Source organism: Microcebus murinus, chromosome 14 (assembly GCF_040939455.1).
Source record: "Microcebus murinus isolate Inina chromosome 14, M.murinus_Inina_mat1.0, whole genome shotgun sequence".
In the NCBI taxonomy this organism is placed as follows: Eukaryota; Metazoa; Chordata; class Mammalia; order Primates; family Cheirogaleidae; genus Microcebus; species Microcebus murinus.
This window is the reverse complement of record NC_134117.1, coordinates 6,508,051-7,046,726: the sequence shown is the minus strand read 5'-3', so window position 1 is coordinate 7,046,726 and position 538,676 is coordinate 6,508,051. Positions and strand designations below refer to the sequence as shown.

At 50.1% G+C, this 538,676-nt stretch overlaps 5 protein-coding genes, 1 long non-coding RNA gene, 1 other non-coding gene and 1 pseudogene across 14 annotated transcripts; 4 read left to right on the top strand and 4 right to left on the bottom strand.

Moving 5' to 3' along the window:
- Positions 1-135,007: 135,007 nt before the first annotated feature.
- Positions 135,008-135,147, top strand: LOC142875737 (U4 spliceosomal RNA). The gene has a single exon (XR_012923033.1). It is a non-coding gene; the product is annotated as a U4 spliceosomal RNA (small nuclear RNA).
- A 26,611-nt stretch (positions 135,148-161,758) lies between these two features.
- LOC142875421 (uncharacterized) lies at positions 161,759-169,380 on the top strand. The gene is made up of 3 exons (XR_012922776.1): positions 161,759-161,874; positions 167,786-167,966; positions 169,295-169,380. It is a non-coding gene; the product is annotated as an uncharacterized LOC142875421 (long non-coding RNA).
- OAT (ornithine aminotransferase) lies at positions 168,960-192,666 on the bottom strand. 2 transcript variants are annotated; one of them, XM_012781329.2, is made up of 11 exons: positions 192,580-192,666; positions 186,513-186,599; positions 183,989-184,216; positions 181,560-181,784; positions 181,364-181,459; positions 177,751-177,878; positions 176,431-176,553; positions 175,971-176,099; positions 174,657-174,770; positions 172,711-172,855; positions 168,960-170,751 (listed from the first exon to the last, which is right to left on the bottom strand). In XM_012781329.2, exons 3-11 carry the CDS (start codon positions 184,185-184,187, stop codon positions 170,591-170,593), a joined length of 1,320 nt encoding a protein of 439 aa, XP_012636783.1. In that variant the 5' UTR covers positions 184,188-184,216; positions 186,513-186,599; positions 192,580-192,666; the 3' UTR covers positions 168,960-170,590. The 2 variants fall into 2 exon arrangements, with proteins under 2 accessions (XP_012636783.1, XP_012636784.1); XM_012781330.2 differs by lacking the exon at positions 183,989-184,216.
- On the bottom strand, positions 172,862-174,540 carry LOC105880299 (small ribosomal subunit protein uS10-like; annotated as a pseudogene).
- Positions 192,667-211,087: 18,421 nt separating the features above from the next.
- NKX1-2 (NK1 homeobox 2) lies at positions 211,088-213,619 on the bottom strand. The gene is made up of 2 exons (XM_012781331.2): positions 213,406-213,619; positions 211,088-211,827 (listed from the first exon to the last, which is right to left on the bottom strand). The coding sequence occupies exons 1-2, from the start codon at positions 213,617-213,619 to the stop codon at positions 211,088-211,090; spliced, it is 954 nt and encodes a 317-aa protein (XP_012636785.2).
- A 12,751-nt stretch (positions 213,620-226,370) lies between these two features.
- On the top strand, positions 226,371-330,917 carry LHPP (phospholysine phosphohistidine inorganic pyrophosphate phosphatase). The gene is made up of 7 exons (XM_012781346.2): positions 226,371-226,536; positions 241,626-241,813; positions 245,778-245,931; positions 252,542-252,605; positions 253,691-253,783; positions 266,125-266,216; positions 330,174-330,917. Exons 1-7 carry the CDS (start codon positions 226,412-226,414, stop codon positions 330,268-330,270), a joined length of 813 nt encoding a protein of 270 aa, XP_012636800.1. The 5' UTR covers positions 226,371-226,411; the 3' UTR covers positions 330,271-330,917.
- A 2,874-nt stretch (positions 330,918-333,791) lies between these two features.
- On the bottom strand, positions 333,792-489,442 carry LOC105880357 (EEF1A lysine methyltransferase 2). Of its 6 annotated transcripts, XM_012781332.3 has the most exons (10): positions 489,267-489,442; positions 487,958-488,023; positions 487,319-487,433; positions 475,755-475,862; positions 468,274-468,490; positions 463,391-463,481; positions 414,043-414,088; positions 404,105-404,159; positions 389,950-390,728; positions 333,792-337,225 (listed from the first exon to the last, which is right to left on the bottom strand). In XM_012781332.3, the coding sequence occupies exons 1-10, from the start codon at positions 489,374-489,376 to the stop codon at positions 336,863-336,865; spliced, it is 1,950 nt and encodes a 649-aa protein (XP_012636786.1). In that variant the 5' UTR covers positions 489,377-489,442; the 3' UTR covers positions 333,792-336,862. The 6 variants fall into 6 exon arrangements, with proteins under 6 accessions (XP_012636786.1, XP_012636788.1, XP_012636793.1 ...); XM_012781334.3 differs by lacking the exon at positions 489,267-489,442 and having other exon boundaries at positions 487,315-487,433; XM_012781336.3 differs by lacking the exons at positions 333,792-337,225; positions 389,950-390,728; positions 404,105-404,159 and having other exon boundaries at positions 413,901-414,088; positions 463,364-463,481; positions 489,267-489,438.
- A 5,552-nt stretch (positions 489,443-494,994) lies between these two features.
- Positions 494,995-521,487, top strand: ABRAXAS2 (abraxas 2, BRISC complex subunit). Of its 2 annotated transcripts, none has more exons than XM_012781345.3 (9): positions 494,995-495,130; positions 499,268-499,358; positions 504,343-504,379; positions 507,192-507,258; positions 513,044-513,234; positions 514,107-514,226; positions 514,736-514,820; positions 516,386-516,500; positions 520,295-521,487. In XM_012781345.3, the coding sequence occupies exons 1-9, from the start codon at positions 495,110-495,112 to the stop codon at positions 520,762-520,764; spliced, it is 1,197 nt and encodes a 398-aa protein (XP_012636799.2). In that variant the 5' UTR covers positions 494,995-495,109; the 3' UTR covers positions 520,765-521,487. The 2 variants fall into 2 exon arrangements, with proteins under 2 accessions (XP_012636799.2, XP_012636798.2); XM_012781344.2 differs by lacking the exon at positions 494,995-495,130 and adding an exon at positions 495,404-495,517.
- The last annotated feature ends 17,189 nt before the right edge of the window (positions 521,488-538,676 follow it).

Genomic DNA, 538,676 nt, shown 5'->3' with positions numbered 1-538,676 from the left:
AGGCTGAGGCGGGCGGATTGCTCCAGGTCAGGAGTTCAAACCAGCCTGAGCAAGAGCGAGACCCCGTCTCCACTATAAATGGAAAGAAATTAATTGGCCAACTAATATATAGAGAAAAAATTAGCCGGGCATGGTGGCTCATGCCTGTAGTCCCAGCTACTTGGGAGGCTGAGGCAGGAGGACCGCTTGAGCCCAGGAGTTTGAGGTTGCTGTGAGCGAGGCTGACACCATGGCACTCACTCTAGCCTGGGCAACAAAGTGAGACTCTGTCTCAAAAAAAAAAACAAAAACCAGAGCCCAGTAAAATGAAAGCAGGGCCAACGATAAACTTGAAAAACGTGGGCAGAGCACTGTCACGAAGGGTCGATGTCCTCAACATGAGGGGCGCTTGTAAGACAGATGACCAGGGGAAGGGTGGGCCGAGGCTGTAAGTAGAAAGCCACTAAAGAAGAGACACAAATGCTCACGGAGCACAGAGGACAAATGTCAGTTCCACAACTGTCAAATAACATTTATGGGAGCCCACTGGTTTGGACCGAGCTCCTGGACTGGGCCCAAGAGACCAAACCAAAATGGAGTCACCCATGATCGAGTTCCATGTCACCGTAAGTGGTTGTTCTGACCGTCTGAGAAATCAGGAGGGAGACGAGTGCCAAGTCCCTAAACAGGCCAGTTTTAGCCGGCATGAGAAGTCCCTCTGCTTCAACCCTGCAAGGAAATCGCTCCTGAATCTGCTCTTCTTTCCCTATTTCTGCTACTTCAGCCCTTCCCTGCCTACAAATTCCACCTGAGCTGCTCAGCCCACAGCAGCACCTTTTCTAAATTTGGGGGATGAGATGCTGTCGGATTCATGAGTCATGAATATTAACAAAAGCCAATCTTTTGTTGGCTTTTGAAACTTACTAAGATCAGATCTTTAGATTTGTTGACGTTTTGCTTTGCAACACCAGTGAGCAAATAAAGGCAAATTAAAACACTAGGATGTTGTTTTCCTCCTAAGATACTAGCAAAGATAATACCTAGTCCAGGTGAGGAAGCAAAGAAATGCCCCCCCACACACTAATGTCTGGGTTTAAAGTGGCACAGTCTTTCCAAAAGGCAACCTGGCAGCATGTGGAAGAAGCTTTTAAGATGTGGGTAAATTTGAACCCGTAATTATTTTAAAGACTTTATCCCGAAGGAGTTTGTCAAGATGTAGACAGAGCTGAATATAAAAAGATATTGTGTTCTTACTCATAATATTGGAAAATCTGGAAAAAATACCCCAAACATCTAACAATAAATTACTCCTCATGGAAATTCAAATAAATCCATGGGAAGGGATAGAATGCTGCCATTAGAAATTCCACGGCAGCAGAATCTTTGACTCCAAGTTCAGGGTCCTCCCACAAGGGGAGCCTGCCTCTCACGTCTGCCCAGGAAGTGCCTGCACCTGGCCATGGCTGTGAGCCGGCTGGCGGTGGCAGCAGCTAACTCCCATGGAATGGCGCACGGTGGAAACATGGGGTTCAGGGCTGGGAAGAAGGGTGGGATATGTGGGCCAGAATGTTCCCTGGCATCCAATTTGAAGCCACATGGTTTCAAATGTGAGGCTAATTAAATAATTCCATCATGTACTTGCATATCTCACCCTTGTTTATTTCACCATCAACCCCACCCTGCCACTTTGGAGAGGGCACATGGCCCACATGGGGAATGGTGCAAAGAGAAGGCCAGAAGTACTGAATCTCTGGCACCTGTGAGTTGTGCGATCTTGGACCACTCAGAACCCAGGCTCCTCCTCTGAGACAGCCCCTGGCTTGGGGTCTGACCTATGCAGGTGCCCCACAAGTGGCTGACGATGCTGGTGGCTGGTTTTCCCCTCTGTCATCTTCCCTATCAGCCATCTGACTCCTGAAGGCTCCCACGATTTTCAGCAGCAATAGCATCCCAGAAAGCTCGGGGACAGAAATTTTAAAAGCCCAAATATTGGCTAAAAGAAGAGGAACAAATACCCACCGTACATGCCTCTCAACTGTTCTCAGTAAGTTTCAGAAAGGAACAGACTCAGGGACATGGTAGTGGAGTTAACCCATCAAGTCCCTCCCCAGTCCTAGCAAAGTGGGACAGCGCTTACCGACCAAGGAGGCCATTTAAGCGCAGACCACTCTTTTCCTCCAGCCGATGGGGCTGCCTGCTTTTGAGAGTCCTGAGCGCTTGCACACCATGCTGCATAGTAGTAGTAGCTGTCAGTGCCTCACCCAGGTCCCCTCTACCTGCCCCTGCAGTCAGTCCCTGCAAGCTGTGAGGGTTGTCTGATAACTCGCAGCCTTCCGCAACTCCAGAGTTTGCAGCTTTACCTGGGAGGCTGTGCCCTCCCCTAGGCCAAAGCCAATGTTGGATGAACCCTATGGAGGGGAAGACAGACCGGCCACCTGCCTCAAGGTGACTGCAACACTGTAATCCACTCAGGCCTCTGAGCACCCCGAAATCCCCCGGGCATCAGGCAGATGCAAGTCTCAAGGAGAGGCCACATTTGCTCCCTCCCTGCCCATCACTCTTCTCCTGAGAGCCCTTTTCTAATAAACAAATGGAATAAGTATCTCTGTTTCCGGCTCTGCATCAGGGAACCTACACAGCTTTGATTTTGAACCTCCCTGGCAATTCCTGAACGCTTTCTCTGAAAGATGCACCGCGCCCAAGCCCCTGGATAGTTCTTGGGGTTTCTGTTCCCTGGCTATAGTGTCCAAGATGGTCAGAGCTGGAGCAAACCGTAGACAATGTCTGGTTCAATATTTCCTGGCATGAGCTCTGAGGAACATTAATCCCAGGCTGGGTGGGAAAACAAAAAGGAATCTGCCTGCAAATAAATGTCCAGAATTCTGGCTTGAAAGTGAAATGGCACTCTAACTACTGCAGCCCTGCTCATAGCCTTTGATATTCAAATAGTCCCAGGACCCCAGAGCAGCATTTCACAATCTCTGACACTGGGGCTGGATAATTCTTTGTCGCGGGGCCTGTCCTGGGCTTTGTAGAATGTTCAGCAGCGTCCCTGGCCTCTACCCACTAGATGCCAGCAGCACCTCCCACCTACGACAACCAAAAATGTCTCCAGATTTTGCCAAATGTCGGGGAATAGCCCCACTGCACCAAGGCAAGGATATTGTCCACGAGATCCTTTTGTTTTTCATGCAGCGTCTATTAACGTCTCTCAGAACTAGAACTCTGCAGGACAAGTTTGAGGAACTTGGATCAAAACTAGCACCCATTTTACAGCTGGGTGAACTGAGGCCCCGAGAGAGGATCTAGTCTACCCCCAAAAGCCAAGTGAGTCAGTTGTGGATCTGAAGCTCACGCCCATGTCCTCAGGGACATTAAACTTCCCGAGAATCCCGCAGGGCAGCCCAGCATGGAGCCCTCAGAAAGGACCCCATGCGGAATGAGCATTGACCCATCCTTCCTGCGGGCCCCACTCGCTAAGCCTCTTCTATTCCCCCAACAAGCTGTCCTTCTATTCAGTTCCAGGAATGCAGTTTTGCTGAGGGTCTTTCTGATGAACACCCTCCCGCAGTTCCAGTTCTGAGTGAGCATGGTGAAGGAGCTGGCCGGGCAGCCCTAGGAACGGCCCCGTCCCAGAGAGAGCAGCCCTGGGCCTTCCAGAGCTGGGCCTGGGGGGTGGGCACCCATTCTTTTTTCCCAACCCTCTTCATCTCTGCGGGGACCTCACAGCCACGCCAGCGCACACCTGCAGTTTAGTGTTTCAGCACAGGAGCATCCCACAATCTTCAGTTATGGAAAAGCTTTAACTCAAATCCCAGGAGCACAAAAAAAAAAAAACCAAAAAACTCATTAATTTATTCAATCCAACCTCCCTTGCTTCTTGCTAGACTTTGAAAATTGTCCTGTGTGCTTGCCCCCTCCCCCGCCACACTCACACAGAGCACGCAACACAATCCAAGACTGTTCTTTTTGTAAACAGCAGGGTTTTCCTTAAGCCTACCTTGGAAATTAAGTCCCAGGAAAAGCCGGCATCTAATTCATTTTGCATGCTACACTATTACAATCGAAAGGCAAAATCTCTGCTATGCAGCTTTAAAAACATCTGTGTTTTTCTTTTGACTTTTGGGGATAATTATCCTAGCTCATATTGTGATTGCTAATTACTAAGCTAAACTAACCTGCTGAAGGGCTGGCGGGAGGAGGGTTCTTTTCAAAGCATTTTCCCCAGAGCATTAAATCATCTGAAGAAGGAAAGAGAAAATGGACCGGCACAGGCCTCTCTCCCACCTGCTCTGGGCGGGGCTGAGTGGGGCCTCTCAGGAGGCTCCAGAGGTGGCTCTTCTGATCTGGAGCCAGGGTTGGGGGCAGGGGCTGGGGGGGGGTGTCTAATTCAACCAAACGCTGAATATGGATTTTCCCTGATGAACAAATAATTGATCTGACTGAGAAGCTTTACTTTGTACGGAAATTGAACTCAACTAGGATTCCAGAAATTTGACAAACCATATTTTATGTTGAAGCAAGAACCAAAAACAAAGTGTTTATTATTTTTTAAATGTTATTCAAAGCCAGAGGTAACCGCATTTAAAAGAGGACCACATAGGGAATCCCTTGAACCAGAACTCAGACTTTCTTGGCTAAAAGAATGGAATTTGAACAACGAAAAAAATCGTTCCTTCATTGGAGCCTTTCGTGAGTCCCAGCCACACAGCAGTTACTGAGGACGCAGTGGTGGCAAGACAGGGGCGGTCCCTGACCTCGCAGAGCTCAGACTGGGGCTGGGGGTGGGGGGGCTCCAGGGAAGAAGGCAGGTGACTCTGAGCCGGGCCAAGAAGTGTTCTGACGGGGTCTGGAAGGCCAAGAGAGGCCTCCTGTCCCCAGGCAGAGCCCCCTGAAGCTGCGAATGGATAACCCGGACTGTGGGGTGAGCCGGAGCTGGCCGGGGAGAGAAAAAGGGAGGGTAGTCAGAGTGCTGCACGCAGTGAGAACAGCACATGCAAAGGGCCTGCGGTGGCAGTGCAGGGACAGCCAAGAGACAAGTGGGGCCCAGACCACCAAGGCGCTGGACTCCATCCTGAAGAGCCTGGCCTTTGTCCTGACAGTGCTGGGGAGCCCATGAAGGCTCTAGGCAGAGGTGTGACCACCTCGAAGTCCCACTTGACATCAACATACTCTCCATAATGAACTTGAACGAAAGCCTGTAATTCAAGCGTGATGAGCCCGACTTCCTGCTGGACTATTTGGGCACAAGGAAGACCCAGGCCCAGAATAAACCTGTGGGTCAGGTGCAGAAACTGCACGCAGACCCGGAGGGGAGCCCACCAGGAAAAGGGATCCTTTGTTCGTGAGGCTCAGAAGTCAGACTTTTGGAGGAAATGCCAATGGGAGAGAGGCAGAGAGGGGGAGATGGCTGTCCTTCACGGGCAGGGGGCTGGGAGGGGCGTCAGAGAGGAGGACGGCCTCACGCCAGGACTCGAGCAGGGCTGGGAGGTAGCACCGGAGAGGGGACTTGAGCGTGAAGAGAATAGCCCAGGCGGGAGTTTGCCGTGTCCTGCTGGGTCACCTTTGTCCTGTGTTTCCCCAAGAGATGCTTGCGGCCATCCTCCTCGACACCGTGCAGCCTATCTTGTGTCCTTGTGTGCTTTCTGCGGCCAGGCGTGCGGACACCAGGCTCAAGGGGCCCAGCTGTGTTGGAGTTGCGTGTCCTTTCCTCGTCCAATTCTTAAGGGAAGCCTGTCAAATAGGGGCCACCGATCCCACCTCACAGCCGGGACACAGACTTGGAGGGCCGGAGAATGGCTACGGCCCCCTGGCCGGCCCGGGAAGACCCTGGCAGGAGCCAGCTGCGTCTGGACAGAGGGGGCTGAGACACGCCGAGCCCACTGACCAGGTGGATAAATGAAGCCATCAAACAAAACCTCAAAACAGCCCCGTGTGAGCACCCACAGAGACTAGGGCACCACAGGGCACGCTGGGGGCGGCTTCCCGGCCAGATGGAGGACTCGCGGACAGGCTGGCGCAGGCTGGCGGCCCCGGCACCGACCGCCAAGACAGGTGCGGCAAGGCAGGGAACGGGAGAGCAAAGCAGACCCTCAGGGAGCCAGATCTTCAGGGCCGCCCCCTGCCTCTGCCCCAGGAGCCTCCATCTCTGGGGCTAGGTCGGTGGCCCGGGGGACGGCAGGACAGCCACGTTGCCAAGCCGAAGCCTTCTTAGCACAGCAGGTCGGATCTCCTCTCCCATGCTGGTCCCGGACCGGAGGAAGCAGACGCCAGACGAGAAGGATGCCAGGCCCTGCCCTCGCCCTCCCTGGGGCGGGGGTCCTGCACCACGGTGACCTCTGCCTGCCAGGCCCCTCGGAAGCTCTCTCCCCGGCCCTGGGAGTCCTGTGGGAAGTGTCCATGCGCTCACTCACACTCACACACACTCACACACACAAGTACACACGTGCATATTCACACTCACGGGCTCACGTATACATATATACTCACAGTCACACACGCACACACTCACAACACTCTCACACACTCTTGCTCACACACACATTCACACACTCATACAGACTCACACACGCATCCATACTCACAGGCACACCCCCACACTCTCACGCACTCACACTCACCCACACACTCACATACATGTACGTGCTCACACACACGCGTGCATACACGTATACACACAGACACAGTGGCTTCTCCCAGAGGGACGGAGGGAGCCCTTCTGGGGGCCTGTGCCAACACCACCGTTCCCGTCAGAGACTCCCCGGACCCATCCCCCAGCAGCAGGCCAGCCGGCGCGGGGCCAGGCGTCCTGTGGCATGCAGTGCGCTCCGACCCGTGCGGTCACTCAGCTATGATCAGTATCTGCTTCTTTCCCTCTCTCTCTCCTTTCTCCCTTAAGTTTTAATTTTCCAGAGCGATTCCCAAGGGGCCGGTTACTCTGCCCACTTCCAGGCTTGGGCAGGGGAGGCAGCAGTCTAGGAGGGCAGGAGGCAGATCAGAAGAGGAAGACGAGGGTGTGGGCGTCCCCCTCTCCCTGTGACACGGCCCCTGGGGCTGCCCTGGAGCCTTGCAGGGTGGGCATCTTGGAAGCCCGGAGCCAGCGGCCAGGCCTGGCATCCTCACTCCCTGCCCCGTCACGCTTGCCCCAGTTTTCTTGCCTCAAACTTGGGCTTTTCAGGGCAGTCGGAGTTAATTTCACCGACAGCCAACTCCCTTGGCACAAGCCTCATGTGTTTCCTGTGGGATTTTTGATATGGGTTAAAAACCAAACCTCCTACTCAGCAGTCTGAAAACCTTGACAGCTGGAATAGACATTTGGTCAACAATTTTACTTCTGTATGGGAAGAAAAAAAGCCCAAGCCTGGATTCCAATCGCTCTGTCGCCGGGTGTCGGCTACGTGGGGCGGATTCACAGATGTCCCAGGGTTTAATGAAGCCACACGGGGCCACAGGGGTTGAAGCCAATGAAGCCACACGGGGTTTAGTGAAGCCACACGAGCCCCCTTTACTAAAAAGTGCAGCCCCTGGGGGTCAGAAGTCAGAGTTCCCCATCCTATAGCCAGGAGACTGGGAGCAGAGGGACAGAGCGCAGCCTGAATGGCACAGGCTGGACAAGCCCAGCGAGGCACAAAACCCAGCTGCTGCCCGGGCCCCAGTCCAGGCCGGCACCATGGCCTCTTAGCCCAGGGTTTCCTACCTCGGATGGCCATGTCCTCTGTCCCTGCTGGCCTGCCCGTTGTGGCCAGCCACGCTCTGCCTGGGGTCCCGCAGCAGATGCTAGCCTGGGTGTGGGACCCACCTAGAGGCATCCCAATTAGCTCTGATGGGACCATAACAGGGGCAGTGAAAACCAGGGGCACATGGGGACAGGATTGTGAGGGGCTCAGACCTCCTCTTCATGGTCAGAGCGGACATTTACAGAGCACCCCCATGTGACAGGACGGCACTGAGCGTGTGGGGTGCATTTATCCCTCCCCGCCAGCCCATGAGGAGGGTCCTTGCCCCCAGCACTCCTCCGGCCAGGCCACTTCCGGCTGGAAGTGCTGACCAGGAGCCCCCTGGTGGCGACTCTGCTCAGCAAGGCACAGACCCCAGAGCCCCCACTCCAGGGCCAGGGGTGCCCCAGTCTCCACCCCAGGAGACCTGGGTGGCAGGATTCGGGAGCTGGACAGCCGTGTCACCCCGAACTCTGCATTTGAGATGCATTTTCCTCAAATGCTGCTGCAAGCCACATTCTCTTCTTGACCCAAGAGAAATTACAGACCTTTCACGACATTGCGCAGTTGTGAACACTGTTTCTAAAAACAGAGCCAGGCTCCTGTTTATAGCCACATATTATGTGTCACGGCGGCGCCCTGTGCTGTGTTACACAGGAGCCGTGAAGGAGGGCACACAGGAGCGTGGCCCTTCCCAGAGTGAAGAAAGGGCCTCCTCGAAGGCCACCCTCGATCCCTCGGGGCTGAAGCAGGTCTGCCGTGGAGGGGGTGAAGGAACACGCCCTGTGGATGTCCTGCATCTCACAGGCGGGGGCTGTCTGGTGTCCTCACGGGTCCAGCAGGCCTGAGCTCTGCTCTGAGGGGCAAGGCCACCTGCGTGGTCCAGATGGACAGGGTTGGGGACCCCGTGGATAAGGTCCTTCTTAATAGCACCCTCATGGAGTCAGCAAAAGAATTAGCTTAAAATAACAACATCGATGACAGCAGTAACAGTAAGGAAGAGGAGAAGCAAGATACTATGGGAAAGATTTAGTTACAGATTCATGTAATGTGCATTATTTAATTTAGTGTTCACAACTGGTAGGCATGCCTATAACCCGAGTTTTTAAGGTAAGATGGAAAGTAAGACAGGTGAGACACATGAGACAGGTGAGACAGGTGGGATAGGTGAGACAGGTGAGGGTAAGGTGGCTTGTCATGGCATGGGGCAGAGTAAGTAGAGATGGCCCGTCTGAGTGACTGCAAAGCCCACCTGGTGACGTTAGATTTGGAACGTGATGCCGTGTTCCTCCCCACCAATCTCACCAAACATAAATGTGTAGCCAGCTTCAGATACAGGCGTTCAGCCCTGCTCGGAACCCTTCTGTGCCCCACACTCCTCACATCAGAGCCATAATTCCCTGGCACCAGGGGTTTTTTTCCACACAAATAGCAAAGAATTCTCAGATGGCGTCTGTAGTCAGACAGGTTTGAACTTTCTCTGGGCCTTTGCTCTCAGTGTTCCTGTAGATTTACTTCTCTTGAATCCCGTTCTAGCTACTGCACAGGACCGTGTAAGGCTGAGTGCTGGTGAGAGCCATCCTCCCTGCTTATTCCAGAAGGCATTGCTCTCAGGTTCTCTTCATCCCTCCTGGAGCCACAGTTTTCTTGTCCCACCTGGCTTTTCTGACAGGATGTGAACAATGTCCTTACAAAGTCACCTTTGCACTGACTCTGTTGCTTTCTGAGACATAACACAGATCCCGCCAGTGGCCGCTGGGTTTTCTCGCAGTCCTTTCCCTCTGTGAGGCTCGCGTGTCTACACGGGAGAAAGAAACCACCTTAGCTTTCCAGGTCTCACCTTCTATTTGGGGAACAACCCTGCAACCCTTTAACCTTCTAGAAGCCACCTCTGGACACCTGGTGACACACGTTTCCAGCAAACCTGATGGCATTTAAGCCAGCAGATTCTTGGCAAGCTGAGACGCCCCTCCTGGAAGAAGAGTGCTGACAGCATCGGAATCACGAGCTCTCAGACAGGGAGGCCCTGTTGGGGAACGTTATGGAAATGAAGCCACCTTTAAAAGAGGCTGGGAGGCAACTCAATAGCCCTGAAATACTCCTTTATCCAGGAGAAAATGCAATTAGGCAGATTTTGATTACATATGAAATTCTAAAGTGGTCCTGCAGCTTTCTCTCTCTCTCTTTTTTTTAATATATAAGCAAATGAGGGCTCCGTGCACCTGGCAGCAGAGCAGGAAGAAGCCTCGGAATCTTAACACGGTCCAGCCCCGCGCAGGTCAGCTCCAGAGGGGGGCCCAGAATCGGGATGCTGATGGCGTCTGCCAGTCGGTTTTCAAATTTCAATCTGGAAACAGTTGACCTTGAGGTGCTTTCAGGAATATGGAAGCAGCGAAAGCCCCAGAGAAGGTGCCCATCGGTTGAATGGGCTTGATTGCCATTAAAACGGCTGCTGTCAGCATCAGAATGGGAGAGAGGAGGCTGCGGTTTATGCGCAAAGGCCCCCGAGCCTCCCCAGCTTCCTTCACCAGCACCCACTCCCACAAGGGCTTCCAGAAGCCTGTCCCCACCTGCAGATGGCCTTCCGTCATTCCCCAGCCCCCTGCTGCAAGGCAGGGCCAGCTTAGTCCGAAACACTGGAGCGTGAGTTTCTCAACGCACCGTCCCCGCAGGACCTGGCGTTGGAAGGAATACAGAGAGTCGCTCTCACTGAGCACCGCTGCGTCCGACCCCTTCCCTACGACCGCCCACGACACAGCACAGACCCAACGCCGGAGGCAGGAGTGAGTGACTTGGAAACCTCCAGCAGCCGGGAAGCCTGCTGGAGGCAGGATTCAGGCTCGAGTCCCTTGCTGCAGAGCCCAGTTCTTCGCTCCACTCCACGCTGCCCGGCCAGAAGAGACGAAGAGGGAGAACACAGGAAAGGACCGGTTCGTTCCGGGCCGCGGCGCGTGGCTACGGACAGGCTAGGAGGTGCGTAGGTCAGCCCTGCACTCCTCCGATCGGCTCAGTTGAATCCAACGTGACCTTGGGGACCCACAGCACCGGCCCAGGAGACAACCTCAACCCCGGAAGAACCCATGGCTCTTTCTTAGGAGAGGGAGCAGCCGCAGGCTCTGCGGCTCGGCTCGCATCCCAGGCCCGCGCCTCACCCCGGGGGATCCCCACAAGGACGGGAGGGGAAGCGCGTCAGGCCCACGTCGCAGATGCGAGAACCAGAGCGCACAGAGAAAACGGTAGTTGGATCTGAAGACTTCACAGGCCTCACCCAAAGCCATTTTTTCCCTACTCTTCGCTTCTGACATCATCAGATGATTTATGTTTCCAAAAGCACATTTTAATGTTTACCAGATTGGTCGGCCTCAACTCCCGAGGATTGGGCCGCAGACATCAAAACCAGCACTTTCATCATATAGATGGAGGGGGATGGGAGGGATCTGCTTACATTTTAAAGGGTTGGTGTTTTTTTTTTGTTATTTTTTTTCCCCTGCAGCCGAGCAAAAGTTGCAGGAATCTGTTAACATATTGATTGCTTTGAGCACTATTTCAAATTAGCTCTCCGTTCCCCTCCATATGCTTTTCCATTAAATTTAAATAAATTAAAGTTCACTTCTCCGGAAGAGACACGCTGGGGCCTCCTCAGGATTTATCAACCAGGTCCACACTGTCGAAAATTCATCAGCGACATGTGCTGACGGGCCTGGGATCGGCCGACGCGTTGTGCCACTTGCTCTTCTCAGGAGAACTTTATGGGAACAGACACCACCACCCTGGGGACCAGCCCCGCCACTGCCTCCAAACGCTGACCCAGGAGGGGCTCAGGTCCTGCCCGTCAACTGCTGAGCTCACATGGCCGAGAGGACTGCCGGCTTCCGTCTGCTCCCTGTCACCAGGGCCCTGGGCTCTGGTTGGGCCCCTTGCTGCCTCTTCCCGGGCCCCACCCCAGGGCTGTGGCAGCCACGCCCTCACCCGTGACCTTGTGCAATGAGACGAATCATCATCGTTGAGGAACAGTGACTGAATACTGCACTTCTCAGGACTCTTCCCTTTCTGTGTCAGAAACCCTCCCGGGACGAGCTTCATGAAATGTGTCTTGCGTGAGACCACGGCAGAGCTGGCTCCCAGAGTGACCGCACCCAAGGATTCGTTTGGGGTCTCCCTCTCTGTCTAGAGAAGACTACAGTGGGGTGCAGGCCCCAGCGTGGGGATCTCCTGACTTGCCAACCAATGGGGTTCTACCAGGCTGGTATGACCCAAAGGCCACACTGCCCCCAGGGTCCTCTGTGTGCCCTGAACAGAACAGACCCTCAGCTTTCACAGAATGCCCCGGAACACGGAAACAACTGCCGGGCCACCTCTGTTTACCTACGTGGGGCCCAGGATTCTGGGAGTAAGAACTGAAGTCAATAGCTGCAGGTGACACCTCTGGAGTCCTCTGTGATGGACTGGGGGTGGGGTCACCAAATGGGGTCTGACAAGGAGGAGCAACAGTGCATCCTGAGAGAGAACCACCAAAAGAAAAGGAGCTGCGCAGTAGGCCAGACAGAGAAGGTGGCCCAGGTAGAGAGACATAGCCTTTGCTACTCCCTGACCCCAATGCCTACTCTCTCCTCACATGCCCCAGCAGGGCCTTGGAACCCTGGAAAAAAAGCCCGGAGCAGAGAGGAATGGCAGCTTCACTGGGAGCCAACAGCCCAGCCGGAGATGGCCAGCCTTGTGCTGGAGGAGAGGGCGTGCAGAGCAGGGCCCACAGCTGCGGTTGCCCCGGAGACCCCCCCCCACTAGCACGGCAGCTCCCAGAAGGTATGAATGGATAGAAGGATCCCAGGAAAAACAAGCTTTCCTGTTAATCCAGGAAGAAGCCTGGAGTGTTGAGATTTGTGGTTTTGTTGCAAATGTGATGCATTTTCAACAAGAAGTGAATTTTTTTCTCCAGACATACCTAAAATAGTATTGGGGGTTCATCTGGCAATGTATCTATTACCAGCATACATGATTTAGCAATAAATATGTAGATTGCATTTCTAATGTTCCAATCTTTGGATTCCCATCTAAGGGGAGTGTGCATGTTTGGCAGATGCAAGGAGGTCCCCACCCCACCCTCAGGGTCCCCAAGCTGTAGTCCTACTACAGCTGTAGTCCTGCTAAGTGACAGGATCACCAGGACTCCACAGCCTCCCTGGTCTGTTGACTCAGTGCATGGTCTGCTCTGCTTGGGAGGGAGGAAAGAATAACACATAAAAGATTCTTCCCCCAAATAATTTAAACCATAGCTCTAACACAGTGGCTATTTCTATTTTTCTCCATGTAGGTTTAATAGCTGAGTAGATAGATATGCCATAACTCAAATCCTTATTTGGGGACATTTAGGTCATTCCTGTTTTCTCTATGTTTTGTTTTACCATTAAACATGCTATTATAAACGATAAGGAACTTCTTTGTGGCTTTTGCTTCCATTTGATGGTTTCCTTAGCACAGGGTTTCAGACGGGGGAGTGAGGAGTCAGACTAGATAAATCTTTATGATTCCTGCTTCAAATCAACATTCTGCTTTCCAATACATTGTCCCCACTGGTAGTGCTGCAAAGACTAGTGAGTTTGCCCGTTTCACCTTAGCCTCAGTGGTTCAAGGTCAAACTGTTCAAAACAACAGGTTTTCAAATAAGTGCAAAATGGTCTCCCAAGCTTCGCCTCTTTAATTATTCATATCAGCAATTTGTCCTCCTGCGAATGATTTTTAGGACCTTTGCTTTGTTATCTCTGGGGATCTTAATGTTTTTGTAAATTTCAATGAGCTTTTTAAGTATTATAGATACTATTAATAATTCTTCGTCAGGGAGTCCACTTGCCCAAGGCCTCTTGGCAGTGGCTCCGGGTCATGGTCCTCAAATTTGGCTCAGAATAAATCTCTTTAAAATTAAAAAAAAAAAAAAAAAAAAAAAGAATAAAAAAAAAATAATTCTTCGTCAGTCATGTTTTTAAAACCATGTTGTTTCCATTTTGGGCGTAAGTACTCTCCTGGCACATCATCCCTTAAGTTTTTCTTTTTTTCTGTTCTCGTCATTATTCAAAAGTTTGTAGACCTGCCACTTTCAACTCAGCCAATCTTTGTCTTTGTGGCTGCCTCTGCTGCTTGGCAGAGGAGCGATTCATCCACAGATCTGATAAATATTCTATTTTCTGTCTGGTAGTTTATCTAAAATTTAGTTTTCCATATTTAATACTTGAATCTACCCAGAGTTTATTTGGTACACGATGTTGTGCGGATCCAACCTAATCTTTTACTCTAAATGACTGCCCTGTTATCCACACAATTTAAAAACACTTCTTCCTTCGTGCTCGCTGTGGGACTTGGGCTTTATCACATGTCGGTGGTTTTCATACTCGGGCCTGTTTTTCTGGGTTCCTGGCCCGTCCGCTGGTCTGTCTCTCTCTGCGAGAGACCAGCTCTGAGGTGTCAATAACTTAGCGTTATGATCTGCTCCTGGGCGCGGCCCACGCCACCCTCCTCCCTCCCCCTTCCTGGGCTGCTCTCAGTTTCAAGAGCATCCTTTGAAATTCTATCCCTTTCCTTTCACATGAGACTTCAAAGCATATTGATTTCAAAACACCTTTGGGGGATTTTGATTGGAATTGTACTTAATCTATACATGAACTTGGAGGAAGAGAGACAATTGTTCAATATTTTATCTTGCTGACCAAGAGCACAGCTTATCTGGCCGTAGTCTAATAAACCCCCTTTTAAAATCGGCTTGAATAATTCAGTTCGAGGGGCTGCTGTGTTCTAGTCCCAGCTCTGCCTCTGTCTGGTGGGGCATTTCAGACAAGTCCTCCTTTCCCTGACGGTGAGGATATTGAACCAGCGTCCTGCTTAGAGAAACAGCAAGCACTTGTGTTCTCCCCATTGCCCCCGCTTCTCGGGGTCAGGTAGAGGCTGGCTCCTTTCTTGTCCTCCAGGACACTTTTGGTTAGTTGTCCTCCCTCCCCCTTGGGAACAGCTCTGCCCACCTGCCCTGCTGGTCACATCCTCTCTGTTCCTCAAGACCGCTGCACCTGCCACCGTCTGCCTCCCACCACACGCCACCATCACCCTAAACAGCCAGGGTCCCCGTGGCTGACCACACGGATGGTCGGGTTCCTCATCCCAGAACCCTCTTGTCTCTGACGACTTTAATCTCCACTGGGCCTCAGCCCCCAGTCTCCCTGCAAATGTGCAACTGCACTGCCCCTAACCACTCTAATGCCTGGCTGAGACCTCCAAAACCGCCGACCCCTTCATTGTCTCACTGTCCAAGCGCTCCCGCCTCCATGTTCACCTTCCTCCTTACCCAAGCTAGATTGCGCCTGCCACCATCGTGACCTGCTGGACGCCGCCAGGACCACGGCTGGAGCCCCCGGCCCCTCCCCGTGTCTGCTGCACTGACGGCTTCTCAGCACAGGTGGCCGCAGTCAGGCCCACGGTCTGACTTTCTGGGGTCCCTTCCTCCGTGCCGTGGATCACACTGCGTTCCCCTTAAACTTCATATGTGGAAAGTCTAACCTTCAATGTGATCATATTTAAAGATTGGGCTTTGGGAGATAATTAAGGCTAAATGATGTCATAAGGGAAGTGTCCTGATCTGATAGGATTTGTAACCCTATAAGAAAAAGGAAATCTCTCCCTCCTGCCCCCCACCACGCATGCACTGAGGAAAGGCCATGGAAGGGAGGGCCGTGGGGAGAAGGCAGTTGTCTGAAGCCGGGAAGAGGGTCCCCACCAGGAACCAAAGTGGGGCCCGCACCTTGGTCTCGGACTTCCAGCCTCTAGAGTGTGAGAAATAAACCTCTGTCGTTTAAGCCGCCAAGTCTATGGCATTTTGTTATGGAAACCCAATAAGACTAAAACACTCAATAAAGAAAACATTAAAACTGGTATTTTACAATTGCCTTGGTAGAAAGACAAATATATGAACACTATATATAAAAACGTGTTCTTCAACCTTAAAGTTTATTATTATTCTGATAAAAAAAATTGAAAGCATTTTCATGGGTCCCAAGAAGCATCTTGTGTCCTGGGCATTGCGCCTGTCAAGGCTGATGGGTGAGTCCGTGCTGCCCCCTCGCTTGGCGTGACAGCGTTCTCAGGGTGCTCGGCCCGGGGCTAGGATGCTCCCCATGCCGGACAGCTCATGCCCCCGGGAGCAGCCCTCAGCCACAGAGAAGGGGAGTCCCTCGCTCTGTGGGCAGGACGCTGTGAGGCATGTTCCGCGCTGAGCTCCCGCTGCCCACAGTGGTGACCTGCCATGAGCACGTCCATGTTGGCTTCCTTCCTTTCCTCCCCACTCCCCACCTGTGCTTCTTGGCAAATAAATCAGTGGCCTTGCTTACTCTCAAATCCTTGTGTTAGGGTCTGCTTTTGGGGAACCCAACCTAAAATCCAATCATTCCCTTGCACATGCAGCTGTTCTCTTAACCAGCTCCTACTTAACGAGGGGCTGAGTAGCCAAGTCTTTCCTTTCCCTTGCTAAACCCGGCTTGCCTGATGTCCCAGTGCCAGCCCTCAGCCCCGGGAGCTACTTCCTGGGATCCGCCCACTTCCCATCCCTCCTGACCAACAGTCAGAGGTGGTGGTCCCAGACCTGTGGGTGCTGGTTTTGTTATTATAATTATGTAATTTCATGAAATATTATTTAAGCCAACGAAATATAAATGTTGAAAGAAAGGAAGCTGCTGTTTCTATGAAAACTGAGTTGAAAACTTGGGTAAAGCTTGGTAGAGATAAGTTGCTAAAAATGTTATCCAACACAGCAGACGTGGGTCACCATCTGCTAGAAATCGGAGAAAATGACAGAAACCCTAGAAGGGACCTGAGCCACGTTGCTGCGTGGGTATTTAAGTTCTCTGTCCATGCAGAAGCCAAGTGACGCTAGGGATTGTAGACTGTGCCGTGACTGTGGTTGACCTTAGGGAGGGGTGGGTGCGGGTCTCCTCTGTCCTTGGGTTTCCACACCCGCCATCCTCTCTGCCCGAGCTCTGCCGGGGAAGGCTGCGTCTCACACCCACGCCAGGGGCTCTCTGGAATCCTCCCTTCTCCCTCAGCCTGGGGAATTTTATCTCCCTGGTGGTGAAAAACCAGCTCAGCAAATAGCCATTAAACTCTCTCATTAGGCCCCGACCTCAGCATTTGGAAACGCCAGGCTGGATTCCTCCTCTCCAGCCACCCCTAGTGTCCCTCTAGACAGGGGCAGCATGAAGGGACGAAGGAGAATGTCCTAATGAGTTCGGGCTGCTGTGACAAAGTACCGTAGACCGGGTGGCTCGTGAAAAACTGCGCTGATTTCTCACAGTTCCGAGGCTGGACGTCCAGGATCGGGGTGCCAGTGCACTCAGGTTCCGGCGAGGGCCCTCTTCCGGGGTGCAGACTGCTGCCTGCTCCCCGCACCCCCACACTGGGGAAGCAGCAGGATGGCGTCTCCAGGGCCTCTTCTGTAAGGGCCTAATCCCACTCATGAAGGTCCACTCTCATGGCCAATCACCCCCCAAAGGCCCATCTCCAAATGCCATCACACTGGGGAGTGGATTTTATTAATAACATCTGAATTTAAGGGGGAACCAAACATTTGGCCCACGCCTGTGCTCAGGGAACGCCTAGCAAATGCCCCACTGCGGGGGCAAAGGCAGCACCTGCCCCGCAGCAGGCTGTGACTCGCGGCTCCACGTGCAAGCACATGTCCGAAGGCTGGGGGAACCCAACCTGTGCTTCCTCACTGGGTATAGACCCGTCTGGAAGCCCTGACTATTCAACCAAACACACAGCATATTTGGAGCCTGGCTTGTGGAGATACTTTGAAATTTTCCCAATCCTGTTGTAAAAATTAAAAATTCATCTCGTGAAAAATAAACAGCAAGTGTAACTAACAGAGGAAGGGTGGCTCAGTTGCCCGAAAGCTGACGGGGAACAGCTTAATGTGCCGCGGGAGCGTGTCTCTGCTGTCCCGTGGTGCAGAGGGCACACCGACTGCTAAAGCCTCTTCCCTGAGACTCTCAGATCGATGCGTTTATTTCTGTCCCTCCCCCGGGGAACCGGCCCTAGATGAGACCTGGCTTTTCTCCCACCTGTGGGGATGCTTTCAACTCAGTTTGCACGGGGAGAAGTCTCTCAACCTTAATTTTCATTCCAACTTCTCCACTGTGGCCTCCAAATAATGGATTTCTGGCCTCACTTAATTAGATTGGAAAGTTAACCCTCCTTGGTGGTACCTGCCCCTTTCTTACAAGCTGGTGATAGCACCAAATATTACTTACCTTCAAGCTGGTGCATAGTGGTTTATAACTTTGATACCGGGGTGGATTTTAGGACTTTGCCCTACATTTCAAATCATGACAATTTCAAGTCCTGCAACCCTGGGCATTTCTCTCCTGTGACCCCTACCTGTCCTCTCACTAAAATAATTTTACAATGCCCATCTGGAAGACTATTGTTCATTGAATAAAACATACATGCACACACAGAGTTGTTCCACACACACCAAGACACATGACAACATACATTGAAACCCTGAGAACCCTTGTGTCTCTCCAAGCCTCACTTCTTAAGAGATTTGTGCTAGATGGAATTACTAGTTACAGTTCTCCGCTGTGTAAAGACCTCATGCTGAGCAGAGCACACCTCACTGAGCCTCGACTTTGTGCTTGGCGGAGACTTGCTTTGGCGGAAGTGGTGTTGTTTTCAGACCCAGCAAGCACAGAGCCCGGAAAGTGCTTGGACATTGGGTCTGCCCTCTCACGCCAGTGGCGCACAGTGAGGACACGATCTGGGAATCGCTGCACCTTCAGCCAGGGCCCCAGGAGGGGACTCGTGGAGCAGAAGCCACGCCCAGAGGCCGCTAGTCCAAGGAGGATGTGCAAGATATGGGCCACTCCTCATCCCACCCTGCAGGCTGGACCCTGGAGCCCAGGGCCAGGAGCCGAAAGCCCAAGCTAGCCCAGCTGAGCCGCAGCAGAAACTAAGGCAGTGTGTTATAAGCCACTGAGGTCTGGAGCGCTTTGAGAGGCAGCATTATTGCAGCAACAGTCGACTGACGCAATATCCGAGCTCGTACACAGTCTACACATGCACTCAGGTCACACGGAGGCACTCATGGAACACTCACACACACACGCAAACACAACCCGTCATATAAATCCACACTTGTGGACCACTGAGGCCTTTCTCCCCACCCCCACTCACACGCACGCACACATACGCACAAACGCACACACACCTTTGCAGTGAGCATAAAAGGGCATTGTCCCAGGAGCTGGGGCGGTCCCCCCTGCCCGCCTGTGGCCGTCCTTCTCCCGATGCTCTCAGAGCTGCTGTCCCGGCACCACCTGGGCTTCCGGAGGCCAATTTTGTGTTCAGCATCGTCGCTGTGCAGCGCGGAACTCCGCACCCTTTATCTTGTCAAGTTGTTCTCACGTCCTTTCTGCCAAGAAAGTGTTGCTTTTGAAGCCCTGGCAGCTTGCTGCTTACTTCCCTTTCTACCCAGTTGTTGAACGCCTGTCAGACTTGTGACATCCATTCTCCCAGGGGGAAAAATTAGAGCCGGGATGCATGCAAACGAATTCGCCGAACACGGATCTCTGCTGTCCTTGCTGCTGGCAGCCCCTGTGACAGCCCAGCTCCTCAGGCTGTCAACACAGCTGTTCCCCAGCGAGCCGGAGTCTGGGCCTCCTCTTATCCAAGAGTAGAAGGTGCCCCGACTCTTGCCATGGCCAGAGAAGGAAGAAAGTCAGGGCTGGGAAGAGCCCCGCCCCTCCTTCATCTCAGAGCCTGGGGCAGGGCAGCCGGGGGCCTCTACAAGCTGCCTTGGGGTGAGCAGGCCCCCCAACTTCCTGATGCCACGACTGCGGCGTACAGAAGCAGTGTCAGCTCGGGCAGGCCTTGGAGGAGCCGAGAGAGCCCACCAGCCTCCCCAGCCCCTTCTCATGCTCCCGTCTGGGTGAGGAGGACTCCGTGCTGTGGGCACGGTGGGCCGTGTCCTGGCTCACTCTGGAGGTAGGGGAGCCACTTGGGGTGTGGTGTGGGCTGTCATGGTGCCTGTGTGGCAGTTTGAGGGACAGCAAGGGCAGATGTGTGTACCCCCCTACCCCTGGAAGCTCAGGGAGGGTCTCCCTGAAAGAGAGTTTTTAACTGGAGTCTTAAGGGCTGAGTAAAGATTCCCAGGGGCACGGTGGGGAAAGGCACGCAGGGAGAGGAACAGCATGTGCAGACAGCACAGAGGATATAGGCATCTGACGTGTTGATTGAGAGAACCTCTCGCAGCTCAGGGGCTTGCGCTCAGCGTGACTGAGGCAGGCTGACGGGAAATGGGGCTCCGGAAGTCAGCTGGGACTGGATCCTTAAGGCACCTCTGGAGCCAGACTCACAGATTTGGAAGTTTCCTGGTAGCAACAGGGAGCCACGGAAAGGCAGAGGCCGGAGAAGCAGGACGAGCCTGCTTTCTCACGTGAGCCCCCAGCTGCAGGCGGAGAGGCTCAGAGAGAGGCAGGCCTGGCCAGCAAGGCAGAGCAACGGTGCAGGGAAGGATCGCCGGGGCTTGGCTGGACAAGGTGGCCTCAGCAAGGGGCAGAGCACAGGGAGCCAGCTTCCCTCCTCCCCCAGCCCCTGCCTGCGTGGGTGGCCGGGCCCTGGTCCAGCACTCACTGTCTGTGAAAACCAGCCATCGCCCGCGGCCTCGGCATCATTTCTTCCCTCTCTTCCTCCTCTGCGCCGTGCGCATCACATCCCCAACCTGTGATCTCAACACCTCTGGGTTTGTCTCTCCCCTCCCTTGGCCGACACCTCCACTGAGGCCCTCATCAGCTCTGGGACCCCTGTCTGTGGGCCTGGCCCCCAGCGCTGGGGCCCCGCTTACTCCTGGTACCTGCGTCTGTTTCCTTCGTGAGCAATGGTTTCTGAGCAGCTTAGGCACATCGGGGCTTTGTTGGTGCTGGCGGCTGAAGCAGGAACCGGCACAGGGTGGTTTCTGGCCCCTGGCGCCCCCCACCCCTGACGGGAAGGCAGACAGTAAACACATCACTGCCCAACCCCAGGCACCCACCCCACAGCGGAGAGGTGACAGAGAACCCCAGGGCACGGGGCTGTGGCCTGGAGGCCGTGTGTGCACCACGCAGGGCAAGGGACAGCTCGAGGACGGCTCTGGGATGGAAGGGCCGGGGGAGAAGGGGATGTGAGATGGATGAGGCTGGCGCCAGCCAGGGGCCTGGACACAGGGGCGTCTGGGCCGTGTGAAGGATCAGGAATTCCCCTAAAAGCAAGGAAACGTCACCAAATGGTTTTAGCCACATGGTACATACAAGGGCCCAGTGCAGGCATTCCACCCACCCTTGGGTGTTAACCCGGTGACCCTCAGGCCTGACCCCAGGGAGCAGAGAGAGCCGTGGTCTGAGGCAGGACGTGTGACTTGGGAAAGAGCCAGCACCTCCGCCAGGCGCTGGGTGGCCTCACTCACTCACTCATCCGTGGGCAGCAGCCCTGTGTACCCGGCCAGCTAGGGCAGCCCAGTGCCCTCCGGCCCTGCAAGGGTCCCAGACAGGTGGTAATCACAGGAGAAGGAGCATGGAGCCCGAGCCACTGCAGGATAGGGAAAGCACGGGAGAAAGCCGGAGATGGGGGTGCCACCCAGGGAGCTGAGGTGTGAATAAGAAAGTGTCCACTGGATTCCTGAACCAGCACAACACAGACCCTCGCTCAACCCCACACGTGCAGACCTCGACCCCTGGGGCACCGTTGTCCTCAGTGGACCTGAGTCTGGAAGTTGGTCCCTACCACCCCTCTATGCAGTCTCCACAGCCGCCTGCCTCGTGTCTGGACTCCCACCAGAACAGGGATCAGGAAACACCAGGGAGTCCGGAGGCCTCAGCCGGGACAAGCAGAGAACACCTTCAGCCTCGGTTTCTCCATCTGTGAAATGGGCGTGGGATACCTGACCTGTGCCTGTGGAGGCCTAGTTTGCTTCTGACTCACCTGCCTCTTCTTCCTGGTCTTCCCGTCCCTTCCGTCTGGATCTGGCATCTCACGCCCCCAACCTGGCTTTCACTCCCACCCCTGGGCCTCAGGCCACAAACTCAAGCTCCTTTATTCCCGTCACTTTCATAGTTAGAAAATATTGAATTCAATAATGTAATTATTTTAAAATAAAAACAAACCAACTGCCAACATGTGGCAGCAACAGTATATTTCACCCTGCCCCTCGTTTCCTGAAAAGGCTTCACTTCCGTTGCTAAAAATATACACCCAGGGCTTGTTAGGGGTCCAAGGGAAAATGGGCCTTGTTCCTCCACTGAGCAGGGCCCTCACCCTGCCCCTGCACTGCCAAGGGTGACATGGGCCACTTGCCCTGGGCTGGGTTGTGCCGCGGCCCAGAGGAACCTGCATTCACGGCAGCTGAGATGCTTTCTGGGAGGGGACATGCCTCGGACGCTGGCTTGGAGCCGTCACGTAGGATTTTATTCCGATTTCACTGGCACTCTCTTCTCTCATGGAAGCCTGTCTGCCCCACAGAAGCAGAGGCCCCTGCCCTTCCACTGGCCCCCAGCCGACAGCAGGGCGCCTCTGCCACACCCCAACACCCAGGGCACGCACCCGGGCCAGCCAGAGTCCTTGTCTCCCCTTCCCATCTGGGGCCGGCCCTTTCTCTCCAATCCCTCTGCCCTGCCACAGGGGAGGTCCTTGTGTCTTCTTACCTGAATCAACCTAAGAATCTTCCAGAACCCATCTGTGAGGCTGGGTGACTCATTCCCATGGGAGGGGTCCGGGACTGGGGGATGCTGGCGGGGGTGTCCTCCAAGGTGGTCCAAAGAGGTGTTGCTCACCTTCCTCCCCCAGCTTCAGGGCTTTGGTGATGTATAACCCAAACACAACCCCCTGGACCGGGCCACTGACACTTCTGCCCGGCCTCCCCTACCCCAGCCTGGCGTCCTGCACCAAACTGTCTCCCGCCCTCACCCACCTCCCTACCACGGGGGCTGCCGCGCTTGTCCACTCCCCTGGCTCCCTCCTGCCTTTGCCTCTTCCAATCCCCCGGGCCCTGCCCCAGGGACTCCTGTGACTAATCTCCAGCACCCACTTCCTGGGCACGCAGCCACAGTCAGCCCTGTGGTCCCAGGGCCTCACTTACGCTGACATGCACAGTCACCCGATCGCACAGCAGCCCTCTGTGAGCACCTGCCCTGCGCCAGGTGCTGCCTGAGCCACTTTACGTGCAGCATTTATAACCCACTCAACAGTGCTCTCAGGTGGATATGCTTATTATCCCCATTCTACAGATGGAGAAACTGAGGCCCAAAAAGATAAATTCACTCTCAAAGCCACCAGCTACTAAATGATGGGGTTGGGATGCAAACTTCAGCCTGGTTCTACTTAGCTCTGCTGCCTCTTGGGCTGTCTGGACCAAATGGGCGTGTGTGCATGCGTGTGTGCATGCGTGTGTGCATGCACACAGGTTCCTGCCCATGAGACTGGGATCCTGGGGCTGGCACTGGGACTTCTGCTTGTGCTTGAGGCCTCTGCAGCATGAGGATACAGCTCACTCAGGGCGGGCAGGCCATGACCCCCTCCCCAGCGGAGTGTAAATGCTGAACCCCAGCTGCTCTGAGATCAGAGGGCAGCAGGCCCCGCCTCCCTGAGCCTCCTTCCTGCTGGCCAGGTTTACCCAATTTCACGCGCGCGTGCTGATACCCAGGGAAGCAAAGCAAAGACTATTGTCCCAGCTGCATGGCCAGAGCTCAGCACCCTCCGTTCTCGGGCAGCTCAGGAGCCTTTTGCTCCAACAAGGGCTGGAAATGAGGCTTCCAGTCAATCGCTTAGTCTGCAGCGGCTAGCAGAGGAAACAAAACAGACGTGTTCTCACCAGGAGCGTGTTCTTTCAGATAACTTGCGGTTAGGATGTTGTTTCAGGCCAGGGAAGCGTAAATCTCAGGTGTGACATTGTTATTCCTGTCTGCGAGCTGTGATCCCCTGCAGGTGGGATGCAGGTGCAGCTGCCCAGCGTCTGCACGTCTGGACCTGCCCCGGCGGGTGGGCTGGAGGGGCCATGCTCGCCCAGAACAAGCTCTGTCTGTGCGGGGCTGCTCCGTTGCAGGGGACAGTCGGGGGCCAGGAAGCTGGGTGCTAACAGCTGTGGGAGGACCCAGACATGGTCACAGGAGAGCCTGTCTGCTCGGGGAGAGACCACCTGCCATAGATGTGGGGGCCACGCCCTGACTGACATCTCCATGGTGATGTGCAGGAGATGGGAAGCATGTATTGAGCACCCACGTGGGCTATGCTCTTTGTGTACCCTGTGTTATTTAACCTTCACAATAACTTGGGAGCTTGCTTCCATTTTGCCGAGAAGAAAGCTGAAGTTCAGCATGGTGAAGGAACTGAGCCAAGGCCACACAGCAAGGATGTGATGCTATTGATTAGGAGTGCATTCAGCTGCAAGTAAAAGAAAAATCTGACCCATGGTGGCTTAAAAGTAGAGGGCAAACCACCTCTAATAGTCTGAAGGTAGCCAGTAGCACGTGGCAGGAAGATTCTGTGACTCCAGGCCATGACTGGACCTGCTTTCCCTGGAAGGAAGGGGTCTCTGCCCAAGACCTAAATAAAGGTGGAGTGTTTCCAATGGCTTTGGTGCCCCAGGACGGGCTCCTTGTGAGTCATGCTATTGAAGCAGAACTCATCCAGAGGGACAACCACTGCAGCGCTAAAAGGATCTCACCCTTTTCCCCCTTGGAAGACACTTCCCACAGCTGTCCCTTGAGACCTGGCCCATCTGTCAAAGCCATTTGACCTGCAATTGCCCTAATGTGCCCAGCTTTGCTGTGAGCCCCTTCCCAAGCTGCTCCACCTGCAGCAGCAAACAGACACAGCCCCCCAAGCACCAGGACCCCTCCAGGAAGGGTCTGTCTCCCTGTCTAGGGTCTGCCCTCCTGGAAGGCAGGGACAGGGTCACACCTCTCACCAAACCCCCACAGGGCTCAGTGATTATTGATTTTTAAAGCAGCCTCACCGAAGAGGCAGTTCAGACATCTGCTCACAGCGCTGGCCTCCGGGGAGGAGCAGAGGTCCTCAGGGGCTTATTTTTTCATTTCTTTATAAAGCTTGTATGTGTAATGTGTGGTAAGTACTGAACTATTAAAATAAAGGTAAAGAAACTTAATCCCCACTGTTTGCATTTTGATATATAGCTTTGTGGTCTTTTTTTAATGCATACATAGACATAAATTTTCTGTCTCAATCCATTTTCTGTTGCCTATAACAGGATGCCTGAAACTGGGTAATTTATAAAGAAAAACAATTTATTTCTTATGGTTATAGAGGCTGAGAAGTCCAAGGTCAAGGGGCTGTGTCTGTAAGGGCCTTCTTGCTGGTGGGGACTGCAGAGTCCTGGGGCATCACTTCTCAAGAGGGCTGAGTGTGCTAGGAGGTCTCTCTTCCTCTTCTTATAAAGCCACAGTCCCACTCCTGTGATAACCCACTAATCCATTAACCCATTAACCCGTCAGTGCATTAACCCTTTCATGAGGGCTCTGCCTCTTAAAGGCCCCACCGCTCAACACTGCCACTTTGAGGATTAAGTTTCAACATGAGTTTTGGAAGGGGCAAACCATAGCAATTTTTAGTAATGAAACTGAGATCCTACTGCCAATTCTGTTTTGCCACTTTATAAAAGCATGAAATACATCGTAAACGTCTTTCCATATCAGTAATTGTTCTGCAACAACACTTTCAGTGACTGGCTAGGACCCTGTTGTGCACATGCTCTGTACTTTATACAGACCACTCCCAGTCGTTGGCTTTCAATATATATATATATATTTTTTTTTTATTATTTTTTTTTTTTGAGACAGAGTCTTGCTTTGTTGCCCAGGCTAGAGTGAGTGCCGTGGCATCAGCCTAGCTCACAGCAACCTCAAACTCCTGGGCTAAAGCAATCCTCCTGCCTCAGCCTCCCAAGTAGCTGGGACTACAGGCATGCGCCACCATGCCCGGCTAATTTTTTTCTATATATATCAGTTGGCCAATTAATTTCTTTCTATTTATAGTAGAGACGGGGTCTCACTCTTGCTCAGGCTGGTTTCGAACTCCTGACCTTGAGCAATCTGCCCGCCTCTGCCTCCCAGAGTGCTAGAATTACAGGCGTGAGCCACCACGCCCGGCCTCAATATATTTTTTAAATATCTCACTATTATAAATCATACTTGAACAAGTGGCCTTGTAGATAAATGTCTCTGAATGCATCTTGAGTTCTTTCTCTCGGGTAAACTTCTAAAAGTAGAATTGTTGGGTCAGAGGGTAAATACATTTTAAAGGCTTCAGTGAATATTGTCAAACTGCCCTCCAGAAAGATGAGAATGGCTCGTCCTCCTACCAGCAGCAGATGAGAGTGGGAAAGAAATCTATTTAAATATTAGCCATCTTCTTGGATCTTTCCTATCTAAAAAAAAAAAAAAGAAAGAAAAAGAAAACCAGAATTCTCCATCCAGGATCCCTAGAAGGCTAATGAATGTATTAATTTCTGTGTAAATTATTTGTGAAATCAAAACATCACTGAGACACTGAGACTACTGTAACATGCTCAGAATTGTGACAGGGCTGGGGGTGTCCCAGTACACAGTGTGTGTGTGGGGGGAGTCAGGCGTAAAAGGCACAACACTTTTCCCACAGACCCGGCCACACTGGGAGGGGATTAATGTTGGAATATGGGACTGTGACAATTTGAGGCCTCCACTATGGATCTCCAAATTTCTACAGTGTTGGTCACATTTATGGACCCAACTATTAATAATAGAGGCCTGCTCCGGCCCTGCCAACGCACTAAGATTAGGACCCAGTGATTGGAGGGGGCTATCCAGGGGCAAAGGGATCTAACTTCATAACCCCAGAAAGGGGCACCTGGAGATGACAGACTGGGCAGCCTCTAGGGTGTGGAGCCCTGGGCAAATATATTTTGGGGCTTCTGTCTATGCAGAACAATTTGAGTTACCAAAAAATCAGTGGCTCGATCTCATATAGTCCTGCAAAAGAAATGTCATGCCAGCCAGTGGGAACAATCTCCTTAGCAGGCCTGAAACTAGGGCAAACAGGGCCCCAGGGTTGACCCTGTAGGTGGGAGTCCCATAGCCCCTTGGGTCATCTGGTTCACATAACACATGAGGGGCAGGGTAGAGGGTAGAGGAGCACCTCCAAGGGAAGAAACGGGGTTTAGGGCCCACAGAGATCACTGTCCAGGCTCTGGGCTCCCAGCCCAGACAGCACAGCCAGCCACAGCTGTTCCCCAGCACAGGAGGGAGATTTATAAAATGTTGAAGAAGGCCCTTCTAGCCTCTGGGCCTGGGTAGAGCCCTGTGTGCATAGGTCTAAGGGCAGCATGGATGACAGACTTCTCTAGGAGGCCCATGGTGGGTAAACCAACCACCCCTTACACAAGAGCAGACCAGGCACAAGGGCAACCAATTACAATGTGGGTGCATGTTTCCCTGTTTCCCTGGCATGTTTCCATTCCGTACCCCACTCTGTGCTCCAGAACGCTGACCTCTGCCACACACAGTACCGAGCACCCTCGTTCCAAGGTGTCCCCTTCCAGCAGAGACAGCAGATACTAGCTGTGTTGAGGCAGGGACTGGTGCTGAAGCTGTACATTCTGAAGAGCCCCGGGCCAGAGAAAGCAATTAGGAGCCAGGCAGAGTGGGGAGGGAGGTGCTCGCAGCTGCAGTCAAGAAGAAATTAGACCCCATTTCATCAGAGTCACCGTCATGTTTCCGTCTGTGACTCCCTTGTTGACGCAGACAGCTTGACAATCTCCTATGGGGGTTGGGAGTGGGCTCTCAGCAGCTCTGGCTGTGGGAGGGTCCCCTCATCATCCGGGGGTTGACATCAGCCGTCAGTGCCACCGTGGGAGGAGAGGCACACATCCAACCAAAGACCGTAACTCTGTAGTCGCCCTGAGCACTTAGCCAACTACAAAGAGATTATTTCCCATGACCTGCTGACTCAAGTCTAGTGAAACCCAGAATCTGCAGCTAGCAGAGCTAGGAGGAGTATAAAGGATTCATACTATGTCGCCTAGCCTCCCACGCACCCCAGTTGACACAGGGGGCGGGCTGTACCCAGGCCCCTTGCACGGCTTTCTCTCTGTGCATCATCTCGCCTCTGCTGCACTCAAGGAAACCGAGGCTTAGTAACAGACGCTCAGGGAGGTCACCCAACTTGACCAAGACCACACAGCTGCTCACTGTCGCCACTGGGATAGAGCTTTGCTCCGATGCTCACGCTGCTTCCAGCACACGACACTCAGTGTTTAGGCTGCATCGACTGTGACTCAGCACAGCAGGTTTCCAGGAGAAGTCAGTCACTCGCCGAGGGGCCGACACTACTATCCCTGTGTCTAACCCCAATCCCTTCCGGGCCAAGGGAAACCCGTCTCCTCTGGGGCCCCCTGCTGACATTGAGGTCAGCTAAGCAAATGACCTGGGCCCTGGGACGCTTCCGTGCACACACATGCACCCTCGGCCTGGGCCTCCGGAGTGCTGCTGTCCTACACCCTCCCGCTGCCCACGCCTCCCCTGGCCTGGCTCACGCCTACCGCCGGCCATCACTCCTGACGCTGCGCTCAGCAGGCAGGGCCCCACTCCACGTGACCACAGCGGAGACACAAGTAGCCCAAGGACAGCTGTTCCCCTTCCTTTCCCTGGAGCCTGGGCGCCCTCCTCCCCGCAGACACCAGCTGTGCTGTCCGATCCCTCTGCTCCCGGTGGCACCGAATCTGCTCACTTCTCCCCTGGGCACCAGCCTCAGGGGCTTCCCTCGCCCCGTCTGTGGTCCCTTCCCCAGCAGCCCCCGGGGAGCCAGGCAGGGTGGAGGCTTGAGAACACGGGCTTTGTGGGCAGTGGCATGCGAGTCGCTGCTCGGCCAGCTATGAGCTTTGGGAAACTGGACGAGCGACTTGACTGCCCCACGCTGGAGAGTGTGCTCCTAACCGCACTCGGCCGGTGACGGATAAATGAAATAACACCTGTGACAGGGCCTTGGCCCAGGGCAGGGACCCAACGCCTCATTCTTGTTCCCTTACTCTGTGTCTCAGAGGAACGCAGAGGATTAAATGGAATCACAAAGCGCCTGGCACAGCTCCTGGCTCCCACAGACATCCCGTAGACAGCGCTTCCCGCCTCCCCGCCCGGTCTCCATATTAGCTTGTGTTTTACAGCAACACGGGGGACCGATTGAGGGGGAGTGACAGCGGCCTCGGCAGCCGGGGTGGCAGTGGGTGGCGCGGTGCGGGCTGGGCAGGCCAAGGCCAGGCACTGGTCCCCTCCGGCCTCTCCCAGCTGGGATTCTGAGCGTCTGGGCGCGGTGGCTCTAGGCAGCCAGGCCCAAAGCACCAGAGCGATGGCCGCCAGCCCATTTTCCGTCTCTGCCTGTCCTCCGAGAAGCCTCCCAAACCCACCTCCACCCTCACGCTGCTCTTTAACTGCAGCCCATGTTGTTAACTCGCCAACCATTCGCTCTTACTAAAAATACACCCGGGCGGCACAAGCCCTGAGGAAGGGGAGCTCAGGTTCAAGGTGGAATTCCTCCTGCCTGGCATGGTCTGGAGCGCCAGGGCAGTGCAGAGGGGCAGGGATCCCCCGCCAGTCTCCCACGTTGTGCCCACGGGGGCTCGGGAGCAGCAGCGGACAGGCCACACCATGGTGGCTTCCCACAAGGATCCACCACGAGGCATGAGCCTTTTGCTCTCGGTGCTGGCTCTGTCTTAGCTCTGTATCCTTCTAACAGACGGCGGTGACAAAAGACCTTCTGGCTTTTGCCCAGTTTCCTCCCCAACCTAAAACCACTGATGGATGTCAAATGGTCCCCTCGCCTGGGCCCTCATCGTTTTCCGAGGGGCTGTCTCCAGCACGTCATGGTACAAGGGACAGGCGCTGTGTCGGGGCATCCCGGTGGTGTCTGTTCAGCCCTGAGCTTTGTCATCGTCTGATTCTGGTCACTCAGAGCTAGGTCCTCCTCTTCTTCTAGAAGGAAGGTGACCAGAGGAGTTGAGCATAGAGTTTGGGAAGCAAATGGAGCCGGGTGTGAGTCCAGGCTCTGACATTTCGCTGTGGCGCCACATGCCCCTTCCCTCTCTGGCTCCATTCTGTCATCTGCAAAGTGAGGATTGTAAAGCGGAGAGAAGGGGCCCCACCCGTGGATGCCGTGAGCGCCAGATGAGCTGGTGCATGCAAAGTGCTTAGCAGGCTCTGGCACAGAGCGAACCCGCCAGGTGTCTCGTTATCATTGCTAATACTCTACTATCAGGTTTCTGAGCGGAGCTTCAGGGAGAACATTCTCTTCCTCCTTGGATCCCAGTTAGGAAGTTACTCTTTGGGCAAAGGAGGATCCTCCCACCTCTCATGCCCGATGCCTAGGGTTGCAGGAAGGAACAGGGAGGCATTTCCAGTGACACATGCAGGTGGCGGGCCCTGGGCCGGGAGCTGCAGGGCTAAGCAGAGCGGAGCCATCTCCAGGCAAGTTTTCGTCACTACTGATGGGCTAGTATGAGAGATTGGCCTCCTGCCCCTGAGGGGGAGGACCCGAGGCAGGACAGGACAGGGGAACGTGTAGGGAGTTGTTTCGGGAAACGACATGGCCAGAGTAACGGCAGGGGCCTCAGGAGGGGGTTCCTGGCAGGGCAGCTATAGCCTGAAGCAAGGTAGGCAGGTGCCCCGTGCAGGGAGCAAGTGACGCATCTTAGAGCCCAGGTGTGGTGGCAGACAGCCCACATCAAACCTCACCTCTGCCCCTGCCGGCTGGGTGACTGGTGGGGGCGGGGGGGGGGGGGTGCAGCAGCCTGAGCCTCCACTCTTGGTCTATAAGAGGAGTGTGATAACAGAGCCCTTGTCACAGGGCAGCGGCCAGGAGGTGGTGAGCACATGCATGCACGCCTCAACACAGCGCCAGGCGTGGGAGTCAATGGAGCCGCTGGGCACATCCAGGGGAGGACAGGCCTCTTCCATCTTTGCCGGCAGCCTCCTCCTGCAACCTCAGGTGGCCTTCCGTGGCCTCGTCTGCCCTTCCCCTCTTCACGCCCACCCAACCCCACCTGTGCCACACGTTCCCCACCCTCCAACCTCCAGACTGGCAGGAGAGGGAAATTCTGGAGTTGTCACACTTCAACTGGCCATCCAGCTCTATTCCCATTATAATGCATAAGCCCTGCCCAGGAATGCCTAACTACTGCTAGCATACCCCCAGTGGCAGGAAACTCAATACTTTCCAAGGCAGTGTATGAAATCCCTAAAAAGTTCTAGAACTTGACCCTTGTATCTTTGCCCATGGGGTTGAAGTCAGTTCAGCTGAGTGGCCGCTCTGTGCCAAGCCCCATGCTGGGCATTTACTCACAGCAGCAACCACGACAGTCCTGGCCCTGCCCTCGTGGTGCTCATAGACTCGAGGGGAGGGCAGACTAAAGCAAACCCCACGGCTGCAGACGGCGCTGAGACACCATCTGGGAAGATGGAGGCTCTAGAAACACACACCCCGGTCTCGGTGGATTGGTTAATGTATTCCTCAAAAGAATTGGTTAATGTATTCCTCAAAAGAGATTGAGGAAGAACATTTAGGCAGAGGGAACAGCAGAGGAAAAGGCCCGGAGTGAGGGCCACATCCAAGGCGTGGGGAGAACCTCCATCTGCTCGGGCTGCAAGGTCTAGAGCCGTGAGAGCTGAGTGGTCAGGAGAGGGGCCAGGTCCAGCCACCCTGGGCCAGGGAAGCCGGGAGCCTGTGAGGGTTGATGGTGGGTGAGCGCCAGGTCTGGCGGGGTTTAGGGAGAGCCCTGAGTACCTGGTGGAGGGTGCACAGGGGCCCTCAGTGGCAGCTGGAGAGGCTCTAGGCCGTGAGCGTCTGGGAAGAGGAAGATGGGGGTCCATGGACAAGGACCATGGCTCAGAGGAAGGGAACAGGGTTGGAGCCCAGTGACGTGTGACAAGGAAGTGGTGGAGGTGATCGAGTCCAATTTGCTGCCACCCAAAGCAAGGGGAGCAGTGGGGCCCAGGCCCTGGAGGCAGACAGCCCTTGGCCTCCACTCTCCTGCCAGCTCTTCCCAGGGGGCTGCTCCGTCCCGCCCAGGCACAGTCCTGTAGGGGTGTGGGGGCTGCAGCCGCCCAGCTGACTGGAATCTCCCTCCCATGCCCGAACTCCAGCATTGCTTCCAGGGCTCACAGGTTGGCGCTGGCAACTTTATTCGAAAGGACTGTAGATTGCCTTTGTGAGCCACGGTGCACAAACAGCTGACAGTGCTTTTCATTCCAGAACACTATGGAAAAGGGGTAGGTGGAACCAGGCCCAGTAATGAACAGGTTTCCAGCCTTGCTCCCTGGACACCAGACGGACACCTCTCCTCCTGGATCAGGAGTCCAGAACCCAGAACTGGGCCTTGGTTCACCCAGGAGCTCTGCTGCAGCCTCATCTGCAAAATTCACCTCCAAGCCAGACTCACCCAAGGGACAGCAAAATGGATCCTGCATTCCACAGCCCGGTTCCCTGACAGGGCCACGGCCCGGGCTCAAGGGCAATCAGGGCTGGAAGGGCAAAGCCGAATCGCTCCCACCTCCAGCGAGCTGACCCTCGCACCCAGGCACCACATCCCTGCGTGATCTATGGCTCTGGGGAATCCGAGCGTAGCACGGAAAATGCTGCAGCCCCGGACCCGCCGCCCCACTCCGCACATACGGGAAATGGACCGTGATCCACGTAATATTACATTTTAATGGTCTGCCGCATCAAAGGCGGAAGGAAGGATCGCTCCTGCGGCGGCAATGGATTAACTCCTGCTTTTCTGGCCGCTTCCAGGGCCTTCTAGTTAAATGACCTGGGGAGGAGGGTGTGGGACTGGGGGAGGCATAACGGCTGTCAGGACAGTGAGGCTCGTGGTTTACATGCAGCCTTCTGGGAGTTTCCTTTCTCTGCACTATCTGTCAATATGTCAATATGCAGGAATGACGTAGCCTTTTAATCAGAGCCAACTCACTTTCCTTCCCTGGACTCCCTCAAAGCCTAGCAGGAGATCAGCTTCACACCTTCAGCCCTGCCAGGGCCCAGATTAATAGTCCTCCTCCCTCCTCGGACGGGGAATCTCTGCTGCCTGACATGCGGGGCGCGGTCAGGGCGAGGCATAGACTCTCTTAAAATGAACAGCTCGAGGGCCACGAGGGAAGCCAGCGACCATCTGCTCCTGCCGAGGTCCAGAGAGGGGAGGACACTCGAACAGACACCGAGTGCCCTCGTCCCTGGCCAACACACCCCTGGGCCTCGCGTCCCACACAGAGGTGTGCTGGCAAACGTCCCTGGCGTTGAATTGTAGCACCTGCCGGTTTCCGTGGTGTCAGCACTCCCTCCGCGCCCAGCTGTGAGCAGCCACCCATGGGAGGTCACTGCAGCAGACTGGGAAGGGACGCTGAGCCGCCCGGCACGTGGCATCTCCATCACACAGACGCACCTAAGACCAAAGAAACCTCAAAAGCACGGATTACAGCAAAAATAATGAGGAGGAAGTGATAAGTTCTGAGTGTTTATTACCCTTGGTGTTTAAAATAATTTCTTTAAGAGCTTACATATTAATAATTTAATTCTTAATAGTGGCTACATTTAACAGCCAGCTCTCAAAATGCCTGAAAACGTAACAATGGGCTCTCACGACGCAATGCGGGTTGGCTTTAGCACAGCATTGCTCTCAGAGCAGAAAGTCAGTGGCCTTATGTCACTTCTAGAAGTCTAGATACACTGAGGAAATGTCCATGGCACCAGCTTCCTAGGCCCCAATAAGCTCAGCTGCAGGCAGGCACTGGCCTGGCCTAGAAGGACAAGCCCCTTTCTCCAGCCTAGCTTTCGGCAGATACTTTATTTTTTCATTAATGAGCGTAAGTCCGTCTCAGCCCCAATGCCATGATCTCTTTTGCTCCCTGCCCAAATGAGATTAGTTCTGTGAACGCTACGCCCAGCTCCTTGCAGGAAGGGAGATTCAGGTTCTGACTGTTATTCTTTAAAGTGTAGGGCCTCTCCCATTTGATAACCTCCAAGGTGGTCCTTTGTCAAATAATGGCTCCATCCCACTCATCCAAGGGAACATGAGGCCCCTCTGTGGCACCCCTGGCTTAAACTGTCTTTTCAGGGAGATGTAAAAAGAATAATGAGGTGCCCTCCTGTAGGATGGGGAAGGGTCTCCAAGATGAGATGAGACAGGGTCCAAGATGGGCCTCAAAGATTCTAGCCTCCTGGTAGTAGCACCATGTAGTTCCCTTCCAGACTGAACAGGTTGGGCTAGAATATTGTGAAAATGAAGAGGGGGACTTCTGAGTCTAGATAATAAAAGACATGAAAGACATTGGGCTTCCACCTGCATTCTCTCGAATCACTCTCTGGGAGAAGTCAGCCACCATGTCACATCTATGTGGCAAGGAACTATGGCCTTGTGCCAGCCGCTGGTGCTAATTCACTAAAGGAGTGAGTTCCCCAGCAGCATCCATTCCCAGCCCAATTCTACGCAAAGTGGGTGGGGGGTGGAGATAAAGTAAGTCAAAGCATGATCTCTGCCCTCCAGCTGATGTCTCCACAGGGCTCATGTCAGTTAGAAGTCAGTTTGGTTGGGTGTATCACACTGTTATTGGTAACACAGTAATAATAGCTTAAACAGGGTAGACTTGTATGTCTATTAAATAAATAACATCCAGCAGTACACAATCTATCGCTCTTACAACACTCTACCAGGTCAATGACCCAGGCTCCTTCTACCTTGTAACTTTATCATTGTCAGCATGAAACTTCTGCCTCCTGGTCCAAGGTGGCTGCTTAGGCTCCAGCCATCATGTCTGCTTTTAGCCAGAAGAAGAAGGAAGAAGAGATAAAGAATATCTTCCATAGAGACAATAAGTGCTGGTTACACACACCCCATCTGCTTATTTGCCAGAACTTAGTCATATGGCCAGGGTTTTTTTCATGGAGTCGTGTGGCCAAGTAAACTATGGGGGTTCTAGTATTAAGAAAGGAGAGAATGGGTTTAGGTGGATAATTAGCAGTTTCCCAGAGCCTGGTGTCTTTAGCCAACAGACACACCTCATGAGTCTCTTCGCTATTCTTGGCAGTTGGCTAAGATGGTGTTCTCTTTCCAAACACTTCATCTAATGCACATCCCATTACTATTCTCCAACCCTGCGTTCTGTTTATTTGCTTACTTCTTAGTTACCTGTCTCCGCCACTGAAGGGCAGAGTCCGTGAAGGTGGGGGCTTTGTCTATCTGGTCCTGCTTTGAATTCCCAGCTCCTGAATATTTGCTGCATTAATAAATGAACGAGCCAAGTGTAGACCCTTCTCTCTTCACGATGGCCAATAACAAGCTCACACAGGTGCTCCTAATTAGCAAACCACTATTCAAACATTTGCATGCCTGTGGCCTAAGCTGAGACCATTTTGGAGGCCTCTGCAAGCCTTTGCTCAGAGCAGTGTGCAAAAACACAATGCCCACTTAATACCTGCTCTGCACACACACGTTGCCTGACTCGCAAGGAACCATCTTGTTGCCACGTAGAAAGATGCTGGACATTCTTATGAGGAAAATAAAACAAGCACAGAAAAGGCAACTGTTTTTAAAGTTCCTTAACTTTCCCCAAGGAGCCAGTCTATGTGTATACACCACCCACAGCCCTGGATGAAACAGGCAAAACATAATCAGTCGCGTCAAGCTAGTGGTCTGAGGGTTTGTTTTTGCCAACTGATTTGGATGTTATGGAGACATAGACACTAATGATATCCAAAGAGCTACCAACGCAAACCACATTTTAAAATAGAGAAAAGCAACCCCAGCAAGTATTCGTGAAAACCGACGATGTTTGCAGGAGTCATCAAAAGTTGTGGTTTTCCAGAACCAACAATAGAAACGTGAGTGATTCTCACACAAACAATGTATGAATAGCTCTAAAAAATGCAAATGGAAGATGAATAAGGAAATAAATAAAATTTGTAGAAAACAGAAATACAAACAACTGAAATATATGAAAAATCATTCAATTCCATTAGTTACCAAATAAACTATTTTCACATTCAAACCAGCAAATACTTTTAAAAATAATACTCAGTGCTGGCAAATATGTGGTGAGATGGTCAATTGCACAATCACATATTTGCACACACTGCTAGGAGAGTGCAAATTTCCACAATTTTCTGGAAAGCAGTTTGGAAATGTGCAGCCAAAACCTCAAAAATATGCACAGTACATTTGACACAGCAGCTCTACTTCTAAATGTATCCTAAAATATTCATTTATTCAATAAATAATTTTTGATTACTGCTATATGCCATTTGCTGTGCTCAATACTAAATATCTGTGGGGGAATTTTAAAAAATATGTATTTCCTGCCCCTAAGAAGTTTACAATTTAATGGGAAAACAGACAATAAACAAACAAATAAGTATAAATTATAATCATTGCTAAGAATGATGTTATATCAATGTGGTGCAATAACAGAATTACTGATGATTATGAGAGGGTGATATTTGAACCAAACACAAGAAGAGTCCTGGGGTTCCGTGTGGAGGAAACAGCATGTGTGAATGTCCTGCGTGTGGAAAGATTTCACAAGGCTCAAGGAACCAGAGAGACGACTAGGGTGCCGCAATCAAAGGGACACAGACACAGAGAGGAGCCAGGGCATGGAAGGGAAGCTTAGATGTCAGCTGTAGGCAACAGGGAGCATTTGAAAGTTCTTGAGCAGGGGAGTAACAGAATCACACTTGTACTTCGGGAAGCTTAATCCAGGCATTTTATGAATTCATAAAGAATCCATAAAAATTCCTAAAATTCTTCATGGCAAAGACATCCACACTGGAAGGCAAAAAGCTTCCCTGGAAAGTCATTGCCATCCATAGCCAGCCAAGGGTCTAGGAGCGGGAGATAGAAGGGACGTTTTGACGTGGAATCCCATGACTGGGCCATCGATGGCCCTGGGTGCCTAGAAAATGGGAGGACCCAGAGCTGTTCCCACCTGAGCGCCTGGGAGAACCGCGGATGAGAAGGTTCGGGAGGAAGATGAGGAACCGCAGCCCACATCTTCCTTCCAGGGACCCTTCCAGGTCTCTCTGCCACATGTGGGGCCCTCGTGTCCCTCGACAAGCTCACCCCAGACAAAACTGAGCTTTTCAAAGTTCAACCCCTTGAAAAGACGGAGAAGAAAACGGGAAACCAATTTTCTTTCCTTTCCCACCACGCTCCCCCACATTTCTTTCTGTTCGTAATTCCAATTAAAAATCCCAAGGCCAAATATTTTCCTCAGGGACATTTTTTTCTGGTAAATTTTTACATCGAGAGCACTTCCTCCATTCCTCTTTTCTGGTTTAGAAAAAGCGCCTTTTCTTCATAGGTTTCTGTCAAAACGTTCTTTCCCTTGAGGGACGACAGATGTTCCCAAGGCCGCGGCGGGGAATCCCAGCTTGACTTCGCGTTTTTCCACAAAGGGCCGCCTCACACGGGTTAGCGGTTCTTCCTCAGAACCAATTCCCTCACAGCCAGTGGAAGTCAGTTGTTTTTTTTTTAAAGGATGCTGGTGGGGACTTTCCTCGAGGAAGCGGAAGGAAGGATTCCTCGCGGCAGAGGGGGCGCCACGGGGCCGCCTGTCCTCTCAGGCGTCTGCCGGGCCTCATTGCCGGTCGCTGTTTCTCCTCACATGAAGCAGGGTGTCTACTGCGAGCTCGTTTCTCCGGAGGTCTCCTGTGTGCGTGAGGAGGCGGTGTGTGATCCAGGCGTGCCCACCGCCGAGACCGGAAACGAGGGAGCTGCGTGACCGGAAACGAGGGAGCTTCGTCCCCGGGCCGGGCGCCCGTTACGCACGCTTCGGAAAACAAACAGGGCTCTCAGGGAACGCGGACGCAGGCGACAGGGGAACTCGGCCTCCCAGAGCGCGTTCACCGCGAGGTCACGAATTCTGAAGAACACACGCGCGTTGATCTGGGCGGCTTTCGGCAATGAAAACTTTTCCTCACAGACGAAAATTGTTCCTAATGAACCAACTGCCATGACTCAAAACTGTTCGCTTAAGTCCTATTGAAACGGGTGGCACAATAAATCAGCTTATGAAAATATAATTTCCTGTCAGCTGCTCTAAATAAGGTTCTTTTAAGACCATTGTATAGTCTGGAAAGGAAACTATTCCCTCTTCCATTTGGATGTGGTTGTTTGGGTTTTTTTTTTCCCCTGGTGATTTTAAATCTTGCGTGTAGATGGATGTAGGGTAAGAAAATGAGATGTTTACAACATACTGAGAAACAGGTTCTTAATACTGCGAAACCCTTCTTATCACAAATTCAGGAGACTGTAGGAAGATGCCATTAAATTCCCAAATTTACACCCCCATGTCTGCTCCGGAACAGCTAAGGATGCCCATTTAATGAAAGGAACTCTTCCTACTCCAGCTGCCGAGATAGCTACAAAGTCTTTAACAGAATTCCTTTCCATGGAAAGAACTGCAGGCTTCCCCCGGCAGAGGCCGAGCCAGCAGACGACTTCTCCAGAACCACATAAAAGGAAATTAAAATGCGCTGTTTTCTAGGGAGTACCCTTAAGCGGTGGAAAAAGCTCTTGTCTTTTTTTCTTTTGTTTTTAATTTTGAGATATTTCAAACATAGAGAAAAGTGTAGGAAAATAATGTAACACACTGTTCTCCATCAAGATCAAACATCTGTCATGTTTGTTTCAAATCTCTCCTCTCTCCCTCTCTCTAATGACTTAAAACCAGCTAAAATCGCCCCCTTTTCATCCTTTTCCTCTTCCCCAGAAGTAACCCCTGCCCTACAATGGTGTGAGCCATTCACATCCTGATTTTAGTCTGTTTGCTATTAATACAAATATATGAATCCACAGAATGTTGTGTGTTTTTAAAATTTCATTTAAATGGTAATCATTCTGTATGTAGCTTCTTGAGATTTATTTTTTTTTCCCACAAAATTACATTTTGGACGAAGCGACACACCAGGTTCTTAACTAAAGAGAGCCATCATCATAAAGATGTCAGTTCTACCTAACTTCATTTACAGATTGGATACTATTCCAGTTTTTAAAATACCACAAGGTTTATTTCTGGAGCTAGGCAGGTTGATTACAAAGTTTATTTGAAAGAACAAAAACGCAAAGCCAGCCAGGAGAACCAGGGAAAGCAGAGCCATATGGGGCCAGAACCAGCAGACACTAACACAGACCGTAACGTCAGTAATTAAGCGCTTGGTATTGGCGCAAGAATAAACAGAGAGACCGATAGGACAGAAAGAAAATTCAGAAATAGATCCAACTGCATCTGGAAAGTTATTATACGAGAAAGGCGGCTTCGCAAATCTGTGCAGAAAGATGATTTTTTTAAATAAGTGGTGTTGAGATAATGGGGCAGCCATAGGAAAGAAGTCAACCCTGGGGCTCACGCCACGCACTGGGGTAAAATCCCAAATGCATCAGACATTTAAATATAAAAAATTGAAACCCACAAAATTGAATTTGTGATAAGAAGGGTTTCGCAGTGGGTGCTAGAGAAAACCAGGGGTAAAGGCTGATACGACCAGGGTGTAGGAAAAATTTTCTTAACCAGAAGCAATAGGGAAAAGGCCATTCCGTTTGAATGCACTAAAATAAAACCCTTTCGCAGGGCAAAACCACACTCAGCAGAGTAAAAAGACAACCCATACCTGGGTGGAGACCCCTGGGGCTGCTGTCTCGGGTGGCGTCAGGGAGAGGCTGGGCCTGGGTCAACAGGCAGGTAGGTTCGCTTTCCAGACTGCAGGCCGAGGAAGGGCCTGGCTGAGCACATGCTTCTAAGGGGGCAGTTCCCGGGCTGGACTCTGGCTCCACCACTCACCGGCCTCCTGGCCTTGGGGAAGTTGTTTAAACTCGCTAGACCTTGACTTTCTCACCTACATAAAGGGATAATAGCAGCACCTAGTCCTGGAGCTGTCAGGAGGAATAAATGAGTTTCTTTGTATAAAATGCTTTGAACACACCTTAAGCATTCTAGAACCTTGATTAATGTCAGCTCTTACTTCCTGAGGCTCACAGCTTCCTCTGAAACCAAAGCCCAGGCAGCAAGCTGGCCACAGGGTTCTTTTCCTCCAGAGCTGGGCTCCCAGTGTCAGAGCTGGGAGGAGGGCAGCTGTGGGAACCACAGAGGTCTTACTCTCCGGCACCCCAAGTCCACCAGGGGCTTCCCTTTTCAGTCACAGACTCCTGAGTATTTTATGGGAGCTAGCAGCTCTCTTTTTAAAATTTGTATATGAGATTTCTGAGAGTTCCCTTTTCCCTGAAAGTCAGCCCCAGGACAAAGGTTTGGCGACCATCATTTTTTAACCACAGACGAGGCCTTCCACGTGATAGGAGACGCAGAGAAAAGGATGAAGAAGACGCTGTAGGTCTGGACCACACGGCACTACATGAAGCTGGCAGGGCAGATCCAAACAGCGACCTCACCTCCCTCCAGCACAGACTGCCCCCAACCTCGGCTTTGCCTCGGGGGCTCCCTGGGCACAGAGTGGTGCCCATGTGTGTTTGAGCAGCCCCAGTCCTGAGAAAGGGAAGGAGTCACAAGGATCCCCACTTGGTACAGGGACAGGCCAGGAATGGGGAAGCTTTCCTGGGATCCTGGTGGGTCTGGGATGCTGGCGGGGAGCACAGGGGCTGGCGGGAGAGGAGGAGGAAGGAATCTGAGTAGGCCGTGAGCACCTGCACAGGAGAGTTCTCGGGAGACATTGTGGAGCCATGTTACTCAAGCAAGTGAGGGCAGGAGGAGTCCCGAATGCCACTTGAAGGCTGGGTCTAATCCTAGAGGAAATGGGGCACCACTGGAGGTTTTGGAAGAGGGGATTCAAGGGCCTAAAGCGGCAGAAAGTTAACCTGGCAGCATCTATAGACCAAATGTGGTAGGAGTTCGCAGTACAGTGTTGGACACTTGACACGTGTCAAGAACAACCAGGCAGGACCCAGTCCCTCCACAGACTTAAGAAGGGGCAGGTGGAGGTGGCCGCCCTCGGAGGACCGGTGTGCGACTGTGCCTCACAATTACCAGGATCATAGCTGCCTTCAGGCTTTAGTCGCCCTGCATAACAGCTTACCAAGCAACTTACTCCTGAAATCGTGCATGGAGCACATTATTATTCATATTTTATAGATGAGAAAGCTGAGGTAAGAAGAATTTAGCATCAATTTCCTGCACCCAGCAGCTCAATAACACGGTACTTAGGAGACCAGGATCTGGGATTGAGGGTCAGCTCTGCAATTCCTTGCTATGTGTGACCTTGAGCAGAAACCTGTTCCACCCGTCTAAGCCACCACTGGTAAAGATCAAATTGAAATAACACACGCAAAACGCTCAGCACACTCCAGGCACACAGTAAGCTCTCAAAAACTATTGCTATTGTTATTATTGTTACTTTCAATGTTAGTCATGCTGAAAGGACACTACCCAAGACTGAGGTCGGAACTCCCACCATCACTTGCTAGCTGTGTGTCCTTCAGAAATGCCCGGGTCCTCTACACCAGCGTCCTCCCACTGGTCAGGAGGTGCCCCTGCCACCTTGCAGTTTCTGGTGATGAAATTCAGGGATCACTGAATGCTAGGGGCCTTTTTTCCTAATCCCCAGAGATAAACTTGTAAAGCTAAATCTAGTTTGATATCTACCTCCTGCTATCCCTACAGCCAGCAGCATGTGGCTGTTTCTGCCTCACGACTGAATTGGAAGCAAATCCCTCAGACAACTTTCCTGTTTGCTCTGCACCAGGAAGAATATGAATATCGCTTAAATAGACCCAGCCAGGGCTTGGGATTTTTCTGGATGCCAACCTTCCTCCATCAGGGCTCACTTCTGTTTAAGCTGATGCAGATTCCAGACTTTAAATAGAAATGATAAATTATTGACTATCACGGTGATTGATTCTCAGACTGTCTGCTGACCACCAAATTGCTCCGATTGTCTCCCGGATGAAAATTCCATCAGTCATTAGCGTGAGCCTGCACCAGCATCCATCACCTTAATGATGTGGCTGCAATCACTTCTTGACACTAATTACCTTTTCTGACTAATTTTGAATGCGGAGTTTTGCTAATGACCGAGACCTGCTGTAAAAGGCCCCATTTTCTCCAAGCGTTCCATAATCTATGGCACCTTCATGCCCGCATCACAATTATTAACATTGCACCCGAGCCTGCCTCCTCGCCGTGTGTTGGCAGCCTTTAAACAGAGAGCTCTTTATCCCAGGCTCCTTGACATAAACATAATTTTATCTGGAGAGTTCCCTGAAAGTGCGCTTCAGGAGAAGCGGAGTCTGCGTGGATGGATTTCTAACGTGCAGAGACAATCATGAAAAATGTTTGCTCCATGGATCTTTCATGGCCATGGAGAGGGAAGAGCAGCACAACCTGCTGTATGTGGGCGTTGTGCTTGGCTATTTCATGCATGTTGTTGTATGTGACATTCACCACGACCCTGTGAGACCACTGTTACCAGCCCATTTTACAGACAAAGTAACTGGGACCTGGAGGTTTTAAGTGACCGGCCCAGTGTCGCTGAGGCAGGAGGATCACTTGAGCCAGGCGTTTGTGGCTGCTGTGAGCTACGATGACATCACTGCACTCTAGCCTGAGTGATAGAGTGAGACCCTGTCTCAAAAAATATATATATATGTATAGAAGAACATATGTTTATGTTTTAATAAAATTATGTATATAAGAAAGATCAGGAAGAATACACAAAATGGTAAACAGTGGTCCCTCTGGGGAAGAAATAGATGGTTGGGGAGAAGGAAAGGAGTAGCTTCCAATTTTCTTTTGTTGTTGTTGTTTTCTCCTTTTTGTCCGATCCTCCCACCTTCGCCTCCCAAAGTGATAGGATTGCAGGTGTGAGCTACCATGCCTGGCCCTGTCCTATACATATTTTTCTCTGATTTGCCTTTTTTGCTTGATAGTATGCCCTGGACATCTTGCTAAACTGGTACCAAACACAGCTCTCCCTCATTCTTTTCAATAACTACAGAACACCCAGGGGGATGGATTTGCTATTATTTATTTAGACACCCCCCTACTGATGGACATCTGTTTCTAACACAACTGCAACAAATATCCTTACACATAAATCTTTGTGCATGCGTATAAAAATGTTTGCAAAAGAGCTTCCTAAAAATGTAATTGCTAGGTCACAAGATATATATTTTTAAAAGTTTGAGACGTGTCTTTTCTAATGCATCATATTGCATCCTCAAATCAAACTAAAAATAAAAAATCACAGGTTCTAATCATTGCAGTGAGATGAGTGGCATGAGCCCTCTCTTGTTCTCAGATAATAAACCCTTGGTAGGCCTTGGGGGCGGGGACTGGGAGTCCCAAGCCCAGAGACAACGTAATTCAGGGACTTAGCCCCCTTTCTCTCTTTCTATAGCTTGGGGCATTCTTAAAATTCTTTCCTCCTGATTTTATTTTTAAGTGGGGAAAAAAAAAATACAATCCAAAAGGAGGAGTAGACAGAGACCCACGTCAGGGCAGCAAGACTCCGGGTCCAGCTGTTCTCACACTGGCTGCAGAGCCCTGGCCAAGCCCCGCTTCTACCTGGCCTCTGTTTGTCAGCTCTTTGGGGGGTTAGACAAGGCAAACCCCAGGCCCCTCCTACATTAGTTTATAGTCTTGGTTCTGGAAAGCCATGAGGAATTGGCCTTGTCTGGTACTGGCTGTGGGACCCGGGTCAAGTCTTGCTCTCAGGCAGGGAGAGAGAGTGAAAGCTCTTTGAGAGGGGTACACTTAATCCACATGTGTATTAGGTACCTTGTGAGCCAGGCTCCAGAGTCACAAAGGTGGTTAACACGACCCCTACCCTGAAAAGGCTCAGATACCAGGGGAAAAGTCAGGCTCCCATCGAGGCAAGGTGCAGAGGGTGCGGGGTTGGGTGCACAGGCACTGAGCTCTGTGTTGAATTCCCTGCGTTGGCACACACCCAAACACAAGGAAATGCTGTTATCTTATCCAGTTCTCTGGTGCCTTCCATTTGAATGTGTAATCAAAATGGCTTTGATGTTGATTCTGAAAGAGAAGTCCTGGAGGATCTGCAGGAGGGAACTTTGTCTAATCCACTCAAAGTCCACAGCACGGCAGGTGTGAGGGCGCAGGGCAGGTGTGGTTGGTCCCCTGCAAGATGACTCAGATCGATTTTCTGTTCTAGGCAACACGGAGACAAGATATTTCCTAATGAGGTTACAGATGCAAAAATCCTACCAGCAACAAAATCACGAAAACAGCATTCTATACAAAGGAAATATAGAAACTCGAGATTTGCTTAAGCTTTGCAGAAAATGGCCTGAATTTAAAGCACAGTAAATATTCAACCAGTGAACTCAGTGTCTCCAGAATCTTCCAGTGCAAAGTGCAGCCCACAGCCAGGCAGCGTCGGCAGCACTCGAGAGCTTGAGGGAAACACAGAATCCCAGGCCGAGGATCAGAGCTGCAGAATCAGATTCTGCATGTGAACCAGGTCCCAGAGGATGTGTCTTAAGGTTTTCGTCCTCAGGGTCCTGGATGACTGAGGTAGGCGCCTTTACATGACTCACCAGGACACTGAGACCTTTGGGGAACTAGTGACCTGTGATTTCCTCGTTAGTTATTCTCCGGAAGTTAGAGGCGAGCACTGGGCCTAATACTTTCGGACTCAGCCACTGGCACCCTGGGACCCCTGATAAAACTGGAGCGTGGTGAAGAGACAACGCCGGGGGCTGATCCAGCCACAGAGGTGGCTGCAGAGGGACAGCTACCATGCAGGGAGGGTCATGGCAAGTTCAGGCTTGGTGTGGGCTGGCAGAAACTCTTGGACTGAGCTTCCAGGCTCCAGGAGAAGGAGCTGTCATCTGTTGTAAGCCCTTCATTCCTCACCCTCAGTTATTTCAAATCCCTATGCAATGGCCACGTGAAGACCGGAGGGCACCAAAGCCATTGTGCTATCTCATCTTCTAAGGTCACAAACCCACGAAACCAAATTGGCATCAGCTACAACCCACCGGAAGCCCAGATAAGACCGACAATACTAACTCCTCTCCCAAGTGTCATCCCCCTTCCTGGTCTTGGCTAGGCAAAGACTAACGCCCCTTCTTCCTCCCCTGGCCCCTCCTCTCTTGGCTAGAGAACACACCCCTTAGATGCCCCACAAACTCTCCGACAGGAAACGTGCTCAGCACTGCCATTGTCACTCATTCATTCAATTCCACAAATATTCGTTGACTGGCAGAAGTAACTAGTTACAGACATCTCTGAAGTCACTGCCCTGCACTGAGCATGTGCTCTGTGTGTTGTCCCCTAACTCTCCTAGTGGCCTCTGAACATTTGAGGGTGAAGTGTCGGGTCTAAATCCTACCACTCTCCCCTTCAGGTTCCTGCCAGAAACAGCACATATGAGGATTCCCTTAGCAAGGAGTCTCCCTGCCAAATAGGAAGTAAAGTATTTATCTTCTCTACAGCCGGGCAATCACCCAACAGCCCCCGGTGCAAAGCTTCTTGGGAAAAACGAGCTAATGCATGGGATCGAGGCCTAGAATAGGATCCCGCAGGGCACCCCTCACATGTAGAGTGGCCGCGACAGTGGAACAGACGCCGAGTCCACTCGCTCCCCCAGGCCCAAGGGCGAGGATGGCTGGCTCACCAACCCGCCTGGCTGCAGGCGGAGCAGAGCGTGGCTGTGAGCACACACCATCTTGCAAGGCAATGACCGTGCCTACCAGCAAAATGTGACCCTAAGAGGGCTAGGCTCTTCTGACTAGATCAGCAACTTCTCATCTTGTGGGAAAGAGCTGGATACGGATGGGTAGAGAGGCTATAATCCTTCCTTCGTGTCCCCATCTCTAAGGGGCAAGACCGGGATGTGTAGAGGATAGCGGAAGCCCTGGGAGATGGGGCCCAGCCCTGTACTGAGCACGGGCAGCCCTGGTGAGCAAGACAGTCCTGCCCTCACCTCCCAGAACCCAACGTGTGTTAGCAGGTGAAAGCAGTTCAGGTTGCTGACTAAGCTTCCCCAGAGTCTATGGAAATTTGGGTAGTATGAACAGAGGTTGGTGGGCCAACCACACTTTGTGTTCTGCCTGAGTCCTTCTGGGAGGACAAAGCTCTGATGGTGACACTGATATTGGGGTCTTTCCACAGGAGGACCAGGATGGCTAGTGGTGACAGATCTGTGTACAGCTTTACCTGCAAGAAAAATGCTTTGGGGAGGGCTGGGCACTACTACAAAGGCTAGAAGGGTTGTCCTGGGAGAGGAGGGGAGAGAGGAGCTGGGAGCCGTGGATGAGGTCCAGAAACACTGTATGAGTTTCCTGCAGCTGCTGTAACAAATCACCACACACTTGGTGGCTTAAAACAATACAAACTTACTTTTCTGGAGGTCAGAAGGCCAAAATCAGCATCACTGAGCCAAACCAAGCTGTTGGCAGCCTGCATTCCTTCCAGAAGCTCTAGGGAAGAATCCATTCTCTGCCCCTTCCAGCTTCTGCTGCTGCAGCATTCCGTGGCTCACGGCTGCGTCATTCCAACCTCTGCCTCTGTGGCCACGTTGCCTTCCCCTCTGTCCCCAAATCTCCCCTTGTCAGCACCCTGTTGATGGCAATGGTGTGCACCGGATCAGATGCACCCAGGATAATCCCCTATCGCTATAGAATTAACTTAATCACATCGCCAAAGACTCATTTTCCAAACAAGGTAACATTTACAGAGTCCAGGGATTAGGACCTGATGCCTTTGGGGCCATTTACAGCCTACTACAGACTCCAATTTGGAATCTAGAGAAAGGGCTTTCCCGCAACCCGGGCTGTCCGGGGTCAGAATGGGCTGCTTCCGAGCAGGCAGCCCTGCTGCAGACGTGCTCGGCCACCCACCGGATCCCACTGGCATTCTTCTCTGGCTGCCAGAGGCTGCTTACTGCAAACCTGCGGCTCTCTGCCTGAGGACTTCCTGCCGCTATAAGGACACGCTTAGCTCACAGGCTGTGTGTGTCAGAAGCGCAGAAGGATCAAAGCCCCCAGAGGCAGCCCTCAAGCCACAACAGAGAGATAGAAGATAAATACCCCAACTTCTGCACCTCTTGGTGGGGTAACACTGACACTCAGAGCTCCTCAGTGTGAGCTCCAGTTGCCACAGCTAGGAACTTTTACTGGTTTCAGGTCAGCCCCCTAGAAACTCAGGGTATTGTGTGAAACGAGGTGTCCTCCAGAACATTAGCGACATCCTCACCCTGTAAGCCCAGGGGCAGAGTGTGTAGAAAATCAAGCTAAGAATCCGATGATGGAGTCAGAGCTGCAGAGGAAGCTGGAATCATGGCCCCAGCAAGCTTTCCAAGCTAAAGCATTCCTATGCTAAAGGAAGGGGTCCCAGAAACCTAGGGTTGGGACAATGGTGGGGAAGGACCTTAATCCTGCCTATAACCTGTAACTGTCAGGGCCAGCAGGAAGGGTGCCCTCCTCTTTGCCCCCACCCTGCCTGTCCTCCATCGAGACCTCATTTGACTCAGATGCTCATGAGATGGTGCTTGCCTTGTCAGTAGATGCCCCACCACTCCTTATAGCTTCTCAACTTCTAAATAGCGACGGTCAAGTACTGACCTTCCCTGGAGGGGAGGGATATCTCACCACAGTGCCGTAGGACCTGGCAGTATGAACCAGCACGAATGAGGAGAACCCATCTCGGGACAGATCTCGAGGGTGCTGGGCCAGGAGGGTGAGACGTAACGCTGGATAAAGGAGAGTCTGTCAACATGGAGCACCCTCCCGTGACTCAGGATTTAACACTGTGTAAGGATACCAAGAGCTCGTCCTGATACAGTGCTGGGACTGCTGCTAGAGGCTTGGGGGAAAATGAGAGGGGATGCAGGAATCAGCTTGGCAGAGTCTCGAGGAACGGGTTGGAAGGCTTGCAGGGTGAGCAAGCTAGGCTGGATTAATGATGCAAGATGAGAGAATCAACTATCACTAACGCAGAAGGAATCTGCTGGTGAGAGAAGCACCTTGATCCTGAGACACGAGTAGGGGCACCCACCGCAGGCCGGGTTGATGGTAGGAGTGCCGCAATGGAACTGGGCTCCCAGGTACCTGTGGGCGTGGCTGGATTCTGGACTCACGGGGGCCAGGGGCAGTGCATAACCATCAGAAGTAACATGGACACAATAACACCGCAGGCAGCAAGGACGGAATGGCAAACAGGAGGCCTTGGCCCACAGGATCAATAGGGATGGCTAATAGGCCACCACACAACTAGGGACAGGAGAGATGGGCGACCAATGAGGGTATAGTTCAAATTCTAGAACCACAAAGATCAAGAGCTGGTGAGCAGAAGGCTGCTGTCAGCCCCTGCAGTGGAAGCTTGTGGCCTCTTGTCTGGTCTGCAGCCCTGAGCCAGCTCGGATCCAGAGCCCGCTGGTGGCAGGGAGGCCAGGTGGTTGTTGCAGGTGACATCAATGCTCCAGCCTTGTCCCCTCACCCTTAGTCCTTGGGTGCACGCTGGCCAAGTTCCAGCTGCATTTCATCCCCCCGGGGTCTCGTCTGGTCCCTGGGGCCTGATTTATTATTGTCTACTCCACACAGCCAGAGTCCCAGGGAATGACCACGTGCAGGAGTGGGAAATAAACCCCACAGAGTCAGAGGCCTGGCACGTCAGTCAGTGGAGTTGCCATTTCAAGGACAAGTGGCTGCCCCTTGCAAACAGAAAGAGGTATGGTACTTGATAGGCCTTCCTGGTATCTGGGGACGTGCGTGTTCTGCGTCATTCGGGAATACCGACCGCTCAGCCCGTGTACTGGGGGAGGCCGAAGGCACCGGTTTCTAGTGGGGACCCCGAGCAAGGAGGACTCTACGGGAGGTTCTGGCTGTGGCCCAAGAGGCTCTGCCATGCAGGCCAGTGGTCTGGCAGATTCTGTGGTGCAAGAAGTACCCATGGTAGATAAGGATGGAGCCTACAGAAAGCCCCTGCTTTAAGTTTCTGTTTGTTTCAAAGAAACTGTGACCAGCGGCCACCTTGAAGAATCAGTGATGGAATGAACTTACCCTGGGCCCGAGAGACCTGGGCAAGGCAAGGGTTGGACTGCAGTGCTCTTGTTCCTGCAGAACCAGTAGGAGACACACACATCTAAGTACTGATAGAGATTTATATTAAGGAGTTGGCTCACATGGTCAGGGGGCTGCAAATTCACAGGGCAGGCCAGCAGGCAGGGCAGGAGCTGAAGTTTCAGTCATGAGGCAGCATTTCTCCTCCAGGAAACCTCAGTTTTTGCTCTTAAGACCTTCCACGGACTAAATGAGGCCCACTCGCAGTACCGAGGGCAATCTCCTTTACTCAAACCCAACCGACTGTAGATACTATATTAACCACATCTACAAAATACTCGCGCAGCAAACCTAGGTTCGTGTCTGATTGAATAACCTGGTACACCGCCTGGTCAGGCTGACACACGCGAGCACCCCTCCCATGCCTGTGGCATCCACGTCTACACACCAACAGCTCTCACTTCCAACACCCGGGACTCAGCCTGCGACACTCAGCTCAGGTGCGTGACAAACTACCATAGCCTGGGGGGCTTAAATAATAGACACTCCTTGCTCACAGTGCGAGGGCTGGGGAGTCCAGGACCAAGGTGCCAGCTGGTTTGGTTCCGGGCGAGGGCCCAATTTCTGGTTCACAGATGGCTCGTCCTCACTGTGTCCTCTCGTGGTGGGGAGAGTGAGAGAGCTCTCTCCCATCTCTTCTGATAAGGGCACTAATCCTATTCGAGAGGGCTCCACCCTCATCACCTAATCACCCCCACAGACCCGAGGGAGGCAGGGGACACACATTCAGCCCATGACACTGCCTGGGGGCTTTTTGTTCGGCTCCAGGAACACGCGAGGTCAGTTCAAGCCTGAAGCACCACATGGCCCTCGCTGGAGCACTGGACAGAGACTTGGAGGATGGAGCCTGAGTCTCCTCATCTTCAATGTGAGAATAATAATAATTCGTCCTGCACAGCGCTGTGGTGAGGATTAATACACAGGCTCGGCCGGGCTCAGTGGCTCACGCCTGTAATCCTAGCACTCTGGGAGGCCAAGGCGGGCGGTTTGCTTGAGGCCAGGAGTTCAAAACCAGCCTGAGCAAGAGCAAGATTCCGTCTCTACTAAAAATAGAAATTAATTGGCCAACTAATATATATAGAAAAAATTAGCCGGGTATGGTGGTGCACGCCTGTAGTCCCAGCTACTCAGGAGGCTAAGGCAGGAGGATCACTTGAGCCCAGGAGTTGGAGGTTGCTGTGAGCTAGGCTGATGCCACGGCACTCACTCTAGCCTAGGCAATAAAGTGAGATTCTGTCTCAAAAAAAAAAAAAAAAAAAAATACACAGGCTCATCCACGAAAAGCCCTCAGCGTGGTGCCCGATGCATAGCAAGTGCTCGATATATGTGAGACATTACAGGAGGATTGATGTAAGACGCCACAGAGAACTTCAAAATTACTACCGGGAACCATGCTCTTAATTTATAAGGCTTTCTAACCCACGATATAGTTAGTCTCCTTCCCTCCCAAAATCCATACAATTTTCTGAAAATTTCAAGATTGATGATGCCGTTGGTCGAAGCATCAGCCCAGGCGACTACCGGAGCCCAGCCATCCCCGTCCACTGTGTCCTGCGCCGGTAGCAGCAGCAAGAGCGCGTGATTTGTGGGCGAGGACCCTGGAGGGTCCGTAAGGCAGGGGAGGCCGGGCAGAAAGAGCGGTTTAATTCCCACTTTCCAAGGGGCTGTTATTCAACCCAGCCTCCTCCCTTCAGTCCCGGAGTAAATCACCAGCTGCCACCACCGTCCCCCTGGGAGACCCACCGATCAGCGAGGCCCCTGCACCTGGCCTCGGAGCTGCCCGCGGTGATTCACACCCGGGATCGGCAGGCTAATCAGTCCTCGAGCTCGCTCCCGATAACGATCCATGCCCCCCTGGTTCCCAAGCACCTCGAGATCGGTCTCCATCACAGTGTGGGAGGAATGACTCCAGCCTGAGGTTCGAGTCCGTGAGCTGCCGAGACCGATTGGAGGTGAGCTGCTGAGACCGGTTGGAGGTGAGCTGCCGAGACCGGTTGGAGGTGAGCTGCTGAGACTGGTTGGAGGTGAGCTGCCGGCTGCCAGAGGAGACCTGTGCTGGGCTGTGAAATTAATGAATCTCCTTCCTGAACCCCCCGAGCCTGTATAATCTGCCTCTGCCTGTAAACAGTCAGAAGCCCAAAGGACACGTTCTCGCAGTAAACACCCCAGGTGTTCTAGTTAATAAAGCATCATGAATTCTGCATTTTATCTGGAGGAAGACAATTTTAAAAACACACTAAAAATAAAGCCACACAGAACAGGACTGTATCTTTCCAGAGGAATCGGGAGGCTGAGCTGCAGCTCTCGGGGCCTCAGCAGTGAAATCCTCGATTGAATCGGGGCGTCACGCGAACCAGGAGGGTTACCCAAGATGACAGGGCGGGGGCGAAACGGCTTTGCTCTGGCCAAACGTGCTGCTCGGTTGTTTCGAACTGTTGGGCATGGCCAGGTTTTCCCAGGCAGCACAAAGCCCCAGTCTGAAGAGAGCACAGGGGCGTGGTGGGGTGGGGGCGCTCAGATTGGCCCCCATGCTGGCTACTTCAGTGGGAGCTTTGTTTGTCCAAGAAGGGGGGACACGAGGGCAACCCCAACCAGGCCAGTGGAGGCCCAGGGAAGAACAAGAAGGAAATTCATTAAGACCCAATTTGCACTATGAGGCATTAATCCTTCGCTTGTAAAATTCATTCCTTACCTGACTTAGCTAATAAAGACAAAGTGTTCCCTCCCTGGGAACTTAATCTGTGTCAGGCACCAGGGCGAGCATTTTACCACTCCCTCCCCAAGACTCCCTGGCAGACCCTGTGGACTTGCTACCTGCACAGCATCCACAACTGCCTTCCCCTGCTAAAGAGTCTCAAGAGTCCATTGTCCAGACTCTGTTGACATTAGGGGTGATCGCCCGCCATGATTCTGCCCAACAAGGTGTAAGCCAAAGGCCTTAGGGCAGGTCCCCCTTCCTGAACACAGAGTCCCTTATCTTTCTTACTAACTGGAGCACAGACCAGAGGCTGGAGGTAGAGCAGCCATTTTGAGGCTATGAGGCAGCAGACATGAGCTCAGAGCCAAGCTGCCAAGAATGGGGGGAAAAGAAAGGGAAGGAGTTTGGGCCCCTGTTGTAAAGACCCGATGAGCCATTTTAATAACCACAGACCATCTACTCTGGACTTCTGGCTAGGAAAACTTAAAAAAAATTTGTTTTCCTTTATACCAGCTGAGTTTCCTATTACACCTAGAGACAGGCATTTCTAACCCATATATTCCTGCTCTCCAGGGGAGGAAAGTTGGAATGGCGAGGTGACCTGCTGAAGGCCATTTAGGAGTGAGTGTGTGCGTGTGTGACTGTGTGCTCTTGTCACTCGGCCCTCCCTACCACAACCCTGTGCCCCGGCGAGGAATCATCTGCTGATACTTTGCAAGTGTTTTCTACTGTCACATTTCTTGAATGCATTCACCTAAGAACAAGCTCAGACAACCCAGGTGTATCATACATGGCTATAATTAAGACTAAAGATGATATTAATCCTAGTAATAGCTAGCCTATCTCATCTAACCTGACAGCAGCCCTATGAAGTCATTACTTTTCCCACGAGGAAACTGAGGCACAGAGTGAGTAAGTAACTTTCCCAAGATCTCCCAGCCAGAGAATGGCTGGGCTGGGCACCTGGACTTCAAACCCAGGCAGCCTGGCCCGGAAGCCCACGTGCCGACCACTGTGGGGCAGGAGGGAATCTCGGTAGCTCAGGTGCCTGTCCCCAGCACCTTGGTAATGAAGCTCCTTTGGATGTCTCTCGGGGGGGGGGGGGGGGTGCCGGGGGCTGCCTCCCCATCACCCCTTGCCCAGGCTGGCCGGGGTTCTATCCGCACCCCTCGGAGAGGCACGGAGGGAGGGAAGGGTGCAGGAGGTGTGACGTGGCCCTCGTGGCTCCCTGTGGTCCCTTGGTAGGCTGCCCTCTCACCTCTCTGCCTCCACTCGTCATTCACCTTAAGAGCCTGCTGCCGGGCTGCCCCCAGAGCAGAGGCTGTCTGAGAACAGGAAGCACATTGATGCAGTCATGGAGGTGTTTATTTCACTCTAAGACAGAAAAACAAGGAGGCCCCTTCCCTCTCTCTTTCTCTCTCTCTCTCCCTCCCTCGCCCCTAAACACCCTCCCCCCCATGACATTTTTAATATACTATCACTTAAAAATTACTTTTGCAGGACCAGAAATCATGCAACTTAGGCTGGGGAGGACCCTGACCCCACCCGATTAAAGCTCTTGTTGCCGGAGGTTCCCTGCTTCCTGGCCTCTGCTTCCCTGAGCTGGGAGCTTCTTGTCCACGAAACAGAAAACAAATAGATCAAAAAGGCCGACGTGGAGGAGTTTGAGGAAAGCGAAAGAGGACAGACAGCTGGAGGGACCCACCGCTCTGTGTGCACAGACAGCTCCGGGTTCTGGGAGGTCAGTGGGCGTCTCTTCCCTTCTCATGGCAGAAGCTGCGATTAGTACAGTTGGATATAGACAAAAGCTATTTGAGAAACAAATCTTCACTGTAAGATTCTAAATGCAAAAGAATTGATCCCCGTGAAAATAATCTCAGCAAAATGGAAATGGAAACATCGGAAGTGGCTTAACTGAGCTGTTCAGGAAACTGATGAGGGATTCAAGCGGCCTGATGGAGTTCCCACTGGAATTCTCGTACTTTCTGGAGGAAGACTCATCCCTCTTGGGTAACTCTGATTAAAATGCTCACATTCGAAATGCCTTTGGGGTCAAAATGTCCACAGGAATTAGGTCAAAATGTCCCAGGTCCTGACCAAGGAATTGGAGTTTTATATCTGCAGGAGGAGGGGATGGGATAAAACAATGCCCCCAGGACAAAGGGGCAGGGGTGGGGTAGCTCCAGAGATGCACAGTGGAGGGAGGGAGCCAGGGGTATGGAGCAGATGCCAAATACAGAGCGTCCCTGCCCGCCCGCTCCCTGCAGAAGGCCAGGCCCAGGGTGGATGTAGGCCCCGCTTTGCCCTCTGCCAGCCCTGCACCCCGGCTCTGCTGCCCAGGGCTCCCACGGTGGCCTGAGGCCCCTCACCAGCCTCGTGCCAGGGCTGCTATGCATTCCAGACAGGATCAGAAAGGAGGCGTGCTTGGCAAGTGCCATCTTTCTCTAAACAGCACTTTTTGTTATTGTGCATCTAACCACAAACACAGCACAACACAGGCAGAGTTCTGGAAGACACGGGAAAGGGAAAGATAAAAGCGTCAGCTGCAAACCACACCCCCACACCCCGTGGAATACGGTGCTGTGCGGGGATAGAAGGACTGATGGGAACCTACGGCGACCCAGCCTGTCGGAAGGCCCAGCAAGGGCAGGGCCCTGTTCCAGCTCCTGAGCTGGCCACAGGCCCTGCGTGTGTCCCAGGCTGCTGGGGGCTTAGTTCCCACCTGGGACTGGGGGACTATTAGCTGGCCCTAGCAGGGCCACCCACGCACCGGTCTTCTCCATCATTCCCCGGGCCTTGTGTTCCTTGTGAGGGGCCCGGGGTCACTGCGAGGTGGAGTGAGCAGTTTCCAGCCTGTGCCGTGACCCCCTGCGCACTATCGGGTGAGGACTCCTGTTGCTCCCTTTTGAAGGATACCGAAAATGAGGCCAGAGGACATACGTTAGGAGACCAAGACCTCGCAGCCAGGAGACAGTAGAACTGGGACCCTGGGGGAGGAGGCGCGAGGGGAGGAATTTGAAAGGGTTCGGGTTGCCCATATTCAAGGCACCTTGGCACCTTGTTGGGCAAGAGCTGGAGAGGGGGAGAGAGGAGGGGGGGGAGGGAAGGGGAGCAGTGAAGGGGAAAGGAGGGGAGAGGTGTCCAAGGCTCCACTCACTGAGCAGAGAGGAACGGCTGGGCCTTGTCACCAACCCAGTCACTCCCTGGGGTGTCCCCTCCCAAGGAGCCCCCAAAGTCAGCAGCGCTGTGTCCATCCTTCCACGACTCCCAAGTCTCGGAAAGAACAAGCTGAGTCATGTTTGACCAGGGAAACCTCACAGTCACCAGGGCCTGCTTCCCTTCCGGTTTCCAGCTGTGAGCATCAGAGAGTGCGGTCCAAAAGGATTTTAAAAAACAAAACAGGCTCCACGCATCACCAGTCACAGCCCGCCGCCGCCAGGGCTGCGAGTGGAGCTGGGCATTGGGCACCACGCAGCTCCAGGACGAGCATCAAAGACGCCACGGGTCCCTGAGCCCCGCCAGGCCCGCGGCCACCCAGCCCCTCCAGACACTTGTCTTCCCAAATCAGGAAGCGGCCCTCCACTGCCTTTCGGAAGCAAAGTGAAAACAGCTGCTATTTTTGAAAGGGTATTTTTGTGAAACAATCTCTGGTTTGCTTCAGGAATTTCAGCCCAGAGCCCCCTTGGTTATGTGGTTTCTGTAGGAGCTAACACACATCCGACCGGGCGCCCAGAGGCGCTGTTTATGTCCCTCCGCCTCTCTTGCTGGGAGGCACGGGGCTTGCGCACAACTTCCCAGGTCCCCAGTCTATACTAGGGTCCCTTTCCACCAGCGCCTCTTAGCCCTTGCCTTCTGTCACAAGACTTGGGGATTCAAGGATACAGGGAAGTGGGTGTCTGCCCTCAGGGTCCAGGAGAGGCACGTGGGTCAGCACTGTGGTGCACCACGGGCCCTGCTATGTTTCGTGCATCCTCTCAAACCATATTGGAGGGGACCCTGCGTGCTGGGGCCACACCGAAGGTTTGGGGATGAGTCGGACCAGTCCCAGGAACCCTCGGGCTGCTCACAGTCTGGGGGAGACCCGTGTGCAGGCCCAGGCGGCCCAGAAAAGGGGGGATTAGCAGATTCACTGGCCCAATAGGAAGCCTCGTGAGCTTACCAGGTGTCCAGGCAGGGGGCAGAAAACAGGAGAGAGCTTGGGGCATTTGGAGCCCTGGGCAGTTTAGCTTGTCAGAGGCAGCGGGCCTGGGGTGTGTTTGCAGGAATTACCCCAGGCAGCATTTGAAAAAGTTCAGGTTGCCCATGCTCAAGGGACCTCGGCACCTTGTTAGGCAGGAGCTGTGACAGTGACTATGCTCAGGGTAGTCACTGTGCCTGGGCAACCAGGATTCGCCCATTTTCAGAGCTTCAAAATAATAACAGCTAAACATGTTCAGTGCTTCATTTATGCAGCGCTCTGTCCCAGGCTCGTAAGTCACAGAGCCTGTTACCTGCACCTGTATTCATAACCCAGCTGGCCTGGTGCAGGGGCTCAGGGAGAGCCTGAGAGTGGCTTTTGGGGGCCCACTCTTCTGGCCAGAGCTAGCACATCTCATCGCAGCCTCGGATGAAGAGCAAACCCTGGGGCGAGAGAGGATTTGGGGAGATTAATGGTGCTGCCTTCTGCCAGCCACATCCCAGCTCCCATGTGCCGGGCTTTGTGCAGAACACTGTGACTGCACCAGCCCATTTATCCTCAATCCTCTGAGCTCAGAACCACTTTATCCCCATTTCACAGTTGAGGGACCTGAAGCCAAGAGCAACGAGGTTTCTTCCCTGAAGTGACAAGGTGGTCAAGGCCGGGCCGAGAGTCCAACCCAAGCAGCGTGAGTCTGGGGACCGGCCCAGCCACATGGCCATCCTCGTCCTTCCACAGGTGAAGTGTCTGGAGGGCGGGAGAGATGCCAGCAAGGGTGGGGGCATGATGGGGACACTCTGAGACCTGGACGCCCTGACCAGGCCTCCTTTCTTTAAAGATATGCAGACTTTGGGCAGAACTTCCCTGCTCTCTTTCCTGCACTGGGGACATTTGACACCTGACTTGGGGGCTTTTGAATTTAGCAAAACTAATAACACATTTCTGTGAATTCCCATTGTTCAACCCAGAACTCACTGGCAAAGTGCAAGGAGTAATTCCAGGGTTTGGCTAAATCTCCTGCCAGGAATGTTCTGGAATGTAAGGGTGGGAGGAGGGCACAAGAGGGGCAGTCCTGATGCAGGCAGAAGTGTGGACCGGTAGGGCCACACGCGGCCCGTTAGGTTGTGCGGAGACGGGCTCCCCGGTCAGCAGGAGGGACCCGCATGCCGGTGACAGCGAGGCCAGCCAGGGCCACAGAGCCCCTCAAATCTGCTTGACTGAGTATATGGGGCACTCAGGGGACCCGCCTCCTGGTGGGGCTGCGGCCAAAGGCTCTGACCTTGACAGTTCCACCCTCCTCCTTCCTGACAGTCGTCGAGGAATTGTGTTTCTCGTCGCATCCACCTCCGCATTCACTGCTGTTTCCAACCCTTTAACTCCTGCACCAGCACACACACACACAAACACACACACATGCACGCGCACACATGTGCAGGCACGCGCGCACACATGCACACACACATGTGCATACACACACATGCACACACACACACACAGCTGCCAGAGCCCCATCTCCATACATTGAGTGAAAAGAGTAATTTTCCTGGGAAAAGCCTGTATCCTGAGGCTGAGCCTGGCCTTCTGTCAAAGCGAGGGGCTGAGATCCCACCACGAGCTCAGCCTGGTGCTGGGACTCGGGGCGCGTCGATGGTGGGAGTGGAGTTGTATACCAACCGGGGCTGGGGCGGAGTGTGCCCAGGGCATGAGTAGCAGCTCTGGCTCCCCCCACGCTGCAGGGAACTCCCCAGTCCCCACCCTCGTCTGGGACGCTGTCAAAGCAGCAAGTGATCACTGCACCAGCACTATGTGGCCGGGATCAGGCTGTGGATTTAATGCGACAGGAAGGTGGGTGGGGCAGAGGGACACCTCTCTCTGCCCGTGTCCCCAGACCCTGGACTCGGCTCCACAGAAGCAAGAAGCTGAGTGGGCACCGAGGGAGGCGAGGACACGTCCCCAGAGCAACTCCAGCCTGGGCAAGGCCGCCCGCCTGCACCCCGGCCTCCTCCCCACGCCCCGCAAGCGGTGGCAGGCCCCCGCTCCAGCCTCACGAACAGATGCTTATTTGGAAGCGAGGCAGGAGGGAACTTCTAAGGGTCCAGCCGCTTTCCTGGGATCACTCTCTGAGTCACAAGCTGCCAGAAGCGCAAAGTGTCCCAAAACTTCCCAAGACACCCATATCCTTCTTGGGGGCATTGGCTCATCTACGTGCAGCCTGAAGACATTTAGTTTGTTCTAAAAAGCGCAGCACCAAGCTTCATTTAGAGGGATCGCAAACTTTGCAGACACAAACAGCTCAGAAAATAGGTCAATCTCTGACTCGTACATCCACAGACTGTCTTTCCTAGCATGTCTCCCTAAAATCAAATCAGCAGAGCATGTAAATAAGTTGAGAGTATTCATCACGTTAATTTATCTAATTTTGGAGGCAAACCTGAAACAAGCAGTGCCTCATCCCGCTAACGCTTGGGCCCTCAACAGGATATTGATCCCTGGGTTTTAACAGCCTTGCAGGAAAGGCTCCTACAGCCCCAAAGGAACTGGGCCCTCATTTTCCTCATGAGTACAAATCATTCTCCCAGGTCATGTCAAGGGGTGGCCGGCATGGTAGACCACCCAAAGCTCAGAAGCGGGAGCCCGTGGGACATGCACAGGGGAGCACCATGCACGGGCCATGGAGCAATGGCTGCAAATGGCGAGTGGTCCTGGCAGCAGGACCCGTGTTTACAAGGTCCTCGCAGCGTCTGCACTAACAGGCTGTGAGATCAAGAGTCTGTCACCTTATTGAGCGTCTGCACAGCTGAGGCAGCCAGGGACAGAGCCGGCTCCCAACAGACGGAAGTCCAGGTGGGCAGTAAGTCTTCCTCATCTCCTGCCTCTCCCTGGGCTGTGTGATGTCTTCAAAATGGTACATTCCACTGCTAAGAACCCCAGTGTACCCCCCTGCTACGCAGGAGCCAGCCATTTCAGCTGACCTGGAGATGTCCATGATGAGTTGCACCCAGTTTTGTGAACACTGATTGTCACAGCTGATCTCTCAAAGCAGCCAGGTAGGTGCAGGGCTGGATTGGGGGACCACACGGGGCTCTCTCTGCCCCAAATGTCTCTTCACAGGCCGTTGGAAGCTGGAGTCCCCTGCATATGGTGTCAGAGGCCTTCAAGGTGGGCACAGGACACAGCACACAGAGCTCAGGCTTACATGCCCACCTGGGAGTCCCAGTATTCCACCTCGAAATACCTGTGAGCCAGGAGAAGCCGCCCAGCTCTCTGTGACTTAGTTTCCTAACTGGAAAATGCAGTGGTAACGCCCATTTGGGGGCTGACTTGAGGACTGGCAAAAACGTAAGCAGCACACAGTAAGAGCACAATAGGAATCGCTGCTTTTACCACTAGAAACCGGTGGAGCCACCGAGCAGCGGCCTTGAAAGGAGACGTCCCTGCGGGCCTGGGCCCTCCCCGTAGTGCCAGCTAACCCAGTCCTGGTTTCCAGCCCAGCGGTGGTCGGATTATCCTGCAGTGATCATCCTCCCTGCCCCCACCCCACAGGGCCTACGCACTGTCTTGCCCGTTCACACTGGGTTGGGCCACATGGCTTGCTTTTGCCAGTGGGCTTCCAGCAGAGGTGATGGGCTCCTGCTCTGCACCCAGGCCTAGAGGGCAAGGCCTCTTTCCACTCGCCCCACGGGAAGCACTGCCCACACCTGGAGGAAAGCAGCCCCAGCCAGCCCCTGCCCCCTCATCCTGGACCCAGAACAAACCCAGCCTCAGCCTCAAACAGCTGCCCCCACCAAGCACTGCAGACCCTGGATCTGGTGCGTGAGGGCTTACTAGGGATGGCCGCCAAGCTGGGGCTGGAGGAGCGGTTTTGCAGCATATTGCGGCGATAGCTAACTGAAGGGTCAGGCGAGCACCCAGTTAAGTCCTCAGCCTCAGCAGCTGCCCATTTCTTGCCTCTAAGGTCGCTCAGCTCATGGCACTTCCCAGCAGCCCCCCGTCCTGTGGCTTTACCTGCTGTCCCCACCCACCCCAGCCCCTCCCCTAGATCCCAGACCCGTGACCTGCCCCTCTTGCCTCTCCAGCTCTGAACCCCAAACACATCTGTCCTCAGCCCCACTCAGCTCCCCTCACACCAGGTCCAACAGGACCAGGTCTCAGAGCGAAGACCTGGCAGAGAGCAGGGGCAGGACCCCTAGGGCAGGCGCCAGGCTGGGCACACTGTACATGTTCCTTCTGAATATCGGCAATGTCAGAATTTGAACCCGGGACCTCCTCACCCCAGAATCAGAGCTCATTTCACTAGGCGATTCAGTGGTTACAGCTCAGATTCCTCCAGGCAAGCAGATTTTCACAAGAATATAGAGCCCTTGGGTTAGAAGGGAAGCAGGCAGTTCCAGACTCCAATAAATAGTAGGTGTTTTGTGGATTAAAACAGTCATTTCAAATAGTGGCAACTGCACGAGTGTACCAGATTCATGGCTGGTTGAACAACCGGACCCAGTTCTACCTTAACTGGCCAACATTCGGTTCCTGTTTCACTCTGTGTTAGTGAAGATTTCTAGAGGGACTCTCGAATGCCCTGCCAGGTTCTATAATAGCCAATGCACAGGCCATATTCCTGGGACCCCCATGGTAACCCCACCGTCAGAAGACAACGGCATCACTTTGGACTATAGCCAATTCACATTCGAGAGCATGGACCGAATGCCAGCCCTCTGCCCGGCCATGTGCATAAGCAAGTAAATAAACAAACTAAGATAAAACACACCAAACTTCCTCATGGTCTCAGGTTTCTTTACTGTTTTACAATGTGTCCCAGAATTCGTGCCAAGCTTGATTGCCATCAAAGATCTAATCCCATCAGTCTTTGATTTGAAACCACCCTTCTTCCTTTCTTAAGTACCAAGAGAGTCGCCAGTCACCACTCTATTCCATTGGGTTTTTCAAGGCCATCCCCACCCAAATCCCTTCCTCGTGGCCACCACTCAGGTCTGTGGATTTTCACACTGGCTGGAGCCCTGAAGAGTTCTCTGTCCCATCCCAGTTTCACCCAGCCTTTTTCACCCTCGACATGTCTTTATTAGCGAATGAAGAGACAGAGGGGGGAAACCACCACTGATCATCAATCACGGATCACGTGCCAGGTGCTGAGCCTCCTCTGGACGAGTCACTATTTCTACGAGCCATCACGTGACCCTGGGAGGGACAGAGGTGCTGTTGATCTGGGCCTGTTGGACTCGAAGCCCATCCCCATCCTTATGAGGAAGCAGAAGTTACTAGAACTTGGCAGTTTTTCTGCAGATGTGCTTCAGTCTAACAAGAGGCTTTCCTTCCCGACTCAGCCGGAAGCCCCCCTTGCCCCGCCCCAAGCCTGCCCACCTGGAGCAGGTGGGAGCAGCACGGGTTGGCTGCTGTCCCTAAGGGACATGGTTGCACAAGTCATGCAACCAGAGCTTCCCTCCTGGTCCAGCTACCTACATGCTCTTCCTGCCTCCCTCCTGCACCAGGAGCAGAACATCCAAAATTAAACCGCCAGAAATAGACCTGCCTGGGCCGGAGCGGCGAGACGAGCGCCAGTCCCGCGAAACCCTGATGCAGCCTGGCTCACCCCGTGGGGAACTAAAGAGGACTAATTATGGGCAGCTCAGACTAAAGGAAGAGGAGGAGACGAGCCACGTGCTTGGGCAGAAATGAGTTTGTGTCCTCCGCGTGCCCCCACCCGCTTCGCCCTGCAGACGTGCCGGTGCTCTGCGTCTCTCCGCCAGCCGCCCGGCTTCCTGCAGCTTTGGCAGAACTCAGGCTCGGGGCCCGGCTGCCATGCGCTTCAGCAGCACTGTGTTCCCAGAAACCCACTGATACCGTGTCACCTACAGGGCCTGCCGACCCTGAGCGGCAGACATCACGGCACTCCTTCCGCAGGGACGTGCCCAGGTCATGCAGAGTCGGAAAGACGCTGGCCAGGACTAGGTGACAAAGAGACGTCAGTGACAAGGCTGAAGAGTTGCCTAGGGACTGACCAAGGGGCCCCTGTCACACCAGCCAAGGATGATGGCCCAAACCAGCAGGGCAAGGCTGGGATGTACACAAATGGGTGCTTTCAAAAGCCCACCCTGTCTGCAAGGTGGAGGGATACGGCGGGGAGCAGAGAGATGGAGGCCAGCCAGGAGGCCACGTGGGGTGTGGCAGGGCCATGCTGGGCTTCCCCACTCTGGGAAGCCTTCGTGTCAGTGTGGGAGAGACCCCCATTCCCGTCAGGCTTCCCCCAGTCGTCTGTCTGCCAGGCCATAAGGCAGGTGGCTGCTGTGGCACTCCCAGGGCAGGCCAGCTGCCATGCCTGTTCATGTGGGGGCCCAGCACCCCAAAAGCCAAACATATAGCTCTGTGGAACCCCATAGCTGCAGAAGAACATTGATGAATAGTGGCTGAAGCCAAGAGGAGGGGGTGGGAAGGCGTTTTGGTGCTGGGTGCCCTCCCCTCCCTCCCCTGTAAACGGCACAGGGAGCCTGGGCAGGCCCCTGGACTGCCCGCCGTGTCCTCGCTGGATACCTGGAAGCTGCCCGGACGCAGCCTCCTTCACCCAGCCGCTGGGCCGACCTCCCCAGCGTGTGCCCTGCGCCGCTGCACGGGGCCCCGCCCAGAAGGCCTGTGCTCTTGGTTTAATGCGCTCTTGTTGCCGCCTTGAAACTCTTAATGATTTCATCTCAACGTGTGTTTCGTAAGTGAAGCCCCGATGGGCAGGGGAGCGCTCACGTGAGCAGAGGAGCCGTGAGCCACCGCCCGGCCAGCCGCTTGTGCTCCCCTGCGGCTCCGGGACACACCTGCCTTGCCCTGGGGGCCCGGTGCTCACAAGGGCTCCACGCTGGGTCTACCACTCTGCTGTCACCATCTGGAAATCATGCCTTGGAACTTTACCATGAACTTGTGTCCACTGTTCCTTGCAGCTCCGTACACGTGGAATCCCGGCGATGCCGGGACGTGAGTGAGCTCCGTGAGAATGCAGTGAGCACGAGGAGGCGAGTGCTGCGTGCACCACCGAGGGAGCTGGGCGCTGGCAGACCCGAGAGGACACACTTTCCGTTCAAACCAGAGCTGGCTTCAAACACGGAAAGAAATCAGTGGCGTTCCATTGCTTTCATGGAAGCATGCATGACCAGGGACCCCAGCTTATCCTTTCTGACCCATGCTAGTTGCCTCTGTTAGCCAAGCACGCACTGCAGAGGTGACCCAGCAGGGAGGGAAGGGCAGGACAACCCCAGTTCCTCCTCCTTTTAGCTCTTCCTTGCTCATCAGTGAGGCCAAGGCAGAAGCATTGGTTGGATGTGACTGTATCAAGGAGTGGCATAAAGACAGCTGAGCGTCTCCATTGTTCCAGTGAGAATGACACACATGTGACTGCAGGAGATACCAAACACAGGTTATGTCATTTCAGGGATTCTGCATACGAGTTAAATCTCTTACATTTCCATTTAGAACTGGCATTACACAATGTGAAGATGAATGGTAAAACTCGCGCTAAGAATTTAAATTTTTAATTTTCCTTTATTTAGATCATCATTAAATAACAAATTTAAAATGCCATGATAAATTGAGAGAGACTGGAAGAAAGGAAAAGCTTTATATTTTAGTACCTTCAAAGAAAAGGCACTTTTTTCCTGCTTTGAACAGGAAGCCTCGCACTTTCATTTTGCACTGAGCCCTGCAAATTATGTAACCGTTCCTGCTTGGCCAACTCGTATCCATGCTTCAAGGCTCTACTTAGACACCACCTCCTCCGGGAAGCCCCCACTAACCCCAAGGAGGCATTCGGTGCTCTTCCTGCGTGCCTCCACATGCCCCAGGCACTCCATCCTGTTTGCTGAACGCATGAATGGATGGATGAAAATAAAGTGCCATGTGCCAAACTCTGTTCTCAGCATTTTGTGTATGTGGATTGATTAAACAGATGAATGATGGCCCTGAGATTTCAGAGCAGCCCAGCCTTCAGGTCAGCACTGTGTCAGCATGTGTGGTCCAACAAGCCTTGGGCTCCCGGCCACAGCACCCCTCTGGCCCCTCTCCTGGACACCCCTGCTGACCAGGTGGCAACTTCCTTGAGGACAGGAACTTGGGTCCCAAGCATGGCCCAGAGTGATGCACAGAATCTGTACTCATGACTATTCATGAGTTTATGAAAAACGAACCTAAGGGAAGACAACCTGACCAAGACGGTTTAGAACCTGACTGGTCCATTTCAAGCCAAGCTACCTCTTTAGGATGTACAAACTTTTGGGGGAAAAAAAAAAAGGACTCGCTATTCTTTAAAATGCACTTTTGGGAAATGTCAATATCATTTTTCACGGGATGAAAAAGTGGGAGAGAGGGAGTAGGCATTGGCAGGGGAGCCTCAGGCGCAGACGACAGAATGCCAATCCCCAGGCGCAGCTCAGCCTAGAGGCCGGCCCGCTGGAGCCAGGAACTCCCGTTCCCAGATGGGTCTCTGGCAAATTGTGACGCTAATATGTTCAACGTTGGGATTTCTCCCTGTTGACAAGTGTGTAGCAGAGACCAGTCCCAGTTCTGCTTCCTGGGCACGCGGGAAGACTGCATCTTCCAGCCAACCTTGCAGCGAGCTCGAGGCCATATGTCTGGGTCTTAGCCAAAGAGATGTTGACAGAAGTGGCATATACCGCTTACAGAACTGACCGTAAAATCGTGTGCATGGTTGCCCACGGCAACCCTGGAGACCCCGTGCTGGGAAAGGTAATGTCATGACATGGAAGGAGCCTAGATCCCTGAGTCGCCGCATGGAGGACGTCTGCCCAACCCATGTCAGACTGCGACACGAGTGAGAAATAACCCTTTATTGTGTTTAGTCACTGGATATTTGGGGAGTGTTTGCTATATAGCTGCCAGCATTGTCTGTCCTAAGACAGAGTAGGAATGCATTCCAATGGCACAAACAAATGCAAGGTTCTTTTTCTGCATAACAAGAAGTCTGAGAATAGGCAGTCCCAGGGTGGATCAACTGCTCAAGTTCACGGGTTCTTTCTATTTCCCTGCTCAGCCATTCTTGGTGTGTTGGTTTTTGTCCTCGTGCCTGTCAATGCACGGTCACAAGTGGCTGCTACACCTCTGGCATTTCATTTGTATCCCAGGCAGGAGGAAGGAGGGTAAGGGGCTGGCACCTTCATATTTTTATCAAATCCCTTCCTCCAGGAAGCATTGCAATTAAGAGAGATCAAAGAGATGCCAGCTGACCACAGAACTCCATGTTATCCTTGTGTGCAGGGGCCTGGTTCACAGAGTGTGAAATGAGAAGAGGCCAGGGCTCACCCGGGTAGCGGCATAATAACTCACACAAGAAGGACGGGGCTTTCCCAGGACATGACACTCCAGGACAGCGCCTTTCTTTTCTAGGGTACCACTGATTACCTGCAACTGGTCAGCACAAATTAGCAGGGCTATTTAAAAATTAGTCCATTCGATGCTTGTGATGGTGCAGGGAGAAGGGCTTGATCACAGGCTACCTGCAGGCGTGCAAATTGTTGCCTACCCTTGGAAACCACCTGGCAGTGAGTGTCAGGAGCCTCAAATACATGCAAACCCTTTGATCTAATAATTCCACTTCTGGGAATGTCTTCTAAGGAAATAATTTAAATACTGAAAAAGCTTAATGCACCAAGTTATTCCTGGCAGGATTATTTATAATAGCGAAAACCTAGAAACAGCCAAAATAGCCAGCCCTTGGAGAACAGCCATTGAAATATATGTATGTTCTATACAGAATGTATTCTATGAAGTGGAGGTGAGAGAAAGAGATAGAAAGATAGATACTATGTGATGGATGGAGGGATGGAGAGACAGAGAGAGGATGATGGATGAGGGATGAATGCATTGATGAATGGATGGATTTCACTCAATGCATAGTAGATATTCATGAAATATGATGATTATGAAGGATTTGTAATGGGAAAATGTGCTTGGGTGAGTTAAAATAGTGGGCACAATCTGATTATTAGTGTATGCAAAAGGCTCAGAAATGTAACCATGACTGGTGAAAGCATGGATGAATTTATCCCTTTTTCTACTTTATGCATCTTTAATTTTTTCTAAGTACATACTGTTTTATAATAAAAATCATTTTAGAAAAATATGAGGGTTGCTAGGTGAGCACGGAAATTGGACGGGGCTGAAGGACAGTTTGTTCAGCTGGGGTGGCCTTTGGAGAACTTTCCCTGCCCCGACGTGGGCCTCCTCTCTGCTGTCCACAGTCCTGTGCAGCCGGTGCAGGCAGGGTCTCTCTCTCTCTCTGTCTCTCTCTCCCCCCGCTCCTGCAGCAGAGCCAGCTTCTGTCTATTGCCCTGGCTGAGGCCTCTCTCCCCTGGGCTCCGCGGTGAGTCTTGACTTTCTGCAGGTACAGCCAGTGCTCAGTCACCTGTCTCATTGGTCGAGCTTGGCCACTCCAGCTCCAAACCATCCCTGAGGGTGGTCCTCCTGCAGAGACGCCTTGTTTTTGTTGACGAGGGTCATTCTGTTCTCAAAAGGTGGTGGCTTTAACTGAATCTGCTCCAAATGCCGGGACGAATTTTTGAAGTTCCCTATGTACTGAGTAGGCAAGAGATCCCAGGCTTCCTTTTAATTTCATTCACAATTAGATTGCTAAGATTCACCCATATGTTTGTTCCCTGCTGTTACTTTTACTGCTCTATGATATCCCGATGTGTAAATGTACCACAATTTATTTATCTATTTCTGTTGGCGGAATTTGAGCTGTTTCCAACATTTTGATACGAGGAGCAGCGCCACCGTGAATATTCTTACGCATACCTGGAGAGGAATTGCTGGCTTGTGAGGTTTGCGAAGGCACAACTTTACACGGCAATGCCAAACTGTTTTCCAAAATAGCAATACAATTTTGAGAGAGAGAGAGAAAAAAAAAAAGTCCAAAAAAGATTATACAAACTCTGTGTACTGTTTTCTCAATTTTTCTATGAATCTAAAGTTGTCCTAAAAAATAAAGTCTATTTTTTAAAAACTTACGAAGCATAATACTCTTTTTAAAAGTTAAATATAACTAAAATTTAAAATATTTTTCAGGGCTACATTGAAATGTGACCAAATGAAAAGCCGGGGAGTGGCCAATGCAAGCGAGACTGGCGGAGTCTGTTCCGGGGGCCGCGGGGAGAGCCGCGCGGCAGGTCCTCGCCAGTGCGCCCGCTCGCTGTTGGGGGAGACTCACGAGTGTGGGTCAGAGCGAAATAAAGGAAGGGAAGAGGGAGGAAAGAAAAGGGTCTTGCACGGACCGACGCCGAGAGTGCCACAGACAAGGATTCTGCGTGACCCAGTTCTGCACCGCGGCCCATGAGACAACAGGAGAGGGGCATCGGGAGGGCGTTCACACCGGCCCGAGAGGAGGAGGGGCCGCTCTTGCAGGGGGCAGCGTGGTGTGCTCTAGCCGGAGGCCCAAAGGCCAGCCCAGCGCTGCACAGGCGGCAGGCACCACCGCGCGTCTGCCCTCGGGGCCCCGGGCTGTGCCGCGGCTCTGCAGTGAGACCGCCGGTCTAGGAGCCAGCACTGCGGCCACCAGCCACGCCCACGGGCCGCTACGTGCTCTCTCCAGAGCTCAGCGTTCTCATCCGTAAAGTGGGGAGAGAGGATTAAGTTAGCTAGTGCATGGGAAGTGTTCAAAGGGAAGAGCCTCACACAGAAGAAGTACTTGACAAATGTCTGTCATGATCCCCTCCATCCGTGTGCGCGTGTATGTGAGCACGTGTGTGCGCATGTATGCGCGTTTTAATTCCCACGTCCTTACCCAGGACCCTGATGTCTGGCCGGGATGCAGCCTGGCCCAGCCAGCCACCCAGAGCTCTAAGCCTGAGCCCCCAGTGGGGCCCGAAGCCCTGACACCTCGCCCTCCAGCGTCACCGCCCACTGGGCCACACATCCCTCTCCCTTATTAGGGCACACACCTCTAATCCCATCAGCCTTTCTTGAGCCTATTGTCCCCCTACCTGGCCTCCCTCTGGGCCCACTCACATCACCTGGACCATTACCCATCACCTCCCCCTGCTACCCCGCCACCAATCTCCTCCCCCACTGCCTTCTCCCTGAGCCGAGCCTGACCACATTAGGCGGCTGCTCAGAATCCTGCAGGGCTCACTGTCCCCACGTAACGAGGCCCTGATGCTGTAGCTGGCACTCTAGGCCTGCACCCTGCCCCAGCTCCACCGGCCTCACCCCTGCCCCATGCACCAAAGTACAGCCCCTGCCCCTCCCCAACGCCCCTGCCACCTTGCCCCACGCTGTCCCCACATGGAAACCTTTCTCCTCCCCCCGGCCCTTCCCCCAGGGAACCCAGAGACCCTCCGGGACTGCCCTCCCTGGGGGCTTTGCTCCTCCCTTCCTGAGGTGGAGGCTCCCTCTACCTCCGCGCCCCCCCCCTCGACTTGCCGGGGGCCACTCGACAGCATCTCTCTCCTTCTCTCTCGCATGCGTGGCATTCCTGAGGGCGGGACCGCCAGGTCCCATTGGGTCCCAGTGCCACCCTAGAAAATGCCCTTGAATAAATGAACAACTCGCTCCCTTTAAAGGGCGAAGATGTTTGACTTCCGGCTGCAATTACATTTCCCCTTTCTGACGCCAAGCCTCGCCTCGCCTGTCGTCGGGAGGAAGGACAAGTGGAAACCATCTGCCTGCGGAGCTGGCAGGGTGGGGACGGAGGACGGAAAGAAATCTGCTGTCTCCTGTTTACCACGGAGGCCGAACTTGGGGAAAAAGCACAGCCCCAGCGGGAGGGACGACAGAGACAGCTGCCCCCGGGGCTGACCCAGCCTTCTCTGGCCACAGTGAGGAAGAGCTGGTCCAGGCCAGGCCAGCTGTCTGCCCCGACACTCCCACTGTTGTCTTACTGCCCCGTCTGAGGCGGTGGAGAAAGGTTCTCTGCTGGCGAGTCCCTTTTATGTCCCCAGTAAGAGGAGTGGGGGCAATGCTCCTCTTGGTAGACAACTGCATTTTTAGGAGAACGATAGAAAGTTTACGTAGGGACAGTGCCCGTCCCGAAATTGCCTTACACAGAGAGACAGTCGAGAAGGACTATGGAGCAGAGAGACCTGTGCTTAGTTTCAACTCCCCAGCAGGCGACGGTCAAAACCCAGAGTCAGCCCAAGGAGGGGCGTCTTATTGATAGGGTGAGGCCAGCCCCCCTGAACCGCAGAGGACTGGAGCCGTGGCTCCCCAGTGCCTTGGGGGGCCAGTCTCAAATGCCCTGTTGGTGTCCTCCACATGCCCAGCAACCTGTCCCCCAGGTATCCTGCCAACTTGCACAGCAATAGGCACCCAGTAGGAGTTTTGGAAATGTTGGGTGAACGACCAGGCAGTGCTCAGGCTTGGATGTCCCCATGTGCCATTGTGCCAGAGCTCCCCCTGTAAACCCTCAGCACTCAAAGGATGTGTCCAGAGACCCCAGCAGGGAGCTTAGTAAAGACTCAGAATCTCAGTCACACCCGCATCTGCTGCCCGAGTCTGCATTTCAAGATCCCAGGAGAGTCCTGGGCAGGTCCGAGCTGCACGCTGGGGCTCAGAGAAGGCATCTGCCAAGGTCACCCAGCAGAACATTATGAGCTGGAGCCAGAAATCCTGCCTTCAGGCTCCATGTTCACTGCACCCTTGAGGGAAGGGACCCCGAATAAGGACGGGAAGCTGCCCTGCCCAGGCACTTGCTCCCTCTTTCCCGCTGGGACCGTCTCTGATCTGCTACGGAGCGGGGAGCAGGCAGATAGGGGCCCAAAGGAGGACAGCTCTCCACACCCTGGGTGGCCAGAAAGGCCCCTTCCTCCCTGCTGGGGAAGGGGCAGCCTCCTCCCCGCCGCAGCTGCTCTCGGGCCAAGGGACAGCGGGGCGCAGGGTTCGCGAGGCTTCCTCGGGAAGCACAGGCCGAGCTCTGGCTGTGCACACGGCAGGCTCAGGAGCATCCCAGACAGACGGCCTGTCCCCGGCCAGAGCCGGGATGTGTGTCTGAAGGTCACCGCGCAGGAAGCCGCCTCAGCTGCAGGACAAGGACAGGATGATGTTTCCAGGCCAAACAGGATGTCCTCTGGCCAAGCATGATGGCTTCCTGTGTTTGCTGACAGTGGATGTGTGACCCTCACCATTTACAATGTCACTACCTCTCCCTACCAGAAAAACAGCAGACAAATCCAGCCACCGTCAACCCCACAACGACCTTGGAGATACCATGTTCGGCTCTCTCTGTGCGGGAAGAGGTGCTGAGTGGGGCTGCCCCAAGTCTTCCAGCACCCCCACCGGACTTCAAGGGGACCCCCTTGCAAATCTGGGGCCAAGGGCAGCCCCAGACTCAGGATCTTGGAGGCCGAGAGCCCACTCCACCACCTGCCTAACTCCCTCATGCCTCAGTTTCCTCATCTGCAAAGTGGGGCTCAGAACAGCACCTTCCTTATAGACTCACACGGGAAGACTGAATAAAGTTTTCCTGTTAATGGTCAGAACAGTGTCTGGTATGGAATGCACTAAAATAATCGCTAGAGACTTCTATTGTCATGACTATCTTCATTGTTAATTCTCTAGTTCCCACACTGGGGCCTGCCCACCCCTCGACACATCCACCTCAGTCTGGCCCCTGCGGTGGGAGCTGCCAGGTCACTGAGGTCACCAAGCTGTCTCTCCACCAGACTCTCCACCAGCCCCTGGAGCCAGTGGCCTCGGAAGTGGCTCCAGTGACCCCACCATGGCTCCCAGTGACCCTGCCTCCAGGTATTCATGTCCTTGAAAGTGGGTGGGTCTTAGTGACTCACTTCTAATGAATGACACAGCAGGAGCAATGGGATGCCACTTCAGTATTAGGTCATAAAAAGACTGCAGTTCTCTCATGGGTCCCCCACTCTGTGGGGAGTTGGCTGCCATGTGGTGAGACAGCCCCATGGGGAGGACCCTGTGCACGGCCACCCCAGCCAAACCTTGAGATGGCTGGAGCCCTGGCAACACCCTCACTAGATCCTTGTAAGAAACCCTAAGCCCGAGCCCCTCAGGCTGCTCCCAGGTTCCTGACCCACACAGCTGTGAAATAACAAATGCATGCCAATGAAAGTGCCCCTAAGTTTGGGGTGACCTGGTATGCAGCTGTAGATACCGAACACACTTCCGCGAACTCCTATGCCTTGGTCAAGACCCAAGTGAAACGCCACCTTCTCCATGGAGCCTCGCAAAGCCGCAAAGCATGGATCCGTTCTCATGCTGCTCTGGAATTCCAGTTTGCATGACAGACGTGTTCCCCCAGTGAGGCTGCTGGACCCGGAGGGTAGAGACAGAGCCTGTCTCCCAGCCGAACCTCAGTCGCATTTTATCCAAAGAATGAGTGACTTAAGCAGAAACCACCCAACGGGCCTCCATCTTGCACACCCCCTTGGCTCACTCCATCCAGAAGCCACATGCTGGCCAGCCGGGGCCCAGGCTCAGTCCTCCCATCTGCCCCAGAGGAGGTGACAAAGCCTTCCAGAACTACACCAGCCACACCCAGGCCCCAGCCCCAGCCCGTCCCCAGGACGAGGCCCAGAGGGGCAGGAAGGAGGGCGCTGCCTGCCTTGTGTGTCGCCTCCGAACACAGCCTTTTTCTCGTGAGCCGGGAGAGTGAGCGAGTGAGGAGGGGTGGCTGGATGGACAGGCCACAGCCTGGCCACAGCTCCTGAAGGCATGCCAGGCCTCCGGCCAGAGGCTCACGTGTGGCAGGAACCCTGGTACAAGCGCTGGGCTGGGGACCGAGAGTCCTCGCTTCCAAGGCCTGCTCCCCAGGACCCCTGGGCAGGTCCCCTTGCCCTGTGTGACATGATGAGAGGAAGGCCCCCCGCAGGCACGCAGGGCCAGGCCCTTCCACATGCTGCCTGGCAGAGGGGGAGCGCGAGGCGGATGGAAGGTGAGCAGCTTGTTCGGGGCCACACAGAGTGGCAGAGCCCGGCTTCCCTCCGCGCTGGGCAGGCCCTGGCGCTGGACCCTGGCGGGCTCACCAGGCAGACTGGACGTCCCTCAGCTTTCCACGTCTTGATGCGACAAGTTTACGAATCTGAACTTAGCTCACCTTGTGGCCGACACAGCCGACACTCACCGGCCCACCGGAGAGGCCCCAGGCTGCAGCAGCGTGGACGGCATAGACCGCACACTTGGGGAAGGGCGGGCTCAGGGGCTTCCAACACCTGGAAAATCCTCCTCCCCGTCTCCGGCCTTTGAAACGCAAACTGAGCCAGGGCCCCAAGTGTCTGGTTGGAGCCAGACCCCACTATGGCGCTGAGCAAACTTTCCCACCGCTCCTGAAGGCAAAGACGCAGGGACAGCTGCGGGGACCTGGGAACCCCGCCCGTCTGCGCTGCTAGCCTCTTGGTGCCGTTGCCACCTTTGCTCACCAATTTCAGCAGAGTAACCCTCTCAGGGCTCAGGAGTCTGCGTGTCCTTAGCAGCAGGAGACGTGCTCTTTGGCGCTGTCCCACGGATGCTGCCGTGGCCATACCGTGTGCCGCCCCTCCGAGACAAGTGCCGGGGCACCCTCCTCACTCATCGCATCCTCCTCACTCTGCAGACTGCGGGCCTGGGGTTCAGAGAGGCCGTGACCTTCACCAAGGTCACACAGCAGAGGGGAGCCAGGACATGAATGCTGCTCTGCCAGCTCTGACTGGACGCGTCGTATTTCAAGCCCTCGGGGTTAGAGGTAGGTAGATCGTGGCTCTCAGAAGCCCCCACACCTGACAGTGTCATTCGTGCCCAGACGGCGCCAACCTGCCCAAGTCAGCACAGCCAGGCCCAGGCCCCTCCTCCCTGCGCCCTCCAGCGACAGCCCCTGCCCTGGGCTCCCCACGGCGCCCGTCACCTCTCTGGGCACTCAGGCCTCCCCTTTGCTAGGGGCGCCCCTCCTTGTCCCCAACCCCATGGCCTGGCTGAGCCCCTCTCACCCCCATCTCAGGAGAGGCAGGACCCTCCCCGAGTCATCCCCTGTCCTCTGGCCAGGTTAGATGCTGTGACTTGGGGGATTCAACTCCGAGGATGTGGGCCTGGCGCTGAGCTGGCCTCACACAAATTCTCCACCGAGAGTGTCTTTCTTTTTGGGCCAGAGGACTGATCACTCCCAGCTCCCAGCCCCGGATGGGGAACAGCACTTGGCATCGGGGTCCTCAGCAGAGAGGGGCGTGTGGCTGCGTCCAGATGTGCAAGCCCTCCGCCGACCTGCGGGCCGGGCCACAGCCACGGCTGCCAGAGCCACGTGATGTTGCCAGAGCCACGGACACTGGCCCCCAGCTCCTCCCCAAGCCCCGTCAGCCTCAGTGGCCTCCCACAGGCAAGGCCACGCTCCTCCCCGCCCGCGAGGCGTGGCTCAACAGCCCTCCACACAGAATGCATGTGAGCCTTTGCGCAGCACGCGTGTCAAATCTCAGAGGTCGATTTATTTACTGGCTTAAAAATGACAGTTTCTCATCTCTCCTCTTGACCTCCTATTGTCCTCTCTACATAGGTTCCAGCTTCCACAGAGTCCACACAGCAAGGGACCCACGGTGCCACGCGGTTCTCCCACGCCAGGAACCCTCAGCTCCCGGGTTCTAGACATCATACTTCTGCTAGTCCAGCCCGAGCACAAGTGAGCATGGCTCTACACTGCTACCTGCTCCGTGTCAGTCCAAGAGCACAGTTGCCCACACGTGTCTCTACTGTGTCTCCCACGGCACAGCTGAGCAGAGCACGGTGATTGCTGGAAGACAGAAAGGTATAGACGACACCAGGAGTCAGGACAGCGCAAGGGGCTAAAGCACAAGCTTGGGAGCTGGGTTCAAACCCACTTCCTGGGGGTCAATAGGCAAATTACTCATCCGAATGTTTCCCCATCTGTAAAGAGGGACAGATGGGAACTGAGCGCAGGTTCTGGGGCTTGGTGGGCAGCCTCTGGATGTCCCCTGATCACTGTCACCTCCTGGCTGGTGTTCACAGCCTTGTGTATTCCCCACCCCTCCCCACGGAACTGCGAGGACCTACGTAACCAATAGATACTGCAGAAACAACAGTGCGACTTCCAAGGTAGGCCACAGAGGCTGTATGGGCTTCTGACTTGCTCTGTTGGTGAGATGCCAGCTGCCATGCTGTGAGGACACTCAAGTAGCCCCGTGGAGAGGTCCACATGGCAAGGAACTGAGGCCTCCTGCCCGTAACCAGCACACATGTGCCTGTCACACCCTCCCAAAGTCCTGACCCGCAGAAACTCTGTGAGTGAGTGAATGTGTAATCTTGTTTTAAGCCACTAAATCTAGGAGTAATGTGTCACACAGTGATAGATAACTGGTGCAACCCTAAATTGCCACTATTGCATGACCACAGGCACTTAGGAGCCTCTGATCGCCCCTGGCCAATCTCGGGGTGGGGGGGGACCAGGCCTCCCAGGAGAAGCTGGTCAAGCAGCGGCAGGTGCAGGATGCAGCTGCAACAGAGCCACTGATCTGCTCCCACACAGAGAGGAAAACAAAGGTAGGGAACCAACCAAGATTGTCCCAGAAGACAAGCAGAGAACAGCCTTGATTGCACACCCAGCCGATCATGCCCTACAACCTAGCAGGTGCAAGGTAAGACAGTATTTAAAAATAATAATTTCCCAGACCTCTTCCTATGTTTACAAAACCCAGCCAGCTGTCCAGGGCATTGTTCCAGCAGAGGAAGGAAAAGCCCTGAAGGATATTACAATTTTACCCCAAAAGAACTGCTCAGGAAATGAAGGAGCCTGAACACTGGCTCTGGGCCAAGGTGAGACTGGACTCCTGGGCCTTGCAAATGGGCACCTGGCCTCCGGGGGCAGAAGACCCGGCACTGACAGGGACTGCTGACCTCCGAGCCTTGGTTTCTTCATCCACAACACTGCCTGAAACAGCACTGGACCGTGAAGATCAGATTAGAGGAGACGTATGGGAGCGCTTAGCAAGCTGTAAGGTGCTTCACAAACTGTAAAGTACCTACAAATAAGCATATATTTTTTCATAAGAAACACATCTCTACCCATTCCTAAGGCATCAACTGTCTCCAAGACAACATCGAAGACTAAAACAAAACACAACACACAAATGCAGGCCAAAACCAGAGACTTCATGCCCCTACCAAACTCCACATAACCGGAATTCAGTTTTCAGACTCAGAATGTGCCAGGTGTGTGACCTTTGGCAAGTCACTTTCCTCACTTGTAAAACAAGGAAGTGAACTGGGAAATCTCCAAGGTCCTTCCAAGGCCAAAATGTTATGCATCTGTGCTCTGTGCCACCCGGGCAAGACTCTGAGAAAAATGTATTAAGCAGTGATTCCCACAAAATCACCATGAACTGGCTGAAATCGCTTCACAAATTTGCCTTGCAAATGTGTTTTGCTCCTTCTCCCCACTTCTATCTGTTGAAGTATCATCTACCACTGACCTCAAGAATCAAAACAACATAATAAACTTAAATTTACAGATAGATGCTGAGTTTTGTGCTCCACAAGCAGAGAATATACCTTTTTCTCAAGTTGTGAATAGAGCATTTGCAAAAACCTACCACATATTTACTTGTCCAAAAAGATAACTTCTCTAAATTGCAAAGAGCAGAAATTGCACAAGCCATTCTCTAAACCACAAAATCCAACAAAAGCTAGACTAGGATGCTGAAAGTCTGAAGAAGCAAAAGTAGAAGATACATAGACAGATAATCCACTTGAAAACTAAAAGATTCTTCCTATTGGCTTCAAATAATAAATACAACAGAAAATTAGAATATGGCTTGTCAAAACTTACTGCACACTACCAAAGCTGTATTAGGAGGTCAATTTATAATATAAAAAGATGCCTTTGTTATTAAAATATAATAAGACATTTTTCTTTTCCAGAACAGCAGCATGAGTACCTCCATGGACCACTCCAGTAAGACAAGCAAAATTGGCAAAAACAATTTTTATAAAAATGAATGAACAACTATTTAAAGTCTCTGGAAACTGTCTTAAGGGCACACAACAAATGAAGAAACATTTATTGAAGAAAATCTACTGAAACCAGGTAAGAGCAGTGAGAGTCAATGGCATTTCCGCTGTAACCCTGTCTTCCTTTCTACTCCAGCTCAGCTTGGCAGAAGCTTCACTCCAGGTGAGTGTGGCTAAGAAACTGGGGGGCTCCCTTTCCCCTCATGTCCCAGTGGAGGCTACTATATCTTACCAGAAGGTGCAGGCCTCCCTCATTTCTCATCCCCTCCAACTCCAAGGTGAAAAGGCTAAATACCCAATGAATGTACCTTAGAAGTTGGAGCTACCTTTCTCCCAGCCACTACCCAGAGACAGAGGCACAGCAGGCCAAGAACACCGGGGCCCAGCCACCCCACCTCAGGGACAGAAGTTTCCAAGGGAGAAGCAAGCTGAGAAGACCAGAGCCCATCACCCGCCTAGTGCCCAGAGTTATAGCTCAGGGAGTTCCCCTAGAAGGAAGCCAAGTCCATAAGAAAAGAGAGCTCCAAGGCTCTCCCCAGAGAGGGAACCGGCTTTACCTGATAGAGAGCACTAAGGGCACTCTTGAAGATGAAGACAACAGCTCCTCTTAATTAAGAGCCACAAGCCAAACCTAAGACCAGATGGTTCGCCAGAGAAAACCAAGGAAAGACGGGCAGCCAACAAGAGCCCTCCTGGGATCCAAACAAACCTCAAAAACTGGCCTCAAAATCCACCTCTGCCTGGATTTAATTGGATCAGACAGTGGAGCAATTTATGCCTTGGGGCCTTTTTCAAAAACAATAGCGCCATCAGTGAGTAATTAGTGGAGCTGGATGTTTTACCAAATGGAGCGGGAAGAGAGATAGCCCCAGGGAGCTCTGCCCTGGGGCTTCACTGAGGCCAGTCACCCCAGAGTGACGACCGTGACCTCTGAGGATAGTGAAAATATCCTAAAAGTTTTTACTGGAAAAAAGCCCAAACTCTGTGAAATAATTTAAAGAGGTTTATTCTGGGAAGCCAAATGTGTGGAGGCCATCCTGGAGCACAGGGCCACACATGGTCCTGGGAAACCGTGCCTCAGTAGCTGGGTCACAGTTTGGTTTCCTACGTTCACGCAGACAGGAGTCACAGGTGAGACCCTAAGTCAGGACCTGGATGGAGTACGCTGGTTTGGCCCAGAAAGGTGGGAAACGTGGGACATCTCAAAGGGGGAAGGGGTGTCTTACAGGTTACAGATGGGCTTAAAGATTCTTTGATTTGTAATTGATTAAAGAAAGGAAAGTTTGTCTTAAGGCTTAGAATGTTTTAACTGAAGGATGTCTGCTAATAAGAAACAAGCCGCCAGACATTTACCAAAGTCGAGAGATCTGCTAAATAAATTGATGGCCTACAGGTACCGTTGAAGCTTTGTCTTGTATGGTCTTAGGCCTGTTAAGTGTCTTGCTGTTAGGAAGAGTAGGTGTGTGGCAAGGCTTGTCTGACCTCCTTTCTCATGGCTGGCAACTTAGCTTTAAGGTTTTTCTTGGGTCCCCGTGGCCAAGACGTGGCCCATCCAGTCTGCTGGAGGTGAGGGTTAAGATTTTATTTTAGTTCACAAAGTGATAATGATGATAATGGATGTACAACTCTGTGAATATACTAAAAACCATTGAACTTTACTCTTTAAATGAATGAATTGTATGTGTGAATTACATCTCAACAAAATTGTTAATAAAAACAATAATATAGAAAATAAATGTTGAATGTCATGCTGTACAATTTAGAAAAAGAAAAGAAATTACCTACATATCATCTCAATATTAGCTCAAAGAATTCAGTTTTAAGAAAGGGAATACTGACAATAAAAATAAAACTCAATGACCGGGACAATAGAAAATAAAATGGGATTGATTTCTAAAGATCTGAGGACTGAACTCTGATCTTTTCCTTTTGCTAAAAACTCTTTCCTAAGGAGGCCAGCTGGGTCAGGCTGACAAACGGTAAATTCCCACTAAGCGGCTTTTGTTAACCAAATGAAGCGGTGGTTTACTTCCCACCCTGATTCTTGTATGACATTAACATCACCTAAAAGATAAGAAGCCCCCGTCTTAACTCAAGCATCCTAGCAGATGCCTGTCATAAATTTAAAGCATCTTAAAGCATCCTAGCAGGTGCCTATTGTAAATTTAAAACGTCCTCCTGTCTGGACCTCCCAGAGTGCTCATACCCTTATCTTAAAGTAAGCATATCCTTTCTGGTCTTCTAGATAAAGTCTAACTCTCTCAGCCAATTGCCAGCCAAAGAATTTTTAAACCCACCTATAACCTGTAAGCGCCCCACCCCTCCCCGCTTGGAGATGTCCCACCTTTTTGGGCCAAACCAATGTATGCCTCTCATGTATTGACTTGTGACTTTGCCTGTAACCCTTGTCTCTCTGAAAATGTATAAAACTGAACTGTAACCCAGCCACAGCGAGCCCACTTGCTCACGGCTTCCTGAGAGTGGCTCCGGGTCATGGTCCTCAAATTTGGCTCAGAATAAACTTCTTTCAAATATTTCAGGGCTTGGATTTTTTCCGTCCACAGATCTCACCACTCTGTTTCTTTTTGCAATGGTTCACGTTTCCTCAAAATACCTCCAACTGTTCCCTGCAAAACCCCTATATCCAAAGATCTTCTCCTATTTGACTCTTTAGCCTTTGAATGGAAAGAGAGTTTCCACTGGGAGCTCCCAGGTGAGTGCCCCTTCCCTCAGATGTCCTATAAGTCTTCTTCCCCCAAATAATACCATATCCAGGGCCCCAAGGCACGTGGCCTTCTGGGGTTTGCAGGCCACGCCCAGATGAGAAGCACCCCTCAGCTGACCCCCAGCCCTGCGAAGGAACCTCGTTATTTGGACCGGGCCCCACTGATCACTACATGATCAGAGGGACGCAGAAGCCACCTGCCTGAAGGAGGAATCCTCTCCCTCAGGAACCTTAGGTCTGTTAAGCTCTGTCACTTACTAGCCAGGCGACTTGGGCAGGTCCCTTGGCCCCTTTGAGCCTCAGTCTCCTTATCTGTGCAATGGACACACAGATCACTATCGTGAGGATTAAGTAAAATACTGCATGAGCGAGTGCTTCGCACTTATTCCCTCAACTGTCATGAGCCAGAGACTCATCCCGGTCTCCCGTCCTCTCCTTTGGCTGCTTTTGCTCCACTCTGATTCATTCCCACGCTCAGAGCGGGCCTGGGCATGGAGAAACCTCAGGGTCTGCAATTAAAGGCTTCTTAGTCTGACTCAAAATAAACTGAAACTGAACGGAAGGCGGTTGACCCCGAACATAACAAGCACGTCCAAAGAGAATGAGCCAGGACTGCCCTCTGGGTGATGGACCCCAACACACAGTGGCCGTGGCTGAGCCAGCAGAAGATGACAGATACCAGGAGGACCAGCCTTGATAAGGCGCAGACATCCACTGGTGCTTATAAACCCCGAAGCTAGGAATCTTCTCTTAAAGCTGAATGGGGTTGGGGGGAATCATCCCACGTGCAACCTAAGACCAGTCCCACCCCTCACTCCCCGTGGGAAACTGCCTGTCCCACCGCCAGCTCTCCAGTGGCCAGCAGACTAAGAGGCCTCAGCGCCCACCCGGAAATGCTGCCTGGAGAGGCCCCCGGTGCCTGGGCAGAGTGTAGGGGGAAGAGGAGGAGGAGGAGGATGCGGGAGCCAAGGTGGAGTCACAGACAGAACGGAAGCAGCAGCGAGAGGCCACGTGTCCACCAGCGGCAGGTGGAGGCCTCGAGCCAGGCCTCCGGGACAAGACGGGGGCGGCCGCTCTCCCCCCCCCAGGGACGGTCCCGTTCCCGTGTGAGGTGTGTGAGTCCCAGGGTCAGCCCGGTTTTCTCACTTTCTTTCCTTCTGTGTGAAAGCATAGGTTTTTAGGCATGTGGGGAGAAAGAAACGTCCCCTTTGCCCCAAAAGTTTGCTGAAATAGCAACTCATGATTAAGGCAGATTAATAAGAGGAAGAGGCTTGTTTACCCTGCAAAACGGCGGAATCACAGGCTGATTACCGGATATCCCAGTGAGGTCCAGAAATGTTTACACCCTGCCTTTAGAAGAATATAGATAATTCTGTTTAGGGGCAATAAATGGTCACTAGGGAAGATGACTAGATACTTGGGAGAATGAGTGGATGGGAAAAACAGATTGATTTGTAATGAACCTGAGAGACAGGTGTCATGTTTAAAATGATTTGGGCCAGGTCCGGCTGCATGCTTGATCTTTCCTGCAATATATTGAGACAGCAAGGAGGGGAAAGAAGCCAATTGTTGTTTTTGGTGGGTCATTTGTTTTATGCAGATAGAGGGAAAGCCCCTTCCAAGGCCTGTTGATCTCTAAGGGCCTTTCATTCGAAGTACTCAAGGAGTCATATTTTGGGATGACATTTCCTAAGCTCCTTCAGGCACACACCAGAGCCTGACACCTGCATGGCCAAGGTCCTATGTCAAGGCCAGAGGGCAACAGACACTCACTCAGTATCATACAGTATGAAGGTATGGCTGGGGGAAGGTGGGCCCCAGCAGGATGCTACCTCTTTGCCTCTGATGATCTACTCTGAGGACTCATCACGGGGGCTCCTCCCTCCAACCCTGGGATGGATTGAATTGTGTCCCCCAAAACATGTGTTGAAGTCCTAACCCAGGTACCTTAGTTGGAGGTGGGGTCACTGCAGATGTAATCAGTGAAGATGAGGCTGTGTAGGGTGGCCCTGGATCTATGACTGTTGTCCCACAAGAAGAGAGATGGGAACAGAGACAGACACACAGGGAGGACTCACATGACAACAGAGGCAGAGACGGCAGCTGCAGGCCGGGGACTGTCAGCCACCGTACGGAGCTAGAGGGAAGCAAGGGAGGGCTCTACCCTGAGTCAGAGGGAGCAGGCGACAGCTTTGTCTCAGACTCTGGCCTCCAGCACAGAGAGAGAGTGGATTCCTGTTGTTTTAACACATCCCATTTGTGGGGCTTTGCTACAGCTGCCATCAGAAACTACTATGGAGCCTGAGCCCTGAAGCCTAATTCTCCCCCATGTCCACGTGCCACGGGGGCACAGCCATGGGGAGCCCAAGAATCCACGCAGGAGGAGGAGGAGGAGGTGGGCTGCCTGGGTGGCCACCAGGAATTGCAAAGGGCTGAGCAAGGCCCGGGGTATGCAGGACCAGAGGGGCTGGGCACAAGACAGGACAGGGTGAGTGCTGTCCCCTGGCCTGTCCCCAACCTGGGGAGGAGCTGGGGGTGAGCGGAGAGAGGCTGAGATCTTCTCCAGCTGTGACTCTAAAATGGTGGAACTAGGACAAAATCAGGCTCCTCTCAGCTTTTCAATGAGAACCTTGGAGCCCCTGCCAACAGGAAGGACAGAAGGCCCCAAACACACCTACTGCCTCCATTGACATATACTTGATGGTTCCAGGGTCCTGCCTTCCCCCCAGATTGTGAATGACCCTCCCCTCGTCCCCCCTCACGCTCACGAGGGGACCCACACCACGCTCTCATTAGGACACAGCACCTCTGATTCCAGAGACTTCCAGTTATTTCTATAAGACTTTTCCACCAGTGGAAAGGGAGAAAATAACTTGAATCTGAAAAGCAGAGGAAGGATTAAGGCAGCCTCAGCCCCAGGCATCCTTTTTTCCAACCACTAACTGGGCAATGAATAATTTATAGGCAGGAATATTTGTGGGGGGTAAAATATTGACAAGTCAAGAAAACCTCTTAGCAGCCCGGTGGAGCGATCCATCTCTGAGAACAAGTTTCCAGTGCATAGCTCCTGAAGAGGCTGGTTGAGGTTGTTTTCCTTCTCTGTTTTTTTTTTTTTTCTTTTTTATCTATATGGAAATTGGTGGCTGCTGAAATATGCTTCGCTTCAGCACAAACTTGGGCTGAATGATATCCCAGACAAGAACTAAATCATCACATCACACGGCAAGAAATAAACACCCAGGCGAGGAAGACACCCTCGGTGCATGCAATGGGGGAGCCGGTGAGTTCTGGGGGATCTCACGGGGCGCTGGTGTCCAGGCAAGGTTCAAAGGTCAGGCTGAGACTCGCTGGAGCAAGAGGGTAACTCAGTCGAGCTTAATGTTCCTCAGGGAAGCCCCAAGCAAAGCCTGTGATTGCACAGCTGAGACCTCCTCGTCCTTGCTAATAGACCCAGGTCCCATGGTGGCACCTCAAGGTCTTCATGACAACAGTGGCTGGGATGATGCCTGTGACACCAGGTGTCCTGGCATTGAGCACCTGCCGTGCTCTGGGGCTAAGCTCCTTGCAAAGATTGTCTCCTATGGTCCTCGTGTCAGCTCTCGGGCTGGTGCCGCTCAGACTGACCCATTGGTGGCTTCCCCCCACCCCGCTGCAGCCATTGGAGACTGGAGCTCAGAGTTACAGGGTGGTCCTGTAACTCTGCCAAAGGTCATGCAGGGAAGAGGTGGTGGAAGCCAGCCTTGAGCCTGTGTCTCACACCAGGCCGACCCGCCGTGCCACGGTGGCCTCCCACGGTCCGTGGACGCTGCTGGCCTGGTTTCCAGAGCGCACCAGGTCTTAGGCGGAGCCTGCTCACACTCTCCTCCCCTTCTCTGAGCCCCTGGATGAGCAAGGTTAGAGTGGCAGGCGGGATAAGGCCAGAACGGGGAAGGAGAAAGGGTGGCGGGCTAGGCCGAGGGACCTCCGGGGGCAGACCCAGGTGGGCAAGCAGTACCTGGGCTCTGGGGACAGTTGCCATCCATCGGGGCTGCTTCTTGGCATTGGTCTCTCTCTGCATACTCTTCCCATTCTTTTCAGGGCAACAACACGTCAGGGTTACGTGATTTGGGGACCCCAAGCCCCAGGAGTTCAGTAGATCTGGGAAGACTGGCGTTTTTGTTTTCATCTCCCTCCAGTCATCCTGACACAACCTGGCTTTAAAGTCCCTACACTGCAGGTCAAGCAACTATCCAACCCCAATTTTCTGACACAATCCCTGCTTCGTAGAACTCAGCAATGAAGGCAATCTGTACTAAAACGGGAATCATTCCGTTTTTTTTTTGTTTTGTTTTGTTTTTTTTTTTTTGAGACAGAGTCTCACTTTGTTGCCCAGGCTAGAGTGAGTGCCGTGGCGTCAGCCTAGCTCACAGCAACCTCAAACTCCTGGTCTCCAGTGATCCTTCTGCCTCAGCCTCCCGGGTAGCTGGGACTACAGGCATGCGCCACCATGCCCGGCTAATTTTTTTATATATATATCAGTTGGCCAATTAATTTCTTTCTATTTATAGTAGAGACGGGGTCTCGCTCTTGCTCAGGCTGGTTTTGAACTCCTGACCTTGAGCAATCCGCCCGCCTCGGCCTCCCAAGAGCTAGGATTACAGGCGTGAGCCACAGCGCCCGGCCTCATTCCGTTTTTCTACCTGTTAAGTCCTTGCTTGTAAATTCATTTATATATTAAAAAATCTGTTGACCCATCTTGTGCTCCAATTTTGGAATTTTGAAAAGTTCCATCACTATGAATATACACTTGATTATTTAAAAGCACACGGAGAAGCTCAGCTTCAAAAGGGTTTCCAAAATGAACCATTATGATGGCCTCTTCCAAAGTGAATTTACACTGATCCTATTTGTTCACTGCTACTAATTTCGCCTCGGGCACAATGGCTTCAGAGACTAAGGAACCGGCTGGAGAATTAGGCCTGGTGGTCTGATCTGTTCGAGCCAGTGCCCTGAGTTCAGGGGCCTCAGCAGGTTAGGATCCTTCTGGTCCCAGACCAAGGTCAAGACTGATCATGGTCTTCCCCTCCAGGCCAAACTGTGCATGAGAGTGAGGCCAAGTCCCGGTTTCCTGGCACATCCCCTGCTGAGCACGGAGCCTGGCGCATAGTAGGCACACAGACAAACAGCCTCTAAGCACACAATCCCACCACGCCCCTCGAGGCATCTCAGCACACTGAACACCCCCACCATCGTCACCCCCACGTCCCCTCAGCGGCAGAAGTGGCCCAGCAGCACAATGGCCAGCAAACGTCAGGTACCAAAGACGTCCTGACCGGCTATGGTTTCTCAGCTTGCCCCTGGGAGGAGCCCTCCATCCCTGCTACCAGTATCTGGATCACAGGACTCACCTGCCCGTCGCAGGGCCAGGGGCCAGCAGATTCTGCAATAGGCTCATCTTCATGGGTCATGGCTTGGGGCTATCCCAGAAATGTCCAGAAATAGAAAAGCAAGGGAAAGGCAGGGCAGACCCTAACCAAATCCATGTTCTCGATCTTCATCTGACCTTCGCTCAAGCAGCTGAACTCATGCACCTGCCAGGAGAGACAGGGCCCGGATCGTTCCTCCTGGACCTAAAGCCCCTGACCCCAGACTGCATCAGCCCAGGAAAGGCCGGCCTAAATCTCTCTCTCGGAACTCTCTAGGCACTTCCCAGCTGGGCTCTTTGCTCCTTAAGACCCGTAGGCTATGAGAAGCTTCTACCTTCCTGCACAGTGCTTGCCATTATCAGGGATGCCAGCCGGGAGGGGATGCCTGCCACAGACTCGCTGATGGATGCTGCAGTCGACAAGATTTACCCCCCGCCGGCCGCAGGCGGATGGGCCGCCCCACCCTCGATGCCTCCCGGCTCCAATGTTCTCCTTAGAGTACGTCAAATGAAAACCCCAGTTCTGAGGTGCAAAAGCCTCTTAGGAGGTTAATAGCAAGTGGATAGAGCAATAAATGTAATGATTTAATTCTTCAAGGATGGCTAAACAGGCTGCTGTTTACCAAAGTCTTAGCAGACAATTACTAGCAGATAATTGCAAAAAGCTGCAGGATTGCAGCTGCCCCCTGGCCACAGCCCCAATCCGCTTTGCAGGGCTAAGGAAATGAGTTGATTCCACAGAGAAATTCCACAAAGGTCGCTTTCTGGGAAAGACACCAGGCAGGAATTTCCACGGCTCTCTCTTCTCTCCTTCCCTCGGCGAGGTCTGTTCCTGCCATCGCTGGAAAGCTCTCTCGGGCCTGAGCCTGTCTCCCTGGAGAGGCCCTGCAGTCGTCTCAACCCGGCTCAAGTGGCCTCTCTCCCTTGTTTGTCCCCAGTCCAGTCGGCAGACACGGGGCAGCGCAACCGTCACGACAGAGGGACGGCACTGGGTCGGGCTTTGATGCGGGGTTCAGAGGTGCGCCTGTGGCTTGAGCCCTCCGTGGCCGCAGGAGGGTGGAGGGCATCGAGGTTGGCAGGGAGCGGCCCTCGGGGAGCGCTGGCCGCCCGACCAGGAGGCCGGTGCCGTAGCCTCAGGAAAGAAGGAACCAGTGTGGCACCTGTGTCATACGGGGGCCTGCCTGGGCCTCTCCTGCCCACCCCTGAGAGGTCACTGCGTCTCCCACCCAAGGGCCCCTCCAGCTCCAAACACGCCCTCCCCCAGAGAGAAGCCCAACTCCATAAGCACGGCTGAGTCTTGCAGGTTTTACTGGAATTCTCAAGGGCAGGTAAAGGAGGAGATGGTCCTGCACGTCTCAGTGCAAAACATCTTTACGATCCCCTTTTGTGTTTCTCTTTATTCCTCAGGTTCCTCTCCTGCTGCAGCCACTTCATCCCTGAGCCGCTTCTCTCTCTCCCCCACTCTCTTTCTCTCCCTCTCTCCCCCTGCTCCCTTCCCTCCCCAGCCCACTCCCCCGCCTCTGCAGCCCGTGGGCTCAACCTGCATCTGAGGCCTCACCTGCCTATCCCAGGACGGAGATTAGCTCACGTCATGCTGGGGGCTGTCTTTGCCCTGGGACTGGGTCCTACCTGCGGGCAGAGATGTTCCTTGTGGTCATCCAGCCCACGCCACCAACTCCGCACTTGCACGCCCTGTGACAACAGTCCCTCAGCTGCAGAGAGGAGGAGCCGCCCAAGGCCACCCACGCTGTGCCAGGCAGCTTCAGGAAAACATCGGAAAGAGGGACCCTGACCTTTGGAACTAATCTAACACCCTTGGAGAGTAGAATAGGTCCTCTAACAAGTCTTCAAACGTCAAAAATTCCTTTTGTGTCCTTCACTGACCCCGTTTCTCTCCAGGTGGAGTGTGTGGCCCTCTGGTCCCTCCTCACATGCCGAGGGTCCACATACCTGTGACACCGGGGGTCACTAAGCAGCCCCTGCTTCGCCTGCCCGTCGCCAGGGTGGTGCTGGGCAGGTGGATGGGACCCAGCGTGGTCCAGCCACGCCAGGGCAGCAGGCCACCTCCCCCACCCACCCCTCCTCCCACAGGCATCTGTCCCACCATGACAACAAGGACACTGGCTCCCTCCAGGGCTCCCCGGATGGCTCAGATGCCATTAACTGAAGCCCACTCAAAGCAGCTCACAAAAGCAGACTTCAGCCAGCAGCACGGGAACATCTCAAGGAAGCGAAGAACAGAGGGAGCAGGTACAGACTGGGGCAGTGTGACCAGACCCGGGGCAGTGTGGCCTCTCCCCTCTGCTCTCTCTGCCCCGCAGAGTCTCTCCTCCGCACCTGCCCCACACATTCACGCACGGCTGCTGAGCTCCAGTGCCACCTCCAACCGATCCGTCTCAGGTCCCAATCCCAAACTGCCCTGAGACGGATCCTCTGACCCCCTCACACGCCGAGGGGCCAGGTGCCCTCCACGCCGGGCCACGCTCCACTGAGCAGACACCTGCTCAAGCCTCGGCCCCATCCAATCAGCTGTGGCCCAGGAGGGGCGGGGCCCAGAGTTCACACCTGGCCTTGGGGCCCTCCTGGGTGGGGGGGGGTGGGGGTGAGCAGACCCCCCAGGCTGGCGCCTCTATGCTGTCGGCCTGACCCCTCATCTCCCCACCCCTACTCCATACTCACTCAGCAGACCCCACACAGGGCCTGTCCCCTTCTTCCTGAATCTTTTCCTCTGCCAAGATTGTCCCCCTCACCAGCCAAAGGGATCTTTTAGTCCCAATTCTGGCTCCCAATATAAATGCTCTCCCTCCATCCTGTGCCGTTCAAACATCCCATGTGTGTCTGCCGGGGCCACACCCAAGCTGCCAACCACAGGCTGGACAAGTCCTTGGTGGGGCAACATCCGCTTCCTCCTGGTGCCCTGGAATTTGACCCTCTGGACTGGGGACCTTTTCCTGCTTCTGCTGCCCAACCCCACCCTCTTTCCCGCCACAGCCCTGTGCCTGCCTGACCCCGTCCCCAACACGGTGCCCAGAACATCAGCGTCCCACGTGGCTGCCACCGGCCCAGCCCCCCGAGGGTGGCCCTGCTCCTCCCTCCCACAGGCCCAGACCCCACTGCCCCGGAGCCTCCCTGGGAGTCTTCCTGGGTGACAAGGAAAGGACACCCATTTCCACGTGGATTATTCTGAGCTCAAGCCCTGCCGAGCAGGGGGAGCAGGCTGCGTTCGCCGGGAAGCAGCCCCTTGCGGCACACTGAGAATTACTGCTCCCTCCGCAGGGACTCTGGGTCACCATGCTCCGCTGCCCATGAAAAGGAGCGAGGAATTTGCCGGAATCTGAGGACGCACATTCTCTGTGACATCGCTTCCCAAAGCCGGGAGCTTTTAACAAATGCACATTCCAGATACACCAAGCAGGGAGGAGTTCTTCCACCAACCGGGGCAGCGCCCGGATTTTAAAAACTATTTCAGCAGCCTTGGCAGGATTCATTTTCGAGGTTTAGATGAACATTTTCATGGCCACATTTTTAAAAATTATATTACCAATTCAGTTCTAAGGGGGAAAAGTCCAGCTTGATTTTCTAACTTATGGCTTTTCGAGAAGCCAGATAAGACTAACTGAATCTGAAGTTGATGAGTACATCATTTCTCAGCCCCTTCTGAGAATGCTCTAGAGCTACAGTGGGCTTCCTGCCCAGGACAGGGGTGGTGGGGAGCTGGGCCCCTCTGACCATGTTTTACAAAAGTGGCCCCTTTCCACTGTCCGTTCCAAGGCACTATGCTGTCACAACAGTGACTGCCGGGTGCATGGGCGTCTGCCCGGGCCAAGCACACACAGCCAGAAGCGAGGGGGGCTAAGCCCCCAGGGGCAGTCCTCTGTCACGATCCCAGCAGGTCCTGATGGTGTCAAGCATCGTGGCCACCATAGCAACCTCCACTGGCTTTGTACAACATTAGCCCTTCCTCCCCTTCCATTCTCTCCTCTCCCCCCTGCCCCACTCCTGCTTCTGCTTCCTGGGACCAGCTCCCAGGGGGCCGGCCTGCACCCTGCTGGGAGCCCAGACTAAGACACCATCCCTCTGCCCACCCTAGGACCTCATTGCTGCCTGCTGCCCAGTCGGTCTCCGCGAAAATCTGCCGGAGCAATCAAGGAAGTGCCCGTTCGTGCCTGTGAGGTATCCGCACGGGAGAGTCACCCGGCAAAACTGGGATATAAACAGGTTTCCTGACACTCTGGCCTCTCGCTGCCGACCCTGAGCTGCGCTTCAGGCAAGCACAGAGCCCAATCCCTGGGCACCCTCCCAAACCCCTTCCAGAGAATTCACTGGTAAGAAAAATCAATTCCTCTGAGACGCAGGAATCTGGAGCACGTGTGTCCCTGAGCAGGAGGCGGGGGCGGCAGGAAACCCGCACAGGAGAAAGGATCCTGGCTGGGGGTCCCCAGCCCAGGCCCACCTTCCGGCTCTGCCAGGCAGTTCTTTCTCCCTCCCAACAGGATATGGGGGGCTCGGGCAAGACCTCCAGAGGCCAGTCCAGCTCCATCCACCGTTGCTCTAGACCCCGGAGCACAGGGCTGGGAGACAGGTGGACACCCCATGAGCAAGGCATTCATGGTCCAGTACCCCGGGAACTTCCGCACACAGGCGCCCCCTCTTGGAGACAGGCTGACTCTACCACAGGCCCTGAGCAGTCCTGCAGCACAGAGCCCTGGGGAACACCTGCAGCCAAGTTTCCCTAACTTATTTGGCTACAAAAATTCTTTTTCTCCAAGGACACCTGTTACTTCTAAAACACATATGGAGAACGGATGCTACAGACCATGAGATTGACCGCTACCCAGGTTCCTCTGGGATTCTGTGTCCTCTGGGTGCAGGTCAGAAGAACCAGCTCTGATAACAAATGCACCGGCAAAGAAAAACAGGTGTCTCGAGAACAATTCTCTAAGGAACAAAGAAGGGAACCCCCTGAAACCTTCAAGGGCCTCCTGTTTCCATTTGTGACTTATCTGCAGGTGGCCGGAGGCAGAGGAGTCTGCAGTCAGCAAGTCCCTTCCTGCACTGGACCCCAGTGTCCCCAGTGGTGAAAACAGGGGGTTGGAGAGGACTTCCAGAGGCCAGCTTGCCTCTGACAACTGTTTCCCAACCACAACCCCAGGGGGACAGAGCTGGACATGTGGAACCCAACATGTCCAAAACGCATCTTATCTTACCAGCCCAATCCGGTCTGTCCTCAGGTATCCCCTGTCTGTGAAGGCCACTTCCATCTCCCCAGTTGCCCCAGGACATCATTGTTCCCCGATAACCCACCCATTGCCACTCCCAGTCCTACTAATGCCACCCGTTAACAGCCTCCTCTCATAGCCTCCCCTCCTCTCCTTCCCTTTCATGGGATGCCAAACATTTATGGAGTGCCTACTGCGTGCAGAGCCATGACCTTAATTCCAGTAAGTCATCACCATGGAACATGACTGCAACAGCTTCCCCCTGTGCTGCCGGAGCTGCTCCCAAATGCAGGTCTCAGTGGGCCTGCCCCCCAGGGCCATGTCCACGTGCCTCAGTGGTATGCTTGGCTCCATGTGATGGAACCACAGCTGTCTGCCTCTCCAGCCTCTCTGACACTCCGCACCCCTCGGTTACTAGGGGTGGAGCAGTGCAGGGGCCGTGGCCAAGGCAGAGCCCGAGCCCACTGACCTCCAAGGGCCTCTCCAAGGCTAATACTCAGCCAGTCTGAAATCTCAGAAGAGTCTGTCACTTCCAGGAAATGGCGGTGCAGACTCGCGTTCCTGCCACTTCAGTCTCGGATGGTATGTGGGGCCCAGCCTGCCTGCAAGCTACAAATGGGAATGCCAAAAAAGCTGATGGGGGCAGGGCCTCCACTGATCACACATAACACACCTCCACCTCCAACCCCCCAGCCCAGCCTGCTCACTTTCCTCCTTGGGTGCCTCCGTGGTGGCCCACACGGTCCTACCATTTGTTCCTAAACCAGAGACTTTAGCCACGGGTGAGGGTGAGTAAGTGCAACTCCAGGCACCTCCTGCCTTGTCCTCGAGCCACTGGCTGGTTAACCTGCCCCTGCCGGGTCATTCCTTGGAGACAGAGATAAAATATGTCTTCACAGTTCTTACCGGGACAGAACCGGGGCTCCCGGGCGGGTGTGGGAGTGAGCTGACACAGCACTACGCAAATCAGGAGCATCCTCCAGGGCCTAGGAGAACAAGTGTGTTTCCTCCGAGGAAGGGAGGTCATCGGGGGGTTGCCAATTAACACCCTCAGCAACAATGCAGTGCACCTGTTAGGAATGTGTTCAGCTGCAAGTAAGAAGACCCAGCTTACCGTGGCTTAGCGAAATGGGGGTTTATCTGCTCACATTGACAAAGACTCTGAAGGGAGGGGGCCCCTGACATGCACTCAGTGGCTCCACAATCACGACTCGGCCTCCTCCCGGCGCGGGACGGCTATCGTAGGGCCAGGAACCAACCACTCATCCAAAGTGGGAAGCAGAGAAGGGAGCCCACAGCCAGGCGGAGCTCAGGGACGCTGGGAGGGAGGGTCTCTGGGTTCTCCACCCCCCACGGAAGAGGCAGGCAAGCACGGGGGTCGGAACTCAGCATCAGGTCAGCACAGGCGCAATAGGAGGTTCCTGGACCCATGACAGGCTTTGAGACGAGAGCAGGTGCGTCAAGGGCACCACCTGGGCACGCCCACAACACATGGGGGGACGAGGAGGTCTGTGTCTAAAATACACCTGAGCCACCTGGAAACGCCACTGTGGATGCCATGGGGTCAGGAGGTGTGGTCAAAGGGACCAACCAGGACCCTCAGAGTTGGGTGGCAGGTGGCTGAAGACATGGTACTATCTCCTCTAGAGAAGACTCTGTTTTGGGGAGTGGAAGGATTAACTCTCTTCTTGGGTCACTGCATGGTCCTGGGGACCTGCCATGGGAAAGACTCTCACACACCGCACGGCACCTGTCAGCCAGCACAGCCTGAGCGAGCCCCGCCACGCAGGAGCAGCACCCGGCCGCTGGGTCCCTTGGTGCCGCCCAGGAGAGCCAGGTCAGGACCTGGGGACCCTCGGCTCTCCCTACCACAGCTCCACGGCGGTTGCACGGCCTGTGGGCTCATCTCCACTGCCTGCCTCTCTCCTGGGATTTGCAAGAACCTCCATCCTGCCCTGCCCACCCTCAACCCCCCTTCTCCCCTCCACTCTTCCTTCCGCTCCTTAATCACAGTCAAGAGCCTGAGCGACAGTCACTTGGAAGAGAGTAGGAACGTATTAGAGATGAGACAGCAAGCTAAATGCACACATTTACTTTTGCTCACTCTTTAAAGGCATAAACCTTCAAAGACAAAAGAAAAACATGGGAGAAGAGAAAAGCAGCCACAGAATCGTGGAAGCAGGTGGATGAATGCTTAGTAACTTAGTACATCCCAAAAGTCTGAACCCTAAACCCGCCAGACAAAAAGGCAAGAAGAATTTACACCCCAGAAACCTCAAAGTGCTCACACGTTGGTGGCAACAGCAGCCTCTGGAAGCAGAAGGGAAGATGCAGCTAAACACTTGAAGCATTTGTCCCCAAAGATGCCCACGTCTTCAGACTCTGTAAATGCAATGGGGCGGGTACCCTGGATTACCCGTGTGGCCCCAGTGTCCTCACAAGAGCCCATATAAGAGGAAGACAGAGGATGAGGGGCAGTAAGGTGAAGATGTGACTCTGGAATTAGGGGTCAGAATGATGGGGCCATAAGCCAAGGAACAAACGGGGCAGCCTCTAAAAGCCAGACAGGTAAGGAAACAGATACTCCCTCAGGGGCGGGGACCCACGGCCTTACGGCCACATGTGGCCGTCTAGGTCCTTACGTTCGCCTTTTGACAGAATTCAAATTTTATGGTACAAATCCTTTTATTAAACGGGGTACAGCAGAGAATGATGGAGCTTCTCTTGCCTCCTTTGGTGCTTAAAAAAGGGCAACCTTGAAATCGGCAGGCCTGGGAAGGAAGGCAGCCCCGCCAATACCTAGTTGCAGCCCCTGAGACAAATTTTGAACTTCTATCCTCTAGAACCAAAAGACAACAAATTTGTCTTATTTAAGCCATTAAATTTGTGACAACTTGTTACAGCATCATAGGAAACTAACACAATCCCTAAGTAGTTTATATTTCTATCCTATTGTAAATGGAAACTTGTAAATTTCAGTTTTTATTTGTTCATTTCTTGTGCATAGAAAACACTGATTGTTATACATTGATCTTGGGTCCTGTAACCTTGCTAAACTCAAGCTAGTAGTTCTAATAGCTATTTTGTAGATTCCATAATATTTTCTATAGACACAAGCAGGTTGTTTAGGAATAAACACAGTTTAACTTCTTCCTTTCCAATCAAGATGCCTTTTATTCTTTATCTTGCCTTATTGCACTGGTTAGAGCTGTTTACCTGGGTACAACATGAGAGTGGTCAGCCTTGCCTTGCTGTTGAACTTAGAAGGAAAGCAGTTCATCTCTCACCATTGAGCATGAAAGATGTCGGCTATAGTTCTTCCATAGATGACTTTATCAGGGGAAGGAAGTTCTTTCTTTTCCTAGGCTTCTGAAGATTTTTAATCAGGAATAGCTACAGGATCTTGAATTAATCTTTTAATCCATTGATTTATTTGTTTTATTTAACCTATTAAAAGCGAATTACAATTATAGATTTTAAATTTTAATACCTTGCATTCCTAGAATAAGCCACATTAGGTCTTCCTGTGTTTTCAATATATTGTTGGAATCAATTTAATAAAATATTAACAATTTTGGCATACATGAGAAATATTGGTCCTTAGTTTTCATTCATTTATTCATGCATTATAGAGATGAGGTCTCGCTATGTTGCTCAGGCTGGTCTTGAACTCCTGGCCTCCAGCAGTCCTCATGCCTCAGCCTCCCAAAGTGCTAGGATTACAGGTGTGAGCCGCCGCCCCCAGACGTTAGTTTTCTTTTCTCACAGTATCTTTGTTTGGCTTGATATGAGGGTAACACTGGCCTCATAGAATGAGCTGGGAAGTGTGCTCTCCTCTTCAGTTTTCTGGAAGAGTCTGTGCAGAATTGCTGTGACGTTGTCCTTGAACATCTGGCAGGATTCACGTGCTGTGATTATTGGTCTGGGTTACTCCAGCTCGTCCGGAAGAGGAAGCCCCCCTCCCCACGCATTTGCTTTTCCCAGAGCTCCTTTCACAGACTCTCACCCCCACTCACAACCCCCATCTCGCTCCAGTCCTGCAGGTTGAGGGTCCGCATGGGGGGCGACGGTGGCAGCCAGCCCTCGAGCCACGACAGATCCAGCTCACAAAGACAGAAAGAGGTTCAGGGCAGTCAGGGCTCTTTGCTTTGAAAAGCTCGGTGCTGCAAAGCTCATAGCAAGCTCTTGTTCTCTTTAATCCTCTGGTCCAGGGGAGAAAGCCTGTGGTTTTCCCGCCAGCGTCAGGGGCTGCTCTCACATTCTTGGCTGCTGGGACCTGGAGACCCAGAATTTTGGATTGAAATAAGTTATCTATTGCTTCATAATAGAGGAAGATACTTAGAATACTCTGCGTTGTCTCTTGGCCTCAGAATGAGCTTGCATCCCTGTTGACAGCTCTTCACGGCGCCAAATGCACGACAGTTTACAGGAATAAAACTGTTCGCTAATGTCTTCCCCATGCTTCACCCTTTGGCTTTGCCTAGAGAGGAAGAGAAGAGAAATCAAATGCCTAAGCTAATTCCTCAAAAGATACTTCTAATTCACTCTTGCTTTCAGCCTGGCTCAAAACTTGGCAAAAGAAAGATGATCTCCCCTGCACATAGCAGGTGCTCAATAAATACTTGTTAAATAAGTTGGGGACAGACAGATGAGTAGATGAACTAAAGGATCACCTTTAAAATGTCCCATTGCCCAGGGATGGGGACTCCCCCAGGGGAGTGTGAGTGGGCTCAGGAAGTCTGCAACACCCGCCCACCCCACAACAACACGAGAGCCCTGTGGGGCTACATGGATGTGTGCACTTTTTAAGTTCTCAGTGGAGTCCATGACCCAGAAGAAGGTAAGAATTATTTCCTTAAGGCCTTCGAATGTGCTGATGAGTGAAGAATATCAACAGCATTAATTTGCTTCCATGGCCAAGTTTCTGGTTCTCAAGGATGGGGCCAGGTCAGACTCTGAGGACAGCCTGGACATCCACACAGAGGTCTCCTGCTGTCTCAGCCCCTCGGCAGAGCTGCCCGCACCACGTCTCCAGGTGCACGATCCCCCTCCCAGGCAGCAGGCCCTAATGAAGCAAACCAATTACGGATCCATCAGAGCTCACGGAGGGCCATTAATCCTCCCCACAGCCGGCCAGCAGGAGGACGCCACAGGGAGCATGGCGCTCTCCCAAGGAGGGGACTGAGCCTGGAGATGGTCATTTGTTCCCTTCTCGCCACTCCAGCCCCCGGGGGTCCCATCTTCCCGGAGGGGTGGGATAGGGGGGCAGGAGGAATGACATGTGTCTCCCGGCAGGATGTCAAAGCTGAGGGAGGGACAGCCAGGCAAGAAAGAGGTCCATGGCTAGGCCTCCCACCCGCTCTGCTCATCACCAAAAGGGACGGTTTGTCTCTGGAATTTCTTAGTTTCCATTAAATTCCAAAATTATTGAGACTGCAAGAAATTACCCTGAGCTCTACACAATTCAAAATGTAGACACATCAATCCGATCTGAAGAACCAAATTGTGTTCTCTCACAATTAAAATAAAGGCTATGGACCAAGGAAACTGATAAATGGCTCTCTGGGATGTGCCCAGACACCCCAAAAGTCCATTAGAAAGACAATGCGCCCAGCCTGACCCCTCACCCTTAGCAAGCTCGTCAGAACCTCGGCTGTGACAGCAGGACACACACCCTGTGACAGTTCCCTGGGCCTGGGACTGGGTACTGGGGAACCGTCCACACTCCCTAGACAGGCTGTTGAGAACAACAGGTACAGTCAGTGGCTGTTGGCAGGACCCCTTCTGAAAAGTAACCCGTCAGCACTCCCCTCTGCTGGGGAGGTGGGTGGGAATTGGGGTGAACTTTCTGGAAGGCACAACAAAAATACACATTGAAAGGGATGTGCACAGCTTTTGTGTTAGTTACTGTATTGCTGTGTAACGAATCACCCTAAAACTTAGAGCAGGCGTCCTCAAATTACAGCCCTCGGGCCACATGTGGGTGTTTTTGCCCGCTTGTTTTTTTTTTACTTCAAAATAAGATATGCGCAGTGTGCATAGGAATTTGTTTATAGTTTTTTTAAAACTATAGTCCGGCCCTCCAACGGTCTGAGGGACAGTGAACTAGCCCCCTGTTTAAAAAGTTTGAGGACCCCTGACTTAGAGGCTTAAAACAGCAAACATGACCCCACAGCCTCCGTGGGTCAGAAATCCAGGTGCAGCTTAACGGAGTACTTCTGCCTCGCGGTCTCCCCCAGGGCTGCACTCACGGTGCCAGCAGGGCCGCACGCTCACCTGGAGGCACGGCTGTGGGAGGATCCCCTGCCAAGCTCACGCACAGGACATTGGACCGACGGCTCAGTTCCTTGCCGCTGTTGTCCCGGCCTCCTTCAGTGCCTGCCTTGTGGGCCTTACCCCAGGGCGGCTCACAGCATGAACGCCGACTTTCCTCCAAGCAAACAAGAGAGCACCAGCAAGAGGAAAGTCACAGGTTTTTGTGCCCTGATCTGGAAAGAGACATTCTATCACTTTGCCACATTCTAGTCATCAGAAGCAAGTCCCCGGATCCCAGCCCACACTCGAGGGGAGGGGTGACACAAGCACGGAATACCAGCAGGTAGGGATCGCTGGGGCCAATTTGCAGGTGGCCCGCACACCCTTGAACCCAATAACTCTGCTTATGGGAAAGTTCTCTCAAAGAAATGACCAGACAAGTGCACAGATGTGCAGTCAGCACTGCTGTTTAGGGCAGAGTGCAGTCAGAACCCTCTCGGGCTGGCTGCTCCACTCACAGCTCACCCATATGACACAACACCCACGCAGTCACTAAAACACGGCATGGAATGATATTTAAGTGCATTAGAACACACCTGTGATATAATACTAAGTTTAAAAAGCAGAACACAAAACCACACACAATGTGATTCCAATATTCAAGCATGGAGAGAAAATATATGAACAAAAACATCTACTTTTTAACAGTTTGGAGGGTCTCATAGTAACAGGACTATGCATGATTTTCCTTGCCTTGTTTATACTTCCTTGTGTTTTCGTAATTTTCTACAATAAATATGTACTGCTTTTATGATCAGAAAAGAGGCTGCTTTTTAAGATCTATGTTCCGTCAGTGGTGCCGGTGCTAAGCTTTCCTCTGCACACCTAAATGACGGAATAAGGGGGGAGCCTCCTTACGAGTAAGCAGCAGCCCCCCGAGACTGAGCGAGAGCAGGCGATCGGGCCTCAGGCCACTGACCTTCCGTATCAGGCCACCGTGCACGGCCAGGACAAGCCTTGAGAGCACAAAGCTGGACGAGTGGACATGCCTTGCGGTAACTCAGAAAAAGGGGCCCCTGTCTCTGGATAGACACTGCCCCCGTGCAGGAGGCACCCCTCTGCGTGCCAGCCCCCCACAGCTGGTCAGCTGGGGCCCTTGTTCTTGCCACGCCAGTTTTTAACCTCCCTGGGAGAGGCCCCAGCTAGACAGGCTTAGACCCTGAGTGTGCGAGGCAAGTGGCACACCCTGTGCCTGCGTGTTGTGAGCTTGCGCATCCTCTCCCCGCAGCTCACTGTGCCCCACTCCGCCACCACTTCGTGAAAAAGGACATTCCCATTAATAAGTGACCCCAGGCCAAAGATCACGGAAGGAGGTGATCTAGGGCTTGGAGATTAGTCTCCTGAGTCCTGCTCCAGGCCTCTGCGTTCTGAGGTGGACGCATGTCTGCGTCTGACCTCGGAGGGCAATCCCGGCTTCCGTGCCGTGCTCGTCACCCGGCCACATGCCCAGCTCTGTCCGCAGGGCTTCCCTGCCTCTGGGTCTGGCCGGAGCGTCCTCGCCTGCTTCCTGTCTGCTCCTTCCAGAGGACAAGTTGCAAACCATCAGGCTGGCCAGGTGATCGGAGGGGGCCTGGCATGTCCTGAATGTGTGTTTGCACCTCTGAGCCAGGGGAGCCTGTCACACTCAATGTTTCAGGCTCATGCTCAGCAGGCATCAGCAGCCCTAACGTGTCAGGGAGAAAGCTGCGGCTAAGGAAAGGCAGTGACTTGCCTGAGACCACACGGCCAAGAAGAGCAGGGCAGGGCAGGGCTGGGGTCAAACCGCGTCTGGCCAGTCCACGATGCCTCTAGCTGTCTGTTCTGACGAGAGAAGAGGAAACGTAGAGACGGCTGCGTTAGAAGCCCGCGCACTTGGTTTCACTTGTGAACAGCAGGTCCGAATTCCAGGGCAAGGCTGCAAGGACGGAAAATCCCTGCTGGCTGCGTCTCCAGGGACTGGGAGTGCTGGGGAGGCTAGCCCGGCCCACGGGGCACAGAGACCTGAGGCTGGTCCTGCCACTGCTGGCAGGAAACTTCTGGCAAGGATCCCTCTGCGGCTGCAGGCCTGTCGACCTGGACTCTTGGGTTAGGCAGACGGGAAAGGTCACCCCAACAGAGGGCATGGCTCTTGGGACACACAGCAGCCTTGACATGGCCGGGCCACTCGCCTGGCCGCTCCAGACTTGCCCTGTCCACAGGAAGAGCTGCCAAGCCTCCTGGGCCGCAGACCTGGGCAGCCGAGGTGCCCGTGGCCTGGCTGGAGCAGAGGGCCGCGTCCCTCCTGGCGGGCAGCCAGCGGAGCGGGCGCTGGTAGGGACTCTCCGGGAAGGGCTGTTCAGGGCAAGGAAAAACGCCTGGCCACCCAGCATGGCGAGAGGATCGGCTGCCCTTTGCACCAGCCTTCGAGGTCATCTCCCAAACAGCACGGCTATCTTGGCCTCCCGGCATGCACTGGGCCAGGAAATGCCCGTGGGTGCAGCCTGCTGCCATGGGGGCCCTGGGGAAGGTGGCGGGAGGCAGGCACAGGTGTTAAAGGACATGTTAGGTGCTCTTGTTGACATTATCCCATTTGCATTTCCTGCAGCCCTGGAAAGTGGGTGCTCCCGGTCTCCCCATTTCCAGAAGAGCCTTGCCTGGGGCCACAGGCGACTCTGAGCGACACTCTTTTCCCAGAAAACACATCGCTCCATTCTGAAGGGAGGTTTCCAGGTTCCCTTGGGGATGACCTTCAAACCTGCCAAACATGCCCTTGAAACAGGCTGCCCAGGCCTCCCTCTCCCCACCGGGCACTCACAGGTCCGCTCCTGTTTCCTGGTGGTGGGGCCACTGCCGGGTCATTGACCCCAGAAAAATCACCAGCAGCACCCCCACCAGGGGACACAGCCCACAGGTGCCAGACCCAAGTATTACTACGCCCGGCCTCCAGCCAGCAAGGAAAGGAGGCAGGAGCACGCCCGCCCCACCGTGACCCACGCTCCCACTCACGCCCTGCTCGGCCGCGCCCTCACTCCCTCCCCTCCAGGTGATGAATGAACGGCAACGCCAAGTCCATGCTTTAGGCAACCGCTGGCTGCCGGTTGCAATGACGCAGACTCTCTGCGGACTTGGTGAGAGCAGCAGCTCGAGATGAGCCTCACTGATGAGCTCCGACTCGTGAGTGGCACCTACACGGCCTCTCTCGGCAAGCTGTGAGGGGCGCCATGGCGGCCTCAGCGCCCGGGACCCAGCCCTTGAAGTCACAGTGAAGCCGGCTCTCTGCTCTCCGTGGGGACTCCCTAAGGGGAACTCTCGGGGGGCCGGTGCTGGGCTGCTTCGCTTGCAGTGTGGCTGTAAATCCTGCAACAATCCTGTGAAGCAGGTGCTATTATGATTCCCATTTTATGCATGAAGAAACTGAGTTATAGACAGGGACCAAGCCGCTGGCCCAAAGAACTCAGGTGGCCAGGACTGGCCCCCGACAGAGGGGGTGAGCGTGAGCCCTGGCCGGGGTGCCTCCTGGCGTCTCCAGAGCTGAACCCACCAGGCTGCCCGAAAGCACCCAGCGAGCACTGACCAGGGTGGACGAGGACCCCATTCACTCCTGGATGAAGATCTCGGGGTACAACAGGACAGTGAGAGGTACAAGGGCGTCGACAACGCAGCCCTTGCAAAGAACACGACACCCACTCACGACCTCATCACACCCCGGTAGAGGAAGCGGAAACTGCCAACGGCCACAGGTAAGCTCTGAGCGGGCACACCTGGCTGGGAGACTGAGGTGGCAGTTGGCAGGGACAGGCAGAGAACAGACCAGGGTTTAAACCTGGTCTGTCTGACTCTGTGTCCCTTATCCTGCCACCACCTGCCTCTGGGGGAGAGGGGTGTGGTTAAGATGCTGACAGCTGCCTGGATCCCGCCCTGCCCCCTCTCTTCATTGCCCAGATGGGGACTGTCACACCCAATGTCACACAGCTAGTGAGGACACAGCCCACTCGCTCCTGCCCTCTAACCAAGACGGTGCAGGCAGGGCCGGGCTGGGGTAACTGGTCTGACTGCCCGGGCTCTGGTCCCTGCTCAACCTGCAACTCGCTACAGGACCTCCAGGTAACCTCTCTCTCTCTCTGCCTCCATCTGTAAAATTGTTCGAGTTAAACTGGATATTGCTGCAGCCTTCAGCCTCAGCATTCAGATTCCCTTTCAGTCTAAAAGGTTGTTGGCTCTGGACCCAATGAGGATAAATCCATTTCAGACAGTGCCCATCCCCCCACCCCGCCCTCCCCCCCAGCTTCCATTTGCTGCCGTCATCCAGAGCAACCACTTACTGAATTACCAAGAAACCCATCAGAGCAGGAGAGGAGGAAATGGCAAATACCAATCTTAACGAAATGTATTTGGACTCCAAATAAGATTTCGGCCCCTTCCTGCCGGCAGAGTTTATCACTTTTTATTTAAGCCCAGTGCAGCCGACCATATGGACAGCAGCTCCCTTCTGCCTGGGAAAGAGGAGACTCACAGGGCCCAGGCCCCGGGGACCCCAGGGGGATGGCACACCCCTCCCCCCCGGGCTTCCTGCCGGCCCTCCGTGACCTGAACACCCTCCACAGAAAGGAGTCTTTTTGAAAATGTTGTTTAATAGCAATAACGACAATAGTGGCTCTCAATTCTGGAGTACTCACGACATGCGCGATCAGTGCTAAGCCCCTCACGTGTTGTCTCATTTAACGCCCTTCGAGGGGTCACCGTGGTTATCTCCATTGCACAGACTGACAAACTGAGGCTCAGCAAGGGAGAGTAACTTGCCCAAGACCACACAGCCGGTAGAGAACAGACCAGGGTTTAAACCCGGTCTATCTGACTCTGTGTACCTTACCCTGCCACCACCTGCCTCTGGGGAGAGGGGTGTGGTTAAGAGCCTCCGAGCTCAGACACGGATCTTCTAGAAGGCCCCTGTGAAAAATGAAATGACGTACCTTTTAAACAATCAGGGAGATTTGATTATAGACTGGACTTTGGGTGATACCAAGGAAACGTTTAGGACAATAGTGATACAGGTACGTAAGATGTCCAGGTTTTCAGAAACGCCCACTGGGTTATGTTGTCCAGGATTTGCTATGCAACCATTCAGGAGACAGAGAAAGCAAATAGAGCAAAAATCTTACTAATTATTGAATCTGGATGATGGCTGTATCTCTACTTTTGAATATATTTGACAATATTCATAGTTATACCTTTTAAAACAGAGGCAGAACACCACTAGTCATTAGGGAAACACAAATCAAAACCACAATAAGATACTACCTCACACCTGTCATGATGCTTACTGTCAAAAAACAGAAAATAACAAGTGTTGGCAAGTATGTGGAGAAATCGTAACTCCCATGCGCTATGGGTGGGAATGTCAAACAGTGTGGCCACCATGGAAAACAGGATGGTGGCTGCTCAGAAAGTCAAAAGTAGAATTACCACCTGATCCCCCAATTCCACTTCTGGGTAAATAGCCAAAAGAGTCGAAAGCAGGTTCTTGAGGAGGTATTTGTATACCCACGTTTATAGCAGCGTTATTCAAAGTAGCCAAAATGTAGAAGCCACCCTGTGTCCATCGTCAGATAAACAGAATGTGGTATGTACAGACAATGACGTGTGTTACTCAGCCTTACAATGGAAGTAATTCTGACACACGCTACAACATGGAGGAACCTTGAGGACATTGCACTAAGCAAAATAAGCCAGACACAAAAAGACAAATGCTGTATGACTCCACTTACGTGAGGTGTCCCGACTAGTCAAAGTCATGGAGACAGAAAGTAGAACGGTGGCTGCCAGGGGCCAGGGGAGCAGGGAAGGGGAAATTGCTGTTTAATGCATATAAAGCCTCAGTTTTGCAAGATGAGAAAGTTCTGGAGATTGGTTGGATAACAATGTGAATGTACATAACAGGACTGAATGGCACACTTAAAAAGTGGTTAAGATGATGGTTAAGTGGTTAAGAAGTCCAAGTCCAAGCTTCAGGTACAACTGGATCCAGGTGCTCAAGTGACATGTGGAATCCAACTTTTTCCATCCATCACTCCGCTCTTCCCTAGGGAGGCTCTATTCCCAAGCAGACCCCCCACAGCCGGAAACCATGGCCCCCCGCACTCCACTCTAAGCTCAGGTTCTGCCAGCCTGGCAACCCCCACAAAGCAAGGGTTTCGAGCAAAACTTCCAAAACTGGGCCTCACTGCTTGGGCTTGGGCCACTTCCCCATTCTCAAGCCAATCCCTATGATCTGGGGAATTAGGGGACATGGGGTCAACCGCACAAGCCCAGGGGTTGAGAGTAGAAGAGGAGGGGTTGTTCCCCAAAGGAAAATCAGGGGGCTACTCCCAGAGAGCAGATAATAGCAGCCAGCCAGGCAGAAACACCAGCGGTCCCGCCAAAGTGGAAGTGTTTAGAATTCCGCCAGGCAGGGTCGGATGGGGCAATTATCATTACTGTAAGGAGACTCCAACCTGTGCATTTGCCACAAACCCAGGCTGAGAGACCCGGATTCACAGAGAGGTTGTCACTGTTTGGTACAACTTCACCACACTGGTCCCCCGGTCCCAGAAGGAACCAGGAAGGAACGTGGGTTTTCAGCCATGAATTCCCTCCCTGGTACTCACTTGGAAAAGTAAGCCTCAGTTTCCGCATCTGTAGAATGGACACAACATAACCTTGCTGGTAGAAACGCAGTAAAAATTGAAAAAGAAGAGGCAGGTGGGGGCCTGTCACCAACCGCGGCACACATTAGGGGCTCCATCGATATCTTTGAAGAAGTCGCCTCCAGCAGGTGCCACACTCCTGGAAAGCTCTTTGGGCACCTGAACCAAGGACCAAAGGACCTTCAAGAAAGCAATTCCTCCTTGCCTTGGTCATTGGCAGGCTTTAACAAAAAGAAATTAAATAAAAGCCAATACTAGGACTTTAATCTTTTCCAAAGCACTTGACTCAGCAGTGATGAAAATTCAAGGAGAACCAGTCCTGCCAAGCCAAACGTTGGCTTGAGGGTCCCAGGCAGGGCCCGGGGCTGCCCGGCTGCAGGCCCTGCTGAGGCTCTGTGGAGACGCCGGGGCTGAGGGCAGGAGAGCAGGAAAGAGGACACCACCCACCCGGGCCACCACCATCGTGGGGGCTCGCCCAGCTCTGGGCTCAGTGCTCTGGCCTTGCTCGGCTGGGAGCTCCCAGGAGCTGGGGCCTGACTCAGCAGCGGCTACCAAAGCACTTTGTCACTGCGAACCCCCAGACCGATGTTTCCCAAAGTGGGTGCCAGGGACCCACAGCCCTTGGGGTGCTAACAGGTGTGTAATGCATCCTGGGTGATTTGAATTCTGGAGAAAATGTGGCATAAAAATGTCAAGAAAGCCTCCCTGTGTGCAAAATTTAAAATAATGCAAATCCCCCCTTTTAAAATGTTTAAGATGTGTCTGTCAAGAATTGCATAATTGCAAACCTGCTGGCTGAATGAGCTGTAACGGAGCTCGCTGCAGCGCCCGTGTCAGCACCACGCAGCTGGTGAATAATCACACCCTGTCCCCGGTCTGCGCCGTGGGAAATGGGTCTTGCATTATTCAAGCTGTGAATGACACAGTAACTTAGAGAATGGATCCCGTGCGTGAAACATAACCACCCCGACTTGAGGACAAGTGGCAGGCGCAAACCTGCTTTTAGCACATAACCGGCCTCCATAAAACACTGTGGGGGGGGGGGAGGAGGAGGAGGGAGAGGAGGATGATTTAAATCAGGATCAGCAACCTGCAGCTTTCAGGCCAAACCCAGCCACCTCCCGCTTGTGTAAATAAAGCCTGATTGGGACACCTGGGTAGGTACTGTCCCTGGCTGCTGACAGAGCCTGTGGCCTGCAGACCCTCCAATACTTCTTATGTGGGCCTTTATAGGAAAATTCTCCAAGCCCCGGTTTCAATAAAGCCAAACTGGCGTCTTCACTGCAGGACGTCTCAGGCCCCTTTAAAGTGTTATTTATTGGGCAACGTGACTGTCCATGAACGGGACTTCCCAAACGCGTTAGATGACAAACGCTCTCTTCCCCGGGGCATCTCGCAGAGCCTGGTGTCCATGGAGTGCCAGCCACACAGGCCCTGCTGTGGTCTGAGCGGGGCACTGTGGGACAGGGGTCAGGAGTTAAGGCATGTCCTCGAGTGCCCTCAGCCTGGGTGGCTCAGAGGAGGTTCCGAGGTCCTGAATTGCACATGCGCCCCGATTCCACCAGCCACGAGCTCCAGGACCCGTCAGACTTCGTCCCCGCACATGTTGGTGGTCTCGCTGCAGCCAGCAGCCCACGGCAGGACAGCACAGGACGGCTGCTTGGCAAGCGACCGCAAGCAGTGCCGAGGAGACGAAGCGTAGCCCTCGGGGTCGGCCCTCCTGCCAGGGGATGTTCACAAAACTGAAAACATTCTCGAACAGCACCCTGAAAACATAAGCCATTGCTCTTTTCCAGGCAAATGAGGACACAGACCCAGACACGGCTCTGTCCACTCAGCAGTGTTCACCCAGCCAGGGTCTCAGCCCTGCCTGTCCCAGCCCCGGGCACTGAGCTGGCCAGGGACCAGCCGGGCAAATGGAAACAGCTGCTTCTTCCTCTGACCTCGGACCTCGGGCCATTGCCACGTCCCTGCCAGGCCCACCACTTCGTGCTGTGACCATTGCCTGTGTCCAGCTACCCACACCCAGCTGCAGGCAGGCTCAGCAGTGCAGGAGCCCCGACCTGCGCCAGGCATGGGCCCAGGAAAGCCCCACCTCTGCCCAGCTGTGAGGAACCAGGAAGGGAAAGGCAAAGTGCTTAAAAGGGGAAATCCAAGAAGCCTTCCTGGACAGGGTGGCTCCAGAAACGAGCCGGACAGAGGACATCGGCAGGGCAGGCTGCAAGAGCAAAAAGAGAGTGGGAAGAGCCTGCCCCAGGGAAGCCCCTTGCAGGGGTGGGGAACCCTCAGCCTCAACGCCCCACGTGGCCCTGCAGATCCCCTAGTGCGGCCCCTCCACCGAATCCAAACGTCACAGAACAAAGCCCTTTATTAAAAGGATTTGTTCTGTGACGTTTGGATTCCATCAAGAGGCCACACTCGGGGGTCCAGAAGGCCCCTGCATATTTGAGGAGTGTTTCATTCCATGCTGCCCTCGGCTGGGCAGCCGGGCTGGGGCAGCGAGGGGCCCTGCATGGCGGGTCGGAGTCTCCCAGCAGCCAGCCCGCGGCAACCTCCTAGACGGCACGGCATGATGGCGGGCGGGAGCTCGGGTGAAGCCGCACTCTTCCACCCACAGGGCAGAGGCCATAAATAATCACAACGGCACTTGTGCCGGCGGCTGTGTGTGCACTCGGTGTGCCAGCCGTGTGCAAAGTGCCATACGTGCACTGTCTCCTTTCGCCCTCACGACACCCTTATGAAGTGGGTATGACAGTTAGCCCTGTTTAGTTCAGAGAGGTTAAGTAACCTGCCTGAGGCCACCCAGCCAGGAAGTGGTCAGGCCAGGGGCTGAAATCCAGGCTCTCAGTCACTCCCTCTTACCCTCTTGGGGGCAAGGGCGGAAAGAAGACACCCAACCCGCGGGCTGTGCGCTGCGCTCTGCTGCAGCCGCGGGATCATTTCCTGCGGACGGCCCCCTGCGGGCCACATTAGGGCGTCAGGAAGGGCCCTGCTGGTGCTGGCTGTGGCGGTCCTCGGCCAGGCTGGGGGCTGCCAGGCAGGCACCAGTGTCAGCGTGTCTCAGCCAGCCGCCTGGCTCAGAGCTTGGCACATAGCGGGCGTTCAGCAAATGCCCATCGAATGAACTAACGGCTGACTGGCCATGTGTAAATGGCGGGCATGTGCTCGTGGTATCCAGCTTCCTCTTTAACCCACGTGCAAAGACAAAGCGGAGCTCTCCCAACATTAGCATGATTATAATCCATCTTGAAAGTGAAATGTGCTCCCCCAAATCACCCACTGGGCCTGGTTTCAAAGAACTTACGTTCTTGTAGACTTTAGCTTCAAGATGGAAAATGTCAACTTCTGACAATGAAAACAAGAGGAGCTCCCAAGATGTTCAAAAAGACAGAGTCCCACAGCGGCCAGCCTTCCCAGCCCCGGGGACGAGGCCGAGATCAGAGACATCGTGTCCTTCTTGGCTGGCGGAGCTCGCCTCGTGGCACCAGCTGCCTGGGCCTCCCCAGGAACGGACCATTCTTTCCACTAACCCGGGGGGTGATGCACTAAATCTCACCATTACTGATGGCTCCGCTGCCTCGGATGTGGGTTTACTGGCCAGGGATTAAACACCTCATTCAGGATGATCCAACTACATGCGTTGAGAGACCGACAGACAGAAACAAAGAAGGAAGAATGGAAGACACATGCTACAAAGTGAAGGTCCCTGTCCCTGGAGGATGGGCTCGTGGGTGACTTGGTGTCAGGAAGCAGAAGGTCACGGGTTGCCAGGGCCCTGCCACTGCCCCCACTGGATGGGCCATTCGGTCCAGCTGTGGGATGGCAGGAGGAGGGGACAGGAAGGCGATTGTGAAACAGGGAGGAACGGGTCAGCGGAGGCCTGGCCTGCAGGGCGTGGGAGAGGTCTGGGGTGCAGGGTGAGCGTCAGGCCAGGGCCAGGAGGCAGCAGGAGGTATCCCTCAGCCAATCTAGCCAGGCTGGGGGCGTCTGGGACCTGGCTGCCACCTCCCCCGGCACCCACCACGCATGGCTCTGTCGCACCTGCCTGGTTCCCTCCCCAGACTACAGGCACCCCCAGGGCTGGAACCGAGGCTGAATTCTGCACCCCTATGCCCAGGCTAGGAGCAGGCGTGGAGAGGTGCTCAGAGAAGACTGAGATGGAAGACTCGCTGGCTTGTGATGAGCACGACCTGCCCTCCGGAGGCCTCTGGTGCGAACTCAGTAAATATTTGGGAGGGCTTGGAGGTAGGCTCTACCGTGAGGCATGCCAGGAACACGCTGCAGAGTAGGATGGCCTGGGTTCAAGTTCTAGCTCCACCCCTTGCTGGCTGTGTGACCTTAAGGATATCACTTAAACTCTCTGAGCCTCAGCTTCCTAATCTGTGAAATGGGAATAATGAAACCTACCTTACAGAGTTGTGAGGATTAAATGAGTAAATATATATAAAATGGTCCAAACGTGCCATTTTTTTGTGCCTGGCACATAGATTGCAATCATAAGGCCACCACCCCATCTCACCTTCTGTCATCCCTGCTGAAGGATCCTCTGCTTAAAGAAAAAAAAAATGTTCCTAAGGCTGAGGGCCTGGTAATCCCTGGGCAAGGGTGACAGAACCTCAGGCTGTCAGAGAAAATTGCATGGAGCAGAAGGAACAGTCACTCGAGGGGTGGGGCCTGCGTGGGGCGCCTCCCTCCGCCCTCCAGGGAGCTCTTTGCCCTGGAGTTTTCTAAGCCGCCAGGATCCCCCCTGCCTTGTCCTCCATCCTGTCAACAAAGGCTGGGGGTTTGCACGTGGCCAGGCCCGAGGCTGGACACAGAAGTAGCTTCCACCTGCTCCCTGCCCCGGGGCGCTCACAGCCTGCTGGGGGACGGGGTACAGGGACCATCCCCACTCAGCCCACGGGCTGTGATTAGGCCCAAGGGGGCCCAGGGACCAGACAGGGCCAGCGAGAGGGCCACTAACCCCACCCAGGGCTGGAATGACGTCCAGGGTCTCAGAGGGCTTTCTGCGAAGGCCCTTCTTCATCAACAGAGATCCTTCCTCTGCAAACAGGCTGCCATTCCGGCCTGATAAAATCCCCCCAAACCCAGAATTCTATTAAGCGGATAAATAGGAGGTATCATGTTTCTTTTAAAATATGCAGAAATCATGTTTCCTGAGAAAAGACACTCACCCATTCCCAGTAACCTGCATTGTCTCACCGCTCCCCACGCCGCTGGGCCTGGCTCGGCCTCTCCCGCTCGCTCGCTGCCCAGGCGCCCGGGCTGGTCCCGTAGGATTCGTCGTGTTAACAGAGCCTTCAGCAGTGCTTGGGGAGTGCCAGGCTCTGCGCCAAGAGCTTTTCGAGACAACCCCGAGAGAGCAGCCACCACGATCACCCTCCTTTTGCAGATGAGGAAACTGAGGCACAGAGAAGTGAAGTCCAAGGCTAAGGTGGGCCTTCCCTAGCCCTTCTCTCCAAAAGGGCCAGGCTTCTGACTGGGGGCAAAGCGGGGGCCAAGTCTACGTCCATAAACAGAGCCCCTGGTGAAAGGGCATCAGTTACTCACGCCTCCCCTGTGACCCCGAGTCTGTCCGTGCAGGCCCCCAGCTGCCCCCTCGAGGGCACGAGGGACGAGTGGGCTGTCCTGGCGTGAGAGGTTCCGGGGCTGAGAGGGAACAAGTAGCAAGAGGCGTCACCCCCACCTTAGGGTGCCAGAGTTAGTAAACCCAAGTACAGGATGCCCAGTCAAATCTGAATTACAGATAAATGAATTTTAACATAAGTATGTCCCATGCAATATGTGGGATATACTAAAAAAGTATTCCTAGTTTACCCAAAATGCAGATTTCACTGGGTGTTTTTTTTTTGTTTTGTTTTTTGTTTTTTTATTTTGGGACAGAGTCTCACTTTGTTGCCCAGGCTAGAGTGAGTGCCATGGCGTCAGCCTAGCTCACAGCAACCTCAAACTCCTGGGCTCAAGCAATCCTGCTGCCTCAGCCTCCTGAGTAGCTGGGACTACAGGCATGCGCCACCATGCCTGGCTAATTTTTTCTATATATATTAGTTGGCCAATTAATTTCCTTCTATTTATAGTAGAGATGGGGTCTCGCTCTTGCTCAGGCTTGTTTCGAACTCCTGAGCTTGAGCAATCCGCCCACCTCGGCCTCCCAGAGTGCTGGGATTACAGGCATGAGCCACCGCGCCTGGCCATCACCAGGTGTTCTCTATCTTGTCCGACAACCCGACCCCCTGAGCCCCTAATATTCCCGGGAATGCTGTTGGTGGGTTAGGGAGGGGCCTGGGGCCCAAACTCACTCCTCGTCTCACACTAGGTCCCGGTGACAGACTAAAAACACCTAGAACGAGCCCAGCATGGCTCACCCGGTTGCTTTGTTATGGCACCACCAGACCGGAGAGTTGCCCACTTTGGATCTGGAGCCGACTGGCCTGGGTAGACGGCAGCTCCCCTGCCCCCAGGTGTGTGACCTGGGCAGCACCCTCAGCGTCCGTTTCCTTTCCTGCAGCTGGGGCAGTAATGACCCTGCCCTCCCTCCCCAGCACTGCTGGGAGGATAAGCCCCCATTGTGGTAGAAGTGCTCCCTGGTCCTACTGTATTAGAACTTGTTCATATGATTTTAATAATAATCAGTGAAGAGTTTGAGTTAATTTCATGACTCCGAGGCCCTCCTGGCACTCCCCCTGAGCTGGTTTCTGTGTGTGCAGAGCTAACGCGACACCGTGCTCCAGAGGTGGTTAAAAAAAGAGACGCCACAGCAAAATTGATTTAGGTGCCTAATTCCATTTGAAATGACATCAGCAATAAATAAACCTCTCTCTTTGATTCTTTTAAATCAGCACATGTCAGTGGCAAAGTGACGTCTTGGAATCGGCGGTCCTCTCCACCCCGGTTGGCACAAGTGTGCCCTGAGTGAAGGGACGCTGAGGGCTGGCCGGACGCCGGGCCACACCTCTGCAGGCGAGAAGATATCTACTGCCAACCGCCTGGAGCCCGGGCTCGGTGGAGTGGGTCTCACCTGCCCAAGGCCCGAGGATGGGTTTTGCCTCACCCGGTCCACCTGTGGGTCTCGCAGGGATGAGGCGGCTGTCACAGTGTCACGTCTGTGAATCCGCAGGGAGCATCCTATGGGGCGTCAGTGAGACACAGAGAGGCTCTGGGAAGCAGACAGGTTCCAGGTCTGGAATCTAGACCCAGGGTCCTGCCCTTTGACCTGGAGCAGCTGCCCAGGGGCACAGATGATTCTAATGTGACGTCAGGGTGGAGAAACACAGGGGTGGATCCTAGTCCTCGCTCAGCAGTACGGTGTTACGGGGCACAACTCAAAACCTTAGCCTCATTTTTGATTTGTAGAAGATAATCTTTATCCCAGAAGTGAACAAGGTCACAAATCTATTGGGTTTTTATAGAACACATGTCACAAGCCACTTTCCAATTCTAAAATTAATAAATGAATGCAAGATATGAATAATTTAAATATCAATTTCATGCACATAGATGCTTAATAAATATTCAATGCACGAATTAATCAGCCAATTGACCAATATAGTCCAAGTTCTACAGCCGCCCCACAGACTTCTGCATCTGCCCCCTAGACTGTGAGGTCCCTGAGGGCAGGGCTGGGGACCCCAGGCTCCGAGCAAGGACATCTGATGACTAAAGCAATGAATCCATGAACAAAGCAAATGACCCTGAATGCTCGTGGCTACCTCTGTATTTTCTAGGTGTGCGATGGATTTCTAGGTGAACAGAAAAATGCTAATATGCCATTTTTATTGGAAGGATGACAATGTTACAATTTAATTATGGAGAAATCTTTATTCATCAGCTTATCTAGGTTATTGTGCTTTTTTGGAGACATAGAGAGAAGCTTTTTTTGATGCTTTTCAACTCCAAAGTAGCCTGAAGTCTCATGGCCAGGGCCTGGCCACGCATGGCCTGATGCAGCAAGCACCTGGCACCGTGCTGCGCACTGCCACCTGCGACATGTGCCCCAGCTTCCCATATGCAGCCCACACGGCCTCTACTCTGTGGCCCGTGGAGGGTGGAAGGTGGGGCCACAGCCTGTGCATCACCCCGTCTCGTGGTCTCAGCTGATTTGACCTCAATTGCAAGACTCCTCCTTCCCGAGGCCCCAATCATGGAGTTGCAGCTGGCGGCAAAGGGCAAGGGCCCTAGGTCAGCAGGACCGGGTTCGAGAGCCTGGCCCCCACATCTCCACTGTGAGACCAGGGCAGGCCACCGCACCTGTGCCCCTATTAAGATCAACAGCAGTGCCTGCCTCGAAAGTCGTCATGAGATGAAAATGAAATGATGCCTGTGCAGCCGGAGTACCAGGCCTGGCCCTAGAAAAAGGCTCAGGAAGTGGCAGGTGATGGTGCTGCGGTGGCGCCCTCAGAACCCACTCAGTCACTGTGCCACTCGGAGCAAATCCCTCACCTAGGTAAGCCTCCATTTTTGCATCTGAAAAATGGGACCAACGACAGAACCCATCTTAAGCTCACGTGATGTGCCAATGCCGTGGAGGACCAATTGCAGTGACTGGTCTACAGCGAGCAGCCGCCGTCAGCTGTGAGCATTACTGTCGCCTCTGTAGCATCAGGGCTGGTAACGGTTACCGTCTGTTATAACAACCAGAAGCTGACGCTTCTCCCAGCAAGGGTGTGGTCGTGGTTTCCGTGCTAACAACATTCCAGAGACTTGGAAACACTCTCCCCCGACCCGCAGGCCCCTTGGGAACCTGCTGCGACTGTTTTTCTCATCAGTGGAAAAACACGAGGTCCAAGGCAGATGGGGCGGGGCGGGGCGGGTGGGGAGCAGGCTCAGCCCAGGCCCGGGTCTGCCGGGCAGAAGCAAGACCCCCCTCTCCCCCCCATGGCGTGTGCTGCCGCCCACCAAGGCTGGAGGGAGGCACAGATCCAGGCCCGTACAGGATGGCGGGCCCTTTCCCCAGTTATAACCTGAACCGGCTCAGCAGCTAAACACCTCACTCCCCAACCCCCAGGGGAGCGAGAGTCTGTGTGCAGCTTCCAACACAAACACATCTCCTTCTAGAACCATCCCAGCCACCACCTCTGCCGCTCCCTCCTTCTCTTCCCAGGCTCCCGAAGCAATCTGTGGGCTCAGGTGGAACTGGGGCCTAGCAACAAGGTGCTAGGCCAGGGGGAGGTAGGCCGGGCCAGCTCCAGCCATGGCTGGACACGGGACTCCTTCCCAAATGCACACACAAGCCCAAGTACAGGTAAGAGAAAGGAAGACAGAACGTTCCTTCGGCATAAAGAATGGTAGTGGCATTGTCCACCAACCCACCAGCATTCGGGGGGCAACGTCCTTGAACCAATGTCAGAGGGCAGCCTTCTCCCAGTTACCTGTGTGGGCAAGATCAGCCTTCATCCCAGGTGGGGACTGCAAACCACAGATTTCCTAAAGCAATCTTGGTCAAGGTCAGTCTTGGCCAAGCCCAAGCTCCCCCTACCTCCAGGCAGCCGTGCGGCGTCCCCGGGCACCCAACCCAGCCACGTGGAGGAGAAAGGTTGGCAGCTCTGTCTGAAGACACGGGTTCCACCTGGTGAGCCCGGCTGGCTGTGGCTTTGGCCGCCGTTTAACCCCTCTGCTCCTGAAACGAGGCCGAAAGTAATTGATGCTGCTTCCCTACCTCACTGGGGCTCCGAGAGATAAAGCTGTGGACGTGCCCGGCAAACTCTAGGGTTCTGGGCAGGGACAGCCCAGCTCTCTCTGGCCCCAGGGAGCTAGCTCCCCAGCAGAGGAGGGCAAACTTGAATCTTCGGGGGCTCTCGGAGCGGTAGCTTGGAGCAGCTCTCTGAAAATGGGAAATTTCCGCACCATCTCTTATTTGACCTTCAAAGTTCATGCAGACACTATATTTAATTCCTAGCACAGTTTATTTTAATAAAAGGACAGTTTAAATTAGCTGCCGTCATCGATACCTCTGGCCAATAGGTACTCTAGTAAATTGTGACACACACAGTCTGTGCTCTGTACCCCACCAGCCTCCCTGTCCCAGACCCCCGCTCTCACTCCAGTGTGAGTGGCACAGCAGCTGTGGAGTTTCTGACAGTTCCCTCCGAGAAGGCTTCAAATAGTGTGTTGGGAGGCTGAGGCAGGAGGATCACTTGAGGCCAGGAGTTCAAGACCAGCCTGGGCAACATAGCAAGACCCCATCTCTATAAAAAAATTAGGTAAAATTAGCTGGGCATGGTGGCACATGCCTATAGTCCCAGCTACTTGGGAGTCTGAGGCAGGAGGATCGCTTGAGCCCAGGAGTTCTAGGCTGCAGTGAGCTATGATCTCACTACTGCACTCCAGCCTGAGTACAAAAAAAAAAAGTTATTTTTTGAGATGGGACAGCCTGTCTCAAAATAATAATAATAATAGATAATGTGAGTTATCCTAGGTCTGGCTCACCTTTGTGTAGCGGGATGTGATCATGCAGTGAACCCTCGTCTGGCTCCCCCAGCCTGAGACAAGCACGTGGTGCAGGTGATTTATCGGGGGGTGGAGGGGGAGCCCTGGAAGCAGGAGGGAGGGACTGGGAGAGTAACAAAAGGAAAGAGGAAATGTCAGTACAAAAGGCTTCATTGAAGCTGCAGCTGTGGGCAAGGGGGACCCAGTTCCCCAGGCGGGGGCACACAGAAGGCCTCCCGAGACTGCCCACCCCACGCCAACCCGAGTCCGAGCCAGCGCCCGTGGCTGCCGTTAAGAATTCCAGGAACACGAGCTCCGCCACGCTTCTGGGCTGTGCAGGCCCCAAGGCCCTGAGGCCCAAAGTGGACAGGCGTCCTGTGTTTGCTGGAGGCGGGACACCGTCAGCACGAGAGGGTCTGAGCACACCTGGAACCTTCCGGGTCTAGCCGCAGTCAGACCTGGTCCAGGCCCCAACCACCTGCTACAGCCCTCACCCACCTGGGCGGCCTAGAGCATGAGTCCTTCTTCAGGTGGCCGAGCCCCCGAGCAGCGTGGAGTGGACACCTTGAGCTCATGCGGGAGCTTCATCTGTTTGGGCGGGGGGCTTTCTAATCGCACTGCCTGTCAGCCTCAGTCCAGCACCCACTCCCCTCCCACCCGCGCCCACCCCCAATGAACAGAGCTTCCTCGGGGACTAGGATAGTGGCAGATAACGGCCACACCCCAGGGCCCACTGAGGCTGGGGCTGTTGGACCACACTGGGGATCCCCGAATGCCCCATTCCTGCATCTTCTGACACCCGTGGCATCCTGCTGATGTGCATGTAATTCTTTCTAGAAAACAATTGACACCATGTCTCAAGAATTTTAAAAATGGGCAAACATTTCCACAGTAATAGATATCTAGAGAGCTACCCTCCTAAGGAAACACTTATATATGTCACCTCTTTGTTTATAATAGCAAAGAATACGGAACAATTTAGATGTCAGAAGACAGGGGGTTGACAAAATAATTCCTGGCCAAGCCACACAGCGGATTCTTCTAAGCAGAGCATGGCCTAGCGTCGTGCAGTTCTGGTTTTGTAAATCTGTCTAAATGTGTGCTATCAAACTACTAAAATAAAACACAGTAAAACTAAATGTAGTCATGTCTGAGTGGTGGGATTATGGTCATTTAAATTTTCATCTTTATATTTCTCTGTATTTTCCAAATTTTCTATAAGCACGAATGTCTTTTATCATCATGGAAAAGGCTGTTTGCAGTGCAGGGGGGGGGCCACCCTGCCTGACGCTGGGCCTCTGGGGAGCGTAGCCCTTGGGGTTCCCAGCAGAGGCAGCTGCTGGCCATGAGAGGTTGTAACCCGGGGACCTGCCCACCTCCCAGGGCTCACTTGGTTGTCCCTTCCCACCCAGCCCAATCCCCTGAGGAGCCAGGGGCCCCTTGGCAAGCGACAGGGCTGGAATGCTGCAAAGCTTCTAAACGGTTTCAGATTAACCTGGAGACCCGGCCCCTCAGCCTGGCCTTGTAGAAACGGCTTTACAAGGGTTATTGGGTACTGGGTCCAGGAGAGAACACTGAGGTCATGCGGGGCTGGGCCATTTCCAGGCACCCCTGGGGATGCCATGCCCTCGCAGACCTTGCCTCACCCCAGCTGCCCAGGGATGCGTGGGTCCTGCTGCATATAGAACCCGCAAAAGCCCGCCCCTGCCAGCCGAGCCCATGCCTCTTCTTCACGTTGGTCCACGTCCACCCTTAGAGGTCTCCACCGTGGGACAGCTCCTGCCTGCCTGGCTTTTCCAACAATGCCTGGGCGGGGCTATGTTCTCTGTGCCCCACATCTTCTACTCTGGGCCCAGAACCCCAAGAGCTATTAGCAAGCCCCTGCTGGACCTGCCCACCTTATGGGTCTGGATAAGGGAAAATACAGAATGTAAAGAAAGTGCCATCTTGGTAATTGTCCTGGCAGCTAAGAGCAGGGAGAATGGTCTGGAAGGAGTGTGCACCAGGCAGGGTGGGACCCAGGAGGGCTGCAGGGGAACAAAGGAGACTTTCTTTACCAACATTTGGAAAGTATTTCTTTATAATGCAAATATTGTATTACTCATCACATATTATTCTTTATTTTTTTCTTTTTTTTTTTTTTTTTTTTTTGCTAGTACTGGATGAATAAAAGAAAATGCAGTGATTTGTTCTCTGTTGGGCATCAGGTACATTCCAGGTAAGCAGAGCAAATGCGGTTTGTCTTAAGGGCTATGCTGCGGCGTGGATGACAAGCAGGCACTGGCCAGGCACAGACATTGGAAGTGGGCAGTGTCCCTGGCACACTGGGGAGTGGCTGGTGGCCTGGGATGGGAAGGAGCTTAGCAGGCGGAGGAGCAAACCCAGGCCAGTGCGGCAGGAGCACAGCGAGCCCAGGAGCAGAGACAGACACGGGGCCAGGAGCCTCGCGCCGGATCGCGCAGGGAGTATGTCGCGTTGCATTCAGGGAGTTTGGGTTCCACTTTAAGTGTGTTGGGAACCATCAAAGGCTTTTAAGCAAAAAGTAACATGATCAGATTTACATTTTTAGCTTCTTGCTGTGTGGAGACTGTGGGAGGGCAAGAAAGGAAGTAGGAGAGGGATCTCATGATCTACTTTTTCTTTTTTTTTTTTTTTTTTTTTGAGACAGTGTCTCACTCTGTTGCCCAGGCTAGAGTGAGTGCCGTGGCATCAGCCTAGCTCACAGCAACCTCAAATTCCTGGGCTCAAGCAATCCTCCTGCCTCAGCCTCCTGAGTAGCTGGGACTACAGGCATGCGCCACCATGCCCGGCTAATTTTTTCTGTATATTTTTAGTTGACCAATTAATTTCTTTCTATTTTTAGTAGAGACGGGGGTCTCACTCTTGCTCAGGCTGGTTTTGAACTCCTGACCTTGAGCGATCCACCCTCCTCAGCCTCCCACAGTGCTAGGATTATAGGCGTGAGCCACCACGCCCAGCCATCATGATCCACTTTTCAAAAGAAAAATAAATAAAATGAGTGGCCTTATTTCTTACCAGGAGGAGCCTGAGGTCTGAGGAGACAGAGGTAGAAGAGGAGAACAGAGGAGTTGGTGACTCTGTCTGTGGGTCCAGGATGACTGGCTGTGCTACTGCCGGTTGAGTGATGTGGGCAGGTGCCTCAACCTTTCAAAGCACTGGTCTCTTCTTCTGAAAAGTGGAAGGTAATTATACCTGCCTCCCAGGACTGACATGAAGGTGAATGAGCCACTGCATGGGTCATACATTGTGCTTAGCTCAGTAATGTTAGTTCATCACCATCACATCGTCATCATCACCACCAACACCCTCATCATCATCCTCATCCTCATCATCACCATCACCATCACCACCAACATCATCATCACCATCACATCATCATCATCACCATCCTCATCATCACCACCAACACCCTCATCATCATCCTCATCCTCATCATCACCATCACCATCACCACCAACATCATCATCACCATCACATCATCATCATCACCATCCTCATCATCACCACCAACACCCTCATCATCATCGTTATCATCATCATCACCATCACCACCAACATCATCATCACCATCACATCATCATCATCATCACCATCCTCATCATCACCACCAACACCCCATCATCATCCTCATCATCATCACCATCACCATCACCACCATCATCATCACCATCTTCATCATCACCACCAACACCCCCATCATCATCCTCATCCTCATCATCACCATCACCACCAACACCATCATTACCATCATCACCATCATCACCATCATCACCATCACCATCATCACCATCACCATCATCATCATCACCATCACCACCAACACCATCATTACCATCATCACCATCATCACCATCACCATCATCATCATCACCATCATCATCACCATCACATCATCATCACCATCCTCATCATGACTACCAACACCCTCATCATCATCACCCTCATCATCACCATCACCATCACCACCAACACCATCATCACCATCATAATTATCACCATCACCATTATCTTTACCATCATAACCACCATCACCATCATCATGAACCTTCCTTCCAGGTGTCACCAGAGTCCTGCATTCTGACCCGGCTCACCCCTGAATAGCCCTGGGACCTGGCTGGGCCTCCCATCCTCCCAGTCTCCGTCCCCTCTGCCAGGCTGTCTTCATAACTGTGGGGCTCCTTGTTTAAAAAGCAGGAAAAAGTACCGTTGAAGTTACTAAAATACAAAGTTTTCTCCTTTCTTCCACAGTCTCTCTCTCTCATCTTGTCGTGGTATTTTTTATTTGCTATTTGATGCCATTCTAAGTAAATTAATTACTAGGATAAATTCTACCATCATTATTATATTGCACAATGCAAATTTTATATACGAATATAAGAACATTTAACTCACACGTGGAATCATCAAAATTACACAATTTGTATTTTATAGTTTGTACACACAAATATATTTTTGTCCTTGCCAGAACAGTGGAAATGCTACATAAAAACAACTCAACTGTTTTCTATTTTATTCCACTCCTTGATGCAGTCACATTCTACCAACGCCCTCTGCCTTGGCCTTACTGATGAGCAAGGAAGAGCTAAAAGGAAAAGGAACCAGTGTTGCCCTGCCTTTCTCTTCCCTTCCCTCTGGGTCACCTTCACCAGTGTAAGTCCTTGACTATCACAGGGAAATGACACCAGCAAGAAGAGATGGGACAGGGCTCCTTGGTCATTTGCTTCTTCAGAGGCTCTGCATTCAAAGCAAGCTCTGGTTTGAATGGAAAGTGTGGCATCTCTGGGCTGTCTGTGCCCTTGCTCGCTTGGCCCTGCTTCTAACACTTGTCCCTGCACACCCCTGGGGTCCCACTGAACTCTCTGTGTCATTCTGTGCTCATGGGGCATGCACAAGACTACATGCTGACAAGGTGGCAAGAAACAACAGACATGTCCATTGCACGAGTCTCCATGGTCCCAACACACTTCACCTACGAAACACCAGCTCAAAGATGAGATTGTTAAAATTCCAAGATGGTGGCCAAAGGGCATCCAACCACCCAACCACCAAACCAAGAGGGTGCCTTCTGACCACAGGCCCTTTGTGGCTGCAGAGGCCGCAGACCCGTGACGCTGCCCTGCCTCTCCTGGAACCTGGGGTGTGTCTGCTTCGCAGGGCTGTGGGAGGACTACGAACAAGCCAGGCGGTGGAAACGCTTTGCAAACCATAACCATAAGTGGACCAACGTGAGGCTGTCACAGCCCCACCCCCACCCGAGCCTGCAGCGAGAGCAGGATCCCAGCAAGCTCGGGAGCAGCCTGTACCAGCAGGGCGTTGGGCCATGGTGAGCTGATTTTGATTCCGGATGAACTTGAATGACACAAAATCCATTTTACTTGCAAATTCTGAACTGTGCTCAGTAACCCAGCAAGCTCAGCATCACAACTTGTTCCCCGAGCAGCCACCGGGCTATAGCATGGACGATCGCAGTTTGCAGGCAAACGCCATCGTGCTGAGCAGGTCAAAGCCAGCCTCCCTGCTCAGAGCTTCTGCAACAAAAGGTGGGTTTCGCCACGTGCACTGGGATGACCAGTCGTCCCTTCCTGCAGAACTTGAACTAGCAGTTGAAGACTGGTATCTCTGGTAACCGCTTCTCTGCCCAGATTCCCTTTCCTTGGTCCTGTGTTTCCCCTGAAGCGAGCCCGTCTCCTCCCACCAGGCTCGGCGGAGCTGAGAGATTCCCTCGGACAGCCTGTGCTGTCTGCTGAAGGTGTCGGGAACGGTCACATGTTCCCATTTTGGAAAATGATTTCACAACACAGGGAGTCTGGGCTGTTCCGAGGCTCTGCCCAGCCACACAGCCACACAGGAGGAGGGCCCTCCCCCGAGATCCAGACACCAGCCCTGCACCTGCAGCCCTGGCGCCTGGCCCATCGATGGCACCGGGGAAGCCACGCACCCTTGGCTGAGCTCCTTCAGCTGCAAAGTAGAAGCAACAATGACCACAAGGGCACTGCACAAACCTCTGCTTTTAGTCCTCACATCCACCACAAATGACACACGGGAACTATAATCCCGAATAACGTCACTGCACCTGAGACTTAGCAAAGTTAAGTGACAAAAACTGTTATTGTCCCAGCTGGCTGTACACATGATGAAATTAAGGCTTCAGGAGGTTACGCAACTTGCTTGAGGTCACCCAGCAGAGCCCAAGGTCACACCCGAGTCCAGGTAATGCCTAAGTCCACCCTCCGACTCAGGACACAAGAGCCAGGAACAGATGAGCTCACACATGTGACAGGGCGCCGTGACCTTTATTTACTGCAGGATAACAGTATGGGCGGCTGCCACTCACGTTAAGCACAGAAGGCGTCTCATGGGCCGCTGTTAGGGGTCCGGGGAGAGAGGGGGCAGTGCTGGGTGAGGGATTCCAGCCTGTCCACCTCCAGGGCCCCTCGGAGCCCGGCCAGGGTCGGACATGAGAGACACTCAGTGTGACGGATGACGACGAAAGAATGAAAGATGCGACGCCACTCCCTGTGCTCTCCCGTCTCCTCCCCCGGCCCCAGGCCGGGCGGGGCTCAGACTCTGCTCTTCCCACCCTCTGCTGGAGGTCACTGTCCCCACTGTGTCCCCAGCCTCCCAGGCGGTGGCACTGGTCCCCAGGCCTGCATTTCTGCCCTCCAACTAGAAAGAGCCCTCCAGCCACGCCTTGCCTGGGCCTCCACACGTCTCCCCAGCACATGCACATGCAGGCGTACACGCTTACATATACACACATACATACACTCACATGCACACGCACGTGTTTCTCTGTTGGCCCCTCCACCAGGTTGCTCCTTCCTCTCCCTGCAGCCCACGAGTCCCATCTGATCTCCCATCCCAGGCTCTCAGTCTCCCATGGCCCCTTCTCTCACAATGCCATGGCAGGGCTTCGATATCACCAGGGTCCTAATTCCAGCCCAGGATTTATGTCCCCAGCTCCAAGCCCCAGCCCCCCACCTGGGGAAGATGGGCCCCCCACTGCTTGCATCAGAGCCTGTCGGGTATGTGTGGAAGTGCCTGGCGGGCGGGGGTCCTGCCTGCCTCCTGCCTGTCCACACCAATGTGAAGCCATCCAGGCCACAGGCCCTACCCACGTGCCAAGAGCTCCCAGGAGATGCCCACTCCAAGGACAAGGCTCTGCAGGAAACACTAGAATCTAGTGGGGATACTAGGGGAAAATGGAGACAATATATAAAGTACACCAACAAAATAATGACATTTCCAAGTGCTGAAGGAATCTAGAAATATTCAGATTGCTGCGTCCCAGCAGGTACCAACCTGAATGAAAGGAGACCCCCTCCCAGATACACTGTCATGAAAACTGGAACGCCAAGGGCAAGGAGAAGGTGTTTAAAGCTCCCAGATGGGAAAACCGGGTTATTGGCAAAGGAATTATAATCAGATTGGCAAGTGACTTCTCATCAGCAACACCAGAAACTAGAAGAATAGAGCAATGCTCCCAAGTTCTCATTAAATAAATAAAGTTCTAAACTTATAATTCTGTTTTTCAAAAAACTATTAAATAAGTGTAAGGGAAAAATAAACATTTTCAGGCATAAAAATACTTAGAAAATCTACATCCCAAATATTCTTTTTGAAAAATATTCTCTCGGCATACTCCTCAGCAAAATGAAAAAAAAAATCCAAGCAAGAAAAAAAGACATGGGAATTCTTAAAAAGATGAGATGAATCCTAGGAGTCCAAAAAAAATTAATTCTAGGTACACAACTGGATAACAGAACTATAACAAAGTAACTTTCCAAATCCTAACAGGAGGTCAGAGAACTCTTAGGAAGAAAAGAAAACATTTTCTTTAACAAGGAGTATATAGTTAAGAGACTGGATAGTCTTAAAGATATAACAGAGAAATATATTATAGTTCTCGTGTTTAAAAAAAAAAAAAAAAGCAAGGCAATTAGAAACCCCAAGAAGAAAAATAAAGCTATGTACTATACTATCGTAAATTGCATTTAAAGGTTGATATTAAAGCAAACAGTACTTGTTTTGCAATGATAATAAAAATATAGCTTTTAGTGGAGCACAGTGTCATGCTAAAAACAATATTCTTACTAAATTAAAAAACGTAACCAAACTCCATAGCTCACACCTGTAATCCCAGCACTTTGGGAGGCCAAGGCCGGAAGATCACTTGAGGCTAGGGGTTCAAGACCAGACTGGGCAGCATAGCAAGACACCATCTCTACAAAAAAAAAAAAAAAAAAAAACAACTTTAAAGATTAGCTGGCCATTGTGGCATGCACCTATCTTCCTAGCTACTTGAGAGGCTGAGGCAGTAGGCAGACTGAGGCAGGAGAATCCCTTGAGCCCAGACTTCAAGGCTGCAGTGACCTGAGATTTCGCCACTGCACTCTAGTCTGGACAACAGAGCAAGACACTATCTCTGAAAAAAGAAAGAAGGAAAGAAAAGAAACCTATGAAGGAGAAATTTACTTGAAATTGGTAATGGTGCACATATCAAATAGGCTATGGTATTTGTTCTAACAAGTAAAAGCTGTAGTTGCCAACATTTACAAATTATATATATTATATATATAACAAAAAATTCATCATCAAGCTGGTTAAAAATGAAAAAAGAAACCATGCTTCATCATGGCTTAATGTGCTTTCTCTCTCTACTGCCTGCCACCTATCAGATTTTAGAAAAGTTTGAGCTTTTGAAGTCAATCTAAGTGTCCTATGGTGATATTGAACCATTTTGTAAATGAGTCTTCTAAATTTGGGGTGTATATTGTTGAAAACATTGGAGATCTTTGATCAAATTATTCAACACACAGACTTGCCATTTTTGAGCCTTGAAAGAATTGCATTAATTGAAAACAAAGCTTGCAAATGAAAAGAAATTGGAATTTATCTCTAAAAAACAAAAGGAGAAACTCAACACATTAAACAATTAGGCCTCGCTGTGGAAATTCTATAATGATATTTCTGAATATCTTGACTAGTGAAAAGACTCTATTGATGGAGCTCCTATTTTTAGGTAGAAAAAAATATATATATGTTCTGTTCCAGAAAAGCATGAAACTGAGAAAGCCCACAATTTTGCATCATCTCAACTTTTAATGAAGCATTTAAAATTACAAATAAGGGTGATTTGTTTGATGAATTTTGTCTTACAAAAATATTTATTGCATAAAGGTACTCTGAAAGGAGGCAAAAATATAGTAACAGGCAAAATATATAGGCTGAAAGATTTTCACATTTTAATGCCAAAAAGTTGGCATTGAGCATATCCTTCATTTGCTCTGACATCTACAGACAGAAAAGTTCCCTAATTCAAAATAGCATGACCTACAGTGAGGAACAGACTGCAGGTGTCAATAATTTCAAACATTTATAAACCACAAAATGTTTCTATGAAGAAGACTATGGGAAATTTCATGGGAAAAAAAATCATAAAAATGATGAGACTGTATTGGAAAAAAAAATTTCATACCATTGACATACCATATCAGAGAAAGATAAGGCTAAGAACGTGATTAAAGTACATGACTATTCCACCTTTGTGGTTGCTAGTATTCACATAATCCATATAACAGAGTGTTCTTAAATTTTACCTTATTGTATGTGAATATGTTACTTTCTGTATTAGATATAATATTACTGTCGAAAATAGTTTTTCATAGAACCGTGTACAGAAGCAATCTAATGAAACCAACGTGTCCGTCAAGAAATATTTCCAAAAATATTACAAACTTATTATTTTAGAATTTTTTTTCATCCTCAAAAGTGCCTTGGTTTCATCAATAAAATATATGTCACGCTAGCCCTGAAGGATGAAGGGGCAGCTAGCTGCATGAGCCCCACCAAAGAGGGAGGCTTTCCACGGCACTCCCTGCCTAACCGCAGACTTGGACACCAGAAACCCCAGTGAAAATGCAACATCGGGGCACGCACCGTCATGACCTTAATATCCGCCTCCGAGCGATTCCCTGGTGAATTTTCTTTTACGACAGGGTCACGCCAAGCATGCTATTTCCTATCAGAGAGTTGTTCTTTATTTGATTTTAAAATTATTCTTCATGTGTCACTTTTTCCTTTAGCCATTTTCTCCCTCCAAGGAAATCCTGGCACCGAGAGCAGCTCTCAGAACTAAATTAATTATAAAAGCATATTAATGTCATCTGTATAGCAATGAAATTAATTTATTCAATCTATCCAAGAGGAAGTCATCAATTAGGGCCAGGGACGGTAGCATTTTTTTGTTGCAGCATTTACAATTCTTACAAGTTTTAATATCTCCCCCAGCAAGAGCTGCCTGCCATAAATATCATCTGCTGTGCGGTCTTGATTTATGAATTAAGTGCACCCTTCAGATGCCACTTGTGTTCAAATACTAAGCATTTTATTCTTATCAAGTGTGCGTTCCAGGGTGTTTATGCCTACATGGAAAATTAGGATCTCCATTCCCCTTGGGATGGCCTCCGTCCTCAGGGTCTGGAAATATGCCATAGAGTCTGCGCTGGGACACATACAAACTTTTTGGAGGTGCTTCCCAGCTGAAATTTCCCAAGATGTATTGTAAGCTCAATACAAGGAAAATCTATCCATGCTCTCATGCATGTCACGATCTGAATACAGCTCATGGCCCCATGTGGTCCATTCTCAGAATGAATGGGGCATCCAAAGAAAACACAATCTGGTCTTCACTTGTGCCTCTCAACGGCCAGTGGAGGGCATCTATCTGATTCATTGTCCACAGCAACTGTCACTAAACTCCTTTCCACCTAATTCCTCCTCTGAGTTACCTGCAAGCCCCACAACCAGCTGAAAGTCCTCTCTCAGTGGTTTCTTTCCAAAACGCTCCCCAAGAAAATATATTTGAAATTATATCTGACAAATAACTTGTATCCAGACCATATAAGAAATGCCTACAAACAGCACCTAAGTGGTCACATAGGTACTGCAGTAATAGGGTATTGGGCAGGGGGGAGGGGGGCGGGTATATACATATATAATGAGTGAGATGTGCACCATCTGGGGGATGGTCATGCTGGAGACTCAGACTTGTGGGGGGAGGGGGGAAAGGGCATTTATTGAAACCTTAAAATCTGTACCCCCATAATATGCCGAAATTAAAAAAAAACCCTTGAAAAAAGAAATGCCTACAAAGCAATTTCTTCAGAGGCAGGCATCTCAATAAAACACTCGGCAACATGCTGGAACACGCACCTTACGAAAGAGGAGGCTGAAAGGGCCACTAAGCAAGTGGCCAGGTGCTCAGCTTTGTGAATCATCAGCGAGATGCAAATTAAAACCGCGAGGGAGTTAAAGCAGAGCCCGCCCACTAGAACGGCTAAAATGAAAAGGACAGAAGACGCCTAGGTTGGTGAGGATGTAGAGCAACTGGAACCTTCACTCACTGCTGGCTGGCGTACGAATCCGTGCCATTTGGAACGCTGCTTGGCAGCGCGTGTTAAACTGAACATATGCATCCCGGTGACCCAGAAACTCCACTCCTAGGTAAACACCCAAAAGAAACGAGTCCATATGTTCACCAAAAGACACGCGCCGGAGTAGTCATAGCAGCTTTATTCAAAATAGCCCCGGACTGAAAATTGCAAAATGTCCATCAACAGGAGAATGGAATAAGGTTGCCAGATAAGATCCATTTGAATTTCAGAAAAATAACTCTTTTGGTATAAGTATGTTCCCTACAGAAATACTCCCCAAAATGAACGACGGCTCTGCGAGACAACACGAGAGGAGGCTCGCAGACATGATGATGAGCAAAGGAGGCCAGACACAAAATTATACAAATTGGGCGATTCCATTTATATGGTATTCAAAAAAAAAAAAAAAAAAAACACAGGCAACACTTGTCTGTGCTGTTAGAGCCAGGCTAGTGGGGGACGGACAGTCACTGGAAAGAGACGCGAGGGGCATTTGGACCGTTCTGTTTCTTGATCTGAGTGTGGTGACACAGACGTGCTCACTTGTGGAAATCCACCGAGCTGCACACTGAGCCTGTGTGCCCTTTTACAGCTGTGGGGCTAGCTACACCGGAAAGTGTCCATTGTGTACCTGAAGCGCAAATTTGGTCTTTCTCCACTCATGGAGACCGACCCGTTCCTCTCTGGAACATTAAAAAAAAAAAAAAGAATGAACTGCAAATTTAACGGGGCACCCTATATTTTGTCTAACAACCGTACTCCATTCTCCTGTTAATGGGCATTTTGTCCATCAACACGGATCGCAAGTGTATTTTATATGTCAACAAAAAATTATAAAAACCCCTCCCAGAGCACGGCTACCAGCATGAGTGCTCCCGGCTTTGCCTAAGAAACGAGGGGAAATGTCAGGGGCGCAGTTAGAATTTTGAGTGGGCTGGGAGGAGGGTCAGGGAAGGAACCAGGGCTGCAAATACTCATGTAGTGATGTTGATACTGTGCGTAACACAGAAAATAAATGTCTTTCAAAGTCTAGAGACATAACCCCTGTTTCCATCCTCTTAGGATTTAAATTCAAGTTGTCTGCTAGATAGCTTCAAACTTTATGTGCTGCTGTGGAAGGAGGGAGGGTGGTGATCAGTACAGCATGTCTTCTATTTGAGTCCCTTCCCCTCCCTGGGTGTCCCCCTCCGCCCCCCTCCCCCCGCCTCGGGGAGCAGGGCACCTCCTAACCCTGAGTTCAGCACACAGCCCGGCATGGCCTTGAAGCGCCAGGACCCTGTGCTGAGCCGCTGCGTCCACCTCTCCAGTGGCCTCTAACCCCGTCTCTGTGCACAGCCAGGCTCTGCGCCCGCCACACCTGCCCGTGCCTGTGCAGGAGCCTCCGCTGGGCAGGAGGCCACGGGTGCAAGGCCACCGTGTCGGCCCACTGCCGGAAATGACAGGGATCCCTGGCAGAGCCAGGAGGGACACTGAGACGTATAGCTGTCTAATAGAAGGCGCCACGTTAAAGTGGAGACAACGTGAAGCTGAGGGCAGTAGTTAAAAGTCAAGTGGGCCCCTAAGCCCGAGTACGGAAAGGCAATGAGAGGAATGGTGAGGGCACAGGCTTTGCAGCCAGACTCCGCTCCCACACTCGTGCCCAGCTATGCTGCCTTGAGCCCATTACCAACCATGTGAGCCTCGGTTCTCTGATCTGCAAAGTGGGGACCATAATAGCACCCACTCACTGCGTTATTGCAGGGATCGGTGAGATGGTGGGTGGCGGATTGTATTTTCCAAAGGCGGCCATAGTGCATTCCAGCGCCATGTGCTCTGCGACCTCACCACTGATGCCATCAGGTGGCATCTAATTCCCTTCCCTTGTGATGGATGGAATGCGGCAGGGTGGCACAGTGAGACTTCCGGGGCCAGGTCATAAAAGGTAATTGCCCTCCACCTTGTCAGCTGGTCCACTCGCCTCCGAAGCCCCCGGCCTCCATTAAAGCCAAGAGACCCAGAGCCGCCATGCTGTGGGGGAGCTCAGGCCACGGGGACAGCCACGTGCAGGGGCTCCCACAGACGCCCCCACTGAGACGCCACTACCCAGACGTGCGTGAGACGCTGTCGTTCCCCAAGCCATCAGCCCTCGAGTCTTCCTGGCGATGCTCTAGATGCGTGCAGCAGACACATCACTCCTGCCACGCCCTGTCCCCATCCCTAACCGAGTCCGGGAGCAAGACAAAGTGGGTGTTTCAAGCAGCGGAGTTGTTTGCACAGCAGTGGCATGGCTGTTACACAGCAACAGCGTCAGTTCAGTTTTGCTTCATGACAAACCCGCAGAACTTAGTGGCTCAAAACAACATGAACTTGTGTAGCTCCCCGCCCCGTGGGTCAGCTGGGCAGTGCTTGGAGCTGCCTCGGGCGTCTGTGGTCGGCTGGTGGCCGGCTGATCTAGATGGCCTGACTCACGCATCTGGCAGTTGACACACCATTGATGGGGCAACAGGTGCACATTCACCCTGACTGCCCTGGAGACAAGACGTGCAGCAGAAGGGGACACAGTTTGGGAGTCAGACGCGTGCAGGTTTAATTCCAGCTCTGCCATTCGCCCCAGGAGGCACCTTGCTACACCCCTGCCATGAGGGGATAAGAGCGTCCACTTCCTAGGGCTGGAGTGAGGACGAGACGCAGCCACATGCCTGGCCAGAGGAGCCACATGTTGGCTACAACAGGCCCTGCGAGGCCGGCTGAGGTCTCCTCCACACCTGCCGAGTGACAGTGGCTGATAAAGACAGGACCGGCTGGGAAAGCTCCCCAGCCAAGGTCTTCAAAGATGCTGCTCCCCGAACCCCTGTCACTGGGCTGCAAGAGACTGGTGCTGCTGCTTACTGAGAAGTCACCGGTGCCGTGCTTGCCTGCGGGTCGGCCTGCACAGATTGCAGTCGCTCAAACTCACACGCCGGCCAGCCTGGCAGCTCCATGGGCTGTGAACAGAAAGTACTTCTCAGAACTCCTTCCGGGGCCTCTGGCGGGTGGGACTGGATACCCAGCAGCGGGGCAGGGCCAGGAAGGCCAAGGAGGAACCATGCACTTTCTGGGGGGCTGCAGCCCACAGCAAGGCTCAGGAGGAAGATTTTCCTGCCACAGGGTAATCCCAGGAGCCAGGCTGCAGATGCGAAGGTGTACACATTACACACACACACACACACACACACACACACACACACACGCAAGCACCTGCCAACCCCACAATATGGCATGTCACCATGTCACTTGCCTGCAAAGATGCACATCTCCTCTGAGGCTGCTACCCTGGTCATCACCGGGCCCCATTGGCTCACTCTCCCAGACAAAGAGATGGGGAGAAGGGAAGATATTTCTGGCAGAAAGAACAACATGTGGAGTTGCATACCGGCCTGGGGCACTGGACACTGGGACATACTGGTTTGAAGTTCTGTGATAAAAGTGGGACCCGGAGCATGCAGACCTCCCAGAACATTAGAATTCATCTCATAGACATTAAGGGGTCAAGGGAAGCACCAGTGTGGGGGCCAGGGGTACAGATGGGTCCTCAGGATCACCCGCCTGGGGCAGGGGGTAGGAGGAGAGACTGGACACAGGTGACCAGCTCAGAGACCCCCACAGCCCAGGCAGGAGAGGAGAGGATGGAAAGGACTCAGCGGACATTTCCAGGTTGATGAGCAGGTTGGCGTCAGGCTTTGGGCACCCACGGCATCTCCTCCGCCCGCTGACCGCGGCTGGTGCCATGGCCCTCCCGCAGCCAGCCACAGAGCTCTCCGCGTCCTGCCTCATCCCTCCCATTGTGATCCAAGCCCGTCCTCTCCCGTCCTGCCCCAGGCTTGGACCCGCAGGCCACGCACACACGTCCACACCCTGTCCCTGCAGATGGTGAGCAGCACACAGATCTGGGAGAGGGATTATTTTTGAAACCTGTTTGCAAGGCAGATTTCTCTAAGTGCAGAAAATCGAAGCAAATTCTGAAACGATGAGCTCTTCGAATGCATGTGCTTACAGCATCACTCTTCTTTACCGTGTGGTCCTGCACGTTCAGCCTCTGCAGAGCGGCGCCGTCCCCAGGCCACCATCAGCTCCACACAGTATCCACCAGGCCCCTGTGGGGCAGGACGCATAGGCCGGGCCACCACAGGCATCCTGGGGACCCTCCAGTACCCAGCGCACCCCAAGGCACTTGCCCCCGGCAGTGACGAGCTCTAGACCACACCAAAGAGAAGGGCAGAGCCCTGGGGCTGATTCTCGGGACCCGGCCTCAGACCACAGGCAGGGCCATTGGTCCACCTGGAGTCAACACGCTCTGGCACTGTCTCCCAGCATCCTGTTGTTCCTTCCCTGGGCTCCCTGTCTCTGCGCAGGGTGCCACCCCATGACCAGGGCACACCTGGAAGAGGGGAGGGGGCGCCCACAATGCTGCCTCCCCTGGCTCACTGCCTCTCCTGTCTCTGGGTCCTGAGATGCCACCTTCTCAGGGCCCCTCCCTCCGTCACCCACACCCCTCTGGTTGCCCACATCTATAACAACATCTCCTGTTCCAGCCAGCCACTACATAGCAACTGGGACGACCTGCCTAAAGCACAGGGTATCTGTCATGCTCTCCCTCGCTAACACTCTGTGGCTCCCACCACCTACCAAATCAAGTCCATCCTCTTCAGTCTTGCATGACCTTGCACTCCCCCAGGTCCTCAGACATATCACCTGGGCCTCAGCTTGCAGGTGGGGCTCTCTTCCTCTCCCTTAGCCACTCTGAAATGTCCTCTTCCTGGCGGTACCTCTGTGAATTCTTCCCTGATCTCCCATCAAAACTCTCCCTCCGGCCAGGCACTGTGGCTCATGCCTGTAATCCTAGCTCTCTGGGAGGCCAAGGCAGGTGGATTGCTCGAGGTCAGGAGTTCGAAACCAGCCTGAGCAAGACCGAGACCCCGTCTCTACTATAAATAGAAAGAAACTAATTGGCCAACTAATATATATAGAAAAAGTTAGCCAGGCATGGTGGCACATGCCTGTAGTCCCAGCTACTCGGGAGGCTGAGGCAGCAGGATTGCTTGAGCCCAGGAGATTGAGGTTGCTGTGAGCTAGGCTGATGCCACAGCACTCACTCTAGCCTGGGCAACAAAGTGAGACTCTGTCTCAAAAAAAAAAAAAAAAAAAACTCTCCCTCCTCTGGCTCCCCCATGCCCTGTCCCCCTGCATGAGGCTCTCATCCAGTCTGAGTCACAGCTCTCTGCAAAGGCCTTACCTCCTCCTACCCCCATGGCCTGCAGAGGGAGGGAGAGGCCTCCATTAGCCATCTCTGGGGCCCCCAGTAGTTAAGGAGAAGGCGCTAGCTGCAGTCACAGATAAGCCCAGAATCTCAGAGGCTCAACACAGTAGCAGCTGAGGTCTCGGGTCACGTCCGGCTTCTCTGTTGCTGGCCAGGCAGCCTTCCCCGGGCTTGCTCAGGAACCAGGCTCTGTCTACCCCACGGCCCCACCTCCCCTCAGCCCTTAGAGCCCTCTCTACGGAGATGGCACACCCAGTTGCTAACCACGTCCCCTATGATGTGATTTCTTTCCACTCACATTCTGTTGCAAGAACTCACCAGGCAGCCACACCCACGGGGGGAGAGGCGGCTGCTGGGCAGGGAGCACTTCCGGGACAGCACCGCCCCGCGGAGAGGGAGGCAGACCCAGCCCGGGCTCAGCTGCGCACAGACCAGGCCCCGGAAACATGCACGGAACTGAACGTAACCAGAGGGCAGAGGAAAGAGAGGCAGGCTCTGAGGAGGGAAGAAGAGGGAGAGAGCGTGCTAACGTTCACTGAGCACCTGCTATGTGCCAAGCGCAGAGCCACGCAGCGCGGGGGACAGAGCCTCGACTTGAAGCCAGACAGACCAGGTGCAGACTGCAGGCCTCCCAAGCCCCGTCAGACTCCTCCGCGATGAGGCCGTGCCCACCTCCCGATGTGCGGTGATGGCACACAGCAGGTACTCAAGAGCCGGGAGGTACTGTTATTAATCTTCCATAAGCCTGCGATAGGGACATTGAATCTCAAGGCGCCGGGGCCACTTGCCAGTTATATGGCAGAGCCAGAATGCGCCCCGAATCTGCTCTCGCACCAAGACTGCACACGGCTCCCCAGGGCAGCCCGAGACGTCCCTCTGGCCTCCCGGGCTCTGGCCCTGATGAAGCTCGGGGAACCTGGGGCCCTTCCCTGAGCTGGTGTCCCCTCTGGTCTGACCGCTCACCTGCAAAGCCCAGGTATCTGCCAGGTGGCGCCAACCCCGTCCACACCCTCATGAGGGAGATTCCTCTAACAACTCTCAGTGCAAAGCACAGCAGCGCCTGGGCCCACATCTGCCTGTCCTCTCCGCCCAGCCCGTCCCCACCTGCCAGAGAGTCCCTGCCTTCCACTGCTGACCCTGCCCCAGATTTACGGGCCAACAGTCCCCCTCCCAGAGCCAAACCCGCAGACACAAACTCCCCGCCTCCCCTTGCAAAGCTGGGCTGGTGCAGCAGTCAAGCGCACGGAGGAGCCTTCCGACACTCTGTGGACAAACAAAAGCAACTGAGCCCGTGTTGCCGTCGGCCAGCCGCACACCTGGCTGTGAAGGTCCCCCGAGGCCCCCCGTCCGCCTCCGAGCTGGGAGAGGCGTGGGCTGCGGGCCAGTGGGAGCAGGACTTTCAGACCTGACCCCACACAAAGCCCAGTGCTGCGGGCCCAGAGCCAACGCCAAGGCCCAGCCTGCCACTGGCAGCCCCCAAATGCTGCCGTGACCAAAAGAGACATCTCCAACTCCTCCCCTCCACCAGGCCTGCAGTGCGTCTGGAGCCTCAGGGATGCGGAGGAGGGTGAAAATGGGAAAGCCATTCCCTCCTGCTGGGAAAAGGACCTGTGTTCTTACCTCCCAGGCAGGAGGCAGCTTACCGCGTTGATGCGTTGATTTGCGGCCTGCGTCTGGCCCAGCCCAGCTCGCCGTCGCGCTCGGGGTGTGCACGGAGGAGCCCCGGCCACAGCTCTGCTCCCTGCGTGTCTGGCTGCGTTTGATCCCCAGCCAGCGAGGCTGCAGGGCTGGGCCGGACGGGGACAGGAGGCCAGACCGGACCAGGCGCCTGCAGCCCCTGCAGCTCGTTAAGGCCTGATGCATCGTCCTCTTTCATCTGCACCAAGGTGCGCAGCAGCTGAGTTAGGGCAAGGTAAACCGCTGGAGCCCCAGCCCCAGTCAGGAGGAAAATAAACCTCCTTGGTCTTTATTTGCATCCTGGCAGGTGTGGCCCAACCACGGAGGCGGCGACCACCCCAGCCTGACCTCAGGGACAAGTACCGCGTGCACGCTGGGCTCAGCTCCTCTAGCCTGGGCTGCTCTCCGCACACGGTCCTGGAGTTACACAGGGACATCTGTGTGTCAGCTCTGGGTTCTCAGATGTAAATCCCAGCAGCCTGGCTCCATCAGGGTTTCCTGTTTCCAGCTGCACTCGTCCTTCTAGACATGCCGTGTTTTATCCAGCACCCTCGGGGCCAGGCCCTGTCCGGGGCTGGGGATGCTCTGGCCACAGTGGTCCAGCAGCCCCAAGCTGGAGCCTTCCACAGCCGGCTGCCCTCGCTCAGGCTGGCCCCTCCTGTGATGAGGGCTGGCTCTGTGCCCGGTGGCCCAGGCAGGCTGGTCCTGCTACTCGCCACTTTCTGCATTCACCCACTGTGCATGTGTGGCTTCCCACCACCGCGGCCCCCTCCAAGGGGACCCTAGGCCCTGCCTTAAGACCCTGGCTCCACCATGGTGAATGCTGGCAGGGCTGGGCTTCCATGCCCCCTGCCCCTACTCTCCACCCCCATATTGGTATCTCAGGCAGCCCCTCTGGCCTGGACACCAGGAATCAGCTCACTCAAGCCCAGGCCCCATTTCTCACACTTGGAGCTCTGTGGTTCCCTTCTCAGGCCACTGTGCTTCTCACTGCACTCTCCATCCCAGTGCAAATACTTCCTCACTCTCCCCGTCTGGTGTGAAGACTCCATGCCCGCCCTTCCCAGTGCCTTCTCAACACTCTGCTTTCTTCAAGCTGTGTCCCTGTTCAGGATGGCCTTCCACCACCTTCCTGACTGCCAAATGTCTACAGATCTTTCAAGAGCCTGCTCCAATCTTCTCCCTCCTGAACCATCTCCTGATCATCCCAACCAGAGTGAGCTTCTCCTTTGTCTTCACTCCATTTACTCCAAGGGGACAGCATCTCTCTGTTTCTTGCCTCCTATGCAATGAGGCAAGATCCTCCAGGGAGACCCCACATCTGGTGCCCCATCTGCATCCCCCCACCCCTGCACAGCCAGTGGTCCCACGGGAGTCAGCTCTGACCCTGTTCTCCAACCTGGACCTCTCTGCCCAGGCCTGGCATCCCTGGCTCATCTCCTGCTGTTGGTGCCAGGTTTACCTCGGCTCAGCTCAACAGATGGACAACCTACTGGGCTGTGTCTTCTCCTCTTCGCATTTCAGTTTAGCCCCTGGGTCCTGCCTCTCTGATCACGGTCCCCTCCCTCATTCTGTACTCTGCAGACCTCCACTCCCAGCCCAGGCCCTGTCTCCAGACCTTCGTTCCATACCAGACCCTAGATTCCTGCTTATCAGGAAGGGAGAGAATGGGCCACCCAGATGGGACATATGCCCACTGTTCCCTGGACAATGTCATTTGTTTAAAATTCCTTCTCTCTGCCCCCTTACCATGAGATCCCTGTGGATGGAACTATTTCATTCCTTCCGTTGCCAAATAATATTGCATTGTATGGATATAACACATTTTCCTTATCCATTTATCAGTGGCTGGATATTTGAGTTGCTTCTACTTTTTGACCGTAAATTATACTGCTGTGAACATTCGTGTGCAAGTTTTGTGTGGACGTATGTTCTCAATTCTCTTGGACACATATCTAGTTGTGGGATGTGGGTCTTGTGGTAACTCTATATTTAACCGTTTGAGGAACTGCCAGGCGGAGGCCTTCTCTGCTTTCTGCTGTACTTGAACCAGGGATAGTTTTGAGCCTGGCGCTGCTGGCAGCCACCTTGCCCACACACACAGCCTGAGAAATCGGGCAGCACGTGCAAGAAAAGAGGCGGACGAGAGAAACCAAGCCCCGGTGACATGGGAGCAATCGCTGCTTGGACAGTCCCGTGACATAAATCAATAAATGCCTTCTTCATTTACTTTTTATTCGCTCATACACACTGTGTAAGCCAGTGTGAGCTGGGTTTCGGGTACCCAAAATCAAGAGTTAACTGAATCGGCCTGAATCAGCCTTCAGCTGAGTCAGGCGCTAACTGCCCGTGCTCACTGACTGTCGGCTCTGCACCCTGCCTCACTCGGAATCCCAAACAGAACCCAGAGCAGGTGCCCAGTGTTTGCTCAGAGGTGAGGTTCGGAGAGCGCAGGGTGGCCCGGGCTGGGTCACTGAGCTGGGAGGTGGTCTGCAGCCTGCACGGCCCGGCTGGACCAGTCACTCCCTGGTGGATTCCAGAGAGCGACACGGCCCTTCCCTTCTGCATCACGCATTTGACATTGACCTCTCCTCTGCCTGCCGAGACCTCACTCCCCACTCATGGATGCAGCCCATCACTTCTCTGCACTCCCCACAGCCACAGAGAGAGGTCCGGGCCACTCCAGAGGCAAAGCAGTCTCTAGAGACCCAGTTCCCCTTGGAGGGCTCCATGATTTTGCCCAGAGGGGACCTGAGATAAGTTTCCAGAACTACTTGGTCAAGTCTGCTAGAAGACTGCTGGGAAGGTTCCATGTGAGATGGAACGGTAGCCAACACTCTCGGTTGCCACGGGCACTGTTTCCGTCTCTCCTGGTACACGGAGCCGGGCTGGGCAGCCAGGGGAAACACAGGCAGAGCCTTGCCAAGCAGTTCTGTCTGTCCCTCGCCGTGGCTCGTTTGGGTTACAGGAAGGCAGGATGTTGCATCTGCCTGGGATTTAGGCTGGAAACACCCGCGTGCAGGTCTGTACCAGGCCTCGGCGTGGAGGGTCAGAGCAGAGAGCCACAAACACTTCCAAGAAAGGGCACAGTGACATCTCTGCAAGGAGACGTTAAGGCAGCCCTGCCTCCTGCAAATCGGTGCGCCTGCACGAGCGGTGGCCGGCAGGTACGCGTCTCCAGCTGGGAAACCCCAGAGTGTAGACTCTACCCAGTTTTGGCCTTGGAGAGCAACCTGGAAGAGCCTCGTGAGGCTGGAATTTGCCAGCACATTTCACTTCATGCTCCCGGTCTGGAATGAATGTTGGCAAATGCTGCTCTGGGTTAATTAAACTTATTAATAAGATGTGGCAGCAGGAGTGCCAGTCCCCATGTTTGAGATACTCCCAAGGCACTAGAGAGGGGAGCCCAGCCAAGCTCAGCAATGCTCCATGCACTGATCACGCCCAGGACTCATAAAATATGGGACTGACACGGTGCTGCATATCTGAGCTCCCCGAGGACAGGAACCAAGCCACACTCATCTCACGTCCCAGTGCCTGGCTGAGCTGGCTCGCAGTTGGGCACGGAGAACCCCTCCCGTGACTCTGCAGGGAGTGAGTGCAGAATCCCTTGCTAGGCCTTGCAAGGAAGAGACTGTGCCCCCCAGAGTTTCCTATTGGGCTGTTAAACACACACAGTAGTCCAGAGGTTGAGGCCAAACGATCCTTCAATTGTCTCCAAAATCTCCCATGGAGCCAGTTGAGCCCACCTGAATGGGCAGGAGGGACTTCCCTCTCCTCCCCGGCGTGTCCCATCCTTCTCCCACCCTCTGCCACCCCCCAGAAGCCAGTGCTCCTTCCTCATCCCTGGCCCTAGTCCAACTGAACACAGATCTAGGCGTGAACAGGGTGACACCCACAAAAATCCAAGAGCAGCTTCTGAGGAAAGAGCCATCACCGGAGAACTTTAAATGGACAACCCCAAGAGCTCACACAGGCCCAGAATTGATCTCGTTCCCTTCAGACAGAGTGGAGAGACATCACTCAACACACAGGGTGTTCGGTAGAGAATGCCGAAGGGGCATTCTTTAAAATTAGGGGTTAAAGTAGCCTTAGTATAAAGGATATTTGATACCTGACTAAAAATCCTAAAAACAAACCTCAAAGGATCAAACTTAACAAGTAACTTAACCACCTGTCTGAAAAAGTTCAACACTGTGGAAAGGAATACCCCAAAATCCAGCACTCTCGGCTTTGTGCAATGGCAGTCTCGCAGCCAATGCGGTTTACCCGAGATGTGATTATTGCTAATTGAAAACTTTTCTCCATACCCCACCAGGATGACTTGGAATATAGTTGGCATTGGCAATTTTTGACAGTCTCTATAGACTGAACAACAACAAAATACCAGAACTCTGTATAAAATTCACAAAGCCTATTATCCAATCAAAAATTATCACCAGGCCGGGCGTGGTGGCTCACGCCTGTAATCCTAGCACTTTGGGAGGCCGAGGTGGGCGGATTGCTCAAGGTCAGGAGTTCGAAACCAGCCTGAGCGAGACCCTGTCTCTACCAAAAATGGAAATAAATTAATTGACCAACTAAAATATATATATACAAAAAATTAGCCGGGCATGGTGGCGCATGCCTGTAGTCCCAGCTACTCGGGAGGCTGAGGCAGTAGGATCGCTGAGCCCTGGAGATTGAGGTTGCTGTGAGCCAGGCTGACGCCACAGCACTCACTCTAGCCTGGGCAACAAAGTGAGACTCTGTCTCAAAAAAAGGAAAAATTATCACCAATACAAAGAAGCAGGGAAATGTGCTCCTAGACCACAATAAAAATTATTCAATGGAAACAGACCCAGAAATAACAGAGAAGGTAGAGCAAAAAAAGACATTAAAGCTGCTATTAGAAAGGTCTCAAACCAATAATTTAATTCCATCTTATGAAACTGGAAAAAGAATGACAAACTCAAAGCAAGCAGAAGGCAAAAACCATAGAGATAACAGAAACCAGTGAAATTGACAGCGTAAAATCAAGAAAGAAAAATGAATGAAACCAAAAGCTTGTTCTCTGAAAAGATGAATAAAATTGATAAACCTCTAGCAAGACTGATAAATTAAAAAAGAGAAAAGACACAAATTATTCGTATCGGGAATAAAAGAACATTGCAAACTCTATGGGCATTAAAATGATACTAGAGGAAAGCTGTGAGCAACTCTGTGCACATAGAATTGGCCATGATGAAACAGAGCAATTCCTAAGAAAAAGAACTACTAAAATTCATCCAAGATGAAATAGTCATCTGAATAGTCCTATAACTATTAAAGAAATTGAATGTGAAATTAAAAAAAAAAAAACCTTACAAAAAAGAAATTTTCAGGCACAGATGGTTTCACTGTGAATTCTACAAAGCATCATGAAAAATAAACAACCCTAATTCTACACAATCACTTCCATCCAGGAAATAGAAGCAGAGAGAACATTTCCCAACTCATGTTCGGATGCCAGCATTACTCTGCAATCAAAACCAGACGGCAACAATGCACGAAAAGAAAAATACAAACCCAAATCCCTCATGAATATAGATGCAAAAGTCCTCAGCAACATATTATCCAGTTAAACCCAGTAATATGTAAAAATAATTATATATCATGACCGAAAGGACAATTTATCCTGGGAATGCAAGCCTGCATTGATATTTGGAAATAAATCAATGGAATCCACCATATCAGCAGTCTGCACAAGAAAAGTTACATGAGCATATCTGTTGTGGACTTAACTGTTTCTCCCCCAGAATTCACACGTTGAGTTCCTAACGCCCCAGGACCTCAGAATATGACTGTATTTGGAGAGACGGTCTTTGAAGAGGTAACTCAGTTAAATGATGGCATTATGGTAGGCCCTAATCCAACATAACTGGTGTCCTACTGGAAAAGAAGAAGAAACTTGGCCACTGTCTTAGTTCAGGTTGCTATAACAAATGACCAGAGACTAGGTGGCTTAAACACGTGCATGTCTCAGTTCTGCAGGCTGAAAGTCAGAGATGGGCGTGCCAGCACAGGTGGGCTTTGTCGAGGGCTCTCTCTCCAGCTAGCAGAAAACTGACCTCTCTCTGCATCTTCATGTGCTGGAAAAAAGACAAGCTAGCTCTCTGGCTCCTTGTTATAAGGGTCTTCCCCCGCACACACCCCATGCATTGATCTAATCAATCACCTCCGAAATGCCCCACCTCCCAATACTGCGGGGCAGGCCGTGGGAAGATGAGTTGTTTTTTGGTTGTTTTTTATTTTGTGAAAAACCAGGTCCCTTAGGTAGTAGTTGCTATCGAAGATAAAAAATTAATAGGAAATAGAATAAAAGAATATATAGAGATGAAGGTAGAGTTTTATAGGTTTATATAAAGAAATTAGGATAAAGTGAGGGTATTTAGGAGTTTTTTTTTTATATATCTTTGTTAATAGAAGAGCCTTGAGGTTAGATTTATATGGGTTTTTTTTTTTTTTTTTTAATTTTTTTTTTTTGAGACAGAGTCTCACTTTGTTGCCCAGGCTAGAGTGAGTGCCGTGGCGTCAGCCTGGCTCACAGCAACCTCAATCTCCCAGGCTCAGCGATCCTACTGCCTCAGCCTCCCGAGTAGCTGGGACTACAGGCATGCGCCACCATGCCCGGCTAATTTTTTGTATATATATATTTTTAGTTGGTCAATTAATTTATTTCTATTTTTGGTAGAGACGGGGTCTCGCTCAGGCTGGTTTCAAACTCCTGACCTTGAGCAATCCGCCCGCCTCGGCCTCCCAAAGTGCTAGGATTACAGGCGTGAGCCACCACGCCCGGCTATATGGGTTTTTATAATCATAGATATCAATTATTAGTTGCCAGGGTAACAGATTTATATAGTGATAGGTAGTGTGGTTGTTATGGGTAACAGATTTATATATCAAGAGGTAGTTTTGGTTTGGGTTAACAGTGTTTTTAAAGGGCTTTTACCAATTTTCAACTTATTTTATTTATGTGAATAAACAGTTATAAAATTTTTTAAGGACTAACTTTTAAGTTTCAAGAGATAGCTATTAATTGACAGAGGAGTAACACAGAGATATAGTGGCTTTATATATATTTTTTTATTTAGTTATTGCCGATTTGAGGCAGATAGTCAAAGCAGGAAGCCTAACTATATTTTAAACGGTTTATAACATAGGGGTGAGTCTCTGGGCTGGGGCGCGCAGTTCCGGCTCCCATCCCATGACCCAGGTATTTACCTGTCTTGTCTTTCAGGATCAGGGAGGCGTCACAGACCTGAGATGACGGGAGCCTCAAGGAACGCATCTGCACGGGAGCTTTGAGAGCCCCCCAAGGCCATGTGGCCCTTGATATGCAAACTAACGAGTTTACATATTTTTTCTGGGCAAAACCCTGTAAACTCTTGCTTTTGTCTTTAATATAACAATATTGGGCGATACAATAAAATAATGATCTTATGAGCCACATCTCATTAATTTTTTAATCATCTTCCCTCAACATAATACCATCACATTGGAGGTTAGGACTTCAACATATGAATTTTGGGGGACGCAAACATTCAGTCTATGGGGGACACAGACACACCCAGAGGGGAGACCATGTGAAGACATGGGGAAAATATGGCCAGCTATAAACGGGGAGTGAGTCTGCAGAGGAAACAGCCCCGTGAACACCTTGATCCCAGACTTCCAGCCTCGGCCGGGCGCGGTGGTTCACACCTGTAATCCTGGCACTCTGGGAGGCTGAGGAAGGAGGATCGCTCGAGGTCAGGAGTTCGAGACCAGCCTGAGCAAGAGCGAGACCCCGTCTCTACTAAAAATACAAAGAAATTAATTGGCCAACTAAAAATATATAGAAAAAATTAGCCGGGCATGGTGGCGCATGCCTGTAGTCCCAGCTACTCAGGAGGCTGAGGCAGGAGGATCGCTTGAGCCCAGGAGACTGAGGTTGCTGTGAGCTAGGCTGATGCCACCACACCCTAGCCTGGGCAATACAGTGAGAATCTGTCTCAAAAAAAAAAAAAAAAAAGACTGCCAGACTCCATAATTGGGAGAAAATAATTTTCTGTTGTTTAAGCTGCCCAGGGATACTTTGTGATAGCAGTCCTAACAAGCTAATACAACATCTATTAATGCAGAAAAACCATTTGACAAGGTTCAGCATCCATTTATGACTTTATTAAAAAACCTCAGCCAGGCGCGGTGGCTCACGCCTGTAATCCCAGCACTCTGGGAGGCCCAGGCGGGCGGATTACTCAAGATCAGGAGTTCAAAACCAGCCTGAGCAAGAGCGAGACACCGTCTCTACTATAAATAGAAAGAAATTAATTGGCCAACTAATATATATAGAAAAAACTAGCTGGGCAGGGTGGCACATGCCTGTAGTCCCATCTACTCGGGAGGCTGAGGCAGAAGGATGGCTTGAGCCCAGGAGTTTGAGGTTGCTGTGAGCTAGGTTGATGCCACAGCACTCACTCTAGCCTGGGCAAAAAAAACCTCATAGCAAACTAGGAATAGAAGGGAAATTCCTTAACTTGATAAAGGGCAAATACAGAAAACCTGTCCCTAACATCCTACTTAATGGTGCAATAGCGAATGCTTTCCCCTCAAATAAATAAGACAAAGGTGTCACTCTTATCACTCCTATCCTATATCATACATGTCCCAGTAGCACAAGAAGGCGAGAAAAAGAATTAAAAGGCATACATATTGGAAAGAAATGAAACTACCCATTTACAGACGACATAATTATCTATATAGATAATCCAAATAATCTATTACAAAAAAAATTTCTAAACCTAGTGAGTTTAGCACTGTGTACACAATTCACTTGCAACTTTCCTTCTAGCCTTGGGCCAACTGTACCCTGTAAGGTACAACTATCACCCCATTCTCCAGATCAGGAAACTGAGGCTCAGAGATGGGAAGTAGCTTGTCCAGTGGCTACACTGGGATCTGACCTCAGGTCTGAGTCCAGACTCTAAGGAGCTTCTTTTCTCTGCTCCACCCTTGGCCTCTGAAGCTTCCTGTCCCAGGGAGTGGGGCACTACAAAACACCCTCCACAAGTGTCACTGCCCTTTTCCCATCATGAAGCTGTGCTCCACAGTGACCACATGCCTGATGGATTTTCGTGGGAGCTCAGGGTCAAGGCAGGGTCTGTAGTGCTGCATTTAGATCTCGCCCTGTCCCTGTGCAGCTTCCATGCACAGACATTCTTGTGCCGTGACTTGCCACTTTCCCATGACTTGACCCAGTGTGCTCTGCATCAAACTGTTTACTTTCCAAACATTCGTGTTTCTCTAGGCACGCTCTTGCAAATACCCTCCGGGGCTGCTGGGCTTCCAGAGAGAAGCAAGCTGCAGGCCACAGCTCAGCACCCTGTTCCCGGGCCACCCCAGCCTGGGGGAAGCTGAGGCCACAGGAGCAAGCCCAGAGAGGTGACACCGGCGCTACCCCACAGCTGGTGGGACACCAGGCTGCTCAGAACACTTGTGAAGGTGTCTGACTATGGTCCTTCTCACTGCTCCCACTGCTGAGTATGGTCTGAGGCCACCCGGGAGTGACCCCCTGACCCCTGACCCCTTCCCCAACAGGGATGGTCCAGCCCCCACCCAGGCCACAGTGCCAAGTGGCCTGGGGTAGATCCACAGCAGCTGGAAGGACAGCCCCCGCCTGCAGCCTGCGGGCTTGGAGACCCAGGAAACCTCCCTGTGCAGCGAAGTCTGGGGGAGGGCCTGTCCCTGTCCCCAGCCACTGTGCCCCAGGTGACAAGCTCTCCAGAGGAGGCAGCACTGAGAAGGGATAGGGGACAGGTTCTGGGAGGCCTCAGCAAGGTACTCGGATTCCCTGAACCTGGCTGTGCTCACCTGCCAAACAAGGATGAAGATGACAGGACGCACCTCGGGGCGCTGCTGTGAGGATTAATTCAGTGATGCGTGTGAGACGCTGCATGGCGGGTGGCAAACAGTGAGTGCCACTCACACACCAGCCCGTGTCGCCATCAAGGTTAGAAACTTGACCGGGCGCGGTGGCTCGCGCCTGTAATCCTAGCACTCTGGGATGCCGAGGCAAGTAGATGGCTAAAGGTCAGGAATTTGAAACCAGCCTGAGCAAGAGTGAGACCCTGTCTCTACTAAAAATAGAAAAAAATTAATTGGCCAACTAAAAATATATAGAAAAAATTAGCTGGGCATGGTGGCACATACCTGTAGTCCCAGCAACTCAGGAAGCTGAGGCAGCAGGATCGCTTGAGCCCAGGAGTTCGAGGTTGCTGTGAGCTAGGCTGACGCCACAGCACTCTAGCCTGGGCAATACAGTGAGACTCCGTCTCAAAAAAAAAAAAGGCCAGGCGTGGTGGCTTACACCTGTAATCCTAGCACTCTGGGAGGCGGAATCCAGCAGGAGCATCCTGTGCTCGGTGGCAGATGCCCCAGGGACAAGGTGAGCAGGTCACAGTGGCCACCCACACCCACCCCTGAAAGCAAGTCAGAAGGGAGGCGCCTTGCCTGGACTCAGGCTGAGGCTCTGAGGACCCCACCCGAGGACCTTGCCTCTCCAGGCCACTAGGGTGGCCTTGGAACCCTTAAATGGTCCTCACCGTGAGCTATCTTTATGCAGCTGTAAATTCCTAGATCAACACACTGGCGTCCCAATACCCACCCAGGCACATCCAAGCCTAAGCCATGGGCTGTGCAAACCATGGGGACTTCCGACTGCTCCCTTTGTGAGGAGGGAGGAATGGGGCCCTGAGGACAGCACCCAACCTGTGACTGGCAGCAGGTGGTGCAGAAAGCCCCCAGCAACCTCACTTCTCAGGGGGGATGCCTCAGGCTAGTGTTTCCTGGGTCCCCGGGAGACAGGGCCCAGCAGCCCCAGTGGTGACATTTCCCGGGTCACCTGTCCATGCCACATGCTTCCACGATAACTTCCCAAATGCACCACCTCCCTCCAATACTGGCCTCAGGGTCTGCTTCTGGAGGGTTGAGAGGGTCAAACCAAGGCAAGAGGACAAAGGCCCAGAGGTTGGCAAAGGAAAGACTTATCCAAAGAAGTGATCTACAGCAGACAAGAGGGGGAAGAGCAGCAGGAAGAAAGAAGCATCTCAAGGCACCTCCCTGTCACTTAAATCTCACTACGGTCCTGTAGGGGAGGTGACATGTCCGTGTCTCAGATGTAGCAGTTGAGGCTCAGACATGCCCCAGGTGCCCAACTGGGGACAGGTGAAGCCAGGATTCAAACCCAGGTCTCTGGACCCAGAGCCCAGTCCCAGATGCGTCCAGGCAGCACCGGGGGAAATGGTGCGGCCTCCAGAAGTGGGACACTTCCAACCGTTTCATCCAGGTAATATGGTGACCAGAAACCGTCCCATCTGGTCCGTGAGACTGGCGAGAGGCGGTCAGTGGGGAGGAGCAGCTTTTGTGCTCCGTCCCCACCCCCAGCCCACCCCACCCTGGCTGCCCGGCAGGCCATGGGCGCCTCGGCCTTCCAGGCACAGGGCTGGCCCGCAGGCCACCGTCCTCTCGTCCCGGGAAGCCCAGAGCTCAGCCTCCTCTTCAAAAGCTCCGCTAATGAGAAGCACACTGCGCTTCCTCAGGGAGGCAGCTGCGGGAGAGTCGGAAGTGCAAACTCTGCTGGTGGGTGAATCATCACGCTGCTTTGTATTAATTTTTTTTGCGGCAATGTTTTCATGATTTTCTAAAAACACATAGAAGAATAAGGCTCATCTCTCTCGTTATTGGCAACACCTGTTTGGAGTAGAGTTCAAACGGGTACAAGGGGGGACAATCTTCGCAGGCTACGGGGGCCGCACTTAGAACTGGGGACCGTCCGCCTCGGGCCAGACACGGCCCAGCAAGAGAGCGTCCGCGTGGAGCGGAGACAGGGACGGCATCAGGTTCTTCCCTGCTGCCCGTTGTAAGTGTCCAGCAAACACGTGTCAAAGGAACAGATGAATTAACTGATGTCACGGAAACTTTCTATTTCCCCAAGGAAATTAAGCTAATTGACCTACGGTGGCCCGGTAATAACGGGGAATACGATATAGTCATAAACTTAATGGTTGGGAGACTATTTAACGACAATGGTAAAGTATTCCCCTTCTCTTTTTAAGTGAAAAGGAAATTATAAAATAGTGTGTGTCGAGCAAGATCCAAGTTTTACTTTCCAAATATAGGCACAAATGCTAGCGGTAGTTATCTCTGAACGATGGCATAACTTAGCAGGGTTTGTAATTCCTTCCTTTTCTTTCCCTGTGTTTTCCCGTTTTCGGTAATGAACATGTGTTACTTTGGTAATCAGGAGAAATATGCTCTATTACCAGCAAGATGAAATATCATAACGTACTTGACAGCTTGGCTTCCTGGCAAGAAACGAGACAGGACTTGCTGGCGGCCTTCTCAGTGAGGCTCCTGGCCCTAAAGATTCAGTCCCTGGGATGCCTCGAGGACCCCAGGGAGTGGCAGGAAGAGGAGACCTGGACAGACAGGACGTTTCACCCCCACGTCCCTGCTCCAGCTGGGCAGCTCCACCCTGGTGGGCTTCAGCGTGGACTTCACTCCCCTGATCGAGGCACCAAGAAACGGTGCTTTATATTTTTCCCAAAGCAAATTAAATCTGACCCTCTGCTCCCATCCCCCTGGGCTTATGGCAAATTCACTCTGTCATTACTAGGGCTCCCTCCCCAACTAGGGTTGCTGGACTCAGCAAATAAAAACACAGGATGCCCAGAAAAATTGGTATTTCAGATAAGTAACGAATAATTTTTAGCATAAGTCTATCTCGTGCACTATCTGGGATATACTTATACTAAAATATTATTCCTTATTCATCCGAAGGTCAAATTTAACTGAGTGGTCCTGCATTTTGTCTGGCAAACCTCTCTCTGTGCCCCAAGGGTCCTGCAAAGGCCCAGGGTGGTGATGCAGAGCAGACAGGTGAGGAGGCCTGAGGCCACTGGTCCACATAGCTGCACGCCCCTGCCACAGGCTCGCTCAGGGGCGGGAGCCTCTGTTGCCCCCAGGCCAAGGGGGGCTGGGGGAGCTTTGCGAAGGCTGGCCACCTGGTGACCAGGGGTACTAGTCGGCCCTGCCATCTCTGGGTACCCTCTGGGGCAGCACCCCATGACATCAGCCTTGTATCTGTCAGGGCCTGGCAGGAGACCTCTGACCCATCAAATCTGGTGATCTGGGTGAGTTTAATAAAGAGACTATTTACAAAGATGTGGATCAAATGTAGAAAAACAGGCTGGCCTGAGTGCAGTGGTGTTTACAACTAATTGATCACAACCAGTTACAGATTCCTTTGTTCCTTCTCCACTCCCACTGCTTCACTTGACCAGCGTGAAAAAAAAAAAAAAAAGAAAGAAAAAAAGAAAAACAAAGTCAACTCAAGGCAACAAGAGGGATATAAGAAAATAGACCGAGGGCAGAATTCAATAAAATCAAGAACAAAACAGAAATGTTAAGACAATCAAAATACAAACATATGAAATGAAAACAGGAAATAATTGAGATCTAACAAATAGTTTTAAATGAAATTTTTAAGCAATATTATTCACAACTACAAGCCAATACTCAAAAACAGATTAAATGGATACATTTCTGGGGGGAAAAAACCTATAAAGTGACAAAATTAATATAATAGAAAAGTGGGGTAGATCAACAGCCATGAAAGAAAATAAAAACCCAAGAGAACCAACTAATTGTTAGGAGTTTGCTATGTTGCCAGACACACACTCAACATACAAAAAGCAATCTCACTCCTCCATTCCAGCAAAAGACACTGAAAAAATGAAGCCAAAAATATGATAGCATTGATCACAGCAGCAAAAAATATAAAATACCTAGGAATTGCCTACCAGAAAATGCATGAGATCAGTATGGAGAAAATCTTGACTCTAATAAAGTCATAAAATGGTATGTGAGAAAGGATGAGGTGGCCCCATCCACGAATGGCACACGCAACCCTGCCAAGGGTGAGTTTCCGCAAGCTCATCTGTAAATTAAAAATAATTACATTAAATCCAATCAAAAGCACAGTGACATATTTTCAGGAACTTTACAAATTGATTCAAGAATTTATATGAAAAATAAAGATTCATGAATGGCTAAAATAATCTTTTTTAAAAAAAGATCAAAAAAGGGGTATTGGCAAAGGAACAGATGAGAAGATCAAAGAAACAGAACAGAAATTCTATAATCAGACCAAAATGATGGCATCAAAAGCCAGGGAGGAAAAGATGAATTATTTAGTGAATGGCGCTGGAGACACGAGGTGGCTACCTGGAGGTGTGGGCTCCCACCGCAGGCAGGCTACGCTGCACGTGCAGAGCTGCCACCCCAACAGGCACTCACGGGCCACATTTACTGTCTAAACGTTGTGCTGCCTCGTTGACAATCGCTGGGCTGGGTATTGCAACACGCCTTACAATTTCAACATACGTGCATGGTATTTTTCAATGTTTAATGCACTTGAAGCACTTCTGTAATCTGAGCTTTTCCTACATAGAAAAGTAGTTGAGAGAAGCAAGCTGTAAGCGAAAAGCAGACTCTTCGACTCCTTACACGGAATTACGCAAGCAATCAGCCTGCTTCAAAGTGTTACAGTCGAGATTCGCAGGGCCGAGGGACAGAGAGACAGTCACGGAGGCTGTAATTATCAAAAGGAGTTTTATTGTCTAGTTCGAGCTAGGGTCCGAGTCCCCAGAGTGCCAGCGCAGTGGCCCCTTCTTCGGGCAGGGACACCCTCTTGTGTGCTAGTGAGCCTTTTATACCCAAGCTGTTTACATGCTGATCGTGCATCCCCCCCCCCCAGTGATTCGTACTTCATCCTGCCCCTGATAGGCTCCAACCCGTTCCGGGTCCTAGCTGAGAGACTCCGGTTTCTGCGTTCTTTGTCTTTCTCCTCTGCATCCCATAATGTACCCATAATGCCTTGCAGATAGCAAGCAAGCAGTAAACAGAAGCTGGAAGGTGTCCGTTGTCCTAATAGCCCAGTATCTTACAAAAGGAAAGATGAGCAACTGGAGCATTCGACTTCTGACAACACAGAGGCGGGAGACCCTGGACGCACAACTGCCGTCCAGTTCCGACAAACAGCATCAGGAAAGTAGGAAAACAACAGGAAATATGAAGAAAAGTGTCTGTCCTAGATATTTACTTCCTCCTTTGGAAGTGGAGATATTTTAAATTATTGGTGCAGGTTATAAAGAAGGAAAAAAATGCTAAAATCTCTTTAGATGCAACTAGCAAGGACATTGGAAAGTCTTCATCTTACGCACAAAGATAGGAATAGAAAAATGTAAACATTATTTATGTATATAATGTAGCATAAAGTAATATAATATAATCGAATGCATCATGCACACACACATGCATATTCCAAACAGTTTAAGGACCACATGTGAAAGTTAAATAATAAAGCTAATAAAAGAAAAGTGAAACAGTTTTATGGTCTCAGGAAGAGTGTCTCAAGTCACCAAAACGATAAACGATGAGAAGAGAAATGACAGATTCAACTTCATCAAAATACACAATTTCTATCAGACAAAGAATACCACAGATAAAGGAAACAAGTGACCGAGAGACTGGGCGAACATTTTTTCCAATGCCTGAAACTGACCAGGAATTAGTATCCAAATTATACAAGTAACTCTGACAAATCACAAGCTGAAAAACAGGCAACGCCTGAGGAAAACGAACCAAAGTTATGAACAGACAATTAACAGCAAGAGGAAGTCCTATCATCACACAGGTAAAAGAGCAGGCTCTACCGAGACCCCACCTCACCGCCATCTTCATGGAAAATAGAAAGGCACACGTGTGGGGCAGCCATGCTCTGCAGAAATGGGATCCTCCGGTCCCACCGGTGGGAGGACACACGGGCGCAGGCATTGCAGAGAACCACCCAGGGGTGCTTGGTTAAGTGCATGCACCACCCTCGACTCGACACAGTGCCGCGGACCCTACATACTCATCCCAGAGACGTTTTGCATGAGCTGGGAGGCACCTAGGAGGACGTGCATCAGAACATCGTGCAGTGCAAAGTCATAGGCAATGTAGGGACCCATTGCTCAGGAACGGAAAACGCTCGTGAGCTGTTTGTTTGTATGTTTTTAAGTACTCTCACATTGGAAATTCCAGGCAGCAGTCAGATGTGCGGAACCAGATTTACATATAGCAACAAGGGCCAATCTGAAAAACATTATGTCTGGTGGAAACAGGAAGAAAGAGATTTATGGGCCAATACTGTTTATGAAGATTTAAGAACACACATGTAAAATAGCACTATATATTAATATTTTTCAAGGAGTCACTTGTTTTAAAATAAATGTATAGTGTATTGAGATTGGGTTGGAAGAACATAAGTGCATGAAGGTAGGTATTAATGGGAGGCTGGAAATGGGAGCAAGGGGGGAGGACAAAGGGGGAAATAAGGAAGTAAATAAAATGAAAGCGCAGCCTGGCATGGGCCACCCTCACAGTGAGCAGGACCCTCAGGTGGGTGGTCGGCTCTACACCCCGAGGAGCCCGTGAAAGCAGAAAGGCCCCAGGGGCAGCCCAGATGCCAAGGCAGCACCACCCACCCGCACAGGGACCGACCTAGGTGCCACCACCACGCACATCCGGGGTCTGCGGAGCAACAGCTCAAGTCTGGACCTTACCTGCAGCCCAGGTAAGCCCTGCAGGGCCCCCTTCGCAGGATCTGGGAAGGATGCACCAGATGTGTCACCCAGGTGACAGCCACCACCATCTCAGTTGCTGTCTGAATGACTGCTGAGTGCTATTTCTTGTTAATTAGATTCCAGGCCTGCTAACTGTGGAGTAAGAGGAAAGACTGATGGTCCTCTGTTCCCGGGCTCCCACGGGCGCTCAGACGGGGAGGGGTGGACAGCTACCTTCCGCAGCAGCAACGTGCCAGGAAAATAATAGCTTCGGGACCTTGGGGAAGGGGGCACTGACAGGGGTGGCATTTGTTTGCCTTCCCTGCGGTGACAGTCTGAACAGCGAGGACCTCAGGACAGGACTGGTGCCCCTCCCAACAGCACAGGCGCTGGGGAAGTGCCCGTGGAGTCTGTGGAAGGAGGAAGGACAGATGCAAGGGAGGGAGGGGGAGGGAGGGAGGATGGATGAGCCATGACACACACATGCACACACGCGCACACACGCCTCACGGGCACACTGACTGAGCAAAGGAACACGAGGCTCTCTGACAATGCAGTCTGTTCAGTACACACGCCTGGCCGTGGTGCAAACGAACCTGCTTCATGAAAACAGGGAGTGAGCTAAGCACGTCTTGGAATCTTCCAGGCAAATAAAACCCATCCCTTTAAGCACCAGAGTCTTTTTATTTTAACCGTTTAGAATAAAAACACTTTGTGAAATGTACTGACACTCCCCGCATTATTTGTTTAATTACCCGCGGAACACCAAGTGTGCTTTGATATTTTCTCAAAGGAGTCATCATTTGTAACTGCATCCCCCACTGTCACGCCAGGAGAACTCAGGACTGGCAGGGCCTGACGGTGTGACCTGCCTGCTCTGCGGCCCACTCCTCCGTGCCAAACCTTGTTCTCCCCTCTGAGCGCTGGGCCTTCCCGGAGGCTGTGCCCTACCAGGGCCATGCTCCTTGACTCCACGGGATTTGGTTCGTCACCTGCTTGCAGCTCGATCTGGTCCTGCTCAGTCACTGGCGTGTCCCTGGGTCCAGCTCTGTGCTACAGGAGGGCGTGTTTCGTGGGAAACTTGCTTCTACCTGCCTCGGGGCCTGGCAGCCACTTCCCTCTCTGCCAGGGAAAGTAGAATCTGATGCTCCCAGCAAGGGCAGGGCGGAGCCGGCCAGCTCCCCAGAGGGACCGGCACCCTCCCACCCACAGCGGGGAACACAGAGGCCACCTCCTCTCCTCTCCCACCCGGTCACCTGGCCTGGCCCTGGCTCCGGCTCCGGTCTGGGGACATTGGGAATCCAGCCCCACCTGCCAGCTCCCTGGCCCCACCCAGCCTCGTGGTTGACGCCCCCCGCAATGGAAATTTGGGTCCATTCGAGCTGGGAACAAGGCCTAAAATGGTGAAACAAAAAAGCAGAGCCGGGAGGGAGGATGCCGCTTCTGAGGATGGGAATCAGGGCACAAGGCTGCCTGGGGGACCTGCACGGGAAAGGGTGGAAGGAGTCACAGGCCCGGGTCCCCAGCACTGGAGGCCGGAGGCAGCCTCGCCTGACTCCAGGCAGAGCCCAGCAGGGCCGGCGAGGGAGGTGGCGGTGGGGACAGCAGACACAGGAGCCCCAATTAGAGGCTGACAAAGGGCTTAGTCCCCAGATTACACACAGCCTGGGCCACCGCAGGCCCCAGCCCCGTGTCGGGACAGACTTAATGGCCTTGGCTGGAGCCGCCACCAACATAAAGTATTCTTGTTCCCAGAGATTTTAACAAGGCATTTATGGACCCAAGACAACCTTGGGACAACATTTGGCTTAAGGGGCCAGCTGCGCAGACAATCGGGGCAAAGAGGCGGGTCAGCACAGAGCCCCGGGCCGAGGCCACAGAGGCAGGCAGGACTAAGGGGCCTTTTACCCCCGTGCAGGGCCCGGGCCCCCTGCCTTGTTAACAGCCAGTGCAGCTCAGCCCTGCGGGGACCTTTACAGAGGAGGGGAGGGGCTGGAAGCCCACCGCCAACACCAACCCCAACTTTTTAAACGTAGCCCCAGGAGACAGGAAACCATTGGGCCAGGGCCGTGGAGTGGCCCACTGCTCCCGACAGCACTGGGGACCCGAGGAATATCCTGGCCCCCACAGACCACCTGCCGCTTCCACCAACCCCCGTGCTCCGCCCTGTAGCAATTCATTTGTCCTCCCGTTTTGCTCATCGTGGCCGCAAGCAGGGTCGGGGTGGTGAGGTGCACCCTGCCGGTGATGCGCTTGCAGCCAAGAGGAGAGACACTGGTGTTTCAACTCATCCGTCTCGCGTGACTGTAGACTTCCGTGTTCTACTCGTGTGTAGCTGCCATTTACTGAGAACTGAACGTATGTGAGACCCCAGAGCAAGGGCTGCACTTGGGCCCTCTTGTCCCAGCCTCGCAGCAGCGAGGGGGTAAGGACACCACGATCAACCCCACGGCCCAGCTCAGGAGCCAGGTTCGGAGTGGCCTGAGGCCAGAGCGGCCTGTTATTCCAGATCGAGCTGGAAGCAGGTGGTGAATGAAATACCGCAGAGTCAAGGAGAGTGGCCCTGGTAGGGCGCAGCCTCCGGGAAGGCCCAGCGCTCAGAGGGGACAACGAGGTTTGGCACAGAGGAGTGGGCCGCGGAGCAGGCGGGTGGCACGGTCAGGCCCTGCCAGCCCTGAGGTTCTCCTGGGGTGACAGGAGAGTGGTAGGTGACAGGCTCCTCCACCTACCACGCCCACGTCCACACGGGCAAACTCCAGAGGGGCAAGAGAGGTGCCAACAGGGGAAGATGCAACCAGCTCAGCCCCCCTTGGCACAGTCAAGGACGGCTTCCTGGAGGTGGTGATGTCCGAGTCAGGCCTAGAATGACGAGGAGGGTTTGGCGAAGAGCGAGGAGCAAAGGGAAAACGGAGCACGTGTTGGGGCCTAAGGTGGCAGGAAGGGACTTGAGGGGCCCTGGCACCACGGAGCACATCTTTGGAGGCTCTGAGATTTGGGGTTCTGCCCTTCTATTGTTAATAGCAGCAACAGCTACTCAACACTTACCAAGGGCTTTATAAATCCCATTTTCTGCTCACAAAGACTCTCAGAGAAGAACTGTGAGCATCGCTGGAAAGCTGAGATTCGGGAGGTGTGTGCAGCTGAGCTCAGCCAGTCGGGGCAGCCAGGTCTAGGACGTGGGTTTCACGGGTGACGGCCACCTCGGCCACGGTGCAGGAGCCGCCACGGGTGGGTTTGTGTCAGCCGCAGAAACAGCGCTGGGCCGGGACGGGCACCCCGACTCTGCTCTCGGCTCACACACACTTTGCAACTCTCGGCATCTCGGCATCTCCGAGAGAGGGGACCGCAGTCCCCTCCCCCGGCCTCATGGCCCGGCGGGCAGGATCGGAAAGCCAGGCCCGGGAAGTGCTTTGCTGGTGGTGGTAGCTGAATCCCAGACCCCCAAAATGTCCAGCCCCAACCCCTGGAACTGTGCATACGCCACCTTATGCGGCACAGGGGACTTCGCAGGTGCGGTAAGTTAAGGGTGCTGAGATGGAGAGATCGTCCTAGATTCTTACCTGGTGGGCCAGTGTCATCACAGGGGTCCTTACCACAGAGGAGGAGACGGGAGGACGGAAGCAGCGGTCGGTGCCACGAGCCACCAGCCAAGGCATGTGGGGCTTCCAGAAACCGGAAGAGGCAGGAAATGGTCTCCCCCAAAGCCTGAGAAGGGACTAGCCCTGCCGACACCCGATGGCAGCCCAGGGAGAGGGATCTGGGCTTCCGACCTCCAGAACTGTAAGATAATAAGCTGCGTTGTGCCAAGCCACCGAGTTTGTGCTAATTTGCCAAAGTGGCCACGGGCAACTCCTGCGTGGCGGGAACGGCCCACTCGCATGGAATCGAGCGATCCAGCCGCAGCTCCCACCCCTGCGAGTTTTATGCACGTGTCTCCTTTCGTCGGGGCAGAATGATTTCAAATAATTCTGCTCTTTGAGTGCAGAAAACAAGCTTCAGATAATTCCATTCTACTTCCTGCGGAGAGTTTAAAAAATAGGAGCTGAAAAATACATAATTACTTTAAATGGCAGCAGATTCTTCCCCAAATGTGACGCATTTTCTTCCTGGAGAGCGATTTTAAGGTGTTTTCTGACGATTTTAAGGTGCTTTCTGACAAAACCAGCCCAGTTCAGCTGGAGGGTCCTGCCTGCCACCAAGTCACCAGGTGTGCCTGCCATGCGGCGGCTGGTCGGAGCCAGGGTGAAAGGAACGACTTCGGACAGGTGGGTGGCAAAGAGCTCCCAGCTTTGGCAAGTTCAGGCTTTTGGGCAGGGAGTTTCCCAAGAGCTAGAAATCTAACGAGTCGACTGTGCATGCAGGGATGTTGCCATATTTTAGTAATAGGCATTAAGAAAGTGGACAGGCGTGGTGGATCATGCCTGTAATCCTAGCACTCTGGGAGGCAGGCAGATTGCTTGAGGTCAGGAGTTCGAAACCAGCCTGAGCAAGAACGAGATCCCATCTCTACTATAAATAGAAATAAATTAATTGGCCAACTAAAAATATATATACAAAAAATTAGCCGGGCATGGTGGCGCATGCCTGTAGTCCTAGCTACTCGGGAGGCTGAGGCAGAAGGATTGCTTGAGCCCAGGAGTTTGAGGTTGCTGTGAGCTAGGCTGACACCATGGCACTCACTCTAGCCTGGGCAACAAAGCAAGACTCTGTCTCAAAAAAAAAAAAAAAAAAACTGTATGGGGGCTGGGCACGGTGGCTTGGGCAGGTATCAGTGGCTCACACCTGCAATCCCAGTGCTTTGGGAGGCCGAGGCAGGAGGATCACTTGAGCCCAGGAGTTCGAGGCTGCAGTGAGCTATGATGACACCACTGCACTCCAGACTGGGTGACAGAGCAAAACCCTGTTTCTAAAAAAAAAAAGTATGGGGTGGGAGGAGTCAGAGCCAAGGAGACGCTGCTTAATCAATGGCCCGCCCAGCAGAAAACAGTCCGTGTGGGCGTTCCTGGACCAGCGGCAGCCAGCAGTGCTTCAGTGCGGTCTGCCCTTCTCCACCCCGGGCCAGGCGCAGACGGACTTGGGAAGCAGAGCCCACCTGCATCCCGCTGCCCACCAACCAGGCCACGCCCTGCCAGGGAAGACCCTTGGTGCGGGGGCAGAGGCCAAAACAGGAGGCCAAAATTCTTTGCAATAATTAAGAGTTAAGGTCTTTATATGTAATTAAGTTGTAAATTAAGATCCCATGATTAGGATGGGCCCTCAATCCAATATGACCGGTGTCCTCGTACGAAGAGAAGACACACAGACAGGCACGTGTGCAAAGGAGCGTGCCACGTGAAGGCACAGACACACAGAGGGAAGGTGGCTGTGTGAAGACGGAGGCAGAGACTGGAGTGACGCAGCTGCAGGCCACAGCACGCCGGGCGTTGCCAGCAACCACGAGAAGTCAGGAGACAGAGCCCAGCCCCTCGTTTCTGCTGTTTGAAGCCACCCAGTTTGTGGCAGTTTGTTACAGGAGCCCTAGGAAGCTAACACCGATACTAGAAACGCTAATAGTTCTATTGCTCCAGTCGAAACTTGAGTGACACATGTCACTCTCTTTGGCCACCCAGCATCCTTGTCTACCCCTTCCCCATGTAATGCATCTTGGAAAAAGGCAAAAACCTCATCCCATTATAGGGCCTTACAATGCCTGGGACCTGCCTTCCCAGCCTCCCTTGCAGCCAGGGGAACAGATATTTGATAAGAGTTCTGCCAGCTACATGCATGTGGGAGCCAGAAACACAGAGGCTGGGACTCGTGAACACCAGGCTGGCGAGATTGGAGGCAGCAGAGATACCCATATGTTGGCTCTACAGGCTTCCAGGGTTGGTTCAGACACAAAAGGCCAGCTCATTGGTAGGGTTAGCAATACACGTGAAGGTGTCAGTACCCACTGGAGGTCTCAAGGTGTCTCCCCAGTTCTGCGAACTGATTTTGAACTTCATTCCTGGCTGCATAGCCTCCAAACCTAATTGTCCAACCTCTGCAGACATCCTGCGAGCTGCCTGATGTCCCCTAATACATTTCTGTTTTGCTTTAATGAGCAGAATTAGCTTCATCTGCTTGCAGCTAAGCTCCTTGATTGGCAGGCAGCTTTGTGCACGCAGCTCTTTCCACTTTTCCTGGCAGCACCTCTGGCTCTAGGATTCTGGTGGGAGGCTTTGGAGTGAGTCAGGAACTGATTGTGTGTGATCTCCCACTTCCCAGGCTGGATGCTGGCTCTCTCCTTTCCCCTGAGCAAGGGATGAGAGTGGTTTTGAATACAGGCTTTGGTGGCCACAGGCCTGGGTTAGGATCCTGGTTCCTCAGTGCCTGTGTGTTCTTGGGTGAGTTACTTACCCTCTTTGAATTTCTGTCTGTAAAACAGATTTGTGATAGACATCAGGATTTCTTCCCAGAAACCCTTCCTCCTTCTCCTGGTAGAGCCTGTCTTTCCTGGAGTGAGTTCATTCGTGACCTGTTGACGGGCAGGCATGGGTCTCCAGGGGGCTCATCACAGTTTTCCAGGATTTTCCTGGTTAAACAGGACCATCTGTTTTTGCTAGAATTGCTGCAAAGGCTGAGGTGCATCCTGGTGGCATCTCAATAGAGTCTCTGAGTAGGATTAAATGAGAAAACACAGAGAAAGTGCTGAACGTGGATCCCAATAGAACTGCCAGGTTTTCTTTTCCAGGGCTGAGGACATGACCAGACTCCAGGTGACTGGTCCCACCTGCCTCCCAGGCGTGTCCACCCCTCACCGCCAGTGCGGAGCAATGCCAGGGTTCAGTCTGGGACCTGGCTGCACACGATTTTGTGTTCTTCACATTTGTTTGGACATTTTCCCACATCATTAATATCCTTTGAAAGCCTGATTTGTAATGTCTAACAATCCAAAATGAACATTTCCCACAAATTATTTTAGCCATTCTCCTACTATTTGGCATTTAGGCTATTTCCCATTGTCCACTTTATAAATTATGCTCTAAAAGCATGTTTGTGCACAAAACTTTGCATCATAGATTATTCTCCTGGGATGGATTTCTAAAAGTAAAATGACTAGGTAGGTCATGGACATTTTTAAAGCACCTGTTGAGTTGTTCAGTTTCTGTCTGTCCGTTTTTTAATCACAGCTCACTGCAACCTGGAACTTCTGGGCTCAAGTGATCCTCCTGTCTCAGATTCCTGAGTAGCTGGGACTACAGGCCACCACACCCAGCTAATTTTTCTATTTTTTGTAGAAACATGGTCTCAGTATGTCACCCAGGCTGGTCTTGAACTCCTGGCCTCAAGGGCCTCACAAAGTGCTGGGATTACAGGTGTGAGCCACTGCGCCCAGCCAAACAGCTCAGTTTTGAAACAGCACCTGTACCCTTTTATAACACCCCACTGTTAACCACTCTTCATTGGCAGAAGTTCTTCCACAGCTACCATTCATTTAGTGCCGGGGGCCAAGTGCTCCAGTGAGCATTCTATATGCCTTTTCTTATTTATAACAACCCAAAGGCATGGATAAGATTATTGCAGTTATAGAGATGAAGAAACTGCGGCTCAAGGGAAGTTTGCAACTTGCCAAAGGCAACCTGGCTAGAAAAAGTGAAGATAAGATGTGCACTAGGTTTGTCTAAATCCTATTCTGTTCTGCCATGAAACCCTCCTGGGAGGGAGGGATCACTTCCTGTTGGGGGTCCTACCTAAAAATAATTCCCCCAGGTGATGCCTGGCCACTTCCTGTGTAATAATATGAGATATCCCACTGGAAGCACATTCCAAATTATTTTGGGTCCTTTCTTAGCAAAGTGTAAGTGCATTTACCCATGAGGCAAAGAACCTGATAATTAGAGCATCTCCTAATCTGGGGCCTTTAAGAAGCAAATCAGCCTGGCGCGGTGGCTCACGCTTGTAATCCTAGCACTCTGGGAGGCTGAGGCGGCGGACTGCTCAAGGTCAGGAGTTCAAAACCAGCCTGAGCAAGACCCCATCTCTACTATAAAAAAATAGAAAGAAATTAATTGGCCAACTAATATATATATATATATAAATTAGCCGGGCATGGTGGCTCGTGCCTGTAGTCCCAGCTACTCGGGAGGCTGAGGCAGGAGGATCGCTTGAGCCCAGGAGTTTGAGGTTGCTGTGAGCTAGGCTGACACCACGGCACTCACTCTAGCCTAGGCAAGAAAGTGAGACTCTGTCTCAAAAAAAGAAAAGAAGCAAATCATCCCCTTGCTCAACAGGGCAGCAGCCTGGCCACTTCTTTACTGTTTCTCCCAATGGCACTGTCATGTCCCTTCCTAGGCAAGGTCAGGGTGACAAAGGAAAGAGCAGGTGCTAAGTAGGCAGAGTTCACCCAGCACCCCCAGGACTGAGAAAGACCTTTAGAGATTCCAGCAACTATGTCAGAAAGGGTGGGCAGTACAGAAACAGGCCAGGACAACAGGTCTGAGAACCCAAAGAGGTTTGGGGAATCTTGATTTGGAGCCAGACTTATTAGTCCTGTGTTCCTGGATATGCCACAGGAAAGTCTAAAATAAAGGGCCTTTGGGAAAGCCAGGGCCTGTGCCAGGTGCTACAGCTGGTCTGGCAGAAGAGGGACCCTGCTAGGAGAAGACCCTCAGGCTGAGATGCTAATGACCCTGGTAGAGAAGGGGACCCCTGGGTGCATGGAGCCAGGGGTGCAGCTGGACCTGAACCACTGGGTGCTGTGAATTCCCCAAAAGGTCATCCCATTTCCTAAGCCAGCTGAAGGCTTTATGTAAGGCAGGGGGCTCTGAGGGGAGAGAGCCGTGGACAGAATCCAGGTAGGTGGCCTTTGCTCCTAGCCCTGTCACTCACTGGCTCCTACCCAGCTGCCCAATTTAAATGACACCTCCTACGTGCTCCTCCCAGGCCTCCCAGCTCCTCCCCTGACTCCCCACCTCCTCTGTGCTCTGTGCTGTTCCCAGCTCTGTCCCCACTCCTCCTTCATCCTAACCTGTGTGAATTTCTATGTTTTTTATCTCCCTCCCTCACGACCTTGAGGTGCCATCTGCCTTCATTCTCTGCCCCCTGCCCCTGTTCCTGGCACTACAAGCATCCTACCAATGCTGGTTGACTTTTGAGTTGTTTGTCAATTTCTGAAATTAATCCACCTCAAGCTTTTCTTGGCAGTTGTCTGTAAATGGATTCAAGATGCCCAGCAAGGCAGGGACAGGTGCGCCAGGAAAACCAAGGAAACCAACATCTCACACTCCCTGGGAAGACCTTCCACGCTCTGATGCGTCTGCTTTTCCTTCATGCATGTATTCGGGGAAAACAAACTTCTGCACTTGAATACATATGCAGTTCCTTGTGAACAACGTTGTAAGTGCAATAAATCACTGGAAACAAGAGACACCCCTCACAGTGGAGAACAGGAATGGCAGCACTATCAGAAAGAGGCAGAAACATCAATAACGCCACCCGTCAGAGCCGAGAGGGAAATCAAAGCCCTTCCTGTTGAGGACACTGTTGAACTGACGCTCTGCATTCATGGATTACAGACTGTGATCAGTGCAGACTGGAGGGGACCTAGACAGCCCCAGGGGAAGGTTAGCCCAGTTCCTAAGGCCACCAGCCAGCAATGGCAGAGCCCGGGGAGGTCCTGCGAACCAGGACGGGCATCTAGGGTGGTGAAGACAAACCCCCACCTGGAGATCGAAGCACCGGGAAGCCTCTGTCACCACCCCCTGTCACCACCCCCTGCCTGGGCTGCTCCACTGACGGGAAGAATCTCTTGGCAGAATCAGAGTATGTAAAGCTAAAGCGAGTGTCCTGGCCCCGGGGTTCTCTCCGAAGTACCCAGCTCAGCCTCCTCGGCCTCACATACCATAGGTTCTCGATAAAGTTTGCTGAATTACAGATTCTAAACTCCCAACACTGGCAGTGAATCAGCATCGAACACGTAATCACAACCGCGTGGTCTGATTCCGTCCCTGGGAAAACAAATCACCCGACAATTGTCGCTAGAGGAGGTCATGAATTACTCCAGGCAGTGGATGGTACTTCTCTCATCGACTCACTGATCAAACCTTGTTTTGATCATTGAAATTTTGCTCCAAGCGTTTTCAGCTCTGGCTGTGCAGCAGAAAATCTAAAGTCTGTCAAAAATATGCCGGTGGTGGGCCCGCCCCAGAGGGCATGCAGATGCTGCATGTCCCAAGAGGGCTCCAAAGCCTGAGGACCACTGAACTCACAGAGGCAGAGCGGTGGGGACCCCGCCCCGCTATGCCACAGACATTGCCTGAAGTTGGCAGCAGTCACTTTACTAGGCAGAACCTCAGCCTCCATGCCAGCCACAGAGGGTGGGCACAAAGTCAGGTGACCTCACAGAAGCCCCCAGATGCCCATCAAGATTCATTCTAACCATTTTTTTTTTTTTTTTGAGACAGAGTCTCGATTTGTTGTCCAGGCTAGAGTGAGTGCCATGGCATCAGCCTAGCACACAGCAACCTCAAACTCCTAGGCTCAAGCAATCCTCCTGTCTCAGCCTCCCGAGTAGCTGGGACTACAGGCATGCACCACCATGCCCGGCTAATTTTTATATATATATATATATATATATATATATATATATATATATATTAGTTGGCCAATTAATTTCTATTTATAGTAGAGACAGGGTCTTGCTCTCGCTCAGGGTGGTTTCGAACTCCTGACCTCGAGCAATCCGCCTGCCTCGGCCTCCCAGAGTGCTAGGATTACAGGCGTGAGCCACCGCGCCCGGCCCATTTTAACCATTTTTAAGCAAACAAGCTAATGCTGTTACAGGAACAGGAGCATCTCCAAGGGTCTAGAAATGACTCTTGGCTGTCACATGGGACAACAGCAGGTCATGTGTGTGCCTGGGCAACCTGCTCAGAGTGGGCCCCTTCCAAGGAAGCCCAGGGCACCTCTCTGGGGCCTGTCTCCATGCTATCCATCAGCACTGCTGGGGGACTCTTCCTCACCTCCCCCACCCAAAGCCATGGCGTCCCACGTGCAGTGAGGCCATGTGACACGGTCGCAAGAGGTTATCTGGACTGTGGCTCCCGAGAGAGCAAGAGTCGAAGCTCTGGGAGCTTTTCACAACACCACCACACACAGAAGGCAGAAGCTGGGGGCAAAGCCCAGCCCCAGCCCCAGCCCCAGATCAGTGTGATGTGCACAAGTCAGTTGACTTCATGGAACCTCAGTTTCTCACCTGTGGAATGGGGATAATAATAGGACCTCCCAGCTAGGAGACAAAATGAGAAGCCGGTGCTTCGAAACCTTTCTCACTACAAAGCACGTGGAGAATGTGAACTGTCTGCACAGCATGCTGACTGTCCCTGGCCCCGCCAGAGCTGCAGGGACCCCTGTCAGGCAGCAGGTGCCGTGGGGGGAAGGCCAGGTGCCTGTGAAGCACCAGGCAGGGGTCTGGCAACCGGCCCCCCAACACAATGCTGATGCATCACCATTTCTTTTTTTTTTTTTTTTTGAGACAGAGTCTTGCTCTGTTGTCCAGGCTAGAGTGAGTGCCGTGGCGTCAGCCTAGCTCACAGCAACCTCCAACTCCTGGGCTCAAGCAATCCTCCTGCCTCAGCCTCCCGAGTAGCTGGGACTACAGGCATGCGCCACCATGCCCGGCTAATTTTTTCTATATATATGTTAGTTAGCCAATTAATTTCTTTCTATTTAGAGTAGAGACAGGGTCTCGCTCTTGCTCAGGCTAGTTTCGAACTCCTGACCTCGAGCAATCCGCCCCCTCGACCTCCCAGAGTGCTAGGATTACAGGCATGAGCCACCGCCAGGCCTGCATCACCATTTCTTAAGGAGCCCCCTGCATGGTTGCAGAGCAGCTGGTCTGTGGGTCAGGTGTGGACCAGAAGGTGCTAGCGGCTCACAATCAGCAGGCTCTTCCCCCAACAGGGTGCCTAGCTCCCCCACCCATCCTGCCGCTTCCTGCAGCTCACACACCGCAAGGGTCCTCCCGCCTACTTAGCAGGAGAATCACGTCCGGAGAACTGAATGGGTCCCTTCTGCTCCAGGGCACCCCTCACAGTGTCCCTTTGTAGTCGCCCCAGCAGACCAGGCCTAACTGGGTCCTCAGCTGTTTACTCCCCCTGCAACTCTGACTTCGCCTAGGACTCCCACCTTCAAAGCTGCGAGCAGCGCTGTGGGGGCTCCAACAGGGTGGAGGTTTCCTCTGGAAAAGTGGCCGGTCCCGGGCGGGGCCTGGTCTGGCTGGCACTGCAGACAGGCTTTGGGCTGGCTGTGTTGCAGGGGGCGTGTTGACCCAAACAAGCGCTCTGGTGTAGATGCACCGCCCCAGGCCCCGGGAGGTGCTGAGAACTGCGAACCGAGTCAGGCACAGCTCCTGCCCCCGACACGCCCCAGCTGCTCCCCAAGGATGCACGGCCTCCTCCACTCTTCTCTGGGCTGCTCTCTGCCAAATGCACCACCAAGGCAGACAGTCCCCCACACAGGAGACAAGGCCCCTCCCACCCTGGCAGAGAACGCTGGCTATTCCAAAGGGCAAACTGGCAGACACCCTCCAGAGAGGGTGACAAGCCAGGGCAGGTGGGGTGGAGCCCCATCCTATGCAACAGGGACAGGTGAGGTGACGGGGGACCCACGGCAGAAGCTGACCTCCCTCTACCCCTGGCCTCTAGAACACACCGGGCCCGGGCCCAGCCCCGGCCACGCTTGCAGAACCAGGCTGGCCCAGTCTCTGTTGGAGAACACCGGCCAGCTGTGGTCATGAGCCCGGGCTTCGGAGTTTCACTGAACTCCACAGGCTAGTCGGGGCGTCTGGGAACCAGGCCCATGGGGGCCAGGCCTCACCTCCCCACCTGAAGACTCTGGTAAGAGCTGTCTGGCCTCCCTGGGCCTGGGTTCCATGAACTACAGGCTGGCGTGGGGACTGGTGACTCTCAAGCAGGACCTGGCCTCCATAAAGGAGAGGTCCGTACCACTAGTCACTCACTCTTCAGACCGAGACCCCAGGGAGGGAGGCAGGCACCGGCACGTGAGGCCAGGATCAGGACCCAGCCCCGGCCAAGCGAAGCCGGAGTGACAACCTGGCCCCCAGGTGTCCCAGGGTGTCCTCACTTCCTGAGCCCTCTCAAGTGGCACATCGACTCAGCCCTGCCCACCGCTCCCCACCCAAACCATCACCATCCTCACTCTCAACACAGCCCTGCGGGACTGACGGGTCTGAGACAGGCACCTCCTGAGGCCCAGAGCTGGGGGCTGTGGGTCCAGGACCAGACCCTGGAGAGCTATTCCCAGTGGGATTCCCGGTGCCACCCGGACACAATGATCGCCCGGTCAGAGCAGGGACAGGGCAGCTGTGTCCAAGGCTCAGATGATCCCAGAGTGTTCCAAGAGTCTGAGAATCTTCAATGGTCAGGTCAGGGGCAGAGGGAGCAAGAGGCAGGACCCAGGACCCGATGTCCCGTCCACCCAGCCTGCTGCCACATCTTCTAAATAAGGAAACTGAGATGCCAGAGGCTGCACAGCTTGGCAACGGCCACAGAGCTGGTAAGCAGCCTCTTAGGACTCAGAATCCAGCTTCTATCTGCTGGGGAGGGGGGCCCCCCTCCCTCCCATCCAGGAAGTCCAAGGTAAGCCCAGGTCTAGGCCCTAGGCACTGGCCTCGCCTTGGCACTGGTAGGGTTCAAGACACACTGCCCCAAAATAGACCAGTGGCATTTGAGAAAATAGCAGAAGCAGGAAGGTCACCCTCACCTCTCGCCCTGGCTCCCCTGAAGCAGGACATAAAACCAAGCCCACCTTCCCCCCAGGCAGGACATAAAGCCTCATTCCGGAGGTGCCCTCCCTATACCGAGGAGAGGATCATCCCAGTTTCTGAAGACACAAGGACGCAGAGAAGAACCTGAACAAACAGGCCTGGCGTGGCGCCCCCTGTTGGTTGCCGTTAGATACTACTTTTCTACCCAATCATACTTTTCCAAGACTATCCACTTCTTCAGCAAACCTAGCATAAAAAATACACAGGTTTAGCCATTTCTTTAAGTCTTCATTTCCTGGTGTCAGGTAAGATTCATATTAAACAAATTTGCACACTTTTCTCTTGTTAGTCTGACTTTTGCTATAGGGACCTCAGCCGTGAGCCGAGAACGGTGAAGAAAAGATAATCCTCCTCCCTACAGCAGCCACACCCCGGGCCTGCCGGCCTCTACCGCGGTGACCAGTGGACAGGGCGGGAGGCGCCACGGCCTCCCCCTGGCTGCCCAAGTCCCTCCCCGCCGCGATGCTCCCGCCGCCCGGGCCGGGGCGCCCGGCGGATCCCCTAGGTCCTCCCCACGGGGCCCAGCGCCCGGGCCGGGGCGCCGGGCGGATCCCCCAGGTCCTCCCCACGGGGCCCAGCGCCGCGGCCCGGCCCAGCGGACGCGCAGGTGGCCGCACCCGCCGAGGTGGGTTCCCCCGCCCGGGAGCCCGCACCCCGCGCGGGGACCAAGACGGGCTCGGGGGGTGCGGCGCCGTCCGCCGGGCGCCGAGGGGAGAAGGCGACGCGCCCGCGCGCAGGCGGCCCGAGCCCGGCGCCGGAGCGCGGGAGCAGCCGGGGGCCGGGCCGCGCGGGGTGCAGGCGGGGGCCGGGCCGCGCGGGGTGCAGGCGGGGCCCGGGCCGCGCGGGGTGCAGGCGGGGGCCGGGCCGCGCGGGGTGCAGGCGGGGGCCGGGCCGCGCGGGGTGCAGGCGGGGGCCGGGCCGCGTGGGGTGCAGGCGGGGGCCGGGCCGCGCGGGGTGCAGGCAGGGGCCTGGGCCTCCGCACTTCCCGAGCTGCCCGCAAGGAACACGTGCCGCCACCACCGTGACGGTCTCGTCCACAAGACCGCGCCGCTCCGCCGAGAGCAGCGGCCCAGGCAGGGGAGGGCGGCGGGCCCCAGCTCCGGCCCCCGAACCCCGCCCGGCCCCGGGACCCTCCTGCCCCCTCCTCCCAGCTCCAGGCCCACACCCCGATCCCCGCGCCCCGCCTCCGGCCCCGCCCCGCCCAGATCCCGCCCCCGCCCGCGCACGCGCGCCGCGGTGTCTCCCGTCCGGCCGGGAGCAACGCTTTGCCGACAGCGCCCCCTGCCGGTCCGAACGCGCCCGGGGCCCCGGGGCTGCGAACGGCTGGGACCGAACCCCCTGGAGCGGCGCCCGCGCTTGCTGACTCACCTGCGTGTGGGCGCCGGGTCTTGGAGGGTAAGCCGCTCTCCATGGAAATGGGGTCGCCTTTTCCCGAGAAACTGACTTTGGGGGAAACTAAGTCACACGGGGATGTTAAAACCAGAGACAGGGAATGACAACCTCACAGAGCGCGGTGGCCCTTTTCTGGCCGTCTCTGAGTGAAGCCGGCCAGCAGCGTCAGACCCGGGGTCCGCGAGAGTTCTAAGGCGTGTTGAGAGACACCTGAGCCAGGTGCGCTCTGGCTGGGGGCGCCGGCTCACTGGCTCTGGCCCAGGCGGACCTCCAGGCTCCACCTCGGAGACCAACTCAGCCTGGACCAGGCCTTAAGAAATAATACGACTGTGCTCCCAGAAGATTGTAATACCATATTTTTACTGCATCTTTTCTATGTTTAGGTGTTTAGATACACAAATACTCATCACTGTGTTACAGCTGCCTGCAGTATTCAGTAGTCACGCTGTGCAGGTGTGCGGCCTAGGAGCAACAGGCTGCACCCTACAGCCTAGGCGTGTGTAAGTACACGCAGTGCTGTTCCCATGACAACGGCATCTCCTAATGAAGCATTTCCCAGAAGGTGTCCCCCCCACCCCTCCCCATCCTTAAGCAATGCATGACTGTACCATCCTAATTCAACCCCCTCATTTCATAAAGGTGTAAAACTCAAACAAAATCTCAGGATCACCCCCCACCCCCCAACTTCTTATGCAAAAGGGAAGGTAAAGGCCTCAGACACCTTGAAGAACTATCCCCACAGATCATTCCTTAAGGAAATCCTTTGCTGACCTCCCATAAGCAAGGACATGCAAATTTTATCTATGTCTAGCACCTAAAACTACAGTCTATTCCATTCCACAGTAATAATGAATTACAGGCCTGGCATGGTAGCTCATGCCCTTAATCCTAGCACTCTGGGAGCCTGAGGCAGGAGGATCCCTTGCGATCAGGAGTTTGAGACCAGCCTGACCAAAAGTGAGACCCTATCTCTACTAAAAATAGAAAAAATTAGCCAGGTGTGGTGGCATGTGTCTGTAGTCCCAGCTACTTTAGGAGGCTGAGGCAGTAGGATGGCTTGAACCCAGGAGTTTGAGGTTGCTGTGCGCTAGGCTGATGCCACGGCACTCACCGGGGCAAGATTAAGAATTAAAAAAAAAAAAAAAAAAAAAAAGGAATTACAAATTTATCTCCACAGGCCCAGAACAGAGACTAAACAAGATCGGACATTCTTCACCTACCCAGGGACAACTACATAATTGACGTTTCCTACACTCCCTTTTTCTCTTCTAACATTCACTTTACCTTATATAAAATGTAAATTTTCCTGGGTCTCAAAAGGATGTAGCCATTTTGTCTACCTACCACCCCCCCACCTTTTATTTCTTCCTATATATGCTCTACTCTCCTTTAAATACTGAAAATTCCAAATTCCCCTTCGGGAAAACAGCCATAGCTTTGGCGGCGTACTCAAATTTGGCTTAATAAACCTCCATTGAGATTTTTGCCTTAGTCACTTACTTTGGGTGGACAAAGGACAGAGAGGCAGTAAGTTGCCCGAGGTCACCCAGGCATCAGGAGGCCTCCCCAGGTTCCTGCGGCAGCTAGCATGCCACCCAGGTGGGCAAGCCCCACAACAACACAGTCTAACAAAGCACTGCTGTGGGCCCTCCCCATTCTAGGATTCCCGGGGCAGAAGCGGACTCTCACCCACGTTCCAGCTCCCAGGGCCCCCACTGCAGTCCTGCAGCTCTGCATGTTGTTTGCAGACATATTTTTGAGAAAATAAAAAGAGCTCAGAGCAGTCTGAGAGCTATGTGAGATTTGCACAACGTATCAGGTCTAGGGAGACAGGATTATGGGACTACAACCATCCCCTCCCCACTCACCCCATGCCCATGCCCATGCCGGGCGGGCAGTTATTCAAAGCCATTAGTTCCTGACCAGCTGCCTCACTCAGTATCTCCAAGTTCCTGGAATTTGGGATACAAAGAACATTGTGTAACCAATAAATAGCTTGTGTTATTTTAATGTAAATTCTTGGAAAACAATTTAGAACTGCCTCTTCTTTTCCTTTAAAACCCTGCTCGCAACTGCTGTTATTTGGAGTGTTTATTCCCGACAACTTGAATCTATGCTCCCAGGCTGCAGTACTCAAACTTGGCCCAGATAAACTCTGCGTATATTAAGTTTGCCTCAGTTTTTTTCCTTTAGGCTGACATTTTTAAATGACTCCCAGGAATAATTACTTCCAGTTGGTTAACAGGTACAATGCCTGGCACCCAGGAGCTCTAAATTAAAGTGATTTTGTGCATAAAAAAGGAAAGCAAGGCAGGGCGCGGTGGCTCACGCCTGTAATCCTAGCACTCTGGGAGGCTGAGGCAGGTGGATTGCTTGAGATCAGGAGTTCGAAACCAGCCTGAGCAAGAGCGAGACCCCGTCTCTACTATAAATAGAAAGAAATTAATTGGCCAACTAATATATATAGAAAAAATTAGCCGGGCAAGGTGGCGCATACCTGTAGTCCCAGCTACTTGGGAGGCTGAGGCAGCAGGATTGCTTGAGCCCAGGAGATTGAAGTTGCTGTGAGCTAGGCTGATGCCAGGGCACTCACTCTAGCCTGGGCAACAAAGCAAAACTCTGTCTCAAAAAAAAAAAAAAAGGAAGGCAAGAGAGCTGGTGGGTTTTACATACCCCTCATTTCCTATCTTGGGGACCCCCCCAGCGGGAAAGCCACCAAGTAACTCCCACCCTCTACCCAAGGCCTTATCTGTAGCTATCATCTGCTCTGTGCTTAAGTATTGGGATGCAAATTATAATACCCACATTAGTGCAGTGAACTAAAATTTTAAGGCTCACACCCTCCCCAACCGACTGACTGTGTGGACACCCTCTCGGCCAAAGGAATATCCTAAAACTAAATTGTCTGCCAGGAGGAGGGAGGTCAGAAATGCCTCATCATGCCCCCCTCCCTTCTTGGAGACATTAGGCCTAAGGGTATGCAAGACAAACCTGCAGGTCCTCAATTTACATAACAAATCTGTCTGGTGGCGTATCTCGGATAACAGCTCCTTGTGTTAAAACATTCCAAGCCTTTAGACAAGGCTTCATGTCTTTAACCAATCACAAGCCAAAGAATCTTTAAACCTACCTGTAACCTGTAAGCTGCCCCCCTCTTCAGATGGCCCAACTTTTGGGGCCAAACCAATGTATGCCTCCCACATATTGATTTATGACTTTACCTGTAACCCCAGTCTCCCTAAAATGTATAAACTCAAGCTGTAACCAAGCCACAACCAGTCCACTTGCTCAAGGCCTCTTGGGAGTGGCTCCGGGTCATGGTCCTCAAATTTGGCTCAGAATAAAGCTCTTTAAAATTATTTTACAGAGTTTGCCTTTTTTCCATTGACAGTTCAGATATTTCATTAACGATTTGAAGGCTGATGCATAGGGGGAAACATCTCATGTGCACGTTAATCAAAATAAAGGCTGGGGAGCAAACAGAACGCCTCTGAGCCTAATATGTGGAGCAGTGGCCTGAGTCCTGAAATGTATTTTAGAGTTTTTGCCTAAACAGACTAAGCTGCTTCTGTGTATACATTATTAATTTCAATGGCTCCTGCTGGTACTTTTAAAATCATCCCCCAAGTTAGAAACACACTGAAATGTGTTGACACACACCAGGGGCTTCTCAGCTGAGCTCCAGAGACAACGGGTGCAGCTGAGCCCCAGCTCCCACCCAGCCCGCGGCCCCTGGGCCATCTCTGCTGCCTGGCAGGGTGCTCGGGCACCTCCACTATTTCGGTGACCTAAGGCAAGTTTCTGTGTGTTTCTCAGGCTTGGTTTGTTACCCAAAGCTCTGCCACTTGTTCTCAAGGCCCCACCTGAAGAAGGAGAACAAGTAGTTTGAAGAGAAGGAAGGAGAAATTTTCTTACTTTGCCAGCAAAGGAGGAGGATGGAGACTCCTGTCTGAAATGCCATCGTCCTCATAATAATCACAAATACAGAGCGTTTTTAGAGGGTGGCCATGCAGCTTCAGGCAATTGCTGCTCAATGACATCTGACGATTCTGAACTGTCCCATCTCCCCTGAGGACAATCCTGTGACCTCCGCCCAAGACCTCCCTTTACCGGGTCTGGACAGGGCCATCTCCTGTTGCACAAGTAGGGAAAGACTTACCCTGTCCCCCCCACCCCCCCACCCCCCCCCCCCCGCAACCCCTGGCCTGAGGCAGGCATGCAGGCTTTAGTTCTCAAAAAGGAGGAGAGCATGTTTGAAAGAGACAGAAAATATTTTTGCCATTTTTTCAGGCCATTCCCTCTGTTACAGTTTCCTCGTCTGTAAATGGGGTAAATATTAATAGCACCTGTGGTGAGACTGGAGACATTTGGAATCATGCCTGGTGCAAACTGTTTAATAAATGCTATTTCTTTGAACCACTGCCTACCCTCCAGGGCCAGCTAAGTGGTATTCCAATAAACATTTTTTTAATAAATGCACCTACTATAATACAAAGAAGCCCCACGAGGCCAGGGACAATGTGCCTCATTCTCTGGTGGACGGGTAGTGCAAGCCCAGGGCCTGGCTTGGGTGAGGGCATGACACCCTGCATTTGCACTCAATACCTGCTCTACAAGGGGGAGCATTTAATATCCAGATGCCAAGGCCCATCTCCAGGGATTCTGATACAATCGTTTGAGGTGCGGCTTGGACTTTGATACTAACTTTCTAGGTGGGCCAGGTGACACTAATGTACAGGCAGCGTGGAAAGGCACAGACCCAAACCTCCACATGCCCCCCCGTGCAGCACCCCCAGCATGGAGGCATGTGCTGCAGAGGAGGCTGGGATCTTAAAATGCCTAGGCTTGTCACGCATTGTCATTTTCCAATCCTGTAGTTTTCTGGGTACATCAGATATCCTGTCCCAACCTCTTTTTTTATGTGTTCAATGATTAATTTAGATGAGGTATCCTGGAAGGCCAAGTCTTCATTAGAGGGTGTGGAAAAAGGCACCAGGATTATAATTTTCCTTTGACAGATTTACTCCAGGGCCCCTGTATCTGGACATCCATACTCTCTGTGAGTTCGTCTCTAGCTTAGATCACTCCTCCCCTTCATGGTATAGCCAGGCCTGTCAATTCTACCCCTTCTCTTCCTTATCTAGATATCACCCTTATCTAGAAGATTCTGTCTCTGGAAGTTTCCTCTCTCCCCAACTCTTCCAATTGTGTGTGTTGGGGAGCAGGGAGCTAACAACTCATTTACTGATCCACAAACTGCACTGGGTAGCAGACCAGGGGCTTTGCCTACGCCATCTTTTACAATCCTCCTAACTCTCCGGAAAGGTAGGTAGTACCCCACTTCCTCACAGATGAGCTCTGATACCCCACACCAAGTTCAATGCAAAGCCTGTAACTCTTCCCTGCCTCCCTACTACCCCACTTCCCTTCACTACCCCCCTGCATCCCATGACACTGCAGTGAAGCAAGCCCTTGCCTGCCCGTCCCTGCTGCACACAGACCCCACCGCCCCACCAGTACTACCCTGCAATTGGACAACTCAGTCCTAATGTCCAACCTGCCAGATTTTCCCAATAGTTAGGTTCACGCCACTTTGCTGCTCCACTCCTTTCTTTCAGTGACCCTACTGCTCACCAAGTTAAGCCCCAACGCCTTGCCTGGATGGAACCCACGGCTCTCCAGCACCGCCCACCTTCTTGCACGCAAGGTTCTGTTCTCCGCACTCTGGAAAGCACTCCCAGTACTTTCCTGTCTCTGGCCCTCTCTCACATTATTAAGGCCTTCAAATAATTTAGCAGAAAGATTGTTGATTTGTTAAGATCACCTGGTCTTTAGGCCTTCTCTGATGCCAGAGAATCACTGAACGCAAATTAAACTGACTCCTGACAATGATCATATGCGCTAAGGCAGGTAGTACATCCCCAGAAAATTATTGGAAATGCAGAGTCTAAGGTACTTATGTACATACACAGGAATCAGAATCTGTATTTTTGTAAGATTCCTAAGACAAGTTCTCAATCTTGCATCCCCCTGGGGAGCTTTAAAATCACCTCTCCTCGGTGCCAGCCCAATTGCAATTGGTTATGAGCAGACCTTCCTGTAACTGCTCACACATTTAAACATAGTCAATAAGTAACAGAACATTACTCAGAGTACCAAAGACCCAACTCTGGCTGTTAAGAGAGTAAGTTGTTAGATTTGGGGGAGGGGCAGGGGAGGAGGCAGGGAACAATTGGTACAGTTAAATTGAAAACTTCATTCCCTCTGAACAGCAAGTCACTTGCAGGGATTTACTCCACAGAAACCCTCACACCACTGTGCAAAAATATAAACTGGTCACAAGCTTTATTTAAGGAATGAAAACCCCAAAACAAGTCAAACAATCCCCTCATATGAGATGAAATTACAATGTATCCCACATTATGAAATACTAGTCATTTGAGAATGAGATCTTATAATTATCAACATGGAAAAACACCCAAAATATTCTGTTCAAGTAAAAAAAAAAAAAGCTGCAAAACACCATAGAAGGGACAAGTTTAATACAAATGATAAATATTTGAGTACATGCACAGGAAAAAGCCATTATTTTGAAAGGGAAGTATGAGACTATCTCCCAGATGTATTTATTTATTATTTCTATTTTTCTATAGATCACAAAGCAAGCTGAAATGCTCTTAGAATATATATGGGATAAAACAAAGTAAGAACAGTCTCAGAGCTTAAAAATGTTAGGTAACCAATGATACTGCAGTAACAGCACATTGATGTGGGAAGAGAAAGAAGAAATCTTTATCTGAAGAATTCAAGCCCTTTTCAATTATCAGGCCCAGAGAAGCACAGAAATGAAACAGCAGCCACATCTCACTCCCCCTTGGGCAAATAACTGCCTCCTGAAGCCACTAGCTAAGACTGACTCTTGGGAGACCTACAGTGCCACGCCCTGTAGTTCAACAACGCTCCATCTAGTGTTCAAGAATGCATAACCAATCACTATCCAACGTGGTTTCCTTAAACCAATGAGAAATCCTGATGAACCACTTTTGTAATCCCTCTCCTGATTTGTCCTTTTTTTCTTTAAAAACAGAGTCTCTCCTTTGTTCTCCTGAGCACCTTCAAGGTATCCAGGGCTACAGTCCTCAACCTTGGCCCAAATAAATTCTCTATATTAATTCTGCCTCAGCTCCTTCCTTTTAGGTCAACATTATCACAAAATTAGTTATTAGAAATATGAGCTTTATTTTAAATTTAAAGAAACAATGAAAATAAACCTTTTTTTACAAATTATAATCAAACACTTATTATAATTTACGAATGTTAAACATTAATTCTTAATTCCAAATAATGACATCCATAGAATATACTCTGATGTTGGCCAATATGAAGTTTACTTAAAACTAGTATTTGATCTATGTTTAACCATTAATTCTTCCTAAAATTTAATTATTACAATGATTCAACTTTTGAAAATTTTTTATTTTTAATTATGGGTACAGAATAGTTATATATCTTTACAGGGTACATATGATATTTTTCATTCTATCTAACTATACTTTTGCACCCATTAACCATACAATGATTCAACTTTATAACATTAAGCAAGTCTTTTAGGTAATACCCTGGATATAACTCTTTCAAACATGAAATATATATACCAGCAAGGAAATTATAAAAACATATATAAATTATACCAAAGGACTTGATTTAATGGCTGTCTATATATAGATAGATTACACACACATAAAAACACTGCATTGAATACAGATGCCATTATATTCTCTTCGGTATGTTACACAGCAAACAGCAGGCTCATAAATGTCATTCTATTATGTATCAACTGAAAAAATATATATATTTCAAAAAAGTCTTTGAAGACATGTAGGAGTGGAAAGTGCCTGCATTAAGAGCAGAGCTTTCAGAGAACATTTTCCAGCAGGCTCCAGGGACCCTCAGAAAGACAAGATGGTCTTGTTAATGATTTCAATGGACTCTCGAATCTCATCCTCCTTGATCACCAGCGGAGGTGCAAACCTGATGATGTCGCCATGGGTTGGCTTGGCCAGAAGTCCATTATCTCGAAGTCGCAGACACACCTTCCAAGCATCATAATCTAAAGAAAAATGGTGAAACGTGTATGTTCAAAGATAAATGTTTATTTTATTTATTTATTTTTTTTGAGACAGAGTCTCACTTTGTTGCCCAGGCTAGAGTGAGTGCCGTGGCATCAGCCTAGCTCACAGCAACCTCAAACTCCTGTGCTCAAGTGATCCTCCTGCTTCAGCCTCCCAAATAGCTGGTACTACAGGCATGTGCCACCATGCCTGGCTAATTTTTTCTATATATATTAGTTGGCCAATTAATTTCTTACTATTTATAGTAGAGACGGGGTCTCACTCTTGCTCAGGCTGGTTTCGAACTCCTGATCTCGAGCAATCCACCCGCCTCTGCCTACCAGAGTGCTAGGATTATAGGCGTGAGCCACCACACCCGCCATCAAAGATAAATGTTTAAACATCCCTTGCCATATGTATGGGTAAAGTACAGCCTGGCAAAATAGAATTCCCAATACCAGCTCAAGAAAGGAAGCTTTGTATTATATACCTGTAACAAAGTATCTTATATATTGGCACAAAAAAGAAAAAATAAGGAAGGAAGCTTTGAGCTACAACCTTGCTTTGTTCTCATTCTTTTTATGAGGTGGTATATGGTCTTGCTCTGTCCCTTGGGCTAGGGTGCAGCAGTTGATCAGAGTTCACTGCAACCTCAAAATCCTGGGCTCAAGCGATCATCCTGCCTCAGCCTCCCATAGCTAGGATATAGGCACACACCACCATAACCCACTAATTTCTCTATTTTTTTTTTTTTTTTAAGAGAAGGGGTCTCCCTCTTCCTCAGGCTAGTTTGAACTCCTGGCCTCAAACAATCCTCCCACCTCCCAAAGCACTGGGATTATAGGCATGAGCCACTGTGCCTGGCCTCATAACTAGATTTTAATGGTATAATTAAGACATCTTAGTTTTTGCTGGTTTTTCATAAATGAAAAAGACCAAGCAAAAAAAATATATATGTATGTGCTATTAATCACATGAGGAACCAATAAAAAAGAACTTGGGAATGACACAGATAATTAAGAGAGAAGGAATGGGGAATCCTCAAAACCTGGTGAACACTGAACACTCCTTAAAAAGATCTGCTTCCTGTGCTTGTGGAGCTAGACTCAACGTGTGACAGCAGTCATTCTTGACCCTGACTGCACTTCAGAATCACTAGGAGCCACTGCTAATGCCGTAGCCCCAACCCAGATCCACTGACTCAGAATCTCTGCAGTGAGGCCAGGCTTTGTTTTTTCAAAAGCTCCCAGGTGACTCTAAAGTATAGCCAAGGTTGGTTGGAATCACTGCTTTAAAAGAAGGATTAGCATAAGAAAATGCAGCAAGGAACCCTTAAGGGTTACAAAGAATGTACTAAAACATCAAACACTCAATTAAGTGGCAGCTAGCATTAGTTTTATTAACACCATCATTGCCATTCATATCATTCTTTTTTATTTTTTTTTTTAAGGCTGGTCAAGCAAAGTAGTGGAAGTGAACAAAGAACAAAGGAATCTGTAACTGGTTGTGATCAATTAGTTGTAAACACCACTGCATTTGGACCAACCCATATCAATATTAATATAGTTCCTACAAGCTTTACTGACAAAGTATAAAAATGAGGGAGGGAGGGATAGCAAAGAGGACACTTGCAGGGCCAGTGTTCTCTACAGGCTTACTAACAGAAAATCACTTGCAATCTCCAATACTACAGGACTAGCTTAAACTTAAGGCAGAGAAACAAATGTCTTAAAGTAACAAAAAAAGTCAAATTAGTTAAATGTGCCCTCATGTAGGAAAGAGTTTTACTTTTGATACCATTAATAAAACCACACATCGGATAATTCCCTGCCTAAAAGATCTGGTCGACAAGTCAGTCGACAGTTGCACACAGAAGATCCCAACAACCAATTAAAATACTGAATGTATTTTAGGTATTCATAAAAAGAAATCTTGAGTAAAATATTTTATCTCCATACCTTTCGTTTCTTTAATAACAATAGCATTTAGTAATCCTTTTCCTCTTACAGCAGTTACAATATCAGCAGGTAGCTTCATGAGTTCATTTCTCAAGATAGTACCCATTTTGTCTGCATTTTCAGCAAGGTTTTCTTCTTCCAAAACCTATGTTCAAAGAGAAATTATACAAATGTTAAGGTCATCCTTTTTCTGTTGTTCTTTGGAGGGCAACATGGACTATAAAGCAAAGGAAAAACAGAACTAGATAATGGCCAGAGTAACTTCATTTTTAAAAATTTTTCAACGTCTGTATTAGTTTAATTTCCAATTAAACATACACTAGATCAGAGCCTTTAGTAACAGATTTGATCCACTGTCAATCTGTTTTCATGACAAAATTAAGATTAAAACTTAATGCAATTTACATACTGTCATTAGTTGAATAAATCAATGGACTTAATTTTTTTCTTTTTAAGCAAGACAGGGTCTTACTCTGCTGCCCAGGCTGGAGTGCAATGGCATGATCACAGCAGCCTCAAACTCCTGGGCTCAAGCCATCCTCCCACCTCAGCCTCCTAAGTAGCTGGGACTACAAGAACCCACCACCATGCTGGATAATATTTTTATTTTTTGTACAGTCTCATTGCGTGGCCTCAAACTCCTGGCCTCAAGTGATTGGAAGATCACTTTTTGCCTCAGCCTCTCAAAGTGCTGGTATTATAGGCATGAGCTACCACATCTTTAAACTGTAAGAGTTTCCTTTACTTTTTCCCCTAAAATGTTCATTCTCAGGGATTACATAATTTTATGTCTCTAGCAGACACTAAAGGAATAAATCTATAAGAATTATAAACCCACACCTAAAAAAAAAATCCAGGCACACTAGCTCAGGCCTGTAATCCCAGCCACTCGGAGGCTAAGGTGGGAAGATCACTTGAGCCTCAGAGTTTGAGATTAGCCTGGGCAACACAGCAAGATCCTATCTATAAAAATATTAAGAAAAACTAGCTGGGCCTGGTGGTATGCACCTATAGTCCCAGCTACTCGGGAGTCTGACATGGGAGGATTGCTTGAGCCCAGGAGTTTGACGGTGCTGTGAGCTATCATCATGCCACTGCAGTCCAACCTGGGTGACAGAGCAAGACTTTGTCTCTTAAAAAAGAGTTCTGTGAGGGCCAGCCAGGGCCTAAAGGCCCAACACCTCAGGTGACTACAAAATCCGGAAGCCTATGGGAGAAATCCAATCTACTCAGCCAAGGTTTAAATTTTTTTTTTTCAAACAACTGGTAATCAATTTATTAAAACCGTTGACTTAAGCATCTGCAATAGTGACTTCAGCCTCCACTCCTGGGCTCAATACTGATGGAAGTAATCTGCCTAACAACCTCGGAAGGACTGTGCGAGTCAACGACACGCTTCCACTCGGTGGAGTCTCAGGTGGAGGCAATTCCATGTCCTAGCGCCTTCACGACAAGGAGTTTTTCGTGTAGTGAGTCTCAAGGTCTTGGCAGGCATCTGAACTGGTCCTTTTACTTCCAGATTCTTCTCCTTTGTATCTCTGATCAAGTCGACACACACCTTCTCTGGGGATTTTACACTGCACTGCGGCTCACTAGGGTAATTCTAATTTGGTGAATTGTCACTTGTCCCCCCAGGTGTGTTTCGGTATTTATAAAGTCATGGCTGCAGTGCAGCCTCCTGCGTGACTTGCTCCTCAGCGAGCAAGCAGCAGTGAGTAACTACCGAGTAGGGGCCCGAAGCTCCTCAAAGCCTGCGACTGTCTTCCTCACAGAAAGCTGGATTACTTTTTGAGAATGCCTTGATCCTGGAATCTTTCCTCTCTTCTCCATATTCTCTAATACTTGGCAATGTTATTAAATTTCTTCTTATACCAGTAGGCCCAAATTAAAAATCGCTTCAACACTACTTAAAGAAACAGATACTGCATGGCTGTACCAGCGTTTACCTCAAGGGCTGCAATGGCCACCCGGCTGCCCAAGGGGTTGCCACCATACGTGGACCCATGCTCCCCTGGCTTGATGGTCAGCATTATTTCATCGTCACACAGCACTGCAGACACCTGAAAGACAGTGAATTCACCACGTCATTTCTCAGCACTAAGTGTTCTTATTCGGAGCCAACCAGGAACACATTTATATGAAGCTGCTCTAATAAACAAGAGCTTATTGTCTCCCATCTGAACTACAAGTAACAACCTGACAAACACATCAGGCACACTCTAACGGCACACAGTACAATTTTGGAACTAAAAGAAAAGTTATTTCTGTGATGATATAATTTGTAATCCTTTCCAATTTCAAGGTGAAGTACTTTGTTTAAATGCTTAGAAAACAGGGGGCAACACTCACCTAGGTGGTGGGTGGGGAGAGGAGTTGAGGCAGAAATGAAAGAGAAAAAAAAATTTTTTTTTTTTGAGACAGAGTCTCACTTTGTTGCCCAGGCTAGAGTGAGTGCCGTGGCATCAGCCTAACTCACAGCACCTCAATCTCCTGGGCTCAAATAATCCTACTACCTCAGTCTCCCGGGTAGCTGGGACTATAGGCATGTGCTACCATGCCCAGCTAATTTTTTCTATATATGTTAGTTGGCCAATTAATTTCTTACTATTTATAGTAGAGACGGGGTCTCACTCTTGCTCAGGCTGGTTTCGAACTCCTGACCTTGAGCAATCTGCCCACCTCAGCCTCCCAGAGTGCTAGGATTACAGGTGTGAGCCACCGCACCCAGCCAAAAAAACTTTTTTAAATAAAAGCAAAATGCTTAGAAAAGAAAGTTGAGTACTTTCTACAGCAAAAGTTTAGTCTATTCAACAAAATGTCTATACATGAGAGCCCTATAATCTAGTACCAATCATTGTCTCTGAAGAGCAAACTCAAGAAAAGAAAAAAACATCAATTTTTCAATCTCTGTGTTCATCAGTCATGGTTTTAAACAATCAGTAATGCCATGTTTCTGAACACTGGAAAAAAGGATAGGCGTCTATAGGAGTCCTTTGAGGTAAAACGTTTCCACCCAAATCAAATGCCATAGCAAATTCCAAGGCATACTCAATTCTCTTGTCAAAATTAACCAAGTGGGTCACACACTGGAATCCTAAAATGTTTTTATTACAGATGTTTTATTCCAGGTGACCTATAGCACACTTGGAAAAATCAAACCATCTGGAAAACATTATTGTCACAATCAATTAATGTCAAAATACGTTAGGGGTATATTTCACCAGAGCAGGGAACAGAGAGAGACTGGACATTAGGCTTACAGGGTACAAGCCCCCAGAAAGGGCCTTTCCAAGAAGGACTATATCGGGTCTGACGTTTTCATGATCCACTGCCAACCATCTACCAGTTCTGGCCAATCCTGTCTGTATTTCATCAGCAATAAACAGAACCTATTGGGGTAAAAAAATGTAACAATATTAATTAGCATTTTTGTTTCCACAGGGAAAATAGCAATCTTTATTTCTCCTCCCAACCCCTACTCCATTAGAGCCACGGTATGCCCAGAGCGTAAGGTATGGCCAATGTTCCAGAGACAGTAAAAAGTCAGCTTCTATGCAGGTTTCTAAGCACTAGAAAGTTCTTAAACTCTTACAACATCATCTCCCTCGAGTAGAAGGGTGACTTAATCTTTGCACTTATCCTATCAGCAGAATTCAAACAGATGAGGGAAATTAGGTAGGGGATGCTCTGGCCTCATCACAACAGTTAACACGGGACAACCTGGTGCCTGGTGCAGAGCTCTCGCACTCCCGCTAGGTAGCCCGGGTCTGGAACAACAACACCCGCTTCACCCTGAATTGGCTCAACCATAAACGCGGCAACATTTGGGTCCTGAAGAGCACGCTACAAAGAAAAACAGAAATAAGTTTTAATAACTTCCTTTCTATCATATTTGGAAATCTGAAATCATATACTCTACCTATTTCCCTGGTAAGCATGCAAATCAAGTTTTTGCACTAACTTATATTCTGACTTCACAAGTATAGTATTTTTCACTGACATTAAATTAACAGAAGCTCCAAATATTTCAGCTTTAAGTTACATCAACCTATATTTCCTAATACATAAATGTATTAGAAATAAAACTTAAAGTAAACGGACTTTTAAAGCCATTTTAAGGCTTTCTTACAAAAGTCTTCCACTTCATAATTTTAAAAATCTAACTGAAAACAGCAATTTCACCTAGTAATTAAACAGATAATACCCAAACTAATTGTTATGAAGGATAGAAATCCAAAGTGGTTGGGTCATTTGTAAGGATTACATCACAGAACCCAGTTTTCCCTGTGTTGGAAAGTAACTGACCATTACTAAAAATAAGTCTGAAATCTTGGCCCAAGCTAAATGAGATAAATTGTCATTACTGTTACATAGTGTATTTTTTTTCTTCTGAGACAGAGTCTCACTTTGTTGCCCAGGCTAGAGTGAGTGCCCTGGCTTCAGCCTAGCTCACAGCAACCTCAAACTCCTGGGCTCAAGCAATCCTACTGCCTCAGCCTCCTGAATAGCTGGGACTACAGGTATGCAACACTATACCTGGCTAATTTTTTTTTTTTTTTTTTTTTTGAGACAGAGTCTCGCTTTGCTGCCCAGGCTAGAGTGAGTGCCGTGGCGTCAGCCTAGCTCACAGCAACCTCAATCTCCTGGGCTTGAGTGATCCTTCTGCCTCAGCCTCCCGAGTAGCTGGGACTACAGGCATGCGCCACCATGCCCGGCTAATTTTTTTATATATATATCAGTTGGCCAATTAATTTCTTTCTATTTATAGTAGAGACGGGGTCTCGCTCTTGCTCAGGCTGGTTTTGAACTCCTGACCTCGAGCAATCCGCCCGCCTCGGCCTCCCAAGAGCTAGGATTACAGGCGTGAGCCACAGCGCCCGGCCTAATTTTTTGTATATATATTAGTTGGCCAATTAATTTATTTCTATTTACAGTAGAGATGGGGTCTTACCCGGCCACATAGTGTATTTTTAATCCATATACTTAACAAGTTTAACTTCTATTTACTATGAGCGAAGTACCATGACACTAGTGAAGTACCTCCAGTGCAGACAGATCATTATATGGAATGATTTCAAATCCTGGCATAAATGGTCCAAAACCATCATAACTGGTTGGGTCTGTGGAACTGGAGATAGCAGACAAAGTCCTACCCCAAAAGTTTCCAGCTAGAAAGGAGAAACAAACAGTGATTATTTCAAAGAAATCCCCAAATACAATAAGCACTGTGTCCCCCAAAATACCATGGGAAGTTGACTAAAAAAAAACAAGGGTTTGCTTTAACAAACCTTCAGTGAGCTTACCACTGTTAAAACAAAATCTGGTATCAGAAACCATGGTTCCTAAAGGTTCATATCACATAAGACCACTAGGTCTGGCCTTGAAAATTGCTAAGTTAGGAACTTCTCTACTGAGCCTCTTGATTGGAATATATAGGCCCCCGAGAATAGACAACTTACTTTTCTTTCAATAATCCCAACTCAGTACCAAACCTTAACAACTGAGGTGTTCAATGCATGTTTTCTCAAGAACGTGCATTTATGATATGAGATGATGTGAGAAAGACAGTATCATAGAGAATCTAGCAGTTTTCCTTTTAAAAATCCAACACTGTAAGCTAACTACAGAATACATTTTCAATTTCATTTGGAGAAAAGAGCCTCAGGCAAACACTTTCTATTTTACCTTCCTTAATATTAGAATTCTTTATAATGCTAAATGACAGACATCTGCCTTTCTTCAGGGACATTTTTTACCCATTAATAAAGATTACTGAGGAGGACCTACTATATCGGGCACTGTTCCAGGTGTTGGGGATGAACAGTGACACCAACTGGCAAGCTCCCTGCCCTTAAGGAGCTTCTCTTCTAGTAGGGAAGAAACACCTACCATAAACCAGTAGAATCAAGTGAGCTAGAGAATTTCAGATTGGGTTAAATTCAAGAAGGAAAGAAACAATGTAGAATAACAGAGGGGCTGGGGTTCTCCCAAATTAGGAATGTTTTTTATGTCTTCTCACCATCTCTGCCAGCAGCAACTCAATTAACTCAGTACTGGATTATTGTATTTTTGGCTTCGTGGTATTTCCAAATACTACCCTTGCAAAGCCTCTTTCACCTACATCTCTCACATAGGAGAAATCCATCTTTTATTCTTCCACAAACAACAGCATGTTGATTTGACTAGCCTTGCTTAAGAAAAAGGCACTGATGAGCCTATATGCTCTCCCCCACCTAGGAATCTCATCCTCTGTGGCCCACTTTGCAGGTATGAGGGGCTTACATTTGGGGGTCATTGTCCTCTGTCTCTCCACCCCACTACTCTCCAGCTTCTTTCAATACTCGGGTGATAACATGTTTGTACCCTCTGCTATTATGAAAGAAACTGGACACAGTCTATAAGAATGAAAATCACCAAGAAATATTTTTGTTTGCAAGAAACAGTTATATTGTCCTACAACTAAGGCACAAATTTTAAAATGGCAAGCTACTGTACCCCCATAATACCCTCAAATAAAATGAAATGGCAAGTTACAGAGTTGTGCAAAGATTTCTTTCTGTGGAATACTAATCTGTCATCCCAAATACCTCTCGCCATCAAGTGAACTCCGGATTCTATTATACTAAGGGGTTTATAATTTAACTGCATCCATTTATAAGGCAGAATATTTAATGATTTCAACTATCACAAGAATGAACTTTGACCATGTACAGTCACAAATTTATGCATACTTTGGGTTTTTTTAATGTTATTTTTTAAAATCTTTATTTTGATTTTTTATATAAACAGGGTCTCCCTATGTTGCCCAGGCTGGTCTTGAACTCCTGACCTCAAGTGATCCTCCTGCCTCAGCCTTCGAAAGAGCTAGATTATAAGTTTGACTCCTGGCCTCAGGCCAGGAGTTCCAGACCAGCCTGGTCAACATAGAGACACCCTTTTCTCTACCAAAAAAATTTTTTTAAAAAATTAAAGCTTAAGGCCAGGCACAGTAGCTCATGACTATAATCCTAGCAGTCTGGGAGGACAAGGTGGGAGATTAGGAGTTCAAGACAAGCCTGAGCAACAGCAAGACCCTGTCTCTACTAAAAATAGAAAAATTAGCTGGGCATCAAGGCACACGCCTGCGGGCCCAGGTACTCGGGAGGCTGAGGCAAGAGGATTGTGTGAGCCCAGGAGTTTGAGGTTGCTGTGAGCTACGATGACATCACTGCACTCTACCCACTGCAACAGAGCAAGACTCGATCTATCTGAATCAATCAAAATAAAAATGAAAGCTTAAAAAAAAAGGTCATCCTCAAAGTAATCCAAAAAAAAAAAAAAGGGTCAAAACCTATCATTTGAATATAACAATCCATAAGTTACTAATTAACTGTTAGTCTCCCTAACCAGAATTCAAATTATTCCTCTCACCTAGTCCAGAAGTATAACAAAGCCTCCTCTTACCAGTACTTCTAAGAAGAACACGGCACAACAGCACATCTGATAGCAAGACTCAAACCTCATATCCTACGTAGGACATGGCCCCATTCTGATTTCACCAAATCCTAACACCTAACTAAAACCCTCTACCAGCAAACCAGACTAACTACCTAGAACACTGGTATAGGAAAAAATCTGATAAGCAGATGAGAAATCCAACCATACAGTCACTCATTACAGGGAGATAAGAGTAAGAAGTTAAGAAAAATCCCATATATGAAGAAATAACTTAGAAATAAACCCGACAAGAAGAAATTGCTCATTAATTTTTATGAAATGTTCAGCAAATAACATATCATATACCAGGCAAACATATTAGAAATGTTTCATCAATAAATCATAGCAGGGTGGGCGAGGTGGCTCACGCCTGTAATCCTAGTACTCTGGCCTCGTTGGGCAGATTGCTCCAGGTCAGGAGTTCGAAACCAGCCTGAGCAAGACCCCGTCTCTACTAAAAATAGAAAGAAATTAAGTGACCAACTAAAAATATATATACAAAAAATAGGCCGGGCATGGTGGCGCATGCCTGTAGTCCCAGCTACTCCGGAGGCTGAGGCAGGGGGACCGACTGAGCCCAGGAGTTTGAGGTTGCTGTGACCTAGGCTGACGCCATGGCACCCATTCTACCCTGGGCAACAAAGTGAGACTCTGTCTCAAAAAAAAAAAAAAAAGAGCAGAGGCAAGGTATTAACAGTGTCAGATTTCCTAGAGACTGGGACACCCTGGTGTTGCTGTGAGAGCAGAGGAGAAAGGGGTTTCAGATTTTCCACACCCACAGCCTGAGAGTGTTTTATTGCTAATTTGTTAGCTAAAAGTAGTGTTGTCAGCCTGGCCCGGTAGCTAACGCCTATAATCCTACCACTCTGGGAGGCAGAGGCGGGCGGATTGCTCAAGGTCAGGAGTTTGAAACCAGCCTGAGCAAGACTCTCTACTAAAAATACAAAGAAATTAATTGGCCAACTAATATATATAGAAAAAATTAGCCGGGCATGGTGGCACATGCCTGTGGTCCCAGCTACTTGGGAGGTTGAGGCAGGATTGCTTGAGCCTAGGAGTTTGAGGTTGTTGTGAGCTAGGCTGACGCCACGGCACTCACTCTAGCCTGGGCAACAAAGTGAGACTCTTAAAAAAAAACATAAATAAATCATAGCAGTTAATACTTAATTTCACATACCTGCAAAAACAATCTTTGCTTTGTATTTCTGAATTCCTTTCACGGAATAGCCCCACTTACGAGCCAGTTTGCAGGCAGTCTCTCCAGCCTCTACTCCTGCCAGGGGGACATTTTCAGATTTAAAAAATATTTTAAATTATCAGAAAATAAAAAGATTATTTTCTTGTAGATGTACCAAAACAAGGACATACTTTACCTGTATTCATAGGGAGAACTTTGTGGTAGTTGAAAAGTTTAGTGATGTACTCCTCGTATTCACCAAGCACGTTATTATAGAAAGCCCTGGACGTTAAAGTCAGTTTGTCCACTTGACTCTTTAGGGCATTCACAATCTTGGGGTGACAATGCCCTTGGTTAACAGCACTGTAAGAACTCAGGAAGTCAAAATATTTTCTGCCCTCTACATCCCATAGGTAAATACCTAAAATATATAAAAAAGGAAAATAATTTTAGAAAATTACTGTATGACATAAAGGACAAAGATTAGGACTGCTAGCAAGCCCTCTGCATGCTTATATGTGAACCTCCATTTAATATGTATTTATAGTTAAGGCTTATTTTAGCTCAGGCTTAATAAACTTTGGTTTATAAGGAATTATTAAGAATTGTAGTTTATCTGTCCAGACAAAAATAACACAAAAGGGTTATAACTCTGGAGTAAAACTTTTACCTAATTCTAACACTTAGGAGCCAAAATTAGATTTTAAAAGCCAGAGAAGTTACATATAACAGACAAAAATCATGAGAAGTAGATTATAACAACCCACAGAATGGAGGAAAAATAGAATGGGAGAAAAAAATTGCAAATCATGTATCTAGTTGCAAATCTAGTATCCAGAACGCTTATAAGTCTACGACAAAAAGACAACCCAATTAAAAAAAGACAAAGACTGGAATAGATATTTCTCCAACAAAGATACATACAAATCGCTAAGAAGTACATTAAAACAAATTCAGCATCACTAGTCATTAGGAAAATGCATATCAAAACCACAATGAGGGCTGGGCGCGTGGCTCACGCCTGTAATCCTAGCACTCTGGGAGGCTGAGGCAGGCGGATTGCTCAACGTCAGGAGTTCGAAACCAGCCTGACCAAGAGCGAGACCTTGTCTCTACTATAAATAGAAAGAAATTAATTGGCCAACTAATATATAGAGAAAAACTTAGCCGGGCACGGTGGCGCATGCCTGTAGTCCCAGCTACTCGGGAGGCTGAGGCAGGAGGATCGCTAAAGTCCAGGAGATTGAGGTTGCTGTGAGCGAGGCTACGCCTCAGCACTCATTCAAGCCTGGGCAACAAAGCGGAGACTCTGACTCAAAAAAAAAAAAAAAAAAAAAAAAACCACAATGAGATACCATCACACACTCCCAAGGATGGTTATAATTAAAACAAAACAAAACAAACAAACAAAACCCCAAGTTTTGGCAAGGATGTGAAGAAATTAGAACCATTGCTAGTGGGAATATAAAATGATTCTGCCACTATGGAAAACAGTTTGGCAGTTACTCAACAAGTTCAACATATAATTACCAGCAATTCTACTCCTAGGTATATCCCAAAAGAATTTAAATCAGAGACTCGGATACTGGTTCCTGAATGTTCATAGCAGCACTATTCACAATAGCCCAAAAGTGGAAACAACCTAAATGTCATCAACTGATGAGTGGTAAACAAAATGTGGTCTCTCCACATGATGGAATATTATTTAGCCTAGCAGACACAACCTTACTAGGTGATGGAAGTGACCATTGGCAACATGGAACGAGCAGACATGTCTCCTGAGGGGAGGCACAACAGCGCCATGCAAAGGTATATAACTTGATTCTGGTCATAAGAAACAACAGCCAACCCCAAACTGAGGTGCATTCTACAAAATTATGGGCCTATACACTTCAAAACTCTCAAGATCAAGAAGACAAAGAAAGCTCTCAGTTAAAAAAAGATTAAACCTGACAAGTGAATGCAATTCACAATCTAAGCTTTTGTTTTGTTATAAAAAAGGACAACAAATGAAATCTAGATTAGGTCTCTAGATTAAATAATGGTGCTATTATCAAGTGTTAAGTTTCTGATTTTAACACTATGGTTATAAAAAGAAAGTCCTTATGTTTTAGGAAAGACACACTAAGCATTTATGGGTAAAGAGGTGTCACGTCTGCAACCTCCTCTCAAACAGTTCAGAAAACAAATGTATAATATGTGGGAGTGGGAGATGAGAAGACAGAGATAACATAGTAAAACAGAAGCAGTAAAATGTTAGCACTTGGGAAATCTGCATAAAGAGTAAAAGAAAATTTTTAGTACTACTGTTACAACTTTTCTTTAAGTCTAAAATTATGCCAAAATTAAAATAAAAAAGGACAGCAATATTATAGTGCTTCCCTTATTTTTTTTGCATTCCTGTAGTGAGGTACACTATGACAAAGACTAAATGAGTTCATCTTTGCAGCCCCCACAGCACGTGACGCAACAGCAGTAGACACACAGTAAAGGCTGAATTAACTGTATCTGCACTATAGACATTAAATGCATCTGGAAAAATGTATACTGAGAAAATACAAAAGCAATTAATTTTTATAAATGGTTTCAAGCAAAAAGGAGGGAGTGGATTAATATGAAATGTACCTTTTCCTCTCTCCAGGGCTACAGGTAAAGGATGGTAATTGTGTGCACCATATTTAGATTCCCTTTCAAATATGTATTCAGAGGTTGGAGGGCCTTGGACTGTTTTTTTAGTTGCAACAGATGTAGCAAAAGCCACTGAAGAAGGAACTCCATGACCACGCACCACAACCTTCTGCAAATGTGTTAGTTTGGAAAACATGGTGTCCTTCAAGCAGGAAAACCACAGACCTGTCCAAACAAAAGAGACGGCATTAAGAGTGAGAATCTTGAGCTACACACAGTAGTACGTGCCTGCAGCCCCAGCTACTGGAGAGGTTGAGACAGCAGGGCACCCTGGGCAACAGAGTACTTCATCTCAATCAATCAAAAAGGGTGAGAGTCTCTCCAGAGTTGATGCGAGCACTAAGTATGTGTTGGCTGGGCACAGTGACTCACACCTGTAATCCTAGCTCTCTGGGAGGCCGAGGCGGCAGATTGCTGGAGGTCAGGAGTTCGAAACCAACCTGAGCAAGAGTGAGACCCCGTCTCTACTATAAGTAGAAAGAAATTAATTGGCCAACTAATATATATAGAAAAAATTAGCCGGGCATGGTGGCACATGCCTGTAGTCCCAGCTACTCGGGAGGCTGAGGCAGCAGGATTGCTTGAGCCCAGGAGTTTGAGGTTGCTGTGAGCTAGGCTGATGCCACGGCACTCACTCTAGCCTGGGCAACAAAGAGACTCTGTCTCAAAAAAAAAAAAAAAAATGTGTTGAGGATTTACCACCGTCCAGTCCAATACTACCCTGCATGACCCTATTGGCAGTTACAACTATAGGGTAGAGACTAGGCGCAGGGGGAAGAAATAAGAAGGCAGCTGCCAGAGTGGTCACCAGGACCCTGGTGACCACTGGATCTCAGTGGTCACTGAGAACTCTTTAGTCCTTGTCTCTGGAGATTGAAGCAATTAAGGATTTGGTTTCTACAAAGATAGCACAGATCATCCTAAAAGAGAAAAGAACAGATGTGGATGGGAAATAGTTGACTTTTGGGAGATGGGAAGAGCTTAACACCAAAGATAGAAACCATAAAAGGTAAAATCTGTTATTTAGCCACAAATATCTAAAACTTCTATAGGTCGAATTTATCATAAACAAAGGTGAAAGGCAAAAACACTAGGGAAAAAATGTTTTGTAATTCATAATGGCTTTGAAGAGCTTTTACAATTATGTTCAACATATCCAAAAAGTATATAAAAGTAAATAAATATATATTTTTTAAAATTTCCAAAAGCAATTCCCAAAAGAAACAACTATTCTGCTAGGATGGTTGTTTCAATTGTGAACTAAAATAAAATTTTAAGGCTCATCTCCCCACCAGCTGACTAAATGGACCCCCTTCTTGGCCAAAGGAATATCCTAAAACTAAATTGTCTGCCAGGAGGAGGAAGGTCAGACATACCTCATCATGCCCCCCTCCCTTATTGGGGACATCCTTTGTAACCCATTAACAGGCCTAAGGGTATGCAAGACAAAGCTGCAGGACCTAAATTTACACAACAAATCTATGTCAGTGGCTTATCTCTGATAACAGCCCCTTATGTTAAAACATTCCAAGCCTTTAGACAATTACAAACCAATCTTTAAACTCACTGTAACCTGTAAGCTGCCCCTCCCCATTCAAGAGGTCCCACCTTTTTGGGCCAAACCAATGTATGCCTCCACGTATTGATTTATGACTTTACCTGTAACCCCTGTCTCCCTGAAATGTATAAAACCAAACTGTCACCTAACCACATCGAGTCCACTGCTCAAGACTTCCTGAGTGTGGCTCCAGGTCATGGTCCTCAAATTTGGCTCAGAATAAATCTCTTTAAAGAGATTTTTTACAGAGTTTGGCTTTTTTTCTGTTGACACTATAAAACTTAGCAATTGTTTGAAGGAGAAAAAGGTAATTAGGAACTAGAAACATCAAAACACAGTAAGTTACTTGTATGAATGTTAGTAATAAAACCATCATTGAACATGCCTGCATTTACTCCAACATATTTGTATATTTCAGAATTCTGGCAACACTCCCCAGTGGCCTCCAACCCTGAAACCAGCCCCCACCACAGGCCTTCACACACCTCTTTGTGTCCAAATTTAGCATTAAGCATCACTATAAACCATAAAAAGTAAGCTATGAAAGAAACTAAGAATAAAAAGGCAATTAGAAAGCACAGGAATCATGTCTGGGAGAAAAAATAAGTTTAAAGATAAATTCAAAATTAGGAGAAAGTAGCCAAAAACTAGGCATAGTTAGTACATCTATACTTATTTTTTAAAAGACTAGTTAATTCATGTTTCAACAGAACTCTATCAATGACAAGTCAAACCATGCATAATCTCACAGCACTCTTGATGTGAGCTGCCAAATTAGCAAAACACAATACTTGTGGCTTGGCTTACTTCCCTTTCAACTTGGCGCTACCCAGTAAATCCAGTATGTTCAAGAATTCAAAATTACTGAACAAAATCCAGCATTCTGGTTTGCCAAAGACTTACCAACAATCCTTTCTTCCCACAGTTCAGACTAGAATACAGATTTTTATTCAGAGATGAAGGGACAGTATTCAGAGGATCCAATATCTCCTGAAATAAAAGGCAGAACTGTAAGTATAGTTTCCCAAGAAGGTCCATAACACTTTCACCAGATTTTATCTCAAAGGGGTAGATAAAAAGAAGCAAAAAAGAGTGATACAGAATCATTAGATTGGTCCTGGCTACTGGCAAAAATGTCTAATTGGTCTAGGCAGATCTTTCCCAAAATACTATTGCTAAGTCTAAAACATTAATCTGCAATTTCTTTCTTGGGCTCTTTATGCTCTACTCAGTATGAATTAATTCTGTTTGACTAAATAAAAAAGGACATTACTTTTCGCTAACAAATTAGCAATAAAACACACTCAGGCGTGGAAAATCTGAAACCCTTTCTCCTCTGCTCTCACACCAACACAACAATCAACAGTGAAGATCTCTGAGGTCAAATGGATGGGGATTTTTCCCCACACATCAAGCAAGTAATCAATTGCTGTGGCAGGCATTAGGTGTCCTCCGATTCAGTTCTGACACTGACACTATTCTACATGGAGATAGTATCACATCCCACAGATTGAGGGCTCAGTCCCACAAGACAGCCTCCCCACTTCGGATGAATCAACTAGTCACAAGTGTAGGCCTCAGGAACTTCTGACCAACTGGCTTCCAGTTGGGGTTCCCACGACCTCCTCTTTGCATTCGATTAATTAGCTAGAGTAGCTCCCAGAACTCAGGGAAACACGTTTACCAGTTTATTATAAAGGATATTATGAAAGATACAGTGGAAGAGATACACATGTAGAGGTATGGGGGAAGGGGGCACAGAGCTTTCATGCCCTCCTTGGGTGTGCATCCTCTAGGATCTTCCACGTGTTCAGCTATCTGGAAGGCCTCTGAACCCCATCCTGTGGGGTCTTTTACGGAGGTTTCATTAGGTAGGCAATATTGATTAAGCCACTGGCACTCAACTTAACCTTGAGACCCTCGCCCCTCCAGGGAGGTTGGGGGATGGGGCTGAAAGTCTCAACCCTCTAGTCTTGCCTTGGTCTTTCAGGAGACCAGCCCCCATCCTGAAGCTGCCTAGGGGCTGCCAGCCACCAGTCATTCATTAGCATACAAAAAGGCAACATTTGGAGATGCTAAGGATTTTAGAAGTTGCAAGGCAGAAACAGGGTTGAAGAGGAAATACATATTTTACAATATTGCATAAGCAATACTCCACACTGAAACAACTTTCTGAAAAGAATTAGAGCCATAATAAAAGTCTTACATGTGTTTGAACTCAGATATGTGTTTGAACTCAGTAATTTCACTCCCAAGCTCTTTTATAAATAGGAATGTGAAGAAACACCCATAAAAGATGTTCAACAATATGAGAATGGTTCAACATAATGACAAACAGTGCAGCCATTTAAAATAAAATTTTAAGGGGGAGGGAGGGAAAGGGCATTTTTTGAAACCTTAAAATTTGTACCCCCATAATATGCCGAAATAAAAAATAAAATAAAATGTTAATGACATGAAGAGATGTTTTAGGATATATTTAAATGAAGAAAATAAAACCATATATACAAGATGTACAACTATGCAAAAAATATAATGAAAAACTATAAAGAAAGGCACAAAAAGGTCATTGTGGATATCTTTCTACTATTCTGTACTTTCCACATTTTCTACAATGATCATGAATTACTTTTTATTTATTTATTTATTTATTATTTTTTTGAGACAGAGTCTCACTTTGTTGCCCAGGCTAGAGTTGAGTGCCCTGGCATTAGCCTAGCTCACAGCAACCTCAAACTCCTGGGCTCAAGCAATCCTACTGCCTCAGCCTCCCAAGTAGCTGGGACTACAGGCATGTGCCACCATGCCCGGCTAATTTTTTCTATATATATTAGTTGGCCAATTAATTTCTTTCTATTTATAGTAGAGACGGGGGTCTCACTCTTGCTCAGGCTGGTTTCGAACTCCTGACTTCCAGCAATCTGCCCCCCTCGGCCTCCCAGAGTGCTAGGATTACAGGTGTGAGCCACCGAGCCTGGCCATGAATTACATTTTTAATGAGAAAAAAATGTTATTGAAATTGAAACTGGATGTCTGCCAAGGTTGTCACATTAAACAAAGAGAAAGTTTAGGCAACAAATAAAACTAAGCGGAAAAAGAAGGATTTGATAAGCTTTGAGAAAACAGTATGGTTAAAGAACAGTAGAAGTCACTACTCCTAAAGGAAGTGCAGCCTTGATTATGATCACATCCAAAAGTTCATCTGTTTCTAGGGGATGGGGACAAATTTTCAAATAACAACTATTCTATAAGATGATTTCATAATCAAGGTCTACAGCTCTGTGACTTCACTAGTACCAAGCACTAAGAAAAAAAAATGAGGTATTAAAAAATTACTAAAGAAATAGCACCTCTGCATAGCACCTTAATTATGAAAGACTGCAAGTGAAAAGAACTTTTGAGATTAAATTCAACCCTCTAATTTTATATATGAGTTATATGCTCAGCTAATTCACAACAGAAATGGAACAACATATCCATTTATCTGCTCAGTTCAGGCAGTTTTATTAAAGGATAATTATAACTTAGTAACATTCAAAACATTACAAATTCTCATTCTCAGGGTTTTTTAAGGTGAAGTCTGGATATTTACTTCAACCGAGAAAGGTCAGAAGTTGGATGCATCATGATGTACCAGAATTCTGTGAACACACTTCTATTAAAGAACCTTCTGTATTCAAGTTACTGTGTTTGGTTGGCACTATATGGGAAATACTAGAACAGAATTAAGATCGGCTTAAATATAGCCAATGTCAATAATTTCTTCTTCCAAAACAGTTTGGAAAACCAAGAGCATAGAAAGGAAAAGTCCGCAGAGTTGGGAGACCAGGATTTAAATTCTGTATGTAGCTCTTAAAGAGTATCTCTAGACAGTTTTGTCAGTCTTTCTGAGCTACATTTTCCCCATTTATAAAACGAGGTTGAAGCTTTACTGAGGATTAAGTGAGTTAATGTTAAAGCGCCAGACCTAGCACAAAATGGCCTCTCGGTTTAGTTTCCTTCTGCCCTTAAATTTACAAGGGATCTAGCCAGTTTCTGAAATATAAAAATCAACAGGGCCATGTTTTCTTTCTTAAATTGGTTTTTCTTAAAGAGTAAAATTTTTCTGTTGATAAAAAATTAGAAAACAAAAAAAATCAGTCTAATAAAGTAAATTTATCAATAAAAAAAATTAGAAAACACAGACAAGAAAATTGCCTGCAATTTCATACTTAACCATTAACTTTTTTTTCCTATGCGTAAATACTACACACATTAGCTTTTTTTCACCCTCCCCTATAGAATTTACCAAATTAAGTCCCTCCAGAAGACTCTGCAGACTTTTGTCACCAGTCCTAACACTTTAGGACACTTGTTTTCATGCCTGTCCCCCTACTAGACTCTAAGCTACTTAAAAAGACAGTAATTTTATCTTAAAATTCACTTTGCACCCTTAGAACCTAGCCCAGGTTCAGCATTCTGTCAGCATTGTTTGTCAAATGAAAGAGGTCAATCCTAAATACAATTAGGACTCCTGAGGGAGGCAAGGTACCCAAGTAACCAAGGGAGATCAGGAAATCACCTATCTGTAACCAAGTTGAGTCTAATTCTAAAGGGTAGTGATCACTCCGACCTCATCTGGAATAACTAATCTTTTCACCAGGAGTTCACTTCCTTAGACTAATGGTCTTCAAAGGTCAAAATAATGTGTTCCAGTCTGCTGTCCAACATTTAACTGAGGCCCACACGCAGGTCCTAGAAATAAGAACAAATTGCTACTGACCAGATGAAATTTTAACACTGAAAGTTTTAAGTGATCCTCATAATTAACAGAGTCCTTGAAGCTACTCCTTTCCCCATCTCACCATTCCTATCTACTTCAGCACATACCTACACGAATTTCCATAAAAGGCTGCATTTTGAACAGCTAATTTAGTCTACACTATTTTTTTTTTTTTTTTTTTTTTTTGAGACAGAGTCTCCCTTTGTTGCCCAGGCTAGAGTGAGTGCCCTGGCATCAGCCTAGCTCACAGCAACCTCAAACTCCTGGGCTCAGGCAATCCTCCTGCCTCAGCCTCCGGAGTAGCTGGGACTACAGGCGTGCACCACCATGCCCGGCTAACTTTTTCTATATATATTAGTTGGCCAATTAATTTCTTTCTATTTATATAGTAGAGACGGGGTCTCACTCTTGCTCAGGCTGGTTTCCAACTCCTGACCTCGAGCAATCCGCCCGCCTCGACCTCCCAGAGTGCTAGGATTACAGGCGTGAGCCACCATGCCCGGCCTAGTCTACACTATTAAATACTATTTTCTTAAATTACTCTAAACAAATAATCCGTGTAAAGTCATCCAAAAGCCACTTAAAATATTCGACTTCAGGAGTAAATTTGGTTTGCTGTTTTGGTCAAATATTTATTTTTCTTGACGTAACCATTTACAAATACAGGCCTTTTCTTCCCTTTTTAATTCTGCCAACAGGAGTTTTTTTTTTTTTTTTTTTTTTTTACGTAATCAGTACTCTGGCTGAAATTCAACTCAAGAGCATCATTGGCAAACAACTAAAACATTACTTCTGAAAAAGGATTGGGTCACCTGCACCTCGCCCTCCACACACCTCCGAACTTCGGTCCATTCATCACTATTTTAAATGCCTTTTTAAGAACTTTTACTATTTAAAGCTAAATTGGGTTTTTCTTTGGGAGAGGAGATGCAAAACTAATCTTAAACACCATGAAAAATTGTAAACCCCAAACAATAAGCTTTTTAATTTAAATTTTGTTTTTATTAAAGGGATTCTACATCTTTTTCATAGTCAAGAGCTATTTCAACATATGAATTTGGGGGGGAAAAAAAAGAAAAGAACTAGATTTTCTAAAGACGGAACCAGGATATTCTAATGAAAGGACTCTACTGTTTATTTCAAATGGGTAAGATTCTAATAGCTTGTAATCTAAAAAACAGTTCCAGGTTCAATTGAAAGGATTAGCTTCTCTACAAAAACTCTCTTAAGATCCCGGAAAGAGAGATTTAGAATTGAGAAAAACTGGGAAACTAGTAATTTCTTAAAGAAAAGCCACTTCATTTCAAAGTCACTCTTGCTTTTTCCCCCTTGACTTATCTGTGGTGAAACGCAAGAAGACAAGATACAGAGTGACAAAGGGAGGAGACCGCAGGTCACTGAGGACGAGCGCTCAGTGAATTCGAGAACTCGAGGAATGAGGTCTTCAAGCTGAAAGTCCCGTCTGCCCCAATCTCGACACCATCTAATTTAATTGACCTGCACACGTCGCTGTGTAATTCTTTTACTAGGACAAAGGCTGGAGAAAAAGAGATAGGTCGGGGTTGGGGGAGGGGAGAGATGGGCAGGTTCAGCCGCAGGGCCCAGGAGATGCCCGGGAGGGACAGCTGGACCCCTGTCAAAGTCTCCCTCAGCGCCTCAGGCCCGTGACCAAAGCCACCGTGCACTGCGCGGTCCCCTGTATCCCGAACGTGCCCTCCTTGCCCATCCCAAGACTCGAGGGTGCCCGCTGCGCCCGGCGCCCCAAAGGCCTCCTTCCCGAAAACCCCGCGGCCCGAGAGGTGGGGCGGAGGCCCGGCTCCCGCAGGCCGCGAGGCGAGGGCCGGCGGGCTCCGCCCGGTCTGACGGGCGGAGGTGCCACATCCACAGCGTCTCCCTGCTTCCTGCCCCCTGGCCCGCCCGCCCGCCGCTCTACGCCAGGACCCCGGGGCTCAGGCCTCCGGCCGGGATGCGCCATGCCCCTGCCCGCCGAGGCCGCGCGCCGGCCGGGGGCTCCCGGGCCGCCGGGTCCGAGCCGCCCGCGGAGGAAGCGGAACCTCAGGTCCGGCCGAGGCCCGGCGCGCCCCCTCTGCCCGCTCCCGAAAACCAGGCCCGGGGTCGCCCCGCGCCCGCGCCCGCCTTCCTCGCCAGCCGCCGTCGGGGCGCCCCGTCCGAGCCAGAGCCGCAGCGCCGCGGCGCCCGCGCGGGTACCTGACGGCAGCGGAAGACAACCGGGTCTCGGGACGTCGACGGAGCGCCACGACAACGCCGGCGCGTCACGCAGGCTTAAAGCGCGGCTTCGCCCCGCCCCCGGGACGCCCTCGCCGCCCATTGGCTGGAGCGGACGGCTGGGCACCAATCGCGAGGGCTCCGCCCCGGCCCCCCGCCCGGCCGCGCGCCGCCGACCACCCTGGTGACCCCGGCTTCCTGCCGCGCTCGCGCCTCCCGGGCCTCGGGCGCCTGCCTGCCCCGGGCGGTTCCCGGCAGGACCCGAGGGACCACCGTCCGCCCTTTGCTGGAGAGAGGACGGAGCCCCGAAAGGAGGGGAGGCCTGTGGGGCCTCCGCGGGCTCGCTGCGTGGGCCGGGCGCGACCTCCAGCCCCTTCCGTCGCGGAGCCTTGCGGCCGCCGCCACCAGCCCTGCCCGGACACAGCTGCTGCAGCCCCGGCCCTCGACCCCACGTGCGCAGGGCCGACTGTGCTGCTGAGTCCACGCCCGCAGCCGTGTTGCTGCCACTGGAGACTGCACCGCCCGCCTGCTGGTCGCTGCCGTCAAATACTTGACGGCAGTACTCGGAGTGCAGAGGCCTGTGATGGCCTCCACATCCAGATGGAAACCTCGGAGCTCAAAATGAGTATTCCGGGACAATCTCGTGTTAGAATGAAGGGACTCGGCCATCGTTTAGTCTACAGCATTTGTGCTCTGTATTGGGAAGCAGAGACCCAGAGAGGGGAAGCGAGTGCCCACAGGTAGGGGCGGTCCATCCCATGTGCCACCCACGGCTCTCCGAGGGCGCTGACAGCTGCGGGCACCACATTCCACTAGGCCATGGTGATCAGTCAGAGTCCCAGCCGCAAGCAGAGGGCACACTTCAATTTGGACATTTATGTAAATGTGGGCAGGTAAACCACAAAGGATGGAGAAATAACCTGGGCCCAGTGCACCAGGGAGGACCATTATCAACCCTAGGCCTAAAGGGCTCAAAGAGAGAAGGAGTGTGAGGAGAGGCCACCTGCCCTGGCTGAGGTCATCAGTGACCCCACCGGGAGGGAGCTGGGTGATAAGCATCTGCCAGGGAGTTCTTAAAGGCCAAGATCCCCAACCCCCCCTTCAAGGTTTTGAGTAGGCCATGAACCCAGGCTGCACAGCAGGACGTGAGAGGCAGGCTAGCAAGGGCAAGCAAGTGAAGCCCCACCTGCACCCCCAGGCTCTCCCCATCTCTCACTTCCCATCGCCACCCAACCCCTGCCCCCCCCCACCCGTCAGATCAGCAGCAGCATCAGACCCGCGCAGGAGCATGAACCCCACTGCAAACTGCACATGCGCATGCGAGGGTTCCAGGTTGGGCGCTCCCCATGAGAATCCAACGCCTGATTATCTGAGGGGGCAACTCCCCCCTGCCCCCAGCCTCCACCCCATCCGTCTGTGGAAAAACTGTCTTCCATTAAACCGGTCCCTGGTGTCAAAAAGGTTGAGGACTGCTGCTTTAAGACAGTCTCTACAGGTCAGTCTCCTGGAACACCAAGCAATTGGAAGACATTCAACACACATAACTGGCTAAGTCTGAGCTGAACAGAAAGTCAAGTCCACGCTATCTGGTAGGGGCAAGGAAGAGATGTGGGCACAGAGGCAGAGCTGCCAACATCTGCAGATGTACACAGCAAGACACCAAAAGGGATTCCTGGGCTCAACCTGCCATAGGTCACTTGCTCAGATTGTTATGGGCTGCAGAGCTTTGCCTTTTATTCCTTCGTTGTTCATCCACATCACAGAGTACAGTGTGATTACCTTCCTGCATGTTAGGTTGTTCTGCCCAAGGGCTCAGAGAGGAATGGTTTCTGCAAGGTCCTGGGTTAGGTGTGTGGAGCAAGTGATTTCAGGAGGGGGAATGACACTCAAGATCTAGGTGTAACACCAAAATATGTTGCAATGCCTTTGGACTCACAGATAAAGTGTTCTTTAAGGCAATAATTGTCATATGCAAGAAACTGCTGAGAATGTCTGGGTTTTATCTCTTCTTTCTTATCAGAAAAATGCATGGGTACAGAGAGCATGATAATATTTTATGGTTTCTCTACTAGCTGTTATTTTTCAGCATAGTGTGACCTTGACAGAGAGACCTGAACTTGAAAGCTGCTTGTTTTCAACCAAGAAATAGAGCTGCTTTGTTTGTGTGCACTTTACTTGTACCATCTAGAAATATATAAGGGTAGAGTATACAATGCAAAGATTTTTGAGCCTCTAAAATTATTAATAATTCAAGTAATTAACTACACAGGAACCATAAAGCCTGAAGAACTTGCAGTTATAAAGACTGGTGCTCATGGCAGATATCCAAAACCTAAATTAATTTCATTAGTTCATTCAACAAATGTCCCTTGAGTGCCTTATGTGCCTGAACCTGCAAGGGGTTTCACATCAGGCAAGACCCTGTGAGTCCCTTTCATAAGGGAGAAGTTCAGAAAATGGCCCTGCAACAGGTATGAACAGAAATCTTGCAACTTTGACCATCTAAAAAAGCTGCAACTGTATAAAAAAGGAAAAGAGTACTTGATTTTCTTATACAAGCAGCTCTCACTTACTTGGTGACCAGAAATCAATTTATGGGTTATGCAGTCCTCTTGCTTTCCATTACTTCCTTCATTGTCCAACTCGTTATGACTTTTTGCTGGTATTGCCTACATGCACTTGGGCTTCACATGATCAAAAAGGAAAATCCAAGCTGAAAGCCAAGGAGGAAAACTAATAAGGAAACTGAGGAAATAAGTGTTTGGTGATTTTTACACAGCAGGAGAAATTTTTTTTCCAGATTGTATTCACCCTAAAAAAGGTGTCATCCGGGCAGAACACTGGGCAGCATGTGTAACTCGTCCCTCCTGCTGCCACTGCATTAGGTTGGGGCAGGTATTTGTGTCTGGAGAAGAGTAATCTCCTTAAGTCCAGAGTGGCAGGGATTTGGCAGGAGCCAAGTTAAACGAGGCTGCAAGGACAGTGGGAGATGGATAGTAGAAGTTCTGAACTTAAGTCTGAACTGGGAACCATAGACAGAGACTCAGAAATTTTGCAGTTAAAATATGGATCCTACTATGAAGATGTGCCTGCCAGGGGTATTTATTTTTCTCTCCCCCTTGGCTGAACTCCAGCAAAGAATTCTAGCTGCATCTCCTGCCCTTCCCATGTGAGACCCTCCCTGACTATGCAGACTGCAGGGGTCTCCTCCTCTCCCTTAGTCTGGTGACCAGCCTGCAGTCATTATTTAACTCACCTAGCTCTCTAGCTCTGTTTATCTATCAATCTCTAATCTTCCCAACCAGATTGAAGGCAGAGGCTGTCTTGCAGGATTTTTGCGGCCTCCCAGCCACCAATCTCTACAGTCGCTTTTGGGAGAAATTTCTGTTCTACACTTTTCAGTACCTTGCCTTTATTCCCTTGGGCAGGAATTAGAGGCAGAGCAGGTAGCCATTGTGGGAGATGTGGTTCTGAGATTCCTCCCCTAGAAGAGTAACAGCCATTCAGATTAAAGCCCCAGAAGCTTGAGTTGAAGGATGGAGGATACTTCAAAGCATTATTGTCCATTAACACCTTGGTACCTTGGTAATTGTCACTGCTGAAGGAATGCCACCCAGGTCTGATAAGTTTGTGAAGTTGTGTGCTGGAGAGGAGATGCACCAGTTCTCAGGATGGGGCATAACACCTGGAGGAGAGCTTCTCAGGTGACCTTGGGAGCTGGGGGCTGTGGTCAGAGACACTGTGCCTCTTACGGGTGAGGGAAAGAGAACAGAACACACCAGAAGGATGGAGGAGCACCAGGCCAATTCAGCTCACCAAGCTGGGGGTCAGGCTATTTATTTTTATTTATTTATTTATTTATTTTTTGAGACAGAGTCTCGCTTTGTTGCCCAGGCTAGAGTGAGTGCCGTGGCATCAGCCTAGCTCACAGCAACCTCAAACTCCTGGGCTCAAGCAATCCTCCTGTCTCAGCCTCCCGAGTAGCTGGGACTACAGGCATGCGCCACCATGCCCGGCTAATTTTGTCTATATATATTAGTTGGCCAATTGATTTATTTCTATTTATAGTAGAGACGGGGTCTTGCTCTTGCTCAGGCTGGTTTCAAACTCCTGACCTGAGCAATCGCCCGCCTCGGCCTCCCAGAGTGCTAGGATTACAGGCGTGAGACACCGCGCCCGGCCGCGTCAGGCTATTTAAATCATCTTTAATAGCAAATGTTTAAAAAGAGATTTCTTTCATGGAGCTACAAAAAAAAAAAAAAGCTAATTCTCAATATTGAAAAATAATGAATGTTTTACATTTATCATTAACTTATGAATTAGAGATGTAAACACAGAATAGACTTTGAGCTGAAGAGAGCTCCTTAAAGACCTAATCTAACACTTCTAAAGACAAAGAAATCCAAAACTCCAAGATAAAGGGCCCTGCCAGTGTTATGAAATAGGTCAGGGACGCAGCCAAGAAGCCAGGTGTTCCGCCCCATCGTGTTCCATGTTTGAAACATTTAATCAGAAAGTCAGAATTTAGACTAAAAGCAAAAAAGGTTAAATGAAAATTTTTGATACAAATTTAAAGTGAGTTAGAAGCAGCATTTGTTTGGAAAATATTACATTGTTCATTAATTAAAAAATAAAATAAAATAAACTTCAAGTACTAGTTAAACATTTACATCCTTATCTATTTAGATACTAAGAAGCTCAGTGTATTTTGCAATGATTTTTTTTTATTGATTCCACAAAGGTGAACTCCAATTGCCAAAGCTTTTTTTTTTTTTTTGAGACAAGGTCTCGCTCTGTCACCCAGGACTAGAGTGCAGTACTGTCATCATAGTTCACTGTAACCTCAAACTCCTGCTCAAGGCATCCTGCTGCCTCAGCTTCCTGGTAGCTGGGACTACAGGCACTCACCAACAGCTGGTGGGGGGGCTAGCTTTTGCTCAGGCTGGTCTCAAACTCCTGGCCTCAAGGGATCCTTCAGCCTCAGCCTCCCAAAGTGCTAGAATTATAGGCGTGAGTCACCTCACCTGCCTGATTACTTTTCCTTTAAAGATAGTAATTCTGACTCTTTTTAATTGGACTACAACAACAACAAACAAGAAAAGAAAAGAAATATCCCATGATTTATGCATCGAAAGTAACTGACTTTTTCCCTAACATTGTTGATTTAAATAAATGTAGTTTTAAGATTCTTTTAACTTCAAAGTTAAATGCTATTAAGTAAACATAATATGGTATTACAAATCATTTCACCTTTGCTGAAGACACTTAATATTTTTTGTTCAGAACTTCGCTGAGAGTTATTCACCATTTTGAAAAATGGAGTCACAGACAGCAATGCCAGTCCGTGGTATTTGGGTCACCAATAATATGCTTGTCATGTCATTAACAGTGGTATAGGATCCTTTGCTTTTAAACTAGATTCTCCCCCAAAGGATTTTAGTGATAAAGATAAATTAAATCCTTAAATTAGAGGTCCTTAAATTATAGTCTTCCCTGCCACCTCAAGTTTAACTTATTCCACTGATAAAACAAATTAACTTTTGTTGTGTGACTTTATCTATAATTTAAACATAGATTATAACAGTGGAGCATCTTAATTACTACATTCATCTCTCCATTTTTAATTCAATTTTGAACTATTTGTGCAGTGCTCCTGTTTCACACAGCTCCAAGAGAAATCAAAGGAATTAAAGGAATTGCAGCTCTGGCCTTCTGCGTTAGAGGGGTGAACACAGCATTCGGCCGCGCTGCTGTGATCTGCCTGTGGCCAATGCGCTAAGGTTCCTGTTAGCCACACTCCAGGGCGCCTGGCATCCGAGCTGTAGGGTGGTTAAGGGAGCTGGCTTTGGAGTCAGACAGTCCAGAAATCATATCCTGACTCCACTGCTCGTTAGCTGAGTAAACTGAGACCCTGCAGCCCACTTAACCCATTCTGTAAAATGGGTTGTTCTCAGGGTCACTGATGCCTGTGACACTTCTAAAACCCCAGCCACTTCTAAGCCACCCAGGGGCTCAGTACGTGGTGATATACTTATTTTTATTTACGACGGAAAAGTAAAGGACTTTTCCAAGTCCTCTAGCTGTGAATCTTCCCTCTTCTACAGAGATTGCTACTGAAATTTAAATAAGTCATATATTATAATATATATACTTAGCAATCTTTAAAAAGTGTCAGTTTAAAAGGCAGCAATATTTTATCACTGAGAAATTATATTCAGAAAAATCTATTTTTTTTTCTGATAGGTAAAGAGCTTAGAAGAAAAGTCATTTTTTTTTTTTTAACTGTTAAATGAAGCATTGTGCAGATAGCTCAGAAAACTGTTCCCACACTGACTGAACATGGGCCACCCTAGAGTTACCTCTGCAGCTCCTTGGAGTTTGGGAAGCACAGACGGCCTGAAGTTCACACTGAGCTGGCCACCTTCTGTTCAAGAAACAAGCTTTAGTAAACCTTCCCACCTGTTAATTTTCAAAAAGAAGCTTAAGATAAATCTAGAGAATAGAGCTGGAACCCATTCTACTAAGTGAAGTATCTCAAGAATGGAAAAACAAGCACTGCAAGTACTCACCAGCAAATTGGTATCAATAGATCAACACCTAAGTGGACATACAAGAAAAACATTTATCGGGTGCCGGGCGGGTAGAGGGGGGAGGAGGGGATGGGCATATACAAACATAATGAGTGAGATGTGCACGCTTGAAGCTCTGACTCAAGGGGGGGGGGCATGGGCAATATACGTGTAACATTAACATTTGTATCCCCTTAATATGCTGAAATAAAAAAATTTAAAAGATAAATCCAGGGAGGTCGCCCAGTGCCCCACTGGGCAGATGGTCAAAAGACAATTTCAGTTCTCTTCTAAATTTCCAAAGATTGATGCTAAAAGAAACTCTGGAAATCTTCAAATTATGTAAATTAAAATATCTAGCTCTTTTTGTTCTTTTCTTTTTCTCATCATTCTATACAACTACTTTTTTCTTTGAAGTTTTCTCCCTGGGGCAACTTCTTTTTGTTTTGTAAATAATGAATACATTTGCTTCTTTCACAAATCCAGGCAGATTTTAAAAGTTCACTGAGTAATCTCTTTCTTGCTCCAGCCCAATCCAGCCTGTTCCCATGGACAACACTTCATGTGACTTTCTTGTTTGTCCATCCTAGTCATTCCTCATGCAAACAGAAGCAAAAACAGATACATGTCATTGTTTCCTTAACTTTATAACACCTGAGATAGCAGGTCATGTGTGTGTTTTGTACCTTGCCTTTTAGTAAGCCTGGGCTTCTCTCTGTCTCAGTATGGAGAGATGCCCTCATTCTTTTGTTTATCGCTACATTAATAGCCCCATACTGCAGGACACTTGCATTATTTCTAATCTTTTGCTGTAACAACCAATGTCACAAAGGATAACTTTGTCTCTCACATTTTTTGCAGGTGTATCTGTGGGATGAAGTCCTAGAAGTGGGATTGCTGGGTCAAAGAACTTGCCCACATGTCCAATTTCAAGGCTAAGACATGTAAATATAGGGCTCACATGAGAATAAAACAGGCTACTCAATGTGTGGTCCCTGGACTGGTCCCAGTCTCTCAATGAGATACTGCAAAAACTGATAATAGTTAGAAAGTTTAGAGCAACTTAACCTTGTTGTGACATCCAAGTACATGATCATTTTTTCTTTTCTTTTCTTTCTTTTTTTTTTTTTTTTTTGAGACAGGCTCTCACTTTGTTGCCCAGGCTAGAGTGAGTGCCGTGGCATCAGCCTAGCTCACAGCAACCTCAAACTCCTGGGCTCAAGCAATCCTTCTGCCTCAGCCTCCTGAGTAGCTGGGACTACAGGCATGTGCCACCATGCCCGGCTAATTTTTTCTATATGTATTTGTTGGCCAATTAATTTCTTTCTATTTATGGTAGAGACGGGGTCTCGCTCTTTCTCAGGCTGGTTTCGAACTCCTGACCTTGAGCCCCTGCCTCGGCCTCCCAGAGTGCTAGGATTCCAGGTGTGAGCCACCGCACCCGGCCTATATTTTCTAAGTAGTTCATTTTTATTTTCCTCAATCTGAGACAACTAGAAAGAAAAAAAAAATACTTCTTATGGCTAAAATTATAAAAAATTGATTAATAAAAATCAATGTTTCCAAAGTTATGAACGGCATCTTTACTAATGCAAGATTTCCTTTTGAATCATTTCAAATTCAGAAAGATTTGTTATCCAGACTTCTAAAAAAATTGTGGAAAAATAGAACTATCCCTAAACATCAAAGAATAAAGCATAATTTGACTAACCAAAAAGTGAAAACATTTTAGTATTTAACAGCAATTGATTGAATATCAGCATATTGAGGTGTGAGAGATAAAAGATCTGTGAAACATATGGATGAATTGCCAAAAAGAGAGAGAGAGAGAGACAGAAAGAGGGAGAGAGCACCTCTCCCAGATGAAAGAAATAGACAATGAGCCAATGCAAAGTGTAGCAGGTGCTAAGTGATGCAATGAGGTCTCACCTGCAAAAGGTCTGGACTCCCAGGCCCAAAAGCAAAGTGTCGCGAACCAGCCTTTCTGCCAGGCACCAGTCTCCAGAAAAGTGGGGAGGGGTAAGAGGAAATATGAATATGAAGGAAGAAAATGTTAAAAAATCGGCTAGGTGTGGTGGCTCACACTTGTAATCCTAGCCCTCTGGGAGGCTGAGGCACGAGGATCACTTGAAGTCAGGAGTTTGAGGTTACAGTGAGCTCTGATCAGTCACTGCTCTCTAGCCCAGATGACAGCATGAGACCCTGTATCAAAAAAAAAAAAAAAGTAAATTTATTTGTGTTTTATAATCTTATCTTTTTTGGACAGAGTCTCAATCTGTTGCCCAGGCTGAATTGCAGTGGAGTCATCATAGCTCACAGCAGCCTCAAACTCCCGGGCTCAATCAGTCCTCCTGCCTTCAGTCTTCTGAGTAGCTGGGGCTGCAGGCGTGTGCCACCACTCCCAGATAATATTTTAGAAATTTTTTTGTAGAAACAATGTCTTTCTATGTTGCCCAAGCTGGTCTTGAACTCCTAACCTCAAGGGATCCTCCCACCTCAGCTTCCCAAAGCTCCGGGAATACAGGCAGGAGCTACCATTCTGGTCTATGATATTATCCTTTTAAATGTACATTTTACTTTGCGATGTATATCATCTATTAGCACTGTAGTATATTTATACAATTTAAATAAACACATATATTGGGGATGATGCAGGGTCATTATTTTTTATTCTGAAAGGGATGAGATCAAAAGGCTGATATGGAATCACCCTAAGTGTCCAGCAGTAGATGAAAGGGCAAGGAAAATGTGGTACACGTGCACAATGGACTACTCTTCAACCACAAAAACACAATGAAATCCTGTCACTTGCTGGAACGTGGATGAACTGGAGCATGTTATGGTAAGTGAAATAAGCCAGGCACAGAAAGAAAATTACCGCATGTTCTCACTCATATGTGGGAGTTTAAAAAGGTGATTTCAGCGCGGTGGCTCACGCCTGTAATCCTAGCACTCTGGGAGGCCGAGGCGGGCGGATTACTCCAGGTCGGGACTTCGAGAACAGCCTGACCAGGAGCGAGACCCCGTCTCTACTAAAAATAGAAAGAAATTAATCGGCCAACTAAAAAATATATATAGAAAAAATTAGCAGAGCATGGTGGCCCATGCCTGTAGTCCCAGCCACTCGGGAGGCTGAGGCAGGAGGATCGCTCGAGCCCAGGAGTCTGAGGTTGCTGTGAGCTAGGCTGACGCCACGGCACTCTAGCTGGGGCAATAAGAGTGAGACTCTGTCTCAAAAAAAAATAAATAAATAAAATTAAAAAATAAAAACGAAAAGGTGATTTCATGGAGACGAAGAGCAGAAGGATGGTTACCAGACCCTGGAAAAGGGGCGGAGGGGACGAAGAGAGGCTGGTAATGGTACCGGCACACAGTTAGGGAGAAGGGAGACGTTCATGTGTTCAATAGCACAATTAGGGCAACTGTTGTAGATAACAACAATTTGTCATGTATTTCAAAATAGCTAGAAGAGATGATGTGAAGTGCTCCCAACACAAAGAAATGATAAATGTTTGAGGTGACGGATATCCTAAATGCCCCAATTTGATCATTGCACATTGTATGCATGTATCAAAATGTCACATGTATCCCAACAATATGTATAATTATTATGCATCAACAAAAAAATTTTTTTAAAGCTGGAAGGCCACTGGACTAGATTCATGGGAGTTCTGGGGGGCAGGGACCAGGTCTCATTTGCTCACCAGGGCACCCCCGTGGCCTGCCACACAGTAAACCAGGAAGGGATATGGGGCTCTGTTACAGCCTTGAAAACACGCACCCCCATCAAAAGCCCAGGGGCTTCTGCAAGTGTGGTTGCTAAATATTTAAGCTCCTAAAGAGAGGGATGGGACAAAACATCCTGTATCTGTCCTGCCATGGAGTTCTTATTCTACCATAGTATTTTCATCTTCTACAGTTGAAGGAGAAATTAAAAATCAGCTGCGGATGCAATTACATGGGTTTATACTCCCAGTAAGATAAAGGTTTCTCTAAACCACCGAAGGTAGTCTCATTTCAATTTATTTTAGAAAACCAAGATGGAAGCTAATGACTTTATAAGGCAGAAAAAGCTAGATATGATTCATTGCAATAAAACAAATAATCTGGTCCTTTGAACTTAATCTCAGTATTATCATTAACTTATTTGTTAGTAATGTTGTGCCACATTCTGGAGGTAATGAATGGCTGCCAAAGCCTTTCTAAAACACAATCCAGATCTGTCTAGAACAAGCATGGCAAAAGTGGAATTAGTAGCGTACGTATTTATTTCCAACCTGAATTCCAAATGACGTCAGTGCTAAGAACAGTGTTTCTTTGTACAGAAATAGCTGACAAGAAAGCGATGGCATTTTCACACTCCATTGCACCAATTACGCATGCACCTGTCTGCGACCTCCATTCACCTGAGTTCCTCTCACCAGTGCCAAGCCAGGGGCTTTGTGTTGCATTCCAGGAGCTTAGGGTAGCCCCTGGCACACAGTTGGTGCCCAATAAAAGTTTATACAAAGGAAGGGAGGAGGGAATTTTGGAACCATATATTTATTTTAATGTACAAAGAAGGGGAGGATATAAGTGTTTTGAATATATAAACAATATTTAAAATTCAACAACAAAAAGATAGACAACCCAATTTAAAAATGAGCCAATAACCTGAGTGGATATTTATCCAAAGAAGATAGCTAAATGGCCAACAGGTACACAAAAAGATACTCTATTTCATTAGTCATTAGAGAAATGCAAATCAAACCCACAAGATATCACTTCCCACCTACAAGGATGGTTTTAAACTTTTTTTTTTTTTTTTTTGAGACAGGGTCTTGCTATATTGCCCTGGCTGGTCTTGAGCTCCTGGGCTCAAGTGATCCTCCTACCTTGGCCTCCCAAAGTTCTGGAATTATAGGTATGAACCGCCATGCCTGGCCTAAGGTGGTTTTAATTTTTAAAAAGAAAAAATAAAATAACCAGCATTAGCCAGGATGTGGAGAAATTGGAACTTTCATACATTGCTGCTGGGAATGTTAAATAGTGCAGCCACCGTGGAAAATAGTCTGGCAGTTCCTCAACAAGTTAAACATGAAATACCATCTGACCTAGCAATTAATTCCACTTTTAGGTATGTACCCAAAAGAATTTAAATCAGAGACTCAAAAAGATACCGGTTCATGAATGTTCGTAACAGCACTCTTCCCAATAGCTAAAAGGTGGAGACAACCCAAACGTCCATCAACTGATGAATGAATAGACAAAATGTGGCCCAGCCACACGATGCAATGGCATTCAGTCACAAAAAGAAATGATGCTTTGACATGTGCTACAACATGAATGAACCCTGAAAACATTATGCTAAATGAAAGAAGCCAGGCACAGAAGGACACATAATGGGGCCAGGCGTGATGGCTCACGCCTGTATCCTAGCACTCTGGGAGGCCAAGGCGGGCCGGATTGCTCAAGGTCACGAGTTCAAAACCAGCCTGAGCGAGACTCCCCCACCCCCCTACCCCGTCTCTACTAAAAATAGAAAGAAATTAATTGGCCAACTAAAAAATATATATATATAAAATTAGCCGGGCATGGTGGTGCATGCCTATAGTCCCAGCTACTCTGGAGGCTGAGGCAGGAGGATTGCTTGAGCCCAGGAGTTTGAGGTTGCTGTGAGCTAGGCTGACGCCACAGCACTCACTCTAGCCCAGGCAACAAAGTGAGACTGTGTCTCAAAAAAAAAAAAAAAAAAGAAAGGACACATAATGTATGATTTTATTTCTATGAAATATCCAGAATAGGAAAATCCATAGGAACAGAAGGTAGATTGTTGGTGGCCAGGGGCTGGGGGCGGGAGGAGGATGGAGAGGAGAGGGAAAGGAGAAGGAAGAGCAATGGGATGCCCCTTCGTTCCAGTGCTGACACTTTACCTGTAGCTACAAAATGCACAAGCAGCTTTCAAATTATTTAAAAATATTCTTAAACAAGTATTTTACAATTGGTGGCCCTATGTATAATTTAAATCATCCTGGAGTCATTAGGCCCAGATTTCAAGCTCTTCTGTTTTTCTTACTAGCTGTGTGACCTTGGGCAAGTTATTTAACCTCATTGAGTCTCAGTGTCTTTTTAGGTAATGTGGGTGACGTTGGGCAAGTCACTTCCTAAGACTCAGTTTATTTTACCAATAAATGTGGAGATTAGCTAAGGACAAAAGACTTGACTAGGCAGTTCATCAAAATAGACACCCATATGACCAACAGGCATATGGAGACATAATCAACATCATTATTCACCAGGAAAATCAAAACCACAATGCGGTACTACTACTTACCTGCCAGAATCATTGGAAAGAAAAATGGAGTCGATCCAAAGTCCCATGAGGATGCAGAACATTTGGAATTCTCATTCACTGCGAGTGGGAATGTAAATTGCTACAACCACATTGGAAAACTGTTGATATCTGCTGAAGCTAGACATATGCATACCCAGTAATCCCACTGCTAGAGCTATTATCAAAGGAAATATGAATATAATATTAACCAAAAGACATGTACAAGACTGTTAAGTCATAACAGCCCCAAACTGGAAAGTATTCAATTATCCATCAACAGTAGAGTGGATAAATAAGTTGCAACATTCATAGTATAGTAAAATACCAACAGTAATAGGAATGAAAACTCTACAACTGTACAAAACAATGTGGGTGAAACATAAATAATGTTGAGCAAAAAAAAAAAAACCCAGAGACAAAAGAGTGTGTACTCTATGATTGAGTTTTGTTTTTTTTGAGACAGTCTCACTTTGTTGCCCAGGCTAGAGTGGGTGCCGTGGCATCAGCCTAGCTCACAGCAACCTCAAACTCCTGGGCTCAAGCAATCCTCCTAGCTCAGCCTCCCGAGTAGCTGGGACTACAGGCATGTGCCACCATGCCCAGCTAATTTTTTCTATATATATTAGTTGGCCAATTAATTTCTTTCTATTTATGGTAGAGACGGGGTCTTGCTCTTGCTCAAGCTGGTTTCGAACTCCTGACCTCGAGCAATCCGCCCGCCTTGGGCTCCCAGAGTGCTAGGATTACAGGCGTGAGCCACCGCGCCCAGCCTATGATTGAGTTTTTATACTTAAAAAAGCAGACACAACTATCCATACTGTTAGAAATCAGGACAGTGGTCCTCCTTGGGGAAGCTGATTACTAGGAGGGACACAGGGGGTTCTGGGGTGCTGGTGATATTGTTTCTTTCTTTTTTTTTTTTTGGCATATTATGGGGGTACAGATTTTAAGGTGTGATATTGTTTTTTGAACTGAGTGCTGGTTATACAGGCATGTCCCCATTTGTGAAAAATGCACCAAGCTGCTATAGTCAGTTTTCTGAGTGTTTATTATGCTACAAAAAAAAAAATTGTTTTCAACAAAGTGGTTGGGTTAGGTACAGCATCTTCAACATCTTTTCCAGCTTCGACTGGAGTAACAGCTAACAGGCGTCCTCAAACTACGGCCCTCATGTGGCCACATGCGGGTGTTTTTGCCCGTTTGTTTTTTTACTTCAAAATAAGATGCGTGCAGTGTGCACAGGAATTTGTTCATAGTTTTTTTTAAACGATAGTCCGGCCCTCCAACGGTCTGAGGGACAGCGAACTGGCCCCCTGTTTTAAAAGTTTGAGGACCCCTGAGCTACCATCACTGTGCCAGGCATGAATCTAAGTGCTTCCCACAGAACGGTCTTCCCCATCGTGCTCTGAGGTAGGCGTTACGGTAAAGAAACAGACACAAGGACACCGGTAACTTGCCAAGGTCAGCCATCCACCGACACGTGGAAGTGGCTTTGAACACAGCCAGGCACATTTCGAGCACCGTACAATCCTGCCTCACCTGTGGCCCTAGCCAGCCGCAGCCACAGGTACCCCCCAGACTCCACAAGGCCCCACCTGTCACCTTCTGAGTTTTCCTTGGGTTCTGGAGCCCTTTGTTTCTCTTCCTGTTACTCTTTCTCTGAATCCCCTTAGAGTATTAGATGCTTCCCTTAAACTGACTCCCCTCTATGACAGAATCTCTCCCACTAAATGTATTTAGCATTTATTGAAGAATTTCTTTTGTCACCCTATTCATAACTTCACGTCACGTCATAAGAGTTATTTCTAAAAAGACAAACACGCTAAATTAATTTGTGCCCATAACATGGACTGGGGCAAGAAATGCTCTCGGCTCCCTTAAATAAGGCTCCCTGGTTACATGGTTTCAATTAGGGATCTGAATGGGTCACTTTTGACATCAGGAATCTATGACCAGTGGGTGGCGCAAGTCTGAAAGGTTATCTACCAGACTCCTTTGGGGATATTAAGAACTGGTAAAGTAAGGCTAGGAAGAAGTTCAAGTCCCTGAACTCTGACAGGTAGGTGTTGATTTAATTAGTAGCCGATGATCGTTTGAGTTCAGGAGTTCGAGACCAGCCTGAGCAAGAGCGAGACCCCGTCTCTACTATAAATAGAAAGAAATTAATTGGCCAACTAATATATATAGAAAAAATTAGCCGGGCATGGTGGCGCATGCCTGTAGTCCCAGCTACTCGGGAGGCTGAGGCAGAAGGATTGCTTGAGCCCAGGAGTTTGAGGTTGCTGTGAGCTAGGCTGACGCCACGGCACTCACTGTAGTCTGGGCAACAAAGTGAGACTCTGTCTCAAAAAAAAAAAAATTAGTAGCTGCTAATTAAGATTCTGTGAAGATGCTTTTCTTTTGCTATGAAAATGGCCCTACATGTGTGTCTGTATGTACTGCCCGAAAATGTAGCCACTCTGGGCATATCTAGCATGGGTTTGAAAAGCATGGCTTCAAAAAGGAGTGTTAGGGTAGAAATATTCTCTATTTGGGAGTAACAGCTGGAGTGAGGGAGACATAGACACATCCTCTGACACTGATAAGATCATTATTATTATTATTATTTTGGAGACAGAGTCTCACTTTGTTGCCCAGGCTAGAGTGAGTGCCATGGCATCCTAGCTCACAGCAATCTCAATCTCCTGGGCTCAAGCGATCCTGCTGCCTCAGCCTCCCAAGTAGCTGGGACTACAGGCATGTGCCACCATGCCCGGCTAATTTTATTTTTTTTGTATATATATTTTTAGTTGGTCAATTAATTTCTTTCTATCTTTAGTAGAGACGGGGTCTCACTCTTGCTCAGGCTGGTTTCAAACTCCTGCCCTTGAGCGATCCGCCCATCTCGGCCTCCCAGAGTGCAAGGATTACAGGCCTGAGCCACCGAGCCTGGCCTGATAAGATTATTTAAAAGCTTTACTAATAGAAAACAAGGAGTAATTTAAACAAGAAATCAAGGAGAATTTATTACAAAAAGAATTTATTAGACAAACACACCAATGATTCGGTCTAAAGATTTGGTTGGAGAGCCACCGGGCCTTTTACAGCAGCAGCAGTTCAAAGTCACATGCCTCCAGCGTTACTCCGTGACAGCTTGTGGAAACAAGAGGATCAGGAATTACAGCACCCGGCCAGTCCACAGATGAGCCCCCCACCTCCCTCCCTGTTCCCTCTTTTTGACTGAAGTCCTTGATTCTGCTACCTGAGAGGACTGGAATGAATGTTTTTCACTTATTACAGAAATGCAGCTGCTTTGTTACAGAGCTCGCCCCTGTGCACGTGAATTGTCTGTTTATACACACAGAATATTGCTTTTGAGAAATCAACAAGCAGATATTTAAGGAGTGTTTACCAACATGTAAAGTGAACAAAATAATATTCTCTATTACAGAAACTGCATTTTTAATCTCATCTGGCTCCGTCTTTTAGAAAGTTATATGTTGAGGACATTTTTCTTCTTTAGAATAGAAGGGAAAGAGTCTAATTAGCAAATAATACATACTCTCAAATCTTTTTTTTTTTTTTTTTGAGACAGAGTCTCACTTTTGTTGCCCAGGCTAGAGTGAGTGCCATGGCATCAGCCTAGCTCACAGCAACCTCAGACTCCTGGGCTCAAGCAATCCTCCTGCCTCAGCCTCCCAAGTGGCTGGGACTACAGGCATGTGCCACCATGCTAATTTTTTCTATATGTATTAGTTGGCCAATTAATTTCTTTGTATTTATAGTAGAGATGGGGTCTTGCTCTTACTCAGGCTGGTTTCAAACTCCTGACCTTGAGCAATCCGCCCGCCTAGGCCTCCCAGAGTGTTAGGATTACAGGCGTGAGCCACCACGCCCGGCCTCAAATCTTATGAGTCACATGAAGTCTTCATTTAATTTAGGAGAAAGGGGGGATATTTTCTATCATTCCTGATAATAGAACTAGATGTTTCAAGCTTATAATAACATAATGTGTTTCTAATACCAAACAATGTGCTTTTACTTTGAAGCCATTGATCATTAAAATTAATTGTTAGTGGCATACGCTATCAAGAAATAGTAAGGAATATGGTATTCATATAGATCTCAGTTGGCCTCAAGTAACCAAAAGAAAGTGAGAATGAAAAATGCATGCCATTGTTGGGGACCTCTGGGTTTCTGAGACATAGGCTGCAAGATCATATAACACAGAAAACTAAAGGAAGAGTATTCCAAACAAAACTGGCAAGGGAATTTTATAGAACTAATTTTTTTAAGGGAGATAATAAAAGTAGCAGTTAGAATGTATACTCCTGTATTAAGTTCTGCAGTTGAATCATTATGAACATGGGTTTGGCTTCCACTCCTTACACCCAACAAGTATTGCTTTCACAGAACAACCTTTTGCTTGTTCACCATCATGGAAAGTCTGTTTGGAACAAGAATTGCTTTCGAGTCAGAATCCTAGATGAAGATCTAAAAATGCTGAGTTTGTGCTTTTAAAAAAAAATAGTCCAACTGTCCACATGTAGTGTGTGCTGGTGGGGCTAGCTCTCTCCCAGAATGGCTCACTGTTTGGGAATCCAGGAGTCACTGGGACAGATAGATTGATTGGCCAGGCCTGAAGTTTTAAAATATCAAATATCTCACATCAAAACAGGTAGCCTCCTGCATAGATCCCATGATGTCAGCTGAGCTGTGGCTCCCTTCGTCATCATTTCCAAGCATTTGGGGCCACTGTGTGGTTTTGGCCCAAGCCATTCTCAAAGCCTGCAGTGCAACCGACCTGAGTCTGCGCAAGCAGGCAAGTCAGCTACAAAGCCCAGTTGCCTTTCCTCGCTCAAACTTCTGTCCTACTCAGAAAAATAAGGTACCCACTCTCTCAGGAATTACCTGCAGAGAGTCTGTGTGAAATAAGTACCGTGCTCCAGACCAAATCTTAAATGACGATCTAGAAATGTTGAGTTTGATGCATTTTAAAAATAGTCCATTTCACATCGGCATTGTGTGCGTGGACCAAGTTCTCCTAGCTTCAATCAGGATTTGGAAGGAACCCTGGGTTTGGGCCAATAAACAAGTGTGAAGCGGGGTGCAATCCGCTAGGAAAGAGGACAGCTCCTCGCCCTGAGTGAGCTAGAGCCTTGGCGGACGCCATCCTGGCCGTGCACAGCTGGCGGGCAGGGCGTCCTAGCTCCCTGGAGTTTCCCTCTTGGCACCTTTGTTGGGCCCGCGCTGAACACCCAGACCCTCAAAAAAGAGCCCTTGAACTGAATTAAACCTGACCGAAAGCGAACAGCAAGGTCCAGACACGGGAAGATTTGAGGACAGCCTCCACCTCCGGACACTTTCAAAGACGGCAGGTCCCTGACCCCTTGGTGGCCCGCGTGGACTGAGGGGGTGCGCGGGCGCAGAGGGGCGAGCCCGGAGTCCGCAGCCGGCTTCTCCTCGCCCTCTGGCGGCGCCTCCCGGCAGCTGGAAGGCCGGGCGCGCTGACACCCGCGCACCGGGAGGGGGCGGTCCCTGCGCGCCGGCGCCGCTCCGTGGAGGGGGGACACACGACCATGCCAGGCCCTTGTGAGTCCCGACCAAGTTGGGGCCGGAGGGCTGCGGCTCATAGGTGCGGGGCGTAGAAGGGGGTCAAGTAGGAGGGCCCGAGGAAGGGCGCGAAGGGGCTCCCGGCAGAGGCGGCCGTCAGCGGGAAGGAGGCGGCGGCCGGGAAGAGCACGTTGGCCGCCGAGTAGGAGGGGAAAGTCTGGAAGGACAGAGCGCCAGGGCCCGGCGGGCCGGGGCTGCCCCCCGTGCCGCCGCCCCCGCCGCCGCAGGCCCCAGCTGCAGCCATGGGCGTCCCGGGCTGGGGCGCGCCGCCCCCCGCCTGCGCCGCGCCGTCGGCGCCCGGGTTCTGCTTCTTCCACTTGGTCCTGCGGTTCTGGAACCAGATTTTGACCTGCGTCTCCGTGAGGCTGAGCGACAGCGCCAGGTTCAGGCGCTCGCACACGGACAGGTAGCGCGTGGTCCGGAACTTGTTCTCCAAGGCCACCAGCTGCTCGTAGGTGAAGGCGGTGCGCGCGCGCCGCGGCTTGGCGCAGTTGGGCTCCGCGCGCCGGCGCCGTGGCCGCGGGGAGCCCGGCGAGCCGGGGGACCCCATGGGGCCGCCCCCGCCGTCCGCGCCGCGCTCCCCAGCCGTCAACGCCCCAGCCCGGGCCTCGGGAGAGCGCGCCGCCGGGCCGCCCAGCAAGCACGCAGCCCGCTCCCGTCGCTGCGGCCGTCCCGCGTCCTCCACGTCCTCCTCCTCCTCCTCGGCCTCGGAGCCCTCCAGGGGGGACGCCGGACCGGCGCCTCGGCCCGCAGCATCTAGGGGAGAAGGGGACGGTGACCAGAAGCCTGAAACCACGCGGCCTGTCCGGTCCCCAAACCTTCTCTTCGTCCTCCCGGAGCACGCAGCTTTCCCCCCAGCCAAACCCCGGCTCCGCTCCTCTCCCCTCATCGCGCGCCTCCTCTCCCAACACCGCACAGTCTTTAGGGGTGCGATGTCCTCTTGCTCTGTACAAATCTGCCACCGAGTAGGCGTCCAAGCTGTATGTGTTGAGTGAATGAATGACACCCCGCATTAGGAAAGAATGGTGGCCCTACTGGGCAGCCATATGGGGGTAGGATCATAGTACATTAAGACATCGACGTCAAGTGCGTTTAGGGTTGTGTCTCCCCAGCCCCTACAAGTCTATTTTAGTCTGGCACTCCTAGCAATTAAAAAAGAAGTTATTAAGCTCTCCGCCCCCCTCCCTTTAAAGTGAAATTCCCCCTTTCCCATCTTCTCTCTCCCGCCGTGTTAATAGAGTTTCAGATTTGTGCGGGGCCGGATCGATAGATGTCATCTATTAAAGGTAAGTTTTAATCGAACAATATTAGGATCAGACAGGGAAAGGGGGTTTGAAGTCGGTACCTGCAAGCTGTGGGCAGGAGATATGCAGGCGCCAGTAATAGAATATCGATCACGAGGGTTGGGGGAGGGGAGCTGGGCCCCTCGGAGGGAGATCCGAACAATTACTAGGCCGCCGGCCGGGGCCCGAGCGCGGCCGCCAGAGGCGCCCCGGGGCCCCAGGCAATCACCGCCAAACTCCGAGGAGGGAGCAGGGGTTGCGTGGCGTCCAGCCTCCCCGGGGACCTGAACTCCTGACCCTCCAGGGATCCTCGTGCCCACGCCCCACTCGGCGGGAGTCCTGCGGTCTTTCATCCTTCCAGCCACAAAATTTCCTGGACCCTTAACCAGGTATCCGCGAGGGTTAGGAGCAAGTCAAAAGGGTTTCGAGGAGAAAGCACCAAAAGCTTCCCATCACCCCACCCGCGCCTCGCCCCCAGCCCCAGTGAACAGTTGGGTCCGGGCGGAGTGAGCGCGCGGGGCGGCCGAGTCTCTGCAGGTGTCCCCGCGGGGCTGGAAGCAGGCACCTGACCTCGCTACTCAGACCCGGGACACAAGCCTTCAGCTCTCTCATCCATAACTGGGGGCGATGTTAAGGATGTTGTCTATCTGGCAGGTTCCGAAGTTTCTCATCACCTTTCTCCCAGCCCCTAGCTCTCAGGTCCCGGCACGGGGCAAGCGCATTAAATGCCCGATAAATGAGTGAACCCGGCAGGGCGGGCGCTGGGTGTGGGTGTCCACTGCGAGCAGAGGTGTGGCGCTTACTCGCTTGGCGGGGGAGCAGGGATGGGGCTTTTGTGACAAATCCCAGCCCCGGATGCTCAGAGCCTGCTGTCCGCCTCAATCCAATTCCGAGACGGGGGCTACACCTAGTACCGGTCCTGAGCGCCTTCTCTCTCTGGGGAAGACGCCGTTAAGGGCCACTCACCGGGGCCTGGCTGTGCCCCCCACACGCTCCACCGCATCATCCGGACTGGGGCCGCCCGGGGCCAGGGGCCGCCTTGCATTCTTACCAGGGGTCTCCCGCTGTCGGCCCGGGTCCCCGGGGCTGGCGTCCTTCCCCGCTTCGACCTCCGCCAAACTTTTCTTGGCTTCCCGGGGAGCGAGGCGCACGGCCGGGAGCGCAGCGCGGGTGAATTTCTGCGGGTCCAGGATGTCCAGGACCGAGAAGGAGATCTTGTGGTGGGTCGGAGCCGCCTTGGCCCCGCCGTCCTGCCATGCCAGCATGCCCGCCACCCGCGGGCCGGGGCCGGCGGCGCGGGGTCCCGCACGGCCGCGCTCGGGTTTGCCTTCGGCTGAGGCTCAGCCGCGGCTCTCCAGCCCGGAGCCGGGTTCGCGCGGCCAAGTGAGGCTGGGGAGGGGGCGGGGAGAGAGCCGCGGGGGGCTGCGCGTCGGTTGGCACTTGCGCCGCCCAGGCCAGCCTCGGGACTATCCGGCGCCGCGCTGGGGGCGTTTGCCTCGGCTAGGGGGAGCCTCCGCGCTCCCGGTGCGCGCGCCCGCGGGGCCGGCTGCGTCCACCCCGAGGAGCCTCCCTGCGCGCTCGCACACCCCTCCCTAACCTGAGTTTGCGCCTCTCCCTGGTGTCCCGGCCTTTGATTTGGGGATGAACTCAGGCCGGGGCTGAATGTTTCAGGGCAGCGCGCAGGACATCTCCTGCGCCGCCCGTGAATCACAGGAATAGCCTCAGACGCGGTTCCCTGGGACCGAAAAGCCCTCCTGTTTTCACAGTTTACGGTATACAAAGCCTCTGGGCTTGAGCCATCCCCTCTGAGTCCCAGATCATCCCGCGAGGCAGGCGTGCGCTGGGGCACAGACCACTGCCCCTGGTTTAACGATGAGGAAACTGAGGTTTCAAGATGAGAAGTGGTTTGTCCAGGGTTACCGTTCGTTGGTGACGGAGTCTGGGTTCGAACCCAGGTCTTCTGCTGGACCAGTGGTTTTTTGTTTCAGTACGTCCTACTGTCTCGGAAATAGAGAAAGAAAACCCTGTACACTGTCGGAGTCTTTCCCTTCCACCTCGTGGCGGAGCTGAGTCTGAGGCCAGCACGAGTTTTGGAGAGACGAGTGTGCCCCTCTGCTCTGAAGGCTGCTGCCCCGCCCTGCCGTGAACTGAGCACAACCCCTGACGCCCTTCAGCCAGGCCTTCTTCACAGTCAGAAATTCAATCATTTGCAACAGAAATTGGGTCTCTGGGAATCGGGTTGCATCTCTGACCCCAGCCCCCCAGAAGAAAAAGGTTAAAAGATTCTTGTCTGGGCCTGGCGCGGTGGCTCACGCCTGTAATCCTAGCACTCTGGGAGGCCGAGGCGCCTGTAATCCTAGCACTCTGGGAGGCCGAGGCGGGAGGATTGCTTGAGGTGAGGAGTTCTGAAACCAGCCTGAGCAAGAGCGAGACCCGTCTCTACTATGAATAGAAAGAAATTAATTGGCCAACTAATAATATATAGAAAAAAATTAGCCGGGCATGGTGGCGCATGCCTGTGGTCCCAGCTACTCGGGAGGCTGAGGCATTAGGATCGTTTGAGTCCAGGAGTTTGAGGATGCTGTGAACTAGGCTGACACCATGGCACTCTAGCCTGGGCAACAGAGCAAGACTGTCTATAAATAAATAAACAAACAAACAAACAAATAAATAGGGATGACTCACTCTAGCCTGGGCAAAAAAGTGAGACTCTGTCTCAAAAAAAAAGATTCTTGTCTGGTTTGAATTTAAGGTGCAAGATGAGAGACAATTGAAATGTCCCCCATTTGCCCCGCCAAGTCTTCTGTCATAGCCACCATCAGTGGTTTGGGGAAGCTTCCACCAACCGCACTCATCCTAACATTTCTTCTTTTGTCACTTGGAGAGCACGTTGCAGTCTGTGGGCACTAAGCGTTTATTTCAGGCAAATCCTGAGACTTCCATCCCAGAACCACCTCTAACTCTGCTGTTCCTTTCTTCACCACCCCATGGGGTTTCCAAACAATGACTTGGCAATTAATATTGTCTGAGCAGGTAAGAAGTAGGAAGGGGAGGAGAATCCTTCCCATTAAAGTGCTGGGGGCGGCTAATCCCATCTGTTATTGAAGAGGTGTCCTTAGAGGCCAGCTCCTTGTTGCTTTTCTCATTCAAACCTTTCTGCCCCTCCCAAAGGTGCCTACCATGTTCCCTGCAGACTTTAAAGCCCTGCTGAAATTCAAGCCAGCTCCCGTCCTAAAGTGAAGATGGATTGTGCTTTTAAAGCTCAGGAAAGGAAGTGCCCTGCGGAAGCCCACTGGACCACCTTCCACCAAAGGGGATGGACACTTACCACGTGAAAACCAAAGACAAGACGGCCCTGGAACTAAAAGGTGTGCCCAGGAACCTGGATTGCAAACCACAGAACCTTCCTCAAATACAGATAGGGTACTTCCCTCTCTGTTTTGACAGCTTTCTCACCCAGTTCTCACTTGATTTTTTTTTCCCCTTCCTTTTCCTTTCTCCCCCCTCACCCTATTCATCCTAGCCCACTTTTCCACCCGTGTTTATATTTGCTTGTACTCAGCTTCTTCAGGGTAGCTAGGAACAGATTTCCTTAAGGTAGCTCTAGAACAGAAATATATGGCCTCCATGCTCCCTCTTCGTACCCTTTCTCCTGTAAGAAACCTTGAGACCATTCACAGGATGGCCGGCTGGCATTCCAGACGGCACCCGAAACCCCAAACCAGAGGCACAAGGAAGGCCCAGACAGCCAAGAGCAGCCCAAACCTGGATTATTTTCATTGCACTTTATAGATCGCCTCAAAAGTTTTTGTTTCAATGGAGCGAATTGTCTTTCCTTTGTGGTCCGCAGATGTTAAATATGGGAAAGGAGCCAAAAGCTGAAGAAGCAACAAATTGGGGAGAAAGCCAAGAACATACAGAGACCATATTTTTTAAACCTGCAAATCTTTAAGGACTCCTTCTCTTAACAATTTTAAAATTTGTCTTGCCCTTTATCTTCCCAGTAGTTCTGAGACGTGTGTGCAGTGCAGCGCAAGGTTGTGTGAACTCTCATGCTAGTATACTCTCGGCTTCGGGCAATAGGTGACACACAGGGAACTCTGCTGTGTCTCTCGTCCACATTAGAAGAATAGAAATGTGCTCGCTTCCTTGCCCGGCTTAAAGAGAAGCCGCCTACATTCTTCGATTTGGGGGAGAGTGGAGGGAAAGGTCCTAGGGGAATTTTTTTCCTGGCCACCTGCTTTGTAAAAGACCAGGTGGCAATGAGGCTTCCTTTTGGGTACCACTTGGCGATGTGTTCGACTCACTAACACCCTCACACGTGTATTTACATGCAAGACATTCCTATATAACACATACATCCATATCCAGTAAGCCATCTTCCCTCTGCACATGGCCTCGATTTGTGTTGGTTTTTTCCCCCCTAGTGTGGGCATTAAAATTCTGCCTGAGTGCTGTCTTTAAATTGCTTTGATGCTAGGTGGGTTCCAACCCTGACCTGTCCTGATGGCAAGTGATGCCTGTAACAAGCTTGGGATCAATATTCATAGCGGGTGTCCTGGGCTGATAACACTATCCAAGACAATGCTCACTATCAGTGCAGACAGCTGAGATATTGCGCCATTAGGGATGTTGTGTTAAATAACCTGATCCATTTCTGGGGCTATTTAATGAATTTCACAGTTTAGATAGTATCTTTAAGGAGAAGGCAAAGGCTATTCCGGAGGCACTGATGCAAATCAATGGTGCCAAGCTTCCAGCGCTATTCTACAAACAAAGTGGCCTGTAATTCCAGCACAGCCCTGAGGAGCTGCCGCCACACCGTGAATAGTGTTAACAATGGAAAGAATTTGCAGTTTATGCAGAGGGAGGGAGGGCAATATTATGAGCCATGTTAAAGCACCTTAGATAACATCTTGTGTTCCTGAAATAAAATACAACTGAAATGCTCTAGGTAAAAGCCCAAGGGCAGGATATATATGCCAAAGAGACAGCTTCATAAGGCACAGCTTGCTGACGAAGAGGGAGACCTCCCCTGCGAGGGTCCTTTGTGGAAGACCCCTTTTCTCAGGACCTCAGCCAGCCCTCTCCAAGAGGTGCTTCTTCAACTCAAACGGGTCTGTAAAATGGGAGGGGGGAGACATCGGATTTTAAAAGGAAACTACTGACAGCAGAATCAGTTGTTTGTTTACTTGACTCTGTATCCCTTGTTGCTGGAGAGTTCATTTACAATTAAAGGCTAGCATTTGCCATTTCCCACCAGAGCTTTGAACTCTGGCTGCCGAGCAGAGCAAGTATTTCTTTAAAAAACCCACCTCGGAGGCTTTAATCTGTGAAAGGGGAGTTCAAAGTATAGCCTTCCCACCTGTCCCCAAACTGTAAACAAAATAAAAGTGTTCACTCAACATATTTTACTTTAAAAAAATCAGTATGTTATCCTGGAAATTTGAAAACCAACTTCTTTATTTTAGGATTATACAGAAAGCATCAAACAAGGTGATAAAGCAATAGTGGTTATAGTGGTAAGTCAAATACATGTTAATTGGTCCTGGTAATAATAATATTATTAATAACAATAGCTGCTGTTTCTTGAGCACTTGTGGGCCAGGCATTGAGCTAAGCTTTTTGCACAAGTTATTTCATTAACCCTTCCCAAACCCCACAAAGCAGGCACTATTATTAACCCTAATTTCCAATGGAGAAAATGAGCTTAGGTTAAGTAACTTTCCTACACACCAGAGGTAGAAAGTGGTGGAGCTGAGATTTGAACCCAAGCAGTGAGATTTCAGAACCCGGTCCAGTAAGGTTCTTACCGAGAAATTGAATTCCTGCTCCAGGAAGAAATCCAGTTGTAAACATGTATCTAATGGCTTTTCCTTCAAAGTTACATCCATAGCTGGGATACATTTTAACAGGATCTCCAAGAAAATAACTAAGCCTAAGCACTGCCTGAAGTATACTGGGGTGCAGGTTTTTGGAATCCAGGTTTGGAAGCTCTCACATTCCATATTTTCTAATGTTTTAAGACTGTGGTCCCCAATCCCTGGGGCCGAGGACCAGAGCCAGTCTCTGGCCTGTTGGGACCTGGGCCGCACAGCAGGAGGTGAGCAGCTGGAGAGAGAGTGAAGTTTCATCTGTATTAACAGCCACTCCCCATCGCTGGCATCACCAGCTGAGCTTTGCCTCCTGCCAGATCAGAGGCAGCATTTGATTCTGCACTATGGTGAGTTGTATAATTACTTCCTTATATAGTACAATGTAATAATAATACAAGTAAAGTGCACAATAAATGTAATGTGCTTGAATCATGCCGAAACCATACCCCACCTCCGGGTCTGTGGAAAAATTGTCTTCCATGAAACCGGTCCCTGGTGCCGAAAAAGGTTGGGGGGGACCATGGTTTTAAGATCTTCCCAGGACAGCCTGGGCAACATAGTGAGAAGCTGTCTCTAAACAATTAAAATTAGCCGGGCATGGTGGTGCCAGCCTGTAGTCCCAGCTACTGCAGAGGCTGAGTTGGGAGGATCTTTTGAGCCCAGGAGTTACCCAGCTTGGGCGATATAGTGAGATCTGTCTCAAAAAAAAAAAAAAAATAAATAAATAAATAAAAAGATATTACAAAGAGGAGCCCGAGAGAAGGGAATTACCAGGCAAGCCAAACTGGTCTGAACATTGAGAAAAGTAGAGAAATGTCATTCGGAGAGAGAGAATGGGGGGAAAATGCCAAGTGACAAGCTGAGGTCGTATGAAGAGAGACCTGCTGAAGCTGGCCGGGAAGAGCAGGGACACACAGTAGTCCAGGCCCTTTCTGACAGTGACCGTAGCATGCCGTGTTGGAACTGTACCAGGGAGAGACATTTGCAGAGTATAGACAGGGCAGCAGAGCAGGACCTTGCAAGCCTAAATCGCCTGCTTCTGCATGAAGTGGAGACCAGAATGATCTGTTGTTCTTAGGTGGTTTCCTGCAAGGTTGATGTCAACGCCTCTGTTCCCTGAATCTGCGCCCAAATTTCATGCCTTCGTCCTCTTCTCCCTGGCCCCCCTGCCCGCAGCCTTGCTGCCTCTGCAGTCTGCTTGGCTCACCTGGGTGTGCAAACTCCAGCCCTCCGAGGGCCAGGCCACGGCTTAAGGGAGCGAAACCGACAGGGTGAGGAGCCCGACAGGCTGGAGCACTGGCATTCCATGTCAAGGGGACGCTGCTACTCTACCCTATGGACTGTGACCTTATAGGAATGCTGATCGGCATTGCCAGATCTTCACGGAAATCTGGATCCTTATGTGACGTGTGCAAAGTTTTAAACACTGGCAACCAATTGAAAATGCTGGAAAACAGGCCATCGGAGAAGGTCTGTGGATCATGAGCTTTCAACCTCGCTGTGCCCAGGCCAAGGAGTTCATCCAATTCGCTGTTCCTGGCATTTCGATGGCGACTATGGTCGATGAGATGAAGGCTGACTGCCTTGGCATGGAATGCAAGGTCCTTCAAGATCCGACCCAACTGCCTGTGCAGCTCTGGTCCCTGGACAGGTCAGGCTCCATGTGGGTCCCCTGCTTGTACCTGCCACCTTCTCAGTGGCTCTGTCACAGTGAGTGGGCAGTGGACCTGGTGGGGGGACACCTGGCCCATGTGATGGTCTATTCCTAACCTGCCTAAGGACCAGAATGGTGCAGTCAGCTCAACTGGGTGAGCTGGGCCAGCCAGGTCCCTCTCCCAGGAGTCTGGATTAGGCCTCCAGGGCATGCTCCCTGCCCCTGGTGGGTGCTTGAGCTTAACGGGCAAGGAAAATGGAGAAGGGGTGGCTGCTGGGGGCCACCTGAGCATGGACATTATGAAGAAGTAGAGACTCCTCAGGATCAGGAAGCGTCGAAGAGGGGTGCAGAGAGAGAAACTGTGAGGCACTGACAGATGGTGACAACATGCCACTGCCTCAGTTGCCTTCTTCCTGACGCTGGTTGTTCTGCTTCCTTGGGGTTCCCTGGAAGTCTACTGCATCCCCGCTTTGATGTGAACCACCCTGGGAGGGGTGCTGGTTCTGGCAACTATAAGAGCCCTGGGCAGACTCACTCTCACAGCTGCATGCATTTGCCACTGGACAATGCTATCTTCACCTGCACCTGCCTGGGAAGGCCCTGCACACCTTCAGTCTCCTCTGTTCAAGGGTTGCTTCTTCTGTGGGGCCTTCCCGGCTTGCCCCATGCTGGCTCTAGGACTCCTTCCACATTCTCCCCAGGCACTCTCCCACCACTGCCTTCGGTGGGCGTCTCTTGGTTTGTCTGATCCCAGGATCCACTCCCCCTTTTCTGGTGTCAGTAGTTTGATTGTGCCCTGACCCCCCAACCCCAACCTTGTATGTGGGACTGTCAATCAGGGCTCCACCCAGGTCTGGTTGTTCAGCATTTTCTTTGCTTTTATGAATGCCTACATCCTTCCAACCCTCTCTCCCCCAACCCTTCACATTTTGGACTTAAATGGGCCAAAATCAAAGAACCCTGACAGGTGCAGCCTTTATCACACTGCATGGGATACAGACTGCCTGGTCCTCGAACCATCTTAAAGTCAGGGTCAAAGAGCATCTGTCTTTGTGCATTTAGTGGGTTGAAGAGCTGAAAGAAATAAACGATGGCCCAATAACATAAACCCAAAGCTACACAGTTTGATTAAGATGGATTGGAAACCCATACCTTAAAAGGCGGTACAGGCTGGAGATAAAAATAGGCTCAAGAAACGTTTAGATGTGGATATGGGTTCATGATGGATCTGACTCAGCAGAAGTGCCATGCATTTGCTTTTAAGTGGGTTATCATGCCAGGCATCATGTTCTTTGCAAAAGAAAAATGCAGGAGAAGAACCATGAATTTAACCCAGGGTGGCATTTCTGACACTGGTAGAAAAGTGTTGTGGTATCTAGTTTCCAAAGATGACCACCCCTAATAAACCACACTGCTTGGCATTCATGCCCTGTGTAGTCCACTCTTACACTGAGCCTGGGCTGGCCGTGGGTGACAAACAGGACATGGCTGAACAGACTTTGTGACTTTTTTTTTTTTCAGACAGAGTTTCGCTTTGTTGCTCAGGCTAGAGTGAGTGCCATGGCATCAGCCTAGCTCACAGCAACCTCAAACTCCTGGGCTCAAGCAGTCCTTCTGCCTCAGCCTCCTGAGTAGCTGGGACTACAGGCATGCCATGCCCGGCTAATTTTTTCTGTATACATTAGTTGGGCTATTAATTTCTTTCTATTTATGGTAGAGACGGGGTCTCACTCTTGCTCAGGCTGGTTTCAAACTCCTGACCTCGAGCAATCTGCCTGCCTCGGCCTCCCTGAGAGCTAGGATTACAGGCGTGAGCCACCGCGCCCAGTCGACTCTGTGACTTCTAAGTCTTGGTCACAAGAAGTCCTGCAGCCTCCACCTTGTTCCCTCGGAATGCTCACTTTTGAGACATTTCGTCTTCAGAGCTGGCTGTCATTGTGTGAGATACTCAAGACACACAGAGGCCGTATGCAGGGCTCCGGGGACAGTGGGCATCACCTCACAGCCACATCCCAGGTTCTTGGGGCCATCCAGACTTCCTGAATCCAAGTCTGTGTTATAAGAAGCCCTCTGGGAGATTCTAATTCACACTAAAGCTTGAGAAGCACTTCTACATCAATGGCTTTCCACTCCCTTATTTTTTCCTGACAGCCCGTCTCAATAAGACAGAAGACCCTTTGGTCCACATGGGCCTCGCTTGATCTGGTCTCACTTTTTCAGTGGAGGCAGACTTTGATCATAAGAACAAAGGTCCCTGTGGATAGTGGGCACCTGCTCCTTTTGCCTGTACAGTGTTGTTTCCTTCTGCCTCTTGTTATGGTGCCTGGCTTTTTGCTGGGGAGCTTCTCCTCGCCCACCCCATGTGGCCACAGTGGGACTGTACGCAAATGCCCCTCCCTCTGCCCTGGTGAGAGCACGTGAGTCAGGCTGGGTCGTCATCGCATCACCTCCCTGTGAACACAGACAGGGGCAGTGGGGACACTGACCCACAAGAGCCAGTCAGAGTTCTTTCTGAAACTGTCAGATCAAGTGGAGGAAAAGGTTCTTCACCAGGTGGTTTATCTGTGACTCTGTTACCCTGGAGCTGATAACCAGCCATGTCTGAAGTTATCAACTGCTGGACTACCTGTTTGTTCTAGCCAGTGCATTCCTTTTAAATTGAAGCCATTTGAAATTTGGTTTCTGTCACTGGCAACCGAAGAGTTCTGACAATATAAGCAAATGTTATATGTAGGATTATACATATGTCTAGTATAGCAATAGAGGATTGATGAGTTGATATTTGAGCTGAAATTCAGACATGATTTTTAGATTTGCTATCGGAAACACAATGGGCCCAAGGCTCAGTTGAAGAAGTACGCATCTCTGCACACTGATGCAAACTGGAGTCCATTGGCTGAGTAATACGGGTTGTTTCCACATCTTTGCAACACTTATGTGCACATATGGAAATAAAACTCATAGGAAATCAACCAGGTGGGAGGGGGGCGGAGAGGATGAGTAAATTCACACCTAACGGTACAATGTGCACTATCTGGGTGATGGGCACACTTACAACTTTCACTCAAACTGTACAAAAGCAATTTATGTAACTAAAACGTTTGTATTCCCATAATAATCTGAAATAAAATAAAATAAAAATCGGAAAAAATAAAACAGCCCATTGGGTCAGGGTCCTAGGGAGGCTTTTGTTTTCCTGGTATAAAAGCCAACACGCGGCCGTCACACAGATTTTTCTCTGTTCCTTCCTCTCCTACCTGCCTGAAATGCAGCCATGTGCCTGGGGGTGCAGCAGGCCCCGTGAGTGGATGGGGGTGAAAGCCGCATGCTGAGGGTGGTGGGGCAGAAAGAAGGAAGCAGCCCACTTCTTGCTGGTCCTGGGAGCTGTTGTCCTTGTCCAGGGTTGCCTTCCCCTGGGCTTTTTTTTTTTTTTTTTTTTGAGACAGAGTCTCACTTTGTTGCCCAGGCTAGAATGAGTGCTGTGGTATCAGCCTAGCTCACAGCAACCTCAGTCTCCTGGGCTCAAGCGATCCTGCTGCCTCAGCCTCCCAAGTAGCTGGGACTACAGGCATGCGCCACCATGCCCGGCTAATTTTTTGTATATATATTTTTAGTTGGTCAATTAATTTCTTTCTTTTTTTTAGTAGAGACGGGGGTCTCGCTCTTGCTCAGGCTGGTTTTGAACTCCTGACCTCGAGCAATCTGCCTGCCTCGGCCTCCCAGAGTGCTAGGATTACAGGCGTGAGCCACCGCCCCCGGCCTGGGCTTCTTGATATTTGAAGAAAAGTAACCCTATTTGGCTGGGCAACTATAGCTGGGTTTCTGTTACATGCAGCCAAGTATAACCCTAACTTTGACAATGCCCTTCACCCAAGACATCCAGAGAAAGGGCTTGGATTTTTGGATCAGGTCTCAGCCCATCAGTGGCCCACACTGAGAGACTTGCCACCTTGGACCAACTTGTCATTTTCAGGTGAGAGACCTGGGTCCCTGTATTCATTTCCTGTCACTGCTGTAACAAACTGCCACAAATTTAGTGCCATAAAACCACAGATTCATTATCTTACAGTTCAGGAGGTAAGGAGTCCTAAAATCAAGGTACCAGCAGGGGTGCGGTCCTCCTGGAGGCTTCAGGGGCGAATTCCTTTCTTTGCCTTTTCCAGCTGCCAGAGGCTGCCTGCATCGCTTGGCTCACGGTCCCTTCATGTTCAACGACAGCAGTGTGTGCCCTCCGGTCAGAATCTCTCTGACTTCTGCTTCTGTTGTCACATCTCCTCCTCTGACTCTGACTGTCCTGTCCCCCTTTCCCTAGGAGGACTCCTGTGATTACACAGGGCCCACTTGGCTCATCCAAAACCATCTCCTCACAACAGCTTAGGCTTAATCACATCTGCAAAGTCATTTTTGCCATGTAAGTTTCTGGAGTTGAGGATGTGGACATCTCAGGAGGGCATTATTACCCTGTCCACCACAGTCCTAGAGATGGAAAGCGACGTGTCCAAGGGCATGCACAGAGCTAGTTGTAGAAAGAGAACTACATGGAGGCTCACCCCACGGGCAGGAGTGCCCTTTCTCCCTCTCCTTGGCATGAAGCTAAAGCCCAGCCACTCTCCAAGGTCCGTCTCAGGCTGTCCCCTGCCCAGCCAGACGCCACTGCTGCCCTCCATGGCCCACAGAGTCCACCCTCTTGGCTGGGTCTATGTTGCTCTTGGCACTCCGCACACACTTGGTCAGTAGTCTTGAAGGTGTTCACTTGTCCTCTGCCCAGTCTTGACCCCTGAGGGCAAAGATCACACCTTGGACCTTTTTTTTTTTTTTTACCCCTAGAGCCTGCTGCGCAGAGTAGAGGCTCAGCATGTATACGGTTCATGTTTGTGGCACATTTTCCAGACTGACTCACTCAGCTCCTGTAGCATGAGTCTGGAAGGCAAGAAACTGTGTTTCCCAGACCCCCTTGCAGGCTGGACTAGGTTCCACTGAGCCAGACACGGGGAAAGCCAGGTGGTGGCCACAGGTGGAGAGAGGGGGTCTTCAGGGGACACAGCGGTGGGTGTGCTTGGTTCTTTGGGGGCAGCAGTGCCAGGGGCTGTACTGTTGGTACCCTGGCATCTTAGGAGCCAAGTGGTGGGGGCGGTGGTCCCAACGGAGCTGAGCTTGGCTCCTCAGTGCCCTCGGAAATTTGTAAACTCCTCATTCTCGCCCTGATTGATTGCGGAGCCCCAGAGGGCAGGAACTACATTTTATAATTCTTTTGTAAACAACTGTAAATAGCTCCCTCATAAGCTTATCAACAAAATATGCACAATTCATTGAACTGGGTTAAAGCTCTAACATTCCTAAGAATTTTTCATCCTTTCTGTGAATCAACAGCCTGAAACGGCCCCTGGGCCCCAGGGGCGTGCTGGCTCAAGCCTGTAATCCCGGCACTTGGGGAGGCCAAGGCACTTGGGGAGGCCAAGGCGAGAGGATCACTGGAGGCCAGGAATTTGAGACCAGCCTGGGTGGGTATCATAGCACTATCACTGTGCCACTGCACTCCAGCCTGGGGCCACAGAGCAAGACCCCATTTCTTTAAAAAAGAAAAAAACAAAGAGCCCGAAATGAAGTGGTGAAATAATAACATGGTCCTCCTCCTTTGAAACCTGAACGCTAAATCAGACCAGAAGTCACATTTTCTCATTTCAATTTAATTACTTGAAAGGGTCACAGGGATTCTTACATCAATTTTTATTTATTGCAAAAATAACATAACATTAAGTGGAATTTTGTAATTTATCCAAAAACCTCACTGGCCTAACAGATCGTGATATTCCCATTTCCTTCCCAGCGCTATGCCCACACGTCCTCATTTTTGCAGGGCTGTCTTCTGTATACAGCCTTGTATTCTACTTTTTCATATGTTAGAACATTAAGCATTTTCCACGTGGTTACCTAGTCTTCACTTTTGGTGGCGTTATTTCTTTCAGTGGCCATGCTATAATTTTTTGAACAATCTTCGTCCTTGAACGTGTAATTTTCTTCCAGCTAGTTCTGGCGTTGTAGCTTACACCGCAGTCAGCGTCCCGGGACTCACTTCCCTAGCGTCGCCTCCCGGGCGCGGGGCTGGCCACGAGGGTCTGGCTGGTGGGTCGGGCTGCGACACCTCCTGCTAGAGGCCGGGACACAGCGAAGCCCCGGAGCAGCCTGTTCTCTGCAATTTTGTTGCTTTTACAGGTGCCCTCTTGTCTCGACTTGCTTTTGACTATTTCCCAGGGACTCGTCTTCTGCCCTTGCTGCTCTCTGTCCACTGTTCTCCCGAGAAGAAGGCCCCCATTTCGGAAGCACGTGACCCCGGAGCTCGGAGGCGGCGCCCACGGGTACCGGTCTGCGCCTGGCCGTCCGGGGTTTGCGCCCGGGCGTCCCGGGTTTGCGCGCGGCCGTCCCCGCCCCGCCGGACTACACTTCCCAGGCGCCCCTGCGCGGCGGGCGCGGGCGCGGGACCCGTCCGCCGGTTGGGACCCGGAGTCCGAGGTTCGCGGCGGGGCGCGATGGCCGCGTGGGCCGAGCGGCTGGCGGGCGTGCGCGGGGTGCTGCTCGACATCTCGGGCGTGCTGTACGACTGCGACGCGGGCGGCGGCAGCGCGATCGCCGGCTCGGTGGAGGCGGTGGCGAGGTGAGCGGGCCGCGGGCGGGCGCCGGGGCGCGGGCTCCGGCTTCTGCGGGCCCCTCGGGCCGCCGCCGGGGGCGGGGCTTCCGCCGGGCCACGCCCCTCCACGCTACGCCCCGCCCCGTCCCCGCGGAAAGCCCAGCGCGAGTCCCCGGCCCGCTGCGGCCGCGGGTGTGCGGGGCCGCGGGTGTGCGGGGCCGCGGGTGTGCGGGGCCGCGGGTGTGCGGGGCCGCGGGTGTGCGGGGCCGCGGGTGTGCGGGGCCGCGCGGCGCTGGGCCTCCACCGGGCTGGGCTGCGCGGGCCGCAGGGCGGCCGCTGGGTCCCCGTGGCTGCCGAGCGCTCCAGGTGTGGCCAGTCTGAATTGAGATGTGCTCTAAGTGTAAAGCACACACCGGATAACAAGACTGAGTGAGAAGAATGTAAAATAGCTTATTGAAATTATTTTATGCTGATTATATGAGGAAATGATAATACTTGCAGTATAACATACAGGGCCTGAGGAAGAGGGCGCTTGGCAGGAGCAAGGAGCTGAGGGGCCCTGTGTGCTGGGGAGGAGGGGCAGTGGCCACAGAGAGGTGTCTGGACCTTATCCTCAGTGGGAGGAAGTCAGTGAAGATTTTAGGTAGGCATGTCATGTGATCTGGTTAATGGTTTTTTTTTTTTTTTTTTGAGACAGAGTCTCGCTTTGTTGCCCAGGCTAGAGTGAGTGCCATGGCGTCAGCCTAGCTCACAGCAACCTCAAACTCCTGGGCTCAAGCAATCCTGCTGCCTCAGCCTCCCAAGTAACTGGGACCACAGGCATGTGCCACCATGCCCGGCTAATTTTTTCTCTATATATTAGTTGGCCAATTAATTTGTTTCTATTTATAGTAGAGATGGGGTCTCGCTCTTGCTCAGGCTGGTTTCGAACCCCTGACTTCGAGCGATCCGCCCCGCCTCGGCCTCCCAGAGAGCTAGGATTATAGGCGTGAGCCACCGCGCCGGGCCTGGTTTATGTTTTAAAGACATTGAAATGTAAAGAGCGAAAACATGAGTGCAAATGAAAGCAAAGGAGATTTCCTCTGAAGTCTTGGGTTGAGAGAAAGTCTCTGCCTCCAAATCTAGGAATCAGCAAGAGCAAATGAGCGGCCCAGTAGGAATATGGACAAAGGATGTGAACAGCTCTTAAGAAAGGAAAAACAAGAGACCTAAAAGATGCTCAGCCTTACTCGAATAAGAGAAATGCAAATTAAAACTATACCGACATGCCATTTTTCATCAATTTGAGAAAACTGGCAAAAATCCACAAGTTCGAGAACACGTTCCCTCGGCGAGTTTGTGGAAACAGAGGCTGCTATGTGTTGCTTGTGGGAGATTCATTTGACGTCTATCAGCAGTTCCACTCCTGGGAATTTGTCCTACTCGTCCATGAGAAATGACACAAGTACAAGGTCTCTCACGGCAGTGCCTTTTGAAATAGCCAAAGACTGGACACAGCCCCGGTGCCCATCAGTAGGGGAGTGTTAGAGTCCGTCTGTCCGTACGCTGGGGTATGAAAGGAGTGAGCACCCTCTCTGTGGGCACACTGCTGGTGAGATAGCAAGCACACGACAGGGTGCACGGTGCGCCGTCTCTGCAGAAAAGGCAGAAATGCAAGCATGTATTCCTATCGCTGTGTTTGCATGAAGACACTGGAAGTGCACAGGCCGCCTCAGGGTCTGTGGGAAGAGCTGGGGGACAAAGGACAGGGGAACTGGGTGGTTGGAAGGAGGGTGGGAAAGACTCCTCACTGGATAACTTTGTATATCAATTTTTTTTTTTTTGAGACGGAGTCTCTCTCCGTCACCTGGGCTAGAGTGCTGTGGCGTCAGCCTAGCTCATAGCAACCTCAGGTCCTGCCTCAGCCTCCCGAGTAGCTGGGACTACAGGCACGCGCCACCATGCCCGGCTAATTTTTCTATTTTTAGTAGAGACGGGGTCTCGCTCTTGCTCAGGCTGGTCTCAAACTCCTGACTGTCCAAGAAACGCACGCAGAGTCCAGGGGGTGACGTTGAGAAGGGTTCTGCCTGATCCCAGGAGGGTTTAGTTTTGATTTGCTTTGACTCCTGCAGACTTATCTAGCTGGGTGTCTCTGGTAACAGCTACACTAAAATCTAACAGCAATAAGAGAACAGCTTAAAATACACTGCAGCGGGTTATGTAGCTGAGAGAGGCGTGTGGGATTGTTTTTGGTGAGGCCCGAGTACTCACCATCCTGGGAGGTTTATCACTGTGCTGTCCTGGGGCCCGCCGAACCGAGTATCTGAACCCCCCTGGGCTTCCCACGCCCCCGACTGGTCCACCGGGCCTTCTCAAGGGGCCTTTGTGGCACCTCCCAGTGGCTGGCAACCCACACCGGGGCGCCCTCTGGTTCTTATTGACCTTCGTTTGCCCTCCAGCTCGTCTGTCATTTTTTCAGGACAGGCCCCCCCCCCCCCCCCGTGCCCCCCAGACCCAGCCTCTGAGGGGCCAACCCATCACACTCAGGCCCAGGGGAGCCCGCGTGCCCGTGGGTGCTGGGACAGGTGCCGAAGCCGCAACGAAAGCAGTGGGGAAACTTCCCCTCCAGGAAAACATTCCTGCTTTTGGAGCTTTCTGTGGGGATTTTCCAGAGGTACAGGACACTGTTATCTTCCTCTCCTGCGGGCTAAGCCGAGAGCGGACTCTCGTGGGAGCTGTGCACGCAGCAGGCCCTGCTTGCCAAGGCGCTGGGCATGCAGCGGACCGTGTGGCTTTCGCAGCCACCACCTTTCACTCTGTGGCCTCGATATGCAGGCGGCTCCCTTTGAAGTCCGGCAGGGGCTCAAAGGAAGTTCCTGGGCTGAGACCTGCAGCTGTGGAGGGATGGATGGAGGGAGGGACGAGTGTGAGGGCCTTGGGGTCCTGGGGAGCATAGGTCTCCATGGCAACTCCCCAGGTGCTGTGAGCTGGGGGGGGCATTGTCATTCTGTGGGCCTGGGTGGAGTGGCTCGCTGTGGCCACTCTTCTCCCTGGATTTTCCTGGTGACAGGTGTCCTCATATTTCATTGAGAGACACAGAGCACAGGGGAGTATAAGCTGGCCTTGTTAAAATAATATTGCCATGGTAACAGTGGTCACCACGCATTGAGAGTGGCCTGTCCTGTACTGGGCAGGTGCCTGACCACCCACCACATTTCACTGCAGCCCCTTTTCAAGGTGAGGCCCAAGGCTTAGAGAGACTCAGGACCTGGCAGAAGTAGAAAAAGCAGCTGAGTCCCCATCAAAGGTGCACGTGCACATTCATTCCTCCACACACCCTGCAGCAAGCAAGCCCTGAGCACCCTGCCATGCTAAGAACACAATTCTAGCGCTGGGGCTGTGTGGCAGTGAACAGGCAGGTGGAAGCCTGTGTCCTGGCAGAGCCGACTCTGCAGTAGAGGACACCGGTGGTGACAGCAGTAGTGGTGGTGACAGCAGTAGTGGTGGTGACAGCAGTAGTGTGTCCCCAGCCGAGAGATGGGGAGCCCAGGGCTGGGAACGCCTGGCTGTGCAGTCCCTGTGGTGAGTGCGCTGGGATCAGGAGATGCCAGATAAGAGCTTCCAGATGGAGGATCGAGATGCCCAGGCTGGTGCTGTCCCCCTTCCTGCAGCCACAGGGCCCACGTTCTGCTCTAGGACTTGTGGTGGGCGTGGCCGCAGGCCTGGACATCTGTACCCAGCGGAGTCCCCCCAACTAGCCCTTTATTGGAGCTCTTTCTTGGGTGGATTGGGCTCCCCGAGGGGAGCCATTCAGAGGCTGGGCCAGGCACAGCGGGGGGCTGAAGAGGCCCGCCTAGGGGCCCTGCCTGATGGCCCAGAGGCATCTGCATGTGAAAGGGGGGTGGGCATTTACTGCATCCTGTCGTGGCCACTAAAGCACATCTGCTGGGCCCAGCCCATGCCTGGCCTGGCCTTTTTGGAGCCGGCGGAAGGAAGCAGGCTGGGCTGGGCCCAGGGCAGCCTCATAAAGCAATTCCCACCCAGGACCGCCCATGGCCCTGGTGCTGCTGAGCCAGGCCACAGCCCGTCCTTCCAGTGGCACCTGTCAATCCCCAGTGTGCACCTGCAGCCTTGGGGACCCTTTCAAAACGCAGGTGGCTCCCAGCAGGTCTTGGAGCAGCGAGGGACCAGGGCCAGGTGAACGTTGAAGTCCGGCTACTCCTGGGGCCCTGGGGCCTCCTCCTCCTCCGTGCTTGGCTGCCCTGGCACCATCTGGCCTTAGGGACACGGGTGCCCAGGAGCAGCAATGACAGCAATAACAACAACAGTGATAATAATTTGGGTCGTGCAGCCTCATCCCACCCCCAACACGTGATGAGGCACTTGCCGGAGGGGCCCTGCAGGACACTGGGGGGGGGGCATTTGTTTGAGTTTGTTTAAGCCAACGGGAGCTTTCCTGACTCAGCCTGGACCTTGGACAAGGGGTGTTGGTCGTGTGCTGTGTGCTGTCATTTGCGCTGCCTTCGACGTGGGGGACGGTGGGAACAGCACGCTGCTCTCCTCACCCCGGGCTCCGTGTTTTCTGTCTGTCCTTCCAGCTTTTTAAATTGCATAAGAGATAGACGGCTTCCCTGTGTAGACATTCCCACCAGCACATGAGTATACAGAGCGAAAAGTTCAAGTCCTGCGTCATTTGCCTCATCCCAGTCACTTCTCCAGGGTGACATGGCAGATCCTTCCAGATCTTTCTTTCGTATTCCCCAAAAAGCAGAGAGTATTTTGAGACACAGCTCCTGCCTTCCCTGGTTCTCGTTCAGCCCTGGGGGCACTGGCCCCTCATACTATCCACGGCCCACTGCCCCTGCCCTGCTCGCTCCAGACTTGTGTGACCCCTCTCAGGTCCCCAAGCCAGGGGTGTCCAACTCTGTGTAGCCTCAGAACATTTATCTCCCAAATCAAATAGGGGCTAGAACTCCAAATTGAAAAAAAAAAAAAAACAGATAAAAGAACAATCTGAATAGTGTATGTTTTCCATATTTAACTTTATAGTGTTCATTTGAGGTCATTCAATGAAAATGATGAAAGCGTTTTGATGAACAGCAACGTGGAAGTCTGGGCTGTGGACCACGCAACCCAGGTTAGGTACTTGTGATCTTACGTGTGTGCCGGAGCAAGTGGCTGTCGGAAGGGGACGCGTGGACACAAGGCGGCTTGTCCGTCCGGGCTGCAGACCGTGCAGCCCCGAGAGAAGGAAGGAGTCGGCTCTGCTGGATGTCGTGCATGCTAAGTGAACAGCTGCAGGACAATGTGTATAAAATTCCATTTTTGTTAAGAGAAAGGAAGGGAGCACAACCAACCCCATATGCCTGGGGTAGAGAATAATAAATCCCGAGCTGGAGCTGCGTGGAGGGAAACTGAGGAAGATTGGCTGGCTGTGGAAGAGCTGTCGGGAGTAAGATCTGATTCCCAGTCTCTGATCTCAGCCTTATGGGTGGGGTCACCCTGCGAAAATCCAGGGCAGCGAGTGGGGGTTCTGGAGAGGAGTTACCAGTTTACCTGGGCAGACACTGTCTGTCTGAAGGCGAGTGGGGCACGGGTTACCCACGAAGTCCACAAAATGCAGCTGTGGCCCCGCCCCCAGCACCCCGAGGACATACGGAGAACCCGCACTGGCAAAGCAGTGCCCGAGCTGCCCGCTGCTGTTGCCCACGCTCCGGGGCAGGGAGGTTGCTGCCCAGCTTGTAGAGGGGGAGCCTCGAGTTTGGAGAGGCGACAGGCTTGCTCAGAGACACTTCTCGAGGGGAAGGAGTGGAGGTTGGTGCCCTTACCAGGGCAGGTGCCACCTCTTACCTGTCACAGCTTTACCCTGTCACCTGAACAGTGAGCGTGCCTGTCTGTAGTCCCAGCTACTTGAGAGGCTAAGGCGGGAAGGTGGCTTAAGCCCAGGAGTTTGAGGCCAGCCTGGGCAACATAGCCAGACCCCATCTCAAAAAAAAAAAAAAAAGTGGTAGGTGTCAGCCCTAGAGGGTGAGAGCCTGGGTTCCAGTCTCAGCTCTGCCCCATAGTTGCTGTGTGGTCTCTTCCTTAGCCTTTTTGTGCCTCAGTTTCTTACCTGTAATATCTGAGTCACAGGGTATAAGAATTAAGTGAGGTACTTTCTGTTAAATCTATATTTTAGGCTGGGCACAGTGGCTCATGCCTATAATCCTAGCACTCTGGGAGGCCAAGGCAGAAGAATCTCTTGAGGTCAGGAGTGCTAGACCAGCCTGAGCAACGAGACCCCCTCTCTACTAAACATAGAAAAAATAAACCCAGCTTGGTGGTACACGTGTGTAGTCCCAGCTACTGGGGAGGTTGAGGCAGGAGGGTTGCTTAAGCCTGGGAGTTTGAAGTTGTAGTGAGCTATGATAACACCACTGCACTCTAGCCGGGGCGACAGAATGAGACTCTGTCTCAAAAAAAGCTAAGAAAAAACCATATTTTACTTATTCCACATTTCAGAGCTAAAGGAGCATTTTGTTGTTTGAAGAGTCAGATAAGTTTGAAGGATGTTTTGCTTTGTAAATAAGCAGTCTTTTAGTTGTTGAACCGCTGCCGGGTTGCTTTGAAAACAGAAGCACTCATGAGGCCAACATACAAAGCCCAGCTCTGCCCCTGGGTGAGTCACTCAGCCCCTCCAAACTGCAGGTCCCCATCTGCAAATGGGATTGTGACCCCACCTCTCTGATTGCCACGAGGATTCAAGGGGAACCTGTGGGTGAAGCCTGGGGGGCAGCACACTGGGTGTTGCTATTGGCCACTGCAGGGGCTTCCTCCCTCCTCCCCACACTCCCGCTGGTCTGAGCTCTCTCCTCTTTCAAAAGCTGCCCCCGGAAGTGCACGCCGGGCTCCTGCTGTGGGCACCTGGCTGCTCCTGTGAGACTCCGCCTGCCTCGAGGGCCTGGATGCCCCAGCACCCAGCTCGGGGTTTGTCACTGCTACAGTCATCACTGCCACTTGTTGAGTGTTCGAAATGTGCGAGGGGCTTCACATATTTTTGTTTTTTAATATGGTCTTCGCATAGTAGCCTTGTCCAGTAGCTACGTTAGTGCCTCGTTTCACAGGTGAGGAAGCTGAGATTGGGGTGGGCTAAGTGACAGCTGTCATGACTCGGGAGGAGGGGTGTCTGCTTCCAGAGCCAAGCTCCCACCTTACTTCGGCGTGCCTGGCCTCTGTCCCCTGCACGGCTGGCACTGGACCAGCTGTCACGTGTCAGCTGTCAGGGACCACAGGCTGCTGGCTGAGCTTCTCGGGCTGGGAAGTGGCAGAAAGAACCCCAGATTCCCCCCTGCATGCTCCAGGGCACCTTGTGTCCCTCTGGGCCTCAGTCTCCCCCTTTGTGGAATGAGCCGCGTAGGTTGGACGATCTCCAGGGTCGCCTCTGGCTTGCAGATTCCCGGGCACTTGATGGTAGGTCGTGTCTATTCATCGCTGTCAAATCCATGCTGGTGAGCTCAGCGTGTCCCTGTGACCTGGGCTCTGTGGCTCCGGCACATCAAAGAGAGAACACCTGGATGTGTGTGCTGTGGGCGGGCGAGGAGGGCACGGACGTGGGGAGGTGTGCCACATGTTTCGCAAGGGCTCGTGTCTGCTTGACCTCATGGCCATCCCCCTGAGGTCACTGGCCAGCTGCCCCGGACTGAGAGGCCCAGCCAGGGCCCAGCCACTGCGTCACTGTGTCTCTTTTCTCCATGCAGACTTTGGACTCTGACGACCACGGGTGTGTGCCACTGCCCCACGGAGTGTCTGGCAGAGCATGGGGAGGGCCCTGTGGTCAGGGGCCAGGAGGGGACCCGGGGACAGCCGGCCCCCAGCCTAGCTAGAAGGTGTGTCCTGTGGGTCATCGATCAGGAAGGAGGAGGAAGCGCAGCAGGCCCAGCTGGAGCTCGTGGCAGTGACCCCTGCCCAGCCTCTCTACCTGGCCTCCTGCCTGGCAGCCTCAGACAGCCGGAAGGCCACTGTCACCCCATTCGTGGCTGGGGCTTAAGGACCCGGGAGTTTGGCTGTGGATGCTCAGCCATCAAGGGCAGGCACAGGTGCCCAGCTGGAGCTAGTGGCAGTGACCCCTGCCCAGCCTCTCTACCTGGCCTCCTGCCTGGCAGCCTCAGACAGCCAGAAGGCCACTGTCACCCCATTCGTGGCTGGGGCTTAAGGACCCGGGAGTTTGGCTGTGGACGCTCAGCCGACAAGGGCAGGCGCAGGTGCCCAGCTGGGATGCCAGACCCCGTGCCACAGGGGCAAGAGCCTTTCTGTTGCTGCTCCTGCCCTGCCCCTGAGCTGGAGCAGTCAGGGACACAGGGAGCCGGCCGGGCCGTCCCGGATCGGTGTGGGCGTCCCTGGGGATATGTGGATAACTGTATTTTTCTACTGAAGAAACAGCTCTGCTCCGCTCACGGGCACTCATTTGACCTTGTATTAAAAAAATTGAGTTCTTTCAGGAAATGAGCCCCTTGCAGGTTTCAAGTCTCCAAATGTGTTTTCAGTCTCCTTTGCTTTCCAAAAGGGAAGCAACTGAAGATCTCAAAATCGGTGGCTGGCACTGCCCAGGAACCCTGGTATTAAAAATATCCTGGGGCCGGGCGGGGTGGCTCATGCCTGTAATCCTAGCACTCTGGGAGGTTAAGGCAGGAGGATCACTTGGGGTTAGGAGTTTGAGACCAGCCTGAGCAAGAACGAGATCCTGTCTCTACTAAAAATAGAAAAATTAGCTGGGCGTGGTGGCATGCGTCTGTAGGCCCAGCTACTCAGGAGGCTGAGGCAGGAGGATCACTTGGGGTTAGGAGTTTGAGACCAGCCTGAGCAAGAGCAAGATCCTGTCTCTACTAAAAATAGAAAAATTAGCTGGGCGTGGTGGCATGCGTCTGTAGGCCCAGCTACTCAGGAGGCTGAGGCAGGAGGATCACTTGAGTCCAGGAATCTGAGGTTGCTGTGAGCTAGGCTGATGCTACGGCACTATAGCCCAGGTGACAGAGCGAGACTCTCTCTCAAAAAAAAAAAAAAATCTTGGTGCCACTGGGACTGCTACAGGCCTCGGGCGGACACTGCTGCCTGTGTTTCCTTCACGGCAACCCCTGTGTCCTTTGTACTTTCCCCTTGGAGGAAACTGAGGCTGGAGCTTTTACACCTCCACACTGGCTCCATTTCAGTAGTGTTAGGGACCCTCATCCCACACCAGCTGATCTGCGTTGTGACCCCAGGGGGCAGGGGCTGGCTGGGGTCAGGGAGGCTGGAGCCCGGTGGGGGGTGCCCGTCCCTACCCACTTCCACATCTTACCCCCCCCACCCCCTGCATATCCAATCCGGAATTGGGTCATTTAGGTGCTTCTCTCAGTAAAGCACCCACCTGCTGGGTGCTGGTACCATGCCAGATATATTTGGGGTGCAATTCTAGAGAGCATCCGGGGGAACTCAACTCAGGAAAGTGCTGGTCACTTCCTGTCAGTGTCAGGACCCCGCGAACCTCTGAGCTGCTGTTTCCCAAATTCAAGCTTCACTTTGTGGACCAGGCAGCACATTCAACCTGTGAACTGCTGCGTGGAGCCCTTTGATGGTATTGTCCCCAGGGGTCCCCTGTGGTCCTCCTGAGCAGCTCCCTGTACCCTGTGGTCCGCTGAGCACTTGGTGGGCCCCTCTTCTGGTCTCTCTGACCCTGGGCCTGGGTGCTGCCCACCGAGAGCCCCAGAGCCCAACCTAGGAGACAGGAAGGTGACACCTGGGGATGTGTTTTACATTGGTCACTGGGGATGTAGCTGATCGTGCACCAGAGTGCCCCCAGGTGCTGTCCTCGGCCCAGCTGTTCTTGGGTACCAGGCGTGGGCAGGGTGCCGATAGCACACAGCCTGGCCCTCGGGGAGCCCTGGGCTGGCGGCGGAGAAGGAAGGTGGTTGTGAGCAGAGCAGCAGGGAGGGCTGCGCACGCCAGCTGTGGGGGCTTGGGCTCTGCCTGGGAGTACGGGGGCCTCCCCTTGGAAGGGACGTCCACCCTTGTAGGATGAGGGATTTGGCCGCAGGGGAGGGTGAAGGTGAAGCTCAGGGTGATGAGAGGGCCTGTGGTTTGGGTCAGGCAAAGGTGACATGTTCCACTGGCTAAAAGGGATCGGGGGACCCAGCCAGGGGGGCTTGTGCTGCTAGTTCCCTGGCAGCCTCCTGTCTCCTGCCCGCCTCCCCTCCCAGTCCCTCCGAGGGGAGCCCCTGGCCCTCTCCAGATTCCAGGACTTGGGCACTGGAGAGGGCAGGCTGCTGAGCTGTCCCAAGGTCACTCAGGATGTCCAATAATTGTCCTAACACTTTACCTGCTATGGAACAATAATGCGAGGGTTTTCATTATTTTCGGGTGAGCGCTCCTGGCAGATGCCGACAGCCAGCAGATGTGTAAAGTCCGAGGTGATTTGTAAGGGACCAGCTCATCTGATGCACGGTAATTGCACTGGGCGACGTTGTCACTCAGAGGTTCGTCCTGGCCTGCTGGGAGGAGGTGAAGGTCAGTGCAGAAATCTAGTCGGGCCCCAGGAAGTGGGGGCAAATCCCCCAGGAAGTGGGGCCGCGTGCTGAGGCAGGGCTGCGGTCTCGGAGGGGCTGTCCGGCCGCCGGGGCCCTGCAGAAGCCCCTCTCCCTGAGAGGCTTGGGTGCTGGGGTGGGGGTAGCCCTTCCCGGAGCTGGGCCTGCTCCGTGCTGGAGTCCCTCTTTGCAGGGTCCTTTGCAGCTCTCTGCAGCTGTGCCTGGGTCTTGGGCTTTCCTGACAAGTACACCCTGGGGGCTTCCCAAACAGACCTCTGTTTCCCAGAGTTCGGGGGCTGCAGGGCTGAGATCAGGGTGTCAGTGTGGCCGGTTTCTGGTGAGGACTCTCTTCCTGCATGTGAAAGCACATGGCTTTCCTATGTGCTCACCTGGCCTCCTCTTTGTGCAGGCACGGAAAGGGAAGGGGGGAGAGAGAGAGAGAGAGCGAGCTCTGGCGTCCCTTCTGAGGACACTAACCCTAACACCTCAGGGCCCCACCTTGTGACTTCGTTTAACAAATTACCCTGCAAAGGCCCCATCTCCAAACACAGTCACACTGAGGCTGCGCTGGGGCTTCCCCAGAGGGATTTTGTGGGGACACAGATCTGTCCATCGCATCAGCCATCAGCAGGCCCCACTGTTGTCACTCGCCATTTCACACGTGGAACCCACACACCCCTCCCAGCCGCAGTCTTCGTTTGCCGTCCGGCAAGACGCCCGGGAGCCGAGCTGGGCCTGTGTTCCTGGGGCCGCTGGCCCTTACCCGAGGCCCAGGGTCTGGGGAAGTGCCAGCTGCCGCCGCTGGCCGGTGGGGGGCCCGCCACGCCACCACAGGGCTGTAGGCTTTGCCGCTTGCAGGCCGTGTGGCTGTGGGCAGGTCCTGGCCTCCTGGGGCCTCTGTTTTCTGTCTCTAGAGTGGGGATACTGGTTCTTGCCTCCCAGGCCCGTTTACTCTGTCTGTCCACACGTAGGGAGGGTCACCTGTGAGCCAGGCATCTGGCCCTGGGGACGTGTGTGAGGGACAACAGACGCCTTGGGGCCTGAGGGCGGAATCAGATCGTGGATACTGAGGGCAGGCACCGTGCTCACCCAGAGGCAAGGCTGGATATAGTGTCACATTAATATTTTACAGTTTTCACGGTAATAGTGAATACTTTTATTATTTTCAGTGATTTTAAATAAGGAAGAGACAGCCTGGCACTGGTCCCCGGGGTCTGTGGTGGCACCAAAAGGGGGCTTGGTCTGGAGGCACCAGAGGCCAGGACCCAAGGGACTTGCCTGAGCATCTCGAGCACGGTTTTTCAGGGACAGATCCTATCTCTGAACCCGTACTTGGTTTTACGACACATGTTTAGGATGAGCTTACCTGGGTGTTTCAGAGGAGACCAATGGCTCCGGTGTCCCGAAGTGAGTTCCCTGATTTACTCATTTTTCACCCTGTGTCAAGTTGCGTTTGGAATGACAGATGTGAGGCACTGTCGTCGCACTGTCACTCTGATTGCTCACTGTTCTGAGAAGGTCACATCATCATTCATTAGCAATAATCGGTCCCCCGGGACCCCTGCACTTCTTCACTCAACTGCTCCATTAACTCGGGTGCGAATCGCACGCTCCGGGTGCCAATCAGTGGAGATCCGCCCGTAACGCGCGAGGTGACGCTATTAGTTACAATATATTAACTGCCTGATTTAAAAATAAAAACGCTATCTTTATGAAGGGCAATTAACCACTAAGTGTAATTGATAATTCGTAAACCTCTGATTAGGAAAGACAAATAAAAGGAAAGGGAGGGATCGCCCGGGCTGTTGAAGAAGACATCGTCAGCCTCGCCGTCCCTGCCTTGTCGCAGACCTGCAGACTTCTACCACGTTGCACCTGTCCGCTGGGAGGGGTGGGATGTCATCGTAGCTCACTGCAGCCTCAAACCCCTGGGCTCAAGCAATCCCCCGCCTCAGCCTCCCCAGTAGCTGGGACTGCAGGTAGGTGCCACCACAGCTGGCTAATTAACCCTTTGAACTCACTTGCTTTTTTCTCGTTCCTTTATTCTACTCGGGATTTAATTTTTTAAATACCCCAGATTTTACAAAGCGTGGCAGTAGAATAAAAAACTGGAGTTTTTTTTTCATACAAACTTATTTATTTGGATTTTTTTAATATTTCAAATTATTGATACGTTCAAAGAGTAATTTTAATATCTATAATTTTTCATGGTGTGATATTTTTTGAAACATTCACCCACATGAAGACCTGGTTTACATTTACAAGTTTTGCAAATATAAATCGTCTCTCTTCTTCCTCCTGTGATTTTTATGTTAGAATAAACAACACAATCTTTGTATTTTTTGTTAGGGTGAGGTGTGATTATATGGAGCTTTCCATGTAAACGTTGCTCTAAGTTAGTGGATAATAACCTACCCCTGGAAGTTAGTGTACCATCTCTGCATTTACATTTTACTTGTCCTTTCATGCTAATGAAAACAAGAAAAGATACTGGAAAAATAGACAAAAGTCTCCCTCCCCCCCCCCCCCCCCCGTGGTGAAACTACGTGTCAAGTATGGCTCGACGTACGAGCTGCTACTGATGCTAACCGTGTCGAGTCACACTCGACATCTGAGTGTAAAGGATTAAAAAAAAATTTTTTTTTGTAGGGCCAGGGCCTTTCTATGTTGCCCAGGCTGGTCTCAAACTTGTGGCCTCAAGCAGTCCTCTCACCTCGGCCTCCCAAAGTGCTGGGATTACAGATGTGAGCTGCTGCACCTACCCCTTATATGTGTGTTTTTATAAATTATAAATTATGCATTTGAAACAATTAATGTATTGCTTAGATTATTTAGAATATACAACTTGAAAGGATGGCTGAAGAGTCAAGACGTCTTCCTGCGTCTTTGGAGACCAGCGAAGTGTGGGTGTTTAGGGACCTGCCTGGGAACAGTGTGGGTGGCAGGGTGGTCGGGGCTTGCAGCCTGTTTTCTTTTCCACGACGACTCCGCACTGCGGCTCTGTGCAGGTGCCACGTGTGACCACCGCCTCGAGGGGCCGGGTTGTGTGATCTGGGCGGGGGAGCCAGCGGGGCCAGGTCCGGCCTGCCCCCGCCAGCTCCTCCGGCACCCGGTCCCCTGCTGGTGGGCCCGGCCCTCTGGCCCCCTCCCCCTCGCACACACCCACGCATTGGCTCTTGGCTCTCTCCCGGGGTCTGCTCTTCCTTCGCCTCCCCGTATGCCCGCTGGAACCTTCTCTCCCTGCGGATCTCGGTGCCAGAGCTGCTCCCCCCGGGAGGCCTCCCCCAACGGGCCTAGCCCACCTGGTCGCCCTCTGTCTCTCCACCCCGCTAATACCCTGCATAGCGCCTCTCCTTTCCCTTCCCTTGTGGGCTTCCTTGTTGGGTGCCAGCCTCCCGCCCACCTGCCCAACTGTGTCCTGGGAAATGTCCTTGCCGTGCAGGGTCCCAGGCCCTGGCCCAGTAATCACGTGTCGAGGGGTGAATGCTGTCTCGTTAGGCCCCCGCTGTGAGGTTTGACATTTCCGAGAACTTGCCACGTGTGGCTGGGGTGGGGCAGGTCTCCCGTGAAGCTGGGTGGGAGACACTGGGTGCTGCTGGTGACCTGGAGCGTCTCAGGTTCCTGTTGCCTCCGTGTTGGGTTGGGACAGGTCGCTGTCCTGTCCGTCCATCCCTGAACAGTCCGTGTCCCCGACAACTTAGGCAAGCCTTTCTTTATCGATGGTGGTGGGGAGACAAACCTTGGCTGGGTCCCTCTGCTGTGCACTTGGGGAAAATACAGATCCGGAGTGAATACGGTGCAGACAGGTGCAGCTCAGACGCAAGGTGGGAATGCCGAGTGCTGGGGAAGGTGCAGAGAAATAGCTGCGGACGTGCAGGGGTGTCCTCCAGCCAGGCCTAGCACAGCGTGATGGAGGGGAGGGGTCGAGTGGGTCTTGGGGGCGGGTCGAATTGCTGTAGGTGCACAGGCAGCGTGTCCCAGGTGAGGGAGAGGCACCAACAGAGGTCAGGTCGGGTACCCTGGGGAGTGGCAGGTGCAGCGAGGATGGGAAGGAGGGTGTGGGATCCCCTAAAAAGGAGTCTGCTTCTGCTCAGAAACCCCAGCTTAGCCGGGCGTGGTGGCTCACGCCTGTAATCCTAGCACTTTGGGAGGTCGTGGCGGGCGGATTGCTCAAGGTCAGGAGTTCGAAACCAGCCTGAGCGAGACCCCGTCTCTACCAAAAATAGAAATAAATTAATTGACCAACTAAAAATATATATACAAAAAATTAGCCGGGCATGGTGGCGCATGCCTGTAGTCCCAGCTACTCGGGAGGCTGAGGCAGTAGGATCGCTGAGCCCAGGAGTTTGAGGTTGCTGTGAGCTAGGCTGATGCCACGGCACTCACTCTAGCCTGGGCAACAAAGTGAGACTCTGTCTCAAAAAAAAAAAAAAAAAGAAACCCCAGCTTGAACACACCTGGGGGCAGTCAGGGCCACTCAGGACCCACTGTGGTACGGCCTGGGGCTCTGCCAGTTGCCTGTGGAGCGCGTGTGTCTCTAGCTTCCTTCCCAGGGCCCCCGCCCCCGTGCCGACAATCCCTCAGCTTGTTGTCCCCCCACAGGCTGAAGCAGTCCCACCTGAAGATGAGATTCTGCACCAACGACTCGCAGAAGTCCCGGGGAGAGCTGGTGGGGCTGCTTCAGCAGCTGGGATTCGACATCTCTGAGGACGAGGTGACCTCCCCGGCACCGGCCACCTGCCGCATCCTGAAGGAGCGAGGCCTGCGGCCGCACCTGCTCATCCACGAAAGTAGGTCTGCCGGCCTGGGGCCTCATGGCCTGGAAGTTCCCCTTTTCCAGGGTGGGCCCGGGGAGGGGGCCACTCTCAGCGGGGCCACACACTGGCGGGGACGCAGAGGTGACACCTGTTGCTCCCAGCACTCACAGGTGTGTGTCGGGGGTGCAGCAGAAGCTTCATGGGCCTTCCTGCTGGGGGTGGGGGTGAGTTAGGACCTCACCCCATCCATCCCCTGGCCTCACACCAGGTTGTCAAAGCAGGTTCCAGATGGTTCCAGGGGGGAAACCCTAAGGTGGTTTTCCTCGATCTAGGATGAACCAAGGGGCCAAGGAATTGTTAAGGCGGAACGTTCTAGCTCCTGTTGAGAGAGAAAAGGAATTTGAATGAGAAGCTCGATCGAGGTCCATAGTTTTCACACGCCTGGCACCTGTAGCCTCCAACTATATTTGTGAAAACCAGCCCTGCTCTGTGGAAGCAGTTTGCAAGTGGCTGTAGGAACGAGGTTTGCATCTTGATTTTAGCCTGAATGCAAGAAAAGAGCCCCCTTTGACCCTCAGTGGCAAGTTTTTTGGTTTTTTTTGTGGGGGGGAGGGCTTGTGGAACAAAGCAGAAGGAGCAATATTATCTGGTGCCTGCTGAATATTTAAAAAGAAAGAGACATTAGCAACACTTTGGAATTCAGGGCCGACTTCTCTGTGGGTCCACTGAGCCTTCTTCCCTCCTCTGCACTTGCTATTTTTATTTTTACAAACCACTGGGCAGAGGCAAGCATGCTTTCTTCCTTCCCAGGGCAAGAGTGGGGGCCCGTAAGAGGTGGAGGGTGCTCCCTGGAAGGCCCGAGTGTCGAATTCACAGCCCTGGCGCCAGTTAAGGGCGACATGCCCAGCCTTTAGAAATCTTGTTTCTCAGAATCCTTTCTCTGCAATCCAGGATCCCTGCCAACGTCTTTAGAACATGGTCTTCAAAGAAAGAAGACTTAAGAAAGACATTCTCTCCTCCCGAGCCCCAAAAGTGTTGCTAGACCTGGGAGTGGGCTGGAAGCAGCAGGCAGGAGAGGGGAGTCAGCATTCCATCAGCCAGCGAGTGGAACCAGCAGACAGAGAAGCCCCAGAGGGCTGGAGGCCTGGAGGCCTGGAGGCCCGGTGCCCTTCCTCAGCTGGGATCCCACATCTGTGCTTCCAGCAAGCGTACCTGTGTTTTCAGACTCGGGATTTTTTTTCCAAGATTTATTGTGGATGGATTTTTCCCCCAACATTTTATTGTGAAAATTTTCAAACATACAGCACAACTCACAGAATTTTTACTTGGAATACTTTCATACCCATCGCCTAGATTGTTGATGACACTTCATGATTCTCTTCACTCTGGATCCATCCATCCTTTCATCCATCTATCTGTGTTATTTTGGGGTGCATTTCAAAGTAAATTGCAGACATTCGTATACTTTCTCTAAATGCTTCAACATGCTATTCGCTAGAGTTCAAGATTTGCTGACAGTTTCTTCTGTTGGTGTAAAATTTACATACAGTGGAATGCACAGACCTCGAGTGTACCTTTGCTGAGTTTTGACAAATGCACACACCTGTGGAAGCCATCCCCCACCAAGATCCAGACAGTCACCATCGCTGGCAGTTCCCTGGTGCCCTTCCCAGTCAGTCCCCACCACACCCCTCTAGAAGCAACCATTATTTTGACTTTTGCCATTATAAATCAGTTTACCTATTCTGGAATTTTATGTAAATAGAATCATACAGTATATACTATGTTTCCCCGAAAATAAGACCTACCCATAAAATAAGCCCTAGCAGGATTTCTAAGCATTTGTGCGATATAAGCCCTACTCCGAAAATAAGCCCTAGTGATGGGCGTGGCTACGCAGCGCATCTGCACAATCCAGGCATTTCATCGCACAGCGGTAAAGAAGACGAGCAGCCCTTCTCATCTGCCCCATGAGAGCTCTAGTGCTCGACATGAGAGATTGGGGCCAATGGTTCTAAAGGAAATAGAGTCGCAAGAGATTCAGGGTGGAATTCGGGGTTTGGAGAGTTATGATGATGTTCCAGAAGAAGACGACTTAACTATATTTGAATAAATGTAGATTATTGTACCGTACTTAAAAAAAATAACACACCCTCTGAAAATAAGCCCCAGGGTGTCATCTTGAGGAAAAATAAATATAAGACCCTTTCTTATTTTCGGGGAAACACGGTAATTGTGTTGCCCCCCCTCCCCCAGTGGGACACCCCCAGGCTCAGAGATTTGCTAGAAGAACTCACAGGACTGGCATGGTTGCTGCACTTACAGTCACGATTCATTACAGTGACAGTGAAGACCAAACACAGCACAAGGAGGAGGCACATGGGGCAAAGGCCAGGAGGAGCCAGGCGAGAGCTTCCAGTTGTCCCCTCGGACTGGACTTGGGCTGAGCCTCGCCCAGTCATCCCAGCAATGCTGTGTGACAATATGCGGGAAGTGCCGGCAACCGGGGAAGTCCCTGAAGCCTCGGTGTCCAGGGTTTTCACTAAGGGTCAGTCACGTAGGCACGAAGCTACTGTGTGACTGACCTTAGCTCCTCATTCCCCAGCCCCCCAGAGTTCAGACTGATACAGCATGGCCCAGGGCTGCAGGCACACAGCAGCAGATGCCTTCCGTAAATCACGTAGTCAGCATAAACTGTATGGTCGAATTGATGCGGTCCGCCCAAGGCCCGAGGCATACAAAGCCCCTCTTATCGGGCGGGATATTGCAAGGGCTCAGAGGTTATCTCTCGGGAGCCAGTGGAGGGCCAGCCCTGAAGATGGATCTTTCTTTGGAATGTGCAGGCTTTGAGCAACCCAGGCCGGCTGAGTTAACCCTGTCTTTCACAATCGCCTTTTGTGTAAGGCTGTTTCACCCAACATAATGTTTTTGAGTCTCGTCTATATTGTTGCATGTGTCAGAGGTTTTTTTCATTTTTATTGCAGAGTAGTATTCCACGGAGTGAGCATACCACGGTTTATTCATCCACATGTTGATGGATATCTGAGTTCTTCCCAGTTTTAGGCTACCGTGAATAAATCTGCTATGAACATTCCTGTACAAGCCTTTTGAGCAAACACCTAGGAGTGGGATTGCTGGGTCCTAGGGTGGTGTGTGTTTGGTTCCGTAGAGCACTGCCAGACGTTTGCCCAGAGGGCTGCACTGTTAGACACTCTCTCCATCTGTTGCAGCTGTTCAGCATCCTCACCGGCCCCTGGTGTCATCAGTCTTTTTAATCCTCACCATTCTGGTGGGCATGAAGTGGTATCTGAGTGTGGTTACTTCAGTTTTTTTAATCCAGGAAGGTCAACGTCTAATACTGAGGGAGATGAGAGTGTGTGCCTTCTAGGAACTGAACACATAAAGCCAATCCATGACTCCATCCTTGCAACTTTTCCTATTTTAATTTAAAGTGGGGAGAGGGGACAAAAGAGGAGGAGGAAGGACTTTGGTAAGGGGGCTGGAGACCTGGGCCGGGGGGGGATGAATTCTGCACCTTTTTTCCAGGACATGTGTGGGAGTTTACCTGAAATGTGTTGGTGGCTCTTGTGGTTTGGGACCAGCAGTGTCGACCCTCCAAGGGTTGTAGGCAGCCTCATTTCATCCTACTGCTGGGAACCTGTGTCCTCCAGGCAGATTTCCCTTCTTAGTTGCAAAACTGCGCGTTTCCTGCCTGCAGTGGTGAACTGAGGGAGCCCCTGGGGCTAATGCTGGTGTTGGGATGGAGGGTGCTGGGCGTGGGTCCGACTTTCTCCTAATAAGCTCCCTAACCGTGGGGCGCCGGAGCTCCCTATCTGTGAAGTGGGAATAACACCTGTTCCTTGTCCACGTCTCATGGGAGTTGTGAGGATCGGAAAGGGGGAGGGCAGATGTGGCAGACGGAAGGGTCCCTGGTGGGAGTTGGGGGACAGGCTGTGTCACCCCGGGGCTTGATCACGCTCTCTCTCACTCTTTCCAGGAGTCCGCTCAGAATTTGATGAGATCGACACGTCCAACCCAAACTGTGTTGTAATCGCAGATGCGGCAGAAAGCTTTTCTTATCAAAACATGAATAAAGCCTTCCAGGTGCTCATGGAACTGGAAAATCCTGTGCTCATATCCCTGGGGAAAGGGTAAGTGGGCTGCAGGGAGAGTTGTCGCTTAGTGCTCTGGGTGATGCTTTGTGGCTGTCCGACTTACAGAATCAAGGGAGAAGGATGCCAGAAACGGCAGGAAATGAGGTGTGGAGCACAGCTGACCTTCTCCCTCCTCTTTTTCTTGCTTTTTCTCTTCATTTCTTCCTTCCTCTCCTTTAGTCATTTCTTTAGGAAGTTGGAATACCCTGTCCTCAGGAGCCGGTTGATCAAGCTCCCTTGTGGGCCCTAGGCTAGAGCTGGGCAGGGATGGGGGTGTTACTGCACATGGAGACCCCTTGGAGGTCTCAGAGGCCAAGGGTCGATTGTCCCGAGTTTGGAGCAAACAAGGAGAAGGTTCGTTTGCACAGGATGCAGCACAGGGTGTGGAAGAGTGGTCCCAAGGGGCACCCGAGTAGAGAAAGACAGGCTCGAGGGCCTGTGGGATGCTCTGGTCTGTGCACTGCACGTCTCCGGCTGCAGAGCACTGTCTCTGCAAAGCGGCTTTTGTGACCAATGATTTTGTCTGGGCCTCTAGCACGTGCCTCACCATCCCTTTCTTTAAAGAAACAGCACTGGTTATTGCCCTTAACATCTTTTCTTGCCACCAAGAGATCACATGTTCACTGCAGAAAAATTAGAAACTATAGATGAGCAAAAGAAGAAAAAAAGTACTTTTAGTGCCACGCAAGGAAAATCAGCTGTCTACAATTTGGTATATGTCCTTCCACATGGTTTCCTGTGCAAGTAGATCATTGCAGATGGATGCATTCACAGCATGGGCATCAAACTTGACCTTGTGTTTTCACCCGTTTTTTTTTTTTTTTCCTCGTTCACCAAACAACATCTGTGAATGACTTCCCAGGCGATAAGTGGATATCTCTGCGGCACAGTTATCCATTGTGTGGATGTCCTGTAATTTTTAACAACTGATCCTCGTTGATGGACATTTGGTTTGTTTCTGATTTTCTGCCATAGTAAGACTGTGATGAGGATCTTTGTGCATTTCAGATGATGTCCTCAGGGACAAACGCAGAGTGAGCATTTTTGAGGTTCTTGATGCACGTTGCCATGTTGCTTTCCAGAAAGCTAAGCAGATTGATTCTGTCATCAGCAGGAGCAGCACTAGAATCTTAGCATCACGGGGTCTTAAAGTTGCAAAGACACTTTGGAGTCCCCATCCCAGTTTCTCATGCAGTGTGGGAATTCTGATGTTAGCAGCTTATGTGCTTTTGGTGACTGAGCGCTCATGGCCCCTGCCTGCCCAACAGGGCAGCTAATGGACTAGACAAGGGAGGGCTTTTTATTTGTCCACTGGCCATGGCTAAGCACTTTACGCACTCCATCTTGTATAATTTTGACCGCAGCCCCTGTGAGGTGTACGCAGGGTCATTGCCGTTTTGCAAGAGGGGGTGTTGAAGCATTCGGAGGTAAGTAAGCTGCTGTTCCCCAGCTGGTGAGTGCTGGCAGGACCAGGAGTGCCACCTGGCCTGGCTGGCCCCAGAGTCCGTGCTTGTCACCACTAAGCAACATTCTAGAGCACATGTGTGGCCCACACACATCTTATTTTATTATTATTTTTTGAGAGCCTGTGTTGTAAAAATTGGGAGATTTTACATAAAATATCCAGATTTCTGGATTTTTTTTAAAGAATCAGAACATCTGACAGTATTGGGCCTCACATTCCTTGCACACAGCAGCTTGGCTGGAGCCACTGCCTCATTAGTGCCAGTTCACCACAGACCCCACCACTCCCTATTGCTCTCCAGTCTTCGGAGTCAGCTGCCATTTGTTGTTTTTTTCATAGTGCAGAAATATTTCTTCATGCTATGTTTCTGTGAAAAATAGGCAAGTGAAAAGATGTTTTCAAGAAAGAAAGGAGAGTACGTATATTTTTAGGAGCTAAAAATTTCTGGTATGTTTATCACACAAATAAATTGTGTCCCGTTTTAGTCAGGATTTTCCAGAGAAACAGGAACCCACAGGATGTGGGTGTATATAAAGAGGGATTGATTGTGGAGGCTTGGTAAGTCTGAAATCTGTAGGGTGGGGCTGGTAGGCTGGAGACTCAGGGAAGGTTGCAATTGAACCCTAAGACTTTCTACTGGGGGATTCCTTCTTGCTCGGGGCGGTCAGGGTTTATTCTACTAGAGCCTTCCACTGCCTGGACAAGGCCCACACACTGTATGGAGGGTAACCTGCTTTGCTCACAGTCCACCAATTTAAATGTTAATCTCCCCAGAAAACACCTTCACAGAAACATCCAGAATGACGTTTGACCACATATCTGGGTACTGCGGCCGAGCCAAGTTGACATGGAAAATTAACCATTGCAGTCCCCTTTTAAAATTATAACCATCTGCAATTTAGGTCACTGCTTTGGAGCAAACCATGGAACGTGGCCTGCGTAACCCATTCCCCTGGGCTCGGCCCTTCAGGCGTTTGAGTTACCGGTTACCAACCCTTCACTAGAGAATAAGCATCATTAAGAAGCTCAGGCCAGGCGCGGTGGCTCACGCCTGTAATCCTAGCACTCTGGGAGGCCGAGGCGGGCAGATTGCTCGAGGTCAGGAGTTCGAAACCAGCCTGAGCAAGAGCGAGACCCTGTCTCTACCAAAAGGTAGAAAGAAATTAATTGGCCAACTAAAAATATATAGAAAAAATTAGCCGGGCATGGTGGCGCATGCCTGTAGTCCCAGCTACTCGGGAGGCTGAGGCAGCAGGATTGCTTGAGTCCAGGAGTTTGACGTTGCTGTGAGCTAGGCTGACGCCACAGCACTCACTCTAGCCTGGGCAACAAAGCGAGACTGTCTCAAAAAAAAAAAGAAGCTCAGTTATAACTCATTCATGGGAAAACCCTTTTCTTTAATATTGTCTCATAATTATTAAAAGTCGCTATTCCAGATTATGGGTAAGAGTCGATATAAGTATGCTGTTGAGAAATTTAAAAACTGGAATCAGTTGCATTCAGCTTCGTAATACCGCAGCAAGTTCAATAGTTGGCAAGGGTTTGTTTAAAAAGAAAAGATTAGTGGGGTCTGCAGCTCACGGGGGTTCTGTGTGTTTAGAAACCAGAGAAAGGGACTGACAGCTTTCGGGCTGAGTCACAGCTTCTCAGGCCAGCCCAGGAACCCGAGAAGAGCCGCTGTCACCGTGCTGTCACCGTGCTGTCATCAGCTGGGGGCGGCCACCGCTGAAGGCCCGTCCTCCACCGGAGCAGGGTGCGTGCCGAGCGGTGCGGCTGAGCGGCAGGAGCGGCGGGCGGAGGCGCCAGGGCAGAGTGTCCCTTCCTGGAAACGGAGTGATTTACATGTGGCATCTGTTTGGACCGAGAGTGGGAATTGGCTTTGTGATTCCTGCTGTCATGCCGCCCTCAGAAAATCAAGCTGTTTACGCGGCAGACCCAGGGAGGTTAATGGCTCTTCTGGGAAAGGTCAAGTGGTCATTTCGAAGGGAGGCTGTGCTGAGTGATCGGAAGCGGCCGAAGAATAAAGCATAAACCCGGGTCCCACTCCTCCTCCCGGCGGCCCCGTCCCCCCGGCGCCCCAGCTCGCCCGCAGTGGCCGGGCCGTGCAGGTCCCGCCCGGCCGCCTGGCGGTGACACGCCAGCAACACAGGACGAACACGCCTCCAGCGTGTAGGACTAACCCGGGCCTTTAGGTTTAAAGCCCGGTGCTTGCGTTTACGATCTGAAGAGAAACCCGAGTATGTGGCTGTATTTCCTTTATCTCTAAAAAAAAAAAAAAAAAACGTTTTCAGCGGACAGTTGGCCTCCAGGTGCCTTTGTCTTTTCCCGAATGAGTAAGAAACAAAGAAGAATATTCTGGGCGCTGTAAAAACAAGCCCAGATTCAGTTGAAAAAAAAGAAATGCTGAAGTTTCTAATTTTGATTTCTGGAAGTCAGTGTTGTCTTTGAACCCTGAAGGCCGGCACAGCAGAGGCGAGGTTTTTGTCCCGTGTCTTAAGTTGCACGTTTAGTTTTCTCCTCCCATCCCGGATTGAACTTCAACAAGAGAGTCCGGGTCTCTTTCACTTTAGAAGAGACCCCGGGGGGCGGGGGGCGGCAGACGGCCCGCGGGTCTCCTCGGGCGGATCCCCAGTGATGGCAGGAGGCGTGCATCTGGGCCCACCCGGCCTCCGTCCCCAGCAGCCCCGGCAGCCGAGGGAGGGAGTCTGGGCCCAGCGGCTCCCAGAATCCTCAGCTCCAAACAGAGCTGTACCTGCTGCAACACGGTGGTGTGGTGTTTTAGTTCTCCTTCTGTTTCTGGGTAAGCATTTCCTGTGCAGGGTATGTGCTTCCGTCTCCTGTCCCGCGTCCCGGGCTCCCCTCGTGCCTTCCCTCCTCCCCTCACTCAAGCGGGCCCCAGGAGATGAGGGTCGTGGCCCCTGGGGGGCCGGTGGGAGGCCCTGCCAGGGCGGCGTGGCCCCCGTGTCCTCAGCGGGAAGCTCCCGGTGATTCCGAGGGGCTCCCTGCGCCTGGATGCTCCCACTCCCCTTCCTAGTGGCTGGGCGAGCCCTCACCCTTCAGGTCTCAGCTTTGTCTTTCCTGCCGTGGGACACCTCTCCTGTCCCCTGTCCTCTGTCCCCAGCACGCCCCTCGCCCTAGCAGGCAGCGTGCTGCAGAGCACGGGCTTCCGCTGTCGTCACCCGTGTGCGTTTGTGGGCTTGTCAGCTTCCCCCCTAGACTGTGAGTCCTGGGGAGCAGCCTGGGTCTGGGAGTGTCCCTGAGTCCTGCAAAGGGCCTGTGGGACAGCCGTCTGTTCATGTCCCCGGGCGACTGACCAGTGCAGGCCTCAGGACCTGGCGTCTCCCTTGCCCTCTTGGCCAAACTGTGCCGCATTTCGGTTCCCGTTCTCTTTAAACTCCGGCCCGTAAGGAAATCACCATTCCAGAGTAGCTTCCGGTTGAAGTGGGAAAAGTAAAAGCAAACGCTTTCCTGAGTCTATACAAATGCAAGATATAGGTGTGGATTCTGGATTTAAGACATGAAATTAGTGATGTCTAAGCCCGTGTTTTGGAGTCGGTCACTCTGTGAGGATGTGCAGTGTCCCAGCCGGCCTGTGTCCTTGTGGTGTGGCCCAGAGCACAGAGCTCAGAGGCTGAGGGACAGGCCTGGAGTTCACTGAGGGACTCTCGAGTCCTGTCACCATGGGGGATGCCCGTTCCTTCGACAGACGGACTCCAGGCTCCAGAGCCCCCGATGGGGCCAGTGGCAGGGACCTGGCAGGGACACAGGCCTTGCAAGGCCAGGGTTTGGCTGAGGCTCTGCAGCCCAGCTGGGAAGCCACTGGGGGTCGCAGGGAATGCAGGGGGCAAGTGGCTGAGCAGCTGGGAAGGCATTCAAGGCATGGGGTGGGGGAGGAGGGGAGGAGGGGACAGCAGGGTCCCCAGGAGTGGCAGAGCTGGAGGAAGGGCGCAGCCCCGGGGCGGCTCCCAGGGAACTCAGTCCTAACACACTTCAGATGGACACACAACGCCGCAGCTCAGCAGCCCGAGTTGGAAAGACCTGTGCTTGTTTTTCTTCCCCCAGCTCTTACTTTCTTGCCTATATCTCAGCCCGGGGAAGCAGTTATTAATCTTTTTTGAGCAGTTTCTGCGTGCTAGGCATCATGTCAAGAGCTTTGCGTACATTGTTTTGTTCAAGCTTCACAGCAGTCCGTGAGAGAGGTGTGGTTTGTTGTTTGTTTTGCCCATTTTACAGATTAGGAAACTGAGGCCCAAGGGGATCAAGCAACCCAAAGTCATCAGAAGGCAGAGAGAGGATTTGAAGGCTGAAGTCAGATGCTTCTCTGTCCTCCCCTCTTGTCCTCTGCACACGTGCTTTCCAGTGTCCCCCAATACCGAAGGGCACGGCAGGAGGAGGAGGGAAAGTGATGTGACGGGCGACGGGACGTTTTAGTAATTCTGAGCGCCAGCTCCCTGTCTTTATATTCTTGGGCTCCGACGGAGCCTGTCTCCAGAGTGGCACAGGCCGAACCACCCTCTCCCCTCCCGTGGAGAGAGCTGGGCTTGCCGCCCCGCGTGTGGGTGCCCGGAGGCTCGTGTGACCCGGGCGTGGGGTGGCCCAGGCGGGGGCGGCTGGGGCGCAGCGAGCCGCCGAGCCAGCGCGCACACTCACGAGGGCAGCGGGCCGTCTGGAGGACGGAGAGCTCCCCAGAGCCGGGCGGGAAGGATTCGGTCTTCTCGTAAAAGCCTCTGGCGCCTGAGAGGCCGCCCGCGCCTGACCCCGGCGGACAGGGGATGGGCCGGGTGCAGTGGAACTAATGCGGTTCTCTTCTTCAGGCAGCAGGCGGGGTTAATTATTAGCAGTTAGGGGTCCGCCACATGCTCTGCGGACCTGCTGTCCCTTCCCAGAACACGGGTCGCTTGTCTTTCTCTGTGTGGGCAACTGCAGCCATCTGCCCCGGGGCCCCGGTTAGTCATGGCAGGGGGCCCCGCGAGGCTGGCAGCAGGGGCCTGTTCTGACTGAAGGGACCGTGGTGTCCCCGGAGCTGCCGGGCCACTGTGCCCCACGTCCCCGTCGCGCTGGCCTCCGTCCGTCCCTCCCAGCAGGCGTCCGGGCTGACCCTGCGCCCTGGCTCAGCCCCGTGTCCCTTCTGCTCTCTTCCAGACGCTATTACAAGGAGACCTCTGGCCTGGTGCTGGACGTCGGGGCCTATATGAAGGCGCTCGAGGTACTTGTCACTTGTCCTGGTTCTGTTCCGAGCCCTCTTCGCATCTCAGGGCGCCTGGGATGTTTCCGGTCTTTCTGGAGAAGAGGGGTGCTCAGCGTGTGAAGGGCTTCTGTGTTTCTCAGTTGGCTCCTACTTGGGGTTCCCCCAGCGCTGGGCCCCTCACCTGCCGTCGCTGTCACTCTGCCCTGCCCTCCCGCCCTCTCCTCTGGTGGCCCAGCCCTCACTGCCCGTGCTGACCCCCGCTCTCCCCATGTGCTCTCTGCCGCTCTCCTGTCGGCTCACAGCCTCTGCACCTGTGCAGACCCCCCCCCCGCCTCTCCCCTGCACCTGTGTGGACACACCCCCCGCCTCTCCCCTGTACCTGTGCGGACACCCCCCCGCCTCTCCCCTGCACCTGTGCGGGCACCCTCCCCGCCTCTCCCCTGCACCTGTGCGGACCCCCCCCCCCCGCCTCTCCCCTGCACCTGTGCGGACCCCCCCCCCCCCCGGCCTCTCCCCTGCCCCGGCCATGTGCAGCACCTCAAGTTCGATGTGTCCTAACTGGACTCCTTCCTGATGTCCCCTTCAGCATCCAAGGCCCTCCGTGCCAGGCCCTCAGATGGGGCTCCCCCGTGGTCCACTCTGACCCACGTCCCGTCAGCTGCCCCAGCCAGGGCCTCGTGTCACTTCCCATCCTCACAACTGCGGTGGCTCCTGCCTGCCTGCACGCGGGGGGCTGGAGGGGTAGATGGCAGAGGGAGCCCTGAACCCCTCTCTCCCAGGAGGGCCTGTGGTGGAGCCGGGGTTGGGGGAGGGGCAAGAGAATGGAAGTGCCACTGAGCAAGCGGACGGGCACTGGCCTCCTGGCCCTTGGCAGGCCTTGGCTGTGCCAGCTCTTGGCCTTGCAGTGGGTGGCAGGGTCCCGGCAGTGGGTGCCACGCGTCCCCGGCAGCCCATTGTGGAGTCACGAGGCCCTTGCTAAGGAGGGGCGTTTCTCAGAACACAGCGCCTGGCCCTTGGGCACCTGTGGGCCAGTCTTCCCTGGGTCGGGCACACACCTGTTCCTTGATCCCAAACCCACACCGTGTCCTCCTCTCTCTTCCCAGTACGCCTGTGGCATCAAAGCCGAGGTGGTGGGGAAGCCGTCTCCCGAGTTTTTCCAGGCCGCCCTGCAAGCCATTGGGGTGGAAGCCCACCAGGTAGGTCTGGGCCTCGCCAGGCGAGCCTGTGCCGGCAGCCTGTGGGTTCCGGGGCGCAGGCAGCCTGTGGGGCGCCCCACGGGACCAGAGGAGGTCCACTGAGTGCTTTCGGCCTGTTACATTAGTTTCAGTGTGAGAGCGAGAAACAGAAATGCCTGTGGCTTTTTCTAAGTGACCTTTTGCATCTTTTCTGGAAGGATAAGAATTGATAAGTCCTATCAGTGTATTAAAAATATTCTCTTGAGGCCGGGCGTGGTGGTTCACGCCTGTAATCCTAGCACTCTGGGAGGCCGAGGCGGAGGTCAGGAATTCAAAACCAGCCTGAGCAAGAGCGAGACCCCGTCTCTACTATAAATAGAAAGAAATTAATTGGCCAACTAATATATATAGAAAAAATTAGCCAGGCATGGTGGCGCATGCCTGTAGTCCCAGCTACTCGGGAGGCTGAGACAGAAGGATCACTTGAGCCCAGGAGTTTGAGGTTGCTGTGAGCTAGGCTGATGCTACGGCACCCACTCTAGCCTGGGCAACAAAGCGAGACTCTGTCTTAAAAAAAAAATTCTTTTGGAAAGACAACATAACAGCAAGATTACAACAATAGGCTACCTTTATATTATGACTATTTTGGGGACAGACTGCCTTCCAAACTTCTAGATTCTAAAAAGAAAAAAAAAACAGTTATTATTTCATCCATAGCTGCCCACCTCTGAAATTTTCTAATTTCTCCACATCCTTGCAAATACTTGTTATTTTCTAGGGTTTTTATTATTATTATTATATGAACATCTTAGTAGGTATGGTTTGCATTTCCTAACAGATGATGATGTTGAGCATCTTTTTATGTGCTTTTTGGCCACTAGGGGTTCTAATGCATTGCAATTATGTTCTAGAATGACCATATGTTTTGAAAGGCATGCTACAATAAGAAAGGATAGCAGGGCGTAGTGGCTCACCCCTGTGGTCCCGGCTATGACACTCAGGAGGCTGAGGCAGGAGGATTGTTTGAGCCCAGGAGTTTGAGGTTGCAATGAGCTATGTGATAGCACTGCACTCTAGCCTGGGCAACAGAACAAATCTTTGTTCCCCGCCCCCCAAAAACCAAGCGAAGCTCTGACAAGTGCTGCGACGTGGATGAACTAGAATGGGCAAGTCCACAGAGACAGAAAGCAGATTAGTGGTTGCCAGGGCTGGGACACAGGGAAAAGGGGAGTCCTGCTTCATGGGTATGAGGTCTCCTTTTGGGGGGATAAAAGTATTCTGGAACTAGATAGTGGTGATGGCTGCACAACATTGTGAATGTGCTTAATGCCAGTGAATTGAACACATTAAAATGGTTACAGTGGTAAATTTTGTGTAATGTATATATTAACACAGTACATTTATTTATTTATTTATTTATTTAAAAACAGAGTCTCACTCTGTTGCCTGGGCTAGAATGTCATGGTGTCAGCCTAGCTCACAGCAACCTCAAACTCCTGGGCTCAGGCGATCCTACTGCCTCAGCCTCCCGAGTAGTTGGGACTACAGGCATGTGCCACCATTCCCAGCTAATTTTTTTTATATATTTTAGTTGACCAATTAATTTTTTTCTTTCAATTTTTAGTAGAGATGGGGTCTCGCTCTTGTTCAGGGTGGTTTCAAACTTCTGAGCTCAAGTGATCCGCCTGCCTTGGCTTCCCAGAGTGCTAGGATTACAGACGTGAGCCACCGCACCCGGCCCACAATAAATTTTTAAAAATTACCTTAAAAAAATCAACAGTAATTTTTTAGTATTATCATATTCATATTTAAATTTCCAATTCATATCCAAATTTCCCTGGCTTTCTCAGAAATGTTCTTTTACTGTTGATTTGGTGTAATCTAATCCACATGAGGTCTATACCTTGCATGTGGTTGTACTTTCCTAAACCTGTCTTTTTAACCGTTCATCATGGAACAGTTCAAATATCTGTGCAAGTAGAAAGAGCAGCACAAGGAACCCCAAGGTACCCATCATTAAGCTTAAATACTTATCAGCTAATAGCTGCTTTTAATTGTGAAGTAATTTCACACTCAAAAAAGCTGCAAAAATAGTTCAAAGAATTCCCTTCCCCTGTCCCCTTTACCCAGCTTCCCCAAATGTTGGCACTTACATCACAACCATGGAACAATTATAAAATCAGAAAATCCACACTGGGGCTAGACTGTTAACTAATCTAGAGGCCTATCCTCACGTCCTCTCTCATTCCACTAATGGCTTTTTGGGGACGCGTTGCATCTAGCAGTCACGCTCCTTGTGTTCTTTACTCTGAGACATTGCCTCAGTCTGTCTTTGTCTTTCATGACCGTGGCATTTTTTAAGAGTACTCATGCTTTAATTTAGATGATGCATTTTGGGCAGGAATCGCACAGAAACGATGCTGTGCCCCTCTGGGCACACCCTGTCAGAGGCACGTGGCACCATTTTGTCCCGTAATTGGTGATGTTGACTCTGATCATCAGTTGAGGAGGCGTCTGCCAGGGTCCTCCACTGGAAAGTTGCTCTTTGTCTCTTTTGATAAGTGGGAAAGTACTTTGTGGGAAAGTACTTTGACACTATGTAAGCATCCTCTTTCTGATCATTCTCCTGATTTTAGCACGAGTTGATAACTCTTTTTATATTTAATTATCATGGGGACATACTAGTTGTGTATCTTTATAGGGTACACGCGATGTTTTGATGCAGGCATATGATATGAGTTAATCAAATCAGGGTAATTGGGGTACCCATCACCTCTTTGTGTTAGGAATATTCCAATTCCACTCTTTTAGTTATTTTAAAGCATGCTCTAACTTATTATTGGTTGTAGTCACTTTGTTGTGCTAGCAAATATTGTTCATTCTTTCTAACTATATTTTTGCACCTCTTAGCCATCCCCAATTTATCTCCACCTCCTTGCTGTGCTTCCCAGCCTCTGGTAACTGTCATTCTGCTCTCTGTCTCCAATGAGATCAGTTGTTTTTAATATTTAGTTCTCACATATGAGTGAGGACATGTGGCAAGATTTGCCTTTCTGGGCTTGGCTTATTTCACTTAACATAATGTTCTTCAATTCTATCCAAGTTGTTGCAAATGGGAAGATTTCATTCTTTTTATAGCTGTATAATATTCCATTGTGTATACATACCACAATTTCTTTATCCATTCATCTGTTGATGGACACTTAGGTTGATTCCAAATCTTGGCTATTGTGAATAGTGCTGCAATAAACATGGGAGTGCAGATATTTTTTTGGTATACTGAATTCCCCTCCTTTGCATATATACCCAGCAGTGGGATTGCTGGATCATGTGGTAGTTCTATTTTAAGCTTTTTGAGGAACTTCCATACTGCTCCCTATAGCGGTTGCACCAATTTACATTCTTACCAACAGTGTACGAGGGTTCCCCTTTCTCCACATCCTTGCCAGCGTTTGTTATTGCCTGTTTTTTCTTTCTTTCTTTCTTTTTTTTTTTTTTTTGAGACAGAGTCTCACTTTTGTTGCCCTGGCTAGAGTGAGTGCCGTGGCGTCAGCCTAGCTCACAGCAACCTCAAACTCCTGGGCTCAAGCGATCCTCCTGCCTCAGCCTCCCGAGTAGCTGGGACTACAGGCATGCGCCACCACGCCTGGCTAATTTTTTGTATATATATATTTTTAGTTGGTCAATTAATTTCTTTCTATTTTTTTAGTAGAGACGGGGTCTCGCTCAGGATGGTTTCGAACTCCCAACCTCGAGCAATCTGCCCGCCTCGGCCTCCCAGAGTGCTAGGATTACAGGCGTGAGCCACCACGCCTGGCCTCTTTTTTTTTTTTTTTTTTGATAAATGCCATTTTAACTGGCCTGAAATGATATCTCACTGCAGTTTGGATTTGCATTTCTCTGATGAAATCCACAAAGCAAGACATGTTTAAGGACTCTAACTTGTGTCCTCTTCCTCCTGTTCTGTCTCTGCCTGTCTCGTACGTGGCCATTTTTATAGATATTATGGCTTATCTTTCCATTTTTAAAATAGGAACAACTATGTATATGTGTATATCCTGCTCCTAGGTTGAATTTAAGAGAGAAGAAATTCTTAGGATAACTTCTTATAGAGAGGGAGAAAGGCTAATGTCATAATCTGAGTTTTTAAAAATCTGTACTTAACATCATATAAGCAGTGTGCTCAGAGCCATCTCAAACAACCCCCTCCCCCACCCAAAACCCAAACCAGAAAACCTGCCACTGCCTAGAGAGCAGGTCCCGAAGGAACTGAATGTCCATCGTTGGTTATATTTGGATAGTTTGACATCGGGTGATTCCCCTCCCCTGTTCCTTCTCTTTGGCATTTGTCAGTTATTTGCACAGTCGGCATCTGTCGCATTCTGAAGAAGAAACGCCACTACCAACACCCCAACGTAGGGCTGGGGCCCTCTCGGGGCGCTGGTTAACCTGGGTTTCTCATTTTCAGATGCCGGCAGTGGGTCTGGGAGAGAGTGAGGTCTGGACTCCTGGCGGGTCACCATGTCTGCTAGAGGCTCGGCCACCCTAAGCTCTGTGCCCTGGACTTGCTTTCTCTGGCGTCTCTGAGCACGTGTGGCAGCATCGTGTCTTATTTACCTCCCACCCTGTCATTTTCTCTTCTTCCCTCAGCTGACATTTCTGTCTCTCCCCTTGACAGGTGAGTGGCAATTGCATGCCATTTTCTTAAAATGTTTGTTAATGTTACTTGAGTCTCAGGATGTGCAGACACGTTAGAGCAATATTTCAAAATAAGGCCATTCCAGATGAACTGCGTCCTATGCACAGGGTAATAATTCTCTGTTCCTGCCTCCTTATTTTTAATGAAAACTGCCCGTGAGGAGCTATCTTGCTGCTGAAGTGCCAGGCTGTGGCGAACCTTAAATTTTTCAAGCTGCTTTAATCAATAAAGTTATCACCAGTCATTTCCCTTGATAACTGCGTCTTCCTGAGACCTGCCTTTCGTCTTGGTGCTGAGGGGTTTTCAGCCCACACTCGGAATGGATATAGCTCCCCAAATCCAATTTTCATCTTAACCTTTCCTCAATAGCCTAGAAATAACAGATTGCTGGTATTACTCTAATAGATTGGAAATTTAAACCTCTTAGAGTCAACCAGGCCCCTTCTAGGATTCAGCATTAAGGCAAAGAATAACACACCTTAAAGGTTACTTCTAGAAATACCTGATTCTCATGGTTTAAGCTTCCAAATCAGTAGGTGGTTTTATAGCTGCATAGGAAAGCCCGAATGATGTGAAGGTTTTAGCAGTCCTTCGTGATCGTAACGAGTTCCACCAGTTGCAAATTGTGAAGGTTTCATGGAAATTGGGACTGTGCAAACCAGAGTGCTTAGTCAGATACTGCAGGAGGGGCCCATTTCACAGGCGAGGAGCCCCAGGCTTGGAGAGGACGGCCCTGGAATGCCCTGAGTCCCCCCGGTGCCAGGCATACCCCAGTTTATTTCATGAAATCCTTATTCCAGCCCCTATCCTAGGTGCTTGCGTTTCCATCTTGGGGTTAAGACAGGATCTCTCAACCTTGGCACTGCTGATGTTTTGGGGCCCGATCTTTCTGTGGCGGGGGACTGTCCTGTGCGTTGCAGGCTGCTCGGCAGGCTTCCTGGTCTCCACCTACTCCCCTCCCAAGTCGTGAAACCTAAAATGTCCCTAGGCATCTCCACATGTCCCCGGGGAGAGCCACAGCCTTAAGGGCGTGGTCATGGGAAAGTCTTGCACTGAACCCGAGACCACTCTGCCTCTGCAGATGAGGAGTGAAGCTGGGACCCAAACTGTCGTCTTTCCAGCTGGGACCCAAACCGTCATCTTTCTGCGCGCCCCCCCCCCCCCCGCAGTTCTTCAGCGATGGCCAGCAGCAGCCCCGAGTCCCCGAGCTCCCAGAAATGAAGTTTGAAAGACCTATTTATAGTACATTATCATTTTCTATTTTGAAAAATATTAAACTATATTGTTGGCAGAATACACACTATTGAGGCCGGGCGGAGTGGCTCACGCCTGTGATCCTAGCACTCTGGGAGGCCGAGGCGGGTGGATCTCTCAAGGTCAGGAGTTCGAAACCAGCCTAAGGAAGATTGAGACCCTGTCTCTACCTAAAAATTGAAAAAAATTAATTGACTAACTAAAAATATATAGAAAAAGTTAGCTGGGCATGGTGGTGCATGCCTGTAGTCCTGGCTACTCGGGAGGCTGAGGCGGGAGGATCGCTTGAGCCCAGGAGTCTGAGGTTGCTGTGAGCTAGGCTGAGGCCGTGACACTCTAGCCAGGGCAGCAGAGTGAGTCTCTGTCTCAAAAAAAAAAAAACAACTATTGAAAACGTTAGACAAGACCTGGGGTGATGAGGGCAGGCAGAAGACTCGGGGATTTTCATGGGCTCATGCCCTCCAGACAGGCTAGGAAAACGGGGTGAAGTTTGTAGGCTTCTCCCAGGAGGGCTGGCATGAACCATGGCCTGTGCCCTGCCGCTTTGTTCCCTGATTCTCAGGGCCTCAGTCCTGACGGTGGGGCTCTGGGCACAGTCTGTGGCCCTGGGGGAGGCCTGTGGGTGTGGAGTGTGTGTCTACGTGGGGCCGCTCAGGGCCAGTCACTTCCCCCATGGCCTCGCCCCCCCCAGGTATTTCCACCAAGGGCCTGTCCCCTCCTACTGCCCACCTCTGGGGCTGAGTGCCCCCCGCCCGCTGTGCACGTTTTCTCTGGGTGTCAGTTTGAGGCTAAGCCTGCTCAGCTCCTGCTGGGAACAGACTTCCAGCACTGAGCGAGGGAGGGCCAGGGGTGGCTTGGGACGCCCACAGCCCTGGTTGGAATGGAATCTCTTTCCCCTGACACCTGGCACCTGGCCCTGCAGCAGTGGGTCCAAAACTGATTGACGTTTTAGGAATTTCCAGCACTGAAGTTGTCTCTGTGATGTGCCTTGGTCATAGGTGCCCATAAAACCTCGTGGCTTAGGTTTCTTTAAGAGATGTTCTTTCCCGGAGCCTTTTTAAATAGATTTTATTTTCTTCTTCTTAAAACAGAAGTATTTTTTTATCTGATTATGAAATAACTCATTAAAGGAGATAGGAAAATTCAGAAAAATACAAGAAAAAAACCCCATTGATTATTCCATCAGCCCCAATATTAAGGGGAAACCTTAATATTCTATTGGAAACAGTATCCTTTGTGCTTTATTTAAGCACTTTTTTTTTTTTTTATAAAAGTAACTATTGTCACGGTATAGTATTCTATCCTTCGGACCACTAGAATGTTCTTACTATTCCCCTATTATTGGACATTAGGTTGCTTCGAAGTTCCCTTATACAAAACCCTGATGAACAATCTTGTGTGTCCATCCTCTTGTGCATCTACAGGACCCTAGAGGTACCATGGGTACCACGGGCCATGATACATACTGCGTATTTCTCTTTCAGAAAGGCTGTGTCCATTCACCTTCCTCACCAGCTGTGTATATGGGTGTTCGTTTTTTCATGTCTTTACGAACACCATTATTTCTTGCTTTTTTATTTTTTTAAATTTTATTTATTTATTTATTTATTTATTTTTGAGACAGAGTCTTGCTCTGTTGCCCCTCGGGCTAGAGTGCAGTGGCATCAGCCTAGCTCACAGCAACCTCAAACTCCTGGGCTCAAGCGATCCTCCTGCCTCAGCCTCCCGAGTAGCTGGGACTAGAGGTGCACACCACCACCATGCCTGCCTAATTTTTTCTATTTTTAGTAGAGACAGGGTCTTGCTCTTGCTCAGGCTGGTCTCGAACTCCTGGGCTCAAGCAATCCTCCTGCCTCGGCCTCCCAGAGTGCTAGGATTGCAGGCGTGAGCTACCTCGCCCGGCCTATTTCTTGGTTTTTTTTTTTTTTTTTTTTTTAAAAAGTGGTCTTTGAGTTTTGCTGTGTAGGTAGGTATTCCTTATGGATGTGTCAGACCGTGGTGGAAATCACTTATCAGTGCACCGTCTCCGGGTGTCTGAGGGAGCTGGGTGCCTTGGGGCCCGAAGGCCAAAGGTCCAGGGCTCATCCTGGAGCGAGATGCCGTCTCAAGGCCTCTCGCTGTGGGGCGTGTGCTCCTCGGAGCGGCAGTGCGGGCACTGAGCCCTGCTGTTCTCGGCAGAGTCCTGGGGTAACTAAAACCTTCGCGACACGTGGAGACTCTTTGGCACTGGCAGTTTGCACCCAAACCGTCGCTCCCGTTAGACGAGGCTTTTCTCCCGGCACCCAGGCCGGCGGGGGCCAGGGGTGGTGGAGCATCGCAGAGGGACGGTGGTTTGAGAGGATGAATGACTGCTCTGGGAACCACACCAGAAACCTGCCTCGGGGACTGTGGCGCCTCCCTCTGGCTGTCGGGGTTCTGGGGGTCTGACCTTTCGGTTTGTGTCTCCGTCTGCCCTCCGCCATGTGACAGACAGAAAGGAGGCGAAACCCAGGCCTGACAGGTAGAGTTTTTATTTCCCCTGACAGCACACTTCTTGACCTCCATCTTCTTGCCAGTGATTTTTTAAATCCTAAATGATTTGGCAATAATTGCTCCTTCTCGCACGCTTATTGCCCTTCACCGGCAGTAAACCTGTGAGCTCCCCGGGGTCCCGAGTGCACCGCGGTCTGCAGAGCCCGCAGGCTGGCCCAGACAGGCATCGCTGCTCCCGGCGCCGGCCCCGGCCTGCCACCACGCTCACGCACGGCTCCGGCTCGGGGGCCCTGCCACATGCAGGCGGCAGAGCCACAGCTGCTGGTCCCCGGATGAGAGCGCTCCTCCGGGGACTAGATTCCTCCGGTTCCATCTCACGGGGTCCTGAGAGTCTTATTCTGAGAAGGAAGAATTCCTGCTGTCTAGCTCTGTGTGTGTGTGTGTGTGTGTGTGTGTGTGCACGCACACACGCAAGATTTTATTTTCCCTGGAAGCATGGAAGGGAAGTGACATGAACTATATGGAAGACATGTTCCATTTCCAAGGAACTTTCTAGTAAGGTGGCCCCGGAGCCCCGGTGGCAGAAGTGGACGTGGCCCTCAGCTGGCACGCTGAATGTTCCAAGGCTGACCTACAGTGTCAGGACAGCACATTGAGAAGGACAAAGTGTTCAGTAGAATCTAGTGCAGGGGCTCAGAGCTGGCGCAGTCACCTGAGGCCAGGAGCCATGTGAGTTGCCCCGGCGACCCTGGCTTCGAGTGACCTTTGGTGTCACCCGTACGTGTGCAGCAGACTTGGTGCTGGTCCCACTGCAGGGAACACACGGCGCCGCTAGCTGTTTCTTCCTGGGTGATCTGATGGTTTCCAGACAGCCAGTTTGATAGACACAAGCCCATTTGGATTTGGCAGTGTTTTCCCCAACATCAGTCATTCTGGAAAAAACAATTCCAGTTTTTACCATATCTGGGTACGTGCCACTGGCCCTGTCACTTGATGTTTCTTTCAATGGACGACTCACTTTTTAAAAAATAAATGTATTTTAAAAGAAACTTTCGATCACTACTATAAATGGAAAACCAGAATCCCTCACTTACCATAAGAGATGAATCTAAAAATAAATACCACGCGATTACATTGAAGTGTATGTCCTTGTTCTACCTAGAGTCAAATGGTGTGTCACCGGTACACACATGCCTTGGGAACCGGGAGTAGCTACAGGGAAGAGCAGAGAAAATTAGTTTGAGAAGTGTGAAGTACAGAGTATTCGCTAGGAAGAAATGTGGTTTTATTTCCAGTACCTCCCGTCTTGCCGTGGGCTTGTGGCCGCTAGCGATTGGCAGAGGCCCCGGCCTTGGCAGCCATGGGTCACCTCCTCCGAGCTTCCTCCTGGTGCCACCGTGCCCTGCAGCTTCTCCGACACAGGCGCCTCTGGCCTCAGCTTGAATATGACCAGGGAGGAGCCCGTGCGGCTGTTAGAAGAGCTTCGTGTTTAGCTGAGACTGCCTCCCTGGCCTCTGGGGTGGCGCCAGCTCTGCTGTCCTCTTCCTCGGCTCCTCTCGGTTCCTGTCATTTGAAGGCCTTTGCAGGGGACGTTTCCAAGGACAGCTGCTCAGGCTCATTCACATGTGCTTTTTGGAGCTCATTGCCTGGCTGTCCCTGGAGAATGGCGGGTAGATGGGTAGTTAGCACAAGTGTGGTGTCACCTGCTGGGAAGGCTTCCTCCCTCCCTCCCCTGTACCCCCCAGCCTGGTAGATCCCTCTTGCTCTTCAGAAAAGTCACCACCTCCAGGAAGCCTTCCCTGACCACCACCAAACCTACAAGGTCAGGGCTCGCAGCCTCCTGTGCTTCCTCATAGGCTGTGGTCATGTGTCTGTGAAATTACCTGGTAAATGTGCTCTTGCACTCGCTGTGAACTCCACAAGGGCCCGGACCGCGTGTGTCGTCTGACTCACACTGTGTACCAGCCGCCTGGCCCGGCACCTGGCCCCACGGGGCTCGGTACAAAGGTGCCGAGAGACTGGAGCAGAGAGTGCCTGTCGTGAGTACTGTGGACTGTCCCGGACACGGGTAGGTTAGGAGTTTCCAAAACAAAACATTTGGTGGTATTTACTTTTTCCTTCTTAACGTGTCTAGATAACTAGTATGTGCAGGCACCGTGCTAGGTGCTTCACTTGGATGATTTGACTTGAACACCACACCAGTCGCGCCCATTTTACAGGTGGAAGTGGAGGTGCGCCTGTTTTTCTTTTATCTTCTCTTTTTCTCCTTAACTTTTCGAACATAAGGGAATGCAGTTAGAACTGATTCAAGGCTCTCGTCTGCTAATTCTCACATCTGTGTCAGTTCTGGGTCAGCTTTGATGGATTTTCCCCCTCATTATGTGTGATATTTTCCTTCTTGGCGTGTCTGATAATTTTTTTTAATATTTATATAACTTAAATTACATGAAAACAGTTTGATCCTTCCAGATCTTTCTTTTAAGATCAGCAGCAGAGCAGGGTTTAGTCTAGGACTAATCGTTCCCTACCATGAAGCAAGCCGCGTGGAGACGCCATGAGGACTTCCAGCCCGCCTGGTCCCCCGTGCGAGGGGCAGGCCCTGTGTTCTCTAACTTTTTGGTGCGGTTCTTGCCAGGCCCTGGGTGTTTCCTCCCCAACGGGTGCTGGTCACGAGGGCACTGACACTGGAGGAGACCCTCCGCATCTCCACGGCCCTCCCTGCAGCCCCTCCTCTCTGGTCCGCTGCCCACTGAGCTCTGGCTGCCTTGGTCTCCCCAGAGTCTCGCTCTGTCTCCTCCGTTCAGGGGGTCTTCTGGGGTCCCCTGGCTTTCCCCTGTGCACTCGTCAGCCCAGACTGTCGTAACAGAACACCCCAGACCGGGCGTCTTCGACAACAGACATTTATTTTCTCACGGTTCCGGAGGCTGGACGTCAGAGCTCAGTGCCGGCGAACTCAGTTTCTAGTGAGGACTCCCTCCCTGGCTTGCAGACGGCTGCCTGCTGGCTGTGCCCGTGCGGAGAGAGCCGCGCTGGTGTCTCTTCCTCTCGTAAGGACGCAGGTCCTATCAGGTCAGGGGCCTCCCGCGTGACTTCGTTTAATCCTCATTACCTCTCTGTTTGTCAAGTATGGAAATACGATTGCACTGGGGGTTAGGGCTTCGGCACAGGAACTTGGGGAGATGCTTCGGTCCACAGCACCCCCCCTGCACCCCCAGTCTGGGAGCTCTGAAGGCAGGAGCGTAGAGCGGTCACAGGGATTGGCTCGCCTGTTTCCTGTGTCTGGAAGCCCCTGTCCTTCGATGCTTGTTGTCCAGCGTCTTGACACACACTGTGGTCTCATAGGCTTTGCCTGGTTTTTTAGTCGTTTCAAGTGGGAGAATATGTCCTAGACGCGGCTTTTTAAAATGATAGGCAGGCTGTGAGCATTTCTTCTGTGTGTGTGTGTATTTTTGTTTGTATGTTATTTTGTGGTTTACTGCAGTAATACCTTCACTATTGAAAGCAAAACCTATGTAAAGCAAAACTCACAAAGATGTGCCAGAGATTCACTTAGTTTTCACAGACCCATGGGTTGGCCAGTGACCTGGTTATTAACAGAGTGTTAGGATTAGGTGAAATCGAGCCTGTGTTCCCGTGGAGGTGAGGCAGCGTCAGCGCCCTGCACGCCCCTGGGCCACCAAATCACTCTGACGTCTGCTGATTGATTCCAAACAGCACAAAGACGTACCGTTCAGAGCCGCGGCCCACGGGGGCAGTGCGAGATATATTCAAGGTGGGTTGACTTTTAATCAATATGATGACAATATTATCCTGTTTAATTTGTATGACGGTGGTTTTAAACATCAAATCAGGCAGTTTATTATGTCAAAAAAGATGAAGGAGCACGGGAATGAAATTCTCCTGGCACCATTTCTGAGCGTATTTCACTCCGTGACAGGCCGTCATGATTGGGGACGACATCGTGGGTGACGTCGGCGGTGCCCAGCGGTGTGGAATGAGAGGGCTGCTGGTGCGGACCGGGAAGTTCAGGTCAGTGCCGGGCTGGGTTCCTTTGCCCACCTTCCTTCCTGGGGGTGGCATGTTCTCATTTTGCTTTCCAAAATAAAGGGGGGGGGGTGTTCTTTCCAAATCCAAGAGCAGCGTGTGGGCTTTCGCTACCTTGTCTGTAGCTGCCCTCTGAGGACGGGGCTGCTGGTCTTCTGTAGGAGACAGTGATAGGTTGGAGTGGCTTTTGACACCGGTCCACGGTTTGAGACGGTGTGTAGCGTGGAGAAAATAAGCAAAGGCGCCGCCCACGCTGGCCGCCGCCTGCCGGGCATCAGCGCAGTCTCGGCGCCTGGTTAGATGCTGCGGCGCAGGCGGCAGTTGGGGGCACTCGGCCCCTGTGGTTAGCCCCCAGCCTCCTTTCGTCCCACCCTCTCCATTCTACGAGACACAGAGAGCAGCTGGCTGGTTAGGGACACTTTGGAGCTGAGCCTCCATCTCAAGAAGAAGCTTGGGTTTTATTTGCGGGGTCCGAAGTCTGCCCTGTCTCAAGCCGGTCACTGGTGGGCACCTGTCAGGTGTCAGACACTTCAGGGCGTGTGGACGTGCCCCGTGGTGACCAGAATCTGGCTCTCTCGGCTGTCGAGAGTATCTGAGATATCAGAGTGTTGTCTTGTCCTATTCTAGATGATTTCGACTGTGGTCGTTCAGAGAAAGTTCGATTTCGAGGATGCTGGGGAGACTTAGTTAACACATGGTTACCAGGGGTGCTTGGATTTGAGGGAGGGGGAAGACCAGCTACATTTGTCCTGAGCGATCTGCTTGGACGGAATCGGAGAAGATAGATTAAGGGGCCCGACTCTCACACTGAAGTTTCTCTCCCGTGGGACTGATCTTAGGGACCTGTGGGCTTAGGGCTCATAGGAGAACACAGGTGAGTGAGGAAGTCTCAGTACACCCAGGCTCCAGGATTGGGAAGCCCAGTGCCTTCTAGCCACTTCCAGGGTCTTCCAGGCTCGGAGGTACCTGTGAAACCCCTGACATGCCTGAAATACAGACCTTCTTTCTTCCCCAGGCCTGCAAAGGGGGGTTTCCTGGGTTGGTTATGTCCCTAGGGAGTGAGGGACACCCCACCCACAAACTGCAGCAACATTCTTTCCAAGAGGCCAGCCAGGGGCCCCATGGCCCTCAGTTGCCTGTTCCCCGAAAAGTTGCAGAGCCTGGTCCTGCTGTTGCTCCCAGGTGAGGGGCTCCTTGCTGAGCAGCAGAGCTCGGTGCCTTGAGCCGATGTCCAGTGCTGCCTGGTGTCGGCCATCAGGAGCCCACCCAGTGCCTGGCACATGCACCACTGCCCAACGAGCTCGTGATGGCCATGCCCTTGTTTGGAAACACAGTGCTGTGACTCCCAGAAGGTGAAGACTGAGAACTGCTAGGTTTTGTGCACAGGGCTTCTGCTGGTTTCTTGCGGGAGAAACATTTTTTCTGTCCCCATTGCCGCTTCAGTCGGGGTCTTTCTGGCCAGCCTGTACCAGGTGCCTTTGTAGAGCTGGGAATGCACGGGTCTTGCTCCAGGTCCCAAGTGTGCCTGTAGGCGGCTGGGCATCGGAGCACGGTCCCACACACGCTCGGGAAGCCTGAGAATGAGCAGGCGGGTGTGGGGGAGGCTGCACCTGCCCTGGGCCACCTATGGTTGGTCCTTTCAGATTCCAGTTGCCTGTGTGCCGTTTACAGAAAAGCGTGCGGGGGACATCCCCGCGCCCCGCCTCCCAGAGAGAGAAACTCTGTCAGCAATTTGCCAAATCCTTCCAGACACCTTCTCTGTGCAAACATACTGCTAATGTCTTCCTTTTTCCTTTTTACAAAACTGGGATTATATTATTTTGCAGCCTGCCTTTTTCTTGAGCACTGTTTTATGGAGTTGCCTGTCCTGGTTGGAAAAGATGATTACTCTGCTTGTTCCCGGGGTCATTTAAGATTTCAGATCCTTTTAATTTGTCTGCAAGGATGCAAGTCTGCTTTTGTTAACATGCAGGTCAGAGGAGGAAGAGTTAGCTCAGTTAAGGTGGGGACTGAGGCCGGGGCTTGGGGGTGGGGAGGCCACAGGGGCAGAACGGGAGGTGGAGCCCCTGGTGTGTAAGTCGTGTGTGTTAAAGGGGTGGAGATCTTTCAGCTGTTGGCTACAAGCCACCGAGCACTTGCAGCGTGGCTGGTCCAAATTGCGATGTGCCGGAAGTGTGAAATACGCACGAGATTGCAGAAACCGAGTGGGGAGAACAGATTGTAAAAGAGTCTGAGTCATGTTTTTATGTTGACCACATGTTGAAATGCTGAAATTTCATGTTAACTTCACTTGTTTATTTTAATTTCTGTTGACTTGGCTCCTAGAAAATGTTAGCTGGCCTGTGCGGCCTGGCGTTGGTGGCCCCAGGGGGCGGGAGCCACCCTTGTCTCTGCACTGCTCCCTTCTCCCTCCAGATGGCACTCTCGGTGCACGGACGCACCCCGAGGGGCGCAGGGCGGCTGAGCCTGGGCTCTGCGGGCCCCGCTGAGTTGAGGGCTGTGTTGGGACTGGGAGTCCCCTCGTGGTGGGTGCTCCCTGCAGATGTGTGGCCGGCTCTGGGCGGTGAACAGCCTCTGGGCTTCCCGCTGGCTCAAGGTGCCTCTGCCAACGCCCTCTATTTTTGCACCTACCCCTGGTACACGTGCACACACCCGTGCACACACCCGTGCACTTGTGAACATACACACTTGTGCACACACAGGACCGTGTTTCTAAGCCTGTCAGGAGTCGGAGAGGCTGAGGAGGTGCTGGGAGTGTGGGGTTTGGTCGCTCATTGTCTGTGAGGTCTCCCTGCACCCGTGGTGTATCCATTCCTTGTGCTTCTACTTTTATCGCAAAATGGCCCAAAGAAAAGAGTGAAGCCTCGCGTTGGGCAAGCTCGCAGGGTGGCTCGGCTCGGGAAGTAGGCTTTGCAGGGAAGGCTCAGTCCCCTGTCCTGGAGCGCTGCCCAGCAGGGCTACCCAGAGCCCTACACAGAGACAGACACACAAAGCTTCCTTTTCATACCTGCTCTGTTTGGAAGTCCAGCCCAGCCAGGGTGTGGCCCTCACCTGGCTGGCAGGTAGAGGCCGTTTGGGCGTTCCCTGCCACCCTGTCTCCAGCGCGCCTGGCGCAGTGGGCATGCCGGGCTGCTTCTCCAAGCTCCTCAAGGTCCCACCCAACCGCAGAGCGTTCCCGACGCACAGGCCCTGGACAAGGGTGTCTCCTCCATGGGGCCCCTGTGCCTGTTGGTGGCAAATCCTCATGGTCCGTCACGGTGAGTCCCAGAGACCCAGAGGGTGCTGGCTGCCGCACTGTGAGGGACATTTTCAGATGAGGCGGCTAGAGCCTTGCCCAAGGCCACCGGGTGAAGTTTCCCAGACTGGAGCCGCTGTGCCCACTGTTGGGCGGGTGCTTTCACCTCCACTTTTTCCTACTGGGAATATCCTGCCCTCGTGGTCAAATTCTTCAGCGGAGTCTTGGCAGCTACAGGGCCCCAGCCTCGCTGCAGGGCCCAGGCAGGGCTCTGTGGTTGGAGGTGAGGGGCTCCGCTGGGTGGAGTGTGCTGCTGCCGCCAGGCGCTGCTGCCCCACTCCCAGGCGCAGGCCTCATCTACCCTGGGGTGGGGTCTGGGCTGGGACCCTGTGCCCTCCCGTCTGGCAGATGCAGGGAAGGGACATTCTGCCAGTCCCAAGGTGCCCTCTGTTCCCAGTGGGGGAGGAGCAGCTGTCAGCACATCTAAAACGGACCCTTCCTACCTCTCCTTATCCCCACCCGAACCCTCCTCCTGGGGGCATGCCAGAAACCGCAGGGTCACCCCCCAGCCCCCCATCACGTGAGCCCATTCCTCGACGCACAAATCTAAGGTGTCACTGCTTGAAAAGCCCCCGGGCTAGTCATGGAGTTGCTGTGTAAATAAACCAGCTACACGGAGCTCACGTTGGGTCCCAGTGTTTACTCAAGGTTGGAAGATGTTTTATGAGCCCAGAATGTTCCTGACAAACAGTTTGCCCTGCTGAGGGGAAGTTTCCTGGACTGCGATTCCAGAAGTCCTGCAAGTCCCCTCCTAGCTGGGGTTCAGAGGCTCCGTTGGCCCCTGACCTCAGGTAGGGCCTGGGTGGCCCTGGTCCCCACTGTGGGCACAGGCGTTTCTCGGTATGCTGCGCTGTTCCCACGTGGCCTGCTTCCTTTAACAGTGGGGTGGGGTGTTGCCTGGTCTGACCTTTATTTAAATGGGATCGTATGCAGGTACTGGTAGTGTGTGTCCTCTGTGGCGTGAACACACCTCTCTCTGCCCACCCCTTGGAGGGGCCATGTGCGTGGGTCCCGGTTTGCCATTCTGCACAGACTTGCGGGAACGATCTAGTCCGTGTCTCCTGGACATGTGGCATGAGCCCTTCTGGGGCAGATCTGCTCACAGGTGGCAGGGTGGGTCACGGAAGATGCGTGCGCTCACCTTCACCAGACAAGGCCAGAAGGTTCCCACCCCAGCAGGGTGGCCCCGACTGCTGTTGTGCCTCGTCCCAGCCATCCCCTGCTGTTCTGGGAGGGAGGCCTGTGCTCTTGCCAGCGTCAGTCCTGAGGGGTCTCACGGCATCAGCACCTGGCAGTCCAGTCCACCTGGATCCTGGGCTGCATAAGAGATTGGGGACTCCTCCCAAAGGGCCCCGGGGGACAGAGGCCTGTGTGATGAGGTCAGGGGGACCCACCTGGCTCAGGGGGTGAAGCTGGGATTTCCAGGGGGAGACACCCCACCTTTGCCCCACCCTGCCTGGCTTTGCCTGGCTTGGGCAGACTCAGCTTCCTCCTCATCGGCTTCCTTGCCCTCTGATGCCAGGTGGTGAGGAAGGGCTCCCAGGTGGAGGCGGGGAGGTGGCCTCCTCCAGACCTGGGGGTCAGCCCAGAAGGTAGGACCCATGTAGGCAGTCTCCCAGCCCCAGGAATTTGCCTCTTGGGAACCTGCAGGTAACTTAGGGGTCCTGGAAGGTTCTGGAGTGGTAGGATGGGGATTGAAGGAGGGTTCAGCAGGGGCCTCCAATCCCACTGGAGCGACTGGTACATTCTAGCAGTCGCTCAACAAACATCCCGTGGTGTGTGCTCTGGGCCTGCTGCTCACATTTGCCCTTCTCCCCCTCAAAGAGTGTCGTTCTGCACCGAGCCGGGGGGAGATAACAGTAGGGTGGTGCCTTAGGGAGGGCGTCCCATGAGCCGGGCCTGTGCAGGTGCTCACACATCTGACTTCAGCTCACCCAACCTCACAGTGGCCTGGGGAAGCTGCCCCTCTCCTTACCCCCACAATATAGAGGTGAAACCGGAAGCTCAGAGAGGTAGAGTAACTTGCCCAAGGCCACACTGCCCGCCAGTGTCGGAGTCGGGATTCGAATCCTGCTCTGCCTGACCCTGAGGCCTGTGCCCCTGAACACTCTCACGCCACTCCCAGTGAGCTAAGTCAAGTGAGGACGAGCCTCCCCTCCCCCAGCCTCCACCCAGCTGCAGGATGAACAGGGAGGCTTAGGCTCAGCCCTGGGGGATGGCCCGGCATGGCGGGGGCTCTACCGTGGCATTTCTCCCGTTTCGTCTGTCCGGCTGCACCAGGCTGACGAGCTGTACCCGCCGTTGGGGTGCCGTCCACCCTGTGGGTGCTGCTGCCCACCCCATGCCCATGGTGGCTTTGCAGAGCACAGACTTGACCCTCCCCACTGCCTTTAAGGTCTCGATGGTCCCCACTGCCATTGGGCAGAGGCCCACGCCGGTGCTCTGTGAGCCCCTGGTCCCCACGAAGGCTTACTGAGCACCTGCCGAGGCAGAGGGTGTCGCTGGCGTGGGCTAAGGAGTCCCCCGCCCTCTACAGCTGCTCCCCAGGGAGGGGAGGGCGCCCATAAACAGCAAGCCCCTCTCCTGACGCCCGGCTGCCCTCCCAGCCTCACCGCTCTCTGCTCTGCTGCCCCAAGCATGGCCTGCTTGGGGACACTGTGTAGCACTCCGGTAAGAACAAGAGCTATTTTTATGGTACACTTGCCCCTGCGCCGAGTTTGTGTATTTTGGGGATTCTGGAAAAAGAAGGAAAACCACCCAGCGGCACACTGGCTGTGGCAACGGGCCCCTGCACCCCATTACTGAGCAGGGACGGTCCGAGGGGCGCACCGCACTCTCCATGGCGCTTAGCCCGCTGGGCTCAGGGTGAGGGGCCCTGGTCTCTGTGACAGTCAGAGAGACGTGTGCCTGTGCTCTGTCCCCACAGAGCCTGGCCTCGCCGCATCCCACACTCACAATCGGGGCCCGCACACTGGGCTCTCACGCACCCTTGTTGTGTGGGAGCGAGGGGTGTGGGCCGGAGGGCCAGGCCATGGGGGTGGAACGCTGGTCCTTGGCCATGTGGCCCGAGTGGCCCAGCTGGAGAGAGCAGGTCCAAAGGCTGCTCCGGGCTCACCTTGCTGGGCCCAGGCCAGCCCGGACTCGTCCCATGAGGCCAGTCCTGGCCACCTCCCTGGAGTCCCCCGGAGGACACCCCCACCGCCAGGGAGGGAGGAGCCTGGTGAAGACCCGAGAGCGCTGGGCAGGGCCAGTGCCCGCCAGGCCCCGCCGCTTCCTGCAGGTGCCAGAGGATGCGCGCCGGCCTTCTCGCGTGTCCTCCAGATTCTTCTCTCCCCGCTCCTTCCCGCATCTCCTCCTTGGCTTCCCGGCTCTCAGGGTCGGCTTTCATTTCCTCTTCCTGCCGCTGCCTTCTGCTCGGGCCGCTAGAGGGCACCGTGCTGCCAGGTAGGGGCCAGGCCGGCCCGCGGGAGCCGCAGGGACTGATGCTGCCCCTGCGCTCACGCCAGGCCTGGCTCGCCCAGGCTGCACAGCTCGCTCCACACTGGCCCCACAGGGCACAGCCCCGTGCTCACACCTGGGCCCCACACGGGGGCCTGCACGCCCCCCATGCCCCCACACTCCACACCTGCCCCCACGCCCTCTCGCCATGACCCGGGGCAAGCTGGCCCTGCCGGCTTCACCTTCGAGAGCTGGGGGCTGCTGAGGCCAGGCCTCCCCAGCCCGCCCAAACCTCAGGGCTGCGACCCTCCTCCCCACCTCCTGTGGGCGCAGGTGAGAGGCATGGAGAGCACCTGGTGCCCAGGGCTGAGGACTGCGGTCGGAGAGGCTCCTGCAGCCTGGGGTCCCAGGGCCTAAAGTGGTGGCGTGGCCGCAGCAGCCTCGCCGGCCCTTCATCTTGCCCAGCTGGCACCTTCTTGGGGGCTCCCCACTCTGGGCACGGGGGGCCTCCCGGCATTCCCTGTGATCCCCGGACAGGCAGGTCCCTCCCTCCCTGTTCTTCCTCCGAGCCGGGGTCATGCGGCCCTACCGCCCCTTCCCCAGCCTGCCTGGCCCTGCCAGGTCTTCACGGGCTCCCCTGATGCTGGGATTCCAGAGTTCTCCCAATCAGAAGGGCCTTAGGAGATCCGCCGCTCCCTGTCTCAAGGTCACAGGGTAAATCCCGTGCAAGTTGGGGTGCACTCTGCGCCCAGAGCATGCTCTCACCTCTGTAAAGTTCCCACAGCCTTATTTTCAAACCATTTTTAAGATTTCCAGAATGGAAGGAAATTCCATATGCCTTTCTCCCAGAGATGCCCCTGTTCAGTTCCCACCGGTTATTCCGTGAACCCCTCCAGAGAGAGGAAGACCCAGGCCAGGGCCAGGCAGCTCTGTGGGAGTCTCTGGACCCACGCCGGGGCCCTTCCTGCCCTGCCCCGTGCTCACGACCGGCGGTGTGGAAGATCAGGAGGCAGCCGTTGTGCCTGACGTTTCGTTGTGACGTGACCGGGTTCCTGTTTGGGCCCGCATTGCACAGAAGTGGCGCCGTGCTCTCAGTGCGCCCCGGCAGGAGGGGTGTGACGTCGGCTCCCGGTACTGGCGATGTTGACTCTGACCACGCGATTAAGATGGTGACCACGAGGCCGGGCGCCGTGGCTCACGACGGTAATCCCAGCACTCTGGGAGGCCGAGGCGGGCGCGCATTGTTCCAGGTCAGGAGTTTGAAACTAGCCTGAGCAAGAGTGAGACCCGTCTCTACTAAAAAAATAGAAAGAATTAATCGATCAACTAAAAATATATATACAAAAAATGAGCCGGGCATGGTGGCACATACCTGTAGTCCCAGCTACTCGGGAGGCTGAGGTAGCAGGATCACCTGAGCCCAGGAGTTTGAGGATTGAGGTTGCTATGAGCTACGCTGACGCCACGGCACTCACTCTAGCCTGGGCAACAAAGTGAGACTCTGTCTCAAAAAAAAAAAAAAAAAAAAAAAGATGGTGACCACATAAACTTAGGCTTTTCCTGCTTTGTGATTGGTACATATTTGTGGGGAGAGACTTTGCAAGATCCTGTTCTTCATCCTGTTTTCATCCACTAGATTTGATGTCCATCAGTGTTTCCGGTTTGAATTAACTATCTCCGTGGTGGTTGCCAAATAGTTCCGTCACTCCTCACGCTCGCTGTCGGCATTCTGCATTAGGGAAGAACCCTTTCTTCTCCCCATTCGTTTATTTACACCAGCGTGGGCTCAGGGATTCCGGTTTGTTTCAGTGGGTGTGATCTGTCACTGTCATCATTTGGGGGCTCGGATGGTCCCGACGCTGCCCCTGGCAGCCCCTCCCAGCCGGCCCTTGCCCCTGGATATGTCCTTGCCATTCGCTGAGCTTTTCCTTGCTTTCTGGCACAAAAAGATGTTTTGGCCTCATCTTGTTCTTTGCTTGGGCCTGGAGTCGGCCGTTGCCCTCCGTGCAAAGTGCTGTTCAGAACCCGAGCCCGGGGTGTGAGATGTTCGTGTATTGCCTCTGGGTGTCGCTGCGGCAGGCTCTCCCGGGAGCAGAGGTGGGAAAGACGTGCAGCACGTTTGCGTGACGCACACGCACCTCAGTGCCCGTCTGGATCTGTGAGCACGCTGAGCCCACGCAGGCCTGTGTGCTGCCCAGCGCGAGGCTTCCTTCCAGCCTTGGCCTCTGCACATGCGCGCTTTGCTCCCCGACAGGGAGAAAGCAGGCTCTCGTTGCTCCCCTCTTTCTGCTTACTCGCTGGCCCCTGTGCACAGCCGGTCTCTGACCCTGCGCGAGGTGGACGCTTGCGTCTGTTACACTGAGCAACCACAACCCCCCCCCTTGGAAGAAGCCTTTCCAGCCCCCTAGGCCGTCCCCTATGTCTCGCCCAAGCCTGCGGGTAGGCAGAGAAAGTCGCTGTTTCTGGGGAAGCAGCTGACGCCCCAGGTCACCGAGCTGGTGAGGCTGTAGCGGACAGTCGCCGCGTGTCCGTCCCCGCTGCCCTGTGGCCTCTGTGGAAGCTCAGCCGCATGGTGGCCGAGTGTCCGGGGGAGGGGTGTTTGTTGCTGTGGTGGGGTGCGTGCTCTGGGGTGGGAGGAAGGGACAGAAGCCCCGCAGAGGCTCCAGGGTGTGACAAGAAGTGAGGGTCCAGGGAGGCCCGCGGTAGACGGGGAGGCCCCGGTGGGAGCCAGGCTCCCCTCCTTCGTCCTGTGCTGGGAGCTCACAGAGGCAGGATCCTCCTCCTGCACAGTGGCGAGCAGAGGCTTCTCCTTTAGACTTTCTTTTTGACTCTCCTTGTCCGTGGCACTGTGCAGAGAGCCGACGGCAGGAAGGGGGCAGCAGTGGCCCGTCGGAGGCCTGGCAGCTCCCGGCCTGACTGGCCAGGGGCAGGGGATGAGATCTCAGACCCTCCCGTTAACCACGTGTGACCTGGACCGGCCCCTCCACCTCTCCCTGCTCTGTCCCCTTTCTGTGGCAGCGGGTGGGGTGCCGTGGAGGGGCTTGCGGGGTGCTGTGGTCCTTCCCCGCCGTGCCCTCCTGTCCTGAGAGCTCTCCCAGGGGTCAGGGCTGGGGCACAGCTTCGGTGAGGGCAGCCCTGCCCAGGCCAGGCCGGCACTGCCAGTGACGTGGCATTGGCTGACACGGGCCGGGAAGAAGTCCCTGACCTGCCTGTGGAAAGCAGCAGTTGGGCCTAATAAGTAGCTCCGGGCCTGGGAGGAAAGGAAAGACTTCCAGGGAATCGAGTTTCTCAGGTGCCCAGGACTCCATCTGCAACGTTCCTCCGTAGGAAACCTCTCCCCTGGGGTCTTTGGAGCCTGTCGGAGAAGCATGCAGCACTGCGGCCCACCGCCAGCTTGGCCGTGTGGCCGTGGGCTGGTGACCTGCCCTCTCTGTGACTCAACGCCGTCACTGCACACAGGGATGGCGGTACGTTTCCTCCCAAGATTGGTGGGAAACATTAATCGCAGCAGTCCTAGACACAGGGCCTACTCTGCCAGATTGTTCCATTAGCTTGTTTACCCCCAAGTAGCCGTATGAGATGGTTAACTGACATTATCCCTGCTTTTCAGAGAGGTGGAGTAACTTGCTTAAGGTTACACAGCCTTTGAACCCTGGGAGTCTAACTCCATCATCCATGCTTTGAACCACTCTGCTGTGTGCAGCGGTTCCTATCTGTTCCGTTTCTTTCTACATCATTTTAAGTTAGGCTGGTGGGTTTTCATTTTATTTACTTTTTTTTTTTTTTGAGACAGAGTCTTGCTCCGTTGCCTTTGGCAGAGTGCAGTGGCATCATCATAGCTCCTTGCAACCTCAAACTCCTGAGCTCAAACGATCCTCCTGCCTCAGCCTCCCAAGTAGCTGGGACTACAGGCATGTGCCACCATGACGCCTGGTTAATTTTTCTATATTTTTAGTAGCAGGGTCTCACTCTTGATCAGGCTGGTCTCGAATTCCTGAGCTCAAGCAATCCTCCCATCTTGGCCTCCTGGAATGCTAGGATTGCTGGTGGTTTTTTTTTTTTTTTTTTTTCCCCTTGAGAAAGAGTCTCACTCTGTTGCCCGGGCTAGAGTGCCGTGGCATCAGCCTAGCTCACAGCAACCTCAGACTCCTGGACTCAAGCAATCCTCCTGCCTCAGCCTCCCGAGTAGCTGGGACTACAGGCATGCGCCACCATGCCCGGCTAATTTTTTCTATATATATTAGTTGGCTAATTAATTTCTTTCTATTTCTTGGTAGAGACGGGGGTCTTGCTCTTGCTCAGGCTGGTCTGGAACTCCTGACCTCGAGCAATCCGCCCGCCTCGGCCTCCCAGAGTGCTAGGATTACAGGCCTGAGCCTCCACACCCGGCCTGCTGGTGGGTTTTTAGATCATGCTGGCCGTGGGGCACATGCTGTGACGTCCCAGCTGAGCCGGGGCCCTTACCCGGAGGAGACCCTTGCGCCTGCCTGCCGACGGAGCTCAGAGCTGCAGGGCTGAGAGCGCGGCTGCTTCGGGGGTCCTCGGGCTGTGGGCCCCTGCACCCCAGCTCTGCTCTGGCGCCTCAGGGGAACTGGGGAGACCAAAGCAGTGCTTCTGGACCCCCCCCCCCCCGTTCAGCCAGAGCAGCTCTTTTGCCTCTTTCGGGGTTCCTTGCGAGGCTCCACTGGGCGCGGTGGAAGGGTCCGCCGCTTCAGAGCCAGGCAGCAGGTTCGAGGCGCTGATCGCTGCCCTTCCACGGATGAGGAAGCTGCGGCGGAGGCAGGCCTGCCCGTTAGCCGCTGGCCCTGGCACCAGGTTCCCGGCCCTCCTCGCCCCGCCCCGTGCCCGCAGCCCCACCTCTCGGTCAGAGGGGCTCGGGCCTGTCCTTTGGCTTGTCCCCAAGTGTCCTGCCCAGAGGCCGTGTGGCCCACGGGGCTGCTGTGTCTGGGGGCGGGAGGTCGCTTCTTGTTTTGTTCAGCCAAGAGGAGAAGAAGGGGTTAACCGACTTGGAACCCACCCGCAAAGAGGAAGCATCAGCGTTTCCACATGCAGTAGTTTAAAATAAACTCCTGTCCAGCCCCTCCGAGCCAACCCAGGCAGACCTTGTTGGGTCGGATGGGAGCACACGGGTGCCGGGCTGGGCCGGTGTCCTGGTGCTCTCCCTGCAGCCTGCGGGAGCCCCGGGCCTGGCGGGGCAGGGGCAGGCCTCGGGCAGGCCGTGGGCAAGCCCAGGCTTCGGGCTCCAGGGGGCCGTGCTGGTGGGGCCCAGGGGCCCTGCCGTGTGTCCCGGAGCCAAGTAGAGCCTCCCCGAGCGTTCCGTGAGCCAGAGGGCTGGCGAGGCGGGGTGGGCGGGGTGGGCCTGCAAGGTTGGGGCGGAGAGTGCTGTTGCCACTTTGGGGGGACCTCCCGAAGGCAGGAAGCGGGACAAGCCCCACTTGGCAGAAGACTTCCGGGAACCTGAGAAATTTCAAACATATCCATGGATCGGGGAGGGTTGGTTTGAATAAGAGATCTTGGTGGGTCGTGTCAGAAGCTATGGGCTGTCCCGTTGCTGCCCAGAGATGAAGGGACGAGCGAGGACCTGGGCCCCTGGATCGTGGACCTGGCCCTGCCGTGCCCTGCCAGCTTGCTCAGGCTCCCTGACCTCTCCGGGAATAAAAATAATACATATAATGTGTATAAAATATAGATAAAAATAATTACCATCTTTTTAGAATTCAGTACTTAGAATGTGCCAGGAAACATACAAGTACTTTTTCTGCTTTCTGCAACAAGCCTATAAGGTAAATAAACTTGTCTTTGGGTTTAAAATAAAGAATTTGAGACTCAGAGACGATCAGTAACAACCTGGTGGATTCAGGAGTCAAACTGATTCCAGACACTCTGCCTGCAGGCCCCGCTCAGCTTGCCTAGACTCAGTTTCCTTCCCTGACCTGGCCGCCTCCCGCTGCCATGAGAGGTCCTGGAAACGTGGTGCTCGTGGGGTTCCCTGGAGACCCAGTGGGCTGTTGGGGGTGTCAGAGCTCTGCCCACATGGCAGGGCTCCTCCTTGTTGCCGGAAGCAAGGCCCCGGGTGGAGGGCTCCGAGAGGGCACAGGCGGGCCCAGCCTGGGTGGGTTGTGCCGCCAGGTGATGCCGGGCCCCATGGAAGGCTCTTGGCACCAGCAGAGCCGCCTCTGCATCGTGTCCACTCCCTTCTCACCCCCCACACTGCCCCCACGTCACGGATGAGGAAACTGAGGCCAGAGAGACAGGTGGCTGGCATGAGGGCAGCCCCAGGAGCCGGGGTCCCCGTTTCCTGCTCCTGTGGGCCCCATTTCAGTCCCGGGCTGACGTTACCCGACACTTTCCAGTTCTCGCTGGGGGTGAGCAATTTAGGCCTCACCATAAATAAACACCGCTGAGCTCTTTTCTCCTTGTTATAAACGTGTGTGGGTTTGCGCCCCCAACATGTGCCACCGCACAGCCGTCAGGCATGCCCAGGGTGTGGTCGGCGGAGATGTGGTGTGGGCAGGGCCCACATGGAGGATGTGGCCACGTGGCCATGTGGGCGGATGGGAAGACCTTCCGAGGGCCTGGTGGTGTCCGTCTCCCGCCTCTGCTCTGCCGGATCCCTTGTCTGAGGCCCTGCCAGTCCGGTTCCCCTTCCCCGAGTAGCCCAGCCACCCGCCGGGCCCACCCATGCCCGCAGGCGCCCTCCTGGGGTCTGTAGGCCTCCCTGGGCCTGCTCAGCTCCCAGCCTTGCTGCTGCCTTCATGGTGTCCTGGGTGGGTGGAAAAGACAGGCCTGATGCCATAGGGCTTCCAGCAGCTTGTCGGGAGCAGGCCGCTGCTGGCTCTGCACACAGAGGGCCTGCACCCCCGGCCCGGACCGTGCAGCTGCCTACGGGGTTTGCCACTGAGCTTGGCTACTATGATCTGGAAGAGACAGCGATGATGGGAGTTATGTTGCCAGACGTTCCATTTGTTCAGGGACTCAGGTGGCTCAGAGAACCCCAGGAATTACCTAGATTCTCCCCCCACCCCCCACTCCACTGTGCAGAAAAGCCAGACCCAAAGAGGTTTCTGACCTGGCCCGGTGACGCAGCTGCTTGGAAACGTGTGCGGCACCGAGCCGGGGGCTGTGAACCGGCCCAGGCCCTTGCCGCCGCTCAGCCCTCGCGGCCCGGGCGTGGCGGAGGAAGGAAGCGCTTCCTGAGAGGTCTGTGCTGCCTCCCACGGCATTTCAAGGCACTCATTTCTCAAAATGCTGGAAGGATTGAATTATTTTTATCCCAGCCTCTTGGGATCAGAGAATAAGTTGCAGGAACTTGGGCAGATGGACTTCAAGCGTAGCATGGTTGCTCAGGGCCTCTTTCCGGGGGAACTGGATGACTTAGGAGATGTGGGATGCCCTGAGGCATACCGGGGCGCCCCAGCTTTTCCCCGTGACCTGTCTTCCATCAGGAACCCACAGTGCCCCTCCCCACCCTGAGTTCTCTGGTGCGGATTGGGAACAGTGGCACAGCTCTGAGCCACTCCCTGAGTTCATGTCCTGCTCAAGGCACTCCAGGCCTCAGTTTCCTCATCTTTACAATGGACACAGTAAAAGTACCTACTGCCTCGGGCTGGGGGAGACTAGAATGGCATATCCTGGAAGAAGCATTCACTGGCAAATACCAGCTTCTGTTATTTTTTTGGTGTTCCCGTCAGTGTGAGTATTTGGGGAAACCGGGCTCCAAGGTAACTGTGGGAGCAGAGGGCTCTACCTCCCAGGTGCTCTGGCCTGGCTGTCCTCACGGCGCAGCCGTGCCTCCGTGGCCGCGTTCCTCTGCTGCTGCAGAGGCTTCAGGTGGGAGTCGGGTGTGCCTTGGCCCGCAGGTCTCCAGGGACAAGGGGTCCCCCACCCTGCGGCCTGGACACAGTCCCTCCAGGTCCCCGTGGCCCAGGCCCCAGCCTGGTTTCTCTCCTCTCATGGCCAGGCTGGGGCGAGGGCAGCCGTGCAAGGAGGGGGCCTTTCCACCACGGCCTGGAGCCCCCTCATTCGTTGATCTCTCTGCAGTTGCCCTCCCGGCGTCCTGGGGGCCCGTGCTGGCCCAGAGCACAGTCCCTCGGAGAGCTGGTGCCTCCCGCCAGCTGCTGTGCACCCACGCGTGGCTCAGCCCCGTGCTCCTGGCCCCTTGCAGCCTGCTCTGTGTCACTTGGTTTTGCCTTTGCAGTTTAGGGGAAGCTTGCGCTGGGGACCGGGGCTGCTGGGGCTGGGCTCTCACACCCACCACCGCTGTCTGGAACGCTGCTCGGGTTTCACGGTTCTGCCCAGGTCCGACTCTGGGTCTGGCAGGCAGGGCCCGAGGGCCGCAGGGAAAACCCGCTTCTCCGCAGGCCCCTCACCTGCGCTGCGGCGGCTCTCGAGACCAGCGCAGAGTCCTGCCGGGCTCTGGCCACAGGTCTGGGCTCCAGACCTCCCAGGAGTTGGGGCCAGCGGAGCCCGGGTCCACTTCCCCATCAGGCTCAGAGACACAGTGCCCGGGGCCTGTGATAGCTTAAGGGGCTTGTGAAAAAATTTTAATTTCTTTTAAATTAGAAAGAAAAGGTCTCCAGAAAATTTAGGGCCAAAGAAAATGTTTTAATGTTTTTTTTCACATCAAAAATAAGTAATATTTTTTAGGCCCATGAAAATCTATTAAATTATTTAACTTTTTTTATGGAGGAAGGGGCCCTGAACGCAGACTGGCCTTGGGCACCCGGGTGGCCCGGCGAGAGCGTGCCTGAGTCCCGGAGTGCGCTGTACGCTGAGCCACCCAGCGTGCGGAGTGACTGGGACGCGGCCTGGTGGGCCACCCAGCCTGCAGCCCTCGTCTGAGGGGTGAACAGGAGGGAAAACGTCCCCGTTCCAGCTCGGGCAGCACAAGCAAGCCTCCGTCCTCCCAAACTCTGCCGGCCAGGCCAAGGTCGACAGCTGTGTGGCTGCTGCCTCCCGTGCGGCCCCTGGCTGGGGTGGGCTGGATGAATGCCCCGGAGGGACAGGGGGCTGGGGCCAACCCGAGGGCAGACACTGCCTGACCTCCAGACCATGGACACCCCTGGTGGCCCAGGTGAGCCAGAGACCTCATCACCCTACGCTCGGGTTTGCCCCACCCCAGGGCTGTCACTCCAGCAGGGACAAAGCAGGCGCCAGGTGGCCGTGACTGCCGTGATGCTGCTCGCTGGGAACTGCAGGGACGCCCGGGAAGGCTCAGAGCTCCGCAAGGACCGAGACTTTGGAGCCTCGGAACAGGGAGTCTGTCCCGGGCTCAGGGCCTGTCTCTAATGGAGCATCTAGGTCCACTAGCTCCTGGGCCACTGAGCACGCGGGATCTAGCTGCCGTAGAGAGGCGGGCTGGGCTCTGCCTTGCATTCCTCGGCTGCCGTGTGGAGGGTTCCCTGGGGCCTGTCTGGGCCCAGCACAGCAGCCCACAGAGAGCCCATTTCTGCCCGTAAGATCCCATCAGTCCTTCCAGTTTTTGTATTTTTGACAGTGCCTCCAATTTTTTTCTTTTGAAAATTAATATGATTTTTTTTCTGATTATATAACAGATGCATGTCCTCTTTGGAAAATATAGAAAAGCACAAAGAAAATAATCCACAATCTCACCTCCCAGAGGGAACCACAGTTAGCATTTTGTTCTGCCCGTTTCTTTAAAGAGCACAAAAGGCACAAAAGGCATAGTAAATGCAGTTATTTATGAAGTGTGGATTTGGAGTTAAGATCCTACCCAAAGAGTCGCTTGCATCTCCACAGTCCTCTCCTGCGCGTGTGACCCTCAGAGCCGCAGCACCCCCGCCTCCCAGCCAGCCTGGTAACAGCAGCGGGGTGAGCCCGTGAGGTCCCCAGGGTGGCTGAGGCTGAGAGCCCGGCAGAGCCAGAGGGGCCGGGGGCTCTTCCTCGGTGGTGTGACATGGGGACTGGGAGCTCACTGGGTTGCTGTCCCCTCTCTGCCAGGCTGGTGGGAAGACCCCTCTGTATAGGAGGGTGTGGGTCTGCAGGGGCAGAGTTGCCTGCAGCATGGGGCCGAGGGGACGTGCCGGGGACCCTAGGTCCCACCCGCCTATTGGTGACCGTGCCCAGCTGCTGCTGTGCAGGGCGGGAGGGTTGGTTAGTGTCTCCTGTGACCCGGGCCGTGCTAGGTGCTGTACACGTCGTGCCATTTGATGGGTGGCACATGTTTACCAAAGGCCTGTGCTGGGCCCCTGCCCGGCTCTGGGCTGTGCCTGCTCAAGGTTAGCGCATGTTCTTAGCTAAATAATAGGACAGTGAGTTATCTCGGTGGACAGGCTGGGACACACGTACTTAGTTTTTCATTGTTTCATATCGTTATAGATACAAGAATAGAACAGAATTTTGTATTGCATATTTTACTTAACATTACACCACAAATATGCTTCTATTTAATTTTTTCGGCACCTACTCCCCTCCTCTCTCCTACACCCTCTCCCAGCCGGGACTCACCCCCGTTACCCTTCCCGGCCTCTCTGTGCCTGCCCCGCGCCCCTCGCCCAGCACCCCTCGCCCCGCGCCCTGCTTCCCTCGCCCCTTGCCCCTTGCCCCGCGCCCTGCCTCCCTCGCCCCGCGCCCCGCACACCACACGCCCCTCGCCCCTCGCCCCGCACCCCGCACCGCACACCCTGTGCCCCACGTCCGACACCCCTCGCCCCGCGCCCTTCGCCCTATGCCCCGCACCACACACCCCGTGCCCTTCGCCCCACGCCCCGCCCCGCACACCCCGCGCCCCACGTCCCACGCACGGGGGCGGCTTGTTTGTTTTCTGAAAATGGATCGTCCTAGGATTCTTTGCACCTTGGCGGTCTCGCTTTGCGGTACGCTCTGTGACGGCCGCACGCGGTGATCGCTGCATGCGTGTCCCAGGTGGGATGTTCCGCTTCATTCCTCCAGTCCCCTGTTCATGGACAGTTAGGTTGTTTCGGTTTTTTTCCCTTTTCATTACAAACCAAAAAATGCTTTCTTAAACTTATTCTTATGTTTTAAAACTGTTTCTGATTTATCACCTAAGTGTTTGGACTTTAGATTCTATTAATGTAAGTCTTTATGGAGGAAAGGAAAGTTCTAGAAAAGTCCACAGCTTGTTGTCCTCCCGAGTGTCCATCACTGGAGGTCTGAGCACTCGAGGGGTCCCAATGGTGCCGCCTGCAGTCCCAGCTCCCCGGGACACCGAGGGGGGACCAGAGGCTGGGTTTGAAGCTGGGCAGAGTCACTGCCTCGTGGGGCAGTGTGGGGTGAACGGGGCCTCTCTGAGCCTTGCTCTTCTCGTCTGTAAATGGGGACAGGAAGGCCTGCTTGTTGAGCATCAGATGAGGATCGAATCAGAGGAAGTGTCTGTGAGGCACCTGGCATGGCCATCAGTGGCCCTGAGGACGACTCTGGCCTTGCAGGGACTGGGTGGCACAGACGCCCCACCATGGCATGCAGGGCGGATGGGCCAGGCCTCCAGCCGCTGCCGGATCTCAGAGGCCTGGGGCTGGAGAACGCTGAGGACTGCTGAGCCAGGCTCCTCGTCGCAGATGGACTCCTCTTCTCTGCGTGCCTGCAGGCTGGGCTTGAACGCCTCTGGCTATAGGGGCTCGTTCCTCGCCAAGGGGGCCTGGTCTGCTGTTGGCACGGTCACCTCCATACCCTCCCTCCTGACCTGTGTCTTGTGGCCTCTGCCTTCGGGCAGCTGCAGGGCAGGGGCTGACCGGTGACCCTGCCTTGGCTGTCGAGCCATGCCCTGGCTTGAGGATGGTTGTCCCCCACAAGGCACACCCTTCCTGTGGCTGTCGGGGAAGAGGACCGGCCTCCTCTGCGCCCTCACCACCCCGCCCGCCCTGGGCGCTGGGCTCAAAGTGAGCGCATCTGCTTTTGCTTCTTCCTACAATTTCCAAAAACGTGTGTGGCGGGAGGAGGGTGTGCGGGGGTTGGCTGCGGTGGTGTGGGAGGTGCCACCGAAGGGCACGGCATGTTTGTGTGCACAGGGCCCCCCTTCCCATCTGCGAGTGGACTTGTGCACAGCATGTGCACAGCGTGTGCATGAGTGCCCCCCCATGCCCTTCCCCACCTTGGCCGCTAATGGAGGACAGACAGGCTGCCCCTCCAGGTGCTGATTCTGGAACAGGCAGGGAGGCCAGGGCAGCCGGGAGGGGTCCAGCTGGCCCACAGAGGCCTGAGACCACCGAGCCCTCCTGCCCTCAACCCTGCTGCTCCGCCGTGCCCCCAGGGAAATGCCCACGCTCTGAGCAGGGACCAGCTCTGTGCCCACTGCGGGGCCGGTCGGGCGGTGGTCTGGAGCCAGCTCTGGACCCCGAAGCCTGGTGCAGATGCCCCATCCACCAGGTCACAATCTTGCCATCTTGGGCAAGCAGCTCAGCCTCTCTCTCCATGACCGTCTGTAGGAGGGGCCATCAGAGCCACCACCTCCCCTGTGTGTCCGTCATCCTCGTCACCACCAGCATCAGCGCGGGTGTCTCTTGAAGCCAGGGTTCCTGGGAGGTACCCCAACCCAGCCTCACCACCTCCTGCCTCTGAGAGGCCCCACCCCTGCCCCGCTGGTGTCATATCCGCCCTCCGCAAGCCCCTCCACCCCCACCTCTCCAGACCCCATCCTTGCCCCCACGCTGACCCCGAGTGCCTGTCCCCTGGGCTCGGTGGGTTCTCGCTTTGCCTGCAGTGGAGGGGCGAGGCTCCCACCCCTCGCTCTGCCTTCGCCGAGTCTGGGGCCCTGGGGTGGAGGCCGGTGAGGTGGGGAGAGGAGGGGCGGTGCTGGGAAGCCGGCCCGGATGGCAGATTCAGGACGTAGGAGCCCAAAGTGGGGAAGGGCAGGGTCCGGGACGGGCTTTGTGGAGCGGGGCTGCTGCCTGGAGTCCGGCCTCCCTTTGTGGCCAGCTCTCTGACAGTGGTATGGCACCAGGGGCCCCCTCAGGCCTGTCACACCCCTCCCCACCGACTGCAGGCATTCCCGTCCTCTCCCCTGCTCCGCTTGTCACCCAAGTTCCCGGCACTGCATCCCGTCTGGTCAGAAGGGGGCCTGGGAGCATGGCAGGGCCTATTGCTTGAGCTCCCCCTGCCCTCCTGCCCTCCAGCCTCCCCCACCCTGGAAAGCGTGTCAATGATGTCCTCCCCCCAGAGACGAGGGGAGAAAGCCACCTCTGTCTGGAGGGGCCTCGAGAGTGCAAGCAGTGGTCTGCTGGGTGTCCTGACCTCCTTGAGGGAGGGAGGGGCTGAGCGGGCACAGCTCTTAATCCTGCCCCGAGGCGGGGCCCTCCGCCCGCCCCTGCCTCCTTCCTAAGTCGGGCTTAGACGGACTGGACCACCCTCCCTCCAAACTCCCCAGAGCCCCCCAGCCTGTGTGAAGCCCTGAGCACAGCAACGTTCCAGTAGCCTGACCCCGGAGAAGCAGGACGATCTCTGCTAATTTATGTGCTATAGGTTTGGGGTTTAATTGGAGCGCAATTGTAATCCATATGCCTGTTAAAGTAATTACACTTATAAACCTAATATAATCCATAGATCAATGGGTTCAGAGCTAATTAAGGCGACCGTAATTAACATTTACAAAAAACCTTGCAATTACTGGAATATCCTTTAAGCCGGCCCGAGCTGCTAATGAGCGCCCAAGCAGCGCCCCGTGGCCGCCTGGCATGCCTTTATTCTGCGCACGGGGCCTCGGGTACCTCGATGGGGGGGTCAGCGCCTGCTGTTAGCACCCTGGGGCTCCCAGACGGCACCCGGCTGATGAGTGGCAGCACCACGGGAGGCCAGATTCTGTGACTCAGCTGTCCCCAGTGCTCAGCTGATTTTCTGGCTCAGTGGACTCAGCCTGACGAAGGGGACCTGGAGGAAGAGAGTGGAAAATCCACACGCTGAATGAGGGCGAAACCCAGTGGGGTTCTCATTTGTGGGAATGTGGAGTTTTTGCCCCCAGCCTTGGGTGGGTCACCTGTAGCCCTGCCCACCACCTGCACCTGCAGCCAGGCTACACCTGTGCTCTTGCTGCCCTGGGCCGATGTGGACGGGGAGGGGGCTGCCCCGACAGCTGAACCAAAGCCTGAGGATTGTCTCTGTGCCAGGACTGTCCCTGTCCCTGTATGCTGCATGGCTCCCGGTGATATTGTCACCTTTGCAAGCTGCACAGGGCACCCAGGCCAACCCACTACCCTGTCCCAAGGAGGAGACAAGTGGCAGCCCCAGCAGGTGGCCTCCACAGCATCGCTAAACAGTTATCTGCCCTTTTCCTGCTCCTGGAGGGACAGGACCTCCTGTTCTTGCGGCACCATCCTTGGGAGCCAAGTGCTCCTGTAGACAGGCTGCATGCGTCAGTGGTGAGGGACTCCAGTGTAGACATTAACAGGGGAGACCCCGACTGAGCCTGGATAGGGAAGGAGTGTGGTGGGGCGGTGATCAGCTCGGGCTGCCTGGGTTCAGATCCTGCTCTGCCACTTACAGCTGCAGTGACCCTGGTCAGGTAAAAGGTTTTTAACCTCTTTAAGACTCAGTTTTTATTAATATCATAGGGATTGGCAATTTAAATAATGTGCTAATGCTTAGCATAGTGCCTCATACACAGTAAGCACTCAATTAATACTGCTGCTAATGTCCTTGTCATTTTTATCATTGACTCCCTGGAGGAGTTGAAGGGGGCAGGGCCGGGTGGGGGTGGGGCCAAGTGAGCTGTTATTGGGGCCAGGTGAGGGTAGGGCCAGGAGGGGCGGGGCCAAGTGAGCTGTTAGTGGGGCCAGGTGAGTGTGAGGTGAGATGGGGCGGGGCCAAGTGAGCTGTTAGTGGGGCCAGGTGGGGTGGGGCCAGGAGGGGCGGGGCCAAGTGAACTGTTACTGGGCCCAGGTGAGTGTGAGGTGAGGCAGGGTGGGTCCAAGTGAGTTGCTCCTGGGGCCAGGTGAGGGTGGAGCCAGGAGTGGCGGGGCCCAGTGGGAGGGCACCTGCAGAGAAGCCATACAGGGCCTGGCCTGTGCCACATGTCCAGAGCCAGTGGGGTCCTTGTGCGTCAGCACTTTGCCCCATTCCCCACCCACCGCCCAACTCCTACTTCCGTCTGCTCCCCCTTGGCCCTCCCGCTATCTGGGGGGGCCCAGCTCTGAGGCCACCATGGGGCAGGTCCCCTCTCCCCACACTGGGCAGCTGTAGGGCTGGCCTCATTGCTGTCCTCCTGCATTGCCTGTTGTCCAGGGCCTGAGTATCACGATTTCATATTCTTACCCAGTTTTCTAGTTGCTTTAAGGCAGGAGAATCATCCTATCATGACCATAGGCCTCTTTATTTTTAAAAAAAAGTCAATATAATAATTCACATTTTTTCCTACTTGTAACAAAACCGCTGACATTATCGAACTTGTGTTTCGGGCCCAGCTCTGCCCTAAGCTGTTCACGTGTGTTACTTTGCTGAACCTGCACACGAGTCCCACAGGCCGTTATTCCCCCTGCAGGTGAGGGGAGTCGCTGGCCTGAGGTCACACGGCGAGCACACGGTGACACCAGGCTGGGCGCTGGCTGCTGGCCGGCCCCGGTGCCCAGCGTTTATTTAGTGCTTACATGCACCGCTCCTTTTGTCCCTGCTGCCTCCCCAAGGGCACAGCTCCTAGGTGGCAGAGGCAGGCGCAGTTTCAAATTCAGGCGGTCTGGCCCCCAAACTTGACCCTAGTTCACTGTTGAAAATTTCTGAAAACTTGAGAAGGAAAGAAAGAAAATCCCGAGGTCGAGTTCCAATACCGTCTAGGTGTCCACCTTCCAAACCTGTTTGTGCCAGTGTGCAGGCTGTGTGCTGCGTGTTCTATTCCAGTGTGAGCCAGGCGCACGTGCTGGTTTGAAACATCTCTTTCCAGCGACTGGGTCGAGAGCACCTTTCCACGCCGCCGTGCATTCTCGCACGCCGCCGTTCTCGTGGCTGCATGCGCCTCCACTGTGTGGATGCGTCGCGAACGGCCCTTGGATGTTAACGTCGGACATTCCATCTGTTCCCAACGCTTCCTTGTTATAAACACGGCTGCATCGAGCGTTCCTGTAGCACAGCCTTGCACTTATCTGTGATTTTGCATTGAGATAAATTCTGCCATAGGGCCTTGCTGGGTCAAAGGCTATGCAAAATTCTAAGGTTTTTGGTACTTCTGCAGAATTCTCCCTGCAGACATCAAGCTGCACTCCCTCCCTTCTGCACTGTGCACAGTCCTGTGGCTCGTCAGGGGCCCAGAGCCCTCGCCAACAGATAATGCCAACCGGTAGTGGTATCATGTTTAAAACACGCCTCCATTCATAGGGAAAAACGAGATCTTCTCTGACTGATAAGGAGACTAAAAGCTTTTCCCACTTTCCTCGGTCGCCAATATTTGTTTCTTCTGCAAGTTGCATGTTCATATCCTTTCTCAGTCTCTACTGTATGTTTTCTAAACGGAGGCTTTTCTTTAATGAGAAATCTGCATTTGATCAAAGATGGGAGGCAGAGCCTGCAGCTCATTTATTCTCTGGAGAAGATGCCTCGTTTCTGTTCTCTGACCAATCAGATACCAGGCCCAGGATGTCGGCAGATTAATTTCAGGCCTTCCACACTGGCAGTCGGTGCGCATGAGGATCCTGGCCGGGGAAACCACGTTTTAATCCCGGATCCTCAAGGGGATGAGGCCGTCTGGAGCCAACACCCGCCAGGGTTCAGTTCCCCACTCCACCTCTTCCCCGGCCCCTGAAGCCGTCCCTTTCTGGGCTCTAAGATGCGACGCTGCCGTGTGGTGTGGATGAGGTCCGGGTGGATGTGCCGTGGGTCGTTCTGCGCCTGGTGCTCAGCCAGTGCTCCAGAGGCATCACCAGGATTGTCACCGGCCCCATATCCAGCAGCTCTCGACACTGCGGTTGGTCAGAGGAAGATCCTGGTTGCTGCAGACCGGGCCCTGCAGTACGTAATGGGAGGGATGGTTTTCCAAGGTTGCTAGTGCTGGGTCCAGCCCAGCTCCTGAGGCCACGAGAGCTCAGGCAAACGAAAGGAAGCCGAGGAAGAAACGCTTGAATAACTCATTTCCAAACCGCTGGGGCCGCGGCAGTGCTGGGGCGTCCGCACGCGGTCGAACCGAGTTGCGAGAAAGCCAGCAGTGGCCCCGGGAGGCTAAGGGCCTGTGGCCCGGGGAAGGGAACCCTGATGTCCCGCAGAGGAGTGGCAGGAGGGATGCTCCTGTGTGCTGCCTGCGTTCCATAGTTGCTAATACTTATTGGGCATTAAGGGAGATGCTCTCTTATCCCCCTTTTACAGATGGGGAAGCTGAGGCCCAGGGAGGAAAATGACTTGTCCGAGAAGGCACAGCTGGAGGGCGGCAGAGCCCAGGACGCTAGCTCAGTCTTGGCCCGGTCCTGTGTTGAGGGTCTTTGGGGTCTGTGCCTAGCGAGGGGCCCTCCCGCCTGCTTCAGGTCTGTCGTGTGGGCGCGGTGGGAGTCAGGAGCCACGTGGCTTCCTAGGCAGCGGGGCCCCATCAGCCTGGAGAGGGAGGAAGGCGCGAGGCGGCTCTGAGACTGGGCAGGGTGCTGTGCGGAGTCTGACTCAGTGAGTAGGACTCAGTGAGTACGATGGGGCCGTAGCCTCTACCTGGTGGCCTTCGGCTCTGTTTTAAGGTGAGGCACATCAAGGATCTCAGAGCATGTTTGAAACCACCCCTGCAGGCACTTGCCCTGGATCTGCTGCACCTTCTCGAAGGGCAGCGTCAAACTCCTGTGCCTGGCAATTGAGATCTTCTAGAATCGCCCCACCAAGCATTCTGGTCTCATTGCCCACTCTCCTCCCTCACACCGAGTTCTGGGCAGACAAACCACACGCTGCGCTGCCTCAGGCCTGGAACGCTCTCTTCCTCTCTTTACTTTTCCACTCTTACTCTGCCTTTGGGTGCAGCCTCCTCCAGGAAGCCTTCCCTGATGCAAACGCTGTAGGCGTTTCCATGTCCACTTTCCCAAGTCCTCATTCGTGTCTTGGTGATAGCTCTCGTGACAGGTCCCTGTCTACACTAGCCAGGAGCACCTGGACCATGGCTTCTCCATTTTCCCATCCACAGTGTCCAGCCCAAGGGGTGGCCTGAAATGTGCTCTGAGTGCTCTGTCATCCCCTCTTGGCTGTGGAGAGCCCAGCCGCTCCCATGAGTGCATGCACTTGGCGTGTCCGGCTCAGAGGCAGAACCTGCTGGAAGGCTAGCAGGAAAAGACTAGGGTAGAAGCCCTGAGCTGGCGTCCTGGTCGACCCTGTGCGGGTGGGGACCAGCAGGCAGGAGCACCCACCCCCCTGCCCGGCCCCTCACCGCCCACCAAACACGTAACAGCAGGGCTAAAGACCCACTTTCCTTTTGGCAGAGCTTTTAGTCCCTGTTTACGTGTTTTGTTTCTCCTTTATGGTCCCAAGTGTTGAGCCTAGCAGGGCACAGATGTCTCAGCAAACAAAAATAGGCCGATCCGGGGAGGGCTCGTGGCCTCGGTCGTTCCCATGCTCTCAGCAAAACCAGGCTCCCTTGCCAAGCGCACTTCGGAAGGATGTTTGGAAAAAATGTCAAGGCATTCATTTTTCTCTCGACCTTTCTGGTTGGAGTTGCGGGGCCCTAACACTGGGACTAAAAGGAGTTATAAATACGCAGCCAGCTTCCTGCGCCAGGGACAGCCACCGTGCCCGGGCCTGGCCCTGTTCTCCCAACTGGCCGTCGGCAGTTTCTCCGTGGAGGTCACTGAGCACGAGGGTCTGGCTGTGGCCCCCGCCACCGTGCGCGGAACTTAAGAATGACGTGGAGACAGCGAAGGCGCAGAGAGCAGGGCTTTCGTGCCCTCGGCTTGCAGGGAAAGGGGAGGCCCGAGGCGGGGTGGCAGAGCACACTGCAAGGGGGAGGTCTCAGCAAGACGGTGCCACCTGGTGACAAGTTTGAACCCTTAGGAACGTTGCTGAGTTAGGCCTGGATTTTGGAAATGTCATTTCTTTGCCGCCCTCTGGCTCTCTCTGTTGGCACCGACTGTCTGCTGGAGGAATATGGGTGGGCACCCCCCGAGGGCACCTGCCCACGACGCGTCCCAGCTGGCCTCAGCCGCGTTCACGTGCCCGCGCTTGCTTAGCTGTGGGTCCCAGGCTCCCGGCCAGGGGCCTGGCTGGCTCCCCAGGGTCCCCACCCTTCCAGCAGAGTCACAGCCCCAGTTGTGCTGAAATGGAGGCCACCCACCAAGGCCACAGCAGGGGGCTCGGGGTGAGGCCGAGGATGTATCTGCTGGGGAAGATGCCACACTCGCGCCCGGGGCTGTCCCGGGCCGGAGGCTGCCTAGCTGTGGAATTATTTCACACGGGAGAACGAGCGGGTTCTTTTCTCGTGGTCCTGGAGGAAGTCTTTGGCAAGGCCAGAGGCAGCTGCGGCCCAGGGAGGCTGATTCTTGGAAGTGCTGGGTTTCCCTGTGTGTTGGTCCTTTGGTGGCCCTGACTGTCTCTTGCAGGGCTGAGGGGTGCGAACCGCTGGCTCAGCGGCCGGGGACGGTGGGCTCCAGGGGGCCAGGCCCATCTCTGGTAGAGCTGCGGAGTGACTGTGCAATGGTGCTGCTGTCTGAGGGGCCAAACTGGGACGGCTCAGGGGCCCAAGGCGGAGGCATAATTCCTGCTTTCCGTGTCCCTCAGCCTGGTTGGCAGCACACACAGGGCGCCAGAGTCCTGTCTTGGCTACAAGTCGGGGTCTCAAGGAATAAGCGCAGGTCCGGGTGCGAGAAGCAGCCTGTGGTGGCTTAAGATAGCCACTGCTTTGTCATGTTGGGGAGAGGGTTGGTTTCGGGCTTTAAATTTTGTTTTTAATTTTATAACTGTAATAAATTCACATGGAAAATTTGGAAATTATAAACAGAAGCAGATTAAAAAAAAAAAGCCCTTTCGTAATCCACCAGTAACACCAGTTAATATTTTGGCATATTTCCTTCCAGTCTCTCCCCCTCTTTTTGTGAATTTTTAAACATAATTAAGATAGTGTTTTATGTACAATTTTATAGCATGTACTTGTTAGCTTTAAAATAGACCCATCTGCGTTTCGATTTGGCCTGCAGGGAAAAGACCAGATTGCTGAGTCTTAGCTGAAGCTGTGGGAGAAGGAAATCTAAAAATACCCTCCTCGCCGGCCCAGCTCAGGGAATGCCGCGGCCTCCCGCTCTCCCCGGTCAGCGCCCGCAGAACGGGCCGAGACGCAGGGGGAGCTCTGGCGGCAGCGTGGCGTTCGCCGTTCTGGAACGCACCTGCCAGGCTCTCCACAGCAAGCTCGGCGGTGCGGGAGGACGGGGTGCAGGCCGGCCCGGCCCAGCCTGGCTGCACGGGGGCCTGGAGCACGGCTCCTCCCCCAGGAGCCCCTCGAGGGTTCCAGGGTTCTCCGGGGTCTTCTGCAAAACAAACCCTTTGGGGGGGGCTGGAGGCCTCTTCCGTCAGAGACTCACGCTGTGTCGTCTTCACTCGAGACCCAGCCTGGTTACAAGAGGAAAACCTAAACCATGACAACCACCGTGGAGACTTGCACTTCCAGCAAGACGGAGAGGAAGCACCTCTCACTCTTCTTCCTGCTGAGTACAGCTAAAAACCCTGGAAAGAATCTGAACCCGAAGACAGAAAAACAGAGATTACCTAATCAGAAGAGAGAAAAAGTAGACTGAAAAGAACAAATAGATGTTTCACCAAAAATGATATACAGACAACAAAAAAGGACACGAAAAGATGTTCGATATCATCAGTCACCAGGGAAATCCAAATCAAAACAAGGAGACAGCACCACACCCCTATCAGATTGGCTAAAATAAAAAATGCCGGTGAGGTCACGAGAGTCTGGATCTCTCGGACATTGCTGTGGAGTAGGTGCAACCGCTCTGGAAGACAGTTTTGCTTAAAATCTAAACACGAGACCATCCCATGATTCAGCAGTGGCACTCCCGGGCATTCATCACAGAGAAACGAACACTGACGATTCACACAGACACCTGTACGCAATTGTTGACAGCAGTTGAAGTCATCGTGGCCCCCAGCTGGAAGCAGCCCAGATGGTCTTCAGCGGTGGATGGATAACCACGCTGTGCGTCCAGAGCACAGAATACTACTCAGCGATAAAAAGAAACAAACCGCTGATACTCACAGTGGCTTGGATGGGTCTCCGGTGAAAAAGCCTGTGTCGAAAGGTTATGTGCTGTCTGACTCCGTGTATAAAACATCCTCAAAGCGAGAGAAGTCCACTGATGGAAGCCAGATGAGTGATTGTCAGGGACTAAGGGAGGTGTCAGGGCATGAGGGCGGTGGCTGTGGCTCTGAAGAGCAGCGTGAAGGATGCCGGCGGCGATGGGAATCTTCTGTATTTCCGCCGTATCGTTATCAACGTGTTGGTTTTGGTATTGTTTTATAACTTCGCAAGGTGTTACTGTTGGGGGAAACTAAGTCACTTAGTAGATTTCTTGCAGTTAGTATGTGAATCTACAGTCATCTCAAAATTAAAAGTTTATTATAAAAACAATGGAACAAGGCTGGGCACGGCGGCTCAGGCCCATGGTCTTAGCACTCTGGGGGGCCGAGGTTGGAGGATTGCTTGAGCTCAGGAGTTCGAGACCAGCCTGGGCAAGAGTTTGACCCTGTCTCTACAAAAAATAGAAAAATTAGTGGGGCGTGGTGGCATGTGCCTGTAGTCCCAGCTACATGGGGGGCTGAGGCAGGAGGATGGCTCGAGCCCAGCACTGCAAGGTTGCGGTGAGACCACTGCACTCTACCCAGGGCGACAGAGTGAGACCCTGTCTCAGAAACAGCAACAACAAAACCCCACGGTGCAACAAGAAAAAAGCCTTTGTGTGTAGCAACCCAGGACACGCCTGCGGCGATGCGCAGCAGGCGGCACTGACTCCGGCTTTCTCGTCCAAGGGCACGGTAACGTGTGCGGGAGACGCTGGCGGCAGCAGGCCCAGGCGGGTGCTCGGGGCGGTGCAGGTAGGGCGTTGGAATGCATCGTCTTTTGTCTGTCTGTCTGAACACTGGTCTCCTGCTGTCCTTCCTGCAGCTATTTCCTGAGTACCTACTAGGGAGGGACACAAGCTCCCGGTTCCCCATGGGAGACAGATGAGTAACGAGGCAGTTGCAGCATAGGACGCTGAGTCTGGGCTGGGGGCAGTGCTGTGCTGTGGCCCAGTCATAATATTAGCTCACTGCAGCCTCAAACTCCTGCGCTCCAGCGATCCTCCTGCCTCAGACTCCCTGTAGCTGGGACTATGTGCGCATGCCACCACACCTGGCTAATTGTCATTATTTTTATTATTATTATTTGTAGAGACAGGATCTTGCGGTGTTGCTCAGGCAGGTTTCGAATTCCTGGCCCCAAGTGATCCTTCTGCTTTGGCCTCCCAAAATGCTGGGATTACAGGTGTGAGCCAGCATACCTGGCCAGTTTTTCTTATCTTTAAGTTCTAGTGTGCAGTTGGTTACATTATTATTATTTTTATTTATTTATTTATTTATTTATTTATTTATTTATTTATTTATTTATTTTTTTTTTTTTTTTGAGACAGAGTCTCGCTTTGTTGTCCAGGCTAGAGTGAGTGCCGTGGCGTCAGCCTAGCTCACAGCAACCTCAAACTCCTGGGCTCGAGCAATCCTTCTGCCTCAGCCTCCCGAGTAGCTGGGACTACAGGCATGCGCCACCATGCCCGGCTAATTTTTATATATATATATATCAGTTGGCCAATTAATTTCTTTCTATTTATAGTAGAGACGGGGTCTCGCTCTTGCTCAGGCTGGTTTTGAACTCCTGACCTTGAGCAATCCGCCTGCCTCGGCCTCCCAAGAGCTAGGATTACAGGCGTGAGCCACCGTGCCCGGCCATATTTTTTTATGATGGTAAATTGTATGTTTAAAAAAGGAAACCACCTCTAGCTTTCTGCTTATGTTCAGGAAAAAAAGAAAAGAATGAGAATTAAGATATTTATTTAAATTTTTTATAAATAAATAAAAAAAAAGGAAACCACATGAGCAAAGCACAGGTCCTCTGCTGGCCATTCTCGGGGGGGGGGGGGGGGTGATGCTCGAGTTCCTGGAGAGTCACTGACAGCAGCTCGGGGTTCTAGGGTCCGACTTGCCAGGGCGGAAGAAACCTGTTTGTGGCCACTTTGCTGCTGGGGCTCTGCCCTGCCCTTCTCTGCCACAGGCATCCTCACCTGGGCCTATCCTCTCACCAAGCAATGAACTGGAAGGCCACCTCCATGCGGGGGACAGGCGGAGGCTGTCCCAGCAGCCATGTGTTCAGCTCCATGGATCCTTAACGCTCCCTCTGCCCTGGCACTTGCAAACAGGATGCCTGGCAACAGCGAGGCCCACCTGAGATGCTCCAGGGTCTCTGCTCGGTGAACCTCCCCTTCGCACAGCAGCCGGAGCTGAGAAAGCTGAGACAGGCACAGGAAGGGCATCATTTCCCCCTTGGAGATAATTCTTTGGTTGCGGTAGAGGGTTTGGTTTTGTTTGTTTGCGTGCTTGTTCTTTATCTCTTTGCAGGAGTAAGAATTGGTCTCCCTAGCCTTCCTTTACCCAGGTCGACAAAGGACACAGGTGGGGCCAGCCATGGTGGTGTACCTGTAACCCCAGCCACTTGGGAGGCCGAGGCGGGAGGATCGCCTGGGTCCAGGAGTTCATGACAGCCCTGGTCAATACATTGATACCCCATCTGAAAAAAAATAAAGGAAAAGAATAAAGCCACCTTGAGATTCTATACCGGCCACGGGCCCTAGGAACTCACCTACTGGTGTGTCCCTGCAGCAGTTTATACTTAGGGCATGGTTTAGTCTGGGGGGATGAGGACTGGTTGAGCTAGGTTTCTGGATTTTGTGTCTAATTTTAGAAAGGACACTATTTTAAAATCAATAATTGTCCAGCCCAGAGTATCAGTCTGACCCTGTGTCCTTCAAGGACTGCATTAGGGAGGTGCAGTGCTTGGGAGCCTGGCAAGGAAATGACACAGTCCCATGTCATGCTTCCTGGGTGGTCACTGTTGTCCAAGAATTTCAAGGTCTTTTCCAGCATCGCATCTTGGCACGTCCAGTTCTGTTGGGCGGAAGAAGCACTGCTCCCATTGTCCCAATGTGCAGCAGAGACCTGGAGGGCATTTTGGCCTTGTTCAAGGTCACGGAGGCAGCTGCAGGGGTTGGCAGATAGTGCTGTAGAATAAGGCTGCCAACTCCCCACTCCAGCCCAGCGATCCGATTACAGCTGGGGGAGGGGGCGGTCACTGCAGGAGCTAAGGGAAAACGGGGCTTTACACCTTCGGAAACCTGAGAAAACCAAGGCACCAAAGCTAAGAGTGCCTCCTGCTGTCCCCAGAGGGCCTCTGGTGAGGTGGGCTGGGAGGGGCCGCCCTGCCCCTGGGTGGCCTGCAGAGCAGGTTGGCTGCTGCGCAGTGTTTGTTGTGGGCAGTTGCCATGCCACGCTCTGGCGTCTCAGCGGGAGAGGCCCGGGGACAGGTGTGGCTGAGCTCAGAGATTCCCAGCCCAGCCTGGCCTTCTGGCCCCACCTTCTCCAATTTCTCTAAAGGGGCCAGATCCTGAAGCCTGGGTGTGTCATCATATAGGCTCCAAAATCTCGGCACCCTCTGGGTAGCAGGAGTCTGGTTGGCATCGTAGGGCCCCTGGGGAAACACACCCTCAGTAGGGTTGTCCCTGTCCCCAAGGGGCATACCTCTTACTTGTTGCCTGGGGGATATACTGCTTACTTGTCCCCGGGGCCACTAAGCTGGGGGTGGGGTGCCAACAACCACTGTGGCTTCTCACCAAGCTCCTCTGGTTTTCCCAGCACTGTCACCAAGCTGTGGCCTTAAGCAACGTGTGGGTGCCTGTAATTTAGGCCTTAGGGTGTTGGAGCCTGTTTGGACCAGCTTGGGAGAGTCAATTGTGCACCTTTCTTCTTAACTGTGCTCAGACATATGTCAGTGGTAGCTTGAAATCAGCTACGGTGCAAGTATTTACACCATGGAAATTGGTGAGTGCTGTAAGCCAGTGTTTCCCCACCCTCTCAGAGAGCCGGTTTACCAGCACACTTCTGCCTGTGGGGGTCTTTTTGCAGGGTTGATGGACTCTCAGCTGAAACTTGGCTGTGAGGCTGTCTGGTGGGAGGTGGGGGCAGCTGAGACAAAGGGGGCCGCGAGTCTGAGGGGAGACAGTGGTGCCTGGAGGGCTGTCTGGGGCTCGTCTGGGCCACGCGCACGCTTTCTGTTGGAGTTCCCTGCACTTCGCCCCGGAGCAGCGCCCTCCCTCCCGAGGCCAGGCCCCCATTTCCAAGAACGCCAGCACCCTGGCCACGCACCTGCGCAGCAGGACTCCCGAGGAGACGTGGGGCCTGCTTGCTCTGCCACCCGCTCACCTCCAGACGTGCCCCCAGGTGCCTGACCCAGCAGAGGCCGGGCCCGGCCTGCAGAGATCCCCGTGCGGTGGGACAGCAGGTGGTCCAGGGGCCACAGGGGTGCCGGTGAGGTGAAGGGGGTGCTGGGGACTCCAGGCTCAGAGCTGGGGCTCTCAACCCAGTCTGGGAGCCCCAGAGGGCAGGGGCCCCTGCACCTCTGTCCTCTGCACACCCCAGCCTTTGTCCCCAGCTCGGTCATGGCTGTTCAGATCTGTCCCTGCGGTGGACTGCAGGCTCCCTGGGGGCTGCGTCCTGCCTCAGTCAGGTCCGTGTCCACAGGCCGGGGCAGGGCAAGCTGTGGTAAGCGTTTGCTGATGAGAGAGGACACAAACCAGGGTGTGAGTCCTGGGCTACCCAGGGCCATGGGGCGTCACAGCCCGGCCCAGCCACTCACTGCCGTCTGCGTGCCCTGGACGGACGCGCCCCTCAGCTTCAGTCCCCTCCACCCACAGACCGGAGGGTGTAAGAGAATAGAAAGCACACGTAAAGTTCTTGGCCTCCTCCCTGGCACATGGCCATGTGTAGTAAGCAGCAACAGCCAGTGTTATCAATGAAGATGTCATTCGTGGTCTGAGTTCTTACTTTGCTCAAATAGCCACAAAGCAACACTCCGGCTTGACAAGGAACAGTCTGCAGGTCAGTATCCCAGCTGGCCTCAGGTGGCCGGCCACCTGTGCTCCTGGCTGTGGCTTGTGCCTTTCTCTGCAGACTGAGCCGTTACTCTCCTCAGACTGGCATGTGCACACTCAGGCACACTCACTACTTTCGCCTGTGCGTGCAAACCTGCAGGCACACACCATGCACATGCATACACACGCGTGCGCACCATAAACACACGCCACTCACTGTGATCGCCTCTGCTGTAGGGCTTTAATAGCCATGTAATGTTCCATGGTTCATTTCTTATTTCTTTAAATGAAATGTATTGAGAAATAGTGTATGTGTGGAGAAGCGTGCACGCGGTGCACTGCGACATATTTTCACAGTGAGTACCTCCCTGCGGTGAGCCCCAGCCCCAGACACAAGACATTTCCAGCACACCACGCCCCCTGGCCACGCAGGGAGGGGAGCCCGTCTCTGGCTTTTGAGCCTGCGGGGCGGTGGTGTCCGTTCCTTTGCTTTACAGGAATGAAGCTGCGCAGGGAGGACACTTTTGCGTCTGGCCATGGTCAGCACGGAGGTGGCGAGGGCCTCCGTGTGTCTGCGTGGAGGCGTGGGTGTCACTCACTGCTGCGCAGTGTTCTGCCATTTCTCTAGGGCAGAGGTTCTCAAACTTTTTACGGGCCAGGTCACTGTCCCTCAGACCGTTGGAGAGTGCGCACTGTGGACCCAGGGCTAGTCGGTTGCTAAGCAGGACAGGCAGCAGCGGCAAAAACACCCAGAGGGCCGGATAAATGTCCTAGGCGGGCCGCATGTGGCCTGCGGGCCGTAGTTTGAGGACAGCTGCTCTAGGGACTGATCCAGGCCCCTGGCGCCATGGAGTGGTGCTCTGGAATGTTCTGTGGTGCAGGAGACGCGTTTCCGTTGGGTGCGTAGCTGGCACTGGGATCCTGTGACGTTCTTCTTTGTCGTTGGCCCATGAGAGGGGACTGTTGTCCCGAGGGCGGCGTGAGGAGGAGGCCGCCTTTTTATTGTTCTCCCCACATCTGGCCTCCCGCCAGGCACTTGGCACAATTTACCCATTTAATCTTTAAGCAGTAGTCCTGCTGTCGGTGACCTTTCCTCTGTTTTACGGAAGAGGAAACTGAGGCACAGAAAGTGAAGTGACAGCAGGTACTGGGGACGCTGGGGTGCTTGCCAGCTTTGTCCGTCACGCTCTTGTCCTGGTGGCCAGCACGCTTTGCCCCGCCCGTCCGGTGCCCTCTAGTCACGGTGGCAGCTGGGAAACGGGCCTGGGGTGCGCGGCAGCTGGGCCGGCTGGGAGCAGGGCCGGGCGGCGGGCGAGTGCCCTGTTCCCAAGGCAGGTCTGGCTGCGCCCAGGCCTGTGCTCTGGGGGCCTGTCCCTCCACACACGCTCGACCAGGGCGAGGCTGCTTCAGCCGTGTCGGCGCCCGTCCCCAGAGCAGGGCCCGCCAGGAGCGGCCGTCCTCCCTCGGCCCAGAGGCTCGGGCTTGCCTGGCCGTGAGGCCGTGCGGGGCAGGCGGCCGGGAGGCCCAGGCTCTTGCAAACATTGGGATTTTTTTCCTCTCCCTCGTTTGGGGTTAGGTTTTCGAGGTGGTGCAAATGTAGGGATGAGGCCTTTCAGCCCTTCGGTCGTCTCTGTCGGGCTGCGTTGCCCAGCGGCCCCTCGGGGCAGTCCCCAGACCAGCTGTCTGTGCCGGGCACTGCAGCCGGGCCTGTCTCTGTCGTCCTTGGCCGGGTGGTGCTGAGCTCTCTCTCGGAAAGTGGAGGGCAGCGGGGAGCGGCCTTTCCAACGCGCACGGGAAAGGCACACGGGCATGGCGGGCAGGGCTGCCGGGAAGCTCGCCCTGCGTCCCTGGAGACTCGCTCCCCCGCAGGTCCGTGCCGAATGGCTGGGTGCGCTCTGTGTGCCCGAGCGGGCGCTGAGGGTGCCGTGGCGACCAGGACAGACACGTGCACCCTCACGGAGCACACAGTCCCGAGGGGAGACAGGCGTCGCCAGCTGCACAGGCGCAGATGTGTAGGTGCTGCGGGGAGACCGGGAAGACCAGGGGAGCCACGGGGGTTGGAGGAATGGCGCTAATTGCAGGTTTTATCTGTTCTTTCTTTTACATGTTTTTTTGAGTGTAACATAAAGAACATTCATGTTCTTAGGTGTGCGGTTTGGGGACTTTTTGCACATACACTCACCTGTGTGACCACCACCCAGATCAAGAGCAGAACATTCCAGCACTGCTGGTTTCCCTTCCCAGTGACCCACCCCAGGCAGCCGCTCACACTGTGGTCCCTGGACCAGCTTAGCCCCTTCTCTACTCCTCGAAGCTGGGGAGGCCTCCCCCCCCCCCCGGGGGAAAAGTTTGTTAATTGGGGTTTAAAACTTAGCGCTAGCAAGTGACCTGACCAAGTCCCTCCCTCACTGAAATACCTGTGGTGGCTTCCAGGGTAACTCTCAAAGCTAGGTCTAAATTCCCGACAGACACAGCGCTGGCCTGAGCTAGCTGGCACTTACCCTTCAGGTCCTGGGTGAGCTGTCACCATGCCCAGGATGCTGCTGGGGGAGAGCCCTCCTCTGTCCCCGACACCCCACGGCGACTCTCTTAGCCCTTCCTGGGGGCCCTTGCTGCCGCGCCTGGGCTTACCGTCTCCCCCACTGCCATGTCCCCGAGCACACCTGCACGGGCTCTGGAACCTGGGAGATCCCATTTACCTGAGACTTGGGTCCGAGTCGATGTTTGAGACCTGGAAACAGAGAGCCACCCCCACAGCCTGCAGGGAACAGGTCCCCGGGAGCCGGCGCACTGCCCGGTGGCACTACCCCTGAACGTGCCAGGCCCAGGCTCAGCCCCGGCGTCTGGTGCGTGGGAGCTCGCCCGTGGGCACACCTGGCATGGCACAGGTGATGCAACGCCCTGGTGCCGGCCCTCCTGACGCCTCTGTGTTTTCACATCTCCCATCAGACGTGTGTCGTCTGCGTGCACACGTGTGAAACCCGAAAGACAAGCAGATGAGACCCGCCCTCCAAAATATCTGTTGCTGCGCAGAACAGCACGTCGTTTTTGACATGTGGCTCCCGACACGCAGCTACAGCAGACACGCACGTGGCACAGGGGTACAGGTTTGCTGGAGAGTGGGGGCTGGGCGCGTCACCAGCAGCAGGCTGGTCCCCACACGGAGGCGCTCTCGGGAGTCACGCGCTGACCCAGAGCAGGGTCCCGAGGGAGGGCGCTGGGCGCAGAGCCTGGCTCGGGGACAGCCGTGCGCCCGGCCGGGCTCTGCTCCTCGTGGGGCGTTCCGTGTGCGGCAGCCGCGGGTGCTCGGGCTGTGGACGTCAGACCCGAGGAGGTGCTCCCGGGGCCCTGAGCTCACAGGGCCCCATCCCACTACGTGTGCCGGCCCAAGGGCACAGCCGAAGTCCTGAGGCTGTCAGAGCCTCGGGAGAGGAATGGTCACATCCCATAGGGCACCTGGAACGGCCCGCAGGAGGCGGCATCTGGGTTGTGGGCCAGAGGAGGGAGGTGGAGGGACAGAGCGGGAGGCAGTGGGGCCAGGCAGAGGGAGCGTGTGGGCAGACGTGCAGAGGTGGGCAGGGGCTGTCATCTCGAAGCACCAAGAATGGCTTCCCGTGTGTCACCTGCCAAGGTCATGCGTCTTCTCAAGGCCTCCATCCCGTCCTGGTCTGCAACGTCTTGGGCTCCAGGGTCTTTCCTGGCTGCTGTCTTTCCCCCTCTCTCCCCAGCGGACCGGGGCTCTGGCCCTAAACCTGGCCATGTGACCCCCCCCCCCCAGCGGCCCTGCCCTGATCTCAGATGCTGCCGTCAGTGGCAGTGCAACCTCCCCCAGCCGTGTCAGTCGTCTCAGACCTGGCAGCTTCCAAGCAGGGCCCTTTGGAAGTTTAGGCAGAAGCCACATATTTGCATAGCCTTAAAGCGTCTCCTCCTGCCCAGATGTTTAGCAGCTACGAAGGGAGAAATGGGAAGTTTACAGTGGAGAATCCTGGTGGCCACAGCCTGGCCAAGCCATCGGGGTTAACGTCACCAGGGATAAGACACCGTGGGCTGAGAAGGCCACGTCACCTGCTGCGGGCGTCCCTCCTGGTAGCGCACCCTCAGCCTGGTGAGGAGAGAGCACATGCGACGGAACTGCGTGTGGGGTTGGGGCTCCAGCTGGATTCTGGGGGCGACATAGTTCGGTCCCTTAGGTGCCCCTCCTTCTGAGAAGCCCGGAAGCTTCTGCCAATTGCAAAAGCACCTGTTCCTCTCTGTGGGGCCCATTTGTTGTCCCTCTCGGGCTGAGTTGGCCCCTGATGGGCTGTGACAGTGCCCTGGGCCCGCTTCTTCCTGCCTCGCGCGGCTCCCCAGGGCAGGAACCTGGGGCTTGCTCTTGGCTCTGCCTCGGAGCGGAGATCTCAGCGTGCCCGGCACGATGGGCCGGCCGTCCCCGGGTCCCCGGCCCCTTTGTCCACTCTGCAGAGCCTCCCCTGCACCAGCCTCCCTGGACCCACCGCCCCGTCTGTCACTGTCTCAAACTTGTGTCCCATTCCTCCACACCCTGCCCCTAAAGACGCCACACGCGTGGTGGAGTGAGTGAAATTCGCCCTGAGAGGAAAAGTGGGCCGCTGGGTGTGCGAGCGAGCAGGGGTGTGAGGCATCCGGGCGGCTGGGCCAGGGCCGGGCAAGCACGGTGGCCTTGCCAGGCCGAGGGCCCGGGCCGCCTGCTGGCCCACTGACCGGGTGGCAGCCCTAGGGGTCTGCTGGGACCCATGCGAGTCAGTGGGCGACGAAACTAAGGTGTGAGCCAAAAGAAAACGGGGTCCCCACTGGACTGGGCGTGTCCACATTGTCCGGAGCACTCGGACCTGGTTTTCTTAATCACTTTGTTCTCTGCACACCCAGGTTTTTGATTATTAGCTGCTGAGGATGACTTCATGTGGCGACTTTACTGCCTAAGGGAGCGCGCGCACGCGCACACACACACACACACACACACACACACACACACACACACGTTTTAAAAAGCACCTGGCAGGATAAGGGGGAAAATACAGCTTTCCCAGGAATATATAAAGAAAACCCATTGAGAATCCAGCAGAACACAAAGTACTAGTGTGAGGTGTGAGGTGTGAGGCAGCCAGGGGGGCACTGGGGGGGGGGGCTGGGGCCAGACTCACCCATGGCCTTCCCCCCCAGGCCCCCCATCTTGCCCTGGACACCTCCATCCTGTCTCCATACCCCATCCTGCCCCCAGAACCCCCATTCTGCCCCCATGACCCCCATCCTGTCTCCAGACCCCCATTCTACCCCCAGGACCCCCATCCTGCCTCCAGACCCCCATTCTGCCCCTAGGACCCCCCATCCTCCCCACAGACCCTCCCATACTGCCTCTAGACCCCCCAGATCCTGCCTCACAGCCCCCCGCCCCAGGCTTGCTGGGAACACGGGGTGCGGGGACCTCTGGTGTCCCCACTGCACATGCACACACAGAATTGCTCCCTGAGCAAGGAATGGGGGCGGGGGTGCTTCTTCAGGGCGAGGAGCCCCGGTAGTGTGGGTACAGTTTGAGTAGAGCCTTGTTCTCCCACCCTCCTTCCGTAGCCCGAGGTCCCCTAGGCTGTGCCCGGTGGGCCCCTGGGCACCAGACCACAGCCATGCCTCCATGTGCCTATGTCAAGGGGACTTTCAGGTCATGATTCCCAGCGCTCGGGCACGTGGTCCCACCACCCAGTGGCCCCGCAGAGGAGATGAAGCCGGTGCTGTGATTGACATTTTGAGGATGAGGAAATTGACTAACAGTAATAGAGTCAGCTGAGTTCTCACTGTCGCTGGGCATCTGCTGGCCCTGGGAGGGAGGCGCCACGGTCACCCCATTTCAGAGCCGGGGACACAGGCCAAACAGGCGCTGCCACCTGCCGGGCAGCGTGTGCTCTGACCCCCACGCTGTGCGTCCTGATGACCAAGGGGGGAGGGGAGGGCTTAGTTGTGCCCTAGCCAGCCCAAGGTGGGCCGTCCTCCCTGTCCTTGGAACCCAGCCCGGCCCACGCATGTGGCCTTGTCCCCTGTCTAACCTTTTCTTTAAAGCATGACGTCCCCTGGGGTGAGCCCACCCCGAGGTTTTATTGATCCAAAGAAAATACTTAATCAGCTTCATGAACTGTCGTTTGACACTCTGCAGAGGACCCCCTGGGGAGTCTGAGGCCCAGCCGGTCCCTCCTCAGATGTGCCAGGCGGCCACGGGGGCCCGGCCCGGCCCTGCCTTCCTCACCTGGAAACGGCCCTGTGGTCGCCTTTCCTTCCCGACACGAGGCCGTGGCCAGCTCTGCCCCCCACACGCGTGTGTGTGCTCGCGTGTGCACACACTTGCGCTCACACGCTCGTGCACACGCCTCGTCACCCCCTTCCTCAGGGCAGGGTCTCCCCACACTCGCAGCGCCGGGCTTGACTCTGTGGCCCCCGTCACCACCGAGGCCAGCTGCTCTTACTCCTCGAGGGCCCACTGAGCCCCAGGCTCTGACTTCCTGAGTGGGGCTGTGCCACCTTGGTCGCCAGCGGTCCTGGCACAGCGGTCCTGGGCACACGGGGTGCGGGTGAGGGAACGGGGGTGCCACCAGGAGTCTGTGAATTTGACCACTTGGCTTCTGCGCCAGCTGAGCTTTCCAGAGGCTGGACGGACGCCCTCCTCAGTGCCGGGGGTGGCACCTGTAGGAGGGGCCTGGAGGCCTCACCTGGCGTGTCCCCCGCCCAGACTGGCTCTCCAAGCCCTGGGACAGGAGTCTGTACATGCCTGGGTTGCTTTTCCAGGGCCACATATCAAGTTCCCACCACCCTCCCGGGCCCTGCCAAGATGCTGTCATCTCCAGGAAGCCTTCCCAGATTTCTCCCTGCCACCCCTTCCCTCGCTCCCAGGCATTTGCAAGGGAGCAGAACAAGGAGTCAACCCGCACAGGCTGCTGAGTGTGCTGGGCACGCACCTGTGACTGCCTCAAGGTGGCTTTGTGAGTCCCACCTGCCAGGTAAGCCACACGGTGCAGGTGTGGCTTGGGTCCCCTGCAGAGTCCGAGCACTGCACTGGCCCTCATGCTTCTTTCTCCCATCTGTTCATTCATTCAGCAGGGGATATGGAGTACCTCTTACGTGCCAGGCCCTCCGCTGGGTGTGAGGGTGCACAGGGGGCAGAGCTTCTGCCCTGGAGAACTTGCAGGATGCAGATGGTTACCGCCGGTGTGACAGGCTCTGATCAGAGAGGCACAGAGGCTGGGGAAGTCAAAGGATGGCGTCTAACCCAGTCTCAGCAGGGTGAGGAGGGAGAGTGGTTGGGAAGGACATACCTGTGTGCCAGGTGCCCTCGTGGCCCAGAGCCACGGGGACCCAGGCACAGCCACTGGCCACCAGGGGCTCACACTCCGCCATGCGCCAGAAGCTGGTGGGGCTGAGCAGTGTCTCTGCCTTCCCCAGCGGGCTCCCACCACCCGGTGCTGCCTGGCACCTGGGGCGTTGGCCAGTGGCGAGCACATTTTGTTTCCACCTTCGGAAACAGAGCTCTGCATGTCTTTGCATGTGCCTCTAGCTTTGGCCCCACCCGTGTCGGGCTGTCTGGACGCCTCAGGCCTCTGTCGAGGGCCAGAAGGGGTTCCTGGTGGTGGGGACAGCATGGACCGGAGGCCGTGTCAGTTATATGTGGTGCTAATACCTGCTTCCAGTCTGTGGTCTGCCTATCCACTTTGTGTATGGTGTCCGCAGGAGAGTCAGTCTGGGAGATGCTGGCTGCTTTAGGCTGGCGCTCTGGAAGGGCCCTGCTCTCCCCTTGCAGCCCCGAGGCTGGAGTCGCTCTGAGGCGGGTCTTCCCAGATGCGTAGTGGGTATATGCTCATCGTGAGTAGCTGAGAAGGGGTGTGATAGCTCACGTTCCCCAAAGGAGCTTGACGACAGCCCCCTCCTTCAAGGAGCATGCCATGGCCCGGCGTTTTGAGTGCCCTCTGAGCGGACCTGGCGCATCTGAGTCCCTCCTGCCTTCGGGTGCAAAGAGCCAGCCCCCGGGGAGGCAGAAGAATCACAGCACTGAGCGCCGTCCAGGCTCCCTCCACTGTGCTCTCGGGACATGGCGCCAACGGGGAAACCATACATAGCACCTATTCATCCCGAGGCCCGGCCAGCCTCTGAGGTCAGCATTTCGGTGCCGGCCGGGAAGGAGGCCCAAGTCGCACGGTAGTGTTTCAATGTATGGCCGTCCCACAGTTTATCCTCCAGCCTCCTGCTGACGGACATGTAGGTGGTCTCCAGGTTTTTTTTTTTTTGTTTTTTTTTTGAGACAGAGTCTCGCTTTGTTGCCCAGGCTAGAGTGAGTGCCGTGGCGTCAGCCTAGCTCACAGCAACCTCAAACTCCTGGGCTCGAGCAATCCTACTGCCTCAGCCTCCCGAGTAGCTGGGACTACAGGCGTGCGCCACCATGCCCGGCTAATTTTTTCTATATATATCAGTTGGCCAATTAATTTCTTTCTATTTATAGTAGAGATGGGGTCTCGCTCTTGCTCAGGCTGGTTTTGAACTCCTGACCTTGAGCAATCCGCCCGCCTCGGCCTCCCAAGGGTCTCCAGGTTTTTTAACGGTCGTAAATCATGCTACAGTGAGCCGCACTGGATGTGTCCCCTTCTGCAAATGTGCGGGGTGTTCTTGAGAGCAATTTCCCCAGACGTCACCTTGGAGAGCTTGTTGAATATACAAATTTCCAGGTCTGCCCTGGTGGGTCTGGTTTTTGGACCCAGGAATCTTTTCTTTCTTTCAACAGACACTCGAGTGATTGCTGTGGTTAGGGCAGTGTAGCAGGAGGGCTTGCTCGAGCACACGGGGTCTTCCGCTTTGCTAGTTAGACAGATGCCGTGATCAGTCCGGAGTGGACGTGCCATTTCTGCCCCCTGCAGCGGTGGAAGGAATCCCATTTCCCCACTTTCTTGCCAGTTCTTGGTACTGTGTTACTTAAAACTTTGCCTATTCTGAAGGGTGTATGATGGTATCTCGTTTTAATATAATCTGCATTTTTCATATTATTAGTGTGGTTGAGCACTTTTTCAAATGTTGATGACCATTTCAGCATTCTTTTTTTTTTTTTTTTTTTTTTTTTGAGACAGAGTCTCACTTTGTTGCCTAGGCTAGAGTGAGTGCCGTGGCGTCAGCCTAGCTCACAGCAACCTCAAACTCCTGGGCTCAAGCAATCCTTCTGCCTCAGCCTCCCAAGTAGCTGGGACTACAGGCATGCGCCACCATGCCCGGCTAATTTTTTTTTTTCTATATATATATTAGTTGGCCAATTAATTTCTTTCTATTTATAGTAGAGACGAGGTCTCGCTCTTGCTCAGGCTGGTTTCGAACTCCTGACCTCGAGCAATCCGCCCGCCTCGGCCTCCCAGAGAGCTAGGATTACAGGCGTGAGCCACCGCGCCCGGCCCCATTTCAGCATTCTTTTTGTGAATTATTTATTCATATCCTTTGTACATTTCACTATGGGGTATTGTCACTTTGTTAGTGGTCTTTATACATTCTACCCTTCCTCTGTCAGTTATATGTGGTGCTAGTATCTGCTTCCAGTCTGTGGTTTGCCTATCCACTTTGTTTATGGTGTCCTGTCTAACGAAAGTTTTAAATTGAAGTATAATCAGATTTTTAAATATGTTGTTATGGTTTGTGCATTTTCTGTCTTCTCTAAGAAATCCTTCCCGCTCCTAGTTATAGTTTAAAGGTATTCTTCTACATTCTCCCTCAGAAGTTTTAAAGTTTCGCTTTGTACATTCAGGCTCTAAATCTGCTTGAATTGGACCTGTGTGTATGGTGTGAGGTAAGGATTTAACTTTATTCCCTATGTGGATACCCGTTGTTCCAACACCATTTTTTAATAGTCCACTCTTTCCCACTGACTATGTCACCTCTGTCATATGTCAACTTTCCATACATTCCTATTAAATGCGTTTTTTAAATGCTTTATTGAGATATGATTCATGTACCATATAATTCACCCATTTAAGTGTGTAATTCAATGTTTTCATGTTTTCATTATACTCATTATACACCATCACACTCAACTTTAGAACATTTTTGTCACCTCAAAAAGAAACCTTTGATCCTTTCGCTGTCTTCCTCATCTCCCAGGCCATAAACAACCACTAATCTGCTTTTGATCCCTGTGGATTTCCCTATTCTGGGCATTCCACATGAATGGTATCATATCATCCTTGGTCTTTTGTACCTGGCTTCCTTTACTTAGCATAATGTTTTCAAGGTTCATCCATGTTGTAGCATGTATCACCACTTCATTTTTATGGCTAAATACTTTTCCCTTGTATGGATATACCACAGTGTTTATTCATTCGTTGATAGATATTTTGGTTGTTTCTGCCTTTTGCCTATTATGAGTAATGCTGCTGTAAGCATTCATGTACAGGTTTTTGTTTGGACATTTTCTCGTTGTTGTTGTTTTTTCTTCTTGGTTATATACCTAAGGACTGGAGAATGGCTGGGTCATATGGTGTCTATGTTGATCATTTGAGGAACTTCCAGACTGTTCCCCAAAGCAGTTGTACCATTTTACATTCCCATCAGTAGTGTATGAGGGCTCTGATTTCTTTCTGTCCTCACCAACACTTATTATTATCTGACTTTTTGACTCTATCCATCCTAGTATATGTGAAGTGGCACGGAATGGTGAGGCAGCCTGGGGCACAGCACTGGCCTGGGGTTTTGCCTAGCGCAGGGGCAGCCTGCAGCGAAGCTCCAGGGAGGCTGCGCGAAGGAAGTGAGACGTGAGCGGAGTCTGGAAGCACAGGCGGATTCTCAGTGGAGGGGGTGGCGGGCACAGGAGCGCACAGGCGGGAAAGGGGACGCAGCTCTGCTGCGGGCCTCTGCCTTGCTACTATTAATTTTAATGATTCCAAAAAATATATAAATTAAAGGTTTGCTCCCGTCAACAGACCTTCCCTGGATTAATAGTAATTAGGTTTTATTGTTGTCATTATCTTGGAAATTGCCTTGCCATGCATCTGTGAACACAGGCTTATTTATATGTGAGCATGTAAATCACCACTGCATGGAACAGTTTTTAACTAAGGGGAACGTGGGGGGTTATCTGATTCAAGTGGTGTGCTTTAAATGCAGCACCAGTCCTTCGGGGCGAGGTGAGCCTTGATCTGTAGTGTTTGCCGCTTACCATGGTGTAAATACTCCCAGCATGGCTGATTCCAAGCCGCCAGCGTGGGGTTGCTGACCGTGGAGTTGGGGAGAGATGCGCACAGTCAGCTCTCGCCAGCAGGACAAGCCGGCTCACGCACACTGCAGCATGCAACCCACTTGATTTATGTTCTCATAAGGAAGACGTGGTCTCGTGACTCTCTCTGGAGTGACACTGGTTTAACAGTGCAGATATTAGCTGATTTCATGCCCGATTGCGTGTTCGTGGTCGTGTTGATGCAGCCCTGAGAGAGAAGGCTGGATTGATGCTACTCAGAGAGCGGACTGTCTGTGTCGAAGCGTTTCAGAGACCCCCAGTCTTCAACAGTGGATGAAGGAAAGGGACTCTGAGTGGGTTGCAGAGAAGGGAAGCAGAGGAAGTACAAAGAGCAAAGAAATCCCAATCCCGTAAGAAACGCCACCCAGCAGGAACATTCTCTAGGCTGTGACCCCGGCACCGTCTAAGTCTGACACTCTCAGGATCAGCCAGAGGGGCCCCGCGTCCGTCTGAAAGGGGTGCTCAGTGTCTGGAGAACAGCTGAGGAGTCACACGGTTCCCGGGGTCCGGAGATTTGCCCCAAGTCAGACATCTCTGCTCCCGACCTCTGCACACTGGTCCCAGCTGACAGTGTCCCTGAGGACTGGGTCTCTCTGAACCAGCTGGCATACAGACAGTGCCTACTCCACTGTCACTCCCCAGCCTGGGCGTGGAGGGCCCAGGAGTGACCCCTGTCACTGTCTTGGCCGTGTTAACGAGGGCTCCCAGACGGCCCTCGCCTCGCTGCTCCTGCATGCCAGCCACTCGGACTCCTCCCGGTGAGGAGGTGGATCCCGATGCCGTGGGAGCCCCAGGCTGGGGCGTGGACCCCAGGATGGCAGGGAGAGGGTTTCCTGGGGGCTCACGAGCAACACCCCCCCCAGCCCCCCATCGTTTTTGGCCAGCGGCAAGTCTTTCTCTACACCCGCCATGTACCTTCACCTTCAGTGGCCCACTCAGTCCAAATGTGTGTTCCTCCCGCCCTGATTCACCCCTTCTCCATCACCTCCACCACCTTGGTGCCCAGGCCTTGCCATTCAGGCTGGACCTTTGGTCCCCACCCCAGGCTGTGGACGGCTGCCGGTCCGTGGCCTGTTAGGAAGCAGGCCGCACAGCGGGAGGTGAGCGACGAAGCTTCATCTGTGTTTACAGCCGCTCCCGTCTCTCCCTTCACTGCCTGAGCTCCATCTGCCGTCACACCAGCGGCGGCATTAGATTGTCCTAGGAGCGGGAACCCTGCTGTGAACTGCACGTGTGAGGGATTAGGGTGCGGCCCCTCATGGGGATCTGATGCCTGACGATCCGAGGTGGAGCTGAGGCGGTGATGCCGGCGCTGGGGAGCGGCTGCAAATGCAGGGTATCCTCAGCAGAGAGGTCTGACCGCGCAATGAGTGTGACGTGCTCGAGTCATCCCAAAACCACCCCTCCTGGTCTGTGGAAATGGTCTTCCGTGAAACCGGTCCCTGGTGCCCAAAAGGTTGGCTGCCCCTGCCAGCTGGGCCCTGCCCTGCCTGCTTCCTCCTGACACCCCCGTCCCCTCCACGTCTGCCCCCACGGCCTTTGCTCTAGTTGTTTATTCTCAAGTGTGTCCAAAACCAGTCCTGAGATTAAAAGGAAAAAAGCCAAGAAATGTCAGCTTAGCTGTCTCCGGCTGGCCACCGAGCCGCAGGCCTCCCGAAGAAGGAGGACCTGGGAGCCCTGGCGAGCGAAGACACGCGGTGGGGACAGGGCCGCCGACCTCTGCAGTGGGGGAGCTCACACCCACCAGCCGGGGCTGGGCCGAGTGACCGGCTGAGCACAGGCCCCGCCAGCGGTGCCACCCTCGAGGGGCTCGCCTGCTGGCTCTGAGGGGCTCGCCTGCCGGCTCTGAGGGGCAGCCCCCCCAGCAGACCACACCCAGGTGCTGTGTACAGAGAGCCGGGGCTGAGAAAACACGACCCGTGACCAGGCCTTAGCTGGCGGCCGGGGCTTCCAGCATCCAGTCCGGAGGTGCAGCTCCTGTCGGCCCTCCAGGGGGACCCGGGCCCAGCCACCCTCAGCGCTGCTCTCTGGAGCAGCCATCAGTGCTTTTTAATTTAAGAAGAACCACAAGTTTTACAAATGTCCACACAAGAACATCCGCATGGGCGGGTTCTGGCGCCTCAGGCCCTGCAGCCACAACGGCGTGGAGAGGACGCAGCCCCCAGGGCTGCCTTCCACGGGGAGACGGCCAGCCCCAGGTCTCCCTCGTCCCCTCCCTCCTCTGCCACCGAGGTGGAGCAGGGCGCTAGTGGGGGCGTCTCCTCCTGCCCTGGGAGCCGAGGAAGGAAGGGCAGAGGTCAGGGAAAACCAGACGTCACTTTCTCAGGCAGCTGTGTGCGGTTATTTATAACCGCGGAGTAGCATCCATAAATCAAGGCTTGTCCCCCAGCAGTGCCGCTGACGGGGGCTCTGCAGTGGTCTCGGGGCGCCCCTCCCTCGACTGCCGGAGGGGGACCAGGCCCGTAACCTGCAAGGACCAGCGCTTCTGGCCAGCCCCTTGCAAACCTCGCTCCCTGGGCAGCCTCGGGACGGTTTGCACAGAAGCAGAGCACTCGGGGCATGAAGCCGGCCCCGCCCTGGTGGTGGCCATGCTCTCCGCCTGATAAACAGGACCTCTGTCCCACTTGGAGCGTGCTCCGCAGGTCCTGATTTCTTATCTGCGCTGAGCACAAAAGCGGTCAGCTGCCTGAGAGAGCCGTCCAGGCCCCTGAGCCGCCGCCGGAGGCGAGGCCAATCAGCATAAAGGAAGACTTGACTTTGGAAAGGCGACACGGTCCCAACCACGGAGGCACTCGGACCACGGAGGCACTCGGACCACGGAGGCACTCGGACGCAGCTTTGCAATCCCTTGGGCCGCGCAGGATTCCACCCAGGATTCCACCCAGGGCAGGAGGCGGGCGGTGGCCGTGCGGCTTGCCGTGACCAGGCCCGCTGAGAAGGTGCTGATGCAGGTGCATTGGTGGGCTGCCCCCGCGTCCCTGCCCTCCGGTGCTTCCCTGCTGTGTTAGTGACTCGAGCGAGACCTTTTCCTGTCTGTCCCCAACAGACCCATTGGCCTTCCCGGCGTCTTCCCGGCATGGGGACGTCCTGCTGCAGAGCCCAGGTCGGCTCTCGGTTGAGACCTGCAGGGTCCCTGGAGCCAAGGCCCTCTGGTCCCCCGGCCTCCTGCACGCCGGGGCTCCCCAGCGCCGGCTCTGAATGGGTTCATTCTTCCCGCCCCGCCGGCTGCTGGCAGTCTGTCAGGCTGGCGGGGCTCGGGGGGCTGTCCGTCTGCCAAATCCAGTTGTTTGACTTCATGTTTCAAGGCCAAGTCCTTTCAGGAAAGTTCTCTCCACCCCACCCCTCCCACCCCCCTTAGAAAAGTAGATGTGCGATTGCCTGGCTCTGCGGGTTTTCAATCCGTCGTCTTTCCAAAGAGCAGCGTGCACAGCTCATTCCTTCCCTCACGTGGCGTTCTCGCTCTGGGTCCGTCTGCGTCCCCCCTTCCACGGGCACATGCAACGGAAGTGGGAGAGCGTGGGCGTGAGCCTTTCGGGGTGGGGTGCAGAACAATCGTTGGCTCTGGCTGAGGTCTGCAAAGGAAAGCACCCTGGCTGCCAGGGAGTGGCTCCCACACGTGTCCAGGGGGAAGTGCCGGAACCTTCTGCACGGGGTCTGCTGCAGTTGGATGTCCCTGTCATCGTTCCTCGTTACGCCTGTGATGTTGTAAAAGCCACACTCAGTTGACAATCCATCCATGTGTTTATGTGCCCGCTGGGCCCCACGGGTGGAGGGCGGTGCCGTGTCGTGTCTGGCCTCGGCCTCGTTTCTCCCGGGGTCGGGGGAATGAAGTGCACAGTCGGGGGAGCTTCTCTCAGTCTCCAAAACCACCATAAGAGCAAGCGGCTTTTCCTGCCCGCCATTCTGAGCCGCGGTCTGCTGTGGGCATTGGCGATGGGGACTGTCTCCAGGCCCCCCAAATGGCCCCTCTGCCACCCCATCAGGGAGGGGTATCCCGGAGCCCCACCCAGCACCTGCCCCCTGTGCTGGGCCTGCATTTGTCACTGCTGTGCCAGGAGCTCCAGGAGGGTGGGCGGGCGTCCGTCTGCTCAGGGCTCCCCACCCCAGAGGTTCTCCCGTCCCTTGGAGGCACTGGTGACGCTCAGCCAAGACCCTGCAGGAGGAGACGGCAGCTTGAGTTCCACAGAACAGAGCCCAGAGCCCAGACCACAGTCGTGCACACACAGAGGGACGGAATGGGTTCGCGGCCCTGGCTGTGCCCTCTAGCGTCAGGGCTGGCCTGGGGTTGTTAGCAAGCACGGTGGCAAGCCCCCTCGGCAGGAAACAGGATCCCCGTTCCACACAGAAAAGGTCTCGCCTGTCCGGAGGCCTAAGATCATCATCCCTTTGTGAAGTTTCCGCCAGACCCAAGCATGAGGAGTTCCTGTTTCCACAGCCGTCTGCATGGAGTGTGCAGAAAATAAGCCTAGGGCGTGGGGTGGGTGTTAAGTGCCATTTGGGGTCCAGGTTTGTCTGTCAAAAGGACGGAGGCAAGGAGTCTCTCCCCCTGGCCGCACTCAGGACTGCTGGAGGTCACGCTGTCAGTGTGGCCAGTGGGCACGTCCTGAGTGACCTGCGGGACAGAGGGGTTACGGGGAGGAAAGACAGAACCTGCCCAGCACGAGCGCTCCTGAACGTGGGCAGAGCTGGGGCCGTGCGGGCTCACAGGTGCAGGTGGGAGGGCAGGGTCCATGCCAGCCCTGGAGGAAGGAGTGGGGAGGGCAGGGCTCCCAGGGGTTAGGCAGCCTGCTGTCCACCCGGCCTGTGCCTCCCACCCCTGATTCCTCTGCAAGCCAGAGCTCCCAGCAGCACTGGAGGACGTCAGGTCTAGGGCAAAGGACATTGAGCCCCAGAAAACAGACCTGCCCAAGACCACTGAGCAGGCAGCTGGCACTGTGCTGGCACCTTTATTATTTCCTTCCTCTACTTGCTTCAGGTTTTTGTTGTTTTTGTTGCTCCCTTGTTCTTGTTTCTTAAGGTAGGAGCTTAGATGATTGATTTAAGACCATTCCTTTCTTCTAACAAGCATTCAATGCTATAAATTTCCCTCTCAGTTCTGCTTTAGCTGCATCCTATATTTCAGGAATAGTTGTTCTAAGCTCCCCAGGTGATTCCAGTGAGTCACCAAGTTTGAAAAACAGAGTCCTCCTCTTGTCTCTGGACTTGGGCTTCGGAGAATGGAGCTTATAACACTTCCCGGTCCACTTTCTAGGATTCCAAGGAGCAAATTAGACTTGGCTGAAGAACTTTATTCAGGGATAGTTTAAGACACAGACAGGTTCATCTGCTCTCCTGCCTCCTTCTCCCCACCTTGTAACATACCTGGACAAGTCAATGCTCAAATGCATATAGAAAAAATAAGCAAGTAAAATCAGTCAGGAGATGAAATCTTGGGGCGGGGCAAAATGAGGAGGTGATTCTGTGGGAGTCCAGCTGCAGGATAAAGCCTTGGTCGCTGGCACAGCTGGACCTGGCCCGTGGCTACTGAGGGGCAGCGAGGGGTGCCCACCTGGGTCTGCCAGCTCTGTGCTCGCACCTCTCGTCAGGAAGGCATGGCATGGCAGATGGTGCCAGGCTCTGCTCCCCGTGGGGGGCCAGCACCCTGAGGAGGGAGGCCCCATGGCCCCAGACCGGCCCTGCTGGTTTTCGAGTCCGGCATGCCTGGGCCCTACGACACACTGAACCTATGGCTCCAGTTTGAGCTTCCTTGGTGAGACCCAGAGGTCACTGGTGGAGAACTGGGGCTTACGACAGATTACAGGAGAAATAAGTCATGGGGGCGTCCCCCAAACTTGGCAAAAAGCCCCAGAATCCTGAGCCTAAATTGCCGACTGCCAGGTTCCCCTTCTGGTCCTCTGTCTGCCCATCTGCAGCGCCCCCCTCCCCCAGGAGCACCGAGCCCCGCTGGCGGCCAGGCGGGCGGAGCTGTGGAGCCGAGTCCAGGCCTTTCTGGGGGCCACAGGCCGGCCGGCTTGGCTGGCGGCCTCCCAGAGAACGGTGGGGCGCCCCAGGGTGCGGAGAATCAGGGCAGCCTTGAGTCGCTGTTCCGGGCGCAGCTGCTCTCCGGCCTGGAGAAGAGACACAAGAACTCAAGGTTCCGTCTAGGAATCGTCCAGGGCGCGGCGGCCGCCAGCAGCCAGGCGGCTTGGACGGGGCCCTGCAGGCACAGTCGGCCCGGTGTGGGGCATGCCGCCCCGGGCAGGCTGGCGTCCCCAGGGCCGGAATGAACGGCCCTCACTGGGCTGCTTGGACGGTTTATGAGGTGGTGACGTCTCAGCTGTGATTAATGAGGTGGCCTCAGTCAGCTTTTCGGGGAACTGGGTGGAAGTTGCTAGGTAAATACAGGGGGAGGGTGCTGGCCTCCTCACTCTGGGCCCCTGTTTCTGTGCCTTGGTTTCCCCTCGGTTTCCCCATCCGTGTCAAGGAACTGATGAGGACTGTGCGTTCCCCTTGCCTGGCCCTGCAGCGCAAGTGCAGGCAGGAGAGAGTCCGAGAAGCCAGGGGTCCCCCTTCTGCTCGGGCCCCGAGGCCCTGTGGGTGGCAGCAGATGGCCTGTCTGCCCGGAGCCAGCACAGCTCTGGGGAACTGCACAGACTCTGATCCCCTCTGGGGACAGTATCCTTGGGCCTCAGTTTCCACACCTGAGACATGAGGGGTTGCACCCTAAAGACCCTCCAGCTCTCGGGTTTGGGGGCTCATTCTCCTTTCCCTCTGGCTGTTTCCGGCATTGGAGTCATGCTGGATCCGCCCCCCACCAGTGCTGGTGCAGGACCCGAAGCCAACCCTTCACTCTCATGTCCCCCTCTCTGGGGGTGTGACGTGGTCTCCCCCAAGTGGCTGTGGGTGAGATGCCACCATGGAGCGCTCTGCCCGGGGGGATGGGACCCGAGCGTCGTCCCCAGCCGCCAGTGGCTGAGCAGAGGCCCAGGCAAGGACCAGATCTGGCCGGTCTCCCGGTGGTGTGTGTTGGACGTCGGAGGAATCGCTGTCCCCGGGGGTCACCTCGGCTGACCTTGCTCTGTGATTAATGCGTGCAGTCTGCAGAGCAGGTGGCATTTGGCCCCAGGGTCTGGGCTAGCCTGGACTGTCCCGCCCACGGCTGCCCGGCGCCGGGCCCTTTGCCCCGTCTGGCTGCGCTGCGGGTAAGCTTGGCGTTTCTGCCTCATTGACACGTCCTGTGGAGCTGCGGCAAGACCGGGTTGGAGACCCTGCCGTCGCGACGCGCGTTATCAAAACAGCGTCACTGCCGCCTCCAGGGAGCTAAGAGAGGGAAAATTCTGCCCACTATCCCACCACACTCAGTGTTTATTTCCTCCGGTTTGCTGCCAGCTCCCTTCTGGAGCCGTGGCCATGAGCACACCTGACTACTGTCTTCTCCCCCCACCCTGACTGTTGTTCACAGCTGTGTAATATTTCACGGAGCCGATGTCGCAGATTAGCGTTGATTACTCCTCTGTGGTCGAACGTCCAGACTTCTCCTTTTCTGTTGTAAGCAATGCTGTCCTGAGTATCTCTGTAATTCCTACAGCTTTTTTCCTTCAAGTCAGCAAACTCTCAAAGTAAATTTTTTGTGGGATTTTTGTTGTTTTTTTATTAAGTGATGGGGTCTCACCCCGGCTAGAGTGCAGTGGTGCAATCATAGCTCACTGCGGCCTCGAACTTCTGGTCTCAAGCGATCCTCCTGCCTCAGCCTCCCGAGTTGCTTGGGACTACAGGCACTCCCAGGTCTAATTTTTATTTTTAATTGACAAATAATAGTTGTTTCAGCAAGCCTTTATTGAAAACTGCCCACATGCCAGACTGCGTGCAAGGTGCCTGTAGAATTAAGTCTTTAGGACAGGCTTCCGGGAACGGGGTTGAGGAACACGACTCTTCCTGCGGATCTTAACGCCGCGCGAGTGCTCTCGTGCGTTCGGCCTCCTTCCCTCGTCTGTTCCCTCCATGTTGTTCTGTGCATGGGGGTCTGTCCCTGGCATCGCTGGGAGTGACTAGACCACAATTCATCCATTCCACTGTTCACGTGCACTGGGGCTGTTTCCAGTTTGGGGTCCTCATGAGCAGAGCCGATTGGTGCACATAAGCCTATTTCTCTTGTCACGTTTGTGACCCAGGAGTGGGACTGCGGGGTCCCGCGGCGTTCGTGTGTTTAGCTGTAGGAGGTGCCGCACTTTCCCAGTGTGCCTGCCGCACTGTTTTGCACGCCCACCAGCCACGTGAGGGATCCCACAGCCCAGCGCCCTTGCCGACGCCTGGCGTGGTCAGACTTCACTCCGGCCCTTCGCGGGGTGTGTGGTGGTGTCGCCCGGGCTCCTAATTCGCATCTCACCGCGGGCTGGCGAGGCAGAGCACCTTTTCTTGTGTGCGGTGGTCCTCTGGACACCCCCCCACCCCTGAAGTCCCTGGCGAACCTTTGTGAGCGGGACACGCACAAAGCAGGTGTAGCTCCTGGATCGGAATTCCCGCAGGAATACTTGGAAGGCCGTGGGGCCCGTGACGCCGCCTTTCTGAGCTCAGGGCACGCTTCCCGTGGAGCGACAGAGCACACGTTGGACCCCGCGCAGCTCCCAGGGAGGGGCAGCCTGGCTCCGTGGAGCGTGGAGGCCCTGCCTCTAAGAGACCTTGTTCCCAAACAGACGGACCAGGACAGGACAGAGTTCCTGGGTGTGAGCCCTGCTCTGCCACCTGGAGCTCTGGGCAAGACCCTCACCTGTCCTTGAGCTTCTCACCTATCAAGGGGAATATTGGTGCCACCTTCCAGGATAGCAGGTCCCCCTCAACGCCACTGCCACCAGCTAACGAGATTCCCCAGCCCAGCACCGGGCTTGGAGTGGCAGCGATGACCCTAGCCCCTCAGAGTGGGACTGAGCAACTCCAGCTGCCCCCAGGGCCGGCGGGGGGCACGTGGGGCACAGGCGGGGGCACGCTGGCACCGCCTCTCTGCACCCCGCTCTCTCCCGGCCACCTGCAGTAGATGTGGGGCCTCCCTGCCGCCTTTCCTGAAAGGAGAGGAGGCAGGTGGCATTTCTGGGGAGGCCTCCTGTGAGTGCCCTGCCCTGGGCCCTGGGTCGGGGCGTGTGCAGGCTTCTCGGGGGTTTTGGCCGTTGGAGTGCGCGTTGGGAGGGGCTGGGCCAGCTCTTTTTAGCTTAAACGCACACCAGGTGCTTACCGTGTTTTTCTCAAAATATTATGAACAGCTGTCAGAGGCTCCTCCGCTGCGTCGGGCCCAGTGCCCAGGCTGGCCCCTCTGCCAAAACAAGTGTCTTAGGTGAGCCCGGCCTGTCACCTGCTAGCCCAGGCCCCTGGCTCCTGGTGGGGTCTGGACCAGGCCAGCCCAGGTGGGGAGGAGACAGACTCCCAGCACTGGCTCTGTGACCCCGCAGGCCAATCACCCTCTCTGGGCCTCCAGGTTGTCAGCCTTAAGAGGAGGTGGTGGCACCTACCTCCCTGGGCTGCTTGAAACCAAAGGAGCGAAAGTGTGGAGGCCCTTGCCGCACCCCCAGAGGGACGACTGTCTGCGACCGCCACTGTAATAAATAACATTATATTCAGCTCGGGGAAGTGGGCCGAGGGCAGCCCCGGGGGGACACAGGCTGGGTCAGCACCACCTCTGTCTCAGAGCAGTCCAGAGTGGCCCTGTGCCGCCTGTCCTCTGGTCCGGCCACACAGGCGCCAGGCATTGGCTGAACAGGGCTTGCTCAGCAGCCACAGAGCAGGATTGCAGGGCTTGTCCCTGGTGGCCTAGCTGGGGAACCAGGCCACCTTGAGAACCTTGGAACCTTGAGAACCAGGCCACCTTGAGAACCTTGGAACCTTGAGAACCAGGCCACCTTGAGAACCTTGGAACCTTGAGAACCAGGCCACCTTGAGAACCTTGGAACCTTGAGAACCAGGCCACCTTGAGAACCTTGGAACCTTGAGAACCAGGCCACCTTGAGAACCTTGGAACCTTGAGAACCAGGCCACCTTGAGAACCTTGGAACCTTGAGAACCAGGCCACCTTGAGAACCTTGGAACCTTGAGAACCAGGCCACCTTGAGAACCTTGGAACCTTGAGAACCAGGCCACCTTGAGAACCTTGGAACCTTGAGAACCAGGCCACCTTGAGAACCCTCAAGGTTCTATCGAGAGCCCCTTGGGGAAGTCACCCGAGACATTTGGGCATCAGGACCTGCCTGCCATCCACAGGTGGTGCTGCCCTCCAGGTAGTGAGGCCAGAGCCAGCCAGGAGGACCCGCTAGGAGGAGGCCCATTTGTCCGCCCACCCTAACACGGTGCCTGCCACCGTCCGTCCGTCCACCAGGCCGAGCACCTCCTGTGGCCACCCTGCACCGGCTGCGCCAGCTTGGGGGTCTCCACCACAGCCCAAGTGGTGATGAGTGGCTGTTTGCGCAAGGTCACACAGAGGTCAGGGCCAGCCCAGTCCAAACCCACAGCTCTGCGACCTGAAGCCCAGGCATCCTCTGCCACACCCAGCCACCCAGAGCTTGCCGGTGGACCAGCAGGAGGGTGCACATGCTCTGCTGGGCACCCCAGCCGCCCTGCTTCACCCGAGCCTGGGCCCGGCCGTGGGAGGCTCAGGCCTGAAACGCCTTCTGGAAACTAAAAGGGAGAGAAAAAGAAAACCACACTTACTGTTTGGACAACCCGTGGGAGTCTTGGGGGGGGGGGTGCGATGGCTCGACTTGGGGTGCCCTGGGGTGCCAGGGAGCTGCATCTGCCCTCTGTGGGTGCCCTTCCCACAGCATGTCAGCCCCCCATTCTGGAAGATCCTGGCCAAATCTCCGGGGCCCGCGTCCCAGAGGCCTCACCAGCCCAGAGGCCTCATTCCTTCGCCATTCGTGTGTTCGGGGGTGGGCTGGGCCCTGGAGGCCACGGGGCAGGGCCTGGCAGAGGGGTGGGTGAGGAGGCTGCTCCAGGGGAGGGGGCACCGAGTGTCGCTTGGGCCGTGGGGGGACGTGAGTGTTGGGGAGTCGGAGGGTGGGGGCAGTGGGCGTGGCCGGCGGCGAGCGGGGCCAGCTCCGGGCAAGCTCGTGGGCCGGGTAGGGGAGACTGAGACTGGGCTTGGCGTTGTGGGGGGACCTGCCAGACCTCGGGCCGGTCCGGGCACAGCCCGGCTCCCGCGTGCTCTTGCCTCCTGCACCGGCGCCGCCCGAGGCCGCTGCCCTGGGGCGCGGTCCTGCTTTGCCCAAAGGCACAGAGGGCTGCAGGCGGCCAGGAGATGGGCCACGTGCCTCTTAGGCTCAGCTGGGCGGGCCGGAAACAAGGCTAGCCCGGTCTAGGTGTCGGCCTGGGGCGGGTGGTCAGCGCTTCCCAGTCAGGAGCGGTGGGGAGAGGGCGTTTCCTCCTGGGGTGTGAGTCCCCAGCGGGAGTTCTCTGTGGCTGGGTGCTGCGACCGGGTGCCTGGGTCCCGGGCAGTGGGGCCTCCCCGGGCAGCTTGAAGAATTTAGGGTGCACGTGGCCCCTCATGCTGGAGCCTGGGCTCTAGGGAGGACGCGGGGGCCAGGCCAGGGGACCAAGGCCCTGAGCCTCAGGCACCTGCCCTTCTAACTGTCACCCCTCGGCTCATGGGGACGGATGCGCCCCCTGCCCAGATTTCCAGGCGAGCCAGTGCCTGAGTCCCCTGTGGCCAGGAGGATGGAGGCCACCTGATCCTCTGCTTGGGCAGCTGGCTGAGGTTCCTGTGTCCACCAGGAGCCAAGGCCGGGAACGTGAAGCCACCAAGGGAACGTCCCTGATCTCTGGGCGTCAGCGTATGTTGGAGGGTGTCACACAGGTAACCGGACAATTGTAGTCGAGTGAGGGGTCCTCTGAGGGGGTCAGGGCAGGAGCCGTGGAGTGCAGATGGGCACCAAACCAAGGACGTGAGGGCTGTGGGCAGGGAGGCTTCAAGGAAGACTTCCTGGAGGAGGTGACTTGTTTTGGGGGGAGTAAGTCCCAGAGAGCCAAAGTTTTATGACAAGACAGCAAATTCAGAGACCTACAGGGGCAGATGGGGCATGCACTGGAGGGAACATGCTGGTGTGAGAACGGGGGACAATAGAGAATGGTGGGCAGTGCGGCAAGCTCAGAGCCACTTGCCCCACTCCAGGGAGGGGCCGCCCCATCGCGTCAGCCCTCTGTCGCCATGCAGCGCCTGCCATCGTCAGTGAAGCGTTCACATTTTCAGCTTCTGCTTCTGCAAAGCTCTGTGTGGGCCGGGCCAGGGCCCTACTGTCTGTGTGAATGGGGTAAAGGCCTAAGGGGGCGGGAGGCGGCACCTGCCCCGCACTCCAGCCAGGGTCAGGGGGTTCAGGGACCTTATTTGCCCGTGTGAGGGAGTCTCTGGAGACCAGCAGTGCGCCGGTGGCAGCGGTGCGTCCCCGCCAGTCATTTCGGCGTGTCCTTCCTCTGTTCTCAGCACTGCGTGGTGCCTGCAGGCAACAGGGCAGCGAGAGCCTTGCAGGAAACAGCTGGCGCCATGGGCCGGTTCTGGTCGACGAGGTGCCACCTGGCAGAACCAGGTCGTAAATAAGCCCTGCTTCCTCCCTGTGGACGGGACCGCAGTGCCAAGGTCCGCTGAGAGGCCCCTCCCCCGATGGGCTAGAGCCGGGGCCGCCCAGCTCTGCCCGGCCAGCACGCGCCCCGGCTCGCCTGGCACTCTGGGCCTGGTGGCCGCCAGGCTGCAGATGAGGAGGAGCCCAGGGGTCTTGGCGGCCCCACCCAGGGGCAGCCAGCCACGGGGCCTGAGGCCCCTGGTGCCCCGTGTGCTGTTCCCACTGTTCCTTTCCCCTCATTTCCCTGTTGCTTTCCGCGCCGTTTTCTCACTGCGGGGTCTCTTCTCAGCGCCGTCTCTGTCCCGGGGGTGCCGGGAGGGGGCCGCGTCCCCGCCATGGGCCTCACCCCCTGGCCCGAGATGAGCCAGCCCAGGTGCCGCGTGGCCCAAGTTTAGGCGCGTGGAGGCCGGACAGCCAGGCTTGGCTCCCAGCTCTGCCGGTCACCTGCCGCGCCTCTGGACACGTTCCCTCCCTTCTGGCGTCTGTCTCCTCATCTCCAGAGCAGGCGCAGTGGGGGCTGACACGGTTGTCGCCCGTGTCCTTGCAGTGCAGGGTCTGTGGCCCACTCCTCTGCCAGCCAGACGAGCTTCCCCTGCATGCCAGGGCAGCAGGCGGGCCTGATTTCCAGTAAGGCCTTGGGCAAGTCCCTTCCTCGGCCTCAGTTTACCCACCAGGGCTCAAAGGCCCTAGGACTGTCCCAGCATGCACCTCCTCCTGCTGGGAGGGACTCCTGTCCTTCCCGGCTAGCGGGTGGGTCAACGGGGCGGGGGCTCTGGGCCGGGGGCGCTGGCCACCGGAAAGGGGTTCAGTTAGCCCAGCCCTGCCGGGCCCAGCTCTGTCTTGGCAGGGCCAGCCCAGCAGGAGGGGGAGGGACCTGGGGCCTAGGCGTGGGAAACAGCTGGTGCAGCCCCTCCTGTCTCTGAGTGGCATCCCCACCCACACGGGCACGTGCAGGGAGGTGTGACTCGGGCGGGGGGTGCACAGGACCCCACCTCACTCCTACCTACCTCTGCGACATGCCCGACAGGCCTCTGGACAGGCAGGAGGGAGGGGCAGGTGGCCACCACAGCTCCTTGGGGGGTGCCCGAGCCAGGCCGGGACAGCACGGGGGACCTGGGCCCTTCCCCGCTGCCCACAGCCTGGCCGGGCCCCTGCAGCGCCCTCGGCCTGGCTGTCCTCTGGCCTCCGCACTCGCCGGCGGACCGAGGAGGGGCCCGGGGGAGAGGTTTCCTCCTCCCCTCCCCACCCCCGCACGCTGCAGAGGGGCAGGAGGCCAAACTGACCTGGCCACCGCTCCTGTGAAGGAAGCTTGGTGGCATGGCCACCTGCCTGCTTGGAGCTCTGACTCCAAGGGCCGTCCCGGCCAGGCGAAGTGTGTCCACATTCTCCTTCCTGGCCAGGGAGCTGTGGGCCTCAGAGGGGCCCAGGAAGAGGACTCTTTCAAGCCTGGGTCTTCATTTACATATTTTTTCTGCCAAGTGACTTTCCATTAGCCCAGGAAGGCCCCGTCCACGTGAGCTGGCCGGGCAGGGGAGGGCGGGTCTCTGCAGGCTGCTGCGTGGCCCCGGCCCCTTCAGGTCCCGCCAGGCCTGATGCAGACTGGCGAGCAGATGCGTGTGTCCTCCCCAACCCCACGGCCCCAGGCTGTCTCGGGGCAGGCGGCAGGCCTAGTGGGCGGGGCTGGGGGACACAGGCCTGAGGGCTGAACGACCCCGGAGTGAGGACAGGCACCTGAGGGTGCCGTCGGCGACCACTGGGCACCCGGCTAAGGTGCAGGGGCCGGAACTCGGATGCTCGGGCTCCTGTTTCCATGTGATCTCCGTGCAGGCAGAGACCGGGCCAGAGTCCCCTGTGTGCCCCTTGGAAGCCACCAGGCCCTGGGTGACACAGGGGCCCTGGCTGAATGCAGACACAGGCCCCTGCCTGGGTTTCTTCGTGAGCAGCAGGACACAGCACTTTCCCGGTGGCTCCCCAGGATATCGCCCAAGTCTGGGGACACTTGCCCTAATCCCCTCTGGAGCCCAGGCCTGGTGTGGGCCCAGGGAACAGGGGCATAGGAACAGCCTGTCTGAGGTCTGTGGCCGACTCCACCCACCCCGCCACCCCTCTACGAGGTCAGTGACCCTCAGCACCTGCCAGCAGCCCAGCCCGGTCAGGGGGAGCTGGCTGGACATGGCCTGCCCCACTGGGCCCAGCAGTTTGCCACCGACGGTGTGCACTCCGGACCAGCGGGTAGGCAGCAGGGAGCCCATGGACACGTGCCCAGCGTTCCCGCCATGCCAGTGGCCGGATGTCCCATATTGGCCTTCAGAAAGCCGTGGGCGGGTGGGGGCTCACCCTGTGAGAAACACCCGCTCCAGCCCCAGGGATCTTGGACTCGGGGCTCAGATGGAAGGATGCCCTCTGCTCAGCCTCGTCACCGCCAGCTCCATGAGTCGATGCCCTCTGCCCTTGTCCTCCAGCTCCGTCAGCACAGCCCAGAGTTGGCGTCACCCTGATGCCCGTGTCCGGACGGCTGAACCCAGTGGGCGGCTGCCCCAGCACCCAGCTCTCAGCCATTGCCTTCCCAAAGCAGCAGGGACAAGGACGAGTGCCCCTCCCGGGTGGGCAGCTCTGTGGCCTCCAGTCTGGGATCCTCGGTGCCACCCTGTCCTCCGGGAGCAGACGTGGGCAGGCAGCCTGCTGGGGAGCCCAGGGCAGCGCCGGCCCCTCGGGAACTCCTCCGGGAGAGGCCACACCTGCGTCCCCTCAGTCGCCCTGAGTGTGCCCTAGAGAAGGACGCAGGGAGACGGCCCTTGCTGAGCTCTTTTGCCGAGGCGTCTGGTCACCATTTCCCTTCTGCTGGCACAAAGACTGTCCCTGTGAAGCCGTGCAGGCGGCACGCACAGAAACGCCTCGTTTTCTGCTGCTCACGCATTAGTTGCTTGCATTCTCTGTTTCTGTTCTTTCTACCCGCCTGTCCCCCAGCCCCTGCTGCCTCTGCTTCTCCCGCCCTCCGTGTGGCCTCCCCTCTGTCCTCTGTCCCACCTTCTCCTCTGTGTTCTCCCTTTCTCTGACTCAGTTTCTCTCTCTCTCCTGCTTCTGTTTGTCTCACAGCCCTTGCTGTCGCCGTCCTCCCTCCCTTTCTTGTCCTCTCCCTGCCCTTCCTTCCCCTGATGCTTCCTGGTCACCCACGTCCTGCTCTGTCCCAGCAGGGCTGCTCAGGTCAGGGCGTTGCTTGGCCCCTCCTGCCTTGCCTTCTGTCCCCACGGCCAGGGGGGCTCCTTTGCCGGGTTTCTTGGTTCAGCTTCTGTATAGTGACATCATTGGGGCCCGCAGGTCACAGGGTAGGTCCCCCTGCCTGAGCCGTTGGACCAGTGCCCTTCTTCCTGCCCCCTGCACCGCTCCCTGGGAGCCGCAGCCCTCAGTGCGTCGCATAATTAAGACACAAAGTCTACGAAGACACAAAGTCATGCTGCGTGTGGGCAAACACCGACTGGGGTGCTAATGCAATCGTTTCTTTTAGTGGATTCTTGAATTTAAATGATATGTAATTAAACATAATTAGCCACGCACGCCACTCGGCTAGGTACCGCGTGCAGAGTTGGGCCGCCTGGGGCCTCGTGGCAAAGCGTCTTCCTTTATGGGGGATTCTCGTTCCCTCGGGGGTTGATTCCATTTGTGTGGACAGTGAACCTGGCCCGAGGGCACTTGGTGACCGTGTCCGAGGGGGACAGTCCAGGCAGCCTCTGCCCAGGGACTTGGAGGAGAAGCCGGGGAGGCAGGGTTTGCTGGGAGCATTTTCCTTCTGCTTTGGGCACCCGTACCAACTCTCAGAAGTTGGGACTCGGGTGGGAGCTGGCTGGGACAGTGCGAGGGCGTCAGACCCTGGGCAGGCAGCCTCGGCCTGGGGCCCCCGGCAACTCCTTGGAAGGGGGGGCCGAGGCGCTTGTGCCTGCGAGCGGGTTTCCGAGCTGCCCTCAGGCCCCCGGGATAGCCGCGGCAGCCGGACAGGACACGCCCAGCTCAGCTGGGCAGAGGGGGTGGGAGGAGGCATGCCCGGCAGGCCCAGGGGACAGGCCTCTCCTGTAGGCACCCGCTGCTGTGTCACCCCAGGGTGGGCACTGCCGGACGTCCCCTTAAGGTCCTGGTCCGAGCCTTCCTGCCCTCCTCCACCAGTGCCTGTGGCGGAGCTGGGTCCACCCCACACACCCCGCCTTCCCCGCACCTCACGCACTGCCGTGTGTCCGTCCATCTGCCTGTCTGTCCCCGCACCAGCCGTGTGCCCAGGGGAGGGCCCTAGGAACACAGACTGGGTGGCAGAGGTTCAGGGGGCTTGACCAGGTCATGTGGCCAGTAGGGGTGGAGCCATGTTTATCCTCATAGCACAGATGAGGAAACTGAGGCAGACAAGCGGCTTGCGGGGGCCTGAATTACTGACCTGGCCAGTGGTTCTGGTGCTAGCTCTGTCCTCTCTCCGAGGGTCCCTCCGCCCACCTGCCCACCCTCCCCATTGTGTCGTGGTCCGGACTGACACAGTCCCAGGTAGCCTTGCAGGAAGAGAATCCCCATCCCCCATCAGTCCCAGACGTCTGTTCTGCTCCAAGGGGGACTGAGTCAGAGGGGGCACATCAGCAGCCCCAGGGGAACCTCGTACCCCTGCCCACCCCTCATCTGTACCAGGGCAGGGGCGTCTACACAGCCTGCAGCCGCCTGCTTCTGCAGCAGAGGCTGGGCAGGAGCGCCAGTTCCCAGGAGGAAGAAGGGTCCACAGAGACCCACGGGACAGCGGATGGACCAGGACCAGGCGGCCGAGCCTCTTCTGTGGGGGCCCAGAGAGTAACGGTTCAGGCTTTGCAGGCTGCTTTTAGTCTCTATTGCACTGTCTTTCTTTTTACAACAGTTTAAAAGTTACAAACAGGCTGCAGGGGCCCCACGACCGCCAGTGCTGGTCACAGATGCCTTGTGTTTGCAGGCATCCGTGTGGCTTTTCAATATTGAGGTATAACGTTTGTAAAGTGCACTAAAAGTGAACAGCATGGTGCATTTTCATGTGTCCACCCGTTAGCCCCACCCAGGTCAAGATCTAGAACATTCCCAGCAACCCCAATCACATCCCAAGAAGTAACCACCATCCTGACCTCTTCGCCACGGCCCACTTTTGCCAGAGCCTGGACCCTGTGTGGGCGGAACCACCCAGTCTGTGTCCCCGGAGTGTGGCTGACGCTCACCCGCGCGGCTGGTGCAGGGGTGGCGCACCCAGCGGACTGTTGTGTCGAGAGTGTTCCGAGGCGCGAGTCTGCCGCGATCTGCCCTTCCGTCCTCCCGCAAGGGACGTTAGCACAGTGCTTGCTTTCTTGCTATTACAGTCAAAGCTGCTTGGAACATTCTAGTCCATGCCTTTGGGGAGCGTGAAGATGCATTCTCAAGTATGCACGTGGGTGCGGTCAGTGGGTCATGAGTGGGCGCCACACCGGTCACCAAAGTGGCGGCCGTACTCCAGGACACTTGACAACGCCAAGTACCCATCTCAGTGCTGATGGAGGATAACATAAACCTTAAATTCCCACTTTCACTAGATGGAGAACATCCTGGGTGCCGTCACAGGATGGAAGGATGGAATAATAGTCCCGTAAAACACCTACACTGACACGAGAGCTATCGTGCGTGGGCTGCCGAGGGAGCGGGTAGTGGTGGGGGTCCCCGCACTCATGCCCTTGTCCCCAGGACTCGTAGTGTGGGGCCTCACCTCTGGGGGCGTCGGGTGCGCTCCATGGCACCTGACAGCAGGCGCCACCCTGGGGAGGGCCAGAGGAGCGATGCCCACGGGCACTGGTATGTGCAGGCGGACTCTGTGCTTGGAGTGGGCACTGAGACCCTGTTGCCCTTTCTGGGTGGGGGTGGGGCCGCCGTGGAAGCTCATGGAAGCTCTGACACCCAGGACACTGGGCTGGGAGTAGAACTGGGTCAAATCCCAGCTCTGCTTTTCCCTGCGGTGTGACCTTGAGCAAGTCTCTGAACCTCTCTGAGCTCTTTCCTCACCCGTTCAAGGTGGGGGTAACCACCTCTTCCATGGATGTAAGAAGAGAGGGATGTGAGACCTGTGGATGCCGTGCCCGGGGACAGTGCAGGACGGGAGGTGGCCACAGCCCCTCACATGAGGGAGTTCTAGGGGCTGTGGTGCACCCTCCCCCGGCACAGGACAGCCCCCTGCAGTGTTTGGGGGGATTCTCCTTGCCAGGAGGTGGCTCCCAGGCCACTGAGCTGAAGACCCTTTAAAAGAAAGGGTTGCCCGTGTCAGTCGTAGGTAAAGCCCTGTGCAGAAACCAAACCCTTTGAAAGGGACAGCTTGGCTCTCAGATGCTGTCAGAACCAACTTCTACCACTTCCTTCCAGACCAGGGAGGGAGCTTCCGAGGTGGTGGTGCCGGCTGCCGGGAGGGTGTGGTCTCCCTGCTTTCTCAGGGAGCTCGGGTCAGGCCTTGGGGTGATCTGAGCAGCAGGTCCCTCAGCAGTGCTAGGTCTGCAGAGGGACAGGCCCCACTTCCTGCCAAGCTGCTGCCAGGCCTCTCTGGGTGCAATGTCGTGGGGGCCAGCGGGGGACAGGCCCAGCTCCGGCTCAAGCCCTATCGGGGCTGCCCATGCCTGGCATGAGGTCCCACCTCCTCCATGACTGGCCTCTGGGATGTCCCCACGAGCCTGCCCTGACCCCTACCCCTCCCCACCCATGTGTCCTCATGTGCCTTTTGGACTCTGCCCATGGCCCCCCTGTGCACGAAGTGCCCGGGCCTCATAGGTCCCCGGGCATCCAGCAAGATGTGGGGAGGACTCTGGCGACTGGATGATGGCTTTGGGGTGGTTCCATCCCCAGGATCCCAGCCAGAGAGTGGCTTTTCCAGGAATTGGGGCTGCTTGTCACGCAGGAGCAGCCTCTGAGAGCAGGGAGCAGTGGCGTGTGCGCCCGGGCAGGCGGGGCTCTGGGTCTCCATCCCTGGCTGTGCCCACGGCACACGAACAAACTGGGCTGCTCCCACTGGGCACGGGGCCAGGCCGGGGAGGTGGGGGGCCCACGGGGCTCAGAGCAGGGTGCCCTCATGGTCGTCCTCAGTGGGTTCGAGATTCTTCTGCTGGAGGCATGGACCGAGCCAGGTTTGGGACGGTCCAGGCAGGGGGAGCAGCAGGGAGGGAGGTGTGTGTGCCTGAGCGGGGTGGGCCACAGGCCGGCTGCCAGCTGGGCACTGAGGGGCTGGAGGGCTCCTTGGGGATAGGCCAGGCCAGCGCTAGCTGCTGGGAGGCAGCTTCCCTGCAGCCCCCAGGGTGTGGCTTCAGAGGGAACACCCTGGGTCACTGACTAACATATGGCCGTACTCTCCAGGCCCACGGACGAGCACCATCCGGAAGTGAAGCCTGACGGGTACGTGGACAACCTTGCGGAGGCCGTGGCCCTGCTGCTGCAGCACGCAAACAAGTGACGGGCCTCCTGGGAGGGCCCAGCCTCCTTCCACCTGCCTCTCCTCCGCCCGCCCGCCCAGACCACCCCGGGCCCTAAGAGCCCAGCCCTCTGCCCTCTGCCCCTCATGGGCAGGCAAGGGCCCTTCTGGACTGCCCTGCCCCCAGGCCGGAGCCAGCCAGCCCTTCCTCTGCCTCCCTCCACTGGCCCCGGCCTACCTGGTTGCCTGCTCCCCTGCCTGGGCCCTGACCTTGGCTCCTTTGGTGAGGTCCAGGAGGGTGGGACAGACCTGTCAGCCTCTGCAGAGTGGAGACCCTCTGGGCACGGCCTGGATCCCTGAATTCACTCACTGCTGTTTGCACCTGACCCCGGCAAGGCAGCAACCTCCGCCTCGTTCGGTCCGGAGGCCTCGTGCCCGTGGCCTCTTCATCGGATGCTGCATTTCGGCGAGGAGCCTGGAGAAAACCCAGGGCCCCCCGGCACTGCCCAGCCCTCCCCCAAACCATGCCACCCCCCCACAGAGACTGGGGCCAGCTCCCAAGGAACGCTGAAGACCACCGTCCTACGGAGCAAGAACTGCCCCTGCCTCCTAGGTTGTGGGCGCAGATGGAGCCGTGACCGGGTGTGCGGGAGCAGCCTGCGGGTTCAATAAATCTGCCGTGGACAGCAGCCTGTGCCTTGTGCTTTCACTGCTGGGAAGGGCTGCGTGGGAGGGGGCCATGAGCAGTGTCCCAGGCACTGTCCCTGGTTCTGCCATGTGCCCACGCCACCGAACACCAGCGGACAAGGGCCCTGAACACCTCACCTGCTCCGACCCCTGTTGAACACACGGGGAGACGAGCCCTGAGAGGACAGTGGGCTGCCCTTGGCCCCACCAGGGACAAAGCCGACCAGGGCAAACTGTGGTGCAGCCGCCCTCCCTAACGGAGCCGCCCGAGGCCTGGCGGCGGCGAGCGTCCCATTCCAGACCAAGGGAGCAGCGGCGTCCCCTCGAGGCCTCTGGGACCAAATTCACTCATAACCCAAGTTTCAGGTTTCAAAATCAATCAGTTGAGTAGATAACTCAATTGCTCCATTCCTCCCCAAATCAACTCAAAAGCCACTGATAAACCTTGGGAGAAGTCACGGGTCCTCCGTAATAGGGTTTCCATGAAATGAAGGCAGCGACGAGGAAGTGCTGGCCCCTGAAGCCTGGGCCTAGCACGGTGGCTGAGAGCAGGTGGGGGACGTATGTCTGGCCGGGCTGGGCACCCTTAAATCAGGGTTAGGAGGGCACGGTGGCCACGTCTTTTCATCAAATAAGAGGCCACCGGCCAGGCTGGTGTCACTGGCACTGCGGCCTATTAGGTGGAGTATGCAGATGCCTTTCTCCTGGGTGGAGTCCCCTGATGACAGCTGTCAGGAGACGGACAGGGAGCGACCGTCAGGCCTGGGCTGGGAGGGCACCGTGCCGTGCTGCTGGGTGTGCTGTTTGTAGTGGGCTTCCCTTGCTCGCAGCCAGGGCAGCGCCCTGGGGAAGGGCTCTTGCTCCCGACACGCCGAGTCTACTCTTCCAAGTTGCAGCCTAGAGTGGGGTGCAGAGGGACAGCTCCTGGGGGACAGACCACTCTGTGTCTGGGGAAGAACTGCCGCCCGCCGCAGGGGGCTCGGCGAAGTACATGTTGTCACTCTTCCCACTTTACAGATAAAGAGTCCGAGGAGCAGAGGGACGAAGTGACCCCACCTGTTAGGGACCTGTTAGGGGCTGTTAGGGACCAGAGGTTCATCCAGGGCCACTCTGCCATATCCCCAGGGCAGTGTGCTTGGCAGAAGCTTCCCCTGGATGAGAGGGCTGGCTGGGAAAGTCAATTCGCCCTGCCTCAGGTCAGCCCTGAGCCTTGGGTGCTGTGAGCCCGCTGGGGGAGGGTGGGGGGCTCGAGCCACCTGTTTCTTGAGCTAGGTGTTCACACACCGTTCTGTCTGGGAAAGGATCTGCCGTGAAAAGGCAGAGCCTATTCTCAGAGTGGGATCCTCGGGACCTAACGTGTTCTACGCAAAAATTCTGTGGTCAGATTATGTGGGAAAACATTGGGTTATGGAAATTAAACAAACCTCTTCATGTTTGTCTGGAAGGCTGTAAACCTCCCCGTGTGTCCTGAGCTTGGCTGGCCCGAGGGCCAGGCACAGAGTGTGTGAGTCCACACTGGGCTGAGCTGCGTGCTGATGTCCCCACGGCCCCACTGGGGCAGCGGCCCGGAGCTGGTGGCCCCCTCTGAACCGCCTCCTGGGCTACCTTGGTGGGTAGGTGGCCATGGCTACCCCGGCCATAGCCTGGCCTCTCAGCATCGGTGAAGGCAGAGCCAATGTGCCCACAGGGCAGGCTGCACAGGGAAATGCAGGCTCCTCCCACTCCAGTTGGCGAGAGAGTCTCCCCTCTGCCATCCTGGGGTCCCCGGCTCCTGGCTGGGGTGCGGGGCTGGGCACCTCTACCCTAAGTGCACGTACACACCACACGCTGGGCACCGCTTCTAGAAGGCTCCACTGTGGCCGCCCTGCGTCGGAGCCCCTCACAGCCCTGTGACTCTCTGTCATCCCCATTTTATGGATCCCAACCCTGAGGCCTAGAGGGGACAGAAAAGTCCAGTCTGCGCCCCTCCCAGCCCAGAGCCAGTGCCCCCACAGGCAGAGGGGAGCCCTGCTGGTTCACCCCACCCAACAGAACCACACAGCCGGCTCCAGGCGCTGGATATTGAACCAGGAAGCTTTATTTACACAGTAAAAGTAACAAGCAAATTCCTGAGAGACTAGAGCGGCTCTAGTGCAAGTCGCGGCCTGTGCAGGGCGGACAGGCTGCGGTGTGGGCGGGGCGGGACAGGACACAGGCCCGGCTCTCAGTATGCAGACTGCTTTGCCCCAGGGCCAGGGCCTGGCCCTGGCCCGACACTGCCCCTCTGGTCGCCACACTTCCTGAAGCTCTGCAACACCAACATCTGGTTTGGGAAAGCTCGCTACAACCCTAGACATAGCCTATGTGCCATCTGTCACCCACGTCCCCAGGACATCTCCCCCACGCACTGGAAACACAAATCATTTGCCAAAAAGACTATGCTAGAAGGTCATATCTATCCTACCTAGGCTACAAGATCTCCATTTCAGTCTGCAATTTTTTTTAAAACAATTTTTTTCTCTTTTTTCTTTAAAGAGGCATGGTTTTCTCAAACTGGCGCCAGTGGGAGAGGTTTGACCAACAGCGTGGACGTGGCAAGGTGTGGCATCATTGCCTGTATGGGGGCCAGAGTGCCTGGGCCGCACCAGCTGCCCTCGGCTGCACTGCCCCATCCCAGGCACCTAGTGTTTCAGCAGTCATTGTTCAGGTGACCACCCCTGTGACCACAGAGCACATGTGACTGTAACCTCCTCTGCGGAAACGGGGGCGCAGCCGCCTGTGGCACGGGGCCCAGGGATCCAGGGCGTGTCTCGTTGCAGGGCAGCCTGCTCAGACAGCACAGCCAGGGCATGGCCGATCGCACCCCCCATGCTAGGAGACCCATAGGGAAATTGGGGTTTCTTTTCAATGCGGACTTTTATTTAAATTTTCTTTCAGTGTACAAATTCATAAAACTTTCCTGCTACAAAAACTTTTTGAAAAGTAAGGCTTTCTGAGAATGAAAATCTGTACGTCTGGTCAGAACGAGCTCCCTGTGGGCCTGGGTGGGTGTCTGCCCGGGCCTGGGCCAGCTCTGGCCTCCACCGTGTAAGGCAAGAGGGTTGGCGGTAATGTAAACGGGGAGGCCGCGGCCTGGCCCCACCGGGTCCCCACAGGCACACGCAGATCCTGGTAGTTGAGTGGCTTTGGAGTGGGGATGCCATGTGACAGCGTGCCCCTCCTCCCCAACCAGCCGTCCTGGGGCCACAGCCCACTCTCGTCCTTCAGGGCGCCCGGGTGGGCGGCCTGGCCCTGCTCTTCCTTAGTCTCCCCTCAGAGGCAGGACTCACGGGCAGGGCTGCGAAAAAGCGAGATTCCTGTGGGGAGAGCCTGCCCATCACCCAGTGCCCCATGGGGACAACCACCTGGGACTGTCTCCTGGGCGAGCCTCCCTCCAAGAGGTCCAAGACCAAACGTCCCGGAGCCAGCGGAGCGGAGTGCGGGAATGGGCCTCTGAGGGCAGTGCGGCTGCTTAGGTGATGGGGATGGAACCTTCCAGATGGGGTCTGCTCTCTCCAGTCAAAAGACAAACATGAGACCAAATGAAGGCCATTTCTTCCTCTAAGCAGAAGGGACACCTGCCGTTTTCTCCCCTACCTGCTGCTGCGTGTGGAGGCAGGAACAGCCAGGAGAGGCCTGAGGAGGCTGGGAAGGGCCAAACGCTACCGCGGGCCGGATCACCTCTGCCTGCAGCGCCTGGGTGGGGCCTGCTGGTCGGTGGGACCCGGGCAGAATGAGGCCATGACTTGGCCAACTGCACTGCTTGTCCTTCCCGCCACCAGGCCTGAGGGGGAGGTGACAGGCAGGGTCTGAGGGTAGGTCATACTACAGCTCTATGATCACACTGGCCACCACGAGCCGCCCCTCCTGGTCCTGAGCAAGGGCACCTGGGGGCTGCCGCACGCCTGGCCTGGGCTAGCACTGCCCTCCTCCCTGCAGCAGGTGGCCACTCCAGGTGCCAGGACCCCCCCATTCCAGGCTTTCTGAGGACATGACACACTGGCATGTGCTCCCCAATTCACCCAACAACTGCCCCCACCTCCCCCAGATATGCTCTAAGAAGACACGGTCCATAGGACCAACTAGGCAGAGATCAGGCAAGACCCCTTCATCTACCCAGAGCCCCCAGCTCCCTGCTTTGGATTTCCAGGGTCCCAGGTGGCCATGCCTCTGGTAGGAGCTACAGCAAACCCAGGGGAGCTGATCACCCGCTCCGGGACCTGCCCAGTACCTGGCACATCCAGGCTCTGCAACCTGGGCCACTGGGGTGGGGCTTTCTGCAAGCATCTTATGGCTGATTTTTAAGAAACACCACCCACACATCAGACCTTGAGCCACCACCCTTTTGATGTAGTAAAAAGTGAAGGTTTAAACAAAGTTTCCCAAACAGGGTCTTTCTTTAGGAAAAAGGTGAGAACCATTTGGACTCAACCTGCAGAAGTGAGGCATTCACTCGTCCACAGAAGACGAGCAAAAGCAAAGTGACTACAAAAGTGCCTTTATCACGTGGCAGCAAACTCAAGAGAATGCACAGGTTATTTTTAGCTTATGGGAAAATGTGCCACTCACTCACAAGCCAGCCCAGTTGCTATTGTCTGCAGAAGACGCCAAGTTTGCTAAAAGGCAGATTCCCAGAGAGCAGAGCCCATGTGGCAGGCATGTCTGCAGGCAGGCTGGAGGAGAGCTGCCCCAGAGCAAACCCCGGGGGTCAGAACCCCTCACGATGCCAGGGACTGCGCCGGCTGTGAGGAGCCAGGGAGGGCACGGCGCGGATGGAGCTCTGTGCCACGGCTGGGCCCACGGCCTCAAGGCAGCACTTAGTGCTGGGCGGCCCTCAGCTGACACAGGTGTGGGCCTGTCTCAAGGTGGATGGTGCGCCTGAAAGCCAGCAGCTCCCCCAAACAAATGAGAATGTGCTTGGAACACTGCAGGGGGGCTCGGACCACCCCCCATCCTGGGCCCCTGTTCATAGCTCTTAGTGCCTGACGATGTTTTCAAGAGGTTGCCTTTTTATCGTGACATCTCTACACTCAGCTGAATCAACTAAACGAATCCCTTCGTGACTGGTTAGCCATGGAGAAGAGCTGCCATCTGCCAGCCTTGCCAAGGTAGGCCCAAAGTGACAGAGCCCCAGGTCAGGCTCTCCATGCCACGGGAGAGGCAAGTGAGTGTCTTTTCAGCCAGTAGATTCACCAAATCCCTACCCAGTGTGGACAGCCTCTAACAAGCACCCCAAGTCGCTCCCTGGACCCCAAGAGTTCAAACATGGACTTACCTGCTGGAGGGCCACTCCAGCACCCCAGAATCTCTGCCTCCCACACTTGGAATTAAGGCCAAATGGTTCTGGTGTCACTACAGAAGGAAGCATCTCCGGAACCTTCCCAAGCCTGAAGCAGGGAGGCCTGGGAGAGAAGGCACGGAATAAAACTGAGTGAAAGAAGCTGTGGGGCCAACTCCCCAGCACTGAACCTGAGCGAGGCCAAGAAGGGCCTGACATCCAGACAGCCCTGGCCCAGCCCCGAGCCCAGGCCCTTCTGCCAACCTTGTCAGGGGATGCAGAGAGGCGCCCAGCTCTACTGGGGAAATGACAGACACTGCCTGACATCCCACAAGAAAGAAGGCGGAGAGACCCAAACTGAAGAGCTGCTCTCCGGGCTGCAGTGGTTCTGTGGACCGGTGGCCACCACGCTTGGGTAGCTAGAGAGAGGCTGACACACCCCACTGCACAGCGGTGGCCAGGCTAGCCTTCACAGAACCAGGACACCGCGGCCAGACAGCCTCTCCCTGGGAGGTGGGCAGGCTCCCTCTCCGGGTCCCAGCACCTCTCAGGAGACTTTCGTCAGGCCCAGGAGTTGGGCTCCCCCTTCAAATGCCACCGGAGGCCCATCGACTTCAATGCACCCCCAGCCCTGAGCGGGGCCCACCGCCCTCAGTTGTTCTCTATTTGTTCAATGTCCAACTCGCCATCCAGGGAGCAGAGGCTGTTCCCGGCGGCCCCATGGTCCCGCCAGGCTGTGGCCAGCTCCCCTCTCCTGCTGCAATCCTCGTCCAGGGCGCAGCCGTCTGACTCCTCACAGGATAGGTCCTCCTGGCAGGTAAGCTGGTCGTCGAAGGAGTGGGGAAGAGGCTCGGGGACTGGGGTCCCGGCAGGGGTCCTGCCCCCCGGGCCAGAGGCCGAGAGCAAGGTGGTCCAGGCCCTGGTGCTGCTGGCGTGGAGGGCGAAGGGGCTCTGGGGGCCGCAGTCCTCCATCCCCGCGCTCAGGCAGCTGAGGCTGCTAAAGGTCTGACAGTTCTGTGGAGAGGCAGACACACAGGTTACCCAGGGACTCCAGGACTGTGTGCCCCACAAAGCAATCTGTCCCCCAGGCTGTGGCCAGACTCCCAAATCCCACGCTCCTCCACCATCTGGGCAAGGACTAGGGGCCATCAGCAACTCGCTCCTGAAGAAACACTCTGGCTGATGAGCATTCTGTGCTAATAACGAAACGCAAAACTCAATTTTTCACCCACTAAGCTGGCAAAGAATGAACACTCGTGAGTCCCCAGGTCTGGGAGGCTGTGCACGGCCCTCCCGGACAGTGACCTGGTGAAAACACACGATTCCCTGCGTAGGTAATTTTACTACTAGGATTTTTATCTTAAGAAAAGGTTAAGAAGTGTGTAAAAATTCAGCAACATAAATATTCCTAGTCACAAAGTTAAATGGAGAAGAAGAGTAGCCCCAACCCCCCCATGACAACTGAATAAAGTATGTAGTCAGACAAGGGACTGCCACGTGGCCATCACACAGAGCACGGCAGCAGAACACACAGCGACATTGCTATGAGAAGGGGCCTGAGTTAGGCGGAAACGTGGCCAGGCTGCACTGCTGCCCGTGTGGGGACACAGTGCCCACCCATCCACTTCCCATGGCCAGCGAGGGGAAGAGGGGGCCAGGAGGGACTGAGTTGATATCCCAGGCCTGGTGCACAACAGAGCCATCCAGAGAGCTGGTCTGAATCTGAGTTCTGGACTCCACCTGGAGACGCTGACTCTCTGGAGGGAAGTGGCTCTGTGCCTTCCGCAGGCACCGGGGCGTGGGGGCGATCTGCCGGGGGCGGGAGGGGGGGTGGCACCAGGTGGACTCCAGGTTCTGGCGTTCACGGCTGGGAGCCTCAGGCAGAGCTCTCAGGCGTCTCATCTGTAAGAGGCGTGTGAGGGTCCCTTGCCTGCCTCCCAGGGCTCTTTGCAGCCCCAGAGAGAGAACATGGCTGCCCAAGAGCTTCCCTGCTCGCCAAGTACTGCCTGTGTAGGGGGCTGGCCGGGGGCCTGCCCTAGCATGGGTGCGGCTTGAAGACGACTTCAGGGGTACACTGGCCCACCCTGCTTGGAACCACCCACCAGCAAGAGGGGGCAGGCCTGACACTGTGCACCCGTGGGTGCAGTTCAGCACCTGCTCTCATAGCAGAGCACAAAACCAGGCCTTCTCCTCCCCAGAGACAGCAGCGTGGTCCGGCGGCAGACAGGACAGAGGCTGAGACGGCGAGGGGCGCTCTCAGCCCACATCTCCAGCGGGACCAGCAGCAGCGAGCTCCTGCCCCAGAGGGGCGCGATGAATTGGCCACGCACAAAGGCAAGGGAGAGGCATTCTGGGCTCATGAGTGGGGGCCAGGGGAGCAAAGGCTGGAGCACCCGCTGCCTCCCGTGCCGCATGCCGCCGATGCCAGGATCACAGACCTGTCCCAAGGGCCCTGATCCTTTCAAAGGCTGTGGTGTTTGCATGTTGCTTTGAAATAAAGATGACCACTGGCTGTCACAGTGAACAAGCTGTTGAAACAGCCTCGGCAAATGAAAAATAAAAGGCGCTCTCTCTGGAGGAAGGTGGCTGTGCATGCTGTGGGCTCGCTCATTGTTCCCGAACATTCCATGGAGGAAACTGTCCTGATATGTTTGCTTTCTTGGAATCTTTTGATTTACTGAGAAAGGTGAAGGCTGAGGTGGGGATAGGGGGAGCTCAGCACTGGGACTGAGGAAAGAGGGCAGGGCCACCAGTCAGAGCAGAGACGCCTGACCACAGAAGGAGCCAGGTCCCTGCTGGGCCATGGGGCTTTAGTGCTGCCCCGGCGTGCATGGCACACCTTTCCTCCCCCACCACAGCAGAAAGCTAGAGGTCGCAGCTCATGTAAAATGGCCCTCAAGATCCTCAACAGACCAGGGCAGGCTTGGACAAAGGATGAGCAATTCCTGAAGCAAACCTGCCGCGTGGCAGGGCTGAGGCCAGAAGCCTATGATGTTAGGGGCCCCGTGGCCTCTTCTGTCTCTCAGCCGCCCCTGAAACTGGCCTAGGCCTGAGCCAGGACAGAAGGAGAACCGAGTAGGGGGCACAAAACCAAGAGAAGATGGTACCTCTGGGCAGCCCCAGCCCATGTATCCCCGGACAGGAGGCCCAGGGGTGAGGCCAGGACCCATTGGGAACCCATGGAGCCAGGCCCAGCCTTTCGTCGGCAGAGCAGCCCGTTCCTCTGTCTGGACACAAGTCAGTCTGGTGTGTAAGAACAGTAACATCCAGTGTAAGCCCGAGCACCTCACATGGCATGCTGTGAACAGGTTCTAGGTGGGTGATGAGGCCCAGAGGCCACCAGCCCTGAGGAATCAGCCAAGTCTGTACACCCCAGCGTGCCGAACACCTGGACATGTGCCATTGTTTTCTGAGGGCTATAAAAAGGGCAGGAAGTGTAGCCTGGTGTAAACCTGAATAGAAAATGCTCTGTGCTCAGTGCACGAGTCTACGCTCACCTTCTTGTTCCTGATCAGGGTCTTCCTGCCTGATCTCATCCGGTAACTACATAAGGTGCAGGTGGGCAGGGTGCCTAACTTTATGGCCAGTGTGACAGCATAGGTCTGGACACCAATCATGGTGCTATGGTCTGAATATGTGTGTCCCCTCAAAATTCATATGTTGAAATCTAATTCTCAATGCAATAAATAGTAAGAGGAGGTGGGGCCTTGAGGAAGTGATTAAGTTATGAGGGTGGGGTCCTTGTGGATGGGATTTGTGCCCTTACATCAGAGGCCTGAGGGAACTCGTTTGCTCCTCCCACCATGTGAAGGCACAGCGACAAGGGGCCACCTATGAAGAATGGGCCCTCACCAGACACCAAACATGCTGGCACTAAGATCTTGGATTTCTCAGCTTCTAGAACTGTGAGAAATACATTTCTGTTGTTTATAAGTTACCCACTCTAAGGTATCTTTATTATAGCAGCCTGAATGGACAAAGACAGTGGTCCCCAACTTTTTTGGCACCAGGGACCAGTTTCATGGAAGACAATTTTTCCACAGATGGGGGTCGGGGTAGGAGGTGCTCAGGCAGTGATGTGAGCGATGAGAAGAGGCTATAAATACAGAGGAAGTTTCACTTGCTCGCCCACTGCTTACTTCCTGCTGTGTACAGCCCCCTGGTTCCTAAGTTTCATGGAAGACAATTTCTCCACGCAGAGGGGTTGTGGGGACAGAGCTCTGAGAGCCAGGCTCTAGCAGGCCACAAACTGGCACCAGTCCTCAGCTCGAAGGTTGGGGACCTCAGGACTAAGACACATGTTATGCATTGGCCAAAACCAGCAGCAGGGTGCTGGGCACCCCTGTTTGCTGGACCTTTCAGAGACACATGGCTATTTCCTTAATTGTGCCCTGGCGAGGGCTAAGGTCCGACAGGCTGTGACAGATCCAGACCTTGCACAGACCCTTTTTTGCAATGAAGTAGGTTGAGAAGCTACACAGTTTGACTGGTGAATCTCGTCACAAACACAGCATGCCACAGAACCCAATATTCCTCAAAGGCACTTGATCCTTGGCTGCACTTGAAAGCCAAGGCTGTATCTTGAGAACTTTGTTTCAAAACTTAGCTGTTGCAGCCATAGTGGTAAAAAGTCAAGAGTCATCCACTGGACATCCCCACTGGTGGCACAGCCCACCTGTCAGGGAAGAATGTGACTGCCACAATGGAATAGTATATGTTGTGCCCAGAACCCCCTCCCTGTGCAGACACCCTGGGCAGGGCACACCCATGCCAAGCCTGACAGCTGCCCTGTGCCCACCACGCCCTTGGGGCAGGGTTCTGCCCAGCCCCTCCTAGCAGCCCAGCTGTCCCCATGGAGGAACAACGCATGGGCCTGTGGGGAACCTGTGTACCCTCAAAGATGTCTGGGGAAAGCTACAAAAAGGCTAAGTTCAAAGTGCCATGTGAACACACTATACCAAGGTGAAATTGTTCCAGGAGAAACTGTCCCCCCACCCACCAACTTCTGTTCTCTTGTGGCCAAGCCCTGGCCCAGAACAGGCCATCTACTCTGGCAAGGCCTGCCCAGGTAACAAGCTCAGTGGAAACTGTCTATGTGGCCTCAGGCTAGTGGCCAGAGACACAGGTCAGGACCCTTACTCCTAGAGCCTGCTATACAGGTGACTTTGGAAGGGAGCGAGTCCCTGAAACTATAGCTTTTCCATCAGACCTCAGCTCTGGCCAGCCACAACAGAAGCCATGGCCGCTTCTGCTGGCCCCAACTAGAGCTTCCGGCTCAGCCCACCCCACCCAGTCTTCCCCGAGCTTCCCAGCTTCAGAGACGCATGGCTATTGCCATGTGAGCTCCTATGCTCCTATTGCCATAGGAGCAACGGCCCCCTTTTCTGCAGGGCCTTTCTGTGCAGATGTTGTTCTTACACCTTCCTTCTGAGTGGGCAGCCCCTGGCTGGGCCCTGGGGATAGAGACTAGGGTGGCCTGGTCTTTACCATCCAGATACAAGCTGAAATCCGAATCGTCCCCCCCCCTCCCCAAGAAAACATGTTAAAGTAACGCAGCTGCACACTGCTGCCCATGCTGATAGCCACCACCCTGCTGAGCCTCAGGCCAGTGTGCTCGTTCTACTCGCCCAATGCTGCCGCTCCCTGGCCAGCAAGGCCAGAATGCAGGCGGAACTTCAGAAACATATTCTGAGCGGACTCAACCCCACGTTGTATCAGTACTGACCTAGAGCCCACTCTGGGCCATGAAGAGGAAGGCCTGGGGGTGCAGGGGGGACAGCAGGATTTCTCCTGGGAGTGTGGTCTGGGGCCTAGCAGTCTCCAGACTCAGGAACAGTGTCCCCACATGCAGGAGTGGGCATCTGGGGACAAGGGCAAGGTCGGCTGGTGGGAGGTGTCTGAGAGTGGACAGCGGTGGCTCTCCTGAGTCCTGGTTGCCTCTCCCGAGGAGGACACAGTGTTCCTCTCGCTCCCTGGGCCCTGACACGCCCCGAACCAAGAGGGCTCCGTTGAGGCATGTGGGGACTGTGGATTCTGAGGTCGAAGAGACTGTGCTCCTCCACTGACCAAGTGGCCTTGCTTCCTGTTTCCTCATCTGCGAGACACAAATGTTGTCTCTGGGAGGCTGTTTGGCTGGGCTGTTGCCAGGATCACGAGAGGAACAGAGACTAACTGGGGCTGAGGGCACCCCACCTGCGCCCTTAATGCACAGAAGCGTGCACTCTCCACTGCCATGAGTGCTGGCTGCAGACAGCTCAGAGCTTCCCCTCCTACAGCCGCCTCCTGGAAGCCCAGGAGGTTGTGTCCCCCCTCCCACCCCACTGAGGCAGCCCCCAACCAATGACCAACTGATACACGTACAGGAGCTGCCCCTTGCGGTAAAGGGATCAAATCCCAGGTGCCAGTCACACTCTAGAGCTCCTGGGACACCAGGCTGAGGCTGGATTTCAGCTGAGCCCACCTCTTAGATCAGCTTCTCCCTGTCCTCTAGGCTCCCCTGGGAGCCTCCTGCCACCAATTGCTTGCGCAAGAATCCCCAGCTTAGGCTCTGCTTCTAGGGACACAACCTAAGGCAGCAGGTAAAAGCACTCTGTGTGCTCACGTAGTCGTATGTGACACACCTGCTGGGCAGCACCACTGTTCTTGCCAGCCATGCCATGGTCAGAGACAGACCACCACGCCCTGCGAGGAGTCCAGTTGCCAGCACCAGCCCACTTTGAGTTTGCTGGGCGGGGGGGACATTGGTTGTTGGGGACACCTCTCCTTGATTAGTCCTAAGTGTGTGTCCACACGAGATTCCTCCCAGCATTTGACTGCAACAAACCTGTCTACCCAAGGTGCTCGTGTGCATCTCTCTTGGACAAGAAGTGACCACTTCCTCAAGGTGGGCATATTTCCCTTGTTTAACCCAGTTTTATGGATCTCTTTGTGTTGCAGGTATTTAGGGAGCTAAAACCCCTCTAGGTAAGAGCAGCATCAGCAAGCCCAACCCACAAGTCAGGATGAGCAGGGCAGGTCCCCAGCCTGCCTGGCAGCCACCCTGCTGGGAGCGGCAGGGCCCGGGCTCTGGCTGAGCAGAGGCATTTCCTCCCCAAACAGACGCCTGCACGAGAACAGAATTCTCCAAGTATCAGGAAAACTCCAGGCCATGAGAATGGATGGCCAACAGCCTGGAAAGTTTCTAAGTTTCATCTGTACTGGAAGCTGGCACAGAAACAACCAAGACAGCATGGCACGTGGTTTCCTAGGTTTTTCTAAAAAACTATCTCAGAAAAGAAAAAAAGGCACAAGCACATTTTTGGGCTATCTTTTATCCATCTTTGGTAAATCTGACTTTTGCATGAAGGCTGTACTCTCTCTCACAGGAAGCCACTGCCCCCACCCCCTGGGGCTGGAGGCATCAGGTGGTGGGAGCTTCTTTCCCCCAAGGTTGTTCTGTCAGAGCCGCAGGTGGGTCTGGTTTCAGGCAGGTGCCAGAGATGCCTTGAGGGCCATGGGTCCGGCCAACCCTTCCCTGGGGGCCGACTGCCCAGGCTCTTCAGGGCCACCCCTGGGAATCTTGGCTTTCCATCTCCTGCAGCACAGAGCCACCTCCTATGCCCATGTCAGCGCCCAGTCTCACAAAGGAACAGCATCACGCTTAGCCCACGTCTGTGAAATGCTTACCTTTGGACCCCAAAAACGCAGCTCTTTAGAGTCTTGCTGCTCCTGACCCTCAGAAATGAGGGAAACACGGGCCACAAAACTCAGATGGGGAAGCCAGACTGCCAAGGCCTGACAATAGGGCAATAAAGTTTCCTGGGGTCAGGGGGTGTTCTGGGGCCCAGGGAGCCTGACTTATTTGGTACCAGATACTGGAGGCTCTTCCCAGATCACAGGTTCTAGAAACAAATGGCCCAGTGAGGGCAGTAAGTATCTCCAGCGTGAAAGGCTGGCCCTGGTCCGTTACTATGGAAGTCCCTGCCTTCCTACGCCACTGTTTCCTCAGCTCACTTCTGCAGAAGCCAACTGAGCGCCTGCCATGTGCCAGATTGTGACCACCACCCCCCCCTTCCAAAAGCCAGTCCAGGAGGGGACAGACTCTAGAGGAACTGTCTCAGTGCACACTGGGCAGGCTCATGAGGCAAGTACCATTTTTCCTTTTTTGCAGACAAGGAAACGGAAGATCAGAACGATAACTGATTTACCCCAAATCTCTGGCAGCCGCTCCAGGTCTGAGCAAAGCCCAGGTGGTACCAAAGCCAGGCGCACTGTGTGGCTGCCAGTCCAGGCTACTCTGAGAGTCATGTTGGAAGGGGCAACACCCAGCTCAGGGCTCTTTATGGGACCTCCCCACCGATAGCTTTCCTGTGTGGCCTTGCTGTCCTGTCGGGAGTACCCCTTCTGTGGGCTTCTGTATGCAGTGTGACCTTGCCTCTGGTAACTCTGGAGGCCTGGGGCCCAGGTGAGAACAAGGACCATGGAGGAAATGACCTATGCCTCCTGGAGGCTTCTGGGGGAGGGGAGGGGTCGTTCTTAAGGACAGCCCAGCGCCAGGCACTGGCACCCAACAATCTGCAATGTCCTGTGCCGGACCCAAGGAAGAGTGGGCTCCCGCAGATCCCCCGCTGATGCCAGTCACCCAGTGGGCTGTCAGGAGGGCTTCTTTGTAACAGAGACCTTGAAAGTCACCCAGCTGGCCTAAGGAGTTTGAAAGGGGTCACAGGAGTGGCGCTCACTGGGCCACACCCTCCAAGCAGGCCTGGCTTCCTCCAAGGCCCTTCTTCATCGGGCTCTGCTGCCTATGCCCCTCCACTGCTCCCACATGTGCTCCGGCTCCTTCTGCAGCAAACCTTTCAGCCACGTGAATTTCCACATGAACTTCCCTCTACTGCCAGCCCTGGGTCAGTGCCATGCTGGCGCCCTGCCCGTCTCTTTCTTACTCACTGGTAGACTCTTTCTCACCCACGAGAACCTGGCTCTGCAGCATACTGTCTGCTCCCTGCCAGGCACACATGGATGCTCCTTGCAGCCTGTGGGGCAGGAAGGACCGACCCACACTGGTCAACCCTCCTGGTTGGCCTGTGTGTGGCTGTGCAGCCCTGGGGACCTGAGGCCTACACCCCAGGGTACTGTGGGTAACAACAGGCCCTGAAGGCCCAGAGCTGTGCACGTCTTCTGAATGGTGGCCAACCCAAAGGCCCCTCTCTAGTGGCGCCCTACAGGCCACAGGGTGGCAGATGCCATCTCTGCACCAGGCCCCTGGATGGCAGACAGCCTGCCTGAACGAAAAAGGTGTGGCGGCCAATGCCAAAGGGCCTCCCAGTGCTCTAACGACTGGAAAACAAACATTGTGTTTCTGTGGTGTACGTTCCGGCCAGCACACACTCAGGACGGGACTTGTGAAACCACCTCGTTCGCAGCCTGGCATGAAGAGAATTCTTTGCCCGACAAAGTCAAGAGACCTTTCCAAAGCATACAGGGCTCTGGCAGGGGGCCAAGGCCAATGCACTACCCGAGCCCACAGTCCTACGGGGCAGTGCCGTCCAGCAGGAGCACATGGTTTTGGGGGGTGGCTTCTGCAGTGGGACTGGGGGCACAGAAGAGGGGTTCAGAGCTCTCAGGGGGGTGGTTTGTGTTCAGCTGCCTGGAGCTGGGTGTCTCAGGGGCCATCTCAGGGCACTGAAGACAGGACTGCTGTGTACTGCTCCACGCCTCTGTTCCAGACATTGGCTTCTGTGGGGACACACTGGAGTAAGGGGATCATTTCTGAAAAAGTGAGCAAATCACCAACCTGTTTAACCACCTCATTTTGCAGATGGGCAGACTGAGTCCAGGAGAGGAGAAGGTACTTGCTCCAGATCACACAACTAGTTGATGTGCAATCAAACCTCCTCACTTCCAGGTGTGCTCAGGGGGCATGCGCTCCTCCTGCATGATGGTGGCGTGGAAAAGGCCGCATGGGCCCAGACTGGGATCCCTGCTGGCAAGTGCCCACTGAAGGACCTCCGCAAATCATTAAATGTCTGAGCCTCAGTTTCCCATTTGTACAAGGCTAATAGGAGCCACAAGCATAGCCACAGAATTGCTGGGAAGATTAAAATGAACTGAGACCACCAAGGAAGCTATGGAGGGGCTTGGCAAATCCGAGCTCCCCCTTCCTACTTTCCACCCACCCCACCGTGCTTGGACTCAAGAGGGTGTGCTTTCCCATCTGGGGACACAGCAAGGCCATAGCAAGGGGTCTGGGAGCTCAGCTTTTGGTACAGAGTCTATACCTAGCTGCCCTTTCTAACAAAAACCTGCTTTTAAGAGCAAGACTACATACCAACTCACCAAAGAAATACTATCTAGGAATATATTTATAAGAACTGGCAAAACTGATAGAAACAAATCCTTAATGAACAGAAAAGTAGGACTGAACAAATAGAAAGATATACTGTTTCATGGATAGGAGGACTCAACCTCAAAAAGGTGTAAATTCTCCCAAAATTAATTCATAAGTCTAACATGACCCCAATCTAAAATATCAACAGTACCTCCCGCACCATGATCTGAAGACAAGCTGATTTTCAAGTTTTTAGTGGAAAAATTACCAAGTGAGATTAGTCAGGAAAGCTCTGTAAGGAACAATAAAGAGAGATTAACCCTATCAGACTAGCGTACACTAATATAATATGCTAAAACATACTATAAAACTTCAATAATTAAAAGAGCATATTAATGGGCAAAAAATTGAAAGCATTCCCACTTAGCACTGGAACAAGACAAGGTTGCCCACTATCTCCACTTCTATTCAACATAGTGCTGGAAGTCCTTGCTATAGCAATCAGACAAGAGAGCAGAATTAAGGGCATCCAAATGGGCCCAGGAGAGATCAAACTCTCACTCTTTTCTGATGACATGATATTAAACCTAGAAAACCTCAAGGATTCAACCAAGAGACTCCTTGAATTGATAAACGAATTTGGTAAAGTCTCAGGATACAAAATCAATACACAGAAATCAGAGGCATTCATATACGCCAACAACAGTAAAAGTGAGAACCAAATCAAAGACTTAATTCCCTTCAAAATAGCAACAAAGAAAATAAAGTACCTAGGAATATATTTATCTAAGGAGGTAAAAGACCTCTACAGGGAGAACTATGAAACAATGAAGAAGGAAATAGCAGAGGATGTAAACAGGTGGAAGAATATAGCATGCTCATGGGTCAGCAGAATCAACATTGTTAAAATGTCTATAACTACCCAAAGTGACCTACAGATTCAATGCAATCCCTATTAAAATACCATCATCTTTTGCTAAATCTCAAAACAGCAGAACATAAAAAAAAAGAAGATAATTAAATTTAAAAAAGAAAAAATATGTATTATATAAAATTATTTAAAATATATAAAAATTAAAATGCCATCATCATTTTTCACAGATGATATAGAAAAAATAATTTTACACTTCATATGGAACCAGAGAAGACCCCGTATAGCAAAATCAATCCTAGGCAATAAAAACAAAATAGGAGGTATCAATTTATCAGACTTCAAACTATACTACAAGGCTATAGTCTTGTGCCAGCTTGGTACTGGCACAAGAACAGGGACATTGACCAGTGGAACAGAACAGAGAACCCAGATATAAAACCATCCTCATGTAGCCAGCTAATCTTTGACAAAGCAGACAAAAACATACACTGGGGAAAAGAATCCTTACTCAATAAATGGTGCTGGGAAAACCGGATAGCCACATATAGAAGACTGAAATAGGACCCACACCTTTCACCTCTCACAAAAATCAACTCACACTGGGTAACAGACTTGAAACTTAGGTGTGAAACTATTAGAATTCTAGAGGAAAACATTAGAAATACTCTTCTAGACATTGGCCTAGGAAAAGAATTTAAGATGATCCCGAAGGCAATCACAGCAGCAACAAAAATAAATAAATGGGACCTGATCAAATTAAAAAGCTTCTGCACAGCCAAAGAAACTGTCAAGAGAGCAAACAGACAACCCACAGAATGGAAGAAAATTTTCACAAGCTACACATCTGATAAAGGGCTGATAACTAAAATTTATTTAGAATTCAGGAAAATCAGCAAGGAAAAAACAAACAACCCTATCAAAAAGTGGGCAAAGGACATGAACAGAAATTTTTCAAAAGAAGACAGAATAATGGCCAACAAACATATGAAAAAATGATCAACATCTCTAATCATCAGGGAAATGCAAATCAAAACTGCAATGAGATATCTCCAGTGAGAATGGCCTTTAACAAAAAGTCCCCAAACAATAAATGTTGGTGTGGATGTGAAGAGATAGAAACACTCATTCACTGTTGGTAGGGACTGCAAACTAGTTCAACCTCTGTGGAAAGCAATATGGAGATACCTTAAAGCAATACATCTACCATTTGATCCAGCAATTCCACTACTGGGCATCTACCTAAAAGATCAAAAGTCACTTTATGAAAAAGACACCTGCACTCGAATGTTTATAGCAGCACAATTCACAATTGCAAAGTTGTGGAAACAACCCAAGTGCCCATCAATACATAAGTGGACTAATAAAATGTGGTATATGTATACCATGGAGTACCATTCAGCTTTAAGAAACAATGGTGATATAGCATCTCTTGTATTTTCCTGGATAGAGCTGGAACCCATTCTCCTAAGTGAAGTATCTCAAGAATAGAAAAACAAGCACCACATGTACTCACCAGCAAATTAGTATTAATGGATCAACTCCTAAGTGGACATACAGGAATAACATTTATCGGTGTCAGGCAGGTGGGAGGGGGTAGGAGGGGATGGGTATATACAAACATAATGAGTGAGATGTGCAATGTTTGGGGGATGGTCACACTTGAAGCTCTGACTCGAGGGGGAGGGGGGGCAAGGGCAATATATGTAACCTTAACACTTGTACCCCCATAATATGCTGAAATAAAAAAAATTTAAAAAGCATATTAGTACGTACATACAGAGACTAATGAAAAAGAAAAGACTGTCCTGAAATAGACGCAGTTTAGTAGATCATAAAAATGGACCCTCATAGCAAAGGGGAAAAGGTAGAATTTTCAACAGACAGTACTGAGAGGCAACCACATTTTTAAGAAACAGGTTGGCTTCCACGTTCACACCACAACACAGGATAAACTCCACATAGATCAAAGATTGCAATACAAATCCATAAAAGTACTAGGAAGAAACACAGGAGAATTCCTTTATAGTCTTGGGATAAAAAGGAAAACTCAAAATCCAGAGCCATAAAAGAAATAGTTAATAAATCTGACAAAAACACATACATGTCAAAAAATGCCAAAAGCACTGGTAGGAATGTAAAGGGTGCGTTCACTGTGGAAAAATTCTGACAGTTTCCCAAAATGTTAAACACAGAGTTCCCATCAGACCCAGCAATTCCACTTCTAGGTATATTCTCAAGAGAAATGAAAACATATGTCTACATAGAAAGTTGTACATAAATGTTTATAGCAACATTATTCATAATATCCAAAAAGTAGAAACAACCCAAATGTCTATCAGGTGGTGAACAGATAAATAAAATGTGGGATGTCTGTACAACAGAACATTATTTGGCCACCGAAAGGCAAAGTACTGACTCGTGCTACAGTGTGATGGCTCCTGAAGGCATCGCGCTAAGTGAAGGACACAGACACAAATGGTCACACAGGCTGTCTGATTCCATGTGTATGAAATGTCCAGAAGAGGGAGACCCAAAGAGACTGAAAGCAGATTGGGGGTTGGCTGGGGGCTACCTCACGGGGATGGGTATTGACTGCTAAGGGGTACTGGGTTTCTTTTTGGGGTGACAAAAATGTTCTAAAATTGATTGTGGTTGATGGCAATACAACTCCATGAATATATTAAAAACCACTAAATTGTACACTTTAAATGGGTAAATTGTGTAGTGTATGAATTATATATCTCAATAAAGCTCAAGAATGCCAAAAGCAACATCAGAAAATAACAAATTAGAAGTAAATATTTGCAACTTCTATTATTGGCAAAAATTAATCTCCTTAATGTACCTAATCAAAAAGAAAAAGACCAGTGAATCAATTATTTTTAAAAAGGGCAAATAAACACAGAAAAGGACATATAAATGGCCTTTAAATATATGAAAAGATGTTCAACTGATTAGAAAAAGGCACACTAAAATGACATAGAGAAACCACTTTTTACCTATCCGGTTGGCAAAAACCCAAATGTCTGACCAGCCTCTCACTGGGTGGCCTCAAACATGGCCATCCAGGATGCTGGGTCAGATAGCACCTACCATGACAACTTGGCAACATCTTCCCAGATGGCGGACACACATGACCTGTGACCAAGCAATTCTACTGGTGGGAATGTACCCACAGAAGATATATCTGCCCTGATCCCAACAGATTCACGTGCACATGCAGTTCACAGCTGAAGGAGACTAGAACAGGGTCTGTGAGGGGGCCAGGCAAGGTAGGCAAATCCAAACAGAGGAACACCACGCAGCCAAAAAGGAGGAGATGGCTCAACCCTGACACGAAAACACCTCCAGGGTTGACTGTTTAAGAAAGCAAGGTGCAGAAAGGTGTGTATCACATACTATCTATTGTATAGGAATGGAGAATAAACAAGAACTGATATTCCTATTTGCCTGTTGTGCATAAAGGAGCACAAGAAACAAATAAGCAGTAAACTTGGGGGCATGTGGGATGGGCAGGATGGGGCCAGAGTTTATTCTGTATTGTTTTCATTACTGAACTCATGAATGTACCATCCAAAAATAAAATATGTATGCCCATCTGTGTGCATGGGTGTGGATTTTAAGAAGAGGAGACATGCTAAGTTAGAAATGAAGAAAAGGCCAAAATCTTACTAAAATGGTCACTTTTTCTGTAACAGAAGCTCCCACCCCATTTCCATATTAAAACTTCATTATGTTTTGCCACAGGACTTCTTTTCTTTCCTTTTCTCCTTACTGGTAGAAACAAGGCTTATGCATTTTTTTCAATGGCACTTTGCAAAATTTGTGGACACAAAAACTACCAGCCCCAAGTTTCTGCACTTAATAATCTCCAAATTAAATCTGAGTTTCACACAAGCGTGGGACACGAAAACATCAGGAAGGGACAACCCCTGAATGGCCAACGGGCCACACCTGTGCCAGACATCCGCATGTGGGTGGTAAGCCAGGCAGCCTTGCACATGGCTGTTAGGTGCTTTCACAGAACACAGGAAGGGGGAAATCCCTGGAAACAGTCGCTGTTGCAGAGGTTCAAATAGCTGCCAGCCCTGGGGCTTGTTTGGGGCTTCTTGCCCCATGGACACACACTACCAGGCTTTCTGGGCAACCCAAGCGGTGTTGGGGGCTGCTTTGTGCCTGCAACCTCGGACTTCACCTGCCTTGTCCAGAGAGTCCAACATGGGCCTCTTGGAGCAGCTGCCCATCCTAGCCCCATTCTGCAGAAGTGAGAGGAGGAGGCTGCCAGTTTGTCACAGACAGTTCTGGGGGAATGACCTTGTCATGTCTGGGAGCAGCCTCAGTGGCTGCAGGAACATTCTGACACACACCGAAGACAAGCACTTGGGACAGGTGCCTATAGTTCTGGTGCTTGTGAAGATGGAGCCCCAGTTCTACCTCATATTTCTACACCTTGTGATGAGATGCAGAGACCAAGTCCACAATGTCACAGTCAGCTAGATTTCCTTTCAGTTTGAGGGGAGGAAAATTCTTCTTCCCTCCCAACAATGAAATATAAAGCATAAAGAAAAGGCAGGCAAACACTGCAGAAACACAACTGATATATCTGCCCAAACAGGCCTCAGCATGGAAAACTCCAGAAGCAAATAATCACCACAATCCTTCATGGGCTGCCCTATGCAGCTGACAAAGTACTTGTCCTCCCACTTGGGAGGACCACATCAGACACAGGGTCCAAAGGCATCTCCAGGGGCCTCGTGTGAGCCCTGCTCCTCTCTGGGCCTCTATCTGTCCTCTGTCTTGAGAAGGGGCTGGGGTCACCCTTCCTGGCTCCGGGCCTTGCAGCAATCTGCAGACAGCAGGGAACAACAAAACGTGCTACAAGGGTGACACAGTGTCCAGGGTGTGCCTGGATGGGTCGTGGGTGCCTGGCTTCTGGCTGCAGCCTGACACATGCTGGGCATGTCCTGGGAGAGTCTGCCTGCTCTGGGCCCATCCACATAATGACAGTCCCCAGGTGTCATATCTTGCACTGAGAGGCTGCAGCACCATGGCCAGCTTTAACACGACATAAGGTCTGGCACCAAATCTAAATCAGATCTGTAGCACCAACTGCAGTGGCCCTACTGGCCACCTTTAGGCCAGATCCCAATCTCAAGCTTCAGACCCAATGGGCATGTCCCTGCCGATGTCCTATGGGCCTCTCAGCTTAACATGTCTCAAACCTGATCTAGCACCTTCCTCCCCAAGCCTTCAGAACAAAGAGCAAATGCCTCACTCCAGAGGTAAAGGCCTGGCCTGCTGCATGCCCTGGACACACTGAGCTCCCCCACGGGGCCAGGATCACCCCTTTAATGTACCTCTCATATTGAGAAACTCCACCTCATACTCATAGCCCAGCACAACCACCCCAGACCCCACAAAGCCTCTCCAGAGCCTCTGCCCAGGCAGAGGGAACCCCACACCCTCTGTCCTGGAGACCCCACACCTCTGGGCCGGCTGGCCCCACCAGTGCCTCAGCCAGGGAGCAAGTCTCTGCTGGCTGCACCCCTGATGCCTGGAAGAACAGGGCCGGGTGGCTGAATGAATAAAGGGTTGAAAGTGATGACCCACTGGGGTAGAACCCTACCTCTGACACTAGGACTGGGGTTTCCTTGAGCACTTTATGCAACCTGAGTTTCTCTTTCCCCACCTGTAAAATGAGGAAATAAAACTGCCCTGGAGGGCTTGTAATGGGCTGGGAATGAGATCATAAACAGCGCTGGGCCCAGAGGTGTCTAAACCCCACGAGAGGTGCCCCTGCAGCAGGATGGAGGGAGAGCCCACACCCCCACGGGCAGCCCCAGGCAGATGCAGCACAGGGGAACCATTTCCCCAGCTGCATCCCCACCACAAACAGTCTGCGACAGCAGAAATCCCAGGCATGTGGGGAGAGGCGAGGCCACACTGGCCTACACTGGCCTTTACTGGCCGCTGGAATCCAACAGGGGTGAGGACAGGCAGCCCAGCAGGGTTGGCCGACACATGTCCTAGCATGCCCCGGCAGGGCAGGTGGACGTGGGCATGCCTGCTGGTGGTGGGTGAGGCAGGACATTCCTGGGCACATTCTGCTTCTCTGGGCTTGGCAAGCCCCACCCGCAGCTCCAGAGGTGAGGAGTGGTGAGGACAAAGTGTGTGAGGCCTTGGTGCTCCCTGAGCCCTGGCAGACCTATTAGAAGACTGCCTTTCCTAAGGCTTTCTCTCATCTGGAGGCAAACAAAACAGTTGCTTAGCTATAGGGTGGGATGGCGCACCAGTCATCCTTCTAATTCCCATCCCTCTCTAATTCCCATCCCTCCAACTCAATCTGATGCCCTGACAAGGAGCCCCAAGGGCAGGGCTGCTGGGCTGCAGGGATGGAGGTGGGCCATGGGAAGGGGCTCTATATTCTCCAACAGGACCAGGCCATACCTACTCCAGCAGGAGGTCAAGATTCAGGGCCAGGGTCAAGCACCTTTAAAAGGCACCTTTAAAAAGCATCCCCAAGAGGTTGCTAAGGACAGGGCCCCTCCTTGGCAGTGAGAGTGTGGCCCAAGGGATGCTCTTTGCCACCAGACAGACACAGGAATAGAACATCTGCCCTCTCTAGCTGAGTGGCTGTGTGCAAGTCATTTCCACTCTTGGGGTCACAGTGGGCATCGTGCTGCCATCCCTGCGAGGCTGCCGTGGGCTCTATGAGAAGAGCCCTGCAGAAGCCCCAGCTTGAGGCTTCACGTGCTCAACAGAATGTGGCTCTTACAGGAGGACTGACCGCGGGCTCCGGAAGGGTTGGCCAGGGTGGGTCCCCGTTCCTTTGACTTTCCCAGGGACACACCTCAACATAACTATGAATTTCTTGATAGGCTTATTTTTTCCCTTTTGTTCATTACTATTTAAATGCATGGCAGAATATACAAACAGCACCTGCACCCCAAGGCATCTAGAAGCCCCAAGAAGCCAAGAGTTAATGTACTGGAGACATGCATGGGGCAAGCATGGGGAGAACCTCTCACCTCCATCAGCTCATCCTCTAACCACGAGACACAGGCTCTCCCAGCCTCTCACCTGGAGACCAAGGTCAGCTCTGGCAAACTCCAACCAGTAGGCAGTGGCAGGACCAGACTCAAACCTGCATCTGTCTATCCAAAGCCTGTGCGCTTAACCATCATGCTTCACCTCACTGCTACCAGAAACACCAGAATTCCGGACGGCAGAGAGCCAATCTCCATCCCCCAAGATCCCCCAGCAATCTTTGCCTGCTACTTGGTAAAAATCCCCACCTCAAGGCTGAAGGTCCTCAGGCACAGTCTGCCCACCACGTAGAGCAGCAGAGAGGCCAGTCTGTGGGGGGCCTGGATGCACTTCTGCACAGGTGTGTTCTCGGGTGCCCCACCCAGGTTTGCCTGCCCCAGGCCCTGTCACCAGCGCCCTCAACCTGCACTGCTCTGCACAGCAGGAGAGGAGGGGGCTTGTCCCTCACTAGCCAAGCCTCGGCCCAGGAAAGGATGGGCCGTGGCTGGGACAACAAGGGCACCAAGATAGCCCCTGAGGAAGGCACAGGGCTTGAGTTGCCCTAAATCACTCTTAAAGACACACATTTCTTCCTGTGTAGAAAACTAACCCGAAAGGTTGAGCTACCATAAATTCCACCCATCCGTCATTCCCTGGAATCTCGTCTTGTTCTGGGAACAAAGTCAGGGCATTTCTAGAGGTTCATTCTCATGTCCTAGCAGCTGCAGACCCACGAATGATGGTAGAGCTGATGTTTACCAAGCATTTACTCTGAGCTTCATGGGGTTGTCCCACTAAACCTTCACATCACCATTAGGAGGGGCACTTCTGTTGCTGGAGGCTTAGGAACTTGCTGAGGCCACACAGGGAGTGGGTGGGGAGGGCCTGAACACCAGCGGTCTGACTCCAGATCATCCCTGGCTGAGCGCTAGGCAGGAAACGAGTCTACTCTTCTCTTGCAAGAATGTCTGATGATGTGGAAAAAGCACGGAACCCATGGGGTAGTACCTCTCTGCAAGAGGCTACCACAAATGGAGCTGCCAGACACCGTGTACCACGGGCGGAGGCCCACATTCACTAGAGAAAGGGAGCCTAAAGCCAAAGGGAACTTGGAAGGTAAGATCTAAAATCCTCATAGGAGCTCCTCCCCACAGCCTCAGAAGAAAAGCAGACCTGGGGCCAGCCCACCCCTAACACACTAGGTCCCCTGCCCCTGCAAGAGCCCCCTTCTTTGGTACCCATGGACCACAGAAAGAGGGGCCCCTTCTTTATCTTCTCTCTTCCAGGCAGACAGGTGGGTCTTACTAAGAATGAACTCAGTGTACCTACTATGCGCCAGGCACTGCTCCAGGAACTTGGCACACCATGGCCCACTGGTTCCTCCACAGCCCCTAGGAGGCAATGTCAATCAATGCTCCTGTTTTATAATTGAGGAAACTGAGGCCCAGAGAGGCTCAGGATCCTGCACGGTCACCCTGCTGGAAAGCAGGAAGCTTAAGGCCATTCTCTAGCTGAATAAAGTGGTGTTTGCGAGCGCGCACACACACAAGCCTATGCTACAAACCCAAGTCCTATCTAGCAAGTCATTATAACTGTAGCCAGCAATTGTGCTAGGCGGGATCAGGGCACAGGGGGGTCATTCTTCTCTTTCACCATCAAGAACACTAGCCCTGCCAGAGAGGCTGTGTCGGCATTCTGCCACACAAGCAAGCCAGGGAGATCTTAACGAGGCCTGGGCTCCAGACAAGGAGAGGATGGAAGCTGGAGCCGTGCATATGGATTTTAAATCCACAGCCATGGGTCTCATTCTCCCACCAATGCCTCTCCTGGCAGTTGAGGAGAAAGCAGGCTAGCTCTGAGGGTAGGGCAGTGGGAGAATGACTACTGAGACAGACCAGCAGCCTAGCACAGCCAGATGGCCCAGACACCATCTTCTTAAGCCTGGCATCCCCTGTGCAGGAGAATTCTGCAGGCTGTGGGTACCTGGCCCAACAGAAGAGTGCTCAGGATGGCCTGCAAGCATTCCATCCAGCCACGGCAGCCACACTGGCTAACAGCCTTTGGTAGCAATGTCCCCAAGTGAACAAGGGAGCTAAAACCCCATGGGTCAGTACCCCCCCCATATACATGTATACATGCAATCAAACTACGATCACAGAAGCTTTAAGACTGTGACTCCAGAAAGAAAGGGTGGCCTTCTTAGTCTTGTGCACTTAGAATTGGTCCTCACTGCAAAACTAAACATGAGCCAAGAATTTCCCCCATAAATGTCCCAGCAGGGTAGGGGTGAGCTGGAAGAAACACCTTTAAACTGTAGTACACAGCACTCTGGTGGCCAGGCTGGCTGCTGTTTTTTTTTTTTTTTTTTTTTTGAGACAAGAGTCTTCCTCTGTTACCCTGGCTACTCTGTTACCCCTCTAATACCATAGCATCAGCCTAGCTCACAGCAACCTCAAACTCCTGGGCTCAAGCAATCCTCCTGCTTCAGCCACCTGAGGAGCTGGGACTATAGGTGTGTGCTACCATGCCCAGATAATATTTTCTATTTTTAGTTGCCAGGATAATTTTTCTATTTTTAGTAGAGACAGGGTTCTCGCTCTTGCTCAGGCTGGTCTTGAACTCCTGACCTCAAGCAAATCTCCCACCTCGACCTCCCAGAGTGCTAGGATTGCAGGCAAGAGCCACTGTGCCCAGACCAGGCTGGCTGCCTTTTTACTTTCCATTTTCCTTGCACTCCGTCCCACTTTCCATTGTCCTCTCTCTAAGGGAGACCTCATGGTGTTTCCATGAAAGCAAGGAAAACCGACATTCCTAAAGGTATTGTGGGACCTGTCGAGGGGGAATTGCTCACATATGCCTTCTTTCTTACTATTAGCTTGAAATGATCTTAAAGAAAGAAGAAAAAGTGCGAAAAAGACACACAAAACAAACAAAAAGTCCCTTCCTTGATGGCCAACGGGAAATAAAGCTGGCGCTCTGCCTCTTGAGAGAAACATCAATTGTTAGAACGTTCAGGTTAACAGAGAATCACAGAATCAAGGATCCCACTCACCCAGCTGAAAGCAAGAAAGCAAATTCCAATTGATTGGGGGAAAAAAATAACTGCAGTTTTAGAAAAATCTTTTCTCTGCAGCAGGGCAGTGGGGCCGCTGACGCCCAGGCAGCTTTGCAGGGCTCTCAGCAGTTCTCCCTATTCACGACTCGCAGGTGGCTGGTAAATTTCCCAGGGTTTCTCAGTGCGGTGATTGCACTGGCTCTTTCAGCAGCGGCAGGAGTCTATACAGGTCCACTTAAATCAGTCTGAAGCTGTGAAAGGCTCCATCTCTCGCCGCCTGGGCCCAGCCGCCCAAACACAGCCCCAGGAGGGCCGGCGGGCAGGCGCAGGGCCGGGAGGACGATGCCAATTAAAAATCCGAGCCTGTGGGCCTTTCTCTTTCTCGTTTTCATTCCTACAGCTACATTGTGTCCACTGGCAGTGGATTCCAAAGGCAAGGCGGCTGCATTCACTGCCCAGGGCTTTAGAGCCGCCATCCCCAAACTAGGCTAATTAAAAGCATGGTTCCCCCCCACACACACACAGGCTGCCCTTGGGGAAGAGTGAAGAGGGAGGCTCAGACCACAAGGAGCACTGTGCAAGCTGGGCTCCTAGGGGTGGCTGGCGGTCTCAGAGGCCAAGGCCCCTACAGACTGCCACCCCACCCTTCAGGAGCACAGGGCCTCCAAAGGGAGCAGGGCCCCGCCTGAGCATCTGCCCCTAGAAAATGCTGCTCCCTGGAACATTCTTGTGTTTCTTGGGCATGCCTAGGAAGACAGGGCAAACTTGGCAGGGGTGGGGGCAGGCCAGCTCACATGGCCCTACCCCAGGGCTGATGTGACTCAGGTGAATGTGCCACCTAGTCAGTGTCTGCTCCTGGGCACCTGGAGGACAAGCCCAGCAGTTGACTAGCCAGCCAGCCATGGATGTGGATATGGTCACAGTCAAGGAAAGAAGGGACCTAGCCTGGTCACTCAGCCCCTCTGAGTCTATTTTCTCACCTGAAAAATGGCAATAAGGAAAGCTAGCTCACTGAGTTAGCTGGGGTAGCACAGTTACCAGTAACAGCTAAGGTGGTGACCACTAACCCTAGGGCTGCCAGCAGCTCCAGCCCCTTCACATGCTCTGCCAGCAAACCAAGGAGCGTTAGTTCTTCAAAGGCAAATCAGAAACCCCAGAGATGGGACTGGGCCACTCACTGCCCTCCCTCCTCTTTTTGCCCTTAGAATTCCAGGATAGCTTCTAACCCAGAAATGGATGAAGATGTAGGTAGCAACTCTGTTCTTTCAGCAAAATGCACACTAATTCTGGCTGACCTGTCTGGCACTCAGCAACCCTTCTCCAGATTACCAAGGGTTCCCATTGCTGAACACATGGTTCTTCCGCAGGAACAGCTCGGAAATGCACTGCTCAAAGGTTTTTGCCACAGTGGAAGGCCCGGGAGGCAACCTCCCTGGGTTGCTCTGAAAAGCTGGGGATGTTGGTTTTGCAGATGGCTGTGAGTGGGAGACCTGAGAGGGTAGCAGCGATGAGAATGGGGAAGGAAGGAATAGGAGGCCACCTGGACTGCTTTTCCTGCCAGACCCTGATCGAGTAGGGAGGCTGGAGACAGGAGGGGATGGTATGTCAGCCCCTCTGCTACAGGACTCAGCACTGCCAGAACATCTGCCCTCAGGTGAGTGAGGTTGGCCCTGCGACATCCAGTCCCGAGAGGACAGCCTCTTCCTATGCCCTCGATGTCAAGAAAGGTGCCATGTGTCACTTGTAGAGCCAAAGGCAGGCCCACAAGGCAGTGACACCCAATAGTGGGCACCTGCCATGGGGGCAGCAACAGAATAAGGACCAGGCTCAGTCTCCATCAAGGAGGCCTAGGGTGCCCATGGCCCCGCAGGGAGCTGGCCTGAGCCCCCAGCATAGGAAGAGGCAGTTGGGGGCAGCTCTGGCTCTCTCTGGAGGCTTTGGGGGCAGAGTGGGCCCTGCCATCACTTCCACTCTGTAATCAAACCACCTGTTATCTCATCTCCTTCCTCAAGGGAGTAACTGGAAATATTGGTCCAGATCTTCAAATTTTTTAAATTGAAAACTGAGAGCAATAAGAAAAATAACACTAATTCTGAATGCTTCCTCAGGCCTTGCTGAGGGATGGCCCAGGCTGGTGGCAGTAGATATGGTCAGTGCTGATAGCAGACAGGTGAGAGTAAATTGAGTCGGACTCTTGCCAGGCAGTTGCTAAGTTCACTCCAGTAATCCTGAACTCCTGATTAATGGGCAAGATGGCTCTGTGCTTTGGCAGTGGGATTCAGGCACCTTTTCTTATGAAAAGCAGCGACACACACTGCCAGCGGCTGTCTGGCAAAATGCCTGCTTGCCTGGCCTCATTTGAATGGCTCAGGGGAGACCCTAGCACCACCCAGGAGCCCGCAGAACTGGGCTGAGAAGACACTGATTGGACGGTGTCACCATCCTTCCCAGTTCCTGGGGACATGCACTCAGGAATAGAAGGGACAGAAAATGTGGGGCCAATGAAGGTGAATACCCCATCCTGGGGTCAGCAAGCGCTACAACACATGTGTGTCAACAGGTAACAGGATGCCCTGCAGCCCAGGTCCAACTCACACTGCATGGCATTCGAGCCGAGTGGGCACCAAGAAGGCACCTCTCCTGTGCCACTGCTCAACTGAGAAGGACTGGCTTTCTTGTCTGAGGTCAGACAGGTAACAGAGCCTCAGGACTGCAGCCACCAGGGAGGCCAGGGTGTTTTACTCCAGTCAGGAGTTTTTGATCATTACTATGTTGCCCCAGGTGACTCTCCTCTGTTACAACTCGGGGGGCCTGTAGGCATCCAGTGGGTGGAGTCAGGAGTCTTACAGTGTAAAACAGGCCCCTTCCCCAGTAAAGAACTACAAGCCCCCAATGTAACTCTTAACCTCATAGCATTTCTTCCTCTGATTGCCTATGGAAGTGCAGCTTGCTTTCTTTTAGGTGTTTGCTACATGCCTTAAAGAATTTTCCCATTTTGTCATCAGTGCGGACTGGCTGTTTTTGCTCTGATGGGCTCAAACATCTTACCTGGGCCTGTAATACCTGACAGGAGAGGGGAGGAGAAACATGCAACTCTATGGCAAAACGTGTAAGGAATCCCAGAAAAAATGAAACTGCTTGCCAATCTGCTGTCTGCCCCAAACCAAGATCTCCCACTGTCCTGCCAGCACCTTCTATTTCCTCTTCAGTCCCTTTGCTCCTAGCCCTGGGCTTTGGGAACATTACCCTGAGGACTAAAGACACGTTCTAAGTGGTCACAGGTGTTTATGGCGCACACGGTGTCCCTGTCCTTCAGCCCTGGAGGAAATGAAGGACTGCTGCCCTTTCCCCCAGGCTCTTCCTGCTGCTGGGAGACCCAGGCCTCACCCAACCACCTCCCTTCCCCAGTGACCTCTGACTTCCCTTCTTATCTAAACCACAAGACTGCAATCTTGGGGTGATTCATTCGATTACTTTATGTGGAAGGAGGCTGGAAACAGCCATGAAGGATCCCCAGGGATTCTGAGCAAATTGTTGGCCCAAATCCCTTGCCCGCTGCAGAAGAGCCCATGGTGAGCAGAGAGTCAAAGCTGGGGTATATGGACACCATTCTCTCCAGGTCTAAAGTGGGGCCCCATCCATGGGACGCATGGCACCCAGGCAGCCTAGGAACCAGCCCGAGGGATCATGACAGTGGCAACACAGCCAGCCTCATGATACAGCCATCGCCAGGCACCAAGCCCTACTCTGGCTGACCCTGCTGCACTGGGAGGCCAGCTCAGGGAGACCAGCCTCTGCCTCCGGGGCATTCACAGCCTGGAAAGGGGCCAGGGCAGTGAACAGTGCCCCCTGGGGAGGGACATGGGTGAGGAAGCAAGGCCGGCGCATGCTGAGTGCTCAGGCTGTCTAGGCTCTGCTGAGGACTTCTGAAAATATCATCTCATTTAATTTGTACCACTTCTCTGAAGCACTTGATTTTATTATTATTCCTGTTTCCTAAACAGGGGATTTGAGCCTAAGTAACCAGAGTGAATGGCTAGCGGAAAGCCACTGCCAACCTCCCCACTTCAACGGAGCCTACCCCCACCCCCAGCCCCCGGCCGTTCCTCTCGCTCCTAAACCCCACAGCCCAGGCTGCAGCCCTCCGGTGCTTCAGGCCTCAAGCTGAATGCAGCTCTGTACATTCTGGATGCTCCCTCCAGATGGGAAGGTAAGGGAAGGGAAGGACATAGTTTGCTGAGGGCCCACCACGGGCTGGATCTTCTACATGAGCATGACCGTCCTCATAACCACCGTGAGAGGAGTCATAAATGTCGTCAAGACACTGACGTGGCAGCTGAGGCTTGGAGAGGAAGATTATGTATCCGATGTCACAACTAAGCAGCAGCAGAGGCAGCAAAGGCCTGTGCTCTTTCTATGTCACCCCACGAAGTGTGAGGTTGCCCCCAACACCCCACTAGCATGAGGCAGACCCAAGATGGCTGCCTGAGACAAGCCAAGGAAAATGGCTCCGGCCTCTCCAGAGACACACAGTAGAGTTTCACAGCTCAAGTGATGTTATCATGCCCTGCTAAGCCCAAGATGGCCAGGGAGGTGAACACGTAGCCTCAGCAGTCACGCTAGTCACCCACAGCTGCCCAGCAGGGGAGCAGGGCGGAGACGGGTGGGAAAGGAAGTGGGTGTGGGTGAGGAGAGAGTCGGCAGGAAACGCTATGGGGACGCGCTGTGGGGCAGGCCCGTGCCTCAGACTTCTGCATTCTTGGTTCTCCCTCGGACACTGAAAACCTGCTGGCCTCTGCAGGGCAAAATGGCACACTCTGCCTCCACGAGAAAGGCCTCTCTGGGAGCTCTGGGGATGCCCTAGCCTCTGGGAGGAAACCAAGACATACTGAGGCTCCTTAGCTCTGGGAACGTCTGTTGGAAAGCCCCAAGCCCAAGACAGGCCAGGGCACGGCAAAGGGCCAAGCCTTGGACAGGAAACCTCCAAGATGGAGAGGGACAGATGGGCAGTGGCTGCCTGCAAACCAGTGTGCCCAGCACCCACAAGCCCAGCCTCCAAGGAGGGGGAGGCCCAGAACACTGGGGGGAGGACACGCTTCCACCTGCTGTGTCCTGGCCGGGCTCGCCACCACCTGCCATAACATCATCACACGTCTCCTCGCCCCCTTCTGTAAAACGGCAACAGTGGTGTCTGTCCAGCCTATCTTGTAGGATTGCCACAAGACCTCAAGATTAATTGCCATGAGGCTTCAGAAGGGAGAACCCACTAAAACAGTACCAGCAGAGCCCCAGACTGTGCCTTCTCAATAGGCCAGGCACTGTACGTGCACTAACAAGCCCTGAGAAGCATTCTTCTTTGCTTTGCAGATGAGAAAACAGGCTCAGAGAAGTTAAGTAACTTGCCCAATGTTCTACAGCTGAAAGTCACTCCACCAGAACTTGGCCCTAGCCCACCTGTCCCACCTGCTCAGGGCTCCTCTTGCCACTAAGAGGCCTTGCCAGGATTAGCAATGATGGGAAGTTGCCCTGAGGAGAGAAAGCACCGTCCCTGCCCTTGAGGAATGTGCAGCGTCACTGGAGACAACGGCGGAAAGTGCTTGCCACAACAAGAGGCTCAGGGCGAGGGCTAAGCAGACAGGATGAAACCAGTGGGAGAGCCACATCCTACCAGCTTGCAGAACAGCTGCAGGCCTACTGGGGAGAGTGCCAAGAGCAGGCAACAGCAGCAATCTGCTCTGTCACCAGCTAACTCTATAAGTGACCTTGGGCAAAAGGCCTCGCCTCTCTGGGCCTCCCCAAATATATAAGGACAAGTCCCATCAAGCTCTGAGACTTGTGGACTCCAGCTAGAACTTTCTACGCTTACCTCTTCAACCTCAAAACTGGGAGTAAGGAAACCAGCCCAGATTATTTCTAAGTTTTCATGTCTTCCTAGAAGAAAATCCTGCTATCTTATAGATGCTGACATATTAACCTTGGCAGAGGCTCCTACACCCTCTGTCACCTGCCTGCCTGAGCAGGATTGGGGATCTGGCAGAGAAGGTGCTGCCGGGCACCTCTTTCCCTTCCCATTCTGCTTGTAGATCCTCAGGCATCTACTAGATATTTATAGCAGTAGGAGCTAACATCATTAACAAAATGATCGGGCGACAGGTATAGACAATACAATTATCCACCAGAAGACTTCGCTCTCTAATGGAGCCAGAATATTTTATTCTTAGCAATATAATTAAGTATAGGATAATTTTATGATACTGTAGGCTCTGCCCTGCTCCCAGAGTAAGCACTAAGGAGACAGACCTCTCCCTACAAGGAAGAACTTTCTACCAGTCAGAGAAGGCCAAAGGTAAAAGAGACCCTTTTAGAGGAGGCAGGAGCTCAAGTCACTGCAGAACCCATAAGATGGCAGGTGTCTTCCACTCTGAATCAAGACAGCGAGGCCTGAGCTCCACCTCCCCCTATCCCATTCCAGAAGATGACAATGCTAGAGACCGTGTAGTGGTGGTGGTGATAGTGAAGGTGACAATCATGGTTGTTATGGAGATGGTGGTGACAATAACCACCACCATCTGCTAAGCATCCTCAGCGAGGCCAGATGAGCCAAATGTTCTATCCCCTTTGACTTATGTAACCTTCACACCAACCTTGTGAGGCAGGTTATTCTTACCTGCGTTTTACAAATGAGGAAACCAAGGCTCAGAGTAGTTGCCTGGCTAGAGAACAGTGAGGCTGAACCCTGGTCACTGGATTCCCTTATACCTCATGCTTCCCCTAGTGACCCACTCCAGAAGAAAAACCAACTCTTCTGTAGGTGATCAATGTCCACACTCTTTTCCCTCAGTATAAATGTCCCAAATCCCATCAAGCCAAGACCCCTTTGCCATGGGCCATTTAAGAGTAAGAGGTTTATTTTAAAGGAAATGGCTCACCCTAAAGTGGATTTTCTGTGCCTTAAACTCTGAACTCCTCTCTTGCCTTCACCAATGAGAACAAAAGCTAAACCTCCTCAGACAACAAGGAACAACCGTGGGACCAGTCGGCGCTGGGGAGGCACTGAGGGGCTCCATGTTAGCCACACCACACACTGAGGGCCCCCCAACCTCCCTGCAGAGGGGGCTTCCTGCCAAACCATCCCAAAGCCAAAGCCACAGCAGCAGAGGTGGCAGTGCGGCAGAGTGACAAAGCAGGCCTGCTGCACTCCAGCACTGGGACAAAGCCAAATCTTTTGTCCCTGCTGCCTCAGTTTCTCCCTCTGCTCCATGGGGAAGGAAGCCCCTCCTCCTCACACTCACAGAGCCTCTGCTGTGTGCCTGCTGCCTCAGTTTCTCCCTCTGCCCCATGGGGAAGAAGGTGGCCCCTCCTCCTCACACTCACAGAGCCTCTGCGGTGTCCCTGCTGCCAGCCTTTACCAGGAGTCACAGCAGCCTGACGGCCCTAACTCAGTTCCCCATGCTCCATTTCCATCTGGCAGCAAAGGCACAGGAGAAGGCCAGGCGGGACAGAGCTGAGGGCAGGGTGCTGCCGCACCTCCTCCTGGGCCTGCTCTGGCCTCCCAGCTGTATGGGGCAGGCAGGGATGAGCCAGGAGGGCAGTTAAGGGGAGAAAGTGCCAGGGCATGCTGTGGCCAGTCTTACTGCTGACCCGCAGGCCCTGCAACTGGGAACCCAGCCGCTAAACAAAGGCGGGAGCACACAAGCTGGCACCAGGGGCCCAAACTAAGCACTCCACTCTCCCGCCTCCCAGGTGGTGAGACAGCCCAGGCCTAGTGGCCTCCTCACAGTAACAAAGTGGAGACTGTCAGCTGACTTCCTGCCCAGGGCCTGATGGCTCTGGAGGGTCGAGGTCAGCAGAGCTGACTGAGGGACCTCCTGGCAGACACCTGGCCCCTGCCCCCGGTCAGCAGTAGCACCCAGCTTCCCGAGCACGGCACGTGGCAGGAACACGCCACCCCTGCTGCCTATTGTGACCAGCCCCCACGTTCCCACCAGCCCTAACTTCAGGACGACCTAAGCCTGAGGGCCATTCTCAACCCAGAGGCCTCTGCTCACAGGTTCTGTTATACATCTTGCCTCTGTGAAGCACCCATCATGTGCCAGGTGCTGTCCTAAACAACCTGGACTTGAGGCCAGCAAGAGAGGCCCCAACCCTCTAAGAGTGCCTCCCCAAAGCATGCGCCCGGAGAATTTCACAGCTAGCAGCAAAGCGCCATAAGAATCAGCATTCTGGCCAGGTGTGGTGGCTCACACCTGTAATCCTAGAATTCTGGGAGGCTGAGGCGGGTGGACTGTTTGAGCTCAGGAGTTCGAGACCAGCCTGAGCAAGAGCAAGACTTCATCTCTACCAAAAATAGAAAAAATTACCCGGGCATAGTGGTGCATGCTTGTAGTCCCAGCTACTCTGGAGGCTGAGGCAGAAGGATCACTTGAGCCCAGGAGTTTGAAGTTGCTGTGAGCTAGGCTGATGCCACCGCACTTGAGCCGGGGCAACACAGTGAGACTGTTTCAAAAAAAAAAAGAATGAACATTCTTTTGATGCTGGAATTATCCCTTCGGGCTCTTCATTTCCAGTCTTCTCTTCCTCCTAGGTCCTGAGACTTTCCCAAGTTTGTGCCTGCCTATGTCCACCAATGGTTGTAAAAACCTGCAGAGGGAAGAATCATCCAACCCCAGCTGTTTCTACTCAGCAGGTCTGAACAACAGTGCTCAGGGCTAGCCAGGGTTTAATTATGTCCATGCCTAGCCATGTCCAAAGGGGCAAGTGTAGGAAGCAACTCAGGCCCAATTCACAGATCAGGAAATTAAGGCCCTCGGCAGCACCAGGACATGCCCAGTTCATGCTGCTATTGGGAGCCAAGGAGGCTATGGCCACAGTCTTGGGGAGAAGGATTCCGACCCGCAGCTATCCTCGGACCTGGCTCCAGCCTGTCACCCATGGTGACTACGTGTTGGGTGGTCATGGCCCAGCTACTTCCCTCCTCTGGGCCTGAGTGCTTTCACCTGCAGAGTCAAGGAGTCGAATGAGGTGAGAGATATTCAGTGTTTACTGGTGTTGACATTATAGGGCTAATAAATACCAGGAGTCCCAGCCCTAGTGGGAAAGGGTGGCATGTGTTTTAATGATCACAAAGAGGCACCAGGAAGGAGGCCGGAAGAGCAGCGCTCCCTACCCAATCTGGTTCCATCTAGGGGTCCCAATTCCTTCAATACGGAGAGTAGCAGGACTCCCTGGGGAACAGCTGAGCAAACCACAGAAAGGTGAAAAATATCTTTCTAGCTGAAACTTTTAGGTTTGTCCCCAGGACAAAGAAGCCACCTTTTGTCTCTCCTCCAGCCTACAACTGCACATGCAGAGGATGGCCAATGTGTGGTGTGGGCTCAGCCAATCAAACATTTCCAAAGAACTGAAGATAAAAAATACCTGCCCTCCCCCTTGGGCAACCGATGTCTTGGCCATGAGGAGACTTTGCTGCCAGGCTCTAAGGAGGAGGACCCAGGTGCCCATAAGGCCAGCACAGTGTTTTTCAATCAGGTACCAAGAGGCCTGCAGAGAACTCAGCTAACAAGAGCCTCGAGGGCTGCCTGCCCGCAACTCACATGCCCCAAAGACACTTCAAAAACTAGTTAGATATGATTTCTATGGAGAGAAGTCCGCAGGCTTTGATGAATTTCTCTGATGAAGCCCCAAGCTCATGGCCAGCCAAGAAGGGATGTCCTCCAGATTTCTGGAAGAGCTGTGCCTGAGGCTGGTCAACTGGCTTCCCCTAGAAGGCTGGGGTACAGCAGGGGCTGGCCAGAAGGGCTCTGGCTTAGGGACACTGATGCTGGTTTAACAGGGGCACCTACAGAGCTGAAAATAGCTGGGCATGGCCAGGGCCCTGGGTAGCCAGGCCTCACTCTCCATCCTCTACTTTCAAGAAGTTCTGCCAAGAGCTGAGGACAGATGGGCTGCCAGTCCATCACCAGGGGGATGGGCATGGCTGATGGCACTGGTCTGTAGTACAAGGGGGCCAAGCTGGGTCTCACCAGCACAGCAGGATCAGACTTATGAGCCAGACAGGCCTGGGTTCAAAACCCTCTCTTCAACTACTGGGTAATCTTGGACAGCCCCCTTCCCCTCTGAGCCTTGCTCTCCTCACCTGAATGGGCAGGCAGGGCCCATCTCAGAGAGGTCCTGTGAGGAAGAAATGAAATGAGGTGCATGAACGTGCTGTGGAGCCTCTGAGGGGCCAGGCAGAGGGAAAGGGCCACACTGCCAGGTCTGGAATGCCTGTCGTCCAGTTCAGGGCTTGGCCGACTGATTCTCCCGCTTGTTTTCATACTGACCAGCACTGGCCAGAAGCTCAGCTAGTCAACTTGAGGTGCCAGGTTCCACCTGGCAGGCTGTGGGAGCTGACCGGGCAGCTCCAGTCAGCGCCCTTCCGGGTGAAAGTCTGCCAGGTTGCCCTGAGGATGCAGGATGGGCACTCAGAGACATTAAGAAACCCCCTGGACACTGGCCACAAGCTAGGCTGCCACATACCCCCTTATTTGGAAAGAATGTGGCCCTGTGAACTTTTTGGTGCTATCCTAAAGAAAGAGGTTCACATCATTGCCAAAGGAAATCGTTACAAAGCATTAAATGAGGGAAAAAAATGTATGCTGCCAGCTGAATGCTGTGCCTGGCACATGCTAAGCACGAGTGTCATCGTCTTGCAACACTATGGTGTTTAGAAACAGATCTTAAAAACAAAGGACCCAAAGCCTGGGGCCTAGCCCTCCCAACTGCTGGGTCTGAGACCATACTGGAACAGGAGCTCTGGGAAGGGATGCTTCCGATCCGTTGCTACACTGGGGATGATGGTGAGAAGGAAGGGTGCTCCCAGGGAGGGGACTTCTCAGTTCCCAGAAGGAAACAGAGGCGTGAGGATGGTAGCAGGGTGATGAGGGCTGACTTTCCACTTACAGCAGAACAAACAGAATGGAGTTACTGGAAGGCAGAACCCGCCTCTGACTCATCTCATCATGGCCCTCCCTGCCCAGGGCCAGGGCAGCACTACACATGCAGCAGGCACTCAAGAACCAACAGCCTGGCCTAGAAAGCCCAACTGTAGTCATGTGTGGGAGTGGTCTCCTTCCCAACCAGCAGCTTGGGCAATGGCAGAACTCACTCCTGTCCATTACTAAGGAATGGACAGCTCTGGGAACGTGTGTGGCATTTTGGGTAGGGCTGCAGGCATTTGGTCTTCCTGAGGCCTTGGCCTTTCTGCTCTGCAGTTCTGGGTCTCTGGGTCTGCGAGCAGGCCCATTCCAGAGGCAGGCAAGAAAGCCGTTCATGGGGGAAGTGGACAACAGGTCCCCCAAGCTTCTTTTGACAGCAAGACAGGTAGGGATGGCACAATGATTGCTTTGCCAACAGTCAAGACTGATGTGAACCACAGGTTCCAAACAGTACCCAGGTTATAGAAGCCCCTGGTGCACACAGGTCACAGGCTTTAGGACGACACACATCTGAATCCCAGCCCAGCCTAGGGGCCCATTCATAACTGCACTGACACACTAGACACTCCTGGTTGGAGAGGGTGGACTACCCACGCTGTCCTGTCATGTTCAAGTGATATGGCTAGCTTCACAACATAGTCATCTCCCATGTCCCTACCCTCACCCCAGGACTACCTCCATGATGATACCCCCTCTTGTGCTGCAGAGAGCCCATTTGGAGGCTCAATGTCTTCATGTGAATTCAGGGTCATTGCCAAGACCTGCTGGACTGATGAGGGGCCTGAAAGCCACAGCCCTCTTGGATGTCAGCAGAAAAACTAGGGGCTCCCTGAAATTGACACCTCCTTGTTTTTCCCCACCAAGACATTTCGTCCCAAGGACTTTCTCAAGCCAATGCCAGCAGGACACATGGATGCTGAGGAATGACGAAGAGGCACCCAGTGCTAGGACTCTGTGAGACCATCTCTCCCAGTAGTGGGCTGTTTGCCACTCCAGGCAATGGAACATCATCATCCAGGGGACTGCTTAATGGCAGAGCTGGGGCCAGGCCAGGAACAAGTCTCCTGACTCAGAGGAGGTTCGACAGGCATGAATGAATATCCAGCTGCCTGTTCTCTGCTGGGGGCCTCCTGCCCTAGTTCACTACTATTAATACACACACGCCAGTCTCAGGGCGCACTCATGCCATCTCTCCACATGGAAGGTCCCCTTACTTCTCTGCCCACTGTCTCTGCCCCATTACCCATGCTCCTTACCTTCACAGCACGTGCTGTCTGATATGATCTTCTTTGCTCCCCTTATCATCTGTCCACACCAGATACAAGTTTCCAGAGAGCAGGGCCCGTGGCCATCCCACTCAACATGCCACTCTTGGTACCAAGTGCAGTGCTTGTACACAGCAGGTATGCACCAAACAGCACTGGCCCACAGAATGGGATCCATCCAGCGGCAGAAAATGGGGCCTTGCTCCTATTTTTCCTGCTCTGCAGCACCCAGTACAGCGCCTAGCAATAGTAAGCCCCAGAAAGACATGCTGGATTAAACAGAAGGTGACAGAGAAAGACCTGAATGTGGTTCTTCATGGGTACAAAGAAAATAGTGTAGGGGCATCTAGAGGCACATCAGGCATTACAAATAAGCATGTCCTGAATGACCGAGGGAGCCAAAGGCTCTGGGGAGCCCTGCTGTAGCAAGAGCACAGGTGTTCCCAGGAACTATGGCCCTAACAGAAGGGCTGGCTAGGAGAAAATGACACAGTCAATGCAAACCCCCGGAACTCATGTGCAGACTATCCATTGAGAACAACATCAAAATAATAGCAGGGTGCTGCCCTGTTGGCACCCTTACTCCAGAGTTCACAGTGCAAGGCTGGTAACGGGAACTACTCTTGTTCATGGATGGGCTGGAAACATCTGGTCAGATTGTGCTGGGTGTAGCCAGGCCAGCTCATCTCCTAAGGCCACCAACAAATCCCTTCCGAAGGGACAATAAGGTTGACTAAATCATACGTGACACACTGTCCCCCTGCTGATGGAATTTGTTCTTTGGTGTTAAAGAGGAAATAGCATTATTATAAACTCAGGATACAAGAGCATCAGTGCATTCACAGTCTTTTAGACTGAACAGTCTAAAAGAGCTCTATTTTACACAGGTTCAAAAATTTTTTTTTAACTGTCTGCTTTTCATATTGGATAGAGTGAGAAACCAGTGCTAAGCTCACATATTTTGTTTTAATTCATGCTTCTTTCATTTATCCCTTTTAAGGGAACAAACTCTTATTTCTTGCCATGGCTCCACATACAGCACATGCTGACCATTTAAAATCTGTATATGAACCTGAGCGAACAACAGACTCCTGGGGCTAGAAAGGGTGCCAAGGACTGCAAGGATCTATGCCAAACATTCAAAGACGGCCACCTCTGCAGGTGGATTTCAGAGGAATTTCACCTTCTGTGTTTTTACAGTTTTGAACTGTAGTATTTTTAATCTTCTGAACTTTATGCTTTTTACATATATGCATTAATTTTGTAACCAGAAGAAACAATAAATGTCAATGAATCTGGAAACTACTCTTGAGTTGATAAACAAGTGTCTGTGCCCTCTTCCAACAAGAATATTACTACTTACCATGAATCAAGCATTTGTTATGTGCCATTAAGTGTCATCTAGATCAGTTCCTGGCAACAGTGTGAGAGACGTTATTTCACTTAACTCCTTCTTTTCATTCCCATTTTACAGATGAGGAAGTTGAGGCTCAGGGATCCAGTGCCTCGCTCTGCGGCTCCCACAGAGCTGCACCCAGTTCCATCTGTTTGAAAGGCCTATTCCAGCTTTCCAGCAGCCAGAAGGTTCCTTTCCACTTGCCCCTTTTTCTACTTTGCCACTGAAAGCAGCTGTGACACTACGTAGGTCATGCTAACCACAAATATTAGACACCACAGAACTGGGTGGGCACTTTGGCAGCGTCTAGGTCACAACCGATGATTTCTCTCCCATAGTCAAAGAACCAGGTTACCTCCAAGCCTCACCTAGCAGACGGTCTAGTGCAGGGAAAGGGGCAGCCAGCAGGAGCTGGAGAAGTCTAGCCTTGCTAGACTTTAAAGTAAAAACACTGGTGTGTTTGGAGACGGGCGTCCTACTTGGCAAATGTCCTACTTTAGCAGCGGCCATATTCTGTACTGCCATATGCCATGCCACCCCAAGGAAGTTTCAGGACCAGAAGCACTGGGTCAGCTGAGCAAGGATCCCAGGCCGTGGACCCCAGAATAGACATCAAGTGGGTCACTTCTTGCCCACTGCCTCGTGCCCAGCCCTGGTAACATGTTAACTGGTGTTTTCTTGAAGGCTACTCTGCCAAGGAGTTGGCCCCCACACATGCATACAAAAGGGAATGAGAGGGGTATTCTTTACCCCTTCTTGGAGACACAACACATTCAAGCTCTGAGAAGCGTCACCCTAACAAGACCTGCTTAATAGTGCCAGACCTCTGAGAACCACCTATTTGGATCCAAGAGAAGGAGAGTCCACAAAGCCACCTGGGACATAGGAATGAAGGTGCACATAGCATGTGGGAGAAGCAAAGCATCGATGTGGGCTGAGTCCCTAGGAATGGACAGGCACCTTGACAAACTCACCTGTGCTCATCCCAGCCGCCCGGGCAGGAGTTGCAGAGCAGCGAGTCAAAAGGCCACAGACTATAAGTGGTGGACACCAGGGCCACATTCCTCATCTACACCACACTCATCTCTGCCCATCAAACCTTCTCCAGCCTTCCGGTCCTCAGACCCTGATCCCTGCGCCCTCTGAGGCTGTGCTGCACAGTTTAGCACGCTCTCTCTCAGCCACATCACTGAGATCGAATCCCACCCCTGCCTGGGACAGATGTTGTGGCTATGGGCAAGATATTCAGCAAGTCTCTGTGCTTCTGTGTTCTTGGTGGTAACCTGACATGACAAGAACAGTATCTGTTCTCACAGGGTTGATATAAGGATTAAACGAGCTAAAACGCACACAGCATTTAGAGCAGTGCCTGGTGCATAGCAAGTGTTACAGGAGGGAATGAGATTTCATTATTATCACCCAGTCCTTCACTGGGGATCCCAAGATGTCCTGAAACCTCAATTTAGCACATACCTCCGGCCATCTTCATTCTAGCCAACTGCTTGAATGTGTCTTTTCAAGGTGGGGACAGTGGCTCATGCACATCCCCACCCCCAGCACTTGTGCACAGTGGGAGCTTGGTAGGAAATTTATGGGACATGCAGAGACATACAGCCTTTGAAGCTAAACTGCCCTCTGGAAAATTGTGACGCTCTGTACCTCTGGCCTTCCTGCTTTCAGCTGTGAAGCCCCTATGGTCTGAGCAGAGTTGTCCACTGCCCTAAGGGAGGGGACAAGAGGGATCACAGGTAAGCAGCTCCCATTTAAAAGGAAGACGCACAACTACTCGTTACCAGCTTTTCCTCCTTATTCCTATTTTCTCATCTTCTGCTTCAAAACAGTGCCTGTGCCAATAGCGATGGCAGAAGTGGTTCTTGGTTATAGTAAGAACTTTCCAACCACATTCCTGGGTTCCCAAAGATGCTCCAGCCCATTCAATAGCCTCCTGTCTCTGGCCTGGCTGTGGCAAGGGCAGCATCAGCCCTGGACAGCCTCTGCTGAACTTGTGGTGGAGCACGGGGTAGAACCCATGGCCATCTGAGGCGTTAAACTTTGAGCCAGCCATCTCCACCCTCATTTTCACAAAGCTGCTGCAAAACGACCTCACCGGGCCAAGTTCCTTTACCACCAGTTAATCTCTTCTAGCAACTTCCGAGCTGACTGTCAGCCTCAGGGGCCAGAATGCATCTGGCTGGCAGAGAGATTTCTGGATCCCAAGCCATGGAGAACTTTCTAGGGGTTTATCTTGAATGCTGAGAACCCCAAGGCTTCCCTTGCTATCTGTGTTTGGGTTTTGTTCCACCATACTGAGCAGAATGGCCCCACCAAAATTCTTCAGCAGGCAAGAGAAAATTGAGGCAGTAAGTGAACACAGAGGAAATGAACAATCCTCGCTTGCTTTGGCCCTCTCTGAAGCTTGGCAGCAACTCGAGAGCACTCCAGAAAAGATAGCACCAGTGGGACTAGACAAGCAACCTAGCAAATGCTTCCAGAGGAATGCCCTGTGAGGACATGGTTTTCATTTTTAAAAATATCACACTTTTGCACACTCAGATGTGTTGAACACACTCATTCTGATGCCAAGGCTTCAGCGGGCCACACTTGCAGGCACTGGGCATTGCTCTCCTGCAGCCCCTTGCCAGCCTCCTTGCTGCACTGGAGGAGCACAGGAAGGGCCCACACGAGGCCAACTCTGGGCTCCACAGAGTCCGAAACAATCGGGTGGGCTGCCTTATGTCGCTGCCACGTTTCTGACCACTGGGATAAAAGTCCTGGGCTCTTTCAAGAGCTAGGTTTTGGTGAGAAATTGCCAAGCAAATCCAGTTACTTTACGAAAACGAGGAAACTGAGGTGTAGGGTCATCTAGATCAGGTACTGGCAAACTTTTCTTAAAGGGCCAGATGGTAAATAATTAGGATCTGGAGGCCATTGGGGCTCTGTCATAAGGACTCAGACCGGCCGTAACTCAATGCTGTTGTAGCATGAAAGTAGCTGTAGACAACATGGATGTAAACAGCCAGAGCTGTGTACCAATAAAATTTTATTTACCAAAACAGACAATAGTCGGATCTGGCTTGTGGGCTCTGGATTGCTGACCCCTGCTCTGGAAGGTTTGAGGCGACAGCTTTCACCACTCCTAGGAGACATGGCCATCATTTTCCAACACCCTCAATCAGGAGGTTCCAGGGATCCACTCAGTGGAGCTCTAGTTAGAATATTAAATGGAGGTATGTCACTGCCCAGACAGAACTCAACAGACACCGGGACCTGTCCTCAGTGAGAGTTCCCCAGCTGTGCTCAGTAACAAGGACAGTGTCCAAAAGGTTGAGGAGGACCTGAAGAAGAGGGGTTCCTGGCTCCCCTCAGTCCCACCTTAAACTACAGAGGAAAAAGGCCAAGTCCAGCTCCCCATGGAAGCCAGGCATCCAGAGAGGCCCCAGACAGAGGTTCAGAAACCTAGGATAAGGACCACATTCACTTGTGCTTTTCCTACTCCCAGGTGGTGGGCCTGAGACAGTCCCATGGCCACCACACTGCCTGTGGGGCCTCTGTAGGCCTCAAGGCCAGGGTAGCTGGGAGGTCCTGGGGTGGGGCAGGGAGGAGCCCTTCACTTTTCTGCACCTGCCCCACCCCCACTGGGAGCACATGGGGCTTCCTTAAGCAGGCTGCTGGGCTCCATTAAGGCTATCACTAGTGCCCATTGGGTACTGCTCACTGTCATTGCTTCAAACTCAAGTTTCAAATTTCAATAATAATCCAATTTTAGCAGACTTCACCCAGAACAGTGACAACTGTCACCTCAGACTGTCTAGACAGCTCTGACATCTGGTGTGGCAGAGGCCAGATCAGGCTCCCTGAGCAATGTCATGTGAGGCCCCACCTGCCATCCCAGGACTGGGCACCTATCCCCAAGCCCATTGCCTTGCTGTCCTCACACCAGAAAGTCCCATGTGTCCACCACAGCTAAGGCAGGAAGGCCTGGCCAGCCTTAGCTCTGCGACTCTAGCCCTCGTTGGCCCAAAGCCCTGTGCAGACAATTGAGAAGGGATGGGCCTGGCATCCAGAGCCAGCCTACCCTGATGGCATGTGGAACAAGCACGGGCCTCTCGGCCATTCCAGGCCCAACAACCTGCGGTATGACTCTGAACCTCTGTCTCTTCTGTACAAGGCGCAACGATACCCACTGTCCAGGGCTGCAGTGAAGACGACATGCAGTCACGCAAACACCCAGCACAGTGCCTGCCACCCTGTGCCCAAGAATTATGGCAGCACCCTTGCTTACTGAGCACCATCAATGTAGGAGCTGCTGCACCTGTCAGGGAAGAATCCAGGCTCCTTGCCTTAGTTTGTTAGTTCGTCTGTCCATCCATTCACATATTCAACATTTAGAAAATGCTGGCATTCTGGTAAGTGCTAGAGCTCTAGGTGAGACCCAAACAGGCACAGGCCTACCCTGGGGCTCACGATGCAGAATGACTTTCACTACTGCCGGTCACCTCCCCTCAAATACTGCCCACCTGTCTACATGCCCAGGCCAAGTGAAAAGGAGTCTCACACAGAGCAGGAAAAACAAAAGGGGTCACTGGGTCCTTTGCAGACAGCAGGGCAAGTCTCAAATCTAAGCCCATTCCTACTTGTCCCTGTCTGTCATGTGAATGTGGCCCCCAAAAGATCACAAGCTGTCTCTCCCATAGCTGACCTGGGGCTAGGCCAGCACAGAGGCTGTGGATGGCACCAGACAGCAGGGCAGCTCTGTAACCACGTCCTCACGAGGTAGGGTCAGGCAAGCTTCGTCTCCTCCCGGAGGCTCATCTCTGCCCCACAGAGCTGTGGTGGAGCACAGCACACACACTAAGAACAAGCATACTGCCTGTGCACAACAAAAGCCATCAGTGTTGTCATCTGTGGGCTGACCAAAGTTTCAGGGGGTGGGGCCTGGGCCGAATGAGGTGCGGGGCTCCAGCTAAAGGTTCCCAATGTGGACCATGCTGTCCTCATCAGAGGAGAAGGGACAGTACAGGTAGGAGGCTGACCAGCAAGAGACCAAAACCAAAGGCCAGGGAAAGTGTGGTACTGGGGCAGCTACTGTAAGGCTCAGGCCCCTCCTTCTATAGAACAGGGACAAGTCCCTGTCCCCAGCTGCAAGAGGGGCCTGCCCAGGACCAAGGATGAACCAGAGATGATCTCCCACAGACGGCCCATCTCCTATATTGCAGGCACTTTTGAAATCTAAGGAGCATACAATTCATCTAATGAGCTTGTTAAAATACAGATTCTGATCTGGCAGGTCTGCGGTGGGAGCCTAGATTCTGAATTTCTATCAAACTGCCAGGCAGTGCTCGGGCACTGGTTGGTGGACTGCATGCTGTGAGCTGGAGGCGTTCCATGGCAACGTTTAGGCCTATAACTCGGGTTTGTAATGGGCCTCCATCTGTCCCGGGGCCCACTCTCTTCCAGGGGCCTACCAGTAGCCCGTATCCTCCCACTCCTACCCTTAGGATTCTCCAGAGACTAGAGCTATCTGTTCCAAGCCTGATGGGGATGCAAAGACCTTGAACTCACCTCCTCCCACCAACCCGGGAGGCTCTGGGCCAAGTTTCCTAGGTCCCTCAGGCAAGGTATGGAACACCTCTGCGCCCCAGTTGCTTGGGCAGTAAGCAGACCCCACACGGACACTGTGAGGTTTAAGTGAGCTAACTATGCCAGGCACAGAGGTCAAGGAGGAACCAGGCCTCAGTGATTCCCAGCTGGAGCATGAGCTTCAGGTTCACACAGCACCGCACACTGGACCACGTATGAGGCTCAGGCTCGCCTGCCCAAGACACCTACGTGGTGAGCAGAAGCATGTCTCCACTTTAGCAGGGAGGAACTTGAACACATTGGCACCTCCTCCTGGGACTGCCTGACACCAGCAAACTGGTACAAGACTTGCCAGAGAGCAGCATCAGGCACCTTCACGGAGCCCCTGGAGGGAGCTTCAGGGCTCTGCCTGCTCTTCGCAGCAGGGGCCCACTTACTCCAGGTGTCCAATTCCCCCGAGCCTCAAAACTGACCTCCTCACACTCAATATCTGTCCTGTCTTGCCAGCTTCCTCCCACGTGCTGGGTATCTGGTGTCCATGGGAAGCAGGCAAAGCCCCAGCCAAAGAAGGCTTCTAGGGGCCAAATGTCTTTGGTGGCCAGTCTAGCCTTTGGGCCACCCTGGCACTTCTAGGAAACAGGACAACTTTGAGGGTGAGCACTAGGCTGAGAAGGCAGGGCCCCGGGCCCCAAGCCCAGCTCTGCCACCATGCTCTGCCTTTTCACCAGGGGCTCTGAGCCCCCCGACAGTCTTCCAAACTCTCAGGGCTGCATTTCTGAGGGTGAAACTCCAGGCACAAGGCATGAAGTCAGCCAGCTGCCTGGCCCACAGCAAGTCTCCTAGAAGGTTGATAAAAGGTGGGCCAGGATCGCTGCATTTGCTTTCCATGCAATCTCAGCCACTCAAGAAATGGGACAGTTCTGGATCCCAGAACAATGACTTACTCACATTTGTTTAGGTGCAGGCACTGCCAAATTATTACACATTTATCCAATAAATTCTTCTTCTCAATTTTCAGAACAAGAAACCATGGCATACAGAGGTTAAGTCACCTGCCCAGGGCAGAAGGCCCCATCATCTCACTGCTTGGGGCCATGGGGAGCTCCACTGGGGAGTGTTGCCTCTGGCTCTCTGGGCTCCTCAGAGGAAAGCAAGCCATTTCTGACTCAGTCTGGCTCCCAAAGACAAACCTGGTGAAGCTACTTTTTCCCTGATGAACTTCCCTTTCCAGTGAGGTAGTGGAAGAGCCAGTCTAAGTGGCCTCACCAAGGTAAACCCCAGCCAGCGCAGGGCCCCTGTCCTGTCTGCACCAGACCTAGACCCTCATGACTGTGGGAACCAGGCAAGAAATTCCTCAAGGCTCCACTTCCCAGGGTGCCCTCAGCCCCCTTCTCAACCAAAGGGCACCAAACACATGTGCACAACTGTCTCTTCCTGCCCCCAACTTGCCCACAGCCAGAATGAGGTTCAATCCCTGGCCACCCTGCTCAAAGCTGTCCTTGGCTTTCCACTGCTCCCAGAATAAGGAAGCAAGTCTCCAGCTGGCTCTCAAGGTCCCCCATTCTCCATTCCCAGCAGACTCAGCAGACAGGACATCCTGGTCTTCCTTCTCCTCCCTCAAGGGCTGTACCCTGGGCACCATGCCTGGGCCTGTTCTCCCAGCCAGAGCACTTCTTTGCTAGGCCCTGAACATAATAGGTAGAATATGCAGCGAGCCCCTCAGCCCTCACTGCTAGATTCTCAGAACACTCCCGTAGCTGTACTAAGTGCCAAGTGAATGCCCTGCATTTATCATCTTATTTCATCTTAGCAATGGCCATAGTGGATCCTATTTAACAGTGAGGCTCAGAAGACAGAGCTCTGAGCACTGGTCACACGGCCAGATGGCACAGCCCTCTACACGTTCTTAGTGATGACTTGGCGCTGTGACCTCCAGGGGACCGGCTCTACCTGTCCTTTCTGCTGCTGCATCCCTGGTGCCTACGAGGGCCTGACACAGCAGGCACTTAGTAAATAAATGGTGCCTGAACCCAGAAGGGAACTAGAATTGAATCCAAGTCCTGGGAGGATGTGCCATCTTGCTCCCCTTGCAGTTGGCTACACAGACACAGTCATCCCCACCTCAGCCCTCTGTAGCCTGCAAGTGCCTCACAAGTGAGGACAAGGTCTCATGCACACCGGTCTCCCACGTATGCCTGGCCCAGGTACTTGTACACAGCTAATGCTTAATCAATGTATGCCAATTTGAACCAGTTTACAGGGTTGCTGGTTGCCTGGTTGCTGGTCTGTGGGCCTAGAAAGTTCCTCTGGTAGGCAGGGCCATGTTCCCGAAGCTCCCAGGCTGATAAAGCTGCAGGCCTGACATTCTAATAAATCCCCGCTGGCAGGGTGGGGCAGACTACAGCCACAAATGCAATTTTCAGGGAAACTATGGTTAAAAAGCTGTCAAGCTCCAAAGACAGGACACCTCTGGAAACTTCTACTTGGTCAGTGACTACCCCTGTTGAATTCCTCCCGGGGCCTCCCTCCACTTGCCCCTGCACCTTCTCAGGCTCACACTGACTGCTAAGAGATGGCAGTGGGGGTCTCCCCACCAAGGAGCTCCCTGTGCACAGGGCATGGAGCTGGTCAGCAGTGTGGACCTGGCTCAGGTAGCTCAGCGGGTATATGTGGGGATGAAGGCACAGTCACGTCAGCAAAAGAAGAGTCACAAGCATGGAGAGATGGCCCAGGGCTTACCATGCTGCAAAGCTGTCTTCTCAGCACCCCCACACCAGCCCACCTACTGCCACCTCCCACACACCTCCCAGCCCTGCCCTGGCCACACGCCAGGCACATCAGCCTAGGTGGGGCTGCATGGGCACAGCCACTTCAGTGGAGAATATGACCCCAGACATGTAGGCAGGATGCTCAGAGAAGGAACAAATCCCCCTGGGCTACTGACTGGGCCAGCACCACAAAGGAGTACAACAGGCAAGCCCACGGCTCTCTAGCTCCAAAATGGAACTACTTAACTCCAAACCCACACCACCATGCTGGGTCCCTGCCTGAGTGCCCTCACATGCCTTCTTGCCATGACCTCTGTGCACTACACTTTTCCTGGGGCTGTCTCATGTCAGAACCCCCAGGTTAAAAATAACTGTAGCAGTGAGGTGAGGCCGTTGACTCCAAGTGCCCCATCAGATCCTGGCCCCAAAGAGCTGCTGCTGTTCCAACCCTGAGCTTAGGACAACTCCTTGCCCTGCCATGAAGCCAACCAAGGTGGCCCTCCTAACCCTTAAATGCCCCTGTGCCCAGCTCAGGACCTGCAGTCACACGGGCCTCATTGTGTCCTGCACTCACCACGTCTACTCTCATCTCCCCCTGCTCATCATTTTTGCAAGGCTGAACACATCTCATCATCTTTGTCTTCGCACAAATGTTACCTCCTCAACAAGGCCTCTCTGCCCCTCAGTCTAAAGCCAGCCACTTCCATCTGCTTTCCTCCCAACTGGCCATCCAAACCACACCGGCCTGTTGGCGGCTTGCATGTTATCTATCCCCCTTTCTACATTGCAGAATTGTCCCCAGGCCTAGCTGAATACCAGGCACCCAGCAGATACACATAAGGATCTGCCGAGTGAAGAACAAACTGGCACGGAGCTGTGAAAGAGCTTGAAGGGACCTTCAGCCATGCTGGAGAATGATAGACAGTGCTCAACAGAGGGACACTGAGCAGAGCTGGAGAAGGGAGAAGCCATGTGTCTCCCTGTCTGCTGCTCGTGCTGTCAATGCCACCCAGCCATGCTGCCTGACCGCAGGAGCAGTCTGGTGTATGCTCAGGAGCTACTTCCAGTTTGCCATGTTTCCAACACTCACAAAGCCAACTTCATCGCTCTCCCTCTTCTCAGGCCCAGCCGGCCAGTGTCCCCTCCTCAGAGGTCTGGTCCCAGCCCCAGTCCCTTGGGCCTGTGGACTCCAAGCTGCCAACCTTTCAGAAGTACAATCTCTGCCCTGTGGTCTCCAAGCCCGAGGATGGAGCAGCTTCCTGCAGTTGCTTCTCTGTAACACCTCTGGTTCTCTTCCTGGCTTTTCAGTTCTTCAGAAATCTAGCTGTTCACAATGAATTCACCTGAACCTAAGTGGGGTACAGTTCCCGTCTCCTGACAGGCCCCAGCTGATCCAAAGAGGGCTGCCTCTCTCTCCATGTACAGAGCTCTGGCAAGGAAACAGCTGGGGCCACCACTACCACCCCAACATGAAAGTCAAATGCATTATGTGGTTCTGCACCTTTTCAGGGAAGGGGCTGGGTGTCTGACGACCTTCAGTGACACACTGATGTAAGCTCACTGATACTGCTCACAAATTCAGCTTCTGGTGGCTGCGTTATTTTTTGGAACTAACCATTTCTTTTGTTTCCCAAAGGTTAAAAAAAAAGCAACTCCTCTCCCTCCCAAAAAGGAATTATCCAAGAGCTCTACTATGTCTAACATTCAAAGGAGGCATTGTTAATCTTTTGGCCATAAATAGGCAATTAACACCCACTCTGAGTCTAGTCAAACCAAGTCCCTGCCGGCATGGGACTGTAGCAAAGGGCTTGATTCTTCTGTGTGGCATTTGCTTTCCTTAGTTCTTGACTGTGGCTTGAAGCTGCAAGAAAGAGTGGTAATTCAGGATGGCTGATACCACAAAAATGTTATAGATAAATGGGCTCTTGTCAACAGGGGAGATTCTATGTCAATGCAGTGCCTGGGACAACAGAGGACCATACTGCAAAAGACAAAATAGGCTAAATTAAGGTTTCATGTTGTAATGGACCCACAAAGGACAACAACCAGCATGGTCTCGGGTAAAGGCACACATAGGCATCAGCCACGCTCAGCTCTAGGCCTGGCTCTGTCATCAATCACATGTCCATCTTGGTGACACATCTCTCTGTGCTTCCTGCTGTGGCCCTCACAGGGGCTCTCACAGGCCCACAGGCACCATGCTCACCAAGGGCTTGGAGATCCTTCCCAGTGTTACCCTGACATCCCCGACAAGGAAGAAGGAATAAGATGGAATATTGAAATCCTTTTGGATTCCCTCCCCTGCATCCTTTGAGGCCCAGCTAGGGAATGACTCGGCTTCATTAGGAGATTCAGAGAGGCCAGTGCAGGCCCCTTGTTTTCTGGAGCTGCTGTCCCAGCTGTTGTAACTGACCAGATGTGGCACAACTGAGACAAGATCCAGCGTGACCAGCATTTGAAACTGTGAAAGAATCCTCCGGTGGCCCTAAGCTGCTCCCAGCCCTTCTCCAGCCCCGAGTTCAGAATGGGGCACCCAGTTTCAGATGGATAAGGACAGAGAAGCTTCAGCTAGCGAGCCAGAGGGTAAAGAATTGAGCTTCCACAGAGGGGAAAGGGCAGCCTAGAATGGCAAACCACAGATGCGCAAGGATTTGGGGTACAATGGTTCCATGGATGCTTGTGGAAATAAAATCAATCAGGCGATCCATCAGATTTCCTTTCTACTCAGAACAGATCAAGAAGAAATAAAGCCAAAGTGAGGGTTGTATGTTGGATAACAAGAAGGGCTTATGATCAGCAAATACGAAACAGGGTGGCTTAAAGAGAGTTACCATTTTTGGGGATTAGGATGATTAACTCCCTGCCAAGTTCAGTTTATGACTAGGGTGAGTTGGACGCCAATGACAAGAGTAACCCTTTGGCCAGTCCTATTGGTTCCACCTCCAGAATGTTTCTTGAGCCCCTAACATGAATCACTGTGTCCACTGCCCCATCACAGTCTGGCCCACCATCGTGTCTGCCAACAGCCTCCTCCTGGCCTCCCTCCCTCCCCTGGCCCCCACAGTCCATGCTCCTCACTATAGCCCTAAAGGAGCTCTTTTGGGCATGCTGTTTGTTGCTCCTCTGCTTAAAATCTTCTAATGCTTCCACCCTGCATTCAGGATAAAAGCCAAACATCTTTCAAAGACGTACCCAGAAGGCCAGTTGTGCTCAGGCCTTGTGCCCCCTAACCCACTCTGCTCCAGCCACACCAGGTCTCCTTCCAGTTACTTCCTGCACTTTGCATGGTTCCCTCCTTTTGACAAATTTCTCCCAATACTAAAATGTGACTTCAAATATGACAACCTTACTGAGCACTTGTCTTGGGTACCCAATCCTGAGCTCCAAGCACTTCATACAAATGAGCTCATTTAGTGCTGATGCTGCATGTGATGAGAGAAGGCATCGCTATGCTGCCTCGTAGATGGGGAAACTGAGGCATGGAGAGGTTGCATAAGTTGCCCAGGATAAGGATTGAGCCCACTCCAGAGGCAAGGCTCTGGCATGAGGTCCTGCTCTCCCACCAGCCCTGTCTCCTCCTTTGCTCAGCCCATGCTCTCTGCTTCTCCTTCAGCAGCCTGGGACTGACGGGAGGTTTCTCGAAACCCTCTGTTGTGGGCCCTTGGAGTTGAGCCAGTCAGAGCCAAGGGCCAACTGGCCCACAGGCCTTTCCTACTCTGCCTTCCGTGAAGCAGGACTGGCGGTATCCTCAGATGTGCCAACGCCTCAGCTGGAAAGGCCTCGTCCTCCCTCCTGCACCCAGGCTGTGGCCTCCCCAGGGCAGGGCCTGCTGGGGTCTCCCAGACTTCCATGTCGGCACCAGACTAGGGCCTAGCAAGCCGAGGGTGCTCTAAGCATGTCCCCAGAGCCGCAGGGGCTCTCATCTGAGCAACTGGCTTAGGGAGAGGCCCCAAGTCCAGAGAGCCTGGGGTGCCCCAGAGCTTCATTGCCTCATATCTTCCCAAATACCCTCCTCGGCTCAGAATGGCTCTCAACTGAAGCATGGAAAATCACCAAGTGGCACTAAAAGCTGCCTCCCTGGCATATCCCCAGCTGAATGCCTTCTATTTTTCTCTTTCCCGGGAGATCAAAGCTATTGTGTCAACACTCGGCCCCGATCCGAGTGACCTTAAGCGGATTACTTATGCAACCTTGGGGCTGCAACTGGGACAGCAAGGAGTGATCCAGGCATCTGAACAGGGGTTTCCTCGGATTATGGGAACCCACACCAGGGGTTCTGTGGTGACACTAATACACCTACTTCTGAGAGAAAAGACAGAGCAAGCACAGAGCTGAAGCTTGTCTTCTGGCCCCCTGATCCTAGCACACCCTACAGCTGGCAGGATCCTGGCCCACCAAGAGTGGCAACGCGAGCAGACTGCCTAGAACAGCCACACGAGGGATCTGCCACAGGAGTAACAGGAGAAAGTCTGCCGGCCTTGGCGTCTTTGTTAATCAAACTTGACATTCTCCAACTGCCAACTGTGTGCCAGATCCATGACACATGACTCCTTCCGACACTCGTGAGAGATAGAAACTGTTATTCCCATTTTACAGACTTAAACATGGAGGCTTAGAGGTTAAGTGACTGTCGAGGGCACCAAAGTGGCGGGATCTGGACAGAACCCCGATCTGACTCCCACTGCTCCCACTTACCACCACACACTCTGCATCCCATTGAGAGTCAGCTCCCTGGAAAGGCCAGCTGGGTGGCCCTCACTCAGGACCAAGCACGGCAGCGGGCACACTGAATCTGGGGCTTCTAAGTAACCATGTGGCTTTGGGCAACTCTCAAACCTTGTCGACTCTCCCCTGGACTCTGCAGACTCATTCGCAAATGACAGGATGGACTAGAACAGAGACAGCAAATGACACTCAACTATCCATCAATTAGCAATGCTGCCAAGATGGCCATAGGGAAGAGTCTAAGATCTCCTCCGAGGTCACCTGAAAAGAACATCACGACTAATTAGCAATGTCTGTCAAGAACACGGAAGGAGGCATGCTACATCAGAGCTCAAAGCTGTCACCCCTTGGCATCCAAACACTCAAGCCTGTCCTATTTTCAAGTCAGAAGCAATTATTCCCATGTGCCCACAGAGGTTTTTCCCTTTACTTTTCTTTAGCATTTCCTTCATTCCAGTTGGAATTCTGGGGCTTTCCATGTCTACCTCTCTCACCAGATCTTCATACCTATCTGCATTCCATATTATAAAGAGTGATCCACCTCTGACTTCTTGTACTTGTCAGCAGTTTCCTATCCGAGCAGGAAGGATGCTAAGGGTGCAAGGCAGCAAGAAACCTGAACAGTCAGAGTGGCTGGCCACTGGCAGAGGACAGGAGAGCGCTGTGATGGCTTGGGCAAGCCAGGCCCGCAGCACAGAAACTTGGTCAAGGAAAGGCACAGCTGGGGCTGTCTGAACAAGGTCACACAGCCAGTGGTGTAAAGGGTCCCCCACAAGGTGATTGAGGAGGGCCTATATCCCTCATTAAAGGTGGCCCCCACTGGAGCCTCATCTGGGAATGACCTGCCCAGCATCTGCCATGAGCCCGCTGGTCATGTGCTATAGCAACAGCCCTATCCCATGAAGGCCCCGGGGCCCTGTCCTGCCCTCTCCTGGACTCATCTGCAGGAACAAGGCTCTCAGTGCCTTCCCAAAGATGTGAGGGGATATTAGTTTCTACCTCACGCTTCTTCTCTACCCTAAACTGTCCCTGGCCAGCTTTGCTGGGGCCCTCAAACATCTGCTAAGACAACAGTTGCTGCCTGTTCTGAGGCCTGCTCAGGGAGGTCAGTGACTCAGTGGGTGGCAGGTGCCACTAGAGAGTCAATGACACCTCTGTTTCAGCATCCTGACCCCTTCCCACAAATGTCTTGTTTCTATTTGAAGCACTGTTGAGAGACACAATTTGTTGTTCTTTCAAGCTGAGCAGCGTGGTGTTAAAAATACAGCAAGGATTGTGACACCCAGTGGGACATTATTCAGTGGGTAAACTTTTTAATTGTCAGTTTTTCTGAAATCTTTGTTCACACACAGGATCCATGTCTAAATGGCCATGTATAGCTCAGGTCTTGCTGGGAGCCAACCAATGCTTGATGGTCAAGCAGGTCGCAAAAAAGCAGTAACTAATATTAGCTAAGAAACAACTCACATGCTCAAGCTAGGCCCTGCCCTGGATGGCACACATTACTTTGCAAAAGGGTAGCTGCAGCTTCACATGAATCACCAGGCAGAAGGGGCCTCCAAGACCATGTGAGCAGGAATGCAGTGAGGGGGTCAGCAGGGTCACACTACGGCAGGAATCAGAGCTTAACTTGTCCTCTGGGCTGCCTTTAAGCAACTCGCTCTGAGGAACCAAGTAGCTATAATTACAACTACAGGGAGGGCAGACATTTCTAGATGAGGCCCTTGCGTCATTTCCCCCATTGGGGCTTTCCTCACTATAATCAACCTCCCTCACTCAGGGTCCAGATGGCCGGTCACCTGCTGGCTCATTTGGCATCCTTACCCATAATCTTGGCATTAGGATTTAAAGAAGACATGAGCAAAGACAATCTGAGTGCAATTTCCACACCCCCACCCATTGCCAAGAGAGACAAGAGCCACCACTGGGTGCTGAGTGAACACCTGTGCCCCAGGGATATGGGTGGGGGGCGGGGAGGCAGCGGCTGGTAGGCCCCCGGGATGTTTCTACCCTGGTTTCAAGGGTGACAGACATGAAATGAGAATGCTCACACACGGCCAACTTCCTCTGGTGGGGGGCAAATCCAATTCTGTCACCATTTCATAACCCTCGCCTAGGAACACAGAGTTCCCTGCAGCTGAGCAGAGCAGGTCTCCATCCCATTTATACAAGAAAAACGATGGGGCAAGAAGATGAACAAGCAAGAAGAAGTAAATGACAAGGACAGAAAAGGGAGGACAGAAACAAAAGGGGGAAAGCAGGCAAATAAAGAAAAGGGGGAGTTCTCACAGTGGACTGAGCGTGCCTCCCACGAACACCCACCCTCTGAAGTCACCCAGAACAAGCCCACACTTTCCCTCCATGGCCTGCAACTGTGACAGTGATAATGAGCATTTGTTGGCACTCACCCTGTGCCAACCAGTGTGCTGGGTGGTGTGTATGTGTATTCATATATTAACAGACACAGAGACACACATATATATATTGATAGATGGAGATATATGATATACATATATAGATACACACCCTTATAGATACACACATACATACATGCACACACAAACACATTGTACACACGCTATTTCCCTTATTCTACCCACAGTCTTATGGTGGTGGTTATGGTGGTATTTGCTGCACAGATATATTAAGCAATTTGCCCGGGACCATCAGCCCCTTCTCTGGAGGCCTTCTAGTTTGTCAACATCCCATCCTAAATGTGGATCCAAAAATAAACACCATGTCCAGAAGAACCCTAGTGCACAGAGGCTAACAGAGCCTCAGTTTCCTCAGGACAGGCTGGAATGGACAAGCCCTAAGGTCACATCTTCTTCTGACATCCTCTGCTTCTAGCACACAGTCTACACCTGCAGGCACTTGCTCCTGCTGAACCCAACTGCAGACAAAGGCAGAGCCTTAGACCTCAGAGCCTCCTGCCCGCCCCCCATGTTGGTCTGACTCTTGGGTTCTCTCCCTGGTCCCGTTTCTGCTGGCAAGTTGGAGAGGCTGACAGCCAGAGGGTGCTCTCACACACACCCTCAAGATCTGCTCTGGACCCTGAAGGTCCCAGCCCCACGCAGCACCTCCAGGGAAGACAAGGTTTTTCAGCCCACCTGCTCCAAAAGTCTAACCTAAAAGGCATTTTGCACCTTTAATCCAAGGCTCTCATGCATCTGGTCCCAGAACCATGCATAAAGAGACTCCTTTACTTGGGCATAAAGAATGCTCAAGTGGAGCTCCCTCCCCCCAAAGCAAATGTATAAACCAAGATCAAAAGACCCAGCTTAAGGAAGCATGGGCCAACCCTTGGTACAAGCCTACCCTTCCAGGGATATGGAAAGCCCAACTATAAGCCTTTATTCCATGGGCATGCAGAGCAGACCCTGCCCACTTCCTGCGAGTCACAGATGTTAAGTGAAGCCACAGTGCACAGAGACCAGGGTCCATGGGCAGTTGGTCCCACATGAGTCACCATCTGGCAACATACAGGTCCTTATATACCAGTGACACGCCCAGCTCGCTGGGTACCCAAGCACAGAGCCCTGCATTGTCCAGGCTCAGGTCAGGGCTCTTAACAAATGTACAGGGATTCCCTCAAGCCTAGTTTTCACTGCCCGTAGAAGAGCAAGGCCCACCTCCTGAGGCCATAAGTCACCCAGTAGGGGAACCAAGCAGGCAGAACTACAGAACCCTGTGAGAGAGGCTGGCAGGGGTGGCTCAAGGTCTACAGGCTCATCTCCAGGGGTCTGGCTGCAGGACCTTGGGCACACACACTTCCCAGAGGTCCCTCTCTACTCTCCTGTACCCCGTCCAACCCAGGACTTGCTGCTGCGCAGGTGGCCAAGGACTGACAAGCTGAACCTGGGCAGCCTCCTCAGGCTCCAGTGCACATGCCCAGATCTTGGAGGCCCACCTGGAGCCAATGAAGCAATCTACACATCTGGGTACAGCCCCACTGAACAATATATTTTTAAACAGTTTCTACCCAAGTGAGGCCAGGAAATGTCTCCAGTGATGGCAGTGGTTATTCCAACTGTGGCTAGTAAAATATAATAACATGTGTAAGTTGTTTTTTATTACTTATCTAGCTTATTAGCTAATAAAATAAGCTCAGCATTAAAAATTTAACTGAAGCCATTATAGCACCCAGAACTCAGGGCTCTGGGTTGCCTTCAAAAGTCACCCAAATCTGTCACCTTTCCAGCCTTTTTACTTATTTAAATTTCTCTGGAGAAGGAAAATTCCTCCTCGGGCCCAATGAATGTGTTCAATCATTGTCCAGCTAGGAAGGTCAAAACTGTCTACTACACAGGAAGGGATACACCGGGAGCCACAATGGAAGACACGGAACCTGGACCAGGAAGGGCAGGAGGTCTCCCCACACTACTTCAGGCTCCCCTCAAGTGGACCCACTGGCATAGGGAGGCATGAGCACACCATCATCTTGCCCTCCTTCTGCCTTCGCCGGGCAGGGCCAGGGCTCTGGAACAAAGGTAGCCAGAACGTCTGGACTCTGGGGCCAGGCATGCTCAAGGCTTGAGATACCTGCACCTCTTCTTTTGTAGGGGGTCCTCTAGGCTGGAAGTAGGAACTAAAAGGGAGAGAAGAAAAACTCCATAAATAGAAACTGCATTTTTTTCTAAAATGAAAGGCAGCCCAACTGAGAAAACATCAGGCATTAAAAGGAAGACACTGTGCCCACTCAAATCAGAGTGGACACAAGCAGCCTGCCCGCCCAGGATCTAGCCATGATGCTGCAAAAGCAAGACCATCCCCTCTGAGACTGTCCCCACCAATAAACAGATCTTCCTCCTCCCAAACCCAGCAAGGATGAACGTTTATACACACAAGACCAGCAAAGATGATGGTCCACACCATGGCAGTAAGCAACTGAAGCCTTCTGGATGGACACAGAACCAACAGCGCTGCGTCCTGTCACAACCACCTGGCCCCAGTCAAAGGTCACAAGGGCTAACCCTATTCACTGGGCCTAGACACTCTTATCCCCAGTAAGAACAAAATACAGCCAACCCTTAGGCTCAGAGATTGTCCTGATGATGATATATCAACTCTAAGTTCATCTCATTCAAATCAATACCCAAGATCAGTGCTGGCATAAGGCAGGACTCTAAGACAAAGAGGATAAAGTCCAAGTGACAGGGGTTGTGTGGCCAGAGGCTCTCCTACAGCAAAAAGCCAGGATGATTACAAAGGAGGCACAGAGGATATTGATCACTATTTCTTCATGGTCTAACATTTCAAAGCTTAATCAAAACAAGGAGCACCACCCCCACCATCTCTTGCTCTCTAAAACCATTACCCACAGCCCTGATCTCAGGATCAGCATAATCCAAGCAACACTGAATCCCAGTGTGTGTGAGTGTTTCTTACAGTGGCTGCAGGGAGGGCTTCCTGAGAGAGAGGGCTCCAGCAAAGGCCAGAAGGGGAGGACCAGTGCTGCGTCCCATTGGTCTGCCCGCCAGTGCCCTGCCTCTCACCATCCTTCTGCTCTTGCACCACTAGCACTGCACATCACAGAGAAAAAGCAGGTCTGATTTTAAATGGAGAGAAATAATTTTTTAAAAAAAAAAAACCAACTTGAAATAATCTTTCTTTGAATAGGATTTTTAAAAAACAAAGAAATTAACCCACTCCTGAGTATTCTGAAATAAGCATTATGTTCTCGGCCAGGATGGGCCAGGATCAGCAGAGGCTCTAATGAGTACCAAAAGGATTCTGCAAGCACCCTGCAGGCTGCTGGGGCTCTTACCTGGGCCATCTTGGCAAGGTCCAGGGAAGGCCTCTGCTCCTGTACTTCTTCAGGGCGCCGCCGTTTAACACCAACCTTCTTGTCGTTAAGGACACATGGCTGGGAGCGGCTTCGGGCAAGCCCACTGGAGCGTCTCACCAGCTCTGGCGTTGAGGCAGGTGTGCTGTTGGCTGAGGGTGGGCAGTATTCTGTAAAGGAAAACTGGTCGTGCGAGCAGGACAGGGACCGCTGCAGGTCCAGCCGGCCCCCTCCCACAGGGTGTGGGTCGGGGCTCCAAGTGTCGCCCACCTGCCCACAGGGGGCTGAGCCCAGCACCCCTTGGCAGGGCTGCCCTCCAAATCGGTGGTGGAATGCTGCCTGGTCACAGGGCGAGGAGAGCACGCTGGCCCGGGAGGGGAGACTGAAGCTGGAGCTCCTCTGCATGGTGCCGACGCCGTTGGAGTAGCGCTGGACACTGCCCCCACTGTAGCAGCGCCTCTTCTCCACAGGAGTCCAGACTTTGGAGCCCAAGGGCCTCCATGATGTCCGGCAGCTGGACATCTCATCGGAGAAGGACAGTGAGCGGCACTGGCGCTTGCTGGGGGGTGCTGAGGGGTTCCCGTTGTGGTCGTTAATGCTGAGGTCTTTGATCAGGCTAGTCACGGCGCAGGCAGTCACTGCATCCCGGTGCCACAGTGAGCCATCCTGACACTTTTCAGGCAGGCATTCCCAGATGCTGGCGCTAGGTTGGTCAATCTGAAGAGGGCACTTCCTGTCCAGGTCTCGCCATCTGTCATTTTCTGGTTCACAAATAACACAGAGAGAAAACAGGATTTGAGAAGCCTTCACTCCAGCCCTTTATCACCACATCAACAGCCCGTTTCAAACAGAGGATGTAAAAGCCAGAAGGCCCTTCAAAACTATCCAGTCCAGCCTCATTTTACAGATGAGGCACTGAGGCCCAGAGAGAGGAAGCGATTCCCAAGGCTTTGGGCTAGCAGCAGAGCAAGGCCTAGAATCCAGATATACCCCTGGGACTCCTGATACAGTTTTCTTTCCATCATACTGTACTGCCATCCAGGAAAAATTCAAAGCAATAGTCTTTTACCCAAAATGCTTTCTCAGCTTATAGATGGAAAACCAACTTGCCCTGCACCCTGTGCTGGCCAGTAGCAGAGTCAGGGCAACATTTCTGTTAAGTCTCTACTCAGTTCTCTGCTGCTTTTAGGACTTGGAATGAATGTCCTGGCAGAAGATCACAAGCAAAGACGAGACTTTCAGTACTTCAGGTGGTCACGGCCAAAAAGGGGCTGAGGTGCTTCCAGGTTAGTTCATCTGAATTCCATTTTTAAAGTACTTACTGATGATAGAAACTGGATCTTTCATTGACTTGTGCCCCCTCCACCAAAATGCTCAATAATATTAATAACAACAATATGCACATCACCAACAGCTGCCAATCACAGCACTTTCTCTGTGTTCACTTGATTTCTCATTGAAACTGAGGACACTTCAAGCAATTAAAATGTGTAAGAGTAAGTCTTGAGCTTCACAGACTTAAGGGTACAATTTAAACTTACAGATTGAGTTCTCTACTTGAACATATGAATAAATAAGCTAACCCTTCTATGAAATGCTGAATTTGCATTTGAACCTTTATTTTAGAGACATTTTCAAGAACTATTTGTTGTTTCCTACTATGGAATTAGGCATTATGCTGGGCATTTTAGGAGATGCAAAGATAAATTTGACATAGTCCTGGTATTCAAGTTTATAATACAAAAGGCAAAGTTACAAAATACGGTATGTTGTCAGGGATCAAAAAATTAGCACTTTCAATTTTTTTAAACTGAAAGTATTTATAAATCATGCAAATTGTGAATGGCTTGAGTTAGTCAGCAGAAGGATAGAAATGAAACCTGAAATAATATTCAGTAGGTATTTAAATACACATTTACTGAGCATTCAACCTGGGCCCTGTAATGCACACAGCACCCTACATGCAGCTGCCAGCATGGCCCAGACAGAGAGAATAAGGCATAAGGGAGGTTGAGAACTAGCTCAGGGCCACACAGATAACGCGTGACAGGCTGCAAACCCAGGCTGGTCTGACCTGAAGCCCATGCTCTTTTCACTACATTACAGTGCTGAGGGGAACCACAGGTGAACCTGATACTGGCCCTGCCCTCGAGGAGTTTATGGGTTAAGCAACATGGGCTATAGGTTCAGAGAATTGCTCCAGGCACCAAGGACTACAAACCCATCTCCTCTACGAGTAGCCACTTCTCAAAGGGCACTGAGACACATACACTGGACTAGTTCGAGATGGGTGACCAGTGCAGGCCAAGGGAGATCCTTGAGCCAGAGGAAAAGCCAAACCCACTAAATGTGATGCTTCCTCCTCTAGGGCAGCCTGCTGAGCGCATGAGACCCAGAGTCTGAGGGGCTGGGACCCTGGTAAGGGACACAGGGAGAAACAACCCAGAGGCTGTATTCACAGAAGACCTCAGAAACAGGAGAGGAGGGAGAGAGGAAGGCCACTTGGAACAAAGCAGGGCTGCTGGTAATATCCAGTTCACCTCATTGCTGAATCTTCCCTAGCCCTGACCAAGGAAAGTCTCAATACCTGTTCCTTCAAAATGGACTGCATCAATTATTTCCCCAAATCACCCGAAAGTATCTTCTTACACATTGTATTTATGTTGTTCAAGTACGCCTTCACTACCCACAGAAATCATTCCCTTTGAGTATTCACCATTCTTTTAAAACAGTTTAAATTTGACATTAGTCAGCAGTTGAAAGTTCAGTGAACTAACATAATAAAGTAAAATTAAAAGAAATATAAACTAACATTGACTGAGTCATGACAATCTGTTATCTGATTTAGATAAAGAGGGAAAGTTATTTTTTAAAAAGTGAAGATTTATGTCTGATGATGTTCATCAAAATGATAATAAGTAACAACAAAATGGTAAACATAATTAAAATGTCTTATGGTTGGAGGCTGGTTAAATAAATTATCAAGGAATAACATGGAGCATGAAAAACCAGAGTTTCAAAGGATATTTAATGATGTGGGGAAATGCTAATAATGTAATGCTAAGCACAAAGAAACAGGAAAAAGACTATATAGACAGTACGATTCCTATTTAGTAAAATATGTATGTTGTATGTGAAGGGATATGTAAGGGAATAAAACCAAAATATTTAGTTGATTAGCAGACAGCTGATTTATTTATATTTTCTCTTTTGTTTTCCTATAGTCTCCAAATTTTCTATGAGAAAAACATATTATCAAATATGTAGGGGATGAGACCATCAAGCCCACCAGTGCCGTGCTCTTGCTTAACTCAGGACATGAACCAGGGTCAGGGTGAGGGCCTACAGCCCCATCCTCCTCCAGGTTGGCTCCTTTGGGTTTTTAAGAAGTTGTGTAGAGTAACACCGGCCACCAACTTCTCTTTTGGGACAAGGCACTGAGGCACCAGATGGGCCAGGAACATAACAGACTGAGGAAGGACCCAATGGGCCCAGCCACAGAGCAGCAAGAGCCCCAAGATGGCACCGCAATGGCTGGTACTAAAGGAGCCTGAAGCATATAAGAGTGTCAGGCCAGGCCTTAGGAAACCCAGAATACTAAAAGGAGTTGATCCTATCCTCAGAGGACACCACTTTCTGTTACATTTTTCTTCCAGCGGCCTGGAATTTTGCCCATATATAGGGAAATCATGAGAAGACTGGGGCATTGAGCAAGTTAAACATGAATATACCATGTCTCTCATATGGCAGTGCCCTTCCTTTCCTGCGGCCATCCATGATCTTAGTGCTTCTTGACTAGACTCCTCAGGGGCTCCCTACTCCACCTTCTCACTGCCTCTAGAGAACTTTATGAAGCCCACACCTATCGTGGCAAGGCCCCTTCAGTTGTTGCCCACTGCCTCCTGGAAAGCACAGAGCGTTTCAGCCTGGCACCTGGGCCCCTGCCTCCTCCTCCTGTCCCCAACAGACCCTACAATCAGGTACTAAACTTCCTATGACACTGGCAGTCAGACGGGAATCAGGTAGAGTCAAAATCAGCTGTGAAAATCCCTGAAACTGCCCATAAAGTACACCCCTTCTGGTTTGTGTAGATAACACTGAAGAGTCATTCTTATTAGTCTTTTCTAAAGATTAATAAGGAGACTGCAGGAGTGAGCACAGGTAAAATCCACATGCAGAGGGTGGGAGTCCAATTTACTTGGCCTTGAGGTTACCTATCACATCCCCAGTGGGACCGGGTTGGATGGTCAACTTTAATGCGTCCTGGCTTGCCTACAGGACCTATTCCACTGTGTTGAATAAGCCCCTATGACCTCAATATGTACGATTTCTTTGTTGCAGGGAGGACTCAAAGAATCAGCTCTCAACTGTGAAGAGAAATTATAGCTTTTCCCCCAAACGTCAGCTCTTTCACATCTTCACACCTCTGCAAAGGTCTATAATGTTCTCCTCGTATCTTTATCCTCTGTTCACCAAGAGAGTCTCCTCATTTAAAAGCCAACGCAAACCTCCCTGGAGGATACGCTTTCTCTGTATGGCCCTTTGGCACCCACAGCTCTTTGCCTAGATTTTCAATTGTATGGCACGTATGTTACCTGAACCTGAATTATCTGCCTACACGTCTACTTCTATTGGGCTGCAAACTCAAGCACAGTCCTGCCCAGTTTGCCTCTCCCGTGCCTAGCACGGAGTGTAGCACATGGCAGTCCTCAGTTGGCAGTGGGTGGAGGGAGGAGTGGATTGCAAAAATGCATGTAAAAGCTGCAGAGATGGTTGTGAGTGTTCACTTGGTCTTGCCTGCCCTTTGGCCTTGGCAAAGGTAAGTCTTGCTTGGCCAGGCAGGTCCAACCTGGGCTGTGCCTAGTACTCTCTGCTCTACCTGGGCAGTGTGGCCATGTGTAAAGCAGCTAGGAGACTTGTTGGCGGGGTAACATCTGAAATACTCTGAAAATGCAAAGCACTGCTATTGTGTAACAATGCCAGCCAGGTGGCCACTTGTTCTGTCTGCAAGGCAGATAGTATTTTAATTGTTTCTATCTTTATCGTTTTGAGAAGTACAATAAAAGAAAAGTAAAAACAATCGAAGATATGTTTAGCCCTGTGTTTTCCCCCTTTGCTCAGGGAACAGAAAGCAATTTGTTGGGTCAGGTCACCAGACAAAAGAAACAGGAATAGAAGCTAATTTTTAATAGCAAAATGCCTCAAGTGCTAGGCCCCGACATCACACTGTACAAAGGGCCTCGGTAGCACTCGGAAAAGAGGGTACTCCCACCCTTCCATTCAATACCACTTCTACACAAACAACCATAACTCTTTCAAACGTCACAATGGCCAAGGATGTGGGGAGTCCACTGAGCAATGTTCACTTAGTGTGGTGGAAAGGACATGGACCTGGGTTCAAACCTCAGCGCTGTAAGATATATAATCTCTCAGAGCTATTATGAGCATTAATTAGGTGTCTAGTATAGTGCCTAGAGCAGGCTCTCAAAACTGGCAGCCATCAATGAGATGATGAACAGTACTGGAAAATGCTCTTCTAGTTGAGGCTCAGCTTTTCTGCAACTGGGTACCAATCTCTGCGGAATCAGTTAGAATGGGAACTTATATTCCCTGCACTAGGATTTCTCAAAGTGTGGATTCTGGACCACCTGCAGTAGCATCCTTTGGGAGGTAGCAGGGGTTGGGGGTGGGGATGGGGGTTGCTAAAATGCAGATTTCAGGGCCCCATCCCTGACTTGGTAAATCAGAATCTCTCAGGGTAGGCACCTGCATTTTAATAAGCTCCCCAAGCTATTTTAATACAAAAATGTTGAGAGCCACTGCCCTGGACTACAGGCTACACAAGGGCCTGAGTTTGCAAACAACTATCAGAATGGAAGTTCTGTCAGACTATCCAGCCATACCCAGGAAGCTTCTGGAGGTTGACAATTCTGGTCACTACAAATCTGGATTCATAACATCATGGAAAGTTGGTGTTTATGCTTTGGTTTGTGCCAATTATAGAAAGTAGAACTATGGAGAAGGATCATTTCGAAGTTCAAGTACTCCAAGGCCCAAGTTTCACAAGACAGGGTGGGGACCCCTCAGGGCTTCCTTCTCAAGTTGCACAACTTGCTCTGGATGGAGAGCCACTGGCAAAGGCCTGAGAAGCTAACTACTCCAATGAACAGAGTTTGAAACCCCCACCTTCTCCCTGAGAACATATTCTCTGTGGCCCATCAGCTGTGCCCTGCTTTGCAGAGGGGCTGTCCCCACCCAGAGCCCAACACCAAGACTCTGGAAGACCTGGCACACAAACTGAGGGCAAAGTCACCAGCCAATTAAGTTCTCTGCTGTGCCTGTTACACTAACCTTTAGGAGCATCTAAAGTTTCTCCACATCCTCACTGAGCCTATCTATACAAGTCTGAAATCACACGTGGACTACTGCGCACGTGTGCACAGCACAAACATACGCTAAGCCTTGCTTGCAGATGGGAGGGTGAACCACACCGACGCCCTTGGACTCAGTTCTCTCACAGACAATCTTGGACAGACTAGGTGACCAAGGTCTTTTCCAAAGCTAAGGCTCAATTACTGAGCTTGAAGTTTCTCACTTTTAACTCCCTTGCAAGACACAGGAGGATCAGATGCCCATGCACGCAGAGACAAGGACCAAAATCCCCAAATTCACACTCACAAGACTCTGGTCCGCGACTCCTTGACTAAGGAAACAGAAGGCTGCTGGGTGCACAGACTCTAGAGCTCAAAGAAAGAAAAATACGTGAGAGAACACGAATGGCGTTTGACCTCAAATGTTTTATTTCCATTTCTGCCCTTAAACGTGAAGGGAAATTCCCAGGGCTCCAAATTCTTGGAGACTAAAAGCCTTCTTAAGTTCAGTAGACAGAGAGAGGAGTTTTATACCCCTGGAGATCTCTGTGCTATGTATTAGACGTTGCCTTGCAGTGACATAAGCACAGCAGGCAGAATGTGGTTTCTAGAAAAGATCAAGCACCTTAAGTAGAGACCCAAGATGCAAGGTTCTTGCAGTCTCCCAGACCCAAGTAGCAAGTCTGCTGCCAGACCATGACTGCCTGACTCATTCTGGATTTCACACCTATTTACTTGTGCTGACCCTAGGTATCTCTCCCTTGCCCTGTGGGTTGAATTGTGCTAATTTGTCCACCAGGCTACAAGCACTTGATTTGGGGAAAAGCTGGCCAACTCTTTCAGTGGGGAACTCTAGAGAATTGAGGTCTTTCTGAAGACAGCTTTGTTAAACTGATCTTATAAAAAGAACACAGTGGGGGAGGGAACAAACAGGGCAATGGCCTGAGCTCTCCCTCAATGGTGTCATCTATTTTTAAATGGACTTTAGAGACCCTGGCCCCCCGGAGTGTCTCTTTGCCTGTGTTGCCAGAATGGAGACTCAATTCAGAGCTATGTCAGGAAGAAAAGCTCTCTGGCTTTGCCGGCCCTGGCCTCAGCCTCTGGTCCTGCCCTGTCACCTGGAATGGATTGTAAGATGGCGATTGTGCTTTGGGTTCAGAGACAGCGACACAGGATACCAATCTCCTCACACAAAACAAGAGGGAAAGGGATTTGGATGGCTGGAGATAACACTTCACCAGGCTCCATGCAGGGAAGCAAGAAGGCTGGCCTGTGGGGCTCTGGGAGAAGACAGAGAGGCTGGTGAGGACAAAGAGCAGTTGCCAGGGCCCTGCCCTCTCCAGCAGGGTGGGAGTACCATGGCAGGTGCCACTACTTCTGGGAAGTCTTTGCTCTTGTAAAAAAGAGGCCCAGTGGGATACCCTAGGTATAAAAACCACACGAGACTAGGCATCTGTGCTAGCAGGATGGACTGGGGCCCTGCAAGAGCCCTTTCAGCCCAGACTGGGACCTCCCCCTCCACCTGCCAGGCCCCAGGGGCATTCACAAATGTGCAGGGAAAAGCTAGTATTTGCAATGGCAACAAGAACTCTGAAGGGACAGCAATGTCAGTTTCACTGATTTTTCATCCTGTTTGTGGTGCACACGGTGCATGTGAAGCGGGCAGCTGCTTGTGATGCATCTCTCAACGGACAGATGCACACAGCAAAGCTGGGCGCCATCATATAGACTGGGGAACTGGCAGCTGGACTCTTTAGGAAACTGTCAATAAATGTGTATTTACTGTTAATTAGCTAACACCCCAATGGGATCCTGGCTAAAGCGGGAAAAGAGCATGAGTATGTATCTCAAGCACATTACTCATCTCATGGGTTGTCACGGTGATCCCCATCTTACAGCTGGGGAAACCAAGCTTCAGAACAACGTTGCATCTCCCTATGGACACACAGCTGGCAAAAGACAAAGCCTAAACTTAAACCTAGTCTGCAATCCCAAGGCCATGCTTTCGCAGTTGGGCCAGGCCGCCTCCTAACTTGACTGTCTTTCCGTGTGGAAAACATGGCACCCAAAGACAGTCTGGCAGTGGCCATTCCCTGTCCTCAGGCACTACCATGGCTCCCCTCCCCAACCGCAAGTTGGCCCACCTGGGAGGCTCTGTTTTCATTTGCCATTGTGAACAGCTATCATGTGCCAACTACATTTTGCATCTACTTCTATTCTGTATTCTATTCCAGAAACACTGTCTGAAACTGAGAAATGGTACAAGGAAGAATTTAAAGCATCCTATACAGACAAGTCTTATACTATTTTAGAGATTTACACAAAATTAGAAAAATAGAAAGACAAAAAAATTAAAAATAAAAAAATCACATATATGACCACAATAAATTAAAAATAATAAAGTAGATCTTTTGAAAATCACACATATGTATACTTGTATGCAGACGTAATTTTTTTTTAATGAAAAGAAATCTCATTCTAGATTATACTGGTTAATAAACAGTCTCTTACAGGAGGCCATGGCCCAATCATCATATTCAAAATGATATCCCTGAAAGACAGAAAAAGTCTGTCTTTGGTCTCTGTTAGAGACCAAATATTGGGCTTGAATAGCTCTGATTTTGTCAATGCTGTTCTTCATTTTGTTCCATTCATTTGTTCTAAGAAATCGAAAACACTCAACCTCTGAATGCCAGCCTTTTCCTACAGGTGTAATCACTTTCCACTTTCAACAACAAACCATGGCTGAGTTAAAAGACCAAAATTTACCAAATCTCAAAGTGAAATCTCTTAGTCCTACCCAGCTCAACACAGCCAACTGGTTTACCCTGTAGAAATTAATACAGAGAGTGCCCCCGGGAACAACCCTTTTATGTACAGAGTAGACTTTAACAGCCAAGTAATTAAACACGGAAAGTGAGGGCTTGTAATTAAAACGCTGACAAACCTGGACTGCAACAGAACAAGCAGGGCTGCTGTAATATTTTTACAATTCCTTTCTATACATAATGTATGATCCTTCTGCTCAAGTTTCCTCTATGTTCTTTGCCTGTGAAATAATTTACATTAATAAATAATTTATTACCATAACTCCTAAAGTAATTATGGGTTTCCATCCAGTTTTTTTTAGCATATGAATTGTTTTGTTCTCTGTCCACTGACTTGTATTTACAAGACTTTTCCTAGTGGCCTTATTGAAATAATTGGTATTGCCTTCGCTGTCTCACATATTATGCAATTTCCAGTCTTCTCCTCGCCTGAGTGGTGAGGAAAATGGAATGTGTGGTGTCCATTGTCCCCTCAACAGACAGCACTGAATGGCTACAATTAGCCAAGGGTGGTAAATGGAGACTGCTATCACCCCACTTTCCCTGTTTCACCAAAAAAGATTAAACTAGTGCACGTGTGACCCCTACAAATGGCGGGAGATCCAGAGGGAGCCTGTACTGAGGCCACACTCGAGCCCCTGCCTCTCCCAACACAGGCTGCTTCTCTCAGCCACAGCCGAGGCCCCTTTCTGCACCCACCAGAAATCAGAGCCAGAAGCAGGGGCTGGCTCACCTGCCTGGCCATGGCACGCCCATGGAGCTGCACCTGACCAACGTTTCCTTTGTCAAGAGCACAAGAACTAGTCATGCAGATGGCCCTTACCCAGAAAAGCTGTTGGCAGAGGAAATTCCATGTCAGCACAGAAGGTGGGCTGGGGATGTTCTGGGGGGCGAGCAAGGAAACCAAGAGGGAAACATGGCCCTTTGGTGACACGGCTGAGCTGGTATCCCAATAGGGGGCACTGGGGCTGGCACAGAGCAGGCTGGGCAGCGGCTCAGGCTGGGCAGCGGCTCGGCTCCACTCTGCCCTGCTCCTCCCATCAGCACCTCATGCTGGTTTGTTTCTCTCCCCTACTTTGAAAATCACAAAATCATTTGTGTCAAGTTCCCAAACTGGTGTGAGGAACACACCAGTGGGCAGGGGCCCGATATCCAGCTCGCAATCACAGAGAGTGAAGTACTTTAAAAAAACAAACAACAACAACAACAAAACAGGCTGGGCACAGCGGCCCACACCCTTAATACCAGCACTCTGGGAGGCTGAGGCAGAAGGATCGCTTGAGCTCAGGAGTTTGAGACCAGCCTGAGCAAGAGTGAGACCCTGTCTCTACTAAAAATAGAAAAATTAGCTGGGCATGGTGGCGGCTGAGGCAGGAGGATCACTGAAGCCCAGGAGTTTGAGGTTACTGTGAGCTAGGCTGTCTCCATGGCACTCTAGCTTGGGCAACAGAGCAAGACTCCATCTCCTCCCCCCAAAAATTATGGTGAGCCCTTGATTCTAATAGTAATACCTTTATGTGTGTGCAGGGGAGGCCGAGCCACTTGAAAGGGTGGCCTTTCAGGCAGCAGCAACCAGGCCACTGTGCTCCTCCACTACTGCACCTGCCTGGATTTTCATCAGAACATTTACGAAGCTCCAACTCATGGTGGCTTTCAGCTAGGACCCTTGCATGGGGGCTTAGGAGGGAAAAACCCTGAGTCACAGGGCCAACTGTCTCCAGCTCTCTCGAGAGAATGCCACTGATGAGTGCCAGAACACAAGTCCCTTATCTCCTGGAGACAGGCTGGGGGCTAGTGATATGATAATTTGGCATTTTATCTTTGCTCAGCATTGTCCAGCCCTGGAAGGGCCCAAAACCCTCTTACAAAAGTCCAGCCGGCCCCTCACAGTGTTGAAAAGCAGGCACACCTAAGATAAAAATCTCACCAACTGGGGTGCACTGCCAGTTCACAGGGCAAAGCCACAAAACCTCAATTCTGGGGCTAAGTGGGCTGGAGAGGTAACCTGAGCTTTGACTAGCCTGCTGGGCTTGGTAAGGCCTCCCCAAATGCTGATGCTTCTGCCCCAGCAAATGCAGGAAAAGGATAGAGGCAGGAAGGATGAAGGTGGCACCTCTGATGTGCTGCCAGCTCTAAAACCCCACAAACACCCGCAATGCTCAGGAAGATGGGGAGATTTGCCATGGCTCTAAGTGCCTCGGCCATTTCATCAAAGTTGGACTAACCCACAGGGAAGTCACTGTTGGTAGATCTTTCTCCAGCACCAGAAAGAAATTTCCCTGAAGGTAGGGGAAGGGTCTGATTCACTCTATCCCTACACCAAGTGCCAGACACACTGTAGGTGCTCAATTTATATCTACTAGAACAAGCCACTGATAATGAAAATGAAATGTGGTAAAATGAAGTACCTTGGTAGTGCATATTCACATGGTCAGGGTTTTCCTAAATCAGGGAGGGGGCTGAGCAATAGAAGATGAGGCCCGTGGGACTGAGAACAGCAGAGAAGGACGAATGGACTCCATGGAACCCCCAAGAGCACAGCTGCACCCAGCTTCTCCCTCTGCTGCCTGGCAGTGCCCTGGCACTGGCCCATGGACCAGGAAGAAGACAGGGACCCGTGCAAGGGAAGAGCCTGCCTGAGATCCAGGCACTAGATCCGGCCAGCACTTCCTGCAAAGCCACTCTGTAAACAAGAGCCTGGAGACACAGCACATCCCTCCTGGAAACCATGGGCCTCCCTGGTAAAAAGCAGGCCTCCCCCAGTAGAAATCAAATTGCTGGGCTCTGCAGGCTCAGACAGACTCCCTGGGCAATCTGAGCTTCTCCCTACACACTTCCCTTTCCCCAGGGCCTCTGCCTCGGTCGCTGGGCCTGAGAATCTCCCCTACGAGGGTGACTCTCTAACCCCCCCCCCAAAAAAAAATCCAAGGTAGTTCCTTTATTTGGGTGTGAAGGCCTCTTCTCAGGAAGAATTCTCAATTTTGGTCTCAGTCCTCTTTTTACCTGTTACTTACAGAGCGCTCACTCTGTGCTGATCTCTTTACAAATATTATTTCACGCTGTCAGCCCTCACAACAAGCCCACAAGGTAGGTACTATCATAATTGCCATTTTGCAGATAAGGAAACTGAGACTTAGAAAAGTGAACAAGTTCAGAGTGACTACATGAGCCCCAATCATGCCCATCACAAACCCATGAGAGTCCCACCTTGTTATGACTTACACAGTGCAAATGCCAAGAAAGCCTAATGTTATAAATGGTCTTGAAATAAAGAGCAACATATCCACAACCTGGTTTTCTGGTCTGGCCCAGTTATAGCTAAGATCTAGGCAGGACTGGGGGGCTGGGCATGCCCAGGAGCCTCTCTCCCTTTCCTGGGCATGACGGAAGAAGGCAGCTCAATCATGAGATTATCCTAGGAAGCAGGTGATGAGGCAGGCTTCTGGGCCACATGGTCAGGGTGCTAATCATTTGTTGGAAGCCATAAACAACAAAGCAGATATTCAATCATATGGGGACAGGCCTCAAAAGTGTATCACACCGGTAAACCAAGGCCAAGGGATCTCCCTGTTTCCATTGTCTCCGGGTGTCAGCACCAAGAGGATCATCTAGCTCTCCCAGAGCTGTGGCACGTGACTGAGAAGATCTTCCTTCTTCCCTACCTAAGTTCAATCTGCCTACAAAGGACTTTGGGGAGGGTCACTTCACTAGGCCACAGTTTCCCTGTATGTGAATGCATCCCCCTCCCCACTGAAGCCACTGGCAGAGTCAATAGGATCCTGCACATACGGAGCACAGCACTCAGTATGTCATATCCAGCGCCCCTCTATCCTTGCCACTGTACCTATGGGAATTGCGCCTAAAGAAAAAGAAAACACTGTACACAGAGGGAAAGGGCTGAGAAAGAAAGGCAAGAAAGACTTTACACGGTCCTACAAACTTTGAATTAGAAAGCCCACAGTGGTTATCTATCATCGAAGTCTGGTTTCTGACTCAACACAGACATTACATCTGTCAAGACATCCCCAAAGGGAGACAAGAAGAGTTCCAGGGAGACAGCACAAGGAGAAACTGTGCCAAAACATCTGGAGCATCAAGAAACCAATATAATCAATACAGTCATTTTTGTCCCCTACATAAAAACAGCAATTCACACTTGCACAGAAACAGAAGACCAAGGCAGCCTTCCTCGAAGGCACATCAGCAATATGAATCAATAACCTTAAAAAAGGTCCCTATCCTCTGACCTTTCTATTCTACTCTGGGAACTATCCCTAGAAATAATCTAAAAGGTAGATAAAGACTGAGACACTTAGTCCCTGCTAATTACAACAGCAAATAAAACAGACCCTTTAGCCAACAGCCAAGAAACAGTTACAATGTTGAAGACTTTCTGATACAGCCACACAATGCAGTACTAAAGACCATTAAAATACATGAAATTAACAATTTTAATGCCATGGGAACATGATGGTAACTACTACCAAGTGGAAAAAAAGCAAACGAATATAGTTTTATATAATTATATGTTCATCATAGAGTAGGCGAGGAAAAAATACTGAGAACATAAACATACACAAAAATATCAACAGTAACCATCACCAGGTACTGGAGCTAGAGAGATTTTCATTTTATACTTTACACTATGGTACATTTTCTGAACGAAAAAAAAATCAACATGAATTACTTTAACAGTCAGTCAGAAATTCTCAACGTGAGAGTCATAAACCACATACCAGTCCCTGTCCCTCATCCAGGCCAGCAGTCCCCAGGACCACTCCTGCACTGATGGGGACTGACATAGTTAAGACACATAGAAAGAGTCCTGCTCTTTGTAAACCTGTGTCCAAAAAGTGCTTTTAGTGTCTCACCTGGAGGACTCAGGCCCTGGCTGGAAGGACCAGTGGGATGGCTCTCAGGATGGCCTTGGGTACTTACCCATAATTCCACAAGAGAATAGTGTAGGTCCTTGACTCATCTTCTTTGGCGTGTGCTGAAAACAACCAGAAAAGCTATTCACTCTTCAAGTCATAAGAAGCACGTTTGCACATGACTCTGCACTGATCCTTTGCTAAAACCACAAATAGAGGGGTAACTGCCCTTTGCCAATGTCAGATTTGGGAAAGGAGAAAAAAGTATACGACGAGACAACATCTGCACGGAATTAGGCCCAGACTCTTTGTCCCAAGAGTTATGGAGTCTATCAAGCTAATGGGCTTTAAAAACGCACAAAAGCCCCTTGACTTCTGACAAGGGATTTTTCCACACAAGTGACGTGGAGGTGGGAGGGGGAGGTGTGATAGTAAACAGTTGAACAAGCTTTCCTGAGCTGGGATGAGAAGAGACTGCTAGAGCAGGGGACCTCCCCAGGGACAAGGAAGAACCTTGAGTGAGGAGCAGAGGGCCCTCTCTCCCACCCACAGACCCCTCCCTTCCAGATGCCAGGAGAACAGCTCCTCCTGACCTACAGAGAAGCGTCAGGTAATGCTCAGGAGGGCTGGCCTCTGCTCTGCAGGCTGTTCTGCGGCTACAAGGAGTCCCCACCAAGGCATTCTCTGAAGTGAAACAGAAAATCAAGGGTTCTATTTAGTTTCAGCATAACAGCTATGGCTTTTGAACGCCTCAGCACTGTATTTCCACAACGGTTCCCCTTTCTACTGTAAATATTCTCTACATACTCCCTCATACCCTACGCCTGGCCTCAGATGAATGTTATAGCCACTGGGTGGAAAACAGGCCAATGAGGACTAGAAGAACCCCAAATGGGCACTTGCTCAATGTCTACACAGCAAACTAAGCATGGAATATTCTGAGAGTTCCTTGTGATAGGGGACATGGAATATTCTGAGAGTTCCTTGTGATAGGGGAAACCCAAGTCAAGCACTTGCTGGTGAGGAAGAAACTGCCCAGCTGGAGCGCCAAGAAGTTCTTCCTCAAGCGTTGCAAAGGCTCCCTCCCTCCCTCTCTCACCTATTCAGTGAATATGTGCTGGAATTATTCGTGTGCAGGTTGGGCTAGGTGTTGATAATGCAATGGTGAAAGAACTCTTGGTTCCAAAGAAATCAGCCCTAACTGATAAAGGGCTCTAACTTCTGAGAGGAGCCCCATCACTACCACCCACCCCTGCCAAATGATGGGAACAGACAAGGCTTCTATGCTGAGAAGTGGGCAAGAGCCCAGGCCCTGGCTCTTTATGGCTTGAAAGGAGGGTGCGGCTGACTAAAAACACCTGGCCTACCCAGATAAGAGGATGGCAAGTGCCTAGCACTAGCTCCCTCATCCCATCCCCAGCTGCCCAATCCAGGGACTTCTGCACATGGCCAGCAATGCATTCATCCCACAGGGTTACTGAGGGTCCATCCTGACCAGCCTGGGAACACACACACTTCACTGAGATAAACACAGTCAGAGAGATAAACCATTACACTACAGAGAGACTGGGACACAGTCACGGAGATAAACCATTACACTACAGAGAGACTGGGGCTGGAGAGGGTACCTAGGGCATGTGTGCTGGGGCAAGGGTAGAGGTCAGGGCTGGTTTCCTGGGATGAACACCTGAACTGGTGTTGAAGGGCCAGAAGGAACTACAGAGGGCAAATGTGGGTGGGGCAGTCCTTCTCCAGTTCCCCTTCCTTAGTTTAAAACAATCCTTACACTATCGGGCCAGGTTACCTCCATGGATTCCATGGTGACATGACCATCCACACTATAGCCGTCCATAGAAATATCTGGAAAAAGTTATAGATGGCTGTACCTGCTTTCCTCCTAGCTGATACAGCACAGTTGTAAGCACACATCAAAGTCACCCAATGGAGAGGGAGTGACAAACACACTGACAGCCTTCCCACTGGAGCTGTGCTACCTGCACAGCCAAGAGCACAGCATATGGAAGCTCCCAGGTTTGGTGAGAAAAGTCAAGCCAGAGGCCTTGCTTGCTAAAGGAGACAGTTCCAGTGCTAATGGAGCATCAAGGCACAACACCCCAGGGAACCACAGCCCCCACCACGCGCTTGTCAGGAAGGCGAAGGCCACCCAGGCTAGGGAGCCCACAGAAGCCCATAGCGGGACAGGCCTAGGAAAGCAGGAGGGAGAGGGAGCACCAGAGCGGCTGGTGGTGTCACTGGCACAAAGGTGCCATGAAGGAGGGCTCGGTGTTTTCCACACAAAAGCAGGAAGCCGATCAGTGAGCCAAACCCTGCCTTGCCAGCAGAGCTGTGCTCACTGGCTGTTGCCCACGAAGCCAGGGTGTTCCAGACCAAGGGGCTCCACAGTGCCCTCCTGACCCAGACCCGCCCAGGGAAATGGACACATGAGTGGGCACCAGCCACCTTACCAGAGATGCTGGCATCTGTCAGCCTACAGAGGGAAGCCACTGGGCCAACACTGGGCTCCCCTGCTCACTCACTCGCTCATTCCATGAGGACTTGTCAGAATTTGCTGCAGGTGCCCAGAGCGGCCTGTCGTTCCCTGGGTGGGGAGTACACCTCTTATACCCTAGCACTGCCCCTGCTCCCAGCTACCACCAGCCCCCACTGAACGCACCTCCAAACTGCTCTTGCAGCCTGGGCCCTGGGGCCCTGTTTTCCAAAGTCTTTTTTTTTTTTTTTGAGACACAGGGTCTCACTCTGTCACTCTTGCTGGAGCACAGTGGTGTCATAGCTCACTGCAGCCACAACCTCCCAGGTCTCAAGGGATATTCCCACCTCAACCTCCCAAGTAGCTGGGATTATTGGCACGCACAACACACCCAGCTAATTTTTAATTTTTTTTTTTTTTTTGTAGAGACAGGGTCTTGCTATGTTGCTCAAGCCTTCTCAACCTCACTCTGTTCCTCCCCTCCTCATTTATGCCACGTGGTGGGGACAAGCCAGTTGCTGCTGTCTTGGAGCCTTTACACAAAAGGCTCTGCACCCTCGCTCCTGGCCTGTGGCCTCCTAGAGGCCTTCCCTGACCATCCTGGCTGAAGCAGCACCTCTCACCCCAAGCTTTTCTCTCCATCACCTTAATGTACACAGCGTGTATTGGCTCATCTATTCCTGTGCTTATTTTCTGCTCCGTGGGAAAGGAAGTTTCTTGAGGAAAGGGGGCTCTCTTGTTAACAGCATTTCTAGTGCAGAGCAGGCACCATGCCTATGGCACCTGTCAGCGCCAGCCCATCTGGCTCCTGTGCCCACCCAGTGGATGCTGGGCTATTGGAAATGGATTTTAACCAGGCAGAACCTACTGCCTCCCAAAATCACCAGGCTTATGCAAAGTCCAAACTCAGCGGGGAAGGAGTGAGAGTGCCAGCCTGAGGGTTAGGGCTTCCCCCTAATCTATTTGGCCCAGGCTCCTCATGTCAGCCTCTGACACTCCACCCAGAGGTGCCAGTGGACCAGCGATGGCGTACACTGTCATTTTCTAGCTTGAAGGAACAACTTCTCCACTTCCCTCTGCTCTAGATGAGCTGCTGTTTGCTCCTCTCACTGAGCTGATGAAACTGCATGGCCCAGTGGTACAGCCCCACTTCTTCTGCTGGCAGCACCCCAATTCCAAATTGGGGTACCTCCCTCCTCACTGGGTAGTGTCTCGGTGGGACTGTCAATCAAGAAGCCTACACCGCCCCAGCCAAGGAGTAGGCTCAGAACTCAGGCTGGGCTCACGAGACACTCACTGGGCTCTGTGCTCTGGCTGCTGAACCAAAGCTGTGCTAGGCTGATCCACCCAGCAGGGAGATTCTCAGCCTGCCCACAAGAACCTGCTTCTAAAGTCCTCCCAGCTGCGCTGGCCCTGCACTTTCGGAGGCCTAACTCACCAACTCTTCCCTCAACAACTCTCTCCCATTGCTCCAGAGAGTCCTCTTTCGGTGTGAGTTAGCTAGGGGTGGCCTCTGTCACTAACAAACGAGGAACCCTGACTGATTTCATGATTGGCCTCAAGACAAGATCAGGGCCAGTCTTGTTTTCTGAGCGCCGTCTGTGATTAGTATGGTGTACCCCAGACTGTGCCAGTATACCCTGACCACTGCCAGCTTTCCCTGGGTCCAATTCCCCCCAGGCAAACCAACAGAGTTCCCGCTTGGCCAGAGCCTTTCATTCCCAGTCTACCCAGTATATGATAAATTTCCCACTGGGATGTGCCATTCTTACAGGCAGCCTTTCTAACCCTTTGAACCTTCTGCACCCACAGTGGGAAGGACATGCAAATCACTGTGTGTTGAGGCCCACCAGGCCCTGAGGGAAACTCTTGGCCCTCTGAGGTTTCACAAGACACTCAGTGTCTGCACAGAAGTGAGCACCCGAGCCTTGGCTGAGCTCTGCAGTGAAACAAGACAAGAGCACATTTCCCCTTTGTATTTCTCCCACTGTGGAGTCTCTGTTCCCAAGCCCACCCCAGGGCAGGGCCTCATCTCTGTGAGACTTTTTAGATCACGAGAGAAGGCTTTTGGAATCAGATCCTCGTAGGAAAGGCAAAAGCTGGAAATCAAATTGAGGCTTCAGGGCCATCTGTCTAACTAAAGAAAGAAGCCCTGACTTAAATAAAGACACAATTAAGGCTCCAAATGAGGAACTAGCCCATCTAGAAAATGCCAGGCCATAGCCACAGTTCTTCACAACTTTCTCTGCAGATTATCAGCTGAAGCAATTAAGTTGCTTTTTCCTTCTCCTAAAGTAGTGTTACAGGGAGCCACATTGCAACAGGGAGCAGCTCATCCTCTGCACTGGAGTACGAGCTTCCAAAATGGAAACTGGTGAGATCGTGGCATAGAAAGCAGAGGGAGATCCAGGCCCAGGATGAGACAGAGAAGCTGGGAAGGGAAGTGTCCTTAGGCGGAGACTCACAAAGATGCTGACTAAGATACAGTAGCCCTGACTCCTGACACTTTGAGGTCTGCCAAAGCGTGAGTGGGTCCCCTTACTATCTTTGCCTGCCCAGGGTGAAAGGTATCAGACTGCCTTGGACTCTGTGTGCACCTCTGATTTCCAACTTCAGGCCAGCCTGTGTCCTGCCAGGGATCCTGGCTGAGGCTATGGCACCCAAAGTGCCAACTTGGTATGACCAAGAGTATGAAGATCCCCAGTGCCCGGGCAGCTGGGTATAAGGCCTGATGTGGCCACTAACTCTTCAGACTGGGTAAGTAACTTAGCCCTGGCATCCTAATCCGACAAGCACAGAGGAGAAGGAAGTACCTGTTCTACCTACAAGATCAGCCCCTCCAAAAAACTAGTGCTGGTGGTTGTGGGAAAAGTCAGGCAACCAGGAGCCACGTACCACCCTCTGCCCAGGAGCAGGCAGTCATCAGTTCCCTCTGGTCTCCAGAACTTAGAAAGGGCTGGGAGACCAGCTGGGGAGAGAAGGCCAGGCCTGGTCAAGGGAGGTGGTCACTCTGGAAATAAGAGAACAGGCCCTTGGCCTGAGCGTAGGCGTGCGGGAAGGAGCTGAGGGAGCACAGAGCTCCCAAGGTCAAATGTCTGGGCTGCCGTCCAGAGGAGCAGCTAATGTTAGAACACTGGAAGGAAGAGCCCACTTGGCAGAGGAAAGCGGCAGGGCAGAGTGGGGGAAAGGGGCCCAGGCAGTCATGCCTGCCGACTGACTGTACAAGCTAAGCCACGGCGGCGGTGAGCACAGCCTTCGCCCTCAGGCCATCTCTCCCCAAGCAAATGGCCCCCATGCTGGCAAATGCTAGATGCTGAGAGTCTGTCAGTCCTTTTTTCCTTTTTCCTTACACCTTTCTCAGAAGGACAGAAAGTCACATCGTCACTAGCATTTAGTTTTTTTTTATAAAGAAAAAGAGAACCATGACACAGACCCCTAAGAGAGCAGGGAGGAAAGCCAAGACCGCTTGCTCCTCAGCAAGCCTCAGAGGAAGCACTGCGGGCTGCCTCTCTGGTGTGCCATGACACCCAGGGCTCCAGGGACCCACATGCCTTTCCCCTAAGGTTTTAGACCCTCTCTCCTCTGTGACTGAGGCATGCCTCTAGGGCCTGCTCCTGTAATTAATTCCAATGCCTGTGCAGAGCATTTCTAAGCCTCCCCCAAATCATGTTTTCTTTTCTATCTTAAACTTCCACTTGTTATCATCTTAGTCTGATTAGAAAACAAAAGAAAAATTATTTTCCATCTTTCCTGTTGTTATCTTGATGGTATTTACATGAGGATGATGTTACCAGTTTAGGAAGCTAAAGCACAAACCCATCAGCTTCCTCTGAACCTTTGCAGGCTGTTCAAAGCAAATGCTAACATCAGCTTATCTTACATTCTGTCTCACAGATGTCATCACTAGGCAGATTATTTTGGGTCTTTCTTTAGTTATTTACAGCGTGCATCTTTCCCCAAGACCCAAAGGAGCCCTGAGATGATCGCAACCTCCAGAGCTGAGGCCCAAGCAGGAAGGCACTGGGCAGAGAAGACAAGGGCCTGGACTGACGTCTGTACCCTGGCACCCCCTCCCTTGAGCTTTCTGAGCCACAGTTTCCTGCCTGTTTAACAGGGTATAGATGGACATGGCCCTGCCCTCGGCTCTGGGAGAGGAAGGGGGTGACTGGACCTCTGTAAGCAGCCTCCCCAGGCACTCAGCACAGCCGAGTCTCTACGCCTGCCTGCTGGCCATGCTGCCTGCTGCAAACAGCACTGGGTTGGGCCAGGCCACACAGTGACTGACAAGAAAGCCCTTCTCCGAAGGGGCCACTCCCTACAACTGACCTCCCATCTGGAGCCAGGGGAGAAAAGAGGAGGAGGAAGGCAGATGGGCCCAAAGCACCAGGCTGGGTGGTTTCCAGATCAGCCAATAACAAAAAGTAGCAAAAAGAAGGATACTTTCCAAGAAGAAGACAGAGAGCTTGGGAAGAAAGCAAAGATGTTAATCTGTGAGGCAGCAGGAATGCACACTGTAGAATCCCTCCCAACAAGCTCATAGCTCTCCCTGCCTTGCTCTCCTTTTCTGAGATGTGTCTTCCTTCACTGGGTAGGGGTGGGAAGCCATGTTCCTCCTGGAAGGGGCTCAGGCTGCATCTCTTAGAAGAGAAACTCCGCTGACTTCAGGCCCATGTGCCCCAGAACCAGCTCTGCAGCAAACAGCAGCCAGTCCCATGCTGAGAAGGGCTCAAGCTCAGAGGTGGCCAATAGCACAGCTGGACCCAGGAAGGGCTCCTCTCGCGGGACCTGCAGATGACCCCTCACCCTCAAGGTTGCTCCTTTCTTGTCACAGCCACTCTAGTCACACCCATTTAGCCCTAAACTTGAGCAGCAGCTAGAGAGGGATTAGAACAACAGTGAGTGAAAAGTAGCCGGGAGGCAGAGACCTGTCCACTCACCAACGGCACAAGTACCCAGCAAGCACCTGCCACATGGGGGGCCCTGGTGTTGAGGCACTGGGTATTTAGCAACAAGCAAGGAAGACAACACTTCCTGCCTTCATGAAGCGCTCATTCTAGTATAAGCGGTCATTCAACAAATAAGATCCACAGGTAAAACGTTAAAGTAACAACTGCCTAAGAAGGAAAAAGATAGGCACAGAAGACAGAAGGGGGGCTGGTAGCAGAATTAAATTTTAGGCTGAATGGCCAGAAAAAGAAGGGATGGAGGGAGAGAGTCTTGCTATGGTAGAGAGCTCCACGCCATGGAAGAAGTACAAAGGCCCTGGGGCAGGCTCACGCTTGGCACACTGGAGCGAGGAGGCCAGTGTGGCCTAAGCAGAGCAAGGGAGAAGGGTGGCAGAGATGCAGTCAGAGTAGTCACATGGATGAGACTATGTGGGGCCTCATATATCCTAGCAAGGGCTTGCAATGAGCTCAGTGTTAGATATGAAGCCAGTGGAAGGTTCTGAGAAGAGGAGGGACAGATCTGACAGGGATCCCTTCTGGCTGCTGGGTGGAGAACAGGTTAAAAGAGCTGGAAGCAGGGGGCCAGTTACCACAGAATCCACATGAGAGAAGACAGCAGAAGGAACCAGGCGGTGGCAGTGGAGTGGTGACAAGTAGTGGAGTAACAGATATATACCAAATGCACATTGGAAAGGAATGGATGGCAGTAGCAGCTCTACTCCTTGCTGCAATGAACAAGACTGCCATGAAACACACACACCTTACATGCCTGCTCTCTGCTCACCCTGGCAGTGCTGGGGACACAGGGAGGAGCTGAACTGGGTCCTTGTCCTTAAGGCTGGGTCAGCACAGGCACGCAGGCCCCCTTGCAGGCCTCACAGGCTGCAGCCCATGAGCAGAGTGGCACTGCTGCCATGTCTAGTAAGGGCTGGAGAGACCTGAGGCAGAGAAGTCCACCGAGACTAGTGTCCAAACACCAGCCAGAGAGAAGAGGCTTGAACACATAACCAATCAGGAAGTAGGCCTGACAGGAGGGGAGGAGGCAGTACTAACGAGGAAGTTACTGACCCACTCCAGGTTGCAGCTGTCTTGTTTATAAATGAGGAGGTTGCACCTCACGGTTTCTAAGCCACTTCTACGCATCCTTCAAGGCCAAAGCTAACATCCTTATTCCATGATATGCTACAACCACACCAGCCCCACTACTCTACACACCCTGGGCTTAACACACACTGCAGTTATTAGTTACCGGTGATGGGATCCTGAAGTGTCACTGTATTCACATCTGGCCAGACTATCCCCCTCTAGACTGGGAGCTTCACAAGGGCAAGAAGTGCAAGGCCCAGCTCCGACTCATCTTGTTTCCTGAATTCCTCCAGCCCAGCATCCCACGTACAGAAGGTGCTCTGTGAAGGCCTCAGTGGCTTCCCCAAGCTCCTGCCAGGGTCAGAGACCTAGATCTGTCTGCTCCAGGCTTGGTTTTCACTGGCATGAGAATGGATCCCCCAAGAGTGCTTATGTGAGTGCTCACCAGGGGCTGTGAAGGGTGCCAGGAGGGGTTCCTGGGCAACATGGCCCTCGTCAGTCAACCCCTTCCAGACCACAGAAGCTGCCGAAAGTTCTGAGGACTTACCCACCCATTAAACTACCACACAAGAGTGTTTATGCCTGCATGTCACTTCTTCATGCTCCCTCTGCAGGGGTGCAGCCCCACTTACTTCTGAGGAATTGGGCTTGAAAGGGAAGAGTGGGGTTGCCGACGGGATTCAGCCGCCAAGGGTTGTTTTGCTCGTGGCCTGCCTCTGCCCCAGCCCACTACCACTTGGTCAGGGGATAACTCTAGAAGAGGGCAGCCAGAGGGCAGATGTCCCCATGGCCCACCACCTTGGCTGCCAGACTGTGCCTTCTTTCTCCATCATCTCCCACTCTTGAAATTCCTACGGTAGCAGCTCTTACAAGGCACCACCCATTTGAGGTATGGCCTTATCTTGGCCCCCACGCAAGGCACCACCTCCCTTCTGGAAACCGCCTCCTCTTATAGGGTGGAAACAGAAGGAATGTCGGCCTCAGCCTGGCAGGATGGTAGAACCATGCCTGGTATTATTTAGCAGGGTGATGGCCTTCCCCTCCCCACTCACCAGATGCCCTCTACTCAGCACTGAGCTACTTTCTTCTTGCAAGTACTTAGGCAAGCTCTGGGCTCCTCTGCCCTGTGGCCCAGCCTGGACCGTCTCATAGAGGTCTGCTCTTGGGCACTCCGGACTCAGTTTCCTAGGCCTGATGCTTAGTCCATACCCAACCTAGACATCATGCCTCACAAAAGGTCAAAGAAATGATGCCTGCTACATTCTTACCAGTTCAGGCTTGAAGTTCCTGCATGCTATGGAGTCAGCTCCCTGGTTACTGAGGCTTTTACTCAGGACCATCACCATGGTAAGGACCTCAGGCACTGGGCTCTATCCCAGGGTGGGAATGAGCCATCTTCAGTTGGGAAGACTTGGGCAGAGGCGATGCCTGGGCACCTCCTAGATCACTGACGTCAGCAGAAACAGCTCCCCATTACCCACTCACCCTCGGGTGGGGCCCTTCTGGAAAATGGCCCAGTGTGGTCGACTCCCTGGAAAGACAAAAGAAAGGCAAAGGGATTCAGGACTAAGGAAGACCAGGGCCCTGAGAGAGCAGCCCCTCCCCATGGGAATGGAAGCAACTCCCTGCTAAAGCAGATGCATTCTGGAAGGGTCACCAAGGCCCAGAATCACCTTCTCAGAACCACCAATTACCCCCATGCCAGCCTCAGGCCATCCCTAAAAGCCAACACCCTGGTGGGTAGAGCAAGAAATTTGGGTCCAGCCATGCGATACCTTTAAGATCAACTTCAGGGTCTGGGTGGCTAACAATTTGCTGTCTCTACAGTGTGCTCTAGTCATGTGACAGCTTATCACTGAGCTGGCTTTACAGGCAGCTTCAGCATACATTAGGACACATTAAGTTACGCCAAGGGTCATAGCACACTTCATCCCTGCATCAAACATGGAAGGGGTCAGCCCTAGGGCAGCCAACTGGCCTTGGGTATTCACAGTCAGCACATGGGCTCCCTTTCTCCCTGAGTCATGTACAGAAGCTACTGGGAAAATCTGGAGGGCCCACTTAAAGGTACACATTTCCTACCCCTGGAGGTACACATTTCAACATCAACATACTTGCAACATCAGGGGCCTCTGTAGCTTTGTCCTCCTCCCCAGAATGAACCAGAGTGAGTGAGCTTCCAGCAGAGACAGGATCCCCTCAGTATCCTGTCCTGCACAACCCACCCACACCCTCTCCCCAGTCCACCATCACTTCCCCAAGCAAATGAAGAAAGAGTGCAGCCTTCACATCTGGTTTAAAAAATCACTTCTTACAAATTAATGTCCCTGGTCCTATTTCTCCAACCCATCCTCCTGTGGTTAAACCTTCAAAGAAAGACATATAGACACAAGGAATCTGAAGATCACCAACAAAAAGAAAAAAATAACGATAATAGTAATAAATAAATAGAAAAGCAGCTGCTAATCTGTAATAAAAACAAACTGTTCAGCACAGGAAAATGTTTCAGAATCTGCTGCTCTATGTAAAAATTAATTGCACCCTGGTATTTACTTGCTGTCCAGATTGTAAATCATATTTTCCTGTTTACTTCGATTAGACTTTACAGTGGGTGTTATTGAAATTGCTCAATTACGGGCCAGCTGGCAAGCACAGGAAAATTACCTTCTACTGTTCTTCGAAAACAAGGTTCATCCAAAGTGCAAAAGCAGGCCAGGGGAGGAGGGAAATCAATACATGTTCATGGCCTGACTGTTCAAGAGGGGGGCCCAGGGGAGTATGAGAGTCCCAGGTCACACTGCAAGACCTGATGCTCTTTCAATACCACATCAGTCTAGAAGCTACACGTTCTAACCAAAAGGGATCTGTTCAAGGAAGGAATTTCAGACCACTCCTCCAAGTTCTGGCCAGACAGCTGAGCTGGAAATGCCCGCCGGCCCCCTGGATATTGGCTCAGGAGCGGGCCAGGAGGGGTACTCCTGAACTCACCCTTCAATGGGGCCCTTTGTGCCACCTCGTGGTGGAGGCCTGATGGCGGCCATCTCCTTTCTGGATGTGAGCTTCAATTCAGTTATGGGGCAGCCAGCCATTGACACAAGGCCTGGGGGGGGGGTGACCTGTCCCCTTCCCTACTCCATTTCTTTCCTCTCTAAGAAGCCAGGTAGGCTCAGTGGTTACAGGCTCAGGTTCTGAATCAAACATATCTGGTTGTAACCTCAACCTTTGCCAAGTTACTCTCTGAGCCATTTCCCTTTCTGTAAAATAGGGGCAACAGTGCCTACCTCACGAGGTTATTGTATCTTATGAAAATAGAGCTCAGCTCTTTGTTCAGTGCCTAGCTCATTTGAGTAACTGCTCAATGAACAGAAGCTACTACTCTTAGTTTCACAGGGAAGCCTGTGAGTCCAGACCCTTTTCTCAGCAGTGCACAGCAAAGCAGTCATCCTCTCAAATTTGTTTAAAAGGAAACAAGCTAAATTCATCAAAGGGGCCTGGCTATATTATGGTCCATCCTTCTGATGAAATAGGAGGCTAGTAAGAATGATACTATGGAAATCTATTGCCATGGAAACAAGTCAGCCCATCCAGATGCAGCCCCACACAAAGCAGGAAGTGAGACTGGGGCAGTGACTTGCCAGCTCCATCCCCACCACAGCCCCTACAAGGGACCAGGGCTCCCAGTGGCAGCATAAGCACCAACAGTCCCAGGTGACATGGCAGGCAGTGAAAGGAGACAGGAGGCATGGCACAATCCCTGTCCTAGAGGTCTCAGAAAGAGAGTGCTGTGAACCAGGCACTACACACACCAGAGGCAAACAGAAAGGGGACACCAGAGTTGGGTCTTGCACAGGGGCCAAAGACATGCAGCACTGTCTGTAAGAGCCCAAGAGTGGGGACAAGATAGCCACCTATGAACAGGGGACTGGTTAAATAAATTATGGTATCATTATGTAAAGGAATACTGTGTGGCCTTCAAAAAAAAAAAAAAACTTTAATGAGGCCATTCTAATAGTACAGATATGAAACAATCTCCAAGATGCTCTGTATAAAGTGAAAAAGGCAACAAAAAGGAGTCCAGTATGGTTCCATACCATGGTTGCCTGGAGGAGGCAACTACGGTTCTGAAGGGGAGAAATACTGACAGTGTGGCCTTCTGAGCTGTTTGAATATTCCATCCCATGCACATGGTACTTGTTTACTTTTTAAAAACAGGCAAGATTTCAACAGGAAGGAGAAGGGCATCCAGGCAAAAGGAAGACTGTGAGCAAAGCACGGCGCTTGGCTGGATCAGTGTGTGGGAACGTGAGCTTGTGAGGGGCTACCACACAGGGCACTGTAGGCGCAGCAGGGCAGGAGCTGGGGAGACAGACTCAACCCAGACCAAGGGCTCTGAGTGCCACACTGAACACAGACCTTATCAGGCAGCCGTAGGGGATCTCTTAGGAGGCCGGAGGCTAGAGTTGGCTGCTCTGGTCTATTGAAAGAGAGCAATTTCTTCCAAATCCTTTGCAACACCTAGCACAGTGCCTTACACACCATAACAATTAAATACACATTCCTGGAATTGGGGGCTAAATCATAGTAACATCTGAGATGATCTGGGCATATTCTCAGACTCTGTGAGGCAAATCAGAACAGCAGAGCTCAGTGCAATCTGGAATTCCCTGAGATTCCTCTGATCCGTGGCATGGGCTTGGCCAACTTCATTAAGGAATGCTGGCACCCACCCAGAGACTCAGAGCCCAGTTGGAGAACAGGGCCAGGGTCTTTTCAGGGAGAAGCCAGGGGCATGGCCTCAGAAAAGACAATAACTGGGCAATCCCGCAGGCACAAGTGGAAGCCTGACAAAGCCCTCCCATGGGCCACTTCTGGGGCACAGACCCTGCTTTGGTCTAGTGGGCTCTCTTTTAACCTATATTAAAATCAGCTTCCATCTACTGAGTACCTATTGCGTACCAGGTACTTTATACACATTAGCTCAAGCTAGGTTCAATTAACCCATTTTACAGCTATATGAAGCAACTCGCCCAGAGTTTGGGTTCAAAGCTAGGATTTGAATCCTGGTGGCCCAGCTCCCAGGTTTGCACTTGCCACCAGTGCCTGCCTCTCCATCCCAAAGGTACCCTTGAAAAGCCCACTCGAGCAACTACCCAGCAATAGCACTTCTTAGCATTTATCCCAGAGAAATTAAGATTTATATTCACACAAAACCCACACACAAATGTTCATAACAGCTTTACTCACTATAGTTCAAACCAGGAAACAACCCAGATGCCTTTCACCAAGTGAATGATCAAATACATTGTGGTATAACCACACCACGGAATACTACTCAGCAATAAAAATGAATGAACCACATATACACACAACTTGGATGAATGTCCAGAGAATTACGCTGAATAGAAAAAGCCAGTCCCCAAAGGTTAACTATTGTGTGAATCCAGTTATTACCATATCATATCCTTAAAATGACAAAATTAGAGAATAAGAAGAGACTGGAGGTTGCCAGGGGTTTGGGGTGGGGGTGTGGAAAACAAAGGGGGTAGGTGTGGTTATTAGAGGCAACAGGAGGGACGCATGTGGAAACAGCAATATTCTGCATCCTGACCTTCTCAGTAACAATTTCCTGCTTGTTATGTTGCATTACAGTCTGGCAAGATGTTACTCCTGTGGGGACACTGGGTGAGGGGTATGCAAGATTTCCCTGGATTATTTCCTCTAATTACACGAATGTAAAATGACCTCAAAATAAAAAATCTAAATAAACCCACTTGATCTATGTATTTTTCGAAACTCAAAGAACACTAAAAATATAAACTGTATTGTGTATAAATTTTAAAACATTCTTTAATCTGACTGTACCAGGGAGGCCGTGGGGGGGGGGGGAGAGCTGTGTGTGTGCTATGGGATTTCACAGCCCTGGCCTGCCCCTTAAACAAGGGACTGTATTTAAGTTTTCTCATCTTTAAAACAGGGATGATAATATTTTTGTCCTGGGGGTTGCTGCAAGATTTAAGTAAGAAAATGCCTATAAAAGAACTCAGCACAGAGAAGGCTCCAGACACTGGTGTCCACTCCTTCCCTTTACACAAGTAGCAACCGTGGTCAGCATTTCCCTTCTATCAACATCATCCCGGCATCTCTTGTGCAGCTTCTTTGACCTGTATTTAAATCTTGTATTGTCACTTCCCTGTCCCGACATTCCCCTCCCACCTCTCTGCTGTGACTCCCTGGGCAGTGTACATGGTAGACAGAGAGCCTCCCACCTGGCCTCCAGACACACGGGGCTCCCCTCAGCTGGCACCTCAACCTGATCATGGGGACACAGTGTTCTCTGGCTCCAACTCCAGTAGCCACTACTCAGTGACTCATCTTTAGCAGGATTTCCACCGAAAGAGCAAAGGGCAAAGTCAGACTTTCCACTGATCCGTGACTCCACTTCCCTGACCACCCTTACATTCCCTGGGTGCAGACATGGTGGCAGAGGGTCCCTGCCCATCCCAAAAGTGCAACTGCCCAAGAACAGCCTGAAGTTTCCCAGCAATGTGCCTAAAACAGGAAGGTACACATGTGGGCAGTTGCTGCTGTGGTCACCTGCCCCAGAGCCCATCTCCAACCCCTTGTGCCCCCATGCAGCTGCACTTCTGGCACCGCCCTCCACCCTCACCTCCACTCTCACCTCCCTAAGCATTAGCTGCAGGTTGGGCTCATCTCATTTAATCCTCTTTTATTCCTAGGAATAGGCATTGCTGTTAGTATTCCCGTTTTCCAGATGAAAAGACTGAAGCTCCAAAAAAGAAATTAAGTCATTTGCTCAGTATCATACAACCTGCAAGGCCAGGGCCCGAATTCAATCCAGGCCTACCTCCCCATGCTGAGCAGGATGGGGAGGCATGCCTGGATTGAACTCTGCTCCCTCACACAACCCCTTCCTAACATGAAATTTTTAGCTTTTGCTTTTTTTCTGCAATCTTCAATGTGCCTTCATTTGTTTGCAGCCCTTGAACACAGCTGGCTGATACCACTGTGGTCTGAAACCTTGTTCCACTTCAAAAGAGGAATGCAGGCTAAATGAATTAATGCATGCAAAAAGTTACAAACTCTACAATTCTATATAAATCTTAAGAAGATTAGAGGAGGCCGGGCGTGGTGGCTCACGCCTGTAATCCTAGCAATCTGGGAGGCCAAGGCGGGCAGATTGCTCCAGATCAGGAGTTCAAAACCAGCCTGAGCAAGAGCGAGACCCCGTCTCTACTATAAACAGAAAGAACTGGCCAACTTATATAGAAAAAATTAGCCGGGCATGGTAGCACATGCCTGTAGTCCCAGCTACTCGGGAGGCTGAGGCAGCAGGATTGCTTGAGCCCATGATTTTGAGGTTGCTGTGAGCTAGGCTGATGCCACGGCACTCACTCTAGCCTGGGCAACAAAGCGAGACTCTGTCTCAAAAAAAAAAAAAAGATTAGAGGAGTTTACCCCAATGCTTCTGTAATGCATTTTGAAGGGCTATCCCCTGAAAAGAAAAGGACAACACTGGAAATTGCCAAGACAAACTTTTCCTTCTTTTAATGTTTTTATTTAGCCTACACTTATTACTTGCACACATTAGTTTTACTGCCCTAAAAACAGGACTCAGATCAAAAATTAAACATGAACTTGGCCACTGACAGTGGTTTTCCTGATAGCTTGCGGAAGTCATTGCTCTCAGAGCTTCCATTTCCCCCTCCCATTAAGCAAAGGAAATGGGAGGAAAACAGCAATTCCACAAGGTCTTTAGGAAGGGCCTCACGTACTTTTAAACTTTTGTAACTTCAGTTGTTGGTGTGACAAAAGCAATCTCTAGACAGGATCTCGAAGCCAATTTATGAACATTTGGGGAAGTGCATTTCTTAGTGGGTCATGCTGTCTTTTGCCAGATTCTGTGACAAACCAAAAGTGTGAGAAGGGTTGAGAGGGGAGCTGGGCCCTGCGGTCAGCAGTCAGGCTTCGTATCCGCCAAGAGAGGGAATTTAATCTGCCTGGGGATGCTTTTGCTTGCTGCTTTTATAACTAAGTCATCTGAGTTTAAAGGATAAAAGTTAAAAGCTGCCTAGGAATTTTATCAAGAGCCTATACTTTCCCAGACCAAGCTGATATTGGAAACAGTCTGATGTTTCAAACAGGACAGGACCCAAGAATGTGTTTCCCATACTACAGCCAACATTTTAACTTACTCGCTCAGCCCAGGTTCCCAGGTCTTCAGGTCCTACTGAAAGGTAACTGACAAAAGACAGATCTGCCATCACCACCTCCGGTACGCACACAGAGAAAGAGAGGCAAATAAAACCTCTTTGGTCAATACTTTAACATTAAGGACATGCTCAATACCAAGGATTACTGATTTAAGGAAAACTCTACAATAGAGGTCGAATCCAGGAAAAAATATACTTTTTTAAAAACCATTTTCCTTGTTCCTCTTGGTCTATATTTTCAGAAATAATGAGTGACAGAGTCTACCTTTTAACGCAACATGAAGAAAATAATAGCCATAGCAACGGTGCCAGGCCCTGTGCCTACTGTGTCCTCAGACATAGGGGGATACTATTGTATCCTACAGGGGAATATTATTGTTATCCCATTTTACAGAGAGAGAAACTGGGCCCAGGCCCAAGGTCACCCAGTTGTGAACAAGGAACAAAGACTCAAGCCACATCTGCTGAACTTCAAAGTCTTTGTGTTAACCACTAGACCCTTCTATTCCAGGATCTATAAGTTTCATCATAATTATTATATAATTATTTGATTTCTCAGTTAAATGATCAAACTTAGAAGCACAGAAACTGAGTTTACAATACGCCCACTCTATAATACAGTTCATCCTGAGGCATCCCAGGCCATCAACTTCCTGGAACTTAGTACCGAAACATAGCTCTAGGGATTCCAGATGAGGAGTGGACAGAGGAGGCGGGTATCTTGGAGAGGGTGTTAGTGGGACATAAAGTCATTCCTTTCCAATCTTAGCTGCCTGGAAGTGCAGCCATGCTGAGTGTCATGCAGAAGGTAAAGTGTCTCCCAAGAAACTCAGGGTGCTCCCAGGCCCAGAAAGAGTTGCACAGGCTTCTTGTGACCCCAGCTAGAATCTGGGTCTATTAGTCCTCATCTCCCTGGGACCTCTGCCACCCACCTCCACCTGCACCACAGCCCACCCTGCCCTCCCCTCCACATGTGCAGCCTAGGCGTTTACCTGCCTCAGACATCCTCTAGCCTCAGCACAGAGTCTGCCCACAGCACAACCTGATCAATGTCCATCTGCTCAATCACTATCCAAGCTGAGGAAGAACACTGAACAGTGAGTCCAGGAGCCACACTTCCCAGCTCAGTCCCAGATGAGCTGTGAGACCCTGCATAAGCTACAGAACTTTGATGAGCTCACTTTCTTCCTTCATAATATTTAAGGAGTTATCCTTGTTCTGCCCACTTCACAAAGAAGAAAGTTAAGGAGATAATGCCCTGTAAGGTGGGGTACTACAAAAATGTCCCCAGAAGTACTGAAATCCTTAGGTGGGCACAATTCCTAGTAAAGAGTAGGCCCGTATTAAATGCTGTGAATTGGCTTTAAAAAAGCTTGTCTTCACAGCTACAGCATGAGTTCCTGGAGGCAGACAATATGCTTTTGAGTCCCCTAAGCACCACACTCCTGGGATTGGGCTGCTGGGCAGTGGGGCAAACAATACTTTCTTACTGCAAGCAATAAAGCATCTGCTGTCCTTAGAGACCATACTCACCCCATCCCTTAACCCTTGCTCCAGAGCAAGGTAGGTCCTTGGAGGTGTTTTCTTCAGTAACTATGATTAATATATATTCCCTGACCTAGTCCTTCAGATCATCAAAGGGGACTGAAGGCCCACATTTGGAAGGACATTACATAACTAAATAGGGACTCATCCTGTGCCCCTGGCTAAACAAAGTGGTCCAGTGAGTGAGTCTCTCTTAATGGAAGGGAAAAAAACAAAACAAAACAGTAAAATGAGCTGCTGAACCAAATCGGAACTCTGTTCTCTAGGACTTTTCAGTCATTCTCAGTGCTGTAGGGATTTTCTGCTTTTTAAAGCAAATAACATTTCAAGAGGGGGAGGAATGACATTATTCAGGGACATAAAAGTGCTGAGATCCAAAGCCAAAACAAATCTGAACATGGGAATGAGACAGCCCATGTTGTTTCTTGAAACTGAAGCCAACTGCATGCATGACTTGTCAAGAGCTCATTTATCAATGAGAAATAACTGACAGATGAGTTTCCTATAAGCACAATTCTTACTACAGTTCATGTCATTTTAACCCACCAAACGCCATGGAAGAAGAGCTTGCTGTAGACTAGAACTCACTGAACACACTTAAAAGGAAAGAAATGAAGGACAGGAGGTAAGGAGGGGAGGGAAGTAATACTCACTGAGCCGGCAGAGAGCTAGAGCCTGCCTTCTCCTCCAAAGCAGGGCAACGGGAAGAATGGGCAGAACCAGAGGACAACAAGGGGACAGCAAGAGCCCCAAAGATAATCTACTGTAACGTTAAGCCACTTAGCCTAAGACAACCATGACCTGTTCTTCAGCCAGACCTAGTTATACATACACTGAATTTACTCAACCATGATTAAAAACCAAGAGGGATAAAAAAATTAAAAACAAAAGCAAGAGTGGAACAGCCCAAACAAGAGGCTATACAGCCCGTGTTAACAGAGCAGGACTTAGGAGACATGGCTTCTGGCCCAGGCAATGCCACTGATCAGCTCTGCCCCATCTGCCAAGTCATCTCCCTTTTTTGGGCCTTAGTTCCTTCACCTGTCAAACAGGAGGCTGGGCCAGATAAGCTGTTTCTGAGTGGGAGTCTAAGTGTAGGCACATATCAGCCGTGTGGCTTTAGCCATGTCTTTATGCCTTTCTGAGCCTCAGTTTCTTCATCTATCACATGCAAATGGGAACCCTGAGAGAACAAGAGAATTCACAGATTTGAAGATGCTGTGTGAATTGTGAGAAAGGACAGTAGGAGCTGATGATGCCTGTCCTGGAGCAACTGCTATAGTGGGTTTTTGCAGGCTGCCCTCCCTGGTCCTGTTCAAACCTGACCTGTGGTTCAAGGTCCCAGGAAACTGGACAATGGCAAAAGCCAAATCCTTACCTGCTGCTATCAAGTGTCTCAGCTATGACCTCCCATACAGCAGAGTTGGGAGCAGGAGGCCACAAGTGGCAGTCATGAGTCGGGAGCAGGAGGACCCAGTGGGTGGAAGATAGGCAACCTGGTAGCTCTCGCATCAGCACAGTTCTTACAGGGCTCATCGGTCCTCTCTTGCATCACCTCTCGTGTTCCAGTGCGATACTTCTGATACTGTCTTGGACCAATGTGTTGGGGCCACCAGCCCCCAGGCCTCAGAGATAAAGAGATCACTGTCTTCCCAGCTGTGTTCCAAGTACCAGCTGCTGAGAGATTACCTTCCCTCCAAGCAGTGGCCCTGGGGGTTCTGTGAGAGCAGCACTGGTGTGTGGCTGCCAACAGGAATACTTCTCCCTGCCTGCTGAGTGACTGGAGCCACACTGGTAGGAAAGCCATGTGTGTAGCCTGGGCTCGGGGGTGGATTGTCCTGCAGCAGGGAGAAAGTGTTGCTCTCTAAGAGTCCATAAACATTTGGTAAAGGCAAAGCAGATTCTTGTCCTTAGAAGTAAAATATAAAGGTAGCAAAACTGGTCAATGGCTAACTTCCTGGCCCTCCAAGAAACTCCTGTCATTCAGAATTTTGTCAGCTTCACTGAAAGACACCAAGATGCCCTCACAGGCTTAAGGATTGAACTTGGAAAATATACCTGCTCATGTATCCCCATTCCCTACCCCCACCCTACCAACTGGAAGAATGTCAACCTCAGCTCACACTTCAGTACTTTCCCCTCCTGATCTAATTGACTCATCTCTACTAACCTATTTTACAGGATCTGGTGTTGAAATTATTCACTTAGACCAATCACACATCAAGCCTTCTGCCTTCTCCCCCTACTCCCACATCACAATGTAAGCTCTACCAACCACACATCCAAGACGCCATTATCTACCAAAACAAGACTATAGAGACTCCAAGCTGCCTGACAGGTCTGTCATAGAACAAGTATACCTCTCAGGTCAAACTGCCAAAGCTATCTAGCTGGTACCTACTGTGGAGGATGGTTCTGAAGGACAGGATAAACTCTACTAAGACCACTGCCACCATAAGCTGCAGCACCATGGCAGAGAGGCCTCTATATGTGTAACACCAGCTATCTGTAGAGAGACCAAAACAGCACTAGACTCTTATCTCTTTAGACTGAGAAAGAGCCTCCTGCTAAGAAGGGCTTCATTAAATCCGAATTCAAAGCTAAGTCCAGGCATTTGACTCTAAATTACTTGGAATTGGCCATGGACTTAATATAAGAAGTTTGGAAGAACAGCTGCTCATTGGATCTTGAGCTCCTTTTTGATTTTTTTGGCAGGGCATGGGGGCCAGAGAAGGGAGGGGTACTTCATTTGCAAACACTTCTCCACTTCCTTCTAAGCACTCTGAATGTGACACCTGGGCCTCTGTACTTAGAGCAAAGACCTGGGGGAGGGGGTGTTAAAAAGGAAATGACATAATCAACCAGATTCACCGGCTTAGAAGCAAGGGACCTTGGGAAGCCAAGGTGAACTCTTCCAGACCGTTAATCAGGTTGTCTTTATAGCTCTAAAGCAAGATTCAACTCAGATCCTGAAAGGGTTAACCCAACTTCCAAAGATGAGTAAATCATCTTCCTCATCAGAAATGGCCTATGCCCCAGAAGAAACAAAGATTCATTCTATTGTTTGTCTGTAACACACCCCAAAGTCCTTGATAAACTGCCAAGCATGCCAGCTGCTACTGTAACTGTCACAGTCCCTCTCATGAAGCCATCTGAACCAGGTTTTGCTGCAGACTTCCCTTGCTCTCAGGAAGCTCATTCACTAAGTCAGCAGCAAAACTCTAAAGCCAGGCCTCTGAGCACTCCTCCACATACCTCCCCAACCAAGGAGTGGACTGGCCTTTGCCTGCCTGTGGCAAGGGGCCTGTCCTGGCATCCTCTGGAGTTAGAAAATGCACAGGAGAAGGAAGGTTACACAGGAGACCACCAGCACTGGCCACCTCAATCAGGAGCAGGACTGGGGGGGGGGGGCGGTGCAGATGGTCAATGTTCTTAGACTTAAAAATAACAATAATCAATTTAAAAAAGAGAAAAAGGCTAACAGACTGAATAACTGGACGAGATCAGCATGGATAAAATTTAACAGGTACTGGTCAGAAGTTGGCATCTTGAGCCCCAAAACCAAGTTTCAGGTGTACCTGATGAATAGTTAATAGCATGCTGTCAGCCCTAATGTGATCGGCAATTGTATTCATTCATTCAACAAACCATTATTGAGTGATTACTTTGTGCCTTTGTGCCTAATTATGGTAGGGATTGAAGACACAAACATGCGTAAGCTACTGTCCCTCTTCCCAAGGAGGTAAAAATTATTAATGATTGATACATGAGGGAAATAAAAATTAAAATGCACTAAGAGGCAGAGTACATCTTTACTTTTATTTTATTTACTTATTTTTTTGAGACAGAGTCTCACTTTGTTGCCCAAGCTAGAGTGAGTGCTGTGGCATCAGCCTAGCTCACAGCAACCTCAAACTCCTGGCTCAAGCAATCCTCCTGCCTCAGCCTCCCGAGTAGCTGGGACTACAGGCATGCACCACCATGCCCGGCTAATTTTTTGTATATATATTTTTAGTTGGTCAATTAATTTCTTTCTATTTTTGGTAGAGACGGGGTCTGGCTCAGGCTGGTTTTGAACTCCTGACCTCGAGCGATCCACCCGCCTCGGCCTCCCAGAGTGCTAGGATTACAAGCGTGAGCCACCACGCCCAGTCCAGAGTACATTTTTAAAAACAAATATTATGAAAAAATAAGTGGCCTTCTAAAGTTCAGAAATCTGAATCACAACCTTTGTGGGGTGGGTGCAAAGTCGTCCTGGGGTCTCTCTCTCCTGCCCCCGGCAGGTTCTCTGCCTGGGCAGATGCTTGCTCAATTCAATTATTAATAAAGAGACAAAACAGTGACCAGAACTGTGATGTTCATGAGGCACAAGCCTAGTGAATGCCCAAAAGTGGCATCAGCATTCACATGGCCCCAGCAGATGGGGCTGGCAAAGCCATGCCATAGGCTGCATCAGGCCCGGCTGGCCTTGCCCTGCTGCTGGGCATGGCCTGAGGGACAGAGTCTGCAAAGGTGTCTCTGGGAGCAATACTGACCACACCCCTGGGTGAACCACACTTTGAGTACCCACACTGGGTCTGGTCCCCTTTCATAGAGGGGTTACTGATGGGATGCAGTCAGGAAATAAAACAGGTGCCTCGAAAACTCAGTGGAACCCAATTTAAAAGTCACTTATCTTCCACAAAGAGGAGCAAGTTAACCTCTAGAGAAATGAACCTAAAACATAATTTGCCCATGTCCTCATGCCAATCTGCTGTCATCCTCAACCACTCTCCCTATGAACCACATGAGCCTCAAATGCAAATCAGTCTGCCCTACAGATAGTCCTGCACATGTGCAAAATAATACGCACCATTTGGCAAAGCCAAGATGAGAAGTAACTTAACTACCTAACAGGAGGCACAGGATGAATAAATGCTGAGACATCCATGCAAAGGACAAACTACAGCTTTCCCAAAAGCTGCGAAGCTCAATATGGCCCAATATGAAGCTATCTTCTGGTACAGTGCTAAGTGGAAAAGCAAAGATCAGGAACAGTGGCTTTGGTAAGCTCCCATTTGGGTGAAACTAAATAAATCATTGTCCTAATAACACAGAAGTCTCTGGAAGGATACAAAAGAAATTTAACACCAATTGTCTTCAGGGAGGGGAAATGGCTGGCTGAAAACAGAGTTGAGAGGAGACTCTTCAGGAAATACCTTTAAGTATGTTTTGAATTTTGAACCACATGCAGGTATTAACCTGTGCGAAAAATATATAATTTTTTTAAAAACCAAAATTATACATTAAATACACACATACACACACACACACACACTTGTATATTCTTGCACACGCATGGAACATCTCTGGGAGGAAAAACAAGAAAGTGGCAATAGGAGTTCCTCCAGAGAAGGAAGGAGACATGTAGCTAGGGACTGGGATGAGGGAAGAACTGCTTTGTTGTGTCTGTACCATATGCACATATTGCCTAAGCAAAAAATTAAACACACAAATTATTTGTAGTGCTTCAAACACCCCCCCCCCCACTGTGTCAGGCCTCCATGCTGGTCCCTCTTGGTAGAGCCTGCTGCCAGCTTTCCCAACTCCCTGTTGCCTTTTCAGCCTCCTCTGCCTCCAGACTATCTACCTTCATTTTTAGACTTAAGTCAAGTATTGCCTCCTCCAGGAAGGCCTCCCACAACCATGAGTCATGTCCTCTCTGCTGTGCATCATGCAGAGCTCGAGTCACAGGAGCACGAAATGAACTGGGGCACCATCGCCCCCACAGACTGTGAGCTTCTGACGGGCACAAACCCAACCTTAGTCCCCAATACTGGGCATAAAGAGCTGCCCAGGAAATATCTGCTGAACAAAAAAACACATTCACCATATTAAGTCAAGTCTCAACTTTCTCAATGCTAAAAGGTACTGAAATCTCTCTTGCTTGCTGGGGTTTCCCACAGCTATCAAAACTGCGTTGACACTAATTTGAAGAATTGCACCTCCTGATCCACAGAGGGGGTGGGCTTGAAGCCATCTGGGTTCCACAACAGCAAGCATGACAGAAATGCCCCGAGCGTAGCAGAATCTGTGGCCCTAATGCTCACACCGCCTCAGACCTGCAAGCACTCATCAAAGCCCTGTAGGGCAGGAGGGTGGCAGGCAGCCCTTCTCACACCCAGTCCTGGGAAAACCCAGAGCCCAGGCCCTGCCTGCCCTAAAAGCTTTGTTTCCTATTTTCTGCTTTTAGGAGAGAGTCTTGCTGCAGTTAGGGCCTGAAGCGAGGCAGCACTTCCAGGACCACCCAGGGCCAGGCAGAGCCTAAACAGTCTAGGCCTCTGCAGGAGCCTGGGTGGGACAGGAAGGCCCAAGGTCCTGGGAGCCTCCACAGTGAGCAAGAAGGGTCAAGGGACAGAATCAGCTGAAAAGAGTCAAATGTACATATGATGCTGTGCTCCTTGGAACAGACTTTTATACAGAAACAAGAAGTACTTTCTAGGTGACTTTAGTTGAACAGGCAAATCTTAGGCACACCCTGTGTTTTGTTTCTCCTTAGTCATTATTTTCCCCTGGTATCAGATTCCCGTCCCAAGCCCAACACTCACTGGCCTGGCTGTGCTAGAGACTCAGGGAGGAAGGCAGATACACAACTACGTTCACACAAATGCCAAGTGTTCTGTTAGGTCTACCACAAGGCATAATATGTCATGATATGATGAATGCCACAAGGACAGAGTGAGCTATAATCCTAAGTAGGGAGGTAAAGATCTGAGGAGACTTCCTGGAGGAAGTGGCATGAGTCTTGGGCCTTAATGGATGGATAGGAGTTCAACAGCCAGTGATAGGGTGAGGGCATTCTAAGAAGCAGCCACTAAGTGACATTTCTGATACCCTAGCAAGCTGGGGTGGGGGGTACAGGGAACTGCAAGTTGAGGGTCCCTTCCAAGCTTCTGGTGGAAAGAGCCTCACAACACCCAAACAGGCCAAATGCCGGCACCCCTCACAAGGGCCAGGATGGGCCCTTTGCCACACTGGGCAGCCTCAAGCCACCACTCTGCTCCCCACCCTCCAGATCACTCTGCTCCTCTCCAAGTCTCAGAGGTCTACCCCATCAGACCTGCCTTGCCTGAACACCAGGCAACAAACTGAGCTATGAGGGACACAGGCTGATGGTTTAACTTAGCTGGACAAAGTCAGGTGACCAGGGGATCCTGACAGGGTGTCCCAAACCTCTCTGTTTCATAAAATAGCAGCATAAGGGTACAAAGCTGCAAAAGAGTTATTTCTACCTCCTAGTATACCAACAGCCCCTGCCCTGACCCAAGTAGCTAACCCAGAATGCCGACAGACAATGCAGTCACTGTGTTCTCCCTTAGGGAAGGGGAGTGGCCACACACAGCCCCATACGAGAATGTCACGATCGTCTCGGACTCCCGAGTTACAAATATGTGATCAAGGCATGTGCTGTGCACGCGCTCCCCACGTGTTTTTGTGGCTATGAAAGCACAAGGGCCAATGTGCTCCAGCTGCCGGGGGCTGAGAGCTGAGGAAAGCAGAGCACTAGGCAATGAGAAAAACAGCACAGAAATGCTCCATTCAAAACCATGACTGATTTAGTTTCCCCTGGCTTTTGAGCAGGAGGGGAAGGAGGACACTCTTTCACAAAGCAAAACTGCAAGGAAAACTGCAAAGCTAGGCAAAGACAGTGACTGCCCATCACCTTAAGCTAAAGGCATAAGCCCAGCAGTGATTTCAGATTCACTCTAGATAAGTAAAAACCAAAAATGAGATGAAACCAATCTTTGTAGGCAGTTAACTACCATTAGCAACCTAGATCCGACCACTGGCTGTCTCTTGTTTGGACTTCCTGGCTTCACTTCCTGGCTCTGGGCCTCAGTCTCCCCAGTTGTCACAGAGTCTGTCACCTCCAGAAGCCCAGCTGGGCTTGACTGTTGTCAGGTAAGAGAAAGAAGGGGGAGCAGCTGATTCTGCACATTGTTTGGCACCCCAGTTCCAACCACTGCATGGGAACACTGATTTCAGGGCCCCAGAGAGGACGGGAGCCCAGCCTGAGGCCCAGTGGCAATCAGCAGTGTGTCACCCAGTGTATCCATGACCTACAACCTCTCTGGTGAGAACAAGGAAATCAACCTATCTGGGAAACCAAAGCTCAAAACTCAAAACCATCGAGGCTGCCTCCTTTGGCATCCAGGGTACAGATGGGGAGGTGGGGGGGTCAGGGGAAGAGGATGGACAGGGATGGACAGTGGGTGTGTAAGTAAGTGAAAGAATGACCTAAAGGGAGGAAATACATGTGTCTCCGGCCACCACAATGAGAGTCTGAAGACAAACAGCTTCCATGAAAATCCCTGACTAGAAAATGAAATATCTCTAAGCATCTAGGGTCAAGTTTCCCAGAAAAATAAGCAGCAAAGTTTGATATCTGTATGTCACCGCACAGTGGGAAAATAAAAGGGAAGATCAGGCCCACAAGCCAGGCAGCTAAGAGCGGCACAGGCCAACCCACACCCTTGCTGAGACAGATACTGGGGCCTCTGGCACCTGCTTCCACAGTGTGGCTTTAGTGCGTTGGTTCTCAAAGTGTGGTCCCGGACCGCAGCAGCAGAATCACATGAGAACTCATTAGAAATGCAACATTTCAGTCCCCACCCAAACCAACTGAATCAGCAACTCCAGGAGTTGGGCCCAGCAATGAGTGTTCAATAAACACTCCGGGTGAATCTAATGCTCCCTAAAGTTTGGAAAACACTGTTTTAGTGGATTCAGTACCTAGAATCCTAAATAGTAGAACAATTTCGTAGATGAGAAAATTGGAGTCCATAAAGGTTGAGTTTTTTGAAAAAGGCATGAGGTCAGTAAGGGGTGGGAGGCCTACAGCCTGCGCCAGCACTTGCCCTGGGCCAGGCCCTGGAACTTTAGATTAAGATGATTTAGGCCTTGCCCTTGAGGAGTTCTCAGCAGTCCCAGGGCCTTTGGGCCTCTTCTCTAGACTCTTGGCCTGGCAGAATCAGGGGTTCGACCAACTCCCAAACCACAAAATGGCCTGATCAGAGGGGCAGAAGAAAGCAGGTGAAAATGCCGTGTTTCTGCTGCAAATAAAGGCAAGGAGAAAGGGCTTTCAGGCAGTGGGATTTATAACCCAAATTTCTCAAATTCGGCAAACAATCCAGAATGACACTAAGAAGCCCAAAGCCTGACCATGCGGTGAAATATATGTAAAAATCAAAAGAAAAAAACGTTGCAGATTACTTGCTGCAAGAGAAAAAAACAGGGCTGAGTGAAAAAGGTAAATGAAAGGAGTGCTTGCTATTAAATATTTGAAGGAATATGAAGAGAAAAACTCATTTCTTGGAAAAAATATAAATTACCATTTGGAGAATCTTTGTTTTTATTCCAACTTGCTTTGCTGAGCCTCTGTTGAAAGAATAAGCTAGAAGACTCTGAGAAGCATGTTTTCATTTACCTTAAGAAATTTTTAACACCAACAGAAGTTATCTACTTGGTACATGACAGCTAGACTGCCTGTCAAGAGAATTTAAAGCTTAAATCTTTATTTTAAAAAAAGACAACGCAGCATCTATTAAAATCAGGAAGGCACTTTTAGATAAGAAGATTAAACAGAGTGAAGCACCTAAGTGACTTTCAGAGGAGGGGGAAAGGCGGCAAAAAGAATCTCCAGGTGACTTGGCATCACAGGGCAGTCCAGGGGGTGGAGGGCCCCTGCGCTGAGACTGTTGCATGCTTCCAAGACTTAAGAGGCATGTTGGTACTTCCAGAGTTCCTATTAGCAGTTACTGTGGGAGCATTTTCCCTAAGTATCGGCTTATCTTTGCGAGTTTACCTGCAGGTGAAACAGTGAGCAGGATTATGGAGGCAATGACCTTGAGCACTGCAAACAGCAGCCTGGGCATTTCTACTAATCACTGCCATTCACTATGGCTCACCTTGAGCCAAATAACCTGGAGAGCCAGAAAATCTGAATCTGTCTTCTAAATGTCTTATCCATTCCAAGGATCTCAAACTCAAAATGCCTTCCAGGGCCAAGCAGGGTACATAACCGCATGAAGCACACTGGGTAGGAACTGTGATGATGATGTGCAGAAGACATGCCCAGTCCACGGCAGACAGCTCTGGCTACAGCTACTATTACAGGGTTGTTTGGGAAAGAGGGTCCAGGCTAATAGTAAAAATCTTCTGGCTTGTTAAGCCTTCTTTGTACAATCCCCTGATTTTTAAGTGTTGTCAAGAAATTCAAAAATTTACAAAATATATGTGAGCGAAACACATCATGTCTAAGGACCACATTCGGTCCCCAGACCACCAGTGTGCAATCTCTGGTCTGCATGATGCTATCGGACCCCCAGAAACACTTGGACAACTAAGTTTTCATCATGGTTTGAAAAGCCAAGCAAACTCACTTGGCCTTAGAGATCCACAGTCATGCATATTCATCAGCTCATGCTGAGTTAGCTAGAGGCCTAAAAATGACTAGAAAGCTCAGACTGTGAAATTCTACACACAACAAAAAAGACCCTTAAAATTCCCAATCACAAACAGCGTAGGCCTGCCTTCCCAACCACATGCTTGGAGAGATGGTGGACCGGGTTCATTTGTTCAGCCTGGCCCCACAGGAGGCTGTGCCACCCATTCCACAGAGCAGGCCATGCCACTGTCTGGAGTAGAGTGGGGCTGGGGTCTGCCCTGCCCTCACCAGCAGAGCCCCCTTCTGGCCTTTCCCATGAGGCACAGTGGGGAAGGGAAAGAGTTTCCATGCCAAATACTTTTAACAAATGCAAGGAAACCCAGCAGATGGAACAGACGATTCTGGATCCCTGCCGCCTCCACACTGCTGGCTTTGGTTGGGTCATCACGAACAGAACAGCTGCTTCCTCAATCATGACTACCACACAGAACAGAGAATTCTGTTTTGATGACTTCTATGCAAGATATAGAAACGAAGGGGAGTTTCCTGCCTTTTATTTCAAAATAGCCCAGGACAAACAAAGACTTCTTGTACCCTAACAACACATTCAAAGGGAAAGCTCGATGGAGTTGGTTTTCTTAAATGTCACCCCACAGAGAGCAACCTATTTCTCTGCCGCAGGCCATAATAAAAATGTGATCAGGGAACTCATACAAAGAGCAAGAGATTTCTCTTTCAAACAGCAACATGGTGCCTGTCTGGGGTTTAAAACGGAGTGTTGAGGAGAGACTGGCTTTGGAGCAGAGGAATCTAGTGCCCCACACTCTCAGTTCCTTCCATGTGAAGTAGGGCTGATTACCCAGCCACTGTGCAACAATCAGATGAGACAATATATGCACAGTGCTTGGCGCATGGTAGGTGCTTAACAAATGCCAGCTCTAAGTAAAAAACAGGTAATTTCCATTGTTAGTTTACTTGTACCAAGGTTCTCTCTGTCCCATGCAATTAGTCCTCCTTTCTGAGCGCTGGGACACCAGTGAACAATTTGGGCAGAGCCCAGTTGGCCATGAGCTCACCGCTCTACTGGCTAAAGGAGGACAACACAGGAGACGATTCTGGGAGTGGCTGGTGAGAGGCAAGCAGAGTGTCAAAGCAGCAGTGAGATGGGAAGGCGGTGCGTAATCAAGCTCAGCCTTCCAGGGCTATTCTTTTCCCTTTTAAAGCATGTAGGGGAAAACTTTTCATGTACCACCTCTTAAACCCAACTTCCTCCTTAGTAGGCACTTCTTTCATACAATTATTCTAGGACTAAGTTTATGAGGCTTACTTATCTGGTTTTCTTTCTTTTTTTCTTTTTCTTTATTTATTTTTATTTTAGCAGATTATGGGGGTACAAGTGTTAAGGTTACATATTATTGCCCATGCCCCCCCAACCCCCTCGAGTAAGAGCTTCAAGCGTATCCATCCCCAAATACTTATCTGGTTTTCTCCTTTTTTCACTCTTGCCGAAGGTCCTGAAAAGTCTTCCTGGTATCTTATTCTTCTATTCTATAAATGTTTGCATCCTGAGTACAAAGGGAGTGGGCATTGTCTAAGCTGTGAAGATTTGTGCAGACCATACCCATGCACACCCAACAGGGACATCCCAGCCATTCCCAAGAGGAGGCGTGGACCAAACTCCAGACAACACACCACATCTTACAGACTCCAGTGCAGACAGCCCGGGATCACAACCAGCCCCGTAGTGACCAGCCACGCAGCTTTTCCCCACATCAAGAGTCCATCAGTGTTCACAAACGTAGGGTAGCTGCTTCCGGCCCTGATGCATTTATGCCTGAGTCCAACAAACTGAAAATCCCTGCTCTCTACATTTGTCTTCATACCTCAGAATGACTCTGCCCCTAATTAGCTTCCCAAAGAGATTCCTACTCAGAGCATATTTGGACCAAGCAAGACAAAGGTCACAGTGCAGCCACCAGGCTACTCAACAGACTGCATCATTTGCAGTTGACAGCATTTTAAGGAGAAAGCCACAAAATATTAGCTAGCTGAGTGACCTGAAATTCATCTTCTTCCTCATGACACACAGTAGCCACCATTTTTAATGAATAAAGTTGTTCCTTATCTGTGGCCCATGGAAAACATGGTCATTTTGTCATAACAAATTTTTCCATCCCAGCACAGCAGGAACAACAGTGTAACCTGTCAGGTCCAGATGGTCCAGAACAGAGCACAAGGTGAACACAGGAAAGTGATTTCCACAGAGCTCAGCACACACACCCATACGGGGCTGGACATGGCAGAGCTGATGAGGCTGAGCCAGCAGCTGGGGTCCCAAGCTGGAGGGGCAGCACAGGGCCTACCCTTGGTCATACAGAAGGTCTGGGAGCAGCCTCTGCACTTCAGGCCCAGGTCCCCTCACCACAGCAGATGCTTCTCCACCATCTTAGAGTCAATGAACTAATATTCAATGCTGAGTTTTGGGGGTGGGAAGGCCCAGTGTTCTTTTTCTTGTACCCAAACACCTCCTCTGCACTTTTGGTTCTCCCTGATTTGGATTCCCCATACCTGGGGAGACAGTCTAGCGTACTCTGACCCCATGGAACATTCTGCAATGATAGCAATGTTCTGGGTCTGTGTTGTCCAATGTGAAGGTCAACAGCCATATGTGGCCATTAAGCACTTGGGATGTGGCTAGTGCAACTGAAGAACTAAAGTTTCATTTCATTTAACTCTAATTAATTTAAATAGCTACATGTGGCTAGAGCTCCATATTGAACAGCCCAAGTCTAGAGTACAGAGTATTCATGTAGAAAATAAGTCAGTACATTTTTTTCTACAAAGAGCCAGGTAGTAAATGTCTTAGGCTTTGTAAACCATATGGTCTATAAACTCTGCTGTTATAGCATGAAGGCAGCCGTAGACAGGATGTACACAATTGGGTATGGCTATGTTCCAATAAAACTTTATTTACAAAAGTAGGCACTGGGACAGATTTGATTATCTGGCTATAATCTGCCAACCCTGGATACAGAATATAAAGTTGGGAGTTCAAACCTCAGAACTACTGCCCATCAGTGGATGACCTTGGGCATCTTTATCTTATAGAACCTTAAATTCTTCATCTATAGAAAGAGAATAATAGTATTCACTTCTCAGGGTAGTTATCAGAATTAAATAAGAAGCCTAACACACAGTGGGCATTCAAAAAGTGCTTGCTGGGTGAATGAAAACTGGAAAGTACTGGTTGCTTTGATTCACACTATCCTATTTATTCCTCCTATCTGGTGCAGGAGGCACTATTTTATTCCCAGTCTACAGATGAGGAAAAAGATCACAACTCGGGGAAGTGAAGTAGCTGGTTCAAATACAATTAAGTGGCAGGACTAGAACCCAGGACTGCTCTTTCCTGGTTCTGTGCCTTACTTTCTCTTCTCTCAGGCTTTTCCAACTGACGTCGGCCCTATTCAAGATCTGCCCAACTGTCTGGGCTCGTTTGTACTGCCTTGTACTGTAAGAGGCTTCTTTTGTAAAGGAAATCATTAAGAAACAAAGTCAACAATTTCTTAAGGGCTCTAGTTCCTGTTCTGGATGCTGTTCTAGAGCCCATGTCACCACCAGTAACCACAGAAGCATCCCTCACAAGGTGGCTCTCCTCTGCCAGGTAGGGGTACAATGACGTGTGGCCTGCTGGAGAGCCATATGACATTCTGGTGATGGCCCTTTCAGACATCACCTCTGAAATTGGAAAACCCTTCCCCAACCTTGGTGATGGGGCCACAGAGAGGGTCTCTGCAGTTCCTTCCAGAGTTGTACAGAGCTTCACATGAGAAGACCCAGCTCAAACACAGACTGAACATGGCATGTTTCTTCCTCCACTGGGCAGGAAGATGGCTCTACTTCCTCCACTTCCTCCACTGAGCATGAAGATGGCTCTCTCCAGGGCTTCCCCCCATCTCCTCAGTTGAGTCTGCCAGGATAAGCCCTGAGCAAAGAAGAGGGCACTCAGGACTGCTGTCTTCTCCTCCAGGACCCTGGGATACCACTGACTGTGCCACCGTGCTGGAATCAGCAGCAAATTGGGGGTGGAGGAGACACCAAAAACTGAGCCAAGGCCAAATCAGAAATGGGCAACCAGCCACCCAGGGAGCGAGTATGTGGGCTCCAGCTCTCACATTTGCTGAAGCTTAGGGCTGAAAATTCAGCCCTCTGTCTCTAAGAGTACCCAAAGCCTGGCCATAGCAGTCACTGCCTCCCAAGAGGGACATCACCTGGTCCCCCTGCAGGCTCCAGTCATCTACCCACACCGTGGACAGGACCAGGTGTGTCCAGTTGTCCTCTCACAAGTACAGGGGAAGGGCCTGGCCAGGCATTTTCACACTGGTTTGAGGTCGAGGAGGGAGCGAGCAGGCCCAGGGAGCACCTCAGGTAAACAGCAGACACCATGCTGGCCATACTCCCACATGGCAGAGTGTGAGGCCTCTGTGTCACTACACTGTGTCTCAGAACAATGACTTCCTAAAGTCGTTTCTGTAATACACACGGACCTGCCTAAACCTCATGCACTAAAAAAAAACACCTTTTTCTTTTCCCAAGGCAAGTTAGAACTCATTCACCTGTGGACTACCACACATGACCTCAGCAGCCTGGGTTCTGGTCTCCACGTGATCTCAGCTCCTATTTCTGGCTATATTACCCTTCTACTCCTGTTTGCCACTCAACTTTTGGCCTATTTAGACTCAACCAGGCCAGTTCTCTCTTTTACTTTTTTTTCTAATAGGTGAAGACATTTGCTAATGTCCCTGAGAATCAGATGAACAGGAAGGTTTACTGCCAAAATTAAGACCATTTGCAGCTAACTTCCTTACTTCTCTCTTCAGGAGTAAATGCTGATGAGCAAAACCCTACCAGTCTTGGCAAAGACACCCAAATAACTGAAATGGGCTGCTGAACTGCAGTCCTGCCTCTTCTTCATAGGTTCATATTTTCCTTAATTCTCCCCCTCTGGGCCTAAGTCACATGCCACACAGTCAATGGGTCCTGGAATCTGGGCTGGCATCTGAGGGTAGTGGAGGCCTCCGGCGTGCTGGCCGCCAGGAGTCAGGTGACTCAGGCCCGCCATTCTTGAGAGTCTGTATCAGCAACTTCCCCCAGCATTTGAGAACACTGGTGAGAACACACTAGACAGAGCCCACGGGGCACCAAGGCTCCTTTTTCAATCACACCAACATGGTTACATGCTTTTTTCCCCTTTAAAGAAAAAAAAAAGCTAGTTTTACACTGAATCAGATTTTTTTTTTAACTCACACCATGCCAAAACATTTTGTTCCTTTTGACTTCTTTCATTCCAGTGCAGGCATAGGCAAGCAATGCTGGAAGTTCTTGGGAATCCCAAGTGCCCTCCTGAACTAAAAGTAAATAAAAACCACATCACTCTGGCCAAGACAGCACTTGATTAAAATTCTGTCTCGCAGGTGCTAGTCTCATGCCCCTCCCACGTCACTCAAAAGTCAAAAGGCTGGGTCCCTGGGCAGTGTCCCCAAGGAGGTGGCCCCAGTGAGGACAACTTAAAAAGACTGAACCCTTCTGTCTTCTGCTCCCTCACCAGCATTCAGCTGGATGATGGAACCATCGCTGCTCACCCTGGCCCTTAGCCAGTCCATGCCCATTCTCTCCTAGGTTAAACAGTGGCCTCCACACTGCTCCAAACCCCATCTGCACTGTCACTCCCCAGACGCCAGGCCTTCAAACTTGCAGGCATCAGCAGCTCATTCCCCAGCTTCCAGCCCTTCAGGGTTAAAGTCTAGACTACTTCGCCTTGCACTCCACTGCCACCCTGACCTTGACCAGCCTACCTGCCTTCTTCCCACCCAGGCACCCAGGTCCCCTAGACATCCCATCCCAAGAGAGTCCCATGCTGTTGCGCCTTGGTGAATGCTGCTCTCTTGGTCTGGAATAGCTCCTCCTCCCTATTCTTCCTCTGTCTAAAATCCTGCTCATTCCTCAAGACTGTCAGCCACCACCTCCTCTAGGAAGCCTTCCCTGCCCTACTCCCTTCAGCTCAGTTTAAGTGACCTTCCTATGACTTCCACAGGACTGTGTGACTCACCAGGACCTTTTGTAAATATCTCTTCATTAATTTATTATACTGTACCTGGCACACAGTCAGAACTCAAAGTACAGTCTAACTATCCATAACATAAGCCTACGAGCTCCTTAGAAACAAGGATCTGGTATACTCATCTCTGTTTTCCTTAGGGCCTGATGAAGCATCTGACACACACAGTAGATGTTTATTAGATACTGATTGAACTGATTAGTCCTAGGGGACCATGACCATGGCAGGTGTGTTCTGTGCTCATCACAGAAACAGTAACATACCTGAAGAGGTCACAGCCATTAGGAAAATATACTCTACCTGGCAGGTGAGTTCTGTCATATCCACGAGAGGCCAGAGGCAGCCCAGACACCTCAGTGACCTCCCTTCTGCAGTCCTCAGTCACAAAGCTTCATGATCTAATTGTGAAGGCCACCCATGCCAGCCACCTTGGCAGGTCTTCTGGAGAGGAATCTCTAAGGCCAGCCCCTGAGGGGAGGGGCTGCCATAGCTTGGAGTCAGGGCCCCTCCTGGTACCCAGTAAATAACACTAAGTCTTCATACGCCTATACCAAGGGGTCTCCCCCAAAGCTGCCCAAGGTACAGCAGAAAATCTCACGTGTCAAGATTGTCAACCCTGTCCACTCTACAGGATGCCAGGCTGGGGCTGATGAGGTGTGCACTCACAAGACCCAGGGAACAGAAGCTTCAGGAATCAGGCCTGCACCACAAGAAGCCCAGACACCACTGGGAAGGTGACATGCCCTCTCTCTATTGAGAGCTCGTTTGAGAAGTTTTGAGGAGCTTAGATGAGTTCTTGCTCCTGGAGAGAATGAGGTCATGTTCAGCTGGTGGAGAGTTCTGAAAGCAGCCAGAATCACACCTCAGGCCAAGCTGGGGCGAGTGCTGCAGCTACAATCATATAACCTGCACCAAGAGGACGCTGGCTACAGTTGTCCACAGGAGCTCCCCAACTTGAAAGAAGATGCAAAACAAAGATGTGAGCTGCAAAGAATCTAAAGAGAAGCTGAAAGGTGGTCGAAGGACCCCTCATTCAGTCCAGACAGGGGTGCAGCCACTGAGGTTTCCAGAGATTTAGTTCACAAAAGGTGTCAGTCAGAGCAAGCCAAGACCATAAGGCCATATCATGGCATGTTAATTTCCTATGTTTAGGACCAAACTAATCTCTTTGGGTAAATAGAGATTTAGCTTCCTAAAAAGATAGCTTAAAAATTTCACCAATCTTAACGTTTGTTAACAGACACACTGCCAATTAAACTGTAATGCATAATTTCAATCCTTCCTCCTGAAAAAACCCTAAACTATCCGAGGACAGAGAATACTGGGAGAGCAAAGGCTCCATCTACCCAAGTCTGACCTGGCCAGCTGAGCCCAGCTCAAGTTTTAATCTCCTCTGTTCTCTCCTGGTCTTGTCACCACGGAGCCCATGAGGGCAACTGGCCAACCTCCAGCCTTCCAGCCCACCATCTGTCCTCACATCAGCACATGCCTGCCACAGGTTGCACAAGACGCTCACTAACATTTGCTGGACTCTAAGGATATCCACCCATACTCTAACTCAGGATCCCAAACACACAGGCTGGGTGCTGCCAGCATTCCCATATTCCAGATGAGGGAGCCCAGACTGGAAGAGACAGTTGCTGCTAAAAGGCACAGAATCAAAAAAGGGCAGATCTGGGATTTGAACCCAGGCACTCTGATTCCAGGGCTGAATGCTGCCTTTGCCCTCAATGATGCAGAACTGGGTTTCACCTACACTGTATCCAAAGATCCTCTGTGATGCCAAACAGCCCCTCACTGGCACGCAGCTTGGCTTCATGAAGCACCCTGGGCTTCATGGCAGAACTTCTGCCTGTCTGGACAGACTCATTTCCTAGCTGGCATTCCTCTGCATGGCAACACACCCCTTGCAAGGGGCTTCTTAACCAATCCTCAAAAAAACGCTAGGAGGTAAGACTAGCAAGGTAAGAAATCCAAGGCCCAGAGAGGATCACAGGGCAAATTAGGCCAGCAAATAAGGAGTACTGTGCCTATTACCTTATATCTGGGAAATTCAATTATTTGTCTGCCAAAGATTCCATGGGTGGGTAGTTCCCCAGCCCAGCCCCCAGGACAAAGGGAGTCCCTGCATTCTACACCCTTTCTGGAGACTTGGAACCACAGACACCCCCTTTCCTCTAGCCCCAGGAGACCGGCTCCCTCTGCTCACCCAGAGCACGGAGGCTGCCATCTGCAGAGGACGTTGTCTTTCCACCTCCAAGCACCCAGAGAGGCTGTTCCTAGCCAGCAAGAGCCTCCCTCGGCTCCCAGGCCCCTGGCCAACACGAATGCCACAGCAAGGGGAATTCCAGGCTCAGCCCAGGCCTCTCCCAGCTGGGCTTTGTCTGTCAGGGTGCTTCACGCTGCAGCCAGAGGGCGGCCTGGGAGGGAGGGTGGCCTCCATGGAGTGAGGAAGACAGGCAGGCAGCAGCAGCTAGAACCCGCACAAGCCACCTCCTCTGTGCAGGCAGTGCTTGAGCTGTCAGGACACACAGAGGCCCCAGACAGGCCTAGGTCTCCAGGAGCTCAAAGGCCCACCCAGCAGGCCCCACCACGTGGCCATCCAAGCCCCCTCCTAGAAGCAGCAGGGTGACACACGTTCTTACAGCAGGAACTGTGTCCTCTGCACTGTAGTGAGCACTGATGGAGAAGTTTAGCACAGTGGAAAGAAAGAATGTAAGCCTGAGGTCAGCCAGGCCAAGTTCAATCCCAAGTGCCCCTCTTACTGAGGGCAAGGAATTCCTCTGCACAGCAACGTCTTTAGCAATAAAATCAGGCTAGTTGCTTAGCCATAGATTGTGCTGATGATTAAATGAACTAATGAAGTAAAGTGTCCAGCTCTACATCGGACACTCAGCAGGTACCTGATCAATGTGTGCTGAATGAATGTGGAAATAACAGGCCTGGAGAAAATAACCATTCCCTGCTCCCCTCACTAGGCCCAAACCCAACTTCTGGCAGGAGGAAAGAGCTCTTATTTACTCACTACCAAGGCAAGGAAGAGCAGATTGACGAACTTTTGTCAAAAACGCCAAAACCCTTTTCATCAAGCTTAACTTCACAAGGTTTCAGCACTTTCTACTGGGACCAGCAGGGAAAAAGAGTGACTGACAGCATGTTCCGCTTGGCTAAAGAACTCTGAACAATGATGAAGTTGTCCTGCTGGTCTATGCTGAAGCAGACTGTCCTGCAAGCAGGACTAAGGTCCCACACTGCGAAAAAGCAGCAAAAGGACAGGTGTGCCCCTCTGAGCACTAGCTATATGACCTTGAGAGATTTACTTCACCTCTTTATGGCTGGATCTCTCTTCCAGAAGCTTAGATCAGCAGCCCATGGGAGGAAGCTCTCATTCTCCAAGGCGCCTGGCCATTCTAAACACAATTCTAGCCAGGCACAGTGGCTCACACCTATAGTCGCAGCATTTGGGGAGGCGGGAGGATCACTTGAACCCAGGAGTTTGATGCTACAGTAAACTATGATCATGTCATTGCACTTCAGCCTGAGTGACAGAATGAGACCCTGTTTCAAAAAATAAATAATCATAAATAAAATAAACATAATCCCCAAGTATGTTTGTAGGAAGATAGGTTCTAAGTTGTCAGGTACAACTGGGTGGCTAACAGTGTGACAGTCACTGCAAACCCAGGTGAAAAGACCTACTGCTGAGAATTGCCAAGATGTGCCCTGGACCCAAACCATATCTTCCCTCCCCTGAACTCCAGAGGAATACCATGTGCCAAATCTCCAGAAGGAACAAGGCCACCAGGACAGTGGTTGCAGGGCCTGCATGAGAACTGCCCTGAAGCTACAGCCTGAATAACAGCCACCCTCTTCAATATGAAAGAAGGCAGTAGCTTAAGAGGACTATTCTGAATCCTGTTCAGGTAGGTCCACCTAAGTCCTGGCTTAGCAGAAACAGGAATTAACCAGGAAGACATTCACAGCAGACACTTCACCCCCGGGTGGGTGCCTTTCAGATCCTCCTTTATTAAGACATGGCAACAGCAGAAAATTTCAACAGGCTTGCTCCACTCCTGAACAGAAAGGCCCCTAATCTCCTGCAAAGGGAAGCTAGGTATGTGTGCGGTCTATTTCAGCCCTCATTCCTCAGTCTTGGAGGCACAATAGAATCAACTCAGGAACTTTTAGGGAGATGGACACACTGGAAACTCTGACTCAGGTGGGGCAAAGGCAATATACGTAACCTAAATATTTGTACCCCCATAATATGCTGAAATAAATTAAAAAAAAAAAAAAACCTCAGGAACTTTTAGAAATACCAATGCATAGGTCCTGCCCCCTCTCCAAGATTGTGCTATAATTGGTCCCGAATGCAACCTGAGCATCTAGGGTTTTTCTTTTTAAACCTTGCCAGGTGACTTTAATGTACAGCCAAGGTTCAGAACCACTGTTCTTGCTTCTAGAAATTCAGAGCACAGGGGACTCAGCCCTCTCCCACAAACTCTTTAGGAACGGAGAAAACAGCATAACCAGTCAGGTAGACCTTGCTAGAGATTTTTACTTTACTTTACTGCCCACCAATACACACACGTCTGAGATAGAATGCAAAGCCACTGCTCAGCCCTGGCTGGGGCATACCAAGTTCCTGCATGCTGGAAGATGTTCAATTGTGTTTAGTTATTTGATTACTTTAGGCATGTAAACAAAATGTGATATTGTACAAACCTGGAGTGGCAAGCACCACGACATAATTTACTTTGAGACATCTGAATTACAAATGAAGAAAAAAAAATATTGGAAACCCTTTAACAATCTCTTTGAATGGAAAATGGAATCTGACTAAATGGTGATGCTTCTAGTGGGCTGCCAGATTTATTTCCTGTTTCCCCCAGAAGGTCATTGGAAGTAATTATATTTTCTTGTGAATCTGTCTTTCGTAAGGTTGAAGCAAAACATTTCAGTCTTCTCAACTGAGGCACTGCCTTTAGTCCTACAGTAAATATAGAATTCAATCACTCCAGGAAAAAAATAAAAATAAAAAAGAAGCCATAGGAAAGGGAGGGGAGAGAGAAGAGGAAAGGCAGTTGAAATTTCTAAGTTTCCCTGTGGTGTTAACAAGACTAAACAAAATTTATGCTTTGAGATACAACAGAACCCAGAGTCTCTATCTCCTGAATACACCAACTGATAGGCTGGTGTATGGAAAGCAAGCAGGCTCTAAAACCAGACAGACCCCGACAGAGCTACTGGCTTCTCTGCCTTCCAGCTGTGTGGTCTTGGGCCAGTTACTTGTCCTCTCTGAGCCTCAGCCATAACTGCCAGCTTGCTTTGAGAATTAGAATGTATACAAAGCCACTGGCCCAGGGTGGGCCTTCAACAACCAGTGTGTGCTGCTATCATGCTTCCAAAAATCTGCACCCATTTCAGCTAAATACTTGGGAGCCACATTATACCAGCGTAGGAGAAGAATCTGTTTCTTTGTTTAATAAGAGAACAAAAACAGCGAATGGAGAAGTCAGGAGTTAGCTGCCACTGCATTCTGGGGTCAGATGGGCTGTTTACCAACATGATTTGCTTTCACCCTCCTGAGAGTGGCACCATGGAGAAAGTCCCTCCAGAGACTCGCAGATGCCTAAGAAGCACTGTGGTTTCCATGATATTTCTGCATGGTCTGGCCAAGCTGCCCCCATCCCCCATGCACAAGGCAGCTTCCCTGTGCAGCCCCCACAGCAGGAGAGAGGGAGAACCATTAAAGAAGCCAGGGTGCCTGTCACACTTCTCTGTAACCCCTGACGTGATGTGAAATTCTACAAGGTAGACCCTTTGAAATGCAAAACCTTCCAGAGTCCTTCAAATGTGTTTTTATTTTCACGGGTTCCTAAAGCTGCTTTCAGACCCACCCATCAGCATTCCCCCTCTCAAATCAACTCACATTTAACAAAAAAAACAAAAACAAAAACCAAGGACGTCTCTAGTTTTCCAGAAAAGCTCAAGTATCTCCAATCACTGCAAGGGGGGTAAATCTCATCCTCAGCTCCAGCCTCCTTGCATCCCTCCAAGACAAGACACCCTGAAGCCAAGTTTCCTCTGGAATATTTCCTCCCATCCTAACCAACACAGCACTAACTGCTGCTCAGGACCTCAAAGAACTTTCTTAGACAAGAACCTGGGTTCTCCCTGACCCAAGTTCGATAGGGTTAAGACAGGCAATACCAAAACCATAACCTGCAATTTACAAAGCCCAAACCTTGAGCCAAAACCACATGCACAGGAGGTTTGCATTAAGCATCAAAGAAGTTACCTTAAAACAAAGTTGTTTGGCGAAGAAAAATACTTCACCATAAGAACCCTAGGGAACGGTAAATTGCTTTTGAATATAGACGTTTCAGTGGCTTGGTCATTAATCATGTTAATGTAAACTGCACTAAAACAAAAATTTCTAAGCAAGTCTCAGGGCAAATCAGCATATCTAAGCCTCTGAGTCTGTTTCCAAAGTTCACATCCCGGCAAGCAATGAAACTGCTGTTAATGGGGTCAGCTATTACAGTGCAGTCCCCAACCTTAGGCCATAATAAAGGTGACTCAACCATGTAGAAAGAACCCTCATAAAGTTAGGCAGGAAACAAACAGAGAAATTAATCAGAGAAGGAGAGTCAAAAATTTTGGAAAGTGTATTCATTGGACAAGTTTAAACAGAAACTCTGGATGATGGGAGGTTTCAGGAAGGAGTTGAGGGAGACCAGTCAACATTCCTCGCAGCACCCAAGACCCTCAGCCAGGCCCTGTTTTGTAGGGTGGAGATGAAGATACCAGGTGGACAAGGTGAGAAGGAGGAGGAGGAGAAGTGGTGGAGCCCAGCAGAGCTAAGCTTCACTGAGCTCTGCCAGACCCAGCCATGTGCTCCGGTTTGGCAACGAACTGGTTCTTTCAAGAGAGGAAGAGTCTGACAAAAAGGACAGCTGCAGCACAGCAGAAGCTTCGAGGCAAAAACCTCAGAAAAGCTCTGAGTTTGGGATTCTCCCCTCGAGTTAAAAACAAAAACAAACCACCACTGGGGTTTGCAAAGACCAGTTAATCTATTAAAGTTTCCCCTTTGCTGGATCAATTAGAGCCCCTCCACATCTGGTTTCCATCTAAAACCGAAACTTGTATTATCAGCATATTACATAACAAATTATGCCTGCAGGTTTCTTTTATTACACATTAGAGAGGTGTGTGTGGTGGTGGTAATGACGGGGGTTGTGCTGATAGGGGCATTTGCTTATTACGTTTTTTTTAAGGGCAAGAACAAAAAGTTTTCCATACAGTGTGCAACTCAACGCCAGAACATCACACTGCCCAGATAAAACATCAACTGAATGATCCAAAGGTGGGCCCAGCACTCAGTCTTCAGTGCCTATGGCATCAAGTAGTGGGTGAGACAGGTGTGCTTCTTCAAAGAGCTCTGCAGATACCACGCTGCTCCACAGCGTCCCCTGCTGCCACCTTCCAGTATTTAAACCCAGCTCTCTCCTCTCCAGCCTCCTGAGATGAGGAGAGTTGGCTGGCCTTTCCTGTGCTTCCATAGTGGGTCAGGCGCTTGTTCACTGGACCCTCTTAAAAGGCACCCAGCCCACTAGGTTTCCACAAAACTAGGGGAATAGGCAGGCCCAGGGATAGTGAAGGAATCAAGAGGGGGGACTAAAAAGACTAAAAAATGGAGCGAGAAAGAGCCCAAGAAATAATACCAGGGCTTCCTGTAAAATGTCAATTAAGTATAGCCACCATGATGACAATAAGGTATATCTTAAAGCTCTTTCCAAAAGAACTTTATGAACTTCCAAAATGCTATTATGTGCAACACCCTAAGTTGAAAAAAGGGAGAAAATGATTAAAAACATTATCAACCAAAACAGTGTGATGTCCTACTTTGTACTGAAAGAATTCTAACATTCAAGTCCACTTCTGCAGCAATGATACTACTAGCTTTTATTTAAAAACGTATATTTGATGTTAAAACAACTGCGTATCAATCTCACCTTCTTAGGGGAAAACAAGTCATCCTTGGGCAAAATTATGTGAACTGGTCTTAAAATCACCTTGTTCTCTGAAGGAGGATTTGGGAGAAAAATGCAGGCCTTCACAGAGCCTCTCCTTAGTTCTGTAACCTGGAACAGCACCCTGAAAGCTGGATCAGCACAATCCCATGTCGAATGATGGGTGATAGCACCCAGATCCTAGCCAGGTGCAGACACAGAGTCAAAGGCTACCAATCCTAATATAAGACCCAAACTTCCCACTAAAAGGGGCCAATCAAATGGGACAAGTAGCTGTTTTCCATTTATGTAGTCCAAAGCTAAGAAGAGAGAACGGGAAAAATCCCTGCAAACCTGCAATTCAGTATCAAAACTGTAACTGAGATAAGTTACTGTTAAGTGGATAAATTAAAATGAAACCAAAATATGGACTAATAAGGAACAGTGAGTTTCACCTGGTCAGCTGACACCATTCTTTCCCAAGTCCTCAAACCAGGTGGCATCTTTTAACAAAGTCCAGGATCTGGAGCAAGGAGGGATCCCCCTGCCAGCCGGTGGGGACTGCTGGGAAACACATATGCTAGCATGTCATTTGGAAGTCAGTTAATATGTTGTAAGCAGCACAAGACGCTTGCCTGGCTTCCCAGGCCAATAAACAATGCCATTCCAACTCCTGCAGCAGTCAGTAGGAAACAGTGCCTTTTCTCCACTATCCAACAATTCAACAAACATTTGTTCCTGTTGAACAACCGTCAGCCGGCTCCATCTGCACCCGCTCCTGCAAGGCGAGCCCGGCGGCAGCGGCACAAATACCCAACCCAGGATCCTCAACCCGTAATGCAACCGACCAAGGGGGCCACTTCCCCAACACCACCGAGTCCGGAAAATGTACCGTATGGAAGACTCAGAGTGTGGCCTATAGGAGGCAGAATCCCATTCATCAAATGCTGCAAAGAGCTTTTCTTTGTTCACCGTCGTACTAAGTACAGTACGTGTTAATGAACCCCGGCAGTCAGATGGAGGGAGCTCGGCTTCAGGGGGCGTCCGAAAGCGAGGGACTCCAGCAAGCCTGTCCGCGCGATTTGTCGATGCTCTGGTGCCCTGTCCCGCACCACAAGCATTGTTCGCAAGTCCACGGTCGGGGGTGGAAGGCTGGGGTTGGAGAGTGGGGGTGCCCGAGAAGACACTTGGGGCAACGCAAATCGCAGAGCCTCCTTGAATTCTGGGTGCCCTCGCTTCCTTCGTTCCCACCCCACCAAGAGAAACCCTGAGCCGGGAACCTGACTCCCACGGGCATGCAAATCCAGGACAGGCAAAAATGTGACTCAACCAGTGTGCCTGTGACGGACGGCCCTTCTCGCCATGTGCAAAAGCCACGCCGGCGCGGGCGCCCCCCACTCCCTAAGCCCCGGCCGGGGCCACCCCGCGGGCTTCCCCTGCCCAGGACGCAACTCCCCCTCACCCCCTCCGCGACCGCCAGCCAGCCCAGCAGCCGCGGAGCCCGCCGGCTCGCGTCCGCATCCCGGGGGTGGCGGGTGCAAACTTCCGTGAACAAAAGAGTTGTCTGCAAATGATGCGAGAACTTCGGGGCGAGCGGGGCCGCCTGGCTCCCCGGGCTCGGGGCTCGGCGCCTACGCCGCTGCGGCAAGCCTGGGCTCCAGACCAAAACGCTACGAGGACACCCCCGGGCGCAGCCGTCCCCACGCCCGCCCGCCCGGCCGGGGAACGTAGACTTTTCCGCAGCGGCCAGGCTGGCTCGTCCTCCTGCCTGCTCTCTGACAAGTCTCACGCCTGCACCACAGGCGAGACTCAGCGCCCGAAGAAGCCACTAGACCTAATGCAAACGCGAAACAAGGCAGAAATAAAAGGAAACAAGCAACATTAGCAAAAAAAGGGGGAAAGAAAAAAAAAAAAGGCAAGCCCAGTGCACGCGAGCTGAGCTCCCTCCAGCCGGTGGCCGGGACGCACACGGTAGAGACCTCGCTCCGGGCCGGCCCCCCCGTCGCCGCCGCCGGCCCTGGGTCGCTTACTGTGCGTGGCGGGGCGCTCCGGGCGAGGGCCCCGCGCCGTCACCTCCGGCTCTTGCCAAGTCGTCCCGGCTGCCCGCCGCGCGCACGCTCTCCTGCCGGCGCCGAGCGCTTTGTACCGAGCGACTCCCGGGGAGGAGGAAATCGACTTGTCACTTCCTGAAGTGTTTGCAACTCGTCCCTTTAACCGGCCCGGGCCAGGCCGCCCGCGCCCGCCGCCGCCGCGGGGCCGCCCGACCGCGGCTGCGTGAGCTCGGCCCGGCGCTCAGCGGGCGGCGTCGCGGGCCCGGGCGCTCGGCGCGGCGGCGGCGTGCAGGAGCCGGGCGGCGGCGGACGAGTGTGCAGTGCGCGCAGCCGCCGGTGGGCGGGGAGTGGGGGGGGTCGCGGCGCGCCGCCGGCGGGGCTAGAGGGCGTCCTAAGAGCTGAGCTGCGCGCCGCTCACCCGGCCCGCGCCTGCAAGGCCCCGGGACGCGGGAAGTGGCCCTGGGCCTGGGCCGCGCAGCCGCCGCCGCCGCGGCTGCCCGAGCCCTGGGCCACGGGCCCCGCGGGCTTCTCTCCTCGCCACCCGCAAAAGCTGGGACGAAAGCCCTGGGCCGCATGGGCTTCAGACGTCCCGCTTCCGGGTTGTTAGGTGTCGAGGTTGAAAAGAAACGAACATTTCAGCGGTGTGCAGAATGGCAGAGGAGGGGGCACCTTGAAGTGGTGTCACACTTTGGGAAAGTAAAGCTAGTTTCCTAACTCTGGGCGCTGATCGAAATAAAGGAATGTGTACTTGAGAAGCCACATCCAAAATACATGCAACTGGCGAAGGAAGGATTTGTGGTTGCTAAGCAGAGGCAGAGCATGTTTAGTTCTGTAACTTAGGATGTTGACTTAAGTTCAGGAATGTAACCCTGATAGAATAAGCAGAGTATTTTCATTGTGCTGCTCACCTGGGGGAGGGGGATTGTTTTCCTTGTGAAGTGAAGCCCTAGATTTCCCATTACTTCTTCCTCCCCGTGTACGTTACTTTATTGACCTTGTATCCAAAAAGAGATTTTAAAGAGAAGGTTTTTAAAAAAAGAACTCCCTATGCCCATTTGTGTTCTTTTGCCAAAAAAACAAAACACCTCATTACTTTACATGGATTGTGTCTGCAACATTTCAATGGTTCTATTCATAAATCAGGAAACTTTTTCAGTTGCTTCTAGGAACATTTAATTGGTTTTAATCCAATGTTTCAATCCCAGTATCAAACATAAATGAACAATTAACTTCTTGAGCCTGTGTGCACTTGGGAAACTATTATATTTCAGGGCTATTGCTGAAATATTGCAGTTTGTCATCACACTGGACCCATTCTTTTCTGAAAAGCACGAGCTAACATCTCCTTTCACACTAACTACATATGGCTCACTCCAGTGATTTCTTCTGCATGATTAGGATGAACGACAGTCAGTGGAAAAGATGTGAGTCTATTCATTTCAAGCACATGATGCAGAGTATAATTGTTTCATCCTAAGAAAGCTAAAATGAGCAGAATACTAAGATACTGCTATCCTTAACCTGTATACATTGCTTTAAAAAATGCATTAAGGGGCAATTTTGAAAGGAATAATAACCAAGAACCGAAGGTGAACAAAGGAAAGCATATGGGATGATCTGTGAATGCTGCTACATTTAACCAAAAGCATCAGCATTTCCCTAAAACCATCTGATATCACAGAATCACCTCAGTCTTTGAGAGCTTTAAAGATAACAGTTTAATTTACTAACTTTTTATTAGGAGGCCTAGAGTGACTCCTGCTGGCAAACATTCAGTTTATTCCTGAAATTAGTAGTTCATCAGGTCAACTTAAAAAACAAAATGCAGGGGTCCTAAGCCTGGAAACAATTATTACAACCACTATTCTTGTTGCTTTCAGAATGATTTTAGCTTCACAAAATTCCAAGGATGGCGATTATGGCCACCTCCTTTGCTGTAACACCTCCTTTCCAACCTAAAGCAGCCTGTTTTTCTGGTTCTGAGGCTTTCTTAAGATTGTCTAGAACTAATATACCTGCTTAAGAAGTTGTGCTACTAACCAATAAACCTATTTCTCATTTTCTAAATTTGAATCTCCAAAAGCTAAAAATATATATACATTAAGGCCTATGTCACACTTAACCTTCCATACTATAAGCTCTTCCCCACATGATATAATATGTCCCACAAATACATTATAAAACACCCTCACTTCTTAGTGTTCAACTCCATGGTTCTTTATTATAAAAAATCCTATCCAAAGGTTCTGCTCAATTCAGAAGAGTATATACAAAGTCAGTTAAACTCTGGATTTAAAACTATGTGAACTGTAATGGGGTGGCAGGGAGCTAAACTGTCTACCTTTGTTCAATCCTAAAGGGTCAAAACCAAATCAGAACCAGATTTAGAGCACAACCAGACACCTAAACACAAATTCATGGGCCAATTTAAGAATAAATTCATAAATAATCTAAAAACGAATCACTTATAACTTTTCCATTCTCTTTGGTCAACTCTAACCTGATTAAGCCATGAAACACCCTGGGAAATACAAAATGCACAGATTACTTACAGTCTCTTACTCCAAGAGCAATATAGGGAACCCAGGAACAAGACATGGCAACACTTGCTCTCCTCGCTCCCCCAAAGGAGGACTACCAAATAGAGGGATGCTTGTGTGTATGGATGGTATGCATCATATATCCATTCAAAACTGCCTAGGAGATTTAAATGGAGGATCCATCTGTATTAGAGAGCTCCCAGTTCCAAGTTTAGAGCTCTTAAGCAACAGGAGACAATAAGGGTGTGTTTTATTAAGAAAGGGTGTAACCAACTATAACTTGTATCAACAAGCTAATAAAAGTATTCACCTAAGCACGTTCGTGCAGAGGAGGGTAAAGGTTGGGTTTTGATAGGCACTAAGGAGTGTCCTAGGCAGTTAGTGGGTGTTTCATTTTTATGCCTTTAGAACCAGATAAATATGATGTTCAAATAACAAAGAGCTAAGCTTTGAAGTTTGAGCAAGTACCAGTAAATGTTCTGTTTTTCCCCATCAAATCTATCTGTATCTATGGTTGTAAAAAGAGCTCACTGCTAAAAAAAAAAATTATAAACTGGTTTGGGAGAATAACATACTACTCTTTTTAGACTAACAAGTGAACTAAACAAATGTCAAACATGTTATGCATTGGACCCAACAGCAGTATGCAGATGCATGTGTATTAACCCCTTTATTCAGTTTCCAAAAGCCACTGCCTCTTTGTCACAACTGTTGTATTAAAAGCCAGTCATTCACATTTCACACTGTTCTTTCTACATTTGAAAAGATCTTTTTTAAAGCAGAACCTTTTAAAATTGCTTATAAGAAGTTATGGGAAGACAGACATAACCAAATCTACCTTAAGTATTTTCAAAGAGATTGGCTACAAGTTAGCAAAATACTTCTTTGGAAAATATGGAAAGTTTCTGGTTATAGATGGAAGTCAAAATTCTGAACCCATCATGGGGGCAATTTTCATATGTGGATGTTACTCAGAAAAATTAAGTTCTGTACTTTTTCCCACATCTATGTCAGCTACAACTAATAACCCCACCTATATTAGTATGTAGGTAGCATATGACACACTAATACTTCTGTTCCTTCCTTTCTGTTTTTTTTTTCCACTGATGAAAATGAGTTACATAGCTCTGGCTGAAATCTCATATATATATTTTTATTCTTTTTAAAGAAGTAGTTTGGTTCTTGAAGACAATATTACTTTTTGGTCTAAGAACTAAATAAAACAAATTTATTTTCATGGAAAAATAACCACAGCAGTGAATTTAATGATACTAATCTCACTCCTTTGATACAAAATAAGAGTTGAAAGCAGCTTGAAGAGGAATGACTATTGAAATCAGTGCATGTGAAGCCGCAGAGCTTTGTAACCGAATGTCTAGCACCATTGAGGTACGAAAGCATGCCAGCTGGGACGGCATTGTGCACCACAAAGTATGGGTTGTAAGCCTAAGTCCTGAGCACAAACCCTGGTTTCCAAGTTGGCAGGTGCTGAAAACACAGTAAATGTCACGCTTGCAACTCACTGGATGAAGAGCTCTGGGTAAAGTAAGCTAAAAAGAACAGAGTAACAGTTAAAACTTATTTCAATTTGATATTATCTTTTTTTTTTTTTTTGGCAAAGTTAACAGGAGCTATTAGTATTATGTGCTACAAGAAAATACAAGCACAAAAAACAGACATTGAAAGTTTATACATGGTAAATAAAAAGCAAAATAAAGGTATAATAAAGGCCTTTCACTACCACATTCAAAGTTACTGGCATATGTTAAACATACCAAACCTATTTTACTATTCTAATACTAAAAGTTCAAAAGCATAATTCCTGATCTATTTATGATCTTAGGTGAAGTATATTTTAAATAATATCACCATAACATCATTAGTCCCCTAGTTTGCCTCAGTTACTCCACCAAAGACATATCTAAAAACTTATAATATTTTCATATTGCTATACACATCATTTAGTCTAGAAAATATTTCAACTGTACACCTAGAATAAATGTTTGTTACCATCTTCAAATGAAAACCATTTCACCCTTTTCTCTTAAATATTCCTTAGTAGAATTCACATTAACTATTTGAGAGATAAGCTCAAAATTTAATTTTTCCCTTGTCTACTATCTGCCATATAAATCACTGCCTCAAGAAGAAACTATTTGTAATCCATCCCTAGTGATATGCTCCAAGCTACTGCTATCCTGCCTATCCCCCTAAAAATTAAACTGAGTAAATTTCATTTTCATTACAGAGGAAACTAAAACTAGATATACTTTGTGATTTCACAGAGCTTAAATATAAATACCTGATCTAAAGACTGAATCCTCTGGATTTAAAATATCAAGGAAAGAAATTAGTCTCTGGGTCAAATGGGTAAAACATTCCTGGGAGTGGTAGGAAAAGAACATTTGCATTAGCCCGTGAATTTAATTCTCCTCAGCAGTTTGTCAGTCTGTTATACTAACCAAAAGCAAAGATCTTTTGTTTTAATTCATATTCATTACTGTTATAAGAGAGAGAGAGCAGCCTTGCCTATTTTGTATGTACATACCCTGAGCTACAGCCTAACCTTACCTGAAATATAAAAGAATTTATATGAATGAGAAGTTGGCTTCCTATTTTAAATAAGAGTCACAGCTCCTCTTAAGTTTCTTGAGGAACCAAAAAACAAAAACACAAAACACCTTGATCAAAAGCAGGTTAGTCATCCATTGTACTGTTAAACTACCTAATTTAAAGAAGTAAAGCTTTGATTATGTTCTGTCCTAAAGAGGTACATCATATCTTATTGACCTCATCTCTGTAGAACTTTCTTAAAATGGTTCAAAGACTGAAAGCTCTCTGGAATTAACTAGAGAAAGCAACATAGCTCTGGCCAACATTTCTATTGTCACACTAAGCACTCTAGACATTAAGGTATTCATCCAATGACAAACAAAAAGATTAATGAAATAAATCTGAAAACTCAATGTTTTCTAGACTAGCACAAATAATGGATTTACTATACTTTTTATATACTATACTGTCAGTTCCAATATAGTACTGAACAAATCAGATTAAACTATTTAAAGTACTACTCAACATCAAACTAAAATGCCACTGTGAATGGCACTCTTAACAGCAAAGAAAATAAACCTGACTCATTGATCAAAGAAATCAAATCTGGATGATGAAAGATAGATATCAATTCTAAAATCTTAGCCCACTGCTTCCTAAATAGTCAGTAAAAGACCCAAATCCAACTCAACAACTTTCATTAAAGCCAATGCTACCAGCTTTCTAATGCATGGTCATATGGGGACATGCTCTTGGTTCCTTTGTTTGATGTTATCTGGAATAATGCCTTTCCTAATGAGGAAAGGTGCCATATCCTTGCCCATTTGTTTTCAATTCAAATGTATCCACATTAACATTTTCCCCATCATACCTATATTAATTACTGAATAATTACCACTTAAACAGATAATGACCTAAATCTAAGGGGTATTCTTAGTCTCTACTGATACACATTATAAAGGACATTTAGTGAAAATCTAGCATATCTAGTCCTCATTTTTTAACTAAATGAAAAGGTGCCTCAAGCCAGGCCCAGTGAAATGTATCTGTAGTTCCAGCTACTTAGGAGGTTGAGGCTGTAAGAATTGTTTGAGCCCAGGAGTTCAAGGCCAGCCTAGACAACAAAAAAAGATCCTTATCTCTCACTCTCTTCTTTTTTTTTTTTTTTCCTTCCCTGAAAGGAAGAAGAAGCTACATAGTATGATTTTTTTAAGAAGTTCTGAAAGGCCTACCTATTCTAAACCTTCCCTCTCACTTATCTACCATTCTTCCTCCTCTCTTCACTCATTTAATCACTCCTGGAACAAAAATGCCTTACAATGGAACTGAATACGTTAAACTCCATGGCACTGAGAGGTAAGACCTGAACAATTAAACACATTAGCTCCAATGAGAAGGGTTCTCTAAGGAAAGGGCATTTTTTGGCATTGGCGTATGCTAGAAATCACACTAGACTGCTTTACATTTATTTTCTCACTTAATATTTCAGATCTCTATTAGAAAGGGTATATACCACTGCTCTCTCTACTCTAGCAAGCTGTTTCAAGGAAATATATGAAAGGAAACCAAGGTTAAATAAGTATCTACTATATATTAGGCACTTTGCTAGCACCTTTAACATACTGCAGTTTCACTGGATAATAAGCAGTTACAGGGATAAACTGACAGTAACTCGGAGAGGACAGGGCATAAGAAGAGCAGACCCATGCACTATAATCAAACATGGTCCCTAAGTGGCATGAGAAGGTAGACATCCCAAAGCCTGGGACTTTAGAGTGGTAAATTAGGTCATCTCTGTGTAGTTTGTGTTTGGGCAGAAAAGAAGCAAATTAGGGAGATTGCTCAGATTATCACAATTTTCTTTAGGCCCAGTCTTGATTTCAATCTTACTATATATAAAATGGAAGTGGACTAAACAGTAAGATGTAAATTTCTGAATTACTTGGATAAAACATCTCTGTGGTCAAATGAATACAAACTCAATTATCAAATATATATCAGAAACAATATTTAAATCTAAATTTTAATAAAGCATTCAAAGTTTTTTGGACTGAATACTCATCTGATTGCTTCAAATAATTTATTATATGTACTTTTTAAAATATTTTAATATATGAGTACAGATATCTTGGTTTAAAAGGACCATCGAGTTAACTTTACCCCTAACAACTGATAGCAAATGGAGAATTTAATACCCCCAAATATACAGTTCACCCTTGAACAACAATTGATTTAACTGTGAGGGTCCACCTATATTTGGCTTTTTTTCAACTAAACTTAGATGGAATATTCAGATTTCTGGGATAAAAAATTTACATATAGGGAGGGCCAACTTTTTGTATATATCCAGGTTCTGCATGGCCAACTTCGTGGAGCTGAGCATGCGTGATCTGGTTATCTTGGGCAGTCCAGGAACCAATCCCTTGAGTATACTGAGAGAGAGACTGTACTAGAAACCTATTTCATAGGCCTTTCTCTAAGCCTCAAATCAACTTCAGGGTTTATTATGAACAAACGGAATGCTTCCTCCCCAAAATCCATACATGTTGAAGCCCTGATCTGAGACCATGAGGATGAGGCCCTCAGGATGGCGTTAGTGCCCTTATGAGAAGCAATCAATCTGCCCCCCTACCCATCCCAGCACACACAAAGAGGTCATGTGGGCACACAGGGAGATGGTAGCCACTACAAGCCAAGAGAAGAGGACTTAAAATGAAATATATCTTGCCAATACCATAAGCTTGGGATTCCAGACTCCAGAACTATGAGAAATAATGTCTGTTGTGTAAGCCACCTAGTCAATAGTATTTTATTACAGCAAACATGAGCTGAGGGAGACAGAGAAGACCTTTAATCACCTACCAAATGCCTTTGTTTTACAGAAAGAAAAACTAAAGCCCACAAAAGGAAAATAACTTGCCTAGGTCCAATCAGTTTTTTTCTCCAAAATTTAGTAATTTTTAAAGCTCATTTCTCTTTGATATTTGTTCTATTACTTAACAGATTTTAAACACAAATTACCTGTTGTTATAAAATGAAAGGAACCAAAATAAATACAACTAAATTTCAAGTTCAGAAAATAATCTATTTCATTTGTCACAAATTCAATCATTAATCAAATGGACTTAATAATGAAATGATCTCTCTTATTCCTACTACATAACGTCTTTGTCATACAGAGATTCCAATGGGAAGCCTCAGCTCGCTAACTGAACAAACCTTTGGGAAAGATAGCTATTTCATAGGGAGCACCAGTATTTGGAACGGCCCTTTTAGTTTAATATAGTTAATTACTTTTTAATTAAATAATAACCACAATAATTGGCACTTCCAACTACAAAGGCAAGTAGAATTATGCTCTATTTCTTGAACAAACTATGTTATCAATTGTTTGACCCAACTCTCTTCTCAGAATCTGAGTCTTCCTTCTAAGCTTTTTGGGGTTTCCAGAGGAGATAAACAGCTTAGATTTATGTGCCTTGCTTATGACTGCTTCTCAAAAATCAAAATATTACTCTCATTTAAAACAATAGTATAAAAGAAATTTCACTAAAATACAAATGGACCTCAAAGGTTCCATTTATAAAAAACACAACATATAGTTTTCACTCAATTTCAGTTGCATGGAGCTCTTTAATTCTTTCTAGTATGTTTTATTAAATACCGTATTATGGTTTTTTCCATTCAGACATCAACTTGACTGAGTATGGAGGACATGGAAGGAAAACCTAATTATCACTGCTTCAGTGCATCTAAATTTATTTCATTACCAAAATCAACAGAGTTGGGGTTAGATGCTGTCATAGAAAGGCAGATGGATATGGAGTATAAAATGCTCTTTCCTTTACTCTTCCTCCCCCAACCTTACCCCTCAAAGTTCCATGATTGGAAATCATCCTAACATTTTTTCATCCTAACATTTTTTAGCCAGGATGTACTAAAATTAGATGAGAACAAAGACCTGACATTTTCCTATTAGCAGAGGGGGTAGGAGGAAAATGTGAACTGCCAGCACCCACACTCCTCTACATTTAGCCTTTTCCTCCAGATGAGTCCCTCCTCTTTGCAGCAGTAAGGCAAGTAACAGCAGGGAACAACAGCCATCCTAACACTGTTCTATTCTGCAATCAGCACTGAGGATAAACTGCTTTATCTGTAAGTATGCTAATGAAGAGTGAGAAATACAGTTCACAATCCCTTATTCAACCAGACTATTTTCATATTTCTAAGTTAGTCCGATAATATATAGGATATGATCATTGCTTGATCATGTGTAAATTTTTACATATTTGGGAAAACAGATGTTTTAGATTCACTTTTCTTAAGAAGCTTCAGGATAGCGTGAACAATAAAGCTCACTAAAATACTTATTTGCTGATGCAGTGATAACGATACATACCTAAAACTATAACATGATAAATACAAAAAATGTAGATTTGGGTTTTTATTATCTTCCCCTAATAAGCTAGGCAAGTAATTTGCAAATACTTTAAGAAACAATTGATCTCTCAGTTGTAAGCCTTTCTTACAATGGAATGGTATCAGCATGACAAAAGTACATTCTGCCAGCCTATACATCCCAGTGTTTGAAGTTCTACTTCATAAAAGCAGGATAGGATATTGATACATTTGTGTCTTAGGAATTATTCCTATCTTTTTTATTTTAATTCCCTGGGCTTAAACCTATGACAGCTCAAAATTCAGCTACAGAAGCCCTTTTAATGATTAGTCTAATGCACTGTGTTATAAAGATTTTTAAAACTCAGTAAGTACTAACTCAAGCTCTCTTTTTTTCCTGGTTACTGGAGCCCATCTTGACATCTAAGCTGGAAATGAATGATCTTTCAACAACACTCCAGGGATTTTGCTAAGGTCATATTCAATCATTCATTAGGCTTCTTACCCTTCCCTTTTCAGAGTTCCATTGTAGAGCTGGTTTTATTCAGCATTTATGTAGCCTGTGGGCTTGAGTATTTGTCCGCTTGATGTTGAGTTTCATTTCTATGCCCCTAACATAGGAATCCATCAATTGACCAAAGAATTTCAAACTATTCTTTTACTTTTCTAACAAATTGCATGGTGTGTATGAAGAATAAATTAGCATTAATTTTCTTCTATTAACTGTTAATAAAACATGCTCATGAGCTCCCTCCCCTTTCTTCTATGGACATCTCTGTTTCCTGCCTCACCAAGAGAAATGATAAGGATTTCCTAATTTTTCTCCCACTATGCAATTGTCTTTCAACCACATATGCTCCTTGCCTCCCACAATCAAGCTCTAGGTCATGGGCAGCCTTCTTCCAGTTAAGTGTACTAGACAAGACTCCTTTCAGAGCCCATCAGTATCCCCTCCACAATTAGCTAAAGAGGTTACTACTGTGGAACACAAGACACTTGGTTTCTTGCTCTCAAAGGAGAGGGCTGTCTCTGGAGCACATATATTCTAGCTCATAGAGCCAAAAACAGGAAATCAAACCCCAGGGCTCTACCCTAGAGACAAACTGTTCGCATTTGTACAGATTCTCATTGTAGGCCACCAGACAGAGAGACAGACACAAACACACACCCACACACAAATATACAAAATAAAATTACTTACAAGAACATGAATTAAAGTCTATTAACATAGGCAGGGATACTCTATTTCTCTGAACACCAATTTGAAGAAAATTATTTCAAGGCCATATGAAACTTAATTACTAATGTTTGGTCCTTAAAATTAAGGTTTCTATTATATTCTGGATAAATGTGAATTGAGATTAACATACAGTACCACAGAAATTTAAAAATAAGTCAATTGAAGCACATTATTCATAAAATGATTAAAAGTCTTTTGTATATGTTTAGTTCCCTCATTCCCTCAAAACAAACAAGATTGCATATCACCAATGAAGAAGAAAGGCAAAATCGTTGCTACTACAATGAGAAAAAAAAAATCATTCAAGGACAGTTTGTATTTATTTTAAAATGGCTTTAGTGAAGCTGCCAAGAGCAGTGTCAGGTTTGATTCTCATATACATAAATGCCAGTCCCAAAAAGCAACTCTAACTTGTGCACCTGGCTTAAAACAAAATGTTCTGAAAACTTTCTATTTGTTAATTGGTGTAACCAGCCCATTCAGGCCTCAATTCCCTTTGGACTTGCATACGCACTTCCTATACACAGAAGTGGCCTGTTAGGCAGCAATAACATCATAATGAAAAGCAACAATGCTGTGCAGGCTCCACAGAGAAATCTCGTTTGCATTTCAAACAAGTTTCCTCAAAATAAGTGTCTTTTGATTAAGTGAAATTACAATTCCACTTCTTATCCACAGAAAACAGTATTCACTACATAACTTACTACTCCTTTTTATAACTGCATAAATTTCTTTCACAGTTACCCACATATTTGTATGATCTAACAATACTCAGTTTAATAATAATGTATTTACGACTTGTTTCAGTAACTTGGGGACATTTATAGGCCTAGTTTTTAAGCAGTTCGGTATTATTCAAAAATATTAATTTCTTTTTGGCATTTTTAGATCTTGCATTTGTTCCAGTTTTAATCCCTAAGAGGCCTGCTTCCAGCAGGATTAAAGTAATAAGAGACAACTTCCTTTTTCTAACCTTCTCAACAACTTCATGATTAAAAATGTATATATACTAGCCGGGTGCAGTGGCTCTCACCTGTAATCCTAGCACTCTGGGAGGCCGAGGCGGGAGGATTGCTCCAGGTCAGGAGTTCAAAACTAGCCTGAGCAAGAGCGAGACCCGTCTCTACTAAAAATAGAAAGAAATTGATTGGCCAACTAAAAATATATAGAAAAAATTAGCTGGGCACAGTGGTGAATGCCTGTAGTCCCAGCTACTCAGGAGGCTGAGGCAGAAGGATCACTTGAGCCCAGGAATTTGAGGTTGCTGTGAGCTGGGCTGACGCCAAGGCACGCCAGCCTGGGCAACAAAGTTGAGACTCCGTCTCAAAAAAAAAAAAAAAAGAAAAGAAAAAATTAGATTAATAAAAAAAATAATATATATATATATATACACACACACACACATACACCTTCACCTTTACAAATGGAACAAACATGTCCTACATAATGCCTCAAAAAGCTTTTCAACAAAGACCCATTCTAAGCTTTCTGTGAATCAAACTCAATGTCCCAGTCTAGTCACACAGAAAGCCTATTTTGTTGGATTGGTTCTTTAAAATAGCATATACTTAACTCAAAATTCTAAGAGTACTTATTTATTACTATTATATTAGGAATCAACGAACATTCATGTGAAAAAAGCAACAAAGACCAGATCTCAATAAATTATAAAACTTTATGTTTCTATAATTTAAGATCCCATGCCTTTATAAAAACAATACAATTTTGTAAAAATTTAAATTGCATATATTTTGAAGTAATTTCTCACCTTTTACAAGTTGAAAATTAAAGCTTTTCCAAAAATGTTATTTTTGTTGAAAGTCCATGTAAATGTCTTCAACTATTTTGTGCAAGGCAGTAGTAATCTTAATGGTTGATCTAAATGAAAGACTCATATTTCCCTACCCACCCCCATTCTCCTATGCCAAAAAAGAAAAAAGACGTAATGCTAGACTTACTCAGTAATGGAATAACACTTGTCAAATAAAAATTGTAAGTTTTGTAACACAACAGGCCCAAAAAAGCTGAAAATAATAAAAAATTATGTAACTTTCTAAAAATTCATATTGACTCCAATACTAAAATATCACCCAAACACAAAGTATTAATATACCTTATCTTTGCAAAAACATTAATAAACTGTTTCTCTTGCTAATTTAGCCCCTAACTAGAACATCTTTGTCCATGTATCCCTGAGGGCTTATATAACTTACACCATCCTTTGTGCCAGTAGAGTGACAAAATTCAGTTCTTTTTTTTTTTTTTTTTTTTTTTTGAGACAGAGTCTCACTTGTTGCCTAGGCTAGAGTGAGTGCCGTGGCGTCAGCCTAGCTCAGAGCAACCTCAAACTCCCTGGGCTCAAGCGATCCTCCTGCCTCAGCCTCCCGAGTAGCTGGGACTACAGGCATGCGCCACCATGCCCGGCTAATTTTTTTTTTTTATATATATATTAGTTGGCCAATTAATTTCTTTCTATTTATAGTAGAGACGAGGTCTCGCTCTTGCTCAGGCTGGTTTCGAACTCCTGACCTTGAACAATCCGCCCGTCTCAGCCTCCCAGAGAGCTAGGATTACAGGCGTGAGCCACCGCGCCTGGCCTCAAAATTCAGTTCTTGATAGAGACAAGTCTTTTAACACAAGTAGGGAGATGTAAAAAGTAATACTGGATGACATGAGACTGAGTTGGCTGATTCCTATTTTGACAGTCCAGAGATCAACACTAACAAAGAGCTGCACAGCTCCTAAAAATAACTCCCAACTTCTTTAACTGAATTTTATATGTACCAGTCCTAGTTCCCCAACTGAACTGTAAATACTATAAAGGCAGAGACTTAGCACCTGGGAGGCAGAATACGCCAGAAAAGAATGTGCTTTTAGAGTCACCCAGATAAAAATCCTGCTTCATCCTGTACTAATTGACCTCGTAGAAGTGACTTCACTTCTCTCAGTGTCAGTTTTCTTATATATAGAAACAAGAATAAATAATACATACCTTAAGAAAATACTGAAAGGATTCAATGACTTAATAAGATAATATAACTTAACATAGTGCTAGCATATAACAATATCCCTTAATTCTCTTTCCTTCTATCTGTTTATCACTCACAGTGTGTAGAAGACCATCAGCTGCAAAATACAGGCTCAATAAATCTCTTGATCAATGATACATTTCTCTGATTTTGTTTAATTATACATATAAAAGCCAGAGGTTTTTTTCCCCGGTATTAAATACTTTTAAAAATAACCACCATTCAACCCAAAATTTCTCATTATATTTGATAAATAGTCTAATATAACACTAAGAAAGTTGTTTTGTTTATTATTCTGGTGCTGAAATAGTTTGGTAAAATTTTCATAAATACTAAATTCAATTCAACTTTACCAAGGCACAAAAGTGAAGAATACATGCTTTCTGTAAATTCATTTACTACTTTAAAGTTTAACTGTTCACCAGTTACAGGAAACTTTTTAAGTCAAAAAGAAAAATATTTACATTTCAAATACAAAAGAAAATTAAAAATTATTCTTGGTTGATCTTGAAAACCCAACCACTTACATGTTTATGATTTTTTTAATCAACTCATTATATCTACTAAACATGTGCATCCTGTGTACTTACTAAGCATTTATTTGCACTTGCATTTTCTGTGTCAGCTTAACTTTGTTGTGTAGCCTCTCTAAAAAGCTACCTGAATTTGTCCAAGGAAAAGCCTCACGTTTTTTGGAAAACCAATGCTGCTACACTGTTTCCAGATCTGCCTCCAAAGCTGAACTTGGGTGTTGGTAGCTCTTCAAAAAGTTCAAATCCTGTCAGACAAAATTAAAATACTTGTATTAGAAATTGAATCTCATAGTGAAGGGAAATTTTTATTAACATTGTATTTTTAAACTTTTTATAAAACTATGATTCCAAACTCTAAATTGTGCTGAACTGTATGATTTTTTAATTCTACTGTGTATGCATGGTGCATGTATACACACACCTCAAAACTTAGAATTGAACAAGAACAGACAAAACCAAAAACAAATTGCAGAAAGAGGCTTGCCATCTATCCCTCATTTCTACCACTTCCTCTTTACTACCCCTCCAACTCCTCATCTCTGTTAGCCTACTTCACTACCTAGCTTGTAGGAAGAAGCTAGTATATGTTGAGTTCTTACCATGTGCCAGGCACTGTTCTAAGTGCTTTATATGTAGTAACTCAATTAATTCACACCACACATATAAAAGCATTTAATATAGAAAGGTTAAATAACTTTGGAATAAAAATGAATTTGTAGAAGATAAAAAAGTTCTAGAGATGGATGGTGGTGATGGTTGCAAACAATGTGAATATACTTAATGCCACAGAAGTGTACAATTAAAAATGGTTAAAATGGTCAATTTTATGCTATGTATTTTATCAAAATTAAAAAACAAAATTGTAACAAAGATCAAGACCCAGCCGGGCACAGTCACACACACACCTCTAGTCTCAGCTACTCTAGAGGCTTAAGCAGGAGGATCATTTGAGTCCAGGAGTTCATAAACAGCCTGGATAACAGAGTGAGACCTTGTCTCTCTAAAAAAAGATCAAGACTCAAACTGAACTAATGAAGGGGACTGGGAAGACAAGAAACCAGTAACTTACAAAACAGCACAGTATGATTTTTAAAAAATATATATATCTGGGGCTGGGCGTAGTGGCTCACGCCTGTAATCCTAGCACTCTGGGAGGCCAAGGAGGGCGGATTACTTGAGGTCCGGAGTTCAAAACCAGCCTGAGTGAGACCCCGTCTCTACTAAAAATAGAAAGAAATTAATTGACCGACTAAAAATATATATATACAAAAAAAAAAATTAGCCGGGCATGGTGGCCCATGCCTGTAGCTACTCGGGAGGCTGAGGCAGGAGGATCACTTGAGCCCAGGAGTTTGAGGTTACTGTGAGCTAGGCTGACGCCACAGCACTCACTCTAGCCTGGGCAACAAAGTGAGACTCTGTCTCAAAAAAAAAATTTATTTGGAATCAAAGTCCTGGGTTAAGTCCAAGCTTTGCCACTTACTAAGTGAGAGATATGCTGGTCAAGTTACTTCTACCAGGATCCTGAGTTCCACGCAAAAAGATAATGGATACAATGCTCCTATCAAACTCATGGTGATTTTGTAAAGATCCCCATAAGATAATGTAGTGTTTTCCAAAACTATAAAATGAAATGAAAATTTTATTATTTTGTTCTTAAAAAAATAAAACAGGCCGGGCGCTGTGGCTCACGCCTGTAATCCTAGCTCTTGGGAGGCTGAGGCGGGCGGATTGCTCAAGGTCAGGAGTTCAAAACCAGCCTGAGCAAGAGTGAGACCCCGTCTCTACTATAAATAGAAAGAAATTAATTGGCCAACTGATATATATATATAAAAAATTAGCCGGGCATGGTGGCGCATGCCTGTAGTCCCAGCTACTCGGGAGGCTGAGGCAGAAGGATCACTCAAGCCCAGGAGTTTGAGGTTGCTGTGAGCTAGGCTGACGCCACGGCACTCACTCTAGCCTGGACAACAAAGTGAGACTCTGTCTCAAAAAAAAAAAAATAAAAAAAAAATAAAACAAAGTTGGAAGGTCATTACTAAAATGTTAACCAAGGTTTTCCCTCAGTGATGGAACTATTTTGGAAGACTTTTTTTCTTGACAAGGAGTGGGGTCTATAATTTCTAAATTTCTACGATTTGAGCTCAAGTAACTCTTGTGAACAGAAAAAATGTTAAAAATGATATATATTATTGTATCAATTGGTCCCTTATTCTTTGCTTCATTTTATTAATACATTCTAATTCATATTCTTAATCTAACTTTGACAAATCTTAATAACTAAATATTAAAATGCTTGTTAAAAACTGATCATAAAAAACTTCACCAAAGGACAGACCTTTTAAACAGCATGATGCATTTTAATGCTAGAAAATGAGGCCCCTGTGTTGGATATATGGTTACTATACCCATATTTGTTTTTGAAAATTTTACATATGCTTAATTTTTTTTTTTAAGGAGACAGATCCTTGCTCCATCACCCAAGCTGCAGTGCAATGACACAGTAATAACTCACTGTACCCTCAAACTCCTGGGTTCAAATGATCCTCCTATCTCAGCCTCCCAAGTAGCTAGGACTAAAGGTGAGTGCCACCATGCCTAGCTAATTTTTTCTTTTTCTTTTTTTTTTTTTTTAATAGAGGCAAGGTCTTGCTATGGTGCCCAGGCTTGTCTCCAACTCCTGCACTCAAGAGATCCTCCCTCCTTAACCTCCCAAAGTGTGGAGATTACAGGCATGTGCCACCATGCCTGGCCTAAAATATTTTATAATAAAAATTTTCAAGACAAAAATAGAGCTGTCTGGTGTTTCTAGGCCTAATTTTTTTTAACACCCTGAACTAACCCTGCAGGATTGAAGTTATTATATTTCAATATACAATATACCAAAATATTAATAACGGTGGTTAAACTCCACTCAAGACTAAGAAGTTATTCTAATTATTTTAATCTGTATGGTTATGTGTTGGGGTTACTGACATTGTTCCATTTTTCATAATGAATTTGAAGTACTTTTATACTAAGATAGGCTATTATTGTTATTTTAATTCAGTAGTTATAATAAAATCAAGTCCCCTGGACATCAAATTAGAATATCCTAATATCTAGCAAATGATTCAAGTCAACTCTCACCAAAACAAATAACATAAAATGTTTATATACGTAGGGCCATCAAGGAAAAATGCACGATCCACTTCAACAGTTTAATGAAACATTTGTGTTTCAAATAAGAAAAGAATAAAAGAACCTTAAAAGATTGGTGAAGTAAGCTTTATTCTACACAAAGGAAATATGGCAGCCAATGTGAGTGGCTAGGAATAAGACTGTCAGCAGTGATGCATGGCGGTGTATTCTGTGACTGCCCATATCTAACTCCAAATACCACATTCTAAGAAATTCATGCCTTAAAATGTCTTCAATTGTATATAATTATTTAACATTTCCTGTTATAACATTTCACTTATTTAAATTCTGTATTTAGTTCTAAAACTGAACATAAAGAGTTTGCTCAATAGTTTTCAGACACAGACACATTTTTAAGCACTCTGTACCAGGGTAAAGTCTGTTCCTCATTATCAATGACAGACAAATATGTTTTTGTCTCCTGGTTCCAGGGGTAAAGAAGAACACCTGTATTTAAAAACCAGGAAAGGAACTTGCCCTACACAGTGAAACTTTAAGCATTTATTAAAAATGTCAAGCTTCAGGAAGAGGAAAAAGGCTATTGGTATAGGGCCTCAACAGTTCTAAAGGAAACAAATTTAACATGGAAGATAATAAAATTAATGGCATGAAATAAAAGACAATAAATCACATATAATTCTTGTTTTCCAGAGGCAATGGTAATGAAACCACAAGGTCAAATTTCAAGCCTCAAACACTTCAGGTTTTACGTTATATAATCTGTCAAAGCCACTGAATGCACACAATAGGACATGTGTTAAGTGTTCTCCCAGCCTATTCCCTTAATGCTAAAAAAACAAACTCTAAAATAAGATATATGCAGTATGGTTATAAACAACAATACACAGTAAACTGCTCTCTTAAGGTAATTAATTTCTCTTGTGACAACTGAGATCCAAAATGTAAACAAATATTTAGTACCATATCATTTACTTAAAGACACCATCCTGGAAATTTTTCTGATTCTTTAAAAAAAAATTAATATTAATCTGAAAAGAATTATAAGGAAAAGTAAGGAAAAAACAAGCATACACCTATAGATTCCCAAGACACTTTTCCAGAAATGCCTGTGCAATGCATGAATAAACTGGCAGAGAAAAATATTCCTTAATGCATGGGAACAGTCTGCCAGAGAACTCAAAATATTTTGTGTATGAATTACAGATTCTCAATTCTCACAAGATCCCCACTTAGTAGACAGTACTAATTATACATCGTAACAGGGCAAAAAAAGATCCTACCTTGGCACCCTTGAAAAGGGCAGAGGATTTTCTCAAGAATTAATAAGTGGTACTTCTGTCAATTCCTTACGTTTTGATTCTGTGCAATGTTAAAAATAATTGTTCTATATACTGTGAAAACAAGAAGACAAATCCTACATACCTAAATGACCTCTAGAGCAAGACAGATAAACTATCTATAAAATTAAAACTCTCATCATGTAAGATTTTTAAAAGTACTACTTCCATTTACATTACAGATTTGCCAATAAATCAGTACACTGAACTCAGATCCACAATATATGTGCTTTTTTGTTTGATTCTCTAAATAGAGTGTATAGCTTAAATAAAAGATTGTATAGCTTAAATAAAGAACTTAAATTTTATAGGCTCATAAATTTTAGTACTTAACTGTGACGATTTCTTGGAAAAAATTTCAAAAGGTCTCTGGATGTCAACCAATGTTATTTTTCCGTGCTTTGCATATACAGTTAAAAGTTATTACCAAGATCATTAACAGAGAAGAAAACCAGGCAATTCCCACAAATAGAAAAGAAAAACACTATAATACCAAGGGGGGAAAATATTTCACGAAACCTGAAATAAGCACATGTTTAAACACCATATAGTCATTTACCTTCACTGAATTCATTTAGCAACTCTTCCTTGGTCCAATTACATGAGGTTATTAGAAAAAAGCCTTTTACTTTTAACACCCTGGAGAGAGATTTCACATATTGCTTCCTCTTCTCAACCGCATTGTCAGGATTAAGGCTTATGGCATCAAAAGTCCCTTTGTCAATACAAATATGAAATCCAGACAGCTTTGTGGAAAGATTCAAAAAGTCTTCTACCTATATTAAAAATCAACGTCTATGTGAGAACAATTAACACACAGTCTTCACAAAATTTAAGTGACAACCTATAAAAGATTATGGATAAAAGAACTCATTAATTATGATGGCATTTTACATGTAATAAAAATATTTTCAACTTTATAGCTAACTTTTATGAGCTTCGTTCCAAGATCATTAAAACCAAGATTAGTAAGAGAGACTGATAATGTTTCCTGGACATTCCAAATCTCTACAAATTTAAAACAAATCAAAGCCAGGCATACTGCCTAATAATACCAGCACATTATGGAGCTCACAAGCCTGGTTTATGAAAAAAGTTGTTTCTGTTGAAAAGTAAAACATTTGTCATACTCTTCAAAATGACAAAATTTATTTGGAACTCAGGTCACTGGAAATAAGATTTTTTTTCTGAGATGGAATATCACTATGTTGCCTAAGTTAGACGTGAACTCCTATGCTTGAGCAATTCTCCCACCTCAGCTCCTGAGTAGCTGAGACTGTAGGCACATATCACTTCATGTGGCTTCAGAAATACAATTTTTAGTTTGATCATGTCCCATTTATTTATTTTTATTGCTGCTGTGATTGCCTTTGGGGACTTCTTCATAAACTCTTTGCCTAGGCCAATGTCTAGGAGAGTGTTTCCAACATTTTCCTCTAGAATTCTAATAGTTTCATACCTTAGGTTTAAGTCTGTTATCCAGCGTGAGTTGATTTTTGTGAGAAGTGAAAGGTGTGGGTCCTGCTTTAGCCTTCTACAAGTGGCTATCCAGTTTTCCCAGCACCATTTATTGAAAAGGGATTCTTTTCCCCAGCATGTTTTTGTCTGCTTTGTCAAAGATTAGATGGCTATATGAGGATGGTTTTATATCAGGATTCTCAGATCTGTTCCACTGGTCAATATTCCTATTTTTGTGCCAATACCAGATTGATTTAATTACTACAGCTTTGTAGTATAGTTTAATATCTGGCATATTAATACCTCCCATTTTGTTTTTGTTGCCTAGAATTGCTTTTGATATTCGGGGTCTTCTTTGGTTCCATACGAAGCGTAAAATTATTTTTTCTATATCTGTGAAGAATGCTGATGGGATTTTAATAGGTATTGCATTGAATCTGTAGATCAGTTTGGGTAGTATAAACATTTTAACACAGCCAAACAAACAGTTATGAAAGTAAACAGACAACCTATAGAATGGGAGAATATTTTTTGCATCCTACGCATCTGATAAGGGGCTGATAACTAGAATATACTTAGAACTCACGAAAATCAGCAAGAAAAAATCAAATAACCCTATTAAAAAGTGGGCAGGCCGGGCGCGGTGGCTCACGCCTGTAATCCTAGCTCTCTGGGAGGCCGAGGCGGGCAGATTGCTCGAGGTCGGGAGTTCGAAACCAGCCTGAGCAAGAGCGAGACCCCGTCTCTACTATAAATAGAAAGAAACTAATTGGCCAACTAATATATATAGAAAAAATTAGCCGGGCATTGTGGCACATGCCTGTAGTCCCAGCTACTTGGGAGGCTGAGACAGAAGGATCACTTGAGCCCAGGAGTTTGAGGTTGCTGTGAGCTAGGCTGACGCCACGGCACTCACTCTAGCCTAGGCAACAAAGCAAGACTCTGTCTCAAAAAAAAAAAAAAAAAAAAAAAAAGTGGGCAAAGGACTTGAACAGAAACTTTTCTAAAGAAGACAGAAGAATGGCCAACAAACATATGAAAAAATGCTCAACATCTCTAATCATCAGGGAAATGCAAATCAAAACCACAAGGAGATATCACTTAACTCCAGTGAGAATGGCCTTTATCAAAAAGTCCCCAAACAATAAATGCTGGCGTGGATGCAGAGAGAGAGGAATACTCCTACACTGCTGGTGGGACTGCAAACTAGTTCAACCTCTGTGGAAAGCAATATGGAGATACCTTAAAGTGATACAAGTGAATCTACCATTTGATCCAGCAATCCCATTACTGGGCATCTACCCAAAAGATCCAATGACACTCTACAAAAAAGACACCTGCACTCGAATGTTTATAGCAGCACAATTCATAACTGCAAGGCTGTGGAAACAGCCCAAGTGCCCATCAATCTAAGAATGGATTAATAAAATGTGGTATATGTATACCATGGAGTAGTATTCAGCTCTAAGAAACAACAGTGATATAGCACATCTTATATTTTCCTGGTTAGAGCTGGAACCCATACTATTAAGTGAAGTTTCCCAAGAATGGAAAAACAAGCACCACATATACTCACCAGCAAATTGGTATTAACTGAACAGCACCTAAATGGTCACATAGGTACTACAGTAATAGGGTATTGGGCAGGTGGGAGGGGGGCGGGTATATACATATATAATGAGTGAGATGTGCACCATCTGGGGGATGGTCATGATGGAGACTCAGACTTGTGGGGGGAGGGGGGAAAGGGCATTTATTGAAACCTTAAAATCTGTACCCCCATAATATGCTGAAATAAAAAACAAACAAACAAACAAAAGAAATACGATTTTTAATTTATATTCCTAGTTGTGTGACTAAGGTAAACATAGTAAATCAAAAGTTCTTTGGCCTTCACTCACCAGCTTATAAAGCTACTAAAGTACATAATGAATGACATAAAACTTAAAAAATTAAATGACTTTAAACTGTAATTACTTAACTTGGTAAATATGTACTTCAGATTTTTAACGTTATACATTGGCATCTAATTCATTTTGAATAACTTGATACATTATAAGCATTTGAAATAGTGGTCTGCCTCAGTTTTATAAAATACTCACAAATAATTTACCAACCAACTTAATTCTGAAAAGCTACTTTGAAAATATAATTAGGCAATTAGCTCATGATTACTCCCACAACTTAATAAAGTCACTGTAGTGTTTTATCTAAAACTCCTATGACTTAAAAATATGGATATTATGTTTGAAGAAAAATGTGGATATCATGTCCGAAGTATTCATTATACCCGAAGCAAAATAATGACTGCCACGCTGAAGAGCTAACTTTGGAGCTTTCTCATCCTAAATGTCTATATAAAATTACTCATTTATTCAACAAGTATTTGATGGACACCTATTGTGCAGAAACTTTTCAGACACTAGATATAACAGTAAACAAAACAGGAAAGGTCCCTTTATGAGAACATACCTTATATTCTGTAAAGGGAGAGAGAAACAATAAATAAGCTAAACAAATAATTTCAGATAAAGTGCCATGAAGGAAATAAAAATGGAGTAATAAAACATTAAGCGACTTGGAAAAAATATTTTGGAAAAAGTAGTCTAGAAAGCCTTTTCTAAGGTGATATTTGAACAGAGATCTGAATAATGAGAATAAGCCAAACATGCTAAGGTCTGGGCTAGAATATTCTAGGCAGAGGACAGCAGATATAAAGACTCAAGAAGAACAAGCTTGACATGTTTCAGGAATAGAAAGCAAGCCAGTGTGAGAAAAGTATTGGTGATAGAAGGGGAAAGAGGAAAGAATGAAGGACTCTGTAAGGCTGTGTGGGGTTTAGATTGCACTCTGAATGCAATGGGAAAGCCAATGGAGGACTGTGAGCAAGGAAATATGATGAACCAGTTTACATTTTAAAAGATCCCTCTTGGCCCAATGCAGTGACAGGATCCTATAGTCCCAGATACTCAGGTGGCTGAGGCAGGAGGATCACTTGAGTCCAGGAGTTTGAGGTTGCTGTGAGCTAGGCTAATGCCACGGCACTCTACCCAGGACAACAGAGTGAGACTCTATCTCCAAAAAAAACCAAAAAAATATCATTTTGGCCATACTGTAGTAAAGGGACATCAGGGCAAGAGTTGAAATAGGGAGGCAACATAAAAGGCGACTATAGTAGTTTAGACAAGAAATGACAGTGGTTTGGACTTCACAGGGAACAGTGGAAATAACAAGGAATTCCTGATATAATCTGAAGATAAAACTAACAGAACTGGATATAGGATTTAAAAGAAAGAGAAGAATCAAGAAAAACTCCTTGGGTTTTGGGCTAGTATAAGATGGTGAATGGTGGTTAATGGAGATGGGAAAGACTGGAAAAAGCAGGTTTGAGGAGGAAACCAAGAGTTTCATTTTAGGCTAATGAAATTGAAAGACTATTATTAACTTTCCAAGTGGAACTTCAAAATACAGAGTTTATAGGCATACCTCCGAGATATTGTGGGTTTGGTTCCAGACCAACACAATAAAGCAAATATCACAATAAGGCTAGAAACACGAATTTTTTGGCTTCCTAGTACATAAAAAAAGTTATGCTTACACTGTACTCTAGGCTATCAAGTGTGCAATAGCATTATCTCTAAAAATATATATATCATCTTAATTAAAAACTTTATTGCTTAAAAAATGCTAATGATCATCTGAAACATCTGTGAATCACAAACTTTGCACTGGTGGAGGGTCTTGCCTGCATGATGATGGCTGCTGACTGACCAGGGTAGTGGTAACTAAAGGTTGGCATGCCTGCAGCAATTTTGTAAAATAAGACAACAGTGAAGTTTGCCATATCCATTGACTCTTCCTTTCACAAAAGATTTCCCTGGAGCATGTGATGCAGTTTTGTAGAATTTTATCCATAGAACTTCTTTCAAAATTACAGTCAATCCTCTCAAACCCTGCCACTGCTTTATCAGCTTAGTGTATGTACTATTCTAAATCCTTTGTTATCAATTGAACAATGTTCACAGCATCTTCACTAGGAATAGACCCTATCTCAAGAAACCATTTTCTTTGCTCATCCATAAGAAGCAATGACTCACCCATTCAAGTTTTATCATGAGATTGCATCAATTCAATCCCATCTTCAGGGTCCACTTCTAATTCTAGTTCTCTTGCTATTTCTACCACATCTGCAGTTCCTTACTCCACTGAAGTGTGGAACTCCTTCAAGTCATTCAAAAGGGTTACAATCAAGTCCTCCCATGAATAATGAATGTTCTCTCTAGGGCAGTGGTCCCCAACTTTTTTGGCAGTTTCATGGAAGACAATTTTCCACAGGGGGTGGGGGGAGCCAGACAGATCTCAGGTGGTGATGCAAGCCACGGGGAGTGGCTATAAACACAGATGGAGCTTCACTAGCTAGCCACACCCTGTTCACATCCTGCTGTGCAGTGGGAATAAGGAGGATCCCCCCAACCTGAGAGGGGGGTGTGGCAGAGCTCTGCAGCCCCTACCAGTCCACAGCCCAGGGGTTGGGGATCCCAGCTCTCTGGCATCTAGAATGGTGAATCCAAAGGTTTCCAAAAGGTTGGAATTCCAAACAGTTTTCAATTTACTTTGCCCAGATCCAGCAGAGGAAGTACTATCTATGACAATTATATCCTTATGAAATGTATTTCTTAAATAATAAGACTTGAAAGTCAAAATTACTCCTTGATCCATTATGGACTGAAGAACAGATGTTGTGTTAGCAGGCATGAAAACAACATTAATCTCCTTGTACATCTCATCAGAGCTCTTGGGTGAACAGGTGCATTGTAAAAGAGAAATAACATTTTTAAAGGAATTTTTTTTTTGAGACAGAATCTAGTTTTTTCACCCAGGCTGGAATGCAGTGGCACAATCATAGCTCACTGCAACCTCGAACTCCTGGGCTCAAAAGATCCTCCCTCCTGCCTCAGTCTTCATTTGTGTTATTTTGTTTTGTTTTTTTAACAGTTTAAGTCTCAAAACAATTGGCTTAAAATATTCCATAAACCATGCTGTAAACAGTTGTGCTGTCATCCAGGGTTTGTTATTCCATCTATAGCACACAAGCAGAGTAAATTTAGCATAATTCTTGTAGGCCCTAGGATTTTCAGAATGGTAAATGAGCAATGGCTTCAACTTAGTCACCAGCTGCATTAGCCACTAACAAGAGAGTCAGCCTGTCCTTTGAAACTTTGAAGCCAGGCATTGACTTCTCTCTAGCTATGAAGGTCCTAGATGAAATCTTCTTCCAATATAAGGCTATTTCATCCACATTGAAAAATCTGTTGTTTCGTATCTTCATCAATGATCTTTGCTAGATCTTCTGAATAACTTGTTGTATCTTCTACATCAGCACTTGCTGTTTAACCCTGCACTTTTATGTTATGGAGACAGCATCTTCCCTTAAACCTCATGGAACAATCTATGCTAGCTCCAAACTTTTCTTCTGCAACTTCTTCACCTCTCTCAGCCTTCATAAAATAGAAAAGAATTAGGGCCTTGCTCAGGATTAGGCTTTGGCTTAAGGGAATGTTGTGGCTGGTTTGATCTCCTATCCAGACCGCTAAAACTTTCTCCCTATCAGCAAGGCTGATAAGCCTTCTTATTCACTGTGTTCACTGGAGTAGCACTTTTGATTTCCTCCACTTTTGCTTTGTATTTACAACTTGGCTACATGTTTGGCACAAGAGACCTAGCATTTGGTCTATCTCAAATTTCAACATGCCTTCCTCATTAAGCTTAATCATTTCTAGCTTTTGCTTTAAATTGAGAGATGTATAACTCTTCCTTTCACTTGAACACGTAGAGGCCATTGTAGGATTATTAACTGTCCTAATTTCAATATTGTTACGTCTCATGGAATAAAGAAGCTTGAGGACAGAGGGGGAGAGATGGAGGAAAGGTCAGCTGCTAAAACAGTCAGAACACAAACAATATTTGTAGATGGAAGCAGTTCGTGGCACTCCAAAACAATTACAAGGTAACATCAAAGATTATCACAGATTATCACAGATCACCATAACAGATATAATAATAATGAAAAACTATGAAATATTCGGACAATTGCAAAAAAGTAACATAGAAACACAAAGTGAAACCTTTGATTTGTCAAAAACATGCTATCTGCGAAGTGCAATAAAGCAAGATATGCCTGTATATAATTCTAGAGCTAGAGAAGAGAGAAGAGAGGCCTAGGCTAGAAATATAAATTTAGGAGTTATGATTTGAGAGGACACAAAAATAAAACTAAATGACTTTTGGTGACATTATACCACTCTATGCACTTAATAAAACTTTTTGTTATTATTGTGTTATATTATCTGTGTGTATTTGCAAACATCAGGGCAGTAGTGTATACACATACATAGACAAAAGAAAAAATAATTTCCCCAAATTAACTAAATTAAATTTTTAATAGTTATTTTTAAATATTTCAATTTGTATTATTTATAATCCCTAATTTACATAAGTACAAAAGATGGCTAATATATTTTAGAAACATTCAAATGTTATAATTTCTATTATAAATACTATAATAATATAAATAATAGTTACCTTCAACTTAATGTTAGATAAACCTTCTTTTTCTATAATACTTCCAGAAAGCTGAATTGCAGAGGGAGAATAATCAATTCCAGTAATATTAGAGAAACCAAATTTTGCCTAGAGACAGAGAGATAATGTTCAACTTTAGTTTAAAAATAGTTTAATATAATGTTTTGCCTATAAATTATAACTTCAGAGCTGGGGTAATTTTATTTTTGTTATAGAGCAAATTACATATAACCCAATAATTCACGAAGTTTAAATTTTATTGTAAAACTGAAATAGAAACCAAAAGTTTAAATTTATACAATGTGACAATTCATTTACCTTTATATTTGATTTCTTTTTCAAAAGGAAATTCATTTTCCCAAAGATAATGAAAATATATATATAAGCCCTCAGGCAGAACAATGTATTAATTTCTGATACTGATATTCTCTAATTCTCAATTTGTCATAAATTTTACTTAACCCAATTAAATTATATGAATAAATTAAATGCATGTGTAATAAGTTACTGATTTCAATATTTTCCTTCAGTGTAATTATAATTATGCAACTCTCTACCAACCATGTGATTATTAACTACCTTACATTTGTATACCACTTTTTCATTTTTTAAATATATCACACATTCCATTAGATCTTCACAAAAAACCTATAAGGTAGGCTGGACAGATGCTAATATCCCCAAGGAGTTAAAGAAAGCTCATTGAACTTAAAAATTTTGCTGTTTGTTAGCCATAAACCCATCTAGGGTGTGTGGAGCCTGTGGCAAAAGTGCCATGTTTCCCGGAAAATAAGACAGGGTCTTATATTTATTTTTCCTTAAGAAGACACCCTAGGGCTTATTTTCAGGGGATGTGTTAGTTTCCCCTCAAAGCCTCAGCTTGCAGCACACACAGGATAGCTGGGACCTGACAGGGGGAGCCAACCTTGTTGGTGGGGCTGCCTGCACCTTTCCGGTCACCTCTGGGATAGTAGCTGTCACGATGGGGCAGATGAGAAGGGCTGCTTGTCTTCTTTACTGCTCTGTGACGAAATGCATGGGTTGTGCAGATACGATGCCTAGCCACGCACATCCCTAGGTCTTATTTTCGGGGTAGGGTTTATATTGCATAAATGCTTAGAAATCCTGCTAGGGCTTATTTTATGGGTAGATCTTATTTTCGGGGAAACACAGTATGGTAGGCTTCTGGGCTTCACCCTTCCCCCTAACTATACTGACCATTTTTATTCTTATTTTTTTCTTCCTCTGTCTGGATAATTTCATATGCTGAACATTTTTAGACCTATGACACTAAAAATAATTTCAAAGGAAATATGAAAAACAAAATAAGTTGCAAAGTTCAGTGTAGCCTGAAATTCCCTTGATGCTCTTCTTCACCATTTACTAAATGGTCACTTCCTTCAAAACTTAACCTACTCCCACACCATCCATTAAGACTTATCCTATGGGTTATCAGAACTTATTAACATTAGTGTCACTAAAGTTGGTATTCAACCCCCCACTGCTAAATTTGACTGGCTTAAAAAAAAGACTTATCCTAGACTCTTCAACCTTAAGTGACTGATTAGTAATCTAAACTCAAGTTTAGACTGTTCCCTGTGATTATTTTTATGTTTAACAAAGAGATTCAATATTCTCTTGTTTGATGCCAACCTCCTACCCTTTGAGCTGTCTCCCTCCTTACTCCTTGAGATATTCATTTTCTCCCCAGTTCCCTCAATTCCTTCTCTGAGACTTAAAACCCAGGATGATTCTATTAACCGATTCTTGCCAGTTTCTTCTTCTCCTATGCCTATTTATTCTTCTAGTACAAATTATAAAAATCACATATAAATGTTTTAGGTTTCTAGAACAATCATTCAAAGCCTCCAACTATCCCCAAAGTTTTTCACACTCAATTTCTGTCACCCAGTGAAAAATAAGCAGACATTCAAGGAAACAATAACCAAAAACCAAGGGGAAAACTGAGTTAAAAACAGACCCCACAGGAGACCCAAATAAAACAATTGTCAGAAACCAATTTTAAAACAACAGAGGGACTGGGCATGGTGGCTCACTCCTGTAATCCTAGCACTTTGGGAGGCTAAGGCAGGAAGACTGCTTGAGGCTAGAGTTTGATACCAGCCTAAGCAACATAGTGAGACACCCCTCTCTACAAAAACCAGAAAAATTAGCCAGGTATGGTGGTGCATACCTGTAGTACCAGTTAAGGAGGCTAGATAGGGCAGGAGCATCGCTTGAGCCCAGGAGTTTGAGTTGCAGTATGCTATGACTACACCACTGCACTCTGCCCAGGGAGACAGAGCAAGACTCTGTCTCAAAAAAAAAAAAAAAAAAAAAAAAACCTGAAATAAATGACAATAACAACCTGGAGAATTATGGTAGAGAACTGAAAACTGTAAGAACCAAATAACAGAATTGAATAATATAATCATTAAATTAAGAAATGCAAGAGTGGGCTTCATAGATTAGAGACAGCAAAAAAAAATTAGTGAAGAAAATATTCCCATTATACAGAGAATGACAAAAGGATGGAAAATTGTAAATACAAAAAAACATAAAAGACAATACAGCACAGAATATAGGCTCTAACAATCATATAAGATCTAATGTGTGTGTGTATATATCTAACATATATGTACACACGCACAGTCATGTGCTGTTTAACAATGTGGATGTTCTGAGAAATATGTCATTAGGTGATCTCATCTATGAGCAGCAAAGAGTAAGTGTACTTACACAAACCTAACGGTATATACCTAGGATGGATATATGTATAAGCCTATTGCTCCTAGGCTACAAACCTGTACACACATTACTGTACTGAATACTGCAGGTAACTGTAATATAATGGTAAATATATCTAAACATATCTAAACATAGAAAAAATACAGTATTATAATCTTATGGGACCAACATCACATATGCAGTCCATCATTAACTGAAACATCCTTACGTAGCACATGACTATACACACACACACACACACACACAGAGTCAGCCCTCTGTATTCTTGGGGGCTTAGTTCTGGGACCTCACTGATACAGAGGGCCAACTTAATTTGAGTGTATGTGCATTCTGATGGATGTCTTTGCTGTATAATTTTAGATTAGTATTTTTCTTTTCCTGTCTTCTGGTTTCCATTTTTTATCACTTATTCTTAGCTGTAAATTTTATTGCTGGCCTTTTGAAGGTAATCTGTCCCCTTGTATGCCCCATCCCCACTCTCTGTATGCTTTTGAGATTTTTCGGTTTTTGGTTTTCATCAGATATACTATGATGTGCCTTGGTGTAGTTTTGTTTTCTTCTGCCTTGAGGTTATAGTGCTTCTTGAGTCTGTGGCTTGGGGTCCCCTTTGTCAGTACTGGAAAATTCTTAACCATATGCCATTGTCTCTTCTACCATTGTCTCTGCCATTGTCTCTTCTATTCTCATTTCCTCTCCTCTCAGATTTCATATTATGATTTGGTTTATTTGTGTGTGTGTATGGACTATGTGTATTAAAATTAAAAACAGGAAAGAACATAGAAGATATGTTAATAATATGGCACAGAATGTAAGATCTAACGTATATATACTCATATATATGTGTGTATATGTATATATATGTATATGCTAAGTGAAAGAAGCCAGACACAAAAGGCCATATATTGTATGAGTTCATTTTTTTAAAATGTCCAGAATACACAAAGGCACAGAGACAGAAAATAGATAGTGGTTGCTCAGGACTAAAAGGAAGGGAGCATGGGCTCGAATGCTAATGGATACATAACTTTGTGAATATACTAAAAAATGCTGATTTGTATACTTTAAAAGGATAAATTTTATGGTACATGAATCATATTGCGATTTAAGAAGAAAAGCTGAAGTGGCCTTATTATTAACATGAAAGTAAAATCCAAGACAAAGACCACCAAAGTTAAAGAGGAACATTACACAATAATAAAAGATTCAATTACCAACATATGTGTATACACATCCCCTAAATCATGTATGCTGCTAACGAGCTTCAAAATACATGTAGCAAAACTGACAGAAATGAAAGGAAAAATAGGCCAGGCATGGTGGCTCATACCTGTCATCCCAGCACTTTGGGAGGCTGAGGCAGGAAAATTGCCAGAGCCCAGGAATTCAAGACCAGCCTGAGCAACATAGCAAGACCCAGTCTCTACAAAAAGGGGTGATAGTGTGTGCTTGTAGTCCCAGCTACTTGGGAGGTTGAGGCAGGAGGATTGCTTGAGCACAAGAGTTTGAAGCTGCAGTGAGCTATGATTGTAGCACCGCACTACAGCCTGGTCAACAGAGCAAGACCCTGTCTCTGAAAAATAATAGAAAAAGTCAACAGAAATAAAAGCTGGAACTTAGAAAAGATAATATTAACAAATCTCTAGCATCACTGTCAAAGAAAAAAAAAAGATACAAATATACTAGTATTAGGAATGAAAGAAAAGATTATATACTAACACACTCCACAGACATTAAAAGCTAGTTAAGAAAATACTGTGCAGAACTTTATGCACATAAATTCAAAATGGACCAATTCCTCAAACACCAACTATGCAAAAACTCACTCAAATGAAACAGATAACCTGAACAGTGCTGTAACTATTAAAGAAACTAAATTCATATTTTAAAACTTCAGATTAAGGAATCTCCAGGTTAAATGGTTTCACTGAAAATTCTACCAAACAAATGAGAAGAAATAACACCAATTCTATACAATCTCCTCAAAAAATAAAAGGTGGTTAAAAATAAAATATAAAAAAAGGGAGGGAACTCTCCCCAAATCATTATGTGAGGCCAGCATGGCCCTGTGACCAAAACTAAATAGAGTTCAAAAAGGGGAAACTACAGACTAATATCCTTCATGAAAATAGATGTAAAAATTCTCAATAAAATAACAACAAACTGAACCCAGCAAAATATAAACAGAATAATACACTATCACCAATTGGGTTTATCCCAGGAATGTAATGTTGGTTTAGTATTTGAAAATAAAGCAATACACTCTAACATATTAACAGTATAAAGAAGAATAGCCTCTTTAAGATGAACTTGAGAAAACTAAGAAAGACCTCATGATAACATCCACTGATGCAAAAAAAAAAAACCTTTTTTTTTTTTTTTTTTTTTTTTTTTTACAAAATTGAACATCCATTCTAGAAACAAAGGGATTTTTTCAACCTGATAACAGGCATCTAAGAAAATTCTTACAGGTTAACATTTCACTTAATGGTGACAAATTAAAGATTTTCCCCCTAAGACTGGAATAGGCACTACTACACTCTAGTCGGGGCCACAGAGAAAGACTCCACATCCAAAAAAAAAAAAAAAAGATAAATAGAAATGTTAATTCTCTTCTAGTTATAGATTTAGCTCATCCCAATCAAACTCTTAGCATGGATGCTTATGTAGACACAGACAAACTGATTCTAAAACTTATTTAATAAGTAAAGAACCTATAATAGCCGGGCGCGGTGGCTCACGCCTGTAATTCTAGCACTCTGGGAGGCTGAGGCGGGCGGATTGCTCGAGGTCAGGAGTTCGAAACCAGCCTGAGCAAGAGCGAGACCCCGTCTCTACTATAAATAGAAAGAAATTAATCGGCCAACTAATATATATAGAAAAAAATTAGCCGGGCATGGCAGCGCATGCCTGTAGTCCCAGCTACTCGGGAGGCTGAGGCAGGAGGATTGCTTGAGCCCAAAGCGAGACTCTGTCTCAAAAAAAAAAAAAAAAAGAACCTATAATAGATAAAAAATATTGAAAAAAATAAAGGTGGAAGAATCACACTACCTAACTCTAAGATTTACTAAAAAAAAAAAGCTACATTAATCAAGTGCAGTGTTGTCAAAGGGACAGATGCATACATTAATGAAACCAAATGGAGAGTCTAGAATTAGATCCACACAAATATGGCCAATTGATTTTTGACAAAGGTGAAAAGGCAATTCAATGAGGAAAGGATAGTCTCCTCAATAAACAGTATTGGAATAAGTGGACATTTACTTGCAAAAAAAAAAATCTCAACTAAACCTTATATTTTGTATAAAAATTAATTCAAAAAGGATCATAAATCCAAATTTATATTATAAAATTATAAAATGTTTAGAGGAAAGGAGAAGGGAAAAGGGATTAAGCAATGAATTATTAGACTTGACACCAAAAGCACAATACATAAAAGAAACTCAATAAATTGGACTTTATCAAAATTATGAGCTTTTGTTCTAAGAAAAATCCTGGGAAAATGAAAAAGGAAGCTACAGACTAGGAGAAAACATTTATAATCACATATTAGAGAAAGGACTTATATCCAGAATATATAAAGTCCCCAAATTCAACAGTAAGAAAATAACCAACCAATTTAAAAATGGGCAAAAGACATGAATAGAAATTTCAATGGAAGATATACAAATGGAAAATAAGCACATGAAACCATGTTCAGGATCATTAGCCATAACAGAAATACAAATTGAAACCATGATGAGATGCCACTATATACTCATGCCACTATATACTCACTATATATTACTTATTTTAAAATAAAAAATACTAACAATTCCAAGAGCCAGCAAGGATCCAGACCACCTGGAACTACAAACATTGCTCATGTACTACAAAATGGTACAACCACTCAGAAAAGTGGTTAGGCATATTCCAGTAAAGTTAAACATGTATTATACTAAAGAAAGCAAATTAATGTTAATATAAAAACCTGTATACAAATGTTTCTAACAGCTTTATTCATAATTACCAAACTTGGCAGCAATCTAAATATCCTCCAACAAGTAAATGGATGAACAAACTAAAATGTCCATACAACAGAATACTTTTCAGCAATAAAAAGTATTGACTACTGATATATGCAAAAATGTGGATGAACTTCAAAAGCATTATGCTAAGTGAAAGAAGGCAGTTTAAAAAGGTTCTATACTAGCTGGTCTGATAGTAGTGTGTTACCAGAATTTATTGATATTAGTGCCACTAAAGGTGGTATAAACTAAACTAAACCCCCATAGCTAAATTTGACTGTAATAAAATAAAATAAAATAAATAGTTATATACTGCATGATTCCATTGTATAGGACATTCTCCAAAACACAAAACTAGTGATGGGGAACAGATCAGTGGCTGTGAGGGTAAAGGGTGTGTCATGAGATGGCATGAGAGTTTTCTGGATGGAACTACTCTGTATCCTGACCATGGTGGTGATTGTACGAGTCTCTACATGAGTTAAAATTCATAGAATTGTGGCCAGGCATGGTGGCTCATGCCTGTAATCCTAGTACTCTGGGAGGCCAAGGCGGGCAGATCGCTCAATGTCAGGAGTTCGAAACCAGCCTGAGCGAGATCCCGTCTTTACCAAAAATAGAAAGAAATTAATTGACCAAATAGAAGTATACATACAAAAAATTAGCTGGACATGGTAGTGCATGCTTGTAGTCCCAGCTACTCAGGAGGCTGAGGCAGGAAGATGGCTTGAGCTCAGGAGATTGAGGTTGCTGTGAGCTAGGACGCCATGGCACTCACTCTAGCCTGGGCAACAAAGTGCAAAGTGAGACTTTGTCTCAAAAAAAAAAAAAAAAAAAAGAAAAAGAAAAAATAGAAAGAAATTAATTGGCTAACTAAAAGTATATAGAAAAAATTAGCCGGGTATTGTGGCGCATGCCTGTAGTCCCAGCTACTCAGGAGGCTGAGGCAGAAGGATTGCTTGAGCCCAGGAGTCTGAGGTTGCTGTGAGCTACGCTGACGCCACAGCACTCTAGCCTGGGTAACAGAGTGAGACTCTGTCTCTAAATAAATAAATAAATAAATAAAATTCATAGAATTGTATGTTCAAAAAAAGTATTTTAATACATATTAATTTTTTAAAGTTTAACAGAAAATTATGAACTTCATAGCAATTAAATTTGAAGATTTGGATTAAACAGATAAATTTCTTGAAAAACACAAAACTGACTCAAAAAGAAATAGAATCCGAATAGCCTTAAATCTATGAAAATTGAATTCATAATTTAAGCCCTACAAAGAAAACTCCACATCCAGAGGATGTCACTTTGAATTCTTCCATTTAAGGAAGAAACAAAGCCAATCTTACAGAAATTCTCCTGAAGAATAAAAAGACACTCCTCATCTTGTTTTATGACCAGCATAACCTTGATGAAAACCTTACAAGAAAATTACAAGTAAGGAAAATTACTGGCCAATCTCTCTCATAAAGCTATAGAAATCCTAAACAAAATATTACCAAATCAAATCCAACAAGATATAAAAAAATCCACAATCAAAATTGGTTTACTCTGGGAACAGAAGTCTGTTTTAACATTTATCAATCAATCACTAAAATTCTCTATAAAAATGTCGATTAAAAAAAATTGACTGACTCTCCCCTTAAAAAAAAATTCAACATGGCCAGGCGCGGCCTGTAATCCTAGCTCTCTAGGAGGCCGAGGCAGGATCGTTTGAGTTCAGGAGTTCGAGACCAGCCTGAGCAAGAGTGAGACCCTGTCTCTACTATAAACAGAAAGAAATTAATTGGCCAACCAATATATATATAGAAAAAATTAGCCACGCATGGTGGCGCGTGCCTGTAGTCCCAGCTACTCGGGAGGCTGAGGCAGCAGAATTGCTTGAGCCCAGGAGTTTAAGGTTGCTGACGCCACGGCACTCACTATAGCCTGGGCAACAAAGTGAGACTCTGTCTCAAAAAAAAAAAATTCAACATCAATAGAATCAAGGAAAATCATCTGGTCATCTCGATAGATAGCAAAGAAAGCCAATGATTGACTTCAACATTTTTTCATGATTAAAAACTCTTAACAAATTAGGAATAGAAGAAAACTTCCTCAATCCAATAAAGACTATAAAAACCTACAACTAACATCACTGGTGAAATATTAGGTTTCCTCTTATAATAGGCTATGTTACAATGCTATCTGCCTTCACAATTTCTATTCAATATTGTACTAGACAGTACATAGCATTTTAATAAACATAATTAGAATAGAACTATTATTTGCACACAACATTGCTGCGTACACAGAAAGTCCAAAAGAACCTATAAATAAACTATTAGAATTAATATGTAACTTAATGGATACAAGGTCAACATAAAAATATATTATATTTCTATATACTAGCAATAAACTATTGGAAAATGAAATCTTAAAAAGCCTAACAACACCCAAGTGCCCATCAATACATGAGTGTATTAATAAAATGTGGTATATGTATACCATGGAGTACTATTCAGCTGTAAGAAACAATAGTGACATAGTGCCTCTTGTATTTTCCTGCATAGAGCTGGAACCCATTCTACTAAGTGAAGTATCCCAAGAATGGAAAAATAAGCACCACACGCATTCACCATCAAATTGGTTTCACTGATCAACACCTAAGTGCACGTATAGGAATAACATTTATCGGGCATCAGGCAGATGGTGTATACATACATAATGAGTGCGATCCACACCGTCTGGGGGACGCACACATGTGAAGCTCTGACTGGGGGGGATGGTAGAGCAAGGGCAATATATGTAACCTAAACATTTGTACCCCCATAATATGCTGAAATTTTTAAAAAAGCATAACAACAATTGCAACCAAAAAAACAAACATCTAGGAAAAACTCTAACAAAGATATGTAAGATGGCTAAAGAGAAAACTACAAAATATTACTGAGAGAAAATAAAGACCTAAATAAGTGGAGAAATACAACATGTTTACAGATTCAGAGACTCAATATCACAAAGATATAAATACTCCCCAAATTGACCTATAGATTCAATGTAACCCAATCAAAATCCCAATTGTTTTTTTAATCTGGAAAGTGATAATTTAAATAAAGAGCTAATCACCAATAGCAGAGACAACACTGAAAAAGAGATCAAAGTTGGAGAACTTACACTAATGGAAGTATGAAGACTTATAAAGTGGAAGTAATTAGGAAAGTATGGTACTGGCATAAAGACCTAAAGGAATAGAATCCAGAAACAGACCTAAACATTAAAATTGAAGAACTTCTATTCTTTAAAAGTTTCTATTACAAAAGTCAAAAGCAACCCACAGATAGGATGAAGACATTTGCAATACAAAGATCATGTATCCAGAATACATAAAGACCTCCTACAAATCAATAAGGAAAAGACAGACAACCCAATTTTTAAATGGGCAAAAAAACTGAACAGGCATTTCACAAAAAAGAATAGCTAAATACCCAAAAAGCATATGAAAATATGCTCAACATCAATAATCATCAGGAACATAAGAATAAAACCATGAGCTACCACCACTCACCTATCAGAATTGCTGAAATTGTATAAACTAACAAAACCAAGTGTTGGCAAGAATGTGGAACAACTGGAATTTTTACACACTGCCAACAAGAGTATAAACTCTTGACCAGGGTGATTGTTACATGGGTGTACTCACATCACGATAATTCATTGAGTTTTATACTTCTGATTTGTGCACTTTAATGTACATATGTTATACCTCAATGCTTCAAAAGAGTTTATTACAAATTTTTTTAATCATATTCTGGTGCTTAAAACATTGTAATGGCTACCCATAACCTGAAAGCAAAACAAAATCTAAGTTCTTAAGCATGGCCAAATATGACATGGCTCCTACCTTTAACTTAATCCTCAGCTCTGTCCAGCCCCCACATATACTTTATTTTCCAGGACATGATATTCTGCTTCAACCTTTCTGCCTTTAGATATTGTTTCCATTAGTTGAAATTCTCTCCCTATTTACACTCCTGGTGTACACCTGGTACACCTGGTCACCACACACTGCCCCTGAAATTTCCACCCAACTTAGATACTAACCCCTCCAGGATCCTTTTATATCCTTCTATCTCAAAGTTTATCACTCCCCTTTCTATATTCAGTAAATCTATAATCACATGCATCAAGCTACAGCATAACTGTCTATCCATACTCTATTGTCCTGTAAATAATTCAAGCACAAGATCTAAATTTTCATGTTGCCAATGCCTACCATGAGACTTGGCATGTGGTGGTCACTCAACAAATTTCACTCTTACATATATTTCCTTACTAATTAGACTGTAAAACTATCTAGGATGAAGATTACATCTTATACTTCCTCTACTGCATATACTATAGCAATGAGTACACTACAGACACACAACAATGATAATTCTATGGACAAATGCTCTTTTTAAACCATTTGCTCACCCAAGATAAGGTATATATGTCCTACTGAAATTGCAAAAGGTTCCTTTTATGCACACAGATTTCCAGAGTTTTAAGCTAGAAGAAACCAATAGAGATCTTAGTGAAAACCCTTAGGAAAGCACTGAAGGCAACAAAAAGTAAGTGGCTCGTTCAAAGTCAAAGCTACAACCAGAAGGGCCAAGACTAGGACTCAGATCCCTTGGGTTCTCATTTAGTGCTTCTTACAATCCATGTACCCTCCCTTTTGTACCATCTGACTTCTCAAAGTATGACTGCTTTACTATTTTATATTTAGATGGTTAATATCCTCAATTTCATTTTAAACTTTATTTCTAACAAACAAATACTAAAAGTACCAACAAGTTCAACCAGGAAAACACCATTTCCAGTTCCAATATCAAGCACTGAAGCATCCAATGGAATCTTATGTTTCTGCATCCACCTTATTAGTCGATTCATACTCTCTTCTCCAAACCTGTTAGAAAGGTTAATCAAACGATAGGATTACAAAGCGAAACTCACAACTATATTCCATTTAGCTGTTTACACCATATGCTCAAAGTCTTATTTAAAAAAGAATGTCTATGACTACTTAAGCATTGTCTCTACTGTTATTTAAGACAAAATACCTCCAGGAATACAGAGAATAGACAAAGTCAGTATGTTACTTACTAATGTTTCTCTACATCAGCATTAACACTTTAACATGTTGGAGGCTCAAAATTTTATCACTTATTGAAAATGGACAACTACAGGATAAGAGTGCTTTCCTAATAGTCTCATGAAATTTAAATCTGAGTTATTCAAAGAGAAAAGAGAGAGATACTTTAAATCTACCTGGTAAAGCCAGACTCAATCCAGGGTTCCCAAGATTTTTAGGCTGTCTTTCTTTGGGTATAAGCACTTAAAAAATGCATATATGTATATACTTAACACACACACACACACACACACACATACAATCTTCTGGATAATAATTTGATTTTTTCTCTAACTCACCAGATTTCTCCTGTATCTCCATATTCTTGAAAAGTTTGCAGTTCTCTCTCATAGACAGCATCCCAACTATGTAAACAATGAAATGCAAAGTGAGATTCTTGAATTAAACTGTATTATGAATTAAATGTGTATTTCAATACATATAATGTAATACATACATTACAGAACTATTTAAGACAGCAGTTTAAAACATTACTAGTGTTATCAACAAGTGGACATAGCTCAATCTTTTAACATCGTTGGCTTAAAAGAATGAAAGACACGGGCAAGCAGAATAAGTTTACACTGTACATCTAAAGCACTTAGAACTAAATCTGTCCCATAACAAATGCTATATAAGCTTTAGCCTACAAAAATACAAAGAAACGTTAGTCCAAGGATCTCTATGTCCCAGACCTAAGTCCAAAACTTGATGAAACAAGCATAGAGTTATTACTGCACATTTGGTCTCAAATGTGTACACACTTTTTCTACCAGTACAGCGGTTGCTCAGGATGGAACTCACCAAAGATAAGACCTGCTTAAAGGTTAAGTTTAAGATTTAAGTCTTAAACCAGTTTCATTCCTGTGCTATTTGTCTCTACCTTTTACTGTCTTCTAGGCCTCCTGTTAGATTATCTCTTAATCCTTTTAAGCACATTCCCCCCTATCATTTGCCCTATCTTCCTACTCCCTCTCCAGAATCCCTGCACGCCCTTACCCCTCCAAGTTACCTCTCATCCTAACCGTTCCCCACAGTCATTCATTCATCCATCCATCAATTCATTAAATAACTACTGAGTGTCTGTTTTAGGTCAGATCGCTTTCTCTTACCCCAAAATGCCCCGCAATGTCCTCGCTCCCTCCTCAAATCATCCTCCATCCCACTCCTTCCAGCTCCTGAATCCCTACCCTCGTACCCTTGGCCTTTTCAGCTCTCAGGCAGCACTTCTCACCCGCCCTCTGCCCTCGTCTCTTAGCCTCATCCACCAGCCCTATTCGTCTGCCCCGCCCACCCTCCCTTCCCGTCCCTCAGGTTCAAGACCCCTAAAAGGCCTCCCCAAGAGCTTCAAAGCCCATCCCGCAACCCCCAGCCCTTTAGGCTCCAATCCCTTGAAACATCAGTTAACCGCCCCAGGGTGGCCACTGGGGATTCCATCCTTTCAAATCCCCTCTAACTTCCCCCGAGGTGGCCCTTCAGGCTTCATCCTGTCACGCCCCCAAGGCTGTCCTCTCCCCGGGAGTCCCCGGGTCCCCACCCCGTCATCTCCTTTCCGGGGTTCAGGCAGGGCAGCGCCGCTCAGCCTCCCCTCCCCTACGCCACACTCACTGCTCGCGGGTCCCGAGCGCCGACGGGACAAAACCATCCTCCAGGGGACCGCCCTCAGAGGACCCCACCGCCACCGCAGCGCCACCGCCGCCGTCTGCGCCCGCGCTCATCTCGCTCCGCGTCCAGGACGGCCGTTGGGGCCGCCATAGAGACGTGGGGCGGGCAGAGCGGACGTGCAGGCTGGCACCTCTAGGCGGCGGGAGGCCGCCTTCTCTACTGCTCCGGGCCCTGCGCTGGGCGGGCCGAGTTGCTGGAGAGCCGCGGGTCCTTCTGCGCTCGTCAGGGCGCCCCGCACAGGCGTGAGCCAGGCAAAGCCTCGCCTCCCCACTGCGCCCTCCAGCCAGCGTTAGATGTACCCCCTCGGTCGAGGTCCGAGCGCGACCGTATTTGGGAACTGCTGTTTGTAAGGGACCTCTCGAGGTATTGCGTGTTGGAAATGGGCTGGCGGTGGGAAAGCCACTGTGGAGATCTGCAGCCAGCACCGCCCGACCCAAACGCACAAACCGCCGCCTCTCTCCACACTGAGCAGCGCTGGGGAGTGGGTGGACAGACCATCGCCTTGTTGGGCTTCCTGGCAAGGAGGCCAGTTTCATCTGTGGCTGGTCTTCTGACTTGAAAACAGCATTCTGGCCTTTTCTGACTTGATGTCATCAGTGGACGTGGGAATTTATGCCTAGGGAAAGGAAATGCCCTACGACTCCCACAGTACGCCAACCACCGGGATCTGTGTGTGGTGGAAGAAGGAGTCCTAAAGTGAGGGTCAAGATGCCTGGATAAGTCTCAGCTCTGCCTCGAACCAGGCACCTGGCCTTGTCTCAGTCTCTGTGTGCTTCAGCTTCCTTACTGTACCATGCTCAAAACAAATAGTGACTTGGTCTACAAGATTGCTCCCAACCCAGGAACCTGAGATTTTGCATCTGCCTGTACTGGTCTCCCTGCCTTTGGTTGTTCTGCAGGATAATGCAAAAAAATCTTATGGCCAAAGATCTGGGTATCTTCTGTAGTAGCAATGAAATACTGGTGGTCCAATGTCCTGGATTAGGACCGCAAAGGCCCCTAGCAAGACTGCCTTCCAACTAAAAGGAAATTGTTTCCTAGGCCACGTTTCTGTTGACTGAGCAAACAGAAACCCAATTATAATGCAAGTCCCCAGAGATAAAAGGCATCAACAGTTGCATTTCCAACTCACAGAAATCCTGGTTGGGACCAAATGCACAACTCCTCCTATACATGGTGTTCCAAGATCTTCAGGCAACCACTAGTGAGAGGATAAAGTAAAAGGCAGATGGGAATCCATGTAAGATCTTCAGGCAACCACTAGTGACAGGATAAGGTAAAAGGCTGATGGGAATCCGTGTGCACTGTGATTAAAGAACTCAAGGAAGAGCGTAAGTAACCTTATTACAGAGCAATAAAACTACCGGATGCCATGGCCAATTACTGCTGCCCTTGGCCGGTGGTTTTTTTTATCTTTTCTAGGCTCTAGATGCTAGAGAAAGCAAGCTTGAGTGCGACCAAGTGGGTCTTAAAAAGTTTTAGATTCTAATTAAAAAGCACCCATGAAAGATAAGCCTGTCTTCAACCTGGTGTGTTGCCAACACTTAAGATGTTTTTGCTATGTGTGATGAAAGCTATAAAAAGTCATTGGTATGGAGCCCTGGAAAACCCCACGGTTTATACAGAGTTCCTTCTCTGGCTCCAGGCAGGATTACTCTGGCTGTTTAGTCCTGAGGGCTGTGTGGGGCACCACCTCTCATCACCCAGGGTGATGAGATTCTTGGTAGGGAGTGCAGAAGCTCTGAGCAGAATTGCCCCAAACCAGGAAGAAACAGGAAAGTGCCAAGGAACACAGTCCCTCCCACTCACTGGGTGCCCATTACATGAGGCAGGAAGGAGATTGTGAGTGCTCTGGGTTGCCTATCTCCTTCTCACTCTTCCGATCCCTGCAGCCTGGCACCTTACTCACAACTCTTCTGAAACTGTGCTTCCAATAGTTCTCAAACACTTCCTGATTAGCAAACCCAAGGGTCAAGTTCTAGGCTTTTACCTTCCTTCACTCTGCAGTTATCAACATCGCTGAGCACATCATCCTTGAAAACCCCTTCTTGTTTTCCTTCCACCTTCTACTAAGTGAGCCTTTTAAAAAGGGAGCTAGGCACATGGCTCTGGAGTTGGACTACCAGGTTTTGAACCCTGGCCTCACCATGTGTGACCATGAGCAAGTTCCTTAACTTCTCGAGGCCTCAGTTTGCCCACCCTAAAACATCCTTAGAAGGATAATAATAGCACCTGTCATATTAAGGCACCTGTAGAGAGTAAACAAGGTCATTCCTGTAAAACCCTACCTGTATGGCACATTGTAAATGCTCAATAAATGTTAGCTCAGTTTCTTCAACTCAAAAATGAGTCTACTTTAGAGAGCTGTTGGGAAGATTAGATAAGTTAATACACTGTACATGTCAAAGGGCTTAGAACAGAGCCTGACATATAGTCTGTATTCAATAAATATTAGCTATTGTTCTTATTATTAGTGACTTCCTATTCCAACCTCTTGCCCCTGCTCCAGATTTTTATTGCAGCTGCCTGGATGTTCCTTGTTACAGTAAACCAAACCCACTTGCACTACCTTCCCCTCTACCCCATGCCTCCAAACCCTTTCTTCCCTGTGTTTGCAGTCAGTTGGTCCCTGACCATCTACACTGTCAGCCAAAGCAGAGCATCGTCCTTGTCTGTTCCTCCCTGCATAGCTCCTCTTGGTCTCCTCTTAGTCTCTGGGCTCAGCCTGTCATCACTGCTCTACCTTCTTTTCAGACACTCACGCTCACAGCTCTCTGTTCACTGCGGCCATTGCAGTTGCTTCCAAGTAAACCTCCCCACAACCATTCAGCACTAGGCCCCTTCTCAGGCACCAATTACGGCTTGCTCCGTTCTCTTCCTTCAGAAAGTCCTCCAAGACTCAGCCAGCTTTCCTTTCCTTCAGTGTCTGACACTACTCACCCCTTTCCTTTGCATTTTTCCTGGCAGATCATGCACAATGGAGTCAAACAGACTTTAACTTCAATCACAACTCAGCCCATACAAGATATGACTTTAATCAAGTAACTTAATTTAAACCTCTTAAGTCTCAAGTTTTTTCAGCTAGAAAATGGGCAGGCATAATCCAAATGAAAGTAGACTTTCTTATTCCCACTTTCAGGCCCATCATAGTGGAGTATGGCACTTGCATGCATTTATACACATGCAGAAATACTTGATTTGTGTAGATATATATAAATGGAATCTTACCATTTGCATGTTTGCAACTTGCATCTTCATTTAACAATATTGTAGTGATATACTATACTCGGAGATCTTTTCAACACTATAAATCTTTTATTGTTTAAACTACTTCATGATAGTAGATATGATGGCTAACAATCATTGGTCTGTTATTGTATCCAAGGAACTGTGTTCAGAACACCCAATATTGTTGTCTCAGTTAGTCCTCAAGATAGCCACATAAGTGGGATACTAGTATTATCCTCATTTTACACATGAGAAACCTAGAGCACATAGAAGTTGCCCAAGGTTACACAGTACTGGAGCTGAGATTGGAACCCAAGAAATCTATAAAGTTTTCAAGCATGACCACTACACGAGTGTGCTTTATCACAATAGATGCTTTGCTGAGGTTTTCATGAGGATGACAGTCAAGAGGGATTACATCACACAACATACAATACTAGAGCCTGCCAGTTGTGGTGGTGTGCAACTCTAGTCCCAGCTACTTGGGAGGCTGAGGCAGGAAGATTGCTTGAGTCCAGGAGTTCTGGGCTGTAGTGTGCTATGCTGATTGGGTGCTGGCACTAAGTTCAGCATCAATATGGTGACCTCCCCGGAGCAGGGGACCACCAGGTTGCCTAAGGAGGGGTGAAATGGCCACCGTCGGAAATGAAGCAGGCCAAATCCCGTGCTGATCAATACTAGAGCCTAAAAATTCTTTATCCTCATCCCAAATTCCAGAATCTCACTGTAGCTACTCATCTCTTATCACTCTCTTTCTCCTTCACCCTCAAACTCTGCCACTCCATCTGACTCTCTTTCCTCTTCTCCTGAATCCCAAATTGTTTCTTCAGTGGGTAAACCCAAGTACTTACTTCTTATCAACCCTACACTTTTATCAGCTACTTCTGTCTCCATCCTGCTTCAGCACCAAGCTGATTAAACACAACCATCTTTCCTAGGACTGTCCTACTTTTTCATACAGCATCAATTCAACAATCATGTGTCAGGCAACGTCTACATGCCAGGGCTTTTCCCAGGTGATGGAGATGCAATGGTAAGCAAATCAAACATGAATCCCTGTCTTTGTGAAGTTCAGAACATGCTGGTGGAGAAGTAAAGATGATAGACATGAAAAATTAATAAAACAGAGGTGCTGCTAGATAGTGTTAGGTGGTAAAGTGAAAAGTAAAGCAGGGAAGTAATATGGAGAATGTGGGGTGAAGGTTGCAGTCCTTGTGAGGGTTCATGGAAGGACTCTCTGAGGGAGTGGCACTGAGTGAAAACCTAAAAGAGGTTGTCATAGGTGTGTTCTCAGGGAACCCAGTCTGAGACTGAGATGAACATGGAAGAAGTCAGTTAGGGAGTGCTCTCAGGATCAACACCTATTGGGGAAGGAAAAGAAGTAGGACTGAATGAATGAAGTAGTTGTGTTGGGGTACCATTACAATAGAACTTCAGCAAATCCTCTCTGCACTGTCCCCTATTTTGGGCACTGTAAAGTTGGAATGACCCTTTGGAATTGTGCCAAGTTAGAATGAAGGAGCTGGGCCTTTATTCATCTACATTGACCAGCCATCGAATGCTGGTTGCCTAGGAAAGGAGGTGTGGCCTTAGGAAATGAGACTCTCTTCTACTGAGGATAATTCCACAAGAGGGCTGACAGCTAAGGGTTGCTCCCTAGCAGGAAGTCAATCAATCCTGCAGGGGGTGGGGGAGTGGAGGGGTGTCTGGGTGGCACATCAAAGCATCTAGCTAGGGCAGAGATAGTAGGCCTTGCAACTGTTTAGGAAGAGAGCATTCCAGGCAAAGGAAACAGCAAGTGCAAAGGCCCTAAGGTGAAATGAGGTAGGGATACCCAGAAAGCAGAAAGATGCCTGTAGTTGAAGCTGAGTAAACGAAAGGGGCAGTAGCAGGAAATGAAATCAGATGAGTAACAGGGGCCAGGACATGGTAAGGTTTGGGGTTTGGCCAAGAAGCAACATGATTTAAATTTTATATTAAGATAACATGACCATTTGGGCTGCTATGTTGAGATTAGATTTGGCAAGGAAAGAGTTAAAGGCAGAAGCAGGAACCCAGGGTTTCTCAGCCTCATCACCACTAATAATTCTTTGTTGTGGGCCTGTCCTGTGCATTGTAGGATGTTTAGCATCCTAGGTGCCAGTGGCATCTCCCCCCAAATTGTGACATCTGAAAATGTCTCCAAACATTGCCAAAGACCCTCAGAGGGGCAAAACTGCCACCAGTGCCGACCCTCTGCCTTAGAGCCTGTTACAGTAATCCAGGGGAAGAATGATGGTGGCTTGGACCAGGGTGGTAGATGTGCTGGTGGTGAATTGTAGGGTTCGGGGTATATTTTGAAGATTGTGCTAGCTGATCAAATGTAGGGAGTGAGAGAAAGGGAGGTGGCCCTCTGGACTGTGGTGATAACCTCCCTTTTCCCTCTTCTCTACCCCCCCCCCACAGGTCCCTGGACTATAGTCTTATCTTTGCAGCCAGAGTGGTCATGTTAAAATTGATATCACATCATGTTACTCCTGTGTCCAACCCAACACGGTTCAATGGCCTGAATCATCTCCATGCTTTTACCCTTGAGCTCGGTAGGTGTTTGCTTTTCACGCTAAGAGCTTGATTTGTAAAGGGAAAGAACTGTGTGGGGAAACTGTCAAGGGCCACACAGAGGAGGTGTTGTCTGAGGCGTGCCGGGAGAAACACCCCAGCGAAGGTTACAGTGCCTTGGTCCTTTTGATTGCGAAAGCCGCCCTTTCCCAGCCCTCGCGGCCGGGCGCTCGGCCCCTGGACCACGGCCACCGCCGCCGCCGCAGACTCCATTTCCCAGGATGCTGAGGGGCGGGGCCGGCCGGAAGGCTGTGCGCCCGCCGCGGGGCATGATGGGGAAGTTGGAGATTTCCATCATGGCGGCTTCCATTTCGGGCTACACCTTCAGCGCTGTGTGTTTCCACAGCGCCAACAGCAACGCCGACCACGTAGGTGCCGGGCCCCCTGCCGCGGCCGCTGGGGGCTTTCAGCCTCCGCATTAGGCCGGCGCTGGCGGCCAAGCCGGGACCACTTGCGGCTCCACCCCCGGGCACCAGGGCCGGCCAGAGGAGCCAGTGACCGGGGCGGCTCCCGCCCCCGGCGAGCTCCTGACTCCCGGGGCTCTTTCGCCCCTGGGACTGGCCCCCTCGCTTGGCGCCCTCCACCGCCCGGCCGTCCCGGGACTACCGTCTCTGGTCCAGCAAAGCTGCCCCGCCTGCCTCCCCCCGGCAGTGCCAGGAGTCTTACTTGGTGGAAACCGAGTGCCTGCCCCTCCCTGAGAATGAGGGTGCTAGACTTAACGAGGGGCGACCGAGGTCGGGAAGGAGTCCAGAGGCCGGGCTTTTAGTCTAGGAGGCGAGGCACTCAGCCCCGCCCGCTGGTCTCACATGTTGTCGGGTGCAACGAGTAAAGCCATGGCTGTCACTATTCATACTTGTTAGACACGGTTGTGTGTTTTCTTCGTCCCGATGGAAAATGGAGAATGTAAACAGAAGCATTAGGTGCAGGGTCTATTTGCATTTCCCTGAAGTTGCATGTTTAGTTCTTTGGCGAATGTTCTAGGAACACAGTAAAATAGGGAAGTGACAGGCCCACGAATGAGTGATCGGAAATGCATAGGCTTTGGAGTCCGCAGGGGGAGCAAAGCCTTTCTGTTTCAATGTCTTTATTTTTGAATTGTCTTTTAATGTCACTGGCCTCTGGTTGGAAATTCTTTGTGAAACTAGATAATTTTTCTCTTAAAGGGAGTATTTAATTTGCCCATTAAATTGGGGGATTATTTTAAATGATAATAGTGAATTATTCAAATTCATTAAATGTGTGTGGTTTTTTGTGGTTGTCATTACAAAGCAAAATGATATGCTGCAGAAGGAGGAACAGGATTTGGTTTGATGTCAGCAATCTTAGCTTCCATTAATAAAAACTCATTTCACAGAGAGGTGATTCCATTAGTAAATTGAATGGAATTAAATTATTGTACCTTTCATCTCTTCAGTGTTGATGGTAGAGGTTAATGATAGGAATATATGCAGCATGGGCTTTTCCAGGGGCAACTTTGGACACTATGGCCTATGGTACTGCAGCCAGTTATTTAATAATGTAATGCAGTTCTGTATGTAGATGGTTTGTGATACCCCTAGTGTCCATGGACTATTAAATATAGGTTCAGTGATGCTTCTTTACCCTGTTTATTTCTTAGAGTACCTGGTAGTATCACAATTTATGCAAAAGCAAGATTATTGTAAGAATAAGCAGCCACCTGTTGAAAAATGAAGTTTTTCTACAAACCTCTGTGTGATGGCTATATTACTTAGATTGTTACTAACTTAATTAAAGAGACATCCCCTCAATATCTACTCTGTTAAGGAAATTTTCACCAGTGCCAATAGTTTGCAACTGTGTTTTATATGACCATGCCTGGTTATATTAACCTTACCACAATTACAGATGTGGGAAACTTGAAAATAATTTCAATTTTAAAGTTGAAGAACCAACAATTTACTTTTGTGGTACATAACCTTTGTCCAGGCAAGAAATTAATTTGAAATCACTCGTTATTCTGTAGAGCTGGGGTGAGCAAACTTTTTCTGTAAAGGGCTAGATAATAAAGTTTTTAGGTTTTGCAAGCCATATGGTTTCTATAGCAATTACTCAACTCTACTGTTGTAGGGAGAAAGCAGCTATAGACAGTAAAAGAATGAAGGTGACTATATTCCAATAAAACTTTATTTATAGACACTGAAACTTGAATTTCATATAATTTTCACATTTCATGAAATATTTCTGTTTTTTTACAACCATTTAAAAATGTAGAAACCATTCTAGGCTTGCAGGCCATACATTAACAGGCATTGGGCTGGATGTAGCCCTCACACTGTAGTTTGCCTACTCCTGCTATGAAGTAACAGTGGTTTAGGTAATCCAGAACAACAGATAAATAAACACTCATTTTGTACTTGGCTTTAGAATGTCCTGATGTCATTGTAGGTTTATATCACTGTTTCTCACACTGAGAACTATTGTAAGATTACCAGATAAAATACAGGTAACTCAGTTAAATTTACATAAATAGCAAATAATTTTTAGTATAAGTATATCCTATATCTTACATAAAAGTTATTTATCTGAAATTCAAATTTACTTGGGTGTGCTATATATTTTTTGCTAAATCTAACAATCCTGGACTATAGAACACTAGGAATCTAGCTATTTTCTCAATGTCTAAAGTTCTATGGGAATATTAAATTGTTTTTTCACTTTGATTTAAAAACGTTTTTTTTGTTTGTTTTTTGCTTGTTACAAGATAAAACTTCTTTTGTGGTTCTCACGAGAACTCATAATAATTGAAAGACTTTCAGAGGGTAAAACAAACTTATTTAGTTGGTATTTCTCAAACTAGTAGTCATAGGTACTCCTTTGGGTCTGAAAGAATTTTTCTTTTTTAAGAGGATCTTTATATTTCTCAAGTTTGAGATGCCCTGTACGTGATGATTTAGTATTTTAGGACACTCCTCCTCCCCGAAGCAAATACAAAAACTAGGCTGTAAAGCATCTGTCTCCCCCTTCATCCCCACAGAGTCTCACTTTAAGCTGGAAATGTTTTTAAACTAGGAAACTTCTTTAATTGATTTGAATGATCAACCTAGAATAGAAGGGTATAATATAAGGGCATTGTTTCAACAAATTTATTCATCCAGTATTTGTTGAGTACCTACTATGTGTTAGGCACTGTGCTAGGTGCTGAAATATAGCAGTAAACAAGCACTGAGTCCCTGCTCTGATGGAGCTTACATTTTAGCAGGGGATATAAATAAATGTATTCATTTATGTAAATATAGTGAGAAGACAAAGAAGAAAAAGAATGCAGGGCAAAGAGGAGAGAGTGCCTGGCAGATGCTGTTTCTGTTCTGTTGGTCAGGCAAGGCCTCTCTGATAAGTGCCATGTGAGTGAAGACCTAAATGAAGGGAAGGACTAAGCCATGTGAGTGTCTGGGGAGATTTCAGGACAGCTTATTAACTTACACTCTCTAAAGGAAGTTATTTTGACATTTGGGGTATATCTTCTCCAACTGTGCTTGTGCTGAATATAACAGCAAATACTCAAATGGTAGGTAATATGCCAAGTAATCTGGAATTGATTGGGGTGGTATATGTTCTCCAAAAGTGTCAATGATTAACCTCTGCATTTATTAAAGAAAAATTTTCATGTAAACATGAAATTTATTTGCTGAAATCCTAATTTTCTATGCCAGCCTCTACAAGAGCATGTAGTTATCATTGTGTTACCTTCTTTATCCTTTCATCATTAGCAGTGTTTTTAAAACAAATAAATTGTATGCTGTTTCAAGAAAACAATTTGAGCATGTTTCTGCTTCTTGAGCTTTTTTGACATTGTTTATGAGACTTAGGATTTAGGTGATGAATTCACTATATTTATTTTTACTTCAAAAAACAGGGAAGACTTAAAGGGATTAAAATAATATTTTATCTTGTTATGGAATTCTTTTTTCAAACAATCCAATTATAGATACCCTCAGATTGCTTGAGTCTACTTGGTTTATAGAATAGTAGCTGGTTCACATGGCAAGCTGATTTGGATTATTGTTGAAATTATTATAAAGTCATATGTCCTCAATTCCTTTTTATTTCAGTAAAAATCATCTATTTTTAGTCTGCACCTATTTTTTTGTTTCTTTTAGGAAGGATTTTTGCTGGGAGAGGTAAGACAAGAGGAAACCTTTAGCATCAGTGACTCACAAATCAGCAACACAGAATTTCTGCAAGTAATTGGTAAGTAAATTTATCATTTGACCTTAGAAATATCCTTTTTGTATATAATACTTACTGTTCTTTGGCTCTTAACTAACTTTAATCTAAAGGATTAAAAGAGTGCATATAAAAAAACTAAAATTATTTGCACTATACATGATATGAGATGTTTTTATAAGTCAGTGTAAACTTACAATGCATAGGTATACACGTAGGTCTCCTATTATTCACCAGCTGGTCTGACTTTACCGAATTACTGTGTGACCATTTGACTGATAATCTTTTATTTTTTTTACTTATTTGTTTTTTATTTTAGCGTATTATGGGGGTATAAGTGTTAAGGTTATGTATATTGCCCATGCCCCCCCTCCCCCCTCAAGTCAGAGCCTCAAGCATGACCATTGACTGATAATCTTTTCAAAACCACAGTGAAGGATGGGCATGGTAACTCATGCCTATAATCCTGGCACTTGGGGAGGCCAAGGCAGGAGGATCAGTTGAGGCCAGGAGTTTGAGACCAGCCTGAGCAATTATAGTAAGACCCTATCTGCACAAAAAATAGAAAAATTAGCCAGGCATGGTGGCATGCACGTATAGTCCCAGCTACTTGGGAGGCTGAGGCAGGAGGATCACTTAAGCCCAAGAGTTTGAAGTTGCAGTGAGCTATGATGACTGCATTCTAGCTTGGACAACAGAGCAGACTCTGTCTCAAGAAATAAAAAAACAGTGAATCTCAAGTCTGCAAATTAGGCTCTCCCTGTTGCCAGTATCACCTCATACTATAAGCAATGGATATGTTGTGCCACTTCTTCCTAGAGGCATCCAGCAAAGGTGTTCACATTTGTTTGCATGGGATGTTTGCTAACCCTACACAGGCTTCTGAGAGATAAGCCACAGCCACTTTGGGGGAGATTGCTGAGGAATAGGAAGGAGTCGTTATGGATGATGCATCTACTCTCTTTAGATCAGTCTCCTTTTGATAAATAGTGATCATAGTCCTTTCAGGTGCACTTCAGGCAGATCACGAACAGCACACCCTGATAGAAGAAAGCAAGGAATATTTCATTTATTTATGCAGCAAACATTTATTAAAGAACTTCCATGTGTGGGGCATGTGCTGGCCAGTGAGAGGAATACTCAGAATCATCCCTGCCTTCTAGGGGTAGGACAGGTACGAAGAAATACCACACAGTGCAAGATGAGTGCTGTAAGAAAGGAATAAAGAAAATCCTGTAAGTGTACAGAGTTGAGAGAAAAACTACTAGTGGGGAAATCAGCAAAGATGTTGGCAAGAAGGTGAACCTAGGAGGGAACACAGTAAGGAGTGTATAAAACATGCAGGGCTGTATAAAACATCTGGCCTGGTTCTATGTGACTAAAATACAGAATACATGAAGATGAGTGGTTTGTGGTTTGAAATACAGCAGGCAGGTTAGGTCATGTTGGAAGCAAGTCATCAATTCCAAGCCTGTTCTGATAGCCTTCTAGTACATGAGTTAGGGGGCAAGGGTTAGGATTGAGGTGGAGTTAGGGTTGAGGAAAAATAGGAGACTGAACTGTCTCGTAAAGCAGTGGTTCCCCAACCTTTTTGGCACCAGAGATCAGTTTCATGGAAGACAATTTTTCCATGGGGTGGATGGTCAGTTGGGGGGTGGCGTAGAGGGTGGGGCAGGAGAAGGTGGAGCTTAGGCAGTGATGTAGGAAAACAGTGCAGCCCTGTTTTCCTAATAGGCCATGGGCCAGTACTGGGCTGCAGCCTGGGGATTGGGGACGGTAGTCCTAAAGGATCAAAGCTGTAAAACCCACTCAACCCACTCCCCACATTATTGACTTACTAAGACTTGATATGTATACAGAATATAGCTTGTTTTTCATTGAGGGTTTTTTGTTTTTGTTTTGCTTAATTCCTTAAAATCCTAAAACAGAATTTTGTTTCATAGGACATCTGTGCAGTTATTTATTATTTGCACTTGGGTTTTCAAAATTAATCTGGTGGATGAAGGTTAAATTGCCAGATGCAGTTAACTGACAGAAAGCCATGAAAGTAAGCACTCTCTCATCTGGCATGATCACAAAAATATCACTTTTGATGAATATTCTGGCTATTTATTTATTTTTAATGAAATAGAATGGCAAAATAATTAAAATTCTACATATCATAATGTACTGATCCTTTGATTCATACACCACAGTAAATACCAGTAAATATCAGTTTTCATGGTATTGTAGACACGGAAAAATAACAATCAATAGAGTGTGCCAGTTAATATAGTAAGTGCCATGACAACCATCTCTTGCTGTATAATCTTTAATTTATTAGCAACATTCAGGTCCTTGAAATGATTATACATCTCATGGACAAAATGTTTGCTAATATTAAATATGTTGTCACCATTGTAATGTTTTTCTTTTAAAAATGAAAACATCCAAAAACAGCCAGGTCCAGTGACTCACACCTATAATCCTAGCACTCTGGGAGGTTGAGTCGGCAGGATCGCTTGAGGTCAGGAGTTCAAGACCAGCCTGAACAAGAAAGAGACCCTGTCTCTACTAAAAATAGAACAAATTAGCAGGATGTGGTGGTGTGTGCCTATAGTCCCACCTACTCAGGAGGCTGAGGCAGGAGTTTGAGGTTGCTGTGAGCTAGGCTGACTAGGCTGATGCCATGGCACTCTAGTTAGCCTGGGCAGCAGAGCAAGACTCTGTCTCAAAAAAAAAAAAAAAATCCAAAAACATAAACCAGGGACTATGGAAAACATGGGTTGAAAGGTCAAACATAAGGGAAAGTGCCTTGAGCAAGAGACTCTACCCATGGTGCAAAGAGATTCTCTGGCATAGCTTAACCTCCAGAATAAGATGTTTTAAGTAAAATAAATTGACCACATTTATTATTGTGTTGCAAATGTCTGACTCCATGCGCAGACACCTTTTACCTTACTTTCTGCAATGGGACGACTTAATATGGAGTATTACATTTTTAACACAAAATTTCTGCATCTTGTTTTGAATACATATTAATTTAAAGAGTTGGTGCTAACTCACTTTAAGCAGAGCTGTCCCCTTAGTTCTAGGAATGATAGAGGGAGGCAGCAACAGACAAGTGTCCTTAGTTAATGAAGAGATGCAGTAACAGTCATTGGAAAGAATGGAAGGGGGAAGAAGAGGAAGTATTGGACTCAGCCACCAGGAAGAAAAGCAGGAACAACAGCACCACATGGTAGGGGTTGTTAAAGACCTGTGTGAAGGGAGCCATATATCCATGGAGAACAGTCTATACCGTGTGGATGCGCTATCGAGGCATGGGAAACTGGAAATCCCGGGCAAGGCTGCCTAACCTCTGCCTGTTGCCAAAGGTCCACCCGTCAGTTAATGTGCCCGCCAACTTCATTCCAATCTGCAGCTTTTTCATGTTTAAGGCCATAGCCCTGATTTTTCCATGGAGTGTTTAGTGTTGCATAAAAAAGCTTAGAAAGCTTTAACTTCCTTCAGAAAACACCACATGGTATCTAGAGCATGTCTTTAGTGTGCTTCTAATCCAGGTTGTAAATCATGAAAGAAACTGCTATGGTGTATTAGTAACAGGCGTTTGCATTCAGAGTTCAGCACTTACTCCAGGGATTTCATTAAACAAAATATTCTTTCCTTTCGAACAGAAACATAAATGCCGCGTATTCTCACTTATAAGTGGGAGCTAAACTGTGGCTACACAAGGTCACGCAGAGTAGTATAATGGACACTGGAGACCCCACAGGGGAAAGGATGGGAGGCCTGAGGGATGAAAAATTACCTATGGGCCACAATGTACACTGTTCAGGTAATGGGTACACTAAAAGCCCAGACTTCACCACTATACAATATATGCATGTAATGAAATTCAACTTGTACCACCTAAATCTATTAAAGTTTTTTCAAAAGGGGGAAAAAAAAAACTTCAAAATATTCTTTCCTTTAAAGTAGAAGTTGAGTTTTTCTTTTCCCTGAACTCCAGGTAATATTTTTGCTACATATTTTCTGCATCCTAATTACTAACAGTACCTCAGGAATAACTTATGATGTTATACTGTATCAATTTTAGTGATAAAAGAAGGAAATATTTCTAGATGAGGTTTTCTTATTTGTATAGTTAGGCAAATGAGCTTTTCTTTCCTGTGGAAATATTGCATTTATGCGTATGTTTTGGCAGCATTAACACAAATACAGAAGCTAATGGGCATAGCACCATGTCCTTCAAGGCTGTGGTTTCATTTTAATTGAGTTAAAATTACAGCCTGGTACTCTGGGGCCATGGCTTTTTAAACAGCAGGCGATGAGTCACTCTCTAGGAGAATGTGATTAATAGAATTGAATGGCCAATTAGTCTCATTGTCTTATAAAGAAACCCAGACCCTAAGCCCCCTGATGAGCCTGAAGAAATTGTTCAATCTGCTTAATTACAGCAACTTTTCAGAAGCTGTTACAATCTGCCTTATATATGACTATTTCCCTCAGTACTGACCATCTTTGAAAGGGTTAACAGACTTCCAGAGTTCCTTCCCGTTCAAAACACCTGGCCCAAGTTGTCATGAGTTGTTAGTTGGTTATTGATGATGGGGTGGTTAAGGTTCTTCTCTCCCTAGGTTGCCCTCACACTTTTAGGCACCTTTATTACATGCTTCCAGTAAGTGGTTACTTTTTCTTATTATACTTTGTTTAAATAGGTAAGATTGAGCAAGGCACACAATAGTTGCATGTCCCTGAATAAAAGCTCTCAGATGTCTGCTCATCATAAATGGACAAATGGAACTAGAACTTTCATTCTCCAGTTTCCTTTGTTCTGGGAAAGTGTACCTTACTGTAAATGTTAAGAAGTCACACTGCTTTCACTGGTATGCAGGCAGCACTTGTTTGGGAAAGGAAAACTGACTTTTTCTTGTCTGAGATTTGGGATAAAAAATAAATCTTGACCTATTTTATAATTTCTTGTGTTTTACATGACTGAGATGTATTTCCTCTTCTCTATTTACAGAAATCCATAACCATCAGCCTTGTTCAAAACTTTTTAGGTAAGCCACATCCTTCTCTGTAGCATTAGTCCTTATTGATAAAAAACAAACAAACAAAAAAAAAAACTTATGAATTTAGGCCTGAGGCTGATAATGGCTATAAAGTTGAGAGTATAATCCAGGGGACCCAAATTCATTTATTTGTTGCATGCTATGTGCATGGCGCTATGTTAGGTTAGAAAAAGGGGAGGGGGAAAGTATAAATTGTGGCCTCAGTGATTTAGAGCGGAAGTAATCCCCTTCAGCCCATCAAGGCTCTTCAACCGTAGAGAACAAAGTTAATCAAGATATAATATAATTTAGTGAGTGTTTTTAAGAGGAATAATAAATGTTCAGTGTTCAACTTTAAAATGTAAGGAAAGGGGCCGGGCGTGGTGGCTCACTCCTGTAATCCTAGCACTCTGGGAGGCCGAGGCGGGAGGATTGTTTGAACTCAAGAGTTCGAGACCAGCCTGAGCAAGAGCAAGACCCCGTCTCTACTAAAAATAGAAATAAATTAGCCGGACAACTAAAAATATATATGTAGAAAAAATTAGCCAGGCATGGTGGCACGTGCCTGTAGTCCCAGCTACTCGGGAGGCTGAGGCAGAAGGATTGCTTGAGCCCAGGAGTTTGAGATTGCTGTGAGCTAGGCTAACACCATGGCACTCTAGCCCAGGCAACAGAGCCAGACTCTGTCTCAAAAAAAAATAAAAAATAAAATAAAATGTAAGGAAAGGGAACATAAAGCTTTCTTTTTATGTGTACATTTAAGTGAATACAGTAGTTTCCCCCCACCCTTATCTGCAGGGGAATATGTGCCAAGACCCCCTGTGGATGCCTGAAATCACAGATGATGCCAAACCCTATATATGCTGTGTTTTTCCCTATATATACATATCTATGATAAAGTTTAATTTATAAATTAAACACAGAGTTTAGCAACTAATAATAAAATAGAACAATTATAACAATTATTATAATAAAAGTTACGTAAATGTGATCTCTCTCTCTCTCAAAGTATTTTCAGATCCCAGTTGACCAAGGGTAACTGAAACCGCAGAAAGAGAAACCATGGGCAAGGAGGGGGACTACTTTATATACCAGTTATGTGTTATGACCAGCTAAAGGACAGAAAGAGGAAAATGGTAGGAGAAGCATTCAGAAGGGAGAAAGCAGATAGTAGAGAACCATCTGGAGGGAAAGGGGTGAGGGAGAAAATGTCTAGTATCTCTCGCTCACTGAATTCTCTGCAAACCACTGCCCAGGCCTGTGCCTTCTTTCTCAGTCCTGAACCCTTCCACTTAATGGCTGGTATGATGATTTCGACTGTATTTCATAAAACTCCATGAGGCCCTGCTTCCCATCCCTTCCAGAAGCCAGGCCACTAATTTCCTTCCAGTACTGCCCACAGGAGCACAGTGCAGTATTCTTGGTCAGCACTTCCTTCCTTAACACCCTCCAGCCCCTTCTGCTTAACTGTCCCTGCTATGTGTTCCCTACAAACTTTCATCCTGACCACTTTCCCACTGTCTGCTGGCCCAAACACTGAGCCCCCTTGCACCCAGTAGCCCCTGGGAACTTGCGTCAAGTTCACCCTCACACAGGTAAGATGGCTATCTATAAACGAAGCCTCAGAATAGCTGAGGACCTCACCTCTTAGATTTACACATAACTGGAGGAGGAGTGGGGAAGCAAGATGAGTAAGCAGCAGTTCATTTGAAAAGAATCTCAGAGAGCGTGAAATGCTTCAGGCCCTGGTCCACACATCGCCTCTCTCTGGTCCATGAGAGTGTCTGATTTGGTCCTGACTCTGAAAGCTTCACTCAGTGTGCCTGCCTCCCCCTTCTGAGGAATCCCTTAAAATACTACCTGTTAGTGAATACTACCAGAACAGGAATTTAACTGAATTTAAATCATAGACTTGTAATTCTTAAAGCTGAAAGAAACCTGAGAAATCATCTGTCTACTCCAAATTCCTTACTTTGCAAAAAAAGGAACGGAGGCCAGATAGGTTAAGTGACTTGCCCCACATCATACAGTGAGAAGCAGCTCCCAATTCAGTGTTTTTTGCTGTACCTTGAACTCCTTCCTGCCTTATTAGGCCTGGGCTTATGGTGGTGGGAGAGGGGGTAGCATTCGCAGGACCATGCCCAGTGGTAGAAAAGGCCCATACATCATTGCACCTGGGCCGAGCACCAAGGGATCCTGGTCACATTGGTATGTTTGGAGGTGAGTGTATTAGGTTTGAACCTATCCAGGCATGGCTTCAAATTCCAGCCCTTCTATCTACCAGTTCTGTGATTTGGGGAAAGTCACTTAACCTCAGTGTCTTTATCTACAAAATTGGGAATAAAACTTATTGAATTATTGGGCTGAACTAATACCTCCCAGCACTGAAGGGAGAATGAACTGAAATAACATGAGAAAGCATGCAGCCAAGTGTCTTATTAAGCATTCAACAAACGTTTTTTTCCCTTCTTCATTTCTCAGAATATGAGCTGCTGCATTATCTTTTTTTCATAAGTAATTGATACTTAGAGACAAAGAAAAGATGTCACAGCCATTTGAAACCCCACATTTTGTAATTACTTGCTATCAGCACCTTCCACGTGTAGAAGTAATATCTTTTCACTGTAGCAATCTCTTGAGTATTCTTTGATGCAAAAGACACCTTGTATCAGGAAAGCATTTAGACTAAGTTCTCTTTACATACCTATTGAAAACAAACAGTTATATCTTAGGGTTAGATGCCCCATGGGCACATATAGCTAAGCATGTCCATTTCACAATACTATGTGATTTTAATAAAATATTTTTTTCTCTTAAATAGTTTTTATGATTATGCAAGCAAAGTTAATGAAGAGAGTCTGGACAGGATTCTTAAAGATCGGAGAAAGGTATGTTCTATTTTTTGCCCAGTCTGATTGGAAATCATTCCTTATCTAAACTTAAAACCAGACAGAAATGTAAAATGGAACAATGAGATTTGGTATTAATATATGAGAGTTCTATTAAGTAGATTTTAAAGGTAATTTGCCAATGTGAGACAATGTTTACAGTATGTTAATTTTAAAAACTTAAATATCTTTTTTTTTTTTTCCAAGACAGAGTCTGGCTCTGTTTCTTGGGCTAGAGTGCCATGGTGTCAGCCTAGCTCACAGCAACCTCAAACTCCTAGGCTCAAGCGATCCTACTGCTTCAGCCTCCCCAGTAGCTGGCTCTACAGGCATGTGCCACCATGGCTTGCTAACTTTTTCTATATATTTTTTTAGTTTAGCTAATTTCTTTCTATTTTTTTAGTAGAGACGAAGTCTCACTCTTGCTCAGGCTGGTCTCAAACTCCTGACCTCAAGCAATCCGCCAGCCTCGGCCTTCTAGAGTGCTAGGATTACAGGCGTGAGCTATCTCTCCCTGCCTTAAATATCTTGTTTTTTTTTTTTGAGACAAAGTCTCACTTTGTTGCCCAGGCTAGAGTGAGTGCCGTGGCGTCAGCCTAGTTCACAGCAACCTCAAACTCCTGGGCTCAAGCAATCCTACTGCCTCAGCCTCCCACGTAGCTGGGACTATAGGCATGTGCCACTATGCCTGGCTAATTTTTTTCTATATATATTAGTTGGCCAATTAATTTCTTTTTATTTATAGTAGAGATGGAGGTCTCACTCTTGCTCAGGCTGGTCTCGAACTCCTGACCTCGAGAGATCCGCCTATGTCAGCCCACCCATCTCAGCCTCCCAGAGTGCTAAAATTACAGGCGTGAACCACCGTGCCCGGCCCTTTGCTGCAGTATTGTCTAATAATCTCATTTATAATTTACTCTGTTGTACCATCTGTAGGTTTTATTTTTTTTACCTTGGGATATTAATTCTAGAAAAATAGATTGGTTATTAGTAATCACTTGAGAAAAAAGTGCCAGTGAAAGTTTTTAACTTGCCAAACAAAACAAAATGCCTTTTTTTTTTTTTTTTTTTTTTTTTTGAGACAGAGTCTCCCTTTGTTGTCCAGGCTAGAGTGAGTGCCGTGGCGTCAGCCTAGCTCACAGCAACCTCACACTCCTGGGCTCCAGCGATCCTTCTGCCTCAGCCTCCCGAGTAGCTGGGACTACAGGCATGCGCCACCACGCCCGGCTAATTTTTTATATACATATCAGTTGGCCAATTAATTTCTTTCTATTTATAGTAGAGACGGGGTCTCGCTCTTGCTCAGGCTGGTTTTGAACTCCTGACCTTGAGCAATCCGCCCACCTCGGCCTCCCAGAGAGCTAGGATTACAGGCGTGAGCCACCGCGCCCGGCCCAAAATGCCTTTGTTTAAGGGTGTCAAGAGTAAGTGCAGTTAGATCCAATCAACAGCCTTTCTAATGTACAGGACCTTCTCAGTACCACTGATGGGTATATTTCATGCAAAGGAAGAAAGAAAAGCATGTAAGGATAAGAGGAAGAATAGGAATTGTGAAAGGGTAGGTCAGAAGACAGGGGAAATGGTTTTGTGTGTGATAGTGCTAGAGGTGCTGAGTACTGGCAGTCTAACCAAGCTGCCTGCCCGAATGGGAAGGGCATCACGTGGTCCTGCATTCATTTTCAGTGATTTGCCCAAGAGTATACATCCTGGAATCTCTTAGCTATCCAGCCTCATCTTGCAGACACCAACTTATTTTCATATTTTAGATTAGGATTTGCTGTTTGGAGACACAGTAGATCTAGACAAGTTGTCATCTACAGTGGACTTTGCTTTTACTGGAGCTAAGAGTCTCAGAAATCTTAAAAGTTGATTTGCAGTTTTGATTTTATAGAACTTTGTGTTAAAACAAATGTTTGTGTTTTCCTTTCATTTGATACAAGTTTGTTGCTGCACTTTACTTGGAAATCATGCTTCATTGTCCATGATATTTGTTGAGGGCAAAAACTATGTTTTATGTTTCATAATATTTCCTGTGATACTTTATACATAATATGAACTCTGTAAGGATTTTTTTCAAAAATCCAAATTTCCAGCACAAAAGCAGAGATGATATATAATATTTAGATGACAGAAAAGCTCTTTATAATTGATTCTAGTTTGGATTTTTTTTTCCGCAGGAAATGTACAAAATTATATCTGTACCTCAAAAGGGTGGTTATACTACCTAAAAGGTACATTTAAAATGTTAGGCTTAAGGCCTGGGGTGGTGGCTCACACCTGTAATCCTAGCACTCTGGGAGGCCGAGGCAGGTGGATCACTCAAGGTCAGAAGTTCCAAACCAGCCTGAGCGAGACCCCACCTCTACTAAAAATAGAAAGAAACTAACTGACCAACTAAAAATATATATGCAAAAAATTAGCCGGGCATGGTGGCGCATGCCTGTAGTCCCAGCTACTCGGCAGGCTGAGGCAATAGGATCGCTTGAGCCCGGGAGATTGAGGTTGCTGTGAGCTAAGCTGATACCACCGCACTCACTCTAGCCTGCACAACAAAGTGAGACTCTATCTCCAAAAAAAAAAAAGGTTAGGCTTAAGATAGAGGCTAATGTTTTTGGTATGAAAATCCCCCAGTAGATGCAGCATGGTCATTGGGCTAAATTACTGTTCTTGCAGAATCCATATGTGCTTACAAAGTTTGCACAGGCCTTAGGTTTTAGGCAAAGGCCAAACAAAGCGAGTAAGGAGAATTTGTGTCTTCCAGAAGCTCTGAAATAGATAAAGATAACTGTATCAGCTGTCCTAGTATCATAAGGCCAAAAAGAACGTAGGCTAAAGATAAATGTGCTCAGTTTTGGGGTGATTGCTTTGGCTTCAGACAATGAAAGTGAATGTCTAGCATAGAAAATAAAATAGAAACTCTATGTGAGAAATTGGCTGTAAGACTTCAACAGAGATAAGATTTTAGGGAAAGACATCCATAATTCTTCATCCCAACCCTAATATAGCTATTCAAAATGTGCTTTTGAACATCAGTGACATAGTTACTCAGTAGCCTTGCAGCTAGCTTGTTTGTTCACTCTAAAAGGCAGAATCAAAGATATTACCAATGCAAATTAATTTGGCATCTCATCCTTCATTGATCGGAATGAGGAGAATCCATTTAGAACTATGGGCAAATATCAAAACAATAAATAAATTGATTACTATCAGTTGATATTAAATATAAATTAAGGCTCCTACTTCTCAGAAAATACAAATGGAGTTTCTTTTTAAAAGGCAGCTAGAAAATAAATTACAAATGGAATGAAACAGTTGGAATTGGCATAACTGAAAAGCACTATTATTTATCCAATAGCTATTGCAAGATTCTGTTAGTCAATGAGTATTTTATGAAAACAGCCAATGTGCTAGCACTGTTCAGGCTTTGCAGGGAGGCAGAGGAAGTGTGAGACATGCCCCAGTCCTACAGAGGAGGTAATGCCTATGTTTAGTATGGAGTATTGAGTCTTAGACTGAAATGTGCGATATTCACATACATTGATAGCTCTAGCCAACTGACAGTTTTTCTGTCTACTTTTTTTTTAAGGGAAAACTACTTTTAACTTTTTTTTTTTTTTTGGAGACAGAGTCTTGCTCTGTCACCTGGGCTAGAGTGCCAAAACATAATCTAAATTTACTGTTGATTTTAATATGACACTAACAGCTTTAAACTACCTTTACTTCATAAAACAGGATTTTTACTCAAAGGGTTTGTTTCAAGAAAGAAGCTATACAAAGATTGTTCTTCTAATAAAGAATTAAATTATGGCCAGGCATGGTGTAATCCATTACTCCTGTAATCCCAGCATTTTGGAAGGCTGAGATGGGAGGACCGCTTGCAGCCAAGAGTTGGAGACCAGCCTGAGAAACATGGCAAGACCCTGTCTCTACAAAATAATTTTTTAATACATGAACACCTGTTGTCCTAGCTACTCCAGATGCTGAGGCAGGAGGATTGCGTGAGCCCAGGAGTTTGAGGTTGCAGTGAGCTATGATGACACCACTGCATCCTAGCCTGGACAACACAGTAAGACCCTGTCTTAAAAAGAATTGTTTCTATAACAGAAGTTTTTAAATTTCAGTATGCAAAAGGAAAAAGTCAGAAACTTACCCTAAATTCATATTCCTAACTCTACCCTTAGAGGTTCTGATTCTGTAGATTTGGGTGAGGCCCAAGAATCTGCATTTTAGCAGACTTCCAGATTTCTCTTACACCATCTGTCTTCCAGATGTCCAGCAAATCATTATGAGAAGTTTTCTTCCAGAAAGCATATCCGTTTAATTTACTTTAGCCAGTTTATTTAGGGTATAGCTCAAGCTGACAAAGCTAAACTTATTTTTTTGTTTTTTTTTGGTTTTTTTTTGGAGACAGGGTCTCTGTCACTCGGGCTAAGGTGCATGATCATAGCTCACTACAGCCCCAAACTCCTGGGCTCAAGCGATCCTCTTGCCTCATCTCCCAAGTAGTTAGGACTAAAGGCACACTCAACCATGCCTGGCTAATTTTTTTTTTAATTAATAAGTTTTTATAGAGAGAGGGTCTCAGTATGTTGCCCAGGCTGATCTCCAACTTCTGGGCTCAAGCGATCTTCCTACTTCAACCTCTGAAAGTACTGGGATTACAGGTGTGAACCACTGTGTGCAGCAAAAGCTAAACTTTAAAAATAGAGTATTGAGGTAGAATTGACATATTATAAACTGCACATATTTAGAGTGTACACTTTGATAAGTTTGATATATGTATGTACTTATGAAACTGTCACCATAGTAAGGCAATGAGCATATCTATCGCCTGGGTAAGTTTCCTTATGCCCTTTCTTTTTTTTTTTTTTAAACATATTTATTGAGGTTTAATTGATACACAAAACTGAAAATATTTAATATATACTATTTGATGAATATGGACATATGCATACACCCATGAAACCATCATCACAATCAAGGTAATAAATATATACATCATCTCCAAAAATTTCTTCATGCTCCCCCCTTTATTGTGGGAAAAACACATAACATGAGACCTACCCTCTTAAAATTTTTAAATGCACAATACAGTATTGTGATGCCTCTTCTTTTATTTCTGATTCCATTTGAGTCCTCTTTCTTAGCTAGTTTTGTAAATTTTCTTTTAAAAAATCCAGCTCATAGTTTTGTTGAATTTTTTCTATTTTTCTATTCTTTTTATTTCTGCTCTAATCTTTTTTTTTTCTTTTTCTTTTTTCCTTTTATTTCATCATATTATGGAGGTACAAATATTGTTAGGGTTATAAATATTGCCCCTGCCCCCCCTTCCTCCTCCCTCCTTACGCCCTTTTCTAATCTCACCATCTCACCCTTCCCCATCCCCATTCCAGTCAACCACTGATCTGCTTTGTGTCACTACAGATTAGTTTTCATTTTCTAAGATTTTATATAAATAGAATCCTATAACATAAACTTTTTTTTTTTAATCTGACTTCTTTCACTCAGCTTAATTATTTTGGGCTTCTTCCATGTAGTATATATCAGTAGTTTGTTCCTTTTTATTACCAGGTAGGATTCCAATGTATGGATCTACCACAGTTTGTTTATCCATTTGCCTGCTGATGGACAATTGGGTTGTTTTCAGTTTGGGGCTATTGCACGTAAAGCTGCTATGAACATTTGTGTACATTTGTGAACATTTGTGTTTCTATGGATACATTTAGAATTAAGTTTGTAAGATTTCATGCAACTTCAAATACTATTTTTTCTGTTTTTGACGCAGAAAGTTATTGGGTGGTACAGATTCCGGCGCAACACGCAGCAGCAGATGTCATACAGAGAGCAGGTCCTCCACAAGCAGCTCACCCGCATCCTCGGTGTGCCCGACCTCGTCTTCCTTCTCTTCAGCTTCATCTCCACCGCCAACAATTCCACTCATGCTTTAGAATACGTCCTCTTTAGACCAAATCGAAGGTAAAGAAAGCTTTCGCACCAGCCTCACAAAACGAAAAGATGTTGGTACAAGTAATTGAGATTCATGACTTTGAAAATGTACGTTATAGTGCATTTTATAGCATCTTTAAAGAAAAGCTTTGGTAATTCTCTTTAGCTGGTTATCTTTGTAGTTAGAGAAGGTATTTTCCTTGTCAGTTATTTATATAAATTAAAACTGTTTTTGGATCGAGAAGCATTAGCAAGACATGTTTATTATGCATAAATTCTTATAGGAATACATAGCTAGAAATCATCATTTGTTTCTCTATAATCTATTATGGAGAAATGCAGTTTTATTGCTACAGAAGTCTGATTGTAATTTTAAAACGTAGATTGCAAAGACAAAATTGTAAAATTGATCCACCTGCTGGTTAATGAAGGTTTTGCATTGTGAACTTGTTAAAGCAAAAAATCTGTATGATTATGTGATCCTGTCTGTAAATAGCAGAAAGGTTTCCCTCTTGAAATTTATTTACTGTAGAATAAATTAAATCAACATCAGTGAAAATAATTATTAACTGTTAAACAGCCATTTGCAAGATTTCATTAATTAATCTGTAAGTATTTCTTGAACACTTAGAACATGCTCAGCACTGTGTCATTCGCTGTGGGGGTGTGAACAACGTATAAGACATGACCTGTGCTTTCAAGGACTTTACAATCAACGTTCCTCCTTAAGGGAAGGGCAAAATTGCTAATTCATGCATCCTTGGGTTGTCTGAAAAAGCAGATGCTCTGTGAGGTCCTCTGTTAGTTTACCAATGTCAGAGACTAAGACTCTTACTACCAGGCCCCATTCTTAGGGTAGAACAGTACTTTTAACATGATCTCTTTCTCAATTTTCTCTGTAGGTATAATCAAAGGATATCACTTGCTATCCCCAATCTGGGCAATACTAGCCAGCAGGAGTACAAAGTGTCTTCAGTGCCAAATACTTCTCAGAGCTATGCCAAAGTTATTAAAGAGCATGGGTAAGTAGAAAGGTAAAATGAGAGTTTTTCCCTTCTGTCAGCAGCATTTCCTTTGTTAATAATATTTGAAAGGTGTATGAACAAATGTAAAATCAAGTTTGAAATGATTGAAATTGAAGAACTCAGTAAAGTAATTCTCTATACACCAACAGCATATATCCAAATTTTATTCTTATTGAAAAGATAATTTCTTTTTATCAATTTTTTTTATCATTTACCACAGTTTTGTAATTAATACAAAAGTTTGGATAGAGTATGTATATCTGAGGTTTTAAAAGCTAAACATAGTCACTAAAAATATATAGCTTTATTATATTTTAAATTTTTCTTAGTAATGTGGGTTCTTTTTTATTTCTCTTTCATTCTAGTAGTATAGGCATTATTGCTTAAACATTATCATCTTGGAGTCACAACATTTAAGTAATATATTAAAGTAAAAGTGACAGGAAAAATGCCTTCAGGTTCCCAGCAGATGTAGTAACTTTGTAACCTTTTTTTCTGTCTTAAAGTACTGACTTTTTTGACAAGGACGGAGTAATGAAAGACATCAGGGCAATATATCAGGTTTACAACGCACTTCAGGAGAAAGTGCAGGTAATTGACTTATTTACTGATTTTCATCTTATTTGTATTGCCCAAATGCTTTTAATTCTACATTAATTTTTAATTATCTTCCAACTGACAAATGAATTAAAGTCCAAAAGTCAGAATGTGCTTCCCCAAAATAGTATCAGCTCTCTGGAGTAGTTACTCGTGCCAGCCGACAAAAGCCAGCCTCACTCATTCTGTGCCTAATATAGAGACTCTGAAGTACATTATTAATACTATTGTTTTAAATACTTGTGGCCCCATTTGTAATAGTATTTTTTCTAGAAAAATGTATTACACGTTTAAAGAAGGGTTGCTAAGAACACAGCTGTCCCCATCAGTTATATTCTAAGTACAGACCACATGAAAAGATACCCATAATTTGTTGCAGCTCTGCTTCCTTTGTTCTAGTTCACTCACTTTGCCCCCAGCTGCCTCTTTTCACTGGGAGGATCCAGCAAAGCCTGTTCATTCTTAGTCATTCATGCAACTAACATTTATGGAAATGTCTCCTATAAGCCAGATACTGAGCTAGGTGCTAACAGTACTTCCCCATGTCTTCTCATCATCCCTGATGTGTTGTTAGGAGTACTTTGCTCTAAAACCCTAAGAATAAAAGAGCCCTTGAACTTGCCTTTGAGGGTAAGAAGGAAAGTGGTAAAGTTAAGAAGCTCTTCCAGGCTGGAGAAGACCTGGCTTTAAGGAAGAAGGTGCCAACGAATAGAAGGAGGAAAGCAGACTGAATTCCCCCTGGAGCAAAAGGAGAAAGCACATGAGGTGTCAGTGTTCCAAATTAGGGTCACTGTACACCTAGTAGTGTAGGGAACTTCATACAGGCTCACTGGTGACTGGCCTCTTTTCTGGAAGTTTCTGGTATTTCTGCTATGGAAAGAACGGGCAGTGAAAAACAGCTTTTTGTCCTAAATTCATGACCATGCCCTTTTCAGACTATCAGCACTGGCCAAGGGACTTCAAAGTGGCTGTTATATTTCATTGTTGATTGCATAAGGCCTATTCTGAAAACACCAATGTCACATAGAGTACTCTGATTATAAATGGCTACATTACGTAGATGTATTCTCAAATAGTTATCTTTTATTAAACCTTGACTTAGAAACTAATTTTTTTCAACTTTCCCTCATTATAAATATTTTCTGTTAAATAAATCTGTCTTATCTGATTTTCGATTGTTGGTAATAAATAAAAGTTGAAAGCATCTCATTCTTGTCTTATCTTTTGTTCTTCCTTTGTAAGCTAAACTGGTACCAAAAATTCCCTTTCATTTCAATAAAAATGATTAATCAAGGGAAAAGATTAAATCTTTCCCATCTTACCCTTATTTTTCAAGAATTTATAAGCTAAATAGCATAATAGTCTTAAAATTAAGAAAGTAAACTGGTGAATAACAACAATACTGATCTTCAGGGTTTTTATGATTTTGTTCTACCTTGTATGTCTGCTTTTTAACTAAAAATCTGGACTTTCCTAGGGTTGTAATCAGTGCTGAATTTATGGAGTGCCTTGTGCTTGAATTTGAAGCTAACCTGTCTCATTGTCATTTTTCCCCTTAGGCAGTGTGTGCAGATGTTGAAAAGAGTGAGCGAGTTGTTGAATCTTGTCAGGCAGAAGTGAACAAATTAAGAAGACAAATCACTCAGAGGAAAAATGAAAAGGAACAAGAAAGAAGTAAGTTTCTTATTAAATTTACCATTCAGTATCAGGGAAATGTCATTTTAAACATCAGATTATACAATAAATGACATGAGTCCTTCTATACTCATCAAGCCCCAAGTTAACCTGGTTGGGGGAGGAAATTCTCTTGGGAAGCTTGTCCAGAAGGGAAATGTTATTTTTCATGGTATCCCCCTCAAGTCTCTTAAACACAAGGAAAAAGAAGCCCAAAGATAGGCAAGCTGCAGTGGAAGTTAGAATAAACCCCAAGAAGTGATTGGTACAAATTTCTGTGTATATTGACCAGAGGGGTCTGTTTACAGTGAGTATGATGGTTATTAATAAGTTAACTCTGGCATGGCTAGCAGGTAGGGGCTGGGTCCTGTGTTCATTCTAGCCACATAAAGGAGCTACCTAAAATTCTGTTAACTTTATGTTTGATTCATAATCAGGGTCATGGTAAAGGCTTTAAATGTCTGGTTATGGTAGCTGTGGATGAATGGATACCAATAAGCAAAGAAATGAGCTGGGTGAATGAGAATTAGGCCCAAGAATCTAATAATTCCAGCATGGTGACAGACACATTTGCTGTAACACCACCAGGATTAACATCTATGTGTAAAATTTATAAAACGTATGGCAAGTAATATCAAGTGTAAAAGAGATAAAGTTGTAGCCAAACTTTTCTAGCTTAATAAGAATATATATGAAGGCCAGGCACAGTGGCTCACGCCTGTAATCCTAGCACTCTGGGAGGCTGAGGCGGGCGGATTGCTCAAGGTCAGGAGTTCGAAACCAGCCTGAGCAAAGAGTGAGACCCTGTCTCTACTAAAAATAGAAGGAAATTAATTGGCCAACTAATATATATATATAAAATTAGCCGGGCATGGTGGCGCATGCCTGTAGTCCCAGCTACTTGGAAGGCTGAGGCAGGAGGATTGCTTGAGCCCAGGAGTTTGAGGTTGCTGTGAGCTAGGCTGACGCCACGGCACTCACTCTAGCCTGGGCAACAAAGCGAGACTCTGTGTCAAAAAAAAAAAAAAGAATATATATGATCCAATTAAAATGTAATTTATGTTTCCAGGTAAATGATGTCCAATTTATTTTTACTGTTATATTTTTCTTAAAATAATCAGAAATACAAGGGTTTTAAGTAATCAAATCAGCAACAGTAGAATAATTGAATAAATTACAGTTAAATATATATAACTATAATTTGTCAATTTACAGTTAAGAAATAAAAATTATGGTACAGGCCAGGTGCAGTGACTCATACCTGTAATCCCAGCACTTTGGGAGGCCAAAGTGGGAAGATAGCTTGAGCCCAAGAGCTCAAGACCAGCCTGGGCAACATAACGAGACCCTGTCTCCACAAAAACATTTTTTAAAAAATTAGTTGGGTGTGGTGGCATGCACTTGAGCCCTGGAGTTGGAGGTTGCAGTGAGCTGTGATTGCACCACTGCACTCCAGCCTGGGTGACAGAGTGAGACTGTCTCCAAAAAAAAAGTATGGTATATAAATATGATGGAATATTATACAGCCATTTTAGTATTCTGAGTTAATGCTCAATATATAACCTTGTGAAAAAAATTAGGAATATGGGCCAGGTGAGGTGTCTCATGCCTATAATCCTAGCACTCTGGGAGGCCAAGGCGGGAGGATAGCTCAAGGTCAGGAGTTTGAAACCAGCCTGAGCAAGAGCGAGACCCCGTCTCTACTATAAAAATAGAAAGAAATGAATTGGCCATCTAAAAATATATATAGAAAAAATTAGCCGGGCATGGTAGCACATGCCTGTAGTCCCAGCTACTCGGCAGGCTGAGGTCAGACGTATTGCTTGAGCCCAGGAGTTTGAGGTTGCTGTGAGCTAGGTTGATGCCACGGCACTCTAGCCCAGGCAACAGAGTGAGAATGTGTCTCAAAAAAAAAAAAAAAAAAAAAAATTAGGAATATGAAACAGTATAAACACGGTAATGTCACCTGTGTTTAAAATATACACACACACAAAGCTGAATAATAAAACTGGAGTTCAGGCCGGGCGCGGTGGCTCACGCCTGTAATCCTAGCACTCTGGGAGGCCGAGGCGGGCGGATTGCTCAAGGTCAGGAGTTCAAAACCAGCCTGAGCGAGACCCCGTCTCTACCATAAAAATAGAAAGAAATTAATTGGCCAACTAATATATATAATATAAAAATCAGCCGGGCATGGTGGCTCCTGCCTGTAGTCCCAGCTACTCGGGAGGCTGAGGCAGGAGGATCACTTGAGCCCAGGAGTTTGAGGTTGCTGTGAGCTAGGCTGATGCCACGGCACTCACTCTAGCCTAGGCAAGAAAGCGAGACTCTGTCTCAAAAAAAAAAAAAAAAAACTGGAGTTCAGCAAGGATTAATGACTTGACAGGAAGTAGGGGCCTGATAGTTAAAATTAAGGTCTTTTGACTCAAAATCCTATGCTCTTTTCACCAAAATCCTAACAGTGTCATCTGGATGATAGAATTGTGGGCACTTTTTATTTTTTTTGTTCTTTTCCAAATTTTCTAAATTTGCATGAATGTGTATCCTTTTCTTTTCTTTTCTTTTTTTTGAGACAGGGTCTCACTCTGTTACCCAGGCTAGAGTGCAGTGATGTCATCATAGCTCACTGCAGCCTCAAACTCCTGGGCTCAAGTGATCCTCCTGCCTCAGCCTACTAAGTAACTGGGACTACAGACTTGTGCCACCATGCCTGGCTAAGTTTTTCTATCTTTAGTAGAGATGGGGTATTGTTCTTGCTCAGGCTGGTCTCAAACTCCTGACCTTAACCAATTCTTCTGCCTTATAATAGACAAAAATATTACTTAAGAAATATTTAAGATTATATAAACTGATATATGTGGGCTATTTCTGAGCATTCATAAAAATGTAAAATTGTGGTCTAGTTCCTGGAAAACCAGCTACTTAACATAGGGCTTTTAAACTTTTATTCATTTATTTATTTATTTTATTTTATTTTTTAGGACTTTGGGGATAAGTGTATTATGACAGGTAGCTATAAATATGTTTTTGTGGTTTTTTGTTTTCTTTTTTGAAACAGGGTCTTTGTTGCCTGGGCTAGAATGCTGTGCTGTCATCATAGCCTGCTGCAACGGCAAACTCTTTGATTCTAGGGATTATCCCACCTTAGCCTCTCGAGTAGCTGGGACTACAGGCATGTGCCACCATGCCCAGCTAATTTTTAAATTTTTTGTAGAGATGGAGTCTCACTACATTGCTCAAGCTGGTCTCGAACTCCTGGGCTCAAGCGATTCTCCCACCTCAGCCTTACTTCCAAAGAGAATATGTTTTTGATGTGAGGCTTTCAAGGAAAACCTCACATTCCCATGACCTTTAAAGAAAGGGTGGTAAGGATTGTTTCAGTTTCGTCCTTCCAGCCCCAGAGTCTTTGAACTCAGTGAGCCGCAGGAAAGGGAAATAGCACAGGATTAGCGTGACAAGACCTGCATTCTGAGTATGAGGGCCCACTTCTAGCTGTTCCCTAGCCAGATCCCTTCACCTTTCTGAACTCTACTTGTTTACCTATATGATGGAGACAATAATATTAATAATGGTGATAATAACACTTCAGAAAGTTGTTATGGTGCTTAAATGGATTAATGTCCAGGGAAATATTTGTTTAAATTATGAAGTACTATGTATTGTAAAATAATAGTAACAGTCAATTTCACTACCTTGTTGCTATTTTCCAGAACATTCAGGTTGACCATGTAATGCATTGAGATGAAAAGTTGTGAAAATGTAGAAAGTGTTAAAATATTCTTCCTGCTTTCACCCAGGATTGCAGCAGGCAATGTTGAGCAGACAAATGCCATCTGAAAGTTTGGAACCAGTGTTCAGTCCTCGGATGCCCTATTCTGGGTTTGCAGCTGAAGGTAGAAGTCCACTCGGAGACACAGAGGCCTCTGATCCTCCTCCACCTTATTCTGATTTTCACCCAAACAATCAAGAAAGTACTTTGAGCCATTCTCGAATGGAAAGGAGTGTGTTTCTGCCTCGACCCCAAGCTGTGGGCTCTTCCAACTATGCGTCCACGAGTGCTGGACTGAAGTACCCTGGAAGTAGGGCAGACCTTCCTCCTTCCCAAAGAGCAGCCGGAGACAGTGGTGAAGAATCAGGTGACAGTGATTACGAAAATTTGATTGACCCTACGGAGCCCTCTAATAGCGAATACTCACATTCAAAGGACTCTCGACCCGTGACACATTCCGAGGAGGACCCCAGGAACACTCAAACCTCCCAGATTTAACTAAACAAAAGAAGCTCTCCACTTAGCACTGTTTTCCTTAATTGCTTATTGAGAGAGTGATTTGAGGACTTAACCTTGGGGGAGAACTGTTTTCTCAGATACCCTGACTCCCACGAAGAGAGTCCTTGTGCACAGAGCTTGTGGGGGGCTCCATCCGCTGGTCTTCTTCGGATGCACTGTGCAGGTTTCATGACAAAATCATTAAGATAATCAAATTGTCCTAATTCTGGTGCGATTCATGGATGTTCTGGTAAATTTAGGCAAAGTGAAACTTATCAGCGTAGTTTCTGTTCTTTAAAATAAATTGAAAATTAGAGACTAAGCACAATTAGTCTATAAATGTTCTATAAATCAAAAACTTACCTCTTGCACTATCATGCCTTGAAATTTACTTTTTCAAAGGGAAATGAGTTTAGCAGCAGCCTTCAAAGAACTTCTTTCTATGATGAGCCAAATTCATCTTTGCCAGAAAAGAAATTTTGATAATTCCAAGAAGCCTGATTGGAATAACTTGGATATTCCTTCTCTTGTCTGCATGACTTTGTGACATCTAAAGAGAGGGCTTTGTTTCAACCTTTTTCTACTAGCCTGATAATGTATTGTCACTTAAAATGGTTGCCTTTAAAAAAAAAAATGTAGAAATACTAATTACCAGTAAGTAATCATCCAAATAAGTATGTCATAAAATAAATTAATTATTTTTCTCTTGGTGGATTACAGTGACTACTGTGTTGCACTAGCACGTTTATGGTCTCTATTCTGGAGTCTTAAAGGACACATAGCAGTGGGTAACAGAAAGGAGTTATGTACCAGACCTGAGTTTTATGATAAACAGATTCCAGACATGGTGGGTTTAGCTGAGTTCATATGTAAGGGATATAACTCATTTAGATCTTCTGACAAATCCTAGTGTTAGTTTTATTTGTGGAGGAAAGACATTTAATAAACTATTTGGGAATTTTGATGAATAAAGATTTGTTTTAAATCTGAATAACTATACTTATTTTTTTTTTAAGTTGCCATTTGGGGAATAATTATAGAATGTGTAGAGACTCTCTTGGGATGCACTTATGTTTTTATTTAATTACTGCTTGTTTTCTAGTTTTGCCCAGAACATGTGAAACCACTGAGACATTCAGGAGCATGGTGGGCTCCTGGTTTGGAAGTGACAAGACCTACCATTTTGTGACGAAGTCAGCTGATGAACTTAATACTTATTGTTTAACTGCCTTTCCTTTGGATTAGTTAAAGCCTGTTAGAATAAGAAGTTGTTAGAGCAGCTTAAAATCCAGATTCTGAAAAAGTAATTTTATAGGATAGACATTTATTCACTGAGCTCCAGTTCCAATACTAAATTAGACAATATAATATGGACTGAAAAATGAAATGCTAAAACTGCCATTCACTCTACGGGGGTCTGTGTTGTTTTACTGTCCTGGTTTTGTTGACCTTATACCACTGCCATTTGGTTTAAAATGTTGCAGACCACTTTGTCTGCAAATGTGTTCCATTTTTTATCAGCTACCTACTAAGCAGCTGCAGCATTAGTGTGAATTTAATTTTTTTTTGACGTGCCATTGCCATCTCTTCTGTTCAGATTTTCACATTCAGGAAAATATTTTTTTTATGCCATACTGGAATCTACAATGTATATCTGACAAAGCAGTTAAATGTGACAATAAAAACTTATTTAATCATGATATAATTGTTTTAATGTCTGTCTCGGCATCCACCAATAAGGTCTTGCCTCAGCATGCTCATTCTGGCAGTTCATAGTAGACTTACTAGAGCTTTTAAAATTTTTAAAGGGCGTTAAAACTCATCTCCACACAAACTTTTTGTCAGACTGATTTCAGTAGAATTGTTTATTTCAATTTACCTGGAGAACTAAATATCAATTGAGTATAAAATTGAATCTTGGAAAGGTCCCCAAAAGGCATCTTTCACAGAAGAACTGTGTTTGAAATTACTCCTCAGTCTGGATTCCCCAGCAATTGTGCTACTGTGGAGCTTGGTCCTCTTAGAGTGTCTTCGGAATTATGGGATAATCCCAGAACGAGGGTCTGCTGGCTAACAAGTGCATTCCAGATTCCGTGGGAGCTGCTCCGGCTAAGTGATGTAGCTCTTGCAGAATCCAAGCTGAGAGTCTGTTTGCAGCAGGATTTTAATACGTGAATTAAAGCCTTTAGGATTCTACTTGATACCTCTTCCAACTATTTGGAGGAAAAAAAGACTTGGTTCTTTTAACTTACTTCAATGTATGCAAATGCTTAATTACATGTTGTAATTTTTTTTCTGGAGTGGGATGGAAACATAAAAACAGAATTCTTGGCCAGGTGCAGTGGCTCACACCTGTAATCCTAGCACTCTGGGAGGCCGAGGCAGGTGGATCACTCGAGGTCAGGAGTTCGAGACCAGCCGGAGCAAGAGCAAGACCCCGTTTCTACTAAAAAAAATAGAAAGAAATTAGCTGGACAACTAAAAATATATAGAAAAAATTAGCCAGGCATGGTGGTGCATTCCTGTAGTCCCGGCTACTTGGGAGGCTGAGGCAGAAGGATTGCTTGAGCCTAGGAGTTTGAGGTTGCTATGAGCTAGGCTGATGCCACAGCACTCTAGCCCAGGCAACAGAGCCAGACTCTGTCTCAAAAAAAGAAGAAAAAAACCCAGAATTCTCACCCCCAAATATTCAGGATATATATTTTTTAATTTTAGACACAGGCCAGGCACAGTGGCTCACGCCTGTAATCCTAGCACTCTGGGAGGCTGAGGCAGGCGGATTGCTTGAGGTCAGGAGTTCGAAATCAGCCTGAGCAAGAGTGAGACCCTGTCCTTACTATAAATAGAAAGAAATTAATTGGCCAACCAATATATATAGAAAAAATTAGCTGGGCATGGTGGCGCATGCCTGTAGTCCCAGCTACTTGGAAGGCTGAGGCAGTAGGATTGCTTAAGCCCAGGAGTTTGAGGTTGCTGTGAGCTAGGCTGATGCCACTGCACTCACTCTAGCCTCGGCAACAAAGTGAGACCCTGTCTCATAAATAAATAAATAAATAAATTTTAGACATAGGCACTGACAATAACTGCTCTAAGAAAATGATTTAAATTGACTGTCTTAGTAATCTATATTTTAAGAGAGTTAAAAAAAAAAGTCTGGGAGAATGTAAAATAACAATATAGTAGAAATAAGTAATGGTTTTCAACTGAGTCCTGGGTCTGACTTTTCTTGACAGGTTTCATTTCAGTTATTAAAAGATCTTCCTTCTTTTACAAGATTCCGTTTCATCCTTTCCCATAGCAAACCTAGATTCTGCCAGACAGGAAGCCTAAAGGCAAATGGGTCCACAGATGTGGTGCTAATAAATAATGAAAAATCTTTACTTTGCAACTTTATGACAGACAGCTTTTGGAAAAGTTCTGGGATTTAGCTTAGCTCTCTTCCTTTTTATAGTGACTTTTGTAATGTCCTCAATAAACCAAGAGTCAGGACATAGAGTCCATCCAAGCTGGGTTACTCTGGGGTTCCTCTGACCCCTAGAGATTGAGGAAGGGGTACCCTCTAGCAGTGAAGCCTTGGAACATCGACAGGGAAATGTCCCCTTGAATGCCAGATGTTATACATGGTCCAGGATGTAGTGTTTAGGAAAAGGAAGCTCATTGCAGCCCAGTTCTAATAGCAAAAAACTGGAAATAACATTAATGCTAGTGATAGTGGAATGGTTAAATTTTGGTACGTCCTCAGAAGAAATGGTCTCTGCAGCCATCACAAATATTGACGTAGAAGTCAAAAAGATTTCTTGACATGGAAAGATTGTTTCTAGATAACAAATGAAGAAACCCAGGGTTCCAAATAGTATGTAAAGTTTGGTATGATTTTTGTGGGGAAAAACAAATTTATGTAGGATTGTTCTTGATATAAAACAGTCTGGAAGTATGTTCACCTAAGTGTTAATAGTGTTGTCCCCAGGATGTGCCAATATGGGTGATTCCCGCCTCTGCTGCTTTTATTTGTTTGCATTTTCTAATTTTTCTGTAGTAAGTGTTTGTATATTAAGAGACTTCAGAAATGGTGGGTCTTCGATCACATGAATTATTTCATGCACACCGCACTAGAGGTGATTCTGGAAACATCATGATTCTCTTGGTCTCTTCACCATCACACATCAACTTTTCAGATCTGTGGCCAGTACAAGGTCAGCCTTGTTGAGGCTGCTAACTTCCTTGTAGTCACCATTTATCTCATGTCCAGATAACATCATGTACTTATGTTTTGTTTTTCCTTGACACTGATTTTTTTTCTAATAAATTTGGAGCCAATTCAACTTTTCTTAGTTCAGAATCCATTTTTTAAAATTTCTAAAAGCACTTACTAAATGCTTTCAGAAAGTGAGGGTGATTCAAAACTGGAGGGATTATTTATGATATTTCTCTAAGGCAAAAGTGCCTACTACAACATGGACTTTTGGAGTCTTAAAATGTAAGAATGATTTCCATGATCTTGTGGACACTCACTTTGCAAGACTCTTGTGTCATGCTTGCTGTCGTTCTTGAAGAGGGTGCCCTTCCTGCTGGGGGTACCTTAGATCGAGCTAAGTATTAGGGTGCATAGATCCTTGTTAGTCCAAGCCACATACAAACAAGTCTGGAAGGTGTTTCATTCCAAAGCAAATACATACTTGCTTGGGAATTTGTTGTGACCAGCCAATTATGGGCCCTGTTTGATAGAGCTGGGGGCCATTCGGCCTTGACTAGTTTGAAACGCATGTCTTTTATCTGTACTAGAATGTGATGATCCGAAAGATCTTTCTGGCAGTTTTAGGGTATGTGTATGTGGGAGGAATTGGGGAACGGTAAGTAACCGATCTTCAGGAATAGTAAGCACAGGGTAGGTCCCTGGCCACACACAAGATGGGCATTTGAGAGGTGTGTTTTATGCAACTTGACTCCTTAAAGAGTTCTCCACCTTCCCAATCTGTCACAATCCTACTCATTAAGGCCCTGCTCAAATGTCACCTCCTTTAGCAAACCCTTCTGACTCAGTGGGAGGATTGTGTAACCCGAGCACCTTGCATGTATCTTGGTGTAGCGAGCACTCAGCACTTGATCGAAAATTATAGATTTAGTACATCTGATTCTGCCAGATGGTTGTGAAGCCTCCAAGGGGAGGGCAATTACTGAGGTACCTCAGAATTCCAGGCCTGGCCAGCATAGAGCGGGTATCAGTAAATATTTGAATGTTAAAGGAAAATAGGAATGGTAGTGAGGGAGACCCAAATGAGCAAAGTTGCCCTGTGGGTATGCGTGTTCCTAAAGGATTAGGCGGTAAGACAAAGACTATTATCTGGAGAGTTATTGGTAAAAGTTCGCACTTCTTTTTTGTATGGCAAACCTTCTAGAAAAGTTTCCTATCTAGACCCATTGAGGTCATTATGCAGTGCAGCGGGTGACACAAATTCAGCAAAGTGTAGAGGCAGTATAGACAAGTTGGAGTTAAAAGATTTGCATTTAGGCCTGGCGCTGTGGCTCACGCCTGTAATCCTAGCACTCTGGGAGGCAGAGGCGGGCAGATTGCTCAAGGTCAGGAGTTCAAAACCAGCCTGAGCAAGACCCCATCTCTACTAAAAATGGAAAGAAATTAATTGGACAACTAAAAATATATATACAAAAAATTAGCCGGGCATGGTGGCACATGCCTGTCGTCCCAGCTACTTGGGAGGCTGAGACAGGAGGATCGCCTGAGCCCAGGAGTTTGAGGTTGCTGTGAGCTAGGCTGATGCCATGGCACTCACTCTAGCCTGGGCAACAAAGTGAGACTCTGTCTCAAAAAAAAAAAAGATTTGCATTTAGGATGAACCCCACCCAGTATTAGCTGTGTGGTCCCGAAAAGTCTCTTAGCCTCCCGTGACCCCCATTATCTTATCTGTAAGATGGGCTCGGGGTAGTGATGCTCCTCCTTGGTGTGGCTGTGGGACTAATGGGCAACATATGTGAAGACGTCTTTGTAAACTAAAATGCCATGGAAGCAATCACCTTGCAGCTGGCCTAACCACATTTAGTGTCTTTCTTGGTAAAGTGTCCCAAGAAGCCAAGGTCACCATCTGAAGAGAGCTGTAGACGGTCCTCCGGAGGAACCTGAAAGGACCTGGAAAGCAGTCCTAGGAGTAACATATTGTTTCTTTCATTGGTTGGGTTTTTTTCCAAGGCCATGGTAGGGTCTGGCCAACAGCCTTTGAACCTAAAGCCTGGTGCAGCTCGCAGAACTGTCTAGAGCCAAGACAGGAAATACGCACAAAGGCTATGCACCATTACTCAAAGAACAAAGTCCACCTCAGAAACAGCTGTTGTTTTAAACTTCGTCCTTTAGTTATTTTGGAAAATTATTTGTGGCCTTATACTTAGACAAACAAGCATGATTGGCAAACAGTACTTTTTTTTTTTTTTTTTCTTGAGACAATCTCTCGTTCTGTCGCCCTGGCTAGAGTGCAGTGGCATCATCACAGCTCACTGCAACCTCCAATTCCTGGGCTCAGGTGATCCTCCTGCCACAGCCTCCCGACTAGTGGGCACTACAGGCTGGCATTACCACACCTGACTAATTTTTTCTACTTTTAGTAGAGACGAGGTCTCGCTCTTGCTCAGGCTGGTCTCCAGCTCCTGAGCTCAAGCCATCCTCCTGCTTTGGCCGCCTAGAGGGCTAGGGTTACAGGTGTGAGCCACCGCACCCTGCTCTAAATTTTGTAATTTTGTTCACATATAATCCACAGAGCTTTGCAAACATAATTGGGCCAAATTTAGCATTACATACATGAAAAGACCGCACGCTTATTATATTTGTTTACTTTTATCATAAAACAGCAGGCCGGGCGCGGTGGCTCAAGCCTATAATCCTAGCACTCTGGGAGGCCGAGGCGGGCAGATTGCTCAAGGTCAGGAGTTCGAAACCAGCCTGAGCAAGAGCAAGACCCCGGCTCTACTATAAATAGAAAGAAATTAATTGGCCAACTAATATATATATATAAAATTAGCCGGGCATGGTGGCGCATGCCTGTAGTCCCAGCTACTCGGGAGGCTGAGGCAGGCGGATCATTTGAGCTCAGGAGTTCGAGACCAGCCTGAGCAAGAGTGAGACCCTGTTTCTACTAAAAAAAATAGAAAGAAATTAGCTGGACAACTAAAAATATATACATAAAAATTAGTGGGCATGGTGGCACATGCTTATAGTCCCAGCTACTTGGGAGGCTGAGGCAGGAGGATCTCTTGAGCCCAGGAGTTTGAGGTTACTGTGAGCTACCATGTTTCCCTGAAAATAAGACAGGGTCTTATATTTATTTTTCCTCAAGAAGACACCCTAGGGCTTATTTTCAGGAATGTGTTACTTTTTTAAAGTATGGTACAACAATCTACATTTATTCAAATTTATTCAAATAAGTCATCTTCTTCTGAAAATCATCATAACTCTCCAAACCCCGAATTCCATCCTGAATCTCTTGTGACTCTATTTCCTTTAGAACCATTGGCCCCAATCTCTCATGTCGAGCAATGGGGCTCTCATAGGGCAGATAAGAAGAGCTGCTCATCTTCTTTACCGCTCTGTAACGAAATGCATGGGTTGTGCAGATACGCTGAGTAGCCACGCCCATCACTAGGTCTTATTTCTGGGGTAGGGCTTATATTATGCAAATGCTTAGAAATCCTGCTAGGGCTTCTTTTATGGGTAGGTCTTATTTTTGGAGAAACACGGTAGGCTGACACCATGGCACTCTAGCTCGGGCAACAGAGCAAGACTGTCTCAAAAAAAATGCTACTAAGAATAATTTCTTCAAAAATAATATTAAAAATTTTTAAATTGTAAAAGTCTATGTTGAATGTATTCCCTTATAGTCTGTAGAGACAAGAAGAAATGAACACACCTGGATGAACAGTGACCTTGGGTTAAAGAAAAGCCACAGGTGAGAAATCCCCTGGAGGTAGGGGCAGGAAAGAAGGTGAATAAACCAGTGCTGGCCTCCTTGAAATGCCCTAAGCCAGTGTGTCCTCCCAGTAATCGGGACCCTCTCTCCTGCCAAAGCATGTTCTGTAAGAATGACGTTCCCATTCTCTTTCCTTTCAGAGAGAGGCACGATCTCTGCACCCCTCTCCCTCCCCAGGCCATCAGCGTTGGCCCCGCTGGAGGGTTCCCTGTCCATCCAGCCCTGGCTTCTCTCCTGAGGCCCCTCCTGCAAGCACGTCTGCTGTCCCAGGGGAGTTCCGAGGCTTTCTGTGCAAACTTACTGCCTGGCCGGTGGTGATGGAGACCCCTATTCACCATGGAATGGTGACCTCAGTACCTTCTTGGCCACTTCTTCCAGGCCTGGAAAGTAGCTTAAAATAGTGGGCTTGGGGGTTAGACTTACCTGGGGTTTGGATTCTAGCCCTGCCATTTCCTTAACTGTGTGCCCTGGGGCAAGCTGTTCAACCTCTCTGGGCCTCATCCACAGGTGCGCATGCATGGCAGTTCTTATTTCGTATGGTTATTGTGAGGATTGAGTGAGCTAGAGTATAAAAGCCTGAAAACAAAGCCTGGAAGACAACATACACTGATAAATTGTGGCTGCCGTTGTCTTGAACTAAGACTTCCTCCAAGAGGCACAGTTTTATTGATCATCGGTCAGCACACACAGGTGTCGCAAGCCTAGAACCCCTGTGGTCAGCGCTTCCCCACAGATGGACCCACTGAGGAGCCTGGGGCCATTATGGACCACAAGTCCCCTCTTCCTCATTTTCTCTGTTGACTAGATTGGACTTTGGGTAAACTTTGCTCAGAATAATCAAAGAAGGTCATATGAGCACAGATTGGTCTAGCCCAGGGCTTCCCAATAGAACTTCTGTGATCTGCACTGTGCAATACAGTAGCCACTGCTCACATGGAGCACTGGAACAGTGGTTAGTTAGCAAGACTAATGAAACATTTCAGTTTTAACTAATTTAAATCTAGATTTAAATACCCGCATGTCGTGTGGCCTATGGTTACCATACTGGTTGGCATCGGACACTGTCCCCTTATTTCTCAGAGGGAACAGCTGAGGCAAGGGTAGCTTTGCATGTGCCCAAGGTCACAAAGTCGGTGAAAGACCCAGAGCCCAGGCCTCCTGCCTCCTCTTGCAGCTGCGTCTGCTCCAGACCATGACAGGCTCAGAAAAACGTGAGCCCAGGAAAGGACAATGGAGATCCTCTCCGGCAACATTTGTCCCAGATCGAAGTAGACAAAGAACAGGGACAGGCTGAGCATCTGCTCTGGAGCCCCCACAGGCTTTGGCTTCCCGCTCAGGAAGCGCGGCTGTCCTCGGCCAGCCTGGAATGCCCTTTGTGGTGTCCTGGCACCTCGGCTACAGGCAGGCCAGAGCCGGCTGGGGGGAGGGAGGGGACCTTGCCTGGGGCAGCCGCCATCCCAGGGACCCTTTCCTGACAAGCACACTGCCCCCGGCCCTGGCTCTGATGGAGCAGGCTGCATTAGGCGCAGGTCAATCACGTTTCTGCAGCTCAGGCACACGTTCCACCTGCTCCGCCTTGGCCAGCCCGCTCACAGGTACCCAGGTGGAGGATCAAATTAATCCCTCTTTATCCGGAGGCTAGCGCTGACATCTCCACCCACCCAGGGAGAGTGGCACAGAGGTACGGGTGAGGCTGAGTGACGTCCAAGCCCTCAGGAGAAGGGGTATGGCAGGAGGGAGCCCTGGCACCTCTCTCCAGCCATCTGCTCCCGACCCAATCTGGCCTGAGTGCGCTTCGCACACGCAGACGCTGGGCGACGCTGCTCCGGGCACCGGAGACCAGGTGGGACCAATTTGCAGCCCCGTTTCCTTAGCACCCTTTCTCCCTCCTTCACTCACTCTTTTTCTGTCCCCTCCCGCCCCCTCCCCTTTTCTTCCCTTCTCTTTTGTTTGGGTAAATTTTTGTTGTTGTTGTTGTTTTTGAGACAGAGTCTCGCTTTGTTGTCCAGGCTAGAGTGAGTGCCGTGGCGTCAGCCTAGCTCACAGCAGCCTCAAACTCCTGGGCTCAAGCAATCCTCCTGCCTCAGCCTCCCCAGTAGCTGGGACTACAGGCATGCGCCACCATGCCCGGCTAATTTTTTTCTATATATATATTAGTTGGCCAATTAATTTCTTTCTATTTAGGGTAGAGACGGGGTCTTGCTCTTGCTCAGGCTGGTTTCGAACTCCTGACCTCGAGCAATCCGCCTGCCCCGGCCTCCCAGAGTGCTAGGATTACAGCCGTGAGCCACCGCGCCCGGCCTGTTTGGGTAAATGTTTATCAAAGTGTGACATATATACAGAAAAGGGCACAAATCATGAATATGTGGCTTGTTGAATTTTCACAAAGCGAACATACCTGTGGAAGTGGCCCAAAGATCAAGGGACAGAACACACTTGTGCCTTAGAGTGCCACTTCACGCCCCTCCCGGTCCTCACCCCCAACCTTCTGACTTCTCGCACCATGGACTGGTTTTGTCTATTCATAAACCTGTCTACTTCTTTCACTCCACATTACGTTTGTAAGATTCATCCCTGTCACTGAGTATAGCAACTGTGCAACTGTTGATGGACATTTGAGACTTGGGTGGAAGATGCCCGAGGCGCAGGTCTCAACATTCTCCTTGTGTGTTTTGGCAAATGTATGTCAAATGTCTGCGCTTCTTTGGGGTATATATTAATAGCTAAGAGTGACTTTCTGGTCATAGAGTATGCAAATGTTCAGCTTTAGTTGACACACCCAACAGTGTTCCAAAGTTGTCACACCAATTCGCATTCCCAACAGCAAAGTAGGAGAGTTCCAGGAACTCCATCCTCACCCACACTTAGTACTGTCAGTTTAAACATTGAGGCCATTCTGCTTAGTGTGAGCCTCGGTTGCTGTGGTTTGTGGTTGCATTTCCCTGGAAACGGATGAGGTGGAGCAGTTTACTGTTTATTGGCCATTTGAACAGCTTCTTTTGTGAAGTCTTTGTTTGAGCCCTTTCCTGTGTTCCTGTTCTGTTGTCTGCCTGTTGATTATTGACTTGTAAGAGTTCATATATTTTAATATATTCCAGACATGCGTTTTATAGATACATGGATATATGAATATGCGTATATGTGTGTATCCCTACACATATGCATGTAACCAAATATCTTCTGTCTCCCAATCAGTGGCTTGTCTTTTTACTTTCTCTCGTTTTTTTGAAACAGGGTCTCTCTCTCTCTCTCCCTTTCTGTCTCTCTGTCTCTCTGTCTCTCTCTCTCCCTCCCTCCCCCAGGCTGGAGTGCAGTGGCACCATCATACCTCACTGCAGCTTCAAACTCCTAGGCTCAAGTGATCCTCCTGCCTCAGCTTCCCAAAGTGCTGAGATTACAGACATGAGCCACCATGTCCAGCATCCTTTTACTCTTTTAAAGATGATTTTGCTAAACAGAAATTTGTAGTTACAAACTGCTCTAATTTACCAACTGTCTTCCTTTATGGTTAAGTGTTTCTGCATCTTATTTAAGAAATCTTTACCTATTCCAAAGTCATGAAACTTTTCTGTTGAGTTTTTTTTCTAGAAGCTTGTTGTTTTAACTTTTCACATTTTGATTTTGTATATGGTGAGAGAGAAAGGTCAAAATGTTGGTATGTTGTGTAATCTAAGAGCCAACATTAATTTTTTCTTTATGAATATCCAGGTAACTCAGCCCCAGTTGTTAAAGATGATTCTTTCCACATTGCATCAAACTGTCACATTTGTCATAAGCCAAATGCAGGTTTATGACAGCAGAGAGTTCTGTTTCTGAACTCTCCTTTGTTCTAGCAGCCTATATATCTTAATGGAGGTTAGTAATAATTGTTGTTATCTGGTAGTATAAATTCTTGAACTGTGTTCTTGGCCATTCTTGGCTCTTTGCATTTTCTTTTCTTTTTGGGGGCTCTGGGGCCCCCACAAAATCTCTGTCATCCAGGTTAGAATGCAGTGGCGTGATCACAGCTCACTGCAACCTCAAACTCCTGGGCTCAATCAATCCTCCTGCCTCAGTCTCCTGAATAGCTGGGATTACAGGTGCATGGCACCACACCCAGCTAATTTAAAATTTTTTTTTAGAAATGGGACCTTGCTAATGAATGGCACACCCATCACTGTTGCAATGGGCTGGTCATGAACTCCCGGCCTCAAGGAATCCTCCCACCGTAGCCTCCTAGTAGCTGGGATTACAGGCAAGAACTATTGCACCTGGCTCTGCGTTTTCATATATGCTTTATAATCAACTCGTCAACTTCTTCACCCCAAAAAATAATCTTGCTGAGATTTTAAAGTATTGCATCGAATGTAGAGGTAAGTTGGGAAGAATTGACAACAGTGAGTCTTATGATCTGTGAACCAGATACACCTGTCCATTTATTAGGTCTTTATTAATTTCTCACAATACTGACTTGTATTCTGTGAAGAGAGCTTTCATATTTTTCATTAGTTTGATTACAAGGCAGTTGATGTGTTTTGTGTGTGTGTGCACATGTGTATTCTTGTAAATAGTATTATTTTTTAAGTTTCACATTCTACTTGTTCATTATGAGTACATTGAAATGCAAGTGATTTTTGTTGTTATTGACCTTGTTTTCAGCAACCTTGCTAAATTTGCTTATGAATTCTGAGTTTATAGATTTTTTGACTTTCTATGTGTACCATCATGCTTCCTATCAGTAAAGACAGTCTTATTTCTTCCTTTCCAGTCTTTATACATTTTACTTCTCTTTTTTACCTTTTTACATGTGCTCGGACCTCCAGTGTAATGTTAAATAGAAGTGTTGATCTCACTCCTGATCTCAGAGAGAGAAATCAATATTCAATATTTCACATTCAGTAAGATGCTTACTCTAGGTTTTTTTTGTAGATATTCTATCAGTTAAGGAAGTTTCTTTACCTTTCTACAACCTTCTCTTAGTTTTCTGATAGTTGCTTTTTATTACTATCAATGAATATCAAATTTTATCAAATGCATATGATTTGCCCCCCTTTAGGGTTAAATGTATAGTAAATCACATTGATTGTTTTTAAATGTTAAAATGATCTTTCATTTGTAGAATAAACTAACTTTCTTGTTAGACGTATTAACCTTTTCATATATCTCTGGGTTTGCTAATATTTTGCTAAGGGATTTTGCATCAGTGTTTATGAGAGACTCACTTGTAATTTTCCTTCCTTGTAACATCCTTATCAGGTTTTGAAATCAAGGTTATGTTGGTTTTATTAAGTGAAGCTGGGCAGTGTTCCATCTATCGATATTCTCTGCCGGGGTTATATAAGACTGAGGTTATGAGTAACCCCAATTTCTTCTTAAATTATTGGAAAGAATTGTCTGGTAAATTCATGTATATCTGATGTGTGTGTGCATATGTGTGTGTCTTATGTGTAAAGGTTTTTAACTCAAAATTCAATTTATTTAGTAGACATAGGACTGTTCACACCTTGTATTTCTTCCTATTTTCCAAATAATGTGTCCGTTTCTTCTAAATTCTAAATTATTGATATAAAGTTTTTGATATCATTATATTATTTTTATATATTTTGATTTTATAGAATGTCATACTCATAAAAAAGTCATAAAAATAGTACAAATAACTCCTGCATACTTCTTACCCAGATTCACCAAATATTTATATTTTGCCCCATTTGCTGGTTTGCAAAATTTTTTTCTAAGTCATTGAGTACAAGTTGAATATATCATTCTACTTAATCCTTAAATACCTCAGTGCTTATTTATTTCCTTAGCACAAGGACTCTTGTTCTATTTTTGATGTTTGCTGTTCAATAGTTATGTTCCATGTATCAATATTGTTAATGTATGCTCCTTTGGGTTTTTTCCTTCATCAGTGTTGTTGTAGGTCTATACAATTTATTTAAAAAACAACTCTTGGCTTGGTTGATTTTCTCAATTGCATGTTTGTTTTAATTTAATTAATTTCTGCTTTTATATTTACTATTTGCCGCCTTCTACTTTATTTGAATTTCACTTTATGTTGACCTTTTTCTAGCTTCTTGCAATGGATACAATCTTTCTTGTTTTTCTAATATGTGTGTTTAAGACTATAAATATCTCTCTAAATACAGCTTTATCTGAATGCTGCAAATTTTGCATTTGCCCATATTAACAATTTATGGCACTTTTTATTCCTTTGTGTAGATCCATATTTCCATCTGTTATCATTTTCTTTCTGCCTGGAAAATTGCCTTTCACATTTCTTACAGATCAGGTCTGTTAGCAATGAATTCTGTTGGCTTTTTTTTTCTTTGTCTGAAAAAGATCTTTATGTTGCCTTCGTGTTTTAAAAGATATTTCCACTGTTGATAGAAATTTAGTTTGATGGCTTTTTTCTCTCAGTATTTTGGAGATACTTTTCCACTTTTTCTGTCCTAGACATTTTCTGATGAGACTACAATCATGCTTATCTTTGTTCCTCTGTTCCTACAGTGCCTTTTTTTTTTTTTGAGACAGAGTCTCACTCTGTTGCCTGGGCTAGAGTGCTATGGCATCAGCCTAGCTCACAGCAACCTCAAACTCCTGGGCTCAGGCAATCCTACTGCCTCAGCCTCCTGAGTAGTTGGGACTACAGGCATGCACCACCTGTGCATGCCTGGCTAATTAGCCATACTTGGCTAATTTTTTCTATATATTTTTGGTTGGCCAATTAATTTCTATTTATAGTAGAGACGGGGTCTTGCTCTTGTTCAGGCTGGTCTCGAACTCCTGAGCTCAAGTGATCCACCCACTTCGGCCTCCCCGAGTGCTAGGATTACAGGCAGGCGTGAGCCACTGGGCCCGGCCCCTACAGTGCCTTTTTAATAATAATAAAAAAAATTCTGGCTATTTGTAAGATCTCCTTTTTAACACTGATTTTCATCAAATTGATTATAATGTGATTTGGTGTAGTTTTATTTGTGTCTATCTTGCTTGGGGGTTGTTGAGATTTATGGATTTCAGGGTTTATAGTTTTTCATCAAGTTTGAAAATTTTTATCATTCTTTACATAGTTTTTCTGTCCTCTCCCCTACCTTTCTGAGACTCCAGTTAAACATTAGACCACAGAATATCATCCCACAAGCCTTGAAGTTCTGATCCTTTTTTTTTTTTTTTTTTGAGACAGAGTCTCATTCTGTTGCCTGGGCTAGAGTGCTGTGGCATCAGTCTAGCTCACAGCAACCTCAAACTCCTGGGCTCAAGCAATCCTCCTGCCTCAGCCTCCCGAGTAGCTGGGACTACAGGCATGTGCCACCATGCCCGGCTAATTTTTTCTATATATTTTTAGTTGTCCAGCTAATTTCTTTCTGTTTTTTTGTTTGTTTGTTTGTTTGTTTGTTTTGGTACAGATGGGGTCTTGCTCTTGCTCAGGCTGGTCTTGAACTCCTGAGCTCAAATGATCCACCCGCCTTGGCCCCCCAGAGTGCTAAGATTGCAGGCATGAGCTACTGCTCCCGGCCCTGTTCTCTTTTTTTTAGTCTTTTCTTTGTGTGTGTTTCATTTTTAATAGTTTTTGCAGTAGCTATGTCTTCAGGTTTACTGATCTTTTCCTGTGTAATATTTGATATGCTGTTAATTCTTCTGAAATTTTTTTTTTTTTTTGAGACAGAGTCTCACTTTGTTGCCCAGGCTAGAGTGAGTGCCGTGGCGTCAGCCTAGCTCACAGCAACCTCAGTCTCCTGGGCTTAAGTGATCCAACTGCCCCAGCCTTCCAAGTAGCTGGGACTACAGGCATGCTCCACCATGCCCAGCTAATTTTTTGTATATATATTTTTCGTTGGTCAATTAATTTCTTTCTATTTTTAGTAGAGAAGAGGATTCGCTCAGGCTGGTTTTGAACTCCTGACCTCGAGTAATCCACCTGCCTCCGCCTCCCAGGGTGCTAGGATTACAGGCGTGAGCCACCGTGCCCGGCGTTATCTCAAATTTTTATTTAAAATATTATAACTTTCATCTATAGAACTTCCATTAGGGTTTTTAAATCTCTTCTATTTCTCTCCTTATTAGGTTATTCTTTCCTAAATCATTGAGCATACTGAATACATTTATAACATTTAAATATCCTTGCCTGCTAATTTAATAATCTATTTTGGTTTTATTTATAATGTCCAATTTTTCTCATTGTTGTGGTCACATATTCCTAATTCTTTGCATGCCTAGTCATTTTTAATTAGACACTGGGCATTGTGAATTTTATGTTTTCGAGTGCTAGATTTTGTTATAGTCCTTTAAAGAATGTTGGTCTTTATTGTGGCAGGGAGTTAAGTTATTGGTAGATCTAGTTTGATCTTTTCCAGGGTTGTTTTTAAGCTTTAGAAGGGCGTTGTATCTAATTGTCTCAGTGGGATGCTGAGGCGATTCAAGCGTGGCCGACACACACAAAGTAGGTAGTACTGGCCAGACACTCAAGAAATGACGGTGATCATTCCGTTGTTACGGACATTGGGCCTCCATCCTTAGCATTTTGCAGGCCAAAGACCTGGGCGGGGTCAGAGGCTGCGGCCGGGCCAGCCCAGCCGTCCGAGAGGGGCCTGGGGCAGGCGGGGGCATCGCCGGTCGCGTCCTGGACCAGGCTGCCCCTCACAGCCGGGGCGGCTGTGCTTCGGACCAGCGCCCTTTCGGGCACGGCCTGGGCCATGAGCAGGGAGCCCTGCCCAAGGACCACAGCCCAGGGCAGGCTTGACCTCTGCCCCCAGCAGACTCCCAGGTGGGTCTGTTACCTGCTCTGATCCGTCTCCTCTCCAGCCAGGGCGGCAGGGCAGGCTCCGCTGGCCGAGCTTTGAGGTCTTGCCTTTGTGTAACCGCCTTTAACTTGGCGCCCAGGCCAGGACGGGGCCAGCGGGTGGACACCGCGTGAGGCCAAGCTATCAACTCCCCGAAAGGACATTTCTCTAACGAGCGGTTCCTCACCCTGGCCGCGCTGTGTGGTCCCTGGGGAGCCTGAGCAAGTGCCACGGCCCGGGCCCCACCCCCGGGGCCTCTGGGGCAGGGCTGGGGCCACTGCGGGGATTTGAGAGCTCACCAGGTGATTTCTGTGGCCGCCGTAAGTCTCTGCAGCCATTCAAGTGTGCAGCCTGCTGAGGCTGGCAGGGGCCCCAGCGCGCCTCGGTCCAGGCTCGTCCTTCACGGCCAGGCTGAGGCTTGAGAGGAGCACGTGGGCTGGGAGCCACAGGCTCTGCCCCTGCCCTGCCTGTGCCCGGGGACAGCACTCCCTTTTTAGAGCACAGCACGGCGGCCGGCCAGCATCTCGGCCCCAAGACGGGTCAGGCCGAGGGAGGAGTCCGGGCCTGGGCGACCATAGCCACGGTCACTCCTGGCACACCGAGTGCCTGCCAGGCTCTGTGCAGGCCCTTTACCTGCGTCACACAGGTGGCGCTGTCCACGCTCTGCAGTGATGGCAGCGGAGGCCACGTGGGAGGAAGTGACCCCACCAGGAGTCACCCCCAAAGCTGCCTCACTCTGAGGCCTGTGTGTATCCCTTGGATACCCTCCTCGTGCCCTCCCTCCCAGAGGAGGAGGCCCCCAGCACAGAGCTCAGGCGACAGGGGCCCCTCCCTGGGGCTGCGGCCAGGCTGAGCCTCAGAGTCCCGGCAGCCCACGCACCATCTGGTCCTCATTGCAGAAAGCGTTTCTAAGAAACCCCGTCCAGTGATGACTCGGCTTTCCCAGCCTCCCCTCTGGACACTCACGTATTCATTCACAAACATCTGCCATTAAAAAGAAAACGATTGTCATTTGACACCCATATGGTCCCTTTCCAAACGACATTTATTTATTCTCCTGAAAAGAGTGAATTGTAAGACGGATGGCTGAGCACACGTCTTCCCGGCTCACAGGGATACAATCCTCTACATCTGAAAGGTCTCAGCCATCCGCACAGCGGATCCTCTGTGCACAAGGCCAGGCTGA

What these genes read in the sequence shown, in the direction of transcription:
- OAT (XM_012781329.2), bottom strand. Translation starts at nt 184,187, where the DNA reads ATGTTTTCCAAACTAACACATTTGCAGAAGGTTGTGGTGCGTGGTCAT. An exon ending in AGCAAAGATTGTTTTTGCAG is followed by an intron (nt 177,879 to 181,363) that starts GTATGTGAAATT and finishes TCTCCTTTCTAG; the next exon opens with CTGGAAACTTTTGGGGTAGG. An exon ending in AGCTCTGCACCAGGCACCAG is followed by an intron (nt 176,100 to 176,430) that starts GTTGTCCCGTGT and finishes TTACCCCAATAG; the next exon opens with GTTCTGTTTATTGCTGATGA.
- NKX1-2 (XM_012781331.2), bottom strand. Translation starts at nt 213,619, where the DNA reads ATGCTGGCATGGCAGGACGGCGGGGCCAAGGCGGCTCCGACCCACCAC. An exon ending in CCGACAGCGGGAGACCCCTG is followed by an intron (nt 211,828 to 213,405) that starts GTAAGAATGCAA and finishes CTTCTCCCCTAG; the next exon opens with ATGCTGCGGGCCGAGGCGCC.
- LHPP (XM_012781346.2), top strand. Translation starts at nt 226,412, where the DNA reads ATGGCCGCGTGGGCCGAGCGGCTGGCGGGCGTGCGCGGGGTGCTGCTC. An exon ending in TCGGTGGAGGCGGTGGCGAG is followed by an intron (nt 226,537 to 241,625) that starts GTGAGCGGGCCG and finishes GTCCCCCCACAG; the next exon opens with GCTGAAGCAGTCCCACCTGA. An exon ending in CTCATATCCCTGGGGAAAGG is followed by an intron (nt 245,932 to 252,541) that starts GTAAGTGGGCTG and finishes GCTCTCTTCCAG; the next exon opens with ACGCTATTACAAGGAGACCT.
- LOC105880357 (XM_012781332.3), bottom strand. Translation starts at nt 489,376, where the DNA reads ATGAGCGCGGGCGCAGACGGCGGCGGTGGCGCTGCGGTGGCGGTGGGG. An exon ending in GCGCTCGGGACCCGCGAGCA is followed by an intron (nt 488,024 to 489,266) that starts GTGAGTGTGGCG and finishes TTGTTTACATAG; the next exon opens with TTGGGATGCTGTCTATGAGA. An exon ending in ATTCTCTTGTGGAATTATGG is followed by an intron (nt 390,729 to 404,104) that starts GTAAGTACCCAA and finishes TTTGTGAACCAG; the next exon opens with AAAATGACAGATGGCGAGAC.
- ABRAXAS2 (XM_012781344.2), top strand. Translation starts at nt 495,419, where the DNA reads ATGATGGGGAAGTTGGAGATTTCCATCATGGCGGCTTCCATTTCGGGC. An exon ending in AGAATTTCTGCAAGTAATTG is followed by an intron (nt 499,359 to 504,342) that starts GTAAGTAAATTT and finishes CTCTATTTACAG; the next exon opens with AAATCCATAACCATCAGCCT. An exon ending in TGAAAAGGAACAAGAAAGAA is followed by an intron (nt 516,501 to 520,294) that starts GTAAGTTTCTTA and finishes GCTTTCACCCAG; the next exon opens with GATTGCAGCAGGCAATGTTG.